Source organism: Colletotrichum siamense, assembly GCF_013390195.1.
Source record: "Colletotrichum siamense strain Cg363 chromosome Unknown KSG_Cg363_contig07, whole genome shotgun sequence".
Taxonomy (NCBI): Eukaryota; Fungi; Ascomycota; class Sordariomycetes; order Glomerellales; family Glomerellaceae; genus Colletotrichum; species Colletotrichum siamense.
Window position 1 is genome coordinate 2,651,960 of NW_023501020.1, and position 526,893 is coordinate 3,178,852.

General features: G+C 53.3%; 139 protein-coding genes across 139 annotated transcripts; 70 read left to right on the top strand and 69 right to left on the bottom strand.

Moving 5' to 3' along the window:
- Window positions 1-4,094: 4,094 nt before the first annotated feature.
- Window positions 4,095-6,005, top strand: CGCS363_v011025 (uncharacterized protein; the record flags this gene model as incomplete). Its single annotated transcript, XM_036642874.1, has 3 exons — window positions 4,095-5,027; window positions 5,077-5,360; window positions 5,417-6,005. 3 exons carry the CDS (start codon window positions 4,095-4,097, stop codon window positions 6,003-6,005), a joined length of 1,806 nt encoding a protein of 601 aa, XP_036491563.1.
- Window positions 6,006-6,959: 954 nt separating this feature from the next.
- Ipo11 (Importin-11) lies at window positions 6,960-10,157 on the top strand (the record flags this gene model as incomplete). Its single annotated transcript, XM_036642875.1, has 2 exons — window positions 6,960-7,124; window positions 7,188-10,157. 2 exons carry the CDS (start codon window positions 6,960-6,962, stop codon window positions 10,155-10,157), a joined length of 3,135 nt encoding a protein of 1,044 aa, XP_036491714.1.
- Window positions 10,158-10,377: 220 nt separating this feature from the next.
- CGCS363_v011027 (Quinone oxidoreductase-like protein 2-like protein) lies at window positions 10,378-11,502 on the bottom strand (the record flags this gene model as incomplete). The annotated part of the gene is made up of 3 exons (XM_036642876.1): window positions 10,378-11,210; window positions 11,264-11,402; window positions 11,470-11,502. 3 exons carry the CDS (start codon window positions 11,500-11,502, stop codon window positions 10,378-10,380), a joined length of 1,005 nt encoding a protein of 334 aa, XP_036491562.1.
- A 1,667-nt stretch (window positions 11,503-13,169) lies between these two features.
- On the top strand, window positions 13,170-14,611 carry dph1 (Deubiquitination-protection protein dph1; the record flags this gene model as incomplete). The annotated part of the gene is made up of 2 exons (XM_036642877.1): window positions 13,170-13,604; window positions 13,673-14,611. 2 exons carry the CDS (start codon window positions 13,170-13,172, stop codon window positions 14,609-14,611), a joined length of 1,374 nt encoding a protein of 457 aa, XP_036492130.1.
- A 538-nt stretch (window positions 14,612-15,149) lies between these two features.
- On the top strand, window positions 15,150-16,548 carry CGCS363_v011029 (Nitrogen permease regulator 2-like protein; the record flags this gene model as incomplete). The annotated part of the gene is made up of 3 exons (XM_036642878.1): window positions 15,150-15,192; window positions 15,291-15,725; window positions 15,791-16,548. The coding sequence occupies 3 exons, from the start codon at window positions 15,150-15,152 to the stop codon at window positions 16,546-16,548; spliced, it is 1,236 nt and encodes a 411-aa protein (XP_036491767.1).
- A 122-nt stretch (window positions 16,549-16,670) lies between these two features.
- On the bottom strand, window positions 16,671-18,649 carry CGCS363_v011030 (Tyrosine--tRNA ligase; the record flags this gene model as incomplete). Its single annotated transcript, XM_036642879.1, has 3 exons — window positions 16,671-17,844; window positions 17,901-18,341; window positions 18,408-18,649. The coding sequence occupies 3 exons, from the start codon at window positions 18,647-18,649 to the stop codon at window positions 16,671-16,673; spliced, it is 1,857 nt and encodes a 618-aa protein (XP_036492418.1).
- Window positions 18,650-19,199: 550 nt separating this feature from the next.
- On the top strand, window positions 19,200-19,883 carry CGCS363_v011031 (Succinate dehydrogenase [ubiquinone] cytochrome b small subunit; the record flags this gene model as incomplete). Its single annotated transcript, XM_036642880.1, has 3 exons — window positions 19,200-19,383; window positions 19,448-19,465; window positions 19,531-19,883. The coding sequence occupies 3 exons, from the start codon at window positions 19,200-19,202 to the stop codon at window positions 19,881-19,883; spliced, it is 555 nt and encodes a 184-aa protein (XP_036492416.1).
- Window positions 19,884-22,913: 3,030 nt separating this feature from the next.
- Window positions 22,914-25,547, top strand: CGCS363_v011032 (uncharacterized protein; the record flags this gene model as incomplete). The annotated part of the gene is made up of 3 exons (XM_036642881.1): window positions 22,914-23,303; window positions 23,355-23,672; window positions 23,727-25,547. The coding sequence occupies 3 exons, from the start codon at window positions 22,914-22,916 to the stop codon at window positions 25,545-25,547; spliced, it is 2,529 nt and encodes an 842-aa protein (XP_036492421.1).
- Window positions 25,548-26,526: 979 nt separating this feature from the next.
- On the top strand, window positions 26,527-28,652 carry NGG1 (Chromatin-remodeling complexes subunit NGG1; the record flags this gene model as incomplete). The annotated part of the gene is made up of 2 exons (XM_036642882.1): window positions 26,527-26,995; window positions 27,160-28,652. 2 exons carry the CDS (start codon window positions 26,527-26,529, stop codon window positions 28,650-28,652), a joined length of 1,962 nt encoding a protein of 653 aa, XP_036492420.1.
- A 610-nt stretch (window positions 28,653-29,262) lies between these two features.
- On the bottom strand, window positions 29,263-29,856 carry CGCS363_v011034 (uncharacterized protein; the record flags this gene model as incomplete). The annotated part of the gene is made up of 3 exons (XM_036642883.1): window positions 29,263-29,342; window positions 29,404-29,540; window positions 29,606-29,856. 3 exons carry the CDS (start codon window positions 29,854-29,856, stop codon window positions 29,263-29,265), a joined length of 468 nt encoding a protein of 155 aa, XP_036491463.1.
- Window positions 29,857-30,169: 313 nt separating this feature from the next.
- Window positions 30,170-30,674, bottom strand: CGCS363_v011035 (uncharacterized protein; the record flags this gene model as incomplete). Its single annotated transcript, XM_036642884.1, has 2 exons — window positions 30,170-30,338; window positions 30,439-30,674. The coding sequence occupies 2 exons, from the start codon at window positions 30,672-30,674 to the stop codon at window positions 30,170-30,172; spliced, it is 405 nt and encodes a 134-aa protein (XP_036492422.1).
- A 961-nt stretch (window positions 30,675-31,635) lies between these two features.
- Window positions 31,636-35,152, top strand: ure1 (Urease; the record flags this gene model as incomplete). Its single annotated transcript, XM_036642885.1, has 3 exons — window positions 31,636-31,680; window positions 32,695-34,773; window positions 34,832-35,152. The coding sequence occupies 3 exons, from the start codon at window positions 31,636-31,638 to the stop codon at window positions 35,150-35,152; spliced, it is 2,445 nt and encodes an 814-aa protein (XP_036491587.1).
- Window positions 35,153-36,080: 928 nt separating this feature from the next.
- On the bottom strand, window positions 36,081-37,560 carry HMO1 (High mobility group protein 1; the record flags this gene model as incomplete). The annotated part of the gene is made up of 2 exons (XM_036642886.1): window positions 36,081-36,932; window positions 37,414-37,560. 2 exons carry the CDS (start codon window positions 37,558-37,560, stop codon window positions 36,081-36,083), a joined length of 999 nt encoding a protein of 332 aa, XP_036491543.1.
- A 6,457-nt stretch (window positions 37,561-44,017) lies between these two features.
- On the top strand, window positions 44,018-47,044 carry CGCS363_v011038 (uncharacterized protein; the record flags this gene model as incomplete). Its single annotated transcript, XM_036642887.1, has 5 exons — window positions 44,018-44,141; window positions 44,201-44,758; window positions 44,818-44,997; window positions 45,047-45,591; window positions 45,650-47,044. 5 exons carry the CDS (start codon window positions 44,018-44,020, stop codon window positions 47,042-47,044), a joined length of 2,802 nt encoding a protein of 933 aa, XP_036491804.1.
- Window positions 47,045-48,258: 1,214 nt separating this feature from the next.
- Window positions 48,259-49,164, top strand: GUNK (putative endoglucanase type K; the record flags this gene model as incomplete). Its single annotated transcript, XM_036642888.1, has 2 exons — window positions 48,259-48,699; window positions 48,916-49,164. 2 exons carry the CDS (start codon window positions 48,259-48,261, stop codon window positions 49,162-49,164), a joined length of 690 nt encoding a protein of 229 aa, XP_036491803.1.
- Window positions 49,165-54,082: 4,918 nt separating this feature from the next.
- CGCS363_v011040 (putative RING finger membrane protein) lies at window positions 54,083-56,258 on the top strand (the record flags this gene model as incomplete). Its single annotated transcript, XM_036642889.1, has 4 exons — window positions 54,083-54,087; window positions 54,357-54,435; window positions 54,492-56,163; window positions 56,218-56,258. The coding sequence occupies 4 exons, from the start codon at window positions 54,083-54,085 to the stop codon at window positions 56,256-56,258; spliced, it is 1,797 nt and encodes a 598-aa protein (XP_036491648.1).
- A 764-nt stretch (window positions 56,259-57,022) lies between these two features.
- On the bottom strand, window positions 57,023-58,792 carry CGCS363_v011041 (uncharacterized protein; the record flags this gene model as incomplete). Its single annotated transcript, XM_036642890.1, has 1 exon — window positions 57,023-58,792. One exon carries the CDS (start codon window positions 58,790-58,792, stop codon window positions 57,023-57,025), a length of 1,770 nt encoding a protein of 589 aa, XP_036491919.1.
- Window positions 58,793-59,657: 865 nt separating this feature from the next.
- Window positions 59,658-60,741, top strand: tfs1 (Transcription elongation factor S-II; the record flags this gene model as incomplete). Its single annotated transcript, XM_036642891.1, has 3 exons — window positions 59,658-59,798; window positions 59,921-60,673; window positions 60,733-60,741. 3 exons carry the CDS (start codon window positions 59,658-59,660, stop codon window positions 60,739-60,741), a joined length of 903 nt encoding a protein of 300 aa, XP_036491923.1.
- A 343-nt stretch (window positions 60,742-61,084) lies between these two features.
- Window positions 61,085-62,449, bottom strand: cys-12 (Cysteine synthase 2; the record flags this gene model as incomplete). Its single annotated transcript, XM_036642892.1, has 1 exon — window positions 61,085-62,449. One exon carries the CDS (start codon window positions 62,447-62,449, stop codon window positions 61,085-61,087), a length of 1,365 nt encoding a protein of 454 aa, XP_036491652.1.
- Window positions 62,450-62,805: 356 nt separating this feature from the next.
- CGCS363_v011044 (Protein arginine methyltransferase NDUFAF7-like protein) lies at window positions 62,806-64,521 on the top strand (the record flags this gene model as incomplete). Its single annotated transcript, XM_036642893.1, has 2 exons — window positions 62,806-64,254; window positions 64,312-64,521. 2 exons carry the CDS (start codon window positions 62,806-62,808, stop codon window positions 64,519-64,521), a joined length of 1,659 nt encoding a protein of 552 aa, XP_036491929.1.
- A 270-nt stretch (window positions 64,522-64,791) lies between these two features.
- ala1 (Alanine--tRNA ligase) lies at window positions 64,792-67,855 on the bottom strand (the record flags this gene model as incomplete). The annotated part of the gene is made up of 3 exons (XM_036642894.1): window positions 64,792-64,968; window positions 65,021-67,632; window positions 67,777-67,855. The coding sequence occupies 3 exons, from the start codon at window positions 67,853-67,855 to the stop codon at window positions 64,792-64,794; spliced, it is 2,868 nt and encodes a 955-aa protein (XP_036491930.1).
- Window positions 67,856-68,984: 1,129 nt separating this feature from the next.
- Window positions 68,985-69,804, top strand: CGCS363_v011046 (uncharacterized protein; the record flags this gene model as incomplete). Its single annotated transcript, XM_036642895.1, has 2 exons — window positions 68,985-69,147; window positions 69,209-69,804. The coding sequence occupies 2 exons, from the start codon at window positions 68,985-68,987 to the stop codon at window positions 69,802-69,804; spliced, it is 759 nt and encodes a 252-aa protein (XP_036491654.1).
- Window positions 69,805-70,182: 378 nt separating this feature from the next.
- CGCS363_v011047 (uncharacterized protein) lies at window positions 70,183-70,770 on the bottom strand (the record flags this gene model as incomplete). The annotated part of the gene is made up of 2 exons (XM_036642896.1): window positions 70,183-70,617; window positions 70,675-70,770. 2 exons carry the CDS (start codon window positions 70,768-70,770, stop codon window positions 70,183-70,185), a joined length of 531 nt encoding a protein of 176 aa, XP_036491655.1.
- A 2,302-nt stretch (window positions 70,771-73,072) lies between these two features.
- On the bottom strand, window positions 73,073-73,932 carry sfr1 (Swi5-dependent recombination DNA repair protein 1; the record flags this gene model as incomplete). Its single annotated transcript, XM_036642897.1, has 2 exons — window positions 73,073-73,165; window positions 73,219-73,932. The coding sequence occupies 2 exons, from the start codon at window positions 73,930-73,932 to the stop codon at window positions 73,073-73,075; spliced, it is 807 nt and encodes a 268-aa protein (XP_036492508.1).
- A 794-nt stretch (window positions 73,933-74,726) lies between these two features.
- Window positions 74,727-76,830, bottom strand: RLM1 (Transcription factor RLM1; the record flags this gene model as incomplete). The annotated part of the gene is made up of 3 exons (XM_036642898.1): window positions 74,727-76,493; window positions 76,549-76,705; window positions 76,775-76,830. The coding sequence occupies 3 exons, from the start codon at window positions 76,828-76,830 to the stop codon at window positions 74,727-74,729; spliced, it is 1,980 nt and encodes a 659-aa protein (XP_036492509.1).
- Window positions 76,831-82,838: 6,008 nt separating this feature from the next.
- On the bottom strand, window positions 82,839-86,552 carry CGCS363_v011050 (putative transcription initiation factor TFIID 111 kDa subunit; the record flags this gene model as incomplete). The annotated part of the gene is made up of 1 exon (XM_036642899.1): window positions 82,839-86,552. The coding sequence occupies one exon, from the start codon at window positions 86,550-86,552 to the stop codon at window positions 82,839-82,841; it is 3,714 nt and encodes a 1,237-aa protein (XP_036492323.1).
- A 1,523-nt stretch (window positions 86,553-88,075) lies between these two features.
- ARP4 (Actin-related protein 4) lies at window positions 88,076-89,579 on the bottom strand (the record flags this gene model as incomplete). Its single annotated transcript, XM_036642900.1, has 2 exons — window positions 88,076-89,448; window positions 89,525-89,579. The coding sequence occupies 2 exons, from the start codon at window positions 89,577-89,579 to the stop codon at window positions 88,076-88,078; spliced, it is 1,428 nt and encodes a 475-aa protein (XP_036492322.1).
- Window positions 89,580-89,976: 397 nt separating this feature from the next.
- Window positions 89,977-90,717, bottom strand: mug84 (Meiotically up-regulated gene 84 protein; the record flags this gene model as incomplete). The annotated part of the gene is made up of 1 exon (XM_036642901.1): window positions 89,977-90,717. The coding sequence occupies one exon, from the start codon at window positions 90,715-90,717 to the stop codon at window positions 89,977-89,979; it is 741 nt and encodes a 246-aa protein (XP_036492321.1).
- A 1,253-nt stretch (window positions 90,718-91,970) lies between these two features.
- On the bottom strand, window positions 91,971-94,268 carry CGCS363_v011053 (uncharacterized protein; the record flags this gene model as incomplete). The annotated part of the gene is made up of 4 exons (XM_036642902.1): window positions 91,971-92,503; window positions 92,558-93,337; window positions 93,396-93,704; window positions 94,217-94,268. The coding sequence occupies 4 exons, from the start codon at window positions 94,266-94,268 to the stop codon at window positions 91,971-91,973; spliced, it is 1,674 nt and encodes a 557-aa protein (XP_036492319.1).
- A 2,778-nt stretch (window positions 94,269-97,046) lies between these two features.
- Window positions 97,047-99,804, top strand: CGCS363_v011054 (putative glutamate carboxypeptidase; the record flags this gene model as incomplete). The annotated part of the gene is made up of 3 exons (XM_036642903.1): window positions 97,047-97,057; window positions 97,294-99,635; window positions 99,695-99,804. The coding sequence occupies 3 exons, from the start codon at window positions 97,047-97,049 to the stop codon at window positions 99,802-99,804; spliced, it is 2,463 nt and encodes an 820-aa protein (XP_036491369.1).
- A 548-nt stretch (window positions 99,805-100,352) lies between these two features.
- mcr1 (NADH-cytochrome b5 reductase 2) lies at window positions 100,353-101,612 on the bottom strand (the record flags this gene model as incomplete). Its single annotated transcript, XM_036642904.1, has 3 exons — window positions 100,353-100,921; window positions 101,022-101,394; window positions 101,568-101,612. 3 exons carry the CDS (start codon window positions 101,610-101,612, stop codon window positions 100,353-100,355), a joined length of 987 nt encoding a protein of 328 aa, XP_036491748.1.
- An 853-nt stretch (window positions 101,613-102,465) lies between these two features.
- On the bottom strand, window positions 102,466-103,791 carry NBP2 (NAP1-binding protein 2; the record flags this gene model as incomplete). Its single annotated transcript, XM_036642905.1, has 1 exon — window positions 102,466-103,791. The coding sequence occupies one exon, from the start codon at window positions 103,789-103,791 to the stop codon at window positions 102,466-102,468; it is 1,326 nt and encodes a 441-aa protein (XP_036492325.1).
- Window positions 103,792-109,442: 5,651 nt separating this feature from the next.
- Window positions 109,443-110,340, top strand: SSU72 (RNA polymerase II subunit A C-terminal domain phosphatase SSU72; the record flags this gene model as incomplete). Its single annotated transcript, XM_036642906.1, has 2 exons — window positions 109,443-109,582; window positions 109,683-110,340. The coding sequence occupies 2 exons, from the start codon at window positions 109,443-109,445 to the stop codon at window positions 110,338-110,340; spliced, it is 798 nt and encodes a 265-aa protein (XP_036492324.1).
- A 5,537-nt stretch (window positions 110,341-115,877) lies between these two features.
- CGCS363_v011058 (Uncharacterized protein) lies at window positions 115,878-118,731 on the top strand (the record flags this gene model as incomplete). Its single annotated transcript, XM_036642907.1, has 2 exons — window positions 115,878-116,909; window positions 116,965-118,731. 2 exons carry the CDS (start codon window positions 115,878-115,880, stop codon window positions 118,729-118,731), a joined length of 2,799 nt encoding a protein of 932 aa, XP_036491848.1.
- Window positions 118,732-121,257: 2,526 nt separating this feature from the next.
- Window positions 121,258-123,563, top strand: CGCS363_v011059 (uncharacterized protein; the record flags this gene model as incomplete). Its single annotated transcript, XM_036642908.1, has 3 exons — window positions 121,258-122,157; window positions 122,907-122,990; window positions 123,042-123,563. The coding sequence occupies 3 exons, from the start codon at window positions 121,258-121,260 to the stop codon at window positions 123,561-123,563; spliced, it is 1,506 nt and encodes a 501-aa protein (XP_036491847.1).
- A 3,908-nt stretch (window positions 123,564-127,471) lies between these two features.
- On the top strand, window positions 127,472-128,241 carry CGCS363_v011060 (uncharacterized protein; the record flags this gene model as incomplete). The annotated part of the gene is made up of 4 exons (XM_036642909.1): window positions 127,472-127,647; window positions 127,792-127,824; window positions 127,881-127,926; window positions 127,984-128,241. The coding sequence occupies 4 exons, from the start codon at window positions 127,472-127,474 to the stop codon at window positions 128,239-128,241; spliced, it is 513 nt and encodes a 170-aa protein (XP_036491608.1).
- Window positions 128,242-128,467: 226 nt separating this feature from the next.
- Window positions 128,468-129,689, bottom strand: CGCS363_v011061 (uncharacterized protein; the record flags this gene model as incomplete). The annotated part of the gene is made up of 3 exons (XM_036642910.1): window positions 128,468-128,895; window positions 129,014-129,499; window positions 129,572-129,689. The coding sequence occupies 3 exons, from the start codon at window positions 129,687-129,689 to the stop codon at window positions 128,468-128,470; spliced, it is 1,032 nt and encodes a 343-aa protein (XP_036491609.1).
- A 4,072-nt stretch (window positions 129,690-133,761) lies between these two features.
- On the top strand, window positions 133,762-134,898 carry Obscurin (the record flags this gene model as incomplete). Its single annotated transcript, XM_036642911.1, has 4 exons — window positions 133,762-133,812; window positions 133,898-134,250; window positions 134,328-134,467; window positions 134,519-134,898. The coding sequence occupies 4 exons, from the start codon at window positions 133,762-133,764 to the stop codon at window positions 134,896-134,898; spliced, it is 924 nt and encodes a 307-aa protein (XP_036491670.1).
- An 822-nt stretch (window positions 134,899-135,720) lies between these two features.
- On the bottom strand, window positions 135,721-136,338 carry CGCS363_v011063 (putative ribonuclease P protein subunit 3; the record flags this gene model as incomplete). The annotated part of the gene is made up of 1 exon (XM_036642912.1): window positions 135,721-136,338. The coding sequence occupies one exon, from the start codon at window positions 136,336-136,338 to the stop codon at window positions 135,721-135,723; it is 618 nt and encodes a 205-aa protein (XP_036491607.1).
- Window positions 136,339-138,215: 1,877 nt separating this feature from the next.
- On the top strand, window positions 138,216-138,702 carry CGCS363_v011064 (uncharacterized protein; the record flags this gene model as incomplete). The annotated part of the gene is made up of 2 exons (XM_036642913.1): window positions 138,216-138,359; window positions 138,514-138,702. 2 exons carry the CDS (start codon window positions 138,216-138,218, stop codon window positions 138,700-138,702), a joined length of 333 nt encoding a protein of 110 aa, XP_036492155.1.
- Window positions 138,703-139,778: 1,076 nt separating this feature from the next.
- RMD8 (Sporulation protein RMD8) lies at window positions 139,779-141,824 on the top strand (the record flags this gene model as incomplete). The annotated part of the gene is made up of 3 exons (XM_036642914.1): window positions 139,779-139,811; window positions 139,894-141,256; window positions 141,322-141,824. The coding sequence occupies 3 exons, from the start codon at window positions 139,779-139,781 to the stop codon at window positions 141,822-141,824; spliced, it is 1,899 nt and encodes a 632-aa protein (XP_036491722.1).
- A 527-nt stretch (window positions 141,825-142,351) lies between these two features.
- ATP7B (Copper-transporting ATPase 2) lies at window positions 142,352-145,909 on the bottom strand (the record flags this gene model as incomplete). Its single annotated transcript, XM_036642915.1, has 2 exons — window positions 142,352-145,736; window positions 145,794-145,909. 2 exons carry the CDS (start codon window positions 145,907-145,909, stop codon window positions 142,352-142,354), a joined length of 3,501 nt encoding a protein of 1,166 aa, XP_036491610.1.
- A 3,230-nt stretch (window positions 145,910-149,139) lies between these two features.
- Window positions 149,140-150,096, top strand: csn-7a (COP9 signalosome complex subunit 7a; the record flags this gene model as incomplete). The annotated part of the gene is made up of 2 exons (XM_036642916.1): window positions 149,140-149,172; window positions 149,230-150,096. 2 exons carry the CDS (start codon window positions 149,140-149,142, stop codon window positions 150,094-150,096), a joined length of 900 nt encoding a protein of 299 aa, XP_036491703.1.
- Window positions 150,097-150,859: 763 nt separating this feature from the next.
- On the bottom strand, window positions 150,860-152,078 carry rax1 (the record flags this gene model as incomplete). The annotated part of the gene is made up of 3 exons (XM_036642917.1): window positions 150,860-151,096; window positions 151,154-151,838; window positions 151,897-152,078. 3 exons carry the CDS (start codon window positions 152,076-152,078, stop codon window positions 150,860-150,862), a joined length of 1,104 nt encoding a protein of 367 aa, XP_036492526.1.
- An 884-nt stretch (window positions 152,079-152,962) lies between these two features.
- On the top strand, window positions 152,963-153,613 carry RPL31B (60S ribosomal protein L31-B; the record flags this gene model as incomplete). The annotated part of the gene is made up of 3 exons (XM_036642918.1): window positions 152,963-153,055; window positions 153,181-153,255; window positions 153,410-153,613. 3 exons carry the CDS (start codon window positions 152,963-152,965, stop codon window positions 153,611-153,613), a joined length of 372 nt encoding a protein of 123 aa, XP_036492527.1.
- A 516-nt stretch (window positions 153,614-154,129) lies between these two features.
- On the bottom strand, window positions 154,130-154,791 carry ubc11 (Ubiquitin-conjugating enzyme E2-20 kDa; the record flags this gene model as incomplete). Its single annotated transcript, XM_036642919.1, has 3 exons — window positions 154,130-154,232; window positions 154,286-154,618; window positions 154,685-154,791. 3 exons carry the CDS (start codon window positions 154,789-154,791, stop codon window positions 154,130-154,132), a joined length of 543 nt encoding a protein of 180 aa, XP_036491889.1.
- Window positions 154,792-156,431: 1,640 nt separating this feature from the next.
- CGCS363_v011071 (uncharacterized protein) lies at window positions 156,432-156,940 on the top strand (the record flags this gene model as incomplete). The annotated part of the gene is made up of 3 exons (XM_036642920.1): window positions 156,432-156,487; window positions 156,541-156,876; window positions 156,928-156,940. The coding sequence occupies 3 exons, from the start codon at window positions 156,432-156,434 to the stop codon at window positions 156,938-156,940; spliced, it is 405 nt and encodes a 134-aa protein (XP_036491888.1).
- A 1,015-nt stretch (window positions 156,941-157,955) lies between these two features.
- On the top strand, window positions 157,956-159,644 carry chk1-0 (Serine/threonine-protein kinase chk1; the record flags this gene model as incomplete). The annotated part of the gene is made up of 2 exons (XM_036642921.1): window positions 157,956-158,041; window positions 158,105-159,644. The coding sequence occupies 2 exons, from the start codon at window positions 157,956-157,958 to the stop codon at window positions 159,642-159,644; spliced, it is 1,626 nt and encodes a 541-aa protein (XP_036491891.1).
- Window positions 159,645-160,152: 508 nt separating this feature from the next.
- On the bottom strand, window positions 160,153-161,169 carry CGCS363_v011073 (uncharacterized protein; the record flags this gene model as incomplete). The annotated part of the gene is made up of 1 exon (XM_036642922.1): window positions 160,153-161,169. The coding sequence occupies one exon, from the start codon at window positions 161,167-161,169 to the stop codon at window positions 160,153-160,155; it is 1,017 nt and encodes a 338-aa protein (XP_036491890.1).
- A 5,696-nt stretch (window positions 161,170-166,865) lies between these two features.
- COP6-0 (Alpha-cuprenene synthase COP6) lies at window positions 166,866-168,136 on the bottom strand (the record flags this gene model as incomplete). The annotated part of the gene is made up of 3 exons (XM_036642923.1): window positions 166,866-167,187; window positions 167,248-167,723; window positions 167,792-168,136. The coding sequence occupies 3 exons, from the start codon at window positions 168,134-168,136 to the stop codon at window positions 166,866-166,868; spliced, it is 1,143 nt and encodes a 380-aa protein (XP_036491885.1).
- A 1,817-nt stretch (window positions 168,137-169,953) lies between these two features.
- On the top strand, window positions 169,954-171,090 carry het-6-3 (Heterokaryon incompatibility protein 6, OR allele; the record flags this gene model as incomplete). The annotated part of the gene is made up of 2 exons (XM_036642924.1): window positions 169,954-170,835; window positions 170,938-171,090. The coding sequence occupies 2 exons, from the start codon at window positions 169,954-169,956 to the stop codon at window positions 171,088-171,090; spliced, it is 1,035 nt and encodes a 344-aa protein (XP_036491884.1).
- A 2,867-nt stretch (window positions 171,091-173,957) lies between these two features.
- SAT4-1 (Satratoxin biosynthesis SC1 cluster protein 4) lies at window positions 173,958-175,161 on the top strand (the record flags this gene model as incomplete). Its single annotated transcript, XM_036642925.1, has 4 exons — window positions 173,958-174,171; window positions 174,223-174,290; window positions 174,345-174,718; window positions 174,780-175,161. The coding sequence occupies 4 exons, from the start codon at window positions 173,958-173,960 to the stop codon at window positions 175,159-175,161; spliced, it is 1,038 nt and encodes a 345-aa protein (XP_036491887.1).
- Window positions 175,162-175,740: 579 nt separating this feature from the next.
- CGCS363_v011077 (uncharacterized protein) lies at window positions 175,741-176,109 on the bottom strand (the record flags this gene model as incomplete). The annotated part of the gene is made up of 3 exons (XM_036642926.1): window positions 175,741-175,833; window positions 175,895-176,028; window positions 176,082-176,109. 3 exons carry the CDS (start codon window positions 176,107-176,109, stop codon window positions 175,741-175,743), a joined length of 255 nt encoding a protein of 84 aa, XP_036491886.1.
- A 1,967-nt stretch (window positions 176,110-178,076) lies between these two features.
- On the bottom strand, window positions 178,077-179,719 carry yanH-0 (Cytochrome P450 monooxygenase yanH; the record flags this gene model as incomplete). Its single annotated transcript, XM_036642927.1, has 6 exons — window positions 178,077-178,275; window positions 178,332-178,510; window positions 178,681-179,076; window positions 179,125-179,235; window positions 179,286-179,392; window positions 179,674-179,719. 6 exons carry the CDS (start codon window positions 179,717-179,719, stop codon window positions 178,077-178,079), a joined length of 1,038 nt encoding a protein of 345 aa, XP_036491883.1.
- Window positions 179,720-181,056: 1,337 nt separating this feature from the next.
- thi9 (Thiamine transporter thi9) lies at window positions 181,057-183,146 on the top strand (the record flags this gene model as incomplete). The annotated part of the gene is made up of 10 exons (XM_036642928.1): window positions 181,057-181,152; window positions 181,218-181,238; window positions 181,291-181,339; window positions 181,393-181,468; window positions 181,520-181,710; window positions 181,777-181,811; window positions 181,870-181,990; window positions 182,040-182,383; window positions 182,432-182,554; window positions 182,607-183,146. 10 exons carry the CDS (start codon window positions 181,057-181,059, stop codon window positions 183,144-183,146), a joined length of 1,596 nt encoding a protein of 531 aa, XP_036491882.1.
- A 596-nt stretch (window positions 183,147-183,742) lies between these two features.
- CGCS363_v011080 (uncharacterized protein) lies at window positions 183,743-184,882 on the top strand (the record flags this gene model as incomplete). Its single annotated transcript, XM_036642929.1, has 1 exon — window positions 183,743-184,882. One exon carries the CDS (start codon window positions 183,743-183,745, stop codon window positions 184,880-184,882), a length of 1,140 nt encoding a protein of 379 aa, XP_036492566.1.
- A 431-nt stretch (window positions 184,883-185,313) lies between these two features.
- CGCS363_v011081 (uncharacterized protein) lies at window positions 185,314-186,138 on the bottom strand (the record flags this gene model as incomplete). The annotated part of the gene is made up of 1 exon (XM_036642930.1): window positions 185,314-186,138. One exon carries the CDS (start codon window positions 186,136-186,138, stop codon window positions 185,314-185,316), a length of 825 nt encoding a protein of 274 aa, XP_036492389.1.
- A 645-nt stretch (window positions 186,139-186,783) lies between these two features.
- Window positions 186,784-188,130, bottom strand: CGCS363_v011082 (uncharacterized protein; the record flags this gene model as incomplete). The annotated part of the gene is made up of 1 exon (XM_036642931.1): window positions 186,784-188,130. One exon carries the CDS (start codon window positions 188,128-188,130, stop codon window positions 186,784-186,786), a length of 1,347 nt encoding a protein of 448 aa, XP_036492567.1.
- A 4,319-nt stretch (window positions 188,131-192,449) lies between these two features.
- Window positions 192,450-195,225, top strand: CGCS363_v011083 (uncharacterized protein; the record flags this gene model as incomplete). Its single annotated transcript, XM_036642932.1, has 3 exons — window positions 192,450-192,476; window positions 192,540-194,523; window positions 194,726-195,225. 3 exons carry the CDS (start codon window positions 192,450-192,452, stop codon window positions 195,223-195,225), a joined length of 2,511 nt encoding a protein of 836 aa, XP_036492568.1.
- Window positions 195,226-198,287: 3,062 nt separating this feature from the next.
- Window positions 198,288-199,213, bottom strand: CGCS363_v011084 (Mannose-P-dolichol utilization defect 1 protein-like protein; the record flags this gene model as incomplete). Its single annotated transcript, XM_036642933.1, has 2 exons — window positions 198,288-198,554; window positions 198,617-199,213. The coding sequence occupies 2 exons, from the start codon at window positions 199,211-199,213 to the stop codon at window positions 198,288-198,290; spliced, it is 864 nt and encodes a 287-aa protein (XP_036492190.1).
- Window positions 199,214-199,753: 540 nt separating this feature from the next.
- On the bottom strand, window positions 199,754-201,024 carry Mphosph8 (M-phase phosphoprotein 8; the record flags this gene model as incomplete). The annotated part of the gene is made up of 3 exons (XM_036642934.1): window positions 199,754-200,029; window positions 200,092-200,884; window positions 200,939-201,024. The coding sequence occupies 3 exons, from the start codon at window positions 201,022-201,024 to the stop codon at window positions 199,754-199,756; spliced, it is 1,155 nt and encodes a 384-aa protein (XP_036491548.1).
- A 764-nt stretch (window positions 201,025-201,788) lies between these two features.
- CGCS363_v011086 (Synembryn-like protein) lies at window positions 201,789-203,531 on the bottom strand (the record flags this gene model as incomplete). The annotated part of the gene is made up of 4 exons (XM_036642935.1): window positions 201,789-203,021; window positions 203,071-203,147; window positions 203,200-203,274; window positions 203,330-203,531. 4 exons carry the CDS (start codon window positions 203,529-203,531, stop codon window positions 201,789-201,791), a joined length of 1,587 nt encoding a protein of 528 aa, XP_036492564.1.
- A 1,281-nt stretch (window positions 203,532-204,812) lies between these two features.
- Window positions 204,813-210,226, top strand: rif1 (Telomere length regulator protein rif1; the record flags this gene model as incomplete). The annotated part of the gene is made up of 2 exons (XM_036642936.1): window positions 204,813-207,863; window positions 207,914-210,226. 2 exons carry the CDS (start codon window positions 204,813-204,815, stop codon window positions 210,224-210,226), a joined length of 5,364 nt encoding a protein of 1,787 aa, XP_036492565.1.
- Window positions 210,227-211,090: 864 nt separating this feature from the next.
- Window positions 211,091-212,098, bottom strand: CGCS363_v011088 (Glucose-6-phosphate 1-epimerase; the record flags this gene model as incomplete). The annotated part of the gene is made up of 2 exons (XM_036642937.1): window positions 211,091-211,468; window positions 211,526-212,098. 2 exons carry the CDS (start codon window positions 212,096-212,098, stop codon window positions 211,091-211,093), a joined length of 951 nt encoding a protein of 316 aa, XP_036491549.1.
- Window positions 212,099-214,184: 2,086 nt separating this feature from the next.
- Window positions 214,185-217,405, bottom strand: CXT1-0 (Beta-1,2-xylosyltransferase 1; the record flags this gene model as incomplete). The annotated part of the gene is made up of 5 exons (XM_036642938.1): window positions 214,185-216,788; window positions 216,837-216,988; window positions 217,049-217,153; window positions 217,208-217,263; window positions 217,368-217,405. 5 exons carry the CDS (start codon window positions 217,403-217,405, stop codon window positions 214,185-214,187), a joined length of 2,955 nt encoding a protein of 984 aa, XP_036491540.1.
- Window positions 217,406-218,017: 612 nt separating this feature from the next.
- PFA4 (Palmitoyltransferase PFA4) lies at window positions 218,018-219,407 on the top strand (the record flags this gene model as incomplete). Its single annotated transcript, XM_036642939.1, has 2 exons — window positions 218,018-218,389; window positions 218,445-219,407. The coding sequence occupies 2 exons, from the start codon at window positions 218,018-218,020 to the stop codon at window positions 219,405-219,407; spliced, it is 1,335 nt and encodes a 444-aa protein (XP_036492239.1).
- Window positions 219,408-219,946: 539 nt separating this feature from the next.
- On the bottom strand, window positions 219,947-223,820 carry MYO1 (Myosin-1; the record flags this gene model as incomplete). The annotated part of the gene is made up of 3 exons (XM_036642940.1): window positions 219,947-220,293; window positions 220,344-223,692; window positions 223,818-223,820. The coding sequence occupies 3 exons, from the start codon at window positions 223,818-223,820 to the stop codon at window positions 219,947-219,949; spliced, it is 3,699 nt and encodes a 1,232-aa protein (XP_036491927.1).
- Window positions 223,821-225,056: 1,236 nt separating this feature from the next.
- Window positions 225,057-227,005, bottom strand: CGCS363_v011092 (uncharacterized protein; the record flags this gene model as incomplete). The annotated part of the gene is made up of 2 exons (XM_036642941.1): window positions 225,057-226,855; window positions 226,936-227,005. 2 exons carry the CDS (start codon window positions 227,003-227,005, stop codon window positions 225,057-225,059), a joined length of 1,869 nt encoding a protein of 622 aa, XP_036492236.1.
- Window positions 227,006-228,704: 1,699 nt separating this feature from the next.
- Window positions 228,705-229,208, top strand: CGCS363_v011093 (uncharacterized protein; the record flags this gene model as incomplete). The annotated part of the gene is made up of 1 exon (XM_036642942.1): window positions 228,705-229,208. One exon carries the CDS (start codon window positions 228,705-228,707, stop codon window positions 229,206-229,208), a length of 504 nt encoding a protein of 167 aa, XP_036491926.1.
- Window positions 229,209-229,265: 57 nt separating this feature from the next.
- CGCS363_v011094 (uncharacterized protein) lies at window positions 229,266-230,790 on the bottom strand (the record flags this gene model as incomplete). The annotated part of the gene is made up of 4 exons (XM_036642943.1): window positions 229,266-229,634; window positions 229,696-229,837; window positions 229,893-230,357; window positions 230,414-230,790. The coding sequence occupies 4 exons, from the start codon at window positions 230,788-230,790 to the stop codon at window positions 229,266-229,268; spliced, it is 1,353 nt and encodes a 450-aa protein (XP_036492057.1).
- A 3,583-nt stretch (window positions 230,791-234,373) lies between these two features.
- Window positions 234,374-236,646, top strand: CGCS363_v011095 (uncharacterized protein; the record flags this gene model as incomplete). The annotated part of the gene is made up of 4 exons (XM_036642944.1): window positions 234,374-234,832; window positions 234,883-236,157; window positions 236,221-236,479; window positions 236,567-236,646. The coding sequence occupies 4 exons, from the start codon at window positions 234,374-234,376 to the stop codon at window positions 236,644-236,646; spliced, it is 2,073 nt and encodes a 690-aa protein (XP_036492212.1).
- Window positions 236,647-237,721: 1,075 nt separating this feature from the next.
- On the top strand, window positions 237,722-239,563 carry LIP1-1 (Lipase 1; the record flags this gene model as incomplete). Its single annotated transcript, XM_036642945.1, has 3 exons — window positions 237,722-238,039; window positions 238,100-238,331; window positions 238,401-239,563. 3 exons carry the CDS (start codon window positions 237,722-237,724, stop codon window positions 239,561-239,563), a joined length of 1,713 nt encoding a protein of 570 aa, XP_036492006.1.
- Window positions 239,564-241,913: 2,350 nt separating this feature from the next.
- Window positions 241,914-242,984, top strand: CGCS363_v011097 (uncharacterized protein; the record flags this gene model as incomplete). Its single annotated transcript, XM_036642946.1, has 1 exon — window positions 241,914-242,984. The coding sequence occupies one exon, from the start codon at window positions 241,914-241,916 to the stop codon at window positions 242,982-242,984; it is 1,071 nt and encodes a 356-aa protein (XP_036491925.1).
- Window positions 242,985-243,165: 181 nt separating this feature from the next.
- Window positions 243,166-243,453, bottom strand: CGCS363_v011098 (uncharacterized protein; the record flags this gene model as incomplete). Its single annotated transcript, XM_036642947.1, has 1 exon — window positions 243,166-243,453. The coding sequence occupies one exon, from the start codon at window positions 243,451-243,453 to the stop codon at window positions 243,166-243,168; it is 288 nt and encodes a 95-aa protein (XP_036492450.1).
- A 4,819-nt stretch (window positions 243,454-248,272) lies between these two features.
- Window positions 248,273-250,108, top strand: CGCS363_v011099 (Vegetative incompatibility protein HET-E-1; the record flags this gene model as incomplete). The annotated part of the gene is made up of 6 exons (XM_036642948.1): window positions 248,273-248,641; window positions 248,686-248,878; window positions 248,929-249,168; window positions 249,225-249,398; window positions 249,453-249,477; window positions 249,529-250,108. The coding sequence occupies 6 exons, from the start codon at window positions 248,273-248,275 to the stop codon at window positions 250,106-250,108; spliced, it is 1,581 nt and encodes a 526-aa protein (XP_036492224.1).
- Window positions 250,109-264,882: 14,774 nt separating this feature from the next.
- Nox1-1 (NADPH oxidase 1) lies at window positions 264,883-266,707 on the top strand (the record flags this gene model as incomplete). The annotated part of the gene is made up of 4 exons (XM_036642949.1): window positions 264,883-264,995; window positions 265,049-265,303; window positions 265,351-266,579; window positions 266,631-266,707. The coding sequence occupies 4 exons, from the start codon at window positions 264,883-264,885 to the stop codon at window positions 266,705-266,707; spliced, it is 1,674 nt and encodes a 557-aa protein (XP_036492513.1).
- A 4,983-nt stretch (window positions 266,708-271,690) lies between these two features.
- On the top strand, window positions 271,691-273,268 carry apdG-0 (Acyl-CoA dehydrogenase apdG; the record flags this gene model as incomplete). Its single annotated transcript, XM_036642950.1, has 5 exons — window positions 271,691-272,011; window positions 272,074-272,237; window positions 272,312-272,744; window positions 272,801-273,071; window positions 273,135-273,268. 5 exons carry the CDS (start codon window positions 271,691-271,693, stop codon window positions 273,266-273,268), a joined length of 1,323 nt encoding a protein of 440 aa, XP_036492512.1.
- Window positions 273,269-273,486: 218 nt separating this feature from the next.
- CGCS363_v011102 (uncharacterized protein) lies at window positions 273,487-273,732 on the bottom strand (the record flags this gene model as incomplete). Its single annotated transcript, XM_036642951.1, has 1 exon — window positions 273,487-273,732. One exon carries the CDS (start codon window positions 273,730-273,732, stop codon window positions 273,487-273,489), a length of 246 nt encoding a protein of 81 aa, XP_036491870.1.
- An 822-nt stretch (window positions 273,733-274,554) lies between these two features.
- ppk34 (Serine/threonine-protein kinase ppk34) lies at window positions 274,555-275,031 on the bottom strand (the record flags this gene model as incomplete). The annotated part of the gene is made up of 1 exon (XM_036642952.1): window positions 274,555-275,031. One exon carries the CDS (start codon window positions 275,029-275,031, stop codon window positions 274,555-274,557), a length of 477 nt encoding a protein of 158 aa, XP_036492514.1.
- Window positions 275,032-275,886: 855 nt separating this feature from the next.
- On the bottom strand, window positions 275,887-276,720 carry CGCS363_v011104 (uncharacterized protein; the record flags this gene model as incomplete). Its single annotated transcript, XM_036642953.1, has 1 exon — window positions 275,887-276,720. The coding sequence occupies one exon, from the start codon at window positions 276,718-276,720 to the stop codon at window positions 275,887-275,889; it is 834 nt and encodes a 277-aa protein (XP_036491868.1).
- A 13,174-nt stretch (window positions 276,721-289,894) lies between these two features.
- Window positions 289,895-291,792, top strand: CGCS363_v011105 (uncharacterized protein; the record flags this gene model as incomplete). Its single annotated transcript, XM_036642954.1, has 3 exons — window positions 289,895-290,431; window positions 290,513-291,150; window positions 291,198-291,792. 3 exons carry the CDS (start codon window positions 289,895-289,897, stop codon window positions 291,790-291,792), a joined length of 1,770 nt encoding a protein of 589 aa, XP_036492510.1.
- Window positions 291,793-292,526: 734 nt separating this feature from the next.
- On the bottom strand, window positions 292,527-294,461 carry lpl (Lysophospholipase; the record flags this gene model as incomplete). Its single annotated transcript, XM_036642955.1, has 1 exon — window positions 292,527-294,461. The coding sequence occupies one exon, from the start codon at window positions 294,459-294,461 to the stop codon at window positions 292,527-292,529; it is 1,935 nt and encodes a 644-aa protein (XP_036491869.1).
- Window positions 294,462-298,050: 3,589 nt separating this feature from the next.
- CGCS363_v011107 (uncharacterized protein) lies at window positions 298,051-301,591 on the top strand (the record flags this gene model as incomplete). Its single annotated transcript, XM_036642956.1, has 2 exons — window positions 298,051-300,995; window positions 301,048-301,591. 2 exons carry the CDS (start codon window positions 298,051-298,053, stop codon window positions 301,589-301,591), a joined length of 3,489 nt encoding a protein of 1,162 aa, XP_036492511.1.
- Window positions 301,592-302,305: 714 nt separating this feature from the next.
- CGCS363_v011108 (Uncharacterized protein) lies at window positions 302,306-304,234 on the top strand (the record flags this gene model as incomplete). Its single annotated transcript, XM_036642957.1, has 2 exons — window positions 302,306-302,400; window positions 302,512-304,234. 2 exons carry the CDS (start codon window positions 302,306-302,308, stop codon window positions 304,232-304,234), a joined length of 1,818 nt encoding a protein of 605 aa, XP_036492289.1.
- A 367-nt stretch (window positions 304,235-304,601) lies between these two features.
- CGCS363_v011109 (uncharacterized protein) lies at window positions 304,602-305,066 on the bottom strand (the record flags this gene model as incomplete). Its single annotated transcript, XM_036642958.1, has 2 exons — window positions 304,602-304,700; window positions 304,806-305,066. 2 exons carry the CDS (start codon window positions 305,064-305,066, stop codon window positions 304,602-304,604), a joined length of 360 nt encoding a protein of 119 aa, XP_036492515.1.
- Window positions 305,067-305,769: 703 nt separating this feature from the next.
- Window positions 305,770-307,231, top strand: aro-8 (Phospho-2-dehydro-3-deoxyheptonate aldolase; the record flags this gene model as incomplete). The annotated part of the gene is made up of 2 exons (XM_036642959.1): window positions 305,770-306,236; window positions 306,289-307,231. 2 exons carry the CDS (start codon window positions 305,770-305,772, stop codon window positions 307,229-307,231), a joined length of 1,410 nt encoding a protein of 469 aa, XP_036491895.1.
- Window positions 307,232-307,875: 644 nt separating this feature from the next.
- On the top strand, window positions 307,876-309,679 carry amdS-0 (Acetamidase; the record flags this gene model as incomplete). Its single annotated transcript, XM_036642960.1, has 3 exons — window positions 307,876-307,916; window positions 307,982-309,365; window positions 309,419-309,679. The coding sequence occupies 3 exons, from the start codon at window positions 307,876-307,878 to the stop codon at window positions 309,677-309,679; spliced, it is 1,686 nt and encodes a 561-aa protein (XP_036491896.1).
- A 419-nt stretch (window positions 309,680-310,098) lies between these two features.
- CGCS363_v011112 (putative methyltransferase) lies at window positions 310,099-311,117 on the top strand (the record flags this gene model as incomplete). Its single annotated transcript, XM_036642961.1, has 4 exons — window positions 310,099-310,134; window positions 310,203-310,305; window positions 310,362-310,502; window positions 310,555-311,117. 4 exons carry the CDS (start codon window positions 310,099-310,101, stop codon window positions 311,115-311,117), a joined length of 843 nt encoding a protein of 280 aa, XP_036491893.1.
- Window positions 311,118-312,635: 1,518 nt separating this feature from the next.
- CGCS363_v011113 (uncharacterized protein) lies at window positions 312,636-312,977 on the bottom strand (the record flags this gene model as incomplete). Its single annotated transcript, XM_036642962.1, has 1 exon — window positions 312,636-312,977. The coding sequence occupies one exon, from the start codon at window positions 312,975-312,977 to the stop codon at window positions 312,636-312,638; it is 342 nt and encodes a 113-aa protein (XP_036491894.1).
- A 4,495-nt stretch (window positions 312,978-317,472) lies between these two features.
- tcsA-0 (Two-component system protein A) lies at window positions 317,473-321,797 on the bottom strand (the record flags this gene model as incomplete). The annotated part of the gene is made up of 4 exons (XM_036642963.1): window positions 317,473-317,866; window positions 317,966-318,307; window positions 318,357-319,294; window positions 319,347-321,797. 4 exons carry the CDS (start codon window positions 321,795-321,797, stop codon window positions 317,473-317,475), a joined length of 4,125 nt encoding a protein of 1,374 aa, XP_036491899.1.
- Window positions 321,798-327,260: 5,463 nt separating this feature from the next.
- On the bottom strand, window positions 327,261-328,632 carry WSS1 (DNA-dependent metalloprotease WSS1; the record flags this gene model as incomplete). Its single annotated transcript, XM_036642964.1, has 2 exons — window positions 327,261-328,405; window positions 328,455-328,632. The coding sequence occupies 2 exons, from the start codon at window positions 328,630-328,632 to the stop codon at window positions 327,261-327,263; spliced, it is 1,323 nt and encodes a 440-aa protein (XP_036491900.1).
- Window positions 328,633-330,555: 1,923 nt separating this feature from the next.
- On the top strand, window positions 330,556-332,090 carry EAPA-1 (Endothiapepsin; the record flags this gene model as incomplete). The annotated part of the gene is made up of 3 exons (XM_036642965.1): window positions 330,556-330,976; window positions 331,025-331,513; window positions 331,567-332,090. 3 exons carry the CDS (start codon window positions 330,556-330,558, stop codon window positions 332,088-332,090), a joined length of 1,434 nt encoding a protein of 477 aa, XP_036491897.1.
- A 1,591-nt stretch (window positions 332,091-333,681) lies between these two features.
- Window positions 333,682-333,948, bottom strand: CGCS363_v011117 (uncharacterized protein; the record flags this gene model as incomplete). Its single annotated transcript, XM_036642966.1, has 2 exons — window positions 333,682-333,867; window positions 333,898-333,948. 2 exons carry the CDS (start codon window positions 333,946-333,948, stop codon window positions 333,682-333,684), a joined length of 237 nt encoding a protein of 78 aa, XP_036491898.1.
- A 777-nt stretch (window positions 333,949-334,725) lies between these two features.
- sym-1 lies at window positions 334,726-335,365 on the bottom strand (the record flags this gene model as incomplete). Its single annotated transcript, XM_036642967.1, has 3 exons — window positions 334,726-335,072; window positions 335,138-335,298; window positions 335,355-335,365. 3 exons carry the CDS (start codon window positions 335,363-335,365, stop codon window positions 334,726-334,728), a joined length of 519 nt encoding a protein of 172 aa, XP_036491901.1.
- Window positions 335,366-337,675: 2,310 nt separating this feature from the next.
- Window positions 337,676-338,557, top strand: CGCS363_v011119 (uncharacterized protein; the record flags this gene model as incomplete). The annotated part of the gene is made up of 1 exon (XM_036642968.1): window positions 337,676-338,557. The coding sequence occupies one exon, from the start codon at window positions 337,676-337,678 to the stop codon at window positions 338,555-338,557; it is 882 nt and encodes a 293-aa protein (XP_036491902.1).
- A 569-nt stretch (window positions 338,558-339,126) lies between these two features.
- On the top strand, window positions 339,127-340,212 carry CGCS363_v011120 (uncharacterized protein; the record flags this gene model as incomplete). Its single annotated transcript, XM_036642969.1, has 2 exons — window positions 339,127-339,469; window positions 339,527-340,212. 2 exons carry the CDS (start codon window positions 339,127-339,129, stop codon window positions 340,210-340,212), a joined length of 1,029 nt encoding a protein of 342 aa, XP_036492543.1.
- Window positions 340,213-340,807: 595 nt separating this feature from the next.
- On the top strand, window positions 340,808-344,162 carry KRE33 (RNA cytidine acetyltransferase; the record flags this gene model as incomplete). Its single annotated transcript, XM_036642970.1, has 4 exons — window positions 340,808-340,827; window positions 340,884-341,069; window positions 341,123-343,909; window positions 343,967-344,162. 4 exons carry the CDS (start codon window positions 340,808-340,810, stop codon window positions 344,160-344,162), a joined length of 3,189 nt encoding a protein of 1,062 aa, XP_036491574.1.
- Window positions 344,163-346,221: 2,059 nt separating this feature from the next.
- CGCS363_v011122 (uncharacterized protein) lies at window positions 346,222-347,453 on the top strand (the record flags this gene model as incomplete). Its single annotated transcript, XM_036642971.1, has 2 exons — window positions 346,222-346,630; window positions 346,681-347,453. The coding sequence occupies 2 exons, from the start codon at window positions 346,222-346,224 to the stop codon at window positions 347,451-347,453; spliced, it is 1,182 nt and encodes a 393-aa protein (XP_036492478.1).
- Window positions 347,454-351,644: 4,191 nt separating this feature from the next.
- Window positions 351,645-352,751, top strand: ELO2-0 (Elongation of fatty acids protein 2; the record flags this gene model as incomplete). Its single annotated transcript, XM_036642972.1, has 3 exons — window positions 351,645-352,064; window positions 352,123-352,405; window positions 352,480-352,751. The coding sequence occupies 3 exons, from the start codon at window positions 351,645-351,647 to the stop codon at window positions 352,749-352,751; spliced, it is 975 nt and encodes a 324-aa protein (XP_036492477.1).
- A 5,271-nt stretch (window positions 352,752-358,022) lies between these two features.
- roqT-0 (Efflux pump roqT) lies at window positions 358,023-360,712 on the top strand (the record flags this gene model as incomplete). The annotated part of the gene is made up of 4 exons (XM_036642973.1): window positions 358,023-359,138; window positions 359,186-359,514; window positions 359,565-359,622; window positions 359,675-360,712. The coding sequence occupies 4 exons, from the start codon at window positions 358,023-358,025 to the stop codon at window positions 360,710-360,712; spliced, it is 2,541 nt and encodes an 846-aa protein (XP_036492481.1).
- Window positions 360,713-361,342: 630 nt separating this feature from the next.
- Window positions 361,343-362,257, top strand: CGCS363_v011125 (uncharacterized protein; the record flags this gene model as incomplete). The annotated part of the gene is made up of 2 exons (XM_036642974.1): window positions 361,343-361,634; window positions 361,710-362,257. 2 exons carry the CDS (start codon window positions 361,343-361,345, stop codon window positions 362,255-362,257), a joined length of 840 nt encoding a protein of 279 aa, XP_036491575.1.
- A 1,594-nt stretch (window positions 362,258-363,851) lies between these two features.
- Window positions 363,852-365,025, top strand: CGCS363_v011126 (uncharacterized protein; the record flags this gene model as incomplete). The annotated part of the gene is made up of 2 exons (XM_036642975.1): window positions 363,852-364,459; window positions 364,512-365,025. 2 exons carry the CDS (start codon window positions 363,852-363,854, stop codon window positions 365,023-365,025), a joined length of 1,122 nt encoding a protein of 373 aa, XP_036492480.1.
- Window positions 365,026-365,354: 329 nt separating this feature from the next.
- On the bottom strand, window positions 365,355-365,729 carry CGCS363_v011127 (uncharacterized protein; the record flags this gene model as incomplete). The annotated part of the gene is made up of 3 exons (XM_036642976.1): window positions 365,355-365,484; window positions 365,549-365,619; window positions 365,679-365,729. 3 exons carry the CDS (start codon window positions 365,727-365,729, stop codon window positions 365,355-365,357), a joined length of 252 nt encoding a protein of 83 aa, XP_036492479.1.
- A 1,242-nt stretch (window positions 365,730-366,971) lies between these two features.
- On the bottom strand, window positions 366,972-367,424 carry CGCS363_v011128 (uncharacterized protein; the record flags this gene model as incomplete). Its single annotated transcript, XM_036642977.1, has 3 exons — window positions 366,972-367,089; window positions 367,204-367,277; window positions 367,374-367,424. The coding sequence occupies 3 exons, from the start codon at window positions 367,422-367,424 to the stop codon at window positions 366,972-366,974; spliced, it is 243 nt and encodes an 80-aa protein (XP_036491572.1).
- A 2,262-nt stretch (window positions 367,425-369,686) lies between these two features.
- On the top strand, window positions 369,687-370,517 carry CGCS363_v011129 (uncharacterized protein; the record flags this gene model as incomplete). Its single annotated transcript, XM_036642978.1, has 1 exon — window positions 369,687-370,517. One exon carries the CDS (start codon window positions 369,687-369,689, stop codon window positions 370,515-370,517), a length of 831 nt encoding a protein of 276 aa, XP_036491571.1.
- Window positions 370,518-373,843: 3,326 nt separating this feature from the next.
- On the bottom strand, window positions 373,844-375,086 carry cys-9 (Thioredoxin reductase; the record flags this gene model as incomplete). The annotated part of the gene is made up of 3 exons (XM_036642979.1): window positions 373,844-373,926; window positions 374,028-374,909; window positions 375,068-375,086. The coding sequence occupies 3 exons, from the start codon at window positions 375,084-375,086 to the stop codon at window positions 373,844-373,846; spliced, it is 984 nt and encodes a 327-aa protein (XP_036491850.1).
- Window positions 375,087-377,772: 2,686 nt separating this feature from the next.
- On the bottom strand, window positions 377,773-378,549 carry CGCS363_v011131 (uncharacterized protein; the record flags this gene model as incomplete). The annotated part of the gene is made up of 1 exon (XM_036642980.1): window positions 377,773-378,549. One exon carries the CDS (start codon window positions 378,547-378,549, stop codon window positions 377,773-377,775), a length of 777 nt encoding a protein of 258 aa, XP_036491851.1.
- Window positions 378,550-379,636: 1,087 nt separating this feature from the next.
- On the top strand, window positions 379,637-381,277 carry UGT1 (UDP-glucuronosyltransferase 1-6; the record flags this gene model as incomplete). Its single annotated transcript, XM_036642981.1, has 1 exon — window positions 379,637-381,277. The coding sequence occupies one exon, from the start codon at window positions 379,637-379,639 to the stop codon at window positions 381,275-381,277; it is 1,641 nt and encodes a 546-aa protein (XP_036491852.1).
- Window positions 381,278-381,711: 434 nt separating this feature from the next.
- FUS8-0 (Cytochrome P450 monooxygenase FUS8) lies at window positions 381,712-383,484 on the top strand (the record flags this gene model as incomplete). Its single annotated transcript, XM_036642982.1, has 6 exons — window positions 381,712-381,982; window positions 382,036-382,463; window positions 382,521-382,947; window positions 382,996-383,054; window positions 383,109-383,278; window positions 383,331-383,484. The coding sequence occupies 6 exons, from the start codon at window positions 381,712-381,714 to the stop codon at window positions 383,482-383,484; spliced, it is 1,509 nt and encodes a 502-aa protein (XP_036491853.1).
- A 327-nt stretch (window positions 383,485-383,811) lies between these two features.
- On the top strand, window positions 383,812-385,620 carry CGCS363_v011134 (uncharacterized protein; the record flags this gene model as incomplete). The annotated part of the gene is made up of 1 exon (XM_036642983.1): window positions 383,812-385,620. One exon carries the CDS (start codon window positions 383,812-383,814, stop codon window positions 385,618-385,620), a length of 1,809 nt encoding a protein of 602 aa, XP_036491854.1.
- Window positions 385,621-386,635: 1,015 nt separating this feature from the next.
- Window positions 386,636-387,366, bottom strand: nudC (Nuclear movement protein nudC; the record flags this gene model as incomplete). Its single annotated transcript, XM_036642984.1, has 3 exons — window positions 386,636-386,986; window positions 387,056-387,258; window positions 387,351-387,366. 3 exons carry the CDS (start codon window positions 387,364-387,366, stop codon window positions 386,636-386,638), a joined length of 570 nt encoding a protein of 189 aa, XP_036491855.1.
- A 442-nt stretch (window positions 387,367-387,808) lies between these two features.
- On the top strand, window positions 387,809-388,894 carry TFB3 (RNA polymerase II transcription factor B subunit 3; the record flags this gene model as incomplete). The annotated part of the gene is made up of 1 exon (XM_036642985.1): window positions 387,809-388,894. The coding sequence occupies one exon, from the start codon at window positions 387,809-387,811 to the stop codon at window positions 388,892-388,894; it is 1,086 nt and encodes a 361-aa protein (XP_036491856.1).
- Window positions 388,895-389,295: 401 nt separating this feature from the next.
- On the bottom strand, window positions 389,296-391,488 carry CGCS363_v011137 (ENTH domain-containing protein; the record flags this gene model as incomplete). Its single annotated transcript, XM_036642986.1, has 5 exons — window positions 389,296-390,650; window positions 390,697-390,808; window positions 390,861-391,051; window positions 391,113-391,350; window positions 391,441-391,488. 5 exons carry the CDS (start codon window positions 391,486-391,488, stop codon window positions 389,296-389,298), a joined length of 1,944 nt encoding a protein of 647 aa, XP_036491857.1.
- A 3,289-nt stretch (window positions 391,489-394,777) lies between these two features.
- Window positions 394,778-396,846, top strand: CGCS363_v011138 (Aspartate--tRNA ligase; the record flags this gene model as incomplete). The annotated part of the gene is made up of 4 exons (XM_036642987.1): window positions 394,778-395,425; window positions 395,478-395,627; window positions 395,679-395,837; window positions 395,884-396,846. The coding sequence occupies 4 exons, from the start codon at window positions 394,778-394,780 to the stop codon at window positions 396,844-396,846; spliced, it is 1,920 nt and encodes a 639-aa protein (XP_036491892.1).
- Window positions 396,847-397,204: 358 nt separating this feature from the next.
- CGCS363_v011139 (uncharacterized protein) lies at window positions 397,205-397,645 on the bottom strand (the record flags this gene model as incomplete). The annotated part of the gene is made up of 1 exon (XM_036642988.1): window positions 397,205-397,645. The coding sequence occupies one exon, from the start codon at window positions 397,643-397,645 to the stop codon at window positions 397,205-397,207; it is 441 nt and encodes a 146-aa protein (XP_036491849.1).
- A 3,585-nt stretch (window positions 397,646-401,230) lies between these two features.
- On the top strand, window positions 401,231-404,619 carry agdA (Alpha-glucosidase; the record flags this gene model as incomplete). Its single annotated transcript, XM_036642989.1, has 4 exons — window positions 401,231-402,137; window positions 402,187-402,636; window positions 402,690-404,323; window positions 404,374-404,619. The coding sequence occupies 4 exons, from the start codon at window positions 401,231-401,233 to the stop codon at window positions 404,617-404,619; spliced, it is 3,237 nt and encodes a 1,078-aa protein (XP_036492426.1).
- Window positions 404,620-406,592: 1,973 nt separating this feature from the next.
- On the bottom strand, window positions 406,593-407,366 carry YTH1 (mRNA 3'-end-processing protein YTH1; the record flags this gene model as incomplete). The annotated part of the gene is made up of 1 exon (XM_036642990.1): window positions 406,593-407,366. One exon carries the CDS (start codon window positions 407,364-407,366, stop codon window positions 406,593-406,595), a length of 774 nt encoding a protein of 257 aa, XP_036492425.1.
- Window positions 407,367-408,124: 758 nt separating this feature from the next.
- LAE1-6 (Secondary metabolism regulator LAE1) lies at window positions 408,125-409,357 on the bottom strand (the record flags this gene model as incomplete). Its single annotated transcript, XM_036642991.1, has 5 exons — window positions 408,125-408,569; window positions 408,621-408,822; window positions 408,876-408,893; window positions 408,956-409,025; window positions 409,094-409,357. The coding sequence occupies 5 exons, from the start codon at window positions 409,355-409,357 to the stop codon at window positions 408,125-408,127; spliced, it is 999 nt and encodes a 332-aa protein (XP_036492592.1).
- Window positions 409,358-414,387: 5,030 nt separating this feature from the next.
- chiB1 (Endochitinase B1) lies at window positions 414,388-415,637 on the top strand (the record flags this gene model as incomplete). Its single annotated transcript, XM_036642992.1, has 4 exons — window positions 414,388-414,576; window positions 414,632-414,863; window positions 414,919-415,487; window positions 415,548-415,637. The coding sequence occupies 4 exons, from the start codon at window positions 414,388-414,390 to the stop codon at window positions 415,635-415,637; spliced, it is 1,080 nt and encodes a 359-aa protein (XP_036492591.1).
- Window positions 415,638-420,431: 4,794 nt separating this feature from the next.
- Window positions 420,432-423,035, top strand: vps53 (Vacuolar protein sorting-associated protein 53; the record flags this gene model as incomplete). The annotated part of the gene is made up of 3 exons (XM_036642993.1): window positions 420,432-420,474; window positions 420,529-422,321; window positions 422,370-423,035. 3 exons carry the CDS (start codon window positions 420,432-420,434, stop codon window positions 423,033-423,035), a joined length of 2,502 nt encoding a protein of 833 aa, XP_036492428.1.
- A 664-nt stretch (window positions 423,036-423,699) lies between these two features.
- Window positions 423,700-425,910, bottom strand: CGCS363_v011145 (Lactose permease; the record flags this gene model as incomplete). The annotated part of the gene is made up of 3 exons (XM_036642994.1): window positions 423,700-423,707; window positions 424,661-425,222; window positions 425,275-425,910. 3 exons carry the CDS (start codon window positions 425,908-425,910, stop codon window positions 423,700-423,702), a joined length of 1,206 nt encoding a protein of 401 aa, XP_036492427.1.
- A 6,189-nt stretch (window positions 425,911-432,099) lies between these two features.
- On the bottom strand, window positions 432,100-433,714 carry CGCS363_v011146 (UPF0744 protein; the record flags this gene model as incomplete). The annotated part of the gene is made up of 3 exons (XM_036642995.1): window positions 432,100-433,041; window positions 433,091-433,600; window positions 433,682-433,714. 3 exons carry the CDS (start codon window positions 433,712-433,714, stop codon window positions 432,100-432,102), a joined length of 1,485 nt encoding a protein of 494 aa, XP_036492430.1.
- An 8,104-nt stretch (window positions 433,715-441,818) lies between these two features.
- CCN1 (G1/S-specific cyclin CCN1) lies at window positions 441,819-443,082 on the bottom strand (the record flags this gene model as incomplete). The annotated part of the gene is made up of 2 exons (XM_036642996.1): window positions 441,819-442,823; window positions 442,876-443,082. The coding sequence occupies 2 exons, from the start codon at window positions 443,080-443,082 to the stop codon at window positions 441,819-441,821; spliced, it is 1,212 nt and encodes a 403-aa protein (XP_036492429.1).
- Window positions 443,083-468,168: 25,086 nt separating this feature from the next.
- Window positions 468,169-470,553, bottom strand: CGCS363_v011148 (uncharacterized protein; the record flags this gene model as incomplete). The annotated part of the gene is made up of 5 exons (XM_036642997.1): window positions 468,169-469,154; window positions 469,218-469,507; window positions 469,569-470,200; window positions 470,255-470,354; window positions 470,468-470,553. The coding sequence occupies 5 exons, from the start codon at window positions 470,551-470,553 to the stop codon at window positions 468,169-468,171; spliced, it is 2,094 nt and encodes a 697-aa protein (XP_036492594.1).
- A 1,337-nt stretch (window positions 470,554-471,890) lies between these two features.
- Window positions 471,891-473,311, bottom strand: 6HN3M (6-hydroxynicotinate 3-monooxygenase; the record flags this gene model as incomplete). Its single annotated transcript, XM_036642998.1, has 2 exons — window positions 471,891-473,183; window positions 473,246-473,311. 2 exons carry the CDS (start codon window positions 473,309-473,311, stop codon window positions 471,891-471,893), a joined length of 1,359 nt encoding a protein of 452 aa, XP_036492593.1.
- A 553-nt stretch (window positions 473,312-473,864) lies between these two features.
- Window positions 473,865-475,835, bottom strand: CGCS363_v011150 (uncharacterized protein; the record flags this gene model as incomplete). The annotated part of the gene is made up of 1 exon (XM_036642999.1): window positions 473,865-475,835. The coding sequence occupies one exon, from the start codon at window positions 475,833-475,835 to the stop codon at window positions 473,865-473,867; it is 1,971 nt and encodes a 656-aa protein (XP_036491808.1).
- A 917-nt stretch (window positions 475,836-476,752) lies between these two features.
- On the top strand, window positions 476,753-481,295 carry CGCS363_v011151 (uncharacterized protein; the record flags this gene model as incomplete). Its single annotated transcript, XM_036643000.1, has 5 exons — window positions 476,753-476,771; window positions 476,843-477,729; window positions 477,780-479,914; window positions 479,963-480,942; window positions 480,997-481,295. The coding sequence occupies 5 exons, from the start codon at window positions 476,753-476,755 to the stop codon at window positions 481,293-481,295; spliced, it is 4,320 nt and encodes a 1,439-aa protein (XP_036491432.1).
- Window positions 481,296-482,094: 799 nt separating this feature from the next.
- Window positions 482,095-483,238, bottom strand: RPS2 (40S ribosomal protein S2; the record flags this gene model as incomplete). Its single annotated transcript, XM_036643001.1, has 3 exons — window positions 482,095-482,352; window positions 482,445-482,702; window positions 482,975-483,238. 3 exons carry the CDS (start codon window positions 483,236-483,238, stop codon window positions 482,095-482,097), a joined length of 780 nt encoding a protein of 259 aa, XP_036491431.1.
- Window positions 483,239-484,148: 910 nt separating this feature from the next.
- On the bottom strand, window positions 484,149-485,217 carry TUM1 (Thiosulfate sulfurtransferase TUM1; the record flags this gene model as incomplete). Its single annotated transcript, XM_036643002.1, has 2 exons — window positions 484,149-484,203; window positions 484,256-485,217. The coding sequence occupies 2 exons, from the start codon at window positions 485,215-485,217 to the stop codon at window positions 484,149-484,151; spliced, it is 1,017 nt and encodes a 338-aa protein (XP_036491941.1).
- Window positions 485,218-486,431: 1,214 nt separating this feature from the next.
- Window positions 486,432-486,872, top strand: apc11 (Anaphase-promoting complex subunit 11; the record flags this gene model as incomplete). Its single annotated transcript, XM_036643003.1, has 4 exons — window positions 486,432-486,573; window positions 486,625-486,656; window positions 486,710-486,773; window positions 486,826-486,872. The coding sequence occupies 4 exons, from the start codon at window positions 486,432-486,434 to the stop codon at window positions 486,870-486,872; spliced, it is 285 nt and encodes a 94-aa protein (XP_036491807.1).
- Window positions 486,873-487,422: 550 nt separating this feature from the next.
- Window positions 487,423-488,448, top strand: CGCS363_v011155 (uncharacterized protein; the record flags this gene model as incomplete). Its single annotated transcript, XM_036643004.1, has 1 exon — window positions 487,423-488,448. One exon carries the CDS (start codon window positions 487,423-487,425, stop codon window positions 488,446-488,448), a length of 1,026 nt encoding a protein of 341 aa, XP_036491430.1.
- A 9,100-nt stretch (window positions 488,449-497,548) lies between these two features.
- Window positions 497,549-499,097, bottom strand: CGCS363_v011156 (uncharacterized protein; the record flags this gene model as incomplete). The annotated part of the gene is made up of 3 exons (XM_036643005.1): window positions 497,549-498,272; window positions 498,343-498,771; window positions 498,832-499,097. 3 exons carry the CDS (start codon window positions 499,095-499,097, stop codon window positions 497,549-497,551), a joined length of 1,419 nt encoding a protein of 472 aa, XP_036491805.1.
- Window positions 499,098-502,360: 3,263 nt separating this feature from the next.
- CGCS363_v011157 (putative endochitinase) lies at window positions 502,361-504,838 on the bottom strand (the record flags this gene model as incomplete). Its single annotated transcript, XM_036643006.1, has 5 exons — window positions 502,361-502,557; window positions 503,282-503,576; window positions 503,627-504,165; window positions 504,234-504,690; window positions 504,743-504,838. 5 exons carry the CDS (start codon window positions 504,836-504,838, stop codon window positions 502,361-502,363), a joined length of 1,584 nt encoding a protein of 527 aa, XP_036491806.1.
- An 893-nt stretch (window positions 504,839-505,731) lies between these two features.
- Window positions 505,732-506,902, top strand: EO-0 (2-methylene-furan-3-one reductase; the record flags this gene model as incomplete). The annotated part of the gene is made up of 2 exons (XM_036643007.1): window positions 505,732-505,931; window positions 505,993-506,902. The coding sequence occupies 2 exons, from the start codon at window positions 505,732-505,734 to the stop codon at window positions 506,900-506,902; spliced, it is 1,110 nt and encodes a 369-aa protein (XP_036491429.1).
- A 26-nt stretch (window positions 506,903-506,928) lies between these two features.
- CGCS363_v011159 (uncharacterized protein) lies at window positions 506,929-507,483 on the bottom strand (the record flags this gene model as incomplete). Its single annotated transcript, XM_036643008.1, has 2 exons — window positions 506,929-507,386; window positions 507,435-507,483. The coding sequence occupies 2 exons, from the start codon at window positions 507,481-507,483 to the stop codon at window positions 506,929-506,931; spliced, it is 507 nt and encodes a 168-aa protein (XP_036491932.1).
- A 1,156-nt stretch (window positions 507,484-508,639) lies between these two features.
- Window positions 508,640-509,340, top strand: CGCS363_v011160 (uncharacterized protein; the record flags this gene model as incomplete). Its single annotated transcript, XM_036643009.1, has 2 exons — window positions 508,640-508,844; window positions 508,907-509,340. The coding sequence occupies 2 exons, from the start codon at window positions 508,640-508,642 to the stop codon at window positions 509,338-509,340; spliced, it is 639 nt and encodes a 212-aa protein (XP_036492371.1).
- Window positions 509,341-510,097: 757 nt separating this feature from the next.
- CGCS363_v011161 (uncharacterized protein) lies at window positions 510,098-512,279 on the top strand (the record flags this gene model as incomplete). Its single annotated transcript, XM_036643010.1, has 4 exons — window positions 510,098-510,522; window positions 510,581-511,037; window positions 511,110-511,219; window positions 511,277-512,279. 4 exons carry the CDS (start codon window positions 510,098-510,100, stop codon window positions 512,277-512,279), a joined length of 1,995 nt encoding a protein of 664 aa, XP_036491368.1.
- A 5,817-nt stretch (window positions 512,280-518,096) lies between these two features.
- Window positions 518,097-519,559, bottom strand: SSO2 (Protein transport protein SSO2; the record flags this gene model as incomplete). The annotated part of the gene is made up of 3 exons (XM_036643011.1): window positions 518,097-518,392; window positions 518,443-519,225; window positions 519,286-519,559. 3 exons carry the CDS (start codon window positions 519,557-519,559, stop codon window positions 518,097-518,099), a joined length of 1,353 nt encoding a protein of 450 aa, XP_036492370.1.
- Window positions 519,560-524,584: 5,025 nt separating this feature from the next.
- On the bottom strand, window positions 524,585-525,614 carry CGCS363_v011163 (MEMO1 family protein; the record flags this gene model as incomplete). The annotated part of the gene is made up of 2 exons (XM_036643012.1): window positions 524,585-525,386; window positions 525,454-525,614. 2 exons carry the CDS (start codon window positions 525,612-525,614, stop codon window positions 524,585-524,587), a joined length of 963 nt encoding a protein of 320 aa, XP_036492369.1.
- Between the last annotated feature and the right edge of the window lie 1,279 nt (window positions 525,615-526,893).

Here is a 526,893-nt window from a genome sequence, read left to right on the forward strand (position 1 = left end):
GTAGCTTGTGGTGTGAGGAAAGGAATCCCGGACTTCATCCAGTGTAAATTGGAATTTCAGTGGCTTATGACGCTAGGGCGCCCGTGTACCTGGGACGGTCCCTGGTTTTCTGGCGGACACGGCGGATCAGGCCCCCTGGCAAACCGGGCGCTAGCGCTGTTTGGGCGGAGCTTCGAATGTGTTGGCCTGTGGAGACCTCATGCTGAGTCCGCAGTCCTCCGACCGCCGGCCGGGGGCCGCATGATGTTTGGTAGATGAGCACACACAATGAGATTGAAGATTGAAGGGTCGAATACCGTCGCCGTCTTTGTATTCCCAAATATTATCGTAAATGTGCATGCTTCTTACAATCGCCTCAACTCCCCTCAGTGGAAACAAGTGCCGGTTTACCCACGGCGCGTAGATCTAGGTGGTAATCTAGATGCAAGAGCCCATGAAGGCCGAACGTCATGATGTTGTTGTACAGAGTCCCTCTTAGTCCTCGTCATTGTCCATGGTCTCCTCGAACCCCTCTGAGTCCTCAGTCTCCTCTGAATCCGTAGAATATTGTTTCTCTTTGGGCACGTCCACAAAGTCAACTTCGTTGCGGTCATCCTCTTCTTCACCGTCAACCTCGGCCTCAACTTCAGCATCCTTGGAGTCTTCTGAAAAGGCCACGACCTTGGAAGTCGGCGATTTCTTCGGTGGCTCCAAAACATCACCACTCCAGGGTTTGCATTCTTTGACCAGCTCCCCACACCTGAGACAGGTCCAACCCTCGCCCTCCTCTCGCTCCAGCCGGGTCGCGAGACAGACGAAGCAGTATATGCAACCGCAAGGAATAGTCTCGTATGGGTTTGTAATATCTGTTTGGGCCGATCCAATGACACCGCTCGAGGCCGCAGCCGCCATGATCTCGGTCTCCGTAGTTGCCAGAGCGTTCTGGTCCTGGTAGCAGATGGCGCAAGTGCGCTCCGGCAGAAAGCCGTACTCTCCGTTGGCCGACTTGTCTTCGTCTCCGCTAGTCGTCATGATTGACTTTGTCTTGCGCCACGTTCGTGATATCCATCTCCTCCATCGATTGATGCCGATAAGTGGGAGAACAAATAGAAGAAACTCGGTGAAGGCATGCCAGACGAGCTGCCGATTGAGGTATTCGAAAGACACCTCACGGCTCACCTGGCTTGTTGGTGGAGCGAGGCGCATACGTAGTACTCTGTCCAAGAGGGTGCGATATCTCCCCTGCAGGAGGAAAACCAGGAAGGAGACGAAGGCTGCTCCCGCGTGTATGGTGGTGATTCTCGATGTGATGCGCGACAGTCGCTGGAGGCGTGGATTGGGATCACCATATCCTTCGTCATGCTCCAGCAGCCAGTTCTCCCATTTGTCCCAGCCGTATCTTCCAAAGACAGTCGCCAGTCCGTAGAGGGACTTTTGCCATCTGGAGGGCGCCACTAAAACAGAGCCGTCCTTGCGCGCGTCGGTATATTTCAGGTTCTGCAACGCTGCACCATAGGTCGCATCGTGGTCCCACACGGTGAGCTTGAATAGCACCGCGCGCAGTGCCAAGAGAATCTCAGCTGACCAGTCGTCTTTCAGGTGGCCGCCGGCAAAGTATTTGAGCGCATCACCAACCTGACCGCGCAGGAGCTCCAGCAACTCGTCGTCTAATAATTCGGCGTCGACCTGTCCGACTCTGAATGCCGGACGCGTGCCGTCCTGGGAGGAGATGGCGTCCCATGCTGATCCGAGTCGGCTAAAGGGGAAGGGCAGCCGGTCAATCTGGGCGCGTGCTCGTGATGATTCGTGTTGCGCGGCGATTCGGGCGGCGTTCTCTGCTTCGCGGGCTTGTCGTCGGGCTGCCAGGCGCTGCTGCGCTTGCGCAAAGTTGGTCGATGTCATCTGGGCGGCATTGGGCGGTGGAATGTGCAGGCGAGATGCAAATTGCTGAGCATCACACCTCTTGCCCAGGTTGTCGAAGACGACGGGGGGGATGGGAAGTTGGATGGGTGTCGGAAAATGAGCCGAGGTCCGCCGTTCCAGCGAGCGACTCGCAGTAGGCCAGTCCACTGCCGCGGGCAACAATGCTGGGGGACAGGCGGTGGTATGGGCCGAAATGTCGGCCGGCGGAGCATCTGACGTACCGGGGCGCCCGGGCCACCCTTTGCACTTACTGCTCCCTGCAAAGATCTCCACGTTGCGCCGGGTACGAATGCCTCCATCGGCTCTCCACTGACTGTCCGTTATCAAAGACCCCGATATTCGAGTCTGAATACCGACCAAACCTCCGTCCGCCCTGCAGGTCCCCTGTTGTGGCTTGCCCGACCTTATTACCACATCATAGTCACGGCGTCAAAACTACTTTTGGGGACGTCGGCGACCATCTTACAAACCATATCTGTCATGCATTGCACTCTGCATCAACACTGCGGGTGAACCAGCTTACCTCAGATGGTGTGTCACCTCGACAAGCGAGGTCCCGGCCTCATCCCGGCGGGAAGCGTCAACACTGATTGCTTGGGACGAACTCAACGCGACCTCCAGCGCCCTCTACGCTCCCTGCATCGGATATGGCCGCGCGCGCCAGTCCCCATTCTGATGCTTGTTCCCTTCTTCTTGTCTCTATCGTCACCGCTGCTTGTCGGGCCTATGCACTCCAAGCGATACTCGAACAACGATTCGCTACCTTGACCTACCGGCATGCCAGAGCCTGCAGCTACACCCAGACAGGAAGCACCCTCTACGCAACCACCAATACATTGCTGACTTTAAGAACTGACCGCAGCCCAGATCACATCTACTCGTCCCCCTGATTGGCCATTGCCGGTCATCAAGATGAGAATCTAAGTCAAGCTTATGTCGAAACCCCTTGCCCCGGTCCCAAAAGTCGGGATGGCTTTGCAAAAGAGCTGTTATGGCTGTGCCGGCTCGTACGACCTGTCTTCCGGTGCAGAAGCGTGGCGTTCTTTGGTCCCCGCCCTTTGCTCTGGAATCTTCATTATCCCGCTTCTTGAGCATGATGGTTGATCTAGCTATCGGACTTAAGCGATACCCTTGGCTGAATCGTGGCGCATGTTTGCTTCATGGAATTCTCACGATGTGGTAACGTTACTCAGTCACAATTTGGATCATGAGCGAGCAAGCCTGGCAGCAGGGAATGCTCTCATTACAGCCCCCGAGGAGGTTCGGAGTTCTGCCAGGCGTCTGTGCCAGCTGACAGCACGGGAAGTCCGTTCCAAAGTTGGGTTCTCTCTGGTATCACGCACATTTCCCCGTTCCTGCATTCATCATGTATCAAACGGTTGAAGGCCGTTTCAAGCCAATCCTTCTTGAACACAATGTCGTGACTTCAGGTGCCATAGAAGTTTCACGCGCTCCAGCGTCTCGGAGAATGAATCGGAATCCGATACTCGGCTAGACATGACTTTGAGCCAGCTCTTAGGGCTGACGGGAAAAGCGGGAAGGCTCAGCCTAGGCAACGTGCAGCAGGCTGATTAGCAAGTGCTACACGTGCAGGATAACTAAGACCCGTTTCAACCAGGTGTACATCCTAACGTTATTTGTCCAATCAACCGGAGCGTGGTGGTGTTGTTGGACCAGCCTCGACGTAACCCAGCCCCAATACGGACCCTCGACAGAAGCTTACCAAGCTGCTTCTATTTTTCACTCTATGGCTCAAAGACTCATATCCACGCCATTTCGTCCTTCAAACCCCATCCAGGCGAGGGAATAATGCCTGACCAGGCTCTCAACATGTGCGGAGTGGCGGCGGACATGGGCCTCCCGCAGCAGTCGGTGCTGCTCATACCGACTTTACTCAGGCACTCACACCTTTGCCCGTTTTGCTCTTGCGTCACTGCATTGCTTACCTGCCAGAACCGTTTAATGGGAAAACGTAACATTGAGGCATCCGGCCGAGTTGACCAGGGTTGAGAGTGCTCCACGACGCACCTGCCGTCGTCTTCATCATCCTACGAGTTACATAAACAACGCCAACCCTCGCCGCTCAACTTCTGATCATCACGAGGCCATCGAATGCTCCAGAACAATCAACTTCTTCTTTCTTTGATCCTACCTACGAAGAACAAGCTGTGGCCAGACTCGCGGTACACAAGATGGAATCCGAGACGACATCCAGCCCGGGGTCAGCCAGTGGCATGACGGATTTCCAACCGCGTGCCGGCGCTACGAGGTCCAAGGCCACCATTCGAGCATCATTGGCCTGTGTTCCATGCAGGTCCAAGCATGTTAAGTGCGACTCAGCTTTGCCTGCTTGCCTTCGATGCCGCTTAGAGGAAAAGACGTGTTACTATGCCAAGTCCAGGAGAGGCATTCGAGATCCCAAAAAGCGAAGCCTTATCAACGATCCCATTGGACCCCCTTCAGCTCCATCGGAGACCGCGACATCATTTCCCTCTCCAGAACTGGCCAACTTTGACTTTCCCATCAACGTAGTCGACAGGCTACCGGGAGGTTGGTCGCTGAACAAGGCACAGTTCCCCGACCCTAGGATGGCCTCGCCAACTTCATTCTTGTTCGACCTCTATTTCACCAACTTCCACGACACACACTCGTGGCTTCTACCCAAGCCCCAGCTCCTAAGCCAAATCCGGTCTGACCCTCAGTCCTTTCACTTCCTCGCCAGCTGCATCACCTATGTGGGATCTCTCTTTTCTAGAGCCATCTCTTCGGACGAGTTGAGGGAGAAAGCGTTCAGCCTGGCTAGTGGAGGGCTCCCAATGACTCCTTGGACGGTCCAGGGGCTTCTCGTCCTAAGCGTGGCGGCCTTTGGAGAGAACCGAGTGGATTTGAGCAACGGCTGGATGGACGCGGCGGTTCAGATGGCACTTGACCTTGGAATGCACGAGAGGGCATTTGCAGATGCGGAGCCAGATCTATTCATGGCCGAAAGCTTCCGCAGAACATACTGGGCGCTCTATTTTCATGGCAACATGCGAGCGATGCGCGAGGGCTTGCCGAGTTTCACTCTCCTTGGGGTCGTAGCAACCACGGGGCTGCCTTGTGAAGAATGGGAGTATCAGTCAGGAGTAAGTGGACTGTTACCTTTCTCTGGAACGGGAAGCTGACTGCGAAAAGGAAATTCCACAACCCATATCTCTGGCACAATACGACGCCAGGGATCCCATGGACGATAGAAGCTATTCCTCGTGGACTTACTTGATCGACCTCTGCCGGCTTTGTGGGGAGTTGGTTCTCCCAATGTCTACGCTGCCTCGTGAATTATTAGCAAATACCGTCGACCGAGCCGATTCCAGACTGGTCGGATGGCTGATCAGTTTGCCCAAGTGGAAGCAACAGTTGGTCGATTCTGGTGGCGCTGTAGATATGATTCTCTTCCATGCAATGGCCTACGCTCACAGGTATGTGACTGACTCCTATCTGCTTCTGGTCCAGGCTCCTGACGTAATGGTTTCAGTTTGAGAATAAGAATGCAGCTGCCCCTCGGAGCCTTGGATCTCGGTATCCGAGATCTCTTGAGTCTTGGTCCGCTCTTCAAGACACGCGAATCACCACCGTCTCGGAATCCAGTATCTCACACTGCGCCATACCAGTGGCTCGAGTGCTCGACAGCGCTCCAAGCAGGACTTTCAACCATCGGCTTGTTCAACTTTTCGCTACCTCCAGCCAAGTACAGTCCGGCATGCATAATCGGACTACGAGGGGCTGCGCTGCCCCTACTCGACGCAAAGATGTATGGGGCAGTCCAGTCGCCCGCCTTGCGAGAGAAGCTTGACCTCCTGTTGGGCGTCTTGAAGGTTGCCGGAGAAATGTGGCCCATTGCGAAGAACATTGGTAACGAGGTGAATGACTTGCTGAGAGACATGGACGCCACGAGCCACCGTAACATGGTCCCGCGCTTTGACCCGTGTCTAGATGCCTTCATCAACGACATGACATCTTCGGGGAATGCGGAAGAGCCTAGTATGTTCGCCTTTTCCGAACCACGGACAGCGGACGAAATGCTTCACTGGAGTACGGGCTTGACTGGAACATTTCAAGTCTAAGAGAAGGTCGGCTTGGCGACTACGAAAGAAGGGGAGGTTTTTCCATGTTGTGTTATATTTTCTTCGATTTATCACGTTCAATGTTTGTTTCATGAAGGGAAAAGCGGTTTTTGTCAACGTCGAGCAATCCAAGCTTTTTGCAATTGCTACAGTCTAATATTTCAAACCCGACAGGAAGAGGAGTTATGGCGTGTCTATATATACCACAGAAACAAAAACAATTAGGAGTTTGCTTTTCAATAGGTAGTCATTAGAGAAATGCATGTTTTACAAAGCGTAACAAACATTCGATATCGGGGAATGCGCAACTGGGGGTAGTCTCTGACAAACCGGCCGGATACCAGCCGAAGAGCAAACTGGTCTGGCCTCGGCGAGCTGCTTGGCGAGGGTTTGAAGGCACAGAAAAGGTAGGGGAATGAAGCAAAATGTAGTTGAATAGGTTCAAGCAGCTAGGCCCATGCTCGAAATGCTGCTTCTGGAAGTCAGTGACGGTAGGACAGGAAATTCCATGCAATATCAGCCGAAGAAACCTTCTTTTTGTACCTGTAAGGTAGGTACCCAAGTTTCTAACTACCCCAGGTACCTACCTTAGGCAGGCAAAGTAAAGCGCGCAGGTTTGCCTCACGTCGTGCTTCTTTCCCTTTTGAGGTGTGGTGATCCTGGGCTGCTTGCCGTTTCCATTTGCACAGTGCACCGTTTCTTCAGCGCCCCACTACCCCGCGATGGGCGCCCTGTGCCAACCCGGAACCTAACTGTGAGAGTGTCCCAACGCGCCAGTTAGTGAGTTGCCCCGCCACAGGCGATAACGCCTGGCGTGCCTAAATTTCCTACCGCCTCCCCGCCGCCTTTTCCATACGAGAACCTCCTTCCGATTCGAACGTCATTACGTCGACCTCTTTGGGACCAACGAAACCGGTACCGACGTCTTGGTCGCTCACCAGGAAGACCGCAACGATGAGCTTCGCTATTGAGGTGCCCGGCGATGCCAACCCTCTCAGCCTGCAGGAGCTCTGCAGAGCCCTCGAGTCTGCGACCTCGACCGACTATGCCCGTAGACAGGCCGCTGGCCAGCAGCTCACATCATGGGAAACCGAGAAGGGTTATTTCTCCTCCTTGCAGGTAAATAGCTTCCCCAATTAGCTTCTCTGATTTGGCACCATAAGCTAACGTTTCTTACCGCAGACCATCTTCCTGGACAAGTCCCTTCCCTTCGACATCCGATTCCTGGCCGTGATCCAGCTCAAGAACGGCATCGACAAGTGCTGGCGTCTGCTCTCAAATATCAAAGGCGGCTTGGATCCCGAGGAAAAGAACCTCATTCGACAACGCTTGTTCCAGGGTACACTGGAAGAGGAGGAGAAGGGCCTCTCGCTGCACAACTCTTTGGTTACCGCCAAGGTCATTAGAATTGACTACCCTCAACACTGGCCGGATGCCCTGTCCAACATTATTGGTCTTGTCAGAGGCTCCAAGGATGGCAATCAACAACATTTGCACGGTTCTCTGCAGATCCTGCTCCGCGTTGTCAAGGAACTGGGCACCGCTCGTCTGCGGAGATCGCAAACGGCACTCCAATCCGTCACTCCTGAAATTGTGTACTTGCTTGGAGAAGTTTACACGGAGAAGTCGGCAGTCTGGATGGGATTCCTCACAAACGGACGTGGCGACGAAGATGAGGCCGACTTGGCCATGCTCATCAGCCTGATTTCTCTCAAGATACTGCGCCGCCTGCTCGTTGTTGGCTACGAGTCACCGCATAACGACAAGACGGTTCAGCAGTTTTGGACTGTGTCACAAAACCATTTTGGCCAGTTCCTCGGTTTTGTGAGCCATGACTCTCACGTACCGGCCCCTTACCAAGATACCGTAGGAAAGCACCTGTTGCAGTTTACCAAGCTTCACATCGACATGTCCGAGTCACACCCTGCCAGCTTCGCTGTTCTTCCTAACTCTCTACCCCTTGTACACGCATACTGGGACCTGGTTGCCAAATTCGCCGAAGTTTTCGAGAAGTCGGGGGGAATTCGCCAGTCATCCGGTGACTCTGGACAATCAGAGTCAAAGTCCAAGGTGGAGGGCCCCTTGCTGGAGAGGCTCGCGCTTAGAGCCCTGCTCTTGATGAGATCATGTTTGAGGATAGCGTTCTACCCAAAGCAAACCTTCAAGTACAAGAGCACAGAGGCCAAGAAGGACGAGAACGATGCTGTGGCCCTCATCAAGCAGGAGCTTCTCAAGGACGACTTCGTGGTTCAAATGGCAAACATTATCATCACACATCTCTTCGTCTTCCGGAAAGCGGATCTGGACGCCTGGGAAGAAGAGCCAGAGGAATGGGAGCAACAAGAGCAGAGTGAAGGCAATGCGTACGAATGGGAGGTGCGCCCCTGTGCCGAGAAACTCTTCCTGGACCTTCTCGTCAACTTCAAGCAACTCATGATACCCCCCCTCCTTTCCTACTTTGAGACTGCGACAAACCCACAAGCAGATATCGCTACCAAGGAGGCAGTGTACACTGCTTTGGGCTTGGCCGCACCGAACGTTGCCAATCACTTCGACTTTGATGCCTTACTGGTTTCTACTGTTGTTCAGGATGCCCAGCAGCAAGGACCTCTTTACAAAGTCCTCCGCCGCCGAATCGCGATCATGGTCAGCCAATGGGTCACTGTCAAAATCGCTGATGGTAGCAGACCACTAATCTACGAAATGTTCCGTCATTTCCTTAATCCTTCCGATGCTACAAACGATGTCGTCGTTCGTATTACCGCCGCGCGTCAACTTCGATGGATCGTGGATGAGCTTGCTTTCAGCGCGGAAGCTTTCCTCCCTTATGCCGCCGATGTACTGAATGAGCTTCTTCAACTGCTTCAGAATGTTGACATCGACGAGACGAAGCTGGCTGTTTTGGAGTCCATGCGCATTCTGGTGACGAGACTGGAGCATCATGTTTCCCAGTTTGGAGATTTCATCATGTCTAGTCTCCCAAGCATCTGGGAGAACTCTGGGACAGAGGAGTACATGATCAAGCAAGCCATCATTGCCATCTTCGCCGCCTTAGTCATGTCTATGGGCAGTGATTCTCAGAGATATCAGCACTTGATGGTCCCTCTATTGTCAGAGGCAGCAAAGACTGGCTCTGATCTCCACACATATTTGATTGACGAAGTTCTAGATCTGTGGAACTCGGTTTTGATGCAGAGCAACCCTCCTGTCTCTGCTGACATTATGAGCATAGCAGAGCTTTCCCTGCCTCTTCTGGAGTACCAGACTGAGACCGCGGCAGTAGCCCTTTCGGTCGTTGAGTCTTATATCCTTTTGGGTACACAGGCGGTCCTCGAGGACAGGCTGCGACGGCCATTTTTGCAGGCTTTATCCGGGGTCCTCGACTCCAAGAGTCGGGAACAGGTTCGACAGGGCACGGTCTGCATCGAATATATGATTCGTGCTGCGTCGGAGCTGGGCGGAGCTAATGGCACGTCGGTCATTATTCAAGATATGCTGGAGACTGGATTCCTCAAAAAGATCTTGGAGAACCTTCATAATGCCTGGGAGGCCAACCAAACCACTGGACCGAACAAGAAGGTTAGCAAGCTGAGCACCATAACAGAGCGCGACTACTTTGCGATCCTTTCTCGACTGATTATTGCCGACCCGGCGCTCTTCGTCACGATGCTGTCATCGTTTGGGCCCGTGGAACACGTCTGGGCCTGGCTGAGCGGGGAGTGGTTTTTCCATCTCGATGGTGTTGATCATCTTGAGCGACAGAAGTTGTCCCTTCTAGCTCTGACGCGTCTCTTGGAACTTCCTCAACCCATGCAGAACTTGGCTCTGGCCAAGCTTCAGGACTACTTCACACTATGGACAGGCACCATTTCCGAACTTCAGGACGGCTTGACGGATGGGACCGACTCTCTGATTTGGTCAGAGATGGAGCCCAATGATTATGAGACGCCGAAAAGCCTGAAGGAGACGGAATGGACCCAAAAAGACCCCATTCACACGGTCAACGCCATGTACTTTGTCAAGGAGCGCCTTCAAGATGTGGTCCAGCGCTCAGGAGGCGAACAGCAATTCGAGCAGGAGTGGGCCATCAATGTGGATAAGGACGTACTGCAGAAGTTTTGGAGTTTGACCCAGGTCACGGGAAGTGCATAGAGAGGGCGGCAGTATTTCTTCGCTTGTTTTCGGGTTGCGAATCGGACATATGGGAAGGGATGATTACGAATGCATGAACACAAAGAGATAGAGGGGGCGTACGCCAGCTTCCAATCAGTGGAAGCCTAAACAAGAGAATATACCACAAGTGCAAAGGTATCCAAGTTGATTTCTAAAAGTCTGTAATATCCCGCGTTGTTGCAATTGTCCGCTCGCCGCTCTACAACTTACTCTGGCCGTCCTGGGGAACCTTCACGACGACCTTGCCCCACGTGCCTCTGCTACCCAGCGCTATCAAGGCATCCGGAATACGGTCGAGTCCAACGAACTCTTCGTCTGTGAATTCTGTGCCGCGCAGCTTGCCCTCGGCGACGAGCTTCATGATTCCCTCCCAGACCTTGACCACAGTCTCCTTCTCCCTCACGGCGTATTGGCCCCAGAAGATGCCCACAAGACTGATATTCTTCAGGAGAACCTTGTTCATGGCGACCTTCTCAATCTTGCCAGCCGCGAAACCAATGATGAGGATGCGGCCGTTCCACGCGGTACACTTGGTGCTGGCGTCGACCATGCCAACGGGGTCGTAGACGATGTCGACACCGCGGCCGCCGGGGGTGAGCTTCTTCACCTGCGCGGGCCACTCGGGATCGCGGTAGTCGACGACGTGGTCGGCGCCGAAGGACTTTGCAACGTCGAGCTTGCGCGGGGTGGAGGCCGTGGCGATGACGGTGGCGCCGAAGGCCTTTGCGACCTGGACGGCGGCCAGGCCGACGCCGCCGGCGGCGGCGTGGACGAGGACGATGTCGCCGGGCTTGATGCCGGCGCGGACGACGAGGGCGCCATAGGAGGTCGGGGCGGTGATGAAGAGGCCGGCGGCTTCCTGGAAGGACCAGCCGTCCGGGACGGGGAGGAGCTCCTTCTCGCGGGCGACACACTTCTCGGCGAAGGCGCCTTGTGTTGCGCCGAAGACGCGGGCGCCGACGGGGAATTTGGCCTTGGCCGGGGCTTTCAGGACCGTGCCGGCGAATTCGCAGCCGGATGTCCACGGAAATGCTGGGTTGGGTGTGAGATGGGAGGTTTATGCATGAGACGGCAGGGTGACTTACGGGGCTGGGTTTGGTATTTGCCTTGGATCTGGAGGATGTCGAAGAAGTTTGCGGCCGTGGCGTGGACTTGGATGAGGTATTCATCGTCCTTCTTGGGGACGGGCTCCGGAAGTTCTGTTACACGGAGCTCCTTGGGAGACTGTTGATTCGAGCGTGTGAGTTTTCTCGATTATTTATGTGAGCCGTGTCTGCGTCGGTGAGCGTACCTTGACATATTCCTTGATTTGGATGCCGCGCATTGTGATGAATCTTGGTGATCTAGATCGACTACTAAAGGGCACAGGGAAAGGAGGGAGGTTCAATTGAAACTTAAGTTGACGGTATACAAAGTTGTATTTTTACTGAAGAGGTAGCCGGATGAGCTGGAGATGTCTACGGAGGAAGAATACAAGGAGGTTCAAAGCTTTAGATGTGATTTAGTGCAATCTCTCGGAGCTTACACCCAGCTGGTTGCTACCCCAGACGGACGGTCTCAGAGACGCCGAGGGGGAGGAGAGCCGAGGCATAATCGGTGGGTCGGTGTCTGAATTCCGGGGGAGAAAAGCTGGGGCTCGAGCCACACTGATGTTGCTCGCCGGCTGCCCAACTGCCCTCCCCGCCACGTTGCCGCTGTTGTGTTGGCGTCATATCAGCTACCGCACCTGCCGTGGCGTGTGGCGACGACGGTGATGGATTCGTGGCTAGTGTGTCACGGCATGGTGTTGATGAGATGCAGATTCGCACACGACGTGTCGGAACAGTGCTGTTATGGACAGATAAAATGAATGTCAATCGGGTGCTGTAGTTCACGAGACGTCCGTCAAGAACCAGCTTCCCAGGTTAATTTGCTTGAGATACCCAAGTTAGATCAGAGGAAGAATACAAAGCGTGGCCACATGCTGGTAATATTTGGCATCAGATGGCATTCTTACATGACCATCAAGATTGAATACAAAATCGATGTGGAAGGCCATGGATGACGATGGAAGCGATGACTGTGAAGCACCCTGAGGCTGCTTTTAGTTGGAGCTAGGGGTGTTCACTGCCTGCCTGTTCGACCCTGGATAAGGTACCTGAGTAGAGGTATCGTGGTAGCGAATCTGGGGCCCCTATTGCGACAAACTCAATGACCACTGTCAGATGCGACTGACGAGTTGCAAGAGTTCTGTTCGGGCTGATCTGCAATGCAAAGCCTCCAACGGGTAAGCGTGGAAGAGATAAAGAGAATGGGCGCCTGCTTATTAGGTATGTTCACAGTCCCTCAGTCGAGTCTGTGTGTTGCTGCAACGCGGACAGCGGATGGACGGGAACAGCAGCAGCAGCAGACGGTCCAGATCGCGGAACCACAGCGCCATTGGCCCACCCGAATGCACCTGTCGCACTGGAACCCTGACCGAGCCAACCCTGGCACTCCCGCCCCACCAGCGTTAGCGTGCTGCGGCAAAGAGCACCCAATTCGTGAGCTTCCCACTGGCGAACGCTGCACCGCACAGCGCCCACTGTCCACTGGACCAGTGTTGCCCCTCTCGGCTCCAGCCCACACTGCGAGTGCAAGTGTCCAATCCACCGTCACCAACCACTGACGTCCAATCTGCGACCGCAGCTACCGACCGTCCGGCCACCTACCTTTGACTGCCTAATAACTGATCCTCTTCTTCCTCCTGCCTCTGCCTCTGTCCGGCTTCACGTACCTCGTCTACCCACCTTGCTGTCTATTCTCCGAGATCCCAACAGCTCCTTCTCCGTTGGCCATCCTTCCTCTCATCTTTCTTCCACCCTTCTCTTTGCCTCTCTACCTCTCCGCGACCTGCTCACCCACGAGCAGCCACATCGTCATTGCATTCGCGATACCCCGAACTCGAAATACCTAGCATACATCCAACAACACACAAGCTCCATCTACGCAGCATCGACACTGGACAAGGCCATGGCCGACAACGCAGAGGGCACCAGTGATGCCCAGGTCACCTTCAAGGTGAAGACGGGCCAGGATAGCAACCACGTCATCACCATGCCCGAGTCGGCCACCGTGCTCGACCTCAAGACCAAGCTGGCCGGCGACGACTTTGAGAAGGTCCCCGTTGAGCGCCAGCGCCTCATCTACTCTGGCCGCGTCATGAAGAACGACGATAGCCTCGCCACCTACAAGATCAAGCCTAACAACACTATCCACATGGTCAAGAGCGCCGCCAGCAACCCCGCGCCTCAGCCCGCCGCTTCCCCCTCCGCACCCGCCGCTCCTGCTGTTCCTACCAACATGCAGGCCGGTACCGCCAATAACCTTCTCGCCGGCCTCACAGGAGCCAGATACGCCGGTCATATCAACCTGCCTAGCCGCGAGACTTTCGGAGCCGATGGAGGTGTAAGTCCTTACCTACCCAAATCTTACAATCAAACACCCCGTTGCATGAGCTAATATTATCGCTTCAGATGGGCGCCCCGCCATCCGACGACCAGCTGGCCCAGATGCTGGCCGATCCTTCGATGCTCCAGACGATGAATGCGGCCCTCGACAACCCCGACTTCATTAACTACATGATTCAGAGCAATCCTCATCTACGCAACGTTCCTAATGCCCGCGAGATCATTCAGTCACCTTTTATGCGCCAGATGATGACGAACCCGGACATGCTCCGTAACGTAATGAGAATGCAACGCAGCATGGCCGGAGGAGGTGGCAACACGGCCTTCCCAGCACCCGGCGCCACCGACACCACCCCGGCTGAAGCTGCGGCCGCTGGCCAGCAAGGAAACGCCCAGGCCAATCCATTCGCCGGCTTCCCAGGCTTCCCTGGTATGCCTCCCATGGGTGGCGGTATGGAAGGATTGGGTGATCTCAGTGCGCTGTTTGGCCCTGGTAGCCCATTTGCGCCTCCTCAACAAGGCGCGGGAGCTGGAGCCGGAGCCGCCGATGCTGCAGGCACCACGACGGGCGAGCAGAACACAACCGGAGCCACTGCTGGAGCTACAGCAAATGCTCAGGGTGCGCAAGGCGGCAACACCACGAGCCCGCCTCCGGCCAACCCCTTCGCTGCCCTTTTCGCGCCCCCTCCCTACGCGGGTCAGGGCCAAGGTCAGGGTCAAGGCCAGGGACAGACACCTGCGAACCCCTTCGCCTCTCCGTTTGGCCAGATCAACCCCGAGATGATGCAGCAGATGATGAACATGTGGGGACTTGGTGGTGCAGGCGGCGCAGGCGCAGGTGGCTCTCCTGCTCCCCCGGACAACCGTCCTCCCGAGGAGCGATACGCTGAGCAGTTGCGCCAGCTCAACGACATGGGCTTTTTCGACTTTGATAGAAACGTGGCGGCTCTGAGAAGGAGCGGCGGCAGTGTGCAGGGTGCGATTGAGCATCTTCTCAGCTCTTAATGACTGTGGAGGCATGTTATTCGGTGGAAAGTAGGGAGGTCGTGTCATTTGGCTAGGAGAGCGTCGCAAGAGGACACGCTTTAATGGTTGATAGGCCTTTTGAAAGGGAGAAGCACATACCCTACCTAGTTGCCTTGGGCCTTAGTACTGGCAGTTTCGGGGAGACAGGAAATTGACCAGGCACGACGTTTATGACTGTTCGCTTTACGTTTCTACACGGACGGCTTGGAGTGAGGATTGCTGTAATAGTAGTTCCTCGTGTTTTCACATTGACAAAGAAAATTATCATCCAGTGCGATTCACTTGGCCTGATTCGTGATGTTGTTATATCATTTAGTTTTGGGTCCGCGTGATGGCTGTAGTGACCTCCGTGGATAAGGTAGCTCTGATGGGGCGATTAGTCCACACAGCTCAGAAAACGTGCACCTCAACGAGACTAAGTTTCCTCCATCAACTCATCGGTCATCCCGCTGATACTGCTGTGTTGGAGTCTACAGGACACAACGACGAATGATTTTCATCTGAAAATGTAGCAAGAATGATTCAGGGCATTTTCTATGCAAGGTTTCTGCCCAAGGAGGGTGAGTGATGGATGTCCTCAGACCCAAATCATCGCCTAGAGCCTCATCAACCACGTCCCTCACCTACATCTTGCCGCTGACCATCTGCCACTCGACAGGCCCGCACATTGTGGCTCAGTCACCGCCGGGATGCATCACATCCGCGCCCGGCGCGACGAAGCCGCCGCTCATCGACTGGGACGTGATGCAGGAGTACATCATGCCGCGCAAGGCCTTCTTCAATCGCTACATGACGGTGCAGGACCCGGAGGGCAAGTACGCCGTCCTGGGCTTCCCGGTGCTGATCCCGCATGAGAAGTACCAGCGCAACGAGTTCATCTTCAACTTTGGCATCGTGCTGGATGTCGATGCGGACCAGGCGCCGTATGAGCCGGTGGTGCGGCGGCTCGCGGTCACATTCAAGGAGATGGAGAAGCAGAACGAGTATCTGAGCCAGGAGGGCTCCGGGGGAGGGGAGCGCAGACCGATCGAGACGCTCTTGGAGATTGTCAAGGAGGATCTGAATAATTACGGCGAGTGCATGATTCCCGTCGGTGAGTTGCTCATATCTTCTTCCGAAGCGAGTCGTTGCTGGTCTACTGACACTGCCCCCCGCAAGACGACGCCAACACAATCAACATGAAGCTCTTCCCGCACCACGCCACCCCGCCGCAGGTAAAGGGCTGGCACGTACCAGTCGCCAAGATGAAGTTCGCCGAGATCGTCGACCCGACGTGGGACCTGACGATGCAGAAGGTGGTCGCGCACATTGACGGCGTCAACGACGTGCGGCGCATCGCCTGGGCCGCCGACGTGTCGCTGGACCTCGCCAAGCTCGCGCTGCGCCACCTGCTCTACTACGACACCGTGCTGCTGCTCGACATGTTCTTCTTCGGGTCGTGCTACGCGCCGCGGCCGGGGATCCACGACTTCGTCGCGGACCGCGACGGCATCGTTGACGAGTGTGCGGCGTACGTGTGCATCCACGCCCGGCAGCGCATCAGCAACTTCATGCTCATCAAGCTGATGACGAGCTTCTGCGTGGGCAAGAGCGTGATGGAGTGGCTGCGCGGACACCAGGAGGCCGGGTTCGACGTGTTGCGGTATGTTGACGTGCGTCGGCTGGTGCAGTTTGGCGTGATCAAGGGGTGTCTTTACCGTGCGCACAAGTATGTCGTCTCGAAGCAGTACCTGGCGGCGCTGGCGACGGGGCAGGCGCGGCCCAAGGCTGGCGGGGATCCTCTGCAGAAGTATACGGACGGGTGCCACACGTTTGACCAGATCATCACGGAGAACAACCTGACGGATGCGGAGATTATGGAGAAGCTCAAAGCTCTGCCGGTGCCGAGCGGGGATTTGACAGTGTTCTATCGTTGAGGTATCTGATTTGGAATTCATGATGGGAATGGTATTTTTACATTTTATTTAGCGTGTTATACATGTCAGTGTACAGGCATTGTACATGGTATCGTAACTTCTAGAGCTCCAGTCAACTCTTTCTATTTGGCCCTCGTCAGCTCGTCCCGCACCTTTTGGCGCTCGCTCTTCGTAGGAAATCTGATGTCCGGATTGTTCACAACGGCAATCTCCGTCTCCTCCTCGGCCAGCCTCTCCGCTACCATGCGGTTCAGCTCCTTGCGGGACAACCTCACTCCATCCCTCTCGGCAATCTCCCGCAACTTCTGGATCGTCTTGCGTGTCTTGCCCTTGAAGGGCTCGCCGGGGTACTCCTTGCCGCTTTCATCCCACTGTACGTCGCTGACGACCTCGATGATGCGCACGTTGTGCTTGCCCTTGCGAAGGATAAGGACGCGGCCGTCGATCAGGAACTTGGGCACGTCTTCAGGGAACCACATCTTCACGGGCGTCCAGTCCAGGTTGCCCGGCACGAGCCCGCGCATGTCCTGGCCCGGGGCCGCGGCGACGTAGGCAGCGCCCTGCTTGGCGATGCGGTGGCCCTCGCTGACGGAGGAGGCCAGGCCTGCGGCATAGAGAATACGGGCAATGCCTTGTCTGTAGATGAGGTCGTGCGGCAGCTGCATGTCCATCTTCGGGGCGTTGTTCAGGTTAACTTGGTTGCCCTCGATGACCTCGCCAGTGGGGGCTTGGCCTTTGCCGTGAATGAACTTGTGCTGGTTCTGTTCGCGGACCGCGACCGAGGGGCCGTGTACGAGGAAGACGACCTCGAAGGCGAGGGTGTGCTGGGCGATGCGCTTGGAGGGGTCCTCCGCGTGCTCGGCCATGGTCTTCTGGATCGACTCGATGGGCATGAAGGTGAAGAGGCGGAGGAGCTTCTCGACCTCGGCGTCGGAGCGTCTGACAAAGTAGCCGTAGAGGTCGAAGGGGCTGGTGTTCACGCCGTCGAGCCAGACGGCGTTGCCGGCGCTCTTGCCAAACTTGGCGCCGGAGCTGTCTGTGAGGAGGGGCACTGTGAAGCCGATGGGGTCATCTGTCCAGTTGCCGGGCATCTTGAAGAGGGGGTTTTCCTCGGAGTCGCGGATCGTCTTGACGGCGTCGATACCGGCGACGATGTTGCCGAACTGGTCGGAGCCTCCGATCTGCATCTGGACACCCATCTTTTGGTACAGGTGCCAAAAGTCCCAGCCCTGCATCATGGGATAGACGAATTCTGCGAGAGACATACCGTCGCCGTTTTCCATCTTGTTCTTGACGCTGATTACCCCAATTAGCAATAACCCCGCTGATAGTGAGCGGCCGTGTATACTTACGTGTCGCGGGTCAGCATAGGCCCTATCCGCATGTAACGCCCCAGTCTCTTCATCACTTCATACATTGAAAGACTCTGCCACCACATGTTGTTGTTCACCAAGGCCCTGTTCGCCGATTTGTCCAGCTTTATGCCATGTTTCTGGGCGAGCGCTTCCACGTTGGCCCATATCTTCTTCATCTGGTAGTGGATCTTTGTGATGTTTACTGATATTTCGCTGTTCGCCATAGCCTCGCGCGTCTTCAACCGGCCCGTGGGATCGCCTATTCTACCCGTCGCACCTCCAACCAGCGATACCGCAGGATATCCTTGCAGCCACATCCACATCAGCGGCATGAAGGGCAGGAGGTGGCCGACGTGGAGTGACGGGGCGGTCGGGTCGACACCGACATAAGCGCCTATCCGTTTCGTTCGCAAGAGCTCTTTGACTTGTGGTGTACGTCTGAGTCTGGGGTTAGCCATCGGCCTTGGAGGGGTTCGAGGGGGAAGAGGGCGCCAAGCTGCTCACCCTGCGACGTCCTTGATGAAGCCACGCTCCTCGAAGAGGTCCCAGATGTGAGGAACTTCTCCTTTCTTGATTAGTTCAGCGCGGTTCTCCCAGTCGAGTTCCGCATTCTTGCGCTTCTCGAGCACCTTTTGCGTGATCCATCTTTGCTGATTCTGCAATAACTGCACCGCCGGTACCCTGGCGCATCGACTGCAGATGTTCCGCCGCAATTCGGGGAGGCGGGGCCCCAATGACGACAACATCGTTCAGGCGAATTCGTCGTGTAAGCCGCTTTTGAACGCTTCACTTGTCAACACATTGAAAAGGATGAAAGAGACCGACTTGGTGGGGACCCAATGTCGAATGTTCAACCTGCAATCGCCCCGGAATTGACTGACACATCCACATCCACCCCGGCTGGCTCTTCGTTGCGCGACGAGACCCTCTGCCAGCTCCAAAATTTCCTTATCGGAATCGCGATAAGACACTGCCCGCATCTTTGTTCCTCCGGATCCCCGCAATTCTTCAGATGGACCCCCGAAGAGGTCCCGTCGTTGCCCGCGATCCGAATCACGTGGAGCATTTCCAGCGTTCGGGAGAAGCTGGCCAATCACAGCACACTCGAAATAAGCTCCTCGGCAATCCCATCATCGAGAGCGTCGGGTCAAGTGCATCATCCACTCTAATTCTCTCTCCCCAATTCCAAGCCCAGCAAACCCTCGACGGAACGAGTCCACGAGCGAACGTCCAAACTCCCACTCCGAATACCAATTGACGAGCCTCAGCGCAATCCGTTTCGGCGACATATACATTATGGCTTCGTTTGTGCGACCTGCTCTGCTGAGGCAGACGGCCATGGCTGCCCGGATGGCCAAGACCGGCGCATCCCGCTCTGCCTTCCTCAAGCCTACCGTCCAGAAGGAGTTCGTCAACAACACGACAAGAGTCGCCGCCTTCCACACCACCGCCAAGAGAGATTTGCTACCCGTCGGCCCTCGTACGTTCCAAAACTGCATGCGCCTGGTGTACATGAGAACTGCCTGCTAATCGTTTATCCACAGAGGTTGTCCAGGGTGGAGGTACGACAAAAACCCCAAAGTCCTTGAGCCCGCCGCGAAGCGCTTCTGACCTGTGATATCTACAGTTAACGACCCTGCCCCCGTTCCTCCCCCGAGTCCCGCCCACGGCTCCTACCACTGGAGCTTCGACCGCATCCTCGCCGCCGGCCTCGTGCCCATCACCATCACCCCCTTCGCCGCCGGCTCCCTGAACCCCACGGCCGACGCCATCCTCTGCTCCCTGATCCTCATCCACTCCCACACCGGCTTCCAGAACATCATCATCGACTACGTCCCCACCCGCACGTACCCCAAGCTCCGCAAGGGCACCATGTGGGCGCTGAACGCCGCGACCGTCCTCGTCGGTCTCGGTCTGTACGAGTTCGAGACCAGCGATGTTGGTGTCACCGAGGCTGTCGCTCGCATCTGGAAGGCTTGATTGAGGCGGGTAGCCTTGCTTGTATCTTACCAGGTGTCGGAGGACGCGTTCGAGTGTGTGAGAGTTGATATTTAAATCATTACCTGATAGCGAAACCCCACCGATAGAATTGATGGTGGGAGAAGAGCTACGGAAGACGGCGCTTTTGGCCGGTTATTTGGAAGCTGTGAAAGGGGGCGCGGGGAGGACATGTGTACGTGATTTGGGGGCGCCAGGGTTTAGAATTGGAATGGCCAGTGTACAATCACCAGTCTAGGCAAAAATTGAATTCTTTGTCAATGAACCTGGCGGGGGCATTGTGCTGTATGCCCGTGTTACACTGCGGGGGTTGTTGACGCAGGCCCAGGCCATGTAAGTGCTGAAGACGACATTCGCATTTTCAAGCCAAAAAGCCGGCATCCAAAGTCTGACTAGACACGATAATCTACGATGCGGGGTCAATTCAAGTCGTTCTCTGCATTTGGATGCAATGTGCCGACGTACGGTTGATCGGTTGCGCCAGATTGCCGTAAAGGTGAGTCGCTTGCTATCCATGCGTTTCTGATCTTAATTTCTTGGCATTCGTTCAGAACGAGAGGCTTCACCATCAACTTTACTTGCTCTTTGTTATATCCAGGCTCTTCTGGGCTCGCCCAATGGCCATGATGATGGATTTTCTACTGAAGACCCCCAATTTTCCTGTGCCTGCGCGGCCATATTTCCTGTGCACTTGATCCCTCCTATCGAAAGCGATAGTAGCGACAGCGACGGTGAGGACGAGGACGAGACTGAGGACGACTGTAACGATAACGACAATGACAATAGAAGCGACGGTGGTAAAGTGATTAGAGTATAGTTACAGGTAAAGTAGTCACTGTAGCACAGGAAAAATAGTCGGTTTCTTCTACTGCACTCTTATCAAGGACCAAAACAAAGACAGGGCATTACAACTTCGAAGCAAAAACCAAGAATCAAGTATCAGTGCGACTTGTCATCACAAACCGCGGCTCATCAATGGGCTTGAACCTCTCATCTCAAATGGAAGATCGCTAGATGGCAATTGAGGTAGTGACTAGGATCGCCGTCATCTTGCAATCGCCCTAGAAATGAGGGGTAAGAGCCTATTGCTGCAGGTGTCGTGTGTTTGTTTTCTACATCCAGCTACCATGTGAATTGATGAGGTGAAGATTGTGAGATCAGCTTCGTCTCCGACGTGCTGCTGAGGCTCAATTCTGTCGGTGGGCGCTGTCAACACCCCGAGAATTCTAGTACGGGAAAACCAAGACGTTGAAGCCCAAAAATATGCATCTGGCCTTCAACGGTTAGCTGAAGAGCTCAAGGGGTCTTGATCCCATGAGGTGTAAGTTCGCGGGCCGGATATACTGTGCGAAGACATTTGCTTCATTGGTAAAGCACACAGTGCAGCAGTAGCTGGCCATGTTCTTTTTGTGCTTCTCCTCAACCTTCTTGCCTTTTTACCATGATCTGCACTGTTTCAACGCGGCCAAGTCAGTGGCTTCTTCCTCTTAAACCATTACCACTTGGTGGTGATATCCGCTTTTATGCTTTCTCCTCTACTGAAGCCTTTCAGCCATCAGTGTTGGACTGTCCGTGGTAAGAGGAAATGAACATGGTCGTAGCTTCGAGGCATCGAGTATGATGCCACCAAAAGCGGCAATCGTAGTTTCCAAAGATACCGGCCTCTCTGTTCCGATGGCGGTTCTTTATCTCTGAGATGGTCGTCCTGTCGGGAAGAGTCGGGGTTGCGCCTTGTATTTGGGAAGAAGTCACGACTGAGGACAGGCCATCGTGATCCTCTTCCGTTGATCGTCGACAAGGGCTCCACTGGGCATTTATCCCCTCAGACAGATGGCAAGTTCTCCTCTAACGCTCCATTTCCCCAGGCTGCTCAAACGGGGCCATGTGCGTTGGGGCCCTTCTCTTATTGGCATCGTGTCCTACCCGCCCGATCCTGGACGGCTTGCTCTTTGCCCTCGCTGATACGCAGCGCTGTGGTCATGCACCACAAGCACTACGACAAGCAATTATCCGCACCCGGTCCGGTCCAGATACCAGACGGACGACACACATATTGTCGATTGGCAAGCTACGACAGCATTGAGATAGGCGCATGGCGCACGCTCAGCCTCATCCATGTAAGCTTCCGGCACCCCGATCTCGGGTTCCTCAAGGTCCAGCTTCCTGAATTGCCCCCGAGCCAGTCAATTGAATGTAGAAATCTCCTGGTTACGCGATAAACGCGAATCTTCTGAGAGACAATCTACGTGGCACGTCCTGCGATGGTGGCCGCAGCGCTGAAGGAGGAACGTGGGGGATTGTGACGCTTGGGATCAGGGGACGGCATCGCCCATGCTACTCAAACCAGGACAAGCACCCCACGAGATGGGAAGAGGCAAGCTGGTGTGTTTCGCAGATTCCCGTGCCATTGACCTCACAAGGGATTGGCGCAAGGCACGTTGGCTCAGACGAGGTCGGTTGACGAGACGCAGCGTTGACATCCAGGTGGTTTGCCCATGTGCTCTGGCCATTGGTCGACACGGGCTGCTCCACCTGCGCTTGCATGGGCATCCCACCTTGCATTCACCTCACCCACCCTAGAGCTCGACAACGAGCTGGCGGGGTTGGCTGGGCTCAATTGAGCTGCTCTTGTTAGTGGGGTAGCTTCACTCAGGGTCCTAGACTGCGCCGGGGGGGGTCTAATCTGCTTCACTTCTCGAGAATAGCATTTCGGTGATGCATATCTCTCAGACTACGACGCCCCCGCCTGCGTAGACGATACTGTGTCGTCTCGCAATCTACAACCATCAATGCCATGTAGATGATACATGCGCCTGGTCGAGTGGCCATTTGATAGGTAAAACCATGGAGAGAAGGGTATATATCACTCACGTTGCTCCCAATGCACGAATGCTATGCCCCTGGCCTCTTTCCTCTTTCTCTAGACTTCTCTCTTCTGCCAATTCAACTTGTTCTGACTTTTGGCTTTGCTTCAACACACCCTCTCTGCTCCTGAAGAAATGAGAGAATACCATGGCTTCTCTTGGTGGTAACATTATGCCCCTGGACATGGATTACAAAACAACCTTTGCTGGACTCAGCGCAGTCATCCTTGGCGGCCTGCTGTTTTCCAAAATTCTTCCCAAAAACGACACAAAGAGCGGCGAGGCACCCAGCCTGCTGAGATCCTTCTCGCTCTTTTTCTACTCCTGCTTCATCAAGCCGCACGATGGCGACAAGGAGGGCAACCAACAGGGCGCCCTCGAGAGCTTCTACAAGAAGCAAGCCGGCGTCTATGATGCTACCAGGAAGCCCCTCCTGCAAGGCAGAGAAGATATGCTTGCACTCGTCGCGGCTCAGCTGAAGGCGAAGGCCCCCAAGGGCTCCAAGAAGGGAGAAAAGGAGAGGCGCATCTGGGTTGATGTAAGTCTGCGCAACACCAGCATCCGAAGTGGCTAGCTGACTCTGCCGTAGGTCGGTGGAGGAACGGGCTGGAACATTGAGGCCATGTCCGCCTTCGTCAACGTCCCCGAGTTCTTTTCCAGTGTTTACCTTGTTGACTTCTCCCCCTCTCTCTGTGAGATTGCTCGACTGCGTTTCGAACGACTTGGCTGGAACAATGTCAAGGTCGTTTGCGAGGACGCGAGAAAGTTCCGCCTGGAGGATTATGAGAATGATCTTCCAAGCAACCGCATCCCTCCTCACTCGCCTGTCATGAGCTACTTCTCCAAGAAGCAAGCCGAACATGGTCGTGCGGATCTCATCACCATGTCGTACAGCCTGTCCATGATTGTGAGTCTTGTAAAACACCTGCCATGTCGACTTTGTAACTGACTTGTTTCAAAGCCCGACTATTACTCGGTCATCGAGTCGCTCACCTCGCTTCTGTCCCCCGACGGCATTGTGGGAGTCGTGGACTTCTACGTCCAGTCCGAGATCGATTTTGCTTTCCGCAACTACACTGCTGGACTCGTCGGGCGCCACGTCAATTGGTTCTTGAGAACCTTTTGGCGTGCCTGGTTCGATCTCGATCGCGTCGGCCTCGAGGCCGGCCGCCGTGACTACCTCGAATACAAGTTCGGTAGCATGCTCAACATCAACGCTCGGAACACGTCACTCGGCCACATCCCTTACTACATCTGGGTGGGTTGCCACAAGAAGCCCTTCTCTTCCTCAAGTCTTCCTCACGAGATTATTGAGAAGATCGACGCACTTGCGACCAACTCCCCCTATCTGTACCCCACCAACCAGAAGGATGCCCTGACCCGCGCCATCGATAAGGCCGCGCCTGAGATTCGCTCCAAGGCATTCATGGCTGCTATCCAGAACCTGTCTGCCAATGTTCCTCTGCCCGCCTTCTTCTACCAGAACCACCATTGGCGCATCTACTACGACGACCGCCTCCAAAAGCACACTCAGTTCAACGACGAGTACATCTACGCCTTCACGTGGGAGGACTCTCAGGTCGATGAGCGCCTGCTCAAGCTTGGCGCTGATGATGTTGTTCTGGCCATCACTAGCGCCGGTGACAACATTCTCTCTTACGCCATGCAGAGCCCTGCGAGAATCCACGCCGTTGACCTGAATCCCACACAGAACCACCTCCTCGAGCTTAAGGTAGCATCTTACACGGCTCTCCCGTATGAGGACTTCTGGAAACTCTTCGGCGATGGCAAGCACCCTGACTTCCGCACCCTTCTCCTTAACAAGCTGTCTCCGCACCTGTCTAGCCGTGCCTTCCAGTACTGGCTCAAGAACGTCCACGTCTTCACCAACAACAAGGGCTATGGTCTCTACGACACCGGTGGCTCTCGCCACGCTATCCGCTGCTTCAAATGGCTGACCCGCATATTCGGCTGCGCCGGTGCTGTGAAAGACTTCCTTGCCACCAAGACCCTGAATGAACAGCGCGAAATCTGGCACACCAAGATCCGTCCCGCTCTTCTGTCGAAGCTCGTCAGCACGGTTGTCGTCAGTCAGGAGAGCTTCCTCTGGTCTGCCCTTGGCGTCCCCAAGAACCAACTTGCCATGTTTGAGAACGACCACTACGAGAGCGATGCCGTCAAGGGTCCCAACCCCATCTCTCGCAAGACCCGTTCCCACGCTGTCTGGCGCTACATGATCGACACCCTCGACCCTGTCGCCGAGGAAACCCACATCGCCACCAACAACCCGTACTACATGGTCTCCATGACGGGCCAGTTCACCCGCCGCTGCCATCCAGACTACCTCGCCGAGAAGGCTCACGCCAAGCTCTCGCGCCCCGGCGCCTTTGACGGCCTGCGCATCCACACGGATGAGATTGACGAGGTCATCAACCGCATCGCGCCCAGCACGCTGACCGTCGCCGTCGTCATGGACAGCATGGACTGGTTCGACCCCGACTCCTCGGCCGCGGCTGCCCAGATCACCAAGCTCAACCGCGCGCTCAAGACGGGCGGCCGCGTGCTTCTGCGCTCGTCAGGGCTGAGCCCCTGGTACATCAAGGTGTTTGAGGCTCATGGCTTCTCTCCCAAGCGTGTCGGGGCTCGCACCCCGGGAACTTGCATCGACCGTGTCAACATGTATGCGTCGTGCTGGATCTGCACGAAGACGGAGAACCTCCCTCCCCCGACGCCGGAGATGGACCGCGCGGGCGGCTCAGAGATTACGAGTTTCTCTCTGTAGACGTGAAGTTATGGTCGCAGATGCTACTGTTTATGGGAATTCGATGGGTAGCGCTTGGGTTGAATGTGACGATTTATGAGTGTTGGTTTGTCCGGAATATCAAGAATGCTTCTTAGGTGTTGCTCAAGCGTTGAAAATATACGAAAATAATGATGGTCCCTGCATTCGTTGCTTGCTGCATGTCAATCAATACTGGTGTTACCCACATGATGCCCTGTAGACGACAACGTCCAGAACTGGACGATGCCCATTCCATGTCTTCATTCTTAATTTGTGTTTCATTCATGCACTTTGGCATCCTATCATCACTCCTTGTCTTCATATGCCATAAGCTCTTTTCATTCTCATACTGCATCCCATACCTTATGTCTGTAGGCAGGGTACCTTACCTAGGAATTCAGTAGTGGGCATCACACACTACAAGCCCGTGTTACTTACAATGGATACCTCCTTTGGTAGTATATGTCTAGGACTTACAACTCAGGTTGAGCACCACAGATCGATATAGGCCTGGAACTTACCAATAGAAATATTTTCAAGGTACCTAGGGTGTCGAATGGACACTGCAATGGATGCCATAATGAGCTGGTGTTCCTAGAAGTCGCCGTCGTCCAGAGCTCCTCCTGGTACCTTACCCCAAATCCACTGGCAAAGAAGGGGCCACCAAGTACCTTTTTGCTGGCGTCGCTGCCGTGGTACATCCCCAGACTTTGCGTTCAGGACACTACACGGGTGCGCCCATCAACTTCCAATGCAGGGGGCGCTCGACCCATACTTTTACCACAGTCAACCAATCCAAGAAGCATGCTGGCGTGCCGGGCGGCGCGATCTCGACTTCCAGTGACCCTTCGACGTCAGCTCGCGATACTCCAACCTCGACATCTCTTTCCATCTCAACGTTCGAAGACGACGACCTGCATGATCTAGCCTCATCACAAACTGGGTCTCACTTGGGAAACCCGACAGCAGACAGCACGCGATGCCTCCCGCTGCGAGCCAGAAGGGCACCGGCAAGAAGGCCGGGCCCAATGCCATGCGACAGCGCAGCCGCAACACGACCCCGAGCTCCGTCGTTCCATCTGCCAGCCTGCCCCCTATCGAAGCCGTCGACACCGACTATCTCGAATTACGCGTCGAACAGTTCCGTAATCTCAACTATGACGACCTTGTTGACCAGGGCGCGTCCAACGCCGTCATCCCGGACTCCAAGAGCCTTGATGGCATGATCGCTCGCCTCCAGCGCCTGCAGGAGACCATAGACAGACGGAGCAATTTCTGCGACAGGGGAATGCGCATATTGGCGAGCACCCGTAAGCAGTATATCAACGACGTCGACGAGGACGCCAAGGAAGGTGTCAAGGCCGAGGGCGATTCCAAAAAGACGGGCAAGACGAACAAGAAGAAGAGGAAGGCCGCAGATACCCTGGCACCCCAGGATGCAGCAGTCGGTAGGTCACCAACCTCTTTCGGCCTTGCCTGGCCTAGTGTCCTTTTCACTTTTTTCCGTGCTCTTGGTTTATTCGTGGGGCATGCGACACTTATTGGGATTTCACTTGTTTACCGCGAATCATCCTCGTATTCACCACCGTACTGACTTCACCCGCTGCTCCAGAGCGGTCATCCCCGCTTCGGGAATCCACTAAACCACGAAAGCTTTCGCGCGACAACGACTCGGCCAGTTCTTCCCTGTCACCCGTCGCACCCGCCACTCCGTCAGCAATGGAAGTCGACGACAAAACAAAAGCAGAGGAAAATGAAGAGGAGGAGAGCTCAGAAGACGAGGGCGCGCCGCCAAAAAAGGCGCAGCCCGCTGCTCACACTTTCGGCGACGATCCCTCAACCTTCCCCGACCCGACCGTCTACGAAATTCTCCCAACGAAACCCGGCATGTCAGCAGACGAGCTGAGGCAGATTTACTCTGTCGCCGTGTTTCCCCAGAGCGATCTGGCCGATCTCATCGCAGGAGATCCGCCCGACAAGGATTTCAGTAGCGCCAAGCCCAGTAACCAGATCAGCTTTTCGACCTTCTCGACGTACATGGAACCATACTTCCGACCATTCGCCGAAGAGGATCTAGCATTTTTGAGGGAGCGCGGCGATCGCGTGACGCCCTTCCACATGCCTAAGAGGGGCAAGAAACACTATACCGAGATTTGGGCAGAGGAGGATGGCGCCATGTCACTCGACAAGCCCCCGAACGCGCGCGAGCAGTTGGCGCCCAACCAGGCCCGTGGCGCCATTGATAACATGGACGACGAGGTGGCGGAAACCGATAAGCTGTCCGTGGGACCGCTGCTCTCGCGGCTCATGCAGGCGATGCGACCCGAAAACCGACCGCAGGCCGATGAAGAGAAGACAGGCGTCAATGGTATCACCAACGGGGACACGGCCATGAATGGTAGCGTAAACGGCGACAACGGAGATGCGCAGCAGAGTTTCAGCGACGATAAGGCGCCGCCAGTACCCCCAGCAGCCTTCATGCCGGAATCGAACTCAGAGGCGTGGAAGAAGGCGTCACATCCAAAACTAGAATACACGCAGGTCGATGAACGAATCAAGCAAGAGCTGAGGCATATTGGCTTCTTGCCGCAGGAAGGAAACTTTGAGGGCGAGTACGACGGCGCATTCGACGACGAAGTCGCAGCCAGATTACGACTCCTCCAAGGTCGCCTGCGAGAGCAGATGCTCATCAACGGCGCACGCAAAGCCAGACTTACCGAGCTTGTCAAAGAGCGCATGGCCCACCAGGAGTACCAAACCATTCTGGAGGATCTTGATTCCCAGGTCCAGGCCGCGTATCTGAAGAGGACGCGTACTATGGGCAAGAGCAAGAAGAACAAGCGTCCCGGCGGCGCGGGAGGTGGAAGCCATGCTGTCGGCGGCGCGGCTGGCATGGCCAGGCCGGGCATCGGCGATATGACCAAGACGCTCATGGAGCGGCGCAAGCGTTGGATCGATACTATAGGATCAGTATTCGATGACGAGAATCTGGGCAAGGTTCCGCGCAGCTCAGAGCCCGACTCGTCGATCTTCAGGGCGGGGATCATGGGTGATTTGATGAAGAAGGAGAAGGCACAATGGGACGAGGAGGTTGAGGAAGAGTAAACGGTTGCTCTGCGATGTTCAGTGTCTAATGAATCAGTTTGACACCTGTTATGACTAGTAACTCTACTTTCTGGGTTTGGTTTCGGTGGGAGGCAGGCAATACGACTTTTCACTGGGCACAGTCGACGGCGTTTGGGCATTCATAGAAACAGTGAGAGAGAGAGAGGCCTAGTGCGAACGAATAAGGTGTTTTGGGAGTTATTGATAGCAACTATGGCTTGACCAGGTCAGAAGAGCATAGATACCGGTTACTCAACCTGAATTGCATCCACAGCCAACGTTTTGCCCATATCCAAGTCGACTACCAAGTCAGCCTCGACATAGGCGCCCCTCTACCTCCTTGAAGATACGTCTGCTTTTACTAAACACTGCCAGGCGCTGTGGGCTCGCCGTTCAATGGCCCTGCACCTCTTCAACTCTTGCTTTTACCAAACACTGCCAGGCACCGTGGGCTCGCCGTTCAATGGCCCTGCACCTCTCCAACTCGCAATCATTGAAAGCCAGAAGCCAAGTTGTCGGTCGTAAAACCCTCGAAAAGGCGGATTAAGCTCCTCGACGGCTTATCTAAACATACACTCCTTTTGGCTTCCTTTTCTCGTTGTCGATTGCTCTAAATGGGATAAGGGTGCGGTATGATGGATTTGGTGCGCGTCCTAAGGCACTTATCCAAGCTGCCGTATTTGTTGTGAGCTGGTAACGTCAGCCAACACCGTCGTCAAACACCCGAAAAGATGGGAAAGGGGCTACTCACTGGCTTCCCACCACGCCGCTGAAACCATGCCTCTGTTGCAACCCATGGCGGATTCGAATTGCCACGCGAGCTCGCCGTCGCGTCCGCGGTCTTTCCCACAGTAGTGAGGATACGCAGCGTGAGACCAAGCCGCGCAGCTGCAAGTCGATGATAAGCAATCGGTGAAGCTTCGGAAGGGTCTACATAAGAGGGTGACACTCACTGGAGTCCAAACTGTTGCAGTCCTTTCCAGAATCTGCTGCAGATCTCGCCAATGTCTGCATCGTCGGGGAGGTTTGTCGTTCTGCCTGAGTATCGGCGAGACGACGGCGCGAACTTGGTAACCCCATAGAGGTTCAAGAAGCATGAAACCTCCGGCTTGCGCATTCTGCCATTCCCGCCAGTAGGTTCTGCACTGGCGAGGGAGAGGAGTGTCACCCCGAGGATGAGGAAAGCCAGCTTTGAGACCTTCATGATTGGCAGGATATTGGTGTTTGAACTTGGTGGGATGCTGATTGAAGCTGATGAGATGCAGATGTTCGAGATCGCTGCTGGATTGACGGCCACGAGAAGAGTCTTATATAAAGGTGGAAGGTTCACGACTAGAGAAGATCAGGTTGACTATCGAGTTGTCTTCGCAAATTCCAAACTCTCGGTGCAGTGGCTGCTTGAACTGCCGAGATGACATCGTGGCTGCTGCACTCTAGAAGAGTATTTACATCGAAGTGGAACCGCACATCCTTCTCATTCTGTTTGCGGCTGAGGCAGAACGGAAAACCAAACAGACTCACTTCTTCTCGCAGCCAATTCTGCCGTACTTGTTCTTGGTGGCCTCCCACCATGCGGCCTCGAGCATCCCCGTGTTGCAGGCCAGGCCGGTCTCGAATTCCCACTCCAGCGTGCCCTTCTCGGTGCTTTCGCGGCAGAACTGCTTGAACAGTCCAAAAGACCAGACCCTGCGCGGCGTGTAAGTCGGCAAGCAGGGCGTCAAATAGCTCCCCAACATCTGCAGGAACATCTGCAGGACAGAGGAGACAGGAGAGGGGGAGATCTTACTGGCACATCCAGAAGTTCCTCAGTTCCATCCACAGCTTGTGACACACCTTGGGGATGTCATCCTCAACATTGTATGCATTGACAATGTACCGGTAGTTGACCGGAACCGGCTGGCCGCCGATGTGAATCTGGCCAACTTTCTTCCGATGGCACCAAGGTTGTTGAGTGTCCCGGTTATCCAGGCCTGCGAGGACGGAGCAGACTATGCTGGCGATGAGAAGGACTGCCAATTTCATCATGGCCAGGGGAAGACTGGGGCGGTCTGAAAATGTTGGCGATGGTCAGAAGCAGAGTTGACCAGAGGCGAGAAAAAGGCATGTGATGTAGACTCTCATCAAGAAGAGAGTACGGGTGTTTACTTATATGCGCTCATCCTGGTTACACGGATCGTGCGTTCTTGGATGCTTTCGTGCTGGTTCTAAGGATGACAGTCACACGTAGTTCGACTCGGGCAAAAAAGAGAAGAAAAAAATGGCAGTGGCGACAACGAGTGTTGTACATATCACGAAAAAGTGTAGTAAATATTTCTCATACTCAGACTGGAGCTTTGTGGACTCAAGCCTTAGAATAGATTGCCGGAAACAACACGACGAAACACCTTCAATGAGTTGGATGACCAAGTCTTTTGCAGTCACAAGATAGAGAGGCCTACGGGTCTTCGTGGCCATCGGATGAGGCTACACGGGTTGGGGATGCTGGATTCCAGGCAGCGCGAACATGCGGAAACTGGAAAAAAATTCAAACTCCTTGGAAAATTGTCATACATCTTGGCATAGTCAAAGCCCCTCGGAAACAACCTATTTTTGAAAGCACTGGAGTTTTCACAACCATCCCGGCAACGACATGGACCCTACTTAACAGCCAGACAATGTCCAACATGGCAAGGTGTCTCAACCCCGAGAATATCCAAGGTATGCACTGCTTCCTATTGGGAGAGAGTCTCGGCTTGTCATTTGGCGTAAACTCCAAGTTAAACTCCAAGTGCCCGACCATGGTGAAGCTCACTGAGCGAGGCTTCCACATCCAAATCAACATGTTGGGTATTCCGTCTGTTGTCGGCTTCTTTTCAGGTCATTGCGGTATACAGGGCTACAAGGAATGCAAATTTCGTTATATTTGTCTTTTACATTGTCGCTTTGTTGCTTCTCTCGTTGAAGGGCTCCCTGAGAAGAAAATGCCCGGATCAGAGGTTACATGATGGCCTCCGGCTCCAAGCCTTTGCTTGGGGCTTTGTTCTGGACAGTACGTCTTCGTCCCCTTAACTCTTCGCCATCGCCCATTTCGACTCATGTAATACTCGTACTATCGACACTTTTTTCAACCGACACGATTCCAGGTCTGTGTGAAGTAAGCAATAGTTAGTCAGTTGACAACCCCGGATATACGGCAAGCGTGGGAGGTTTCGATGCCCTGGAGTCGGGAGGTGGTGTTCGGGAAGGCGTCGACGGCCCGATGCATGAGACGGCGCTCAAGCTTATCGCCTAAAATTGGACGTAATGCCTATTAGACAGAAGCGAGGCGTGTATTGGTGGTTCTGTGCCTGTCGCCCAAGGGCCTTCCTTGTGCGGGGTAGCTGCTCGAAGGTGGGCAGTTGGTGGGGGGCCTATCAGAGCCTGCCCTTCTGGGAACTCACCCAAGGGCCCGGGTCTTATCAATCATTCCACTTGGCCGCCGGTCCAGGCCCGAGGGCGGCCACCAGCGCTTTTTTTTTTTTTCTTTCCTCTTTCTCCCGTCTGATTGACGGGCCTGGGCGCCCGGGCGCGGGCGCACACGCTGACTGCCGCTATCTCTGGCAGGTGGTGCTGGGGGACGGGAACTCTGGTCTGGTCTGGGGGGTGGGCGCCACATTACCGTCTTTAGCTGACTTGAGGAATTTAATCTCTTTCCGTCCTTCTCATCAACAACTTCCCCAGACTTTTGTTTGTTTTGCGTGTCATTGAGAGATTCTGGTTTGAAAGTCCCAGCTCGCCAGGATGCATCTCGTACCAAAAGAGGTCTGTACCCCAACTGTCTCTCTCGCGCGCTCTCTTACACATCCCTGTCGCCTTGGCGGGCCAGAGCAAACTGAACGGCACGTTAACGGGGGACGTCGTGATTGTAGCTCGATAAGCTCACCATTTCTCAATTGGGCTTCCTGGCCCAGCGCCGCCTTGCCCGGGGCGTCAAGCTTAACCACTCGGAAGCAACGGTACGAAAAGCCCTTCACGCGGTGATATCGCTGCCGTCCAATCTCGCGTGCGCTAACACCAACTGCAGGCTCTCATTGCGAACAACTTGCAAGAGCTCATCCGCGATGGCAACCATACCGTCGCCGACCTCATGAGCCTGGGTGCCACCATGTTGGGAAGACGTCACGTCCTCCCCGCTGTGTGTAGTACCCTCCATGAGATCCAAGTCGAGGGCACCTTTCCCTCAGGTACCTACCTCGTGACAGTCCACAGTCCCATCTCGACAGACGATGGTGACCTGGCCCGCGCCTTATACGGGAGCTTTCTCCCTATTCCTAGTAACGACCTCTTTGCCTTGCCCGAGGTGACAGTATATGAACCTAAGAAGCAACCCGGTGCTGTGGTTGTGGCCTCAAAACGAGTCACACTAAGCGAAGGCCGCAATCGCATCAGACTCAAGGTGACGAGTAGAGGTGACCGTCCCATCCAAGTCGGCTCACATTACCACTTCATCGAGACGAATCCCCAGCTTGAGTTTGACCGTGAAAAGTCGTATGGCTACCGCCTGGACATCCCGGCAGGCACCTCGGTGCGTTTCGAGCCTGGCGACGTCAAGACTGTGACGCTTGTCGAGATTGGAGGACACAAGGTCATCCGCGGCGGCAACAGACTTGCAACAGGAGGCGTCGAGCTTTGGAGGGCAAAGGAGATTGTCGAGAAGCTTCAGCTGGCCGGCTTCGCCCACGCCCCCGAGCCGGAGGCCATCCTCAACTTCACTGAGCTGTACCAGATGGAGCGCTCTGCCTATGCGACCATGTTCGGCCCCACGACTGACGACTTGGTGCGTCTCGGCAGCACCGACCTTTGGATCCGGGTTGAGAAGGACTTTACCGTGTATGGAGACGAGTGCAAGTTCGGCGGTGGTAAGACGCTGAGAGAAGGAATGGGCCAAGCGACGGGCCGCCCGGATTCGGAGTCATTGGACATGGTTGTGACCAACGCGCTCATCGTCGACTGGTCCGGCATTTACAAGGCGGACATCGGTGTCAAGAACGGCATGATCTCGGCCATCGGCAAGGCGGGCAACCCGGATGTCATGGACGGCGTGACGCCCGGCATGATCGTCGGCAGCTGTACGGACGTGGTGGCCGGCGAAGGCAAGATCATCACCGCCGGCGGCATCGACACCCACATCCACTTCATCTGCCCCCAGCAGGCAAACGAGGCTGTCGCGTCGGGCATCACGACGATGCTCGGCGGAGGCACCGGCCCCAGCGCCGGCACGAGCGCAACAACCTGCACGCCCGGCAAGAACTACATGCGCGAGATGCTCCAGGCCTGCGACTCGCTGCCCCTCAACATCGGCATCACCGGCAAGGGCAACGACTCCGCGCCCGAGGCCCTGCGCGATCAGGTCCTGGCCGGCGCCTGCGGCCTCAAGCTCCACGAGGACTGGGGCACCACGCCCGCGGCCATCGACACCTGCCTCAGCGTCTGCGACGAGCTCGACATCCAGTGCCTCATCCACACCGACACCCTCAACGAGTCCGGCTTCGTCGAGTCCACCATCAACGCCTTCGCCGGCCGCACCATCCACACGTACCACACCGAGGGCGCCGGCGGCGGCCACGCCCCGGACATCATCTCCGTGGTAGAGCACCCCAACGTGCTGCCCTCGTCCACGAATCCCACGCGGCCTTACACTCGTAACACCCTGGACGAGCACCTCGACATGCTCATGGTCTGCCACCACCTCTCCAAGAACATCCCCGAGGACGTCGCCTTCGCCGAGTCGCGCATTCGCGCCGAGACCATCGCCGCGGAGGACGTGCTCCACGACCTCGGCGCCATCAGCATGATGTCCTCCGACTCCCAAGCCATGGGCCGCTGCGGCGAGGTCGTCCTGCGCACCTGGAACACGGCGCACAAGAACAAGGTCCAGCGCGGGTTCCTGCCCGAGGACGAGGGCACCGGCGCAGATAACTTCCGCGTCAAGCGCTACGTGTCAAAGTACACCATCAACCCGGCCGTCGCGCAGGGCTTCGGCCATCTCGTCGGCAGCATCGAGGTCGGCAAGCTCGCCGATCTCGTCGTGTGGGACCCGGCGTGGTTCGGCACCAAGCCCACTCTCGTCATCAAGAGCGGTCTCATCGCGTCGGCGCAAATGGTAAGCCTCACCTCATCCTCACTCAACTTGGAACTGTAACTGACTCCCCACTCACCAGGGCGATCCAAACGCCTCGATCCCGACGGTGCAGCCCATCATCGCGCGGCCCATGTTCGCGCCCCTGGTCCCGCCGTCGTCCGTCCTCTTCGTCTCCGCCGCGTCCATCGAGTCGGGCGCCATCGCCTCCTACGGCCTCAAAAAGCGCGTCGAGGCCGTCCGCAACTGCCGCAACGTCGGCAAGAAGGACATGCGCTACAACGATAGCATGCCCAAGATGCGCGTCGACCCGGAGAGCTACGTCGTCGAGGCCGATGGCGAGGTCTGCCGCGCCGACCCGGCCGAGGAGCTGCCCTTGACGCAGGCCTTTTACGTGTACTAGAAAGAGAGAGAGAGAGACAGAGAGAAGAGGGGGAAAAGCAACGCAACGCAACGAAACGTAACGCGTATTTAACTTGGCAGCAGCAGTAGCATGGAGTCAATGGAGTAGCAAGGGAACTTGTAGTCGCCGGTGGGTTGGATGAGTAACACGGCATATTAATTGTTAAGCAAGTGAGGGGAAGAAGGGAGCACGCAAAGCACGTCGTTTGGTTTGGGAGAACATTGTTGGGGAAGTTGCCAAGCATGAGCATGGGAGTCTTAATGACATGGATACACGCAGTATGAATCAGCCAAAAAAGCAATATAACCTCTTTCCTTAACCTTGGCCGAGGAGCAGTGAGTTTAACATGACGCTTTTCATTTGAACGCACGCCTTAATCTTCAGCGAGAAGCGGTGAGATCACTTGACTACCTTATCTACTGCAGTTAGAACGACATGAAGAGCCCACATGGGTTAATAGTTCAGTCAATCAGCTCAAATCATTCCTCAACTACGGTGTTTGAAACATCGAAGTCACATGACATGAACGAGTAACGATCAATTCTTTGTTGATTCATGTCCGTCATAATACATACAGGACACCCAGAGGGGTTCAACGTATAAAAACAAATGCCGACCAGACCAGATCCCTGAAGCCGTCGATCCACCTCGCTCACCATAGCTTGAGCGTTTTGTATACCTCGCCTACCCTTAGAGATCCTTAACCACGCCTGTAAAAAATCATACACGCCATGCGCAAATGTGCGCAGCGATTCCAAGGACCCAAGCAGAAGTGGTCCTGTTCCCCAGTCCGGTCCTTTTGGCGCAACCGCCAACACTACGGGGCCACCAGAGGCCAGCAACGGACCGCGAGCAGTGAGGTATCATCTTTGCAAAAACCCAGAAACCCAGAAACCAGAAGAGAAGAAAAGCGAAAGGAAGACAACATTTAGTTCTTCTTCTTGCTGCGGCTCTTCTTGGCAGTGGCAGGCTCCTCAACGGCGTCGGCAGCCTTGGTTGATGTGCGGCGGCGCTTCTTGTCAGGGCTGGCGGGGGTTGTGGTGTTCTTAGCATCGGCCTCAGCGGCCGGAGTGGCAGTCTTGCGCTTGCGGGTGGAGGCGGGCTTCTTAGGGGTCTTGACGGGGGCGGGAGCCTCCTCCTCATCGTCATCCTCGCCGACGGCATCAACGGAAGCGCCCTGGGTGAGCTGGTCGGCAATAGCATCGTTCTCATCGGCAACAGCCTCAGAGGGAGCAATCTGGATGCTGTGCTCCTCGGCGTACTTCAGGGCAGCCTCGTCATCCATCAGCCTGGCATCCTGGTTGCCACCCTGCTTGTAGGCATGGACGCGGGCCTGGTACAGGCGCAGGTTGTACTGGTAAGCGTTGTTCCAGCCAGCCTTCTCGACAGGGTTCATGGCCTTCCAGCGGCGCTGGCCCTCCTCCTGGACAGCACCCTTGGGAGCCTGCTCACCAAGGTCGCTAGCAATGATGGGGCGGGCAGTCTGCATGTACAGGAAGTAGGGGGTCAAAGGACGCTTAGGAGCGTTGGGGTCGTGGGTGCGCTTCTTGCGCTCCTTCTTCTCCTCAACCGGGGCAGGCTGGTAGGGAGCGCCGGGTTGGAGAGCCAGGGCTGGCAGTCCCATGTTCTGGGCAACGGCATGCTCAAGGTTGAGAAGAGGAAGGTCAATGCCGGGAATGCCCTCGTTGGCAGGCTCGCCAAGAAGCAGGCTGGTCTGGCGGTAGTAGTCCTCAGAGAAGTTCTTAATGAGCTCAAGGATGGTGATGAGGCGCTGGTGGACCTGAACAGTATGGTCAGCATCATGTTTGAAGCAAGTCTCAGTGTGTATGAAAGTGAGCAATGAAGCTGTAGCTGAGCTTGAGAGCTTGTGTGGGTCGCAAGTGTAAAGCAAGACGCGGGTTTGACATGAGAACATGTAAACATCGGCGGTAGTGCGCCGCGCCTGGCGCAAAAAAGCAGCTTTGCGAGGGGCAGATAAGGCCTGCTCAATTGCGCGGACTTGGCATTCGCAGGGAAAATTGTGTGAAAATTGGGCACGGCACAGAGAAGAGGAGGAAAATTGTGCAAAAAAGCAGGATGCGCGCGTTGATCATGGGTGCAATGTTTTGATGCTGAGAACCAAAGCGCGTAGGCCATGCAAGGTGAAGCTGGGGCGGACTCGACTCCGGGGCGTTCTACCCGTTCTGGTGTCGGTCCTGGGACAGGGCAGGCCGAATATTCGGTGGGAGTGAATGGGCAGGACGTGGTAAAAATCCTCTTACCGAATCGCGGACGCGGATGAAACCCTCGACATCAATGTGCCTGTGAGGGATTTGGACGGGAGCAACAGGCTGAGCAGGAGCGACGGGGACGGCGGCGACGGGAGGCTTGGGGGCCTCGGCGGCGACCTTCTTGGATGGGCGGGGCATTGTGATGGTGTTTTTGGCGAGTGTTGTTTTTTAGGCCAGTGAGCGCTGTAGTGAAGATGCTTTGATGCGCGACGATGGTAGCGAAGCTCGCTGAAGAAGTTGGGGGCTGGTGGTGGAGGAGTTTGGGAGAGGTGCCTGGGAAAGTGAAGAAACGGGGGAAAAAAGAGGGAAGGGAAGGGAGGTCGGGGGAGGGCCTGAGCCGAATATGTAGTGCAGCCTGCCGGGGAGGGGGTAGCGAGTGATCTGGTGCACTCAGGTCTTGGGGGATGGGGGGGGCCGCAGGAGGGGGAAAAAAATTCGGGCAGGTGCGAGTCCGCCCAAATAAAATAAAAATTGGGAGTGACGGGCCTGCCGCTGGTAGTCAGCCTGGCCGCTACCCAGGGCTCCAGCCCAAAAGTGCAGCTGGGCCAGCTGTCCCGGTGTCCAGGCCTTCCGAACAGCAGCCCTTTTCTCCTCACTGCTCGTCCTCCCCCCGTCACTTCTGGGGAGCTGTCCTCTCTGGCACCCCATTACGAACCTTCTCTCGTTCAATCACATCATGCGACACGTAAAAAGTGCCTGACACCCCTGCAGCCCCCCGAGAGGCGGCATCCACCCAGGGCCTCTAATCAGTAAAAGACGAGAAAAAAATCCCTCGACCATCGCCCGATCGGTCTCTCGTCTGGCTCTGCTGCCCCAGCCAGCAGCAGTAGGCAATTGCTGATGCGCCGCCCCTCAGCATCGTGTTCTTTTTTTTTTTTTTTTTTTTTTTTGTGCACTTTCATTGTGAGCGACCCTCTCCACCTCTGGCACAGGGCAGCAATAGCACCACCTCGTGCTCAGCGAAATCTTTGCTTCAGCTCCCTTCAGCCCAGGTGTCCTAAAGCTCCCGGTTCCATTTTCTCAGAACGCACCCATTTACCGCAAACCTAAGTGTCCGTTTCTCAGCAGACTACAGTAAACAGCACCCAACTGCCCAGACGGCTAGCCACAATGAGGCCAGAACAGCACAAGCACACACAATCCAGGCCGCCTCAGACACCCTACACGATCACACCCCAACGCAGGGCCATTGAGAGGGCGAGGCTTGGTGCTGCAAGCTTTCCTCTACCGTACCCGCGGCCCGCCTGGCACTTCCCTTACCTCCCGGTCACCGCAAAAGGTAGGCAGGTACCTGCATCAGGTACCTACCGTGCCTGACTGAGGTGACTGGACTTCGCTGCTCTCGAGGTGCCGCCTAGGACCTAAACCTCCCGACCACCAAAGCCTTGTTGTGCCTTTGCTGTATCCTGCTATCGCCCAAGTTGCGACGCGTTGGCAATTGCTTCTTATTCTTGGGAGCAGCCGTATGGCTTTCTGGGCATTTACTAACTGTCCAGATCGATGCGAACACGTGCATCTCTCGTTCGTGGCCGTTGCGGATGTCTCAATCCTCTGGGCGCGCCCTCTATCCTGCTGGACCTCGATCTGATGCTCTGGCGATACCTGCACAGAACTTCCAGCGGAGTGGTAATGGTGACGGGATACTTTTCGTTGCGCCCAATTTTCTGGCGGGCGCCCACATTTCCTGCGTGTGCACCATCACACCTCAATTAGCGATGATGCCCTGTCGCCCAATGAGGGGCCCAGGATGGGGGCACTCGCTGTGGCTTCGCCTGAGGGGAACCGGAAAGAACAACAAGAAAAAAACAAACCCGAGCTGACCAGGGGTGCGAACACTCCTGTCGGCCTAGGTACTCCAGGAACCGTACCTGCTTCGGCGGGACTCTCTCTCTCTCTCTGGGCCGCCCAGCACATCCGAGGCACCTTGCCCATTAAAGCAGCAAGACCTCTGGCAGGTCAGTGTTGGGCGCCTGTCCCCGCCTGTGTGTGCCTGAACAGAGCGGCCGCCGTTGCAAGCGATGGGCTTCCCTCTCGTCTGACCTGAGGAACCTCTGAGGGACAGGGTGACGAGCTTCCTCGCCGTCGTCTGCGAGTCGAACACCCCCAAAGCCCCCGAGAAAATCCCTTGTTCTCCCGACCACCCCCGACAGCGGCCGACAGCGGCCACATTCTGAGGCCTTCCCCACTGTCCTGCTTATTGCTGCTGTGTTTTCCTCCCAAACTTCAGAGCTGAGGCCCCGTTATCGCACCACCAGGCTTCCACCCTTCGACCCGACCTGCTCGCTCGCGTCCCCAAGGCCTAAGGGCACACAAAGCAAGCTGTCCTCGTCGGCGGTTGCCTTATTCGAAGTCCCCTCAAAAGGCACAATTTTACTGAGGTGCCCTCCTGCCGAGGCGCTTTCCCTCGGCCCTCTCCTTCAGATGGCTCCTGGGTTAGGTACTCTCAGCGACGTACCCCATATTCAGTCGACTCAGGCCCAGCTGTCGCTGAATTGTTGAGAGCCTTGGGTCCGTCGATTCCCACGTCTGTTCTCCTCCCCGCCCTCTCTTATGTCGGGCCTGAGGGATCAGTGATCAGCCGGCAAAGAGAGAGGACCGCGTTGAAAGCGGGGTGCGTCAGAAGGCCGCCTGGAGAGTTTTCCAGCTCCCTCTCCGTCTCTCTTTCTCTGTAGACTCTGTAGATTTGCCGCTGATCCCATCCACACGTTCAGCGCCCTTCGTGCCTCCCTCCGAGTCTCAGCTGTGGTAGAACTTGTCCCTCCGTCCAGACTCTGCTCGCCCAGCGCCGACTTCTTACCCGATCGCTGTTCTTTTAGGGTCAACAGCGCCTCGCTTCACATGCCAACATTCCATTCAGAGGCGCCCCGTTCTGACCAGCAAAACCCAGCAATCTGCCTGTGACTTTGGTGACTGAACAATTCCTCTGCCATCGACGACCCGAGCCCCAAAGGCCTCCTGGGTAGCGCAGGCGTCTTCCACCACAGCCGTGTCGTCCTGTTCCATCCTCCTCAGTCGATGCCGTCGCAATTAGGTGGTCGTTCAACTGTCCAGCGCCCACCAGGGCTTCGGCATATCAACTGGACCTACCTTATCCAACTTGATCAAGACCTGTTCTCGCAAGTGGACGCTTCTTTTGACGTTCCCTATTAATGGAAGCCATGGCATGGTCCTTTTAACAGCGTCGAACTCGGCTTTGGGCAGCCCAGATTGCTGGCCGAAGCCAGCATCCCCTCTGTACAAAGGCACCTACCGTCCTCGCTTTACCATCTGTCTCACATCTCGCGTTCGCTCTCATTCACATTCGCATACGCCAGCTGTTCTCGAATCGACTCAAGCTTGCCAACTGCCTTCTTCCCCAGCGTACCTCATTGTAGGCATATGAGCCGTGATCAGGGCGCCAGCCGACAGCTCGGTCTAGGCATGCTCAGCAGGCTTGAGGTCCCGAATGTGCTCTGATCGAACAGATTGCGGTCTTTTTTGATCATCACTATCGTTGTATCTCCTGTAACCTGCGTAGGTGCTGCGATGTTAGAGTTATCTTGGTCAATACGGCTATCAGTAGAGGTGCAGGTGGTGGCAACGCGTACCCCTACACGCGTTGTTGTTCTACGCACATACTCTCCGCACAACGGCAACGCAATGCCGCAAGTGACCACCGCCTCGCTGGCCAGGCACAGCACATGGCTGTAACGGGCAGCCTGCCCCAAAGTGATGGAGGTGATGGCTTGCACTTTCACCGAGGCCACCGATTGGTCACCGAACTTCACCGAGCTAGGCTCTCAGCGCTGGCCTAGTGCATGCCTGATGCGACATCTTATCTACCTACTGCCTGCCTAAGTGCGTGTATTTCTCATCAGGCAGCGCTCATGATAGCAGGCTTTTGGGGGCGACCTCTGAGCAAAAAACCGGATATGTCCAAGACATTCGCCGATGCAGGACATAGATTTGCGCAGCCTACCACTCTGATGTTAGACGATGACACGCGTACTGCGTAAACAACAACCCTCCCAAAGACCATCTCCTCTGCACAGAGTTCAATGCTCAGATGAGCATGCTGCTGGTGATCTCCGTATCTAGCAGGGGCTATTATGGCCATTGGAAACTGAATCGCGCGCATGGCTCCTTGAGTTACTCTCAGAGGGCCGGTTGTTGAGGCGGCTGCGCGACCACGTTTTCTCGCTTACCTGCCCGAACCACAACATCGTGGCGCGAGCATTGTACCGAGCCACAGCGCGCCCCTCTGTAACGGCATGTCTCATGGCCCCATCTCTCGCGACGAGGGGCGGCTTCCACACACGCGTCGAGGACTGTTCCTGTCCAGTGAGGCGCGGTGAGCATATTCACTGTGGCATGTGTGATGAACCGACAGACTACGCATTTCAATGTTTCCGATAAGCACAGAGAGCCTGTCCAGTGTCGAGTATTGGTTGTGGTGTAACTTGGGTAGGGCACTTATGATGCAAGGCACGCCTCCTCTGTCGATGGTGGCTCTGGGAGGAAGCTGTGTAACGGTCGTTGTCTTGGACCGTGTTTGCGACCGAGGGAGCGAGAGTGAGTCTCTCTGCGTGGTGTTCAGGGCATTTTTTGTCACTTCCTAGCAAGACTTAAAGCTCAGTTCCGGATGTCGTCACTCCTCTCGACACGAGAGACCAGCGACGACGGCGACAGCCACGAGGCCGTCGATTACTGCATCGTTGGATGATGGTTAAAAGCGCCTATTGACTAGAGCTGTCAGCTAGCTCTCCGTGTGCGCACACAGTGAAGCATCGATGCACAGTGGAAGCTGGCAAAAGCTGCCCCTCCTCCCGTGACACCAGGTGAAAGCCCCCCTCCCATCCCCCTTCCCTTCCCTTCCCTGGGCAGTGGGAGCTGGCCTTGACCGCGCCGACCGTCTCATCCCGTTTTGAAACGCGACCCCCATCGGTTTTGATGGGGACCTCAGCTCGCTGGAGGCAGCCCATTGGCAGCGGGCCAACCCCGCGACCCTCCAACAGCCGCGATGAGGTAAAAGCACTGGTGGCATGCGGGCAGCGGTCGCCCTCTGCCGCCGCGCAGATGGCAGGCAGGCCCAGCACCCGACGACGCTAGGCACAAGACGAGAGATGGATGGACGTGACAGGGTTCGTGGCCATCCGAAGAAAGGTGATTTTCAGTTTCCTATTTTCAGTTTGGGTTCGCCTCAGCCCTCGCTGAAAGTATGAACGCTGGCCAGGGCGAGCAGCTGTCGATTGCTCATCCGAGACTGAGCTTGTTTGCGCATCATTGACCCCCGTAGTTACCCACACCAGCATTAATAAAAGCATTTTCGGGTGAAGAAAAAAACAGTTGATGAGATGACCCTCTCTCAAGAAAAACGGAAAGTCTTGGGACGTATCTGCAGCTTCCAATCCCACCTTAATCTGAGGTGTGAATTAGCACCGTGTTTAGATGTACCTTCCTGCTATCCGTGTTGAGGCGTGCGCCTTCCGCCGTCGTTCAGATAGAGCGTGAAGGGGGAAAAAAAAATGTACCTAGACTGTCGTCGGGTGCAAACTAAGACTGCGTCATCTCACCAACACCCGCAGGCGTTATCAAACCATCGGCGGCCACAAATTATCGGATTTCCTGGTATCTAGGCACGCAAACCAAGTCACAGCAAGGCACCGTGCCTTTTCACTCCTCGCGGTTCACCTAACACAGCCTTCAGCTGGCCAAGGTCTGTCTGACGCGCCCGCCGGACAGTTAAGCACAACAGCATCCCGAGGACCGACGATCACCTACCGAATCCACAGCTGGCTTGAGCTTGATGCAGACCCCTGCCCCATTCCGACGTGCATCTACCGCGTACCGCCAGTCGCCGGCTACCTCAGATACCTCGTTCGTGTATGTAAGTTGCCTACTGCTCCCAGGTACCCGTGCTCTCAGCGCCGCCGTCCAGCAATTCACCAAACTCGCAACCATCCCCCTGTCTTGATTCAAGCTCCCAATCGGCATCCGCAAGCCCCTCTACACAGTCCGCTGGCATTGGTGGGGGATTGTCTTGGCAGCAGCTATTGCGCAGTAGTATGATGCCATGGCACCTGGGGCTTGGACCACAGACCACCTCCGGTCCCTCTTTGACGCTGGCAGGTGGGATGTGAGAGGTGGGAGGGAGGGGCAGACAGACACAAGCATCAGATCGCGGATTGGACTGGCCTGGATCTGGCCTGGCCTCTGCTGCGTTACTGGAGCACCGTCCGCTTGTTTGATTGTCATTCTGGCTTCTGATAGCTCCGACTTCCAAGTTTCTCCATGCCAGACCAGACACTCGACGTCCCCAACCCAGCCAGCCTTGGAATACCGCAGTAACGTCCTTCGTGTTGCTCCTCCACCGCCTCTGAACCGTCAAAGGGCCCCTCCTTTTCTTCACCCCTTGGCCGTGTCATAACCTCCCGTCCTCCTTGCCTACCTTACCTATTTCATAACCTCTCCTCCCTCCCTCCGTCATTTACCAAATCTGCTCTCCTGCAAACTCTGCCCCGCTTGACCCAACCACTAAGCTGTCTCTACAGAACTACAAACAAGATACCCCCCAACTAAAACAACAAGAGAGAGGAGATACGAGGTAAAAGTCATCATGCTCGACGCCAGGTCCTACCCATTGCTGGTCGGCCTGATCGTGCTGGTCTGGTTCTCCCGGCCGGCCCACGCCTTCGGAGCTGGCAACATCGCCGGCATCTCCAAGATCGAGGGCCAGAATTGTAAGCTTATATCCAATTACCTCTTACTAGTTATAGACGCTGACCGTGCGGTAAACCAGGGCGCCACGGCGACATTGAAGATGCGCTCCTCACGCTCGCGATGGCCCGCTCCATGAACGGCAAGAAGTTCACCAAGATGATGGTCTCCCGTGTCTACTTCGGCAACTGGCTGAGAGACTACTCTCAGGCCATTGACGTCGGTACTGTCAAGTCCGTTTCTGCCGAGGCCATCCGCCTGCTCCTCTGCGTCCTGGGCTTCCTTAGCTTCGGCTACGGATCCAGGGAGTTCGAGGTCACGGCCGACAGACTGGGCTGCTACCGCCCCGAGGACCACATCGACAACCCCAAGAACTACGCCGACAACATCGATGCCCGCCAGTACGACCGTCGCCTTAGAGGCCCCGTTGACGAGGGTGTTGAGCTTGCCATCGACGAGCGTACCGGTATGAAGAACTACATTGCGAACGAGCAGGCCGGCATCATGACCTCTGCCGCTCACGTCCGCAAGCTCTTCGCCACCTGCATCGAGCTCGCCCGAGGATACGGTCGCAACAAGAACGAGGCCGATCTCTACGAGGCGATGCGCCTGATGGGTACTGGTCTGCACTGCTTGGAAGGTACGATACAGGGCATCTATACCCTCAGCTGTAAGGTTACTAACGATTGCGGCTCGCAGACTTCTTCGCGCACAGCAACTACACCGAGCTTGCCCTCATCGAGATGGGCGAGCGCGACACATTCCCCCATGTCGGCAGAGACACCCGCATTAGACTTGAGGGCGCTAGAGACGAGGTCTACCCGATTGTCACTGGCACTTTCGGTGGTGTTGACTTCCTGCACTCCGTTACTGGCGAGGGTAGGTTTATCGGGATCCCATCTGCTGGGCCTGGCTAATTCCATCACAGTCTCTGACAAGCTCACCCAGAACGAGATTGAGGAGCTCGAGGGCACCCTTCAGGAGAGTAAGAACAACGACACCAGCATTCTGCGCAACTTGCTGGACATGATTCCCGATGGTATCTTCGGCGGTAAGCACCAGAGCAACCGGGTGGATGAGCTCCAGAGCAGTGCTGCCGAGTCGCAGCTCCAGAACATGCAGGTCTCGCCCAGAGACCCTGAGGAGTTCACCCAGTACATCCAGAACGTTTTCAAGCAGATCATGCCTGCCATTCAGTTCCACGACGAGATTCTGCAGGGCATCAGCGAGGCCATTGAGAAGATTCCCGTCCTCCCCAAGATTCTGGAGCAGCTTGAGGAGCAGCTCTCCAAGTTTGTCTTCTCTCTCATTGCCCCCTTCATCATCCCTGTCATCAACCAGATCCGCAACGAGCTGCGCACTGGTTCTGCCGAGATCATCGAGAGCAGCGAGAAGGAGCAGCACGTCGTCTTCGATGATGACCGTAGCACCGACCCCACTCACTCTATGCTGTCCAAGGACCACTTTACCAATGTAAGTAGCTACCTCTGTCCCTCAGTGCTGAGTGGCTTTGAATCTGATTCACTTTCAGATTCTGAACGAGATTGCTGGCCGCTGCGCTGCTCTGACTGTGCAGTGGGTTGTGCCTCAGCTGATGGAGGCCATTGATGATGAGGGTGTTGATGTTAACCGCACCATCAACCGCATCATCTTCGGCGTCATGCACCACCCCGCTCAGCGCGATATGGGCGAGGATGGTGCGACTGAGGGACGTCAGAAGATCTTCCGCTTCATTGAGGAGTGGTGGAACAACATGGATAGAAGCCAGCAGGATGACTACCGCCGCAAACTGAGCCGTGAGGGCGTCCAGCGGGGAGAGAACCACAAGGAGGGCGAGCACGACACTGGCCACGGCCACGGCTGCAGTGGAAAGCTTCACATGCGCAAGCAGTTCGGCGAGCCCAAGAACTGGGAGGACAAGGTTGCCGACCAGGCTGCCGGCGCCCTTCTTGAGGGTGCTTCTGGCGCCATCGCCGGCCTGGTGCAGCAGCAAGCTGGCGTTAAGATCCCCCAGTACAAGCACCAGCAGGAGGAAGAGGAGTCCAGTGGTGGTGGAGGTGCTGGCGGACTCATCGGCTCTATCCTCGGCGGTGTTTTCAAGAAAGACGAGACCGAGTCTCGCCACAGCAGCCGTCGCGATGACGAGGGCAACTACACCCAGACTCAGACTGAGTATGGCCACCACGGCAACAAGTACGGCCAGGCTGAGTATAAGGAGACTCAGTACTCTGGCGGTGGAGGCCGCTCCGAGTACCGTCGCTACGAGCAGGAAGATAGCCAAGGTGGACGTCAGACCAGCGGCTACGAATACCAGGAGACCACAGAGACCAGACCTTCCTATGGCGGTGGATACGAGCAGCGCACCGAGACTCACCGCTACGAGGGCAGCACTGGTGGTGGCTACGGTGGTGGAAACCGACGCGACGAGGACGAGGGAGGCTACGGCGGCCGTCGTCATGATGAGGGCGGATACGGAGGCGGTCGACGCGACGACGAGGGTGGCTACGGTGGTGGCCGTCGCCACGAGGAAAGCAGCTACGGTCGTCAGGAGGAGAGCTACGGTGGAGGCGGAGGCTACGGCGGTGGTCGCCGCGAGGATGAAGGTGGCTACGGCGGTGGTCGCCGCCATGACGAGGGCGGCTATGGTGGTGGTGGCGGCGGTGGTTACGGTCGTCAGGAGGAGAGCTACGGCAGCGGCGGCGGTGGTGGCTACGGAGGCCGCCGCGAGGATGAGGGCGGTTACGGACGCCAAGAAGGCGGCTACGGTGGTCGTCAGGAGGGTGGCTATGGCGGTCGGGAGGAGCACCACGGCCGACGCCGTGATGATGACGACGATGAGCGTCGTGAGGGCGGCGGCGGCTTCGGCGAGTTCATCGGCAAGGTTGCCGAGAGCTTCGGCGACAACAACAACAACCGCAGATGGTAGAACTGCTGCTGTTGAATCACCTAGACATGGGTTCACGCAGACCCGATGCTAGTTGCTTTTGGTTGTCGATATGGACTGGCTTTAACTGGAGTAGGTGGGGGCGGTTGATGATACAGGTTAACGAAGCTCAATAACGAAAAGTCTTGATTTCAGAAGTTTACACTGTTGTTTGATCTTGTAGTGACTTGATGGTGCCGTTGATAGTTGCCTTGGTGCAAGTGACATGCTAACGTCGTCTGAAGAAGACCTGCCTCTCGTGCAACTCGGCGTCGCTTTTGACACCCGCTCATGTCGTCTTTTCTTGTACGCATTCCCATCGTCATAACGTTGTGCGCTCTGCAAAACTGATTTACCACACATTGCAGCGTTTAAAAGCTGTCATGTCTCGGTGTAGCAATTCATAGTCATAATTAATGGCAGAATAATTGACTTTAACTTGGAACAACAACCTATGACGCCAGTCCTCAAAAGTGCCACTATCAGCCGGATATATCAAATCTTCTGAGCCATGTAAGAATTAACCGGCTGATCTCTTACCCCATGGAGGTTTTTCTCTCGCAGCTCCGGATCCTACCTTACTCTGCTCTGCATCCCATCTACCCCTGGCGAACGTTGACGATTGCGGGGAAACCAACGCACCCATCGGCGCGACTGCCGTCGGAACATTTCTCCGTTTGGATGAATCGGCCTAGATCGCAAATTTGAGCTCACATGAGGCCCCGGAAGCGTGGTTTCTGCTAAATTGCCAGAACCACGGTCTTGTCTCCTGGGGTGCCGCCGCCCCTGGTTATATCGGTCTTGTATTAGTCGGTGGTGTGTCCCGCGTCTACGGACTGATTTTCGGCTCGATCGAAGCAGGTTTGGCGGACGGCACGAGGCAAGTCAGTTCGTGTGTTATTTGGTACCGGCAATATGGTGTCGGCTGGTCGGGCAGGTGTTCCCCGTCCTTTTCACTTTGGAAGCAGCTCAGAAAGAGTGTTACTCGGTATGATATAGGTCATGTGTAGTTTGTCCATGGTTTTGATATATTGCTCTTCCGCCTGTAATTATACAGCAAAACTCTCAATCCGACTGAAACCCTCTAGCAAGCCCAGGATAACTATATATACATAGCCCAAAACCTTCTTCAACATCTCATCTCGACCGCCAGAAGGCACCCTCGAACAAACCACCAAAAGCTGCAATCAGCCCACAAGAAAGAGGTAAACAAAAAGATGCATCCCACGCAAGCCCTCGCCACGCTCCTCTCCCTGCTCCCCCTCGCCGCCTCCCAGGCCTCGGGCACCGGCTCCACGACGCGCTACTGGGACTGCTGCAAGCCGTCGTGCGCGTGGCCCGGGAAGGCCTCCCTCGCCGCCGGGCCCGTGGGCACGTGCGACCGCAACGACAACCGGCTCAACGACGGCGGGGCCACCAAGTCGGGCTGCGACGCGGGCGGGTCGGCGTACATGTGCAGCTCGAACTCGCCGTGGGCCGTCAGCGACAGCCTGGCGTACGGCTGGGCGGCGGTGCGGATCTCGGGCGGGACGGAGGCGTCGTGGTGCTGCGCGTGCTACGAGCTCACGTTCACGAGCGGGCCGGTGAGCGGGAAGAAGATGGTTGTGCAGGCCACGAATACCGGCGGGGATTTGGGGCAGAATCACTTTGATCTTGCTGTGAGTTGGGACACTTTCTCTTGTTCTATATGGGTTTCTTTCTCTCCTTGGGTGGATTCAAGGTTGGACGGGGTCGGACCGGGCCCGATGATCACCGTCCCGGCGCCCCGATCTCCGGGACCCGGATAGATGTCCCACTATTACATCGGCTCGACGCAACTTGCGGAGCACCGCTAGAATACTGGTAGTACCGATCAGTCACTGACATGGTTACAGATCCCCGGCGGCGGCGTGGGACAGTTCAACGCGTGCACCGATCAGTACGGAGCGCCGCCCAACGGGTGGGGCCAGCGATACGGAGGCGTCAGCTCCCGCTCCGAGTGCGACGGGTTCCCGGAGAAGCTCAAGGCCGGATGCTACTGGCGGTTCGATTGGTTCCAGGGTGCCGACAACCCGAGCGTGTCCTTCAAGGAAGTGTCGTGCCCGGCCGAGATCACGGCCAAGAGCGGGTGCAGGCGGAACTAAGTGCGCCTCGTCCTGCAGACCCTGCCTGGAATGATGAAGCCATGCGCTGTGGCGTGCTCCCCCCATCACGTTGATATCAAGGTTTTAGGTAGTTGAATACAAGAAGTGTACAACGGGCACGTCAAGCCAAACTCCCAGAACTAGGGCACCAGACTGCACTGGGTGCATGAACGTGCTTACTCCAGGTCGCGAGGTGAGCTACGACTCCATAAGCAGAGCACAACCTCTTGTCCCAAGACTCAGGGCGAGATGGGATGGTGAAGGCGACTTGGCGTACAGAGTACACAACTCTGATGAGAACTGAGCGCCCCGGGTTGCCAAGCCTCAGCTGCAGTAGGTCGAATAGCTTCTTCAATTTCCATTGCTGACAGGGTTCGCCGGTACAGCTTGGCATCTCAAAAGCAGAGCTGCACTAGCCCGTTTAATACCCTCCGACATGACTGCCGTGAGCAGAATGGATATCAACGGTGGCTGTGGGCTGGGCAGTAGACGGGCAGCCCGCTTCTTGTGAAGCTACAACACCCAGCAGCCCCCAAGACGAGGGCAGCCAAGATAAAGCCAAGATGCTCGATGAAAGCGACATTGCACCCAAGGCCTTGTCGTTGGGCACTGCCCCAAGGGGGCAAATCACATTTTGTCGCAGGCACGTCGCCAACGAGAGGCCGCGCGGTCTTTGGTGCAAGTGCTTGCCAACTCGCCAGAATGGTTTCCTTCTTTCGCAGGCGTATCTATGTGGCAGCCAACGGAGACGCGCCGGCGAATCAGACGTTTGAACTCACATGACGTAGAAGTGATGTTCGGGTTTGTGTGCCGCTTTAGACAAGGGGGACGGGGCGCCAGGTCGCGGCCGGGAGCCTGTAAGATGCCGAAGGCAGCGTAGGCAGTGGAAGAAACGCAGGACAAGCGACGGCAAGCGGTAGACCGGCATCTTCGGCGCGTAGTGTCAATGCGGCTGGTAGGTATCCGTACAGAGCGAGCGATATCGATGATTGACCAGCCTCTGAAAATCTCCTCGAGACTAAATCAGTTTCGACAAGCTTCGCTTTCTGCCAGGCTATGATTGAACGGCACATTTCCCAAAGAACTGGCGGGAGCCGTTGCCCCTGTCCTGCACTGTCCTGGTGGAGCTAACCGGGCGAACACCCAATGTTTCAATGACGTCTGCCCGGGCGTTGTGTCTGTGAGGGGTACCCTGCGCTCCTCTCATGTACTTGGTCGAGATTGAATCAAGACGCCAGAAAACACTCAAGCGCTGTGACCTACAACTGCTGACAAGGCCTGCGGAAGGACAGTTGGTCGCTGACAGATTTCAGGTTAAGCACCACGAGCGTCCGAAGATTGAAAGATTGCGAGACTTGTATGGGGATGCCAAGGCGCATTGGCGGTTAGCGATCGAAGCTAGAAGGGTGTACAGTTGCTAGAAGCCTTTCCCGCGAGTTGACTTGCAGCGGGACGTCTATCGTAGGATTCCTGGGCGCTGGCAATTGTCATCTTGTGTTGTAACTTGTGTGACACTGGCCAAAACCGGGACGTGGGACGCAGGCCACGCAAGATGGGTGTCCGATAGTCGATTGTCCATCAGAAGCGGTCTGGCGGCGCATGCACGTTGTTGCCGTTTAAACCGTCCGCGGCCTGCTTGTGCCGCTGGACTCTTGCGCCCACCCATTTCGATACTCGTAGCGGCAACGAAATCGAGGGCGGGCAAGCTAGTTATCTCAGGATGCGTGGTTCCATTGGTCGCATCGTACGATGCGATCCTCTCTCCAGGACCGGCAGCATCGAGTTTGTTGTATGACATGTCCCAAGGCTTGCAGATGCAACCACGCGTGGCATGAGATGGAAGATATGCAACCGAGGGCAGATGGGCTTGTGTCACTTGTGCGACGGTCTGCAAGGAGAGGGTCTATTGGGATAGAGAAGCACGCGAAGGGTGCCGTATTGCTGGGAACCCCGAGTGAGAGAATGCCGAGAGAACCGGTCGGACATCGTCTAACTGTCACTAGACATCAGTCGGTGCATGTCGAGTCTGGAACAGTCGGCACAAGTTGCCGTCTGGGAGGACCGGGTCCTTGATGAGACAGAAAGTTAAATTCTCATTGAGGGAGGGTTTTGAGACCGAGAGAGAGGAGAGCGGGAGGCAGACATTCTCCAGAGATCTGCAGACTGAGCTGGAGGCGGTCCTGACTGAGGTGTTCTACCTACCTACCTACCTACCTCAGTACAGAGTACTTTGTAGTTATTGACGGTAGGCAAGTGGTTTGGCTAGGTAGTGCGAGAAGACCGGGGACTGTTGGTGCCCGTATCCGGACCCAGCGACGTGCCTCGAGGTGATGAGGCTAAGGTAGGGTCTTTTCCTCCGCGCTAAGACACTGAGGAGGTTCCCTCTTCCGCACCAAATGACCTGCTTGTTTAGCGGGATTGGCGAGACCTTGGGGCAGGCAGGTATTTGCGGCACACGGGAGGTAGGCACGTAGGTAGGTAGGGAACGAGAGACAAAGACGGAGAAGCCGTTTCTTTTTTCACCTCAGCTTGGTCGTTGGCGACGGCCAGAAGGTGACGTCTATTGGGCAAGACCTCGGAGCCGGCCTGGGTGACCCGAGAGATCTCTGTGTAGCAATGTTTTTGGATGTAACGACCAGGAAGAGGAGAGGACCGGGGCGACGGGAGACGGGGCAGTTCGATTTAGCAGAAAGATCAGACAGACAAGCTTCGAGGCAACAAAAAGCTTAGCGACGAGAGCGAAGTTCCATTGACGTCCGATTCGCCGGGCGTCGGCTGTCGGGCGAGTGCATGATGAGGCAGCCAGCAAGCAGCGAGGGAGATGAGCGGGCATGAGGTACACCTCAGTGGAAAGCTTTGTTGGAGGGGTTGTGCATGTCGAGACAAACAACAACGGCAAGAGCGGCAAGTTCAGTGGCTGTTTGGCAGACGAGAACGGAGGGTTGGGTCGAGGTTTTAGGGAGGTTTAGGGCGTGCCGCTGCCGTTTTGGTGGTTGGAGTGTTGGTTTCTGGTGGTGCCGCCCGTGTGCCGTGGCTGCCGCTGGCATTCAAATGTCGGTTGGTCGGCTCTGAGTCTGCAGCCTGCAGCAGCATCGCGCTTCTTTTTCTACGGGCTGCTGGGCTGCTCCTTGCCCGGCACACAATACGCGGACGGGGTACGAGTATCCTCTGTTAGCGGAGACGGTCAGTCGGGTGCCACACTGGGCGTACGCAGCATGGGGGCCTTAACTCCGCTACCTGCGTCGACGCGGATGAGCGGCTTCTCACTGGCTACCGGAGAACTCTCACGGCTCCATCGGACCCCACCCACCATCTTCTCAGTCGTACCTTCGCACACTCGCACTCACACTCTCGTACCTCCCCTTCTGCGCAGCACCCAGCCGTGACCCAGTCCACTGTCCAGTGCTCAGCGTCCACAGGTGGACCTGCCTATCCGTTCCTGGTAACAGCAGGTACTCGGTGTGTCAGTGGAGAGTGCGAGAGTCAGGAACCAGACTGAGGGAGATGCGGATGTAACGAGCCGCGCAAGATGCCCGCAGGAATGAAGATTAAGCTGCATGCTGTCGGAGAAACATGTTGAGAGAGATGGCCGACGAGACCTGGACATGGAAATGCATCCAAAAATCAACGAAGCGGCATGAACGGGAACGATGACATGGAAGGACGACAAAACAAAAAGACCAGACTGGCTGCCTTGGTATGGAGGTCAACGACGAGGACAAGGCAAGGAAGGGAGGCTGTGTGGGTGGTGCGGTGCGGTGCGCCTGTCCTGTCCTTTCGCTCGCCCCCCCTGCTCCTGTCCTCCTACGAATACCTGTATCCGTACCGCACCGTACCGTAGGTATTCGTACCTGCCGACTGACCTACAATTGACAAATGCCTAAGCCAATGTTTGGCGAGGTACTTCAGTGTACAGCCCGTGTTGCGCAGAATCTCATGTACCTCCTCCGACCTTGTCCCTAGTGCCTGTCCGGCCTGCCCAAGGGGCCTTACGGTCAGTTCGTTACGTTGCTGAGAGATATTACTACTGCTACCGACGCCCTCTCTCTCATCGTCTGTAATCAATTGCCTTTGCTGTTTTGCTTCTCTAACCCGCACTCTGGGCTGCTTGCTTGCTCTTCCCTGCCCGTCCTTGCCTTGACTTGCCTGCTCCTGCTCCCGCTCCCGCTCCTGCGCCTGTCGCTGTCAGTCATCCTCCATCCACCACCCACCCCCATACCGTAACTACCTACCAAACCACGGGCACCCACGCACGCCCACCACACCCTCGACTTGATCAATGTGCAGTGTGCTCCTGCAGCGCACTGGGAACGACCTGTCGAACCCCGCTTGGCATTGAAAATCGCGCCGGGCCCCAGCTCTCATCCTCACTCGTCCCTTTCTCAGCTCTTCCCGACTTCTCTCGCTTTGCTCGACCACTCCCAATTCCACGCGCTCCGACACGGCTCCTGCCCTCGAGGCGTTGATCTTGAGGCTCCAGTCAGCAATCCGCAACCTCTCGAATTCTATTCCGCCTCGACCGACCTTGGATCCCAAGAGCAGCCCGAGTCCTGAACACGACAATTTCCCGGGCCTCTCACCCTCATCGCCTGCTGTTTCCCTCTCACCTGCCTAGCCTGCCTCTCTCATTCTCACTTCCATCCTGCCAGAGCAGCCGCCAAACAACCGTTCTTCTGCGAGGTTGATGGTTTCAATGCCCTCAACCTCCTAGTTTAACATGTGAGGAAAGCATGTGTAAGTCAAAAAAATATTCTCCCTTATACGGCGATGTGTCGCTCGAGAAGCCACGCCTTGTGACTCGCTCTCTGCAGCTGCCAAATCGCCTGGTGTTGTCTCCCTTTTCGCGGCCAAGAGGTGCCAAAGTCCCCCGGTCTTGGCATCATCCACTGACGTCTCACAGCTCTCGAACAGATTCGAAATGTCGTGTATGTCTCAGCAATTTTCTTCAAAATCCGTCTTCCTTTCTTTAACGTCGCTTCCCTTGGTCGCTGTCAATTTTGCATGTTTCCCTCCTGTTCAGCGTCGAGGCTTTGTGTCCAGTCGTCACACCATAGCATGTATTTCAGCGTCACGATACCCAACAGCGCCTCAGTGGGCAGACGCGACGTCTGCCCACCCCCATCAAAACTGGCCTACCCCCGCCACGGCTCTTAACCTCGTAGTCCACGGGATCATTATTGACCATGATGCAGTCTGCTATTCAGTAATCCTGTCTGGTCAGGTGCAAACACCGTCCCCTCGACGATTATTAGAAATATCACATCACTCTCGGTACGTCACCTCATCGTCGCTTGTCTACTGATGTTCTCCCCTAACCGAATGCGCAGAGTAACATAGCATACCAAGACACAATCGTCGAGAACCTCACCACTTTGAGTTCGACCAACTCCGATACCGAAGATGGCATCATCAGAGGCCTTCTCTACGTCCCCGATCTCGCTGTCGCGAATCCATGTTACCAGCAGCAGTACGACATCATCCCCCGAAACGCAACCACCCAGGCAGCTTTACCTCCCACAAACTACAACCTCATCGCCCTAGCACCATGGTTCAACGCCACCTGTACTCTGGCGTATCTCGCCTCTGCGCGACTCGATCCGATCCGTGCCTTCATTTTTTACAGGCCAAACAATTCAACGAGAGAACCCCAGGGCGCCGATTCGCCAATATGGGATCTCGACGACAACGACGCATGGCGGACCCAGAACCGCTTCCCAATCTTCGCCGTTCCCGGCGCCCAAGGCAACAAGATGATGCGCCAACTCAGTCTATACTCTGGAAATCTATCGTCAATACCGTACGGAGACCAGATCCAGGACATATATGACCCCCACGACAACGATTATGTACGCATATGGACCGAGTTGACTGTAAAGGACCGAGATAGTGTGCCCGCTATGTGGACGTGGATCCTTACGGTCGTCGGAGTCGTCATATTCATCATTGCATGTTTATCACTTACGATGCATCTAGTGCAAAGAAGACGAAGGATATCACTACGAAGGAGAGTGTTGAGTGGAGAGGTCGACCTGGAGGCTATGGGTATCAAACGAATCACGGTGCCGATCAACCATGTCAAAGGTTTCCCGCTATTTACGTACAGCTTTCAGCCGGAAATGGTCAGCAGCCCGGCAACGACGAGACCCCCAAAGTCTGTCCGATCTCCACGAAGCCAGCGTACCGTTTCTGAGTCCGCCGCACCGAAATCAAGAGCCCGCAGATCCAGCGTGAATAGCGCCACCAGCACCGTTGCTACCAACTTCCAGCCTCAGTGCCACATTTGCCTCGAAAACTACGTGGATCGCGAATCCATCATTCGAGAATTGCCATGCGGGCATATTTTCCATCCGGAGTGCATTGACGAGTTTTTGAGTTTGAACAGCTCCTTGTGCCCGATTTGCAAGAGGAACATGTTACCACGCAACTATTGCCCCAAGATTACCAATGGAATGGTCCGTCGAGAGCGGGCCGTTAGACGGCTGAGAGAGAGGGTTATCGTCGTCGAGTCAGATGACGAGGAAGAGGAGGTCAAAGGCAAAAGTTGGGGCAGACGGCTGTTCGGCACGGACAAAGCGGCATCATCCCCGAAGGAAACGCCGATGACGCCCGTCACAACCTCCAGGTCCCCGAAAACAGCACAAGAGTCAGCAACCGCACGTGCCCCTGCACCGGCAGAGACGGAAGACCCGCGCAGGTCAACCCTAGAGCCGACACAAGAAGAGCAGGAAGATTCAGATCGACCTTCAAGTCAGTCAGGCGGTCAGGAGCCTGCTCAACCCATATCACGACCGCCTCAAGCTTCACCGGCAGCACATCACGGTCTTCGAGGCAAACGTCGGAAGTCGGGTGGCCTGCGCCTCCATATGCCCGGTTCGGACGACACCAAACAGACCCATTCAAAGCCGGAAGGACGTAAGAGTCCCTCCGCCTTGGCACGGGCTCGGATGCGGGCATTGGCGGGTACGCCGCTCGACGACCCCGACGGGCGCAACCCAATATGTAAGCGCCTGCCAATATATCGAATTGAATGATCTTTGCTAACTATTACTCAAGGGAAGCGCTACGTCGTCAAGGTCTTTCCAGGGTTTTCATGACCCGCACTTTCGAAGCATTTCAAAACTCGGGGTTGCATGGTGCACAGGCGTTTTATTGGTCAGGCAGACAGGACTGCTTCAGTGTCTTTTAAAGGGAACATGACGAAACACGATACAGACTAACGACAGTCTCCCCGGCGGCTGCCCCACCACTCTGGGTGACGAGGAGACTGATTCATTTCTCACGACGACGATTAGACTCGGCAGGCTCGGCACAGCCTTTCAGCGTTTTACAATTTTGGGACGGATTTTTTTCTCGAAGGGGTTTCTCAAGAAGGCCTCCTCATCTTTGGACTGGATATACCCTACAGGGAACGGACATGCATCAACGGCGGGGTCGACGGATGCCATGCGTGATATTAAAAGTTTAGTATTTAGTGATGAATGCCGCCAGCTGCACGGCGAGTAAGGGAACAACAGGGCACACGGCTCAAACGAGCGAGTCGCATCCTGAATGAAAGATTACCGATTTAAACTTCCAAGACCAAAAAAAGAGTTCCATCTATTGCTTGGTGAAAAGACACGACTACAGTCATGGTATCGTTGCTATTGTTGTTTCATCCGAATCTAAAGCAATGCCGTCCCTCATCCAATGTACTTTGCTCGCTTCTATCCGAACGCCCGCTCGTCTCAAAAACACGTTTACTCGCGCGGAGGAAACTATATCCTAAACTTTCACCTTGTCATGTCTTGGCTTTTCCTTGGCCCTTCTTGGCTTTCTCTTGGCAACGCTCTTCTCCGGCACCTCAAATTCGACCTCCTCATCATGAGCGAGTGCGACCTTCAATGAGTTTGTCGTCTTCTTTTGTGCCGCCCCTCGCCAGCGCCTCCCTGATGCGGTCGTTTTCGGCGGCGCGGATGCGTTGCCTGGCCTCCTCCAGCCGCTCGACGCCGCGATCAATCGTCTCGATGTGCACCGTCAGGGGGATGGCGGCGGGCGAGTCGCGGACGAGCTCGGGGGCGGCGACGCGATCGCGGAGGTCGCCCAGGCCAGCCTGGATCTTCTCGAGGTCGACGATGAGGGCCGAGATCTGCGCCACGGCCGTGAGACGCTGGCGGTCTACCTGGCGGAGCAGTGAAAGCTGCGAGTTGAGGTTGTGGAGGCGTTTGTTGTTGGCGCCGACGAGTGTCCAGATAGTCCAGAGAACCTCGTCCCTGCGAGACTTGACCGAGTTCGAGGACCGCGTGACAACCTCGTAGATCTGGTTCAGGCTCTCCTCGGCTTTTGAGAGGAGTAGGAGGACACCCTGCGCTTCGACTATGAGTCCGGCAATGCGGTCTGACACAAGAGCCGTGTGTTCGATATACTTATCCAACAGCGTACGCTCCGAGAAGGGCGTCACAGTTGGAGTAAATGGGTAAAAGAGCCAGTTCGTCCATTGGGATACGAGAGAGACGTCGGCGTTTTCCGCGGTAGACAGTGTATCCAGGTATCGGGATGTCCAGCGGTTGATGGATATTACCGAGTCCACGGCAGATCCAACATGGACGTTGAACTTTTGCAGGTCGGCAGCCGTCAGGCGCGCCGTATCAACGTACTCGTTGAACTCGTGCACGAGCTCTTCTCGCTGCGGGAGTTCCGAGTATCGCACCATGGTGCGAAGGTCGCGTATTGACGATTCAGAGCGCTTCATCTCCATGGGCAGAGAGACGCCATCGGCGCTGCGTTCTAGGACCTGCTCGAACTGCGACTGGACGTTCATGAGGTCGTCAAACTCGACGTTTGCGGACTCGGCATCTTGCGTCTTGCCGTTAAGTGGCCCGGGGGAAGGGCAGAACGGGAGATCTAGATATGCAGCTCCCGGGATGCGGCAAAGCGGGGAGAGAGATGTTGATATTGACTTCGTCACCATGTTTTGAAGCACCATGGATGCGCCGAAGAAGAGCCATACTGCCAGACACAGAGCCAATGGCTTTTGGACGTACCCAAGAGCCATACCGATAATGTTGAACACCCAGGCCAATATGTTGAAGAGGGCATTCGGGAGGCTCTCAGATAGTCTCTCGGAAACCGGCCGCGGCTGCCCAACTGGGTCTTCGTAGTGACCACGGCCCCTTCTCGGATCCCCACGTCGAGATTTGACAGGACTTCCACCACTCGCTTGCCGGATCGCACGACGGCGCACGTCATGTAGCTGGTAGGAATCGTCGCCGGGACGGATGGTCCTCGAGGACCGGCCGCTGCTGTTTCGGGGACTGGTGCCTGAGCCGGCACTCATGTGGACGGAGGGCATGTAAAACTCAGGATCCGGTGTCCGGCTGGTGTCGTGGCGAACGGTAGGTTGGAACGGAGAGCGGAGGATTACCCGTTCATCATCCGCCTTATTCATAAAGTCCTGAACGCTGTGATGCGACTCTTGAGAAGCGCCGAAGCTGAAAGACTGCGAAGGAAGTTGGGACGGGTCAGTTGATTGAAAACCATCGTCGTCTTCGAGATCGTTGAGTATAGACGTGTCGAAGCTGTCGTTTTCGCCGCCTTCGATCAGGCGCCATGAGCTCTCCACGGGAAGCTCCTGCTCGCGTCGCGAAGGCATCGCGTTCGCAGATAAGGTTGATAGGACTTGAGGGATGAGAGACAGGCCTTAGCCTAAGAAATAATGTGTATATATAGTATTGGCAAGAGTAACGATGTCCATGGGCGACCCGGCCCGTCGTTCAAGAAAGCGCTGAGCGTATATGCCCTGGAAACGCGTTGACCGCGTCCAGTGGCGAGATAGATACAAAGTTCGCGAAATGCGACCGCCTCGGTATATATGTAGTTGGGAAGAGAGAATATGATTGTTCTGGAGACTTGCTAGTGAGTCATCAGACGGGAGCTAATAACAGGGGTTGCGACAACGGTTCTGGGCAAAATAGGCAGACAAAGGACGATCTATAACAATGAGATGTAAAGATGAAGTTCACAGACATTCACAACAGACGTCCCGGTCTGGCGTCATAGGATCCAGCAGGCGCCCCTTGCATGGCAGCTGTTGTTTGGGGGCAAGGTAGCTTTGAGTGGGTAGCTTCCTCCACTGAATCCGCTGTATTGGCAGCAGCAGGGACCATGTGGCAGCGTGACTCGACAATGATAAAGCTTCGCTTCCCCTGGTCAGGTCACATGGACCAGGCGATAACAGATGGTGCATCACCCCGCGCGGCAACACATCCTCCCCAAAGTCCGACCACCACCTGTCCGGTGAAACATAGAGCCGAATCCGGGGAACGTTGCACACGACCTCACCACCTAGCTGCCCCACTTAGCCTCCGGCGCGATTGATGCCAAACGTCTTTTTGAGGTCAGGAACCTAGCCTCACCTTCCAAAACCTCGCTTTCCATAAACCCACCAGCCTGTTGCGCGCATACCATCAACAAACACCCCAATCCACCCGAAACAAACGCGCGCACACTCGCCCACCATGACGATGGATCAGCGCGAGCTTGAGTCGAGCATCAAGCAGCTCAACAAGACCGTTCAGGCCAACGATCCGCCTTCTTCGGCCTTGGCTCTTCTTGAGCGCCTCAAGAAGGAGGCCGCTCCTACCGAGGAGATGCTTCGAGTACGTCATCATCAAATTTTTTTAAAAAAAATCGCCCATCCGATTTTTTTCTCTCTCATATCATTTCGCGATAAGATGAAAGCAAGTATTTGTCGCTTGGGAAGGAATTAACAATCGTCCAGGCCACCCGCGCTGGTGTCTTCGTCGGCAAGCTTCGGTCGAACTCGAACAAGGATATCGCCCGCGCTGCGACCGAGTTGGTTCACAAGTGGAAGAAGCTCGTCGAGGCGGAGAAGCAGGGCAAGCTCAAGAAGCAATCTTCCCCTGCCGCGCCCTCCCCCACGACCGCGAGCGCCCCGAAGCCCTCGTCCTCCGGCAGCTCCAAGGAGCCCTTCAAGGGCAACGCCGAGAACCGCCGTGCCAAGGAAGATGGCGCCGACACCAAGCGCACTGGCGACAGCGTTCGCGACGCCTGCATCGAGCTCCTTTACAACGGCCTCGCCTACCGCTCCACAGCATCTGTCGCTGACGTCCTCGCTAAGGCTGTCGCTGTCGAGGCTGCCGCCTTCTCCCACTTCAAGGGTGTCGGCGCTCCTTACAAGGAGAAGGTCAGATCTCTGTTCTCCAACCTCAAGGTCAAGACCAACAAGGAGCTTGGTGTGAATGTTATGGAGGGCAAGATCACTCCCGATCGCTTCGTCGCGATGACGCAGGAGGAGCTCAAGTCTGCGGAGCAGCGCAAGAAGGAGAACTTGCTCCAAGAGGAGAACATGAAGAAGGCGCAGGTTCCCATGGCGGAGAAGAGTATCAGTGATGCTCTGACTTGCGGCAAGTGCAAGCAGAAGAAGGTCAGCTACAGTCAAGCGCAGACGCGCAGTGCTGATGAGCCTATGACCACCTTCTGTGAATGCACTGTCTGCGGTAACCGCTGGAAGGTAAGCCTTATTCCGTGGCTGTTATGTTTCGTGCGGACACCGACTAACAGTGCCTCCAGTTTTCTTAAGCCGGTAACCGTAGCTGCGGAGGTTTCGATTCTTTTTTATCCACTTGACGGCGTGTTTTCGCGTATACCCCGTTACTGAGCACGGGCGGTCTTGCATTTGGCACTCGGAAAGTGCGGTTCGGTTGGTTCGGAGTTGGGGATGAGGAAATGTGGCCTCCTTTTTCATTGCTTTAAGCCGTTCTTACGCCCCGGAAACAAAAGCTTGGGCAATCATTCTTGCTTCTTACGGTGTGCTCATATCGAGGGGATTTGCACTCTAGAGGAGGGTTTCGATAGATTCATCTTAAGACTACTAAGAATCATCGAGTCGTCGTCTCATTGGCATTGATCATATACACATTCTTCATTTCTTTGCGGGATCGATCTTGAGAGCGGAGAACAAATCAGCCGAGTGTTCGTCCTGCTCTAGACCCATTTCCGCCACATGCTTCCAAAACTTGCTGAGATGCCTGGTGCCCGAGTCGCAGAGGATGGTGACGATCTGGCTCCCCTCGGGCAACCGCGAAGCCGCAACGCACGCCGCGGCACAGTTGACAGCGCTGCTACTGCCGACGAAGATGCCGTCGTTCTCCACCAACCACCGCGCCATGCGACACGCTTGCTCATCCGTGATCTTAATCGCGTCGTCAACCAACTCCCGTCCAGCCTCGAAGTTCTCCGTGATGCGGTTGATTCCAATGCCCTCCACAATCGTGTCAACCTGCTGCCTGCGCCGCGTGCCCTCCTTCTCCGTGTTGGAGTACATAACGCCGTGGCGGATCTTGTTGTAGAGCCCGCTGCCCTGGGGATCCGCCAGAATAACCTGCAGCCCCGGCACCTTGGCTTCTTCCTTCAGGTACTTGGCGACGCCCGCAATGGTGCCTCCCGTCCCCGCGCCGGCCACGAAGGCATCGAGCCTGCCGCCGGTCTGGTACACGATCTCTGGTCCCGTGGTGGCGAGGTGCGCGGCAAAGTTGTGAGGGCTCTCGAACTGGTCCGCGAAGAATCCGACGCTGCCATCGCCTGCCTTGGCGGCGTGCTCGGCCGCGCGCCGGCGGGCGAGGTTGACAAAGTGTTCAGGCGATGCGATGGGGGCGGGCGGCACGCGCTCGACCGTCGCGCCGAGGTGGCGGAGCAGGTCGACCTTTTCCATGGCCATGTCGTTGGGCATGCAGATGTGCGCGCGGTATCCCTTTGAGCGTGCGAGCGTCGCCAGCGAGATACCCGTACTGCCGACTGTTCCTTCGTAGATGGTGTCCCCGCGCCCAGGCACAAGCAGGCCGGAAGCCTCCCCGGCCTCGATCATGGACAACGCGACACGGTCCTTGGGCGTGTTTCCCGCGGCATTGAGAAATTCGGCCTTGGCGAGGATCGTGCGTCCCGTGGCCTCACTTAAAGACCGGATTTTGATGAGTGGCGTGTTCCCGATGGCCCCCGCGACGCCCTCGGCGATGAGGGGCGGGTTCCATGCGCCGAGCGCCGCGGCGTCCGCATCCGATCCCGATTCATGGTCCTCCAGCTGCACCGGCGGTCCCCAAAAAGCACTGCTTCGTCTGGAGGGATCCGTAGAAGAGCCGCCGGTTTCCCTCCTTCGTGTGCGGCGGCGCTGGTAGCGGCGCTCGAGGTCCGGGTAAAAGTCCTTGAAGCCCAACGTGACGAGTATGCCGGCCGAAAAGGCGAGCGCCAGAGCGGCAGAGCCGTAGGCTTTTGGATGGTTGGTTAGAGACATGTTGTCTGTGTCATGTGTCTTGCTCCATTGTCTGCCGCAACAACCTTTCTTGTGTTCTCTCTCTCTCTTTCGAGATGTGTGTTGTTGCGGTCTCGGAGCTGGCGAGTCACTTGTCAAAAAAACAAACAGGCGGTCGCGTGCGCATGAATTTTGACCATCTCCCACTACAGGGGACCAGCCCGCTAAAATGTGATGTCATTTAAGCTCTATTGGACCCCTGCTCTCAGCCTCAATCTGCAGTTCCAGGCGACTCAGAGCTGGTGCCCTGGCTGAAGCCTGCCACACACCATCGGCGGATTAACAGCTGCCCCGTCCACCAAGGAGCTCGGGCCATGTCCCGAACACTGAACCCCCCCATGCCAAATGAGGAGCCGACGATTTGCGATTTTGGGCAGTTTGTTGACCTCTTCCTACGGCCCGCGAGCTGGAAACGCCCGTCTCACCGCCGCAAATCTCCCTCCGCCTACGGGATGGACTCTCCTCTCGTCACCCGCCTCTTCCGCGAGCTCTTCCGCCGCCCGGCATGTCAATCCCGCAGGCAATGCACCACCGCCGCCGCCGCCGGCTCTCTGCCGACCCTCCGTCACAACACCCAGAATGCCGCCGCCGCAGCACAACCACAACAGCAACGGCGGCATTACGCCGTCAAGACGTCCCAACCTAGAGGCGAGCGGACAAACGAGTCCAAATGGCAGCAGCGCACATCCCTCTTCCCCAGCGACCGCACCGAAGAATTCGATACGTATCCGACCCTGACCTCCGCCGAACTGGCCGCCCGCTCCACCCGCCCGCGCAAGGTCAAGATGCTCACCCGCGACTTCATCGAGGACAGCCTGTACAACCCGGCGTACGGCTACTTCTCCAAACAAGCCGTCATCTTCTCCCCCGGCCAGCCCTTCGACTTCCCCGCCTTCAAGGACGAGCCGCAGTTCTACCGCGAGCTGGGCAGGAGGTACACCGAGTTCGAGGACGACCTCGACGAGCGCGAGGGGGTCAACGACGCCCGCCCGCTGTGGCACACCCCCACGGAGCTGTTCCGGCCATACTACGGCGAGGCCATCGCGCGGTACCTCGTGTCCAACTACCGCCTGACGACGTACCCCTACCACGATCTCATCATCTACGAGATGGGCGCCGGCCGCGGCACGCTGATGCTCAACATCCTCGACTACATCCGCGACCTCGACCCGCAGGTGTACGCCCGCACGCAGTACCGCATCATCGAGATCTCGCCGGCCCTGGCGTCGCTGCAGAAGCACCACCTGCTGTCCACCGCCGACTCGAGGGGCCACGCTTCAAAGGTGGAGATCATCAACAAGTCCATCTTCTCGTGGTCCGAGAGGGTCCCCTCGCCGTGCTTCTTCGTAGCCATGGAGGTCTTTGACAACTTCTCCCACGACTGCGTGCGGTACGACCTGGCGACCGAGGAGCCGCTGCAGGGCTCCGTCCTGGTCGACGGCGACAACGACTTTTACGAGTTCTACTCCCCAGACCTTGACCCCGTCCTCGCCCGCTTCCTCCGCGTGCGCGACGCCGCCACGGGCGGCCGGTACCCGACACCGTACCCAGCGAACCGTCTTCTGCGCAATCTAAAGTCCCGCATGCCTCTGATGCCCAACCTCTCAGAGGCGGAGTACGTGCCCACCAGGCTGATGCAATTCTTCGACGTGCTGGAGAAGTACTTCCCGGCGCATCGTCTCGTGACGAGTGATTTCCATTCTCTCCCGGACGCCATTCCGGGTCTCAACGCGCCTGTGGTCCAGACTCGTTACGAGCGGAAGACGGTGCCCGTCATGACGCCTTTGGTAAGCTTTGACAACGAGAGCGCTCATGGTGGCTGGGACTATGCTAACCAACCGCAGGTGCACCAGGGCTACTTTGACATCATGTTCCCCACAGACTTCCATGTCATGGAGACCGTGTACCAGGCCATCACGGGTAAGCTCACGAGACTCATGTCGCATGGCGACTTCATGAAGCGCTGGGCGTTCCTCGAAGACACCCAAACGCGCAGCGGGGAGAACCCCCTTCTGAGCTACTACCAGAACGCCAGTGTTCTGGTCACTGTATAAACAACGACCTTGTATAGAGAAAAAGGACATATACCCCGTGGGTCGTGGAATCTCTTTCTGCCATGGCACATTCAACCTTTTTCATCTTGATGCCGTAAACGTGTGTGAGAGGAACTGCTTTTGATATCTCTTCAAACTACTCCTGTGTGCCCTGACGGGTTCACAACATAACCTTTCCACCCATATGCCTTACCCATCTAGTTCCTGAACAAAAGTGAATTGGTTGCCGACATGCGCCCACGGCATGCAGCGGGAATATTTTCATCACGCTCAGATGTTGAGCTTCTCCTTGAGCCACTTCTCAGCGGTGGCAACAGCCTCATCAATGTTCTCGGCGTTGGTACCCTGTCCCTGGCGAACGGGCTCCTTACCGCCGGACTTGCCTCCAATAATTCCGCTGACCTGGGTAGCCCATTGCTCAGCAGTCACACCTTGGGATGAAAGGTGCTGTTACGTGAATTAGCCTGGTGCTCATAGAAGAAGCATATGGTCAACTTACCGTTCCAACGTAGACACCGTGGGCGACTGCGCCCTCGTCCTTGCTACCGCCAAACAGGTAGACAGAGCGCTCCTTGTCCTTGGATTGGAAGTGCTTGACAACTTCACCAATAGCCTTGGCGTTGGCGGAAATGGGGAGCTGGCCAACGAACCACTTAGAGTCCTTGTTCTTATCAAAGTGGCCAACAACAGTGTCCAGGGCAGTCTTGGCCTCAGCCTTCTGACGCTTCTTCTGCTCATCCGTGACGGCCTTGACGATCTTCTCAAAGCGCTTCTTGATGTCTTCCTTGGTGAGGGTGGAGATGGTCAGCTGGTTCAGGGCGTGCTGCGTGGTCTTGATCTCCTGCTCCTTTCCGGGGCCGAAGGGCAGGGCCTCAAGGGCGTCCAGCTTCTTGGAGAACTCAACAGCTTCGCGCTGGACCTGGTGAGCAGCGTCGCCAGTGTAGGCGATGATACGGCGGATACCCTTGGCGATACCGCTCTCCTCGACAATGACGAGGTCCTTAATGAGACCGGTGGATTCGACGTGGGTTCCACCGCAGAACTCCACGCTGTACTTACGCCACTCTGGGTTCTTGGGGTTTGCGAGCATGGTGTCAACGTCGACACCAACAGAGACGACGCGGACAGGGTTGGGGTAGGTCTCGCCGAAGACAGCACGGACACCCTCGATGCCGCGGGCAAGGTCGAGGTCGACCTCCTTGGCGTAGACTTTGCCGTTTTGCTTGATGTAGGTGTTGGAGAACTCCTCAATCTTCTTGAGCTCGGGGATCGTCACTCCAGTCTTGTGGGAGAAGTCGAAACGCAGTTTCTCGTTGTCGACCAAAGATCCCTTCTGGTTGATATCGTCGCCGAGCACCTCACGCAAGGAGTGGTTCAGAACGTGAGTACCGGTGTGGTTGTTGCGGATAGGAGATCTCCTCAGCTCATCGTACTCGCAGATAACCTCATCGCCAGAGGACAGAGCGCCGTACTCAAGGTAGCCGTTGTGGACGATGTACCCTCCAAAGTTTTGAACGTCAAGAACCTTGAACTCGGCAACGTCGTCAATGACGATGCGGCCAGTGTCCGCAACCTGGCCACCGGACTCGGCATAGAAGTTCGTCTTGTCGAGAAGCAGACCCAATGGAGTCTTCTCAGCGAGGTCCTTGGTGGACTTGACGAAACCCTTGCCATCGTAGATGACCTGCACCTTGCTCTTGGCATCGCCCTTGCCGAACTTTGCCTCATCGTCTGTCCTCGCGACGTTGAGCTCCTTCTCGAGCTCAGCAATCTGGTGGACGTTGAGCTTGGCGAAAGTCTGAACAGCGCTCTTGACGACCTTGCTAGCCTCACGGGCCTTCTCCTGGGCCTCCTTCACCTCGTCCTCGTCAATCTCGAGCTGACGCTCCTCAGCCATGAGCTTGGTCAGATCAACAGGGAAACCGAAAGTGTCGTACAACCTCCATACGACAGCACCGGAGAGCTTCTTCTCGCCCTTCTTGAGGGCTTCCTTGGCATACTTCTCGAACTGAGCCTCGCCACGGTCCAGAGTACGGGCGAAGGCCTCCTCTTCCTCGTCGAGAATCTCCTTGATGTCCTGCTGCTTCTTGACGATCTCGGGGAACTGCTCACCCATCTGCTCAACGAGCGCAGGGAGGATCTTGGAGAAGAAGGAGCCAATCTCGGCGTTGAAGTACTTGCGGGCATATCTGACACCACGGCGGAGGACTCTGCGGACGACGTATCCACGGCCATCGTTGTTGGGAACAGCACCGTCAGACATGGAGAAGGTAAGCAGTCGAATGTGGTCGGCAATGACACGGTAAGCAGTGTCAATGCCGTCAGTGTCGTCAGCGCCGTACTTGTCGGTGTATGGCCTAGCACCAGTAACCTCCTCTATCCTCTTGAACAGGGGGGTGAAGATGTCGGTGGCGTAGTTGGAGACGGTGTTCTGGAGAGCAGAGACGAGACGCTCGAAGCCCATACCAGTGTCGACGTGCTTAGCGGGGAGGGACTTCAAACTCTTGTCGGCCTGGCGGTCAAACTGGATGAAAACGTTGTTCCAGACTTCCACAACCATAGGGTCGTCCATGTTGACCAAGCTCGCAGCGTTGCGGCCGCCAATCTTGTCGTAGTGAATCTCACTGCAAGGACCGCAAGGGCCCTGGTCGCCCATCTCCCAGAAGTTGTCCTTCATGTTACCGGGCAGGATGTGATCTTCGGGGACACCGACAGACAGCCACAGGTTCTTCGCCTCCAGATCCGGCTCAAGACCCATGGCGGGGTTGCCCTCAAAGTAGGTGACGTATAGACGAGCAGGGTCGAGTCCGTAGACCTTGGTGAGAAGCTCCCAGGACATCTCAATTGCCTCCTTCTTGAAGTAGTCGCCAAAAGACCAGTTGCCCAACATCTCGAAGAAAGTGTGGTGGTAGCTGTCCTTGCCGACATCGTCAAGGTCGTTGTGCTTGCCGCCGGCGCGAATGCACTTCTGAGAGTCGGCCGCACGCTTCAGAGTGTACATGGGATCGGCCTTGGAGATCGTTCCGAGGAAGATGGGCTTGAATTGGTTCATGCCCGCATTGGTGAAGAGCAAGGTGGGGTCATTGTGAGGGACGACGGAGGAGGAGGGCACTGCAGCGATAACGGCGGAGGTTAGCTGATTGAACTTGTACAATCACAAGGATGCAACGGAAGAAGAGGCATTCCATGATCAGCGCAGACATGTGCGCGATGCAGCATCATGGTCTTGTTGGTGGGAGTGTGGTGATATCGTACCAATGGTGTGGCCCCTCTTCTCGAAGAAGTCGAAGAAAGTCTTGCGCACGACGGCGCCGGGCCACTGCTGCTCAGCCATGATTGCAGTAGAGGAAGTCGGGGAAGAAGAAAAGCGCCTCTGCCAGGGGAAAACCCTCGATGCGATTAGTCCAGACGGAGGCGTGACGGTGTTCGTCTGGAATCTGACCGGCGTTCTCTTGCGAAGATTGGCGGTGGTGGAGGGAGTGGTGGGAGAAGGCGAAATATCAGGGTCGCCGGCGCGGCGGGCGTGACTCTTGTTGCGGGACGAGCTTGTTAGTGCTGCAGCTGGTGCTGATGCTGGGCTTGGTGCATTGCCTCGGACTTGGGGTAGGAGGGGCAGCGACGGCAGCGATAGCGGGACACTGGGCTGCTGCTGGTGCGGGAGCGGGTGGTGGTGCAGGGCGGTAGTTGACGAGGGGGTTGCTTCGGCGCTTTTGTAGAAACTTCTACAAGAAGTCGAATGAGTCAAATGCGGTACAAAAGCGCCAGAGCTCCTGCTCCTCCCCAGCTGTCCCCCATGGCTGCAGCTCCGCGCCAGCGAACGCGCCCCTAGCACGAGCACAGCAGCTTTGGTCATTCCCCCTCAAATACCACAAAAGGCCACCAGCGAATTGCGATCCCGACGCAACCGTCGATTGTCTCCTCTTTTCCTCACTCCAGCTCCTCTCGAGAACGAACAACGACCCTTCAGCTGTAGCCACAAGCGACCGAGCTCCTTTCAGCAGAGAAACGCCTTGTCGGAATCCAGGCCCAGCCGGACGTATATCCGCCTTGAACCTTCGCCGGTGTCGGGTTTCTTATCGCCTCTCTTTGGCCCTGGTCTTCCGCCCGTCGACCTGAACTCACTCGAGCTTACGCTTTGCGACGGGATATTCCCTTTTCCACACCAACCCACCTTTCGGGAAAACCAGCTCAGCGGTCAGCGTATTCCTCTTCACACCTCCGCGCGCACCCGATTGCGGCGTCCGTCGTCCCACGCTGCGTTTTTCGTTGTGTCTCTCCGTGCTGCGATCCTAGTGGTCGGCCTCGAGCTCTGCGTTTAATTGAGCATTCTCGTCGACTCTGGTTCGTTGTCGTCGTCCCGGGTCGGCAGTTGCGGTTCGAGTTTTGAACGGGGTTAGGAAGTTGGCGAGGCGGGAAGAAAAAGTTCCAGCGAGACCCGGGCTCTAGAAGCAGCCGCCCCTAACATGCTGTTGCACGGGGCCCAATCGCCCTCCCACGCCCTGGATGCCCACGCCCTGGAGGCGGATCAGCACCAACATCAACAGACGAGGCAGTTGAGGCGCAAGAGGAAGGCCGAGTCTCAGGACAATGAGCGGTTGTCCAAGAGACTCAGTCTGTTGAATTTGGGTAAGCCACACTTCCCTCTTATTGAGTTCTGTTTCAACATGCATTGCTGACTCCCATGCAGAGAAGAATGGCCAGAAGCTCTACGTTCCCGTGGAGAATCCCATCGCCTCCGCATCAAATGCATCCCCAGACGTCATTCCGTCAGCAACACCGTCAAGCACACCGCATAGTGGTCGCCGCCGCCGTGACCGCAAACCCCCTGCAGATGATGAGGTGATGCAGCTTGACGACTCAAAGTACAAGGTCTACATCTACGATATTGACGACGAGCTGTCTTCGTCTGAGAGCGAACCCGAAGAGGGCAAACTGGTCTTCCTGCCGGATATTGAGAAGCACCTGCGCGCCACTCGCATTCCCCCTCATATCCTCGCCAACGACGAAGGCCAACTCGCTGGCATGCAGATGGTCCTCTACAACGAGCCCACGTCGTTGACCATCCCCCAAGAGCAAGACAGCGTCCGCAAGGCCATCGTCGAGTCTCGTGCCCGCATGCGTGAGAGACAGCGTCTCGAACGTGAGGGCAAAGGCGAACCGGTGCAGATGCCCCCACCGTTTATTCCCCAACAACACATTCCTCCCCCGCCCGCCGAATTCGTATCCGCCCCTCAGGCTTCGGCACCTGTAGAATACGACCCCGATGCCATGGACATGGACTAGCAAGCACCTTTTCAGGCAAGTAAACATTTGAGTACCTACGTATATATACATATAACGATATCCACGGCTGTAAGGCGGGGCATTCAATTCGGCACGAGTAGCCGGGCCAGCGAGGCGTTTTTTTGGTATCATTTTTAGATCTTATTGTCATGGTTACTGCTTTGTACGATTTACAACAGTTATAGTCATCATATCGAGACGTTCAGCCTCGCAATCGCACTGGACATCCAGCCTCTGAGTGCGTGAGAAAATACAAAGTAGTCTTTCATCATGATTCTGCTCGCCGTCTTCATCATCTCATCTTGAACCAGCAAATGCTTCTTCTTCTTCCGCTTCCCCGACGCTTCGCCATACACGCTTTCCTTTCGAAACACCGAATCACTGCGCCCTGTAAGGATACGACTGGCCAGTGTGGTTGGCCGGCATGGCGGCGGGCGGGGGAGGCGGGCCCGGGGGCGGGGTGATGCCATACTCCTGCGACGGGTCGACCTTGGAGCCTCCGTCGGGGGGAGCGTACATGGGCGGCCTCGCGGCGTTGGGGTCGTACGTCGGGGGCGGCATGCCCTGCATCCCGTAGTAGCCCTGCTGCTGCTGGTAGTACTCGGGGCGGTAGTTGTTGTACGTCGCCTGCGGCCAGGCGTAGCGGCTGTCGACGCGGGCGAGCTGGGCTCTGCTGAATAGCCAGCGGTGGTAGCCGAGAGGGAGGAGACCCTTCTTGAGTCGCCTCTTGCCGTGCATGTAGCCGATGATGAGGAACGCGGCAAAGAGCGTTGTGAGGCCTAGGAAGACGGACCACTTGACGATAACGCCTGTCTGTAATGTATGTTAGACAAGTTGTCTCGGCGATGAAGGGCGTTTCGATGAACTTACCCTGCTGTACCACCACGGAATAGCACGACCATTCTGGATGACCCAACCGGGAGGCAAGTCGTTGGCGTTGACGACGGTTTGACGAGCGTCCAACATAGCGTAGGCGCTCGTGATGTGTGAAGTGTGTTATAAAAAGTAGCGATCGTCGCCCTTATTCCTCCTTTCCAATCCTTCCCTTCGCCAAGCCAGTCAACGATCCCGCTACTTCGCTGTCGTCGAGCGTGGCTTGTAGACGCTTGTTGTCGATGTGATGGGAGTGGGCCGCAGATCAACTACGCCGGACGGGAACCAACAAAGTCGGATTGGGGAGGGGACGATGTTTGGTTCGTGGGAAGTCAAAGTAGTGTTCAAGACTAGCGCCAAGAATTCAGTTGATGCGGGAGGTGATTTATTTGAATCAAGCAGGAAAACTAAAAAAGACGAACGCGAAAGAGAGTCGAGGACCTTATTTGACGGGCGAGGAAGGGAACAGGCAGGGCCTGGAACCGAGCAAACCAGCCACCCATACAAAACAACCCCCGTCTCTTCTTGCTCTCGGACATGGGGTTGGTGTGCGGGTGCAGAGGTGGTGCTCGCCCAGGCGGGCGCGCTGCGGTCGGCCAACTTTTTTTTTGGGTTTTGCTCCATCGCATGGTTAACTCTCTTCATTTCTCTACTACGGTACTGAGTGTGCTCCATAGTAAAGGCAGGTATTCTGTGGGGAAAGGGGTGGTTGGATGTTGATTTTGGTGTTTCCGGGTTGGCTACCTCTCGGAAACCGGTCTTTCATTGGCCTGTCCGACAGGAAAGGTGGGGCAGAGATCTCCCCTACGAGCCGCCAACCTGCCGTTCTGGCGAAGCTTGTCGGGGAGCGGGTGCTAGGCGTGACGATGACCGACCGGTACGTGCCTGATCTGCGGCAGCGCTGATGCACCAGAACCGTTTCATCCCTCTCGGGTCCGACGACCTGGCGAGGCTTAGAGGCAGCAACAGAGACCACAAGACGGTCGCTGTCGACCATCGCCCAGCGGACAGGCGACAACAGGGCAAACACGATACACTCTGCGCCCGACGTTGCGAAGTTCGAAGCCGTTCAGCCGTGTTGGTCGCTGCCCGCGGCCAGCAGCCAGCCAGTCGACCCCAAATCACGCCAGAAACACCACCGGGAGGCGGATGCGTATACTCGACAAGACGGCCTAATACCCCACGAACAGGCCCACCACGCTTGGAAACCCACTGGTGTTTAGCTCTAATCGCACCTTTAACCCTCTCATTTTCTAATGGATCCAGATGAGAGTCATTGGTCGGCAGCTTTGTTGTAGATGCCGTCACATACCGTCACATACCGTAGCATTCCCTCCTCGGAGCGAAGACGATGCGGAAACCCTCTCTGCCCCTCGCTGAGTCGCTGATTATGGCCTCACTCGCGATATTCCCCCTCATCGCCCACGCCGAACCGGGCACTGAGTAATAACCACCGGCCGCCAGAACCGGAGACATTAACAGGCCTCCTGTGGTCTTAATAACACACTGACCACCGCTGATGCATACCGAATGGACAGGAAGATCGGATCATCGGCTGCGTCAGCCACGGTGCCATCATCAGCTGGGCATGGTTCAGAGACGCAGAGAGGAGGCGAGAACGAAGGGGACGTGTGTCTGCATGTAATCAGCAACCCAGCGCTAAGGTGGTCTCTTACTGCGTAGAACCCGAGTTCCCGATTCTCATATGGCCCAGGCTGGTGCATACCACCAGTAGCCAGCCGCATGACCCTGATGAGCAAGATAAGGCTTAGACGAGCGTAAGGCGAAGCTTGATTGAAGTAAGGCACGTAGCAGATCCGGGAGACCCTGGCATGATTAACCTGCTCGTCCAAGCCTTCTCCTCTTCAAGGCGAGAGGGGGGAGGGCCCGCAGCACCAGTCGACGAGCAGCAGCAGCAGCAGCACCATACCTAACCGCTTGCCGCAAAGCACAGGCACAGACACATACACAGGCACAGGCGGAAAGGTGGAAAGAATAGAGTTGTGCGCACTTTCCTTTTCATCTCGTTTTCCGCGCCCCTCCACTTCGACGACGTAGGGCTGTTCTGCCGGAGCTAATTAGCAACAGACCCCGTTGCCCGCGTTATGCTTGAAAAAGTCAATCCACCTCGACCGATTCCGCGGTTCACTTGGTGGTTTGATCTCGGGCCCTTTCTGCCGTAACTGTAGCATCTGCCCAACCAATCCCATCTTCGAGATGGAACAAACAAAGTCGAGATAGCCACCTCCCTTCTACCAACGTAAAATCTTCGGGAAGGATCTCGAGTTAGAGCTAAACGTCGGGCTGCTCCGAGCGCGGGAACGTCACGGAAGGCGTTTGTCGCGGTGTGCAGTCTTGGCGAGCAGACGAAGCCCGCGTGTGGCAAGCTTGTCGCTCAGCCGTCCCTCCACCATCCGGTATCCTCATCGTAGCCAATGACTTCGAAATCAATATTCATGCTCTTCAGCATCGTTCCCAGAGTGAACTCCTGCAACAAGTCAGTTACCCGCGTGTCTCCTCCATTGGATCAGAAAGTCTCACCTCGTCTTCATCCTCGTCTCTGTCGTCCTTGTCTCCGTCATTCTCGGCTCCGACGTTGTCTGGTGAGTATCCATCCTCCTTGTCGGCGTCCTCATCTCGATCTCTTTTAGGTTCCTCCTCCATCATCCGTTCCAAAAAGCTCTTCTGCTCCTCCCTCCTCGTCTTCCTCCAAGCTTTCATCCCACCCATGCTCTGAACCCTTTCCTTGGACGCCTCAAACACCTCCTCAGCAGCCTGCCGGCTCGCCGCCCTCCACTTCGCAATCAGCACAACCAGCTCCTCATCCGTCTCGGACCCGGCTCCGGACCGTCCTCCTCGGATCCGCTCCGCCTGTCTGATGATCTCCTCGCGGCCCGCCACATCTCGCGCAGTCCTAATGCCCGTAGGCGTGCCGTCGCCCGTTGTTCTCAAAGGCGAGGGTGAGACTCCGCGCTGAGGCCGCGACAAGCTGAACGGACGACGGGTGGGCGTGCTGAACTGCTTGGCGGGGGTCGTGAGCTGGATCCCGCTCCTCTGTGCCGTGACACCCGTAGCGCTACCGCCGCACCGGGTCGACGATGAGTTTGTATCGACCGCATCTGTTCGTGGCGACGATGCGGTAGCGTCTCCCGCTGCCGCGTCGCGGTCGCGCACTACCGCTGGTGATTTGAATGGCTTCCGTAGCGTGTTGCTTGCATCATCGAGCCGTCGCCTTTTGGCTGCTGGTGTGTACATTGTCAGATAAATGATGCTTGTTCAGAAAAGCCGGAATGTCATTGCGGTTCCACTCCGTCATGGCGCTACCGAGGAGTTGGTTAAAGTGGGAGTCCCTCCCGCTTCCAATATTAGATTGTTGTTAGCGGGTAATTTGGACAGAAGCCCATACCTGCCGTCAGACATTCATTCGCTTATGAGCAACATCGGCCTCTCGCTTCAAAAGACTCCTCTGCAGGGTTTTGTGTCCAATTCTTTCCCGAGTCCAGCGGGACGTGCATCACTGCGTGAACAAGGGCGTGACCAATCGGTATCCACCCACCTAGTGGCTTCTCATGATCTTGGCCCGGCAGGTCATAGCTCACGTCATTAAGGAACACATAGAATAGTTCAGATCAACACTCATTCAAACTGGCCAAACAACCACTGCCTAGATAATCTACAATAAAACACCAAACGCCCCTGGATCCTCCTCTCTTCCTGCATTTGATCATCTCACATATGTCCCATGTGCACATCAAATCCCATGAGCCGTTTCGAGGATGAGAACCTTCCTCCCAAACAGAAACAACAGATTAAAAATCAAAATAAAACAATATTTGTCCGTGTCCCTTTTTGCGCCTGTACAATGCAGCTTGGTAATCCACCAGACATAGAAGAGAACGTGGACTAAAAAAACCTTACGTGACGCTAATGCCGTGAAATGAAAGGAAAGAGGTATCATAGAACCAAATGCACTCCATATTTGGTCTGAGGAGGCCAGAATGCAGGTAAGATGGTACAGAAATGCGGCAAGACGAAGGGATATCAAAGCTTTAAGAGTCAACCCTGACCCTCTTGGGCTCGTTGCCAACGTCGGGCCCATCGTGGGGCCCGGTTGCGCTGATTTCGGGACTCTTGCGCTTGGTGCTGGTGGCATTGTCGTCCCTCAGAAAACTGGGGCCTGAGCCTACCACAGGAGTCGCAAAATTCAATGGGCTAGGCAGCGTGTTGCTGTCACTGCCACCGCGCGAGTACCACTCGGGGTAGAAGCTGCTCGGGCTTGGGAGGAATTCATTGTTCAGGAATCGGGAGGGAAGAGCAGAGACTGGCGTGTCGATGTTCATGTTGCTGTTCATGTTGTTGTTGTTTTGCTGCGGCGGCGGCCGAGCAAACGGGTTGGGAGGGCCCGTGGCACCGGCTGACAGGAGCGTCTGGGCGGACGGGGATGGCGGTGGCAGCACCATACCGGAAGAGTGCGAATCGGATGCATGGCGCCGAGTCGTCTGGGATGTAGCATCTGTCGAGTTGCGAGGAGAGTTTGACTCGGCAGTTGCGCTACCGCCATCCGAAGGTTCGTCGGGAATCTCCACCCTCAAACGGGGACGCGCACCACCTCCAATCTTCATGCTATTGGTGCGAGAAGGTGGAGTAAACGTTGTCTCTGGGATAGACGACACGGAAATGTTGCGAGTCTTGTTTAGCGACGTAGAGGTGGCGCGCTGAGGCAAAGGTGGAGACGAGGTAGATCCATTGGTCCTAGAGACAGCGCCGACATCAACAGATTGGGAGCGGCTGCCTTCAATCTTGATGTTCGCCTGGTCTGGCAGCTGAGGACCCTTTCCGTTGTTTTGATCGGAGGCAAATGAAGCCAAGTGCTGGGAAAGAATGGAGCGATTTTCGTCAATAGGCGTGAAGATGCTGTGTTGCTTGCGCTGCGGCAGCTTCTTAATAGCGCTGTCAGTGTTCAGTAATGGCGGCTGAGGTCTATCTTGAGCTTCAGATCGCGGCTCCATTGGGGCCGGCATCGCGGTCTCCTGCGGTTGCGGCGGCGGCGGCGGTAGTTGCTGCTGCTGAGGCTGGGGCTGAGGCTGGTGCTGAGGTTGAGGTGACGGGTGCGGCGGCTGCTGCTGAGGCTCAAGCTGCTGAGGCTGTGGCGGCGGGGGTGAGATGTGCGGCGGCTGAGGAGGCAACTGCTGAGTGGGAGGCTGCGGCGGAGATGGCGAGATCCGAGAAACCTGAGGTCCTGGACCTTGTGGCGGTCCCTGCGGTTGCGGGTAGTTGGGCGGCATGGAGCGACGCTGCTCTTCGATGTACTGCTGTATGTGCGGGGGATGAGGGTTCGGCGGGTACTGAGGATACTGAGGGCCATGTTGGGGAATTCCGTGAGGCATGTTAGGCGGCATGTTGGGCTGGTTCTGCGGGTTGTAGATGGCCGGGTTGGGCATGTAGGCGAAACCGTTGACAGGAGGTTGCTGAGATCCAGGAGGGCCGACGGGCTGAGGGCCCATGTTCGGACCCATGCGGCGGATGTCTTGCCTGGAAGCGGGACGCGATCCCATTCCCGGTTGCGGCGTATGCCCGCGTTGCACGGGATGCCCGGGGTGTTGAGGGAAGGGCATGCCATTAGGAATAGGCGGCGAGGCTGACGGGGTGTGGTGTCGCATATGAGGGAATGGCGCTTGTCCTTGGAACTGAGGGGGAATCATCTGGGGCTCCATTGACTCTCCGTGGGGAGGCGTGCCATCGCCCTCCTCATCTTCGTCTTCGTCGTTGCCGCCGTTGAAGTCAGAGGGGCCCTTGTGCTCGTTCGGGCCGCCGTGCTGCGCGAGGGTTAGCCTCTAGTGATCGCGACGTGCTCTTTCGTCTGCGACTTACGTATGTGTATCTGGTGATCATCTCTCGCATGTCTGTGGAAGAATACTCGTACAGCTTCTTGTTGCTGCCGAAGATGAAGACAGCGACGTCTACTGAGCAGAGGACGGAAAGCTCGTGCGCCTTCTTGAACAGACCGCCCTTGCGCTTGAGAAAGGTGCTGTATGCGACGCGACAGGTCAGCCAAGAGCCGCGATAAATCACGACGAGCGCGGGGTGGCAAGCTTACACAGAGCGGTTTCTGTCATCCTTGATGGCTTTGATCTCAATCTTTCTGCGACCCATCTTGACCCGGACGCTCTACGGAGCTACTGACGCGGGTGGACGGTATATGGGAGGAGGGGTTTGAGGGGTGGTACCGGGCCGAGGTCGAGGTCGAGGTCGAGGGGAACGACGTCGAACCGATTGGCAAGAGAGCGGCGGCGGCGGCGGCGAGGTCTCAGGCGGTGCGTCGACTGATCCTGTCGAGGTGACTCGCGAGACAAGTTGAGGCTCGAGGAGGCGAGCGTGATGGTTTTCGGAGCAACAAGCTTGGCTGGTCAACTGGAGCGGAAAGCAAAAGTTTGGCCGGGGAGGGCTGATTGCTTTTATCTAAATGGCCTGTCTCGTGGGCTGTAATTCCCAACTGGTGATCCGTCAGTCGAACTGGTTCGCTTGGTGGGCAGGGACAAGGCAGCGCAGCGCATCCCGGGGTCTTGGGGATCTGAAGCGATGCAGGCGTTGGGGTTTGGAGCAGGGGAGAGCAGCTCAAGATGCGTCAAGAGAACGTACATTGATCCCATTACAAGTGCAGATGCGACAGGTCTGGGATGGACAGGCGTTGTGGTGCAGGTCGATGGGGCTGAATCTGGCGTGGATGATTCTAATAATAGACGCGATCGTGTTCACCTTTTTTTCCTGGGAGCGCGGGAAGACAGACAGGAAGGAGGGAAGGGGAGGGAAAGAAAAAAAGAGAGAGGGTGGTGGCAGCAGCAGCAGCAGTAGTTAGGTAAAGGGTACGGTACAGTTGCAGCGGAAGGGGGTATCAGCCAGTCAGAAGAGTAGAAACACAGAAGCAGCTTGATGACTTTTGGGAAGGGGAATGGAAAGACAAGGGGATGTGTGGTGGATGATGGGATGGGATGGGTTTGACGGAGTGGGAAGCGTGGGAGCAGAGCGAACTGGGAAAGGACGTGGAAAAAAAGAATGGGCGGGGGGGTGTGCTCCAGTACCAGTACCCGGCACCGTTCCTTGCCTACGCAGTACCTTACTCTGTCACCTGTGTGTGTGTGCGCGCGCGCGGTGTCGATTGGTGGTGTGGTGTGGTGTGGTGTATTAGGTAGTCTTGAAGGCGGGCAACAGAGAGTGTGAGAGTGAGAGTGAGAGTAAGGCAAGGAAGGTACCTCGCAGGCGGGAAGAAGTGAGGTGAGGTGAGGGAGGTACCAAGTGTGCAGGCATATGGCGGGCCAGCGGCCCTCTTCTTGTCTCCAGGCCCTGCAGCCTCCACTTTGCAGCCGTCGGTCAGCTCCTGTGCTCCCAAACTCGACGAGTGTCTCCCCCGCCCCTTGTGCCCGCCGTCAAGCTTGAAGCCAGCCGGCCGCCGCCCTCCACCTGAACCTCGCACCTCACCTTCGTCCTCACCACCACCGACAGGGCAAGGTCGCGAGGCTCTTGGTGCGTGCGTTCTATGACTGGGGGTCCTGGTGGCCGTTGCTGGACGCTCGTGAAACGACAACTTCAGGAGGCAGGGAATGAAATGGGAGCTGAGACTGGCCGCCCGCACTGTCTAGGCCTGCGACGGAACGCATGTGTCGTACAGTGTGCAGATGCAATCTCCACCAATGTCCTGCGCACTGTATCAGGGTCTGGTGGGTCCTCAGGTACTAGCCCCGGCCGGGAAAGGTACCGGCCACCATCGCGACGGCGTCAGAGCTAGTGAGACACTGCAGAAAAGATACCTGTGGCAGGTGTCGTAGAGACATCTGACGTCTAGCCGACGTGAGGTGCGTGCGACGTGACGGTGCCGCCTGGCAATTAATTGCGGATACCTCTCGATATGCTATGCTCTCTACAGAGCACTATGCTAACCTCTGACCTCTTCTCCAAAGGAGCAGGAGCTTGCGCCGGTGGTGGCAGCAGCTCCACGGGCGGGCAGAATTAATCGCAATGCCGGCGTCGACTCGCTCGAGTCGACTCGAACTCGACTCTGGCTCCACGGAAATCGATAACGACAATCCCAATCCGCCCGAGACACCGGAGCCATTGCCGGACGCCTCCCCCCTTGAACCTTACCTGGACTTGTGTAAGTAGGTACACGGCAGTACGTGGTCCAGCCAGCAACTCAACTCACCACCACCACCAACCCAATTCCCGTCATCGGTGACGGAATCTGCTTTCACAATAGTACTATGTACAGCCCAGGCAAACCTACCTGCGCACAAACGCATAACCTCCCTAAGGCTGGGCAGGCCCCACGGCCAGGAGGGAGGGAGGGAGGCTGTCATCCACCACCAAACAACGTGCCCGGGCCGCAGATTGAGCCTCTCTTCCGCCGCCGGCGCAGGAACGAGAAACTTGCATCCAGGCACAGTAACACGCATACAGACTGACTTACACCAATGCCACACCAGAGCCGCTGCCAGAGCCACGGCCACGGCAGCACAGGGCACCCGATACCGCCGCTCCGCCGCCATCTGCCATCCTTTGTCAAGTCAGATACCTTCCCTAGGTATCTCAGACCTGCCTTATCATGTTGTATCCGAAACCACCTCACCTGTTATCGATATCTCTACCCTCAACGGCTTTCCCGTCTCGTCGGACAATTGAGTTCGACCCTCTCCCTTGGCGCGGGCGGACTGTGGTCAGAGGAAGGGGGGAAAACACTCAGACACAAACACTTGTGTAAACCCTCCAATGCCCCTTTGTTTTCCTCCCCCTTCCCTCATGTCTTCCCCTGGCCGACGACAATGCGAGGCCATCACCAAACAACGCAAATTCCTGGTTCCATAACCAGCTTGCCTAGACCTCCCATCCCCGGACGGGCCCCTCATCCTCCCGTGCGAGGGGCCAGGTCCCTTCGACCCCCCTCCCCTCCTTCGGCGAGCCAGAAGTGCGCATGTCACCTTGATTCCAAAAGGGAACCAACCATGACAGCATGCATTGGACCGGCCTTCCCGCCGAACGTAAGTTTGAGTCCCAAATCGGCCGGGCCATTGACAACGTCCGCCCGCTCCCATGGTTCTGACCCATAGATCTCGCTTCACATCCATCAAAAAACCCTCGTCTACATCCCGCGCCTGGTTTGACGAACCCAGTCGCCCATCATCTTGAATTAGATACACTGCTCCACCCACGACGATACCCCGCGTCCATTATTGCCCTGTCAACCCTGAACCACATGCACCCATTCGCACGGCGAGCCGCTGTCTCTTGTTTTGAGAGACGGCATCTCTCCCCACCTTGGTTGGGCATCTCGCCTCCGTCTTACCACTCTGGCTCCTCCCGTCAAAACATCGAAAACGTTCAAAACAACAGCCAAGAAGAAGAAGCTAAAAACAAATAAAGCCAAGAGATAGAGATCTTGCCAGAAACGCCAATCCTCGCTCAGATCCCTATGAAGATAGCATCATTTTTGCGGTACTGCGCTCCTCGATCATACAAGCCTGTGACCGTTGCTGTAAGACTAGACGTCGAAAAAGACGACCCAAGAACGCGGCCCAGGGAGAGAAGGGTAACCACCACTCGGATGTCCATCCTCACATGCAACAAACTATCTTCGTCTCTATTTTTTTTGCTACCATCAGGCTATTCAACGCAACCCCGGTCAGTCTAACTTTACCAACACGGAGCAACTTGCCATCTCTTCTCAACAATTCGTCCGAGGAGAACGGCGTCGCAATCTCGACCCCGTCACCAAAACGCCATCCCACCTTTTTTTCCTGTTCATTCGAAATAACCATATGATTAAGTTAAGCGCCGGCGCGCCGTCAGTGACATGACGCTAAACCAACTTATCCGGGGGGGTTTCCACAACAGAGCGAGAAAGCCTCCATAGACTTAGTTGCTTCACCATGGGAGCCAAGCTTACGTCGGGAGATTTCCCCTTCCATCGAGATTGGTCGGTCCGTTGGCGTTCGACCAAAGCTCCATCAGAGCTAACGCAATCGTGCATCTCGCAAGATGAGGGGGAACAGAATTGGAGAACCGAGGAAAAAAAGGTTCCTCCACCTCATCCTCATCCTCCTCCACCGCCAGGACAGCCTTCTCTCTGTGTGTGTCTGTCTCTCCTTGTGACGGTGTGAGGTCGACCATGCATGTTTCGACGGTGGAAAAGGCCAAGACAGGAACGTTCCTGGGCGCACCTCGCAAGCCGATTGGTAGCCGCCGAAGCAGAAAGTCCTGCACATGTTCCTTCCATATGCCTGTCTTGCTGCCCTTCTCCTCCCCCTCCCCTACACTACACCTCGGTGTCAAGGTCACATCCCAGTCCCAAGGGCCAGTTTCTAAAAATATCCTATTTTTAGCATTAGCGTGAGAACGCTCCGCAGCCACGCGACTTTGACGGTGTGGTCGTTGCTTCGTCCCGGGCCAATTAGCCCGCACCCTTGCCGTGCTGTACCACCTTTTTTGTGGGTAAATTGTGTCGCCCGTCGCTGAACCGACCGAACTGACTGGACATTTCCTCGCCTTGCTCTGGCTTTGCTTGCCTTGAACCTGTATCACCGCCGCCAACACCACCACCACCACACGCACACACATTTCCAAGGCCATGCACGTCGTCCTCGTCTGACTCCCCCTTGGCCTTTCCCTCCGTTCCATATTTCTCCTAAGGCTGTAAGGCAACGCTGGCTTACATGGCACACCTCGTCATCATCAGCAAGTCATCGGTGATTTCAGCAACCAGCGCATACGCAGCACATAAGTTTGGGCCGCTAAAACCATCGTTGTTTGTGCCCTTTTCTTCCTCGTCATTGTTACATCGACACACACGCATCCTTCCATGCTCCCCCGTTCCCCCTCACGCGCCCCGTTCAGGTCTGTTTTGCCCGATTCGCCAATCTACTCAATGTGATGCAAAGTCAGTCGTTAGGAAGAACCCCCCACCCGACCTGTCTACCCGTCGTCTGTCGTCAAGACCCATGTTTTGCTGTGCCGCATCTCGTTCCCCTGGTCAGCCAGCCATCGAACAATGTACACTCTTGGCCAATACCAGCCTTCTGAGCCTCCTGATATCCCCCCTCCCGCGTAGTCCACCCACACCACACCAATTGCGTACCTTACTGCTGCCCTCGAGCAACAGTCACCGCATGGGGTATTCCAGGATACTCGGCACAAGTCAGCTGGTGTAGTCTTCTTCACATTGCATTTCAACTTGTTGGAGCTCTGTCACTCAAATGATTTTCGTGTGATTAGCTGCTCGCCTGGCGGCTATGGGCTAAACTTAACAACACCAGACGCCGTGCCGATGCATCATTACATGCTCTGATTTGCTGAACCGCTTGCAAAACCCTTCCCCGGCCCCGAGTTCCACGTTTTCGGGAGATTTCTCCGTATGTGCTGCCCAGTAACAATGTTTCCATAACCCAAAGTCCACGACTGAAAAGCCGATTCCCAATCTCCATAATCCACATCCCCGCAGGAGTCAATTGTACGATTCCAATTTTGGATACTTCAGTCCAACCCCACGTCTGAGGTTTTTCTGGTCCAGACGCGCCCTACTACCTCCATGTCCCTGGCGGTTTTTGACATCAACATCAGGTTGTTGGTGTTGTGCCTGAACCCCATGCGGGAATCACTTGGCGTAGCCCTATTGTTAGCAACCGGGGACGGTTGGGTGTGGGGATCTTCCCCGTTCTGGAACGTTCGTCGGTAGTCAAGCGGCTGGCTGCAAGAGAGTCGCAGATTATTGGTAAGCGCCGGAAACAGGTACCGGCCGTCCGGTCCTGTTGTCGTCTCAACCATAATCCGGTATGCGACGCTGCAACGTCTGGTCTGCCGCAGCTTAGACAGCTGCCACCGGTTTTCGTCCGAACCTGGCGCCGTCGATTATTGCCCGGGTGAGCCGGCGTTCGCTGCTGGCGCGTTGTACATGCCGAAGCCACCGTGCTCTGCAATACCGTTATCGGTTTTCATAGTGCCGTTGAGCATAGGACAAAGCCTTTGGTTAAAACTGTCAGCCAACTGTTCGTTTGAGGGTCGAGGTCGAGAAAGCAAGCAGGAAAGCGAAATGCGACGAAAAAACAGCTAGAAATGAGAAAAACCGAAAAGAAGCGAAGAAATGATGCATGGGAAACCATCGCCAAGGGCTGCCGAGATCAGATGACCCTGGGCTTGACGTTCTGCCAGTATGGATTATGGCTGTATTTGTTATACTTGTACGTCTTGCGCCTTGGCTTAGGTACCTTCGGCTGTCTCTTGGACACCTCAGGAGTTTTGGCCTTGTGGCTTCTGGCCTTGGGTTCGAGGCTTTGACGCTCGCGGCTTTGCCTTGGAAGGACTGGCTTTTGCGGGGCTCTGCGCGGCCGGCGCTTGCGAAGCAGCTTTGCCTTGAGCTTGAACCGCCTTGCCCCAGTCCTGAAGAGGCTCCGCAGATCTGATGTTGGGCGGGGATGACTTTGAAGAACAGCGAGGGCAATACTTTTTGTTGGTTTTGATGTGGCCGACCTGTCCACAATTGGCACACTTGCGGGTTGTGCCCGTGGCCGCTCTGTCTGCTTCGGGTGAGCCAGCGTCGAGGCCGGACTTTGATCGGTGGAGTCCTTTTTGTTGCTCTCGTCCGATTCGTCGTTGTTTGTTTCGGTTGAGCCGTTCGAGCTCCTTATTAATTCTGCTAGGACGTCAATCAAGTGCTCAGCATCTACGGAAGGGTACTCCTTACTCGACCAGTCGGCGATGATCGTCGTCAGCGACTCCGGTCGGTCTTCCTTCGTAGATGCTAGAGGCACGTAAATGTAAGCAGGGATCGCATGAAGATTGAATAATAGACCTGATATGGGGTCGAGAGGGGGGAAGCGTGATGGGAAGCCGTACTTGAAGTCCTCCAACTCCAGTTCCTTCTTTCTCTTGATGTATCGGTCTATTATAACAGGGTCTTCAATAATGACAGTTTTCTGCTCAACAGCACCTGCCTCATTGAGAACTTCACGGGTAATCTTGAGTCGCTTTCGCTGGTTCCGACTTGTTGAGGTCGTCAATCCGGTGATTTGACTCATGCCTTCGTCGACATGAGCAGGGGTCTGGGCCCTTTGAGGGTAAAAGCGGTCGTCTTCATCCGCCGGCGGTGGGACCACGAGGTCGTCGTCTTTTTGGGTGCCATCTTCGAGGTTGGCCTTCTGCTTTTCCCAGATTTCGCGGATGCCTTTCTTGTACATGGCTTCTTGCTCTTTGACGTTGTAGGCATGGCCGTTGTTCGCTTTGCGCATAGCATCGGGATGAGCGGCCATGGCATCAGCCGCCGTTGTGTGGGATCCACCCTTCTGAACAGTCTCGAGGTAACCTCCCTTCATCGAGGTTCTGATAAAGCTGAAACCAAGACCATGTCCTGTTGGGTCACCTTGGCCATGGAGCTTGAGCATAGCTTTGCCAGCGCACGCGTCGATAAAGGCCTTGCTGGTCTTCCAAGGTGCCATCTTGTCCGCGAGCTTCTCTTCGTTCTTCTCGGCAGCCTTCTTGCCGCCCTTGCCGGTGCGCTCGTCATCGTCTTCCTCGGCAGGCTCGTCGTTATCGTCCTCCAAGTTGACATTGTTAGGATCAAACCCGGCGTCTTCCAGCATCTGCATGCCCAACTGCATGCCATCAATCAAGCAAACATCCTCGGGCCTGATCATGGCTCTGATGCCATTTTCGTCCATCAGTGTTTCTCCTGGTCTAAGACCCCAGAGACCCTTCTCGACTTTGGCATATACCAAAAATTCCTTCAGCTTTTGTCGGTTCTGGGCATCGGTCGAGTCTGCAATATGCTTTGTGACTTCGGAAAGATTGACAAGGCTGTGCTCGTTCCGCCTCATCATGCGATAAGAGATCATCTTGATTCTGTTCTTCGAAGCGTTGGTGACCTTTCTGCTGTGGGGCCCCGGAACTTCCACACTAGGGAATGTCTGTCCAACGACGTAAAGATGGTCAATTTTGTGAAGGTACCAGTTAGATCCATCCACGCCTGTTGAGCTCCGAACGCAGAGAAAGTCGGTTGAGCGCGGCTTGTGCTTGAAGATGGGTGCCCTGTACATCTGGTTGTGCAAGGTAGGCATTGTCTGGCCAACTTCCACCTCGCCGAAGATTGCAAAGGGCGACCTGTCCTCGGGCAGGAGAATATGGGATTCACCAATTTCCATCTTGGGCGGGGCCTCCTCATCATCGACCTTCTTTTTCCGGTAGTAGTTGATGACTCTATTGCCCATACCGAAATTGGACAGGACGGGAGGTGTGCGTTCGCAGTACTCGAACAACACGGCTGTCGAGTTGTCTGTGATGCCCAGGTCCTTGGTGGTGCGGAAAACTTCATGGGCCTTGCCTTTCATTTGCTTGCGCTTGTGGAAGCCGAGCTTGCTGAACCTGATCACCTGGCGCTCGTGCTTACCGAACTTGAAGTAAGGACGATGGTAACCATCTCTGCGGATGTCCAGCTTGACCTTGTAGAAGGGCCATGCCAGCTTGAGCGCAGGCATACTGTGTTCCACCTGAAGATTGCCAAGAGTTGCTCTGACCTTGTGCTGATGATTCTCCTTGAGAGCCTCATACGCATCGTCGTTTGACATATTGAACCGTTGAGAGAGGTCGGGTCGAAGATGACCGTTGGCCATGCGTGTGAGCTTCTGCTCAACCCGCTGGCGTTTGGGACCACGTTGCGACTCGGCTTCCTCGAGGAGGAGGTAAGGATCGTTCAAGTCCAGAATAACTCGTTTAGAAGAGCGCTTTGTCACATCCTCAAATGAGTCGAATGAGGGTGCAGTAAAGCGTGGAATTTCCGGAAGACCCTTGGGCGGCGGCGGGCGTGTCTTTTTTAGTGGCGGCGGCTTGGTCTCTTCGTCATCCATGAACTCCTCCCAGTCAAAGTCAAACGCATCGTCGTGGGCGCGCTTGAGGGATGCTGCTTCTGCTGCATGGGCGGCGGCTTCTTGGTCTCGTTGCTTCTGAAAGTCGTGCTCTGCCTGCTCAATGCGGCCAGCCCAGTCGTCGCAAACCATCTCGATGTCCTGCAGAGTAAAGCCGGCGACCGCCTCGGAGTCTGAGTCCTGTTCGAGGTTGAACTCTTCAGCCTCGGCTTCGTCAGACGATTCCTGCTGCGTGCATGTCACTAATCCCCTGGTGTCATCGTCGATACGCTTCTGCTTCCTTGTCGCAGCGGCAGTGCCTGGGATGCGGAAAAGCTTCTCCTGATCGGCCGCAAGATCCAAAGTCAACTTTGAGAATATCAAAGTCTTGGGCTTCTTGGTCGGCTTCTTCTCGATCCATCGGGCCTTCTTCGGGGGGAGGAGTTCGTTCCATTTCAGGATGACACCCTTCTGCCATGTTGGCCACGCCTGCTTGACCAAATCTTCAACTGTCTCTGCCGGCGCGGGAATATCCGGGTCTTGGTTAGCGGCCTCATAGCCAGGCTCGGGGTCGAAGTTGATGTCTCGGTACTGCGACGCATCGGCGTTGTCGGGATCGTGAACGTGAGGCGCTGGTGATGGCGGGCCGGGTATTTCCATTGGAGATGAAGGTCCATCGCCAAAGAGGTCGTCTGTATCGTTGCTCGTGCCTCCATCGTCCGTCAAACCTGGTACGGTGGATAGGGAAGTCGCGGGGTTGGCTTCGCCTTCCTCTTCCTCGGGCAGGTCATCGTCGCTAATATCCTCGTAATCCTCCGCATCGTCTGCTTTGCCGGACTGGTCGAATGGCTCATCCAAGCTAAAGCCCAAATCTCCTCCTTGTTGAAGCTGGCTGAGCGTGCGCGAAATTTGCTCGTCGTCCTGAGCCTCCAGGTCCTTTTGGGACTTGGGGTCCCCGTTGTCCGGAGACGGGGGTGACTTGGGGGGTTCGTCGCTCATGATGTCGATGTTGGCACAAATATCTCCCCTCTGGCACCTCCGATATTGTGCGCCGACGGGTTCCGGGTCTATACCATGCCTCGCGATGTGGTTGCTGATGCGATGGCGGCAGCGTTCGGTCGGGGGGAAGCTCGTCAGGTCGATGGGGCGACGCGTCGGTCGGCTCTGGGGAAGCAGGAGGGAAAGTTCACGTAGAGCCGCAGAAATTTGGGTGACTCAGGTGCGATTTCTGCAGGGGTGCCTGAGGCGGAAAATGTCAGCCAATCAGCCAGCTTCCGCGAAGGCAGCCATCGTTTGTGGTCCGTGCCTGCCGTTTCTACCCCAGTCGAGACCACTGGCGGGGGCTGTCATACCTAAAATCGATCAAGGAATTCTTGACTTCGTGATGCCTCGGGATGTAAATACTTTGAGGCAGGAGCTGTAGTACCACAGACCTGTGGGTTAGAAAGTTATGCAGGCCAAAAATGTCTGTTCCAAGACCATAAAATGTGTGCTCAGAGGTACGGCCCAAGAAGGAGGAATGACGAAGATGGCAATGTTGAAAGGCGCATTGTGGTTCAACCAGAAGGTAGCCAAGTGGTTGCAAAGGGTAGAAGTTTGAGGTCCTTTTATAGTAGGTAGGAGGCTAGAGTTAGTGATCAAAACTTGGGAAGGAGCTCCCATCGCGATAGTGCCTGCCTGAGGTACACTGGAAAACCTGCGTCAGGAAAGAAGCAGGCTCATAATACCTACCTACCATAAGGTACCTTGACGTGAGAATAGCGCCCAAGTTTCGCACCTTGTTGGTTTGAGATATGTTTGGTAGAGTCAAGAACAAACTTCCTTGGCTTCGTTGACATGATCTATTCAGCCTCATTGCTTAAGTACCTTATAACTGAGTGAAGCTACCTTTCAGGTTGTTTCCAACGATGGAGCGGGTGTACAATGCACGCAAAAAGAAAACTCTTGCACAACTATGGAAATAACATCTCGTATATCTAAAGCCACCAAGACTTCCTTCCGGTCTGAATGTCAATCCAATTTCACCAACGACCTGAAGAAGTGTACGCCTGAATAGTGGATGAATGGACTATCCCGTGATTCAAGCCTTGGATGTTGAATTCAATCGCAAGCATACGCTCAAGCGTGGAAAAATGAGCCCATATCGTCCCCACGTCCCTCCAATTGTTTGGGAACGCTACACGATATCCCTTCCGAAAGCCTATCCAGGGTCAAGAGCATCAGAAAGCGAGGGGAAATCCTCACAATACCGCGAGACAGCTTGGTTGACACTTTTGTGTATTCCTTAATAACTATCTAGCCTGTTCGGCGGCTCACACTCATGGACACTGCTTCCATCCACAACCATGACGATGCGTAATCTTTTGACGCCCTACCTTCTCTGATAACTCAGAAAAGACCATAATTTTATCGCAAAACTCCATACGCCGTCTTAGGTAACGCGAACGAATTGAATCACCCCGCCAGACTCCTGCTTTCCGTCCCTTTAACTCAGGAGATTCCAAGGCACCGGCAGCAAGCATTTACTTGCAGCGCTTCTCGACAATGCTCACACCGTTCTCCTCGTACTCCTTACGCGAGATCCACATCTGGTGGAACGTGCCCAAGCTGGCCAAGATACTGCCACCGATCCAGGCACCGAAGCGGCGCTCGCTGGACAGACCCGCAGCGTGGATCTTGATCTTCAGGCCCGGGTACATGGTCGTCAGCTCGTTGTTGAGACGATCATTGAAGCCGTTCAGCAAGCTGGTGCTGCCGGTGACGACGATGTTGCCCAGCAGGTTAGGGCGCAGGTCGACATCAACGGCATTGAGCGCCGCGCGGATGAGCTCGGGGATGGTCTGGCTCTTGTTAAGGCGCAGCTCCTCGTTCGCCGTCGGGAACGCTGCCGTCTCGTCCCACATACCCTCCGAGACCTTGTACCGCTGTTCGCGCCACATCTGGTTGGCGCCGTTGGGAAACTCAAAGACGCGGCCGGGTTGGAGCTTGGCAAGCTCCTCGTTCTGGGGGACGGCGTACTTGCCGGGACCGCGCCAAGTCTCGACGACGGACTCCTTGAACTCGGTGAGCAGTCGCTCCTCCTCGTAAGTGCGGAACGAGTCAGTAATGCTGAAACCGAACTGGCGCTGCTTGAACTGGGGGAGTGCACCCGCGTCAACGGGAGTCTTGTTCTCGACGAGGAACGTAGGGACGGGGTCGATCTTGGGCTCTGATGTCTCCCAGAGGCTACGGATCTGCGAAGACAGCCACAGACCGCCGACAGGGGACTTCTGGATGGATCTCTTCAGAACCATACCGTCGTGGATGGCCGTGACGGAGGTGTTGGCGCCACCGACATCGATGACGAGAGCGCTGGCCTTTCCGGCAGCAAAGGCAGCCAAGACAGGCGTTCGGCTCAGCCAGAAGGCAGGGCAGCCCCAGTTCTCCATGATGATCTCGATGGCCTTCTCTCTGGACTTAGCCGAGTTCCAAGGCGCCTCAGTCATCAAAAGAGGGTTCTCCTGCAGAGCCTTCTCCTGAGTCTCGGCATCCTCCATGGCGACATCAACATCTCCATTGGCCTCGCCTCCCTCGGCTTCCGTCTTAGGGTCGTCGTTAAGGCCGTTCTTAGAAGGAGGTGTAGGACGCGCGGGTTGGAGGCGAGTGATGAGCATGTGCTCCCAGATCTTGTTGGCCACATCCCAGTCCTCAACGACGCTGTCCTTGTTCATGTAGTTGCGGACCTCGAAGTCGGCGCGGGGGATGAGGCACTCGTCGCCAAATACGTCGGTCGGGGGATCGTTGGAACCGACACGGCCGTAGAACGACGGAAACACAGACTTGGGGACATCCTCGCCTGCGAAGCCAGCGCGAGTGCTGCAGTATCCTGGGTCGAGAACCAAGGCGGAGACCTCATCTATTGCACGACAGTTAGACACGGTAACAACGCGCGCGCAAGGCGGCCACGGGACGGGGTTCCGCTGCTAGCTCACCTCCACCGTAGATGTCAGTCGGCTGCACCGACGAGGACAATGGCTGTTGCGACATTTTGATCGAGTCGGAGATGTGATGCGACAAGCCACCGAGATGATTGAGATGATTCGGGAGCGGTGTGGTGGGTTGTTGCGATGCTGCGCCTGGTTGAAGGTCGCGTCGTGGTCGAAATTTGGCGTGGTTGGGTGAAGCTGCAAGGCTGAGATTTCAGCCACACCCCACCGTGTCGTAGCGCGACACACTGTACAAGCTCTCGGTGTGGAGCTTCTCACCGAGCAGTGATCGAGGACAGAACGTTCCACATTTTTCAGGGACTCTTGATCGATACCAAATGCGCTGATATGCAGGCAAAATGATCACGAATATTTTAAGTGAAGAACATGGCTTTAAGCTTGCATCAAAGGGTATCTTATTCAATGTGTCATAAATCCTCACGTCCCGGATGTCAGCCTCAGGTAACGATGTACTCATCTTCTGACTCGAAATCTCTCCCTTCTCCATAAAGCACCTCGCAGGCACCTGCTAGCGGGATGTCCATTACGGCATCCGTCCCCTCGTTCCAGATATTCTTCCAATTCAGCCCTCCACCAGGCAGCCTGTTATCCCTCTTGTCTCGCGACCTTCTCTTGGCCTGGCCGTCCCTTAGCCGCCCTTTGCTGTCGATCACGCCGACCTTGGATGCGTCGTCCACCACCGTCTCGAGAGAATTGAGCGGTAACGTCATGATCTCGACGTTGTAGAGAGCCAGCGCAATGTAGATGTAAACCCCCAACATGGTCAGAAACGCCGGTATCGCCAGCGACCACCATCGATTCGGGTAGTAGTAGATCCCCAGTGCGTGCAGGAACGGCGACGGCAGGTAGGACCACAGCAAGTAGACGATGAAAGTCAGCGTCGAGAAGAGGTACAGCACGAAGCCGTAGTATTCGTAAGTCGGGACCTGCGGCGATGCGCGGGGGACGGGCTCGAAGTCGTCGTCGGATGCATCGGGGGTTGTCGGTCGCGAGGGACGCAGGAGCGATGTCAGTGATGGCGAGGGCGGCAAGGGAGTCGGCGGACGGCCGTAGAAGGGTGGCGCGAAGTAGTTGTGATGCAGCGGCCGCGGGGGCAATTCCTCGCCGTCGCTGGATTCTGACGCGATGGATTGGGTGTCTGAGAGGACTTGGTCTTCCTCTTCCGACGAAAAGGACATCATGACTTTGGGGGCGTCAGGCCCGAGTTGAGAAGGTGTTTTGCTGTCGAGCTTGTGCAATGACGAGGTTTGCGCCTTGGCTTAACTTCAAAGGGGGGTTGAATGTTGAAATGCGGTTTCCTTATCCACAATCTGCGGCACTGGAACGCGACCCGTGGTTCCACCGCCGGGATGTGGACGGCAGCGGGTGGGGCCGTCTGTAAGTGGCTCGGCATCGATGAGGTACCCGGACCTCACTGACTGCAAGGCATTCAGGTTGGCCATTGTTTGCCGATTCTACATTACCGAGCATGAAATCATACAAAGTCATGACCTGACTTTTAAATGGTGAATCACTTAGCCGCTATGCTTAATTACTTGATTAAGAAGTCTCACCGAAAGCCCTACGGACGTCAACTGAAAAAAAGAAATAGGGAAAAAAAACGTCCGCACGAAGACCGTACAAGAGACCGGGGCCGCCCAGGTCTGACAACAGCTTCGTCTTAGTTGCATATAGTCGGATGAGATACCGACTGGCGATGCGTGGCCGCTGCGGCACCCTTAAGAATACCTCATCAGGGTCATATGTATGTGTGTAAAGTAAACTTATCCATTGGAGTTTGACTAAACAAGCCATGCCGTGGTCAGACAAGACAGAGAGACCAATGGCTTGTGTACATTTCGTTGCTCCAGATATGCAGTTCCCAGACAAGCTATCGCAGGATACCTCATTAATAAGCTGAGACTGGGTTGATTGAGCTGGCTGCATCCATGAATTCGTGGTTTGACTTACCGGCCAATACACGTCATATTGGACATCACTCGCTGGGTACGGTCAATTGTTTCGAATCCGCAACTGCGCAAACCAGACGTTGGGCGTGACATCCCACTCATTGAATCATCGCCACTACCAAAATCACATCAAGCAGAAGGGGAGAGACCCAATTCATTGAAATGTTTGTAATATTAATCAGCTGAAACTGTGCACATCTATAGATGATCGATGCGTATGAATGAAAACCCCATAAACAATGCTTTTTGATACCTGAATAACAACCCATGAGCGGCCCGCAATGCTGAGCGCCTGCAATGAACAAACTTTGGCCCAAACCAAGACAACAACAAATGCTGTCAATATGGAAAATTCGGAAATGTGTCGAGAGATAGCCGATTCAAAACATTAAAGTCAGCCGTATCTCGTACCCTCGTATATGCATTATTTGCAAGACTCGCTCATAGAAAACCATGCAAGACGGTGCTGAAATGCAGAAGACTCATGAGCGGGCCGGGGTGCTGACGGAATCATACCCAGCCGATCCGTTCCTCGCCAATAACGGCTCCGTCTCCCGCCCGCTTCCAGACGCCTCTCCGCTCGAGGTGCTTGTGATCGTGTCGTCGTCGTCATCGGTGCTCTCTTCGTCGTCGCTGGTGTCAGGCGACTGCGTGAGAGCATCGCTATCAACGAGCATGTAGATGGGCACGGCGCCGATGATGGCGGTGACGGCGAGGAACCACCAGGAGGTGATGACGTAGCCCTTGCCGACGCCCCAGGAGAACGCAGCACCGGCGGCGGCGGGACCAAAGGCGCGGCCGAAGCCGGAAAACATCGTCGCGAAGCCGTTGAGGGTGCCGAGGATGCGAAGGGAGGAGGCGGAATTCGTGAGGAGGATCGTCATGCAGGGGAAACCGATGATGACTGCGAATGCCTTTGTGAACATCACGACCATAAGCGCGGCGTAGCGGCTAAAGGTCGTCTCGAAAAGGACGGTGAAGGGAGTCAGGATGTAGACGACGGGGAAAGTCAGAGCTGCGCGAGATATCAGCATTGGCATTTATGCAAGCGAGAGGAAATTATACATACCGCATGCGCGGAAGCAGCGAAGGACACCAAAGTAGTTGCACAGCGGCGGGAAAACGAAGAACTGAATCACACCGCAGGTGATGCCATAGATTGTGAAGATGGTGCCAATGCGGTCTGAGCCAAGACCGAAGCCGCCAGAGAACTGGAAGGGCAGGTGGGTATTCTCTGGCGTATGCTCGACAACAGGGTAGTTGAGGAATACCGGAAGGACCTGGTCGTAAGCGACGGAGTGGAGAGCGAGGAAAGTGTAGCAGATAAGGTTGATAGTCGTCTGCGCGGTGAACACCTCCTTCATGCTGGGTGCCTCCAAGGGTTGCTTGTTGTCCTCGAGCGGATGCGCGGGTGGGTTGAGCTTGGTAGGCACAAGCGGCGCAGTAGCCTCGCCGTCGACGAAAGAGGCGCGGCGAGCGCGGGTGTTTGCGCGGTGGTAGTGGCGAGTGCGACGGAATGGACGAGTGAGGCGTTCGCCCAAAGCCAGGCCCCAGTCGGGCTCATGGCGCTTGCTCTCGAGAGTCTCTTTCAGGAAAAGGGTCGCGTTCGTAACGGAAAGGAGGAAGAAAACGGCAGCGAGGAGGTTCGGCAGGGCAAAGGGGTAAGTCGTGAAGAACCAGCTGTCGCCGAAGATCGAGGGAAATCGGTCGGCGGGCTTAGCGAAGAAGCCACCGAAGGCGGGGCCGAAGATGGAACCGACTGACCAGACCAGAGGCATGATGGAGAAGGCTCGGGGCTGTAGCTCTTTTTCGGGGACCATTTCTGCTACCATTGTGCGGATGATTCCGACTGAATGCGCATGTTAGCTGAGTCGTGACTGGTGATCGAAACAGTTGGGTATGCTTACCATTACCGTTACCACTGCCCAAGATAGCGCGAACAGTAATCGCCATGGGCAGGCTGGTTGACATTCCCCAGACAACGAAGAATACCATGGTCGAGAGCAGACCAACAATGATTGTCGGTTTCCTGCCAAAACGATCGGATGCTCTACCCCACGGGACTGCAGTACAGCTCTGAGCCAAGGAGAAGACGGCGGATGTGATGCCGGCCCATCTCGCAACATCGTTCTGTTCTACTCCGAAACTTTTGATCATCTCTGGGAGGTACGGGAAGACGGAGGTCAAGGCGAGCGGTTCGGCAAAGCGAGCGACGGCTACACGGGACTGTTAGCGATGCAGAAGACGGACTAGGTTGGCGGACACCTCGAATGAAGGTTTCGCGATGCATATGACGTCGGGCGCAAGGTGTAATCTGCAGCAGTGACATGCCAACCGCCTTGGGCTTGGTGTATGAAGTCTCGACCTCGGTCGGTTCACATTGATCAGGCAGCTCGGAAGACCAGGACCATTTTCCACGTCGCATTCGAAAGTAAGATATGGTAGGCTTAGGGATGTAAATGCGTGGCTAAAGGACAGGCGGCTTCGGGCGACAAGACGTGAATTTCCCAACCGGCCCCATGCGCTCTCGACTCTTGTGTAAACGCTTCCTCGTATTGCTCCAAATATTTTCTCTTGTGTGATCCCAGACGCCGCGATGTGCCTGCTTCCTTGGCTATGTAAAGGCACTTGCCCGGCACTAGGTGTTGTTGCGCGGATTCGCATTTGTAGATCAAATGTAGTTAAAAGCAATCGCAGTAACAAGTTTTGAAAAGCCGGGGCGTCTTACCCAGAATGGCCAGCTGCTTCGCGGGCAACTTGGGCTTTGTTGGCTTGGTCATATTGACGATCTGTGACCGCAAATACGGGAGAAGATCAAGTCGCGAAGTTCGCAAGGATCGATGTTACTGCCGCACGCTGGAGTGAGTGATCGACCCGGATGGTAATCTAGATTTCGGCGCTGGATCCTTGGTGACGTAGTAATTCTCCGTCGTCTGCGCTTGTGCGACGTAGGGAGCAGTGATAAAGCAGAATAATTCGGGGTCGGGCAGATCCAGAATCGAGGGAAACCAACGGCCTTTAAAAACAAGGTAGGAAAAAAGGCAGAATTGGAGAAGGGAGTCACAAGAACACAGGCAGCGGATGGGAAAGGCGGTTCGTCAAGCGCAAAGAGCAGAAAAAAAGAAAAAAAGTCCTAACGGGAAAGATCCACTTCGATGTCTGCAGGCTCGCGGCTGCACTGGGCCGGACAGGGAATAGCGTGGGTAATGTATCCGCACCGGAGCTGGGGAGTCATCCGCCCCTTCCCACCTCCCACCCCAGCTTCCTGCAGAAGTTCGAGCCCCGTGAATGGCAGTGGGAATGTCTGGGCAGCGGGCAGGAAGGGGACTCGACCTTTTCCCCGTTCTCTTGCACCGATCCCGTCCAATAATGCTGACGGAAGTCTCTGTATTCCGTCTGGGCCACTGGCTGGAGGGGGACAAGAGGGTTGCGGTTTGGTTCAAGCAACAAGTACACCGAATTCATGGAGGGGCGAATATCTGGCCGTATGCCTCCGGGCGGGCCACCATTGGAACCGCCTCGGCTTCGCCTACCGGGGAATAGCCACTAGCTGGAGCACCGCTCTGGAGGTGGGCATTCCCGCCTGCCGTACCCTTACTTGGCGATCACTAAGACGTACCCATCACGGTTGGCGGGCGTAGTAGGTCAGCATCAGCATCAGCGCCAGCATCAACGGTCGTGTCGACCTACGGCGGTAGTAAACAGTGACGTGAGCGCGAGATGCGAGGGAAGTAGTCGAAATGCATTGCTGCGCGTTGGCAACAGAGATGGGATGATCGTGGGCATAGATGTGTCTCGGATATGGACTGGACGGGTCTGTGAGAGAGTTTGGCTTCTTCTCTGCAGATTTGTAGGGGACGCTGGTTCGGCTTGCGCGGTGCCCCGTGTTGCTGGCCACAGCAATGCGCACTTCTCCATCACGGCTTCCCTGCCTGCAACCGCTGCTGCTGAAGCGAGCGAGGAAGACAGCGTTCCCGGTGCGTACCCGGTCGGCCCAGGCCAGACCACGGTGCGGTGCGGGCAGGCGGTCGGGAGGTGTGCGACGGGTGTTGGAACAGGGGGGGCGATGTTTGCTGCTGGAGATGGATGGTCCGGCTGCACTGCGACTCCGCGTAATGCCTGCAAGCCGGCCATTGTGCGCGCTTCCAACGGCCGCCACAGAGGGTCCGATTGTCGGCAGAAACTTTGTGGTTGTTGCTCCTGTTGTTGGAGTCGGTGAGGGTGTGAGGGAAAAGGCAGGGGTCCTCGCTGTAGGACGATTTGTGGTTGCGCCTCAAACGCAAAAGCAGAGACACTGCTGTTTTTTTGGACGAAAAAGAAGTTGCACCCCCCGCAAGTTGCCATGACGTCCAGCCTTCACCATGGTGGGGGGCCTCTTTTCCCGGCGGCGACTGACCGACTTCGCCGAAGCCGGGGCCGAACCTCGGGGTGGCTTGCAGGAGCGTGGGCGCAGAGTTGGCAGCTGGACACAATGACACACTGGGGCGCACTGGCTCCAGCTGAATAATCATCACGGGCCCATTGGATGTTACGCAGGGAACACCCTACTTGTTCGACTTGCCAGCGCAGCACTCGGCATGAAATCTGAACATGCGAATCCCTAAGACAAGACATGTGCTGTCGCTGCCTCATTCAAAGACATTGCACACCGCCAGACAGCAAAGCAATCACCAAAGATGCAGCTTCTCGCACTCAGAGACTTCAGCTTCGGAGAGTGGTGGTTGCCAGGCAGCGTATCCGGGAAGAGTTTGATTGAGTGATTGGACGGAATCCACCCAATCAATTGCGTGATCACCGGGTGTTGGCCGATGTCCAGTCACAGGCGCAGGAGAAGGGAGGTTGTGTGTCTCGACTCTCTTGACTCGAGGGGCTGAAGGGGTTAAGGGGAACAGGCGGCAAAGGCGTCGCCGCTAACCAAGGCGAAGAACGGATGATGCAACGCCTGTTCTTATGATGACGATGGATCGAAACTGTGTTTCCTCAGGCGTGCTTATATTCCCGGGCTTGTGCCATGCTAGATCGGACGCAGTAAGACTGTCGATGCGGTGTCACGGGTCGAGTTTTTGAGGGGTCCGATCTAATGAGATAAGCAGATAGGATAGCCCATGCCGACGACTGAACCGCAACGACGCTCCATATCTCGCAGCGTGGTGAGCACGCCTGTTATCTCCAGAGTCCGGTGTTGAAGTCGGCACCGGACCGCCGATGACCCCGCAAAAGCCCCCCCAGCTCGCCTGTGTCCCCGAAACAGGAAGGAGGCCAAGCCCATTCGTCAGCCAGTGCTGGAAGCAGGCAAGCTGGGCGGGTTCTCAGTGACTGTCAGCCAAATCAGCGCCCGTGGGTGGCCAGTGTCAGTGGAGGCGTCACCACCCGGCGGCAGCCGATCGGCAAAACCGTTACCAATTGACGCTTGATAACATCAACTGAAGCACGCAATGTTCGTACCAGACTTGTAATCTCTCCAACTCTGTTTCAACTACATCTCTGGCGGCAGGAAAAAAGCGCAGAGAGAAGCTTGTCAATTGTGTTCTGGTGACGGCTTCCGGTGCTTTTGCAAGATGGCACAAGAGTAAGTACGCGTTGCTGTCGTCCTCGTGCGACCTTTTGGAGCTCTGTCTGGTGCCTGAGCTAGTGTGGCTGGTGGCCGCGCGATGATGCAACCACCATCGTAAGCCACACGTGCGCATCCGCGTCTCATGTTGCTTTCATTCATCATTTCACGCCCGTCTCGTTCCCTATATCAGAGTTTCGCGACTTCAGCTTTCGAGAGCTGCGTGATATAGACTCGGCTGACACGAACCACAGAAAGCGCTACCACGACAAAATGGCTAATGAGCGGACGCCGCTCATCACCAACGTCTACGTTGGTGCGCCCCGACCCCGCTACCAGAATCACGTCCTGCGGCGCTTCTGTACCATCGCGCTCTCTTCCATCCTCATCTTTTGGTCCGTCTTCTTTGTCGTTGCGCTATTCGTCGACGACCCACCCCGACACCACCACCATCACCACAATGGCTGGTCCCTGACCAACAGCTTCAACCGTGCGCCCATCACTCACGAGGAAGTCCAGAAGATCCTCTTTGAGGTTCCCTCATCTGAGAAGGCCGAGGAGTGGAGCAGGTACTACACTGCCGGCCCCCATCTCGCAGGTCAAAACTACTCTCAGGCAAGTAATGTGATACCACTTGCGAGCAAACAGCATTTAACAGCCCGACAGGCTTTGTGGACCAAGGAGAAGTGGGAGTCTTGGGGCATCCAGTCCGACATTGTTGCTTACGATGTGTACATCAACTACCCCGTAGACCACAGCCTTTCTCTGCTCTCCAAGTCCAAGGATGAGGAGGAGTCCGCCTGGAAGGTCGAGTTCAAGGCCGCGCTTGAGGAGGATGTGCTCGAGGAGGATCCCAGCTCCGGTCTGCCGAACCGCGTGCCGACCTTCCACGGTTACTCCGCCAGCGGCAACGTGACTGGATCCTTCGTCTTCGTCAACTACGGCACGTACCAGGACTACGAAGATCTCGTCAAGGCCAACGTCAGCCTCGAGGGCAAGATCGCCATTGCCAAGTACGGCGGCATTTTCCGCGGCCTCAAGGTCAAGCGTGCGCAGGAGCTCGGCATGATCGGTGCTCTGCTGTATAGCGACCCTGGTGACGACGGTAAGGTTACGGAGGAGAACGGCTACGAAGCCTACCCCGACGGCCCCGCCCGTCACCCGAGCGCCGTCCAGCGCGGAAGCGCCCAGTTCCTCTCCGTCCGGCCCGGTGACCCCTCCACCCCGGGTTACCCCTCTAAGCCCGGTGCCCCTCGCGCCCCTGTGGACGATGCCACTCCTTCTATCCCCTCCATCCCCATCTCCTACGCCGACGCCATCCCTATTCTCAAGGCGCTGGATGGCCACGGTCCCTCCATCAAGGACTTCAACAAATACTGGAACCGTAACCTCGGCCTCGCATACAAGGGCGTCGAGTACAACATTGGCCCTACCCCTGACAACGTCGTCCTGAACCTCTACAACGAGCAAAACTACACCACGACCCCTCTATGGAACGTCATTGGTATTGTCAACGGCACCATCCCCAACGAGGTCATCGTTGTCGGCAACCACCGCGACGCCTGGATTGCTGGCGGCGCCGGTGACCCCAACAGCGGCTCCTCCGTCCTCAACGAAGTCATCCGCGGCGTCGGTGTCGCAGTCGCATCCGGCTGGAAGCCAACCCGCACAATCGTCTTCGCCTCCTGGGACGGCGAGGAATACTCCCTCATCGGCAGCACGGAGTGGGTCGAAGAATACCTCCCCTGGCTCTCTGCCGCCTCGGTAGCCTACGTCAACGTCGACGTCGGCGTCCGCGGCCCTCACTTCAGCACCTCTGCTGCACCCCTCCTCCACAAGGTCCTCCGCGAGATTACCCACATCGTTCCCTCGCCCAACCAGACCGTCCCGGGCCAGACCGTCGGCGACGTCTGGAATGGCCGCATCAGCACCATGGGCTCCGGCTCCGACTTCACCGCCTTCCAGGACTTCGCCGGCATCCCCTCCATCGACATGGGTTTCGGCGGCGAGAACGACGAGGCCGTGTACCAGTACCACTCCAACTACGACTCCTTCCACTGGATGGAGAAGTTCGGCGACCCAGGCTTCGTCTACCACCGCACCATGGCCCAGATCCTCGGCCTCGTCGTCGCCGAGCTCTCCAACGTGCCCGTCATCCGCTTCAACGCCACCGACTACGCCGATGCCCTCTCCGGCTACGTCGACCAGGTCGAGGCCAAGCTCGCCGCCGCGGAGCCCGTCACGGACGACGAGGTCTTCCGGCAGCGCGCCAGCGTCGCCGTCGCCGACGCCGACGCGCAGGGTTCGCAGTCGCAGTTCCGCGCCTCCCTGCAGGTCCTGCGCACCTCCATCGCCGCCTTCCGCGAGAAGGCGTGGAACCTCGACGAGACGGCCGCCTGGGTCGACTGGGAGCTCAAGGAGGACATCCCCTGGTGGAACATCATCCGCAAGATCAAGCTCGGCCTCGCCTTCGTGTGGGTGAACAAGAGCTACAAGGGCATCGAGCGCAACTTCCTGTACCCTGGTGGTCTGGACGGCCGTAGCTGGTTCAAGCACGTCGTGTTCGCGCCCGGTCTGTGGACTGGATACGCTGGAGGTAAGTCATCCACTCGCTCGTGATTTTGATACTGAGCTTTGATTGCTGACGAAATGAAGCTGTCTACCCTGGTCTGCAGGAGAGCATCGATGCCAAGGACTACATCAACGCCGTCAAGTGGTCCGGCATCATCAACGAGTGCGTCGCTTCTGCCACCAAGGGCATCTAATTGGTGCGGAGGGCAAGGTAATACCGTACGTCAGTCATCAATAACGTAAGTAGACGACGGCCGAGCTTTGGATCAATGTTGTGGGCGAACCGACCTGTACGATACTTTCATAGCGTGGTTGCGAATTCGTTATATACACCAAGTATGCAGGAATATCCAACTTGACAGGTGTGGCTTAGTAGGGTCAAACTTCCGATTTAAGAATGCAGATGTACCTGATGTTGCCTTGCAAGAAGGCGTTGACCTTAACTATGAGCCAGGGAGATAAAGGAGGACGGTGTGTGAAACCAATGAGACAGATTGCGAACCCCTCTCCGCGGTTACAGCAGCGTTTGCAAAATCCGGTAGACTTGGGACGTGTTGTTACCATTGCAAACCCCGTGAGCTTCATCAATTTCACCTTCAGCACAAGCATGATCCAATCAACTGAACCTCTCTCTTTTAGGCTTTACGTGATCTATGCGTCTATAGCCTTTAGTAGTCATACATACATTCCTCCACCTCTTTTTTGTAACATCTTCCATCTACACAGCTCTAGACCGCAAATCTTAGAACTTGTAGACCTGGTCGGGAGAGTATCCCAGCTCCTTCAGGACACCGACAAGCTCGCCCTGGTCCTTGGGGCTCTTCTTGTTACCAGAAACAGCGTTCATCAGGCCGGGAGGGCCGCAGACAAAGACCTTGATGTTCTCGCTCTTGGGCTCGGGGAGGACCTGCTTGAGCAGCTCCTTGGTGATGAAGCCCTTGCCGCCGACCCACTCCTTGGGAGGCTTGTCGAGGACGTAGAAGGCGCGGAAGCGCTGGGGGTACGTGTTCTCGAGCTCGGCGAACTCCTTCTTGAGCAGGATGTCCTCCTCGGTGACGTTACCAAAAACGAGCGTGACCTTGGTCTTGTCGTCAGGGTTGCTGAAGATGGCGCGCGCGAGCTGGTACATGGGCGTGATGCCGGTGCCGCCGGCGACGAGGGCGATGTGCTCGTGCTTGTTGGGCGTCCAGGGGTACTTGGGCAGCGGGCCCTTGAAGTCGAGGCGCTGGCCAGGCGCCATGTCGTGCATGTGTGTGGACATGGGGCCGTTGGGGTACTTCTTGACGAGGAGGTCGACGTAGCCCTTGGCGTCTGTCATGATATTATCAGTCACAGCTTCTTGCAATGCGTTTCCCCGTTTTGACTGTTTTCCAGGGTCAATCGCCACGGGAAAAGGAAGAACATAACTCACCCTCATCAGAAATGGGAGTGTAAGGCCTCAGGGTGGCCTTCTCGTCCTCGGGGCCCTTGTACTTGGTCAGGACGGCGCTCGCGACGTCCAGGCCGGAGACCATGTCGCCCTCGGGCAGCGCGAAGCGGAACTTCTTGGTGTTGTGGTTGACGTTCTCGATGGCCTCGAGCTTGAGCGAGACGAAGCCCTGGTCGCCTCCCGTGAGGGCCTTCTTGGGCGCGACGCCGACGGCGGCCTCGGCCTTCTGGACGGCGGGGGAGCCCGAGAAGAAGTAGTACGCCCCGCCGGCGGCGGCGGCAGCTCCGCCGGCGATCAGCGCCGCGCTGGAGGACGAGGACTTGGCCGCGGGCTCGGTCGCGTAGCGGCGGGCTTGCTGTGTGGCGGGGAACATCCAATGGTCAGCTCAAAAGTTCCTGTTTGGAGCTTGCTTACGGCGGGAGACAGGGCTGAGTGGGAAAAGCGCGGGACAAGGTATGGTGTGATGATCCCAAACAATCTGGCATGCCCGCCGCGGGGAAAATCTGTTGGAGCAAGGGTGAAGCGTACCATCTTGAGGGGCTGCGCAGCCCGGAGAGCAGTGCGGGCGAACATTTTGACGGTTCAATTGGCGGTTTTCGTGACCGGAGACGTCAATTAAGGGTTGTCGTGGATTGAGAAAAGTTGCGGTGGAAGAGAGGTCCGACTCGCGGGCAGGTCGAACAGCTTGGGGGGGTTGGATCCGAGACAGTGGGAAGGGAGCTCTCTACCGGGTAACCCGCAAAAGCTCTGGCCTGCGCCCGCCGGTGGATGACGTACAGGTCACGTGGGATGCATCCGATTCCCCCGATCCCCGCCGATAATGAGCTGGCCCCGGAGGCCGAGCCAGGTGCAAAAACCGGGGTATTTCTAAGCAAGAGCTGACGACGTGCTCGCAGGGTTGCGTTACGAGCTTGGCCTACAGGCAGTGCGGCGCGGCGTTGATGGTGTCGTTCGCGTCCAGCTCAGAAGACTGCTTAATGGAATCAAAAGCGGGTGGGACAGGGTCAAAAAAGTTCATTCCTCTGGCGAGGAAAATGGGGGGTTTCCCGATATATTATATACAAGCAAACAGCTTCAGTTGCCGAGAGCTTAACTAAAACACATCTTCACTTTCATCCGCCGCTCGAGCCGGGTATTCGAGCGCGTTGTTCCTCCATTTGAAGCCACATGCATCCTCCGTACCGTATCCTCCCGTCCTCCTGCTTCATCCAAGCTACATGCTGAAAGCGACCGACCAGGGGCTCCTCTCTTTATGTCTCCTGAAATACAACGTTACGCCTCTTGATCATCAAACCGAAATCAGAAAACGCTCCTCCCTGACGTCCCTCATAGTACATGATTCATGACTGATCCTCCAGGGAAAAAGAATCTGCCAAGCCAGAAATCTAGCCGTCGAGTTTTGCTGCCAACGTGTGCCTTTTGGCCATCATGGCCCATTGTCCGTCTCCATGGCGTCGGGATCTGCGGGTTTCTCGCTGGGGGTCTTTGCCTTTGGTGTGCTTGATCGATCAACCGTCTTGGTCTCGGTTGTGGTCTCGGTTGTGGTCTCGGTTGTGGCCTCCGTCAAGGGGGAGCCCTGAGAGTCGCTCTTCTTCGCGGTTGTGTCCTGGCTGCCTCGGCGCATGATGCCGACGTCCTGGTGCGAAGCCAGCGTCGGCGTATTTGCTTGGCTGCCACCTCTCTGGCCGTGATAGTGGACCACTTGGGGCGGGGGCTGACCGGACTGGATTCCCAGCTGTTGCGTGGGATAGGGATCCAGGTCTTTGCTCGAGGTAGAAAACGTGGATACTACAGGTTGATGGTAACCGTTAGAAGACTGGCTTCCTGTCGGGGTATGGCCGTAGGTGAGATGCTCCGCTTGGGTCGGGGTGCCAACGTCGTTTGGTGAAGTCGAGCCCTCACCTAAGTTTCCAGTCAAACTGTTCATACCGCCTTCGATATCTCGCAACAAGCGAACATATTCTTCGGGGACTAATCCACTCTCTTGTGTCTTGGGATCCTCAGCCACAAGCCAGCCTTGGCCGTGTCGGTAGGAGACCCAGATGATTTGCCCCTCCACAAGGGGCAATTCGTTTTCGTTTTCCCTTTCAAAGTCAAAAAGTGCGACGGCCTTGCCATGCATCTCCTCGTCAGGCGATGTAATGGTGAATTGGTAGTCCCGCGAATACCGGGACTGGTCCTCATCTCGGAAGCCGGGGGATGATGCGGAGCTCGATGCATCGGAGTACTCGTGTTCGGCGTACTGCCGCGGGGGTTGGTCGCCCAGCTGGTATGCGTGGCTTGAATGTCTCGCATCGTCGGGCGGGTAGGTGACATATTCCCCGCCTGGGCCGTTTGCCTCTCCTCCTTGGTTCAAGTAGTATCGCTCGCTGCCATCACCGCTGGTGCTTACATAAAATCCGCGCTCTCTTTCATATTGTGCCGGGTGCAGAATATCTCCATCGTCGCGAGCCTTTGTTCTCCCAGTTCCCAAAGCCGCGGAGGACGACTTGTGCTTACGGTGTCGCGAGCTGACAACCGGGCTGGCCAGATCTTCATCCTCGCTCCAAGGCGGGCCGTCTGCGAATTGCACCGAGGGGAGGTCGTGGTTTCTGCCGAAGCCATCAGGACCCCACGCGCCGGTATCCCAACTCATCTTGGTCTCCCAGGCGGCGGGAGGGTCGGAGAGGCGGCGCGACTCGCTGAGAGGGGTGCTGAGGCCGGAAGCGGGATGCGACGGCTCTGGCGGGGGACCATAATGCATGGGGTGCATGATGGGATAGGCGAAATCGCGCACCAGAGTGTAGGTGAGGCTCGAAGGAAACATTGGAAATATGTGGGATGGGGGTCGCGAACGCGACGGGACAGAGCCCGTCGAGTATTGCGACAGGCGATTCTTTGAAGCGTGCGACATTGGTCTCGGGGCTGTCGAGCGGCGGCTTGGAGGGGAGGTTATTAGCGGCGGCAGTGAGGGGTGATTCGGGTTTGTGGAGGGAGAAGCAGCTGCAGGTGGGGATGTCGCGGGCGAGGAGCTTTGGGACAGGAGCGTGGTCATCCTGAGAATATCGCAGTCGATGGGGAGCCAGCAAAAGGATGGCGGGCACCCGATTCGCGGATCCTACGGCGTCGTGTGCCACCAAGCCAACAAAAAGGCCAGCAGAACAATCGAGCGCTTGCCGTCGCCGGAATTGCAAGAGAATATGATTGGTAAAATTCGGGTGTCGGGCCACAGCAGGCGGCGGATTCGAAGGCTTGCGCGCGGGTGGTTATCGTGAAGTCGTGCGGCACTGCACTGTACTGAAGCTGGTTCGAAGACGGAGCCGGACGGAGTGGTGAATGGAACGATGCGAAATCGAATAGGGCTGGTGGAAATAATTTTGGAGCAGCGGTAGCAACGGACTGGCCAGGTTGTTTTTCGCAAAATGAAAGTCGTCGCACGCGACGCTGAGGGTTGAAATCGAGTAAGGAGCGTCAAGAACTTAAGGCAGTCGCAGCGGGCGATTAATTCAGGTCGCGGGGTCGCTCGACGTGCGACAAGAGGGTGGGTTGGAAAGAAGAAGGTGTAGAAAATGGGATAGGCGGGATGTTGAGGAGGGCGATGAGAAGAGAAGAAGAGGATTGGAAGAAGAACAGAGGAGGAGCAGAAGGGGAGGAGGAGGTGAGGTTGGGAATAATTCGTTTAGGTTCAGGTTGCCGGTGCTGCCTCACACTCTGCTTCTACAGACTGCGTCTGGCCAATGCCTCTCTCGCTCTGCCTCTGCCTCTCTACCTCTGAGGTGGTGGTAGTGGTGGGCAGCGGCTTGGGTTTGTGTTGGTGCAGTGCTGCGGTTTCTGTTGCGGTGCAGTGTTCGTGGGCAGCAGACTGGATGGTGGGAGGTAAAAAGGTACCCTACCCAGAAGCAGAACGGCCGTGCCTCTTCGCACCAGACGGACGCAGCGCAGACCAACAGGACTGGACCACCTCAGGTTACCGTCGCGGGGATGTACATGTACTTGGGCGCGTCGTACCCTGTGAGGAGGGCGCTTCGTTAGCGGAAGACCTTGGGTAGCATTTGTTGTGTTTGTTTGGTGGGAGGGTGCGGGAGGCAGACGAACGAGACAGCAGAGGGCGGGACCTGTCCATGCGTCTAGAGCAGGTACTTGTACCTCGACCGGAAAGCCAGGAACAGAACAGACAGAGGAGCGGCCGAACGCTTTTGTTCTGTGAACAGACACTCGACCCCCAAACGCACTGGACTGCACCTCGATGCTGCTAAGCGCGTCGCGCAGTGATCCTACTGGCTGAGCCGGTACCTACCTTGGATAGCCTGTTGGAGCAGGGAGACGGAGGAGCAGGAACAGAGCAGCTGGTGGGAAGGAGGGCAAGGTACAGGAAGAGGCAAGATAGGTAGGTAGTAGGTCAGGTAGATACTAAGTAGGTAGGGTAAGGTAGGTAGAAAGACGGGAGAGGGGACGAGGGGAGGGGACACGATGAGGAGGGGGGACGAGTAAGGCGAGGCAGACAGCCAGAGGCAGCAAGCAAAGGCAAGCAGGGTCATCAAAGGTGTGATGAAGGAGGGGAACCTACCTCAGCAAGGTAAGGTACCTTCAGCAGCAGGTGAGGTAAGGTAGAGAAAGGCATCTGAACCGACTGACTGCGAGCAACAGCAATCGACTCTCGGCCAAAAACAGCAGCAACAGCAACAGCGGTCCCAACCGAGTCAGCGGCGGCGTTGCTGCAATCGGTCAGGATGCACTTCCTCTTTGCAAGCCAGCTCCAGTTCGTGGCGGGATCGATTGCCCAAATGGAACGAGGTACTTCCGCCCACTTGCCCGTTGCTAACAAAGACCATGTATCCATTCCGTATTTCTCGTCTCCATGCCATGCATCAGATGTCCTGCCTCCCAGGCCATCATCTGTCAGATCTGAACTGGAAGGGCATGTCCTCCGTCCTCCTCGTGGGTAACAATATCTGGAGACCTCTGGAGACCTCTGCACCCAGTCTCCAGACCACCAGACTAGACTTGTCAGGACAACAGACGCTGTGCAGTGCAGCACTGCCTGCAGGGAAGCCCGCATGTCCAGGACAGCTTGGGAACCCCGTCTGTAACTCTGTGCGGCAAAGGTATGCGAATACGCACCACCCCGTCTCCAGTCAATAGTCTCCAGTCCCCAGCATCAAGCATCCAGCATCCTCCAGCACACATCATGTACCTCATCTTGTCTTGCAGCTGCGACCCTCAGCCAAGCCCGTCGGACAGAGTACCTTCTGCGTGAATGATGAGTTGCCACGAGGGCCAGAAGGGAGCTCCGCTTTCTTCCTCTGCTTCAGATTCACAACTCGTCTGTCTTTTTCCAGTCTATCTGTGATGCGTCCCGCTGGAACTACAGTACAGTGCACCCTTCGCACGTACGCCTCAATGTAAGGCAATTACGTGGTTCCTGGTGTAAGTCGCCCGTCGTCCGTCCCCGTTCCATCGGTCCCATAACCAACCCAAGGGCATCCTTCCAGGAACCTTCACGTCGACCTTTTCTTGCCCGGGTTGTCTTGTTCAACTACACACAGGCCTTGCGCAAACTCTGCCATCCTACCGTCAGCCATGTGTCGCGGAGTCGCGACTTTGACCCAACACCCAATTGACTCGGCCGTCTGTTATTCAGAGTTTTCTCCTCATCAACGTTATGCCGTACCTGACACCGTGACGGACGCCCGCGCGTCGCCTACGCATCCCTCTCTTCTAAAAACTGCCCCTTCAGCCCGAACTCTATCCCCAGGGTGTCCCCCCAGAAGCCGCCCGTGCTCTCTAGTCTCTACGCCGTAAGAACTTTCCCAGAGACGCGTGAACGTTCGCCGCAGTGAGTACAACCTGCGGCCCGACTGATCCATGTTATGGACTGGGTCTGCCGGCCAACACGGGACGAAAGAGGAGGCAGGCTGCAAACAGGCAGGGGCTGAGACGACGTCCATCACTGAGTACAGACGACGACGACTCGCCGGGTACAAGCTGCACTAAAGCATGTTGGAGATGAGTCGTCTGTTTCTCTCGATCAACCGTTTCTTGCGAGATCAGTGTCAAGCACGAACATGGCGGGGCGGCTTCCAGTGCTATTCTTGGTCTGCCTGGGCTGTCATCAATTAACAAATATTGACTACGCCAGCATCGACCGGCGCAGTCTCCCGTTCAGGTCGCACCAAGGTCAGACAGCGGCCGGCCCACACCTGATTAGCGAGGACGTCCCTGGCGCAAATCATGAAGGTATCCAGTCCTGGGTATCCATTGACGTCTACAGCGCCGGAGGGCAGAGGTAGAGACTGGCCAGACATTGGTGTCTTGGTCCGAACAGTTGGGCATAAGACCTCTAGCGGCACTGATTGCCAGAGGCAAAGATTCAGATCAGAGATGCATCGCAAGATCGACGCTGGACCCCGTCCCGGCCAATGCACACACAACTCGTGGTACATACCAAAAGTTGCTCACCACGCAAATGGCACAAGCTTCTAGAGAGAGCTCTGTGCTTTTCTCTGATGAGTGAGGTGGACAGCCTGAAGCACAAACAACCATCCGGTCCTTAGCCAGGCGCTATTCCACTAGCTGCATCTCAGCGGCCATCAGTGCCCATCCGTGGGGCAACCCACAAGCCGACGGATGGGCTCTGCATCGCAAATTGCGCTGCTGTCGTCCATTTCTCCAAGGGTGGGAAAATGACCGTGGTGAAACTTCAACGCTGATCGACGGTCTCCCGCATCTCCTTGAGGCTGCAGCAACTGCTTCGCTGGTGTCGGTAAAGTCAGCAGCCCAGAAAGCCACGTGCAGAACAGCGGTCACCGAAGTTTCCAGCGCCATATTGGAACTGTTAAGGTCAGAGACGGACGGCAAGCAGCGAGGGGGGTCTGGCTTCATGCGTCTCTCTCGTCAGCATCATTGGATTGCCGCGGAACGCCGGGCTTACAGCGTCATAATGCAACGGTGGGAGACACCTCAATGCATATGACGACCAGATCATTGGACAGCCTGGCGAGGCATAGGGTGAGCGGGAGTGTGAGCGTCGCCGCGTTGGGCCGTCCGCAGACCGCAGAACGCAGGGCGCATCACGCAGCTTAACATCAGGACAGTATCACAGGCCACCTATCCAACCCAATCCGACCCCGAGAGGCAGGTAATTCCTCCGACGATCCGACAGAACGCCTCGCAACTTGCCAGATTTCCTTGCCAAAGTAGCACTGGTGGCACATAGCTGATGGGCCGACCACAAGACCCCCGGAGAGGTCTAGCCCATGAATCCTTCCAGGACAAGACCGTTAGGGTCCATATCTTTTTTGATATGCTTGCTGCATTGCCTCCTCGGTCGCACCCTGCTTCTCCAGCGTGCCCGTATCCGTCAGGCAAGGCTGTTTTACGATGTGGCCTTTGACAGCAACAGGTCTCGACCGTTCTCGTCTGTTTTAGCTCAATTGTTTGCTCCTTCAGACAGTCTGTCTGACTCTCATCAGCCAACCGCCATCCGGACGTCCAAAGTCATCTAGAATTTTGTTGGCGTTTCTATTTCTGGCTCACGAGTCACTGAAAACTGTAGCTGCATTTGGCCCGGCCACTGATTGGTGCCCTTGAAAGCGTCGTTTGTTTCAGCATCTGCGAGCGCCTAACAACCAATCACAGTAGCAAGCTCCGAGAAGCACTTGGGAACGCCCTGAGTCTATGTTTCTAGCGGGGCCTCAGGCAGGCGAGACCAAAGTCGATAGGCTGCTTACTTAATGCATCTGTTGCGTCACGGCCCGGCTTTCTGCCGAAGGAGAGCTCGCGTCGTCGGTGCCCTCCACTTTATTTCCTCCAAAACCCAACGTCATTGACGCCTGCGAAATTCTCTCCTCCACACACAACATCCATTGCTAGGACTTGGAGCTCTCAACAGCCCCTTCACGTCCGTCCTTGGATCGCAATTAGAGACTGGAGGGACGCTTTGGTGAAGCAGAAGATAGAGAATTTGCTTGTCAATTGCGGCGCGTACGCACCCAAACCCAAAAGGTAAGGCAAAACTCGTCGAACACAAAAAAACATTTCCTCGAGCTTCGCGTGATGAGTCTATATTTATTGGAGCTGTCTAAATCCCCCCTATGTTGACACACTCTTACCGTATACGCAAAAAACTGAAACTTGCGCTCAACTTTCTCTTCATTTATGAAATAAAGTGTCTGAATTTTGGCTAATTCAAGACACAGATCAGAAGCTCTACGACGACCACGACCTTGACGACACCAACCGACACGGCTGACCTTTTTTTTTTCCCCCCCTCTCTAACTTTTTATTTCCTTACTCGTTCTCTTTTGGGCCCCACGCGTTTCCTCTTTTACTCTTCGCGCCTTACCTTATCCATTCGTGAAGCTCCATCCATACGCCCCACTATCCACGCTCTTCGCAACACCATCGTGAACCTCAACCGCATCAATGGACGTCGCAAACGGAGCTGCGCAGGCCGCGGCCGTGGCGCCTGCAACGGCCAACGGTAACGGCGAGGCCGGCGCGCCATCCGACTCGGGAGAATTCAAGCTCAAATTCTGCACCGTCTGCGCGAGTAACCAGAACAGGTGAGCATGACCAACCTTGATCGCGACGAACAATCGCGCGTCCACTCGAAGCTTGTCCTAGGCAGTAGAAGACATGTCGCTGACGTATCCCGCAACCCAGATCTATGGTGTCTCATCTCCGTCTCGCAAACGCCAACTACCCCGTAATCTCCTTCGGCACGGGCTCCCTCGTCCGCCTGCCGGGCCCGTCCATAACGCAGCCCAACGTCTACCACTTCAACAAGACGTCGTACGACTCCATCTTCAAGGAGCTCGAGTCCAAGGATCCCCGCCTCTACCGCCTCAACGGCGTCCTCAACATGGTCGACCGCAACCGCCACGTGAAGTGGGGCCCCGAGCGCTGGCAGGACTGGCAGGTCGGCATGCCGCGTCTGCAGCACACCGAGGATCGCGGCAGCGTGGGCACCGAGGGCGGCGTCGTCGACATCGTCATCACCTGCGAGGAGCGCTGCTGGGACGCCGTCATCGATGACCTCATGAACCGCGGCAGCCCGCTCAACCGCCCCGTGCACGTCATCAACGTCGACATCAAGGACAACCACGAGGAGGCGAGCGTCGGCGGTAAGGCGATCCTGGACCTCGCGAACCACCTGAACGAGGCGGCCAAGCGAGAGAGGGAGGCGGTCGGCGCGGAGGTGTTCGACAACGGCAGCGCGTCGGCGAGAGCAAGCTTCGACGAGAAGGTGCCGGAGATCCTCGCGGAGTGGCAGGACCGGTGGCCGCATTTGCCTGCGATCTGGACCTTGGCCTGGTTCTGATCATGCTCTCTCTCTGTGTCTCTCTCGAGTTCGGAGAATTAGAACGTGCCGCGTCATGGTTATGGGCTCCGGGAAAGACGGCGCAAAACGGAACGGGCGTCCTCAGCTTGGGCGGGGATCAGCTCCCGACGGAAAGACATGGTCAGTTCGCTGTTTTGCTCCGGGACGGCTATCGCAGATCCCAACGGACCGGGCCCGAGAGAGAAAAAAAGTCCCGGCAAAGCACACACCATATTAGTATTATCATGAGACCCGACGGCATGAGGTCCCACGGGGCACACACATCGCGCATCACAATCTGGAAGGACGATGCGAAGCGGGCGGGGGTGATCATCCGGGGGAAGCATAAACCAGAGGAGGGATCCAGCTCGTTGGTCTAAATATACACAACAAAGGCTCCGGTCCCGCGTTGGATGGGAAGGAAGCAAGAGCGGTTTTTGTTTCCATCAGACGAAAGAATTCATGCGGGTTGGGAATGGGATACCCCACGCGGACGTGCTCCAGTAGACGACAATTGCAGTAGAAGAAGGGAAGCCGTAAGAGCATGCGGCCCTCGTCCAAAATTTCGAGACGAGAATCTGCGCGCGCGACTCATGGGCCAGGAGAAACTGCTCTCGCATCAAGAGAGTTCTCATACAACGAACGCAAACGTACATAAACTACGTAGGATGGTTTAATCATAATATCACTCCATAAAGAAACTTGAACGTCACTACGCCTGCGCGGATGCAACCTTGCCTTACCGAGCCTCAGATTAAACTACGTTGCTCGTTCTCGTCGATAAACGTGTTTCCCAACGTCGCATGCCGCTGCCGTTGATTCCCGCGCGCACACTTTTTAAGCTATCGCAGCCGCGTTTCGAGCTAGCCTCAGTCGAGGCAGGTTTCACGCACAAAAGTCGGCGGTCGGACCTTTTCCCGGGGTTTCCCGAGAACCGCAAAAGAGCTCACGGTGCAATTTTCCGTGGTAAATTTGTAGAGACTACACAGCCCTCGAAGTGAAATTAAGCTGGCCTTTTGGCTCAGGTGGATGTGGGGGAGGAAGAGGAAGAACCGACAGCTCTGGGATCGTTTCCGTCTTTTTGAGTTTGCATGCCTCTTGCCTGTGGTCTTGCTCGGACTTTGTTCATAAATCGATAGACTTGACGCTTGTGCTAGAGCCGCAGAGAAAACATGACGCGGAACGGGAGGTTTGATAGCGGCTAAGACGGCTTTGATGATGTGGAAAATTCGTCGTTGTTGTTAGTATTCTGACGTCAAATAGTCACTTGATTTGCCTGCACTTGCGGGAATATTATTGCTAAGCCTCGCCGGTGAGCCAAACTCGTGTAGACCATTTGCTGGTCGTGTGGTTAGTCGCAATATGTCGGGCAATTGATCAAGACTGGCACGGGACTGAACGGCAGAAGCAAATTGCAGGCGGATGAACCGGAGTGTCCCTGTGAGTTTTGAAGTGGTGGGGATTTTCCATGATGGGCGCAGGCCCGCGTATGATCGTATCCGCGATCCCTCGTGTAGCTTCGAGGCCACCCTTCCTTCGCCAGCTTCCATCGAATGTTCGCTGGGCGTGGCCAAGCTTCATTCCCGTCTCAGGGCGGGCGCGTTGGACGACGGGGAGGGGTTCATGCGGTTTGGATGTACCTTGCCATGTCACATGTCGCCTGGGAGCCTCACCTCGTGGCCGGGTCTCCTCTGCCCAGGGCATTCGGTTCGGGATCGAGGGTGATTGGCCCGGTAGCAGAGACCCAGTGACACCCGAATCAGGGGTTTGCTTGAAAATCCGAAGACAGTTGGCCAGCGCCTTTTCTGAGCACACGAAAAAGAAAGCACTGACGGCAGAATGATCGCGGCGGCGATGTCGAGTCCCCGAGGCGAGCTCGGCGGAGGCCTTCCAGACGGCTTGTCAGATTTGGGGATCTGGATTTTGAGGAATGGATCCCGCTCGATGGCCTAGGAGGGCTAGAAGAGTCGAGACTCTGGTGAGAGAGGCCGTGGACGACGGATGCAGCAAGAGCAGGGCGAGCCAGATGAGGTGCAATTTTAGGTGCAATAAAACGGTGCATGGGGCATTGGCAGTTGACGAGGGTTGCGCATCGGTTGTCTGGACAGAGCAGGCCGTGGGTATCTTGCTAACGACCGTGGCTGACGGACGGCACGGCTGTACGTATAGGAGACTTCTTCTAGGAAGGATATTTACAACCAGAGATTGTCGATAAGATTTTGGTGTATTTCTCCGTCTTCCTTGCCATGGGTTCTCGCGGCCTCTGGGCCAGTGTCATATCTGTCTGCAGTGCTCTCCTCGGCGACGGGTATCTAGTCCAGAGTCAGTGGAATCAGCAGAGCCAAGAGTACGGGGCTGTCAGGGCCGTCCGCTCGCATAAGGCGGGCAAGGCAAGACGGACGACAAGCAGTGATGACAGTGACAGGCTGTCAAGACTGGAACTTGAAGGCTGCAGACGCAAAGCAAAGCAAAGGCAGTGCCAACGTCTCGGTGCGACCTGGACTGGATTGCCAGAGTTCCGGCCCCCTTGCGCAGGGACGCTTTGAGAATCGCATCTCCACCATGCTTAAAAGGCATCCTTGTTCGATGCAACTGAACAGCAGGTTAAGGTCAGGCACGTCCGGATATGCCCATGGCCAGTGCCCCCTTATCCTTGCCCTTGTCTTCCGAATCTCCATCTCCCACAGACACCGCCACCGTCGAGTGACAGTCTGGGCCCCGGTCCCGGGCAGCGTGTGAAGGCCGCGGTGGACGGGTTGGCAAAAATCCACAATCGAATTTTGTTGCTAGCGCGCGCCAGCAAGATGGACCAATGGGTTGTGGAAAGGCCGCGCCATCACGGCCAAGGGTGGTTATTGCATCAGGGGTGGAAGTCTGGCAGCGGCCGGCGCGACATGGCCTGGGGATCGGGAGGATGGATAGGAAGATTTGAAAGAGAGGAAGGGGAATAGTGCAGTCAGTCGTCGGGGGACCCCTTGGAGGTGCGGATGGGAAAGGGGAGATGGATGGATGGATGCTATGCACGGCGGCATGAATCTGTGATGCACTGATGCGTGTACCGTACCTCAGCCCAGCGGGTGTGGTGCGTGTGTACGTGTGTGTGTGGGCGGACAGACGGATGGATGAACGATGGGAACTGCCTTGGGTGCTGGTGAAGAAAAGACATGACGAACGTGCGGGTAAAGGAGGAGGTGGTCGATGTGAGACACGGATGAGGTGACTTGGGCTGCTTCTCAGCTGAGAGACTGCAGCGAATGAATCAACGAAGGAACTTGACTGGCAGGCGTCAAGAGTCAGAACGCAGGTACCGTGTATCCGTAGTTCTGTAAGGTCAGAGGCAGGAACAAACTCTGGCGCTAATTCCTTGCCGCTGTGCATCGTTCCTGACTGGATGCATTGCAACTTCCATCCATCGTAGTAATTAGGTACTGCGTGGTAGTGTAGACGAACCCGCGAATCATTCGCGATTTCCGAATGCCCGCGCAGAGTTGCAGAGAACCCCACTCCCAATTCAATACCTACCGCCAACTTTGGAAAGCAGGCAGTGGCGGGAGATGAGAATCCGGAATGGCATCCTTCCCGCGCGAATTCCTTCTTTTCAGCGTGCCAGGGGCCATGGTCTTGTCTCTCCACGTCGCGTCGTGTGTCTTGTGTTGTCTCTGGGAACCTATACCAAGTACTCCGTATGTCCAAGTCCAAAGTCGCGATAGGCTTCTCTGTCCCGGTCCCCACTCGCCTTAGCTTGTTTTGCCCGATCTCTGCCTTTGCGAGAGCCGGGCGCCATGTAACGGCAGATGCCATTCTCGCCTTGTTCACACGTCAAGGCCACCCTCAGACTTTGGGCTGATGGTGAAGCTCAAGCCTGCTTCAACTTCGTCGGTAGAAGCCCAAGGGGTGAACAAGAAACAGCCTCGCCTCGCACTGTCTGACTCCGGATCTCGAAATGCATAGGTCCGATCCGAGTCTTCGTCGTCGTCGTCAACCAGCGAAGGTCAACATGTCGGGCAGCGCGTCGTCGTAGCATCAAAAAGTGGAAGAGCGTGGCAGTGACAGAGGCAATCGCTATGATCAAGGCCCTTAATAACATGGGCATTTGGTCAGGTCCCTCCCCAAATCATCCCCGGAGCGCTCCCAAAGCAGACGATCAGCGTGGAATCCAAGTGGGGCACTGCTGCCAATGGTAATTTGCAAGTACCGTTCGCAACATTTTCCAGCAGGCGTCGCCTGTCCCGGTGGTCTAACGGTACAAGCCACTACAACGGCCAGTGTCTCCAGTGTCATTTCCCCTCCTCCACCCCCCTTCCACACTTGCACCGCACCTTCCCCTTCCCCCCCTTCCACTATCGTGCCCCCCTTCCCCCCTTCCCCTTGTCTTGCCATTGCACCCCCGGCCATCCATCGCTCCAGCACCAGTGATCCGCTACGCCGCGCAGCCGTCCACTGGCAGTCCAGAGCAGTCCACCACCATCACTTCATTCATCGTCACCTCCTCCGTCACTGTCCAGGTCCAGAGCCAGTGCGCGGCGTGCCTGACTTACAGCGCACAAACCACACCACCAAGCGACGGGAGGCCCTCTTGCGCAGCACTCTTAGCGGCCCAGATCTCCCACAACCCACTGGACTCACTCATCCTAACGAGTCCTAACCCCCCTTTTTGGACCCCCAGCCGCCGCCATCTCGCTGCCGCCATTGGTCGTGGTATCCCGGCCAGCCACCTTGACGTTTCATGCCTCACAACCTCGTCGCGGATTCTGCTGTTGTCTTCCTACTGCCTACATACTTTGCTGCTCCGTCGTCTCTTCTCTGCAGCTTGGCTTTTTGGGGCTTTTGCAAGGTTGCTTTGGACTCTGTTTTTTTTCTACGGCCCGTACTACGTCGTCGTCTGCTTGCTTCCAACAACCTACTGGATACCAGCACGTCAATTGCATACTGTGTGCAGCACTAGCTTCTTCTACTGCAGCATCTCGTCCCACGCTTCTTCTTCTTCTGCGGCATTTGCTTTTTCTCTGCATCCCCCCAAAAATATTCCCTTTCGACACCGACACGCCCTTCTCTCGCCCTGTCATGCCGTGTCGCAACCGCTGGTGTCTCTGAAAGAACCCTTTCCGTCTTCCGTTCTCGATTCCGCCCACGCCTCTTATCCACCCCTTCTATCTGTACGACGAAGAAGCAGAGACATCGACATAATCGACACATTCCACCGCCACATCGACGACTTAGACACAACCCTGATCCGACACGGCAAGAAAAAAAGGAAAAAGGTTCTGCGACATACGTACTATTTAGGTTGGCAGCTGGCTTTTGGGTTTGGCAACTGGTTTTGGGTACGAGCCTGTGCCTGATTGGATTTGGATTCCGCCGGGTAATAGTGCTGCAAGAGGAAGAAGAAAGGTCTCTGTGCGACCCCCGATCGACTTCAAAGAGCCCCCGACCTTCTACCTCGACACTCCCTTTGTTCCCTGCGCCGCCTTTTTTCGACTGCTGCTTCTCGCTCCCCACGCGAACCGAGTCTTATACAAAACACAGCGAGGTCTACCATGAATGGCCGCAATGCGCCTCTCTCACCTGTCTCTCTAGGTGGCGGAAGTGAATGGTCTGTTGGCAAGTACCAATCCATCAACGAAGATCCGTACGCAAACAACCGTGGCAACATCGTCTCTCCCCCGAATTCCGGAGGCTCAAACGGCGCCATGAACGGCGGTTTCCCTCCCGGCCCGCGAAGCGCTGGCGGGCCCTCACCGCCGCCCTCTGTCGGCCGCTCCAGCAGCGGAACAAACATGTACGCCAGAAGTGAGAGCGGAAGGAGTATCCGCGAAGAACAAGCCGAGGGAATCCTTGGCGAACACTATGTTGCCCTGAAGAACTTTTTGAATGGCGGCCAAGGAGGCCGTCCTACGCCCCCTAACAAGGCACGCGACAAGCTACTGCGACTGTCATCTGTCCAGTTTCTCGAACTCAGTACCGATGTTTTCGATGAGCTGATGCGGAGACAATCTCTCGGCCGAAGGCCCTCGGGCCCTGGGTCTCAACCACCTCCCCCTTACCTGATGCCCGAATCCAACTTCCACCCGAAACGTAACCAGGCGAGACAAAAGCTGTCTTCCCTCGGCCCTCCCCGATTTCGCGATCTCGCGACCGACGTCTACTGCGAACTAGAGAGGAGGTTTCCCCGCTTTGCTGCTGGAGATATGCCCAGAGTGGGTAGCCCCGTATCGGTCCGTTCGCAAGCGACCGTGAATGGTGGTTACCCGCCGAGAAGCCAAAGTAGGAGTCAGAGTCGGACGAGACGGCCCTCCGATGCCAGCTCAATGCGAGGAGGACCGCCCCGGGGCGATCCTTATGGTGTGCCTCCATCGCCGGGCTTGCCTCCGGGAGGCGAGTATAACCGGCCGATGCAGAAGCAGTTTCAGAGCAACACGATTGTGCCGAACAAGAGTACAATGGTGGAAGAAGATGACGATGCGAGCCCGAACGAGGACGGCGACGAGGCTTTTGGTCTCGAGCGCACGGCAACAAACCGCACGAGTAAGAGGAGCCAGGCCACGGAGCAAAGTGCGGTAGCATCAGAGGTGATCTTTACCCAACTTAACCTCGTATCGAGTGGAGACATTAACAGCCCTACAGGCCGACAAGAAGCTTTTAGACGAATATCAATCTCAGGTCCGAGAGCTTCGGGAAAAGCTCGACGCAATGGAAGACGTCATGAAGAAGAAGGACGATGAAATGAACAGCATCCTTGACGGCGAAAGATCACGATCGACGGCTGTCAATATGGAAAAGAAGGAGTTTGCCGATCTCCGACTCAGCCTTGAGAACAAGCTCGCTGAGGCTCAGGACGTGAACGACAACTTAAGACAAGAGTTGGACCGCATGAGAGACGAGCATGCCAACGAATCCAGACAGCTCAGAGAGCAGGTCGACGACCTGCGGCAATCCAACATGACCGCCGCTGCGAACGTCAGCTCCGGAAACGCCGACCGGGAACTGCAGCGGGAAAACGAGCAGCTGCGCAGATCCTTGCAAGAGCAGCAACAGGTTACGGAGGAGGCTCGTCGCGAGGCCCGTGAGTTTTTGCGCGAGATGAAGATGCTATCGCAACAAAGTGGATCTTCGTGGCAAAAGCAAGAAGAGTTGGAGAAGACTATCGACCAGCTCGAAGGCGAAGTTCGCGAGTGGCGGAACCGATACGCTCGCACAAAGACGCAACTTCGCGACATGCGCGCTGCTTCACTCGGATTGAATGTTGAGCAGGATGCAGCCAAATACGTGCGCGAGAAGGGATTCCTGCAGCAGAACGGAGCAGTCAAGGACGTTCACGTTACCAAGTTCCAGATTGCCATTGACGAGCTTCTGCAGAGAGCTCGATCAGACGACCCCGACAAGGTCGTTGACTCTATGAAGCAGGTCGTTGTCAGCGTTCGCCGGATTACTAAGGACATCGACGAAGCAGCGCAAACCAACGAGGACCTCATGCAGCAGCGATCGAAGCTCAAGGGCAAGATTTCCTCCTCTGCCAACAACCTTATTACCTCGTCCAAGAACTTTGCTGCGTCGGGTGGCATTTCGCCCGTATCATTGCTCGACGCCGCCGCTTCTCACCTAGTTGCCGCCATCGTCGACCTCCTCCGAGCTGTCAAGATTCGCAATACTCCCGATGGTGAGCTCGAGGACGACGATGATGGCACTATTACGCCTGTGGACTCCACTGGATTCTTCTCCCCGAGGACTGCCTCCAGACAAGAATCAATGATCCAGGATTCAGTTCCTGCGCCTTTGCCATTGGGACAGGCACCCCCACCCTTCCAGGGTCTTGGCGGCAGAGCCAGCATGGACTCCTCAGCCTACAGCCCCATCAACTCCCCCCGTCAATCCGCCGACACCTACAACCGTGGACCTAACGGCATGAACGGTATGAATGGAATGAATGGCATGGGCTACAAGAACGGCCCCACCAACGGGTACGGCATGCGCCAAGATAACCAGGCAGAGGAGCTCAAGGTCTACCTCGACGATCAGACCGCTATCCTGGTTCAGAACATCCAGAACCTCGTCGGCTCTATCCGAAGCGATGCCTCTATCAACCAAATTACGTCCGAGATCAACGGCATCACCGAAGTGGTCGGAAAGGTTATTTCTGAGACGGAGGCTTCTGGCAACGGCGCCATGATCGCTCGCCTGGCCGCCTGCCGCGAGAGACTTCTTGAGGCCAGCGAACGGGGCCTGGACATCGACCGCGGCCAGGACGTTGGTGCGACCGGACGCAACGATCGCGAGTGGCGCATGTGGACGCAGACCCTGCCTCCCATCGCCTTCGAGATCGCCAGGGAGACCAAGGAGCTGGTCCAGCGCGTTGACCAACTGGTTATGAACGGAGGCGACGACTTCTCTTAAGTTATCGGCCTATCTCAGGAAAGCCAACGCTCCGACTTTTAATGATGGTAGGCAACAATGTTGACCTTCCGACAACCTATCACGATACGCATAATCTTCAAACGAAACCCCCCTTCTGCTTTTTTTTCGCGAGAGAAAGCTTTGATACCCCTGCTGTCCTCAGGGCGGCTTTGCTTGCATTTTGGGTTTGCAGTTTTGGGATGTTGAGGAAACAAAAGGGGTCGCTTTTTCGCTTCTTCCGTATCCTTTTTTCTTTATATATATTTGACATCCTCTCGGCGCATGAGAGGAGGTTTTGGCTCTGAAGCTTGGGTTATAGACGGCTCCTTGCGGTTTGGTTACTACTGCCTTGAGGCGTTTAATCTGCTCAGGGGGTTAAGTTCAGTGTACGCTTTGCATGAGAGAAGGACCTGAAGACGACGCTTTTTTTGTGTCAAGTCATGCGAATGAACGAAGACAGACGGAACAGTCCTGGGCTTTCCTGCTCCCCTGGCCATGTATTTTCAGGGCGAGCGGGGGTGGACGGGACGGGATCACTTGTTGGCGGTGTTGAACTGGTTAAAGACAGTGCTTGGGGGGTGTAGTTAATGTTAAGATTGCCCACGAGGCATGGATTGAATGCACCATTGTGTCCGCTCCATGATACTGTGAAGACGCCACTTCGGCCATAAGTGATGTGCCTTGCGCAATATCGTTAGTTTGACTTCCAAGCAGCGGGCTTCGTTGGCCTCCTATCACAAGCAGAGACCTCCCAACATCATGGCATCGGAGGACTGCGCCGGCTCCCACGCGTGTGACCGCGGGAACCGTTATATGACGGCGCGCTCCTCCCGCATGATCAGATGAAAAGGAGAGTTCAAGCGTTCCCGTAACAGTCGCCCTAATTGGTGCGGAGACGTTGGCCAAGATGAGGGGGGGATTATTCTGTCTTTTGAAGAAAGCTTAAACAGCAAAGAATCCATGTGGGAGGAGGTTGGGGAAAGAGGCGAGAGGGGGAGGCGCAAAGGCGGTAGCGATGGGCTTGAGTCTGTTTGTCTTGTTCATTTCCTCACATGTCTGGACCTAGAATGCCGCGAGACGGGCAGCTGATACGCCGCCGGCCGCCCGCTGCATGGGATCGTCCATTGAAGACGGTAGGGTACGGAATGCTGCACCTTGATTAAACCGTGTGCCTGTCTGGCGGCTTCCCGATCTTCCAAGACATTGTCTTTCTTTCTCTAATAGGGGGTCCTCGGCAAGCGGTGCGTTAAGGAAGTTGTTGTTCTCGAGGTCGGACGTCGGTAGGTAAGCGCCGATCCGGAAGGAGGGAAAGCCGGCTGTGAGCTGGGACCGGGTTCATCCCTTGGAAGTGGGGACCGACAAAGTTCCCATTTCTGCGTTCTCCAACTACTCGCCATGTTGGTCGTCCTACAGGAAGGTGTTGGGCCTTGAACCTGCGATCCTCCTCGAACCAAAGGTCCTGTTCAAATGGACAGGGGTGTTTTACACGGGGGGCAACGTAGTTGGACCCATCCGAACAGGAGCTGGACGAGCCAAAACAAGTAGCTCGTTCAGGACCAACGAACCAACCCCCGCTGCTATTCGATTATTGCTTTGTTTCCATGTGCTTGCAGCTTACGGGCGCCGTCGGTCTTCCTACTTACCCCTCACTGCCAATTAGACGACGTCCCCCCTTTGTGGCCGGCGGCTGGTATCTTATGCTAGAGAAAGCAACGCGCGTTGGTAGGGCTGACGCCTGTCAAACACCATCCTCCCCCTCCTTCCCGCCAAGATCAGACCAGTCGAACCAGACGTTCAACACACAAAGTCGGGCGCCTCGTAGCGGACGTCGAATCTGAAAGCCAACGCAGCGGTCAGCTTATGCTTCGATGCCTGTTTTGGGGTAGGGGTCTTTTGCCAATCTCCAGAAACCTTCCCGGCCCGCATGCTGACGACCAACCGCCGTCCCCCGGTCCTGGGTTCGGTCAGCCCGTTTACGCGTATCTTCCTTTGCTGGAACCAATTGACGGCGTCGTGGCTTACGGCGGATGGCGAGACCATTGAAACGGGCTGCTTTTCTTACGGGCGAAGGATTCCTGTTTGGAGACCCGGACCCAGCCATCTGGGGCCGCTTCGGTAGGTCTGCTTGCTTTTTTCCTTCCGTCTTGTCTCGAGCTTGGGGCGGATGCAAGTGAGACGAAGGAGATGAGAGACATGGGGTACGGTGCAGGCAGATATATTCGAGGCTGTTCCCTCGCTTCCCGTTTTCGGGTTGGGGAACCACACGATCTGACATCTGTTTTGTGTGTTTGTGACGGTGTGATCTGTGTCCCTGTCTACCCATTGGTTTTCTTTTATCACACTTCGAAGTTGTGTCACTGTTCTTATTGCTTTGTGTTGCAGCATATCCACTTGAGTTGGTGTTGCTGAGATTTCTAGGTCCTTTGACGACGTGCTCGAGAGGTCAGTAGGTGTATGGCTTGCTGGGGACCGTCACCCACTGCTTCATATTATCAGCAGCTCGAGAAGAACGGATTGAAGGACAAGATGTCGAAAACAGTAACGGAAGTACTTGCAATGCCAGCTGAGGAGCCGAACGCCGCCGCAGCAGCTGGAGACTCCCCGTTGCTGAACCTCCCCTACGAGATCCGGCTCCAGATATACGGCTGGGTCCACGCAATGCACCCTATCCAGCACGCGCAGCTGGCCCCATGGTACCCGACTCCAACATACAGTTCGTACTTCCTAAAGCTTGTCAGGCCGGACGCAGCTGAGGATTCTGGAGTAAAGCGACCTACCGCCGCCGCTGCTGGCGCGAACGACGTCGATGACGATCCCCGGAAGAAGGAAACCCGAAAGGCCGCCACCGCCGACGAAGAGGACAAGGCATTGCTGTCCCCCAACCGACCGCTCTGCGGCCTACCGTCCGCGCTCCTTCGCACCTGTCGCCAGATCTACGAGGAAACGCGCACGCTTCCGTTCCGCAGCAACGAGTTTGTGTTCGTCAACTGGTTCTCCTCGGGTCTCTGGGCGGCGCGGGCCTTCACTCGGGGCCTGCAAAGGTGGCAGCGGGACGAGATGCGGTACACGCGGCTCGAGATGCTGGGGCGGGACTTCACGGGCCCGGCGCTCAAGGAGTGGGTGGAGCTATGCGGGTGCTGGGCGGGCGGGCTCCGGGGCCTGCGGCTCAAGATTCTGATCGGAGGTGGGATATTCGAGCCCACCGCTTCGTTTGCCTCGCTGAACAACAATGCAGAGGCGCAAGCCATGGACATTTCCAAATTTCCAGAGCCACGGCCCGAGTGGATCGAGGAGGGCCTCAGGAGAATGGGAAAGCTGAGGGAGCTGGAGGTCGAGCTCTGCGTGCTTGACTGGGACGACGGGCAGAAGATTACGTGGTGCGAGTCTTTGGAGACGATTCTCAACGAGGGGCGGGAGGGCGGCGAGGTGCGTGTGAGGTGTGTCGAGAGGCTGATGGAGGATCGTGGGCCGAAGAGGGAGATTGTCGGCGAGGGGGAGAAGCAGGATGGGTATGGGTATTGATGCCTGGATGACTGTGGTCAGAGACGATCAATGACAGGGGTAGCGGTGCGCGAACTTGAAGGCATTCAGGAGTTGGGAGTCATTGGGAGCTGGGAAAGGATACCAGAAGGGAGTTTGTTCTATCAAAGACTTGTTTTCTCCTCTCACTCATCTCATGTTCGCTTATGTGAGCCTGGTGAATCGAAAGCAGCAGCCACTCTTCGCGCGGCAGGAAGGAGGCAGACCTGCCTGCCCGGTCTTGCCATCTCAAGTCGGCCACCCTCCCACACCATCTACACGTCGACCGGCTTTGTTTTTTTTTCTCTGCCCTCGAACCTTTTTTCTCAACCGCCTCGTCTTCTCCCACACACAACAACAAAATTTCCTCTCCTCAACCTGAGCAGCCCTAATCCTGCTTAACCTTCCACTCAACCTACCCTTCCTCCTCAGCATACTTTGCGCGAGGTATTCTTACTCCTCCTTACTTCTCTTCTCCCGTCAACTCACACGCGTTCCCCTAGCATCACAAATCTCTACCCTTCTCAACCCATCTCACGCGAGAAATTCTCTCAGCGTCCCTTCCCAAGACAAAAACAAGGAGACACTCAGATCTCTCCATCAACTGGTAGAGCACGCCTTGCAACCTTTCTGTGAAAAATCACTGACCTGAACAGATTCCTTCTCACAAGGAATTTTTGACAAGGAATTATCTCTCCGGTTACACTAAGAACAAGGAAAATCTACCTCGCTCACGAAAAGTACGATCCCCTGCCCACTTCACAATGATCACTCTTACTGACAAGCTCTAGGTCAAGATGGTTGGTCACGTTACCAGAGGTCTCACCTTCGCTCAGCACTGTTACGAGTGCCTCGAGATGGACTACACCTACGCCTGGCCCCTTCCAGTCCGGCTTTTCGCTGTCTTCTTTATTACAGCCTTGTTCGCCAGCATGCACCCCGATGTCAACGCCTTCACTAAGCGTGTTGTCTGGATGGGCGTCCACCCCTTTGCCCTTCTCGTTGGCTACATCACCGCCGCCATTGTCCGCGGTCTCCTCTTCATCTTCATTGACGGCCCTGAGATGCTTGTCAACCTCATCACTCGTCACCGTAACCGTGACCTCGACGTCCTTGACAACCTTGACGTTGAGAACAACACCAAGCTCAATGCCATCATGGGCCGTCTCCACGCCACTGCCCCCGAGGAGTGGACCCCTGGTGGCCGCGTCTTTGACAAGAAGTACAAGCCCTTCTTGCCCGCTGAGAAGATGAACTTTGCCGGTCCCCGCCAGAAGAACGCCATGACCCGCAAGCGCAACCTCTCTGTCTGAGCTTGCCCTTGCCTACTCTCATCAAACGACAAGCGCTGGAGTTGACGGGTGGCACTGAGTACTTGGAGGAACTGGATCTGTCCAGGAACCGGATCTTCTAGGGGAAGGCAGCTTCTACAACAGCTCTTCGGCTTTTTCGGACGCGCGGAATGATGGAGGGCGATACGAAGCTCATGAGATCACGAGACCATGACTAACGATTTCTTTTTCTCTTGTCTTTGGAGGGAACGAATCTTTTGGGGGGATGGACTTTGGTTCATGCCTGAGGAGTATACACAGGCGTGGCATTCCATGCACTCTTGGATGTGCACATTAGGACTTGGGTTCGGCAACGATTTGGAGTTTGGCCTATGGAAAGCGGGCTGGACGGACACGCATCGAAGCATTCAGGTGAAAAATGGACAGACAGGTCCCTAATAATCGGTAGACAGATGGAAATGAGACGCTCTTGCTATGTAATTCTTTCATTTCGCTTGTTTTTGTGATGTTGTCCACCTCGACGAGGCTTTTCGCAAAGCTGAAGGTGAAGGCAAGCGAGACCAGGCACGTACGTGGCTGCCATCGCCATCCCAGACGTGCCTACATCAACCTCGATGTTTTTAACAAGATCAACGTGATTTTTCACACGGTCGAAAAATAAACCTAGGTGTTTGTGTTCTCTAAAATTGAAGCATGCTTCCACAATGATTGAGCCTGGTTTCCTTTCGCTGTTGGCGCTTGTCGAAATAGCGAGGGGACGTGTAGGGAAGGATCTATTTGCCATCTTCGTCCCTTCCTAATTCACCCACATACCTCACAAAGAATAGCGAGACCGAAGAGGTCGCAAAGCTTGACCATTGTCACACGAGGGTTCCCAACAATTTTAGAAGCTGCGAGGAAACAAGTTGTAGCCCATGCTATCTCCTTCTGAAGACAGAGGCAGTGACACGGGCATTCGCTTGACCCGGTCAAAAATGGCTTGAGAACGAACTTTATAGAAGATCGAAGCCTGGTCGACCGTCACTTCAATATCTCGAACCTGATTTCTTCCTCCAGGTCAGGCACCTAGTCTAAGTGGGATCGAAGAGTCACTCATTGATAACTCGTCAGGGCTGGGGAAGGTCCTTCGCTACGTGTTGAAGACGGACGGCGGCAGATTTCATTCCGTAGCATGAGGTCTGAATGAACGCCCAAGATGTAGTCGTATGGATTAGTACAAAAGGGGATGGCCCGCGTCATCCAGGCATCGGCACAAACGATCATGTGAGTTCTGCCCGCCGTCGGGGTTGTCGGGCGAAGCTTGCTGTTCACTCCGTCCACTGTGGCGTGGTCCAGGCAAGTGGTGATGCATTGAAGTGCGATCCTTCAGGTTGCAGGTACGATCGAATAAACCACCATTTATGGTAAATGGAGACGAAGCCCGACAGAGACGAAACGGGAGCTACGTTCACCTACATGATCTCTTCAACCAACTACTGCAAAAGACAGGCGACCAGCAGCAGCATCGGAGAGGTCGCCATGGCGACTGAAAACAGCATTAAAGTCGATCGAACATATTGATTTGCTTTATCGTAGCCCATTGATCGATCAGTGATAAAGATATAGATGAGGAACTAGCATCATGGCCAGAAGACTCGGGAGCCCCTCTCAATATACGATATGAACCGTCCGGATGTTCCATGAGTTTTCAAGTAGACTGTCCCCAGTGGGAAGGCACTCTTTCACGAACATTGCTCCTCAATCTCCCGAGGGAACATGTAATCCTGTGTATTTCCCACCCACGAGAATTCTCTCAGCGATTGTTCTTCCCGTTTCGTGATGCCCGCTTCCCCCAGGAAAGATGTAACATGGCCACTGGAAGCCCGACGCCCATCTGAAGGCCCGGGGATGTGAAAAAAGCTAACCCTTTCTTCAATCAACATATTTCGTGCATTGATTTTCGCGAATATATACAAGACACTTGAGAAAAACACAACACAGATAAATCACAACACAGTCCACGGCGTTTGCTATTTGTATATGTTCGGAAGCTATGCCATTGTACGCCTCTCGTGAGCGTGTCAAGCCGACTGTTCCGTCTCTTGATTGATTTCTTTCGTAATGAAATTAGGAAGTCGTCGAAGTTATGAGGCTATGGTCTGCTGAAAGAGACTCACGTCGCAGCTCCTGTGCTTCTGGGCCAAGGTTGGTATATAAGACGCTACCCACGGGAAGTCTCTTAGCAGCACAACAAGACATCACATGTGCTATGTCTGATCCTATTCTTTTTCTTAAAGGAGAATCATGCCCTCTGATCGCTTCAAAGGACTCAGTGTCCCAAGGTATGTTCTGTGCTCTTCACCTGTCATGAAAACGCTCTCAAGGGCTCTCGAGATAATACACGCCATGAATACGACGCAGACAGAAGTGACGGCTCACATTACGGAGACCTTACATTGAAACATCTAGCAACATCGCCTTGAGCCCTAGGACCTTCATATCTGCCAAATCCAAGTATTTAGACCTAGAGAACCCGTCGGAGACTATTGGGATTGTGTTGAGCAAGACTGTAAGGTAGAAGGGGGTATTTAAGCGGACATCCTGGTTCAAAAGCTTCTATTTAATTCAGAGTATGACCACCCAAGAATGGCATGATTGAAGCCACGATATTCTCATCAGCTGTCGAATCATGGCGAAGCCATTATCCAATGCATCAAATGTTCTGATGATACTGCCGTTTGTCCTTCTCTTTCCCAATCCTCCGAATGCCATCGTGTGTGGAACTCACGATTCGGTTACTTGCTATGTTTCGCTCAGATTTCAGCAGGTCATTTTCATCTCCTTGATAAAAAAAATAATTGTTTTCTAGGGGCGCAGGGTTCTTGATAGCAAGTTTGTGCATATTTCATGTCAAGCATCCGGTAATTTTTCGGTCTGTGTTGCTGGTCACTTATCTTACTCATTGACCATCCACCAATGCCCATGGATTTTCGAGCAGACCTAATCTCGTGTTATTTGCCAGCAACAGCTCTTTTCGAAGGAAATGCTTCTCAACTGAAATTGCAAGCAGGACAGCGGGGTGAAGTTGTGACTAATCCATGCAGTGAAGCTATTGACAATTTGAGCCCACCCAAACCCCCCACAACATCCCATCCATCCGCCTTGACTCTGCACTAAACCGCAACGAATCCTTTTTGTTCGTTTACCAACCTCAACAGACCAAAAGGACCCCTGGCGCAAGCCATGTGACTTCGCGCCAGTCTCGCTCCCAAGCGGTGTGGTCCTCCACCCCCCAAACCGGCCCCCGTCTCACCCTCTAGCCTGCCCCGCACCGCGCCGGTCGTGACTCACGGGCTATGTAACCACTAACCAGGGGCCGTAATCAGCCGCAGACACGCAGTAGCGCATCCCGAACGCGAGATATCACTGTTTTTCTTTCCATCCTTGAGTGAGAAATTAAAAGTTGATATGCCAGGGGCTAAGGTTGTCGTCGGCACTGGCGCGTCACCTGGGAAAAACGGTCGATTGAGTGTGTGTCATGTGGTTTGGGGGAAGGAGTCATTGGCTTAAAAAGGGCGGGATGATCCCGCGCCCGCAGTAACGTCCTTCCCTTTGTCTTGCTGACTTCTCAACTTTCATCGTCCTGAGGAAATCGGGAACTTTGTTTTGACACGCGAGGAAACTTCACAAGATTTCCATCTCACAATCCTCCCAACACTATTCCTCTTTCCCAATTGGAGGAGGAGAGAAAGCACGTCAATTGCGGCGCGGTCCGGGGTATCGAAGCTCGGAGCTTATCTCGATAACACACCACACACACCCACTCTCATCCATCAACCCCGCGAAGTCACACGCGCGGAGCCAACGACAGGAAGCCAACGAGACCCCACGAAGCTTCTTTTTTTCTGACGTCATATTTCAACCGTTCTCTCCCGACCAAGCGGAACAAGATGGACGCGCGATGCCAATGCGGCGCGGTCACGTTTAAGACGCCGCTGCCTCAGCCGCTGCGGCTCTACATTTGCCATTGCGATGAGTGCAAGCGCCAGACGGGCTCCGCTTTCGGGACGTCGGCGATCTTCCCCAGGTTCCAGCTCCCCGCCATGGATTTGCTGGGCGTCTATGCGTGAGTTTCAAAACCCGTTGGTGGTGGTGGTGAAAAGTGAACAGTTAAGGCTGTAGGGGAGTGGACTAGGGGTGAGGTGAGAGAATGAAAGATGATTGAGCTGGCTGTGAAGAAAGGAGGATGAGGTGCTGACGTTAGAGACAGGAGGCCGACTGCATCAGGCGTGACACTTCACTGGTGAGTCTGATAGCAAGCCACCATGCCCTTTCTCATGTAATAACGTGACTCATCAGCTACTTTTGCCGCAACTGTGGGACGAGGTTGATTCACAGCACACCGGTATGTCCCTTCGGCCTTGCTGCTGACAAATGAACCAGCAACTCATGTTAGACATAGGATAAGAACGTCGTCTCGGTCAAGGGCGGCTGCATCGACGGCCTCGACTGGAAGACGGCGGTGCACATCTGGACCAAGAACGCCATGGTGCCCATCCCGGAGGGCGCCGAGACGCACCCCGAAGAGGCGAACTACACCGACTACGGAGATTCGCAAGAGACGCTTGACCAGCCCACCGACCTGCGTGGGAGTGGAGGTTGTACCGGTCCGGTCATCAGGGCGGCTTGTGATATCAGCCCGAAGAGTTCACTGCAATGAAGTGCTCCTATGACAAGGTTGTAGAACGCAAGCGAGAGTTGGTCGCAGGTGACAGGACGGTATTGTTTGCAGTAGATCTCTGATTTTGACTGTGTTGGTGAGGCTGGGGAAAGGTATTAATGGTATCTGATATCTCAACTCATATCCCTACAGAAAGTCATCCCAGCCATTACGCATGATACATGAATTACCATTCCGATCGTTCCCTTTCTATGAATTGATGCTCTCACGAGGGCTGTCCAACCAAGCTCTCTTCTCCGCTTGGTCTACCGTTGGGCTTGGATACGTCCTCACGACGATGCTCGCCTTGCTCCGCTCTCGTCGCAGAGTCGGAGTGCTTCGCTGGGTCGAAAACGTACATGGGGAACTCGAGAAAGATGGTCCTCTTCAGAATCGTGGGCATGCGGGCGTACAGCTGCGGCGGGAAGGGGATCAGAATGCTGGTGCGGTCGAGATAGCGCTTGTAGCCCTCCCAGTTCTGACCCTTCTCGTAACGCTTCTTGGCGCCGGGGCGTTCCTGCAGAGTCAGGCCCGAGACGAACATGAGCAGTAGCGTAAGGAAGAAGGGGCCGAGGATGGTGGCGTAGAGAGCCTTGAAGGCTTGGCCGCCTACGTAACCGTCCGCCGCAGAAGAGACGGAGATCATGTAAATGCCTTTGTGCAAAGTTAGTCGTGAGTTTCTTGGGGAACAAGAAGCGAAAACGCCAAGTGAGATGGCCCGATGGGGTCTGTATCACTTGGCACCGCAGCGAGAGACACGAGCCGGACTTACCGAACTGGATAATGATCTCGCCAAAGTAGTTCGGATGCCGCGACACGCTGAAGAAGCCCTTGTCGCAGATGGCCTCGCGCTCCGGGTGGTCCCTCCGGAAGGCGTACTTTTGCGCGTCGCTCACGGCCTCCATGGTGAAGCCAACGACGAAGAAGATGATGCCGACGACGTCCCTGCCGGTGCCGAAGGAGTGCTGCGGGTACTGCGTAACGTTGGGCGAATTGAGCACGGTCACGGGCAGCGAGACAGTCCAGACCCAGATCATCTGGAAGATCCAGAAGCCGAGGAAGGGAAAGAATTTGTCGCGCTTGTCGTCGAAGCGATCGTCCTTGCCTGTCTTGATGATGCGGAAGAGGAGGAAGCCCGAGAGGCGCGCGGCCCAGAGCATGATGAAGATGGAGGCGACGACCTGGCGCGCATGGTGGTGGCCGCTGAGCGCGAGGGTGATGATTGCGAGGAGGACGAAGTTTGTGCCGCCAGCAAAGTCTGAGAGGTGGTGTCAGTTCAGAGGATCTGTGAGAGGGTTTGTGAGAGTTGGGGGGCGACGTGATTTCTTACCGGTGAGCTTGTCAAACTTGAAGCTGAAGGCTATTGAGAAGAATAATAGTTGATATGCTATTGTGATGAGAGCCGTGATAGCTAGGTAATAATCATCTAGAACGTGGACGACCGCCATCGTGAGCGGTTTGCTGTTGTCTCAATGTTGCGTGTTGATTGCTGTGTTGTCCAAGTCACAATTCAGAACCTGAGACGCTTTGGTAGGGTGTTGAAACACTTGGGACGATGGTTGTTGGTAAACCGCAATGGATTAAGTATTAGTGAGAGAGAGTGTCAAAGAACAGGATTCAATTCCAATCCTGCTGACGCTTTCATCATTGACTTCCGGAAGCTCTGGGTGAGAATGGTTGACTGAATCCTTCTGTAGTCGCGATAATCTGTCGCATAGCCTCAATCCAGTGAGAGACGACGATGGAAAAGAGAGCATTGTGTCGTCATTGACTTACTAGATCCACCGCGTTTGGCTCAGTTCCTCCAGGCCCGTGTACCGATGCCACATAATTTGTATGATGCGGGTACATGGCGCCATTCCAGCGATCGGAGTTTGACGAGCACCGAGGGCCGCGACCACCAGCCACAGGGCCACCAGCCACGAAAGACAGGGAATGTTTCTCGAAGCCGGTGGATCGACGCCACAGACCATCTGCCCAGACCTGGCTCCACTGTATTGAGTGAAACGAACGAGACTGGCAGTCCCGTCCCCCGATCATGACATCCCTATCCTTGGGCTTAATCGCAACGACTTATTGAAGCGCGGAAAGGGGTGGTGGTCTCACGCTGTCTTGGATTCCCTTTCCTCAATGCAAGGCGGTGCACCCTCGGGGCTTCGGAGACCTGCGACCAGAGACATGCCGCCCTCACCATGTCCTTCTTCAGCAGCAACAAATTGTCATCTATCTGAGGGGTCGATTCCAGACGGGCTCCGTGGAGGACTGCGGGCTTACCTCACCCACGATATTAGGAAGGGCCATCTTCCACCCAGTGCAACAATGCTATTGCTGCTCGCGACATGCTATCGCTGAGAGCTGCATGGCATCACCCAACCAGACCAAGACCGCCCGCCTGCCTCCAGGCTCTCCCTCTGGCCCGTGGCTTGCCGCATCGCCATGCGAGGCATACCTCACGACTGGACGAGATTTTCCAAATTGCATCAAACACGCACCGATGGCCCGCGACTTGTCTGACCCGTTTTGCCCAAGTGCTCCAGCCACTTGAGGCGAGTCCCCTACGAAGCGAGCGCTTCTCACGCTCTCAGCACCTTGGGACGATGGAGTCGTCTCAATGCCCTTCCTCTTCCGTTGTCCGTTCTCTTACAACGCCGCACGCAACCTGCGAAGGGGGAGGGGGCTACGCAATCGCAACGTGCTGGCGACACCTCCTGTCTCGACGGATGGGCTCATTGGCTGGGCTGGGAAGGGACGAAGTTTTGACTTTTGGTTCTTCTGCTGGTCTGCTTGCGTGCTGCGAATGCTAAAGCAGCAGAAAAGATGGGATGAGACCTAATACATCAGAGTGTCCAGTCCAGTGTCCGAGAGTCCGCATGGTTTCGCGACGCGAGCAGGAGTTGGGAGCAAAGGGCAGGCAATCAATCACAGCACTGCAAAAAAGAGTGCGTGCGGCGGCCGCTTCTCTAGTCTGGGAAAGAGACTGGAGGCTCCATCTGAATTGCTACGTGATGATAGATCCTCACGTGGATGCTGTCGCACACACCCCTCGTTTGTTCCCGCAGTAAAAGTCTACGCGACGACGATTGCTACACTGCGACTCTGACGGACGATGGATGTGATATAGGCATCCATCCTACGATATGGGCGAGCGACAAGCGTGTGTTTGGGGGCCACGGGGGTGGTGACTGACAGCGGTGCAGGGCGATCTCCCATGCCCACCGCCCACGATTCACATCGCTAACAATAGCTGTCCGGCTCTGGTACGGATCCTCTGGGGAAACGACGAGAGAGTTTTGTTTCCCGTCATTTTCCCATTTTCTGAGTTTTCTTTTTTTATACCTGCCGTATCCGTACCTACCCTTCATTTTTTGCCTCGAGTCAAAAACAGTTCGCAGATGCAGCATTGAGATATGTTGATGGTTGCGAGCTGGGATTGCGTGAAAGCGTAAAGGAGAAATATCCCGCTACCCGTCGGAAACATGTTTACCTTGCGGCTTCAGCTGAGCCTACCATTCTGAAGGAGGGTGAGACTGTGTAAGACTGAGGATGAGGGTTGGGGACTTCCCAGGTTTGAAGGGTTGAAGACCACACGATCCATGGACGAGAACAGATGTGGTCCATGGACAACCAAGATGCCGTACTCGCCGTGGAACATCATCGCATGACTTTACTCATCAAACAACCCATCACGTCACGCATCTCTGATCCGCCTACGGGACGAGATGCCGTACACCAGCGTGCGGTATGGGCTGCATCTGTGTGCTATCGGAAGGCAGCGCAACGTCTGAGCTAGCGCTGCTGTCACTGATCCCTAGCGCCCGAGGAATAGCACGGAAGAAGAAGGAATAGTGCCAACGAGCCACCAACGACGGAAGAAGAATGCACACGAAGAAGAAAATTCTGGCGCTCTCGCAGTTTCGGAGGCGCTGGGAGTTGAGGGGGGGCGAGTTGTGCGGCGCATCACCCCCCGTCTCAGACGGTCTCCGTCTGGGGCATGTCTCACACCCTGGACAATCAGCCCAAGGTTGTTCCATGCCAAGGGTCGTCGAATCCACTGCGCTTTGCTGCTCCAGGCCAGCATCTCCGATCGAAGCCTGCCAGAGATCCTCGACAGCGAGTCGGCAAGGCTCCCTGGATCTTCTTTCTTCTCTTTTCTTTTCTTGGCTGCCCTGAAGTGCGCAGGGCTAGGCTGGGTCCCGCCTACCGGCTACCGCGCAGCAGCAGCTGCTGCAGCTGGTTCCTGAACGACATCCCTGTCTTTGCATGTCTTCGCCCCTGTCTCTCGTCAGGAACCGCCTGCTTCTGCATTTCCCAGAGAGGCGGCGAAACGGGCAAGTCGTGACTGCTTCCCTTGCAAGTTGCCATCATCTGGGCCTCTGCCTCTGGGGGACCCTCTTGTCTGAGTCTCGCCCTTTCGACCAAGACCCAGAGATCGTACCAGCCGAGACCCCATCCCACGCCGTTCTGGTGTCTTTCCGCCGCGCTGCTACCCACTAGCCAACTTGGCATCAATTTGGCAACCGGTAAGCCGAAGCCTAAAGAGCCAATCTAGACGCCGGAGAGCGGCGTACCTTAACGGTCCTGGGCATTCCTGGGCGAGGGTGGTGAGTCGTGATGACCGCTGGTGGTCCCCTTATTTTCCCTTCCTCTCGCGATGTTCGTATTATCCATCGGCTCACTCCAAGCCCACCCCTAAAGCTGCGAGCGTCGTGCCTGTCTGCTCCCTCCCGTCCGATCTCTCTCTTCCTTCTTCTGCCCATTTGGCTCTCGCGTCTTCGAATTCTACGAAACTCTGTTTTGGGCTTGTTATAGCATAGCATTTCCTAGGTGGGAACACGGGAAAGACGGCATACCGTGACCTTTTCGCTCTTTGACCGAGCACCACTCCAACAACATCATCTTTCATACGATACACCCTCCACACCCGTGACCCGTCCCATCCATCCCACCACACCCACCCCCCCTGCCCGTGTGTTTGGTCGACTCTCATCAGTCTCCATCCCGCTACCGCTACCCTTTCCATTCAGGTACCAGCCTGGCAAGAGAGAGTCTCCACACGCCCACCACGGCTCCCCTGCTGCTCTTCTTCTCTCTCACTTCATTACTCAAAGGTCTTGGCCGTCCTATCTCTCGCCAAACTCTCCGGACAATGTTCTGCAGGTGGCCACCTGCTTGCCCGTAACTCTACTCCTCCTGCCTCCTCCTCCCCTTCTCTACCTTTACTCCCCTCACCCATCGTAATCGCGAACCTGGACCGGAGGGTTAGAGTAGTGCGAAGGTTTAACGGACCACTCTCCACCAAACAGAACACTCTTTTACAACAATCACCATAGGGTTGATCCCACCGAACTTCACCGACGGCTGGTCTGTTGCGGTAACCAAAAACGCTCTTTATACGGAAATCGACCTGTTAGTTGGGGAAGGAAATCAGGAAACATACGTCTGGAACGACAAAGTCGAGAAACGCTGGCGACGTCTCACGGTCACCAGCTTTCTTCTCGCAAACCATATTCGGAGCCCACGATGAGGCAAAGTACACTCTTCGCCGTGGCAGCTCTATCAACATTCGCTCAGGTGAGTTTCACACCGGGAAACTTGGGCTGGATATGACGAAAAAGGGGGACGAGGAAGAAGAGGTGACTTACACATAAAACCACAGGGCGCGGTAGTCGACAGGAAGGATACGCTTCAACCCAGGCAGATTGTCAACATTGGAGGAAATGGCGAGGTGGATGTGCAAGGAAATGGCGCGGTGCAGGTGAAGACGGTCAAGGCCGAGAACATCCAGGGCCTGACGGGAGCCAATAACGGCGGCATCCTCGCGGGCATTCTCGACGCACTCAATGGCGCCAACAGAGGCAACCGACAGAACAACAAGGGCCACCACGGCAAGGGCAAGACCAACAACAACAACTGCCCGCCGCCGCCGCCCCCGTTGACAGTGACCAAGACCGTCTACAACAATGCCTCGATCCCCGCGCCGTTGACGGTTTTCGTCACGCAAGCTGCTCCGTACGTTCTTCCTCAATTCCTCAATATGTCGTTGTGGGGATCTCCATGGGACATCAAAAGTACTAACATGTCGATAGCCCTCCCGTGACGGTAACTCAAAGTAATGCTCCTCCGCCACCGCCGCCACCACCCGCGGCTCCTCTCGTACCGCCCGCCGCACCACCGCCGGCACCTCCTCCGGCCGCTACGCCGTCGACGCCTGCTCCCATCGCAGCTGGTAAGATCCCTCTCGTCCTCTAGCTCCAAACCAGACTAACACCAGCCCCAGAACCTCCCGCCGCCGCCCCCAAACCGCCGGCAGCGCAACCCCCTGCGGCGTCGCAGCCCGCAGCCCTCCCGCAGGTCGGCGCCAATCCCGCCCAGGGCAACAACCCGACGACGTCCCTTAACCTCGGCGGCCTCAACGGCGGCGCCAACAACAACAACCAGCCCGCCGTCGCCCCCGCCGTCCCCGCCGCGACGGTGCCCGCCGCCGTCAACAACCCGGCCGCCGCCCAGCCCGGCGTCAGCGGCCTCCAGCTCAGCAGCAAGCTCGTCCTCGGCAACCTCGTGCAGCAGACCATCGGCCTCCAGGCCCGCGCGACGCCCGACGCGCAGGTCCACGCGGCGGTCATGCCCGCGGGCTGGAAGGAAGACGACGAGGCGTGAGGGACTGTGGTTGGTTAGCATTGGAAGTTGGCACGAAACCGCCTTTCTATACCCGGACTTCCTCGCCGAACCTTGTCGACTTTTTCACTTCATATGCGAAGCGTAATTGTTGGATTTGCAGCTGGGAGACCGAAGTGGGGGAGGGAGGGCATCGTTGACGAGATGAAAGCACGGTTTGCAGCAGCGGCATACGAATACCCTAGAAGACGTTTGGTTGGATTTACTTTTTTTCGATTCTTGGTGGGCGGAAGTGGTGGTACTAATCGGTATTCCAAAAAGGGGAAGGGGGGATGAGTATTGGTACATAGGAGGAAGATGAGGCGGAACGTCACCGGACAATGGAAGCGGACCAAGGTCATCTCTTCTCCCCTTTCCATGTCCGGTTGCGCGAGGCGAAGAGGTAATCGGCCGCTCCTCCGTTTTTGACGAGGAAGTGTTGGATGAGGAGCGGCCAGCAGGCTTTCACACACAAAAAACCCCAGCTGTATATAATTCATTTCTCTATTTGACACACACAAAAGCACATCATCACAAAACCCCCTGAAAAGCACTATTCACACATCACACCTAGCTTACGATAGCATTGCACGAATCGGAGAATGAGCAAGTCTCATGAATGCCCATGCTGGCGTGGTGCGTGAAAGACTGTCCCCTGGCCACTATGCATATCCCACAGAAAGTGTAAGTTGTAAAAAGAAAGGTCGCAAGGCTGATAATCATGCTCTTGGTTTTCGAAAGGGGTATCATAAGGGTTAAATGACATGCTGCCCAGCCCATCGATTCTGCTCTCCTTCAAGCTCGTCACGGAGCCCATTGCCAGTTCTACGATGACGCCTTCTCCTTTTCCTTCTGCGCTAACCTCAACTTCTTCGCCTGCCTCTTGCTGATGGTCGGCTGCGGGCTGTCCCCCGAGTCATCAGGCGTCTTGCGCTTCTGGGCGTTGCCGCCCTTGTCGCCGCCCTGCTTGGCTTTGCCGTCCTTCTTCCCCTCGGCCTTCTTCTTGGCCTCATCCTCCGCCCGGCCGCCGACCTCAAGAACATTCACAACTCCCCTAAAGCCAGTCCTCTTGATCCCCTCGTTCGCGACCACGCCGCGCGGGTTCACGCCCAGCGCCTCCGTGCCCTTGTCGCTGCCGAGCCCCCATACGGCCATCAGGTTCACCACGTCCGCCGGCGCGCGCAGGTCGAGCGCGGACCTGGCCTCGCTGCTGACGACGACGCCGCGGCCCTTTGTCGCGCGGAGGAGCGACGCGAGGTTGGAGATGAAGAGTGCCCTCGCGCGGGCGTCCGGCGGGCCCTGGCCCCCGGGCGCCGAGAGCACCTGGGAGTAGCACACCTCGAAGCGCACGCCGCGGGCGACGGCGGCCATCAGCGGCTTGGGACGGAAGTGGAAGGGGAAGTGCTGGGTCATGTCGAGGGAGATGAGGGAGGGCTCGGCCATGTTGAGGCAGGCGGCCTGGAAGGCCTTTTCGGTGGTGGGGCGGACGGCGAGGATGTCGTAGGCGGCTGCGAGGGCGGGCAGGCGGTAGTTCTGGGCGGGGTCGGCGAGGAGGACTGTTGCGCGGTGGAGGATCGTCGGCGTCTTTGTGGATTGTGAGGGTGTCGTTGTCGTTGTTGGTGGGAATTTCGGGAGTGGATTCGTTATTTGTGATGGGATCGGGGGTGTTACTGTGTGGTTGAGAGCAACTACTGCGTACCCCAGCGACGAGGCGAAGTTGATTGTGCGGTTGAGTTCGTCGCGGGGCGTGGAGGGTGTCCACGGGATATTGAGGTCGTAGAGCATTTTTGAAGCTATCGCGGGTTGACTGGCCGTCTGGTGTAAGAGTCAGAGGTTGCCAGAGTTTCCTGCCGTCAGGGGCAAGTGTCTATTCCCAATTCACTCCGTGCGCAGTGACTCGGTACTTGAGTCTGCTCTTACGCCTCGGCAATTGGCTCTCGTCGCGATGTTCTTGTTGCGCAGTCGAATGTCGCGTGGTTGTACAGCTTTGCGACGCGGGTGGAAATTTTTCGAGGCAGTCGGAGATCGGTGAAGTTGGTTCCGCGGTGCGGGCGGCGTGACGCTGTGGGGAGAGAGTTGAACCATCGGCGGGGGTACTTCGGGCGTGCATGGCGCTAAGAGGTTTGCGCTAGTGGGCACCTGGAAGCCACCCGGCGGTCTGTCAGGCCCGTCACCTCTTCGGGGCTGTCGCGTTGCAGCGGCGGGAAGGACGGGCGGGAACATCGGGCAGGAGTGGAGGCGCAAGGGCGGGTGACGCTATCGCCTCATCGTCATCGGCTGCCTCAACTCTCTCTGCTGAAGCTTTTCTGGTGATGACAGAAGGCGATGGAACTCACGGGCTCGTTTGAAGGTGTCGTTGGAGAGGCAATAGACGACGCAAGGCCTATGGCGCAGTTTCTACTGTGGCTGCAGCAGCAATCTGGATCTCGAAGGCTGTCGGTAGTCCACGGATGACCCCGGGTTTTCAGCCGGGCAGGCGAAGGGGCAGCTGAGCCAGTCGAGCTGGGAGTGACCTCGCTCCGAAAGCATGAGCCTAATCCTGGGGGAAATTTCCCCTCACTATGTCTTCTACTGCATAAGAATTGCAGATGACGGGGTAGACAACTGTACTGCATTACTTGCTTCTCCTGTCACGAAGCACGCTCCATTGCCAAGATGTCAGAGAGGTCACGGGCTGCCTCTCGACTTCCCAGGTCCCAGTCTTCAAGAGAAGGTTCGAAAGGCCTTCTCTTGCCTCCGAGGGACATGCCGTGCTTGCTAGTGAAAGATGTTAGCGGTCACTTTTTTTTTCGACAGGACCGCCAAGGATGCACCGCCTCATCAGTACACGCAAGACCAGTGACACACCCAACTCGATCGCCGGGCCATCAATCAGCGTCCGCAGTTCATCCCTCTTTTCTTTTCGTGCCAGTCGTATCATTCCCTCAGCTCGCTGGCCAGAAAAAAAAAGCTTGGGCCACCCTCTAAAAAGCCATTGAGTAGCCCCCTTCTTCACGCCTATCAGAAATCGACTTTCTCCTAGGCGTGCAACTTAAACACCCCGTTGGTCCCCTCCCAAGCCAACTGCTTCTACAGCAATCCCACGCTTCCGGTTCACTCTCCTACAACCACCGGCTTACCTAGGACGCGAACTGGTCCGACTATTTTTGAATGGGAAGCGCGCCGTGTACTTCGTCTTAAATCCGTTTGAGCGCGACATCGACAGACGCCAATCCGATTGAGAGCCGGGAGTACATCATCAGCCGACGTCCAAAGATCCCGCCAAACTACTGCACCTGTGCGCCGCGTCTTGCGCCGAACACTCCGATCCGACCGCCGAAATGTTCTTCTTCTTCGTGTGCGGCGAGCACACCTTCCGCAAGCCTGTCGAGGGCTACGAGGGCATGGTGTGCCAGTGCTACAACTGCGGCAACATGGCCGGGCACGTCATCAAGAGCCATCCGTGGTTCACCTTTTGCTGGATTGTGAGTTTGATTCTGAACCTGGCCTCAACTTGGCGCATCACAGCCTCGCTGGTTGCCATTGGAGCAGGCGACCCCAGGCCGTCAAGATCTGATACTCCAAAAATTTCGCTCAACAAACCGTCTGATAGAGTGCAGCTGACAATCCATGTCCTAGCCCGTCATTCCTTTGTCATTCAAGGGCTACACCGACGTAGTATGCCATATTTGCAACTTTGCCCAGCCGTTGGAGAACAGACCGGATGTCACGGCAATGAAGGGTGGCGGCGGCTACCAGCAGCATCCTCAGCCGGTTCATGGACAGCCTCCTCAGGGCTGGGGACAGCAACAGCCCCATTACGGATGATTTGATTCTAGTAGGAGGGGGCCATGGATTGCGCCGACTTCACGTGTTTCGGGGAAAGGCTCACAGCATCGACCCTGGGTTGATGAAGGTGCCAGAGATGTTCATGTCCTCCGGTCACCTCGAAACGCACAAGATGCAGGGGAGTCTTCAGCTGGGTTCTGGGAAAAGATACCAAGTTCGCGGGCGTTTAGGCAATGGTTATTATTATGAGTATCGATGCGACGAATCAAGCAATTTCTTAACAACGTCGTGCAGGGGATGATAACAATCTGTTGATGATAAAGGGCGTTATGCGGGCTGGAACGTTGGGGCTGGTTAAGGATGACAAATGGAGAATTGCAGAAAGACGGATCAATGATGCCTATAGGAGCTTCGTTGAGTTTCTCGGCCTACACATGGCAGAAATGAGGTTCTGGATTTGCCATTTTTCATTAACATTTACCTAGTACTGCTCCTACTTCGACCTACTGAGGCGGGAAGAGACAAGGATTTCAGAATTTGAGCACCGTACTCGTTACCTATTGTGAGGTCATTCAAATCGATATTCCCAAGGATTTATTTTTGACGCATCGATTTTGAAATCATTTAGCTTGGAGTAGATACAGTAGTGATTGAGCTGCTATGTAGTCTCAGTCTCATTCAACCATCTCATCAGCGATGGCTACTTCTCATCTTCAACTCGGCACAACTCTTGATGCAAACAGACGGACCCAATTTTCTCAAGCGTTCTTGTAAAATTCAAGACAATTCATCAAAAATCGTCCACAATTATTGACTTGCCCAATTATTTTGTCCCTTATTGATGACTTTGTGGTTGACATGAAAGCATTCGCTCTGAGGTATGACGTACAAGCTTCAGCCACATGTGGATATGTGGCGGTGCAACGCTCTGAACTCTTTCCTGGACTGCTTCCGTCATGTCGACAAAAGCATCGGACAAACCACCAATGAACCTCGGCCATCTTACGATCTCCAGAGAAACCCCGACTGCGATCGTCTGCGTGATGCTCGTCGCGCAGTAACGACACCCCATCCCAACGAACCTCTCTCGATATCCCGAGATCAACCGCTCTACAATGGCGTCCGCAAAGCGAGGACCATCGGTTCTTGTTCGTCGCAACCTCTCCCGTCCCATCAACATTCAATTATGTTGATTGAATCCCGTCACACTAACGCAAGCTTCGGCCACAGGTGACCGACTCGCGAGAACGCCCACCGCCCCGCGGCGCCCTTCAGCGTCAGAACACGGGCATCGGCGCCGTCCAAGGTCGTCCCGCCATGCGCTTCATCTCCGTCGACAACGTCCTTTACCATGCGTCCGAGATCCCCTCAGGCCAGCCCCGTGTGGCGCCGCCTGCACCCCAACGACCCGGTGCTGTCGGCTCTTCTGCCAGCGTAGCAGGATCTCGCCGCGTCAGTGCCGGCCCTGGCGGTGGCGGCAGCAGCGGCCTCCCGAACCTGCAGTCCCGAACCGGCCAGCAAAACATGCCGTCGCGCACGACGAAAATCAGCGAGAAGCTCGTCCTGCTTCCCGAAACCGACGACAAGCCCGGCTCCGACGAGGACCTCGACGAGGAGGCGAGCAGGATGGCGCGACAGATGGAGGAAGAGGAGAACCGACCCCTGCGCGACGAAGAGCTCGATGTGCTCCGCAAACGGGGTGGCATCCGCGGCAAGTCGTACGCGGAGCGTCTGCCCAAGGTGCAGCGCAAGGAGAAGCTGGCCCGCTTGACGGCGTACTGCACCGCGCAGTCGTATAAGATGCAGTCCACGGCCGAGTTCCTCCGCAAGAAGCACGAGGCTAAGACGAAGCTCTACGACGACTGCCTCTACGTGATCTACTCGCTGCCGCTGCTCAACGGCAACGAAGGCTACCGCGTGCGCAGCCGGCCCATTGTCAAGACGCCCGGCAGCGGCAAGACGGTGCTCGATCTGGAGATCGAGCGTAGCGAGCAGCGAGACCACCACGAAGGCTACTTTGACGAGTTCGCGTACTCGGGTAGCCCCGTGAACGGAAACGGCACGTACGATGATTCGCTGCGGCACCGCGAGCAGAGCCCCGACGATGGGAGCGCATCGCCCTTCGCGCGACTGGCGCCCGATGCGAAGAACTTTGCGGAGGTGTTCTTGTTCTCCTACGGCGTCGTGGTGTTTTGGAACTTTACAGAGTACCAGGAGAAGGACATCCTGGCCGACTTGACATTCGCGCAGAACGAGAACGGATTGTCCCTGATCACGAGACCCCTCGATGAAGATGACTTTGAGACGGAGGAGTTCCACTTTGAGTACAGCGCCGACGTGAAGAGGCCGCGCATTTTCAATGACATGATTACGCTGCTGCCGCGGGGCGACCACATGGTGAAGCTGACCATCAGCCACGCCATCGCACAAAGCACCAAGCTGTGTCTTTTCGAGGAGCGCATGAGCGAGACCATGCTGGACGCGCAGCACGTACCCAAACGACTTGCCCTCACAGGCGAGCTCAACATGACGAGAACGGAAATCGTCAAGATTCTTGGACGCCTCTTCAAGTCTCGTGTCGATATCAATCTCTGTAAGTTTTACTTCTCTCACGCCACCGGATTCTGCAGACCATAAACCTAACGTTGCACCTTACAGCATCAAACATTCTTGACGTGCCCAACTTCTTCTGGGACTCGGAACCGACCCTGCACCCGCTCTACGTCGCCATCCGCGAGTACCTCGAGATTGATCCGCGCATCAAGGTCCTCAACGAGCGGTGCCGCGTGTTCCTCGACCTCGCCGAGATCCTCGCCGACTCCGTCGCCGACGCCAAGATGAGCTACATCACCTGGATCATCATCGTCCTCATCGTCATCTCCATCCTCGTCACCGTCACCGAGGTCGGCCTCCGCTTTGGCATCCTGTCCAAGAACAACGGCAAGGGCGGCGAGAAGGCGGACCTTGTCGCCGTACCCCTGATCGGTGCCGGAAGCGGGCAGCAGCAGATGCAGCTGCCCGGCAGCGTCAAGTGGGAGCTGGAAAAGCGTAACGTCAGCGTCGAGGAGGTGCGCCTGTGGAGCCGGATGCTTTGCGAAGAGGAGAGCGAGGGGGCAAAGTGCGGCGGCCAGATTGTCGGGGAGACGTATGCTGGAGTCTGAGATCGCTCTCGACGAGTGCCATATTCATTTGTAATTTGCATAGCACGGTGTTGGGGCGTTTTCTTTCCTTCTGGAATGGGACATAACATGGGCAAAAAGGGACAACACTCTTATTACTTCTGTACAGCAACGCATAGTCTAGGGACGGATGGATTAGGAGCAAGTGGATTAGAAAACACGGTGCAAAGCCAGAAAAGTAGCCAATGATACCGTGTCGCCAACATCTGCCCACCATCACCGTACGTGTTCAAGCATCGTGGGGTTCTGATTTGGAAAAAGTACTTGATGATTCGACTCCAATGCTATGCTGCCATAAAGCCAATGCAGACACAAAAACCCAGCCAAACGCACACCACTCAAAAGAGACTGCGTCAACTGAACGTGTGTCGATAGCCTATATTTTCTAATCGTGGGGGAAGAAAACCCTTATTGAACACCCTTTTGTAGTGACCCCCATTATTCTAGCAACTATCCACAAAAATACAACAAAGAAACACAGGAAACGCCCCTTTTGTTTTTCGAGTTCTCTACTCGTCCCGGTCCGCCATGTTGGCCAGAGGCACATAACCCTGGTCCTGCGTCCGCCTGCCTCTGAGACGACGCACGACGTACTTGACCCTGTTGACGATGCCGAAGCCGCGGCGCTTAGTCTGCGCGGACGGATCGACCATGTAGCTCGGGCGGGTCCAAAACTTGAGAAGGAGTGAGGAGACGACGACGCTGACGGAGGAGCAGGCCATCGCAGCGCCGGCGGCCATGGGGTGCAGGTGGAAGCCGAACGGGAGGAAGACGCCCATCGCGAAGGGCAGACCGATGGCGTTGTAGAGGCAGGCCCAGGCGAGGTTGAGCTTGATACGGTTGAAGATGGAGCGGGCGAGGTGGAGGGCGGCGGGGATGTCCATGAGATCGGTGGGGCGCATGAGGACAACGTCTGCGGCTTCCATGGCGACATCGGTTCCAGACGCCATGGCGATACCAACGTCGGCGGTTGCGAGGGCGGGGGAGTCGTTGATACCGTCACCGACCATACCGACGCACTCGCCTTGGTCTTGAAGCTGCTGGACGATAGCCTGCTTCTGGTCCGGAGACACGCCGGCGAACACGTTGTCGGGGGAGATGCCAACAGCAGCGGCCACGGCGACCGCAGTGGAGCGCTGGTCACCAGTGACGATAGCAGTCTTGATCTTCATGCGGTGGAGGACAGCAATAGCGGCGGCAGCACCCTCCTTGATTGTGTCAGAGAGGCAGAGGTGGCCGGTGTACGAGCCGTCGATGGCGACGAAGATGTTGGTGGTTCCGGCGGAGGTGTTCTTGGCACTGGAGTTGGCCTTGACGTTGAGTTGCTCGGACGCCTCGACCGCTTCGGCGGGGACATTGACGTTGTTTTCGCGGAGGAAGCGGACGTTGCCAAGGAGGACGCGGTAGCGGGTGCGGTTGTTGGTGACAGCGGGCTCTACGAGTGCGTTGATGCCCTTGCCGACGGCGGCTTTGAACTCGCCGACACTGCCCTCGAGAGTTGCCTCCTCGTCCAGACCAAGTTCCGTCTTAGCAGCACCCAGAACAGCTCTGCCAACAGGATGCTCGCTGCCCATCTCGGCAAGGCCAACAATATGCCACCAGAGGCGGCGTCTCCATTCGCTGTCTTGCCAGGCCGGGAGGAGGTTCATCTTGGCGACGCTCATCTTGCCATAGGTGATGGTACCGGTCTTGTCGAGAACGATCTGGGTGATTCTAGTCGTAGTCTCTAAGGCAGCTCCACCCTTTACGAGGATTCCGTTCTCTGCGCCAATGCCGGTGCCCACCATGACCGCAGTAGGAGTGGCCAAACCGAGGGCGCAGGGGCAGGCAAAGACAATGACGGATATGCACAGCTTAACACACACCATGATCTTGCCGCCGCTAGCTTCCTCGGTAAAGACCTTTGGTGGGTTTGCAAGGACGTGACTGAGGACCATCCAGACAATGAAAGTCATGAAACCGAGGAACAGAATAGTAGGGACAAAGTAACCAGCAAGAGTGTCAGCAAGTCGCTGGATAGGAGCGCGCGTGGTCTGAGCATCCTGAACAAGCTTGACAATCTGGCTCAGCTGAGTATCGCGTCCAGCTCTCGTGACTCTGAAATCAACACGCCCGTGGCCGTTGACAGTTCCACCAATGAAGAAGCTGCCCTTCTTCTTCTGGACTGGCATGGCTTCACCGGTAACCATGGACTCGTCGACGTAGGTCTCACCACGGACGAGAACACCGTCTGCAGGAATCTTGTCACCGGGGCGCAGGATAACGACGTCGCCAACCTGGAGAAGCTCAGTAGGGATGACCTTCTCTTCAGCGGCGTGACCATCACGGTTGGGGGTCTTGGGCTCGCCGGAGGTCGCAGCGTTCTCCCAGCCCTCAGCAGCCTTCTCGGCAGCAATCGGGTCGGCGTAGATAGTGGCCATGGAAGGGGCCAGAGACATCAGCCGCGAAAGGGCCTTGGAGGTCTGCCCCTTGGCTCGGTTCTCCAAGAAACGCCCGAGAGTGACGAAGGTGATAAGCATGGTGCTGGTGTCGAAGATGGTGGCAGGTCTGGTGTGAGGAGGGAAAAGGAATGACACCAGCATAGCCATGATACTGAAGAAAAAGGCACACGAGGTACCAAGGATGACGAGGACGTCCATGGTCGGCGATCCATGCTTGATGGACTTCCAGCCAGAAATATAGAAACGTTTTCCAATGCCGAATTGGACGGGTATCGTAAGGGCCAAACAGACAAGATCGCCGAGGAAAATACCAGGAAGAAGCTCCCAGCTGCCAAAGTCTATCGCGGGGAAACACATGGGAATAATCATGCTGATAAAAAAGACGGGGATGGCGAAGGAGAGCGACATCTTGAAGGCTCTCCTCCACTCGTTGATTTCGCGGGTCTTGGCGAGCGACTCGAGCTGCGCATTGTTGTCGTCGTTGTCGGAGACCAGAGCGTTGAGACCCTCGGCCTCAACGGCCTCGACGATGCCTCGCAGGCCGATGATGTTTGGCTGATGGGTGACAGTCAGCCTGGAGGTGGCCAGACTGAGCTTAGCTGAGTTGATGCCCGGGATGGATGACAGCTTTGCTTCCAGTGCCAAGGCTTGTGTGGCGTCCGGGTTTCCGTACACCTTGAACTGCGCGGTAGAAGATGCGCCACCATGCGTAGACGTTTCGAAGGCGGTAGACAGGATTTCAGCACCGAACCCTCTGTCCTCGATGATCTCGGCAATCTTCTCCGCAGGCAGCTTCGTCGTGTCGTGAGTAATTACCGCGCGCTCGGCCAGCAGACTGATGTTGAAGCGCAACACGCCATCCACCTCTTTGAAACCGCCCTCAACGGCGGATGTACAAGCTCCACAGGTCATGCCCTCAATCGCGACGGTTGTTGTCGCTACTGAGCTGCTCGGGTTGGTGCTGGCTCTGGGCTTCTCCTGCTGGGCACTTCCACTGTCTACGATCTCGGCGCCGAATCCTCTGTCCTCGATGATTTCGGCAATCTGGTCGGCGGTCAACAGATCCGGATCGTGCTCGATGACGGCTCTTTCTGAAAGTAGCGATATGCTGAAGCTCTTTACACCCGGAACATCCTTGAATCCGCCCTCCACGGCTGACGTGCAGGCGCCGCAAGTCATGCCCTCAATCGCAATCGTTGTCGTCAGCATTCCGCTGTCCTCTTCGGCGTCGAATAAGTTCTGGTCTGTGGGGAACATGGGTGACGGCAGGTCCGTGGACAGTACTTCGGCGTCAAATCCTCGGTCCTCAATAATCTCTGCAATCTGATCGGCGGAGATCGCTTCCGGGTTGTGCATGACCACGGCGCGCTCCATGACCAAGCTGACGGAGACGCTACCAACACCCTCGACGCCCTTGAAGCCCGACTCGACTGCGGATGTGCAAGCGCCGCAACTGGAACATATTGTTAGCACGATGCGACACAAGTTTTGGTAGCACAGTCCAACTCACGTCATGCCGCCAACCTTGAGCGTTGTCGTCGCCCACTGTGTCGCAGTCGGGGTCGCTAGAGTAGCCCTGGGCCGACTGTCGTCGGGCCCCGGGACTTTGATATTCGGAGGAGCCATTGTTTCTGTGGTACTTGGCTATCGATGCGCCTTGAAAATGATGTTGTCGGAAGTAGGGCCAGCCTCGGTCTTCGTTCGTGCTTCGGTCTCGGTTAGATTTCCAGCTATCTGGCTCACGCCTTCATGGTAGGGCTAGCTGTCCATATGGCGAATGGAATTTTGAGTTCGGTAACCTTGGCCGAAAGTATGTAAACGGCAGGAGACGGTGAGACTTCTCGAGGAAGTTAAGGGGGCTCCAGAAGACCGGCTTCCGAGGAATATGTACGAGCTGGCGCAGGTGGGTATCGTGGGAAGCTGTTTGCGTGTGCGTATGCGTACGACTGGGCTGGTGCGTGGTCGTAGCGGGCTAGGAGGTGAAGTGCAGAAGTCAAGGGTCAGTGGGTAAGGTGGGATTAAGAATCAAAGTCGGAATGGCACGAAGGAAACGGCGGCAGATCAATGGCACGAGGTGAAGGCAAAAGAGGCTTGGGGAGGGACGGAAGCGGAAGGTCGGCTTTTGTCAGCCAGAGTGTCTTGCCTCGAAGGGCATGCATGGGGATTGGGGGGTGGGAGTGAGCGTCAGAATCCCACTGACTGACGGGCAGCACGACTCCGTAGCACTATCCGCAAGGTAAATGGAGGCAAGGTACGGATAGAAAGTAGCGCGGCGGCAGAGGAGAGGACCGGTGAGTGGGCGCGCAAGCAGTGCGGCGAGGCCGGGATCTATCATCTGGCGCAATCGCGGAACTGGGGCCGGGGTGTGCGTGTGTGTCTGTGAAGGTGCATCCCCCCCCCGGCGGTGCAGGTGTGATGGGGGGGAAGCGAGCGTTACCGTCGCGGTGCTGCAGCACTTTCACTTTGCTGGGGGGAGGGGCTTGAGGCCAGTGCGCGCTGAAGCTGCTGCGGTTGCGGTGCTCGCAGGTGAGAGTCCCGTCGAGTTTCCTTTTCCCCCTAGACCAGACCTGACCTGAGGCCCTGGCTGTTTCCCACACCTCACCTCAACCCCTGGGACATGTCGGACACACTGGAGACTGGAGCTAGGCCCTGACTAAAAACGACCAAAAACCCACCCAGTCTCCGGAGCGTCGAGGGCTTCAGTTGGTTGAATCAGTGACGGCCTTGTGTCGAACCCTGAAAAACCGCCTCGGGTGGGCTGCAGAAAGAAGGAAAACGGGCGGCCCGCGGCCAATGGGGTTGCTCGGGTCCTGCCAGCCCTGGGAATCCCGCCCGCTGCATCTCTCGGTGCTCAGGCGCCACACTGCTGGACCGGGCTCCTCTCGCCGTCCTCCCATTTCCTATTGACGGGCCACCTTTGTTTCTTCTGGGCCGGAAATCTCAGATGTTGGCTGTTGGTTCCTCAGGATCTGAGATGCCATCAGATGATGCCTATGTTACGGGATACATTAAGAATCTGTCATACCTAGGTGGTGACTGAACACGCAGCAGGTTATTCTGTGGTCCCTCAAAGAACATTCTCGAGGCCCAAGTCAGACACGCTCTCATCAAGTCTCATTCCTCCAAACATCTTCAGCCCCGAGTCATGGGCTGGATTGGGCTGTGCACCACAACCCCTACGACTTACAGACACTATTTATTCCATGGGCATTGCGGTCTGCGTGGCACGAAAGACAGTTACTACGCTGGACGGCAAGAAAGGCACGCAGACAGCAGTATCGTGTCAATGTGCCAATGTCCTGTCATGCCGTAAGCTGACCAAACTCACTCAGCGATCGCTGACGAGTCTTCTCCTAATTCCCGTGTCCTCTCGGACCGGAGCGCATGCCCCACGGGACGACGCACCACAGTCTACAGAGCCCAGAGGCTGGGCCACGATTCGTTTCGAAGCGAGGACTCTACCAAACATTCCTGGGGGGCACGGTCTCTGCGGCACTTGAGGGTGGCAGAAGGAAGGGTCTCCTGGATTCCGATTGACCTTTTCTGTCCTGGCCAAACCATCTTCATCCGATGTGTTCATTGGCTCCTCGTATCGTGTCTCATGGTGGGACTCTTCGCGCTATGCTTCATGCTCGAGAACCGTCTTCTGTGCCCTGCTGAAATGCAAACCGCGGCTCCTGTGAGATCGTACTGCGTGCCTTGGAGACGAATAACACGCAACGTGTTCGCGAAGTGCTCAGATAAGAACTACTTGATCACCGCAGTAGTACGCGTGCTCCTGTGCATCGGCCGGATACCATCTCCATATCCTCATGCAGTTCCGACGGACCGACCAATGGATCCTACACTGCAAAAACCCCGAACCGCTTACCTTATCAACGATACAGCGGGCGTGACGCCGTGCGGCAACGTCAACAACATACGATGACTGCTCCCGAGCCGGCCGTCGTCGGAGTCAATGAGGACAACAATCCTCCGAGCTGCCGAGTGTCTGCGCCAAGGCAATAAATTGTTGGATCTCCACTTACTGTCCAGATCTTTTGCGCACCTTCTCATCTCCATAGACCTAAACCTCCACAGACTGGATCATGGATGTGGCTGGGCTTAAAAGGCAGGAGACGTTATGAACCCGAGATAGAGGCAACTTACCCGAGATGCGCGCATCTTAGCCATGGCGCTTGGAAGATCATGGTCCTTGCCCCCCAAAAGCCAAGCCCCCGGCTCGAATTGCTTGCAATTCTTCACCTGTGTTTTAGCTTAGCCACAGGTGCCAGTGATGAGCAAACGATTTTCCTCTGCCCCTGTTTGCCTCGAAGCAGAACAAAGGAGGCCATCCCCAGTCTTTGCGTGTCCATTCCAGTCGGAAACCTTAGTGTCAAGCTTGATTTTCAGCTGTGGTGCGGCAAGCTCCAGAGGCACCCCCCAGTCCATTAAGGTGTGCGACCCACCGCCAGCTGCCTGCCGGTGCTGCCCCGCGTCGGAGCCGTAGCGTCCCCCCTTCCCAACTGCACTGCAGCAGCCGCTGCCTACCTTACCGTCCCACGGCACCTCAAACGGATCTGACACAAGCTTCATCCTCAGATCTTGTCCCCTCCAAAGAAACACACACCCCCTTCGTCACTTGCAAAACCTCCACAACTGACGACAATCAACTGCACTGCACTAGGCGCAAGCTCCTGTCAATCAACTCCTCAGCCTCGTCCTGCGTCGTCCGATACAACAACCTGGTCGTGGTCTCCATCTTCAGCCTCGCCAACCCCACCTCGAGCTATCGTAACGACAGCTGAAGAACAGCTAACCTCCACCCCACCTTCCCACATCGACATCGTGAGCATCACGAACGCGAAGCTCACAGAATGGAGCAAACGAAAGCTCTCAACGCTCTGGAGGTACTTGCCACCCTTTCCCCACGGCCATACTAGAACTGCAAGCTAACATGATCGCAGCCCTTCCTGGCCCTCAGCAAATCGGCAACATCCCCTCGCGCCGCCGCCGACCTCATCACGCGCGCAACATCCAACCCAAACACCTTCCTCTTCACAGAACTCCTCTCAACACCTCAGATTCAGGCCCTCGCCTCAAACCCAGAGTTCCTCCCCCACCTGACCCAGCTCGAGCTCTTCTCCCACGGCACATACGCCGCCTACCAAACCACGCCGAACCTGCCACCCCTCAACGACGCCCAAACCCTCAAGCTGCGCCAGCTCACCCTCCTCACACTCGCCCGCGAGCGCTCCAACCTTTCCTACGCCAACCTCCAAACCGCCCTCGACCTGCCCACCCCGCGCGCCCTCGAAGACCTCGTCATCTCCGCAATCTACGCCGGCCTGATCGACGCCACCCTCGACCCCCACCGCCAGGTCGTCCAGGTGAACTCCCTCGCCGCCCTCCGCGACCTCGCCCCCGGCGCCGTTCCGCCCATGATCCGCGCCCTGCACGCCTGGTCCGCCCGCTGCGAGTCCACCCTCGGCGACCTCGAGTCCCAGATCGCGAGCATCCGCAAGACCGCCAGCGACCGCGTCCGCGACAAGGCCGAGCAGGACCGCAAGCTGGCCCGCCTGGTGGACGAGGCCGGCAAGGAGCCCGCAGACCCCAATGCGCGCAAGTTCCCCGTTGGACACGCCGTTGTTGGCGGCGAGCGGGCGTTTCTGGGACACTCTTCGCGGTCGAGTCGGTACAACAAGCGGGGCAGCACGAGCATGATGGACAACACGGAGGAGGTCGATGACGAGGCCATGGACGTGGACGAGGATGACGAGGAGCAGGAGAAGAAGCGCGCCAGTAGACGAAAGACTGCCTCGGGTCGCGCGTAGGTCTGAGCGATGAGTTGGTTCTGATGGATGAATGCTCTCGCATTTGCTCACGGGGCGGGAGTAGTATGAGGACATGGTAATCAAGCATGGGATACGGGTCATGAAATACCTGGGGTAGCTAGGAAAGCCCCCAGCATAGCAACCAAAAATCACGATAGATCATGAACAACTTTTCAGTTAAAACCGTAACGTGTTGATACAGACGGCCCCTAAGGGCCTCGTCCCGTTCGTCCGTCCGTCTGGTCTGTGGGTTCCTATCTACGTATGCCATTGAAGAAAAGATTAGGGAATCAAGAATAAGAGAAGAAAGAAAAAAAAAGCGAATGTCGTTGAAGCCAAAAGTCTTCCCGAATCTCATCCTCGTCCTCAACCTCCGCGACGTTCCCTGCTGCCCAGCCACCTCCTTCCCCTTCCGCCCACAGCCTGAAGAGTAGAAACCAATCGTCGTTGGTTCCTCCGTAATAGTACACAAACAAGACATTGTGTGCATGCACATTGAAGAGAAGAAGAAAAAAATTAGATCCCTTCCTGTCGAACGCCATATGCGAGGCCTATGATTCCCGTGGGGGCCTCTTTTTTGTCCCTCTACGCCATGAGAAAAATGAAAACCCTCTGTGGTATCCTGAATGGAAGACCGAAAAGAAAACAAAACCCGAAGACTTGGTCGCTCAAAAATCCTTTGTGGTCGTAACGGTCGTAAGCTCTCTCTTAGCAAACATCACATTTATTGCGCGATGATGCTGTCACGTCTCTTTGTTGCTGTTTAAAGCCGCTTGCCTGGGACAAGGATGAAGAGAACACAGAGCGCGGCATCAACTAGGAAAGTGACGGCAAGGACCATGATGGACCGCTTAGCGAGGAGCTTACGAACGTAGGGCTCACGGATCCGGGAGAAGTTGAAGGGTGTGTACTCGCTCAGTCCGATGAGAGCGAGGACAGGATCCAGTGAGTATTGGTAAGAGGCGAGGAAGTAGACACCAACGGTGAAAGGGAGAATGAGCTGAAAGGATTGTTAGCATGGACCCCTGCATTGTGTGACATTATCTGAGAAACTCACCCAGCAGCGCGTAGTACGGGCAGCATCCAGGAAGATGAGAATGAAAGCAGCCCAGAAGCCGCCGAACATGGACAGAAGACCGATGATCATTCTGATCTGGAGGGTAGTGGGAATGAGGTTGCCCAGGGCCTTCATTCTCAGGAAATTGGGGAAGGCGTCGCGCTCCATAGCCTGAAAGACGTAGTCCTTGGCAACGTCAAAGACCTCGGGGTCATCTCTGCCAAAGTCCTCAATGGCGGTGGTGACGTCCTGGGTGATGGAGCCGGGCAGGATGATTTCGCGCTCGGCGCCGGGGAGAAGGAAGGTGTAGAGGATCTTCTCGGCGGAGGCGCGGATGTCCTGTCTCGCGACGGCGTTGGCGGGGGAGTTTGAGTCGGTCGTCAGGTCCCGCGTGTGGCTAAAGGCACCGCTTGGTCGGCTGCGGTGGTCGCCTGTGCTGCTCTGCGGCGAGTCGTGGGCCTCCTCGCGCAGGTACGCCGACATCTGGGCGTCCTGGTTCTTCTCCTTCTCGGTTGCATACATGGAAGGGCCGGCAGCCGGGTGGCTCATGTCGCCGAGGCCGTCGAGAATCGCGGAAGACCGCTTCGAGCCGGACTTGTCCAGGTCGGGCGTGCCGACGAGGACTGATCTGCGAAGTTCGCGGACATAGTGACGGCACAGAGACATGTGCTGAGCGACATCGAGCCTAGTTGCGAGTCGTTAGTCAGGTAACGCGTGTGAGAGTTGCTTCCGTCTGCACGAACCAGAAATCGAGATAGTCGACCGATTTTTGCTGGTCTCGCATGAAGATATAAAATGAGAACAGGTCGACGGGAGGCAGCGTCCGTCTGCTCAAAACCTCGAAGAGTGTCGGCAATCGGTTGCGTTCGAAGTCGGGCTGAGGGGACGGCGTGCCAGACGCCCCTGTTGATCGGTCCTCCATCATGTTGGTGAAGAGCGAAAGCGTGTCGCAAAGTCGGGGGAGTGAAAAGGGTATCGGCGGTGATTTTTGGAAAAGTAAAATAATCGGGCAAGTCGGGTCGGTCGTTGTTTACCGATGATGTGAAGTCGAAAGGTGAGGCGTCGGAAGGATGCGCGATATCGTAAATGAGGTGCAATCTGCAAACAGGCCCCCAAGCGAGCGGTTTGGCAGGTGTCCTAGGCAAGGTCCTCGGCGGCGCGGGCTGAATGGGTTCGATGGTCGATTGTGCCCCGGGTTTGGAATTACTGTGTGTTGAACGAGCGTATGAAGGGAAGGATCGCGCACGGCGCAGACTGACAGCGTCAGTGTGGTTGGCGATAGCGCGGCAGCGTGATGGTCTTGGGAGTTGCTAAAGTGCCGCTCTCCACGGCATAAACAGCAGATCAAGCGTCGTCTAGACCCGGGACTAATTTCGTCGTCTGGTCAGGGGGGAGGAACCTGCGTCGGAGGCTGGGTCGGGACGGCGATACGTACCGCTCGCTCTCAACTGGACGGCCTGCCTTGCTGAGGTGTGGTACAGCACTGCAGCAAGCCGGTCCACTGCAGCAAGAAGGAAAGCGCGCTATCCCCGATTGCGCCCAGCGCGGTGCATCGCCCAAGGCGTCCCACTCCCACCATCTTTTGCAGCGACAAAGCTCCACCCATCCCAAATCTTGGCCGCAGCGCTGACATAAGATCACGTGCGCGAAATTTCCATCTGTAGCGAGCCAATCAGAGCTGTAACCCTAGCTTTTTGGACTCTACACAACATTTTGTGGGATTGGCCATTTATCCTGAGAACAAACTCTCTAGACAATCGCCCGACCGACCGACTCCGACGACCAACGACGACGAGAGGTACCGCCAAAATGTCGACCAAGCAGAAGAAGCCTGCCGGAAAGCAGCGTTCCGCCATTGCGGACGTCGTCGCTCGCGAGTACACCATCCACATGCACAAGCGCGTTAGTATTTTCCAACAAGAGGCCGTCGCCGTCGTCGCCCGAGGCGGGGATGGCGAGCGGTGATGGGTGCCGGGAAAGTTTTTCGACAAGGACACGGCGATGCTGACTCTGCCTCTCTCTACTAGCTCCACGGTGTTACCTTCAAGAAGCGCGCTCCCCGTGCCATCAAGGAGATCAAGGCATTCGCGCTCCAGGCCATGGTACGTTCCGCTGCCCCTCACCCGATCCGACAAGAAGAAAAGTCTGCGCCCAGGACCGCAATCACCCACGACCGGTCTCTCACACGACAGGCGATTCGAGGATCAACTGCTTCACAGCTGGATAGAACAGCGGCTAACCTCGATCACTCCGCAGGGTACCTCTGACGTCCGCGTCGACCCCCAGCTCAACAAGAAGGTCTGGGAGCAGGGTGTCAAGGGCGTCCCCTACAGACTCCGCATCCGCATCTCCCGCAGACGAAACGACGAGGAGGGTGCCAAGGAGAAGCTGTACAGCTACGTCCAAGCCGTCAACGTCAAGGACCCCAAGGGTCTCCAGACCGTTGTCGTTGAGGAGTAAAAAGTTCTCTTTGGGATGGTTTAAGGGCGGCATAAAGGCATAGGAGTTGCATTCGGCATTCTAGTCTCACATACAAAATCGACGGAAATGTGAACAACGCTTGATTCCCCACCAACGACTCGACGACTTCCTTTTCTGTTTCTTGTTTTTTTGGAACCCCGCGCTGTGTGTGGTCGGTGGTGGCGGTGGGATGATTATGCGCGCGCGCGGCGATGGGATGTGAACAAAATGAAGAGGCTTCTTGGGACAACACAACGTTTTCTTGTGGTTCATGTTACAACACACCGTCCGACAAGGTCCTTTCTACCGACTTGGTGGTCTGCTAGACGCAGATACAGGATACATCAAATCCTACCCGGGTCCCAGCCATGCAATGCAGTCCAATTCCTAACAAAGAGTTCCAAAAACCTCCCGGCCCGTAATCATACAAGACTCCAATTCTCCAGTGCTCAAATTCCAATGCCACTCTCCCCGTGACGTCGCCCTCTGCAGGCTCTCATTCATGTGCCTCAACGTCTACTCGTCCTCAACGTCGCGGTGACGGCCGAGGACCTTGCGCTTGAACTCTTCGGGGTCCTTGTCCCAAAGCTCTGCGGCCTCGCCGTTCAGAGGAGAGGAGCTGTGGTCATGTTAGCGTGTGCGCCGAACCACTTTTCATCTGGGTCTACCTACTTGTTGGGCTCGCCCAGCAGACTCTGCAGGCTGAGCAGAACGGTCTGGATGTTGTAGGCGGGGGTCCACTTGTCCTTGAGGATGTCGAGGCAGATGCGGCCGGAGAAGTCGAAGTTGGGGTGGTAGATTGGCGTCTTGAAGAGGACGGTTGGTGGTGCGTAGGGGTAGTTGCTGGGGAAGGAGAGACTGAGCTTCAGCGTCAAGCCGGCGTAGGGAGTCTGGTCGGGGCCCTCGATGGTCGCCGTCCACGACATGAGGTTGCCGTCGGCGGAGGGGAAGGCAGAGACGCCGGGAGCAGGCGAAGTCATGAGCTGCATCAGCTCTGTCTGCAATCTGTGACCACAAAGTCAGTCTACCTGATCACGAGTAAGGCGGTCATCGCCGACGAGCTCCGCATACCTCTTGGTGACGCTCTGCGCATCGGGTCCCTTCCTGGCGCCACCGAGCTTGGCTGCCTGGACGCTACCGGGAGCAGAGTTCTGAGAGTCCTCCATGCTGTAGTCCATTGTTGATGAAGTCGGATACTGGGAAATGCGAAGAAAGCAATAGCTTTTGAGGGTATCGATGACCTCGAGGTCTAAGCAAAGGCGATGATGTCTGGTAAGAAACAGAGACGGGATACAGCAGGTGGCTGGATACTGGATCGGGAGGAGAGGGGTTCCTCTTTGTGTTTATGAGCAGCTGAAGAATGAGAAATGCGCAGAAAATCGAGGGGCGAAAGATGAGAACTTGCAGCGGCGTCAAGAATAACAGAAAGTCGTTATTCCATAGGGCGAGAGGGCTTCTAGGATTGGAGAATTGGGGGAGCCGGTACCTGGGCGACGCGCCGACCGGGCTGGGTTGACGTTTCCGGGTTAGCGCTGTCGCTGCCGTACGACGAGCTGCCAACGGTCTTTCGGTACGTACCGCTATGACATGTCATTGGCTGTGTTCAACCTCACCTCAAGACGGCCTCACATTGGCAGTGTCTTCGTGCTTGGCTGGGTTGATGGACTTTGAGGATGCGTTTAAATCACAATGGAAAAAAAAGATTGAAGCTCTTGTTTTTGATTACTTATATCAGGTTAATTAGGGCAAACCTTTCCTTCTGATACTTCTTCATTCGTGAGCAGATATTGACGAAATAATCGTCTGTTTTTTCCAACATACGCTCCAGCGCTCCAAAATATCCAAAATCGCAAAGCATTTGGATCTTTTCCTGTAATTGAACTCATATCATCTCAATTTTTCTTTCTAAATCCAGTCACTCGCCTGTCATCCTAGCAGCTGACTGCCATTCACTCTGAGATAGCTGCTTCTTCTATTTCTGCAAAAATAACTTATTCGATCCAACCTCAAATTTCTGGAATATGGGAGGGGACATCATTGTCCTGTTTTCATTGCCACAGTTCAATCCATGGCTAATCAGCGTAGCAGGTCCTTGGAATGACTTACACATCCGATTAGCACATTTCATCTCGTTCTCTCAACCACACATCGCCCTTGTTCTATGGCCTCACCAACATGTAGTACGCTTCAGTAGAGTATCTTACCTCATATCCAGGGGACGTAAGGCCATGAAACAGAAGAGGTGCTTCCGTGGCACTGAGACACATGACATCGTGTGATCCCACGCGGGCCTGGAAAACAAGCATAAAAGTCGGGCTGATGTAGGATCCAAACTTTTCGTTCTCTTCCTTTCAAACAAATCTTGCGGAAGAATCAAATTTTCACAGAATCATACCATGAATTTTACACAAACCAATTTTCTTTTTGCTCTTCTGTCATTGTTCTCTCTTACAAACGCTTTTGCTGGGTAAAGCTCAAACGATTTGGAGGGGCAGGCACCTTCCTGCAAGGCTGCCTGCCCGCCTTTGGCAACTTCCTTCCGCCTCTGCCTCAGATGACATCTGAAATTTCTCTTTTGGTCCTGCCTTGGGGCAGCTGTAAGTACTTACCCTAAACCTCACTTCAGCTTAAAACCCAAACCAACCTCACCCTCCTTTTCTTCAGACCCCAACTCCCTCTCCTCACCTTTCATTGCTCAGCCAACAATTTCACCTTCACGCTTCATTCTGCCCGGCGAAATATTTGAATTTGCGACTGATCTAATCCGCTCTTCCAAAGTATTTCCTGCTTCCCCAAAATTTCAGGAACACACTCCATGATGGCACACCATGGTTGCCTTTGGGCCGGCTGCGTAAAGCAGGACCGTGACCTAGCGTAAGTCTATCACATGTCCCCAGACATCAGAAAGCTTGCTAATCGTTAATAAGGGTCACAGAATCCGAGGCCAAGGCTCAAACGGCCAATCCCTCTCCAGCTCCCACTTCGGGAAATCGGTCCCAAGGGGGACAGTCCCAGGCTAGAGAGACGCATGAGACTGCTTCCAAAGGCTCCAAGAACACAACAATGTTCCCCAGACAACCCATTGCCAAGGCGTCTCGATACTGCGCAAGCCACCAGAATCCATGGATTCGGTGGGATCTTGTACGAGTTGGAAGATTGCAGTGTGAATTCTGCCACAAGTTCCAGACAGAGTACGTCTTCCAGTGCAAGGGATGCAAGATCAAGGCGTGCAATGTCTGCCGCAGAAACAGAGGCTTTCGAGGGTAAGTTTTGAACCACATCACAAAGAGGCTCGGGTGCTGACTGCTTTCCAGCCCTCAGATGTAATGGGGACATTGAAATTTACGGCGTGGCTCTACCCGCGAAAAGACCACGACAAATTCACCAAAGTAACCAGCACTACTTGGACTTATGCCCTCTACCAATCGAGGAAAGCAGTAGTCATCAAATTGGCCGCCTTCGAAAGTGAGAAAAGAACACTGGAGGAATTCAGAGGGTTGGGTCGCAGGACACCGTTGATGCCGCGGGTGGTAACCTGTCATACGAAAGGATGAAAACCGTTAGAGGGAAAGGATACGCCGTTGATGCATCGTGCTTTGGCTCCAATCCATTTTCCTACGATGATGATTGCTTGCAACAGCTTTTGCAGCTATCCCAGAAGTAATCAAATCGAACAAATCAATTCCCCAAAACCATTGACTCTTACTCTCTCTTTCTGAATTGATGCCTGGTCCATCGCACTTCAACCGCCTGAGTCTCAATGGGTAGCAGTCCAAGCCCCACTGCGGCTTTGCTCTTTGCAAAAGCGGCGAGGGCTGAGGCGGCGGGCCCCTGTAGCTTTAGAGGGGGTGTGCTGCGGACTGTTTACCTGGCCAACGCTCCGGCAACCACGATAAGGCTCCTTATCCGCCAATGGAGACGCGTCGGCTACGGTGGCGCTGAAACGACCCTGGAATTGGCATCAAAACACGCCAAAAGCTCTTTACGCGGTTGATGCGCGCGCTCCGTGCCTGGAGGGAGGAATGGGACCGCGTGGAGCAGGGTCCTAGACAGGCCATGAACACGGCGAGTCTGTTTGAATCGGGACCCTGGAGTAGGTTCTTTGTGCACAAATTGCCTCCCCTAGTCAGCTACGTCATGCACACTGTTTGTGCCCATTGTGTTGCTGCTGTTGCCTGCCTTTAGTTTGCCAGAAAAGAGTCATCCAACTGTGATCCAAGACCCCTGTTAACCGTCTCATTTCCCGTCCAAGATCGCCCTCCATCATGGACTAGCCAACCGCAATCTTTCCCACTGGAACCATCTAAACACCATCCGGACGTGGCATACTCACCAATTCAAGATGCAACAATCGCAGCTTGACCCCCTGCCCACGGATCTGCCCTTCCGGATCATCTCCAAGACCATTGGACGGGGCGCATACGCATCGTGGGATACCCCTCTTTCGCGAATCGCCCATCGTGGAGCACCCCACTGACATGGTAAACACAGGATCAAGAAGGCCATTCCGCAAGATGCGACAACACCGGTTTTCGCTGTGAAGTTCATCCACAAGGGATATGCTACTAAACATGGCAGGGTCTCGCAGAAGCAGCTGTTGATGGAGGTTTCGCTGCATTCTCATGTCGGCCAACACTCAAACATCATCGAGTGGTTCGCTTCCGGGGAGGACATCAACTGGAGATGGATCGCCATGGAATTCGCCAGCGGTGGCGACCTTTTCGACAAGATTGAAGCCGACGTTGGCTTGAACGAAAACATTGCCCACGTCTACTTCCTCCAGCTCATCAGCGGCGTGAGCTTCGTCCACTCCAAAGGCGTGGCGCATCGCGACTTGAAGCCAGAAAACATCTTGCTCTCAGAAACGGGAAACCTCAAGATTGCCGACTTTGGTATGGCCACCATGTTCGAGTACAAGGGCCAACGGAAGACCAGCTCGACCCTTTGCGGCAGCCCGCCCTACATCGCCCCTGAGATCCTCGCCTGCAGTAAGGCGGACAAGACCACGCCCACCGGCAGCAAGTACTCTCCAGATCTGGTCGACATCTGGTCTTGCGGTGTCATTCTTTTTGTGCTACTCGTCGGAAACACACCTTGGGACGAGCCATCACAAGTCAGCTGGGAATACCAAGAGTACGTCCGGACCAATGGCCGCAGCACAGATGCCCTCTGGGCAAGGATACCGGCGAACGCCCTCTCCCTGCTCCGGGGCATGATGTCCATCGACCCCGAGAAGCGCTTCTCCTTCGCCCGCGTCCGCCAACACCCGTGGTACACCCGCACAAACCCGCACCTGACCTCCGACGGCCAGGTCTCCGACCCCATCAACCTCGCCACCAAGATGCTCGAGAGCCTGCGCATCGACTTCAGCCAACAGCCGACGGCATCGCAAGGCACCTCGTCCAACGCCGACGCCATGGACCTCGACTCCTCTGGCCCCGGCAAGGTCTCCTTCACGCAGCCCGAGACCCCGATCAACGACGTCGCCTGGGACTGGGAGCGGCCCGCCCTCAAGGCTATGAACCCCATCGCCGTGTCCTCCACGCAGCCCATCTCGCGCAGCGAGTCCGGCGTCGCGAACCGCCGCCTCTTCCTCGAGTCGCTTGAGCAGGAGCCGTCCATGAGCCAATTCTCGCAGACGCCCGGCGTTCCGCTGACGCTCACGCAGGCGGCGCGCCGCTTCCGGGACATCGTGCCCTTCGAGTCGCTCACGCGCTTCTTCTCGCACGTGCCCCCGACGCTGATTGTGCAGATGCTCAGCGACGCGCTGCACCACCTCAACGTCCCGCTGTCGCCGGTCAACCCGAACCTGTACGGCGACCACATTGCCACGCTGCGGGTCAAGACGCTCGACGAGAGGAGGCAGTCGCTGCACGGCGAGATCCACATCGACAAGCACCGGCTGCCCGAGGAGCAGGAGCTGCTAGACATCCGGTTCGTGAAGATCAAGGGCGATCCGCTCGAGTGGCGCCGTTTCTTCAAGAAGATTGTCGTGCTTTGCAAGGATGGCGTGTATACCCCGGATGCTTAGACAAGGAAACTTCACTGGGAATAGAGGGAATGAGGGATGCTGAGACGAGATTCATGTGTATTGATGTGTACGGATACGCTTGGGATAATGATTAAGCAAAAGTTAACGCTTCGTGAAATGATTACTCGTGTTTGACCTCTAAGGGACCAGAATCGGGCCGCATCATTTCAACTCAGTCTATGGACCAATGTGAATACGATGGCGCACGGTACTGCAGGATAGCGACAGTGATCAGAGGCGGAGAAGACGGAGAAGACGAAGACGGAGAAGACGAAGACGGAGAAGAAGAAGACGGACAGAGAAGAAGACGGACAGAGAAGAAGACGGACAGAGAAGAAGACGGCTGTTTTCCAAGCTCAATTCTTCTATAGCCTCCTGCGCTGCTAAGATCCCCTTTCTTTTGACCTTGGCACCCGACGTCGCTGTATTGTTACGGCTGTTGTGTTGGTTGTGATCATCGCTCTGGTCATTTTAGTGATTGTCCATGTCGCCACCATACTCCACATCGTCATTGTCGTATTCCTGCAAAGACAACTCGCCGTCTAAATCGTTGTTCAAAAGGCACCTGAGAGCGCGGAGGCCAGTAAGTGACATGTGGAATCAGCCGTCCGCCAATCTTCACCTCGCCTAACTCAACGAGATCGCGACCGACGAACTCCTGAAAGGGCCTGTAACCTCTAGACTTGTAAACACGCCATTGCTGAATACGTGCCGAGGTTTCCAGATCCCACGATCTCCAGTCGGCCCCGGTGACAGCATCGAAATGGCTGGGGTAGAGATTCGTCAAGTCACTGTGCCAACTCCTAATCTCCCGTATGATGAGAGCCAGGAGGCTAGTGAATACCGGCCCGTGGCCAGTGACGCCATAGGTGTTGAGTCTGTTTCGTTCACATGTCTGTCCTCTGCAGAGAAAAAGAAAGAGGTATGCGTGGACCATTTCGTGAATAAGAACCCCGACAATGTTTGACCACTCACCCTTGACTATCGTCCTGTGTGGTACACTTAGGTCACGCCAGCTAGAGAAAAGTCGTATTACGACAAGGTTCTCCCCTTTCTGACGTGCGTCACCCAACTTGCCCTCCTCTCCGACGCCCAGATCCGAATATCCTGTGAGTAGCTGCACAGTTGGCAGCCCCCTGCGAGTCATACTGCCGAAGAAGAAGCGGTCGTCCAAGAAACGCATAAGGTCGCGCAAGAGTGTGTCCAATGGCGGTGATTTGCCTGCCAGAGCGGGCATCGTGTCGAGAATAGCCGCCATAGATGAACCCTCCTTGAAGCGATTGTGGAACTCACCCTGAGCCGCTTTCTGGCGAGCGGTGAGCTTGTCATGGAGGAAACCGGCAACGGTCTTGTTCAGCAGGTCTCGTGCGCCGTATGAATGGAATTGTAGAGGCCACTCCGGTCTGTCGTCGGGCACCACTTCCTCGGCTCCTCGACGGATGGCCCTTGGAAACGTGGCGTGGTTGCAAGGCTGTATAGACTGGACCGGGACGGGTACCTGCCATTGCGCTTGAGGCACCGACATGTTGGCTAATAGTGGCCTGTGCAGGAACAAACAACTCTGTTAAAGAAGTCTGATAATAACTGCGCCGAGATTGGAGAGACTTGGCTCACTCTTATGGAAGTCTCAGAAGGGCGCAGCGGATAGGGGGGATTCATGTCGAACTGCTGCTTTCTTTGACAACCTCACTCAAGGTGGTCTCCCAAGGCGGATTGCTTAGGGCCAATCATCCTGTTGGATCGAAAGAAACACTTCGCCTTTTGTTTGGTCCCGGGAAACGTCCTCCAAATCGAATAGCTGCAGGTAGCAAAAGGTGTCAAACAATAGGCGACCGCGATGCTCCCAGGGTGGCTTTGCCATATAGGTCATTCCCAGTATAGGAATGATCCATGAAACACGAAACTGACGAAAGCAAGCAAGGTATGCGACTATTCTCCCTGTGAGTGTGTATATGCTTTATAGCTAGTATTATCGTTATTGTCGTTATGATCGCTGTCGTTATTGTCGTCATTGTCATCTCTCGTCATCGTCTATCGTCGTCGTCTATCGTCGTCGTCTATCGTCGTCGTATACTATCGTTATTACCTCTATTCTTTTTACTCCTTTTACCATCGTCCCTGGTTGGAGTACTTTAGTAGACAAGATATATAATGCCTACAGCACAGGAAAAATAGAGAGGCTCCTTGTTTTTCCTCATCAATTTCGTTCTATCACACGTACCAGTGACATGAAAACATGAATCTGATCACCAACTTGTTTCTCGTGTACATATAAACAGTCGCGCGAATATTGATATCAACATTGCCTAGCAGGGTGTCTGATGCGCTGACCTCAAAGGTCCTCAGACGAGGACATATAGCAAAGCGGATAAGTACTACAGAACCAATCATCGAAGAAACCAAAACTTCCCAAAATATATAGAATGAACAAAGAAAAATATGCAGAACAGCCGATGCGAATCACCCGGGAACCCCCAGAGTTTGAGCCAGATTGCAAAATACCTACCATCCCATTCGCTTAATGCACCACATCAGCAGCATACCGTTCGATCCAAGCATCAGGATGCGGAATCGGGGACCCTCGCCGACGGAAAAGGACCCTCGTTATAGTTCTGCCATTTACTTCCCCTTGGACCAGCCGAAGCAATTGGTTAGGACTGTCAGCTCGAAGAGGTACGAAATTCCGTAGGCTATCTGCACGTATGGCCTTTTGATACGCCTCATTTTCAATGGCGCATGAATATCCATCAACACAGCCTCCCTCAAGACTACATGCGGAGTCCATTTCCGCCAGAACAGTATGCCAGGAGCGCATTTGCTGAAGGATAAGAGCATGGACTTTGAGGAACGTATTTCCGTGCCCACTTAAGCCAACGGTGTTGATGGAGTTTCTTGTGCACTGCTCACCATTGCAAACAAAAGTATTGAGATAGGCGTGGGTCATCTCATGCATAAGAGTTGAGACGATGGTTGACCATGGAACGGTCTCTGCACACAATGAAGACGCTGTAAGAGTCCATACTTTGATGTGAGACGAGTTCTCCTTAGAAATTGTTTCTCCATACTTGACCCCCGCTTCGTCTCTCAGAACATGATATCCTGTAGAGAGCTGGACACATGGGGCTTGATGCCCTTGATGAACGCGAGTCAAGGTGCCGAAGAAGAAACAATCGTCGAGACATTTCATCAATTCATGGAGATAATTGTCAAGAATTGACGCAGCTGCCAACTCTTCAACTGAAAGGGGGAATCGCCGCCCTTGCTGACCAGCGTGCTGTTGCCACGCTCGAAAGACATCTGCTCTCGGCGCCGCCTGTATATAGTAAGTAAGAAAGTTGTCACGGGCTGATTCCTGGTAACCATGTACAAGGCCCTCGGCAAAATCCTTGACCGTCTCGTACGCGAGTTGTGTAGCGTTGTAGGTTCCTGGTATCAGAGGCAGAAATGGCCGCAGCTGAATCGATTTGGCAGAATAAGCTTGCTGATGAATGCCAGGTTCTGGAAAGGAGACAAGATGGCAGATTTCAGTCCTCTTGTAGTGACATTCATAGAATTGTGGGAACACTTGGTTTTCCATGTTAATGTTTGGTGTTTGGTGTTTGAGATGATGCCTTTTTGTCTGCGAATTCATGTCGTTAATGGCGAGATAGAACAACTGGAATAGGTTTACGGGCGATGCTATATACTGGAACTTGTCGAGCAAACTGTCGTCAAAGTAAGCACCCCAGAAATATGTCAAACCCTCGACATAAAGGCTGAGGAACTCGACAAGAGTTTTGAAACCTCTAGACCTCGCTGGGTGGCCGTCTGGTCTCGTTTGAGGGACAATACCATTCATTGCTTTAACCCACACCAAGGCCTGTCTCATGATTGATGGAGTCTTTTCTTTATTTGGCTTGATCTAGATAATTATGATAACTTGAATGCTGATAGAACGAGCTGGCTCGTAGGCCTGCAATCGAGGTCCCGCTATAGAAACTGAAGCCAGCTATCTATACAATGGACCTAACAAAGAGAAGAATTCGCAAAATATATTATTGTAAGAGTAAGTATTCTCGAAATGAAAACCGCTTCCGTCTTGTCATTCATCTTTTTTGTGTCGTTTAGATTTGCGTTTGGGCACGAGAGCTTGACCTCGCTTGAATAAGGACGCAACAAAGAGTCGGAAGCCCTTGGACGTCTTGGAAGTATCTATAATCGCAACTAGATCTTGAGAAGTTGAGCCTGAATCTGGCCCCGAAGATGACTTAGGAGTTGTTTCAGGAGTCGGTTGAGGCGTTGGTTCTGGAGCTGGTTCGAGAGTTGGCTCTGGAACTGACTTTGAAGTTGGCTTCGAAATCTCTGCTTTCGACCATACATGCGTACATGTAACCGACACCAAACACCCCCTGTCTTTGATCTCCATACGAACGAGCTTTTCAGGAGAATCCTCTTGAATGAGAGGATTCAAGCGTCCGAAATGTGGTAGCGAACGCCATTTTCTGTACTCGTCCTCCTCCTCCCTGAAGCTTACAAGCGGGAAGAAGAACCCCCCGTGGAGGTCGTAGGGCCACCAGGCCGTGAAATCAGGATGCCAACTCCTCAACTCCTCCATCATCAAGGTGTTCATCCTCAGAAATATCTTGCCATGTCCAGTAAAACCCCTAGTGTTTGGTATATCTTTTTTGCAACAGGCGCATTTGCAGATGAACACGTCAATGTATGCATGTAGCAGCTCATGCAACAGGTTTCTGATTGCGAGCTGTAGCGATGCATAATATATTGGTCCCGAGTGATCGCGAAGGGCTTCAAATACAGCAACTTCAGAGTAGGGATGCCCAAACTCGGAGCTACCTTTGCATATGCCACCACAATAAATGCGATCGGGTGAGATATGTGTTTTTAGAAGATCATTCCCGGCATCGAGACGGACCAAGGGGCGTAAGTAGCGGGGGCAATGTCGAGTCAATGTGCCGAAAAAGAAATAGTCGTCGAACATCCTGATAATTTCGCGTAAACTGTCTCTGAAAAATATTTTTCTCTGCGCAGATGGCGGTGATGTTGTCAAGTGGATATCTATGTGCGGTGGACCATCAAAGGCCCTTGGCGCAAACTGTTTAGAGTACCACTTCAGAAATGCAGATTTGGCCATCAACTGATGTGAATAGCGCTCGCCGGATAGAAATCCCGCGCATGTGGCATCCTGGAGGTCGGTAGCGTCGTATCCCCCTGGTGTCAAGTCCAGGAAAGGAGGGTGATCGGCCAAAGATCCCAATGAACTTGCGTAACTCTCGGCCAAGCTCTCCTCACAGAGCTTCGGAAAACAAGGGTGTTCGAAAGTCTCGCAGGCCTTGACTGGAAGCAATTTGACTGCGGAATCTTGCGGCTCGTGTGGTAAGCCTTGAGCGGCCATGATTCTTTCGTTTACTTGTGTTGGCCAAGTGTGAAATGTATGGAAGTCGGAGTCAAGTCGACTGAAACGTCACTCCCGAAAAGTCAGATGTTGAGTATCGAAGCAAGAAAAGTTCTGGTGGTAAAGAATTCATTGATGTCCGTACTATTTATGTCTCTCCATGGGGGGCTTCCCAGAAAGGTGATCGCAACTTTACAAGCACCGGCCTCATGCATTTTTCTTACACCTTAACGGCCAAGTCGTTGCTATCCAGTCCTTAGTATATCAAAACTTGACCAGCGCCTTGGGGCTCATTGGTTAAGTCATCGTACCAAGTTTGAAGAGAAGCGGTGCCTATTTGACTTGAGCAGTCTATCAACACTTGCATTTGTATTTTTACAGAAAGGAGCGATTATTGCGCGCTCCCCGTTCTATTTGATGGCGAGTGCTGTGGCACAACAACTGCATTCAAATATTGGAACAATCTAACGCGCTCTGAGCCTTCGGTTTCTGCAAAGTCCTCCGCGTTTCCCCAGTCCGCGGATTCTGTCATGTATTCTTTTCCCTCGTTTGCACTTCCGATTGATGGTATCGTACAGCAAGGTACTACCTGCGGCTACACCCTTTCGCCTCCCATACGGCTGCACGTGATGGAGACATATATGTTGGAGAGTCCTGTCATCCATTCCCCGAATGCCTAGTTAAATTCGCGTAAATGCCCTGTCATAGAATATTGCTGTTCTTGTTGTTGTCCACCCGACAACTCCGTGACTCGAGTCGGGAAGCGGGCTGAACATCCAATTTCATTTGCGGGTAAACCGAAATTATCTCAGCTTGTTGGTCATGATTTGTTCTAGAGGCTTGCGGTTCAGAGTCACCTCGAAGCTGTAACAAAATGAACACTTGAGTGACTATAACCGTTTGACTTTGCTCGGCTTTACAGCACAGCTAAGATTTACCGGCAAGCGACGTCATAAATCGGAAAAAGGAGGCCGATGACATCCCAGCACACAACCCACCAGGCTTTGACAAGAACGTCAAATTCTATTACTTCCATCTTGTTCTACGTATCATATCTAAAGCCCGAGCGTTGGCTACGTTACGCTATTCTCTCTCAGATACCTAACACATGTAACATTACTTAGTGTTGGCTTGCAAGTTTTGGCCCCCACACGCCGCTCGCTCTTTTCCAAGAAAGAGGAGTGCAACGGCCCAACCCGAAATTTCGCATAGGGTAGGGTAGACTCATCCCGAACCCTGTGAACTTGTTGGAGCATGGTGCAAGAAGCAGGTGGACAAGGTGTCAAGGTAGGTTGGCACGTAGAAAACGCCTTGACATATTCCTGCCTGACTAACTTATTATTAGTCTCAAGTGCAGTCGCCGGAGCATATTCTCAAGACGTCCAAGTGGTCGCAAGCTTATGATTTCCAAATTGCAGTCAGCCTGAAGGAGTTGAGCTGCCGGAACACACTCGGGTCGTATATCTAGCGTCACTGATAAGGCCACTAGTACCCAACAACTAAGACTGCACCGGACATGTACAGTGGGGGGTTCAGGGAGCAAAGCTGCCGATCAAAGTGATCTCACACAACTTTCAGGAAACAAATTCTTCCAAGGATGTTGGCGGACAAATACTAGAAAGACCATGCGCTGTTGACATTGTTATAGTGTTACTGCAATGGCAAGCCTAGTCATTGGTTGTTGGCGAAGATCTATATAAGAATCCAAAGTTACAAATTGTTCTGTTCCCAGTCACTAGTTCAGACCGACGAAGAGAGAAATAAAAAGCCTAAACCCCAAACATCCTACTGTGGTATCTTGTCCTGTCTCATTCGAATTCATGGCAACTTCATCGTATCTCCGTCTTCATACGATCAAACAGCTCACCGATCCTGTGCTCAAAGGGGGCGAGGGGGTGCTCCTCCCCGAGACCCATTTCGGCAAACCTGTAACGTGCGTTTGTTGTGTGCATGGCTATGTAGCCCGCGACGCACTCGTTCCAGGATGCTTCATACGTGCCCCTTCCTTTGAGAATGGTCGCGACCCGCCTGGCACAACTCATTGTCTCCTCCTTGGTCTCCTCAACGATTTGAAGAAGTGGCCTTCCCGTGGTCAGAGCCCGATTGTGAATATAGTTTCGGGTGTCGCCGCTGAGCTCTTCTTTGTAGAAACTGCAGAGAGCCTGTGTTAGCCAATGATTACTGTAAATGACATGCTCGAGTAAGACCCACGAAAAGACGTCGTTTGCGATATCGATGATCCTGGCCATGTCTGGAATGGCCTCGATCCATTGTGAAACGTCAGGATACATCGCTTTAGGGTAGCAGAAGACGGCGTATGCAACGTTGATTCCCGACATGTCTCTGAGGAAATCAGGGAACTTCTCGCCTGCTCTGGTGACTTCAAAGCTTAAGAAGCCTTCGTGTCGCTCCAACAGGTTGCAGGTCAAAAACTTCAAGGCGGATAGTTGAAGCATGTTGGCCAACACGGGGTCCCAGTGGTCGTAGGCCTCCCGTAGAAGAGTTGCAAGGCCTTCTAGCAGGTTGTGCTTCTGGCGCTGGCCGCTGAAGAAACGCTTGTGGAAGGCCATGGCCTCCTCAACCATAGCCCCCTCTGCCTGTCCAACGAGGTCATCGTATTGCACGACGAGCCATGTGAAGAGACCAACAAATCCCTGGACCACCGTGGGGTGGCGGGGATGGGCAAGCTGTGTGACGAGTCAACAATCACATCATTCGCCACTGAAGAGCGATCTGAAGTCGGGGGCGAGCTTACCAGTCCTAGGGAGTATCCCAAGCGGAATCCTTTGGAGGAGATGGGCGTGTCCAGAGGAACACCAAACTCAACTGATCTCCTGTACATGTACTCTAGCAGAGACTCGACAGCCTCTGCCTTGAGCACCGGCGCCCCAGAATAGTTCATCTCCTTGATCATTCTGGCGTTGATAGGCCCGCATATGGAGGCCAGTCTCTTGGGGTCCTTTGCAAGGTCCTCATCGCGCGGCCAGCCGTGGGAGCCGCCAGAACTCCACAACGTGTTGAAGATATTTCCCCAAGAGGAAAATGCACTTGCAGCAGCATCGTGAGCCCCAAGGCCGGCGAAGTCAGGTGTAACAGACATCGATGCAACGTTCGAGCCCTGCCCGCAGGAAGGAAACAGTACAAATGCAAGAAAGCGTGACGGAGAAGTCGGTGAAACTGGATTCAAGGCAGGGCAAACACTGTCTGTCTTCTATTGTCAAAGATTCACCAACTCGACAAATGGGCAGACCTGCGTTTTATCCATGGCCGTCACGCGCGCCCAAATTCGTTATCGTGGCAGAATCGGCGGTTGAATGTCTGTTTGCCCATCTCATCTCAACCATCGTCATCCATGATCAGAGCCTTGGCCGTGTTCGAGACTGACCGATGCACCGTGAAAACTCGCACTGTTGATGCCATTGATCCAAGTCAGTGGGCTTACAGCGAGCTCGAAGCTCCCTGTCTCATCAAGTTTGTCGACTACTGAAGTTTGTTGCCTGCTCATTGGAGGACGACCTGAGTACGGCCAGGGATCTGTTGACCAATGCAGCAACCAGGACCCATGGACTGAATCTCTGGATTTGAATACCATACAGAGTTGTACCATGGGGGTGTGAACGAAAAAGGGTCCGAACCGAGTGCATGGCAAGCAGGCATCTTGCTTCTGTCGACTCAGCAAGCAAAATACTGACTGGGTAATGAACCCCTGAAGCTGCGACAACCAAGATCGCAGCCCTCAGTGCTCACCATCGGTTATCCAGGATTGATTCTGAATCAGGGATGCATTGCAATGAAGACTGAACCAAATTATCTGTTCTTCACTTTAAGTTTTCTCAAACGTGTTCTCTCCCTCGGGCCTCATCGATCTAGATGACGGAGCTTGATTGCCGGTTCAGGGGTCTGTTGGGACTGCACAATCAATAGGGAGAATTATTAAGAGAAGCAACGTGGTCGTTGGGCCATACTGTTCCATGTACGAGGGAAGTGGGGATCATCCGGGGTTGCACGACACTAATTCCGAAATCATTACATGATCTCCTCTCAATAAGAAGTCGTTCAAAAATTTCATAGCCTGAGGTCATGAATGCGGTGTACAAGTACAAGCAGCCATGATCCATCCGTCACTAACCACTTCCAGCTTGCATGCGCGCGCGAGCCAAATCGTCTCGAAGCCCATGTTCATGGCTGATGGTCGATCTGTCAGCTGAAAGCAAACACGCATGTGGAGGTAGCAACGAATACCTGAAGTAAACAGGCCATACAAATACACGCTGTAGTAATCTACGGGGATTCCTAGTTGAAGATGTCATCGATCGTCTACGATATCTATGAGGGTCACATTTTGCTTTTCTGTCTTTGATGGCACACATCCCAATACCAGGGTAAAAGATCTGGATCAGCCCAAAATCTCGACTCACGATGAATCCATAGCAACAATTGAAAGGGGGGAGGAGGGGGAACCAGCAGGGCCAACCATCGCCAAGCACAAACTAGAACCAACACGCTTTCATGATCCCTGCCGTCTGAAAGGCCCAACCGAGGGGTGGCAGCAGCCAACAACGTGGTGGCTCCAGACTCCCTGTTGGAATCGTCAGGATCCGCTTTCGCGCGTTCTTGGTATAAACGCCGATATCCCGTTCAGCTTTCTGGAAGTTTGCTACATCCCCCCTTTTCTTGTTGGTGCGACATATGCAAGCCGTTCAGAAGTCCCCCGGTCCAGCCTGTCTGCGTCTCCCGCCCTACCGCTCTCGGACTTTTCCAAAATACGGTAACACGAAGCACAAGTCTTGTCGGAGAGATAGCTGAAGGGAAAAAGGGCTCCCAGAAAGGAACTTCCCTCCTGTTTGCTTACTTCTTTCGTCCCGAATCTGGAACGTCACTTTTGCGGACCGGTTTGAAGGCAGTTCTTCTCTCAACATGAGTACAGGTATCCATTACAAACGCCTGGACTCGTCAAGGCGTGAGATCCGCCTGATTGAGATACAGTCAGCGCGCGATATCAGTGCCCCTATCGAGTGCCGCTTGGTCAATGTCCGCTTGAACGACGATTTGGATTTTATTGCCCTCTCTTCACTCTTTGGAGACTCTTCCGAAACCGACAAGATTCTCGTCAATGGCCAGACCATCACAATTACCGCCCATCTGTCCCTAGCCTTGAAGAACATCCGCGCGGTATTCTTCCCAACCATCTCCCAGCGTTTCCAGCGAACGCCCATTCGGAGACCCCACACTGGCCCGCGCTGGCTGAGGCAGCTTCTCGGACTGCCCACATCTCGTCCTGTGAACGAGACCAACGTCTTGCGGGTCTGGTGTGATTTCCTCTGCATCAATCCATGCGACGAGTGGGAGAAGCAGAGGCAGACTACCGACATGAGGAACGTCTTCAGGTCAGCCGAACTTGTTGTCGGCTGGCTAGGCGACAAGATGGAGCACACAGACGAAGGCATGAACATCTTGGCCGAGATCGAGGATACCATGCCGCCTCATTGGGGAGACCCGGGTGATCGGGAGAAAAACCCTCAACACTACTCACCGACACACGAATGGGCGACAAAGATCGAGTACCTCTGGAAAGAAGGCCCAAACGGAGAAATCCCATTCATGGCGCCACGCTGGATAGGTGCCACAGACTTCATGATGCGGCCCTATTTCCAGCGTCGCTGGATTGTTGAGGAGCTTGCCTTGGCCCGATTTCCGACCTTCTTGATCGGTGACATCATCGTGCCATGGAAGCAGGTACTTCGCCTGAACCGGATGTTGGAAGAGTTCAAGTATAAAGAATCTGACACATTCCCTGCGGTATGTTTGTCCCCTACCCGCCAGCCAAACCCCTGTCTGCATAATCTCTTTCTCGTTAATCAGCCCATCTGTCTGCGCATAAAGTACTGACAAGCAACTCAGCATCTCCGCCCACTCGTTGCCGACCTTCCCCTGGAGTCCGCAGCCAAATTACTCGACGAGTTTGCTAGGAGAGAGGCATTGGAAGAGGCTAAGATCCTCCAGGAACACGCCACCAGCAGCAGAGCGACGTCTTCGAGCAGATCAACTCACTAATCACTACTATGGCAACATCTCGCCAGCGATGGATGATGGGGGGTTGGGGAGTCGGAGGGAGGCTCCAAATCAGACAACTTAGAGATAGGGGAACAGCACGTTTGCCTTCGACATCCTACGAGATTTTCGGCGGGTTTTAGTGTTGTGATGAATGGGATACCCTGAAAAGATCATTCTCGTGATCTTATTCTTCCTTGCTTCTCTGCTTTGTGGGCACTTATCAACCAAAAGGGATGTGTTTGGACTCTCGGACTTTGCCTCAGCTTGAGATACCCTGCAATTGGATGTCGCAATGGCCTCACTGCTGAGTGAAACCGGAATGGCGAGGCTCACACGCGGGATCGACGAATTGCAAATTTGGACATGGGGAAATTCAATTTTCTGTCAGATATTGTGGCTCTCCAGTCACGATCCATCCTACTCCCACTTTACGAACATACCAGACCAATGGACGCAGGCCAAAAGGGGGCTCGTGACAAGTCTATCATGTACGGGTCTTCCGGAAGGATGAGATTTGACACCAAGGTTGTGGGCGCAGGGCGCGCCAGCTTCGGCTTTCGATTGTTCTCTTCATATTGTTCTCTCGTAACTATCCAAGGGGCAATTCCTAGACTGCCATATTGGGATGGTTGCATCATGCAGGTTTGCTGCGTTGATGCCCCTATTGTCCTATCCTGGGTGAAGAGACGGGGTCCCCTGTCCTCGTTGCCCCATTCTTGCAGGGGCTTAAGTGCCGTTTACCAACTGCTCACATCTTTTTTGACGTGACCAACATTGAGAACCAATAGAACTTCACTCAGGAGCCCGAAAGTCTGGATCCCTGACCGCACTGTGTCAAGGTTGTCGAAGAAGCAAACACCAACAAGCAGATCGTCTGTTGGAACCTATCCCCCAAAGCTGCCGGAACCGACCAGTAACGATTGGCTTTTTCCCGTGACCTCGCACTATCGGTAACGCCTTTTGTTGCCCACTTGTTTCTGTGGACTCGTGAAAAAGTGATGGATTAGACGTCTCTCCTGGTGACGCCCCAATCACTCACCGCTTTTGACATGCCAACAGTGTTTTGTGGACAATCATTACTTCATGAGTCGCAATGATCAAAATTAAATGCTCGATGCGGACACTCTCAAGTCCACTCACCCCAATGGCAACACTCGAGTCACTGGGTCTGGAGCAGGCGGCGGAAATAAATCACCGTATCCGTTGGTGCCGGGTACACGAACCCGATGCTATGGGATCAACCCTGGCGTCCGCGAAGCTCGACCCACTGTTGGTTGTGTCCAGCAAGCAAAGAAGACTCTTGGATACGAATACGAACGACGTAGCTTTGAAAAAGAGATGTAAGGCGGCTGAACAGTTTGGAAAAGAGATCTTGCAACATTGCTGTAATCTCATGGTGACATTTGGATTCTTCAACAAACAAGATCGAGTGTTCCATCGACCCGGACTGAAGCAGACCGGTCCCTCCCTCTTCCCGGAGTCCGGCGGTGAAGAGACTTGGAGTACTATTTAACAACTTACCAGCACATCTTACCGGAAGCAAATGTTTGCTCGACTGCAAAGAAAGTCCGAGCAATCGGTGAGACGATTAAATTGTGGGGGCGGTTTCCGTTTGAGATATCCTGCATGTCTTGGCTGTCAGACGCACTTCCAACATAGAGCACGTGAATACCACTTCCAATCGGTGGTGGAGCCGTGCAGAAACCCTGCAGGAGACACAAGGAGGCTCAACATGCACCAACCCGACTACATCGTCGGAGCCGATACCAGATGAAGCCGAGATGAGCATCACTCACACGGAGCTTCGGAGGCAGCATGAGGGCATCACGACCATTGACAGTCCATACGCAAGATGAACTTGACGTTATATCTGAGACATCACCCTTCATCACACCTACCAGGCATGCCAACGTCGTCACCTCGCTGGCCTCGGCGAAGCTAGAGAACGCTAGAGGGGCGTCTCGGCATTCCCCAGACCGTGAACCAAGTTAGTCATCACACAGAACCATACACGCTCTCAGCTGTCAACCCAGTCAGCTCGGAGTCGTCGAAGAACCGGTGGTAACCCGATGCGGCGAAATCAGGGCGAAGCCACGTGCAGCTGTCGGTTCTTCAGCGCACCGTCTCTCAAGATCTGCGCCATACAAAGGCTCAGCTTCTTGCCTCTTGAGGAAATACACACGAGAAAACCCAGGGTCCTGCTGTGACCCTGTAGCTGGCTTACGGCCATGCACAGCTTCGAAGAACGGCGCTTCATGTTAGTGCGCGAGTCCTTACCACATTGAACAACGACTAAGCGCCCCCATCGAAATTTTGCTGGAAATGCTCTGTTCTCGTCTTTTGTCCGATGAGCTGATCTGTGAAAACGGTAACCCGTGTCCCGCGAGCTAGAACGCCGCCACCAAAAGCTTCCTCGCCAACCACACGTCCGGAATGACACGATCTAGTCACGGTCGGCTAAGGAGAACTAGACCACCGGGGAAGTCCACTAGCCCGTCCCGATGCGGCGAAATAGCATCCTCGATTTCCCATTTTTGTCACATTCCTGATCGCCCACGGATCGACAGCTGCTTTCTTTGCTGCTGGACGCCTTGCGCTGCATTCGTCCAAAGTTACGCAGCCCTGCTGACAATCAGCGAATCAGTCCGGGCAAGCCAAAGAATGTGGTCGTCTTTCTTCTCTCGCTTTCGCCAAGAATAACTAATCATGTAAATTTTTCGTCTTTTGAACCGATGGGTTTATAAAACTGTCGCTTACCCCACCGATTTCCCCCTGCCCCCGGAAGCCCCCGAGTGAGGTTTCAATTTTCGCAACATCAACCCAGGAGACAGATACATCGCGAGATTTTGTGTCGCCTCCTTATCGACATGGATTTGCCGAAGCTTACGCCCGAGGAGATGGCGGAGGATAGGTCGGCTACCGTTATTGGAGTGGTGACGATGTGTTTCGTCCTCTCAACCTTCTTCCTGGTCCTTCGGTTATGGACCCGAATACATGTCGTCAAGTCAACTGGGCCGGATGACTGGGCCGCAGCATTTTCTCTGATACCAGTTCTAGGCTGCGGAATCGCCATCGCAACAAGTTCGTCTTGTCCACATCCTTGTTCCTGAACAAACAACTGACTAGTAACAGTGACGCGATACGGCCTTGGAAAGCACATTCAGACGGTCTCTGTGCCCGAGTATGTCGAGTTTACCAAGGTGAGCAAGCCCTTACCTTTACCTTTCGAACTTTTCTGACCGGTATTCCAACAGTGCTTTTGGGTCTCTGTCGTTTTCTATGGCCTGGGACATCTATCTTTCAAGATGGCATTCCTCCTCCAGTACTATCGCGTCCTAGCTTCGGGCCACATGCGGAAATTCTATATTGCTGCTATGGTCCTCGTGACAGCTTGGGGAGTCTCTGTTGTCATCATGTCGCTGGCATTTTGCACACCCATCGCTGGGTTCTGGGACCACAGCATTCCTGCGAAGTGCCTGTCTCAGCAGGTTCTCTATTACGTCTTCGGAGCCTGCAGCATCATCACCGACGTCATCATCTTCTTGCTTCCATTGCCAGCCCTGATGAAGCTTCAGCTCCCTCGTTCTCAAAAATGGTACCTGCTGGGGATCTTTAGTCTCGGATTCTTGTAAGCTCACCCGCTCCCCTTCGAAAATCTAAGCCGATGAGAATCTGACAATTCCTTGTAGCATCGTCGCCATCTCTGTCTTCCGTCTGCAATTCCTCAATATCCAGGCAGACTTTACGTACTGGAACGTAAAACCCGCGCTATGGTCGATGGGCGAATTGTCGGCAGCCATGGTGTGCCTCTGCCTCCCTCCCCTCAAGGCCCTTCTCGCCAGAATGGGTCTGGTCGTCGCCACCAGACAGGCTGTGTCCTCGAACAACCGGAACAGCCGCAACTTCGGACCGGCGCCATCGAGCGTGGCGCAGTCTGCCTCTGGCAAGACATTGGAGATCACTCAGACCAACTCCCCTGGGGAGAAGCCGTCGGCTTTTGGAAACTTTGTCGTGGAGACTGAGAGGGATCGCAGCGAGCAGAGTACATCATCTTCATTGCCTCCTGTATGAGGTTTGTGACGGTCTCATGAGTAATGATGTCATGCGGTTTGGTTGGCGCAATAGGGATATGGTGATCTGGTTCTTTGTCCCATTAGCTGGGGATTAATTATTGCGATGGCGGCGTTCATCAGGATATTGGACTGATACCACACCTCTTATTTGCATGTCAAGAAAAAAATACAATAATAGCATAATAACGAGTTATTTTATCTCTGCCTTATTATAGTTCGGGGTAGGGCACTGATTCCCTCCCAAGCATGATCAATGCCTATGGCTAACGACATAATTAAAACGTGTTTCAATTTACTCGAGCGCCAAGTCCATTCGAGCATTTCGCACTACCAAAAGTGACCACGAACTGCGCTCAATATGCCAGCTAGGATCACCACTTGTAGCCTCGACCATGATCTTCAGGGAAATTTTGCTGATTGGCCGAGGCACAACTTCTCATCGGCCGCCTCTATCTAATAAAAGCGAAGCTAAAGATGTGATGAGATCACACAACAATTTGAAGGACTCATCTCAAACACAGATATGGGAATCACTGCCATGGAAGTGTCTATCAGGACTCTATGCATATGCATGCATTCAAGAGCATTGAGTACCACCCAAGGACGCCACCTTGCCACGGCCGAGACAGCAGCTGCGGTAGCTTGTGTATGCAGACTGAGGAATACAACACTTTGAGGCAAAAGAATCAGCTCGGGTTGATAGAGAAGTCGAGATAGCATTAGTGACTTACTTCCCAGTTTTGAGCATACTGTGAGACCTTGCCTGGGCAACAGGCTCTTTGATCTGCTTCCGAGCTCCAAGATGCAGTGTCGACAGCACAGTTTCCAACATATGTCTGAGCCATGGAGGAACCAATCATGGCAGCTAGTCTTTCGTCAGAACTCGAGTACAAACGCGTCTTCTGGATTCGTACGCACCAAATAGAACGGACGCGGAGAGACGCATGTTGAACGATCGTAAATGCGGGTGCTTAGGCTGAGTGTAGCGATGGTGATGATTTCAGTGAACCGGTAGCAACTCCAGAGATGATCGTCATATTTATAATCTACTCCCTCTCTCAGGGTTCGGGCTCATCGGGGAAATCAATCACACTAAGTGGATAATTCATTTATATCCCATCGGCAAGCCGATGTTGCTTGTGAAGTTTACAGAGCTTGCGAGTTACGCAGATCAGCAATTACCAAGTGAAGAATTGACATAGCAAGTAGATCTGCAGCGCGGGATCCGCGAAAGTTCGAAGCTATGTTTACTGACGGGCCAATGAAGGCTGAGCACGCATAAATCCTGGATCTTGGTCAACTCAACTCCCCGCCGATCCCTACTCGGTACGAAAGCGATACCGATACGAACGCGAAAGTTTCTTAGGAACTCCACAGCTCAATACACCTTACCTGCGCATATGCAAGGCGATTTAAATAGTGCAGGAAGTTAGTTCGCAGCATTCATCAATACGCCTGGCGGAAATCATTGCGAGTAATTTGTGATTTCGCGTACAAATCAGATAATCCCAGATCAATAAGTCACCAATTAGCTCGACAAAGAGCACTCAGCAGTGAAAGTATTGCACAGGACCGAAATAGGTGTTGAGTACACGATGTTCGCTGTTTCCTATAGATAATCCCGCTTCTCAGACACAAAGGTCAACCGCGACTGAAATCAAATGCCCCCCTTCTCTTCTATCTCTGTTCCTCTGTTTCTCTGAGTTTTCTATGCTTTGAGAACATTCTCCTGATCCATGTGCGGAATACGCGTGGAATTCTTTCCGGGTGACTGCACTCGCCCGCGTCCGACTTTGCAAATTCGGACGTCTTGGGATGGGCTGGCACCCATGAAGCAATCGCCCTCCTGATAGAGTCCAACAAGTCAAACAAATGCAGGCCATGCCTTCCCTGTGTGTAATGACTACGAATGCAACTGCAAGCTCCGCCTTCACACGAGAACAAGTCGATGAAGCAATGTGCCATCTCATGAATCACAAAGCAGATGATGTCGGCGACACTGTAGTAATCGCCATAAGTGTTAATGTCAATGCGTGCACGAGTTGGCGGGGAATCGAGGTAATTCGTGATAATCGATGACATGCTCCAAGTGGCCATCTCGGGATCGAAAAGTCGAATGTCGATTTCGAGACAGTAACGGTCTTTCTGCGACCGATACCTGTCGGTCTGTGTAAGTTGACCGGCGAAGAACAGTTGATCGATCAACTCAGCGCATCTGCGTATGTGCTTGTGGTGACTGGGACGGTCGCTTTTGAACTTTTCGGCGTAGCCTTTGACTATGGCGTGGCAGAGCTCGTCTCGGGCGCGGGTCAAATCTTGGGACGTCGGTATTTTTTCAATCTCATCTATGACCCCATTGATCAAGTCATGGGGAAAGTAGCAGCCTCTCTTCAAAGGCAGATGTGCTAGATAGCCTATGTTTTGCGTGTGAAATTGGCACGGTTTGATTTTGTCCATGGGCTTTTGGCGAGTGCTGTCGATCAATCTGCTCTGTGTTGTTGACTGATTACTTGCACGCTGCGTAGACATCCTCCTAAGTGTGATCGGCGGGGAATAGCCACCTGATATAGAACTGACTATGCACCTATGTGGGAAACAAAGCTTGAATGCGATTTTCGGCAGAATTCTATGAAGATTGACCAAGAACAATTGAACTGACTTCAACCCAAGTGTGGAGGTTCACGGCAATCTCACTTCGTCGCATTCATCACGGAGGATGGAAACCCTCAAGATCTACATAAAACCCCATCATTCCAGACTTTGTTTGTTTGCTGTACTTCCTTTACTGAAACTGTGACAAACAGTTTCAGAGAATCGGATTCCTCTACAACACGCACCAAGCTCCAGCAACACATCAGCTTCGTACATTATTGTACGCCAGATACCTGCAGATTCTGTATGTCACCTCAATTCTCAACCGACCTGTCTCCTCGGCAGAACTTTAACGAGCAGTGGGTCTGTAGGCACAGCAGCTACCCATTCCCTTCTCTTTGGCAGCTCTACCGGTATCCAGCCGTGGCCGTATGAGTGACTTGAAGACTCGTCAGGGGCAACCAACTCAGAACTCTGGATGATTTTCGCCAAGCTGAGGTAAAGTTCGTAGTAGGAAAAGCTATTCAGGTTAAACGTCAGACAGGTTCTCGATCATGCGGAGAATTGATGACTTACTGGAGGCCAATGCAAATGTTTGGCCCTTTCGAGAATGGAACATAGAATTTGTCTCGAAGGGCGTCTTCTTTGATTCTCGTTCCGCTCTCATTGACCCAACGGTATGGATCAAACAAGTCGGGGTTTGGGAATGCAGACTTGTCCCGCAAATACCAAATTGGCGATGAAGTCAACACGGTCTTTGTTGGTCAGTTAGATCTTTTTGGACAAATCGAACAGTACTGAAAGAAGATGCAAACCAAACGTTTCGTTCATAAACGGCAAGAAGTGCCACAAAAAGCACGGGGGAGATAACACGAAACATATAAACGATGACAGCAGAAATAGAACAATAGTGAATCGCACCTACCCCTTCTGGGACGAATTTACCAACCAGCTCCACGCCGCCTTTTGGAACAACCCGGGGCAACATCGCAGCAGCAGCACCGGCCCAACGAACGCCTTCCTTCACGCAGGCCTTCAGTCGAGGAATGTTTTCCAAAGCAGTCAAGTCGGTTGGGAATCTCATGCGAGCAAGATCTTCATAGAGCGCTTGTTGGAACACTTGGTTTTTGGACAGTGCGTACAGGGTGTGTGCCAATGAAGCTGAAGTTGTGTCTGTTCCTGGTCCCAAGTTCTCTTTGGCTTCGGACAGTGCGGTTTGGGATGGAACTCCCGCTGCAACCATGACTCTGATCAAGTTGGGAAATTCAGAGGATGTCGGTTTCTCGGCGAGCTTGTTGCGAGTCCAGGCATCGTGTGTCCACTAAAACATCATAAGTCGTGGATAGAGCGGTGTCGACACGTTACAAACCTGGTCGTATTGCGCAAGGCCTTGTTTGTACGATACTCGTGACCCAGTAGCTCGGCAGACGATGTCCTCAATTGAAATCCAAAGCTCATACAGCGTCGGAAAGTTCATAAGCTAATTAAATCAGTCTGTTGCCTCTTCATTCCTGTTGATGATAAACCTACCAAAGGCATCAACGTCGCTTTATGGTCGTTCTTAGATACTATCGCGAGATCTTCTTCTTTAGACCAAGCAGCAATGGCATGGAGTGCCTCACCGAAAGAGAATTCCGCTACAGCTAGTCAGTCTTGGTACAGCTCTGGGATGCTTCATGCCAAGGTACAAATGATGTCTGCTTCAAGCGCTCTACATGCCGGTCCAATGTCAAATGCACCAAACTTTTGGCGGATCATTTCAACAAAATGGTCCACATGCTTGAGCATTAGGTCTTCCAAATGCCCAATTTTGCTGCGACTGTATAACTGGCCAAGTATCCTTCGACGCTTCGCATGTTCTTCTGGATGACTTATTGTTCTCAGTTGTGGATTATTTAGGTTCAGCAAGTCAGCTTACGTGATTGAGAAAAGGGCTGGATGGCCGTCTTGAACGAATTCGCCATAGTTGCGCGGGTCTTTTACGAAACCACTGTTGAGCTTATGCACTGCGTCGTAAATTTCCATGGAGTAGAATGAGACCTCGTTAGCACCTATCTGGACAAGGGGACCTATCGCCACATAAATCAGTCTCGTTGTACCAGCAGCGACCCTCTGAGTGGCGATAAGCACCTAGCCGTTCGTGAAGCTCGGGAAGCTTCAGGGTAAGGTTGCCTCTGTACTCTTGCCAGAAGACCCATAACAGACGTGAGTAATTAGCTCCCCAGCCGGCGTTTGGTAAGTGAGATAGAGACGACGTGCGAAGCTTAGTGAAAGTCTGCGAGCTGTAAGTAAGCGGTCAACCGATGAACGTGTTTGTCATTGATCGTTGTCACCTTTACTATCGCCAATGCCACCAACACCAAGAGGCCCAAAAGTGTTACGGCAAGCAGAGCCATGGCTGAGTATTATTCTTCAAACCGAGGCCGTAAAGTTTAACTGCTTCTCAGATAATAGGAATATGCAGGTGCGGTTGCGTCCAAGTTGTCCACGAAGAGGTTCAGAGCATGAGCCGAGGCAACTTCGAAATTGCATCAATAGCTCCGACGACTTATTTCCAATTCAGATCGTCCACTGCGACTTTTATCTGACAATTGTCTGACCGCTATCATTTCACCTTGCTAGAACCGATTGCGTGATTGCCTTTTCCTTCAAACCCATGCAGAATTTCCATAATTGGAAGTCCAACCCGGATAATAGCCCTTCAGCGGGTTTGATGAAACTTGACACCGGGTCACATGAGCTGACATGTCGTTCGCTGTTTGACTTCAATTTGCGGTGCTGCATCCAGCCATCTATGAGAAGTATTAATTACAAAAATAGGGTGCCGTGTTACCGGAGGCGGAGCTAGCTCCGTTGTACATTCGCAACAATTGGGGTCAATTTGAGCGCAGAAAAATGCATGCGCCAACCGGAAAGATACAAAGAAAAAAGCGCGTGAAAATAGATAAATCTCTGAGAATTCTTCTCAATCCAAACCATCTCCATATAATCTGAGCTCACCTCGCTAACAACAGAGGGCTGTTGCTTGCGCGTGTTGCTAAAGCCGTTTAGTGCCTACATGCCGATGCCGTCATCCAGTCCCACATCACGCGAGTCAAAATTACCGCCATTGGAAGGGTTTCGCTCTTCACTAAAAACAAAAGCCGAGTATTTCCGTCCCACCTGACGAGTTTTCGGGTCATTTGACGGACCTACCATAAGATGCGCGCATTCTCCATTTTGCGTGTTTTTCTCTTTCTGAACATCCCGCAATTCGCCCGATTTGGACAGACACCCAAGACTGCTTGAGTGCAACGCCAAGATGACTGCGCAGCGGGAATATGGCACCGTCAACAAGGACGTGGGTGTCACGAACAGCGACACCGAGGGAGAGTCCAGCAAGGACACACGGATCTTGGTGCGTGACCTGACACATACAGACTGGGTGCCGGGGGTATGGGCTGACTGAAGAATTCTTTTTAGGAAAACCTAGGTTACAAACCTGTAAGTTGCAAACGTCCTCATTGGACTTTCCGATAGCTGACTTGATTTCTAGGTGTTGCACAGAACGTTTAATGTTTTCCACAATTTTGCGACAACTTTTGGTGAGTTCCGCATCGGAAGCTCTCAACAGAACGCGCGCGCTAAGTTGACCTAGCTGCTCTTTATTTCATTGGCGGTGTCCGCGTGACATTCTCGACTGGAATTGCAGCTGGCGGAAACTTGGCTTACTGGTAAGATCAAATCCACACTGCGCTAAGTCAAGCATACTCAACAACAAGTAGGACGAGTTTTATCGTTACATGCGTCTTCACATTCATTACCGCCGCTGTCATCGCAGAGATTTGCTCGTCACTTCCTCTCGCTGGTTCTATCTACCTGTGGGCTGCTGAAGCTGGAGGGCCCAAGTATGGAAGACTGCTCGGTTTCATCGTTGCGTGGTGGAGTACCACCGCGTGGACAACGTTCTGTGCCAGTGAGTTTTGAGTTCTAACTTCACAACTGCTTGTCCTCTATGACGCATAGACTTACAAAGCTTCAGGCAACACTCAAGGAGCTGTCAACTATATGCTTTCGGTCAGTTACCGCTTAACTCCGAATATGGCTGGAAGTATTCTTGCTAATGAGTTGACAGGAAATCGTCGTCTTCAACTTGGACTTTCCGTCTGACAGCTCAAGTATCAAGTTCAGGGCGGTCCAGTGGGCTGCGACTGAAGTAATGCTTGCCGCTGCCGCAATTTGGAACTTGCTGCCGCGTAGGTTGTCCATGTCAGTGTCACTGCAACTCTGCTAACAGTAGCCCAGCTCGCTATTTCAAATGGATTTTCTACCTGTCCACTGGCTTTGTCCTGTTGGACTTTGTGCTGAACATGATCTGGTTGCCCATTGCCACGAAGAACACCATCGGCTTCCGCTCAGCTCATGACGCCTTCTTGACGACCTACAACGGCACCGGCGCCCCTGACGGATGGAACTGGTGTCTCTCGTATCTTGCCACTGCGGGTATTCTCATTGGCTTCGACGCCTCTGGGCATGTTGCGGAAGAAACCAAGAACGCTAGTATCGCGGCTGCACAAGGCATCTTCTGGAGCACTGTGACCAGCGGCATTGGGGGTTTCATTGTCGTTATTCTGTTCCTGTTTTGTGTTGTAAGTCTACATGATGCAGACCAGGATATATGTGCTGACTTGATACAGCCCGACGCAGATACCCTCTTCTCGTACGGTGGTGCTCAGCCGTTCGTGCCCTTGTACGCTGCCATTCTTGGCCAGAGGGCACACATCTTCATGAACATCATCTGCATCATTGCTTTGTGGTTTGTAAGTCACATTCAGACCCCTGGAACGCAGAAGAAAGGCTGACACTTTTCAGAACACTGCTATCGCCGTCCTTGCCGCCTCTCGCCTGGTCTTCGCCGTCGCTCGCGATGGTGTCCTGCCGTACTCCTCCTGGGTTTCCAAGGTTGTCGACGGCCAACCCAGGAACGCGATTCTCGTCGTGTGGGGAGTGGCTTCCGTCATCACTTGCACGATCCTCCCATCTTCCGTGGCCTTCACCTCGCTGGTCTCCGCGGCAGGTGTCCCGTCAGCGGCCGCCTACGGTCTCATCTGTCTGGGCAGACTTTTCCTGACTCCCAAGACATTCCCCAAGCCCGCGTGGAGTCTTGGAAAATGGAGTCGCCCCTTTCAGGCGATCGCCGTCTTGTGGAATGGCTGGGTTGTGGCGGTGCTGTTCTCCCCGTATGCATTTCCCGTAGAGGCGTCAACACTCAACTACGCCCCGGTCATCATGGGCATTGTCACCATTTTCGCGGTGTTCTCATGGTGGTTTATCCCTGCTGAGAAGTGGCTGCCCTCTCAGCGTATCCAGGAGACGTTGGATGCCGGAGAGAGACCGTTGGTCGAGCACTAGGCCATCCTTCCTGTTGAGCAACATGAGATTCGAAGCTTTGTGAGGATGCCAAGCATTAAATCTCAACTACATTTTTGGTTTATCAAATTTCTAATTCCCTGGAAAGACCAAACACAATCCGACATAGACTACATGCATAATATTCTCTGTTAATAAAACCACGAGTTGAAAGAGGTCTAAGCACCCTTGAACTAATTCGTAGCAGCCTTTCTAAATTAAGGAAGTTTAGATACCATGATACAGGACTAGGTTTGTCCAGGAAAACAGATAACTCCGCTTGTAAATCGTTCAAAAAGATCACCTTGATGGACGTGTACGCCTGTTACCACCTCTATCTGGCCAAGTAGCAAAAGGTATCCGTCCGGACCTCAAGGTACTTCACTTTCTGTTTTTCAAAAACAAGGTCGCGGTCGCACCCTAAACCAACCAAACGCCAGCGAGCACTTACTTTCACAAAACTTTAGAAGCTCCTCAGTCTCAAAATCTCCAACCTAGTGGGCATCTACAATCTACTTCACTTTGCCCAACTGCAATATCAACATTTCATGAGCGACAAACAGCGACATCGAGAACATTCTACAACGCCAAGTACCGAAATGGCCACCCAGACATTCCACCAGTTTCCCATGCTGCCGGGGGAGTTACGAGACCAAATCTGGGATCTCGCAGTTCGCCCGCCCGGCTACCGAGGCGTCCACATCTTCACCTACATCGATGAAAACGTCTATCGCGACCATCGGCCTACTTCTGACACGTTTCCTCGGCACCTAGCAAAGAAGATGTGCGATCCTCGCCGATTCGTTGGCGCACCGACTCCCGCCAACGACATATCCCCGCACTCCTGGACCGCGGGTAATCCGTCAACGTACGCCGTCGACGGAGGCCTCCTCACCGCCTGCAAAGAGTCTTATATGGCAATGTGCCGTCGCTATAACGCCGGAAAGTGGTCCAAGTATGTCGACGCTTGTTCAAAAGTAACGAACCCGATACAACACTCGCACCTACCGGAATTCACTGTAAAAATAGATGAATTCCCGGCAATGTTCAGCGTCGACAGTCGTGGAAGCCCCCAGTGCTTCATGGTTCTTCCCTGCCAGGACCTAGTACTTCTGCAGGTGTGGGACGTCATCATAGACACTGAATGGGTGATAACCAAGCTCCTGCCATTTGCACCCCGGCTAGTCGGGAGCAGCATGGTCAAACACATAGCCCTCGAATTCGACAGTTCATTGACCATCGATGGCCTCCGAGAATATCAGTATTTTTGGAGACGCGATTTTAACAACGGACTTAAAGGAATTTACCGCAATTATCCCGATAACATGGATAAAACGACTTGGCTGAAATATCACGGGCTGGTTTCGGCCATGAAGAGTTGGACGTCATCCCCGGATACGAGGCTCTGGCTCGTCGATCGTCGACTGCGCCAAAAGCAAACCGTCCTCGACGCGCAGGCATCGTACTATGTATTGGAAAAAATTGATGAAACGAGCCACGAGCGTCTCGTTTTCGAGGCCGAAGACAGCACATACTTCGGTCTTCCGAATCTCTGCGCTTGGGAATTTTGCGAGTACGAAGATAAGACGAACGAAACGACGACAATATGGGAGTTCATATCCGTGTTGGACGATATTGCCGGGTATCAGCTATTGAAAGAGAGAGACCAACATTATCAAATTGGAGCCCATGCTGACTTCCATACTTTCGGGATCTTGATTTGTGAGCCTAAGCAGTAATGTCACAAATAACCTCCAGAATCTGATCAATTTTCGATCTCTCAAGACTCAAAATCGCGAAGGCAGACGAGATCTAGCAACCATTGAGTGGGGGATTTGGGATGGCAGGGGAGTCCAAGGTGCCTTCTTCAGTTTTATATCCGCAATTTGACGTCTCGATGGATAAAGTGCTTCTCATTTAAACTCATAGTTATGATCTCTTGAATGCGTGAATGTCCCGTGAGGGAGTTCAGTCTTGTCCTGTGGCTTTATTACGCGCCACCCTGTACTGTACAAACAACCGTCCGTTCCCCTTTCCATTTCCCGTGCGGTTCCGTGAGTCAAGTCTTTGAGCGAATACCAAAGAAAGCAGCTGTTCCATCCCATATGTTCACTCGGAATGCCGTTGTCCGGAAGACCGAGTCTTAGTCAATACCGCGCGCGTCCTCAACTCACAGCGGTCTTGCTGCAAGCCACCAGACCTTCTGGCCATTGCTCCTTGCCGCGATACCTTCCCCCCTCTTCCACAACTTCACACTGAAATCTTCGTATGGGTCAATCGCCTCGTCCGTCATCCCGAAATCCTTCAATTGCGGTGCCCAACTTTGCACTTGTCCCAGCACTGCCTTCAGTATCGCCACGAAGGCGAGGCCATGCCCGCTCCCATCCAAATCCCGGTGCATCGTCTCAAAGTCTGTTCCGCACTGCTTCTGTCGACAGGAAAGGAGTATCAGGTAGGCGTGGACCATTTCGTGGATCGCGATTTGGATGACTTCTCGGAGCGAAAGCGCCTCCGTCCTGCCGTCCGCATGGTGGCGGACCGTGCTCAAACGGATGGAGATGCTCGGGCTCGGACTGGTGTTGCGTAGTCCAGGCTTAGTCCGGAGAGCCTGAGTCCACCCCACGCGACCCCGCCATTGTCCGATTTCGAGAAGCACCGGATGCGAGGCGTGGTTCAGGTGGGCTGTGGGGAAGAGCAGGCCGGGAAAGCAGAGTTCATCGATCAATTTCATGAGGGTAAAAATCGTGGTGGCTGAAACGACTTTCGGGCTTTTGTCGGATCCTTGTTTTGATAGAATGCGGGCGACGGTATCTCTCAATGGTTTCTCGCGGGCGGTCCATTGCACTTGTCCGGCGATGCTCTCGGCTAACGTTATTGCGACGTCGTTTATGTTGTGTGACTGCGCCTGTACCAGGTGATCGTTCTTTCGGAATATCGAGGAGGAGTGTTGGCAGCGCGGTGGCGAATTTCTCGACCTCTTCTGTGATTCTGCCATCTTAAACTTGCTGCAACGGTCGAAATGATGTTTGGCAATTGTTCGAGTTTGAAGTGATATTGGTGGCAGGTCCGTTTTGTAAGTTTTGTTTCTCACACCTGGACGCGCTTGGGTGCGTCTGGCGCAGCTGCCAGATGTCGCAGCGTTGGGCACGTTCCTTCCTTCCCATAGGGTTGTGTAGGAAGGGTCAAAGAAGGTGCCTGGGCTCATTCCCAGGACTCAAATTCCGACCGCAGTCAGTGCCGCGGGGTGGTCTTGATGGGTCTGGGTAAGTCCTGCGCGTCGCGCGTGGCATGGTAAAGGAACATGGTTAGGTGCTGGGGAGGAGGGACAAGGGAATGCAGTGGTGTGTGCTGCTTTGGTTTAGAATTGATGATATGATATGTAGAAAGCCTGGCCAAGACAGGGCAGAAGAGTCTAAGATGATGGGAAAGGGATTACAAAGTAGTAGTCCGTCCGTATGTTGAGCCGAAAAGATGCACCTGGTAGATTCCGCATGGAGGACCGCCGCCGCCAAAACCATTGATAACACCGTCGCCATGCTAATATGCTTTTCAAACTTGACACGCCATTGTGCCGACCCGCGAAACAAATGAAAGTAAATATACAATGACTGGCGATGCCGCTGATGCATTCCGGCATCCCCTAACGTATGGTGATGATGGAGCTGGGGCTGCTGTCGTAGCTTAAGACCAGCCCTCGTCGGTCATCGTGACGGGCCCATTGCCCGTCGTGTGAGTCATAATGTCGTTCGTGGTGAGCAGATGAGTGTCTGCTGGAGGCGTAATCGTCGGGGAAGTAGAGTCGTCCACGTGTCTCGCGGATCTCGCCTTCCTCCAACGGCTCCACTTCTTCAAATTCCCCCTCAGTCGTGGTCGGGATCGTCGATGTGGGACTACTACCCCGACTGACGGGAAAGTATTCTGGGTGGTCATTGATGCAAAAATCCCAACGATCCTGGTGGTGGGGGCGTGGTCTGTCATGTTCGTAGGATCGGTGCTCGTAGTAAATGTGCTGATGAGGCGAAAGGTACTCCTGAGAGCTGTGGAAGATGGCCCGAGGAGACGCCTCAGTAAATGTCGGCCCGTGACCGCAGGAGTGACCTTCGTCCTCACGGAAGTGCTCTAGGTCAGCTTCCATGTCGCGGAGGTGCAGGTTGTCCGACCCAGCCCAGATATCGATGAGCTCTGCGATTCTCCGAAATCCTGGCGTATGTCCACCGCAGTGACGAGCCTTGATGCCGCACTTGATGAATAGGTAGCTGTGAATGAGTTCGTGTAAAAAGGTTGAGATGAGAAGCCGTCGATTGTACTTCTTATCTTTCAAGATTGGGTTCGAAAGCACAATGAGGGTCTCAAATCCTCCCATCTTGGAACGTCGAAGAGCTGTGGTGCCGATGATGTGGTCCTTGTACTGGGCGCTGGACGCATGAGACCAATCCCAGGTGACTCGCTGAGAAAGACAGTTGTGAAAGAAAATCTCATTTGCCGCAGAGAAGATACTCTCCAACGCGGCGTTGTCGATGGAGAACTCGGCGTGGCGTGACCGTGGTTGAATGAGCGACCTCAAAATCCTCTCCCGCTGCGTGTCTTTCGCTCGGCGCCGGCTGAGGTGCAATCGATCCTCCACCATTCGGGCGGCAGCATCATCGTCCAGAAGTCTCGAGTCCTCATCTTCGGCGAGGTTATAAATGCTGGTGTCGGACGAAATTGATAAACCTGATGCGGTCCTTTCCATGGCTGATGGGCTGACATCGGGTTCCGCACATTCGGGCGTGGGCGGTGTCGGCGATGTTTGCTCTCGGATAACCAGAAAAGACAGGTTTTGCACTGGAACAGAGCCGCGTGGTGGTGGTGGTGTACAGCCGGGGTCCGAGTCGGGAATGAGATGTGATAATCTCGGCCTCTTTGGCTGAGGAAATGCGTCCTGGTGGTCGTAGGTGTCGTAGAAATCGTCTTCATCAAGATGACCAATCCGTCGTTTGCCACCCATAATGTACAGGTCGGGACTCAGGGCATTGTCCTCGCCCTGGGACAGTGGCCTTGCCTCCCCTCCTACCACCCAAAACGCCATTGAACATGTCTGGAGAATTGCAGATGGGTGTGAAAAGGTGAAAATGGATGGGAAAGGGCAAATCTCGGAGGATCGGGGTAGGAGAAGGGTTGGCAAGCCGGGGGGTTGAAAGTGAAATACGGGCGGCTTCGCACCCTGGAGTCATGTGCGCCCGGAAATCGCATTGAGCATGCCGGTGGAGAAGGGTGACGGACGACGGCGTCCGTCCAATGGCTGGGTACGGCAACTAACGAGGAATGGATAAGTCGGGAAGCCCATGCCAGAGAACGAAACAAAGACAACGGTTTCGAGTAGGGTAGTGAGGCGAATGGGGGAGTGATGGGAATTCCTGCCAGAGAGCCAGAGAGCGTCTTCTCTGGGCGAACAACAGATGCATGGAGAGACCCAGCTCAGGGCCGCACAGCGTAGCATGGGCCGTCTAGGCCCCCTTGGCTGGCGCTCCAATGCAGAATCCCAACCAGCGGGACGAGGTTTTGGGGGTCGTTTGCGGTTTCGATAGGTTGGGTGGATGGCAGACGACCGTCGTACGAGCGGTGTGCAGGAGCTAAGGCGGATATGCGTGTGCGGCGTTGCGCATCGCAGATTTAGTGCGAGGTCCATCGCTGCCATCCCCCGACCGGTGCAAGGAACGTGGCGTCGTCAGGGCCGTCTTGGTGTTGGAGCTCGACGAACCTACCCTCCCAGCGCTGCCAACCTTGCAAGCCTCGAAGGCTGCCATTGCACGCCTCAATCTCAATTGCCCTGAGCCGCCCTCCCTGCAAGCAAGACACAGCTAATGCTGCTGATGTTGATGACGCAGGAGACGTGGTGCTCGACGCCGTCTCACATACATGCAGTCCGTCAGCCAGACAGCCCTTCCAGACCTCGTGGCCGCACAGGAATCTCGAGATCACGAGCCCACCCGAAATCGACGGCTCGCCGGATGCAGTGCAGAGCGCGGGCGGAAGAGTCCAGGTCGAGGCAATCGAGCGACCGCGGCGACGGCGACGGCGACGGCAACACAACAGCACCTGCACTGCTGCAGAGCGAGGGATGGCAAGGACGCACACCTGCTGGGGCGGTGGGGGGAACAACACTGGAAACTGGAAACTGGAGGCGTAGTGGTGGGCGGGAGGCGAGGGTCGGCCGTGTCCAACAGATCTGGTTGGGTTCGGCAACGGGGGGGCTGGACTTTTGCCGCCCATCATTGGCTGCGCGACCCCGGACTCGACCTCTCATTGGTTGCCTCACCCGTGCACATCGTCGTCGTCTGTGGTCGCCTCCTTTTTTCGAGGCTTCCAATATTTTGGAGATTGGATTGCCAACAACAGAAGTTGGAAGCCAACACCACTCTCACTCTTTAGCATCCCACCCTGGTCCGCCGTCCGTTCGCTCGCTCGTGCTGCCTATCCGTACGCTTGTCCATGACGACTCGGCCACAAAGACCCACGGAGCATCCTCCGACGCAGAGCCAAACAGACGACGAAGTCGACCAGGAAGCTGACTCCTACACCCCGTCGAGTACAGGGCAGGCGAGACATACGTCCGGTCGTTGTTGCACTGCGCCGCCATGCGATGCGATGCGGTGCGGTGTGCTTGCAATGCATGTGGTATCTCGGAATGTTTGTTGTTAATGCTGTCGATGCACTGGGACTGCGAATATCCACGAACGGGTCCTGTCGATTGACAGCGGCATTTTGATGCTCGCTGCATTGGTGACACTCGCCGACGAAACAATGCTTTTCGCCCTGTCTTCGCCAGCTATGGGTCCCATCCTTCCTAGACACCGCTGATCTTTGCTGTCTCGGCGGGATGCCATTCAGGATCTTGCCTGCTCGCCCCCAGCTGGTGACTGGTGTTTCTGGGTTGAGCCCACGTCGAACCGAAAAAAGTATTCCCAGCTGCCCGGAGAGCTGTCTTTCGAGGCCCGCAACGCATTGAGTGCTTGCGTCTGTCATTCTTCGGTCCCTTAGGCTCGGACGAGACCTATGAGCACGGACTGCGGGCAGGCCGAACTCTATCTGCTTGACTCTTTAATGCGCCTGCTTCTCCGAGTCTTGGGAAGGAAACCATCGATGCCTGTATCCCGACTTCCCCTCTCGGTAGATGAGGGGGAATTGGAGTTCGTCGTGCGATGCTGCCGTGCCGAGATCCATCACGATTGAGAGTAATGTTTCGTGTGTCGTGGATCGGCAACGAGCTAGCAGTGTCGATTGTCTAATTCCTAGGTTTGTACGATGACTTTGCCAAGCTGAATGTGATGGATTACAAGCCTCAAATGTTGATCTCGGTTGATAGTGATTGACTAGTCTCACGACCGTCGCTTCGCTTGCCAAAGCAGCTGAAGCTTCAACGATCTGGAAGAAGGGAGATGGGAATGGAAAAGTGGTCCGGGATGGGCGCTACCGAGACACCATCAGGCTGGACGGGACCCTGATGGACCCTGAATGCGCTTCGTGACCACTATCGTCGCAAGTGCGGATAACTTCATGGCTGCCAAGATAGGGCGATGCTGAGAGTGAATCCGGGACGTAGGAGCCGACACACGGATGAGGAAAACGAGCCAGAAGATGGTCCAGGGTCCTGCCATGTCAAGAGGTGGAAGGATGACAGGGTCCATCGACCAGGGGGTGCTCTTATCGCGAATGATTATCGCCTATCGCCCATGGAGCCTGGCCTAGCCACCTTGGGTCTAGACCCCGCTGACTAACCAGGAGGAGGTTGGTGTGCTTGCTCTTTCCAACGACATGTCGTTCCTTCCCCAAAAGTTGTCGAGATGGAGATGGCCTCAACAGCGTTGCGAGGGCGACAACGCCTCAAAACCTTGAAAATATAAGGCAGGTGCACCTTCCAGCAGACTTTCCACCTGCATGAGGCTGGATCTCGTTTCTATTTTGATCTTTTGATAATTTTTCTTCCTTTTTTCCAATCGGGCTTTGTGGGAGGTTGTTCAAAGCCCTGATCTTCAATAAGTGGAAGGAGCTGTGGAAAAGGCTTTGTGCCGCGAAGCAGAGCCGACCTACTCAGCTGGTCTGAGCTTGACCAGTAGAGCCAATGTCCATTTCTTTGGCCTTGGGCTGTTTTTGTACATCGTGATTGACGCCGCTGACGTCTGGCGCGAATGGACTCATAAGCCAATCAAAATTGCCTGAGTAGACCAACTCCCGCATGATGATATATGCATCACTTAAATACATTTCGAACGACATCTTCCAGCTTTCTAGATGAACACATTCTCAGTCGTTCACAATATCAAGATGCGATGTTGTCGCAATATGCTTCTGGGTCCCACCTCGGTCCCATCATCCGCACTGACACCGATCCACAAGAAGCCTCCATCCTTGGAGGGAAACATTCATCCAGATGGGGATGCGCACTTCCAATTGCCAGAATGAGCGGCGTAGATTCATCAACACGTTGGTACGGAGTCCGTGTGGACTGGGGGCTCAGCAAGAGTCCAAATAGACTTACTATGCATGCTGAAATAGATTCTCCCATCATGGCCTGGCACTTGGTTAACACACTAGGTCTGATTGCAGACCGTGAGCTTGCCAGGCTTTTAACTCTCATTATGGGGCACTTTCAGAAGACTGGCGTCCTGGACCGTGTTTAAGCGGGGCGCTGTCCTGGAAGCGAGTCCCGGGCTGAGCCATAGCAACCAGTATCACCACTCGCGGCCAACATCTCGAACCTGTCCAAAATCGACGCTCCTTCCTCCGTTGAAGACAGGAGCTACGCCAGGCAGCCGACCTCCCTCTCTTCTCTTCTCGCGACACAACTTTTTTTGCTCCGCCCACAACAAATTTTCCTTTCCACTCTCCCACACTTCCACCACCACCTCTCCCGTCTACAACAACGTGGGCGAGACTTATTCTTTCCACACCTTGTCAACCAACTTTTGGCAATCCTCCCCTCTTCACATCCCTTGACGACAGTCTTTCTGGCCTTGTTTTTTTTTTCCCCCATTCACAAATTTCTTACGCGTCTCCTTGTGGCGCGTCCTTTGGGAGTCAAGCAGCTTTACTTTGGCAGTCCCGTCACAAGTCAAATTTGCACCCCTTCCTGATCAGATCACATTCTTTTCAGCATCAATATCTCTCAGAAGGCTTCTTCTGACATACATTTCATCTCTTTGAGCTGGAAAATTGCTGCGCGAGACGATTTTCACCCCATCTCGCACTTTTTGGCCCCTTCACAAGAGGCAGAACTGAGGATCCGTTTTCAATACTTCCCAAGCCGCAATCCCAATCGATTTCACAATGGCTGACAAGCAGAAGACCAAAGAGGTAAAGTTTTTTCGCACCTTCTATTTTTATCCATCACAAAAGCTTGATCCTAACGCCATGCAGCGCCCTGCCAAGCGCTCGCTCACTCCGAACCGCAACTTGTACAGCTCATTCAACGAAGCTCACCGGAACATTGCGCCGCCTACTCCCAAGCTTCCCTTCGAGACGGTCCTGGGAAACGGCCAGCGATTGACCCAAGAGCAGCTTGAGCAAGTTGAGCAGATTCTGAGTGATGCCAATCGGTCCAAGGATTTCGAGGAGCCAGAGAGCAAGGTGAAGACCGAGGAGACAGAGCTTCCCAGTACCAGCACTCAGTCCGGCAATGGCACCAACTTTACGACCCACTCCGCCCAATCTGCCGTTGAAGCCAAGAGAGAGACCATCTGCAAGGACCCTCGCGCCTCTTCTGTCTACCCATCTGATGATGAGTACGCCTTCATCGACACCTCCATCTCTTCTCTGCCCGAAGCCAAGGCCAAGCAAGAGCAGCCGCACCCTGCAGATGACCCATTCGCCAGCCGAAATGCCCTCGACAACTGGCAAGATTCCTCCTCCATCTATCCCGAGGACGCTATTTCTTTGGGTCAGGTATCTGATGATGAGCCCGTTCCCGAAGTCAAGCTCGAGCCCAAGTCGTCTCCCATCATGGCTTCACGCACCACTCTTCCTCCGCCTGTTGCCACGAGCTCCCAAGACCGCTCCCAGCAAGATCCGCAGTCTCACTTCGACGATCTTCCCAAGTGGAAGGATTCATTTGGCTACTTCGACACCACTCAACCCTCTAGCCAGAATGTCACGCACTTTCCTATTTTTCTTGATCCCTTCACTGGTTGTTCCCCAGCTTTCCCCAGAATGCCCCAGCCTCAGCCCCAGGCCCAGCCTGTTGCCAAAGCGGAGGAGACAAAGACCGAGGCAAAGTATGATGGCCAAGCTTCCAAAGCCTCAGAGAGTCGGTTCAACGCACAAGACAATGGCACGGCGTCCTCCAGCCGGCTCAACCCCTTTCACGCATTCTCAGGTTGTTCATCTCAAGAGTCTGAAGATGACGATTTTGAGGAACTCCAGTCCAAGTACAAGGAGGAGTTCACGCGACTCAGTGCGGAGAAAGAAGTGTCCCAGGCTCTTCGTCACGTTACTGGGATCAGTCAACCTTCATCCGGCCTTGTTGTGAACCGTATTCGTTCATCCCACACGCACGATCTTCGCAACTCCCCTTACAACCCAGCCAAGACTCAGCAGCAAGGATTCTACCATGCGCCAGCAATCCAGCCCTCCTGGAAGGTCACTTCATCTGGAGTCAAGGTTCCCGTTGCCAACCAGCACCATGGCCCAGACGACATCAATACGCCAGCAGCTGAGCCCTACAGCGCTATTGACAACACCAACATGGCTGCCATGGCATCTACTGCAGATGAGAGAGCTGGTTTTGATGGAGAAGAAGATTGGCGCACTGTTACTGACGACCGCGAATTCCCTACTGGCGCTGTTGGCAGAGTCATGACTGGAAGCAGCATTGCCAACGTCTCTGACAGGGTTCTCATTCAGCATCCCAACGCCCACGAAGCTCGTCGCGCTCCATCTGCCACTGGTCCTTGGTGGAAAAGAACTGCTGGCATGCAGCCCGTGACGTCGCCACTGTCTCCCTTCCCCAACTTGGGTTTCCCTACACCCCCTCAGCCCACTGTCCCTCCTAATCGTCGACAACAGGACTGGCATGATGTGGAATTGGACTCCCTCAGCCCTTCTTTGCAGCACCCTGGCTCTCGTCCTCGCAGCGACACAGGAGAAACATTCAACGGCCTCTCCCAATCCAAGTTCCCGTTCCCTCTAGTCTCTCGAGAGGATGCGTCCAGAATCCAAGCTGTACGTCGCGCAAGTGGCCTGGAGGATCATACCTTGTCTGGCAGCCTCGTCTCACCTACCATGCGCCCCAATTCTTCCATTCAAGACAGCAGCTATGGTCTCTCTCGTCCCGACAACCGCAAGGATTCTGCCCATTCACAATTCAGTCAGACCAAGAACGGTAGCTACCACAAGACCTTCTCTTGTAAGTACCCGCCCTTTTGTGCCCTACCTCCCTTTGCCCTGAGCCCTTTCACTACAAATTCTTTTGTGGCGAAGGCTTTCGATCCCACCACCTTCTTCCTACTTCTTCCTTCCGCCCACAACTTTCCCTATCTTCCAATCTTCCCTCCAACAACGCCTCCATTTCTCGTCGCTCAAAACAGCATCTGATTCTCTTCAAATAGCCCATCGCCAAAACACTTGGGGCAACCAGCCCACGTCGGGGCTGCCCGCGCGCCCTTCTCCTTTGCAGGAGAGGGCTCCTACCGCGGCGAGCGGCAAGGCGGCTCGCGTCACACACCGAGCGGCCGCCGACGCCCTCGCCAACCAGCGGGCGCGGGAGGGCTCCCCCCATCTCTTCACAAGGGAGGGGGCCCGCGTCATCAGCACCGACGTGGAGCTGGCTGGCATTGCCGGCCCCTACATGCTCTCGGAGCGCGCGCAACGGCGCTCCAAGCTCTTCTACCGCGGGGTCATGGCCATCACCCTCATCATCCCCTTCGTGGGATGGGCCATGACCTCGTGCAGAGCCGACTCAATGCTCGCGGCCATCACTCAAGGAGAGTGCTCTGGCCTCTCCCACGGCCAACGGCGCAATATGCGCATGATGATGTTCGGAGGCTTCGCCCTCTGGTGCATCGCGGTGGTCGTCGTACTCATTATTACGGCGGCCACCCGGCACTGAGCCACATGCTCTCGTTCTTTTTGTTTTTTGAACATTTGTTGGATTAAGTAAGTAGACTTCTTCGTCCCTCGTCGCCGTCCCTCACTAACCCATACATCACAGTTACGGCGGATACGACGACAATGACGAAGACGCACGGCGTCAAAGAATGACGATGGAATTTCTGGAGTTGGAGGGGGGTCCCTGCCTACGGGCATACCTAGTTATCATCGGTTTGGGTCGGCGGTCTGGTTCTTTTCGGTTGGCTCGGTTCGTTCTGGTTTCTGGTTTGGTTCGCAATTACTTCAGGCTACGGCCTCGTTCAGGAGAGGGGAGGCTCCTGACCCTCCCCGTCTCAAATCAATTGACGGTTCTATTCACAACTTTGTCGTTTCTCGTCCCCGTGATTTCCAGCGTATTTGCATTTGAAGCTACTGGAGGCGGAGATGTCTACCCTCTTCGCGGCGGAACCCAACCTCTGACGCACATCGTAAAGTCACCTGACTGGAGGTCCTGCTGTGATGGCTACTACGCGAAGGCCAAGGCCTTAAATCAGCACGCCTCTGCGGAATTCTAGCTACCGATCACTGTCCTTTTGACGCCATCTACGTCTGAGAATGGCCGCAGCGGTTCTCGTTCTCTCGAACTCGGGGTGGGCGTCATCGACAGAGGCGCAGAAAAACCATCGCGCCCCTTAAAGCCACACGAATATGGGCTCTCGTATAAGGCAGCCCACGTTCCTCAAACGGCAAGCCTTGCTGAGCCTGCTACGTCATACGTAGTTGCTCTGCTTCTTGCCTCGTTGGGCGACCCATCAAACGCCGCATGGGAAGACACTCAACCTGAACCTACAACTGCGCTTTCCGTTTGACGTCATCCTGACCTTGAATCGGTAGCTCCTGCCGGTCTCATTGAGACTGCTGCATGGTCGCGAGCTGCCAGGCCCACGAAAAAGAAAATACACTAGAATGGTGACCTGAGTCCACACATGCGAGGAGGCATGCAGAATTGCCGAAGTGGAATACGATGGGAATGATGACGGACTGCGGTATCCGCATTCGGACATGCGACTGGTCGCCAAAGATTACCAAACATTCGCAGCTGAATTCAACATCCTTGCAGTTCCAAACCAATGATGGCAAACACCACGCACATTGGCGTCTGCCGTGATATCATGTGGAAGTGGACCTGGTGGTTTAGAGAGTGGCAATCTGTCTCAAGCCTACGTTAATTAGATGTGCCTTGTTGTCAAAGCCATGATCATTCAAATACTGTGTGCTTCAGCCAGGGCAGTGGCCTGGAGTCAGTAGCGAAGCAATGGTTGCCACAGAAAAATGAGCTTTCAAAGCATCATGTCTTATGCTGAGTCTGACCACCCCTCGGTTCTTGCGTACGGTTTCAAGGCCAACCTACCGACTTCGGCCACGTTATGAACATGTCTTGGCCGTTTGTAATGTATCATCTATAGATTATTCGACCTGTATGCTGACGATGAGGATACCGGACGACAGTTTCTAATCCGTCTGGTCTGCCTACCCAAAGGATATGCTCTCATGCTATTACAAAGATTGATGAAGACTTGTGTATTTTTTTCCACCTGGCTGAAATGCTCGAATTCTTGGGCGGTTCATCTTGCCTCTCACAACCCTGGTACCTTTTTCTTTCTTCTACTGGCCTTCAATGGACGACTTGTGAAACGTACTATCTTATGGCTTCACGCGATTCTCACTGAATGTATTCAAGAAGTGGGTTTCTGGTCAATATTTTCATAGCCGGACAATATATTCCAAGTTCCAACAGTAGTAGTCTGACTTCTAAAGGGAGTGTCCAGTATAGTTTCCATCTCAATTCGAGTTGAATGTGTATTGTCGCGGCTTATTTGAGAGATGCTGCAGCCCTCCTTTAAATACTAGCAAAGACACTTCCAAGCCTATGGCGAGACATCTGAAAATTCAAGTTGGGAGAGATGATTTGAGATTGAAGGTATGTGAGTCTCAGACACTTCAATACTAAGGTTCCGAAAATACAAATTACAAGGCGGCCCAGTGCTTGTCTTCATCGAGGCCAAAGAAAGCTCTTGTTCCTAGGTACATCCAAGACGAACATGTACATTTACAGAGCTTCAGCGACGACTTCGTGTGCTGTGATTGTCTGGATTATATGTGTCACGAATGAGTCCAAAGATACGGAACTTAAAGACGGCGTTGACGCTGAATGCTTCTCGTCCTTCGCAATGTTTGGACCGTGGAAACAAGTTAGCGGCTAAATGCACACGCATACTGTTGCGGAACAAGAAGGTCACAACTACAATCCAATCCTCCATCTCTGGCGTGATGATTCCTTTCTGTAAGGAGCTGCTTAAATACTGGCTGAGATGAGGCGGAAAGCCGTCATGAATGAAGCATCGACGTCGGAACGGTAGTTGGCGTTGAAGTTTGTTCTAGGCAGGACCGCTCGAGCAATCCTGACTGCAATCTAAAACAGTGCCCACCCAATGTTGAAGGCACACCGTTGGTACTTCGACTTCGACATAAAATACGTATGCTTGGCTCGTAGGATATCCACGCGACGTAAGATTTTCCATCGAGGGCCAAAGAAGCTTAAAGACATTTCTCAGCTCGTGACCTGCTTTTGCCGTCTTCTCTGTTTCGTCCTCCGGATACGGTATCTTTGTAGTATACTGATTGAGTATCCTTGGGATGAACCATATACGCAGCACGGCAGCACTTGGTAATCTTGAAACTTCCTTCAGACTACAAGTCGAAGACCAACAATGTTGTTTACTTGCCAAGCTACTGAGATGGTTCTCGAGTCAATCGATTATGAGTGAGGTCTCCTACATTGTTCACGCCTTTTTATACGTCTGGTTTTCAGCTCAAAGCAGATTCATTCACACAAATGAGGTACTGCAAGATGTGACTGGCCTCATAAAGCACATACACACACACACACACACACATATACACACACACATTCACATAAACCACACAAGAAGTCTTTCAGGAATGTGCTCTGCATTACATATTAACAGCATTGTATCTACCAACATCCACCGTCCCAATGCCTACTCTGCGAATCATCGCTTAACCGCGGCGGCGCGTGGTGGGAGCCTTCTTGGACGTGGCAGTCGAGGTAGCCGACGGCGCAGCGATGCCAGGGGCCGCGGCGATGGGGACCTTCTGCTTGCCCTTGGCCTTGGCGGAGGGCGCGTTCCAGTAGTACGCCATCTGCGAGGCGAGGACGGCGTTGAGCAGGAAGCCCGCGATGAAGTTGTACAGGATAAGCTTGTCGTCGACCTCCTGGAGGGTGGTGAAGATGCGGGAGAGGGAGCCGAGGAGGTAGTTGAAGACCTGGGGGAACGAATTTGATTAGCATTGTGCTTACTGCACAACAGACAAGAGAGAAAACTTACAGCAAAAGCACTGAGCTGTCCGGTGCCGCCCTCAGACCAGATCGCAAGAATCTGGGGAACCTTGCTCGCGACGCTCAACACGCCGGCGCCGGCCTGGAGGTATCCCAGCGTCTGCATATCAACCAAGCCTCCGGCGAAGAGCGCGCCCATAGCCACAGCCAGAGCAGTGACGAAGACGGCCGCCAGGCCCGCGCGGCCGGTGTAGTTGAGCACGAGGACGGTGATGATGACGTTCTGGCCCATGATGAGCGCCGTCTCGCCGTAGGTGCTGAAGGGGAACTGGTTGCGGTAGTTGTAGGCGAGGGAGACGAGGTAGGAGGCTGTCTCGAGGAGGTAGGAGAGCACGGAGATGCCCTCGCCGGATTGCGAGGAGGTGAGCTTGCGGATCTGTGGCAGCTTGACGATGCTGGAGACGCCGACGATGCCCAGGCCGATGCCCTTGGACAGGCCGAGCTTGATGCAGTCTACATCCTCGACGTTGATGTCCAGGAGGAGGGACTTGTAGCAGTGCTCGCCGATGATGGAGACGCCGAGGTCGCGGATCGGGGCGGGGAGGTTGTGCGTTACGGGCTGGAGGGTGGAGCGGACGGCGTCCATCGTGAAGGTCGGGCTAGGCGGGTTTGTGCCGGCGTGGCGTGAATGTTATTTGGAAAAAGATTTGTTCGAGGATCGCGGGCGATTCCAAACTTTGCGCCGGAAGGTTTGCGCCGGGAAGGTGCGGGCTGGTAGAGAGGTGGGAGACGAGCGAAGATTGTTGAGCTGACGTCCTCACTGATACGACACGTTGACGGAAGGGTTGAGGTCACTGATAAACCCTGAAAAAGACGTAAGGGGTGGCAGTCAATTGGACCAGTCGGAAATTTTTGCGGGGAGCTAAGGTCCTAGCTAAGAAGGAAGAAAGACTGCATGAAATAAAAGCCAAGTCGGCCACCGCACAGCAAACATCCCTGCCGACGACCACCATCCCATTCCCGATACGTTGCCCCCGCGTACCACGTTAAACCTCCGAATTCAGCAATAGCTTGATATCAAAATGCCTTTGTCGAGTCGACTGCAAGGCCGCGTGATGTAAAGCAGAAATGCCAGATCCATCGCAACATAGCTGCCACAACTGACAACCCCGGGCTAGCCAGAAGTTTACTTCTTCACAGCCTTGGATTGCTTCTTCTCAAACGCAGCGATCAAGTGCTTGCAGTTCGCGAGGTTCTCTTCGGGCTCCATAGTGTTCTCATTGTTGGAGTAGCCCTTCCACTTCACCTCGTACTTCTTCTGCTTCTTGCCCTTGGCGGGCTCAACGCCAACGATGCGCTCGACCTCATATTCATCGTCTTCGGACTCAGCTCGCACAGCAGTGGGGCGCTTCTTGGGTGTCTTCTTCACCTGGGCTACACCTCTCGTGTGAGAGCTTGAGACCTTCAAGTATTGTTAGCCGTGTCTCTACATATTGCCATTTCGAGTGAATGAAAGAGAAATACCTTTTTGGTCGCGTCGGTGTTCTTGCCCGAAGATCGGAGAGACCGTTTTTCGTCTGCAGGGACACTTCGATTAGCTTGCAAGATCTTGAGGCGTGCTGAAATGCGGTGTCTCTTGCTCTGAATGCTGCCTCTGGTGGTCTTGCTGGACGTTGTAGGAGTCTGGGTCTTCGAGGGACGACCTGGACCACGGCGCTTCGGAGGATCAGCCTCAGCAGCGGCGATGTTCTTCCGGGGGCGGCCGCGACGGGGGGTCTGAACGGGGACCTCTTGATCATTGACCGCGTCGTTACCCTCTACGCTCTCTTCCTCCCCGTCGTTCTCGCTCTCATTCTGTCTTTCACTGTCGTCCTCAAACTCTTTCTGTCTCTTAGGGTCGTCCTCAGTCTCGTCGCTGTTAACAGCATGGCCGTCGACCTTCGGGTTCTTCGACTTCTTGGCGGCCTGTGCTCTAGAGATGAATATAACACCGGCTTTCTGTGTATCGTTGGCAGAGGCTTGCTCGAACTTGCGCTTGGCTTTTCCCGCTACCCGAGACGTGGCAGGCAATTCTGGAGTGCCAAGAGGAGTGCCATACTGAGAAGACGAACCTCCTTGAAAAGCTTCCACCTCGTCGAGACGCGCCACAGAGTCCTCACGCTTGATCTTCATCGGAGCCAGGACGGGGCGGCCACGCTTGCGCTTCGGAGCGGGAGCGGTATCGTCGGCATCAGAGCTATTGTATTTGATGCCTGGAATGATATCCGACGTGATCTGAGGGATGGTGTCATCCCCCATGTCGGCTTCCTGCTCGGCGCTGTCTTTCCATCAGTGCTCCGTCCGAAAATGGGGATGGGGTATCTGTTGTTACTGTTGCGCCGCCTCGGTGGCCAGCGCGGCGAGCTGTTCCTGGGTCATGGGCTCATCGCGTCCCTTGAACACCGTTTGCTTCGACATGTTGGTGATTATCGATGGGTAAGGATGGTAGAAGTGGTAAGGCGCAGGAGTTGAGTGAGAAAAGGCTATTGGGCTGATGCTCGTCGACGCCTCTGCGAGTCGCGTTCTTACGAGTCGCGTTGAGGTGAGAGTGATTTTGGGAGAAGTTTGGTCAGGGTGGGGTGAGAGAAGTAAATGTGAGTTCTGCCTAAGGTACTCGTGAGAAGAGGGAAGGAGCGGGTGGCAAGAGCGGGTGAAAGGTCGCGCCTGCTGTCAATAGAGAGACCGCCTCGGTTCTAAGTCGAGGAAAGTTCCCAGCCACCAGGCCGTAAAAATTAGGAAAAGGGGGAAATGGCAACGGGAAGACTTTGAAAACAGAATGCTTCACAACATAAGGAAATACAATAACAACTCTTTCTTTCAGGGCGGTCGAGACAATGGAGGGACGGGCAAAGAAGCCACGTGAGAAGGTGACCAAGCTTCGCCCAACAGCCTTGGTTGGGCGACATATTACTGCTCATGACCTTTCGGAAAACACGGCGTACGTCTTTACTAGGCAACAGAAGGTACTGGTCGTGTCGAAAGCGAGTAGTGCTTGGATCGAGCCTCAGACTCGAAGCAGATGTGTCACATCGAATCTAGACCGACATGAAACATGATTTGGCGGCCACGCGAATTTGCCGTCATGGCACTTTCCCGATATTCGCTTTATATCTCATCTTCCCGTGTTCCTTCTGCCATAACCCTATTAATCCAACTCTTCCACTCTGTTCTCACCCAATTCATCAAAACGCCCTGATCTCACCGCTTGCTCCACTGGGTTCTGAATGTCCACGATGCCTGTTCTTCTCAACCTGCTGGGCGTTAGTGTGGTGGACTGTATGCATGTACGAGTAAACTTGCCTCTCAAATAGCACAAACAGCCTCTCGGCTTCTCTCTCCTTCTCTTCCTCTGTCATCTCAGGAACATCGACGTCTTTCTCCTTGTCGATAAATTGACCCGTGATGGGATTGACGTGCCGCTGGCCATCACCGCTGCTGAATGCCTCGGAAGCATTGGCAGGAATGGGGATGTTGTTCTGGAACAAGAAGCCGGACGCGAATCCGTAACCCACGTTTTCGACAAACTTGGACGCATCTTTGTCGGACATGTCGAAGAGCAGATGTGAGATGGCGTCTCGGAGTTGCGGGGTCATGGGGTTGGTGGAGTTACGCAGCAGTCTGGACGTCAGGGATGTGCCACGGCCAAGAACCTCCTTTCTGTCCTCTTCAGTTGGAAGAAGAGTTGTGCGGATATACTTCTTCGCTTCATCGGGGGCACCATCGTGTACCCTCCGCAGGACGCCAACGAGGGGTGTCGTCAATTGCTCCAGCTCATTATCCGTGTACGCCTTCAATGACAGATCCAACAGCTCGATCAGCCTCTCGGACACCTTCTTGGGCTCATTCTTTGGGTAGATGGACGACTGGATGTCCTCGTCCTCAAGCTTCAAGTTGAGAAGCGCGTTGACTAGGGAGTTGAAAGGAGGGTCAAGCGGCTTCTTGGGGGAGATGTCCTGCTTCCACAACAAGGTTATGATGTGAGGTATGCTGGCCGTGAACGCGGATGCTTCAGAGGAGCAAAAGTGAGACACGTTGAACAGCAAGCGCAGTATCTCATTCAACGCCATGTCTTCCATAGGGTCGACGGGTGACTTGTTCTGCCCCTTCGCAAGTAACTTTGCATGCTTGCCCAACTGCTCTACCACGGTCTCCGCGAGACCGTGCTTCTGAATGAGACCAAGGAGATCAATGTTCGTTTCGTAAGTCGTAAGGAAGATGACTCTGGAGGCGAGAAATTCATCATCAAAGCTGTCGCTCTTCAACTTCTTGCAAGCTTTATCCTCATAACCAAGATCAACGAACATCTGCCGGGTCTGGGGGTTCAGCAGCATCGCATTTGCAAGAACTCTCAACGCAGCTCTTGAGGTTGAGCTCGAGGGGCTATTGAAGGCATGCTTAGTGAGAATCTCAATACCCTGCGATGCGTCAGCTTTAGATGATAGTGCTGTGAATGAGAGGTCAAACCTCAGAAGTAAAGATGGGGCCGGCATCTCTAGGATCCCGTCCATAGATCTTGAGCTCTTCCAGGGCGGCGTCTCGTTCTGCCAAAATCAGCCATATGAGCTTTGGAAAGAGTATAGTCAAATTACTCACGCTGCGGAAGCAGACTGACGCTCTTTAGGTCCTCACCAAGCTTGTTCATCAAGCTGGTGACGGCCTCGAGCTTCGCTGGATGGCGGTCAATTATAGGCTCGTCAGACCAGGATGGGCCGCAGGAGCATACCATTGCCAGTCAAGTTGGCCTGCATGAGGATCGGTTGGGACATGGCGCGGCGCGGGGGACCGGTCCTGGGGCCGGTCTCGGTAGTGGATTTGGAGCCGAGAGTAGTATGAGAAACACAGATGTTGGACGTAGTGGCAGGCGACGACGCTCGACGAGCCTTTCGATCCTTGACATTTAGCATCCTCCTCAATATAGACACCATGATTTGGGAACAGGCCAGGCAATGGCGATGAAGACGAGGAACACACGGGATTACCTATGAGATGGAAAGATGAAAGATTTGGGTCTTTCTGGCGCTCGACGGGAAACGATTGTACGGTCGTACAACTGGACGGGTAGGTGTGTCTGTGGTTGTGGCTCTTGACGTCGATTCAAGTGGCTTGATATTCTAGGCCCTCCAATGGCCCGGAGCTAGGTTCGATGCAGCGTTGAGATTCGATTTAAAGGGAAGCTCCGGCAGCGACGCTCCGAGCAGACGTTTTCGGGCGATTAAGCCTATCTTTTGGGGAAGATCAGTTTGGTGCAGTCAGGTATTTCGATTGAAGCTCAGCTCAAGTGACGGATAATCATCCAGTGACAAAGGGGGATGAGCCGGCCCAGACCACGAGACCTGACACTGGACAGCTCCTACGCTTCCGATCCACTGTTGTTACACAGAGCAGGACGTGGGGACGCCACAGTGGCTGCATTGCGCCAGGCGTTGACGTGAGTAACTTGACAGGCCGGCTGCAGCGCCCGGACTGCTTCTTACCCCGGGCGGCTTCAGGGGGTAGATGGTGAGGTGGGTCTGCTCTATCACCAGCCGCAGTGGCACGGGTGGCTCAAGGATGAGCTAAGCATGACAGTTAGCTAAGCAGAACGCTATTCAACGCCTCAGTTGCTACAGCATTTTCACTGGCCATGCGAATCCCAGAAACGCACCCTGCGGTTTCCACTCATTCCAGTGCCCCACTTGGTCCGTCGGTCGCCGCCCAACCCCCAGGCAACGAGACAACGATTTAACCAGGGTTCACGTCAAGCACGGGCCACATCTTTAAGTGGTTTTCGCGACCAGCTCGCGTTTTTACGTGCATCGCGGAACTGTTGGACGTGTCTAGCACCGTAAAGCGCCCCAGCCAATTATCCAGCCCATCCACTTTGAGAGATCGCGGAACGGACGTCGTGCCGCGAAAAGTGCTCCAGGTCCGCTCTCCATACCTAATCTTTCCGTACTCGTCCACGGCTTCGCTCCAGCCTCCTGGTCGTCTCCTCCTCATCGTCAATCTCCATACGCTCGTTGTCGTTGGAATCCCCTCTCTCTGCTTGCCATTTCTTACTGCACGGGTCGGTTTTGCACGTTAGTTCTCTCTGCATTTGGTGTGCTTATTCGTCCGTCACTCCTTTCCTCTCTGCTGGCAGGAGTCCGACGTACACATGCGCCAGTCGAGATAGAGACCAAGACAGAGACAGCTGGTGTCCGGCGCCCCGTCACCCCTCCGTCATCATGGGATCTGTCGAAGTTGTATCGAGCCGACTCGAGTCGTTACCTCCTCGTCCGCCAACACCACCGCGCGAGACCAACCAAGCTATCGATGCTGCTGCCACGAAGCATCTTCTCGTCATTCCCCCCTCCTCCGATCCTCGACCCATGCACACGCCGCCGAATGTGTACTCACCCCTCTCCGGTGCCGACTCTACGAATCCGAGCATACGCAGAGCTAGGAAACGCGTGGGCTTCTCGGCCAAGGCACAATACAACGAGGCACCCATCTATCCCGACGCCAAATCTCTGCCGAGGCCGTCGCCGCTCTCTGCACCGTCCTCGACGCAACCGAAGCCTGTCAAGGGTATCCTTAAGCAGACTTCTTCTCCAAGTCCACTGAACTCCAGCAACCAGTCCGACACGCTGGCGACACCAGCAAACATCGCAGACATGTTGGAGTCGACAGTCAAGCAGCTTGCGGGTGCTGACAGGGACTCGAAGCGGGATGCGTATACCACACTCGTCATGACGCTCAAGACGTCAAACAACCTCCCGGATCGGATTGCGCTGCAGGGCAAGATGGGCCTCTTCGTCCAATTCATCCAACGGGATATTACATCAAAGAATCCTACAACTAACGGAATCGACGTTCCTCTCACCAACAACGCACTTTCCCTATTGGCGACGTTCCTTCATTTCCCCGCTATTGCCTCAACGATACCCAACGATTTCGGTGTTTTCTTTATGGACCACAGCATCCGATCCTTCGAGGACTCGTCGACACCAAAGGATGTTGCTCGACACCTGATGCACTGTGTCGCTACCCAGGACTTTTCGTCGAAAGTCATGACCTCCGATCGCGTCCGCCGCCTGGTCGCCGCCCTCCGCAAGATCGAACAGCACTTGCAGGGAAAGAGTATTGTCATGTCCCGGATCATGATATATAGGAGGTTGATGCAGCAAACCAAGCAGCTGATGGCAGCCCACTCCGATTGGCTCAACGATCTTTTGTCAGACATGTTGAGCACTATCAAAGACTTGCGAAATGCGGCGATATCCCTCGGTTTCGAGGCTGTTTACACGTTCGGCAAGGAGAAGTTGCTGTCGCGGAAGGTCATGGAGCTCTTTGACGCGTCCATTGAGGAGATGAAGTACGCAGAGCACTACCACCGACGACTGTTCGCCATGGCCAAGGAAAAGGAAGACAGAACCATGACTGCATCGGTCCCCAAGATCTGGAGTGTCATCATGCTCTTCATGCGCTGTCCGCTCGACCGTTGGCAGTACTTCAACCAGTGGCTGCAGCTCATCCAGATGTGCTTCAACAACAACGACCACCCACAGACCAAGCAGGAGGCGAACCATGCCTGGAACCGATTCGTTTGGTCTATGCATACTGAGGGCCAGTCTTTTGTGAAGCTTCTTCCCACATTATACCAACCCCTTGGCAGCCAGATCAAGTCAAAATACACAAGCAAACACATCCGCGAGGTTGTTTTTGGCAGCATCTGCAACCTCCTTTACTACACCTTCAGGCCTGGCACAAGCGCAACACTCCTCGACAACTACTGGGACGCCGCCGTGAAGCCGATCACAGAACTCCCCAAGGTATCCGCGCGTAATCCTGACATCGTCGATGAGCACCTGCGGCAAATGACCCTGGTATTGATCGGCCTCTTCGATTCATCCACGCACCGAATCTGGAGGGAAGATCGTATTAAGGAAACGACTCTCGCCCGACCTGAAGAGCTTCCATCTATCGACCCCAAGTGGCTTCGACGCAACGCAGTCAGTGTTTTTCAGGTCATGGACCCCATCATGGACAGGCATTTTCTCGAGCTCGGGGACAAGAAGAGCCAAGTAAATCGGTTATGGCGCACCTTAGTGGGAGCTGTTGCATCCGCCTGCTCGAAAGAGATCAAGGTCTCCGTTGACACCACCGCTTTCCTTTCGCAGATGTGTGGCCTTCTGCTGAAGCACTGGGAGACTGGTTTGGGCGACATGAAAGAGCCTGACTCAGAAACGGCGGTGCGATTCTTGGGAAGTGCGCAGGAGCTCATCACAATAGCAGTTGAAGCTTTGGGTCTGCTGCCCTTCACCGAGAAGATGATCTCACTAGGACGCACTCAAACCTTTACGCCTGTCTCAACGCCTTCTCACAAGCCCGGCAAGACCTCTGGAGACACCAGAACGCCCCTCCACCATCTGTTCGGCTTGGTCTCACGGCTTCCCCCTGGTATTCCGGATAACGAGGACTTCGTTGACTTTTATCGCGCCGTCTTCACGCCGTTCTTTGCAAACAAATCACCAAAGGCCCGCTCTGACCTTGCCCAGGAGATGCTTTCCATTCCTCCCAGTTGGTCACCCACAGATGCACAAGTACCCTATGCGCCATGGGTGTTTGCCTCCGATTGCCTAGTTGCCACTCTCAACATGTCTCAGAATAGTGCCCAGACGAACAGCTCGACTGGCGAGCCGATTCTTGGTCCCGAGTACCGTGCAGTAGTTCGGCTCCTTGAGCGCGGATGGAAGGAGGCGCCGAACTTGCCTTGGCAACACTGGTCCACACTCTACTCCCTGTTGTCTAACAGATCCAGCGAGGAAGCTGGCGAAGCTGGTCGGGCCCTAGGAGCAATCGAACCACTTGCAAAGGTCATTCGGGAAAGCCTTCCCACAGAACGTGCCGCGACGATTCCTTCAAAGACAATTGTAGCTACAACGGAGTTGCTGTCTGTTGCCAGTCATCCGCTTGACAGACAAGCTCTTGAAGCAGCTCGGCGAAGATTATGGGGTACGGCTATTACCGGCCCCAGATCTTTATCCTTCGACCCTTTCGACTACTTGTACAAGCTGACCGGTGAATTGTTGGAGCGTCTGTACGAGAATGGCGAGAATGGAAGTCTCAATGAAAATGTCGCCAGTTTCCTGAGAGAAACAGCCGGCTTCTTGTCCCGCTGCAACCCAGAGCTTGTTCCAAAGGCCATGGCCAACCTGGAGAGTGGTCTTACCATGTGGATTCGGGATTCGCAGGGCATTATCAAGACTCGGCAGAGCCCTGCGTCATCGGAAGCAGTAAGTACCCATTCTGATGGAATAAAGAATACTTTCCTAACCATGCGTAGGTCAAGTTGCTCTGGGATACCATCTCAAAGATCATCTTGTCAGGCGACAAGCCGGAAGAAATCCACTTGGATATGTACGAGGAATTGTTTTGCGCCGCCTTCGAAAGCAAGCATCGACACATTGTCAACTCGATCTCGGAGACATGGAATCGTCTGTACGAAAACGCAGAGAACATTCAGTACCCCGAGCACCTCAAGGCCGTACTGCTTTCTGTACAGCCCATGGTCGACATTGTTTTGCCAGGTCTTGAAGTCGCTAGCATCGCGTCTACTGGGCAGAACCGGTCGTTCGTTGAGTCTCAGGACGACATCGAAATGCTGAGTGTCGAATCGACGCGTTCGTCACGCAAGAAGCTCCGGTCTGTGTCCAACCAGTCTTCTCCACTCAGCTCGATACAGCGTTCATCTGCGAAGCTCAAGGCCCAAAAGGTCTCCAAAAGAACGCGTGGCAAGGCCCGTACTCCTACAGCTCGCTTGAGGCACGACGATTCACAAATACAATTTGCGCCAATCGAGATGTCGCCTTTGAATCCCAACACAGACGTGGAATCGCAAGTTCTCACGGAGCGACAGAAGGAAATCCGGGAAAGACAGAAGGACACTTCAGCAATGTTCCCTGAGATGCGCTCCAGCCCTGCTCCTCAATCTAAGGAGAATGAACCTCCTAAGCTTGACGCCGCTCCAGCGAAGGGCCCCGAGACTCCCAAGGATGTCACGCCAAAGCGAAGCCAGCGCTACGAAGAGTTCGTCAGCTCAACCCCAACCCCTAGACGAGGCCAAGCCATTGCTATTGCCGAACAAGACCACGATCAGGACATGACAGACCCGCCATCTTCGCCACCTGAACCCCGTCCATTCCCTCTACTCTCCCAGATCAAGTCGCGATCTAGCAGTCGCAGTGAACTGGAGGACTGGCAATTCAGCTCTTCTCCTGTTTCTGGCTCACCTCCTGTGGAGGCTGCAGCCTCGACGGAAGAGCCTACCAAGCTTGAGCTGTCGAAGAACGTCGCGCCTCAGCAAGAATCGAGATCAGCCAGTCCTGACCTGGGCTCCGCCGTTGACGACTCATTCCAGATGATACCCTCCAGCGTTGCTGAACCCGAACTCCCTCCGTCTGCCTTCGAAACGGCGCCGGAGGCTCAAGAATCCGAGGACATCACTACCGAGTCTGCGCTGGCAAACGAGGCCGAAGACACTCCGTCTACTCCTAAGAACACCCGGACGGTCGACATGGACGAGCCAAGGTCGGGCGGCGAGGTGTTTGTTGATGCTCCTTCCAGCCCTGCGCCCAACGTTCTGACTCGTTCTGCCTTGCGCAACGCTGCTAACAACCGGTCTTTTGAAATGAGTGACGGCGACGAAAGTAGCATGTTGAGACTTGTGGTGGAACTCGACCGTAGGCGGTGCGACCTCCCGATCAACGACTACCCTGCAGTGTCACCTCCCCGAGCTGACAGGACACCCAGGAGCACGAAGAAGCAGAAGACACCTGTGCTGGACTGCATCACTGTTGGCGGCGAGGACGACTCGGACGAGGAAGAAGTTGAAGATGATGAGCCGGCGGAGCTTGCTCTGTCCCAGGTGGAGACCCGATCCAGGAAGAGCAAATCCCTTTCGCAAGAGGCACTCGCCACTCCGGCTGATTCTACTACGGCTTCATCCCCCGACAAGTCTGGAAAGAAAAAGCGCAAGAGGGGCTCATCGAAGTACGACACCCGCCGCAAGAAGCGCCGCTCCGTCGATAGCGCCGATGAAGTCGTCTCGTCGTCGCAGCCCGAACCGGAAGTTTCGCAGGCTGAGACTTCGCAAATGATGTCTCCCCTTCTTGGATCGTCCTCTCAGGACGTCCAGCCCGGTCCACACGACACACCCTCGCGACGGTCCACCGGATCTCGCAGCGATGACTACGAAGCCGAAGTCCAATCCCAGGTTGTCGCCGAGCAACAAGAGGCAAGCTTCCGCGAAAGCCAGTCTCAGGAGTCGCCGACGGAGCTGCAGCCCACCCCTAGCGCCGCCTTCGAAGACTCCATGGAGGTCGACATTCCTGAACAACTTCCCGCGTCTACCCCGGCTCACGTCCAACCTCCTTCAGAATCTCTTTCCCCACAACCTACATCCCCAGGCATGGAGGAGACCCCCGCGGAGCCCGCCGATAAGCCCGCCAAGGACGTCAACATGCTCGGCTCACTGAGCAGCGTCCTCGCCAACCTCCGCTCCGCGTCCCTGTCGCGCGAAGAGGTTTACAAGATGGAGGATATGCTCATGGACATCAAGCGCGAGCTCTTCGCCGCCGAGGCTCGCGGACGAGCTTGAAGTCCACAAACACCACCGCCCCCATCAAATACCAATGTCTATTGTTATCATTGTCCTTTTCTATTTTCCCATCAACGTCCCCACGGGGATATGTCAATATTCCTGACACACAAACCACAACCACACCAACATCATTCATCACGACCTGTTCTTGCATTACCGGCGCAGATCTTTTGGGTTCATCGGCCTTGGAGACGGAAGAGAGACTCAGGGTAGCTGCAACGTATTCTTTTCTTGATTGTACGAAAAAGAAGAAATTTGGTTCTCTTTTTGGAGGAGACCCAAAAACCAGCCATGGCACGAGGGAGGGAGGGGTGGAGGAAGGGCAAGAAGGTTCCATTCGTCCTCATTATGTATTCCAGGAAAATTGTCGCGAAGCATGCATCTGAGGTGTTGATGAACCCCACCCATCACCCAGGATAATGAAAATCAAAACATAATTCAATCATGACCCGAACCGGTTTGTCTCATTTGTGAATCAATTTTCTTGTGTGACGGAAAAGCTTCTTTGATGGCGTGGGCCGTTTCAATCGTGATTTGTATTTCAAAGGGTAGTGGTTAAATCTCCGGGCCCTGCTTTGCCCGCACACCGCCCTCACCTGCTTGGGTTCATGATACCGTTTGTTTGCTTCCTGTCCTCCTCGCGCAACACACAACTCGCAAACACACAAACGTAGATTGGCCGTCTAAATAGCCCGCCCCCCTCTAACTTTGGCATTTCCTAGATTTGGTTTGTCCCCGAGACATTTCGAAAGAAATACGTTTGTGAGCCTCTTGCCCCTCTGGCCGTCTGTCCCAGCGAACACCGACTGCCAGCCACGACCCCCCTCGTCAGATTACAGACCTGAACGACAGAGCCTGCCTTCACAAAGCAGTGATGACCTGGGCGCCCTCGAAGGCATCGTTGGGCTCCAGCTTCTGCCAGCCCTTGACGGCGCCGGGCTCGACGCACAGCATGTTCTTGTAGCCGTCCTTGGGGGCGAAGTCGGCGATGCCCTCGGCCTTTTCGATCCAAGGGTTCCAGACGACGACATTGTCGAGGTTGTCGCGCACGACGGAGTAGACGGGCTCGCCGGCCTCGACGACGGTGACGGGGGCCTTGGGGCCGGCGGGGGGCGTGTAGATGCGGTCTGTCTCGGAGGTGATTGTGATGTCGCCAGACTGGGTCTTTGCGGCGCCGGCGTCGACCTTGTCGGTGTACGGGGCGTTGTCGAGGCCTTGGACTGAAATTTTTGTGATGTCCTGGGGGTCAAGGAGTTAGTATGCGGTGAATATAGCCGAGGCAAAAAGGGAACGTACGTTTACGCGGAGGTAGGTGTGCAGCAGGACCTGGCAGTCAAACGCCTCCTCGCCCTCGTTCGTGATGACGATTGACGTCGAGAGAGACTCGCGGTCGAGGGTGACGCTGTAGATGGCGCCGAACTTGTACCCCCACTTGGCCTTGGTCTCGTCGTCGAGGTTGGCCGAGGACAGGCCGAAGTCGAGCTTCACGGAGGAGTTGTCGCTGCCCTCGCTGGTGGACTTGCCGAGGAACTCCCAGCGGGAGGAGCGGGCGAAGCCGTGCTGGGAGAGCTTGGCGGTGGGCGGGTGGGCGTCGGAGGGGGGGCCGAAGACGGGGAAGACGAGGGGGATGCCGCCGCGGACGGGCTTCGTGCCGTCGAAGACGGTGTTCTCGGAGAGCCAGAGGCGGTCGCGGCCGGATGCGGACTTCCAGGAGAGGACGGTGGCGCCGTGGAGGAGGACGGAGACGGATTCGCCGGTGGGGAGGGTGGCGGTTACGCGGGTGTTTGAGTGGGTGATGTTGACGGTCGCTTGGGGCGGCAGGCCGGGCGTGGTTGCCAGGGCGGCGGGCTTGTTGGGCCGGTCGACCATTTTTGCTGGACGTTGGGCTGTTGTTTATGGAGGTATGTGTTTTCGAGCTTTGTGAGGTTTGGAGGTGGTATGCCGGGTGGGCTGTATTGGGACGATGTGTCGCGCGCGGGGTATGGCGGAGCTCTCAGTCAGAGGAGGTGGGATGGGGGAGGGAGAGAAGGCGCTTTTGGCTGCGCCGGGCGGTCTATGGAGATTTGGATGGAGTAATCGTGTGTCTAGCACGAAGATCGGGGTGGGTGAGAGGTTGTAGACGGACGAAAGATTGCGACTTTGGCCGGTCGAAGAGGTGGGATGTAGCAGTCGGACGGAGATGGTGGGCGGTGGGTATGTAAGCAATCTTTCTCGCAGCAGCAGCAGCAGCAGTAGTAGTAGCGGCGGCAGCAGCACAACAGAAGCTTCGACGGGGAGTGAGGTCAGGTTCAATCGGCGGTCTTTGTTCCTTGCTGGGAAAGAAATGGCGGGGTAAAGTGACATTGGGCCGTACAATGTTTGGAGGGGGAGGGGCTAAGCTTAGGCCGCGGGCTTAGCGTTGGAGGTCGCGGAAGCCAGGGCAGCTTCAGCTTTTTCTCAGGCACCTTGGGCAGCGGCCGGCAGGCACACCCCTCGCGGAGATACAACTGGGCCACGTAGCACTCCACCGTCGCAATGCGGAAAGGTACTTTGCATCCGAGTCTCCCGGGCTACCTTGCTAGGCTGCCTACTAGGAACAATAACGTCAGACACGGAGGCGAGCAATCAGGAGCTCGGGGGGTTTAGTTTTAAGGTAGACCCAAGCTGCGACCGCGCCGCCGCATCAAGCACTGAGGTACTGCCCGGTATGATAGGCACTTGATGGTGCCACAACAGCTGCAGCTGTGGTTTTTTCCCGGCTCGTGATCGAGGACAGTTACAGGGAAGTTTTCGCCTACACAGTCTCTTTTTTACCCCCTTTGACTGACTTTCTGTCGCTCTGCTAAGCGTCTTGCATCCAAGCTTCTTCACGAGGCCGCCCACCGCCGAATTCCCACTCTGCTTCCGCCTGTCACTCTGAAACAAGCTTCATCCTCAACCACCTCCCGAACGACTCACCCCTGTTTGATCAGTCTTGGGGACAGCCCAGCAACACCCATCCCTCGGTAAGGTCAGGTAGGTTACGGGATAAGGCAGCCCACCTATCCAGGGGCTCTGTTTTGTGGCGAGCTTGTTTCCTTTCCTGGGTTCGGTTCGCAAAGAACTGCTTCCGAGCGGAACAGCTGTCTTTACTTGCTGCGTATAGATGCGTGGTTCTTCGGAGAACAGACTCTTCGAAAAGAACGCATGCAGGGGAGTTCTCGTTGACCCTGCATAAGCTTGAAGCTGCTCGGGACGTTGTTGCAAGCCACGAGGCCGCCGGTGGACAAAGCCGCAACGGTGCCGGACCCGTCGGGGAAGGTGTCCCCACTTTCCCGGACGACATACCGCTTTCGTTCTCGCCGTCATGGACGACTTCAATAACCACGCGTGTTACTCGGTGGGCTGATTGACGAAAAGACATACTTTTACTAGGTTTCTCCCTGTTCCTCTTTGGAGAATCACAACTGCGTTGCGAAGCGAGACCGATCGACGCTTCTATGGCATTCTCAGTGTCGTATTCACATTGATCGACCCGTTGTGGGAAGTCAAGCATGCCGTGTTGTTCACTGGCGTCGAACGCTCGCCGTCTGATGATGCGTTGCAAGATCAATACTGTATTTTACTCTTAGCTCATCGATGAGATAGTCTTGCAACCGCAGTGACCCTTGAAGATCTGTTCTCTAGAGGTTGTGATTGCCTGGCGAGGATATGGGGTGATGATCGGTGAGATGCCGGCCCGAGTTAACGATCGGAACTTCGGCTGCATTCGATCAACAGGAACATGAACTCAAACAGCCACGATAGATTGAGTTTCTAGGTTTCAGCATGTTCTTGTCGGTTTCAATCAATAGCGTCCGTACCTCTTCAGACGTGCCTCAAAATCAACATGCCAACCCGGCAAGAGCACGATTCATGCCCAAATAACCAGATGAACACATAACACACTTTTTTCTTTTTAAAAATAAATATACTATTACAGAAGATACCCCCGTTTTTACGCCTTGTCCATCCGGAAACCAATGCTATCCCGATCGTCCCTCACAACACGGCCCCACTCCAGCAGCAGCCGGAAGAGGTAAATCTCCATGTCCTCCCTCCGAATCGCCTGCTCCGCCCACCGCTTCCCCTGCGTGGCGATCCACTCGCCGTCCTCCCACCGCGACTCCGTCTCGATGGTCCGCCCGTTGACCTTGCCCTTGCCGTTGAGCCCGACAAAGTACGCGAGCGTGCTGTGCAGCGCGTGGTACCGCAGGTCGATCGGCACGAAGTGCAGCCACGGGATCAGCCGCTCCGAGTACCACTCCCCAAACACCGACGTCAGGAAAGGCACGCTGCCGGCGGAGCGGATGGTGCGCAGAAAGTCCCGCGGCGGCGCCGAGTCCTCGTCAAGAAGGAACACGTAGCGGTGCTCCAGGGGGTCCACGTCCGCGGGCACTTGCCCCAGCTCGGCGCGGGCGACGTCGCACGCCGGGCCCTGGCAGTCGTACTCAGCGATGCCGACGTTGAAGGGCAGGATGCTGTTGGCCTCGGCGGCGCGGACGGCCTCGTAGGCGAAGTAGTTCTTCTGCGCGGGCGCGACGAGCAGCATCGTCACCTCGTCCACGACCGTGGCGTTGTTGACGAGGTGCACCAGCCGGTTCTTGTGGCTGCCGCGGAGGGTCTCGTCGCTGATGGGCCGGTCGCCTATCGCGCCGCGCCAGTAGAGCGCGTCCTTGCGCTGGCGGAACGGCTTGTTGAGGTCGGCGGCCTCGTCCTCCGGCGGCACGAGGGGAATGAGGATGTCGTTGAAGCCGTCGGCCTTGGACCTGCCGAAGACGGGTATGAGTTCCTGGATCGGGTCGATCTTCGGGGCGGAGAGGTGGAAGCTGTGCAGGCGGGTGATGTCCTGCTGGTCGCAGAGGGCCTTGGACTCGGCCCAGCTAAAGATGAACTGGTCCTCGGAGTGAAACTTGACGCAGTCGGAGCAGAAGTCGCGGATGTTCCAGTGGAGGCCTGAGCGGCCGGGGCTATCGGCGGGACAGACTGAGGCCTCTAGTTCGCGGAAGGCTTTGGTGGAGGCGTATGCCATTGCATTTGACTGCGGTGCGGCGGGCGGCAGACCCAATTGGGGTTCTGCGGGTTGGTTTTGGGCGGGTGGTTGGATCTCCTGCTTCGGCTCCTCCTGCTTAGGAGGTTCTTCTTGTTTCTGGCCCTCGGGCGCAGCATCTGGCTTCGGAGGCTCGGGAGGTGGCCCTCCAGCAGACTCCTCGGATCGTGAGGATAGCAACTTGAACTTCTTCGATGAGTTCCTACCAGCCTTCGTATACCTAATCAAATCTGTCCACGGAGTCAGGACTCTCGGCTGATCAGCCAGGTTAATCGGTATTTTCATATCCGACAGATGCTCTACGAATCCGTGAATCATGTCAATCATCGCGTCGAGCATCTTCTTGTTCTCGTCGTCCCACATGTAGTTGTGGATTGCTTTCTTGTCCTGGATCGTGACCACGGCCATCCGCGGCTCCTTCGGGATCCTCTCGTCGTACGCCTTGCGGATCATCTCGGGCTTCATGCCCCAGAACGGAAGGATGTCGCTCTCCATCTGCTCAAAGTGATCGATGATGACGGACTTGCGTTCCTTGGCGAACTCGTACCACTTGTCAAAGTTGGGCGGCGGGAGACGCCCGTAGTGTCTCTCCTGGTAGACTTCGGCGGCGATGCGGAGGCTGTCACTGGTCGAGGCTTGGCGCAGCCATCTGTCGCCGTTGACTCTGGCGTTATAGATTTCCCTCTCGAGAGGATGCCCCTTGACTGTATCCGACTTGAGGGCGCCATACAGGGTCATGCCCAAGAGGAAGAAGGGCAGCACGACAACGATGACGACCCTCCGAACAAAGAGGACGGACCTAATGTTGGCGGTGTACAAGAGGGACCCGAAGCCCGTGGCGATGAAGTACAGCGGGAGGATGGCGGCGAACTTGGAGTGAATCTGCCATTGGCCGATGCGCGTAACGTTTTGGTAGGCTGCTGACATTCCAGATATGAAGGTGATGACGCTGGCCGGGACGGAAGGACTGGTCTCGCAGACGAGGATGGCGAGCGAGCCGATCAATGCGGTGAAGGTAAAGCTGTCGATGAAAATGTCGAAGAAGTACAGCGAGTCGAGACCCCTGATGGACGTGGGGTATCCCTCATCGGTGGAGATGAAAGGAGAGGCGAGAATCTGGAAGACTTTGATGAAGACACCAGTCAGGGCCTGGATCACGCCGAGGGTTCTCAGCCTCAGCTTCGTCGTCTTTGTCCACGAGAGAATCCGGTGGAGGATGATGGCGATGGCGGCGTCCAAGAACAACCCCAGCAGTTGGAGGGCAAGTGTCAGGACCCGGCTGTCCAGGAGAGTCGAGCAGAAGAACGTCGAAGGAGGCTCCTGGTCGACGGCGAGGAATGTTCCGTAGCCAAGAATCAGGGCGCTCAGAAGCATGGTGACATGGGCGCCATTGAGCCATCTCTTGACGTCTTCCCAGGCACTGTCCCATGGCTCGAGAGGGCGTTCTGGAGGTGGGAGCGGTCTTCGGCAGTAATAGATGTCGTAAAACACCAGCAGCGTGCACAGAAGAGACTGTTACACGGTCAGTTTTGTCCCTCGACACAAATTTGGTCAACGTACTTGGACTCCCGGCGTGGAGCACTGCAACTGCGCCGTAACCTGATGAAAAACCTCCAACCTCAGAAAGACCATGAACACCAACAAAGGCACATAGTACCGCCTTGGCCTGGCGGGTACAGAGGCCTCAAACGTGCCCTTCAGCGCCGTCTCATCTGCTCAAAGGTAAGTCTCATCCTCACCCTCTTTTCAAGATTCCTCTTTCTCAAACTCACCAAACCTGCCATCAGCACCCGGCAGCCATTTCGCCAAGTAACTCGAGCCCCACGTCAAGCCGCCGGATATCAAAAATATCAGAACGGAAGACAACCTCGGCCATTCTGCGAGCACACGTCAGCGTCTTGTGAAACCTTGTGGCGCAAAACACTTCTTACCAACCAGAGAATGTCTTTCAAAATTATACGAAATCCATAGAAACGACACAACAGCACTACCACCGCACGTTAGTTACTGATTCATTTTCCACACTAATACGCAGGACCAAAAACAAAAACTTCAACGTCGTTGCTCAGGCCCTTTTTGTAAATCGCTTACCATAGCGCCGTGAGATGCACATGCGCATCGCGTGCCATCACCGCGAAAAGGAGATGGTGGGAATAACGTTCAAGCCTCCACAGCAGCTGCCATCAAACGAGAAATGTCGAGTTGAAAACAAACAAACAAGTCAATTGGAAACAAGGTGAGCTTGCCGAGAAGCCCGAACACTCCGCCGGATTTTCATACAAAGACGAACTTTACGGATGGAACACGGAGCGAACACTGTCCAGAGGCCAGGAACGGGCTGACCTGGGCCGATCCAGGGGGTGGCCCGGGTCCCCCAGCGGGCAGGATCTGTAATTACATAAGCCCAATTCAACGGCACAGCACGCCCGAGGTGGAGGGATGTGAAGAAACCCCCTTTAAACGACGCGTGCCCACCCTGGCTCCGCCACCCTTGGACCGCGTCAAGCTTCCTTCCGTTCCTTTCTGCCTGGAGCTTACGAGACAGCAGCTGGCGGACTGGGACGTTACGGTTTGGAATACCCACTTCTAAAGGACCGTCCTTCGTATTCCCCGTCATCCCGCGCCCGGCATCGACGGCGATCTTCGTGGGCTGACATCACCCTCATCTTTTCCCACCACAAAGACCAATTCTTAACCGGTACCACTGCTCAACACTCGACATCCCCCCCAATGGCGCCAATATGTCCGGCCTCAATGACTCCCCCATAGTAAAACGTCTCGCCGTCCCGGCAGTATGCCTCCTCATCGCCTTCCTCGCCTACTCCTCCCAGATCCTCTTCTACGTCGCCGACGACTCCCTCCCGCCCGGCCGGCTGTCCAAGACCGAAACCTACATCTTCAACACGTTGCTGCTATGTCTGTGGTACACCTACTACAAGGCATGCACCGTCGACCCCGGCCGGTACACCTTTCCCGACGAGGTCATCGAGGTCCCGGAGCCAGATGAATACGGCCTCCTCCGCCGCTGGTGCAGAAAGTGCTCCGCGCCCAAACCACCGCGGGCGCACCACTGCCGCTCATGCCGCCGCTGCGTACCCAGGATGGACCACCACGTGAGCCTTCTCTGCCAACTACTAGCCTAGCCATCCTAACATCATCCCTCAACAGTGCCCCTGGACCTCGAACTGCGTCTCGATGCGAACCTTCCCGCACTTCCTCCGCTTCCTCCTCTACACCAACCTCTCCCTCTGGACCCTCGCCCGCCAGCTCTACCTCCGCTTCGCCGACCTCTGGGCCCACCGCGCCCTGCCCTCCTACCTCGGCCCCTCCCTCCCGGTCCTCGTCCACCTCACCCTCCTCTCCCTCGTCACCTTCTTCACCTCCCTCGCCCTCTTCATCCTCTTCTTCTCCACCCTGCGCGGCTGGGTCCTCAACGAGACCATGATCGAGGGCTGGGAGCTCGACCGCCACACCGCCCTCTGCGAGCGCACCTCCAAGAACGGCAGCGGCGACTTCTGGTCCGTCACCGGCCCCGACGGCAAGAAGCTCCGCCTCGAAAAGGTCGAGTTCCCCTACGACGTCGGCATCTTCGACAACCTCGCCCAGGCCATGGGCACGCGCAACGTGCTCCTGTGGTTCTTCCCCTTCGCGAGCAACCCCGAGATCAGCAAGAGCGGGACGGGGTGCGGGTGGGAGTGGCCCGAGAACGGGATCAACAGGACGGAGGGCATGTGGCCGCCGCCGGACCCGGATAAGATGCGCAGGGGACAGGGCGGCTGGCCCGGAGCGGCGAGGGGCGCGGAGGGCGTGCGGGTGTCGCGGTACGCGAGTAAAGAGGAGGAGCTGGAGGCGTTCAAGTCACGGCAGGAGGCGGACAGGAAGAGGTGGGCGGGGGAGAGGTCGAGGCTCATGGCAGAGCTTGAGGAGGCGGACTACGAACTCGTCTCGGAGGAGTCTGACGACGAGTACGAGCAAGGGGCTGACGGCGAGCCGGGGTGGACGAATGCCGATGGCGAGAGGCTGCAAGACTTCGGGGTAGACGAGGATGAAGACATAACGGATGACGAAGACGTCCCTCTCGCCGAGATCCTGCGTCGGAGGAAGGTCCTGCAAAAGGACGGAGAAGAATAGACAAATATGATAACATCACAAAGATATTAAAAAACAAGCAAAACCGAATTTAATAGAGAAATCTTTTCTTGGGATGGTTCCCCAGGTTTCTATACTAATCCTCGCCTCAAACCAACACAATGGGGAGGGGCATCCAAAGGAAGGGCTCGCACATGCCATTGAATCCCCTAGACTCCAAATTCTACCAGACAAAAAAAGGTCGGCACACAAGACGCAGGACTGCAAATCCTCCCTTCCGCCCATAGGGTTGCCCTGATCCTGTATGCAGAAAGAAACTCGAGAGAAAAAAACAAGGAATTTGAAAAAAAAAAGGGCAAAGGTTTGGGTTTTTGTGTGACCATGAACCGCTTTAGCCACTCTAGACGCATTTCCACGGTCTTCTTTTTTTCCATCCCTCCATCAAGTGCCAAAAGAGTAGCTAGCAATCGTGTCGTGCAATCATGAAGCATCAATCCAGGGTGGGGTCCAGATCTATAACAAGAACCCGACGACGGTACCGTCCCTGACAGTCCACGCACAGAGAAACAGCGGCAGCTCGATTACCAGTCGTCATCCTCGTCCTTCTTCGCCATCGCGTTCTTTCTCGCGAGCAAGGCGTCCGCCAAGCTGTTGCCCAGGCTGGGCGTGGGGGTGTTGCTGCGGCTATCGGAGCCGTTGGATCCGTTCAGGCTAAGACCGGAGTCGCGGGCGGGAGTAGGAGCAGGTTTGCGGCCGGCGGCGGGACGCTTGACGGGAGGCTGAGGAGGGGTAGGCTTGCCACGGGCAGCCGCGCCGTTGGGAGGAGGAGGAGGCGGGCGAGGGGCCACAACCGGAGCGGGCGCTTGCTCCTCGACGTAGGCAGCGGGCACCCAGGCTTGGCCTCCGGTGTGCTTGGCGAGCCACCAGCCTAGGGAAGTCAGTTTCAGACGCAGTGACGAAAAGGGCGGGTGTGCTTACCGTTGTTCTCCTTCTGGACAATCTCAATAAGATCGCCAGCGCGGATCGTGAGCTCGTTCTCTCGCTGGCCTGCGAAGTCATAGAGGACCTTGGCCATGATCCTGCCGGGCGCGGGAGGCGCAGCAGGGGGAGGAGGAGGGGGCATTCTGGTCGCGGCAGCCGGCTTGGTGTGTGTGGGAATAGCTGCAGAGGCAGCTTGTTGTTGACGGCCAAAGGGTCCTGTCTTGGCTGAGCTGACAGAACTGTTGGAGCTGTTGGAGACAACTGAGCTGGCAGCAGCAGGAATCTGAGGAGTAATGGAGGGCCCCTTCTTCGCTGAAGAGGCACCTGGGCGGGGCTGGGGCCGGCTGCCAGTGGTGCGAGATGGTCTGCCATTGGGACCACCAGGCTTGATGAGCTTGCCACGCGTGATGGGCTTAGGAGGGACTGGCTTGCCCTTTGGTGTCGGCTTGGAGACAGAGGAAGGGGGCTCGCCAGGCTGAGTGTGTACAGCTCCACTCTTGTAGTAGTCGACAGGTTGCTGAGAGTCTTTGAGGACCTTCACAGTCTGCATCTTGCCGGGCTTCTTTGCGTACTCGATTACTTCACCAATCTTCAAGCTAAAGCCACCAGGCATGACCTGTTGCATCTGCGTGAACATCTCGGTCTTCAGTACACAGTTCAACAAAGGATCAGCCTCTTGTGGCGATCCCACGCCTAGGGAGAACCAATCGTCGCGAGCGGTCGAAGTACCAATGAACTTGATAGCACCCAATGGCATTGAGCGCTCGACGGAGATCTGCGGCTGGTGGTTGACCAGCATCTGCGCGACGATGTAAAACTTGCTGTTTGTAACCACCAGGATTCGGGGACTAGGCTTGCTGGATCTGCCGAACTTGGCCTCGAGGATCTCTCCGCGGCAAGAGAAGACGGCTCTCTCGTTGCTGCCAATGCCAATCGCGTTTCTGATCTGAGAACCAGGACCAGCTGCTGCGTTGATGCCAAGGTAATCTCCCAAGAATCTGCGAGAGCCAAGCAAACTGTATCTGCGTCTCTCTTTGCGGTTCTGGAGAACTCTGTGGCCCTGGTCACGCAGCTGCAAGAACTCGGCGCCGGTTCTCTTCTTGCGCCAGAACCGTTGAATACGAGTGGCAGACTCTGCACGGTAGGCCAGGTAGGCACGCCACATACGCTGGATACGGGTGGCCATGTTGTGCCAGTATCGGTCTCTCATGTGCTCGAGAGCAAACAGTGTCTCTGGTGACTTGATGAAGGCCTTGGTGGTACCCATCTGCCACTCTTCCTTGGGAATACTTGTGTCCTTGAGAATCTGCTGAACCGCCTGCTGGTATGATCCTTGCCATGTGTACTCGCCAGCGTATGAGGTGGCAGGCGACAGCAGGAAGAAGCGGTCGACAAACTTCTCGAACGTCTGTCTGTATGCGAAACCGGCGCGGCGAATGCGAACGTTCTCCTGGAGACCGAGGTACTTGATCTGATGCAGGACGTTGGGCACATTGTACTCGGAGTACGACTTGTTCTCGTTGGGCTTGATGGTTCGGATGTATGAAGGCTGGCACTTCATCAAGGTCTCGACGAGAGCGTTCGCCGAGGCTCTGATTCTATCACCAGCGGAGGGCGGCTGCTTTCGGTTGTCTTGGTCGACTTGGTGAGGGAACAAAGTATGAACGAATTTGTTGCCGCTGGTGCCGAAGAGGTTGAGCAGACCCTTGAGCAAGAGATCCTTGTTCTTGTCCGTGATTCCATCGACCGTGTAGGCGACATCACCGGCGTAGTGCTTGATGATGAAGCTACCTTGGCGGGGGGTCAAGTGAGGGTTGGACATGCCGTTGATGCTCTGCATAAAAGTGCGGTCAGAAGCAGCGGGGTCGGCGTGGGCGGTCTTGGTCGCATCCTTCATGGCGGACAAGATACCGGGAGGCCGGACCGCCTCGATGAGGTCGCACACGATCTTGTTGTCGAAGTACTTAATAGGTGTCCACTGAATCTGTTCGCGTGCGTACTCGTCTTGCTCAGCCTTCAGGGTCAACTGAATGAAGATCTGCTGCAGCTTTTCGTTCACGTAGTTGATGCAGAGCTGCTCGAAACTGTTCTTCTCGAAAATCTCGAAGCCGTAGATATCGAGGATACCAATGTTGTTGATCGTTGCCTCCTTCGCCTTCAGAGACTTGTTGACGCGCTCGACAATCCAGTCAAAGAGGTTGTTGTAGATTGCCTTAGACAGAGCATCTCGGGTCGCGACGGCCTGGGAAACGTTCGTGGGGGATTCGATGACCTCGCCGTTTCGCGGAGTGAGGATACGGATCGTGATAGCCTTGATCAGCTGGTCCGGGGTGACCTCCAACAGGTAGGCCAAGAAGTCTACGACCGACTGGTCGCTAACCGCGGCGTAACCGTCCTGACCTTCGTGGAACTGAATGTTGCCAGCCCACAGGATGGCAGCCAGCATGCGGTGGATCTCGTCCTGCTCAGCCTGAGAAAGACCAATAATCTTCATGGCCTGGAGGGTATCGTTGTATTCGGCCAAGTCGTCGATTCCGTCAACCTCGAGACACTTCGATCTGCTAGTGTAAACGTATGTCTCGGGCGTTTGAATGCCGAATTGTTGGCGGTAGTTCTGGGAGGCGCCCTTGGTGAACTGGTAGAAGATGTGGAAGTTTCGCTCGTTGGTGATTTGGCCGACGACTCTCGACTTCTCAAGGAGGTAGTTTGTGATGTCGGCACCGACGGGCTCGCCCTGCGCGTTGAAGTGAATCTGCAGATACTTGCCGAAACGGGACGAGTTGTTATTCCTCAGGGTCTTTGCGTTTCCGAAAGACTCCAGCAAAGGATTGGTTGCCAGCACCATGTCCTTGACCTTCTTGATGTCGCCCGATTCTCCTCCCGACACATTGGCGATGTACTGCATGATGCGCTTGGCAGCCTCGGTCTTGCCAGCACCCGACTCTCCAGAAATGATGACACACTGGTTGTCCTGGTAGGCCTTCATGTTGTAGTACGCGGATTCGGCGATAGCGAACACGTGCGGGGGCATCTCGAGACGGTTCTTGCCCTTGTAGCTGTCGAGGACCTGGTCGGTGTAGATACCCAGATCCCGGAAGGGATTAACGGAGACCAAGACATGGCCAATGTAGGTGTAGATTTCGGCGCCCTCGAATCGCTTCTTGAGGTTCTCGTTGATAGCTTCGTTGGACACCTTACTGAGCAACGTAAGATCCGAAACGCCAATCTCCTTCTTCTTGGTGACCTCGTAGGTGGCCTTCTTGGGCTTGCCGCCGCCGCCCGCCGCACCGGAGGGGCCGGCCGGGCCTGTCCTCGCGGACTTGTCCTTGGGACGTCGTGAGATACCCTAGAGATGACACGGGCGTTGGTCAGTTTCTGTGGCTTCTGGCAGTCGGGAGGCGGTGGGGGATTCGGGGTCACCAGTCGGAGGTGGGAATAGGGTGCGCGCGGGGCATGAAGCAAGCGTCTCACCATGCTGGGCAGTTCTCAATGAGGGAATGCCGGTATCTCTGTGTAGTTGCGCGCAGGCAAACAAAACGGTGAGGATATTTTGCGCTTGGTAGGATGAAAGAGCGAAAAAGTTGCTTTTTTGCTGAGTGAGAGACTGGAAGGAAGGCGCACCAGAAAGTGACGTTGCGGTGCGGTGCGGACGGAGGGATTACGCAGGTGCAGTGTGGCTGGTTCTTGCCCGAGATCCAAATCCAAACGTTGACCAACAGACGGTCTGCTGGCTGGCTCGGCGCAGTGGTCCCGGTCGGTCGGTGGTGCTGGCTGCTGGTGCCTGACGACACTGGTATTACGCCCAGCCTGCCCGTTCCCAGCGCCCACGTCCTTGCCTTAGTTGGTACCTTAGGGGGAATTTCTGGCGGGGCTTTTCTGGGGGGCTCAGTCAGCCAATGACCGAGGTTCTCCCGTGTCATGCACAGCCTCAAGCCGGAGAATCGGTGGCGTCTGGTTCCGCGTAATGCTCACGATGCTTTAGCGCTCCTCCTTAGGCGAATGGTAGCTCCACTCATCTTTATGCCCCCCTGTCCATCCCGCCCTCCTGCTGCGGGAGATTTTCTTGGAAGTTTCTGCCAAAAAAAAAGACCTGACTCTTGCTCCTGCCTGCCCGCGTGTCTGGAATAAGGCTCTGAGGTCATAGCTTTCATCAGGTTTTCCCTCGGCGCCCATTGGTGGACTACATATCGTTTTACGTTTGCGTGTGCCATGCCAAACGATAAAAAGTCCATTCTCGCAGCCCTTCGCAGTCTCATGTGTACCCAAGGTCAATTTAAGGTCTGGCCATGGTTCGTCCCAGAGACAGCGCGTGTAGCGCGGGACTGTTTCACCCCTCAACGTGGAAATGTTCTAAGCGCCAGCCCGGCTCAAGTTGGCCCCTCCGACCCTGACTGCGGCCTGTCCCGAAGCCGGCGGATCGTCATTATCGAGGCTCTTTAGAGAGCCCTCTTCCCAACGACCCAACGGATTGAAAACTTCGATATCACTTGATTGATAAAGTGGACATCAGCGGCATCCTCGGATGCCGACATCCATTGGGTGGGATTTCCAAGACGGCGCACCTTCTTCATTATGTCTGTCTTATATGCTCTATCTGCTAGCCCTGTTTGCTACTCATAATATTCGTCGTAACATTGCTGTCATGATCTTCGCTGGCCCAGCTTTCTTTTCTCTGTAACCTTATCAAGGCCAGGACGCACATCGCTTATCTTATCCCGAGAGCCCCAGTCCCAGACCCCTCACGATCCTAACGTCGTCCGCTTGGCGTTCGAGCGCTATCCTCATCTTCTCGTTATACTGTTTCTCTGCCTCTTCAACCCTCGCCTCTTCTTCCGACAGTTGTCTCTCTTCTTCAAAATCGTCTGCTTGGAACCCAGGCTTGCCCGAGAAGCTGACGAGGCCGAGCTTCTCACCCGTCCAGAACAAGATGTCATCATCGTTGACATTGTCCACCCCGGTGCGTGTTTGTGTTGATAAGATCTTTCTGGCAAGATCGTCTGAGCCCGGCATTGACGCGAACAAGGACGGCCGTTCCGAGACTTCGCTATGACCGATCTTATGCCGCCGTACCTCGGTGAAGCCATCCCGTTCAAACCACTTCAAGAGGCCAGAACCGTCAGAAAAGACGATGCGGGTGCCCTGATTCGTCACCGATAGGATCTTGGACTGAGAAGACGTCTGCCGGTTTTTCATGGTAGAGTTCTGCATGAGAGCTGCGGATGAGTTTCCTTGCGGCGGGCACAAGCCGTACAACTCCAACGATCCTTTGGTATTGTATTCGCCTGCAGCAATGAGGGTACGACCGCCGGCCTTCATCTTGGAGTCCAGGACTTGCTCCAAAGACAGCTCCGCCTTTCGACGTATCTCGCTATCCATCGTCGAGAAAGGATAAGGCAAAGACGCAAGACTTGAAAGCCTAGCCCCGGAGTGAATCGATCCTACAATCGACGGGAACGTGCGTCGATCGTAGTGGAGAATATTGGAAAAGCGCCCTGCGACGTAAATATCATCTGAAAAGGAATGTTCGTCGTTCGGGTTCGGCAGATGCAAGATGCTCAGAGGCGTGGGTTGCGACAGGGGCGCATACACTGGTAGCGGATCCGAATCGAACGGCGACTCATCCGGAGAATTTACCGCCAGCACATCAATCTTCTCGACGATGTCCCTCGGCGTCCTCACCCTGGCCCTATAATCGAAAAGGTGAATCCCTAGTGATGTTCCAACGGTCAGTGGCAAGCCAGGAGCGGCAGGAGATAGGGCTGTGATGGACCACTCGAACGACTGCTCCGACGCGACTTCGAGACGATTCAGATCGACTTCCCGCAGATGTCCTTGGACGGCAACGAAAGCCCTGCCGGAGAAGTCGTCCACAGCGATGCACTCCGTCACCCCAGTGTCAATCTTCCTAGACCGTCCCATGGTCTGTGGTCCGTCGAGATAGAGCACCCCATCACGGCTTTTCCCGACCATGGCCCCCTTGCGCCCACGAGCCCCCTTCAAGTCCCAAATGCACATGGACCCATCGTCCAGTGGCGATACAGCCAGCAGTTCGTTGCTGCTTTGGTTCGGGCTGTAGAGGGCCATCCCCCTGACGTCTAGCGTATCCTCTTCGTTCCCGTCCCGAATCCTCGGCTGCTGCAGCCAGCTCGTCGCAATAGGCGCATATCGCTGGATGTACTCGTTGTACCAGAAGACCGGCTCAGTCGGAAACGAAGGGTCCCAGTTGGCCATATCCCTCTGCCTGCGCTGTTCTCCCGTCTCTTCATCGTAAAAGTGCTGTGGCGGTTCCGTACCGCTCTGCTCTTGGCTCAGATGCACGGCAGCGCTCAGAAGAGGCTCGTCAATGACATCGTCGTCGACGATGCGGGATAGGCGGCGGCGACGCTGAATGGACTCCAGAAACGGCGACTCGTCGAATGTCCGTGATCGCCAGTGGCTATTATCGAGGGAGATCTTTTGCAGCTTTCGGCAGACGAGCTGTAGGCCGGGGAAGTCGTGAGGCTCGAGAACTGGGAAACCCGATTCCGGGCCTTGTCAGCTGCAAAATCTGGGGTGCAGAGCCAAGACGGAGAAGCAGAGCGGAACTTACAGGACAGGACGCGCAGCAGTATCTCGTCCGGAAGCTCGTCGAGCCTCTTCGGAGAGTATCGCGACGCCATTGTGGGTACGGATGTTGGGGAAGCGTCCGGAGACTCATGCGAAGGGTACTTCTTTTAGCCCTGAGTTTCGGGGTGGCAGAGGGGAGCCCGGACAGGATCCTGGGAGAAGAGTGGAGGGTCGAAGGATGATCCTATCGCTATCGTTATCGGTATTCCTGGCGCCCTAGCCCTTTACAGATTAGTGCAGATCCGGGGGTGGACCGGGTAGAAACGCCTGGACTTTTTGGGTGGGTTGCGCTGTCAAAGCTCCAGTTGTTTTGCTCGTCTCGTGCCGTCCTCTCGCTAATTAAAGGTTGTCGCTTCGTCAACAGCACATGCCAATCTGCTTGCTGCTAGCGGCTCTGTGCTCACCTTACACGTTGCGTTGCAGCTTCCAGAGCTTCCTTCATCGCGATTATCAATGACTGGAATTTTTCATGATCCAGACCGCGGGAAGCGGTGAGTCTCCCCCTCGAATGTCTGAAACAGTACAGCTACGTTCTTTCTCCTCCAGACAGCAATCGCGGGTACACAACAGGAGGCCAATCCCGCTCGGCTCTTGAAGCCACTGCAACCGTCGAATCCTTGGCAACGAGCCGATTCCGCATTCCCGTCGTACCTCCACAGCCTGATTTTCCACCGCGACTTGTTTCTACCTTATTGGGCTGCAATTCGTTGATACCAGGGTCTTCGTGTTACCCAGCCTGCAAGAGAGTGTCCGTTGAACGTGAGCGATGCTTGCGCGGCAATGCCATGCTTGCGATCCCTTTCGTTGAGTGGACGAAGTATTCCATGGTTGAAGTCGTTGGTTCAGACTGCGCCTGCAAGGCAACGAGCATCGGCAACATTGACGGGCCAAATGTTGTGAGGGCAACATGTCTCCTGCGACTGTCACCGTACGAAACTCCAGTCACAAGAAGAGAAGCCTCTGAGCTTACTCCAAGATCCAGATAGACTGAAGTGTAGCTAGAGCGGCTTCCGGTAGAGAAGAGGGATGATTGCAAGTCGGGCAGTCACATTTCGATTTCTTTTCTATCTTCTCTCTCGTTGCCTTCGTCTCCCTGCTTGTCGTTGTCCCTCCCGCAAATATCTCCACCTCGATATTTACGTTCTCTTCATTCACCTTGCCGAGGTGTCTGTTGATCACCGATGGACCTCTATGCATTCCAATCATGTACCCGCCGAGAAGATCATAGCTGGGTCGGTCTGCAGCAACCTTGATGATAATCATGACCGCGTGAACATGAGTCCTAGAAAGTTTGAGCCACCCGCGTGGTCCCGTTATGGCCACGCGATCCAGCCTCTGGGGAAAGACGAACTGAACCGAGTGATTCAGAGCCCATGAGTTTATCCATGTCCCCACGTTATTTATACTAAGGCAATTCGACGTAGCGTAACGGCGAACCTTCCTTCTCTGCGACATCGCAAACACGTTCTTCTTCGTTTCGTCACCAAAGTCAGCCAGAGTTGGACTCCTCTATCGCCCGATATCATAAGCAGCCCAATAAATTCACCAAATTCGTCGACGCCGCCAACACATGACAAGGCCAGAGACCAATCTCGGCACTCCCAGACAATGACAACCCCGGAAGTTTTCTTTTACGCAGAGAGATTGACCGAACTGACCAGGCTCAAGTGCTTTCATGGACACCTAGCACCCGTATCCAGGGGCTACCCTCGTCCTGCCTCCTGCCCAAGGTGCTACTACCGTGTCCAAGACATGGCGGAGTTATTCTACCAGACGTGTCCTGGCGATTGGCAGGGCGATGGCGCCTTCCTCAAAGAATGCCTCAAGGCCGCCGCGTGGGGAAATACAAATCCAGACGTCACCATCGACATTGGCGCTTTCGTCTCGTACCGTTGGAAGCTGATACTCCTGGCCGACCAACTGATTAAGGATCTCGGCCTGCCCGTCCCCGGCAACCAGACGTGCGCGATGTGGAACGAATATGTATGGCGAGGGGAGGTTCTCTACAATTTGGAGGGCTTTTGGGAGAAGTATCATTGGGTGTGGGACATCTTCGCCCACGACCATCGCATGCCTGAAGCTTCCCCCGAGCAGGGCCCTGACTTTGAGCGCTTCCGCCGGTACCTGGCTGCGTCTGTTATGCAAGCGGACCTGCCGTTCCAGCCAACTCTGGCCATGATTGATCGAGTCGTGGACTACGTCGGACGCGCGAAGAATGGTGATGCCGACTTTCGGCTACGCTGGCAAAGATTTTGATATTGATCAAGAACAGTAGCAAGTTGGCTCGGTTCACCGTGCTTACCGGAATACGTTCTAAGCAATCGGGCCGTCCTCCTCCCGTCTCTCGCTCTTCCGGAAGCAAACCATCAGGCCCAGGTCGTAGACCACCTTAAGGCATCCAGCACTCACGAAGGCCACCCAGAAGAGGTTACGGTCCACCAACACTCCGACGCCGAGGGGGCCTACACTCTGCGCAGCCGTCTTGAGGACATTGACAAGTCCCATCACTGTGGTTCGTTCCTTGGGTTTCAGAATTCCTGCTACGAAGGCTGCCCTGGGTGCCACATCCATGGACTGGGTTAAAGCCCGCAGAATCAAGAGAACTATCGCAGCGTTGACAGATTGCGGCAAAGGTAGGAGGGCGGTGAATACTGCGGAGGGGAGGTGGGTGAACACCATCGTCTGGTTTGGCTTGTAAGCTTTGAGTTTCTGGGAGGAGTCTTTCTGGGAGCTTGATACTTACGTTGAGGTTACCGATACGCTTCGCCAGAGAGGATGCAACCAAGGTGGTTACCACAGCTAGGAAGCTGCATACGAAGAACATGGATCCGAGAAGGCCGTTGTCCATGTCAAACTTCCACCGGAAGAAGAAGGCAATCCAGGATCTAGGAACACTCAGTTAGCTTCTCATTGACAGCCGAATAGACAAAGTTCACATACTGCGGTGTAAGACTGGAAGCAAAGGAGTCGAGTGCGAAGAGGAGACACAGCGGTATGACAACCGGAAAGCTGCTCTTCTGAATGCCGGGCAGCAGCTTTCGCCTCCAGCCGGCGGTCTCAACCTGTGGCTCGGCTCTCTCTGTGCCGAGAATGGGCCTTGTCTCATCCTCGTCATGAACTTCGGGCTCTGCCTCGGAGTCTTGGCTAAGCAACAGGACTAGAGCGAGCTTGAATACACCCAGCGCCGAATACCCGTAGAAGACTGCTCGATACGCGGCTTCGTCGCTCCACCCGGAGTTACTAGTCAGCGACTGAGCTGTCCAGCCACTCGTAATTGCTCCGACTGCCGTTCCGGCTGCTCCTACGAGGCTGTACCAAGCATACACATCACTTCTGTCCTCGGCGGTAGTCAGGTGGGCTACGATACTCTCCTCAACTGCACGGAATGGACCAATTTCGTTGCCTCTGTGCAAAAGATCAGCTTGTTATTCAAAGAGTCTGAAAACAAAATAGGATCATACCCGGGGCTGATGACTCCAAAGACCGCCGCAGCCAACAAGATCCAGAAGCTGTCACACAGCCCAAACGCGACACCACTGGCGACCATAAGCGCTGCCCCGAACGCCAAGACGAGTCTCCGACCAACTCCATCGGCGCAAGAAGTGAGAACCAGGCTGATGCAAGTATCGCCAACAAGCGTCAATGCCATGAACAGCCCAATTCGTGTGGCTGAGAAGCCTAGGAGTTCGAGGTATGCGACCAGATGCAGGGTCGTCGCGCCGTACGCGAACATGCGGACAAAGCGCTTGAGACATATCAACTTGACATCCTTGTGACACCTGCAAAGGCTTTGTAGGCCGCTTTCGGCAAAGCCGCGGATAAGTAGTTGGCGGAACATCTTTTGGATGCTGAACTGAGGGTGTGACTCGGGGAAGAAACGCGCCTGTCAGGCCGGCAGGGCGAAGTTTGAAGGACGCGCGATGAAGTGGGTCGCGGATTTGATATTTCCGCATTGTCGAGAGATAGGGCGCAGGTGACATACGCATTGAAAATTGACCGATTCCGCCTGAAGATCACTCTTATAAGTCCTAATTTATGAATGCGCTAAATATGGATGTTACTGTCATCGGATAACCCACTCTGCGCGGCATGTTCAAAAGTCCATGTTTTTTTTTGTCAAGGATACTGCGTGGATTGATCGTGACTTCACAATCAACTACATAGCCTAACCATCATAGGAACTGACTACTTTATTGCAGCAAAATTAGGAGATTCGTTGTTTTTTTCAGGGGTGAAAATGCCGTATCATGACTTCACTATTACGCAGACTCCTCCTTTTCGCAAGTTGTGCGTATTATGTATAGCCTCTCCCACATTATGAGAGACGTATTGCAAAGCCTGGAGAAGTCATGGCTTTAGCTAGGCATGCTATGTGAGCTGGTCGTCTGGGCTTGTGTTCGACAAGGTATACGCACAGCGAGAGACGATAATAGACATATCAAAAGCATAAGTAGTAATAGAGAAGGCGATAGACCATAAGCTCTCAAAGACGGTTGCAACTCTAGAGCTGGGCAAACAACCTATATCTCGCGGCTGGTAAAGTCCTTTTATAACGAATTTCAACAGTAAAATATGTTTTGTTGCTTCAACGGGGTCGAAGAATTATTTCAATATGTCTACATAAGTTTTTAACAATGAGATCTAGTGCAAACAACGACTTCTTAGCAGGGATGACTGTGTGAATTCCTTTGAAGTTCCATAGCGGCACTCTGATCCGGAATTCGAACATGGCTTGGTCGTCTCTGACGGCCCTCGAAGTGACCACCGTAAGGTTTAGGGGCTAGAAGTCCCGTAGAAACGTTTCGAGTTGCTGCCGCGTCCAACAATTTTCCGTTCAGAACTGGTTCCATGCGCGAGCCGCTCCTTCTCCCTACTTCTGATTCCATACGATCAATCACGAGTTCCCGATCCGCAACCATCTTGCCACCCCTAGCTACAGAGACGGTTATGCCGGTAAGATCGACGTCATCAGTCCCAATTGCTTTCAACATCAACATCAACCATCTGATTAAGGCTAGGACCACAATCTCGGGAATTCTCCAAGCTACTTGCTTTGAAGCGGTTGATTCGGTTGATATGATGTGGTCACTGTCGTTGACGAGGGTCTCATCGCCGCTTAATGAGTTGCTGCTACATTCCGACTGAGGAATTTGTAGGGCTGGCGGCCGTGTGGTTCCCTGCAACAAAAACTCCTCCAGCTCGTTGATGTCATTCGAGGCTTCCTCCAAACTGTTGAAAGGGGTCTCGTCTGCATCGCGTATTGGCTCCGAAGCCACTGGCTCGAAAGTCGCCTGAGTAGGCCCCGGCATCTCTACAGGGATCGCCTCAAGATTTATCCTCTGCATATCCATGTTGAGACCAAATGCCAACTGGTCAAGCTCCTCCCTGAAGTCGTTCCGTGCTGTTGAGAGATCGATTTGCGTGACCATAACGTTTTCTTTGTCGCCGGGTCTCGAGCAAAACCTGAAGAATCGTTGCTTCCCCCGTTCGGTCTTGCTCTTGAGGCGTCCCCCGATCTCGACGCACATATTAACTGGTAACCCGGTGTGTTCGAATGCGAAAGCTGTATAAAATACGTGATTGTGTTGCGGCTTCCTCTCGGTTTCATTCTCTGTAAGCTCCCATTCGAGACAACGTAAGCCTATGCCGCCCTTGGCTCTTTTTTGTGTGCCTTTGAAACTCCAGCTGTCAACGTATTGACGAGTGACGTTTCGGCGAGTTCCCATCCCACCCATTTCAACTATACCTCCAGCTCCTATGGTGGGTTGAAATGACCTCTCGTTGGTTTCGAGGGTCATGCTCTGAGGGCCGTAAATGGCATGAGGTCCAAAGTACTCCGTAATTTGCATAGCGTGTTCCGAATCCAGTGATGTCCGGACAGGGTTCCTGCGACTGAACCTGCCATGGGGGACAGGCGCGTCTTCGCTCAGTGTAATGAGAATGTTGGCATTGCTGAGCATATGTCCCGGGGGCTGATTAAAAGAAATGTCGATGTACACAATGCCCGCTGGGTTCTGTTCCGGTCCTAACACACCCCATCGTGCCTGTTTCCAACGATAATTGCACTCGATCTCGACTTTGCCAATGCTACTCCGACGTAATAATGTATGGTCCCCAACGGCTTTCTCTTCATTGAACCGTTCGAAGTCGGACCGGCCAAATCGTCGAATTCTCATCCCAGGCCGATACAGATTGCGTCTGACGTTCGACCTCGGTTCAAGGGCAACATCTGCCATTCTTGACGTGTGGGCGGGCTGTCGATACTCGTTCTCGTTCTTGTGATTCTCACTGCTCCTGTTTGAGTTGCCCCTATTGCTGTTATTCGCTGCCTTCTTGAAAGCAACAGGGTCAAGGGGCATCGGAGGGCCGCCCATGATGCCGTATCGATATGCCGTATTGGCAAATTTAGCTTTGGTTATTTTGTGCTTCGAAGTAGCTGCAACGTTGTAAACGGTCTAATTGATGGAAAGAGTCAGGTTGGGGAATTTTTGAGGTAATTTCAAGCAGGCTGTGAGGTTTGTCAAACATTGCTGTTGGGAGCCCTCAATTATTATTAGGTATGCGCAGTTACGGCGCAGGCCTGCATGCGAGACGCCCTTCGCTCATTTGGGAAGCAACTCTCCACTCCTTGTGCACCCTTGGCTATTCGTACATGAAGCTTTACCGACAATGGACGTTGGCTCTCAGAGCCTTGTCTTGCGCACCACATCAGCCGTTAGCGAAGACTTCACATCCGTTGGCATCCGAAGCAAGCGTGGCCCACTAAAGTGGCTGGGTTCACTGCATGTAAGATAAGCTGCATGCCCTCAGTCAGGTGGAACAGGTGCCTTTCGCAGCTCGAATATCTGCAGCCTGATTATGCTCATGCAAGCCGTTTTGATTCCAGAGATCTGTCTGCTTGAACACCCGCATTTGGGGCTGCTCCCGTCGTCGTGGTTCACTTCGCATATATAAATCTTCATGCTGCACGGGATACATTCCCCTTTGAAGCCAACATGCAAAGCAACTTACCAGGGCCGCAGCAGGAAAAGAGCACAGAAGCACCACTCGATGAAAACGAGCAATTGAATCCACTCCCCGTAAGATCACGGGCAAAACGAGTTCAATTTCCATCAGAACCACCCACAAAGCTAGCACGACCAGACTTATCCTTTCTCAACGACGACCAACATGGGCAGAAACGTCTGTCGGTTGCGGTTAGAAAAGAGCAACCACGCTCTCGTCGTGACAATCAACAAACATCTCAAACCGATATAGATGTGCCGGGGCCAAACCACACATCGAACGTCTTCTACTGGATGCCCGCAAGAACCTCCAATCATGCGTCTTCCCAGCCGGCATTCAAGCCAACGAGCCCGCCACGATTCGAACGTGAGCCCGTGCGTGTCGAAATACGAGACGGGGCACGGAGAAGACACGACATGGAATCTGAGGAAGAACTACACTCCAGCAAGCCATCCCCTCCTGTGGACGTTCATGTCGACCCCAAGAATCGTCGAGATATCACATTGCACTTGGACATGGATGTGACTGAAGATATAGAAGAAGAGCTCGAACAGTTCTCGAAGTTAAGACGAATCGGGCACTTCAATGAGGCAAAAAGATATTTCGAGGAGCACCTCGAAAACTGCATCGACAACGCATACGTCTTGGACCAATATGGTCAATTCTTATTGGAGATTTCAGACATCCATACGCTCACCAAATTGGCAAGGGAGTACCCGCCAGGAAATGTAGAGAAGGTCGCATCTGCCAACTGGTTTCTTGTTTGCGAGCGAGCCCTTCAATTGAATGACGATGTTTGTCCGCAAGATAAATTGCAACAGGCGCCAGACCTTCGGAAGTTGCTTACAAACTGGCCAAAACTGGACTCTACTGAAGTAAGTTCCCTGTCTGATGCCCAAGTCAAGATTGTCTGACCAATGTTCAGTTGCAATGTCTCATCAACGACCTGCGTGTTGTCAAACACGGGGAGCATACCGCAGAAGAATATGGTGAGCTGTACGCACATCTCCACCATGAAGATCGCATTTGGGACTTCAGAGACCTGTGTTACGGGCTTCTGGCTACCAAGTCGCCAGAGGAAACGATTCATTGCCTTTTGAACAAATATTTGTCCTCGCAGAACCAGAACACAAAAGGGGCTATTCAAGTTATTCAACAGCACTGGGCAGGAGCTGCCGGAGATGAAGTGACATCCTTAGCTTTATTGGATATCTTCACAGCGTTCGCCATGTGGGCCCTGGCCCAAGCCATCAAGCGGTATGTCCATGGAGATTCATTGGAGGACTCCGATGAGTTTCGGGCCGCCAAAATGTATCTAAGGATCTCCCACGACTACGCCACTGAAGTGCTGCGCCAGAACCCCCTTAATCTGAAGTCTCGGCCCTACCTGCAATGGGTTGCTACCAAAGTCCTAGTGGAGAAGAACACCGATACAGCCTGCTGTGGGCAAGCTGCTCTTACGAAGTATCTTTTCAAGCTGCGAGGGGGAACCCAGATCAGGGCGGGTGCATTTCGTGGACTTCTAGGCTTTTATGACACTGTTGTCTACACGCCAATCGAAGACGAGGCTCCGGAATGGCAGCCGGATGCTTCAGTCACCTTTTCATACGGGCAGGAGAAGGCGCTCCTGATGGTTGCAAGAAATGCGAGAGACCTTGGCGATGTCTTGTTGGAAGCTGCTTGCCTACAGCAGCTGGGATACTCATCACCGAATCCTGGGGGATATTCGATCGACTTGTGCAACTTATGGCGCACCGTGGGGAATCGGACGGCTCTATTGAGGGCCTACCTTTATCGTTACATATTGAAGCGATCCCCAGACGGTAGCAATGATTTGCGGAGCGACCTTCTAGAGTTTGGAGATGCTGAATGTGACCCCAACCTACAGGAAGCCCGGTTCATGATTCTCCGGGCACTGTCAACTAGGTCATACGAAAAGACGGTCTATCTCAAAAGGGCACAAGATCTGAATGATGAAACACAACATAACCCGCATGACGAAGAGACGCCTCCGCAGCATCCACACGTCGAAAAAACACATCCAGCTAAGAAAAACGCTCGACAAACCAGCAATCACGCCATAAAAAGCAGCATTCACTACGGCAATTCCCTCTCATTTGAGCTTCTCTCCAGCGATGATGAAGACGCTGATAACGATAGCTCGTCGTCTGTGGGAAGCCAGAGGCAAAGCCTACGTACTGTCAGAGGGCCAACAACGAGCGAAGAAGAAACTTCTCCAAACAATGAACTGATTTTGTTAAAGGAACAACGTCCAAGAAGACTGATATCAGCAAACCTTTCCAACGAGGCTGATCAAGCTGAATTGATGCCTCAGAAGCCTGCGACAAACATCTTGCCCGCAAGGCGTGACTCTATGGAGACGAGCAAGGACATTGAGCATAGAGAAAAGAGTGTTCTTGACCCTGATAGTCGGCCCCTGATGAACAGGTTCAGATATAGTGAGAGCAACATCGACTCAGTGGACGATCAAAACGAGAAACAACGCGAGGAAGAGAGAAATGGTCAGTCACTCGCGTTTGATATTGCTTTGAAACACTCAATTATCAATGAGCATAATTTGATAAAAGGTCTTCTAACAGTATACTCAGACAATGCGGATATCGTTGGGAATGAGGTCGAGAGTCTTCATCTTCACGCCTCTGATGAGGGGAACCCGGACGATTTGTAAAGTACGGGTCCGCAGGTTGGTGATCATGAAGACTCTCCCAAGCTCAATTACGAGTATTTTTACCGTTCCCGTTCGCCATGCCTTTATATCTGGTAATAAAGTGAAGAGCGAGGATCGAAAGCAAGATGATTAAAACAACTAGATTTCGGTGTATGATTTCCTGTACTCGTCTAATTAACTTGCAGACCAATTATTTCATCAGATACAGCTCATATAATTTAATACACTCACCTTGACCCCTTTCCCGCGGTCATATTTCCATCCAATGTAGCCCGTATGTATGGGCAGATGTCAAGTATGATAACCTCATCGCAGAAGGGTATGTCGAATTTGTCTGGGTAGTTCATCAAGAAGTTGCGAGCTAGGGGGGCTGGTTTCTCGCGCCCTCGCCCCCTCCTCTGCCTGGCTGTGTTTTGACTCTCGTGGTCATGGGTCCAGGGATCGAAAAGATCGTTGAAGCTGTCAAGGCAGGCAAAGGCAAGACTATAAGTTCCAAAACCTAATGATCTGTCGAAGTTCCTACGGGTCAATAGACTGGGTGTTGGATCACTAGTCACATAATCCTTACGGCGGACGACACAATGCTGAAGGGAAGTTGAACTGGGGTGAGGTATCCGTAATGAGGATCGCCTTAAGAGACGCTATGGGAGAAGAATGGTACCCATGTGCTGCAATGCAACCGACCCGCTTAGCTTTATTTGAGCTATCTTCGCCGAAGCTTTCCCGGGGAAGATATTCAAGGATATGTTGCGCATCGCGAACCAGGCTCACGCAAAACGATGGCTCTAATCGCATTTAGCCGTCATAAGATGACCCGAAGGAACCCGGCATCGTCGAGCGGTGGGAAACCGAATGCGAGTTAAAAACACCATTGGTAGGCCATTCTCCACAATTGGTGAGGTTCCCCTCATAGCCGCGATAGCTGCAGCCGAACTGGCGAGTCACAACCCCAGTAAATTGCCTCAGTCAACTGCCGATGGGAATCTGTGCCGGGAAACGTCTTCCATAATGGCAGTGAGAGACAAAAGAGACGATTTCACTGATTTAAGCGGTGAGATTTCGCTCATAAGTAGCAATGTTTTCCTACGAAACCTTCATTCTAGTATTCCGATGGCTGTTTGACGAGATGTGGTCCACCGCTGGTTTGCTACAGACGCTTTCTCTTTGCACGATAGTTGCAGGCGGCGCCTCGCAGGAGCCGTTAGCACAGCTTAAGAATGGCACCTATGTGGGCCGGTATTCTGCAGAATACAATCAAGACTTCTTCCTTGGCATACCCTACGCGCAGCCTCCAACTGGGGACCTGCGGTTTCAGCAAGCGCAATCTTTGAACGAAACTTGGGAGGGCACCCGCCAAGCTTTCAACTACTCATCGTTATGCGTTGGATACGGTGTATTTCGTCCCACTTACCTACATGTTGGTTATCAAGATGGCTGACAAGAGCGTATCTAGCTCGACCAAACGTTCTACAGTCAGTCAGAAGATTGTCTTACACTCAACATTGTGCGTCCTTCAGGGTACTCTGAAAGCACTCTTCCAGTCGGTCTCTGGATTCATGGCGGTGGCTTCACCAATGGCGGTGGCGGCGACCAACGCTACAACCTCTCTTTTCTCGTAGACCAATCGGTCAAGATCGGGAAGCCATTCATTGGCGTCTCAATCAACTACCGCCTACACGCATGGGGTATGTTCTGCACAAGATATTCACCGAAAACCCAATCCTAGACCTTTGCTAATGCGCGGCCATTTTCAGGCTTCTTGAATTCCAATGAATTTGCTAGCGAGGGTTTGACGAACATCGGCTTGAGGGATCAGCGCCTCGCAATGCATTGGGTGCAAGAGAACATCGCGGCATTCGGAGGCGACAGTACTGAAGTCACCATATTCGGAGAATCGGCTGGTGGTGCAAGTGTCGGTTTGCATTTGACTGGGTACGCCGGGAGAAACGACAGCCTCTTTCGAGCGGCGATACTGCAGTCTGGGAATCCCATTTTCTACGCAGCCCAGAATGGAAACAATGTCTACCAGTCCCAATTCGACGAAGTTGTTGCGAAGACAGGGTGCAACGGCACGTTAGACAGTGTACAATGCTTGCGGCAAGTTTCCTTCGAACAGCTGAACGCCACTTTGGGTGACTTGTACTTGGCGCACGGAAACCTGGGCCCGATCATTGATGGAGATATCGTTCAAAACTACGGCAGCGTACACCTACAGCGCGGTGAGTTTGTACGTGTACCAATTATCACCGGAGCGAACAGTGATGAAGGGGCCTCTCTCGGCCCGCAAGGCATCAACACCACTGAAGACTTTAAGGCCACGCTCGCGAGCCTTCCATCATCTTTTCAGGATGAGATCTTACAGGCGTATCCTGATGATCTCTCAGTGAATGTGGTCGCAAGTCTCGGGCAACAGCGTCCAGGACCACCGTATGGAGCGCAATTCCGCCGTAGCGCTTCATACTGGGGCGATGTCTACTTCATCGCTGCACGTCGACAGACAGCCACGACATGGGCTAGTAACGGACTAGACGCCTATTCCTATCGGTTTAACACTATTCCGCATGGTGTTCCGCCTGAAGTTGGCGCAGGTCACTTCAAAGAAATCGGATATATGTTTCGCAACTACCTAGGTGCTGGGTACAGGCCGGACATTTTGCCATTTGACGGGATGCCAGAGAGCCACTTTGAACTGGCAAGGTTTATGTCGAGCAGCTGGGCGAGTTTCATAAGCGATCTTGATCCGAATCCCTGGTCAGGAAGGCCGGCGAATGTTGATGCTTGGCCGAAATACTCTGTGGAGAGCTCGACAAATCTCGTTTTCGATGCCAATGTCACAAGTCATACAGAGGTAGACGACTTTCGAAAGGAGGGCATTGAATTGATCAACCAACATGCATTGGAAGTATATCATCGGTAGCTTTAGAAACTAAAAGCAACACCTCGTGGTTGAGGTCTCCGGCCAAACTCGACTACGGCAATGTAAAGAAGACTAGCTCAATTCTTCCGCAGACCTGTTCCTCCGATCACTTTCAACATTTCAGTTTGGGAACAGATCGAGTTCTTGAGCCCGAGGTAACCACCAAGCTCGAGATTGCTGTGCCATCTCTACTTCAATTCCTGAGGAAGATAACTCGAAGTGAAGGTCCATAGTGTCAAAGTACTAGAGTATACTTTACTGCTTTACAGACTCCTTCAAGTCACTACGCTCCTTAACCAAGCTAGCCATAACCTGGCCTCCCTCAGAGTCTAGGCTCTGAAACCCACGAATCACCCCCTCCCGGTCACCTTTCCGCATCTCCTGGCTCATCTTGAACTTTCCTTCCAAACGGTCAATGACAATTTCAATGCCAATGATATTCTTCTTCATTAGCTCAATGTACCGCTCAGGTGCGTCCGCCACCTTCCACGGTCCGGGCCTGTCCCCCTTTCCCGTATAATCCATGACCGAAGTCTCTGTGTGCCGAGACAGATCGTCAATCTGCTTCGAAAGAAAGCTTGACGCTGTGTCTGACTTGGAGTCAAAGTGGATGGTAGCGCGACCGTACGCTTGAACAGCGGCGTAGTTCCATGTAGGAACTACCTTGGCAGTCGTGGGCTTGGTCGGTGTAGAACTTGGGCGTGACGTAGTGATGAGGCGCGGCGGTGAAGAGGACGAGGACTTCTTGTTCAAGCGTGGTTGAGAAATCGTTCGAGGATTGGACGGCTTCGATCATTGCCTTGCTTTGGGGGTTTTGGCGAGCCAAGTGTCCCCTCAGCCGACCCAGCTCTTCATCGTCTGACTCATCGTCAACGTCCAGGACGAAAGGAACGTGGCTAGCTAGGATGAGAGGATGGTTGTCGGAAGGGATGGCGGTTGTGAGGACGCCGAGAGGGTAGTCGCGGATCAGTTGTCGCAGGACAGGAATGCGCGCTTCCGCGTGAGCTGATGAAATGAACATGATTGTAAGTTTGTGAAAGAAGTGCTGGATGGTTGGAGACGCATGCAATGTGAAAATACCAAGGGGCTTACAGGCTTTTTAAACTCTGCCAAGATAGTTGAAGGCCTCAATTCTGCTTTGTGAATCATTCGTAATTAGAAGTCTATGACTCGACAGTCGAAGTAGATCTGCCAATGCTGCCAAGAAGGAATTGATCTGGTGTAAGGAGAATTGCCGCGGTCCTACCACATGCAACCAGAGGTCCCGGCCCGACGTGGAGTGTATGACCGACGAAGACCCATACCTGCCGCCGCCGGCCGGCGGCGGGGGCAAACGCTCAATTTACGGAAGAACCGAAAGCGTTGACTCCGTAATTTGCCGTGCCACTGCTACTGATTCGAGCTACCGGTCACTAACTTTAGTCCCCGGGCATTATACTTGAATTTAGCTTCTCTGCGGAGCCACAGCGGTAAAGCCGCCGTGTCCCGCCGGCTCCCGCCCGGCCTACAGCTTGCTTGTCAACTCCGGGAGGCTCATGTAGCGCGTACGCCCTACGTGTGGGGCAAATGCGAGCAACAGCACATGCTGTGACTCTTGTTTTTATTAGAGACCAATCAGTTGTGAAGCCTCAAAGTTTAACTGGATGTAATCGCCTATCAGAGGCTGTGAAGCCATAAAGGCGTTTATGACACAAGATTATTTCTGTATTAGCTTGGTAGTGGGACGTGCTGTGACCAAACAAAACGTTGGGCTCTCCGAGCTCTCCTATTCATCGGGCTACTCTCGCTCTCCGACCAATGCCGAGAAGCCTACGCCCATGACCGTCTTCAAAGTGCAACACGCAACAGTTGCCGTAAGTTGCAATATCTCACGGCGTCTAAACCCAATGTGTTCAACGTGGAGTTAGAGCTCGGCCGTAATCACAGAATGACTCACATAACTCCGAGGTTTTGCTTGTATGCGGCGACAACCGTTCCGCAATGGTCTCTCATGTTCAGCCAATATCTTTGTGGGACAATGGAATTTGAACGAAACTTTCTGCATGCTGCCGGGCTTCAAAACTAATCAAAACTAATCCTTGCTCGCCGGCGGCCAAATATCTCGACTGCGGCACTGCTCCGCAAGAATGAGTTGTCAAACAATTTTCCATGAGACCCCCATACTGATTATGAGCATCGAGGCACTAACAAGATAAAAGCTGCGATGTCAAAGACTCAGCGAGCGCAGGATACACGTAGACTCTACCATTCGTCATTCGGTTATACCTAGGCTTCGTTTCTCGACCCCCAAACGCCAAAACAGACCTCTTTCTGACCCTTACATCTTGGATCTAATTCGTGCGAAGACGTAATGACGAGATCCGAGTTGCAAGACGACTGTATTTCCTCCGACCGGGGCGGCATAATCGAAAACATCCACCGCATCCATGCCGCAGTCACTGACGCCAGCGGCAACCTCCTGTATGCCGTAGGCAGACCGTCACGCATGACACTTGCACGATCAGCCGCGAAGCCAGTTCAAATACTTGCTCTCCTCGAGATAGAAGGCTTCGATAGGTTTGGATTCGACGATGCGGATCTAGCGCTTATGTGCTCATCACACAGCAGCGAGGAACGCCATGTTCAGCGAGGGCGTTCGATGCTTGCTAAGATCCAGGCCGAAGAAAAGCAGATGCGTTGCGGTGGCCACGCGGCCATGTCCGAGGTTGTCAACAAGGAATGGATTAGGCAATGTTTTGTTCCCGGCCCTCTTTGCAACAATTGCTCTGCAAAACATGTTGCCATGCTTGCGGGCGCCAAAGCACTTGGCAATGATGAAGAGTACCACTTGCCCCAGCACGAAGTCCAGAAACGCGTCAGACGCACCTTCGATGAGCTGAGCGGTCTGGGCCCGAGCGAGATCAAATGGGGAACTGATGGTTGCAATCTTCCTGCACCGGCTCTACCTCTCAGCAATATCAGTCATCTCTATGCGGTCCTCGCGGACGCAGCTGACCTAGTTGCTCGCGATAGCTCCTCGGTCAGCCAGAGGACTAGACACTTGGCAAAGATATATGAAGCTATGTGGCGCTTCCCAGAGATAGTTGGAGGTGAGGGACGCTTCTGTACAGAGCTGATGCTCAAGTACGAAGGCGCGGTCGTTGGCAAGTTAGGGGCGGATGGCTGTTACGGTGTCGCCGTAAGAGAATCGGACGATACTCGGCGGTTGGGAGCAACCTCTGGCATCGGAATTGCTGTGAAGGTTGAGGATGGCAACGAAGAGATTCTTTATGTTGCTGTGATGGAAACACTGAAGCAGCTTGGTATTGGTTCAGAAGAGAAGAGACAGGCACTTGCGGGTTTCCAAGACCTTCAGCGAGTAAACACTGCAGGCGTTGTAACGGGGAAAGTATCTTGCTCTTTTAAAGTGCGAAAAGCTTAGAAATAGGAAGAACAGATATACGTAGGCTATTTAGTCGGGCATTTCAGAGGTTTTATTTGTCTCGGTAGGAGCCAAATCCACACCGCCTCTCGCGAAAATCACGGCCTGAAGACCATTCGTTGACGGATGACACGACATACAGCGCAGAACCTCCTTCAGCGGCACCGAAGATTTTAGCATCTCAAGCAAGATCTAGATCAGGACATTTCTTTGCGTCTTCGTAGAAAGTACCACCAAATTCTTTGATCAAACGACACCGCTCTTCCATATCCTTCGCCAGCTTGATAATCCCCGTCCCCATCTTGATCGCTTCTATTCGAGGTTTCGTAAGCACCCAGACACCGCCGTTCGCGGGCCATCCGGCGATGATGACTGGGTCTTGCAAATGCTTCTTTTCCTTCGCCCCAAAGAGCTCAGCAACGGCAAGAGCCTGGTCACTCTTCCACCAAGTCGCGCCCAGCTTGCGCATTCTTTCACCAGCGCAGCATACCAACCAAGCCGAATCAATTAATCAATTAATTAACTAATTAAATTGAGGCTATTCAGATAGTCAATTAATTAAGCTAATAGCACTATTAGCTTAATTAGGCTTAATAAAACGATATTACTTAGAAGAATAAAAATCCAGCTTCTAAACTAATTAGAATTTTTAAAAGATTTAATAAAAAATAAAAAAGTTAATTAGATATTCTTTTTTAGTAGCTTAAAGTTATAACTTTTTAAGTTTTTATATTATAATTAATAATTTAAGTTAGTTTTAAACTAATATCTCTATAATTCCTTATATAGTAGATTTACTATTAACTTATTAGGTCTTATTATAATATATTTCTAAAAAAAAAAAAAGTAAGTAGTTATTAATATTAGTTTAATAATACTTTTATACTAATAAATAATAAAATAAAGCTAAATACTTCTTAATAATAAGGTTAATATTATTAAAAAGTATTAGAAATACTAAAAATATACTTTTTATTATACTATTAGATTAATATATTTTTAGCTTTCTTATTAAAGTTTAAAAAAAGTTTATTTTTTAACCTCTTTATTAGTTTTTAAAAATAACCTTTTTTTAATATTACTATTAGTATTACTATTATTATTATTACTACTATTATTATTATTACTATATCTTAAAATCCTATTTATATATACTTCTTAATATCTTTTTTAACCTCTTACTTATTATTAAGATACTTCTATTAGTTTATAATTAATATATTAATTACTTTATTAAGTATAAGGTATTATCTCTTTATAGAATTACTACTTAGATTTATATATTATTTATTACTACTAATAATATATTAACTATTAACTTAGCTATATATAATACTCTTAAAACTTTATTTTATATTATATAGAAAAGTTAATAATTTATTAATATTAATACTATTTTAAAAAAAAGGAGTTAAAGTTATACTTTTTAGATTACTAATAAAAATATATTTATCTTTAAGATTATACTTAATAGTATAAAAAGAAGTACTTATTAAGTTTATTAATATTATAATAAAATAAGGACTCTTAATTAACTATTTAATATTATAACTATTTCTAACCCTATTTAATACTTTAAGTATAATTACTCTATTTTTTAAAATATCTATAAAATTAATAATATATCTATTAATAATTCTAATAACTTTAGTACTCTATCTAAGTATTATTAATCTCTCTCTATTACTATATTTAAGTAGAAAACTATATAAATTAAAAAACTAGCTATAAGCTTCTTTATTAATATTAATAACTTTTTTATAATATTTAGTAATTAGTATATATAGTATATACTTACCCTATTTAATTATAATATTAACGTTTAGATATATTAGTTAAAAACTAATTAGAAGGATTAATTTTAATAACTTTATAACTTTAAGAAGTAATAAATTAAATAAGAAATATAAAAAGCTCTTATAAAAGTTTATATATTATTTAACTTATAGATTTCTCCTAATTAATATACTATTATTACTATCTTTAGCTACTTTATTAACTAATTAAGTAGATAAATATAATATCTTTTAGGTTTCTATTATTAACTTAATACTTACTTTAGTGAGAATATTACTATTATAATATATATAGTTATAAGAAATTAATACTTACTTAATAAGATTAGCGTTATAGTTTTTAATAATATTAATATTAATAATATTTATATTAAGGCTTTATATCTATTTATTTTATATTTAAGGGTAGGTATGAAGGTACTTCCCCCTCTGTTTAATCTATACTATAGGGCTTATAGCCCTAATACTCTATACTAATACTTAATACTAAGCTACGCGCTGCTAAGAAACCCTTTATAGGAAGAAAACTCAGGCCGCAAGCGCAGTACACGATAAAGTAGATAATACGTACACTATACTATATAATGATTAGCTAGAGGCCGTTAGTGCCCCACTATATATATAGGTCCCTTAAGAGAGGGACCTATATTTTACAGCAGGTCCTTAACTAATCAGAAGAGAGGAAAAGGGGTTCCTGTAGCTAGGATTAAACTAACACCTATACGTTTAGGTAACGCATAGGCCTGCTAGGCGCATACCACTGCGCTATACAGGGTTATTTTATATTTATATATAGAAATAGACACTTAATATTATTAAATTTAATACTATAGCTATATTTTTAACCTTATTAGTTATATTATTATTTATAGAGTTAATAAAGAGGTATTTAAATAAAAATCTAACTATCTTATTAATATTAATAAGATCTAAGAGGACCTAGCTTATTAAAGGACTAAAGGACCTATTAGTAAGCTTTAGAATATTATTAAGTATATTAAATTATTATTATAACGCTTAGAAATTTTCTTATTTATTAATAATAAAGCTAATAATAATAAGTATACTTTTACTCTATAAGAGGAGTTATTATAAAAGCTAAATCTAATATTAAGTAATACTACTTAATAAAACTTAATATATAATATAATTTACTATACCTTACTTAAATATAGCTAGATTATTAGTTATATATATTACTTTTTAGAACTTAAGAATAAGGATAATTATATCCCTAATAAAGATATCCTAATTAATAAAGATTAATAAGTTCTTATTAAGTTAAATAAGATATTTAAACCTCTCTATTTATAAACTAAGTAATATAAAAGCTAAAGTAAGAGTAATAAGTATAGTTAACTTTAAGAGATCTTAATAAGCTTTAAGTATTTTTTAGATTAATTTAAGGATTAATATAAGCTTTATAATACTTCTACTTAAGAAGAGATTAATTTTATAACTTTATAAATATCCTAAAGTTTTTTATTATAATAATCTTAATTAATAAAAGTATTATATTAATTTAGCTAAGTATTAATTTTATAAACTTTATTAATTAATAGTATTCTTACTTATTTATAGTTTAAATATATTACTATATTATTATACCTCCTTTAAACTATTAACTTTACTTCTTATATATTTATATATTTATTAATTATTAATAGCTAGTAAATACTTAATAATTACTATAAAAAGCTTAGAGAATCTCCTTTTTATATTACTACTATAATATTATACTTTAATAGAGGTTTATAATAGCTTAAAAAGTATTAGAATATTTAAAAGACTTATAAGTAGCTTTAAATTACTAAAAAAGGTTTTTAAGAGTATTAAAAGTAATAATATATTAAGATAGCTATTTATATTAATAGATTAGTTTATTAAGAGTTTCTATAAAAGCTATTTATATTAATTATAATACTTCTAAAGCTTAAAAACTCTAATTATAATTAATAGTTAGATAGTAGTTTTTATAATACTATTATTAATAAAGTTAATAAGTTAGAGAAATATTTTACTTTTTTAGTTATTTAGCTTATTAATAATCCTATTTAGTAGTAGATTTTATATTAATAGACCTTCTTAACGCTTAATAAACTTACTTTTAATATTTTTACTATCTTAATAATAATAACTAACTATAAAAAAGTATTTAACTTTACTAAACTAATATTAATATTATAAAAACTATTAATAAAGCTATTATTATTTAAAGAGATATAGTATTTTTAGAATTAGGTTTAAAATAGTAGTATTACTATTAATAAGTATTATTTTAAAAAGAAGGGTTAATAGAAAGTAAAATAATATTAAAATACTATATAATATAAGTTTCTAGCTTATTAATATATTATAAAAGCTTTACTAACTTCCTAAATAGGTAATTTTATTAAGATTAAATCAAAATAGTTAAATTAAGTAAGATTTAAGTAAAAAATCAGTTAATTAGTTAAGTTAGAGGCCTTATCTTAGCTTAATTAATTAGTATTCAGCGCTGTCTTTTATAATAGGCGTCCTCTTCCTCTTAATCATCTGAGCGTTGAGAGGGCTTGAAGCGATCCACTTCGAGAAAATCGAGCTTAAGGCGGACGCAGTCCCTGAGAACGTATGTGCCGCCCTTGCTTGGCCAACCTTGGACCCTTGCGCCCGGGCCCAGGCCGAATGATGACCGCACCTTAGAGCTTTCGGGATCCAACTCAATGTAAGTTTCTCCACCCATATTGTAGGTGTAGTCTTCCTGACGAAGGATATGGTCCGGAATACTGTTTTTGGCACCCATGGCCCAAATTTCAAATGAACGAGTCTTCTGGAAAAAGTAGTTGGAGGACAAGAAAAAGCACGCCCCTAGCCAGGCGGCAACAATCGTACCGAGAAGTATGACTGACATTTGCATTCGTGAAAATAAAGGTTGGCGTAAGGCTTTCCGACCTTTCTCTCCCGACATGATTCCCGGAGGTTGGTTGTTGCCTGATTGTTTGTTGGAAAAACACGTGAAATGTCGGGTGATATGGCTGTTGGTTCCCTTACTGGGATGCCACGCAGGTGCAATGCTCTCTTTTCTCCTCCCAACCCCTGGTCTAATAAGAAGTTTATCAAATTGCAGCATTGCGACAATTCACCACGAAAGACTACCTTGTCGACCAACAGATTCACTTGGGATGCAGCCATAGTGCTTCTACGACGATCTCGTCAGCGAGCAGCAATGACAACGCGACCACCATCTGCCATTCTGCCTGTCCAATTGCAATGCAGAAAACAAACTCGCTAAACGCACGAATCCTGTTAATCAAATTAATCTCGCTGCTTACTCTAATCAATCTTGGGGGCGAAAACAGCTGAGACAGACGCCTTGCGAGTAACGAATCAGAGATGGGTTTTGAGAAGCGGGGAATAGATGCGGCACAGCGCGTCTTTCGAACAAGGCTGAGCCTTACTGAACGCTGCAATGTTCCAGCTTCATGCCTTTCACGTGTTCCTGGCCGCTCAGAAATGAGTCTATCTCTTCCATCCAGCTCAACAAGTCAGGCTCTGTCCCGTCGATCGCCAAGTCCAGGTGGCAGAGCCGACCCAGCAACAGGTCTCGAAATTGCTTTATCGCAGTTCGGGGCAATCCTTACGGATGATGAGCGCAAAAGGCTCCAGGCACAGAAGTCGGGGTTAAATGACGCAGATGCTGCTTTCAAGTTCACCTTGGAATTAGATGAACTAGACCCGGTTCGGAGGGGCCGAGTCGTCGCTACCAAGCTCTGCTCACTTTTGCAGACTGTTCAGAGCTTTGGACAAGTCATTGAGACTTATGTGTCCTCAAACCCTCAGGTTGCGGCTCTGATCTGGGGAACCGTGAAACTGACATTCATGGTTAGTACTGCATCGTCATTATATAACTGATACTGACTTGAAAGGTCTTGATCAACTTTACTACTTATTTTCAAAGGTTTACGGACCTCTTATCTGGGTTCGATCACCTGATACCGCAGTTCACTGCCTACGAGAAACTCTTTCCGAACTCGGATCAACTCAAGAAATGCATATGCAATTTCCATCTCGCCATTGTCACTTGCTGCACGGAGATTGTGAACTTGACTCGACTGCCATGTATGTAAAAAAGACAAAATCGATCATGAAGATGACTAAACTCCATCTAGGGCACGAAAAGGCTTGGGCGGCATTGACAGCGTCGTTTGAGGCCAAAATTAGGCCTTCTGTCGACAACATCCGCGCTGCGGCCAACCAAGCGAAGGACGAGATCGAACTTATAAAGACCCAACATGATCAACTAAGTCAAGTTGAGCACCGCAAGAATGAGAAAAATCTTTTGAACCGGGCTTGGAAATCAAATAAGAATATCGAGAGGGTAAAGAAAGACGGCGAAGCCCGGCTCAAATGTGCGATTCTCTCCATCACTGCACGATTATAAACTGATATCAGGAATCTCTTCTAGTACACAAGTGGCAATCACTGCTGAAGAAGCTGCCTTTGTCCAACTATGAATCGGCATATCGAAACGCCAGATCTAAGCGCCACAAGGGAACAGCCCAATGGGTTTTTGACACCCAGCAATTCCAGGACTGGTATCGGAACGATTCTTCTGCTGTTCTCAATGTTGCGGGCAAAAGTAAGTGTTTCTAACTTTGTCGTTATCCCCAGCCGACTAATAAAGCTCTTCTAGTTGGCTCTGGAAAGACCGTACTCACGTGAGTAGCCTAGCAATTGTATGAGTCTACGGAATACTGACAAAAGAAAAGCGCAAATATCATCGATTACATCATGAGGAAGAAGACAGACAGACAAGCAATTTCGTTCTTCTTCGTTCGCTTCGACGATGTCCATAGCCAAAGTTCCGAGACCATCGTTCGTTCTCTTGTCCATCAAACTGTGGCCCGAGCGTCAATAGACGACAGCATATTGGAGCTCATGCAGGAATCCGACGCCCTCATGTTTGACGACGAATCTCTCTTGGACCTTATTCTACACCAGGTCGCACTGCTAGACGACTGTTTTTTTGTCATCGACGGCTTTGATGAGTGTACCTCGACGACCCAATATTCAGTTTTGAATTTCTTATCATCTCTCGGACAGAGATGCTTGAAAGGAAGAATCAAAACAGTCATTTCCGCCAGAGACAGCATTACGGAACTTCTCATCGGCTCTCTGTCATCTGTGTCACGTGTCGTTGTTGGCTCTGACGAGACGAATCGCGATCTGGCTTTGTTTGCTCGAGCAATACTGTGGGAGAAACAGGAAAGGGGAGACTGGAGTGTCGGCGACCCAACCTTGATCGATGAAATACTGCATCTCATCAGTCTTGGAGGTGAAGGAATGTGAGTACACTCATCATCTCATCGGTTTGTGTTGAAATTTAACGACCCAGGTTCCTGTGGGTTTACCTCACAATTGAGGATATCTCCACGAGGAGAAGCGATGCAGATATTCGACAAGCGTTGTTGAACATCCCAAGAAACCTTCCAGACACCTTTGATAGAGTTCTGCAACGGATTGAAGCAAATGGAAACACTGAGATTGTCTGCAGTGTCTTCAAATGGACTGCGGCTGCCCGTCAACCTTTGGCACTAGAGCAGCTCTCCGAGGTGCTCAACATAAAGATCAACCAGTCAAGCTCCCAACAAAGTGGGCACGTGAACGGAATCAACCACCTTCCAGCCTGGTGTGAAAATCTAATACAGGTGGAAGACGGAAGCGAAACAGTCCATTTCAGTCACCACTCCATACGTTCATATCTTCTGGGACCTACGAAGAAGGCGGTTTCGGATTTTAATCTCAATCTCGAAGATTGTGATGACTTCATCGGCGATATTTGCTTGACGTATCTTCATTTCAGCGATTTACAGACAGCCTTAACCCGAAAGTTTCACGACAAGCCGATTGATTTAGGGCATGTTCCTCTCGGAGTTGTCGATCACACAATCGATAATCTTGGGGCAAAGTCTCATGGGAGGCGCATAGCAAGATTTGCCAAGATGCCCTTTGGGACCTCGCAGTCGATGGCACTATCGAAACCACTGCCAGTAATAAGCGACATCAACATAGCAACAGACTCTGCTGCCGCACAGTACTTTCCTTTCTTGCCGTATGCCAAAGATAATTGGTATCGTCACACCGTGCGGATTTCGCCTGCCTCAGAGGCGTGGGAATTATGGCGGAAAATAAACGCCAATGCCTCATTCACGCCTTGGACAGACCCGGAGTGGCATGCTCCGGGTATTCCTATGTCGAATTGGCTTGAAAGCTCCAGAGATATTGTTCTGACATCTCAAAGAACTCTCGAAGGAACGGACGAACTCCAAACGTGTTTTTCACTGCACAAAGCAATCGCCTTTGCCGATCTCTTAGACCACCAACCGCTCCTCGCACAGATAGTCTCAAAATTGATAGACTATGATCTCCCGGTAAGTCCATGGGTCTTACATCGACTCGTGGAGCCCAGAGCTGTCCAACCTCTACCCAAAGAGGATCCGACGCACACTTGGGATGCTGAAGCCCACCAAATCGTCATTGACTGTGTTACTCGCTACACAGCATGGGGAGGTCAGAGATGGCCATGCAACTTTTCTGATACCAGTTATTGCGAGGAATTCTGCAACGACACAGGTTGTACAATCATTCATAGACAAAGCGGTCAAATCCTGAGCGGGAAATACAACAACACACAAATCAGCCAGAATATGCAAGTGCTAGCCCATGTTGCGGTCGCAAATTTCACCGAACGCAATTTTGATCTCTTGGTGTTCAACGATCTACAGAAGTTGCCGGCACATGGGCTTCCTACTCTCTTCCAAATTGCAATAGAGCGGGGAAGTCCATGGTCCTTCAGAGCCATTGATGTGCTTGCACAGAAGAGGATACCCGAAGAACGACTCTACTCAAGCGTTGCAAAAGCTCTCACAAAGGCACAGGATATAGATGCTCTTGAATACCTCTTCGAGATAATGCATCTCAAGGCTTCTGGTGGATCCAACGATGTTCAATTGGCGACACTGGGATCTGCGCTAGAGCGCTTCCCACAGCTACCAAATAGGCTTCTGCAGCGTGTTACACAGCTTTGTATTCCTCCAACTTGCGGAGATAAGCTAGGTTTAATGCAGCTTCTTTTGAGGCGAGCTATCCAAACTACAAAAGGCTGGGGCGTTGCTGCCGCGCTGCATAGCTGCATCCTTGCGAGTGTGCCTGCAGGAGAATCAGCTTTTGGGCTCATAGAGTGTGAGCTTGCACACATAGAAGACATGTTGAATTTGGTGGACGGTATACTTCGGTGTGTGACTGATATCACGGGCCAATGCGCATTGTCAGTGGCCATGGAGCAGCGCCCGCAGTTACACTATTGTGAAGAACACAAACTGAATGTTTTAGCAATTCTTGATCGCAGAATGGATGGAGACCCGCCAACTTGGAATCATACATGGAAGTATCTAAAGGAGTGTATAAGTGAGGAGGCTTAGGATTGATCTACTAGCAAAGATATTCCGTTCTAAAGCTTCTTATTGAAACTCTATGCTACTAATTTTCGAGAACTTGCAGACAATGAGTAGCAAGATAACTGGTAGATACGAAACAAAATTTGAGTTAAACTTGATTTGTCTTTCAATGCAACCGCCGGCGCAAGAGCACAGAATGTTTAACAATGGTCCAGAAGGCACAAATCAGAACATGCTGCCGCTGGCTCAACTACCTATCCACACTGTCGCGTCGACCGTGAAAGGAGCACAAGTCCAATTGGTTGGCCATTCAAGCGATACCATCGAACGCGAGCCCCATTGAGCTATGTGAGTAGAGTAGTACCTGGTGCATCAGCAATAGGTTGCACCTGCAGCATTTACCGCTTTCTACTGGGCAGCAATTGACTTGTCATAACGGGGCGAGAGGATCCTTAAGCAACGCTCTTAATACCCACATCACCCAGCTCAATCGTCCTAACCGACAACAGTAGCGTGAATAATCTCATCTCCTAATACGACAGCCTCGCATTCAATCCAATCCATGGGACGAAATATTCTCCATCCGCTTCGCTTCCCTCCGCCCCATAGAATCTTCCGGGAGCGGGAAGACGAGAAGCCGATTTACCCTGGAACCATCACGGAAAACGCCTCGGCCTCCTCGGGCGGTGAGCGCTGCTATGGGCAAGGTCCCATGATAGGCTACCTTTCGCTTGAGACGCGATGAGACATTACGGCGACCCGTTCAAACAATACCCGGGGAGAACGTGATTGGGTTGAGATGAACGCAGGTAACCTTAATTCGCATCTGGCATTGGGGCAAATGCGAATGCTATCGCGAAGGTTAACCGGCACTTTGGTACTATGTGCTGAGGTACGTCGACTTAAGCGTCGCTAAGAGGCCCCTTCGCGTCTACTATGGTAGGGAGCACGAATCAAGTCCCGGATTACGCAGGGTCAAGGCCTGAGGGTTCCGAGAGGGGAAATTCGTCACTGACTTGGGGAATTCACTACGCAAAGAAATGCAGTGAACTGCAAGCACACGGCCGCAGCTCGATATCACGGACAGCCAAGAATACCTAGAAGTGCAGCAGCTTCATGCAGCTGAGCGAGAAGAATGATTCCTTGCGAGGAGCGGGTTTGGAAGCTCGGCTCCGCGCCCTCGCGTTTTCATAGTGTATCGCCCGAAAGCAACATTGACGGTGACGCGGCGACTCCTTTTGCGGGGAGGATATCTCGGGTGCGTGAATTGGCTCATCCCATGGCAAGCGCTGTAGGTCTGAGCGCGCTTGGAAAGGGACTCAATGCGACCCGAGCTGGAATTTGACGTTTGATGGGTGACGGATATCCTGCTGACCTTGGCACGAGCTTCCTATGCCTTCAGATTGACCCCTTGCGACAGATGGTCTGAAGTTGAGTCTAGAATTAGCGGCAGAGCCGTCGATTTCGCGACGAAATATTGCTGCGGATGGCTAAGATTGCCGCGAGCCCGCAACTGGGGGCTGGCAACATGATTCAGATGACAACTCCGATGTTGTGGATGTGAGAGGCGTCGGTTTGGAAACGCCGTTCTTGACCCCTCTTGTCGATCGGCGGCGGCTTGGAGGGTTGGAGCTGAGATCGTAAACTCAATTTGAATCAACATCGTGGAGGCCAGACTCAGGAGAGAGACCTTGAGCCGGCGACTATCACACGGAGGCTTGGTGATGATGCCGGTAAGTGCCGTGGATGATAGCTGACCCCTGTCGGGAAGGGAAGCTTAAAGGGAGGCAGCTTGGCATTGAAGAAAGCTTGGCGTTAATTGTGGAGACCGGAGGCTGACTGGTAGAGTGTCGTGGATGTCTGTGTGAGCGACGATCACGCAGGTGGGCCAGGTTGGTGCCTCATGCGGGCATAAAAGCCGTTTTGAGTGTGGAGAGCCGTGCCAATGTTTGGCGTTGGCCGTTTCACCAGGATATGGCATAGCGGCGTCAGGACGAGGGCGAGGACGATTGCAGCGAAGATGCGCAAAACGGCTGGTGGGGGCTTGGCGAAGCGGCTCCAAGTAACAGGAGCGGCCAGGGGCGTTCTGACGAGGCTAGTTGATAGACGTCAGCGCGTCTGGCGAATGGTTTTGGCTGGCATCGGTGACGGGCTTGGAGCGGCGATGATACTGGAGGCGGAACCGGTGCAGGACTGGGGGCGAGTCAATACGAGTCTTTTGCCTTTTTGGTAAGCATTGGGTGAGGGAGGAGTCGAGTTGGAGATTGTGCCGAGTATCCGAAACGGCCAGGGCGGTAGGTCGAGCAAGAGACAGGAGGAGAGAGAGTTGTGGGCGAGTGTGGGTGGTCCGTCCTGGAGGGAGCGAGAACGAGGCAGAGGTTCAGCCTCGCTGGAAGAAGAACGTCGAGCCAAGAACGAGGTGGACTGATGGTTCAAATAAAAAAGCGAGAATGCTTGAAGTCTTTAAGCTTGAGCCGGGGAAAAAAATAGGGTTGAATAGGGATTCCGCGCAAGGTGAATCAAAGACAGGTGATCTGTAAACATTATCGTACGATTCTTACGTTGAGGAGCCCACGGATGGGCTCATGGAAGGCCGTCTTGCTGGGTGGTCCATTCGACTGAGACCCTGAGGAGAGGTAAGGGCGCATGGGAGCAACATTGCGTCGAGGCAAAGGAGGGATGCCATTGGGCGATGGCGGCACATGGCTTAGACTTTCCGCTCGTGCCAGACAGTCAGGGGGGAAGATGGCGCCCCTGCGAACCTTGCCCGGGCGACAGGTGGGCTTGTTAGGATCGAGATAAGCTGACAGGCGTCTTTGGGCGGGTGCTGGAGGGAAAAAGGACGGAGGGAGGGTGGGTGGAAGTTTGACGTGAGGGTTGGCAAAAGGGTTGAGGGTTTCACGACGGGGATAAAGTGTGGATGAGGAGGCTTTTGGTGGTGCAGGTGCTGGGATGACAAGTTTGGAGATTTGCGGGTGATGCACGGGCCAAGACGGCCAAGGAAGGAAAGGTGTTCTTGCTGTGCCGCTGTTCCTGCTGCCTTTGGTGGTGGTGGTGGTGGCGTCCACCTTATCTTACCCCTCCGCAAAAGCTCATCTTACCCCCCCCTATAGACGCCCTATAGGTTTAAGCCTAATTTAGGTATACTACTAATATTAGAAGAGATCTTATAAGTATACTAATAAATAGAGTTTAAAGTACTTTTTATATTATAGAAAATATATAAATTAATAGATAAATAGCTTAATTTAGGGTAAGGTATAAATTATAATCTAATTATATTCTTATATAGTTTTAAAACTATTTTAGTAGTAGTTTTTTTAGATAGCTTCTTTTATATATATATATATAAAGATAATTATAATAGTATTTTCTATTAATAGCTAAATAGCTATTATATTACTTATTATATACTTAGTACTAGGTATAAATTATATATATATTATAATTAGAATAACTAATAATATAGATACTTTAAAGCTAGTATTAAGACTAAAGTATTAGAATAAAAATATTTTGTCTAAAGAAGAGGAAGTTTTTAAGTTTATACTTAAAAATAAAGAATAATAAGAACTTATTATTATAAGTAAGAATAAATAAATTAACTATATATATATATATTTATTTATAATATAGGACTTTTCTAATAATATATAGTTAATACTTTAAATATAATTTAAGGTATATAAAGGTTATAATATAAATATATTTAAATTATATTCTAACTTATACTTAAAGAATATTTAAAAAGAGGTAGAAGAATTATTATTATTCTCTTTATTAGGAAATATAATATATCTAATTACTACTAAAATAGTATTTTTTTGTTAATCCTTTCTTATTTTCTTAATTATAGATCTAGATAGTGTTATATATATTATAAATCTAGATAAAAAGGATATAATTTAGTAAAAGAATATTCTAGATTTAGTATATATTTATAGAAATATATTTAGATTAAGTTTCTAATAAGGCCTAAATAAGTATAATACTATTATATAGGTGTATTAAGCTATAGTAAAGAAATGTTTTTAACCTTTTTAGGAGTATATTATAAATGCTATATATTAAGTTGCTCTAGTGTTAAGATCTACTTTAAAATAAGTCCTTAACTATAAGGATTAGAAGTTATAGATCTTAGTTAGATTTTAGAGTTTCTATAAAGCTAGTAGTAGAGAAATATTACTACTCTTAAAGGGATAGATATTTTAGTAGCTTAGTAAATAGTAATTTAATACTTCTAAGGTATTTAGTAGTATTTTTAAAAGAATTATATATATGAGGAAGGATATTTAGCTACTTACTATCTAAGGTAAGTAGTAGCTTAAGTATACTTAGGATTATGTTTTAATTATATTTAGATTATATTCTAATATAAGTATAGATAATCTCTAGGTATATATTAATTATTTATTATAAGAACTATATACCTTTATATAAACCTAGAATAAAGTACTTTTAGAAGTTTATTAAAGAGCTATTTAACACTTTAGAGATTTAGAGATTTTTAAAGACTTAGATTGAATAGTTCTACTTTATAAGTTAAAGCTCTTTAGTATTATAGCTAATCTAAGACTAATACTATTATATAGTTATTAGTAAATAAATATAAAGGCTAAAATGCTATAAGTCTATTAGCTTTAGATTATAATTAGAATATAGCTTTAATATAATTTTAAGAGAGCTTTACCTAGATAGTAATAATATGCTAATTCTAATTAATTATAAATATAAATTTGAGCTTATTATGCTATTAAATTTAGATAAGTTATTATTTATAGTATAGATTTTAATTAGTATTTATAGCTATTTATTATTAATTCTAAATAAGATTCCTAAGGGATATATAGATAAACTAGCTGAAGCTATTATAAGAATTTAAGACTTAAATCTTATATATAGTATATACTTAGTTTATATTATAATTATATTTCTAATATATTTTATTTAGCTTTACTTCTATTTAATCTAGTAATATAAGAGCTACTATAATAATATTAAGTAACTACTCTTAGTGATATTTATATATTATTATTATAAATAGAGAAGATTATAAGAATTATTATAAAGTCTAATACTTTAGTTTATTTTTAGACTAATCTAATTAGTATAATATAGTAATTATATTATATTAAAAAGGATAAGTAAGCTTAGGTATATTATAGTTAAATATATTTAAAATATATTACTAACTAAGATATGCAGTATATTTAGGATATGTTTTATAATAAAACAAACTATATTATCTACTGCTTTTATCTTAAATAACTTTAAATAATATAAAGAAAACAGTTTGCTGAAGTAGATATATCCTTTAAATAGATTAAAGGGTTAGAAAACTATAAACTAGTCTTTACTAGGTTTTTAGTAGCTATATAATAAGGTTAAAATATATTTTAAGTATATTAGCCCCCTCTTACTTATAAGTATATAGTTAAGATATATCTTTATTTCTTTATAAATAGTGAATCTATATAGTTTTATTTTTAAGTATTTATAATACTATATATACTTTAGGAAAAATATCTCTTTAGAATATTATAGTAGAGGTATTACTACCTTAATAATTTAAGTATAATAAATATTTTTATTATAGACTAAAACTTAAAATAGCTTTTAGGTATATATATATTAAGTTCTAATTATAATCTATAACTAACCTAAATAGGTTTTAGTTACTACTTCTATTTAATTAACCTTTAAAAAAGAGATTAGTAGTAGTAAATTTATTAGAGTGTTATACTCTATAAAGTGTATTTCTAGAGAGGAGTTAAATAACTTTTAGGACTAAAAAGTAATCTAAAGATTATATATTATTACTATCTTTTTATAGCTATAATAAGTTTCTTAAATATATATTCTAAAGAGGAGTATATTATACTTATTAGTAAGATTATTAGTATATTAATTATAATTAAACTATATTTATATTATACTAATAAGATAATAAACTACTTTAATAGTAACTAATTTATTACTTAATAGGCGATATATAAGTTAAATTTAGTTTTAATAGCCTACTTAAATTAATTAATCTTATTAATCTCTTAAAGCGTTTAGAACTTAGTATAACTAAATATAAATATTATTAAAGGAAGCTATTAGTATAAATATACTTATAAGTAATATAAGCCTTTATTTAAGGTAGTATAAATATAGGAAGCCTTATTAAATTATATTTTAATTATAATACTAATATAATAGCTTTTATATTATTAATTAAGATTATATAAATATAGATAAAATTATATAGATAATAGGAGTACTTTTAAGTTATTAAGATTAAAGTCTCTATACTTATTTTAAGAGGTCTTTTTCTTCTTATTTATATATATATTAATTATATTTTTATTATGTTTAATATTAATATCTATAAGCTATAAAAAGCTAGTTACTACCCTTAAAAGCTATAAGGTTATTATTATTAAAGATATAATCCTAATAGCCTTATCTTTAGGAGTCCTAAAATAAATAAAAATATCTAAGTTACCTTTAGTAGCTAGAAAGTAAGTATACTTATTTAGTTTAGAATATAATACTAATATATTTAGATATTAATAAAAGTAGTCTGAAATATAATAAGAGAAGTAGGCTTATATTATAAGTTTTAATAATAATTTAAGTTATTTAAGTAATATAGAACTTAAACTATAACTTAAGGATACTAGAATTTAAAAAATTAAACTTCTACTAAGAATAAGGAATAAGGATAGTAAGGGTTAATTATAAATAAAATATATTAAAGATAGGTTTATAGATTAATTATAAATCTAAATAATTTAGTTTAAATATAACCTAAATTATATATTCTAAGTCCTTAATATTTAGATACTTAACTTTACTCTTTTTATAGCTATTATACTTTATATATATACTTAAGCTAATTACTAATTTTATAGTATATTAGTTAATTTAGAATATATTAGATTATATTATAAATAAGTTATAAATATATTATATAATATACCTATCTATTTATTTTATATAGTAGTTCTCTATATTTATTACTATATTTATCTTATAACTAATTATAATAGCTAACTACTTTAGCTTAGTTTATATAAATATAAGTATTTAATTAACTTAAGAGCTCTTTAGAAAGCAGAAACTTATTATTATTACTTAAATTATTAATTACTTAAAGGTTTTAAGCTAAAGTAGGAGTCTCTTAATAAATATATTTAGATTATATTTTATATTTATTTAACGCCTTATTAGATATAGCTAAGATTATTTATTTATATATTCTTATTTATATAACTATAGTATCTAAAATACTTAATAATAATAATAATAAATCTTTAGTGTTACTTAGGTTAGTTATTAAAATATTATTAATAAGTATTCCTAATTTAGATAGATTATCTAATAGCGTTTAATAAAAGTCTAATTATAAGTTAATTATAATCTAATTAAGATAGGATAATAATATATACCTTTTATCTTAGCGATCTACTTATTACTTAGTATTCCTTAATAATTAATAATATAGGTAACCTAGTGAATATCTTTTATATGCTAGGCTAAAGTTATTTAATCTATAAAGTAACCTTAATTATATTATAAATATATTATAATTATAGTTAAATAAGGGTCTTTAATATATACCTACCTATTATATATAAAGAGTGAAGACTTTATTATTATAATATTTTAGAAACTAATAAAAAACTTCTCCTAATTAGATATATATATAGCTGTTTTTATTTATTATAAATGCTAGCTATTAGTTTAGATATTAATTAAGTTTAAGGTATTATTTATAGTATTAAGACTAGGTTAATTATGTTATTATTATGTTTATAATATATATAGAGGATAGTAAATATAAACCTAAGTAGTAATCTCCTTAATTACTATCTTAAAGACTTTATTATAAGATATTACTATAAAGTAGAGCTTTTATAGAAAGTATAGTTTCTTTAAAATTAGAGGGGTAAAAAGGTGAATTATAATTTGAACTAGATAAGTTATATAGGTAATTATAATTAACTTATAGATAGGAGAAATTTTTAAATAATTTGAAATATAATAAGAAATATATAATATAGGGTAATTATCTATCTTTATTAACTTTATATATTTAATCTAAAAAAGAAGGGGTACCTTTAGAGGAAGTAAGTATATACTCACTTAACTAGATTAATAGATAATTTAGGCTAATTAGAAGTGAGTAATAAGTAGGGGTACTACTTTTAGTATATAAGCTAACTACCTTTAGTGTATAGGCTACCTTAAATTTCTATTTTTATCTCTCTCTTAACTCCTCTATCTCTTTTTTTTTTTTTCCCTTAGATAATAACTTCATAAAATACCTTTAGTTTAGAGTAAGCTAGCTAAGAGCTGCTAGTTTGCTTTATTAATATATATATTTTTATTCCTTTTTTATTCTTTTTTAGATTTATATTTTGAATTTAATTCTAATATAATTCTATAGTTAAACTTAATAGCTTAATACCTCTTATAGACTATTAAACTTATTATAGCTCCTCTTATTATTATAGTCTACTCTGCTAATACTAACCTACTTAGTAATATAAGTAGAACCTTATAGAATTATATTTAAGATATAATTAAATTATACTAAAATTTTAGTTTTATAGAATTAGAAGTAGATTACTCTCTACTTTAGTGAGATTTTCTATAAATAGAACTATAGTAATAGTGAGAAAAAGCTAGTCCTCTATCTTTATATTATTAGTACTCCTCTCCTTCTTAATTAGAATATAATTCTAATATAATTTACTTAGTAATAATTTAAAGATCTTACTACTTTATATTACTATTACTCCTTTATTTATAGTTTAAAGGAGGGTAGCGTTAAGTTATCTATTAACTTATCTAAGAACTAGAAGAGTATTAGTAGTTATCCTTCTAATACTAAGAAGGCTTAATTCCTTTATATATAAAACTAATTAAAACCTTACTTAATTATAATTAGATCACTAATAAAATATAATTTAGCTATACTTTAGAAATAATATATAAATATTTAGGTTAACGCTTAGCTTTTTAATAAGTCTTATACTATCTTATAGTATTAAGACTTATTTAAGTCTCTCTTTATCTCTATAGAGGCTAATTAGACTACTACTAAGCCTGCTAATACTAAGAAGTAAAAGGTATAATAACTAAGCTAGATTATATTAGTAATATATTTCTAATATAATTAAATAGGCTTAAGACGCCTTTATCCCCCCCCCTCTTAAGTTAACGCTTTAGTAATAGCTTCTTAAGGCTAAGGTAGACCTTAATACTAAGATAGTAGCTATTAATACTAAATATTAAGCTTATTTTAATATATATAATATATAAACTATAAGCTAGAGTAGGTTCTAAAACTTAGAGCTTAAAGTATATATACTTATAGAAATATATTTTAAATATAGTACTAATATAATCTAGTTTATTATAAAGCTTCTATAGATTTTAAAGCTAGTTAAGGTTAGTTAAGGTAGTATTAATAGCTAGTCGCTATATATTATAAAGATCTATAAGTAACTAGCTTTTAAGGTTCTTAACTTTAAGAAATCTAAGTCTTATATCTAGTATACTAAGTATTTTAGTAAGTATTTTAGTTTTAAAATATTTCTTAATTAGAATATAATCTTAATATAATTAAACTTAGATATTAAAAAATATAATTACTAGAGTATAAACTATAAGATTGTTAAGGTAATTAAATCTATCTATAATTACTCTCTTACTAGTACTTAGTTAAATAGTAAGATTAGTAGTATTAAGGTGTTTTAATATTATAAAACTATACCTTAGGTTAAGCCTAGCTTTAGCCTTAATAGCTAGTAAGTTAAGGGTTAAGGTGAAACCCTAGCTTAAGTATAGTTTATAGGTTTTTTAGGATTATAGAAAACTAGGTTAGGAATTTTTTAGGATGTGATATAAATGTAGTTTAACTATATTTTAAATATAATTTATGTAGTTACTTTCTATAGATCAGTATAGAATAGTATAACTTTTATATACTTATGAGTGACTTCTGGAGGTATAAAAACGTAATTTTGGGTAAGTGGAGTGGGGGTAAGATGAGCTTTTGTGGAGGGGTAAGCTTAGGTGTTAACCGTGGTGGTGGTGGTGGATCCAGGCAAGAGCGGTCGTTGTCGTGGTCCTGCTGCGTGCGGTGCCTGCCTGCGGTGGACGTTGCTGACCGGGTGGGACCTGCCGCACCTCGCACATGTGTAACCGGCGACCCCTGCCACCAAGCAGAAAAGAGACCAGTCGGAGTGTGGGGGTGACCCCTGTGCCTTCCTCATTCTTAATTTTCTTTCCGTTGCTTTCCCGCCGTTGTCTTTCCTCGCAAAGGCAAGGGGCCTGTCAGTCAGACATCGGGGGAGCGCCTTCTGGATGGAAAGGAAGGAAAGGGTTCCCCAGACCCGGGCAGTCAAACCTTTTTTTCTTTCGCGATGATGGGAGGCCGCGAAAGTCAATCCATGGGCAGCTACTGACAGCGACAGTCGAGTAAGGCGAGAGTCATTGGACCCAATTGGCAATAAACTACCTCACCCAGCACTGGGGATGCTTGTGGGTGATAAGGTAGTCTGCGATGGAAAGCTTTATTTTGAGTTGCCAGCTCGGCGATTGATCCCGTGGTCATCACGTTGCAGAGTCACAATCTGGTAGGCAAGGAAGGTAAGTACCTTACGGATAGATAGGCATTGGTGATGAGAGGTTATTATCTGCTTGGCTTTCATGATCCCCCGACCTTCCGATCAATAATTCTCTGCATGCTGGGCATCTAGGCACTTTGGACAGCGCACATTGGTCGCTGGGCACGCCGAGAATAGTGGCCGTGTTCTTCAATTAGCAGCTACCGAGACGCTACAGCTGCATGCCAGTGCACTATTTACAGCATGCCCTGCCATGGAGAGCCTTGGGATGCAGTAGGCCCATCACATTGGTGCCCCTCTACAGTGACTTCCCCGCTGTGCCCGCTGGCAGCACAGCGAATCCCGTGTCACTGTCGCCCAGCCACCACAGCTTCCCGCCTGCACGCCTCACCTTTTTTTCCGCTGGCCCTCGCATTCACCTCACCACCTTTAAGCGCCCAGCAGCATGGACCCGGCCGAAACAGGCCTGGCGTCCGTGTTCCAAAATTAAATCTGGCCATTCAGAGCCCGTCCTTGGTGCTTCTCATCGATGCTCGTCACCTTGGACTGTCCACTTCTCGATCCATTCCTTCTAGGCCCGGCGGCAAGAAAAAGACAATGACACGACTGGCAGACCGCAAGATGCATGACAGCATCGGGGGACGGATATGAGGACCTCGACTCGTCTTCCCGACCAGACGGTCTCCCTCTCCCTTTCCTTTGTTTTCCCCTTTCATCCCAACAGAACGGTACCCTACCCTGTCGCGCCGCCGCGGACCTACCTGAACTGCGCGGGAAACCAAGCAACAAACGACATCCATCTGCATATTCGTCCCTGAGGTGCGCCGCATAGCTACGAATTACGACTGCAAGCCATTGCCAGCCCTTGTTCGTCGCATCGATTGCGTAGCGCATATTCCCACTCCAACCCGTCTTTTGGCAGCGAAAAAAGAGCGAAAAAGCCCCTACCCTGTTGCAACCGAAACGTCAAGATAGCCTCGGGGCCCCTCGTCAAAGCGCCTCTAACAGAAGTCGTCTCAACTCCGCCCACTTGCTGTCGCACCTGGCCCTGCCGTCTGATCAGTCTCGCCTCTCGGATCGGACTGATACAGCTCCCCCCCAACTGCGAAACCCCTCCAACGTCTGATCTACCGAATCGTCCAGTCCACCTTAATCACCCCTGCTCCCGTTCGCCGCCGCCACCAATTCGCCCAACTTTTGCACTCGCTGCACAATTGCAGAGACGAACAGCACCTTGCCAGCACGCCGTTGACGAGGTTTCATGGACACCTGACATCCGAAAGATTAGTCCCGACACCATCACGTCCCTCCACCCCATTCCACACCACCTACCGCACCACGTCCACGCCTCCCTCCACCAAAACCGCCCGGATCGAATTCTATCCTTCCGTCCCTCGACCTCAAGCCCCGTCAATCCTCAATCCTGGCCCTGGTCCCTATCCAAGGAACCGATTCACTCCCGGCCGCACCCTGGTTCAAAAATCCTCCTCAAGCGCGCCAAGGCCAGAGACAGCCGCTCCATCGACACTTGCCGTCCGACTCGTCTCTTTATGACTTTCCCCCCACCCGCCGAAAGCTTCGTCAACTCGTCCTCCACCTCTCTCTTCTCACCCTCATTTTTCTCTTCTTCTCCGTTGCATCTCGGTCCCGTCGAAGAGTCAAGTCAATTCCTCGAGCCCTTCCGACTAACGAGATCCTTTCTTTCCTTCGCTGCTGGCTCAGATCACTCTTTTTAAAACATAGCACTCCAACCGGTTTGGCTGGGGTCTTCTTTTCGCTTCTTTTTGTTCGTCACGCGCGCCGCTTTGGGTATTAAAAAGACGTTTTAATTCGGGGTCCAAGGAGAAAGAGATTGGAAATCAGTATCTGGAAACGGGACACTACGGTTATCAGGGTTTATTGGGATTCGCCGCGCCGCCCTCGTTCGATCCTCCCGCGATCCGTCTCCGCCCCAGGCCCGAGCCTGTCAACTCGTCGCTATTGTCGCAGGTCGACACCCTAATAAATCTACGCAAAGGAGGGAAAATCAAACACAGTCAACATGTCGGGTGACTTGACCTTCGGGGTTTTGGTCAAGAAGCAGTTCACTGCCCAGAAGCTGCTCTTCCATTTTCTCTTCTGGACCTTTCACTGGGGCATCTTTGCCTACGGATGGTGAGCCACCATGTGCTGAAGCTTCGCCAATTGTCATGGCTAATTCCTCTCAGGTGGAAGCAAGCGGCCGATACGAGACTAGCGGGTCTGAACACCCTGCAGTTTTCCGTCTGGATTTCTAGAGGTGCTGGTTTGGTCCTCAGTGTCGATGGCATGCTCATCCTGCTCCCCGTCTGCCGAACTGTCATGCGATGGATTCGACCCAAGGTTCGCTTCCTGCCTCTCGATGAGAACCTCTGGCTTCACAGACAGCTGGCATACTCCATGCTGCTGTTCACCATCCTCCACACTTCTGCTCATTACATCAAGTAAGTTTCGTGGCGTACCCTGAAAGAACCAACGCTGACAACCCCAGCTTCTTCAACGTCGAGGTCACGCAGATTCGTCCCGTTACCGCCATCCAGATTCACTACGCCCAGGCTGGTGGTGTCACTGGTCATGTCATGCTTCTCTGCATGCTCTTGATGTACACTACCGCCCATTCCCGCATTCGTCAGCAGTCGTTCGAGACGTTCTGGTACACCCACCACCTGTTCATACCCTTCTTCCTCGGACTGTACACCCACACGACCGGCTGCTTCGTTCGCGACACTGCTCTGCCCTACTCGCCATTTGCCGGAAAGGACTACTGGGACCACTGCATCGGCTACCTTGGATGGCGTTGGGAGCTGTGGTCTGGTGCTTTCTACCTCATGGAGCGTACCTACCGTGAGGTCCGTGCCCGCCGCCTCACCAAGATCACCCGTGTTGTCCGCCACCCGTACGACGTCGTCGAGCTCCAGTTCAACAAGCCCTCGTTCAAGTACAAGGCCGGCCAATGGCTCTTCCTACAGGTGCCCTCGATCTCCAACTACCAGTGGCACCCTTTTACCATCACTTCCTGCCCCTTCGACCCCTACGTCTCGGTTCACGTTCGCCAGGTTGGTGACTTCACCCGCGCTCTCGGTGATGCGGTTGGTGCCGGCGGCGCCCAGGCCAAGCTTTACGACGGTGTCGACCCCATGGGAATGTACGAGGTTGCTCTTCAGAATGGTCAGCAAATGCCTGATCTCCGTATCGACGGCCCCTACGGAGCTCCCGCCGAAGACGTATTCGAGAACGAAATCGCTGTGCTCATCGGTACTGGTATTGGTGTCACTCCCTGGGCCTCCATTCTCAAGAACATCTACCATCTGCGCAACGGCCCGAACCCCCCGACCCGTCTTCGCCGTGTCGAGTTCATCTGGGTTTGCAAGGATACCGGTTCTTTCGAATGGTTCCAGACTCTGCTCTCGTCTCTCGAGTCTCAGTCCGATGAGGCTGCTCGTCTTCCTGGCAGCAACGGTCTCGAGTTCTTGAAGATCCACACGTACCTCACCCAGAAGTTGGATATGAACACCACGCAAAACATCATCCTCAACTCCGTCGGTTCGGAACACGACCCCCTTACCGAACTCAAGTCTCGCACGAACTTTGGTCGACCCAACTTCTCCAAGCTGTTCGCCACCATGCGTGATGGTATCCTGGACAGAACCTACCTCAATGGTCTGGAGGGTAGCATGCGCACAACTGTCGGTGTCTACTTCTGCGGTCCTTCAGTGGCTGGTAAGTTTCTCACGCCCCTTTTCTTGTGACCTTAACTAATAAGCCTCCCAGCTCGCGATATCAAGAAGGCCTGTAACGAAGCCTCTGTCGCAGAAGTCAACTTCCGCTTCTGGAAGGAGCACTTCTAAACGCAAAAATCCGCCTTTGAAAAAATCTCAAAAAAACAGAAAGATCCCAACGTTATGTTGTGCTCTGTAAATGTAGGAGGAGTTTACGTCAGAAGACGATTTTTACAGCTTCCGGGAGCTCTCCGACATGGAGAAGGCGAGTGTCGCGCCAAGAGGAGGAGAGTCGGCTGAATGATCTGGACTGCAAGCGGGAAGGCGTTGGCTGGAAATGCATTGAAGAAACCCACCCAGCGATGTGCATCATCTTACATCTTTTTGCCGCCATCCGGCGAGTGCCTCTCGGTCTATTATTTCTTTCATGTCATGGGGTCAACCGGATGGCGGGCAATGTTCTTTCACATATATAAAGCCCATATATATCACTTTCAGCTATGGCGAATGGTTTACTCCAACGGTATCATTTGTATGATTTAGCGGGCAAGGACGTGTGGCTAGAGATGGGTGATATGATGTGATGTCAAAAAGAACATATTTATCTATCCCATCATTGGACGACACGAGCGCTTATCTTTGGTCGACGTGTGTGCCGTGTGTGATCTGTGTGATAGGAACGGAACTTCGGCCTCTAGTCTGACGAACTAGTAGGCGCAGCGAACGACTGTCAACTGATGATGACAGGAACCATCTCGACCGAACGCGATTGGTCTGTGGTTTGGCTGGGTGCTGACACATCGGCAGACTTTGTCATGCGCAGGGAGCATGCCTCGCGGGCATGACGTTACAGAGGGCATTAAAGTGACAGGGGAGGGAACGGCCGGGAGTGAAGAGCGGAAGAGTCGGCGCGGAATAAGGGTCGTGGTGGGGAATCCCACCGAAGTGTTACCGTCCGGGCGTGATCCCGGCCGAGTCAAACCCTGGACGGGCTGCTGCTGACTCAACCACCTCGCACAGCGAAGTGCGAGGTGTCTAGACCGCGGCCGCGCTTGATCGGAGCGTTTGGAATCATTTGGTCATTGCTTATGCTGTGGTCTGTGTGAGGGAGGGGGAGGTGAGTGACCCGGCGAAGAGGGCGAAAGCAGCGACTTGGCTCTGACGATCGGGTGGAGAAGACGGGGGCATGTGTCAAACGGTTGGCGTTTGGGGGCTGGACTGGGACCGCTCCCGACATGCGTTGCTGCCGTGCGGACACTGCGGAGGCGGCCGATGTGGTGAGATGGGACCTGGCTTCTGCGATGGTTCCCTTCTTATTTTGGGGATGGTTTCTTTGGTTCGGACTTTGCATCCGTGGGGGAAAGGGTTTGAGAGGTGGGTGAGGTTGGTGTGAAGATGGGATGACTTTTGGGGAGTATGTTATGACAGTGATGTCTTCACATTCGGTTTTTGAGTCGTGATTTTCTAGCCATCTTGGCGTTTTCTAGTGAACTGGTTTTGGAACGTGTTGGAGGCTCTGCATGCCGACTCGGTGCGTACGTGTAAGTGGGCGCGGGAAGTCCATGAAGTTGGGTGAGTGGGGGCATCGCGCATTTGAGGGTGTTTTGTATGTATGATACCCGCCCGCCCCCGACGTAGCGCAGACGCGGAATTCCCGCGGGCGTGGTTTACGTGTGCGTGTGTGAGTTCGGGTGATGACGCAAAAGAAAGATTTAGAGTGGTTCTCTTTCCTTTTTTTTTTTCTTTTGCCGTGCAGATGGGATGAAAGTGGGATTGGATTGCGTTGGTGGGTGGTGTCGCGAGTCGGGGGTGACGTTTGCGGGAGGGTTGGTGTTGAGTCAGCGGCCTCCGAGGAGAAGGAGCCGCCGCCCGCGGACGTCTTCCGAGGAGGCAGTTGCCGGTGGGTGGAGGGTTCGGGTATTGAAATGCGAGGATTGGTTTATGCTGAATGTTCGTTTGGTCATGCCGAAGGCCGAAGGCTTATCATTCATGAGGCCGGGGGTTTTTGCAGAAAGATGAAAGGTTAGGTGGACTTCCCGTCATGGGTGAAGTCTTGTAGTCTTCGAAACTGTATTCATTTTTCTTTTGATCTTGTGACTGGAAATCTGAGTTTGTGAGATTGGGATGATTTTTTGAGATGGCCGTGCATGGATGTCGGTGGCCAGTTCGTCCATTCTTCGAAACTCTTGGTGGTGAGTGTGCTTGTTTTGAGTTTTGAGGTTGAGGGTTTGAGGTCCGATGATGGGATGGAGTGCTATTTTGGGTTACCAGATGGGATCATTTGTGTTGATCACTGGCGAAATTTGTTGAAGAAGTGAGAATGCTTACGTTGAGTCTGACGCGATATCTCACTCGCCGGAAAGTTCAAAAGGTCGTCTGGAAAGACATTCCCAGTGTTGACTTCTGGGAAATATTAATATGTCCCCACGACGGTGCGTTAGTGTAGTACTATTCTTTCGAGATTTGCGTCATTGGTCGACTTTGTCAAACACCAGAATTGCTTACTTGGAACATTCTCTGCGTACCAATTATCGCACCCTTCAATAAGTACAAGTATTACCGAAAGTTGAACGATGCAGTGAATAATATAATCTTGTATCCAGGTCTTGTTCTGTAGACTCGAGACAGTTTTGACATACTTAATCAGTCCACCAGCCAACATACCACAGTCGCCAATGATGATATTTTCATCGAGCTACCTTATGTAGTAAGTCTCGCCCATCGTCTTTGCCACTATTTTGTTCACGGATAGCAGTACTATAGCAAAGCGCATTTGTAGTAGGCGATGGTCAGGGTACTGTGCCTCGGCCTCGGGCTCCGCCTACGGCTACTTTCACGCCAGTATCAGTAGACAAGTCGCTTTTCAAGATGTAAGCAACTAGTATTACTATCCGCTATTAGATAGATTCGTTCTGAGTCCTAGCAAGGTACAGGCACTCAGAAATAAGTCTACGGTGTTCAGTTGGTCCCCAAAAATACAACAAGTACGGCTGCATATGCGGTCGTAGCACACAGGGACTCCCCAAAGGTTCTGAAATGAAACGATGTCGAAAACGCGAACATGACGATGGCAATTGATACGTACGCCAGTATTTCTGCTGGACTAAGAGTGGGAAAAAGTATGAAAATGATGGGCCAGATAATGATAAAGCTTCCTACCACAGCTAGCAGTGCCTTCGGCAAGTCGTTGATAAGGAACCTCCTGCGACGCGCCCTTCTTCGATTCTTATAGATACCCGAAAACTCCTCAACAAGAGATGGAAGCCACTTTACCTGACGAACTGGTTCTTCTTCTCGTCCACCCCATTCCAAGTCTTGACGCCGCTTTGCTTTGCTCCAGGAATTGTCTTCTGTCAGGAATGGTTCGCTTGATTCGCGCAGTCTGGTTGAGCTTTCAAGTCCTTTAAAAAACCACTTGTGCGATGATCGTTGTGTTGACAAGATGAACGGATCTGGGCCCGGGTCGTTGGTCATAAATTCGAGGTCTCGTACGGCGCCCACTGAATTGATGCTACTCAGCTAATTCAACCCACTTGCATACAGGCTTCTTCCAAGACTTACCGTAGTCTCTGATTGCTGGCGTGAGCTTTTCGAGCACTTCATAGGAAGAGAAGTTCTCTCGATCCAAAAGCCTAGATGCACAAAGTGCGACCTCTCGCCGCAAGTACTCCGTTGATATTTGCTGCAACGCTTCCATGTCGAGAATCTTATGCTCCTCGTGCTTGTAGAGCACATTGTACATATGATTGTAGGCCTTCTTGTCAAAGTCAGATCCGAAAGCGTCTGGATTGGCTGCTCCTGGGCAGTCGGGATGTGAGGTTAGCAACCATTTCTGGGTGGCAATGTAGTCACCGTGTCCTTCCGCCTGTGGTATCTCGTTCGAGTGCTTACCGTTCCTTATGCTATTCAGCGCCGGAGCGTGAATGACTTTGTTGGCTGCCAATGAAGGCAATGCCAGGTCAGATTGAACATCAAGATGAGTCAACTTCATTCCGTCCTGGGAGCGTTCTCTCGAGATATTTGAGAGCTCAATCGCACCCACTGAGCTTTCGGTACGAATATCCGTGTTTGAAGTCATGTTGCGAATAATATTTGGGTGGTTCTTTCATCTATCTTTCCATTCGACTGAAACGATTCGCGAAATGCCCGGAGTTTACACGAATCGGTAAAATGGAAAGGATGAAAGGGCTGGGGAAAGTCTTTAGGCTTTACTTATGACAGACAAAAACGCGGGAGCGGTGCCCCGAATTCCAACGCTGAGTTTACAAAGGTTTATGTTTGGAGCCAACGCATTAAGACACGATTACGCATATTTCGCACATGCATCCTGCAGACGACTAAATTATTTGATTCGTGTGTGACACCTTTGCCAGCCTTTTATCGTCACTCAAGGACCAGGAGATTGGTGGGGCGGCAGGTCTAGCCTTGCCCATGCAATGCAGCCTGCTCGAAGGGGTCGTGCCTCTGCGATGCCAAGGCCTGGCTGCGCCAAAAATGTAAAAAGAAAGCAAAGGCGAATGGCAGAAGTCAAGTCAAAGACTCAAGCCGCCTCATGTTTACAAACAGATGTAATCTAACCAGTCTTGGAGGCTGGAGCTCTCATCCGCAGAACAACGAGTAGCGATGAAAGTATACGCCTTGAGTATTACGGCGTTTCCGTCGATAAATTCTGAAAAGACGTGCCTCTCCGAAGTCGTCACTACGGGATGGCACCGGCGCTGTGTCTTTGTGCTTGAACTTGCTATATACTATGCGTTGACTTTCTCCAGGGTCTCAAAACGTCCGATTATGAGATGCTCTATTCACAATGTGTCGAGTAGTGCTGTTACACCTGTTGTAATCAAGATGACCGGGGTTGCCTTCGATCCGGAGCGGTGACGGACGAGGAAAGCGGGTCGTTGCATTGGCCGGCTTACCAACCTCGGTCTTGGCCGGAGTGGAAGTGCCCCGCATCTCATGCCGAGGTGGTGAGCCAACTTAACTTGCATGATTAGTACTTACCCACGCATCGCTGTTCGACCAAACAAGACATTATTTTGGAACCAAACTGAAGCAGTCAGCATACCACTTCTTGCTGTCAGTAATTACCATCTGCAAATTCGTAAACAAATCATGTCTCGAGTTCCCTTCGCAGACCCGCCGTGGCTCAGAGGCCTGCCCTCCCCCTACTTCAACGAATCGCACAACAGGTTCCAAGTCGCGTGTCGCAACTTTATCGACGAAAACTTGAATAAAGATGCGCTTGAATGGGAAACATCTGAGGAAGTGCCACCCACCGTATTCAAGACGTTCGCCGATGGCAACTTCCTTCTTCCCGCCCTGCCGGCGCCTTTGCCCGTAGAGTGGCTGCGAAAGTTGGGAGTTACCCATATGCCCGGGCAGGTGCCGATCGAGGAATGGGATTACTTGCACACAATGATATACTCTGATGAGGTACGAACGGTGTCGTTACATATACTGAGTTCCCGCACACGACTAACCGCATCATTCTGTAGATGAGTCGATCCGGCTTGGCTGGTCCTGGAGGATCTATTACTACTGGCGTTGCTTTTGGGATTCCGCCTTTGCTGCACTACGGTGATAGCAAGTTGCAAGAAAGGTTCCTTCCGGACCTTCTGCTTGGACGTAAGAGAACTTGTATTGCGATTACTGAGCCAGAGTAAGTCGGCTTTCGTGACACAAACACACTAGCCGTCATGAAAAGGATCTGACTTTTTTGTTCGATTATTGTAGCGCCGGATCAGACGTCGCAAACATCACCACTTACGCTGAGCTGCAAGGTAACGAATACATCGTGAACGGAACCAAGAAATGGATTACCAACGGTGTAATGGCGGACTATGCAACTTTGGCCGTCCGAACTGGTGGCGAAGGCTCAGGGGCTAAGGGAATTTCGCTCCTAGTGGTGCCCCTGGACCAGCCTGGAGTATCCAGAAGGCGTCTCAAGGTCTCTGGGCAGATCATCGCGGGCACCTCGTTCATCGAGTTGTCCGACGTTCGCGTGCCACGCGAGAATCTAATCGGCCGCGAGAACGAAGGCATGAAGTATATCATGCACAACTTCAACCATGAGCGCATGTTCATCTCGGTGGGCGTGACACGGCAGGCCAGAGTGGCGCTGAGCTCGGCGTTTGCGTATGTTCTTCAACGTGAAGCATTCGGAAAGGTGAGTGCCTATTGCTGATCTTTCTAGTCAAAATTGTTCGAGGACTGTACTGATAGACCACCGGAAAGCCACTCATTGACCAGCCAGTCGTGCGCCATCGCCTGGCGAAATGCGGAGCATTGCTCGAGTCGCAGTCTGCTTGGGTCGAATCATTTGCCTATCAGCTGTCAAAGATGCCCAAGAAGACTGCAGACGAGGAACTTGGCGGCTTGACCTCCTTGTGCAAAGCCAATGCAGGAATTGTGCTAGATGAATGTGCAAGGTGCGCTGTTCTGTTGTTCGGAGGTAACGGATACACTCGCACTGGAAAAGGAGAGATTGCAGAAAGTAAGTCAACACGTTCAAGTCTGAATTGTGTTTGGTTAAAGTGACACTAATCATGACGTTCAGAGATCTACCGTGAAGTTCCGGGCGCGCGGATTCCTGGTGGAAGCGAGGATGTGTTGCTTGATCTAGCTATTCGCCAGTTGACCAAGAGGTTCCTTGCAGAGACCGAGAAGGAGAAGAAGAGATCCAAGCTGTAGGATATTGATTTGTACATTCATCAATACGCACAGTGAGGCGTACGTGTAAATTTATCCATTCTCCATAAACCAACTTGACTCGATGCAATTGCGCTTAAACTCCTTTTGTTTCTCTCAACATGCGATTGGCACTTCGGTGCTCAACTTGTTAAAGTTGTTCATCTGGCATGTAGAAGTCAGCTTCAAGTATTTGGTGGTGTCAATGTAGATCGTTTTACTTACGCCTTGGGGTTCTTGCAATCAAAGTTGCCATCTCCGTTGATAAAACAAACCTGGTTCGCTGGGCAGTTGCCCTCCAGGTTCCAAATCAACTTGCCCTCAGATCCCATCTTGCACTCCAACGAGTTGACACCTGAGCACGTGTAGTCGCCGAGCTTAGCGCAAGACGAGCCCGGGTTCTGGGCATTGACTAGTCCAATGGCCATGGCGGCCAGAAGGGTGGTATTCAAAGTGGTGAGGAGCATGATGTCGGTTGTCAAGTACTAAGGGGAAGGTGGTATTTTGGCAGAACTTCAGAAGATTGAAGGTGGGTAATCGTGGTGACTATCAAGATGGCTTTTGAGGTCTGTGGTTTCCTGCAGATTATATACCAGAAAGCCCATGGTAGAGAAGATTGCGGATATGTGAAACTGCAAAAAAAAGAAATTGCAACGAAAGTTCAACGCCTCCTCCGGCGACCCCGGATCGCCATGCAATTCAAAGTCTCGTCGCTCACAATCTCGTTGATCAGTTACGGGCAGATATACGTTACCACTTATTAGAGTTTCGCATGAGTTTGATTTATATATATACGGAGTAGTCCAGCGGCCCTTTGCACCCGACAAACAGGCTGTGCACCGTCCCGATGTGCTCGCACACTCGGATACTTCCACAACACGAGACAAACTGATTCATGGACTATCGGGTGGAACGCTATCGGTCTATCGGCGACGAAACTTCATCTGGCTTCGTTGGAAATATCATGGCTGCATCGAAACCCATAGCTTAAATGTAGTTCACGGCTTCAAGCCAGGTTTTGTATCCACCGAAAAAGCAACATATATGTACAACGGACTCATGATACGAATGTGCGCGGCGCTTTCAGCTGACAGGAAAGAGCTGTTTTACCATTGGCGTGCTATTTTATTATTTCTGTTCTCGTTTGAAAGTAACATGCAAAAAAGAAACTGATGAGTTTACGCGAAGAATCAAATATCGAATAAATTCTACACAGGCGTGCCTTCAGAAAGACCGATCTTGTTCCATGGCACCAGCCATCGGAAGAAAGCATTCTGAGTCCATAAAAATCAAGCTTCCAGATGCCGTACAAGATCGTCACTTCTGATCCTTTGTTCTGGACTCCAATGCAACATTTGAGCCAGCAATGATCCGTCGCCTGCATGATCCAAAGACTTTCCCATACTCTCCATTCTCGAAAGCCACTGCATCATCTCGTCTTTGACGTCTTCGTTTTCAAAAACATGCGGTAGAAACCACGACCCGTCAGGCAGGGGAATATCCCCAAAAGCAAACAGCATCGTCACGCCCAACGCCCACACGTCGCCAGCCGGGCACTTCTTCTTCTCGAAGAACTCTGGGGGCGCGTAAGACGGGGTGCCGGAAGGCGTCCAGCCGCCCTCCGGTAAGCTCTCAGGATTGACTAGTGCAGCGCCGAAGTCGATGAGGACTGCATGCTTGAGCTGCTCGTCCCATACAATGTTGTGCGGCTTGACGTCGTCATGAGTGATCGATTTTGAGTGGGTGTACGCGAGGGCACTTGACATCTGCTTCCACAACAACCTTGCGTTATCACGTGTGAGTGTGCATTGTCTGGTGTCCGACTTGATGAAGTGATCGAGACTGTGGCCCGCTGCCCATCGTAGAGTTATCGTGAGAGGTACCGCATCAGAGTGTGTAATTTGGACAATGTTGGCCTATCAGAGATGATGAGCACTCTCTGAACTTCACTCTATCGTAAGATTTCAGAGAACTTACGTGGGTGCCCACATGTCTGAGAGCCTCTACTTCCCGCTCCCAATGTTGGAGAGCCCGAGGGTCTTTTTGAGGTTGGAACTTCTTAACGAATACCTTGCATAGCTGCGGTTTCCTCTGGCGGGTCTCAGTCACTGAGTTTAAGGTAAAGGTATGGGCGATAATCCGAAGTTTGGGGAAACTCACTGGTACGTCGTTTGCCAAGGTGGGCTCAGCTACGGGTCGTTCTCTTGGTTCCATCGAACCTACGAGCACGTTTGAGATTTAGACTGTATGGCAAAAAAAAAGATAAACGCTGATTGCTTCTGTGTCGTAAGAATGAATGGGAGAAGGTTAGGAAACTGAATAGTGACCATGAAAAGACGAATTTAGGCAACCTTCCAAATACGCACTAGACTCTGCACGACTGCGACTCAAATCTGCCGTAAAACCCAGCCTGCATGGACGGGTGACTCACGCCGGAGCCAACGGCGGCCCCCGCCCTCTTCGGACCAAAGTGGACCACTTCCGTTCCGGATAACGGCGCATCAACCGGGTATGTGGTGATGCATCCTGACCAGTGAACCTAAGATGCTTGTCATGAATGGACGCGCTATATTCAGATCATACAAATTGGGTATCTGTGAATCTACAAGGGGCTATCCGTATCACACGCTATCCTTCTCGCGTGCGCGAGAAATCCCGAACAACCAGAACCCAGTAATGACGGCCACGCTCTCCCATTTCTCCCCCAAATCCCCCGTCAACCCTGTCCCCATAAACTTGAATTTCAGTCCGTTCGCGATCCCGATATTCGACCTCGGTGCCAAGACAGCAACAACTTCATTCCCGTCGCCCGAGAAGCCCTGCTCGCGCGCCTTTCTGCTGCCTCCAGCACCAGCCCTGGGCCCGGACATCCTCACCAGCTTGCCTCCAATTGAATGCCGCGCGAGCTCCTTGACCTCGTTCCCACTCGAGCGCCTCCACTGGAACTCCTCTTCCCTGCCCTCTTTGCCAACCTTGATCCGGAAGGCAAGACATGAGGCAAACACCGAGCTGGACCGCGAGTTCACTGGCTTTTCGTAGGAAATCTCCTCGACGACGGTGTGCGGGTCCGACGGATCGTGGAGGGTGATTGTGGCTACGAAGCTGACCGAGCGGGGATTCTTCTGTGTCATCCTGACAATGATGGGGTCCCTCTCGCTCGGCCCGTTGTGGAGATGGAGGGGTTGCATGGTGGTTTGGAGTCTTGCGCTAGCGGAGAAGGCGAAGAGACGTTCTTCTGAGGATATGGGACCGAGATAGTAGAAGCCTTCCTGTCTGTCAAGGTAACATTGGAAAGATGGGGGGAATTTGACCAGCGAATTCAAGGGCGGTTTTGAGTCGGAAGGCGGATTTTCGAAGCCGGTGCTGGGTGCATGATATGTCGGGATTTCCTCCTTGTCTTGAGAATAGGGAGGCGGGTTGTCGCTCATACGACCCTTGCCTTTGAGACTGTCCATTTTGGCGGAATTGAAATATTGCGTAATCGGCGTTGAGTGTTGTTGTCGAAGAGTCGGATGCGTGAGGTTGTCGCATCGCAGTATTGGGCGGGGCGCTGTTTATGAGCTGGAGCACAGAGTCAGCATACTGGTCACGCGGGATTCCTCCAAGCGTGGCTCATCTTGGCGGCTAACCCAGCTCAAGGGGCTGTGAAACGACCAGACAATCGCAAATGACGTCAGTCTGGCAAATAAGCAATTGCGACGGTGAAATATAGAACAAACGGCCATCCCTGACTGCGCCTCTTATTTAACGTCTAACAGCCACAAAAGTCCGAAGAATCCAACACTAACACGAGCCTGCGCCACTTTCCGAATTAGGCAGTCCGAGATATCTCACCACCACCCTTCACTCGCATAGTTGAGTTTGGGAGGAAGATGACATGGCCTCGATAGCAATGATGGCTGATATTGACGGCGGAGGATTCGAAGGACGCAGAAACAAATTCTGGGAGAGAGTTCCAGACGACATCAAAATTATCCTCGCTGTCCATCATTTGGGACCTAACCCACTTGTGCGAAACAATGCTAAGAAACCCAACTGCAAAATTATGATTTAGCTCCTGGGTATAAATTTGGTGTCATGCTACTGGGCACTGATGACACCACGCAATTTGGCATGCGTTTGGTTGCGTGCTTAGAATGTTTGTGCTGAGCGACGTTTTACTGCGGTTGGTTGAAATGTCATGCCTTGACGGCCGTGATTTGATGCATTAGTTTTGGCAGAGACCACGCACCCTCGTGGTCGTTGTCGGTCTCCCGCTCCTCTGAAGTATTCTCGACTGAATAAGTAAAAATAGATAGCGTATCACTTCATTGGCTTAATTGTTGTGGTGGCTCTGCAATTCGACGAATGCTTCTTTCCGGTGGCCTGGACAACCCGTCATCGACGTTGGAACCCTGAGGAGTCTCAATGTATCACATTTCTCTCACCTTCACGCTGGTAGGCGCAAACATAAACTTATAGACTGTTTGGCCATGCCGTTAGCCAGACTCACGAATGTTATGAAGCTAGTGATGGGTAAGTACGTTTCGTTGAAAGATCATGCCTGTCTTTGACATGCTTTCTAATCGATAAATTCCCGTCAGCCAGAGACTACCTGCAAGCATGGGACACTGTCTACTTAAAAGGGTTCGTTGCGCATTGTAACTCTTCCCCAGGGAAATGGTGTCTGCGCCAACTTGTTTGATATTTTCAAATGTCCGATACGGGTGGGAAAGCCACTGCCAAGGGGGGTCTGAAAAGGGGCCAAGGATACCAAGACCAAAGAGGCTTCGTCTTCAGTGCATTTCCAAGCTTAAACAGTCCAAATACGGAAAGGACAACGATGGAATGTGCAGCGCTGAATACTAATCAATTAAGCTAAGATGAGGCCTCTAGCTTAACTAATTAACTGATTTTTCACCTAAATCTTACTTAATTTAACTATTTTAATTTAATCTTAATAAAATTACTTATTTAAGAAGTTAGTAAAGTCTTTATAATATATCAATAAGCTAGAAACTTATATTATATAGTGTTTTAATATTATTTTACTCTCTATTAACTTTTCTTTTTAAAATAATACTTATTAATAGTAATATTATTACTTTAAACTTAATTTTAGAAGTATTATATCTCTTTAAGTAGTAATAGCTTTATTAATAGCTTCTATAATATTAATATTAGTTTAGTAAAGCTAAATACTTTTTTATAGTTAGTTATTATTATTAAAATAGTAAAGATATTAAAAGTAAGTTTATTAAATATTAAGAAAGTTTATTAATATAAAATCTACTACTAAATAGGATTATTAATAAGCTAAATAACTAAGAAAGTAAAATACTTCTCTAACTTATTAACCTTATTAATAGTAGTATTATAAAAACTATTATTTAACTATTAACTATAATTAGAGTTTTTAAGCTTTAGAGGTATTATAATTAATATAAATAGTTTTTATAGAAGCTTTTAATAGGTTAATCTATTAGTATAAATAACTATTTTAATATATTATTACTCTTAATATTTTTAAAAACCTTCTTTAGTAGTTTAAAGCTATTTATAAATCTCTTAAGTATTCTAATACTTTTTAAGCTATTATAAACCTCTATTAAAGTATAATATTATAGTAGTAATATAAAAAGGAGACTTTTTAAACTTTTTATAATAGTTATTAAGTATTTATTAGCTATTAATAATTAATAAGTATATAAATATATAAAAAGTAAAATTAATAACTTAAGGGGGGTATAGTAATATAGTGATATATTTAGACTATAAATAAATAAAGATACTATTAATTAATAAGATCTATAAAATTAATATTTAGCTAGATTAATATAATACTTTTATTAATTAAGATTATTATAATAAGAGATTTTAAGATATTTATAAAGTTATAAGATTAATCTCTTCTTAAGTAGAAGTATTATAAAGCTTATATTAATCCTTAAGTTAATCTAAGAAATACTTAAAGTTTATTAAGATCTTTTAAAGTTAATTATATTTATTACTTTTACTTTAGTTTTTATATTACTTAATCTATAAATAGAGAAGCTTAAGTATTTTATTTAACTTAGTAAGAACTTATTAATCTTTATTAATTAAGATATCCTTATTAAGAATATAATTATCTTTATTCTTAAGCTTTAAAGAGTAATATATATAACTAGTAATCTAACTATATTTAAGTAGAGTATAATAAATTATATTATATATTAAGTTTTATTAAGTAGTATTACTTAATATTAAATTTAGCTTTTATAATAACTTTTCTTATAGAGTAAAAATATACTTATTATTATTAGCTTTATTACTAATAAATAAAAAAGTTTCTAAATATTGTAGTAATAATCTAATATACTTAATAATATTCTAAAACTTACTAATAAGTCTCTTAATCCTCTAATAAACTAAATCCTCTTAAATCTTATTAGTATTAATAAAATAGTTAAACTTTTACTTAAATACCTCCTTATTAACTTTATAAATAATAGTATAACTAATAAAATTAAAGATATAACTATAGTATTAAATTTAATAATATTAAGTATCTATTTCTATATATAAATATAAAATAGATAGATATAAAGCTTTAATATAAGTGCTATTAGTATTAATATTATTAGAGATTATAATATTAATTTTATTAAATAAATATTAATCTCTTATAACTATATATATTATAATAGTAATATTTTTACTAAAGTAAGTATTAAGCTAATAATAGAAACCTAAAAGATATTATATTTATTTACTTAACTAGTTAATAAAGTAGCTAAAGATAGTAATAATAGTATATTAATTAGGAGAGGTTTATAAATTAAATAATATATAAACCTTTATAAAAGCTTTTTATATCTCCTATTTAATCTATTACTTTTTAAAATTATAGAGTTATTAAAGTTAATCCCTCTAATTAGTCTTTAACTAATATATCTAAGTATTAATATTATAATTAAATAAAGTAAGTATATATTATATATACTAATTACTAAATATTATAAGAAAATTACTAATATTAATAAAGAAACTTATAGCTAGCTTTTTAATTTATATAGTTTTCTATTTAAGTATAATAATAAAGAGAAATTAGTAATATTTAAATAAAGTACTAAAGTTATTAAGATTATTAGTAGATATATTATTAACTTTATAAATATTTTAGAAAATAGAATAATTATATTTAAAGTATTAAGTAAAGTTAGAAGTAGCTATAATATTAAATAGTTAATTAAGAGTTCTTATTTTATTATAATATTAATAAACTTAATAAGTACTTCTTCTTATACTATTAAGTATAATTTTAAAAATAAATATACTTTTATTAATAATCTAAAAAGTATAACTTTAACTCCTTTTCTTTAAAATAGTATTAATATTAATAAACTATTAGCTTTTCTATATAATATAAAATAAAGTTTTAAGAGTATTATATATAACTAAATTAATAGTTAATATATTATTAGTAGTAATAAATAATATATAAATTTAAATAGTAATTTTATAAAGAGATAATATTTTATATTTAATAAAGTAATTAATATATTAATTATAAACTAATAGAGATATTTTAATAATAAATAAGAAGTTAAAAAAGATATTAAGAAGTATATATAAATAGGATTTTAAAGTATAATAATAATAATAATAATAGTAATAATAATAATAATAATATTAATAATAATATTAAAAAAAGGTTATTTTAAAAAACTAATAAAGAGATTAAAAAATAAGCTTTTTTTAAGCTTTAATAAAAAAGCTAAAAATATATTAATCTAATAATATAATAAAAAATATATTTCTAATACTTTTAGTATTTCTTAATAATATTAACTTTATTATTAAGAAGTATTTAGCTTTACTCTACTATTTATTAATATAAAAGTATTATTAAATTAATATTAATAACTACTTATTTTTTTTTTTTAAAAGATATATTATAATAAGACTTAATAAACTAATAGTAAGTTTACTATATAAAGAATTATAGAGATATTAATTTAAAATTAGTTTAAGTTATTAACTATAGTATAAAAGCTTAAAAAGTTATAACTTTAAGCTATTAGAAAAGAATATTTAGTTAACTTTTTTGTTTTTTATTAAATCTTTTAAAAATTCTAATTAGTTTAAAAACTAGATTTTTATTTTTCTAGGTAATATTATTTTATTAAGCTTAATTAAGCTAATAGCGCTATTAGCTTAATTGATTAACTGTCTGAATAGCCTCAATTTAATTAGTTGATTAATTGATTAATTGATTCGGCTTAGTTAGTATGCTGCGCTGGGAATATGCGTGGACGAGGCTCGAAGACAGCGTTTTCGATCTGTTGTCGTTTTGCGCTCTCCGGCGTAAGCACAGCCAAGCTGGTCAAGTTCAGCCCACAGGCGATCCTGTGCACCGCATGCGCTATTTGCGGCTTCCAATAAGATCGAAACATTATCCCAGCTTGAAATAAGGGGAAAGAGCCGTGTGAAAGTTGTGAGCTGTGGCTTAAGAGGGAGGAAGGAAAATGCAAGACTGATGCCCAGAAAGTCGGTATCAGATACATACACGCCAAGATGAAGAGGGCGTCATGAGAAGATTTAAGGGCAGGTGGAATGTACAGCATTGCGATTTCGAGGACCAAATTGTTGCCTTTGACCCGACCCTACCAATCCTGCTCAGATCTCTCAGCAATGGCAGTAATATGGTTAAAGAAAGCCAGGAGAATGTAGCTGGTTCATCTTCAATGGTATGCGCTGTAGCAATCTCATTGCTGTTCCTTGCTGGTATCCACCAAATCAATACTCTGACAACAACCGGGATAGTGAACGACAAAGCAATAGGCAGTTTGGTCCTGTTATAGGTTGCAGACGATCGAATACGCGACACAGTCCACAAAAGTCTTTACATGCCCTGTTCAGGCCCCAGCATTTCAATGAATTGTGGGAGCTTGACACCACATTTCATTGCCGAACATGGAATACCAAAGATTCAGCATTGCATTCAGGTAGTGGGATATATGGTAGGCGGCGAACATGTGGCAGGCTTGCAGCAGCAGAAAAGAAAAGACTTCTTAAGCTTCTGACAATGATAGAGAACAAGACACAGTTCGTTCTATGAACCCAACATTGACTTAATGGACCTGATCAAAGAACTTGATCGTGGAGCGAGTAAGCGGTTGAAATAGATGAAATGACGGCCTCACACCTGAGCCGCGGCGTTGCTTCTCATTCCTAGCCTTATTCGCACCGCATAATACATGAACGACAACATAAAAGAAACAGATCCCGGCGTAAGGGAGGAAAAGCGAGGTAGGTGGTAAACATTGGTTTCAGGAGGCTAGGTTCTTGCATGATACCTGCGTGGGCCTGGACCTTACCTGGCAAACGAGTGCAACACTGCTTTCGATTGCAGAAAACTTCGGGGGAGAAAGCACGTACGATGATTAAATACTCCGATGCCTGGTCGTACCTAGTAGTCACTTGGATCCGCATCCAACCGAAAAATAAATATCTCAACCGAGAAGCGGTTGTGAAGCAGTGGAAACTCGTCAACCACGATGAATCTGGGTGAGCGGTGTTAGACGTCGTGGGCCCTTGACCCCGTAACAGAAAGATGAGTCCCGCGTTTGGATGCAAGCTTGGGGCATGCGGGAAATATAACATCCTACAACTCTTCAACAGTCACAGCCAGCGAGGACAAATTCGATGTTTCTCAAACTCCCGTGTATTTGAGAACCTCGAGACAGATACAAAGCGAGTGCTCGCAGCGTCCTTTGCCGATGTAATAAGGTGGTTATGATTGTGTAAGAGTCACTTTGTGGTGAATGAAACGAATACGCGCGACAATGTCAAGGATACATACCAGTGGTGAAAGAGGACCGCACGGGGAGTGAGATACGTCCCGGAGCACAGGCGCAGAAGTCGACAAGGGTTTTTGGAGCAGTAATGAAATGGCCCAAATAAGTCAGGGGCATCTTCTTTCGCACTCTTCCACTTCATCGAATGACTCAAGAGATGGCTAACGAACTCATTGGAAAAACACAAATACATCACAGCCGCAGTTGCAGAGACTTATGACACCGCCCAAATTTTAGCCATTGTGTGAGAATAGACAGCGAGGTTATGGGAGATACAAGAATCACCTGAGAGCCGGAATCGAACTTGACTCACGTGTCGTGTAGATGACGAGATGACGACGTAAGCTAGAACGAACGTCTCTTCAGAAAGGTTCCAGACTTTGGTGACCCGTCAGCATGTTCACATCATGTAGCGGGCGTTTCTCGCTTGAGTAGTGTCTTTTGAACATCGTTTAGAACCTGCCATCTCATCCTACACTCCGGCGAAGGTGGATGTCAGTCCTTCCTTGCATCGGAGGGTTCTCTAGCTCCCGCCACAAGCAATATAGGGTGGCGTTTCGGGATGATGGACACTATCACAAGCAGCCGATCACCATCCTTGTGACTTCAAATGGCGCTGCACCATCGGTAACACAAGGTAAAGCCAACAGAGACTACTCGTTGGAGTTGTTGAGTGACCGGTCAGGTGAGTTTGAGCCTCAAACCTAAGATCACTCACCGACCGTCGGTCCAGATTCCGTGCAACACTCCACACCGACCACAAAGACACGCACTGCCATCTGCAACCCGCACCTCCAGCTACTTGCCGAAGGTTGTCTCACCACCCGGGACGGGAAGGCAAAATCGAGGTGTGCTCAGGTGACTGAGGCTGAAGGGCTGGTCCAACAGCTCGTCTTGACGCCGGGCGACGACCGAAGCAGAGACCGTTCGCGCCCGCGGTGCCGTCCCCCACCATTAGCCATTGTCACACCTCGCTGAAGCGGCTTCGGTCGGCGGGAGGTTCCCGGACCTGACCAAAAGCGGAAAAGTGCGATATCGGAGGCTGGCCAATCCACAAGCTTGAGGTGGAGCGCCATCACACACTTCCCATCCTGCGGTTCCCTTCACCGCGCGCGGGATTTGAGACTTTTCCCCCATTTTCCTCACTGTTCGGTGATGGGGAAGCGCGGCCAGTGAGGGTCGCTGATCCGTCGCTGGCCGCATCGTCAGTGGCCGGAGGAATGCAGACCGAGACAAGTGATGAGCCCGGAAGGGTGGGGACCCTTAGGCTCACCGGGTCCCGACAAGGAGAGATGTGGCATCCGTTATCCATACCCGCCACCCTCTTTTTTGGCTCTCCAACTGTCGTGGAAGGATGGACGGAAAGCCGACGCTCGATTGACGGGCGTTTAGTCAGACGTTGATGACATGTTGGGGAGCTTGTTGTGATCATCGGCACGCGTCTCAGGCAGGGCTGGCTCGCTGAGTTGAATGCAGCGGTTGAGAGCATCTGCGGCAGAGAGAGGTTCGATGTTGTTGTCCTGCACATGCCATGCAGGGCGACAGAAACAGACGGCGCGACGGCTATCTCAAGCGCGAATCCCACCAGTCTCGCGCATGTCTGTCGTGCATATGCCGCTAATCATAGACACATAGCGACGGTGTAAGGCCGGCCGACTCGGCGGGAGAGAGAGCCTGGAAGGACGAATACAGACATTCCGAGTGAGTGGAGACTCGCGTGCTGGGGTGGTGTTGATGTCCCTCCTTCGACAATGGGTCGACTGCAACGCTCGTAGCTAGGTTTCCTAGAGTCAGAAGCATAGCCACGGCATGACATGACGGTTTGCTAGTCATCGGGAAAACTGCCTTGTTACCGCTGTCAAGCCGGTGGCACTCTGTCGGGAATCGAGATGTGCGACGGGACGAACGATGGGGTCTTCATCCGTAACCCTTGTCGACAGCAGGCCAGACTAGACCCGGCCAGGGCAAGGCATGGCATGTTTGGACCGTTGCATCGCGTGGGTAGGTGAGCAGCAAGACCTGGCATGCTGTCTAAAAAGCATGCAGCAGAATGCTGCGTAACTCGTCTCGCTCGAGGGGAATTACAGAGGTAGCGGGATTGAGACACGCCGGTTGATTCGTGAACCGGGGTGAGAGAAAGAAAACGTTCAGGTGCTAGTGTGGGGGGTTGAGCGGAGACCTATCGGATGGAGAGTTGCGGTGAGGCTGGCGGTATGTCCCGGTGAGGTCAAGGTGCGATTGGCTGGAATGGATGATGGATGGATGGTTGAATGAATGAATGGTCGCAGGCTTCTGATGTTTGTTCGTGGGGCGGCAAGGAAGGTGGTTGTGGCCAGCTCAAAGTCTGCAACGGTCGGTACGCATATTGGATGGATGGAGGTGAGCGAGGTCAGAGGTGAGTGGTGAGTTCGGAGACGGCAAGGTGTGGAGGCCACATTGAGGCCCGAGATTGCAGTTTGTTAGACTTGTGTGAGATAAAATTGAGTTGGAGCAACCAATGAGTGGTGGTTGAGCGGAAACATCGATTCCTAAGGAGCGAGGTTGTAAGTGCAGAGTGTGACCTGTTGACGATGTTGGGCCGTTGATGTCCGACTAAGGTGCGGATAATTAGAAGCCAAACCAGACGATTGGCTCTCTGGCGGTGGGGTCCGAGTTGACGGTCCCCGATTGTTTCCAGTTACCAGTCGCGACATTCATTGGGCTTTTGGGCCTCGAGGTGAACGACTCAGCTACCCGATCCTGATGCTCGGTGGGCGGAGCCGTGGGAAGCGGGCGGGCGGGACGATGGCTGGCTGTTTTGAGTGCTGAAAAAGGACGCGTTGTGTGAATCCATGAGATGAGGAGGCATGATGCAGCCAGCACAGCGCAGTGCAGTTGAGTTGCAGCGCAGCACACGCAGCGGAGAGCAAATCTGCTGAGCGAGACACAGACAATTGGGAGGCAGGAGTCGGGGGCAGGGACCGGAGAGGGTCCACGTGGTGCGCATGACATGAGCTTCCTGCCATTGCTGGCCTTGATGGACCAGGACATGGAGGCAGGCAGATGCAAGACGCAGGCCAGGGCTTTTTTTGCATCGTCAGAGGCGCTTGTTTTTTTCTTTCCTCTCCTCGCCGGTTGTCACGAAGTGGCCCTGCCAGTCGCACTCCGCTGTGTCCAAGAGGCACGGCACGGGATGGAAATTGGGCTTGCCCGCAACGTCGAGGATCCAAACGATGGCTTGGACGGATCGCATAGCTCTTCGGGCCTGCCACACTTCTCCGTAGGTGGACAAATTGACAAACCCGCACATGCCAAGGGACGGGCAATGCCTAAATGCTCCTCAGCCGAGACACCGAGATCAGACGTACACACCATCTCTGGTCGGTGAGCGTGTGCTCATTGGCATTTTTGGACGTTGTTGAAGATCATCGGCCGGGCCGTGTCCGTCAAGCTGATATGATGCGACTCCATGAGATTGACGCCTTGTCGTTGGTGTGATGTACTTGGTAGGTAGGTGCCGCTGGCATCAGGCGTCTCATCTGCGAGAGTGCCCGAAACACCTGTCGACATTATGCGCATCGCTTCGCATCTCTCGGAGCAAGTCGCTCTCGCTCTCGTCCATTGCCGAGTTATGTCCTCCTCTAATAAGAGAACCATCCGGATGCCGCCACGGCTGCTTGTCTCTGTCAGTTCCCAAGCGAGGCCTGCTTGTTCCGATCCATCCCATGCAGCTTCATAACAAGTAGGTGACAGGCCGGCCTTGACCCATGAGAACTTGGGGGCCACCGTTACATGTTCAAGTTGAACCGAGCGAACCAGTCGAAGGTAACCCGAAACCCCATAATTCTTTGCTCGATTCAAGCATCTCGTTAAGATCTGAAGTGGATCGCGGGGAGGAAGGGGAAAAGACACAGGACGAGACGAGACGAGACGAGAGGAAACAGAAAACGCCGAAGCATACCTTACCATGTTGAACCAAGAAAACAAAAAGTAAGAAGGTCGGAGGAATAGCGGCGGTCTACCGGCAAGGAATGCCGCCAAAGGTCAGGATCGGTCCTGGTGAGTTCTGCCTTCTCACCTGCCAAACGCGACGCTTCACCGTCGCTAGAAGTCACTTCCCTGCAGAAGAGCAGCACGGTGTACATGGCCGCCTCCACTGCCCTCGTGCCATGAAAGGAAGACACCCGACTTCAGGTGCAGTGGAAGGTGGAAGGAGGTACCTGCCTACCCTAGCTTACCTAGGTAGGAGACCCCGCCCGGTGCAGCGCAGCGCAGCGAGCAGGTGCAGCCCGTGGACCGTGGTCATCCCACTCAACTCACCTTGCACCTTCCCACCTTTTGCAGAATGGCGCGTGAGTGTGGATTGTGGATGAGGGAAGGTGACCACTAAACAATCACGACCGGCCACCCTAGACCCTTTCCTCCTGCCCAAGCCGCTTCTTTTTTCCCCTCCTTCCCCTCCGAGGGTTAAAAAAATTTAAACGGTGCCGGGTCAAGCGCTCCGCTGGGCCTGACAAGAGGAAGAAAGAAAGGATGAAAGAGAGAGAGGAAGTGAGAAGGAAGGCAATGCAGCAGCGGCAGCATGTACTCGAGATACTCGGGTCGTCAATCGCAGGTGCAGCTGCGCCCTCGGCCGCGGCACGGGGCGGGTGCGGCTTCCCTTTGCAGTTGCTCTTGGGCACCTCGATCCCATGCCTTCTTACCTTGCCTTACCTTACCTTACCTTACCTACCTTACCTTAGTTGACCGTGGTGTCCTTCGTACATACAAAGTATCCCCCAACGGCAAATGCGTTCTGAGAACGGTGCAGGTGGATTGGCTAGGTTAAAGTGTAGTGCATTGCCTTGGGCTGGGCCGGGCTGCTTCTCGGGCTGGGTCGTGTAACCTTGCAACCTCTTCCTTGCCCAAAGACTTCTAGGCCGTTGCTCCCTCTCTCTATCCAGTTGCTTTTTCATCGCGAGTGTCGGTATCATTGCCTCCTCTTCATGAACATCAGTAAGCCAGTCAAAGTTCCGGCCCTTATTGCACAACTCATATTGCATCATGCCTCTTGGAACTTAGAAGCATCTGTTTGCTGTCCAGCCTGAGCAGGGAAGAAGCCCAGAGACTCAAGGTGAGGAAAACCTTACGTGAAGAAGAAAGGACGAAAGGACTAACAGACGCAATGCTGGGAAGAGGAGTCCAAGTCCCCGTCCCCATACCAATACCCACAATCCATTGGATCACAACCCAATTGTCTGCCCTGCAACCGCAGAGTGAAAGCACGAGGACCAGGGACTCTGCGGGGAATCTGTCTGGCCCTTGGTCTCAGCAAGCTCGACAACAGTAATAAGCAACGAGCATCGCAGTAGTCGCAGAAACAACACCAACGCTTTTCCGAGCCACGAGAGACGAAAGACACAAAAGTCTGACAGAGGGTCAAGGAAAGCAACAGGACCCGACAACGGCGGATTAGTCCAAGACACGACGCAGACCCGCTCCATAAAGTCGCCATCTCTGGACACTTCCGTCGAATCATCAGCATCTCAGTCAGAAACCCAGACCCAAGAACCCAGAACCCAGGATACACAAACAACCCAGACCCCTGCCTTCACCTCTCACCCTCACTCTCACTCACAGTCTTTTGTCTCTGTTTCCCTCCCACCTGTTGCTCCCGTCGTCCATTGCCCCAGCGTGAGAGGTTCACCTTTTTACCGACCCGACATCCATCTTCCTTGTCCGTGTCTGTGTCTCTCACTACCACCCAAGAGGTGCTGTGACCACACCCAATTCGCGCCCCCCGTCGTCACCCTCGTCTCCGTCCCCGTCCCGGCCTGGGCTGACCGGTACCTGGCCCGAAGTACCTATCTTCCGGGCCTTTGCTCATCGCCATCACTACTACGGTCTACCTACTTGCCGGTGGGAACACTCTCCGCTGGCTACCTTCCTGGCGTACGATAATCCTCACTCACGTACCTTACGCGGATACTTTCTCCATTTTTCCTAGAGAAAGAAAGAGCAAGCGACAAGAAGACGGGACCTACCTACCTTACCTTACCTTACCTTACCTTACCTGCCCAGGGTCGCTCCTGCCTTCCTTGCCTCCTTCACCGTGGTTGGCTGGCCTGTGCTTCGTTCGCTCTTTCCCTCTCCGGTACTCGGTGCACGTCCCGGTCTTCTGTGCTGTACATCCCGGGGCAGTACCTACCTTACCTGCTGGACGGATACCTTACCTTCCTCACCTAACCATCTTCGTACCTGCGGTACCTACATACCTACCCTTAAATCCTGACCGACCGACCTTATTTTTTATTTGCGGTCCTTGGCCTCGGCCCTCTTCCTCCCACCTTCACACACCTGAAGATCGAATTGAGACGGCCTTCCACCGAAACCAAATTCCCATCTTGTCTATCTTTAACTTCCACGGTCACTGCGGTGCACTCCCCTTGGTTTCTGGCCCTCAATTGCCCTCCCACGGCCTCGGCGCATTCAGTCTCTGTTGGGTTGCTCCCCGCCTCCCAGGACCCGTTTCTTTTACCCCTCACTTTTTCTCTGCTCGCGACCTCGCGTCGGTGAATCTCGGTGGGGCACATCACACAATCTGCCCGACATCGATTCACAGGGCACAAAGAAAAGCCGCGTGAGAGAGAGAGAGGAAACAGGACTACTCGCTCTGGCTGAGTGGGATAGAGAGCCGCGTCGGGGATTTACTTCTCTTGCCACCCCGTCGTCTTCTTAATTTCTTTTTTTTATCCGCCACACGCTCCTACGCCGCAACCACCGCACACCGAGAATGGGTCGAGGGTAGTTGCTGCTGTGACAAAGGGACAAGAAAACACATTTGGCAAGCATGCATCCGGCTCCGAGTCTGGTAGAAGCGCCTCCGAAGAACGGCAGTGAGGAGTCTGGAAACAGACCCCAAACCGCATCGCCTTCAATGTCGCAACATGAATTGCCCCAGTCGGCACAGACTCCGGCGCAACAACAACCGCAGCCGCAACCGCAGCCCTCGCCGCCGCCGCCTCAACAGCAGCAGGCTCAGCAGCAGACTACTCCTCAGCAGCAACAACCTCAACTCCCTCCGCCGACCCCAGGCCAATCGGCCTCTCCTCCATTGAGGAAGGACACCAACTCGTCCATCTCAACTCAGGCTACCGCGGCCTCTGCTGCTAGCAACATGTCCGCGGAAACAAACAACACATCGTACAGTGCCGACACCTCTCCTAACTTAACATCCATATTCCATGTCAAGGATGGCTCCGACGTCTCTAACCGGGTCCGCGCGAGCAGGAGGCGAACCGGTCCTTTGTCCCAGCAACAGAGAGAGAAAGCCGCCCTCATTAGAAAGCTCGGCGCGTGTAATGACTGCCGCCGCAGGAGAGTTGCTGTAAGTTGTTTTACTGCTCTTCACTCTCATATCGTGTACATCGAGTTGCTCTTCCCTGCTGACAAAACCGTGCTCTTTAAGTGTCATCCCAGCCATCATAACATGACCTGGGAGGATGCCGTCCGAAAGTATCACAGGTCTCACAGCCCTACCATTCAGGACATTGCTCCTTCTCTGTCTGCTCAACGGCCCCTTAGCCCTGCGCCTCTCATGAACAGTGTGAAGCCGATGTACCCTCAGGACGCACAGGATATGATGGAAATCGACTCGCCGACGCCGCCAGGCCAGCACCGACTGAGTGAATCTCGCATCCGCACGCCGTTGCCGTCCGGCCCGCGCCTGGACAAGCCGCCGATGCTCCCAGGCATCGAAAGCCTGAAGTCTGACTTACAGACTAATGTTTCGAGGATTCTCTCCACCCCCAGCCGTAGTCGCTACTCCAGTGCGCAGGCGTTGCTGCTGTACTGGCAGGATGACCCTGATCTCAGTGTCGGAAGCTCGGTCAAAGAGCTTAGCGAAGTCCTCGATCAGTACTACCGATATACGTTTTCAATCTCCCCTATTCCGTCTTCATCCGAGGCTTGCAAAAACCCATGGAGATGGCTTTCACGGAAGATTACAGACTTTGTGGAAGATCGCGACCAGCGCGATGTCTTAAAGATTGTCTATTACAACGGCCATTCATACCTGGATGGCAACCGGGAGATGGTTCTTGCCAGGTGAGTTTCCTATGTGCGGGTCTTGAGTGATTGCCAACAACCTCCAGCTCCAAGGATGTGGAAAAGGCAGAGACAATCCGGTGGAGCGGCATCCAACAGGTTTTGGAAGAGGCCTGCTCAGATACCCTAATCATCATGGATGCCGCGTTCTTCCCATCCTCCAAGATGCACCGTCAACAAGGTGTCTTAGAGTTGATCGCTGCGGCAGTGTCCGAGGAACATTTCGATGCTCTCGATCGTTGCACTTTCACCAAAGTTCTCACTGAGCACTTGAAGACGCGTGCTTCCCAACGGTATGCGAACCCATTCTCGGCAGCCGAACTTCACTCAAAGCTGCTTTCGAACTACCCGTCCCTTGTCCAGGACAGAAATCCGGAGAAGGAGACCATCACGAGCTTTCCCTCGCCTCTCCACATGCAAATGTCTGGTAATGCCCGTTTGCCGTCGATTCTCCTGGCTCCGCTCAACATCGGCCCTATGAGGTCGAGTCTGCCCTTCGGCACAGAGGGTCAGCAACTCGTTCTGTCGATTCGGATCGGAGATGACCCTATTGATGTTGATAATTGGACCGAGTGGTTGAGAATGATGCCAGATGGTATCAAGGATGTGAGGGTTGACGGTCCTTACCGACCGGCGAGGTAGTCTACCGACAGCAGTGACAGAACTTTGGAAAGGCACTGCTCGCTAGGCAACTTTTGCTGTCGCTTCATACGTTTACGAGGCGGTTGGTCTTGGCTATAATGACCACTGAGGCGGGCAGTGGGGGTCGGTGCACTTGAGAAGATGGGAAGTTTCATCGCCTTCAGCTGCGTCTCTCCGGCACCTTTGCCGCCTATCCTCGCTCACCTCGACTTCGCGCTCTTACCCGACTATTGGCAGCTATTATGCGTAATGACTATATCATGACACGGCATCACCACCCGCTCGAGAGGTGGAGCGGACGAAGAGTGTACAAATACGCCGGAGGGGAAAGCCAACGAATCATACACCATGTCACATTTTTGCTTTGAAGTGTTTGTGTCGCAAGCGAGGAGTGCAAACGGATACGGGGGACTTGGGAAGCATACAGGGTGGTGTCACGTTGGCATTCACGGCGTCAAGATGCATGGTCTTTTCCTGCCATGAAAGAAGCTTTGCATTAGTGGATATCCCCCAACTCGCTTTAAAGACCGCACTTCTCTCTTATTCTCGTCTCCATTTTTTCCCTTCCTGTCTGTCATGATGTGGTTCGTGATGTAATGCTAATGACGGCCGTTCCAGTTTCTTAGCGTCCTAACTCCATTCAACGGAGGTTGCCTGTGACGCAAAAAGTTTCATACACGAAAAGGTTGTGGTATCAAAAAAAAGAAAGTTATTTTTCCAAACGTTCACGTCTCTCAAATAGCCAAGATCATGGCCGCAGCAGCACTGACCAAACCAGCCCAGAAGCTGCCGCTCGCCTTGGCGGCAGGACTGTTGGTCTCGACGTTGCCGATGATGAAACCGGGCTCGTAGCTCGCGTCGCGGGTGTCGAGGGTGCCGTTCCAGCAGTACTTTGTGAAGCACGTGGCGCACGCGTCCGGGACGGTCTCCCTGTTGCGGGCCATGCTGCGCGAGAGCATCGCGCAGGCGACGCAGCGAGGCCACTCAGAGTCGAGAGTGGCGTTGCCCTGGGTGGCGGAGTCGTAGCCGTTCTGGATGATGGCGTCGCGCTGGGAGGTCTTGTAGGAGGGGTCGAAGGTGGAGACGTTGGAGTGGGCGACGTAGGGCGCGTTGGGGAGGTAGACGACCAGCGGAGGCACGCGCTGGTTTGCGGAGAGGGTGAAGTTGGAGGCGTCGCAGCCGAAGAAGGTCGGGCGCTTGTTGAGGCCGAGGTTGATGAAGGTGTTGGCATCCGGGACGGGCGGGAAGAGGGTGCCGTTTGCGATGGGCTCGGCGACGCGATCGTAGGAGGCGCGGAGGGCGGTGCCGTTGGGCCAGTTGAAGTTTGTGTCGGCGGAGGAGTCGACGGCGAAGATTACGTCGACGGCGCGCTCGGGCTGGATGAGCGGGTGGAGGGGGATGTTTTGGAGGTCCTCGCCGCCGTCGACGAGGGAGAGCTGGGACTCCTTGGCGTTGACGTTGGTGGAGGGGTTCCAGCCGAAGAAGGGGTTGGGAACGTATTGGGCGATGTCGTTGTTGTCCTTGTCGAGGGCGTTGAGGATGGAGGTGAGGGCGGACTGGATGAAGTCGGGGATGCCGGTGGAGGTGAGGTTCTGGAGCATGAACTGGTTGAAGAGGGAGGAGGAGGTGCCCATGACGAAACCCGCCTGGTCGAAGCCGCGGACGCAGGAGCCGTTGGCGGGGACGGCGCCGCCGGAAAAGTTGGAGGCGAGGAACTCGAGGGGCGCGAAGCCGAAGGCGGTGGGGTCCCAGGTGCCGAGCTCGAAGGGGTTGAACTCGTAGACGGTGGCGTTGAGGGAGATGATGCGCTCGCCGGGGGCGCGGCCGTCGGCGACGAGGATGGGGAAGGGCTGGGCGCCGGACTGGAAGTCGGAGGTGTCGGCGATGGAGGAGAAGGTGTACGAGGGCCCGCCGTCGGTGGCGTTGATGAGCTGGTACGAGAGGGCGCGGCCCCAGTAGTCGGTGATGGAGACCTCGAAGCCCTTGTCCTTGCTGTCGACCTGCTTGGCAACGGTGGCCCAGTAGTCGGCGGTGTTGAGGATGGAGATGCCGGACTCCTTGGGGCCCTGGAAGATGGAGCGGTCGAACTTCCAGACGGAGGATCCTTGCGAGCCGCGCTGCAGGTCGACTACGGAGGAGAAGTTGTTGGAGTAGAGGGAGCCGACGAGCCAGCCGCCGCCGGAGAGGCCGGCGAGGTAGGTTGCGGACTGGAGGAGGCCGCCGATGCCGCCGGCGGCGGTGGAGTTGGGCGTGCGGGAGTCGGCGGCGGCGAGGAAGCCTGCGCCGTTCATGAGGGCGCGGTAGCCGCCTCCTGAGACGGCGAGGGCGACGTTGGGCAGCTGGGAGGGCGAGGAGCGGACGCGGGAGATGTAGGACTGGGCGTCAAAGTTGGGGATGTTTGCGCGGGTGAGGAAGTCGAGCATGGGTTCTACAGTTGCGTTGCGGCGGAGGGGCAGCCATGATGTCTCGTTTGGTGAGAGCGTTGCGGCGGAGCGGATTGTGGGACGGGCGGACGGGCAGTCGACGATGGCCGGGGCGTAGCCGCCGGAGGGCGAGTCCGGGAGGGCGCGGGGGTCGACGGCGCCGAAGGCGAGGCCGGCTGCCATTGGCTTGGCGGGATCGAGGGCCGCTGCTGTGGCTGTCAGAGCCAGCAGGGATGGGAGCAACATTTTTGGAGAGTGTGTGAGATGATTCGCGCCTGGTGGGAAGGGGGTATCTTTGGGTTTTCGAGGACGGGTGATGAGTGAGCGTCCGTAAGAGAGCTGAAAGAAAAGAAAAAGTGAAAAGAGGTTGATGTGAAATAAGGCAAGTGAAGGCCCCTGCAGAAGGAAGAAAAAGGATCGAAGGCAGCGAGAATTGAGTAGAAGAAAGATGGAGATGTTCAGCAGTAATAATAGATTTCAATAGTTGTCACCCCCTAGGCGCATGGTGCAGCGGCAGTGCGGTGCGGACGGCTTCGATGGACGGGGATTGTGACCCTTCGGATCCTTCCACGGACCCGTCGCGCTAAAGAGAAGGTTTTTGATTTTTGGTGTCGGTCGGTATGACGTCGAATGTAGATGAGATTGAAGCTCGTGCGGTCTTCCTTGTCGGAGTGCGAGGGAGCCGCAGGCGCAAGCTCTGGGTTGGGTTTGCCTTCTGAAGCCGAGAAGAGATGAGATGACCCTATGCTGGCCTATGCTTGGTTGCTTTCTCTCGCGCGGGCGAACGATGCGATTTGATCGGGGCCGAAGGTCCGTTTGGGTGTGTGTGAGTGAGTTGCTGTGGTGTTCCTTGTGGTGTGTGGATGTTGAGTGGGTGCTTTGATGAGTTGTCAAAACTCCGATGGATGAGCGGGCTAAGATGAGATTTTAAGCTCAAATGACACTCAGACTCGAGAGGGAATGACTGGTGAAGTTGGAGGAGGTTAAAATAGAGAGGTTTAGTTCAAAGTGATCATCAGGGTCCTTGATTCTCTTATTGCTGGCCGTCAAGCGAGAAATAGAGAGAGTGAGACCCAATGTGTGACGGGGTAGACAGAAATGCAACTGCGGCTGCAGGGCAACCAGGCACCTCACGCGACAGTGGGCAGTGGAGTTTGCTCCTCCCAGGGGGCGATTAAGTGATTTGACCCTTCAAGTACGGTGAGAGAGGTTTCATGTGCGAACAGGCGGATGAGGGACGGGAGATGAACAGCTCGTAAAAAGCCTGTGCTGCCGTGCTGGGCGTTTTCTGGGCAGCTGAAGGGGAGAGGATGAGATGGATGGGGTACGCGGAATTGTGGCTCTGCGAGCGAATGAGAAAAAGATCCCGGATCGCCCGGGTCGGCAGGGTCTAGTAGTGATGATGTGAGGCGAGGATCTTTCTGAACAAGTCCCTTATTCGTACGTATGCAGTACGGGGGGATAAGGCTTCCTCGGTAATTTCGTTTTCGATACGGCGCCAAAGGACGAGCAAAAACGAAGGTCCACGGGAAAGGCGGCCTGGTAAAGCGGTCAAGTGGAGGAAACTAAGTTCGGACTCGTGGCAATACGCGGAATGAACGGCAAGCTGAGGCAGTTCAGACGAAGGGGAAAGAAATCAAGGTGAAGAGACGCATTAAAAGCCGACGGCGTGTTGGGTCCGGATGATGCAAGGAGACAACAGTGTAAGAAATTAGCATCCGAAAAGGAAACAAGAGGTCACCTCTACTGGGCGGCTCTGGTGGGCGCGATGAGGTCAAGCGCCGAACCTGAAGACGGTGCTTGGTGATGGACCAGCTGGACAGCGACGGGGTTCCACGGTCTCGGGTGCGGCGTTTTATGAGACGGAACGGTGGTGAGGTTGGGTGTCCTTGTGCTCGTGCCTGTCCGTGTCTTTTCTGTCTCTGTCTCTCGTTTTCTTCGCATCGATGCAACGGAGAGAACGTCCAACAGAGTTCCGCCTTCAGGTGTCATTCCCTCATCCGGGCAAGTGTGACAGGCGCCGAGCCGTGCTGCCCGCAGTTATCGAACCCGTTCCAACACTGTCTGAATTTCTTACCTCGGCGCGTACCCGTATTCGTGCCCTTTGCAGCGTCGCAGCGATGGACGGGTGGATGTGTTGGATAAGACGAGACATTCGTTCGACACAGCAGGGCCAAGAGCGGTGCCTGGAATCGATCTGCGGGACAACGGAGCTGGCGGGGCTGGGCGTTTTCGTCTGTTGCCTGCGCCATCCGCGAAGCTGCTGACGGTGTGTGCCGCAGCAGCAAGACGGATTGATTTGGGTTGCTGGTGGTTGGTTGATTACTCGAAAGAGAGCTCATGGCCATTGGATCACTGTGTCAGCAACCGAGTTGAGCTGTATGACCAGATTTAGAGGCTGATGGTCATATGTGAACTGCAGTCAGCAACACACGTCGTTGGATCTCGCCCGAACAGAGTTGTCAAGCGCGTGCAGGTACTGCGGTAGATGCAGGCGTGCTCTACTACTGGAGAGAGGATGGTGGTGACCATACTTTCGCACCCTCGCCTCGCCCTATCGCCTGCATGAGCCTCCCGCGGGCGCCCCAATTGACGGGTCGATCCCGAGCCAGCTACCATCGGAGGTTTAGGTACCTTTAGGGCCGATGCCGTCAGAGGGTACGTCTGCTGGGCGAGATGCTGGGTGGTGGGCGATGAGTGTGCCTGCGTTACTGCGGCTAGGGTGTGCCTTGTAGGTAGGGGTAAGCAGGCCCCTCGAATAAGGTAGGTCGAGTGCGGGGAGACGCCTTGCTTCTCGTGCTCAATTTGAGCGCAATTTGTCTTCCCGGGGGCTGGACATGGGAAGAGAGTCGTGTGAGATGCTGGTGCGATCGATTGAGACGTGTTTCAGCGTGGTCGAGAAGAGTCTGTGGAAACTCTGTTGTTGAAGAAATTCTGACGGCGCGGTGGTAGCCGTCAACTTCTGATGACGATTTCGTGATTTGCAGCAGGTTTTGGAGCCTTATGCATCGGACGGAATCTCGTCGAATGTCGAATGGTTTACCCCTCCTCGCAAGTAAACAGGCAGCTTCGTCTTCGGTCGTCGACTTCGATTCAGCAGATCACTTTGATCACCTCGCGCGGCAGAGGCAAGGCCCTGGTTCCAGGCCCTGCAAACTCTCACGGCGACTCAGGCATGCGCAACCAACACACATTTTCAGATAGATAGGATCGCAAAAATGGCTTCAGCGTAGCCAACATGTGGCCTAGATGTCCATGCTGTTCACAAAGACGATGCGTGGTCTTGATTAAAGTAAACTTCTCCACGATGGAGTCACGACGTCGTCGACAACCACCGATGGCCTCGGTCATGACATTGTTGATCAACATGAGGTCTGTTGTCGGGGTAAACGCGACGCAGAGGCAATGATCACCACAACGATCGCAGCGCATGACGTTGCTGGCCGGGTTTCCATGAGCTCTTCGCGTGGCTTTGAGGCGTCCATGTTGACGTCTGCTGGGGTCTGTAGCAACAAAGCTGCCGTAGCTGGCGGCCGGCTGGCACTTCCCGGGTACCACCTGGCAAGGGCTCAGAGGACCCCCAATCACGGACGAGGGTTGCAGCGCTCCGAAAGTGGGCCATGTCAACGTTGACCTGGCAACGGCAATTACGCGAAGATCCATATCAACAAAACCCTCGCCCGCTCTTCCCTGAACGGGGAGCTTCCCAATCAACATCACAGCATCATGAAATAACCGCCAGCATCCTCTTTCCAACCTACGCTTTACTAACCAACCAGCCATACGACAACCTTCTGCACCATCTTTGCTTTTTCCACCCAACTTTCCGCACAAGATGGAGCCCCAATCACCCCCCAAGCGCATCACGCGTTCCAGAGCCGCAAAGACGGGCGAGAGCTCAACAACCACGAGAGCCACCAAGATCGTGACCGCAGCTGCCAAGGCAAAGTCGACTGCCACCGCCCCGACGCGCTCTACCTCGGCCAAGAGGAAGACCCGATCAGACGACCACGAAGATGAAGAACACAACGAGCAAACACAAGAGTCAGAACCCGCCGTGCGTGCTACCAGAGCTACGCGAGGCCGCCCCAAGAAGACCGTAGAGGAGCCCGCAGCACCAGCTGCCCGAGAGCCCTCAACATCAAGTACGGCGCCCGGCAGAGCCACCCGTGCGCGAGCCACTGCACGCAAGGTCTCTGCCGCCGAGCCGCCAGCTCCCAAGGAAGAGGCGCCCAAGCCCACTCGTGGCCGGCCCAGGAAGGTGGTCCAGCCTGCAGAGGAAGCCCCTGAGAAGGAGGCAGAGCCAGTAAAGAAGACGACGCGCACCCGCGCAGCACCGGTCACAGCAGCAAAGCCCGCCGTCAAGAAGACGGTAACATTCCAAGAACCCGAAAAGGAAAACATCGCTCCTGACGCAAGCAAGAAGACGGCCGACAAGTCCACAACTGCCACTGGCCTCCGGGCCAGACCGGTGCGAAAGCCTCCTGTTCCCAAAGCCCCGACGAGAACCACCCGCAACGCTGCTGCTACCACCACGAAGACGGAGAAGACGCCGCTCAGCCCTAAGAAGGTCACGCAGATTCCCATGTCTCAGGACTACTCCGAAGACGAGCTGGCTGGAGAGAACACGCCCCCGAGACCGATGATGAAGAGCCCTACCAAGCCTCCGGCAAGCGTCCTTGGCTCCTCCAAGAAGCTCAACTTGAAGCCTGTCGAGAAGTCGGCGGATTCCAAGGAGGACCAAGACGGCGAGGGCGCCGATTCAGAAGCCCAAGAAGACGAGGTTACCAACGTGCTGGCCTCGCCTGCCAAGAGACTGCCTCCTTCTCCTTTCCGGGATACGATGAAGTCCCCGGCTAAGCGCGTTGAGGGTGTTTCGTTGAAGCCCGCGTCCGTGTCCACCGCTGAGGGCGTCGCTCCCACCCCTCTCAAGGCTTCGTTGCTTCACTCTCCCGCCAAGCGACCGCAGTCAGCCATCAAGCCGTTCGCTTTGCCGACTACGGGTCACGAGGAGAAGAAACTCTCCAACTTCAAGGCTTCCCTCCTTCAGTCGCCTGCTAAGCGACCTTTGTCTCCAATCAAGGGTCTGGCCAAGCCTCAAGAGGCTGTTGAGGAGATGCAGTCTCCCGCCACAAAGTCTCTGCTCCTCTCTACCCCGACTGCTCTGCCCCCTGCTAAGAGATCTTCTGAGAAGTTGATGGAGGAAGAGACTGGCCACAGCGATGACGAGGAGGAGCAACTTGACGAGGTTGCCGAGGCCATGCTCAATGAGTCCATTCACTTGGAGGAGCCTATGCAGTTCCCTGGCCGTCTGTCTGCTGTTCTTCCCAGACACGCCGACCCCGTCTTCAAGAAGGACATGCCCGCTCTTGAGGCACCTGAGGAGGATCTGGCCCAGGCCGAGGAAGTCGACGTTGTCCAGTCTGAGGAGGCTCCCGAGGAGGAAGACGACTTCGCCGCTGACGACATGCCGGAGTTCGATGGAGAGCCCATGATGCTCGACGAGGACTACTTCCAGCCTCAGGCTCAGAACACCCTGGCCTCTCAGCCCGCGTTCAACGTGCCCACTGGTATCTTTGGCCTTCGCCAGAAGGACATGGACCCTTACCATAGCATGGACTCGGACTCAGACGACGAGCTCGCCAACAGTCCTCGTGTCTCCGCAGTCGAGAAGTTTGTTCCTCTTACCCCCACTCCCAAGGCTGCTCGCCGAAGCAACGTTATGCCGAGAGTCTCCAACGTTGGTTTCACTCCTCTGGCCCAGAAGCTGAACGCTTGGTCCGCTGGAAGCCCTACCAAGGGCTCCAAGACGCCCGTTGCCAAGACTCCCCAGGCTTCGGCGGACTCTGCTTCCGTCTCTGGCACTCCCCGTGCGTACGACTCTCCCCTCAGAAGCACCTACTTCGAGGATGAGATGACTGTTCGTGCCGACATGGAGGCGCAGAACGAGATTGAGGCAGCCATTGAGGCTGAGATCTCTGCAGCCAGCGAGGAGATCGAGTTCGACGATCTCATGGTCACCGACGAGGACATGGCTCTCGCTGCCGAGGCGAATGAGATGTCTCTGATGGAGCCGGGGCAGCTGGACGACATCGTCAACACTTCCAACAGCTTCGACGACACCCTTTCTGAGGCGAGCCAGGAGTATGGCGACGAGAACGAGATGCCTGTTGATCCCGCCATGCTGAACGGAGCATCCGTTCCGCCTACCACCCCCAACAGAATGATCAATCGTGAATTCCACACCGTCTCCAAGGTCCCTCTCAAGGCCGCTGATGAGTCGACTCCCCGTCCCAAGAAGAAGCGTGCTGCCAGCATCTCCCGACTTCCGGCCAGCCGCCCGACTCAAAATCTTAACAGGAGCGCCACTGTCATTTCCTACTCGCCCGGCAAGAACAAGTCTGAGCTACAGGAGACAGCTGAGCCCGAGTCGGCGCCTGTGACTCCGGCAAAGTCTGACATCTGGTCCTCGCTTGGAACCCCGGCTCGCACCCCTCATCGCAACCTCAGCCCTGGTCTGCTCCGCGGCGCAGTTGTCTTCGTTGACGTGCACACAACCGAGGGCGCGGATGCGAGCAGCATTTTTGTCGAGCTCCTAACCCAAATGGGAGCTCGTTGCGTCAAGACTTGGGCGTGGAACCCGAACGCGGCCGACAACTCCGACATGTCCAAGGTCGGCATCACCCATGTCGTGTTCAAGGATGGTGGCAAGCGTACCATGGAGAAGATCAGGGAAACCAACGGCATTGTCCACTGTGTTGGTGTGTCCTGGGTGCTTGAGTAAGTTGTTCCTCATGGTTCTGCATTTGATCAATTACTAACGAGACCGCAGCTGTGAGCGTAAGAACGAGTGGCTTCCTGAGGACGAATACTCCATCGACACTTCACTGGTTCCCCGCGGAGGCGCCCGTCGCAGAAAGAGCATGGAGCCCACGGCCCTTGCAAACCAGAACGGCATGCTTGTTCCTTCACCTGTCAAGGGTGGCCGCGACAACAAGACCGCGCCCAACACACCCATGAACCGACGTGACAGCACCGTCTGGATGCACACTCCTTCGGACGAGGCGGACGATGAGGAGGTTGATTGGGAGGGACTCATGTCCCCTGTTCCCGTGACTCCTGCCCCGGATGCTCTCGCCCGCTACGCAGCGAACGTCACCCCCGAGACACCCGGTGCCACTGACTACGACTCGTCTCCCACCAAGCTGCTGATGCAGACATGCCCTCCCAAGAACAACGCTTTCGCCGAGATGGGCGATGGCATTCTCAAGAGGGAGAAGGACGAGACCGTGATGCAGCGCTTGATGGCCGCCCGCAGGAAGAGTCTGCAGTTTGCTCCCAAGATCGGAAGCCCGTTGGCTAAGGCTTGGCGATGAACATTTTGAATTTTTCCGAATGTCTTTTTGGTCATGATACTGACCGCCTGTTGTGCGATGGAACTTGCTTTGAAATATCATAGACGGCGTTTGATGGATATGGATACGGACACGGAGGTATGGGAACGGTGTTCAGGATTGCCGCATTGGCTTGTACATCACAATAAACGCGATCGCAGACGCATCGCCTGTTCAGAACAAACATGTTTGGAATTGTCACCTTCAATGAGCTTGATCCACGTTAGGGAGTCGTCGATTGTCAGACGTGAGAGCTACCCTGGCCCCTGTCCCGAATCTGGCAAGGTGACGCATGTCGGCCGCGCGTTCTTTTGATTGGACCAGCCTTGTCCGGAATCTTGACTCGAGCCATGATTGATAACAGATCCGTGTTCGACACACTTGATACCGCAACTCCGAGCGTCCGTGTGGCGAATATGTGATTTTTCCTCATTGCTCATACTTGCATTCTCGATCAATAGAGCTCATATCAAGATGATATTGAAGGGGATTCTATGGAGCTGTGTGCTGCTGGCGCCATGTGTTGTCGCGGAGCAGCAGAAGCCGCTTGGCGGGGGAACACCGAAACATGAACATCAGCAGCAGGAGTCGTGGAGAAGGGACCTCAATTTCTCATCCCCGGCGCCGCATTTATTCGCGTCGGCGTACGGGCTGCTCCAGCAGTGGAGCAACACCGTGTTTCCCAACGGGCACACGATGGCCGCGGTGGAGATTCCGGCGTTCACGCTGCTGTATCACGGGCGGATGGACGAGGAGGACACGCCGAGCCCGGAGTGGCTTGCTTTTGATATGTGAGTTTACCTGCTTAATTTGACTCTCTGCCTTGTTAGAATCAGGAAGGCATTGAGGAATAGTGAAAATGTTTGGGAATATTGGTGAGACGGAGCTGACATCCGACACAGCGAGATGGCCTACGGGATCATGGGCTCAACCCGCCAGAGCTTCATGCTGAGCTACCAGACGACGCGGCCCGTCAAGGCGCTCTACTTTGACGGGGAGTCGGCGGCGCTGATGGGGCTCGGGCAGCTGGACACGCAGATGCTGCACCTGTACGGCAACGTGACCGGCCCGGATAGCGGTGGCGGGATGTGGAGGGGCCTGGAGCCAGAGTACGAGCGGGCGATGGGGCTGTGCGACTGGCTTGCGGAGCGGGGCCTCGGGGGCGTCGGCGGGTTCGAGGGGGTGGTGAGGATGAATGCTGGGTTTGAGGTGATTTGGTGCGATTTTGGGAGCGGGAGTTTGAGGTTGGTTAGTCGGGGCAATGTGACGGCGCCGCAGATGCGGGAGGTTAAAACGGCGGCGGTGGATAGGGAGGAGGAAGAAGGGGGTGAGGTGAAGGGCAGTGGGAGCGTGCCGACGTCGGTGTACCCGCTCCCGCCGCAGCCTACGCGGACGGATCGGCCTGTCAGCCCGACGAAGCCTGCCGTGCCGCCGAACTGGCGCGGGATTATGGGTCCCTCCGACCGGGAACCGTTCCTGCAGAGCCAGGGATGGGGGTGGTTTTCTTCGGGGACGTGGCATTACGGCGGTAGCGGGATGGGGCCTGGGAGGGGGGAGACGCGGGCGAAGGTTACGGCTTGCGGAATCACGAGCTGGTATTCGGGCAGGTTCTGGGGTCCGCTTGTGGAGGAGGAGGGGAAGAGGTTGAATCTGACGCGGGAGGGGTTCTGGAGCGGGCTGGATGGGGGGAATAGGAGCGTTGCGATGGATGAGCTTGGGAGGAGGAGGAGGCTGCATCATCTCGAGGGCGTGAGTGAGCAAGCGGCGGCGCGGATGAGAGGGGAGACGGAGGCTATGTTGAGGGATGTGCTGGAGGGGGGGAGGTGCAGTGGGATGGTCTGGGTCGATGTGTTTGCAGAGATTGTGCAGAGGAATGCTGGGCATCTGATGGCGCTTGAGAAGGCGGCGAGGTGGGCGGGAGACGAGGGCAATGTCACTGAGGTGAGGGAGTGGTTGTACAAGTTGAGGGGCCAGAGCCATATGTTTATGGTGTCGTTCCTGGAGTACCCGAACAAGATTGACAGGGGAACGTGGGACGTTCAGGGGCCGCTTTTCGGGGAGACGTACTCGAGATGTCGGTACCGGTACACGAGGCTGCTGGTTGATATTCCCATGAGGCCGTGGGAGACGGACCTCAGAGACGCTGTCGAGGAGGTCATGGGCGGAATTTGCGGCGTCTTGCTGAAAGTCGGATTCGAGGTTGAGAGGGCTTGGTACGCGCTGGAGGAGGGTGCTGGCGCGAGGCTGGTGAAGCTGGCAGAGAGATGGGAGGATAGTGTTCGGGGTCTGAGGGCCTGGGTCGGATGGGAGGGAGAATTCATCAGGTGCGACAAGGTTTGCGAGTGGGATGAGCGGTGTTACATCCCAATGTGGCCACTATTGAAGTCGGTCTGGGGCGGCAGACGGCCGAGGCCTCCGCCTAGGGACGGGCCTGGGAATGGAACGGAACCGAGGCCGGGGCCGCCTCCGGGCAAAGGACGCGGGCCGGGATATGGAGGTGGACACAGAGGCCCGGGCTACGGGATGCCGGGGCGAGGGCCCTCTTGGATGGGTGACGAGACTGACTTGTGGGCGCCCAAGTGTGTGAAGATGGACGACATCATGCCCAGGCCGAGGGCAGACTAGACTGTGGTCAGTAGTTCATTCCAGAGAATTTTTGATTTCCTTCGTCGTTTGGTATAGAATCATGGCGTAGGCTGTCAATTGTACGTCTCTCTCGAGAACAAAACAATGAGGTCTGCCAGAAGTTCGACGTCACTGCAGACGAGGCGGCTCTAAACATCTAAATATCCTTCACTTGGTAGCGAGCATGTTTCATTTTATGTAAATTCAAGCTTGACTTTTTGGTCATCTGATCTGGTCCGAGGTTAGCTTGCCGCTGCAAGTGACGAAGCCAAGGTTGACGTACCAAGGTATAACACGAATAATCTTGTGTCTCAATCTAGACTTTCACCTCTATAGCCCTGCCGATATTCCGTCCCAATTCCTCATTTCATGCGCTAATGTACGCCTTCATTGCCTTGACCGCATCGCCGTCGTTGGCCTTCAGCAGCTCTGTCGCCTTGGCCTTGGGGAGTTCCAGCTCGTCAACCTGCAATGAATCTGTTAGCAAAAGTAAATCTTATCTCTTCCCGGGCGTTCCCCCTCGGAAATGCGGTTCTCTGTCTGCTAAAGGTAGATCTGGAGGGCTACTGACCAGCAGCGTCACGTCGGCAGCGTCGACTTTGACGTTCTTGACCTCCTTCTTGGCGGCCGTGGCACCTCCCAGGCCCTTGATGGCCTTCTGCGCAGCCTCGGCGTCGACCTTGTCCTCGGAAGCGTCGTCGCCGCGGGCGTCGAGGCTCGCGAGCGCGGAAGCGGCCTTGCGGTCCTCGGCAGACTTGGCGGGCTGCACCTCCTCCTCGACGTCACCGCCGGTGGCGCCCTCGACAACGGCAGGGGGCTGCTTCTCGGACATGTTCGTGGCTATTCAGGTAATCGTTCGGTCGTCGGGTGTGCGAGGCCGTGAGGTTAGGGGTGGTGTGCAGTCTGATGTAGCTGTGAGGTTCGCAATCGCGGAGGCACGTCCAGCAGCAGCAGCAAGTGCGAAGCTGACCTGAGTGCACAGGGCAGGCAGTTTGGAATTTGTGGTGGGGCAGTTCGAGGTGGGGGATGTGACGGGGGGAGGGGCACCGCAGAGCGGGAAGCTTTGGCGTAGGTGTCGCCCTCACCGACGGTGAGCCATCTGAGAAGGTCCGGTAGGCTTCGGCATAGCGTTGCCCTGGGGAAATCGCAAGGTGGTGCAACTTTAAGCACTAACTTGCTAGGTTCCGCGGGCTGGACGGATGCTCTGGTTCCTGGTTTATTTTTGCATGGCGTAAATTGCCTGCCGCCATTGGCCAATTTGACTTCCGCACCGTTGCATGTTCGATTTTTCTCCCCTGTGCTGCCCATTGAGCCACATTGTTCATGTCCCTGCATTCTGCTGCCCATTGAATAAGACTGACTCACTATGCGGATGGCTCCTGCTCTCAAAAGAGTCATTCCGTCTTTGCATTGAGCTGCTTCACTTCTCTGACAGCTCTACAACTCCTTCCTTCCCCTCAATCGAATCCTCCTTCTATCGTTGAACCTCCTCTTAGCAAACGCCGTCTTCCTCATAGACCCTCACAAACACCGCCATGTCCTCCTCCGCAACCTGGTCGCCTGATTCCTGGCGGTCAAAACCCATCAAACAGTCACCCGCATACCCGGACGAGGCGGCGCTCCAGAAGTCGGTCAAGGAACTCGGCCGCCTACCTCCCATTGTTCACCCCAAGGAAGTCGTCGCCCTGAAGCAGCACCTCCGCGATGTGGCTCTGGGTGAGGCATTCCTGCTGCAGGGCGGCGACTGCGCCGAGCTCTTCGACTACTGTGAGCAAAACACCATCGAGTCGAAGATTAAGCTTCTGCTGCAGATGAGTCTGGTCCTCATTTGGGGTGCCGACAAGCGTGTCGTCCGCATTGGACGCATGGCCGGCCAGTATGCGAAGCCCAGGTCGAGTCCGACTGAGATGGTGGACGGTGTGGAGCTGCCGTCCTTCCGAGGCGATATTCTCAACGGCTTCCACGTCGATGAGCGGACCATTGATCCTCAGAGATTGGTCAAGTGAGTCGCCCTCATTATAAAAGCTTCAATTAACCTAAGCTAACAAAAATAGGGCTTACCAGTACTCATCAGCAACTCTCAACTACATCAGAGCATCTCTCTCATCCGGCATAGCCGATCTCCACAGACCGCTTGACTGGGGCCTGGGTCACGTCCGGGACCCGGAGCTCAAGAGGAAGTACTCGGAAGCCGTCCTCTCCCTGACCGACATGCTCCGCTTCCTCCATACAATCGGCGCCGACAAGAGCGACAAGCTTGACACCGTCGACCTCTTCACCAGCCACGAGGGCTTGCTTCTCGAGTACGAGCAGCCGCTGACCCGCCTGCTGGAGACGCCGGCCCCGCGCCCCACACTCAACGGCGGCGGTGCTGCCGCCGAGACCAAGAAGGAGTACTACGACACCTCGGCGCACTTCCTCTGGATCGGCGACCGCACTCGTCAGATTGACGGCGCGCATGTCGAGTTCTTCAGGGGCATCGCGAACCCCATCGGCATCAAGGTCGGCCCCACCACGCCCACGGACGACTTGCTCGCTCTGCTCCGCACCCTCAACCCGGACAAGGAGCCGGGCAAGATCACCCTCATCACTCGTTATGGTGCCGCCAAGGTGCGCTCTCTTCTGCCGGCGCATATCAGGGCCGTTGAGGACAGCGAGTACCGCCGCTGCGTTGTCTGGCAATGCGACCCCATGCACGGTAACACGGTCTCGACCGGGGGCGGCATCAAGACTCGTCGGTTCCGGGACATTTTTGAGGAGCTGCAGGAGACGCTGCGGATTCACAAGGAGCAGGGCAGCTACCTCGGCGGCGTGCACCTGGAGTTGACAGGCGATGCGGTGACGGAGTGTCTGGGTGGCAGTGAGGGACTGGACGAGGATGACTTGTCGACGAACTACACCAGTTTCTGCGACCCGAGACTGAACGAGAAGCAGGCGCTTGAGTTGGCGTTCTTGATCGCGGACCATTACAGAAACGAGAGAAGACCAATCGTTTAGACGAGGGTACACATGGTTGAAGGGTGGATGCATACTGGACATACCGTGATCACTAAAAGCAATTCTTTACATGAAATTCAGCAGGTTTATGGTTATTGGTATCTATGCTACTTGAACTCGTACATCGTGGTAAGAAATGCAAACTCACAACACGGCCGGAGTGCTCAGACGGACAAGATGCACATCATCAGCGTCGTCCGTGCCCCGGAAAGGCCTGCCTACTGCAGACACCAAACACCCGTCAACCGAACCCGCACCGACAGTTCAGGGCGCAGAGGACCGAAGAAGTGGGCCAAACGCTGTGCCAGCGCCGCTAAACCGTGGCCCAACAGGGAAGTTTCAAACGGATATCAGCGGGCCAACAGCTGGAGGTGAGTGAGATAAGCCAGTGCGCCCTGCGCTCCTTTCCCCAGTTCCGATAAGGCGAGCGGGGCTTCCCCGCGGCTCCGGCTAGAACCCCCCGTGACCGGTGTAAGTAGTACTGTAGTCCCCTTCCTCCCTTGAGGTGTCCCAATGCAATCCTCACCTTACACACACCATCTCTCGTAGCTCAAGCTCTCCTCGTCTCATCTCACTCGGGAGCTAATACCAACTTCACCTCAACCTAGTGATCACCCACTCATAGCCCACTTACAGCTTACAAGATGGTCTACCCATTGGACTATCTCCAACACCGCCGTGACTGGTCAGCAAAGCTACCCCAACATCCACCCCCTCAAGTGAATGCCGGGGTCACTAACACGACTCCAGCAAATTCAAGCAGTCAGAACGCGCGGATAGGATCAGCCGCCTCACAGCTTACCAGGGCCCCTTCTCATCTCAAGACCGCCAGATCCTAGACAGGCCCATCGGCGAGCTCGTGCAAGATGTTCACAGGACTGTCCTGAAGCCAATTGACATCCTGAAAACCTACGGCAAGGTCGCCCTCAAGGCTCATGAGCGCACAAACTGCCTCACGGAGATCATGATCTCGGACGCCGAGAAGTGGGTTGAGGACGGCTCGATCAACATGAAGGGGCCTCTCGCCGGCATCCCCGTCAGTCTCAAGGACACCATTGTGGTAGGCGGCTACGACACCACCGTCGGCTTCAGCAGCTTCGTGGGCAACAAGACGCCGCTGGACGGCCCTGTGGTGCGGCTGCTGAAAGACGCCGGCGCAGTGCCATACGTCAAGACAAATCTGCCCATCACCCTCCTCAGCTTCGAGTCCACCAACGACGTCTGGGGCCGGTGCAAGAACCCGCACAACACAAAGTACTCCCCCGGAGGCTCGACGGGCGGCGAGAGCGCACTGCTGGCGATGGGCGGACGCATCGGCATCGGCAGCGACGTCGCCGGCAGCGTGCGCGCCCCCGCGCACTTCTCCGGCTGCTACAGCCTCCGCTGCTCGACGGGCCGCTGGCCGAAGCTGGGCTTCTGCACGAGCATGCCCGGCCAGGAGGGCGTGCCCTCGGTATACAGCCCCATGACGCGGACCCTCGACGACCTGCGGTACTTCACCCGCGCCGTCGTCGGCATGGAGCCGTGGAAGTACGACTACAGCGTGCATCCCTTGGCGTGGCGGGACGACGTCGAGAAGGAGTACCTCGAGAAGCCCAGGCTGCGCGTGGGCGTCATGCGCACCGACGGCGTGGTCGATCCCAGCCCGGCGTGCCGCCGCGCCCTCGAGATGGTGGAGGTCGCGCTGCGCAAGGACGGCCACGAGATCGTCGAGATCAGCCCGCCGTCGCCGTACGAGGCGCTCAAGACGGCGGCGCTGGCGCTGAACGCCGACGGGTGCAAGATGTTCGACTCCTTCTTCCGCGCAGGCGAGTGGAACGACCCTGGCGCCGCGCAGATGAAGTTCCTCATGAACCTGCCCGGCCCGCTGCGGTACGCATACTACCTGTGGGTGAAGTACGTCCGCCGAGACGCCATGTGGGCGGACCTGATCCGCGACTGGCGCCCGCAGACGGCGTTTGAGAACTGGAAGCTCGTCGCGCGGAGGGAGGCGCACCGGCTGGACTGGTTCAACTGGTGGAACAAGGTCGAGGTCGACTTCCTCATCACCCCGCCCAATGCGACGCCCGCTGTGCCGCACGACGGGATGAAGGACGCTTGCAGCAGCTGCGGGTACACTTTCCTCTTCAACCTGGTGAGTCTTGCATGGTATTTGGTGACCGCGATTTCCACTAACGGAGTGTGTAGCTCGATTACACTGCCGGTGTCATCCCCGTGACACACGTAGACAAGGACCTGGACCAGCTCCCTGCGGACTTCAACATCAGAAAGCTCAACGGAATCGCCCAGGGCGCGTATAAGCTGTACAACGCCAAGGACATGCACGGTCTGCCCGTTGGAGTTCAGGTCGTCGGCAGGAGGTTGGAGGAGGAGAAGGTTCTCTCCATCATGAAGAGGATCGAGGATGCTCTGGGAGATGACAAGTACAAGCTGCTTGAGATTGACTAGGTCCGGAGAGGAGCTCCCAGTGTAGAGGGATTCTTGCGTCAGCTATGTAGCGATATGGAGTGAAAAGGACATCAACGACACCCCAACGTCTGGCCGATTTCGCGACGGATGTTTAATGCAAAACGCCCCATTGGAGGCCGCTTAATCAAGGCTGAATCGTAATTCCCGGATATAAGATGCCAATTGACTGAGTTTCGGGTAGTCCCTGCCGTGTAAGTGGTTTGGAGATGCGGGGCTGCGGCCGCTGAGGCTGGTCCGAGATCGGACTGCGGGGTGCCATCCACACTGACTTCACCTCGTTTGACGCGCGCTGTTGTAAGTCCTTCAAGACAAGTACTTAAGGAGCTGGGTTCCAAACTTCGAGATTTCATGAGCCAAGCAGCTTCGATTTCATCAGAATTAGACCCAAAAACTCAATCATGGCCGCACAAAAGGAAGACAAGTGGACGACGGAGGTGAGCTCGCTTCTATCCAACCCTACTGTCCAAGTACATGCGATGAACCGCTGACTTACACGTCTCAGGCGTATCAACACTCTGCCTCGTTCGTCCCAAAGCTCGCGACCAAGGTCGTCGGATGGCTCGACGTCCAGAAGGATGATGTCATCCTCGACATTGGCTGCGGTGGTGAGCCCCCTATCTCTTCCAGGCCCACCAAGTCACATACGCTAACAAACTGTAAGACGGCATCCTCGACGTCGAGTTCGGCAAGATCCTGGCCCAAGGCACCGGCTCGCTCCACGGTATCGACGCCTCACCCTCCATGATCACCGCCGCCGAGAAGCTCGTCGCGGACGCCGGCCTCTCCAACTGCAAGTTCGAAGGTAACCCTTCACCCGCCTCCAAGACTCCACCCACCTACTAACACACCCCCAGTCCTCGACGCAACCAAGATCGCAACCTCGTCCACCCCCGCCCTCCAAACCCCAACCTTCACAAAAGCCTTCTCCAACGCCGCGCTGCACTGGATCCTCCGCCCGCCCGGCGCCCAGATCCCCGTCTTCACCGCCGTCCGCGACGCCCTCCTCCCCGGCGCGCCGCTCGTCCTCGAGATGGGCGGCCTTGGCTGCGTCTGCGAGATGCGCACCGCGCTGCTCATGGCCGTCTCGCGGCGCGTGGGCATCGACAAGGCGAAGGAGGTCGATCCCTGGTTCTTCCCCGACGAGGCGTGGCTGACGAATGCCCTTGAGAACGAGGTGGGCGGCTGGAAGGTGGAGAAGATTGAGCGCGAGTGGCGGCCGACGATCGCGGACAGGGGCGGCGTGGAGGGGTGGTGCCGGCTGATGGGCAAGGAGCTGCTGGACGCGGTGGAGGATGAGGAGGAGAGGGAGAAGTGTGTGAGGGAGGTGGCGGATGTTTTGGAGCATGTGTGTGCTGTGCCGGGCGGGGGGCATATGATTAGTTATGTGAGGTTGAGGTGTGTTGCGAGGAAGCTTTAGAGAGTGGCTTGCGGAGATGTTGTGGCGAGACACAAGGCGTCTTTTTGCAGTTTGAATTGAGATCATGAGTGGTCATAGGCCAGAGATGGATCAGGGTATTGTCTTTGTGAAAGCCATTCGAATTAGCCAGGACAAGTCCGTCTCCAAATGGAAGTTGCCTACAAACATTGAACCCGTAAATCCCCTCGATACATTCGGTTTACAATCCATATTGAGGTGTGTGTGTATGTATATGGTTTGCTACTCCGGCTTATTCCTTCTATGGCAAGTGGGACATCGCGGGTCAAATGTACAGCACCAGGTAACAACCATTGAGACATCTCTCAGACATCTCCAGTACCTTCTTTCCCGTCAGGAAGTCTTTTGACACTGACCGAAATCCACAGAGGACAAGGAGTTGCGATTAGTCTTCCTGATTGGAATCACCAGCCACAGAGGGGTGACTCCCTCGAATGTTTGTACATGCAGCGAAGCCAGCGCACATGTGAATGCAATATCTTACGACAATCACTCGCCTATTTATGCAGCTTTGAGATTTTGTCATTACCTGAACAATTGCGCAGAAAATCATTGCGGAGCAGGAAGAATCCAAAGAAATTGAGCCAAGAAATCAGCTTTCCTATTAATGCCAGCAGGAATTGCTGGCTCTATGTATTCGAACAGCATACGCGTGAGGTGCGCCTCTTCACTGTGTCTTCCCTGGTGTCCGTGGTTTCCCTAGTATTATTGCTTTTACCATGCGCCTGAATAGCCAGACATCACTCACTGCGCGGATGGCAATTCTTCAGGCATAGGCGTATATAAGCTTCATCCGCACAGTGAATATCAAGAAAAGTGAAGATCCGTAATCCACAGGTATCTGAACAATCGCGTTCCGCGGCGAAATTTGTCATGTCCAATGAAATCCTCTTGAGATTGTGCTTTTATTACAGGCCATGTAAGCTCGGGAAGTTGACGAAGTCGGCAGACTTCACTGTCCACCAGCAGATCGAGGTCTCGGGAGTATTCAAAGTGTTTGAAGGCAAGTTTTACTTGTCTACATTACGCAATTTTGGTGTGTCAGGGCGATCAAAATTGTCCTCAGATCAGCGTCTGGCGGCTTGGATGTTGTAGGCTGTCCAGCCGAGTTGAATTCAGTTGTTCGTGTTGTAGAAGGGCTTGCTATTCGAGACGTCATCGTCGTTCCCATCAAACAGAAATCTACGCTTTTGCTCATTTTCGGTTTTACTAAAGACGCGCTCAGTTTCTTGTATACCATAGTAATGTGAGTATTGTGAGTACTGTTTCTTCACCCGCAACAAATACCAATAAAGGACGAGGGCGACGAAAATAAGGATAACAATAGAGACGAGGACGGACGACGGCGGACGAGAACAAGGATAACAACGAAGACGAGGACAAGAACGAGAGTTGCAATGATGTGTCAGAGGCAATGATCAGGCCAATTGTTACCAGAAACTTCCACATCCTAGTTGCTGGGCGGTTGTGGTCGTTAAATTGGGTCCTCTGCTGGGTTACTCAGAGGGCCTTCCAGCTGTGCCCGAGAGCCTCCCTAATGTGAAACTCATTGCGGGCAGGAAGATCTTGCAGGTTTTTGACCTCAATAGCAGCACCATAACGCAAGTCATGAGGTCTGAAGCGCTCTTTCAAACCGATGGCGGGGGTAAAACTCTTGAAAGCCCATGAAATTGATCCTCTGGTCGACGGTTTATCTAGTTGTACCTCACACGACGTCGAAAACTGCGGGAATACTGGTCTCAGAGGATGGACCCAATCGACTAATGGTACTGTCTTAGGAAGAGTCTTGGTGCATAGTTCGTCGAAGGTTTTTGCGTCGCCTGCCCCGAATCCAATAGCCATGATAATTAGATAGTTCAATGGGCAGAGGTACGGGACGGTGCAGGTTTTAAGCGTCACGACTCGCTTCCTGTTGTCAGATCAAGACTCTCTGTACAAAAGGGTTAGCTCTAAATTGACTACGGGGAAGTAGGAGAACTTACTTCATCCCTTTTTGGCAGTGGATGGTGACCTGACCGTCGATCGAGATGGTGTCACCAGGCCCTCGGTAAAGAGAGAGCGACAAGTCACGCCACTGGAAGTGTTGAAACGGGGACTCTCTCTTGTCGTGAATGGCGGGAAACCCGGTTGCCAGGAATGCTTCCAAGTAACTGAAGGCGAGGTGACGGCCTTTATCAATGTCACCATCGTCCCTCTCATCGTCCCTCTCATCGTCCCTCTCATCGTCCCTCTCATCGTCCCTCTCATCGTCCCTCTCATCGTCCCTCTCATCGTCCCTCTCATCGTCCCTCTCATCGTCCCTCTCATCGTCCTCCATCATCGTCCTCCGTCATCGTCCTCCCTTGGTGGGCTACATGGATAGAAACAACGGGTTGGAAGTGAATCTCAGCAGGCTTGGAAGTAAAGAGTTGGGGGTTCGCGGCTCGCGCAGAAACCTTCAACAAAGTTGCAGAGGCAACTATGCTACCAATGTATTCACTAGCCAGACTTCGCAATGTGTTGCTTGAAGAGTTTTCCAAATCACAGAAGCCTCGCAGGTGATGAGTAGTAAATTTCCTAGGAAATTTAGCGTTACTATGCAACTTTGAGTGACACACGACGTCTGTCCATGCTGCCTCGTTGCTCATATCGGTGTCATAGTTCAGCAAGAACACGTCGGTCTTTCGGCGAGACGAGGCAGATGGCGCCTTCATGTTCTAGGAGGGTAAACCGACTCGCTGGTTCGAAGTCTTTAAAAAAGCGACCATTTGGAAACATCATCAGAGTTGCAGAGCAAGGAAAAATCCCAAAGGGTTTCCTCCGTCTCTCTAAGCAAGTATGTTTCATTAAATAATAGTGATGATTCTTGGCAATCATACCCGTTTGCATCTCGTTGAGATAACCCGTCGGAGCCATTTATTGAAAGCTTCCTGCGTCCGTTTATATGGCCCACATACTCGCAGAACGATAACAAGGGGAAGGCAGCTTAGCAGCCAAATCTTCATGTTCTCATTACCAAGAGGCATGCGAGGATTTTCCAATTGTCTATATAGGATTAAGGAGAGTACAAGCACTTCCGCTGACGCATATTGCTGACTGACTATCGCTTTTATACCTTAGGTTATCAACCAGGAGACGAACATCCTCCTCGAGAACACACGCCTTCGCGCACGGGCGGGGCGTCGCAGACCACTCAACAGGAGAAGTCATGTCCACCGTCCTCATTCCTATAAATTCTCAACGCAACGCATGTGTTCTTGCAAGAGCCAAAAATAAGCCATTCGTCTCAAGCCAATGTTTGGTCCATAATGCATCACAATGGTTGTAGCCGACAAGATGTACGCCAGCAAGCCTCACTGCAAGCCCGCAGTCCGGAGGTCTTGTTCTCGTCTGTCAGCATTTCTTCTTAGCATGCATCGGATTGAATAAGCAGACGAAAAAGATCTAATGGACTGCTTTTACATACCGTCATGATCATTTTCAACTCGGAATGAGCAGCAAACTATCATGTAGCCACCGGCATGCTCTACTAGACATGAAACCTTGAGAGAACATTCGATATCATTCACAGGTCATACAGTCCCTTACCATCATACGCTTTAAATACACACTAAACCTGTTAGAGGTGTAGGCTGGGCTCTACCAATAAGAGAGAGCCAGCAAAGTGCCACTCTCCTAACACCAAGCTATTTCAGGTATAAAAGACACAAGAAAACATTGATAGTAGAGCAGGCTAATCACCACAAGGAGTTGTGTGACAATGAGCTGCACAGAACACGCGCAAGTCACCAGGTGCTTCCTGAAGCAGTCTGCGCAGAAGGACCTCACCGCTTTCAAAGGCGCCATCTGTATCAGTCTTGCTATTGTTTCTCCCCTTGTCTTTATTGATCATCATTGTCCCGCATACATCATATGACTTCTGATGCGTATTCTGTTGCGCACAGTGAGATGTCTAAAGCTACTCACACGCCGCATCCTATGTCAGAAATTGCATGTCTTGCGTGACTTTCACACCCTACCCTTTATCAGACCCAATCAGACACCAGACGGCAGCAGTACAATGCTTACTGCGTTTCAATGTATGCAACATCATAGAGCAATCTTTTATACTTACTACTGTTTTTGCAATTTCGCACTACTGCGCAGAGGGCCTTCGACTCTTTGACAGATCTCTCTTTACGCAGCCTGAAAGAGACACACAACAGTGGAAGAACAGTAGTAAGCTACTCAATGAACATCTCAGGACAGACTTGGGACTCTAGAGTAGTTAGGAAGACGTTTAAACCCCCTCAAGCACCTAGTGAAAACACCCCTTCACAGACCTCTGCTTTACTGTCCTCCCTCATCACTACTCCGCGCGCACGTATTCACAGCCTCAGACGCAGGGGATAAGCTTGAAATGCATCTAACCTACTTTCAAGACCTGTCTTTCACATTTCCAGCAGTCCCTGAGAAGAATGTTCTTCAATATGACAAGCATTGTGCACACTTACAGCGTCATTCCCTTCTTTATTTCCACTATTAAGAAAACATCTCCTAAAAATAGCAGAGCTACTTAAAGAAATCTAGCATCCTCTTAATGAAGCCCTTTCATGTATAAAAAAAAGCTGCAGAGGAGCGGGGCCATCACTTTACTCCAGCCCCCCCCCCCCCCCCCCCCCAACAACCGCTACAGACATCTCCTCACGCAGAAGCCATCAGACATTATGTACTTAAAGCCAGCATCTTCACACATTGCTTCCTTTCTTTCTAGGCCACAATGCGTCAAACTCATAGTCCTCTGACCAAATTTCCAGATTTGTTGTTGCGACGAACAGCAGATGAAATGGAAATTGGGCTTACAGCGGTCATAAACCTAAGAATAGCGAAGCTGCGGTGTGACAGAACGACCAGCACTTGACCGATCATCTTTCACACTCCACACTCCATCATCTTTGAAAGCGCCCGTCCGGTACAGTTTCAAGCCCCAGATACTCTACTAGAGACAAAAGCCTCAGAGCATGACGTCTAAGGCACCTGCTTCATCACACTTTCTTTGACATCCACTATGGAAGCCAGCTTCAGGAGAATGCATACTTAAAGTTGACATCTTCACACTGATTCCTTTCTTTCTGAACCACAATGTGCTTGCGTCTTGTTCATACCAGAATTGACGGAGCGTGTTTTCTTGGCACCTATGCGCAACGGATAACCAATCACTCTACTTAGCAAACAGTAAGTATGATAGGAGAGGCCCTTCAAACCGCACACGCACTCACCATCCGCGGAATCCTCTATCCGTGAAGTAGTCAGGTCCCCAAATACTCCAAAGACAGAACACTTCCAACCCCAAGCCAAACCCATCGGGCCATCTCACCATGCTAGCATCATCAACCACCCACCTGCCCGCCAACCATCAACGCAGACATTTCAATCATCGAAGAACTCCACAGTCAAATTGCACCACCTTCAAAATCTCCAGAAAAGCGCTCTTATGTACTCACACTGCGTCTCACCGAGTCCTGGGACCTGCCCGGGTACTGAGTCGCCAGTCCCGACAGTCCGGAACGCACCCAAACCGGCCCCACTCTCGGCCCGCCGATGACTTGCATCCCGTTCTTTCTGCCCACCAACCGGCCCGCGTACGGCACAGACGTCTTCCGGAGAAATACCAAACCTTATTCTGGTCGACGGGCATCCCTTACCTAAACTTCCCTACTCCCAGGTTCGATATCGAGACACCCCTACTCATGCTTCAAGATCTCACTCAGATCAACCTCATGAACATCGGATAACACGCACTCTAGATTAGCATGAATCTTCGACTCCTCAAGCTTCACGCACTGCATGCGGGGGCACACCTTTATTTAACAGACGTCATTTGCAAAAGATTAACATCATCAATTGAACGAGGCTCATGCTCGTAAGCATAAGGTGGCAGAAGATCATCACTGCTAGATAAAAGGCCCATCCCAAAATGAACGCCCGGTGCCATGTTTAAGTCCCGCCGTCTATGCCGGTTACCGAACGCAAAAGCAAAATCGAAAAGGCGAGATGTGGTGTATAACCCCTGAACCCCCCGAATCCCAGAATCCCGATATTTTTTGGCACCAAATCCCGTTTATCGAAAAAATAGAGATGGAAAAAATGTTTCTGCCGTTACGCCGATCGAAATGCCAAGATGCAACGTGACCTGTCGCGCGATCCGGTTCTTGTTGTGCTGTTCCATGTGGTATCGTTCTTATGTACAAATCTGTTGCCTGGATGAAGGGAAATCGTTCCCGCTGAAGATGTGAGGTGAATTGAGACCTGAAACCGGAGCGCCTCGCTGTAGTCGTTCGCCCGAGTCGGGCCGTAATGAAGAGGATGCTGGAAATCTCTACGATCTTCGCTTCTTTTCTTCCTTTTCCAGCTTTTCGACGTTCTCTTCCGTGAGGGAGTCACCCGTGTCACCCGCAATTACCGTCTGGAATGACGCGCCGCGTCGCTCAAGCTTCTTCCCGCCAGCAGCATCCATCAATTTGCCGGCCTGGGCTTGCAGAGCGAGCTCGTCCGTCTCCGATCGGCGGATCGGCTTGGAGTTCACACCTGGCGAGTCAAACGGTGACGGTTCGTAGGAATTATTCCTCGTCAGAGGCCTAGGTGTGGCCACGTCGCCCCTGTCCTCCTTTTCAAGATCCCTGTTGTTGTTTTCTGACTCCTTCTTGATGGCATTCAAGGTGTCTGTGGAGTCGCCACCATGGTCGTGTTCAACACCTGGGATATCTGCATTGCTGCAATGTTCAGCAGTGTCTGAGCAGTCAGAAAGAGAACCATCCGAACCCCTCTGCGCCGTCCCTTGCTGTCGTTTAGCCAAACTCCATCTCACCAACATTCTTTCGAGCGTCTTGCTCTTGACCGGCTTGGAAAGATAGTCATCCATGCCTGCTTTCGTGCACTTTTCCTTGTCACCTTGGATCGCAGAAGCTGTCATTGCGACGATGGGAATGTCTCGCACGTAAGCCTTGTATGGCACGTGGTGTCGAAGAAGATGTGTGCACTTGTAGCCGTCGATGACGGGCATCTGCACGTCCATGAGGATGATATCCGGCTTCGGGTGCTTGCCATCCTTTGCCGCAGCCATGTATTCGAGCGCATCCTTGCCGTTCCACGCCGCAGTCACCTTGAACCCAAGTTTCATGATCGTCTTGGTGGCGATTTGCTGATTGATAGCACTATGCATGGTTAGTGTGGGCCCAGATGTTTGCCAAACAGTATACTCACTTGTCTTCGACCACCAGTACATGAATCTTGGCGCGTTCAGCGGCCGGCAACATTTCCTCATCGGAAGCTGGTGGGGTTCGAACAGATAGTCGGCGGGAAGGGGACCTGTGTTTGTCGGTCAAGAATTGCGACGACTCTCCCGAAGCGGGAGGCGTGTTGATCAATTGCTCAAATTCTGAGCTATTGCAAGAAACGCTCATCTCAGACTGCAACCGATCTGGAAGCGAACCAATCTCCACGATCGGCTTGCCGGCTTGTCGCCCCTGAGGCTTGCTGAAGGGGACCCAAAACGTTGCGACGGTTCCATTGCCGAGCGACGATTCTAGAGTCATGTCTCCGTGCATGAGGTCGAGCAAGTTCTTGCAAATGGTGAGGCCCAGACCAGTTCCGCCGAATTTTCTAGCCGTGGATGCATCACCCTGGCTGAACGGTTGGAAGAGCTTTTTCCGAACCTCCTCTTCAATACCGATACCGCTGTCTTCGACGATGAACTTGACGATGATGTTATCCGCAGTCTCCTTCTCCTTCTGGACCGAGAATTTGACATAACCTTGGTTCGTAAACTTGATGCTGTTGGTGAGGAGGTTGGTGATGATTTGGCGAACACGGCCTGGATCGCCAATGACGACCAAGTCGTTTTCGATATCTCTCGAGATATCCGACCTGAAGTCGAGATTCTTGCGCTCCGCAGCGAAGCTTAGCATCTTCCTGACATCCGTCACAATTACCGATAGTGAAAACTGGACCTCTTCAATGTCCAGACGTCCAGATTCGACCTTTGAAAAGTCAAGAATATCGTTGATGACCGTCAACAGAGCATTTGCAGATCTCTGGATGTTCTCAACGTACTCCATCTGCTCGGGGTCGAGCTCCATGTCTCCAAGCAGCTCGGCCATTCCGATGACACCTGTGATGGGCGTCCGGATTTCGTGAGACATCTATGAAGTAGTCAGCGACTTTGCGTCATTCAACTTGATCATCACCACTCACATTAGCAAGGAACTGGCTCTTCAGTCTGTTGGCCTCCTTGGCAGCAGCTTCGTTCGCCATTGCTTGCTTCTTCTCTCGAGACTGTTCTTTAAGGTCCTCCGCCTTCTCCTTCAGCTCACTGACGTCCATAATGACTCCAATGACACCCTCAACGCAGGTCTCATTCGTCACGATACCGTCCTTGGATTTCTTGCCGAGAATCGGAAGGAACCTCGTCCGGTACCAGCGTCCATCCATTCCGTGTTCCGCCACCTCTTCAGTCTTGCCGCCGGCTAGTATATCTTCAATGGGTCGGAGGAACTTCGGACGTTCGCCGGTCTTGAGCTGAGCGTTCAGACGGTTGAAGACATCGTACATATCTTGGCCGATGAACCAGTCAGAGTTCTCGTGATTGCTCTCCTCCTCGCTGTCCCAAATGAGTGCTCCTTCGAGCATCGTCAGTTTGCGGTTCATGTCGACTGTAAAGATGGTAACTTGTGAATGAGCGAGAACGCTCAAGAGCTGCTGCCGGGTTCGCCTGGCAGTCAGTTTTGCCTCGATGCCCTCGTTCACGTCGGTGCAGGTTCCAAACCACTTCTCAATTTCACCCGTCTCCTTGTTCTTCAACGGCAGAGCACGGCCTAACATCCACCTCCACTCCCCAGTCTTGCTGCGGCACCTGTACTCGGTAACATATGGATCTCCCGTCGCGAGTGAGTGCTTCCATCTTTTGACGGTTTCAGGCATATCATCTGGATGGAATGGATGTTTCCATCCAAGACCTAATGAGTCTTCCGGCGTCAGGCCCGTGTATGTGTACCATCGGGTGTTGAAGAAATCGTGATAACCGTCGGGCCTGGTCGTCCAGACCAATTGAGGCATTGTGTCGCAGATCAACTTGAACCGCTCCTCGTCCCGTTCTTTGATCTCCGTAATTTCTTCGGTCATCTTCGTGACGTCCCGGAATGTCACCACACCAGCTAGAAATTCTCCAGTAGCATCATCCCTGATGGCCTCCCCCAAAGCATCGTAAACTGTTCTCTTTCCGGTGTTCTCCTCCATCATGCCAACACGCATGTTGCTAAATGGCTTTTCAGTCCGAAGAAGGACCGAGATGGGGTATTCGCTGACGTCTAGTTCCCTAGTAAAATCTGCGTCGTACACGGTCCAGCTTGGCAACAAGTCGAAACCGTCGGCAGACTTCTCCAAATCGCTTTCTTGGCGCAATAGGCTGCGTGCTGCCTTATTTGGAAATGTTACACTGCCGTCTTTCCACATTGCAAGAATCGGCATTGTTGTGTTATCGAGAAGAGCATCCTTCATGAGAATCATCTTCTGCAAAATCGACGGCGTACTCGCGTGGGCTGCTGTTGAGGGTGGGCCCATTGGTGGAAACGGGCTCGACGACAGTGACACCGCACTAGGGCTGACACGGAATGAAGGCGAGCTCGAGTCGTGGCTGGAGCTCACGGATGGCGGGTTTGAATTTGATATAGTTTTTCGGTCTGCTTGTTCCAATATGTTCGGCCTGGCTGTGGATTTGCGACTCGGGATGAGACTTGAGGGGGGCGATTGAGAGCTCGTGAATGTGAGCGTGAAGTAAACCTGGTGCTCTTCAATCTCCCATATCGTTACAATCATCTTGGCGTATACTTGATGATCGGACGCTCCACCTTTGCTTCGTGCGTCAAAGCCAGGCTTGCCTAGTTCCTTCCTGGTGATGATAACATCCACCACAGCATCCTTGACCGTTGGTGTGCTCGGCGCGTGATCCGGTGCCGGCGGGGCCAGCGAACCGGCGGTCGGGGTGGCTTCCCCACCCTGACCAAATAGGTCGGCTGCGTCCTTGGAGGTCTGCCGTGCACCCATCTCCAACACAAGAGAATCCAAGAAAGCTTCCCATCCAACCCAAACTGGACGTCCTTCTTGAATCATATCGATTCCGACCTGGGAAAGGGACTGCCCTCTTAACCGCTCCGCAATGTAAGAATGGGTGTCCTCCGATGCGTCCGACATGCCGAGCATCCTGCCCATCGCCTCGTTGGCAAGCACTACTGTCTTCAAATTGTTCAAGACCAGCAACGGTACTGGGAGGTATTGCATGGCGGAGAAAGCGAGCTGACCTGGCGTGATGAAGGGCATCGATAAACGAAACGGACTCGTCGAGTTGGATCGCTTGCCACTGCCGGCGGCAAGGTTGAGGTTCTCGCGGAAAAAGCGACTCCTGGCACTGGTGGCACTTGTAGTGCTTCCGACGCCATCGCTTCGGTAGGAACCGACTTCAGGCTGGGATTTGGTATCGAAGTTGAAACCGCTGTCCGTACTGTTCATACTGTCCATGCTGTCCCCAGAAGACTGCCGTGAGCCTAACTTGGGAGGTTCTTCGGGCGGATCCGAGGTTTTTGGGGGAAGAATCACGGGGCCGTTGCCTCGCGCATGGCCGCCGGCAAGGATAGGCTCGGAGGGTGGCATGTCGATGTTGGCTCGCGCATGAGATGCCGCAGGTCGTTGGTTGACCTTCCAGCCGGTGAAGGGCGTTGACAAGTCAGCAGGTCGAGAAAACAGTCGTTGCAGACGGTGATCGCAAACAGAGGACGCCGAGGGTGGAGGAGTAACGGAGAAGCTGCGGACCAGGTTGAAGCAGCAAGTGGGTTGGTTGCTAGAGAATCGTGTGGGGAGAGAAGGCGAGGCAGAGCATGGCGCGGCGCCCTGTGTTGTGTGAGAGGGCGTGCGTTCTAGACTACCGGATTCTAGGCCGGTCTCCGGATAGGTCTTTGGTTGGGAATGTGCTCTAATTGATTGCGGTCTAGGCGTAGCGCGCGGTGGAGGGCGAAGATTGTGCGCAAGCGCTGTCTTGAGTGTGTGCGAGAGAGTATGTGTCTGTTAGTCGACAAGCCTCCCGATTCCGTGTGGGACTAGCAGCTAGCAGGAACAGAGCGACAACGGCGGCTGAGGCTGTCAGGGCTGGTGAAAGCGCAAGCAGATTTCGGCGCTATTCGGCAGAGGCGAGAGGAGGCGGAGGGGGGATTTGGGCGTTGTTTGGGATGAGTTCTCGAACAACTCCGGGTCGACTGCAAACGGCGGCGTCGAGGGGCGGCGGCGGAGAGATGAAAGACGGAGTGGGAGGGTGTGCTTGTGTGACGACACCGCAGCGGCAGTCGCAGGAGCAGAGCAGCAGCAGAGCGGCGGCGGCAACAGCAAGACGTCGGGCTTAGTAAGGATGTCTCTGTCTCGCGGATGGGAAGTCTGAAATCAGCGGATGGCGGGCTGAGGTCCGGAAGTGGTGTGGTGTGGTGAGGTCGTGTTGAGGTCGAGGTTGTGCGAGAGTTGTGGTCCAGTCGCGGAGCAGCAGGAGACGCAAGACGGAAAGAAAGAAGATGCAGGTGCAGGTGTGATGACGGGCTCGGTAGGGCAGTTACCGCTCATCAGTTCCAGTTCGAGCCCCAGATGTCTAGTCGAGGTGCACAGTAGTTCGCAGCAGTCGCGGTATCTGCAGTCTAGCTTGGCGCAATACGAAATGGAATAAGTGGCATAAGCGGAGGGACGCAATATGGGAGAGGGGGAAATGGAATCGAAGGGAAGATTAGGTCCAATTGGTAGGTAGAAAAGAAGATACGCCAACCAAGACCAAGATCATCTAGTAGTAGCAATGGGAGGTGGACTAAGCAAGACGGAGGAAGAAGATGGAAGAGATGGGATGGGGATGGATCCCGTCACTGAGGTGCTACTGCTGCTGCTGAGAAAGGAAGAAGCACGAGAGGCAGGCAGAGGCAGGGTCAGGTACCTAGGTAAGGTACCGTATCCATAAGGTAAGGTAGGCACGCAGCAGGGCATTGAAGGGGAGGCAGGTACAAACTGACAGTAGGTAGCGCGGTGCAAAGAGGCGGTACAGATGGACAATTAGCTAGGTAGGCAGGCAGGTTCGCTGCACCACCTTACCCTACCATCTTTACCTACCCTAGGTAGCATTGGCATCGACAGTGACAGTTGCAGCAGGCAGTCAGACTGGACGAGGATGCGGACGAGGACGAGGGATGGGACCGTCATAGTCCAAACTTTGTTTAAGTGGGAGTGCCCCCCCGGTTAGCGGTGGTGAAGCGTCAAGACGCAGGAGAATTGGTCGAACCCCAGCCCAAAGTCTGGGGGGGCCTGTCACCGCAGCTTGGGGGTCCTGGACGCCCAGGGCAATTCTTGGGAAGGAAACATGGACGGGGGTCTTGGAAGGAGAGGGTGGAACACTGGACAGTCCAAACTGTGGAACATGGACTCGACTGGAACCTGCGCCGATTGATTTGAATCCATCCAGCAAGTCGCACTTCCGGTGGACTTGGGCTGACGCTGCGCTCGTGGCCCCAGGATGACGGGATGACGACGGGTGGGGAGAGGAGAGGGCAGAGGACACAGAGGAGGAACGCTGAACACTACGAACCCAGGGAAAGGCAAAGAGAAAGGCCCTTCCATTGCCGTTTCCAGTCAGTGTTCATTCGTGGTGGTGTAGCGCACAACATCGCCCGCACGCTCAGTCGGTCTCCTCAGGCGGGGGAGGCAAACACTCATCGTCATCTTCACCCGAGCAGTTTTCTGAGGTCGGAGGGCAACTCGGGGTTCACTGGGGAGAACATGTCGGCCATGTATCCTGCCAGCACAAATACGCGGAGGCGGTACTCGTTCCTGGTTCCTCTGCTGGTCACTTGCGTAGTATTACATAAGGCATTCTTGTATCCGAGGACCGCTAATGCATCTCACCTACAAGAATACGGGTCGAGAGGGGATGGGAAAGTGGGCAAATGTATGCAAAACTCCAGTCCGCCCTGCCATCGGGGGGATCGAATTCACTCACGCTTCACCACTCCTCCCTCCAGAGCTGTCTCCGTACTCTACACCACGCATGCTTGCCCAAGGCATCGTCCACTGCCCTGCCGTGTCTGCACACCACCACCACAACTGCCACCACCACCCTCCCTCGCATGCAGCCTGCAGAACCAGGGGCCACCCTCCATATACGGCGTTACAGCGGTTGACGCCCCACTGCAGACCGCTCTGTTGAGCCCTGCGCGCCCACTCCAACGCCCTGCCACCACCGTTCAGTGGGTCTGCCGTCCCTGTTCGCTGGAAAGTGTGCCCATCCATGGGCTCTCTGGGCTGGGCTGGCTGGCTGAGATGTCTGTACCTACCTAGGTTATCATAGTGCGGGCTGTGTGTGCCGTAGACGCCCCTCACCACCTCACCTCCCTCTAGGTACGCCGAGCTCGCAACTCTCCCTCTTCCTCCCGTCCGCCCATCCACCATCCACGCCTTCGATCCATCTCCGCCCACCCAGAACCTCAAAATCTTCACCTCTTCGCGGGGACTTCCCTTGCTGCTTCTGTAGCTCAGGGCACCAGGCACTGTCACCATCGCCCGGGCAGGTTTCGCTATCGGTTAGGGGTCCCTCCTTTTCTCCTCATAATGGACCCAAGCTCCAACGTCCCGTCATTCCCAAGGAGTATTGTCCACGCATGCCAACAGTACCTCATCTTGCTGCCGTCTGTCGCACCCACGCGTGTGGTGTACATGTCTTGCGCAGCCCCTAGATGCTCGGCTGCATCCCCATCCGCCTCGGTAGGTTGGCCCTTCCAACGCCGGCCGCCCAGTGTAACCGATGTACACCTCGCCTCATGCACTAAACCGCCTCACGCCCAATCGACTCTCAGTGGCCAATCTTTTCTGGCGACCCCTTCTGTGTGCATGGAATCATCTGGGATTTTTTGCTGGGACACGCCCACAAATCTCCACTGGCAGGCTGCACGAATAAACGACCGGCACCAGAAATCATGAGATATTCAAACCGAACGAACCCAGGAGTTGGGATGGTTTGTCTGAGGAAACTCGTCACCCCTTCTTCCGCCTCGCCTTGCGTTGAGTCTCTCGTCCACTGCGGTATGGATCCTCATCGACACCGCCCGTCATCACGATCCATGGGAGTCCGTATTACTGCTTGTGCTGAGCGGGTACACGAGCCTTGTGTTGGAAAAGTCCGCAGCCATGACGGCACCGGAGGATCCAGCGGACAACGCGACCCTCGGAAACGGGGCGTCTCCGGACGTGAAATTTGAGAAAAATGGGCTGCCACGCCCACCTGTCCAAACCCCGGCAACGAAAGGGTGATGGGCGCTTCTTGCAGCAATAGACCCTGACCAGGCCCAACCCGAGACAGAAACACACCAAACTCAGGCCGATCTGTCCAACAATCGGAACTTTTTCCTTTCCACGGGCGGCACATTTGCTGATCTTCTCTTTGTCTCGAATTCGACGTCCCTGGCTCCGTTCCGTGCTTGTCTTGAATCGGTAACCCCAACTGATCAAAAGTTTTCATGCCCGTGTTTTTCGTTTGTTTGCTCAGAAGCTTATCCAGTCGGTGAGTATCGTCTCAGGAAATTACCAGAGGAAAAAAAAAACACTCTTTGTTGGGTGCGTATACACCAATCCGTCAGAGACAGAAAGCTTAGCTTGCTGCCTTCGCCGCTGGGCCTCGATGGCGATTGTGCCAAGACCGCTGGACGACTGCAGGAGTTTGATAGAGTCAGACGAGAGCGACGGCTGAGTGGATTTGAGAATGTACTCCTGCACACTAGGCATTTACCACAAGCCCCGAGTCGGGCTGGGGACAGCCAGAGAGCTTGGTAGCGAACCTGCAAACTTGGTCTTAGCCCGCCACCCTTGTCACGAACTGCTCTATCCATACAGAGATTCACGATGGCGGATTCTCAGCGTTGGGCGCCATCAAATCCGCATAGGCTTGGGCAACTGCCGCTACGAATGAGGCCACAATGATGAATGTACCTCATCATCGACTCCAATGTCTTCGCGGCGTCGCTTATCCGGGTGATCCCGTCAGCCGGGCGTTTGACCGGCATCGTGGTGGTTGCTCCTTCAGCATCAATGCACTGGGATTTTTCTGGTGTCCTTCGAGGAAACGCAAGCTGTTCGGTTCGTCGTGTTTGCTGCGAATTGCATATTTGAGGTGCCCGCGTGACTGCGACGGCTGCGACATGATCAGCTCTCGGTGAGTCCTTTTCCAGCATTCAGCACCCACTTACTGTGAATGAATACCTGCCAGTGCTTGCCTCCTACACTGGATTCGGATAAACGCAAAAGATGGCTCTGACTATCCTCACCCAGCGTGGTTTGGTGACAAATTTGCCCTGCGTCTAGACCTCACGGCCTCTCCATCGATCGAAGATCTACCACCCGAACAGGTCTAGCTTGAAAGCACTCAAGACGCCTAGACCGGGATGGCCACAGACCCGACCAGGGCCCTGATGGTTCTCTCCATATCGGTGCGCCATCAGTGCCACACGAGCTCCACGGAACAACGCAGATCATCTGACCCTAGCAGCCAGTCAGAGCCAATCAAGACAACGCGGAACGACTCCGTTCCGAACAGCTTTGCTGCCCGAGCGTGTCAGCATCGACGTCATGATGCCATAAGCAGGCATTTGGGTGCACCGGTGTCGCATCAAGCAATCAGGATTGGCCCAGACCACGCCAATCCCTCGACATGTTCTCGAAAGTTGTGCGTGCGAAGCAACGCCAAGTGGCCTGTGCTGGCTTTGTTTGACATGTGCCCGGAGCGTGCCAACCGTGCCATTCGTTCCATGACTCGACTTCACATTCATCTGTCTTGCCAACAAAGCCCTAGCTCCAAGGGAGTGTTTACAACCTCCACAAGCCACCCATTATGTCATTCCGTCCGGAGTGCGTCGCAATATTCGATTTCTCGCCTCAAACAAATCATACAGCATGATCTAGGCTGCGCGGCTCTATTCAGCTTGCAAGGGTATCATCGACCATGTCGTCATTTGGACCCTGAAGGATCCAGTGGACCCCTTCTCTTCTTCTGTTTGGGATGTCAGAGTTCGTCTCGGCCTCGCTTCTTCAGACTTCCCCGCTCTTTCAAGCGGAATTGTCCTTCATCACTCCACACGTTGAACACGTCCACCACTGTCTTTCCATGGTCGTGCCGCAAAAGGAACAATCCCAAGTCAGGGGTTTCGCCGGGGCTGGTACACCGTGGTTGGCAGCAACGCCGACGCTATTGTTTCTCCTTGGCGGGCTGCGTGTAAGATCTATCGTCTCTGGCTGTGATGTTCCACCCGCCGTTGAGGCTACTGATGCCCGTTGACGCTCGCGCTTCTCGGCATTTGGCGTCCACACTTGGCGCTGAGGATCTTGGCCTTTTTCTGTTCCACACGCGTCGCAGCATAGGAAGTTGGCAGGATTATGTAGAGTACAGACCCCGCACGTCCAACCCCGTTGCTGAGCTGGCAGGGGCCGTGGGGCTGCGATCACTGGCGGTCGGGTTTCGGGCCTCGGCACCGGCGGCGGGGGCGTAGGTCTGGATGCCGGTCCGGGGATCGGAGGTGGCGCGCTGTTGCTTCTCGGTTCGAAGTCTCCCATGACGGACCCACCCCCGTTGCCGGTAGGATTTTGAGCACTCGGAGAGACGTAGTAGCCTCCGTAACGCTGCTTTTCCTCCTCCTGCACGAGTTCCCAGAGTGCCTGAGCGATTGCTGCTTCATTTGCAGCGTCCTCTTCGGCTTGAGTACGGAAGCCGTTTCGCGTTGCAGTCTCTGAAATTTGCTGAATCTCTCGGTCATTGTGGTTCATGTTCCCACAACCCTGTAAAGTGCTGCTTCTGCGCTCGATAGCACCAACAATTGTTCGCCGAATGTCTGATCCGGGACGAGGCCCAGTACCACCAAGGCGTTTTCCCGAATTCTTGGTCAAAGTACGACGTTTCTCGGCAGCCGCCCGGGCAAGGCGGCGAGCTTCTTGCATTGGAATCCGGCCGCCGCCTCCCAAGCGTTGGCCATCGGAGAGAAAACCTTCGCCCGTGTACCCTTTCCGTATGAGTGCCTCGTGCTCATCCCGTAGCTGGTTCCACAGGGCGTGGAAATTTCCGTCGTGTGGTCCAAAGACAATGTGGGAGAGCTCGTGGAGCATGGTGTCGACGACCTGCTCTATGGGCAGAAACAAAGATCGGTCGCCGGGGTATCGCAATCGGACCAGAATTCTCTGCCCTCTGTTGACGTTGAGGCCTGTATCAGTGTTAGTTGGCGGGAAGCAACTGCAGGCAAAACCACATACCAAGCAAATTCGCCTGATCAGGGTAGAACTCTGCAAGCTCCCGAACCTTCCAACCCCTCGCCCGCATGATGGGCTTCACCAGAGAGGCAACTTTCTTGAGGATTTGGAGGGCATCGCTGGCCCGCGGAAAGTCCACCAAGTGGGAGTATGAGAAAATGAGTGCATCATGTTCAGGCATGTTGGCTGTATTTTTGCCCGCGGCCCGGTCAAAAAGGTGGTGTGTCCGCAATGTTGTGTAAGCCGAAGATGGAGTGACGTCGGTGAAGGTTTTCAGGGACGCCGCCCGCAGAGAAGCAGTAAAGGAGACAAGGAGAGTCAGGAAAGAGAAAACAGCAGGGGTATCGAATGGAAAGCGATGCACATCGCCGAAAGGTGTATAGAAACGCTCAGAAAGAGAGTCATTCGCATCGTAAGCAGTGGACGACACGCACGAAGACGCGTAAGGCTTGATGCCTCGCGGTGATAAGGCGTTGGTGGCCAGCAAGGCAGTGTAGCTTGGCGGTGAATGTTGGGCAGGTGACTCGCGCTGGACGTCCAGCTCACAAAAGCCCAGGCGGGGGCGGGGTGCTTGATGACTCAGCTTCAGCTGCTGCGGGCAGGAACCTTCAGGGCGGGCGGGCAGTGACATGCTCTCCCTCCCGCCTTCCGCCTTCGGGTGGTCGATTCAGCTGTCAAATCTGGAAGAGGCGTTGACCTTGTCACCTTACCCATGAACCAACTTTGTCGTCGAACCCTGAATCACCAAAATTCCAGTCACCATTGGCCGGCTGACCGAGCCACGCAGCGGAATGGTGGAAGCCCGGAAAACCTGATGTGGTGCAGCCAGATGTTTGGACAAAACAGGGCAGAGATGTCTTGCAGAGATTAACTCGCAGCGATCTGCCGCGCCAAGTGACTACACCATCGGTTCGCTTGCGCTTACTTCAAATCCGACGACCTCCCTTCGACAACGAATTCCTTGGATGCCGACTTGGCATCGGGAATCTGGGCCGGCGCCGGTTCAGATGACCATTTACTTAAGGACAACATTCCAGCTCGTGTCTGGATCTTTCGTGCGGCAGTTGCCGACTGTGAAACCTTGTTGTGCCATCAAGTAACCTCACGTCTGCCAACTTGTTCAACCTTGGAATTTGCGCAGCTTTTCTTCCAAGTTGGAAGAGGACCAAATCCCAACTGGGCATACCAGCTGAGTGGCCAAGTGGTTGTCCAAGTCAGACGAGCTGATGACGTTCAGGACGGAGACGCTGTTTCAGTAATGCATGAATCCCGCCCGCATCCCGACCGGCACCCCCATTGGGCTTTCCGTTGACTGGTCACATTAAACTTTGCTCCGGCGCTGCCAATTCTGACATGGACAAACCACAATCAAGAACGCCTATTTTTCGTCGCATCTCGCTGGCAACTTCAGATGATGGGTCTCTTCGCTGAGAAAACCGAAACGACGGGTTCACGAAGGTCGGTTACGGAGCCGGAGACGCATGCCCTTTAGGTGAACCCTCCCATGACGCCTCCCGTGACGACTCCGGAAGTTCGGCATCACGACTTGGTCAGCTTTGCGGGCAGGGGTCGCATGCCCGACTCACAGTGTTTCGGAAGCCAAGCATACGGCCACCACACCGGGCCGACGTCTTCAGAAGACAGTGCCCGCGAAGAATCTATTTGAGATGGCATGCCTGATCGACTGTCGCAGGTTGTCTACGGATGCGCCTCTTCAATGGCGGTCGACCCGGTCTCCTACCAGTAAAACTCGAACCATTCTGTACCCCTGGTCTCTCGTCTCCGCAGACATGGCGGATTCTTCTTTTCTATTTGCGATTCGTAATCGCTTGGGTTGAGATCTCCCACTTGCGACTGCGCAATCGCGCATTTCGAAACGGTCTCCCCGAAGCTGATCTATGCGTGGGCAAGATGGAGAATCACACTTGGCAAAAGCTTGTGTGCATATCTTCCCTTGGCTCTCCGCAATTCAAGCGTTGTTGGCTCCATGCTTCCTTCTGCTTAGACGACTTCTTCGCTTTTCGCTTGTTTCCCGTATAGAGCTCCGTGAGCCTTAATCGCCGGGCTTCATTCCTTCGCCAGGCCTTCTCTTCTCTAGGTGACCATGCGGTTCGCCAACTCGGCTGCGATTGCAGCATTCGTTCCGTTCTTTGCCCATCTTGCTGATGCGGCTCCTTCAAAGAAGTCCGATATCTCCAGGTTTGAGATTTCCACTCTAGGTGGCGGGGCTTTCCGGATAGAACAGGTTCCCAACCCCGATTTTTACTATGGAAATCGACGAGGACCCATTGCCCTGGCCAGAGCCTATTCCAAGTTCAACCATCCCATTCCGGATGATCTTCTAGGTCTCATTGATCAGATTCTGGGAGAACTAGGCCTGTTGAACGGATCGAAAGGCGGACACAAAGGAGGAAAGGGAAAGGGAAATGGGAGTGGGAAGGGTGGTAACAACGGCTCTGGAGGCTCAAAGGGCAACGGCACAACCACAACGCCGGGAGCGGGAGGCAATGGCACCACAGGAAATGGTCAGTTTTCAACTCTATATGTGCCTAAACCATGCTGATGGTCATTAGGTGGTGAGGTCGCCGCCATCCCGGCCCAGTTCGACAGCCAGTACCTCTGCCCGGTACAAATTGGCACACCTCCTCAGACCCTGAACCTCAACTTCGACACCGGCTCGTCCGACTTGTGGGTGTTCAGTAGTGAGACGCCTGCAAGCCAAGTAGGGGGCCAAACGATCTACAAGATCAAGGACAGTTCAACCGCCAAGGCTGTTACTGGCGCGACATGGTCCATCTCGTACGGTGACGGCAGCTCATCCAGCGGTTCCGTCTACACGGACAAGGTGACCATCGGCGGGGTCACAGTCGACAGCCAGGCCATTGAGTCTGCCAATACAGTCTCGGCATCCTTCACCAGCAACCAGAACCAGTCAGGACTCGTTGGTCTGGCCTTCGGAACCATTAACACCGTCACACCCACCAAGCAGAAGACATTCTTTGAGAATGCCTTGAACAACCTCGCCATGCCGCTTTTCACTGCCAACCTCAAGAAGGGCGCAGGTATTTGAAACCTCTCTCCAGTCACCAAGTTCGCGAACTAATCATCCCAACAGCTGGTAACTACAACTTTGGCTACATCGATACGACAGAGTTCACCGGCGACATCGCCTTCGTCCCAGCCAACACAACCCAGGGTTTCTGGCAATTCACCGCCCAAGGCTTCTCCGTCGGCTCAAACGGCAGCGCCGCAACCTCCGCGCCCCACCAAGCCATCGCCGACACGGGCACGACCCTGATGCTCCTCCCAGACAACATCGTCTCGGCGTACTACAAGAACATCGCCAGTGCTCAGTTCGACAACACCAACGGCGGCTACGTCTTCAACTGCAAGGACTCGATCCCGTCCTTCACCGTCGATATGGGCACCTACAAGGGTGTAGTCCCCGGCGAGTTCATCAAGTTCGCCCCCGTGGACGGCCAGACAATTGAGACGTCGACGACGTGCTTCGGCGGGATCCAGAGCGCGGCGACGCTGCCCTTCGCGATCTACGGCGATGTGTTCCTGAAGAGTCAATTTGTCGTCTTTAGTTCTAAAAGCGGAACCAACGAGCTTGGATTTGCGAACAAGCCGTTGTGATAGACCATAGACCATGATATAGCAGTCGGGCAAGGCATCGCGAACAGCTGGGTGCCCCGGCATAGATGGCGTTGTTTGGATGGTTTATGCATTGTTCTCACCACATGTCAATGAAATGTTACGACAGCGTTCAGGTTTGAAGATAGATACAGAAATAAACATACATAATGTTGCCTATTTGCTACTGTCCACTACCCCGCTGTCTCATCGTCGACCACTTGAACTATTAGTTACGTTAATACCAATCACGATGCCACAAAGCCCTGCAGAAGCACTCTTCAAGTAAGCTTCCATAGCGTATATGTACCGGTGCAGCCTGGGATCGGATATGACGATCAGGCAACCAATGGGCTCTCTTTCACTTTTTTCTTTCATTAAACAATGATCGCGAGCTCTGTTCAGCAGCCACCAGATAGTTATGACAGAACATTACAACGTCGAGATCGAACCCTTGCTCTTGAAATCTGTCGTCCGCCAACAGATTCGTCGTATTCTTCCTCAACAAATTCGGAATACCTAGACAGTTCGCAATGCCTTCACACGCAGGACGGCGGCAAGGCTTGGTACTTAGAAAAGTCTACACGTATCGATATTTTGACAACGGAATGTGGTCCCTTTCCAACGGGATTCAACGTAGGCTTGAATTTGTTTGCCGATTATGGCTTAGATAACGTCCATCCTTCTTATATAACAATCTCGATCGCAATGAACGGCAGAAGAAAGCTCTCTCCTATTGCAAGGCTCAGCTGAATCTCACCGTACAACTATCTGGTCAGCTTGTTCCAGCGGCTCATTGAGTGGGAAAGCCTCTGGGCTTGTTCATCTGCTTTTAGATTATGTGAATGATGATTGTGAACATGTTCATGTCTTGCGGCAAAGTTGTTCGGAGGTTGCATCAGCTTCTATCGACGACAGGACTTCCACCACACGCCAGACATCGTCGACCGACGTTGTCGTCGCGAGATTTGCCTCAGTCCCCTTGCCAACGCCCGGCCGTTCTCGTTGTGTATATGAGGAATCCTTTGGTAGATGACATGAAGTCTCAAAACAATAATGTGAAAGGACTCCGTGAAAGCATTGATCTCCATACTTTCGAGTCGTGTCTGGAGTCTCGCCGCCTTGAGGGCAGAGAAGAGTGTGAATCTGGGCATGTTCTCGGGGATGACCTTCGATTCATAATCTCTCCTTATGTATTCAGCCGGTTGTTTCAAAGACAGAGACCATGCGGGATGATACATCGTCGTTATGTGGTGGCAATCGGTTTGCTCAACAGCTATCTCACCGGTACGGGCTGGAGGCAAAAGATTTGGCCACGAGAAGTACCTGACAATTCCCGGTGGCAGAGATTGCCCTCTTCCATCTTTGATTTTGATACATTTGGCCCATTCCAGTTTAAATACATCTTCAAGCCCCAATTTGGCCTTTGTTGTTCTTACGAAGGGTGCAGTCTTCAGTCAGTCCCCAACGGTGTGCCCACCAATCTGAGACCGGTCGTCGAAGGCACTATCACATACCTAGTCAGCATTTCTCCGACTCTTTTCAGTTTCCCGGACACGTAGACTGACCCATTCGACACAACCCAAGAAGCTTCCTAGTCGAAATCGTAGGCTTGGCTGTTGCACTGAGCGCGCCCGTTGGCAGTAAAGTAGCCAATACACTCGGAGAGGCCGCCGGCGCTGCACTTGACGTCGTCGCCGTACCGCGCGGCGTTCTTGCAGACTTCCTCGCAGCTGTGGGCGTACGTCGAGGTCGTGCAGCAGTGGGACCCGTCCGTGAACTTGCACTGGCAGTAGTCGCAGGCACGTACCGCCAATGCCACGGCTAGCATGGCAAGGACGGATGGGATGAGGCGCACCATGGTGAGATCTCGGTCGAAATGGGATCTTTGAGGGAAGCGAGGTGGGTGAAGGTAGAGATAGACTGATTGTTTTGAAGAGGTGCATCGAGTCTGTGGTCTACAGTAGCTACGGGATCTCTTTCGGCGGCGTGGTGCATACTTTCTTATATATCCAGGTAGCAAATGCTGCTTTTCGTATTCTATACGTCGATATTAGCATCACGAAGTGGCTTGTCCGGTATTAGTTGCTATGTTTCTCGTTTCGAGTCATGTTGATGCTTGTCCATCTCTCGGGTTTGCCCCAGATTCTTCAATTTCTGGAAAGAGGCAGTATTCGGCACGATGTGGGGAAGAAACAGCCCCAAAAGAACAGCCGCACGAGCACGTGGGAGAGATGTTGGTCTGTAATGACTGGAGATGAATGTTGAAGCCCGCGACCAAGCATGTGCCTTGAGATTGTGAGCGGCGAGAAGAATCAGCCATGTTTGACCTGCGGTTGCCCATGGAGTATGGTGCGAAGCGTCATTCCGAGCCAGCGCGGCAATGATGACACATTTGAAGAATCTCTTGGATTGAATTGCATATACGAAGCTGCTGGCTCTACTCTTGCAACCATGTAAGGTGCAGTAAATATATGCTGGCCCTGACCTCGACCACCTGCAACACCCCAACCTAGTCTATCCTGCTGCCACATTTCCCGAAGCCCAAATCTGTAGTGCACGCATGTCTTGGTGATATACGCTAGACGAGCCCCCTCCGCTAACCAACGCCAATGCCTGCCTGCCCCCGGTGACCGCTCTATTTCTGACTGTTCAAGAAACTGAGATACGAGTTCCATCCGATGCTGATGACGTTGACGAACAGGACCCGGTGGTGCAGAGGGACCAGCTTGAAGTTGACCATCTGCACAAAAGGCCAGAGCATGTAGTTGGAGGTGAGCGCCGTCGTGTAGCTCTTCTCGAGCTTCTCCTGGGGAGGGACGCCCTCGAGGACGGCCATGGAGGACAGGAAGACACCGATCATGACCGGGGCGAAGACGCCCTGGTCGACACCGACGCGGGCGAGGATCTCGAGGTTCTTGTTGCGGAGGACGACGTTGTTCTGGAGGAACTTGAACCAGGTCGTGGCGGCGGGGCCGAAGACGGCTGGTGAAGTCAGCATGGGCTTGCTCATCCAGAGATTTCGCTGGGGAGCGGGGCATCAAACTCACTTCCGCCGTAGAGGGCCATGCGGCCGGTGCGAGCCCACTCATGCTTCTCGAGGCCGCGCTTCTCGACGAGCTGCTGGGCGGTGAGGTCACCGGTGGCGAAGAGGATGGCGGTGGTGATACTCTGGGTGAGCAGCGGGCGGGCCGCAAGTCGTGCTTGATACCTGTGGGGACAGTCAGTGATGCGATTCAGCGATATCAATATTGCGATGAGGCTCACCAGCCGAGCATTGTGAAGGTCGTTGGAGATTGGTGGAAAAACCGAGCTGATTGGGCTGGATTTGCGATTCAATCTAGTTAAGAAACGACGCAGAAAAATGAGACGCTCAATAAGACCGAGGGAACTTTGATCAACACAGAATGAAACAGGTCGTGAGCGAGTGAATTGAGGCTGGGCGATGTGAATTGGTCAGTTGGGGAGGGTGAGAGGTGAGAGGCGCGCTTCAAGATTTGGAGGGTGCTGCCCCAGCAAGGAAGGTGGATGACGATCGGTAGCTTCTGTTTGCTGCACGTGACGGCAAAGCTCTTTCCATCTGGCTTGAATGGAGTGGTGCAATCACAAGGAGAGGCGAAAATCAATGGGAATCTAGAACATCTGGAAAAAGAAACGACTTTGATCTGACGGTGAGGCGGGAAGCTCTGGTTTAAGCTCCTACCCAAGACTCAGGGAATATGGGATTTATTACTCGGGGCCATCGCGATAAGGGACTTTTCCTTGCCTCGCAGCCAGATGCTGGATTGGCCACGAGTCGGGATTTCCAAAAGCAGATCTCCGTGCCGATGCGTAATGCAATACTCGGGGTCATGTTCCATCCGGCCAGTCTTCCCCGAAGCCCCACGATGTCCATATCCACAATCTGGGGTGCAGGAATGAGGTTTGGCTCAATTATCATTCCCAAGCTTTTTGATCCCATTCCGCAGCTTGAGCTTTCTGGGTTTCCTTTGCGCGTGGTCGATAGGAAAAAGTCAATCGTGGAAACATAAATACAGCGGACGAAGAGGCGGAGATTTTCGACAGGCAAAAAGCCAACGCGACCTCGTTGTCGCTGCCAGACGCGTCTCGGGCTCGGGGCGTTGCTGGCTTCCGCCCGCCCAGGCGACATCCTTCGCTCACCAGACCTCAGTACTCAATGAGCTATCTCCACTCACAAAATCGACGGCGTCGCTTGCCTAACAATGTTGTCGCTGGAGTCGAAGACAACGACGAGCCCTGTTCTGAGTTCCCCGACATGCTCTTAATACCATCCTCCGACACCAGCACCGATGCAAACCTCAGCCCAATGGATTGCGTCTTCTTCATACCGCTGCGCAAGGCAACGGACACAATGAAAACGATGGATATATCAAAAATTGCACCCACGATGGCCCCGAAGGGCAATCGAGAGAGGTCGACTCCGCGATGTGCAATGCAGGCCTCCCTCTCTGCCGCCCGGATTTCTTGATCCCCAGAAACGGCCAGATAAGGTAAGTATGAAGAAAAGAAAAGAGGAAAAGAAATTTGAAAAGTTGGGAGACTGGCGAGGTTTATATAGATTTTCGCGAGTGGCCCGCAATCAGTAAATTGGTACGTACCCTGGCTGCCTGAGGTGCAGGTGAGGCCTTCCAGGTTACGCCCACCTTCTGCCTGAGGTAGGCAGGCAAGCAAGAGGCAAGAGGCAAGCGAGAGGTTACCTACGGCCGGTGGCAATAGAAGGCGCAAGAAGCTGGTGCCTGGTTTGCCATGTCAAATGAACCTAATGGCTAGATAAAGAGGGCGGCAGGAGCTTTCCTAGAGCCGGGCAGGGGTTGAAGATGGAAGGCACGTATCTCGTGATGACTTCTCAGGCTGCATGGGAAGGACGCAACGGACGGCGCACCTCCCTCAACTACTGAACTGACATCAGGAATGGCAGTCCATCTACAATACGAAAGGGGTTGCATTGAGCCATTATATCCAGGCTCGCCCGTTCGTGACATTGAGATGGGTGAACGAAATCGCCTGTAGACCACATATGGGTATTAGCAGCTTAATGGTCCGGGCACCTCGTCGGTGGTCGTCGTCATTGCGGCTCATCGGGAGCTGCGAACTCCGCGCCAGTCTCGGTGTGGCCTGTGAGCTCCGGTGGTGGGGAAGACGAGGAGAAACTCCGGACGATGGGGAGTAGTAACGTAGATCTGACAAGAACAAACCGACTTCATTCTCGGAACGATAAGTCCGGCATAGGTGATTAGGACTCATCAGCAAATAGTAGTACGTCGACAGAATCACACTTCACACAACGTCGTTGAGCGCAACTTCTCTTATCGTCCACTACCGCGGGAGTGTCCTCGGGTGGGTTCTGACCTTCTCATCAACTCCACCATACTACCAAGCAGGGCCGGGATCCTTCGGGGGCACCCTCTGAGCCGCTGCAACGTTGCAAGCCACACCTAGTGCATGAGTATCTACCGTGCGGCTCTTGACATCTCGGTGGTCGCATTCAGCATACTTCGAACATTTAATCGATCAGGATTCAAGACCACCTCTTGTGTGACCTTCGAGGATCAAAGCGATATCCAACGATGATAGCCTCAAACCTGCTCGAACGCCTCAACCGCGATGGCTTCGTTATTGTTCCCTCGATTGTGTCCGAGGGACAGCTCGCAAAACTCCGGGAGGCAACCCAAGCAGCTACGGCGTTGGCCCGGGCCGGCAAATGGCCCAATGTACGCACACTCCCGAAGCAGTTTCCGCCATGGCCGCTCGCCGGCCCTGAGCCGCCAGCGGAGGGCATCTGGGGCGTGCAGGGAATGATGCACCCGGACATGCCCAACAACGATGTCTTCATCCGAACGTATTTCTCCGATGCTGTCATTGAGCCAACCAAGCAGCTCTTGCAGTGCACTGACGATGACCTCGTCATGGAGCTTTTCAACTTGCTCATCCGTCCGGACCACGATTTCGAGCTGCGATGGCATCGAGACGACATCCCGGCGACGGCCACTGCTGACGAGGAGCTTGATCGTCTCAATAAGCCAGCCTATTCAGCGCAGTGGAACCTCGCCTTGTATGACGACGCTAGCCTTATCGTTGTGCCTGGATCACACACCAGAGCCAGGACGGACGTGGAGCGCAACGCGGATCCATACGAGAAGGAGATTCCGAACCAGCTGCTGGTGGAGCTCAAGGCGGGAGACATTGTGTTCTACAACAACAATATTCTACATCGAGGGGCCTACGTTGCTAGCAAGGAGCGAATGACACTCCATGGAAGCGCCGGCCATGTGAACGGTAGCAATCTGCGGGCGCGTAATGTATTGCAACACGGACTGAAAGGCTGGGCAGATAAGATTGACCTCGGTGTGCTGGACGAGAAGGAGCGGGCTCGGGCTGAAAACATGCGGAGAATGCTTGTCAAGCTGGGCCAGGAAGCGGGGGAGGTGGGATATTCCCTCGAGGGGTAGGAGAGATAAAGAGATAATGGATCGTCTTACAAGACAATGTGCCGAGTCCATGCAAGTAATGCTGCACTTCCAAGGACGAGAGGCTGGGTTGTGTTGGAGACTGACCAGCGGTGTGTCACAGCTAGCTGGGCGGTGACTTGGAATTGCGCGAGTGTTGGTCATGCACAATCGGCGCTTGTGATCCCGTGACCGTCTACCCTGAGCCCATCCCCAATAACAGTAAAAGGAGGACCATGTTCGGTGAGAGGTTCTGGAACAAACATTCGCGTCATTCCTTGAGAATTAACAACCGCTGCCGTCTTCCAGACTGAACGTTGTTTCATCCCAAGCTCAACAGCAATTTACACAGCGCTTAGAAGGGCCCGGGAGAAAGGCGAATGTGGTCTGTGCGCCGGTGTGATGCCTAAGTAACCAGGTATCTGTGGATGTGAGCTTTTCCCGTTCTGCGGCCAAATCCGGGTTTGCCAACCATCAACCGACTCTGTCGGCATCAGCCTCAAATCTCCTCAACCACCTCCCAAAACACCGTCACCTCCCCCGATCGCTCGATACCCGTACCACTGGCGACAATGTTGCCCTCATCGGTGCGGCGCGTGGTCGCCTCGGCCCCTCAGTCGCCCCTCGTCTCCTCCCTCAGCACCTCCGCTCCGAGAGCGGCTGCGACCTTCAACCTCCAACAGGTCCAGAGACCCGGTGGCCACCAGAGACGATGGTCCTCTTCGAGTCCCTCGAGTCCGAACAACAACGGCTCCAAGGAGACACCCGCCGGCCAGAACGTCCACGCCTCGGCATCGAGCTCGAACGCCAAGGCCAGCGGCGAGAAGCGGAAACGGAAGAGTAAGGACAGCGCCAACAGAGATGCTGCGCAAAAGCTGCCCAGCGTGCCTAGCACACAACACCTGTCGCAAGAGGGTACGTCTTAAGTCTGAGATGGTATCAATATGGATCACACTGACTGGTTGCCCGCAGCCCTGGGACTGTCGACCTTCTTCTCCCTCCACCGGCCGATATCAGTGACCCACAGCATGCCCAAGAGTGTCACCGAAGAGGCTTTCGCCGCCATTTTCAAGCCTCGAACCCGCGCCAACAAGACCGCCGATGTCATCAACACGCTATCAAGGACGGCCGACGATATCGAGGGCGCTATGGCGAAGATGACCGTCACAAACCAGGAGGTCGATGCGTCAGGCGAGCCTGTCCAGAAGATTGACCTCAAGCATGCCGACGGCAGCGAGTCGAGCGTCTATGTCCAGCTGAATGCCATGGCCGGACAATTCGTTCCCTTCCGCCCTCCCCCAGCGCCTCAGCAGGAGGGTGTCACCGATGCCCACGCCGAGTCCGCCGTTGAGGACGTAGTTGACGATGCCCCCCACCACCGCGTCTACAAGGCCATGTTCACGATCGAGGAGAGCACCGACGCCGACGGACAGATCCAGGTCCTCGCCCACAGCCCCAAGATCATGAACGAGGAGGCCCCGCGCTCGTTCCTCGAGCGCATGGCCCAGCGCCAGATGAGATTCGACGAGGCGCAAGGCAACGACACCATGCACGCCCTTAGTGTTAGACGTCAGCGCAAGCTCAAGATGAAGAAGCACAAGTACAAGAAGCTGATGAGGCGCACGCGCAACCTGCGCCGCAAGCTAGACAGAATATAAGCTGGTGGTGGCTGTATATACAAGCCCACGGTTTTCTTCACTATTCTTCTTACGCATTTCGGGAAATGGGTCTCTCATAATTGGTGTTCGGCCTAGCATAAACGCTGTCTCCTTTTTCCTTGGTCATCATTACGACTACATAGAAAGCGAGAGACAGCCTTTGCATCAGATAGCAATGATCAACTGTTGCATCACTCATGACCACGCCGTGTCCCCAAGAGAGACTCAGAGCCTGCTCAACGCCAAAGACATCCTGTAACAACACGAAGTGTATTAGTAGCTACATGAGGGAAGGAGGAAATTCACGGCTTCAAGATTCTCATGACTTGCTCCTTATCTTGAGCGATCGTACGTGACTTGGGTGGTGATCTTACCAGGCGTGGCTGGTCACACAGTAGTGGGGTGGTCCTAGCGGGAAAACTTGCTGCACCCCACCACCAGTGTCCATCAGGGAGCTGACCGCCCGGCAGAAAATGTTCTCTCCGCCAAATTTTTGGTTTTCTTAAGGTCTGCGACGCCCGTGAGTTTGCGCCTAGTATAGCAAATCCGACCTGCCCCCCCTCTACAACCTCACGCCGTCTGCAAGCTTCTCAAGATGTCGACGCGCAAGGCAGTGTAAGTTGTGAAGCTCCATATGCTTCTGCGATCAAATTGCTCACCCATTACTACAGAGATCAGCGGATTCCCGCTCTCATTCGCAATGGCATCCAGGAGAAGAAGCGCAGCTTCTTCGTGGTTGTCGGTGACCGTTCCAAGGATGTCATAGTTCACCTTCACTACATCATGTCCCAGGCGGACATCAAGCAGAACAAGTCTGTCTTGTGGGCATACAAGAACAAGCTTCTCGGCTTCACCAGGTAGAATCCCTCGACGCGCTTACAGGAAAGCCAGCTGACAAAGTCATTATCAGTCACCGCAAGAAGCGCGAGACCAAGATCAAGAAAGAAATCAAGCGAGGCATCCGCGAAGCCAACAACGAGGATCCCTTCGAGCTCTTCGTTTCTCTCCATAACATCCGATACGTCTACTACAAGGAGACCGAGAAGGTACTGGGAAACACGTTCGGCATGTGCATTTTGCAAGACTTCGAGGCCATGACGCCCAATATCCTCGCCAGGACGATCGAGACGGTTGAGGGAGGTGGTCTGGTGGTTCTTTTGCTCAAGGGCATGAGCAGCTTGAAGCAGCTGTACACCATGTCTATGGACATCCACTCGAGATACCGCACCGAGGCTCACGACGACGTTGTTGCCCGCTTCAACGAGCGATTCATTCTGTCGCTGGGTAGCTGCGACTCCTGCTTGGTTATTGACGACGAGCTGAACGTCTTGCCCATTTCCGGCGGTAAGAGCGTCAAGGCTTTGCCAGCGGCGGAGAACGACCAGCCCAAGACGGCCGCACAGGTGGAGCTGGAGGAGATGAAGGAGTCACTTCAAGATACCCAACCAGTCGGCTCCCTGGTTACCCTGGCGAAGACGGTCGATCAGGCCAAGGCGCTTTTGACTTTTGTGGATGCTATCGCGGAGAAAACTTTGAGGAGCACAGTGACTCTTACGGCTGCCAGAGGTCGTGGAAAGTCTGCTGCCATGGGTGTGGCTGTTGCGGCTGCTGTTGCCCACGGCTACAGCAACATCTTCATCACTTCTCCCTCACCCGAGAACTTGAAGACGCTGTTCGAGTTCGTCTTCAAGGGCTTCGATGCGCTCGGCTACGCGGACCACGCCGACTACTCGATTATCCAGTCCACGAACCCCGACTTCAACAAGGCCATTGTCAGAGTCAACATCCACCGCGCCCACCGTCAGACTATTCAATACATTAGGCCACAGGATGCGCACGTTCTTGGCCAGGCTGAGCTCGTCGTTATCGACGAGGCCGCTGCTATCCCTCTGCCCCTGGTGCGCAAGCTGATGGGCCCCTACCTCGTCTTCATGGCGTCCACCATCAACGGTTACGAAGGAACCGGTCGTTCGCTGTCCCTGAAGCTCATCAAGCAGCTGAGAGAGCAGTCAAGACCTGGGGCCAAGACCAACGGCGAGACGGAGGTTGCAGACCGGTCAACAGGCAAGGCCGCAAAGGACCAGGCCTCGAGCCTTCAGGGCAGTCGCACTCTTCGCGAAATCACTCTGTCTGAGCCCATCAGATACGCCCAGGGTGACTCAGTCGAGAAGTGGCTGAACAAGCTTCTGTGTCTGGACGCCACCCTTCCCAAGGCCAAGGCCAGCACCCAGGGATGCCCCGACCCGTCTCAGTGCGAGCTCCTCAAGGTCAACCGGGACACCCTCTTCTCCTTCCACCCCATTCCCGAAAAGTTCTTGCAGCAGATGGTGGCGCTTTACGTTGCCAGCCACTACAAGAACTCACCTGACGACCTTCAGCTAATGAGCGACGCCCCCGCCCACGAACTCTATGTGCTTATCGCCCCGACAACAGACGGCAAGCTCCCTGAGCCGTTGTGTGTTATTCAGGTTGCGTTGGAAGGAAAGATCAGCAGGCAGAGCGTCATTAACAGCTTGAGCAGAGGACAAAGGCCTTCTGGTGACTTGATCCCCTGGCTCGTCAGTCAACAGTACCAGGATGACGAGTTCGCCTCTCTTTCCGGTGCTCGTGTCGTCAGGATAGCCACGAACCCCGAGTACGTGTCTATGGGCTACGGCACCAAGGCTCTCCAGCTTCTTACCGATTTCTACGAGCAAAAGTTCACGAACCTCTCGGAGGATGCTGATGTGGGCATGGAGGAGACGTTGACGAGAGTGACCGACGCAGAGCTGGCCAACACTTCTCTGCTCGCGGATGACATCCAAGTCAGAGACATCAAGAAACTGCCGCCCCTGTTTGCCAGATTCTCCGAGATTAGGCCTGCAGCTCTGGACTATGTCGGTGTCAGCTACGGCTTGACGCAACCTCTCCACAAGTTCTGGAAGCGCGCCAACTTTGCCCCTGTCTACCTTAGACAAACCGCCAACGACTTGACTGGCGAGCACACGTGCGTCATGCTCCGGCCTTTGGAGAGCACCGGAGACCAGACATGGCTCGGCGCCTTTGCGAGGGACTTCCAGCGTCGTTTCCAATCTCTGCTGTCCTACCAGTTCAGAGAGTTCCAGTCCATTGTCGCGCTTAGCATTGACGAGTCCGCCAATACTGGTGCCAAGCTCGATGGCACTGAGCCCACAGCCCTGACAAAGGTCGAGCTCGACAGACTCTTGACGCCCTTCGACCTGAAGCGTCTCGAGTCGTACGCCAACAACATGCTCGACTACCACGTCATCCTTGACCTTGTCCCTACGCTTGCCGGCCTCTACTTCACCGGTAAGCTCAAGGCCAACATCAAGTTGACAGGCGTGCAACAGGCTATCCTGCTGGCCATTGGTCTGCAGCGCAAGGACATGGACGCCATCTCTCAGGAGCTGTCTCTGCCAAATTCCCAGCTGTTGGCCATGTTCATCAAGATCCTTCGCAAGGTCACGTCTCACTTCAGCACGCTCGTATCCGCCGCTGTTGAGGCCGAGCTTCCCAAGAACGCCATTGGTGTCAGCAGGGACAATGCTTCTGGAGCTCACGACGATGAAGTCGTGGACCAGAGGTTCCAGCCTCTTGAGACTTCTCTCGAGGATGAACTCGAGGAGGGAGGCGATGAGGCTCTGCAGAAGCTCCGCAAGAAGCAGCGTGAGCTCATTGACTCCCTTCCCCTTGACCAGTAAGTCTTGCATTGTCCGTGATATTACAAAGGAACCTCGGACTAACAACCATCTAGGTACGAAGTCGACGGCGACGCTCCTGCTTGGGCGGAGGCAGAGCAGGCGGTCAAGGACGGCAAGTCTGGTGTCGTAAGCGTCAAGACTAGCAAGTCGAAGCGCAAGGCCGGGCCCACGGCGGCAGACGTCTACGAGGAGGCCTTCGGGGACAAGTCCCACAAGAAGGCGAAGAAGCACAAGAAGGACAGGAGCTGAACGGGTTGTAAAGGATGACTAAAAGTGTAAAAGCATCATCGTTCTCAAAAGGGTTTTGCGGTATTTGTCCTACAAAAAGGGGCCCTGGAGTTCAACTGGCATCTTTCTTGTTTATATGAGAGGTTTCTTGATTTGAGTAGAATTTAATGTTATGGCCATTTGAAGAAGCATGAGTTTGATGGGTCTGGTGACTGCTGACGATGGTTTGCTGTCGACGGGGGGCCCCAAAAAGAGAAGGCACCAAGGCACCTTCCTTCTCTCCTACCTTTTTTCGATTTTCAACAACGTCCCTTCCCTTTCGCGATCCGATTTCTGCAGCCCATTCACCTCTCTCCGACTTTTCATCCTCCGACACACCCACCTCTTCTAAGCGACCCCGATGCACACGCAAGAATATCACGACTTTACCATCATCGCCCATCAAATACAACCCACTTCTATACTCGCGCATGCTGCCGTTCTGACCAAGACAATCCGACATCCCCATCCCGAACAGAGGAACAATCCACGACACCGCCAACATGTGCACCGAAACCATCGCCTTCTGTGACAAGTGCGGCTTCCACCGCCACATGCACTACCACCTGTGCGCCTCCTGGATCTGGTCCTACCGCGAGATCAAATGGGGCTTCAGAACACCCCTCGACTCCATCCCCAAACCGCGCGACTGCCCCCATCTCGACGGCGAGGCCAAGACGGAGATCCTGCCTGGCCGCTGCCCCAACGCGCAGTGTCCCGGCCACGCCGCCAAGGCGCAGCAGGACACCGAGAACGACGCCAACGGCACGGCGGACACGAGGACCAAGGTCGAGAAGATCGAGGCGGAGAGGATCAAGCTGGGGTTTAGACGGTTCCGGCCACAGGCGTTTACGGACCCGTTGGAGGTCGGACGGCCGCACCAGCGCAAGCTGCCTGTCGTGATGCTGAATTTCAAGCCGGAGGAGGGGTCGGGATGGGGACGGGTCCGGGGCAGCGCGGCGGGTAGCGCTGCGGGGAGTGCGGCAGGGAGTGCGTCAGGGAGTGCGCAGGCGGAGGTTCATCCTGGGGCGAGACCCATTCCGAGACCGTCGACGTCTACGCATACAAGCGCAGAAGATGTTCGGCCTCCTGTGCGGAGACGGAGGGAGTTTAATGGTCCTATGATGATGCCTCATTGACGCAACCACACGGGATAGCCTAGATGACCCGACAGCGGGCTGGGCATAACGCGATGGATAACGAAAAACGGGAGGCGTTGGTTTGATACCCATACTTGCTCAACACGTCGCAAAGTCGACATTGCTTCGGACAGCGGCCAGTTCAGCCTTTGCTTACTTACAGATCAATTAACCGCTCTTATCTTTTCATCGCATGAATTCGTGAACCTTGACTTGACCAGGTGAAGTCCAAGGGTGGACCGTCGTGTAAGCCATCCAGGCATTGACCAATCAAACCCTCGACCCATCATTCGATCGCCCATCGAGAATGTTTCGCTGCAGCACGGTAACTCGGCAAGGATCCTCCCCAAAACACCCAGCTGCCAACGCCAATTAAGCCTGTTTTTCGACGCTCCTCCCCCCTGAAGAGCCAATCTCGGCAGTGGGGTGCGTGTTCTAGGCGTTCCTGGCGTTCCTGACTCTCCCCCTGCCGGCGGGCGACAAGACACTCCACAGCGCCCATCCTGTCCACTGAGGAACCTTTTTGGCCCTGGTAGGATCATGCACGTTGGGGGAGCACGTCCACCTCCGCGACCTGGGGGTTGACCTGAACTTTTTAAATTTCCCCCGTCTCCCCAAAAAAGGCGTCCCAGTAAACATTGGATCGTCCCATCTCCTCCTCTCTTCCTCACCCTCAACTTCATCCAGCTCCATCAGGGTAGAGAGCTTGAGCCGTCAATCAACCCTGCCCGTCTTCGCTCGACGCGATACAGTCCCCTCGTTTTACGATCCACCCACGTTCATTCGTCGCGGTCACTCCCTCGTTGTGTATTTACACACGCCACTGTCGTTGCCAAGCTCTCTTCAACACCAAAGGAGACGAAAAGAGAAGCCAATCGAGAAACCCTCCCACAGAAAACAAGATGCAGCCGCTCGCCCTCGCCCTCCTCGTCGGTGGCGCAATTGCCGCCCCGGCCCCAACCCCCGCCGCACCCCTCGCTGCGCGCGCAGACGTCCTCGCTCCCACGGCCGCCTGGATCAGCGTCGCCGGCGACGGCGTGCCCAGCACTGTCACCCCCGTGCCAACAACCATCTCCGGCACCCCGACCTACGCCTCCGCGGCGCCCAACGCGCTGACCGGCAGCGTCTTCACCATCACCGACTTCAGGCTCGTCAAGGTCACCACGAGCACCGGCGCCCCGCCCGTGCCCACCGCCGACCACAAGAACGGCCAGGGGGCCTTCGCCCCCTGCAGCAACTCCGACGGCGACTTTGCGCCGTTCTGCGACCCGGCCAAGGGAAGCACGCTGTACACCGACACGACTTACTATGGTATGTGATTGTAACTCCACCAGGGAGCAACGAATGACTGACCTGTGTAGTGACCTGGGACTCCTCCGTCCTCATCAAGGGCAACCAGACCGATGTCCGCGTCAAGATCAAGGGCAAGGAGGTTAACGGCACTACGGTCGGCGACATCGTCTTCAACAAGGACACCGAGTCATCCCAGCTCGCGGCCTACGGGTACTACGCCTGGACCGTCAGCAGCGGCCTGATCCCCAAGGGCCAGGACAACGCGACCATCGAGCTGCTCATGACCTACACCATCAACGGCGTCGCGCAGACCGACATCACGGGCCCGCAGGTCCTCGTCTCCAAGCGCGCGACGTACCACCCCGAAGGCGCCAAGATCCCCAAGGGCCAGGAGCTGTACATTGCGCTGCCGACCGTGTTCGGGTTCCTCATCATCTGCCTCATCGGAGGCTGCATCTGGAACCGCAAGACGCGGACGATCGGGCTCGGCAACATCATGAGCCGCTCGAGGCACGGTTACGGCGTCGGCAAGTCGCGCGCGCAGAGGCTCGGCGCCAAGGTCAGGAAGAGCGTGTTCCGCGGCAAGGACCGCGGCATCGCGCTGCGCACAAGGGAGATCAGCCCCGACGGGTACCAGTACCGCGACGACCCGATGCCGCAGCAGCCGCAGTACCAGCAGCAGCAGCACACGGGCACGGGACGGCCGAGGAGGGACAGCGACGCGCTGGGCAGCCTGGCGGGCACGCCCACCTCTGACCGGTTCGACTTCCACGACACGGGCGCGCAGGGAGGTAATGCCTTCCGCGACGAGATGCGCAGGCAGGAGCGGGAGAGGTATTAGACGCTGCGTTTTCAGACGCAAGTGAAGTATCTTTTATGCCGAAGGATGTCATGACTGGGAAATGTTATTTTGAATGATGTCTGGACAAGAGTATAGAATCCATGAGACGACGATTAGAGATCTCTGTGCATGTAATATGTAACAAATAATGAACTCACGATGAGGCGGCTTTGAGCTGCGTATGAGTTATTCCACCACCTTGGCCTTGATTCCTAATTATGTGAAACGGTTGCCTGGTATAGATGGGCTGGCTTGTGGCCCCTGGACATCAGTCAGAGCGTTGTCTTCAGGTTGTGTACCTGGGGGGGGGGGGGGGGGGCGGGGGTGAATATCCGGTGAAGATGTCACGTACTCATTGAAGTCATGATAGTCCCAGTTTACCTTGGCCACTGAAGGTATCGTCAATGAGGCAGGAGCGCAGGTCGACAAAGCAGCTCCCTGTTCACGCTTAAGACGAAGAAAACTTCCCTCCTTGACTTTGTTTTTGCTTGTAAAAAGAGGAACACATAAAGAGAAGCAAGAGAAACAAAAGGGAAATGATGAGAAAAAGACAAAAAAGCTCGGGTTCGACATGGTACCATAGTCTATAGCCCTGATTCGAACCCTACGAAAAACCAACGGTTTTTACAAATCGGTCTGTCAGACCAACTCGACCAACGTTGTGTTTGAGTCTGCGGGGGACGTCTCCCCCTGACAATCGGAGGCAGAACTCACCTTCTTGTAGGGTACTCGCAGCTTCCCTTAGTTGTCAGGCAGACAGACTCAGGCAGGCAGGTAGGTTCTGGGCAGGCGCGGTACCACCTGCCACTCAATACCCTGACTGGCAACAGTTCCAAGGTCTTAGGAACAGGAATCCAAGCTTAGTTTACAAAAGGCACTTCATATAGTTTGACGGATATGCAAACACAGCTCACTGCATCGCTAACGAACCATCAATGAGATCGCATGCCTTTAGGTATCATCCAGGGTGCAGGCAGGCGGTGACAAACCCCCGTTCGCACCTTCCACGCGCCGGTGACCATCTACAAAGTCTGCGAATTGCGAGACAAGTATGCTGTAACGTCTCTTGGAGCCGTCATATTCTCCCGCATATTCCTCACAGCGGAGAGGGTGAGACTTCTGCAGCATGCTTATCTTACCCAAAAGTTCGTATTCTGCGAGTCAATGACAGTGAAGACTCAAATACTGAGAGTCTGTCCCAAGGAACAGGAGAATGACTGGCATTATTTGGCTGTCCTTCAGAAAGGATAGATGAGTCTCGGGGTTCATACACGCCTCAGCTTAGCTCCTCTATCCCTGATACCAAGTGGTCACTTGACTCGTTCGTAGAGTGACGGGCTCTCGGCACTTTCGAGCAAGTTATCAGCCGTGAACACCTTCCATACCATCAGTAATCCTGAGAAATTTGCCTGGCCTGGTCCACTATCTGGATCTGGTATAAGTAATCGCATCATGGAAATACGGGATAGTGTTACAAGTGACAATCTTGGAGGCTGTTGCTGATTGCTTATGAGTTGACACCTGCTCCACGCCACGAACTCTCAATATCTACGTCTATGTGGCAGGCAGCTCATTATCTGAACATCAGCCATACCGCTAAGGTCAGCGTTCCCGGAATATACTTTCCAAAGAACCTCCTGAAAATGACGAGCTGGAAAGATCACATCCGTGATGACATAAATGTGAGGAAATGTCACCAGTTTGGTCGGTCTCGGCGTGGACAACAATGCCATCCGGTTTAAACCATTCCAATTCATAAAGTGGATTTTGGTAAAGTTATTGCACATCCACGAGGAAAACATAATATATCAAAACTACGAGCTCATGATGTGTGGCCTCCGCTATACCCCAACTGACAGGGAGAAAATGCACGCGAGTAGTTGTCTTGTCGAGGCCATCTGGGTTCCCTGCCGGCCATGTAGGCCCGTCTGAGGTTATCTTGACTTCCAACGTACAGGAAATTATATACCAACTCGGTGTCCTGTTTTAATACGATCAAAAAGAGGCATCAGGTGTATCATGGCGGGTATGATGAGTTGCTGCGCGAGCCTCCGTCATTTTTCTTGGGATATTTCTTTTCATTCACCTAGTGGGAATGACGAGAGGTGAAAACCATACGTGGATTTGAGTTGGTATTCGTTTGGATACTTAGAAGCAAGTCGAAGATCCAGTTCTCCGAGAGATGTTCCGCGATTCTTGACGACGATTGCCTTGCAGTAAGTGCCGCTTGCAGTTGGCTGCCTTCGTATATTCGGGCTTCCAAGTTGAATGCGTAGGGAGACGCTGGATTCATGAATGAATCTAAAGTATTTCCAAGAAGATGACATACCCTTTCGTCTTTCAAAACACATAGACGCAATGTTCGTGACTCGAGCTTGGCAATGCCAAGGATTCTGGACCAGTCTTTGACTGATAGCTTAGGGTTCATATACTTTCTACCGATCGATACGCTGCACGTGTCATAACATACTTCAAGCTGTGACTTTGACGCAGGTGAACGCGATACCCTCGTGACATCCATAATGTCCATGTTAGTCCCAGTTTTCCACAGTCATTCTCAAACCTCACCGTGTTCTTAAACAAGCCAAACTATCAAACGATGTCGACTTCGTGATAGTGTCCCTTCCGTTCACATTCCGTCGGTTGCCAGAAACGGCAAGTCTCCTAAGCCCCACTTGTCGCCGTGATCCGCAACTTGCCGGAGCAGATGTGGATATCCGGACCAGGGCATGAAATGACTCCGCAACTCGCCCACAGTATCGAAAAATTCAGCAAAAATGAAATGAGCCAGGTTCAAGCTCCTGTAACTCCTCGACGGGGAATTGAACCCCGGTCCCCGGCGAATCGTAGAATGACAAGCCGATATCCTCACCACTAGACTATCGAGGATTGAGTTGATTGGTTGATGATTGAGGTCACAATGACAATGATGAAGGGTTACCGTCCTGAGCCCCACAGGCGAGCTACTACAAGATTTTCGCAAAACATTGGAATGGTCTTGCTGTAATGCTTTCCATAAGTTCGAAAGCTCTGTTCTAATCTCCGTTGTGGCTCCTTGCCGCTTAGTGAGGTGGCCGAATGTGAGAGACCTTCATCGTAAGTCTGGACAGCAACATGAACCGAACCTCCAGCCAACGTGGGAATATGATCGGTGTTTCGTTTCCAACAGGATTTGGAGTCGTGTCTATGGTTTTCCGCAGACAAAGACCTCAAGTTGTGTTAGCTCTGTCTTTTCAAGTTCATGAAATTCATTCTCTAGGGACGTTGCCTCCAAGATCTTCCCTGATCTCGTTCTCCGGACATTCGAATTAAACATCGTAATGACGTCCCGGTTTCAATTGAAATGAGGCGAACCTCAACCAAAGTCTTGACAGAGGATTTATTTTCGAGGCGATGTAGTTCATTCGGCTTACGAAGCTCCATCAGAGTCGTGCAATTCTGAAGCTATGAAGTCATGTCCTGAATCAGTGTTGACAAGTCGATCGCGATTGAGTTGCAAGGAGTCGTATGAAACAGCCGTTCGAGACCACGGTCGAGACTGAAGATCCCATTCCTAGAGCGCGCACCTTCGGGCAAGCGATACTTATGGTTCAGCATGGGCCAGCGCGCGGCGTAATCCATCAAGCATGGAGGTTGTCCGGCAAGCTCACCCTCGACAAATCAGACCGTCCAACGGCTCCCATCGGAAAGTTCAGAGAAGGGATATCCCCTCACGGTTTGGCTGTGCTTCAAAGGCTAAAAGACAGGGCGCATTGAATACCCGCCCGTGGTGAACCTTGGGGTGGGAAGCTGGCCGTTGTCAACTGTGCATGGCCCGACTCATTCACATCGTCCAAACCGAATTCAGACTGCAGTAAAGTCGACAATTAGCTGACTTGGCAAACATTTCAAGTTTGCCATGATTAAAGGAGCCGCCACACCACCCCAGAGCTAGGCTGCGGAAACTAGCAGGCCAGACGCTGCAAGTTTCCCGTCTGCGAACCGCTTTAGAGCGGAGGCATGCCGTCACCTTTATGGAAACTTCAGATGAAACCAAGGCCTTGAGTTGTTCGATGATGGCTGAGCAATAAAACCAAGACGTCTTGGAGTTTGGTGTGCAGACGGACAAGTTGCCATCTCTCTCACTCCATTAGCAGACCCGATTCCTTCCCGGTTAGCAAACATTCCCGGTGGTTTGTCGTCGTCTTCAACATGTCGTTGGATAACCTCACCTTCAAGAGCCACAGCATCACGATCGCCAAAGAGGCGCCGTCGCTGATATTGTCGCCATGGAGAGTCTTTGACAAGGTTTTCGCCTCTATTGCGGGGTATCCGGCCAGCGAGTTCGAGTACGCATACGGCAGCACGCCGCTTTCGACTTTGACGGAGACGCTGGCTATTATCGCGCTGTACTTGGTCGTCATCTTTGGCGGACGTGAGGTGATGCGGGAACGCAGGCCTATCGAACTCAACGGCCTTTTCAAGATTCACAACCTTTTTCTTTCAGTTCTGAGCGCAGGATTGCTTCTTCTGATTGTCGAGCAAATCGTCCCGCAACTCTGGCGCGATGGCCTTTACCACAACATCTGCACGTACGCTGGCGCCACCCAGCCGTTGGTCACTCTGTACTATGTAAGTCATCAGGAGTCAGATTTCCATTCCCAACCCCCTAGTTAACGTCTAAAAACAGGTCAATTACCTCGTCAAGTACTACGAGCTCATCGATACCGTCTTCCTGATGGCGAAGAAGAAGCCCCTCACCTTCCTTCACTGCTACCATCATCCCGCGACAGTCTTCCTCTGCTTCACCCAGCTTTACGGCAACACGCCCATCTCGTGGATTCCTATCTCGCTGAATCTGCTTGTCCATGTCGTGATGTACTGGTACTACTTTCAAGCCGCCCGTGGAGTTAAAGTGTGGTGGAAGAAGTGGATTACGAAGCTGCAAATCATGCAATTCGTCCTTGACCTTGGTGAGTCGCACGTCCATGAATTCCGTAACGCTAAGTAAGAGAACTTTGGTGCTGACTATATACCCTTCACCCAGGCTTCATCTACTTCGTCTGCTACGACCACTGGGCCGACGTCTACTACCCCTGGCTCCCCCACATCGCCCGTTGCGAAGGTGAAATCACCGCGGCCGTCACCGGCTGCGTCGTCATCACCTCATATCTGTTGCTTTTCGTGGCGTTCTACATCACCACGTACAGAAGTGCCAGCCGCAGCAGGGCAGCCCAAAAGCCCAAAGCAGGCACCAGGGAGAAGGCAGCCCTCTCGGCAGCTGCGGCGAGAGACGCGACGACACCAGTTCAGACCTGAAATGTAATTTCGATGAGTGCATGTATAAACCGGGTGATACCCATGGGAAATCCTGGCTCTGGACGGATCAGAGCTCGAGGTCGGACGAAGTTTCAAACATCAAGGTAGAGTTCTGTGGCGGGGAGAAGACGTGGGGGTGGCGGAACGGTCAATGCAGGTGGTCAACGGCTTGATGTTCAAGGCCATGCTGGATAATAAGCAATCCTGTAATATTCGTGTGTTGGCTCACTGATGTCAACTAACTTGCTTCCTGTGTATTTCTATTCGAGAATTGACAGAGGCTGTCCATTTATAATTAGGGTCTGATCGGTATGATTTTCGTGTTTTGGAGACTCTGCTAAGGGCTACTTCGCTAGCGCTGTATATAGCGTATATATTACGCTAGGTTACTATTAGTTTAGATTATTACTATAATATAAATAGTGAGTATTTTACTAACCCCTTAATATTTCTAAGAAGCTAAGATTATTTAAAAATAGCTTTAGTTTACTTAAATATATTATTTTTAATATTAAAAACCTCTATTTTTTATTATACTAATTATTTATTTTATAATTTACTTTATATTTAAGATAGTAGTTAATAGATAATATTTTAATAAGATTTTATTTAGTATATAAATAGAGGAAGTAATTTTAAATAAAATTAAAGTTACTATATTATTAAGTAATTCTAAGGAGAATTAAAGCTTCTTATTAATATTATTCTTATTCTTAGTAAATTAACTAATAGTACTTAAGTTTTATTAGAAGTTTATAATATAATAGAGGTTATTTTAGTTTATTTTTAATATTAAGATTAAAAGCTTACTAAGTAATAATAATAAGATATATATACTAAGCTATATATTTACCTCTATTATACTTATTTTATAGAAAGAGTTCCTTAGAGATCTCTTTATAGTTAAAAACCTATTAATAAAGTTTTAAAATATTAATACTTTATATTATAAAGTTAAGATACTAAAAGACCTATTTAGTATTAATTATAATAACTATATAGATATAATATTAATATTAGAAGAGAGATAGTTATAATAATATTAAGTTAACTTTAAGTATAAATAAGTAGAAGATTATAGCTTCCTTAAGATAGAGTTATTAATAATATATTTATAGCTTTCTAAGACTACTATAAACTAAAATATTACTAAACTTAGTTTTAAAAGTTAGTTAGTATATTAATTAAGATTTTTTAAAGAGGAAGTAAGGTTTTTAGTAAAGTAGTTAGCTTTACTACTATTTAATATAAGTAGCTTACCTCTTTTATAAGCTATAATAGTATTAAGAATAGCTAATCTTATAGTAGTATAAGTATTAACTATTATTTTAACTTAAAGGTATAAATATATAATATAATAATAGGATCTTAATTAAATTAATACTACTAATATAGCTATCTTAAAAGTAGTGTTTTTAGGGGAAAATTTAGTAGCTTTACTACTAGTATATTAAAATAAGCACCCTTATATTAAAGTAGTAGAGACCTAAAGTTATAAGTTATAGAGGATAAGTATTAATAAACTAGCGTTATATATAATAAGGGTAGATAATATAAAGCTAATAATAACTAATATTTAATAGCTATTTAAAGTTAAGGTTAGGTTAAAAGGTTTTACTTTTATATTAAACCTCTTTTTAATAGTATTAAGTAAAATAGTTAAGTTTTTAGTATTAGAGGAGAAGGAGTTAAAGTAGGAGTTTTTACTAATTAATAGTATATAGATATTAGCGCTACTACTACTATTACTATAGCGTTAATATAGTTATAGAGGGTTAATATAGTTATAATAAGTAGTTAATAAGTTAAAAAAATAAAGCTTAATAAGTAAACTAAAGAGGTAATAAGAGGGTTTTTTTTTAGCTTTAATTAGGGTAGCGTTTTTTAAATAAATTACTACTTAAATTAATATAATATAAATTTAGCTTATTAATTACTAAAAACTTATTTTTATAAAGTATTAATAGTGAAACTCCTATTATAATATAGTAATATTAAACTATACTTTAAACTTTAGTTATTAATCTACTTATATTACTATTTTTACCTTAGCTTTCTTAAGTATATTAATCTTTTATAGTGTTAACTTTCTTAATACTTCTTCTTTTTTTACTAGAAAATTCTATAATACTATTATTATATATACTAACTTTATTTAGATACTAAAGTTATACTTATATATTATACCTCTTATAATCTTAAACTTCCTCTTTAATAACCTAAAGATATACTTAATAATACTATAAAACTTTATATAGCTTTATAAATATATTAAGTATAATATAGAAAATACTTAATATTATACTCTAAGTAACTTTAAAGTAATAAGAAGTGTTCTTCTAAAGTTCTCTAAAATTTATAATATATAAAAAGATTATTAACTTATACTTTATATTTTAGAACTTTAAGTTTTTAATATTATAAAGTTAAAGCTATAAAGTTAATATAAAGAAGGTTAATTTTAATATATAGAAGGTATTAATAAACTTTATATCTAATTTTACTAATAACCTCTCTATAATTTAAGTTACTATTAGAAAGCTACCTAAGTAGATTAGTATTTTATTAAAGATAATAAGAATCTTATTATTAGAGTTATTATTATTAGAGTTATTATTAATATACTTTTTAAAGATAATTAATAAGATTATAATAAGCTACTATTCTTTATTATTATTATTAAATATTTATTTAAAAGTATTAAAAATATCTATATTAATAGTTACTTTTTTTAATAATTAAATTAATAGATAGTATACTTTATTAATATATTAATATATTACTATATAAGTATCTTAGGCTAAAAGAAACCTTTAACTAAGCTCTTTTTAGCTATATATAATATTACTATATTATTAAAAACTAATACTCTTATATAATAATAGTTTTAGTATTATTAGATTTATACTTTAGAATCCTTAGTAATTAAGCTTCTTTAAATAAGCTTATTATTAATCTTATTACTTAGTAGCTAAATTTTAGTTTAGTATAATAACTTAGAGGATTAATAACCTTAGAAACCTTTATTAAGTCTAGTTTTAACTTATATAGACCTAATATAGTAAGGTGGCCTTAAAAATACTATTTTTTGTTATTTTATACTGACTGTAGCGGTGGTAAGCCAGGGTCAGGAATCATACCGATCACACCCTTAAGAACGCCTCCATATGGTTACCTGAAGAGTCCGACGGCTCGAATCATGTCGTTTACCGTATGCGGAATACCAAGCAAAGGCAGGGAACCGTGGTTCGACCTAATCCCAGTTCGGACGACCTCTTCCTTTGCAACTCGTCCCGTCCCCCCTCCACCCTGGCAGCAAGCTTTCGTTTCTTCCTCATCACCAAGCAAGCAATGGCCAACCCCAGAAAGACGATGTTCTACCAAACAATCAGCATTCACATGCGAAAACTTAGTAACGTTTGAACCAGCGAAGTGAAATGCAGGCAGCAAGTTCCCGCCTCATATGTCTCAGTAAGCGCTCCGGAGTGGACTCCGGCAGTCGTCCACTGGGCGGCGTGATCGACAGCAGGCATTCCCCCTGTTGTGCGTACTCTTCGCATTCTTCAACCTCTGGGGAGAAACGCGAGCATCGAGATCCTCATAGGCGCGGCCCGGATAATCGCGACATTGGGACACCGTGCCGTTCTTCGGAACGGTCACTCCCGCTCTGCGTCCGTGTGTGCAGCGCATATGCAGCCTTGGGCTCATCGTATCCTTTTTCGCGAAATGTGCCGGACAGCCACACAGCCTCACTTTTTGTTCTCCCAAGCAATATTTTGAAAAGACTTCGGGTGGCACAACGGTTCTGCAGCGGAAGAACATCATAGCATTCAGATTCTCGTCCGTTCCCTGCGACGCGAACCGGCTGTTTCCGTCGATCTTGTGCGTGCGTACCGTCCGGGAACCCGGTCCGAGTACACTTCCCATCGGCCTCCCGCACGGCGCCCTCGGCCGTCGTCTTGTCGCCATTGCCTGGGGAAGTTTTCTTAGGTATTCCGACCTGCATTAGACCCTGAACCGGCGCAAAGTCGAAGTGAATCCAGTGGATCTTCGACAGAGAGCTATGATTTGTGCTCGAAGCCGAGTTGGCGCGGATCGAGCCGGCGTTCCTGGTGCCTTGCTTACATTCCTGCAGCTACCTGGCTAGCAGAAATGTTTCCTTTCCCGCCAAAGAGAAAGACAATGCATGTTTTGTGTGTTGTAACAAATCTGTTGAATCATTTTCGTTTGAGCCACTCGCAGCGGCTACACCCGTGTGTTTCTTTCAGAGAGATCTGAGCCTGTACTTACACATCCAAGCCTCCATCCAACCCCAGATTTCAACCATCAATCCATTCTTCTCTGTCAACAATCAAGTTCCACCTTCTTCAAATCCCAGAATAGCTCCAACTTTCTCAATGACCCCAAGGCAGCTTCCTGTCCTTCCAATTGGACTTGCCAAAGTCCCCTACCAGCGCCGGCTCGCGCCTCTCTCGCCGAGTCACCCCTCACCATCCCTTAGCTCCCCCGAGGACTCCTTTGTTCATCCCCTCAACTCAATGACATCAACTAGTCCGTTTTCCTCCCCACTGGTTCTCGACCCTTTCCCGGAAGCATCCTCCCCCTCCATCCGCGCGTGAACGCTAAACCCAATCCCTCCATCAAATCGCCCACTGGCTTCGTCCCCCGTTAGCTCTGCGGCGCACGTCCGCCCAATCAGAGATCGCTCCGTCAGACCTTTGGGGATCTCATCGAAGAACTATGCAGCAAACAGAGAGACCAAAGACCCGCGCCGTCTGCAGGGTCATCCGGCCCCGGCTGACCTGCATGCCGACCTGACTTACACACAAACCCGACCCCGGGCAAGAACCGAGACAAACAAACGACGATCTCGTCCCCCCGCCGGTGCTTATCTCGAAACGCCACCAATGCGATGACACCAAGTCAAACACCGTCCCGCCCAGCTGAAGACGTTCCCTTCAGTCCTCGCGCGGCGCCACCGACGATGAGGTCGTCACGATTAGCGTCCGGACGGGCGAGACAAGGTCGATTGCCGAGTGAGATTTGTGGAGGGGGACGTGTGAGTGTGCTTGTGTGTGGAGGAGGGGAAGGGCCTCTGTTTCTTTAAGCTGGATGAGCACACCACCACGCCCACAGACCTGTCATATCACCATTTAGCACTGACATCCGTCATCCAAGTCAAAACTCATCGGTTCGCCTCAAGTAGAAGGCTTGTCTCGTCGCAAAATTTCCTCTTGCTAGAGTGGCTGAAAGCCTCAAGACTCATCCACCATGGCTCGCGACGACGGCAGCAAGTCACCCGACGGGTCTCTACGGCGGCCGTCTCTGGGATCGAGAGACGAGCGTCCGTCCTCGGAATTCCTGGGCGCTGAGCGCTCTCGCATCTCCATCATCGCAGAGGACTCAGACGAGCGTACAGACCGCACTTCCGGCTCATCTCCAGAACTTGACGATGTCGACGAGAAACCGTCCCGGTCATCGTCGTACTCCGACCACGGCGACGACGATGACGACGACGAGGAGATTCTTCCTGAATCCCTCACGGAGGACTGGGAGGAGAAGATGTCCCGCTTCTCTCAAGCAAACACGCTCCAGGACCGACGCCGCCGAGAATCAGAAACCGTCGTCGTCCTCCCCGACGACAAGGCAGACAGGAGAAAGAGTACCGGCAGTGCAACCTCGACCGTGTCCCGCTGCTCACACTGCGGACACCACCGCCGCGCCTCATCGGTCACGCTGGCGAACGCCCCGGTGGTTCCGATGCGCAAGTCCTCCTTGCCGCAGCGGCACGGCTCTCTGCGGATAACACCGCGCGTGCAACCAATGTCGCCCAAGGCGGCCGCCGCCTCGGAAGCCGCCGCTGCCGCTGGTTGTTCGGAGCAGCGTGCGTTCCCGCTGAATGTGAAGAGGGTTCCCTCGCATGCCATGTCAGACGTGCAGATCGCGCGGCACGTGCAGAGCGATGGCAACAACTTCTCTGAGCCGCGCTCCGAGACTGCGTCCATCATCTCGTCAATCTTTGCGCCATCGCTGCGGCATCTGGCGAGCCATCCGTCTCTCAACGGCTCGTTGGGCTCGCCGGTGAGGAGAGGGTCGATCGTCACGCGTGTTGCTGAGCAGCGGCACCCTGGAAAGGCTGGAGCGAGGATTAGTCGCTTCACGAGGCCGTTTGAGCCGGACATTGACGAGGATGACGGAGAGGATTATCTGCGGCAGGTGAGGAGATTGGAGGCGCTTAGGGCGCAGCAGAGAATCTCTCAAGTGCTGGCGGCGGACATATTTTGCGAGAAGGAGGAATGGGTTGAAGGGTGGCCGTTGGTGTTCCTCATCATCGGTATCTGCCTTGTGGTATTTATAATCTCGGTGCACAGGACGATTATCACGACCGTAAGTTGAATTGTTGCGTAGAAGGGTTGCGATGCTGACAAGAACAGGCCATTCCTCAAATTACTTCAGAGTTCAAGTCCACGTCGGATATTGGATGGTACGGCTCGGCATATCTTCTCACAGCTTGCGCCTTTCAGCCTCTCTTTGGCAGAATCTTTGTGCTCTTCTCGGTCAAGTGGTCGTATCTCCTGGCAATGTTGATGTTTCTTGGCGGATCCCTCATATGCGCCCTGTCCCCAAGTTCCATGGTCCTCATTATAGGTCGTGCCGTGGCTGGATTCGGAAGCGCTGGCATTCTCACGGGTAGCTTCGTTGTAGTTGCAACCGCGATCCCCTCGAGATTGCGGCCGGCCTACACAGCCATCGTAGGACTGATGTATGACACGTTCCCCACTACAAGACCGAATGTTTGCTGACTTCTTGCAGGTTCGGTATTGGGACCACTGTCGGTCCTCTCCTCGGTGGTGTTTTCACTGAACTCGTCGTAAGTGAACCGATCTTACTAATTCCCTGAGATGCGACTGACGGAGCGTCAGACGTGGCGATGGAACTTCTTCGTAAATCTGCCGGTCGTAGGCGCCAACATGATCATCTTCCTCATCTTCTTTCACCCCAGACAGCCCCCTCGCGTTAGGCCAAGGTTCTTCGATAGAATTTTGGAACTCGACCTCCTCGGCAACATCTTCCTCTTGGGCGCCTGCGTGATGCTGTTCATGGCCCTCGAACTCACCAACCGTGGCCAAGCATGGTCGAGCGTCAGAATCATCGGCCTCTTGTCAGGATCAGGGGCGACCGCTATCGTTTTCGCCGCATGGCAATGGTGGAGGCAGGACGGCGCGTTGATCCCCCCGGCTATCATCACCCACCGAACAGTCGCGGCATCCTGCGTCGCGGCCTTCTCCACGTACGGCGCGCTCATGATCCATACCTATTTCCTGCCGCTGTGGTTCCAGGCCATCCGCGGCGAGGACGCCATCATATCCGGCGTAGACATGATACCCTACGTGGCGACCATCGGCATCTTCTCCCTGCTCTCGGCGGTCTTCGTATCGGTCGTCGGATACCCCGTGCCCCCGGCAGTTGTGGGCGGCATGATCGGCACAGCAGGCTGTGGCGTTCTGCGTTTGCTGTCTCCAAGCACACCGATCGCCTATTGGATAGGTTTTGAGATCCTCGTGGCTGCAGGCTTTGGCATGTCGATCCAGCAGGGCTTGACTGCGGTGCAAGCCGTTCTCCCACCAGATGACATTTCTGTTGGCACCGCTGCTGTCGTCGCTTCTCAGTCTCTGGGAGGCGCCATCTTCGTCTCTGTGGGTAACACGTTGTTCCAGAACTACCTCCTGCGGGCTGCAGCTAAGAATCTGGTTCCTGGTGTCAACATTCGCGTGGTTCTTAGAGCTGGCGCCACGGCTTTCCGTACAGCAGTTCCTGCAAGCGCGCTGCCCAGAATGACGACGGTTTACAATGATGCTTTGAGGGTTACTTTCACGGCGGCCATCCCGTTGGCAGGGGTAGCAGCTATTGCGGCATGCTTCATGGAGTGGAAATCAGTCAAAGTAAAGAAGGCTGCGTAGCTGTAGGCAAGTGGAGGATTAAAATATGAAATACGATTGCTCGAATGAACATTGCAATTCCCCCTTGGCCCCTGGCCCAATTGATGGCGCTCGGGGGCTGAAAATAAAGTGTGCCTTACCCGCGACATTATCGGCTGTTGGAGAGACCTCAACGGGAGCTTGTAGTAAGCCACGCTGCATCATTTCGTTGGCGTAGTTATTTAAGGCAGAATTGCAGGAGCAGATTGAGATACCCGCCTACTTCGAATCGCCTTGTAAGGACAATTTGAGGGGCGCCGGTGTGCTGCTGAAACTGTCTAGCTGCCATGATCGCGATGTGATTCGCCGTATGAGCCGACGACCGATCAGGGATGCGAATCCCACGGCGACGAACCCCAGTTTTGTATGACCGCAAGCCTTCGAACCAGAGCGGGAGAAACTGGTGTCGTTTACATTTGCGAAAGGCGGGCAACAGGGGTAACTTCAGCCGCCAAGAAGCTGCAATACGACGCAAAAGCAACGTCGGTGGTTCATACAGTGATCTGCGCGGCGCGGTACCTTCGGTATTTATCAGTGTTTGTCCCGGATTTGACTTATTCTCTTCCCCTCCCCTCTCTCGTCGCCCGAATCGTTTTCCAACTCAGTGTGAAAATGCATCTGTCGCGCTGGTATCTCGCAACACTGCCGCTGGCGTCCTTGGCGGCTGGACAGACACAGACATGCTACTGGCCGAGTGGTTCGTCGGCACCTCTACTGCAGGCTTGTTCGGTGGCCTCGGGCAACGAAGCTGCCGCATGCTGTTTCAATAACCATTACTGCATGACCAACGGACTTTGTCTGTCGCCAACCGAAGGCACTTGGTACCGGGGTGGATGCACGGACAAAGACTTCCAGCAGACGGGATGTCCGAAATACTGCGATACAAGTAGTATTGTGGGCGCAAGTAAGTCAATTCCCTCAGGTTTCAGTTCCAACAAAGGCACAAGCCTGGCAGATGAAGTCTGACTCGGTTTGGCAGCGCCGAATCGTCATGCGGCAGTGTGGGCATGCGCTTCGAAAGTCTTCGCCTGTACCAGTCTCGATAACTGCTCGAAGCAGAACTTCACTGTAGGAGCATACAGAGCGGTGATGAATGTGGCCCTTTCGACGGACCTCGCCGACAGCGCAACGACGGCTACAGCGTCAGCGTCTGTGACCAGCGGAAGCGCAGGAGCCTCAGAGACTACCTCGAGTGATGCGACCAGTTCGACATGTCCGGCTGTAGAGAACGGAATCTCAACAGGTGCAGCAGCCGGAATCGGGGTGGGTGTTGGTCTGCCGTTGGCTATCGCGGTTGGCGCGCTGACCTTCATGCTCATGCGCGAGAAGAAGAGGTCAAGGGCGGCGCAGGCGAGTTATCAGCAGCCTGGATACGGCCAACAGCCGGTATTCAGTCAGCAGCCCTACACGAGCACGCCGTCGCACTGGGGTAAGCCGGAGGGTCATTATGTCCCCAACGAGGTCTCGGGACACGCAGCGACACATGAGCTGGCGGATACCCCAGGCAGGCACGAGCTTGGCCATTGACGAAGGAAGGCCTCGCGACATCGACGCACGAAGTAACGACACTCGCTAAACCAGATCTCATGGCGGGTACATGTTAAAATCGCCTGAGAAGGTCGACAGGAGCTGCTGGAAGGGTAACGAACCCCTTGAGGCTGGCAATAAATACCGTGACCCCGCCGTTCCTGGCTGCCTATTCTTGTCAAGATAGGAAGACATGAGGACCCCAACGCGTGGTCCATCTCTGACGACCCACGTTGATGCCGACGGTGCGTTGATCGACCTGAAGCCACCGCGAGTTGCTAATGACGGGCGAGGGCCTAGAAACCAAAAAAAAAAAGCGGTATGCGCTTAGGTGGTGGTCGACATCGGAACAAGATCTGGAAGCCGGGGTCGATCCTTTCGAGGCCGTAGGATTCGGGACGGCGGGAGATGGACACGAGCAAGTCATCAGGATTGCCAAAAGAAGGAAGGGGACCCCATCAGACGAACCACTTGTGCGGCTTATGCACAAGCCGAGGGCCGTGCCGCTGCACAATAATTTATCCACGTACTACAGTTTACCAGTTAACCAATCATATTTCATCGGATACCTGAATTCTAGCACGTCCCCTACCCGCCGACACCTCTTCTTTCAACCATCCACTTTACACCTCGACTTGCCTCAGCCACTTTATCGTCAGCAAAGCAAATCATCGCCTGACGCGCCGCATTCTTTTGCCTCTGGTGATTCCATCATGAACATGACGCTTGTATTATAGTAGGCGTCGCCCTCAGTATGAGGCGGGCCCATTGAACACGTGTGGCCGAAACATACACCAGATGGCTGACTTCGTCGGCAGGGTCTTCCTCTCGCAGCAATGGCACAGACACCATCATGACCACCATGAACCACGTTTCTGGTATCTCCGAACCACAGACTCGGGCATCCTCTCTTCGCATTCCTCCTGCGCTGCCTTGACACCACGACGATCCAGCCACTCAGAGCGCTGAAGGTGGCTCATGGTGCCCTTTCCAGGAAACCCCTTGTGCTAGCGCCCTCCAGGGCTGACCTCTTCTCCATTTTGGGCGGTACCAAGCTGCATGGACTCGCGCCGGCGCACCAGGTTGCGGCTCACAACGAGCATTGTGCGCTTCTCTTTGTCAGGCGATAGTCATCGCTGGATCAATCTCGCTCAGTCTCAATTGGGTCTGGACCCAGGCCAGATTCATGCAAAAGTAAGCACCAACATGGAAGAAGAAAGCTCCATTCAGGTTTCCACGGCGTTTGCCGTTTCTCTTTCGGCATATGCGTGACGGAGCTTGCTATCCCGCGGCCATGGCATCTCCTGCGGGCGCCAGCCAAGCGGCGTTCTAGCACCTAAATGTAATTTAATTCCGCGATGCTGGGAGACGTTGGAGACAGTCTCGTCCCCGGCGACCCCTGTTTTAAGACTCATACCCAACCCAGATCTACTACACCTTGCCACCTTAACCACTTCTCTGTTACGTCAATATCCTCAAAAAGCCATTCCTTTAGCTTTGCTTTTGCAAGTCAACCCCTTAGCTGGGTGTTCTTGGCTTGAATTCGGCATATTTCGATCATATCTTAAGCCAAAATTGCTTCGCGCGCAAAAAGATGGACGACCACGAGGCTCAGTACCACCAGCAGCAACTCGAATGGCATCAGAAGAAGCATGAACAACAGGTGCAACGACAGCGGCAGCTTAGAGGACCCGACGATGAGGGCCAGACACACTCCCCAACGTCATCCTCGCCGCCGCCGCCACACTCGCCCAAGTCGCTGCAGCAAACGTCTTTGACAACTCTCAAGAACGAGGACGAGAAATCCCAGAGCAAGCAACAGACCCTGCAGGACGAGCAGCCCGGCCTGGAGCCTGCGCCAGTACGCTGGTCCAACGCCCCGATCCCATACATACCACATGACGACGTTCAGAGTCCAGCGGGGCAGAGCTCAATTGTGAGCCCAGGGGCTTTAAGTCCTGGAGGGCAAACGCTCACCTCAGACGCGAAGTGGCTGGAGAGCCAACTATATGCCGTGCCAGTTGAGTCAACATCACCGCCGCCGCCGCCGCCGCCGCCGCCAATTGGCAAGCGCCGAATTCTCGGTCTTTCTGTGCCCGTCTTCTGGGGTCTTATCATTGCCCTAGTGATTGTCCTGGCCGCAGGACTTGCCGGCGGCGTCGCAGGCGGTCTGATAGCCCAGAAGGCCAATGCCTCACCCGAGTAAGCCATCTTTAACTGAGCTCGAATCTTTGCCGAACTAACTCTTTAACAGCCCAACCTCAACCGCCGACTCCGCGTCTTCCAACCCGTCGGCAACCACGACAGCCGCAACCTCCGCAGCAGCAACCGCGCAAGCCTCCGGCAGCGTTCTCCCCGCCCCCACTGACGGCGGGTGCCCCAAGATCAACTCGACGACCTTCACTCCGCTCGATGCCATAGGCGCGGTTATAGATGTTAGTAACGGGCAGGGCCAGACCTTCCGTCAGCTGTGCGAGGTCAACTACCCCGGCGGAGCGGCCTACGGCAACCCGGGCATCTACGACATCCTCAAGGCGTACGTCTCGACGTTTGACGAGTGCATGACGCTGTGCGCGGCGTATAACCAGGCGTACTACACTAATCTCGGCAACGGGGACGTGGCGAAGGGGGGATACTGTCGGTCTGTGGCTATGATCAAGACGCCGGGCGAGTACTGCTACTTGAAGAATGGCACGGGGGTATCGGATACTTTTGGGCATCCCAAAGACTTTGTTAGTGCTGTTGTCGTTTCTGGTCTCGATGTCTAGTTTTGGCTACTACAGGGGTCCGGAGCGATTCTCATGGGTTAATGCGCGGCGTTGGGGTAAAAGTCATACCATCACTTAATGTCCTACCACTTATCATAATCTACCAAACCAAAGTCTGTCTCTTCGCATGGACTTGGAACCAACTTTCTACCACAGATACCAAGCCGTGTCATGTTACAAGGAATTTGGGTTATGCGTCAGTCGTGTCGCGTTATCAATTCATGCTCATCTAGCTGTCTGCTCCATCGTCCTCGACTAACATGGCCTGCTGACCGTGACATGGGTTCTCCACCTTCCGTTACTAGGCCATGAGGTTTCCGGCAGCTAGCTCACTTCTTGCTGGAACCGCCGTATCCAGACGAAGACTTGTCGCCGCTGGAGGAGGTGTAGGTCGAGCCGCCCTGGCCGTCGTTGTAGTAGGTGCTGCCGTTGGGGTTGGAGTAGTAGTATGATCCGTCACTGTTTTAATCGACATGCGTCAGTCAGCCCGAAACTACCGGCAGTCAGTACAGTTGGGACTCACGTGTTGGAGTAGTGGTACGAGTTCGAGTTCGAGGCGCTGCTGCCGTAGTCGCGGGCGCAGTAGTGGTTGCCCTGTGAACCCATCATAGTCAGTCAACATGTCGAATTAGGTGAGATTGGGGAGGACGAACTTGGTTATTGGTGCCGGAGCTCTTGTACGAGTATCCCTGGTTGCTAGGCATCTTGGCGGTTATTCAGAGAGTCTTGGGTCTGGAAGTTTAGATGTGAGGTTGGTTTGCTTTCTGGTCAGTGGTGTGATGAAGGGAAACTTGATCTGAGATTATCTGAGATCACCTGCAGAGGCGGGGGAATTAAATAGGAGGTTGATCACAAGCCATCTCACCTTCCACCTCACCCCGCATCTTAGATTGCTGAGACAGGGAAGCTTCCTGTTGCTGCAGGGGAAGCTGCAAACAAAGGGAAGCTACGGCAAATTAGGCCGTGCGCCTAACCTTCTGTCTTCAACTCTGAGTGAAAGAGCCAACGGCACGCCATTTCTTTCACAAGCAAGTGCTTTGCAAAAAGAAAGCATATTGAGGGGTTGAAGCTCCCATCTTCAAAACAGCTTGTGATAAGGGAGCTTTGGCCGCGTGACGTCTGTTAGGACCCCGCCGCGCCAGGGACTTGACGCTATCGTGAGGTTTGCATGGCAGGGCTATCCCAGTATGTCTTGGCAATCTCACCGAACACTGAAGCTATGGGGCAGGTGGGTATGTCGAGCTTGGGGCAGCAACATAGGTGCCGGCGGAGACTTTGTAAAGTCAAGTTGAGACGCCAGGCCGAGGCTCAACTTAACACCATGACTCTCGAGTCGTGGTCGACAAGTGAGAAACTCACGGAGTCAGCTAGGCGCGTAAGCTTGCTGACTGAGTCGTACTCAAACTGGAGAGTGAGGGGTTCCGGACGAGTACCAATGTATGGACAGCCTCAGATGCTCCAACACTGACGAGCTACCTTCCAGCGAGAATCCGACGCAATGCCTCGCAAATTGAGAACCAAACAGCTTCAAATCAAACGTAGAAATCATATTTTGCGCCTGGTATATGCGAATAAAGAAAGCAAGCAGGCAGCCCTCCCATATTGTACCAAACCCAGAAAAAGAAAGCAGGCCGACAGAAGCCACACCAGTTTCCCCCAAAACCCCCGTATGCATCATCATAACCATCATCCCGTTCATTGGACCGTCAAATCATTTCATACCAACACTTGACAAACCAACAAGTCAGCATTTCAGTCGTGTCAAGCCAAGGCAAGAAAAACCAAGAGGAAGAGTAAAAGAAACCCCCACGGCGGCAAACGGAAATAGCAAACCAACGCCCCCCTCTTCCCCCAATCCAAGGACCTCGCGCCCCTCCTGTGTGATCGGCCCCCCCGCAAAAAAAGAAATTCTTCAAGTGACAAGGCTCCGTTAGATAAGATCTCACTTACTTCTTTCCGTATCCGGAGCACGTCCGGTACCCACTGGCCGAGGTGAACGTCGACCCGCCGTTGCCGTCATATTTTCCCCCGTTGTTGGGATTGGCGTAATGGTAAGAGCCGTTTCTGCGCGAATTTTCTGCCCATCAGTCTTGGTTCATTGCTGCCTCGCCGTCTTCCTGGCCGGAAACCATGTTTTGTCGTGATGAGAGACAATTGAGCGGGAGGGAAGGCGCTTACATGCTGTTGGGATGGTGGTATCCGTCTTGTTTTGAAGAAGAGCCGCCGGCGTCGCGGGGGATATGTTGGCTGCCCTGTGTTCCTCTGGTTGTAAGCAAAAAAGAACCTCCAGCTTCCGAAGCTTCGGCATCGCGAGATTAGAGTTTCCGAGATGAGATTTCCGTTCTTACCTGGCTGGTGCTCCCCGAACTCTTGTAAGTGTACCCCTTGTTGCTTGGCATGTTGAACTCGTGTCGATATACTGGGTGGGGAGGGCTGGCGGCGGATCTTGATCCTTTTCGAACGCAGCTTCAATTCATCCAAAAATCGGAGAATACAATTCTTCAATGGAGCTTTCGTCGGGGTTGGCGTTTGTTCACGAGACAGACAGGGGGTGAGTTTGGCGTGTGAGAGAGGGGCAAAAACAGGTGAGGAAAAGGGGGATGGTAGGACACTTTAAAAAGGCACCAGAAGCAGGAGGCAGCTTTTAGCGGCCGGGTGGAGATGGGAAAGGTGAATTGAATGGTTCTCTCCAACCCACGACGAGTTATACACACCTACGAGAGAGTTTTACGGGCACATGGGCTGATCATGGCGATGCGTGTTTTGAAACGATACGCTTGCCTATTACCCCGCCCTTGGACGAGAGACATAAGGCACATAGCACGACACGGGCGTACACACACGCGCCCGCGCGCACACACACACACACACACCCTTCACACGCACACGGACGACTTTTCGGGCAGAGCTGCGTGTATTCTTTTTGGCAGTCTGGCCGTCAATGCCTTGGACGGGGGTTGGGTATGGATACACCAGCAATCACAACACCACATCAACGATGGGCCGACTGGGGAGGGAGGGACGCGGGGACCCAGAATGAAGCTAGCTGCCGGCAGCAAGGAACCACATCAGCAGCAGCAAGCAGCAGGAGCAGAAGCAGCCAAGCGGGCTGACGGGGGAAAGTGGGCAGGGCGAAGATGCGCGCCGCCGCCGCCTCGTGGGCCGAGCGAGGCGACAGACAAATAAGAGGCGAATGACATTCCGTAAAGCCATGCGCTGGCATTGCGTCTGGGCCTGACTTCGGGGGTATTTTTAAGCTCCATGTGGGGGTGCTGGGTGAGAGCTGCTGCTGTTTGCTGCCCGCTGTTGCTGATGGCAGCTGGTTTTTATGGGACGAAGCGAGCAGAAAGCCGTCCGAGGGGTGGGTAGGTAAGGTAGGCAGACAGAAGCAACAGGGACGCGCAGTGTTGGTGGTGGTGGTGGCTCTCGGATGTGGGCAAGGTTGGGACGACATGGCAACTTGGATTTTACGGCGACGACGGCGGTCCAGGGGTGCGCATTGGGGGCAAGGGAGGGAGGGTCAATGGTGAACGTGGGAAAAGCTTCACTACCACCCCCCCCTTCCTCCTGGTACCTGTCTGTCTGTCGCCGCCGCTGCCGATGATGGGTTCTTGGAGAACGCATGCTCCAATGGACGGCGCCCACATGCAGCGAGAACCGGGAACGCCCGGCCGGCCTTAGGTTGGGAAAAATGTCTCTCGATCAGAGGTGCGGGTGGTGGGATACGCAGCTTATATCTCCGAGGTCCCGGCTTCGGTGCCTCGGACCTGGCTCCGAGCGGGTAACATCTCATCTCATCAATCTTCGGGAATCTGGATCTTGGAAGGGATCTACACTCCGTTGCGTTGACAGCGTCCGCCCCCCTTTTTTTTCCCCGCTTATGCAAAAACATGAAAAAAAGCCAATTTTACGCTGTGACGCGCATTTCTCTGCATCGCACGCAAAACGCGTCAAAGTCATCACCAACACCTCAATTGCCGTCAATCACTATAGTCCCAGTAGTATTCAAACGTATAACTACACGATAGAGACATAAGGTGTGTATTTCATGCTTCCGTAGCAGTCAATCTACCCATCGAGGCATTGCCAACCCAGCTAGTCACCTCATCCCCATACCATTCGACCAACAAAAGGTCTATTTTCGTCATGAGAGATCAAGATGACATTTGCTGAGGAACAGAAGAAGAGACCTGCTGTATGACTTTATATATCTACTCAGCATACGGTTTGTATGGCTCTGAGTAATATATAAGCATACCAAGGGGCTTGATACGGTTCTTCAGAGCAAATGCTTTGGCAGTCAACAGGATTAATGACTCTCCTGATAGCTCAGCTTGTTCACGATATTGAGCAAGAGTCTACTGCTGTATAGATTGTGCCCTGTTACTTACAGTTTGCCGCTGGTCAGTACATGTCCGTGGTTTATTATATCAGATACATCGAGAAAGACGCCGGGCGACGACGACGATACAATGGCGCCCAGAATATCGAATCTACAGCTATCGACGATCGCGATGATACTGCCATTCGAAGACCAAAAGACCCACGAGCTGGCAAGTATCGTTGGCTGTACCGAACGAACGATTCGACGACATAGATCACGACGTAATATCACTGGCGAAGTGCAGAGATATAAGAGGTGCCGCCAGAGTCGACAAAAGATGGAAATATGGCATCGTACAGAGCTTCTTGAACTACTGCAGTACCGCAGCGATCTATCTCTTGAAGAGATGCAAGATTTCCTATTTGAAGCCTTCGAGATCCAGATCAGTCGTTCTGCAATCAGTCGACAGTTAAACTCAGCTGGCTGGACGAACAAGAAGTCCAAGATTATTGCTGCTCAGCGAAGTGACGAACTACGATACGAGTACTTGTACCGTATACGACGATATCGCCCCGACCAGCTGGTATTCGTCGACGAATCCGGCGTCAATAAGGATACTGGGATACGGAGGACTGGATGGGCGCCGAAAGGGCTTGCTGCGTTTCGAACTGCAGAGATTGATCGGTTTCAGAACTCTCGCGTACAGATCCTGCCAGCCCTCACGTTGAGCGGTATCCTACACTTGACTACGTATTATGGTACGACTGACGGCGATGGGTTCTTTCGTTGGCTACAGGAGTGCCTTATCCCGAAATGTGGGCGTTTTCCAGAGCCAAACTCTGTCATCGTTATGGATAACCTCTCCTGCCATCGTATACCTGAAATCGAGGGTTTATGCCGGGTATCAGGTGTCCATCTCGAGTTTCTGCCTCCGTATTCACCAGACTTCAACCCCATCGAAGAGTACTTCGGCGATCTAAAGCGATACATCAGGAAGACGTATTCGAAGTGGAACAACGATGAGAATGACACTCGGGATTTCATGGAATATCTACGTGACTGCGCTATGGAGATTGGGTATCGTCTACCCCAGATCGAGGGCCATTTCCGCCATTCGTTCGTCAACTTTGATGGGACAGAGCATATATTTGACGATATCGAACTATAAAAGGGAGGATTTGCTGCCAATATTGAACATCAGCAAGCAATCCAAATTTTCATCGTGCGTTCGCGCGCAATAGATCTTAATCGTGTCGTCATATGATGGTCAATCATCAAATCCATGATTGTAGCCAACAAGATTGCCAAAAGGTTAGCCACAAGCGCACCAGAACACAAAAAATATACCGTCGTCCATTGTTTTCGTCGGTAGCTACGTATACATATCAATTTTGCCTGTATAACGGCTGAAACGCGTTGTTGATGCTTGTGACGATGATTTGTGATGATGACACGTCATCACGATCAGAGACTTCAACCATAGTCAGAGACTTCAACTGCCCCTAACCAGTATCGGGATGGACCGAAGTGTATTGTTTGCAGATCCAAAATAACAGTAATTCTATTGCTTTTATACGTATAGAGCGGCAGTGTTGAATCTACGGCTATGGGTAGACTTTTCCGTGGTTGAACACGTCATGCAAAAAAATCGCGCATACAGTCAAACTTCACACCACTCTTGCTGTATCACTCTTCTTCGTTATCCTCCTCCGAGTAATACGTCTCTGTTGACGACGTATCACTCGAGATTTCAATCTGATTGTCCTCATCGCCTTGCTCGATTTCGTCTTGTTCGATCTGTAACTGCGTGGGCAGCATCTGCGACGCTGACAGCAGTGGTGACGAAACGAAACCAAAGAGTTCCGAAACGCCTACAAAGTTAGCCATATTCGACAGTAAACAGCTCTATATACACTCACCACGTCGACCAACTTCAACTGGCGTACCACGGATCTCTTGCTCGATGGATTGACGTGGCACTAGGGCGTCGATATGTCGGGATGACCCCAACTCGCCTGAAACTAGCGCCGCAGAGTTTTCAACTGGCGCCGCCGCCGTCCCTCCTGGCAATCCAGCGTATATTCTTGTATAAACATCTCCTTCTGACTCTCGATGGTTTGAATGAAGTTCAGAGTGAGATACCACGTCGGAGAGGGCGTCAGACTGCCCTCCGTAGTAGGCGCTGTTGTCTATGAAGGATTTGATCGAGTTCCTGACATCTTCGGTAAGATCTTGAGTAAAACCCTGTTCAGTAAACCAAATATCTGGTAACTTGCGAATTGCCCGCAAGCTACTGTCTACTGATCGCAGTTTCTGTAGCTTCTTTCTGAACCCTTCGTCGACGTTATATCGCTTGCCGCGGACGGATATAAACCACTTGATGAAGCTGGCCACTTGATCTAGAGCTTTTCGAGGCGAATCCGGTACCACTGGCGAGGACGAACGAATCGGGAGTGCGATACTTGGTTGACGAGTGCTTGGAAGGTTCAATGGCGGAAGAGTTGGCAACGAATACTGTGAGATGTTCGCATATGGCCAATATGCCGGCGGCGGCGGCGCCGGCGGCGGCAGCTGTACGTATGGGTTAGGATATTGAAGATGACGATCTGGCGCCCCCGCGTTGCCGTATATATTGACGATGGCGTTGCTGTTGGCGTTGGTTAGGCCAGATCTTGACCCTGATGATGGAAGTGCGGCATTTTCAGCCTTCTCTTCCGTCATCACTGTCGTCTCCTGGTTATCATCAACCTCCACGATATTCTTACTTCTCTTGCCCTGGCGTTTCTGATCCTCTATAAACTGGTCGTGAAGAATCTCACCAAGCAGTTCTTTAGGTGGTTCCATATTGTCAACGCCAGCCTGTCCAGTCATAATAGCCTTCGCCCACTTCTCTATATGGTGAGATTTGATCTTGTAGTGCTTCTGGCCTAGTATATAGCACCAGTTGAACTTCTCGTCGCCCGAACTATTCTTACATCTCTGGTACTCTGGGCAGATGTGCGTACGGAGAAGTTGTCTGTGCATACCCTCCTTCCGACGCTCGACGTTTGCAGGATCGTTAGCCTCACGATCGATCGCCTCTTGCATGCCGGCTGAAACGCCTGCTCGGCCACCTTTTCGAGGCGTTCGTACGCCAGTCACTATACCACCAGAGATTGGTACGGCGCTGTATTGCCACTTGACGGTGAGGTGGACTTCACCCCTCTCTTCAGCTTGTTCAAGAGAGGGGACAATATCAACCCATGGAATACTTGGCCAAGTGACCCCTCCAGTAGACGGATAGACCCGAGTGAAGATTGGTGTTGGTTTAGATGCGTTGGTGGGCTTCCTCCAAGCAACGACAACAGCGATATTGGCCTTCTTCACAATATACGAGTGAGCCACTTCTGCCTCAAGTTGGGCGCCGCTGTCTGCCTCCCAGTCTCTACTATTCGCATCTAATACAGGAGCAATACTGAATCTGTTATACGCGATGCTCTCGATGGTTAGATCGAGAACAGGTAAACCGTTACCCTTGAGCGCTGGGCCACGGGTAACCTGGATTTGTAGCAGAGTTGGTTCCTCGTTACCCATATCGTCCTCCTCTTCAAATACATCGTGGAACGACATAAACGTATCATCAGCGCTATGGCGAGGGGCCGTAGGCGTATCGTCCGCAAATCGAGTGGTTTGACGAGGGGTTGGGTTAACTGGGGTCGAGTCTGGTCGAAACGGTGGCATCGACGAAGGCAGAGTACTTCGGAGCCGGATCGTATGCGGCGGATCCTTCTTTCGCTTCCTCTGCGTTGTCGTTGCTTTTTGGCGAGAGGACGCTTTTGGAGCTCTTCGTGATGACGGAGGGGCTATAAGTACACGCTTTCTTCGCGATGTAGACTCAGCCGCCACCAAATCATTAGTCTCGGGTCCAGCCTCGGCGACGATAACCTCCTCGGCGGCCTCCTCGGCGGCCTCTTCGGCGGCGGCAGCCCGGCGAGCCCTCTCGGCGGGCGTAACGATCCTGATCGACGGCGAGGCAGAGCGTTGAGGAGGATCTCTGGCGGCGTCCTGTGCCAGTTGTTGTATACGTCGTTGTTTCCGCGTACCGTTGGCGATGGGTGACGGACGATGCCCAGAAGGGTCATCATCCGCCTGCCGAGCCGCGCGGCGGCGTTTAGGAGGCATCACGATGCCCTCAGATAATGAGATTCAATAGAAATAGATCAATTGAAGCCATCAGAATAGGTCAATTGCCGTACTACGAATATCTACGTGGCGTTGGGCAAATTTTCATGTATATACAGGGATTATGCGTGCGTAATTTCGGCAAAAAGGGGGGGCGGACGCTGTCAACGCAACGGAGTGTAGAATGTCACCCCTTTTCTTTCCAATCTCGGTTACGCGTGAAATCATAAAAGTCTATTTCTTCTTTTTTTACCTCCTATTTGTCTAAAATGGTCTAAGAGGCTCTAGTGGGATATGTGCAGAGAGTGGCTCTCAAAGATGATGATGACCAAGTCATTGCTTGTTGTCCTTGACGTCACCGTCCTCGAGCTCGGCGATGAACTTCTCGGCGTCCAGGGCGGCCATGCAGCCGGAGCCTAAAAGCGATATCAACGTCAGCAAATGTCGGGGTTCCACAACATACGCGGCCTAACAACAGCCAATGGCTTCGCGGGGGGGGAGGGACGGGAATGCTCACCTGCACTGGTAATGGCCTGTCTGTATCTCTTATCCTGGACATCACCGGCGGCGAAGACACCCTCGACGCTGGTCAGGGGGGTGCCGGGCTTCGTGACGATGTAGCCCTCGGCGTCGGTCTCGAGCTGGCCCTTGACGAGGGTGGTGGCGGGCTCGTGGCCGATGGCGTAGAACAGGCCGTTGGCCTCGACCTCCTCCTCCTTGCCGGTGACGGTGTCCTTGACGACGAGGTGGCTCATGAGGCCGTCGGCGCCGCCCTTGATCTCGGAGCCGACGGAGTTCCAGCGGACGGTGACCTTGGGGTGGGCCAGCAGGCGCTTGGCCATGATCTGGGAGGCGCGGAGGACGTCGCGGCGGACGAGGACGGTGACGTGGCTGGCGTACTTTGTGAGGAACATGGCCTCCTCGGCGGCGGAGTCGCCGCCGCCGATGACGAAGAGGGGCTTGTTGCGGAAGATGGGGACGGCACCGTCGCAGACGGCGCAGGCGGAGACGCCGTTCTGCCAGTACTTGTCCTCGCCGGGCAGGTTGAGGCGGCGGGCGGAGGCGCCGGTGGCCAGGATGATGGCGTCGGCGGTGTGGGTCTCGTCGGGGGAGAACTCGGTCGAGTACTTGAAGGGGCGGGAGGAGAGGTCGAGGTTGGCGACGGTGTCGGTGATGATCTCGGTGCCGAAGCGGGCGGACTGGGCCTTCATCTTCTCCATGAGCTCGCCGCCCATGACGCCCTCGGGGAAGCCGGGGAAGTTCTCGACGTCGGTGGTCGTAGTGAGCTGGCCGCCGGCGGCGATGCCGTTGGCCATGAAGCCCTCGTAGAGGACGGGCTTGAGCTCGGCGCGCGCCAGGTAGACGGCGGCGGTGTGGGCGGCAGGGCCGGAGCCGATGACTGCGCGGAGGAGGGCATTGTCAGCTCATGGGGGCTTTGCATTGAGGGTAGCAGGCAAGCAGGGAAGCAGTGAAGCCATCGTGAGTCGATGTGAGGGGGAAAGGTGAGGGGCCGTAGAGGTAACGGTAGCAGCGGTAGCGGCGGTGGTGACGACTTACTGACGACCTTGGAATGCATGCTGCGGGCTGTTGTTCTAAAATCAACGGGTTTGGCGGTGTTCTTTTTCAGGGTGGTAGTGGCTGCTGCAAAAGACAGGCCGGTCGCGCTGGAGCGAAGAAGTGTTCGTCTGAGGGTTGAAGAGAACAGTTTGGCGGTGATATGCGCGTTCGGAACACGCAGTATCCTCTCCAAAATGGCGGGGTATCTTTAAAAAGGAAAAAAGAGACGCAGTGCGAAGGGGGGGTCGCCTCAGGGAGGGGCGTCCTCGGGGAGTGGAGGGGCAACGCAACGAAACACCAGGCGGGTTCTGCTTCTGCTCTCTCTCCCAATCAGCTCCTTGCAAAGCTGCAACTCGTGGCTATCGTTGACGATATCTGCTCGCTGCTACGCACTATCTACCAGAGTCAAAGACGGCGTCTGACTGGACGGCGACTGCTTCCAAGTGGGAATCGCAGCGCAAGGCTAGGACGGTTGGAGCTGTGCTGCAGTTGGATTTCTAATGGTTGCCGGGATTTGGCCCTGCGATGGTGGATTCCAGAATTTTTCGGGCGGCGGCGCGACTCAGGGTTCTCTAGCGGACGGCCACCCAGAAATGCGCAATCGGAGCGCCGGCTGCGCTGGATTACTTAAGCGCCGAGTCTCCGGGCGGCCACGCCAAGTCACACCCCACTTACCGAGGCTCGCCCGAGTGACATAACTCCGAGCGGAACGCATGCTTTTTTCGAATTCCGGTCTCGGGGCCGACTTTCCGCAAGGGTTCTCACCATGCGGTTGACGCATTTCCATCTTATCAATCAAAGATCTCTATTTGGAATTCTCGTCTGCTGACGTCAATGAAGCCTCGTCAGGTTGATGTTCTGGACTGGCCAAGGCCGTTGTCGGTGGATCCGGATGATGCGATTCTGTGTGGTGCAACAACATTTGATGACTCTTCGTGAGCATGATTATTGAGCAATGCCAACGATTTGGAATTATCATTCACACCAAACGAACTGCCTGATCTTCTTATGCGACAGCGACTTCTCTTATAAGACCGTTACAACTTTGCTGTTGTCGTCGCCCCTGTTGTCGTCGTCCATCTGTGTGCGACCTTGACCGCATTCTTGTGCACGGAAAAGACAGCGACACATACACGAGAAACATGACAACTTCTCACTGAAAGCAAGAGTCACTCTTGTAAGAGTTCTGCTTGTTGTTTCACAGATTGCACTACAATCCAAACAACAGTTCGGCGTTCGGCGCGGCATTACCACCTACCTGGGCGCCTTTACCTCGCAGCCGAGACATCAAATCACAATCCTCGATAGTCTAGTGGTGAGGATATCGGCTTGTCATTTAACGATTCGCCGGGGACCGGGGTTCAATTCCCCGTCGAGGAGTCAAAAGAGTCTGAATCTGGCTCGAATCAATTTTTGCTGGTTTCTTTTTGGATAGTGTGGGCGAGTTGCGGAGTCGCGCGCTTCCCGCCCTTGTCCAGATCCACTCATGCAGATCCGGGATCACGGTGGCCAGTGGGGATCTTTGGGCCGGCCGTATCCGGTAAGAGTCTTTGCGACTAGACTTGCTAATAATTGAGCGGTCCTAAGTGATGAGTTATGTATGAATTTGTTGTAATGCGACTTTGCTGTCGGGTGTCTTTCAAATATAGAAAGTCAAGATATGACTTCTGGAAAATGGGGTAATTTGTACCATGGTTTGCTGTATTACATACAAGCACAGCCCAATGGCGCTCTCCCTGTGGTTGCGCAAGCGGCTTCTCATCGATCAGTGGATGTTCAGTGTTTTAAACCCTACAACTGTACGTTCGAAAACAGCAGCGCTTGCCCCATCCTCGCGTAACGTCTCGCAGATGCCATGTTTGTCAACAAGAAGTCAAATGATCAGATGTTATACATAGAGTAGAATCGATCGAGTGTTCCGAGTCCTTGCGAGTGGGGAGGATGCAGGAATAACGGTTGTGATAATGAAACATAAATTGCTGCCATTGGAGTAGCTACACAAGCTGAGAGGTTTCATAGCTATCCAAGGTGGTAGCTGCGAAGCTCGTGAACTGTTTTTCGAAGGCGGGTGGAAACCCTTCTGCCTCAACAATATAAGTACATCAGAGCCGATGTACAACACACAGCTCCAGTAATCTCTTTGCTCGGCAAGACTTTTGGTATCCGGGCGGATAGTGAAGATAGAACAGACCAGTAATAAGTAAGAAGATGGCGAAGATGAAGACAACGAAGATGGGTAGACGACGACGACTATGAAAACGACAATCACAATAATGATAGGGATAATATTAGATAAATCGTCTTCTGATATAACACATAGTATTCCGCCTGCTGGATGTGTTCATCCGAATAGCAAAATTCCAGAATACTTCAGAGACCTAAGCATATTGCACAACGAATCATCTTGTTCAGAGTACAGAAAGCTCATTCCATGGGAATCCACAGCCGTTCTTACACCTCGCAGCACGCAGTAGCGGCCAGAGTCTGAGAGGGTTTCCGCACACACACTCTCTCTCTTTTGTGCTGTGCATCCGAAAGCCAGCCGTAGTCCCGCCCAGTGAGGCAGATCCAGCGCACGAAATCTAGACGCGAAAAAGAACCATAAAACTGAATACAGCAGAAGAAGAGATTCCTGCGACAAGTTTATTCGAGGAAGGGAAAGCGCGTTGCTGGGTTGCAGAAGAAACCAGATCAGACATACCACATCAGTCCAGTCCAGCCATTAAATTGTCGCCACCTGCCTTGGTGATGTGCCCCTGAACAAAGCGAATCTTTTCAGAATACTGATCCATGATGGCAGGTAACAGCCCTTGAGCTCCCTTGGCAGCATCCATCCTCGGAAACGAATCCAAGCCCAGTTCGACAGCTTTCCGCATCGAGTCCAGCTGGTCCTGGAGCGCTGTCAGGAGAATGTAGATGCACACTGGATTCGCGAGATTATTCACAGCTGCAATGTCAGGCGCGGCGGCCGGCGTGAAGCCGAGCTCCTTCATGCTGGCGTTCGACAGCAGCGCTGGGTTGATTGCGCATACGCCAGCCTCGCCAGATACCGAGCAATCTGATTCCGACGGCCGCTTCTTCAGAGATGGGAACGCCAGCTCAAGAATGTCGACAAAGACCTCTAGGACCAGCGTGGCCGGCGACACAACCATCATCAGAGCCGTCTCGTCTGACATGGAGTCTAGCATGGGTTTGCGAAAGGCGAATTTGGCGCCGCCCATCATCAGCCAGGCGTTGAACTTTGTCACCTTCTGGGTGATGTGCAGCATCTCCTGGATGGCGTTGGAGGCATCGGTCCCAGGATGCCGAGAGAACACGGCGGCATGCTCCCTCCTCTTTGCGACGAGCTGCTGCTGGAACGCCGACAGCTGCTCGAGCCTCTTGAGGACGATGACTTCCGGCTTGGCGGCCTTCTTCAGTTCGTCAAAGTCATGTTGCAGGGGACAGTCTGCCGACGGGAAGCAGACGATGCCCATGTCCATGCCGTCCCATGCTTCCCAGGGGATCGGTGTTTCTTCCAACGTAGACGGCAGAGCCTGTGAAACTAGATCGGTATGCTGTGATGGAGTGTCTGAGGATAAGGTCGATGGTGGTGTCAGAATTGGCCCAGCTCCCGGACGGGTCTGCACAGGGGGCTTCTTCGGTGGTCTGCCTGTCTTCAGCGCGGGACTGAAGACGCATGCGACGCCCTCGCGGCTGCATTTCTGACATGGCCCATCGCCCTCTTCCGGACCTCGCAGACAGCGGATCTTCTTAAAGTGGCACGCATCGCAGGCCTGGCGGATCCCTGTGAACGGTCCTCGACTTGATTTGGTCATCGATACAGATATAGAGAGCTGAGGTTGCGATCGTTGAGTTTGGATGACATGTTGGGAACGTGACCAGGGTCCAAGAAATCGTCTTACTGTGCCGTCTCCAGTCTTACGGATACCTCGATTGGTGAATGGTCAGAAACGTGGGAGCAGGCAGACGACGAAGGATCCGGATCCTTGACGGCGTCGTAGGAGAATCAACATGTGAACAGCTGATACCAGCTGTAGCCCTTGGCGATTCCGTCCGAGTTGACGCTCAGAGCTTCTGCCTGTTCATCTTACGATGTTGCTTTCTTTTTCACTCGAGGCTGGAATTTCGGAATTCTTTTGGTGTCTACAAGGAGGAGTAAGCTCGCCATAGCTGATCTGATGTTCGTTTAGATGCTGTAATTAGAGAGTAAGCTTTGAAAAAACGAGAAACAGTCATTGAGCAATCAGCTATCCCCAACACTTGGGTTTTCAAGACACGGATCAAGAGTCGCGAAGGGTTTTGCCCATTTCACGAAGTCATCGGGCTTTTTATAATTGTTGCTATGGCTCGGGAACTACCCGTTCAAATACCCATAGGAGGCGCGTCACGGCAAACTGAGCCCTGTTGCCTGCATGAGAATGTCACTCCACCAACCTGCCGAAACCCGCCGAGATGGTGCAACCCGCCGAGCCGCCCTAGAAAAGGGATCAATTGTCCCATTTTCTCGCCTATCTCTCATATTCAGCTAGCTCAGAAATGATGTGAAACATCTGGTCAAGAACTATGATGGCTACTACCTCAGAAATCTTCCACAAACGCAGGATCCTCCTCGTCTCAACCGTCGGCGGCTTCACCCACGCCGCCCCGGTTCTCGAAGTCGGCGCGGTCCTTGCGGCACGCGGCCACGAGGTCCATTTCGGCACCAACACGGGTCAAGAACATTGGGCTTCCGCCTACCCATCCATCAGTCGCGTGTATAGCTTCGGTCCCGCCCTCCCGGACGATGAGGCGGAGCAGCATTACACCCGCATGAGACAGTGGCGGCCCAGCGATGGTGTCGGCTCGATCATGCAGTCCAAGTACCTCTTCGATTCGTATTGGCCGGACACCTATTTCCACCTACGCGAGCTGGTGCTGGATTCGGATACTCGGCCAGACATGATCATTGCCGACTTCTTCGTTGATGCTGCCGCCAAAGATATGATGATCGAGCTTGGCGTGCCCATTGCCATCATGTGGCCGCAGATGCCCTACCTCCTGGCCCCAGTGAGCTATATACCCGGTCAGCCAGGCTTCCAAGTCGACTTTACACCGACGTCAGAGAGAGCATCCATCTGGTCGCGCATCAGAAACGAAATGGTGTTGTTCTGGGCTCTGCCGCATATCATGGGGTGGACGGGGTGGTTCAAGAAATTGAGGAAGCGGCAGGACGTCCATCACGCGTTGCCGGTGGCCACAAAGCCGAATCACCTCGTCCTCATCAACTCGTTCTTCGGCCTTGAGCCTCCCAAGGACTTGCCGCCTCTGATGGTTCCGGTTGGCCCGATACTCAGCGATGAGTTTGCCGAGCTCGACGATATGTATCTGGATTTCCTCGAGTCTCACGATAAGACCGTGTACATAGCTCTTGGCACCCACATCGTCCTCCCTGACGTGGACTTGGCCAAGCTGATTCGTGGTCTCGTCATGTCATTGGATATGGGGCACATCAACGGCGTGATATGGTCCATGCCAGCAGCCGCCAAGAGACGTGCCGATACGACGGCCTCTTTTGAGAGGAAGGGTGGGTCAAATATGACAGTCGGGGATATTCTCAACGGAAGTCACTCTGAATTTCTCGTCACAAGCTTTGCGCCGCAGCGAGCCATACTAGAGCATACCAGTACCAGGGTCTACCTCACCCATGGAGGTGGCTCCAGCGCGAATGAAGCCCTATTCCATGGGACACCCGTTCTTGTCATGGGCTACTTCTTCGACCAGCTCGCCAACAGCGCGCGCTTAGTCGAGGCGGGAGTCGGTCTGGCCATGGACAAGTTTGACTTCACGCCCGAGGGGATGGCCAGCCGGATTTGTACCATTGTAGTCGACCCCGAAGGCAAGATTTCCAGAAACGTTGAGCGCATGAAGAGGATTGCGCGTGTCGCTTCGCGGAGGAAGCACTTCGCTGCTGACATGGTGGAGGAGGTCATCCACGACCACGAGCTACGCTTCAGACGTGGGCAAGAGCTCCGGCCCATGCATCTCCAGACCGCGGATATGAGAATGCCAATTTGGAAGGCGAGGAATTGGGACCTGTGGGCTACCTCGCTGCTGTCTGCAACGATAGCTGGCACAGCCTTGTTCCTGGGTGTGGGATACATCAGGCGGCTTGACTCTAAGAGCTTCAGCCAGGTTATGGAGATGCTGCGAAAGCTCAAGGGGAGGTGATAGGATATCTGGACTTGTAGCACCCAATTGATTTCATGAAACCCGATCAGCTAGACGAGGTTGGTGAGACGATCCTTCTCATGCACAAGGCTCAATTGGCCGTTGATATGGCGGAATACACGTCTGACGTGTGCAATCTCTGCGTATCGCAGGGGTATTTACAAGCCATTGTTATCTGAAATGGCAGAAGTCCCATTCCGAAGTTGCCAATCATAAGCGCTAAGTATGTAAGCTTGGGATTCAGCCACGCGTGTAATCCCAGCATCCAGACTGTCGGGTCTTTAGCCAGGCAGCTGAATTCCCTTCATTCCAGACTTTTTCCATCTCCTTGGAAAAATCGAGGGAGATCTTCCTCCGAGCTTCAACAACGCTGCGGTTTTGTTGAGACATCACATTTGCGTCGACTTCTGCTATACGGTGGACAGAATCTCAGCATGGATTCGTCTAACAGCAATGTGATGCTCGGACGACCTGGTCTAGATATCAAGACTGCGGCCACGGCTTTCGGTTTGCTTGCTCTTGTCTACTATGGTATCGAGTTCTTGAAGGCGGTATGGATTGGCCTCACAGGACCGCTTAGCAAGGTCCCTGGGCCGTGGTTGAACAGATTCACTGCAGTTCCATGGAAATTGACGGTCATCACCGGCAAATCAGGACAAATGTGCATCGACTATCCAAAGAAGTACGGCGAAATTGTCAGGATCGGTATGCATCACTGCCTTCCTGGGGAAACTTCACAACACTGACTCTGCCACCAGCGCCCAACGTTGTGATGATTTCCAACAAGGAGGCAGTCCACCAAATCGTCGTCGAAAAAGACCTCCGCAAGAGCGCTGCGTACGAAAAGTTCCGCCAGGATAAAGACATCGCGACGATATTCACAATACGAGACCGCGCAGAGTACCGCACCCGGCGACGCCTGCTGTCCCACGGCTTTTCGGTCAGCTACATCAAAGGTCTCGAGCCGATGATGTTGAGCTGCATCAGGGATCTGGAGGAGGTGATTGATGAACGTTGCGCCGCTGCCGCCGGCGGGAAGGCAGAAATCGATATCTGGCATCTCTTTGGATGCCTAACCTCTGATGTCATGAGCGAGACTTCTTTCGGAGGCTCATTCAAACTGGTGAAGAACGGGGAGCATCCCATTCGTTTGAGGATGTCGCAGAACTTCAGACGCAACGCTGTCGTGAGCAGTCCTTTATGAACCCGGCTCATTGAGTATAGCCCAACTAACCGAGTCAAGTACCAAACACTGCCATTCTTACGTTGGATCCCCTCCCTGCCAAAGTCGCAAGACCCCGAGCTTAAGAGGCTCGTCGACGAGGTCATTGCACGAAGGAGAACTTCGCAAGACAAGATCGCGAGGCCTGATATCCTGCAGTTGCTCCTCGACACTCACGACCAGAACCCAGAAGACTTCTCAGACAAGGTAGTCATGGCAGAGATGTTTCTCTTCATGCTGGCTGGTGGCGAGACAGCGGCTACCACCCTAATCTTCGCATTCATATTCCTCTTGGACGATCCGGTCCGTTACAAAAGGCTTGTGGACGAGATCCGCCAAGTCTTCCCTGTCGCAAGCTCGCCAGTGACTAATGAAATGACGGCGAATCTGCCGTTCCTCAATGCAGTTCTGAAGGAGACTTTGAGGCTCAGAGCACCAGCAGCTTCTGGTAAGGTTCTCGTATGGTGAAGGCTTGCAGTTGCTGACGTCTATGTAGGATTACAAAGACAAACTGATGAGGATATCGTTCTGGCTGGGCATCTCTTTCCCGCTGGAGTAAGTTGTCTCCCGGCCTAGCCGCTGTTGCTTAGGGTATCTAACGCGACCAAGACTGCCATTACTGCCAACACGTTCCCATTGCACTTGAATGAGAAGGAGTGGCCCGACGCCGACGATTTCGTTCCCGAACGGTGGCTTTCTGATTACAAAGGCGTTCCAGCCGCCGAAAAGATGTCGTACTACCCATTCTCTGCGGCGTCTAGAAACTGCATTGGCAAACAGTGAGATCTCCCACGCCTTCGAGTTCACCGAGAATACTAATGATCGCATCAGATTTGCGTGGAATGAGCTTCGTCTTACGATGGCTTCCCTCCTTAGGAGATATGATTTTTTCTTCGTGCCTGGCCAGTCTCGGGAGACAATGGTTCTGGTGAGCCTGCAGCTCAAGTCAAACAAGTACCTGATTGGTGTCAGGCCGAGAGCTTAGTGCAAGAAAAGGCTCTAGGCAGGAGACTTAGATACTTTAGGCAGAAAGCTAGCTTGAGTTCCTCCTATAATAAACATGTCAGTGGACAAGTTCGAATATACTAGGCTTGGCTCGTTGTGTGACACTTGATCCTAAGTTCATAGTGTGCAGGGACCCCACTACGAAAATGGGCACCCGCATCCTGGACCACACTTACGTAATGCGACGCGACCCCGGTCAGTCGATTACCTAATCCAGTCCAAGCTCCGAAATTCCATGCTCCGCTGGATTTTTTTTTCTTGTCGTCCCGTTCTTCCGACCATCCACCTCTCCCATCTTTCTTCCACCATGGCCACAGTCAGAGACAGCTTTCTCGACCTCGAAAAGCACCGTCTGCAACTTGAAGACAATATCGCCAAGTTGCAGAAGGCTCTGCAGCACTGGCGACAATGGGACGCGGAGTATGAGTCCTTGAAAGAGGAGATCGAGTCTGCTCCCCAACCCGCCAGCTCTGAGCACCTCGCGCGCATCCGCCGGGACTTTGAGGGCGAGGTCGTCGACAAAAAGGAGATCAACGACTTGTTTGGCAGGATCGACCTCAAGCCTGCTGAGCAGATTGTCAATCTTCTGACGCGTCGCATCGACTACGTGTCCAAGAACATCGAGACACTCGAGAAGCAACTCGAGTCTGCGGAGCAGAAGCACGCCGCCGCCAGCATTGTCAGCAACCCCGACGTGCGCGACGAAGATGGCCTGCCCATAACAGAGATCATCGAGGAGCTTGATGAGGAAGGCAACATCGTTGCTAGTCGGCTCCAGCGTCCGGGCGACTCCAGTGGGCAGATCAGGGAGATCTTGGAGAAGGCCGGCGTTAAGGATATCCCTGAGGGCAAGACTGAGGGGTCGGAAAAGGTCGAAGCGATCGTCGAGGATGTCACCGACAAGCCTGCGGAGGCTGCACCACCGAAGGAGGAACCTGTTCCTGCTGTCGAGCCGCCCCAGTCTGATCAGAAGGTTGACGATATCGTCCCGGTCAAGAAGACTGTCTCCTTCTCAGAAGACACCAAGCCGGCTTCAGAGCCTCAGATTTCCAGAAACGCCCAGCGCGTCGAAGAAATCATGAAGACGGCCAAGGACCAGGAGGAGATCAGCCGGCAGCCACCTGTCGTTCCCGAAGGCGAGACTGAGGAAGACGCACTCCTCCGTCGAGAGATGCTCAAGTACGGCATGGAGGAGGTCGGGGCTGTCGTCGCCGAGCTGACGCTCGAGGAAGGCTCTGGCGATGACGGCGATGACGACGATGACTGGGAGTACGACTACTCTGACCTTGACGAGGACGAGGAAGAGGACAAGTACGGACGTTCCACCAGCAGTGTCCTCGACGACGGCTACCACCAGCGGATGCTTGAGCTCGAGAAGCGACTTGGTGTCAAGTCTCGCTTTACGGAGAAGGCCGAGGAAGAGGCGGATGATTCCGACAACGAGGATAAGCAAGGCATCGGTCGCATCGTCATCAAGCGTGGCGAGCAGGCCAAGGCTTCGGAACCTCCCAAGTCTACGCCTTCTCCGGTCGCTTCCAGCCTACGGACCTCTTCGCCGATCGAGTCTGACAGCAAGAAAAGCGTTCGCTTCGCTCAAAACCTCGACATCGCTCCCGAGACGACGCCGGCAACATCGACGCCAGCTGTCGCTCCCGAGGCTCCCACAGAGCCCATCGTCGAGCCTCTTAGCGACATTGTTGAGCGTTCTGGCCCTGCGCAGCAAACAGAAGTCAAGTCTACACGCAAGGCTTCACGCTTCAAGAAGCAAAGAGCAGCCCCGACCGTCGTTGACGACGACGCTGTCCCCAAGGGTCCAATGGATGTACCTGTCCGTTTCCTCGACCAGGACCGACCCACTGCCCCTACCGGCCCAGAAGGCAAGACGCTCGCCGATGCCATCGTGGAGAAGGAGGCCAGCCCAATGGACGACGACGCCTTTGGGGATGACTTCATCGACCAAGACGTTGCCGACGAGTACCACCGCAAGCGGAGAAACTTCATCCAGAAACAGGGTGGTTTCTTGCAAGAAGACACCTCTGTGATCCGGCCACTGGACGAGGCCGACGGCGGTCAGCGCATCAGCAAGTTCAAGGCTGCTCGTCTTTCCAAGCAGTAGACGGCCGGATCTCAACCCAATAGGTACGTGGTGATATTTTTTTTACTCAACACCCTCCCCAAATGATGATTTAGACTTCAAAAATACAGTTATCCCTGTCCGAGATACAAAATATGTGTGGATGTAATCTACCTTCTGATATGGCATCTTTTCTTTGCTCATGACTGGACTCGTCTTCGGGAAGACTTGACTGACTCAATTCTCAGATACTCAACCAAGTGAATAACTTCCAACATCACACGCCCGTGCCATCCATCATCCCAGGTAAGACGATCTTCTTTTTCGCTTCACCCCATCCTCCCAAATGATGAATTAGACATCAAAAATACAGTTATCCCTGTCCGAGATACCAAAATACGTGTGGATGTATTCTACTTTCTGATACCACTTTTACTTTCCAATGTTGTTTGCATCAGTCCGTCAGGAATTTTCGCTAATCAACATCACAGATGCCGTGTCAAGTGATTCGTGCGCCGAGGCAGCTCCATGCCCTCTTGTCTGCTTGCTTTTCCAACGCCATCCGTCAGGACATGCGAGGGTGTTTAGAGCGGATAGAAATTGGATTCATAGACCCAATGTCGGGTCTCATGTCGGCGAACCTGTGCTCTAAGGATTCCTGACGTGCTTTTGCTATCAACCTCTTTGCTGTCGTCAACCACTAATCCGTTCAGTTTTGCTTCTTCACAGTGCATGGTCATTTTCCTCTTCCAGGGACGCGTTGTAGCGACGGACCGCTTATTAATCTGACAATTGATGGGCTGCAGCATTCAATCTGCTTCACCATTACTAGCGGATCCAAGAGGAATGTCACAACACATGGGCTCTCTGACGCCATAACCGTTTGCTTCTGCTCTCCCATGGTTTCGGCGATTCGTTTCACCCCTGACATTTTCTCGTCCCGTAAACTAGTTCGTAATGAATACACTTTCAATTCACCAACGCCTATGTATCATGTGTATGCGTGCCCCCGTGTGTACCTCTCTTAGTTATTGCCCTCTCCTGCATCATGGCTCGTCTAGCTGATCTTGGCGTTGCTGAAGTCCATCTCAGGGTGCTCGGCCTGGAACTTCTTGAGGATGTCGAGCTTCTTCTGCTCGTCGGAGGTCGGCAGGCCCATCTCCTTCTGGCGCTGGTCCCACATCATCTTCTCGACCATGCCGCGCGTCTCGCCGTCGAGGTCCGACAGCTTGCTCGTGTCGGGCTGGATCTTGGACACGTCGATCTTGGGCGCGTCCTTGACCACGTGCGGCCACCACTCCATTTTGTTCACCTTGTCCAGGTGGATCTCGACCGTCTTGGTGCCGTCCGCGGCCGAGGCCAGCGTCCAGGTCGAGTCGTCAACGATGATTGCATGGGGAAGCTCGCCCTGCGCCCTTCCGTGTCAGTTTCCTTGTCCTCTGCAGTGATGATGTGCCTCCCGTGGGGTAATGCATACCTTAATGATCGGCTCCTGGCCCTTCACGCCGGCGGAGATTGTGTTCTTCTTGAGGTCGATGACGAGGTCCCTGCTCTTGTAGTTGCCGGGCACGCTGAAGGTGACGTCGACGTCGGCGATGGTCTGCTGCCACTTGTACGGCAGCGCGTTCTGCTCCTCGGCCTCCTTGGCGCGGGCGGCGGCCTCCTCGGCGGGGGTGGGTTCTGTGTGGTTTTGCGCGTGGTCAGTTATTGATTGTTCATGATATGTCACCGTCGACCTTCCGCTCAGATAAGCAGGAGGGGTGAACACGTACCAGGTTTGTCGGCCATGATTGCGGTTTTGCGGTATACGGAACGATGGCAAAAGTCGAAGAAGACCCTGGAAAGGCTGACGGAATTCTTGGAGGGGTAGCTTAGCTGCACTGCACCACCATCAACCCCCCATATTACGCCCCCCGGGCCGTGCGTTTTCGATCGGGGAGCTCTGACCAATTAGCTTCGCTTAATAAACGTTTCCTTTCCCAATCAGCCTCGCCGTCAACTTTACAAGCCACCACCGCCGATCTGGGCGCATCTCAATCGTGAACTTCGTTCCTTTCAGGCAGGCGCGGTGCTTGATCTCTTCAACTCCAAACTCCAGTGCAACCTCAACCCGCGGTCCTCCAACGACCCATCTCAATGCCGCCCTGAGTCAACTACGTCGTCCATCGAACCTTCCCATCCAAACCCGACGAGACGAAACGAACCCCCATCCACGTCAACAACCCACATCATGTCCGCCGCCCGCGCCCCCAACGGCGGCGCCGTGCAGACCGACGACTCCGTCTGCCCCGTCTGCAAAACAATGCGCTACCTCAACAAAGACCTCGAGTTCCTCATCAACCCGGAGTGCTACCACCCCATGTGCGCCAACTGCGTCGCCCGCATCTTCTCCGACGGGCCCAACCAGTGCCCCTACGCCGGCTGCCACAAGACGCTCCGCAAGAAGGGCTTCAAGTCCGCCTACTTCGGCGACCTCGCCGTCGAGCGCGAGGTCGACATCCGCCGCCGCGTCGCCGCCGTGCTCAACAAGGTCGAGGACGACTTCGAGACCCTCGCCGACTACAACGGCTACCTCGAGTGGGTCGAGACGCTCACCTTCGACATCATCTCCGGCACCGACGCGGAAAAGAAGGCCGCCGAGGCACGGCTCATCGAGTGGGAGCAGGCGCACCGCGCCGAGATCGAGCGCAACCGCCGGCTGGCCAAGGAGTCCGAGGCGGAGCGCGTGGCGCGCTTCGAGGCCGAGAAGGACGAGGCGCGGCGCCGCCGCGCGGAGGCCATGGAGGAGGACAAGGCCGAGAAGAAGAAGGAGCAGCGCATGCGCGAGGAGATGCTCGACGGCCTGGCCTCCGGCGACGTCGGCGAGGCCAAGCAGACGCTCAACCGCATCCTGCTCAAGAAGCGCGGCCAGGGCCGGATGGCCGCCGCCGCGAGCTCCCTCGCCGACGCCACCGGCAGCTCCGCGCCTGGCCTGTCCATACGCGGCCTGAAGAAGGAGAAGAAGCGCGTCGTCGAGGAGAACAAGCCCTACGACCCCTTTGGCGGGCTGCGCCTCGACATGGAGCGGTACGCCCTTGGCCCGCTGGACGAGTACCGCAACCCTTGGGTCGACGACGCGCGCAAGAAGGACGAGATCGTGGTTGGCGGGTACAGTGCGGAGGAGTACCTGGGGCGGGCCATGTTCGAGGCGTTCTCGGGGTTGGCTGTGTTTATTGACGACGAGAAGGGGCCGGAGAAGGTCGCTACGGCGGAAGCTGCGGCAGCGGCCGCTACGGGAGTGACAAGTCAGAGGATGGAAGTGGATGACGTTTTCTAGTTTTCATTGTTTATCGCGATATTTTGGGCAGGCATAGCGATGGCGTTTGGCGGGTACTTGGACAGGATTACTAGACGGCGATGACGCAAAACAGTACTTGCGAAGCAGAGATTCAAAAAGAGTCCTGAGGGAGACAACTCCCTCTTATGCAAAAATTACTTTCTAAAGTCTGCTTACTAGATAATACATTTTTCAAGCTCAGGCTTCGATGATAATGCCCGGTTTCCACCAGTGACTTAATCAGTTGCCGAGCTTTGTTTTTCGCAAGCCGTCTAAGCACCCTTCCTCCGTAGTACAAGCAAAACCCAGAACAACGCCTCGCTTGAGATGAGAAACTAGAGAAGGAAATTGCCCCGTCGCATGCAATGATGCTCGCGGCACCATCTTTGAAACAGTCGGTATTATGTCTGCCAGGGACTTTGCTGAATAGGTCGCGGGAAAACGGGCACAGTATCCAGAGAATCCAGCCCTCCGCCCATGGCCTGCTGGTTGTGCTGCCAGCCCATGCCTGTCTGGTGGTTCACAAAGGCACCCTGGCGGAAAGGGTTCGTGGTCCCTGTTGGTTGTGGAACGAGCGCACCAGAGCTGGTAGCGGGCCTTTGCTGCTGCATTTGCTGCCCGGTGAAGTTCTTGGCGAACGGGTTGGTGCCAGTCATCATCGGCTGCAAAGGTGCAATGGTCGGGAGTTGCGTCGTCGACTGGCTCGGCTGAGAGCCAAACGGAGAGTTATTAGGCGCAGGCGCGGTCGGGAATGGTTGTTGCGCTTGAGGCGAAGATCTCGCAAAAGGGTTGGTAGATTGCCTGTTGAGATTGGGCTGAGGGCTGGCTGGGCTCGAGAACCCGGTATTAGTAGACATGCCCGTTTGCTGGGCCATCAACATAGACGCCCGGAATGGATTCGTCATCTGCTGAGCCGAGTTGGGACTAAGCATGCCGGTCGCACCAGTAGGGAAGCTAGCCACGGAGTCCTGCGGTATGGCACCAAGAGTACCGGGCTGGAAAGGCTGTTGCGGTTGAGGGGTGAAGCCGCCGAATCCAGCCCCAGTAAAGGTGGGTTGCAATGGTTGTGGTGCTTGCTGCTGGGGCTGCTGTTGAGGCTGGCCGAAGGGGTTTGTGCTCTGTTGTTGCTGCTGCTGCGGTTGCTGCTGGTACGGATTGGTCCCAAATCCTGTCGGCTGAGGTGCGAATCCGTTCTGCGGCTGCTGCGCTCCAAACCCATTCTGCTGGAAGCCTGTAGGTTGCGGTTGGAATTGGCCATTGGGGGCAAAGCCAGTCTGCATAGGCATCTGCTGCTGTTGCTGATGTTGCTGCTGGTTCGGCGCCATCGTCGTTTGGTTCTGTTCAATCGATTCGAAGAAATCAATAAGATCCGGCGCAGGTCCCTTGGCAGTCTCAGTCTTTGGCTGTGAAAATCCGTTGGTGCTCGGGAACGGGTTGTTCGCTGCTGGCGCGGGTTTGGAATCGAACACAGCACCCGCTGACTTCATGATCGCACCTCCTCCCTTCTTCTTGGCCTGCTGCTCAGCGATGTACTGCCTTCTGTTGACCTCAAAGTCGGGGTCGTGCAGGTACTCCTCGAGTTGTCGACCCAAATTGACGGGCGCGTGCTTCAGCTTAGGAACTTCGACGCGGGTCTGGTGCTCAAATTGCCGTGCGACGCTCAGGTATTGCACTACGAAATCCGTCTGCTTGGTGAAGTTGCGGTAGATGGCCATGGCTCGCTCGGCGTCGACCTTTGACATTTCGAAGAAGTTGCCTGGCTAGTTAGCAAGTATACAATGTGCGCGAACTCCAAGACCTACCTAGGATGTTAATCATTCCCTGGTTCAGAGCCTGGAAGAGAGCCAAAAGGTCAAGCACCAGTAGTCTGAATACGGTGACTGTGATTTCGTTCTCGATTTCGCCTTCGAGTACCTGCTCAACGTCAATACCAAAACCCAGCCATCTCCAACCAAGTAAGACTCACATCGCATTTCAGCAGGGCTGTGATTTGGGTTTGGAGGATTTCCGTCTCCCTCAGCAGGCCTTTTTCGACCGTAAGCTTCTCCAACCTCGATTCTTTGGTCCGGACCCAGTCGCATTTCGTTTCGCGAAACGCCTTTGCTCGGGAGCTCAGGTAGCTGGCGTAATGCCGAATGTTCCGACCCTGTGTCTGGGCTATTATGCGTTGTTAGCACCGCATCCACCGTCTTCATCGACAGCCTCAATATCTACATACCGTCCGTAAAGCTGCTGATAGCAAGCGTGTTGGGGTGCCTCGCGAGGAATGACAGTGTGACATCGGGTGAGCCTTCACGGATCATCAGGTGAACGGTGATTAAGCTCTTGAAGACGACGGTCCATGTCGAGTCTCGCAAACGGAACTGCAGGGCGCGAAAGACCTCCCCAACGCCAGCCTCGCCGGCATGTGTCGCTACGAGGATGTGTTCGATGTATTTGGTCTTGGGTGGCGCGGCCTAGAGGCAATAAAGTCAGCATCGTCATGATCGGGCGAGGCGCGAAGAGCTAGCGGCGTGGAATGACCGTCGCCGCCTCCCTTAACCAACCTTGATCTTGGTGGCCCCCTTGACCGATTTCTCGAAGGAGCTTGACATTTTGTCGGTCGGATCGAAGTGGTTGTTCGTCGCTGTCGGGGAGTCGTGGCAGCCGGTGAGCTTGGCGACGAAGGGAAAGCTGAGTTGAGGGTTGCGATCGGACGAAAGTCGCGGCAAAGGAAAACCGTCGAAAGGGAACGGCCGTCACGGGCCTCGACGGGGTATCTCGAGCGGGTTAATTGCTCCTTTACAGGAAGATGGATTATCGCGAGGTCTGCGCTTCTTAGAGATGCAGACGGGGTCGTGGTCGACGGGCGAGAGAAGTATCGGTGACGGGGCGCGACGGAGGCGGGTTGCAGGCCAGGGAAACCCTCAGCTGGGCGAAATTGGGCCCTGGCAAGCTTCAATGCAGGACGAGTGGTTCGGGCTCCGGGGTAGGACCAACGGCCATGACAGGGCGTTGGGATATCGGAAAGGGACCGCGGAGATGGTGATTAAGGATACAGATTTGGCGATGCAGTTGTCGAGATACGGCGGCGCGCCTGATGGAGCGGAGCGTGAGCGAGGAGCTAACGTTGGGTATTCGGGAAATGAGGGCGGGCAGCGTCAGTATCGACGTTGGCCACGTTTGGTCGGGAAGGGGTGGGTTTGGGTGGAGGAGGACGGGCCACGGTCTTGAATTGGGAAAGACGACGGCCGTCGGTTGGTCGGGCTGCTACGTAACCTGGGCTGTGAGCCTGTGAGGGACGGGGGGAGAGGTGCAAGTGCGTGTTCAAGTCCAGAGGTCAGGTCCAGGTCAGGTCCAGGTGCGGTGCGCCTAGCGGCCGCGGCCTCTGATTCCTGGGCAGCCCTTCTGCTTTCCCGTCTGCATCGCTACGCCACCGACACTAGGACGAGTCTTGGTCCCGTCGTCACCTTTCCTTTTCCTACTTGTCTTTCCCTTAGGTATCTTCACTCGAGTCGCCTGGAGATGTAGATGTCCTTTTCGACTCTACCTAACACCTCTGTCGTGGCAGCAGCTGTACCGCACGATGGACCGTAGACCTTAGGGGTATCTACCATCCGTAGTACAACAAAGCACGTACCCGGTTATGCCGGTAGCAGTGGTAGGGAACCCTGTCCACGAGTGCCTGTTTTGCGGGCTCGTGATGCTGGCAGTCGGCACCTGTCGCCGTGGCATTCCAACGACGTGGAGGGAAGAGGACTTGCGGTGCATGTAAGGTAGTGAGGTAAAGTACCTTACCTCAGGTTAGGTACGGTAAGGTCAGGTCAGGTACGCCATCGGTGGTCCTGGCGTTGCGCTGCGCTGCACTGCGACCTCAACTGCGACACACACCAAGCATCTCCCGCCGCTGAAGAGATTCTCTACCAGTGCGGCGTCCTCTTTAGCGCCGCCTGAGTGTGTGAGGTGGGCCTCAGGACGACCCCGAGGTCCCGTCAAGGCGGCCCCCCATCTAATGGTAATACCTTACTGACACGGACGAACACTGGCAGCTCCGACCTGCTGGGGTGCAGGTTGTTTTTTTTTGGGGGGGGGAGAAGTACGGATAGAAAGAGAGAGTGTGGGTGGAGATGCCATTGCTGCTGTTGCTTGCTTGCTTCTGCCGTTCACAGCTGGTTTCTTCTTCCGATCGGTGTGTCTCGCCCATCAAATGCCCAGGAAAACACGACCCGAACCGTATTCAGTACCAATCCGAGGATTTGACAGCACATCAGTCAGCCGCCAATGCGAACGCTCCCTCTCCAATGAACCAACCACGCTCAAAATAATACAGCAGCCAAGGCAGGTACGGATACATCAGCGAGCCCCTCTCGCTCGGCAGTGCAACAACTCCAACGCCATCCAACGGCACCATGGCCGTTGAAACACCATCAAGAAACATGGGGTTCGCTGGCCACCTCTTCACATGTACCGCATCTTACTTCTCCCCAACATCGGTCTTATTTGTTTGATTCATAAAAGTCTGGGATATTGCTGGCCACCCGCACAGGGCGTCCTCCCCGTCAGTGTGTATGCACCGGCGAGGTCAAATTGCTACTGTACACTGAATGCTCGACTCGTATTTCGCTCCCTCGCTGGCTTTCCCAGTCTCGACTTGCCGTCATCCGTGCCTCCCACACCCAAGCCAACGCAGCTCTCCAACAAGAGTAAGCTCCGTCGGCAACGACTGCGAAAGGTAGGAACATCCGATGTGTCGCAAACTGAGCCAATCGACCATCTCCGGCCGATGTACGGCGGGAAAAACGTAAAAACGCGCCCGACCGCAACTGTGCCCATCACCAGTCAGTGAACACAGACGGGACCTGAGGCGCCACTTGGCGCTGACAGGTCTGTCGGTTACTGCTGCGTGCCAAAAGCCCCCAGAACCCTCGTAGAATCTTCCATTTCGATAAAAATCAGAGTTGCCTTTCATCGCGTCCGATGTTGTAACAAGGTCGTGTCGAACGCCTAGATCATGGCCCCCACCGCCCTCGACACCTTTGCCCTGAAGCCGCCCGAAGGGGAGAGCTTGGATGCCTCGGACAGCGGGAGCTGCATCATATTAAACACGCGCGGCTTTCATCACCTGCAGAATCGTTGTCAGTAAAGTTTCTCGATGCGGTGTGTGCGGTGCAGCGCGATACCGGGGGGCGGACCAAACATACACTTTTTTGAAATGGAAGAATCATGAAGAGGAAAAGAAGAGATTTTTTGGAGCTCGACGCGAGTTTTTTTATACAGGGAGCCTGCCCCGCGCTAATCACTTTTTTTTTGGTGGGGACCCGCCTCCTGCCTGAGGTGCAACACACCTCAGCTGAGCTGCCAAGGTGAAGGTGCCCTGCAGCGCGACTGCCCCCCTGGCGCGCATTGGCTACGAAAATGTCGGATGGGCGGGTTCAGTGGGCTGAGCTGCGATAGCTTCTCATGAATATTCAACGTCAAATCTGACCCGCCAAGGATATTCACCCGCCATGTTGCGCCATTGAGATTTTTCAGTACTGGACTACTAGTCGCAAATACATCTCAATCTTGAAATCATCGTCAGCGACTCTCGTTATACCGCTGGACGCCTTCATAGCCCTCTAAAATGCTTCGACAGTGCTGTCGGATGAGAGGCCTGGCCAGCCTGCATCCTCGCATATCGCAGTCGCAGTCTGTAACTCGGAGGCTAGTATTGATCTCAAAACAGCCATGTTGCTCTTCGATTTCCTTCTCTCAGCAAACTCGCTGTGGATCAACAGCCAGTCCAAAGGCCGACGATGTTCACACGGCTCTCTCAGAGAAATTCAAGACTTGCTGTAAGCGGGAATGCCAATCGATATAGAGGTTTTATGGCTGATATTGGACTACCCAGTTGCCACCCCTGACATGTCCGAGCCTGAGACTTGGGGTCATGTCGGAGCCAAAATCACCATCAGCGGTTACATCAGTAAACTTCGAAAGGTCAGCAGAAATTTGGCCTTCGCCAGCTTAGAACGCAATGGTCAGCGGATAGGTCAGATCGCCGCCAAAGGGCAGGAGGAGGTTGATAAGTTGAGCAAGATACGCCCTTTTAGTGCAGTCCTTGCTTCGGGCACTGTCACTGAGGCTTCTACCTCGTCGCATTTTGAGATGGATTTGGAGTCGATAAAACACCTTGGCTTCTTCCCGCCTGAAATCATCATCGGCCCAGACACGCTTTTCCCACCAGAGAAGCGCCACCTGCAATTGCGCTTCCACAAGGACCTTCGCGAGAGATTGCGCTTCCGTGCTCAGCTCAAATCAACTCTGGCACAAGCTATGGTGGATCGGGACTACATGGACGTGGAAACCCCAGTCTTATTCAAATCGACATCTGAAGGTGCCAGAGAATTCATCGTGCCAACGCGCAAGGTCGGGCATGCGTATGCTCTGCCACAAAGTCCACAGCAATATAAGCAGGTCTTGATGGCATCTGGCATGTCTGGCTACTACCAATTTGCGCGATGTTTCCGCGACGAAGATCATCGTGCTGACCGGCAGCCCGAGTTCACCCAGGTTTGTATAATCCTCTCAAGTTCAAAATCTGCGCGGCTGACATGCTGTACAGCTTGACATGGAGAAGTCCTTCGCCACGGGAAAGCACATTATGGAAGACGTCGAGCACGTCGTTGGAAGAGCCTGGGAGGCCATGCGAGAGCAATATGTCATGGAGATTGGGAAGAAGGGTTTCTCACCAGTCAAAAAGTCATCCCTCCAGGTAGGCAGATCACGTCTCACACGAAAGCTATTCAAAGACTAAGATGGTCAGGATTGGAAGCAGAGCGTCCAAGACAGTGCAAAGGATGACTCTCAAACACCACTCTACCAAGAATACCCTGTCATTCCGACGCCGTTCATAAGGATGAAGTACACGGACTGTATGGATCTCTACGGATCCGACAAGCCAGACTTGCGCATACCGAACAGGGTCAGTCTCAACGCATGCTTGCCTGTCTTTGACTGACACCATTCAGATATGCCGCGTCGATAAGCACCTCGACCGACACTTCATCAGCATGATCAGCGACCTCAAAGACCCCGCTGTCGAAACATGGAAGTTCAGCCCCCTGGACGACATTGACAAGCACGACGTGTCAAAGGCCCTGCTGAAATTCATGGGTGAACTGCCCGCGAGTCTTTCCAAAAACCCAGACGGCGGGCCGGTGGCCCTAGTGTTCGACAGCAGCAAGCCTCTGAACGGGTTCTCCTCCCTTGGGCCGGCAGGCATCGACAGCATTCTACCCCATGTTCCGGAGGATTCGGGCCTTTCCGACTTACAAAATGGCGACGTTGTCTTCTTCCAAGCGTGCAAGAAGGGGCCTCGCGGGGGCGGCTCAACCAAGCTCGGCGAGATTAGAATCGCATTCTACCACGAGGCTGTCAGGACCGGACTCATCGACCGCGATGACTCCTTCAAGTTTCTCTGGGTCACCGACTTCCCAATGTTCACCCTCACGGAGGAGGGTGACGTCGGTGGGCAGGGCGGCGCGGCAGGCTTCTCCGCCACCCACCATCCGTTCACGGCGCCGCACTCAGAGGAGGATTTCGAGCTACTCTTCACTGATCCGATCATGGCCAAGGCAGATCACTACGACCTCGTGCTCAACGGCATCGAGCTCGGCGGCGGCAGCAGACGTATCCACGTCGCCCAGATCCAAAAGTTCATCTTTGAAGAGATCCTGAAGATGGATAAGAAAAAGGTCAAGGAGTTTTCGCATCTGCTGAAAGCCCTCGGCTCTGGGTGTCCGCCGCACGCCGGCTTCGCCATCGGGTTCGACCGCTTCGTGGCTGTCTTGAGCGGCGCATCGTCTGTTAGGGATGTCATTGCGTTCCCCAAGAACAACAACGGCGTTGACGAGTTCGCGGGCGGCCCCAGCAAGATGACGAAGGAGCAGTTGGAAACTTACAAATTGCGCATTGTAAAAGAATTCCGGTGACGCATACCTGGGATGGTAGAATTTGCGCCAATTTCGGAGCATCAGTCGTAGTGACCTCTAAGTGGATTGTGGACGAAGGTTCCAGGCTTCTCCGAGTTTGGAGAATTCATGAACAAGACCGCATCGCGGGTCAGTGTGTATCACCAATTCTGTGGCGTGGTGTATCATTTTTATTCAAAGTAGAGTACGATAAAGCGTTTAACGCACAACATGACCAGTTAGTTCAGTCAACAACACGTCATCCAGAAGCTCAATAGAATGGGGTGAATCATTTCATTTGATGGTTAACGCTCCTAATAACACAATCTCAGGAACCTCTCATCCAATTTTCCGGCGACAGTACCCTAGCCATTATTTACTATCTCTTCCACTGCCCCGCATCCTCCGCGCCCTTTCCCACCGAGTTCAAAGCATTCTGCAGCCCGCCGCCGAGGTTGCCCAGCCCGTCACCAATAGGCCGCCCGGCGCTACCGCCCGCGCTCGTGATAGTGTCCCCGACGCCCTTGGTCGCGGCGCCCGTGACATTGCCGACGGTGCGCGTGACGCCGCCGACGGTGTTGCCCAGCGTCGAGGTGACGAACTTGGCGGCGCCCGTGACGCCGTTGTTCTGGTCGTTGTTTCCGACGGGCATCCTGAGGTGGTGGTGGTCTGTGGAGTTGTAGTGCGGCGTGTGGTGACTCTTCTTGTTTGATGATGAACCTGTCCAGGAAGACGAGGACGAGGACGAGTTCGAGTTGGATGTGAGTTTGTTGAGGATGGGGACGTTTGCGAGTTTGCTGTCGTTCTTGTTGTTCGTCATTTAGCTCGATGGCCCGTTGGGGGTCTTTGTATTAATTAGTGTAAGCGGGGTGATGGGCGCTGCTGGAGGACAAGGGAGATATGCATGATGACGGCAGTGGCTTGATGGGTGGATTTATATACTCGTCTGTACCGCGGCGTTTTGGTAATATCTGAGCTGATGGGCAGAGTGCGATGGCAGGCAGGAGAGAGAAAGAGCTCTCTTGCCCGCAGCGGTGACGTCACACGTCGAGGTGGGAAGACCCCTGTCGTGCGCGCGCGTCCGGTCTGGAGGAGGTGTGGCTGATCGCACCTATCAAAGCCTCATCTGCAGTGTTTCTGAAAGAGGGGGAAAGGGATCCCTGGGGGCAGGAGGTTTCTTGACATCACTGCGCTGCACGCATTGCATTATTGTTTGAAACAGAGGCATTATGGTCTGCTGGTTTTTTTTGGCTTTTGCATACTCTGTTCGAATTTGGGGCTGACGACATTGCGTGTGCTAGCCTGATGGAGAAGGTTGCCGAAGGCCCGTGGGATTTCGGTTTGCTTGGAGCTTCCTGGCGGGATGGGAGAAAGCTCGCGTTGGGATGACGATGGGTAGGTGTAGAGGAAGGTGTTAGGGCGATGTTCAGGTCGACGCGTGAGGCTGTGTTGGACACCATCTCTGAAGAAACTGTGATGGCAGGTATGGTTTGCAAAAGAGAAGCACATCCATGTTGTCGACTGCATCATGTCACTGTCCGGGCCAACGATGCCCGTGACGGCGGTACGAAAGCCTGCCGAATGTTGCGCCTTCCGCGGTTGTTCCGTCAGAACGGAGGATGCTCTTCTCCTGAGATCGGAGCACCAGCAACGCCCGAGATCCCAAACGGCTTCCGAGTGCCTTAGGAGCGGTGCTGACTGGGGCCCCTTCCCTGTCTTCCGGCGGCACCAAAACCGCGCGATCCCCGCAACGGGCCCGATCCGGTCCCACTTTTTGGATCCGGGATAATGGTGGCCAGCCCGGTATCACGAAGCCGACTGTCCTTGTCCCATGGTAGGTACTTCAGGATCGTGGAAATGAGCAGAACCTCTGAGTAAAAGAGAATATTTCATCTGCAAGGATTGCCCTTTGAGACCCAAGAGGGAAGGAACCTTAACGGCAGCTACCCAGCACTCTGACGGCGCCGCCACAACCCGCCTGAGCCAACGCCGTCGGGACGATCTATGGCATGTCGCGGCGCCTCCATCGTTTAATTCCACATTTTTGAATAGTCATTTTGTATCTCTTGAGGATTTGTTTGATATGGTACACGAAGCTCAGTACTGCCTCATCTTGTGTCTCGCCTCTCAATTACGCCTCTATCAACACGCTGTGCAACTTGCAGGTGGCTGAACCGGTATTCAACGGGCGAAGACCACACGAAAGACAACAGCGAGGATGAAAAGGATGTAAACCGGTGCAAATGAATCGGTCCGAAAGTTCCAAAACGGTGATCTTCTCGGTCTTGTTTAATTAAGTCTCTCTCTCTCCAAGAGTCATTGCATGTTGGACTGCGTATATAAGACTGCATAACACGCAAAAATGTTCCCAAGTCTTCCAACCTTCCCACCACTACCCTACAGCTATTCCTCACAAAATTTGATTCAGTCAGTCTTTACCACCACCACCAACAATGCATTTCCAACTCTTCGCCATCTCCGCTTTCATAGCCACGGCCCTGGGCCTGCCTTTCCCGCCCGCCGGCGGCCTTATCAACATCTCACCGGCCACCAACGTCGACCTCTCCAACCCCGTCTCGTGCGTCGGCATCGCAAACTGCAACGGTGGCCTCGGGACACCGTCATCTAGGTCATCCGGGTCCCCCCTCGCTTAAGGGGGCGATACGCTTGTTCAGCGAAGCGGAACTTGGTTGGGGAAAGCCAAGAGTGGTTCTGGCGAGAATATGGACCGCAAGACATGAACCTCTTTGAGAAACGACGGTTTTGGAAGAAGTATTGCGTCATTGCCGCTGGTGACGGTGGTTTGGGGTTTTGCGCGAGGAGGTGGTTGATCCTGTCGTGGCTTTGCTATTCGAGGAAACAAAGCGGAGGGTGTCCCTCTCTCAGCACTAGGTTTTCATTTGTTGTTGTAACATTCGATTCGAATCTTTAGTCAAATCCAGTTCGCAATTTCAAGAAACCTGTTAGCGAGAGATGAGAGAACATTCAGGCCGCCGTGTTGATACTTCTCATCCTCGCGCCACCGCCGTCATTTACGTGTTGGAGCCATCGAAAGCTATCCTAAGATTTTCAAGTTCTCGCATTCTCAACATTAATACCGACAGCGAATTATGTGCTTTAGTATGATTCTCCATCGAGGCCCTCAGCTGCCATATACGAATTAGAATGTGTGTAGTGAGCATGACGGGCCCCTGGTTTCATGGGTATCCGGTTTCTGTTTAATCCCAATCATCCAGCGTCAAGAAGAAACTCCTACAGGGACTCATACTCAAGTATTTGGCCGAGCAAAAGGCAGATGAATGGCATCGAGACAGAGCCACGGAGGGTCAAAAAGCGGATGAACCGATGTATATGTGATGGCGAGACGGCGTCGTTCAGCGCTGCTTACACCATGCCTACGAGTCTGCAGACTTTCTGAGACAAGTGACCCTCCTTGTAGAAGACACAATGAAGATGACATATTCAATTTGCTTCTCAGTTGATTCGTAGCTTATGGCACATGTAGTCCTGATGCTGGTCATGCAAGTATTCAGGGATCAGATGTCGTTGAACAGAAGTCTGATGAACCGTGATGCACTGAGGATTTTCGCGATCTTCGAATGACCTCGACCTGTTCCCCCATTTTGCCGTGTTACAAGAAGGTGGCATTCCTCTTCTGCCTCAGTGACTTTTGCCAAATGCTCACTCTATTGTCACCTTCTCCCATGGTGTCGTCTATCCCGCCGGCTCTCGTGATACCATCATGCCTGCTATGTGGAGAAGTAAACAACATACCGAAGCAGCACCGGCGGTGGAAGCTGCCGACCAGCAATGGGATTGGGCATCGGCAGGATGATGCTGGCTAAGTGTCCTCGTAGTCGAAAGGTTCTTGCATATTGACGATTTCCCCTCATCGCAGTTTCAGCGAAGATTCTCCAGAATTGACCAATGAGAACTTCACGGGTCAAAAGATGTAGTCAGGATAAGCAAGACCACTTACACATCGTCGGGGGTTTTCTTCGGTGATCGACAAACCCCATGGGACGGGTCGGAGCCGCGCCGCAGGCCACTGCACGAACTCCGCAAGACTCCGCACGCAGCTGTACCCCAACACCCAACACGCTGCACATGCGCATGCCGTCATGGCCCGCATTCTTCTTAGCTCCCTTGCTTCAGCTGCACGGAACAAAGCTCGCGGTAAATCAGAGCTTCCCCAGAAGCTGTAGCTCCAACCCCGGACGCTCCTCTCGCCTCAAACCATCAAACCACCTCCTCTCTAGTCTGTGCGGGGAAAGCTCTAGCTACACCGCAGTCAGGCCGCTCAATGCCACGCCGGTGATGTGATCTTTTCTCCTCGTAGGACAACTGATAGTTTCCCGTTGGTCACCACCACTCTCCTCTGCAGCAGCTACAACTCCACGACAACATGGCACTGAACGACTGGCTCGATTGGGGCGATTGGAAGGGTATAAGAGGGGAGGAGATGGCGGCCTTCTGTGCATCATTGATATGGTGGATCGCGGCGCTCGTCGTTCTTTCGCAGTGCATCCGGATGATTAGCTCGCGACAAACGGGACCGATATTGAACGAGAAAGGCGCGACGATAGTGAAAGAGCAGAAGCGCAGCATGTTCCTCCGCCTACCCATCATCCTCACGGCCGTGGCCGTTCTCGGGCTCTGCGCGGTCGTCAGAGTGGCAGACGTCGGACACCAGTTTGGACGCCAGCTTTCGTCGTACACGGCAACGACCACGACCAGCAGCAACGATGCCCAGTTCACAGTGGCCATGGACTCAGACGTCGGCGCTGATCTCATCCCCAACATTTTCGACCCAGAGGCAGTGGACCCCCAGAGTGTCTGCCCCGGTTACACGGCATCCAATGTTCAAGAGACTTCTCACGGATTCACAGCAGATCTCGATCTCGCTGGTAAGGCTTGCAATGTCTACGGCAACGAGATTGAGGCTCTGAAGCTTGTCGTTGAGTACCAGGCGGCAGACCGGCTTCATGTCGAGATACTGCCGAGACATATCGGCAAGGACAACTATACGTGGTTCATCCTCCCTGAGGAACTGATTCCGAAACCTGAAAATGACGGGAAGACTCAGTCGGCTGGTTCGGACAGCGACCTGGAGTTCAAGTGGGCCAACGCGCCGACTTTTGGCTTCAATGTGACAAGGAAGAGCACTGGAGATGTCCTCTTTACCACCGTGGGGACCAAGCTGGTCTTCGAAGACCAGTTCTTTGAGTTTGCTTCACCTCTTCCGAAGAACTACAATCTTTATGGACTCGGTGAGGTCATCCACGGCTTTCGATTGAACAGAAATTTGACTAGTAAGATGGCTCATCCGAATCGTTTGACTTCTTTGGCTCACAGTGTTAGGGACTATCTATGCTGCTGACATTGGCGACCCCATTGATGGAAATATCTACGGATCACACCCTATCTACCTAGACACCCGATACTACAAAGCCGATGCTGATTCCGATGAGCTCGTCTACGTTGCCGAGCCCACGGACAAGACTGCTAATTACAAATCGTTTACTCATGGCGTCTTTATGAGAAATGCCCATGGTCAGGAAATCCTGCTTCGAGAGTCTAACATTACCTGGAGAGCGCTTGGTGGAACAATTGACCTCTACTTCTACGCTGGTCCCACGGCAGACTCTGTCATTACCTCTTACCAAAAGAGCGCCGTTGGACTCCCTGCCATGCAGCAATACTGGACCCTGGGCTTTCATCAATGCAGATGGGGCTACACCAGTTGGGACAACCTGCAGGAGGTCATCGACGACTTTGCAAAGTTTGAGATCCCACTTGAAACGATCTGGGGTGAGCATTGCGTTGCGAAGGTATAACAGAGCCGTGTGCTAACCTACCATCAGCCGATATCGATTACATGAATCAGTACCGTGATTTCGAAAACGACAAGAACAGTTGGACCTACGAAGACGGCGAGAAGTTTCTCGACAAACTCCACAAGAACGGACAACACTTCGTGCCGATTGTCGACTCAGCAATTTACTCGCCAAACCCCGAGAAGGAAGATGACGCCTACCCAACCTATGACCGCGGCCTTTCCTCAGACGCCTTTATTCTCAACCCAGACGGCTCACTCTATGTCGGAGCTGTATGGCCTGGCTACACGGTCTTCCCTGACTGGGTTGGTGCCGTGCTCGGTAAGAGCAAGACGTTTGCTTGGTGGAAGACGGAGCTCGAGACCTGGTTCAAGAAGGTTGCCTTCGACGGCATCTGGATTGACATGTCCGAAGTGGCTTCGTTCTGCGTGGGCAGCTGCGGAAGCAAGAACCTCACCCAGAATCCTGCCCATGTCCCGTTCCAGCTTCCAGGAGAACCCGGCAACGAAGACTACTCCTACCCCGAAGGCTTCGAGAAGACCAACGCCACTGAAGCTGCATCCATCTCTGCACTCTCAGCTTCAGCCGAGGCTGCCAAATCCACCGCCGTCAACGACGCGGAGCCAACCTCCACGACGACCTCTTACCTTCGCACCACTCCCACCCCCGGCGTCCGCAACGTCAACCACCCACCGTACGTGATCGACCACATCCACGGCGACCTCGCCGTGCACGCCGTCTCCCCCAATGCAACGCACCACGGCGGCTCCGAAGAGTACGACTTCCACAACCTCTTCGGCCACCAGATCCTCAACGCCACCTACCACGCCCTTCTCTCCGTCTTCCCGGGCAAGCGCCCCTTCATCATCGGCCGCTCGACCTTTGCCGGGTCGGGCAAGTGGGCCGGGCACTGGGGCGGCGACAACTACTCCCTCTGGGCGTACATGTTCTTCTCGATCCCGCAGGCGCTGAGCTTCAGCATCTTCGGCTTTCCCATGTTCGGCGTCGACACGTGCGGCTTCGCGGGCAACGCCGACATGGAGCTATGCGCGCGCTGGATGCAGCTGAGCGCCTTCTTCCCGTTCTACAGGAACCACAACGCCATCGCGGGCATCCCGCAGGAGCCGTACCGCTGGAGCACCGTGGCGGACGCGTCCAAGAAGGCCATGGCCATCCGCTATGCGCTGCTGCCGTACATGTATACTGCCTTTTACAGGGCGAATACCCTGGGTGATACGGTGATGAAAGCGCTTGTGTGGGAGTTTGCGGACGAGCCGTGGCTGGCGGATGCGGATAGACAGTTTCTGCTGGGGCCGGCTGTGCTTGTTACGCCCTGCCTTGTGCAGGGGGCGACCACGGTTGATGGCGTCTTCCCCGGTGTTGGCAAGGGCACCGTCTGGTATGACTGGTACAACCAATCCGCCATCACTGGAGTTACTTCTGGGCAAAACGTCACCATTGACGCGCCGCTTGGACATATTCCTGTGTACCTCCGCGGCGGGTACGTTATTCCGACTCAAGAGCCTGGCAAGACGACGACAGAGAGCAGGGCCAACCCGTGGGGGCTCTTGGTTGCGCTTGACAGCGAGGGCGGTGCTCAGGGTAATCTTTACGTGGACGATGGCGAGAGCTTGGAGCAGGAGTCTACTCTGACTATAGAGGTATGTTCTTGAGCTCGCTTTGGTGAAATTGGAAGCTAACAGACGTATAGCTCACCGCCTTGGACGGTGTTCTCAAGGCCAGTCCCTCCGGAGAGTACAAGGACGCCAACTCTCTCGGCAATGTCACAATCATGGGAGTCAAGCGGGACGTTTCGGCCGTGACTCTGAATGATCAGGTTCTTGCAAGTGAGAACTGGTCGTTGGACACCGCTTCTCGTGCTCTCAAGATTCACGGATTGCAGTCTTTGACTTCGAAGGGGGCATGGAATTCCGAGTGGACACTGACCTGGGCTTGATAGAACGCTGGAGCATTATGGGCTATAGCCGCAGCCCCGTGGATAGCACAATGGCAGCATCATAATAGATTCAGACAATTTCCCAGATCTCTTTGAGGTTCAATTTTGTGCACATTTTCTGGCTTTCAGGGAACGAAGCCACCCCAGAAGTCTAATCTACACCTCATCGAGCCAGCTACTTTGCAGAATCCTCGGCTGGCTCGACCTCACACTCGACGAATCAATCGGTTTCAATCCCGCCTCCAATAGATTGAGAGACATGTTTGGAAGCAAGCAGGGTGTCTATCTAAGCGATGTGACCGGAAAAGAGCCACTCCATCAATGGGGTTCGAGCTGCGATGTAGACATAGAACGGTGAGAGATAGACATGAAGAGTGGCCGATGGGTGATTACGAGCTGAAGTTTGACGCAAACATGCCGTTTCTGGGTGACGACTATGCTTCATGGTCAACAACCATGATATTGACCAAATGAGGCAGTTCGCTTTACTTTCGAGGTCAATCGCCTAGCTTCTGTCTCAGCTCCGACTTTGTCAATTGATTTGTTCCCCTCTTAACACACACGGCGCAGCCATCCCGTCGGCTGAGCTGAGAGCGTTAGGGCGCCGTGTCCACGCGTCGAGCGAAGTTTAATCTACAATACTTCTGTTATCGCCCTCATGGGGCCAGCCCTACGGCCTCTCGTGTTCATTTCTCGCGCGGCTCTTCGCTCCTGTTACGTACTGCGTCAGGTACCGGCCCGTAAGCACTGTCCGGACCAGAGCTCAACCGGTGCTTCATGTCGGCTAGATTGTGGCTCAGCCTAACATACATGTAATCGGCTTTACTGTTTTCCTCTTATGATTAGCGTAGCGTGAGGCTGTCAAATCCAAGAACTGGTTCAAAACTCTCCGAATAGTCTTAGCAGACAACACCAGATTGGGCTCTGAGAGTTGACCTCGATTGCGGCGTAAAACTGGCATCTACGTACCTCGTAATAACACTAATATCTTTGAACATGGAGCCAAGAAGCCTTCTTGGTTTCCCCTAACTAACCTTTTCCACATCTCGGCCCCATTCGAGAACATGATGTCGTACGTTACCCAGAGGGGAGGTCTCTCAGCAGCCAAGTTGTCTCTGCTGGAGGCTGCAGAAGCCTATGCTATGTTCAAGATGAAATTATGAAGACGTGAAGTTTTGGAGATAATCTTGTCGTTTCGAGTAACGCAAAACGCTCCTCATCACTATTGATCAGGCGGCGGTCTGACTGAGAGCCAGACAATGCCCAAGACCGATCAGCTGGCTGAACTCGAACGTCATTTTATCGGACAGCACCAACAGCATGAGCGTAAAAGCGAGTTTTCTTTTTTTCGGTGAACCTGCCATGCATTAATGCAGGGAGGGTATTGCATGCGCCCATTTACAAATCTGGGGTTCGTCGCATGTTCTCCTGCGGCGACGCAGCAACCCCACCCAAAGTCCACAGAACTTAGGCAGACTTTTGGACTCAGAAGTCATCAGCCGGGTATGTGGCGCAATGGCTAGCGTGCGGTCTTCCGGTACTCATTACCAAGTTGGCCGTGGTTGCAGGTTCGAGTCCTGTCATACTCGTTTTCTTTTGTTTTTTGCGTTCATTTAGGATTGGAATGAACACTTATTATGGAGGATTCATTTGACGCGCTTGCACAGGTTGAGATAAGTCAGGTTGTAGGGAGACTTTAAAATACATGTTGCAACAAGATATTTCATGCACAGTTGCGCCGCCCATTGCGCTCTTCGGAATCCGCGGTGTAATCTGTTTAAAACTATTGCAATTGCAACCCTTCGTTTCCAGGCCCATCAATTTTATCAAAGAACTCCATGATTCATAGACTTTTGGTATCATTGAGCCAAGCGCAGTCGCAAACCGGACCACGCAGGAAAACCGTAAAAATGCTCTATAGTACACACCCTCTCCACACCCTCCTCCTATCGTCAAATCAAGAGCCGCTCCTCTTAGTGACCACCACGTCCTCGGAACCTCCTGTTCCCGCGATCGCGCCACTTGCCTCCTCCGCGGCCGTGCCTCCGGTCCCCGTGGCCGCGGTCCTCGTGCATATCCCGCATGCGCTGCTCCCTCTGCACCGGCACCGCCTCGCCGTCCTCGCGCTCGCCGTCCTTCTTCTCGTCCTCGCCCTCGACCTTGACGCTCGGCTTCTCCAGATCCGTCCTCCAGCGCGGGTGGGCGCCGAACTTGCACCCGGGGCCCTCGGGGCAGAAACCGACGAGGTAGTAGACGCACAGCTTCCGGCGGACGTGTTTCTTGCTGCAGCGCGGGCCCAGCGGGCAGAAGCCCTTGTCGTAATGCGGGCACGGCGGCAGCTTCGACTGCGGGTCGATGTGCAGGTACAGGCACTCCTCGCCGTTGGAGCAGTAGCCGTTGCGCATGAAGAAGTTGCACTCGGGCATCTTGCGCAGGTTGTACTCGTGGAGGAACTCGCAGCTCTCGCCCTTCTTGCACAGGCCGCGCAGCCAGTGCTTGCAGACCAGCGAGGGCCCGCCGCCGCCGCCGCCGGAGTTATTGTTGGAGGAGGACGGCGAGGAGGCGTGGCGGTCTGGGCAGGAGGCCCCGAGGGGGCAGTGGCCCGCGAGGAAGGGCTTGCATTGCGGGCGGTCGGAGGAGAGCTCGTGGCGGTAGGTCTGGCGGAGGAAGGGGGTGAAAGAGAAGTTCGTCGCTTGCGGGGCGTGAGTGAGGATCTGGGTTGCCTCCGGGCGGGCTACGATTGCCATTTTCGGAGAGGTGGAGGGGGCTCCAAGGAGCTGTCGGGTGAAGCGGGTGAGGTTGTCGCTGGTTTTTGATATGGGAGATGCGATCGGTTTGGTTTGTTGATGTCGCGTGGTGGTTTTGTAAGGCTGTTGCGCGAAGTTCGCGGTCGCGGTGATCGGATGCGCGAATATCTTCGGGGTGCGCAATGATACAAGTGCACGATTGCGGTCAAACGGCCTCGCCCTGTTTGCCTGCGGTTTTGACTTGTTTGGAATAGTTATGGAAGGGTGAAGCTCGCGATGCGCAAGCGTGGATTACCTTAGCTCTGAGATCCGCCGACTGCCCCGTCTGGTTAGTCAGCAACCGCTGCTTGAGCTGCTGTGGGGCGCATTCTTAGCTCCAGTGATACGTAAAGTGCTTCACAGTTGAGAGGACGCTACGTTTTCACTGCGCAGGGGCAAGTGGACGACGCAGAGAAACCAGCGTAGTTACTTCACATGTCCTCAAATATCAAATTATTATTTCTCTGGGCATCGATCAAGATTTTACGACGCCACAGTCGAAGCTCCGAACAACCAATAGGCTTCTCGGTGGAATACGGAAGCATTACATCAAACACTTTCAGAACCTCGTACAACATGTGTTGCGCAACATGCCCGTAGCTTGGTCAAACGTACGCCTCCAGTATCACCAACAATTGAGTGATGATGACAGCGCAACCCACCACATCGGAAGGGAAGCTACAGCACGTGGGTTTTCCGAGAGACCCGCAGCCAATTCATCAGACTTTCTGAGCATACCAGAAGAACATGTTATAGTAGCGATGCTTGCTATCGTCCTCCAAATCTTCCCAGACGGTTTTGCACCAGGCATCGGACTGCGACTTTGAGATGCCCGTAGCCTCGAACGGTTTGCCTGTGAAGGCCGTTGCCGCCCACTTGACAGCAAGTTTCGAGTAGTAGCCAATCAATCGCTGGGTGTTGTCCTTTGGCCAGGTGCCAATTGGGATTTTCAGGATTTGGCACTGGACGTTTCTGAAGCCAGCGGCCTCGAGGTGAGGACCCAAGTCCCGTGCTTTGTGGAAGTCCAGACCAAGACTCTGAAAGGCTTGGACGACGAGCTCGTAAAACGTCTTGAGCTTATCGTCACCCGTCATAGTGCCGTCGTCGGAATGGATCTGCCCATGCAGCTCTTGGAACTCAATCCACCCCCCGGGCTTCATGTTTCTGAGTGAATCATTAATAGTTTCTCCAGCACCGCATCTGGATCAGGCTTACTCGTGAGCGTCTACCAGGACCTTGTCTAGCTTCCGAAGAATTGGAGCCATGGATCGGAAATGCACAAAGTCGAAATCTCTCCCGTTCACCCAGTCATCCTCGGCGTCGTCGACGAAAAACTTGACATTGCCGGGTGTCCACTCCGGCTGTATGGGAGACAGGTCGATGCCTACGACAGACGCGCCAGGATAACGATCGGCAACTTTGAATTATCTTGATCAGTATTGGCTCACGTGCGGGAAACCGTCAACATACTGTCAATTGCCCAAGCACCTAATTTCAAACTGTTAGAGAGAAAGAACGAAAGGGTCGGTGTTACCAAGGGACCACTGTACCGGTGCCCGTTCCAATGTCTATGATTTTCTGAGGATTGCGACCGAGAGGGGCGAGAAATAGTCTGCCATTCTGGTTACAAATCAGACTTGGACGGAAGCGTCACTACATAGCGTCACGAGGCGTTTGAGCGAACTTACGAGAAGCTCCAGCATCAAAACATGCTTGATATTCTCCCGACCCTGCTCTGTCTGATCGTTGGGCATTGGATAGCGGCCATGGCGATACCTATGGTACCGGCGCCCGTTCTCGTCGTACTCATGGGCAAAGATGCTGGCAGTGATGGAGCGCGAGCCGACAGAGGAAGCGTCCCACTCAACGGGGTCAAACTCACTGGTGTCGACGGGCTCGTCGGCAGCTTCGATGGTACCAGCGGGGTGCAGAGGAGCTTGTGCGTCAGACATGCTTGCAGGTGCCACCTAGGTCGGTAGGTAGGTACGCAGGCGATTTGTTCTCGAAGGTGGATGGTGGTGGTGCCAAAGCGAGGGCATCCTAGTTCTACGCAAGGTGAGTTTACTGTAGCGCGGAAACCCACTTGGAGCCAATGAGGGTATACTGGACCATGGCTGTCGGGTCTTTCACCAAGATCGGCGCTGCACTAGGTGAAACTTTCCCAAGATGACTTTATTTTTGCTGCGAATGGGGCGGACTGGTGCAAAAGCATAAAATAGCCTCTCGCGGTGAGATTGAGGGATTGCGAGAGAAGAGAGGAGAGAGTGCTGGAGGACGGAGGTCTGGCACTGTTGGCTCTCACACGAAAAGCGGGTCCTCACATAAATGTCAGTAATCCATGAAGCAAACACTCTTGCAAGATTGGTTGGTGAACCAAGTGTAAACAGGGATTGTACTCCGCTTTGGCAGGTCAAGCGATGTTGGAGGAGCGTCTTGTCGAGTGTGGTAGATTGCAGCCTGCTGGTAACGTTTGGCGAGAATAAGCACCGAGCAGTAGAGGAGGAGGCCGGGAGGCTGTATCACGACAAAAGGGGACTTGGTTCCTGTAGATCAGGGCTGCTTTTTGCTTCTCCGCGCGGAGAGCGCCAATGGTTGATGCCATGTCTTGAAAAAGGTCATTTTTGTCTCTCTGAAGCTGGGGCACACTCATGATGATCCAACATGCGCCCAGGATGAGCGTGTGATGTTGTGTTCGCCGCTGCATATGTGCACGGGTCCAATGCTGTGAGGGAGAAAACTTGACAGGGCCGATCCTCGCCAAGGCAGCATCCCACGACGGGTCGGAGGGGTTGGCCGCGGGAAGTCCCTGAACGACCCCTCCCGTTCTTCGGCCGGGCCGTAGGTAGGTATGTGGGTGACGGGGAGGGGCCATGGACGGCGAAGAACCACGGGCAGGGAAAGTGGGATGGATGTCTGTGAGGACGGGCCGCAACATACACAGGGAGAGATTTGGCGCGTTGCCTGCCTTGGGGAAGGCATCTTCAATCATTACCTACCTTGACTTACCTTAGTAGGTAATTACCTCCACTGAATCTAAATCATTTGACTTGGAAGGCACGGTTTTACAACCACTTTCCCAAAAGTAAGGTAACTAAGGTAAGGTAGTTGCGTTCTCAATAAGACCGTCTTACCTTCCATCAGTAAGGTACGTAGGTAGGCTTCTCCTTCACAGTGTTCAATCCTTCCATTCCTTTTGCCTTTCCTCTAACAGAAAGGGTATTCCCATCCACTCCTTCCATCCTCGGTTTGCGGGCACACTGGAGGAAAGAAGGAGCCCTCGCACTTGCCTTAGTGTGGCAGGGGACTTGCAGAAAATGGAAGATGGCTCAGTTGGGCAGAAAAGGACCCACGTTCTTTTGGCATTCCCACCTCAGGGTTCATTCAGTTCCGTTGACAGTGAACACTACGCAGTACAGCACCTAAGGTACCTACCTACCTTACGGATACCTAGCTCGCCAAGGCTGCAGAATGACATGCACTTCCACTTCTTCTTCTTTTCTTTTTCCCTTCCATTGCATCTGGGGCCGTCTTCGGCTTCTTCAACCCACCACCACGCAGCTGCTCCTCCCCTCAGATGCCGTCTCCGCTCCGTTGATGGGTCTCTTCTTTCATACCGTGTCCGACTTTTTCTCTCCTCAACGAGACTGACCCCGCACTTCCCGACCGGAGTTTGTTTGCTTCATCAAGGCACAAATCCGACCAACGGCTGCCGACCCAAGTCATCAACGCCTATTGCTCTCCCGCCAATCTCACGCCCGTCCCTTCATCTCTTCTTCGCGCGACGTGGCTGTTCTAGCGCGTTTCTCCCACGTTTCTCGACCTCCCAAGCAGTCCAAAGACTGCCGTCGCCTTTTACCTAGGAAAAAGTCAATTCTATTTTCAAGCACCGCGACCCCTCCAAAACGTCGCATCACTCGCTCCGATGCGGAAGCCAGAGAAGTCAGGAGGATGCCATGCCATGCGTATCGACCCTGACTGACTAGACTTTGCTGGGGTTTTTTCACTTAGCCATCGCCTGCGCCCAATCATCGGAATCGACTACTGCAAGTTACTTACATACGGAGCACGCCCGCATATCTTCGTACGTACAGCCTACAGAATTGGCAGGGTGCGGCGTGCCCGCGCGGGATGGGATGGATGCCCACGGACACACCACGGAGCCATAGAGCCCATCATCGCTCGAGTATTCTCTCTCGGCTTGACATCGTTGATCGACCTGCCTTAGTCAGTATGGGACACCCATGGATCTTCTCTCTTTCTCGTGGGCCGATGCGACCGAGACGGCGAGGCGGAAAAAAAAACACCCGCTCTGCCTCCACGTATCCAGAGACAAGAGATGGCCCAACATATCACGGGACAACTCAGCTTCTCAACGAACAATGCGCCAACAAGACTACAATGCATACTCACCGTCACGCCACGCAGACCGACAGCTATTCATCAATACCCAACTCGACGGCCCTCGGTCAATGACCTCATGCTCCCAAATCGTCGGATTTCCCAGACCTCAGGGCTGCTTCATGTACAACTATGTGCTGCCAGCGTGGCATGCAGTCACCTGCAACCATCTCCTCCACTCGACCCTCTGTGTCAGTCGGCTGTTTCCATCGTTTGGGTGGGCCCCCGCGCAGCCAAGCTGCCGCTACACGTCTGCTCACTGGACAGTTCCCTGCCACTGAGTCGCATGGCTATGCTACTGGTCAACCCTACGACTGAGACGGCCGTCTATATCTCGTCCACGTACGGATACCTTGTTTGGACTCGCTCGACATGTTTTGCCCAGCCCGGCTTGCTCTGCGCTCGACTTCACCGCCTGAAGACGCTGCTCCTTGCGTGTCCGTGTGTGATTCATTAGTTTCCCCCAGTTTCCCAGCGCATCAGCTGGGATCTACCCGTTCCAAAGCACCAGATACCGCTGTGCCGCTCAAAGGGTGGACGGATGAGGGTCTCAGTGCATGTCACTCGCCTATCGATCCACAATTTTCACGTCAGTGTGATGGGCACTGTCTGTAACGTTCAACTCAAATTGGCTGCAAAGTACAACAGCCGCTTGCTCAATCGACAAGCTACAGCTGATCCCACGAGGTTGGGAACGCAAACGACAACACAACCAACAGCGTTCGAATACCAGACCAAGCCCGCATTCGCCAGCGCAGAGCTGAAGGTTGCTTTAGAGTTTGGCAATGCAGTGCAGAATTCCTGCTTCTCGGGCAGTTGTGTGTCGTCCCATCTTAGCCTGGAAGGAACCTCATGGATTCTCCAGGTACGCTTTCTTTTCCCACGACGCCTAGCGCCGACCATTAGCGATGGCTTCAAACCAACTGCTGGAGGTCAGACCGCCGCGGCCGCGAATTCTCACCCGGCGGATCTTCTATTCAGCTTCCCCGTCGAGAAGGGGACGTGCTTGTCAAGAGCCCAAAGCCACAAGCACCTTTCAGAGAACCATCGTTTCTCACCGTCGCATTGTGGCTGGTTTGATGTATACCGAGCCTTGTAGGCCTGCGTCCCTCGAACATGATTCGCCTGCTCCTTTCATCCTCGGATCGTCATAACACGAGGAGACAGGTCGCTGCAAAACTGCTCCTGCCAAATATCTGGGAGACCGGTCCGACTCTTTTGACGCACGCGTGCTGAAGTTGGTCAATTGTCTTGGTTCAAGGCCAATTGGACGACCTTCATCGGAACAAACGGGCCCTTTTGCGCCGGACTTGACTGGCTGACGTCTAATGAACAACAGACACTGTATGTACCAAGGGTGCCGTTGCAGTACAGACCACGGCGCTTCGTCCAGGATAATTCGTCTCTTACAGCCGCAGACCCAACAGGTTCATTTACATTGGTCGGTGAACAACAGACACGAAATGCGGCTGGCAATCACAGTGTCCACGTCTTGAAGCAGCATCACCAGCACATATCGACACAAACAAGAACACTGGCCAGAGAATGAATGCCTGCTCCCTGCCTACCTCGTCGCGAAGACCTGCATGCACGGCCGGCCAGGCGTGGAGAAATCATTCGGAAGATGCAGAAAAAAGGTGGACGAACAAAAGAAAAGGAAGAGGAGCAAAAGTAGCGGTGCGGCGTGCAGGGATCATTCCTGTTCCCTGCAACCCTGATCGTCAACTGCCGCCAAGGGTCGGCGGTCGTCGCCGACGGCTGGATTCAGACAGAGAAGTTGAGAACAGACTCGCGCCGAACTAACTAGCTCACGGGCAGCAGAATCAGGATGGGCAAGCTAGGCAATCAAAATAACGGCACCAGAAGGACGACCACGCCCGACCACGAGGCCTTGTAATCTTGTTGCGGCCCTTCTCCCATTATTTTGCCCATCCTGCTCTATTTGTAGCCTGTCTGTGTCTCCCCGGTTTCCGAATCTCTGTCTGGTACACGCCAGCTCGGTGGCACAGGCACAATGGCACTCTCGTTGCTCGTCCTACGCCTTTCCCGCACACCCTTCTCTATCCTCTCTTCGAGATCTCTCATATATGACTTGACAAAAGTCTCAATACCATCACTCCACCCCTGCAAGCGCAGCGCAACCGCATCTTCTGGAGGCGCACCCCCCCATGATTCCTCTTCCACCCCCAGCCCAATTATGTCATGCATCATGGCATCGATGGTATCCTGGACCCTCTTGTAATTTTGATACCCGTCGTCTCCACCGCCTCGGACAAGACCTTAAGTGTATGCTACCCTACCCACGTTCGCTCACCGTCGCATCTTCTTGTCTCTGCTGCACTGTGGTGTCTAGCCAAATATATAGGACAACCTCGATGCTGTTTGGGGCCACAGAGGTTCGCGCTTGCTGCCTGACCGACCAGCTCATTGCTCCAGCATGCAGCTTTGGGTCCAAGTCCTTTCCTTCATATACTGTCCTTACCACCATCCCCTTCTCGCACTAACTCTCTGAGTTGCTTCTCTTCCGTTCCAACTTTTCAGATTGTACGCCATCACGCGCCACTTCATGGCAACGAGAGTCAGAATGAGTTCCTCATCGTCGTCGCGCAAGTCGCGCAGAACGACTAGCATCTCGAACGTCATGTACACCAACGCCGTCTACTTTCCCAACGAACGAATCTACCAAGGGGATACGCCTGGCGCGATGAACTACGGGTGTATCAACCACGTGTATTACGCCTTTGCAAACGTGTCGCCGGACGGCGGTGTCTTTGTGAGTCTCTCAAAATTCAGCTCGCATCACGACCGGGCTGACCAGCGGACTGTAGCTCAGCGACGAGTGGGCCGATGCCCGCGCACCAGTCGATGGCGTGCAAGGCGGTCTAGGATCTCTAATGCACCTAAAGCAGAAACATCCGCACTTGCAGGTTGTCTTATCCATCGGCGGCGGTAGTTCAGCAGCAGTCTTCCCCTCGGTCGCCGCGAATACGTTGTACAGAGACAACTTTGCTCGGTCTGCGAGAGGTTTGGTGGACGCATCTGGCTTGGACGGCATCGATAGTAAGTTCTGCCTATTTCTGCAGCATGGGAGGCGAAGCTCACCACTCCTCGCCAGTCGTCTGGGAGTATCCTTGCGATCCCCAACAAGGCCACCACTTTCTCGCCTTGATAGCAGCCGTTCGCCTTCATATGCCGGAAAGCCACTACCTTCTCACCGCCGCTTTGCCAGCAGGGAGGGCGGTCCTTCAGTACATCGACTTGCGACGGACGGCCGACTACCTCGACTTCATCAACCTGATGGCTTACGACTTTTCAGGCTCGTGGACGCATCGGAGTGGCCACCACGCTCAACTCTACGCACTGAGCAAGGATGAGAGCTCGGGAGCTTCGGCGGTGCAGTATCTCGTCTCTCAGGGGTTTCCCTCGCAGAAGATCCTCCTCGGCATCCCTCTCTACGGACGCAGCTTCCTGCACGCCGCCGGACCGGGACAGAAGTTCAAGGGGGTTGGCGGGGACAACGGCACGTTCGACTACAACCAGCTGCCGCGCCGCGGGACGAAGGAGGTGTTGGACAAGAAGCACATTGCAGCTCAATGCGTGGGGGCCGACGGCGGTTTCGTGACGTACGACAACCCCGACACGGTAAAAATGAAGGCGGCTTTCTGCAAATCAAAGAGCTTGGGGGTAATGTGCCTGACCGTAAACTGCAATAAAGGTTACAAAGTCGCTGACAGCATTCGACAGGGGCTCTTTTACTGGAGCGGACCATTAGATGCCAAGGACAGCTCCCGCAGTCTCATCGCGACTGGTTTCAGGGCTCTGCACAGCTCCTGATCGGGGAGACGTTATCATCTGAGAGTGGCGATCCTACCCTGGATATGACGCCTACGAACGACGGTCTTTTTTTTTCCCGCTCTGTATTTCATCTGCATCTCTCCAGCAACAGCAACAGTTCTGCCGACAAGACATGCGCATCGGCAATCATCGGCCTGGCGGGCCGAAGCTTCTACGGACGACGAAATCTGCATTTGCATGGCGTACGAAGGGGACCAGCAGCAGCATCTGGCGGAGGCGATTTGGCGTTCACTGTCCATATTTGGGGGCTTTTTTCTTATGCATCTTTTGACGTTTCCATTTTTGTCCAATCACGATCGTCCTTGTTCTATTTCATGTTTTGTTTTTCTGGATTCCCCAGCATTTTCCCCGGGTGGCACGACTGACGCTTTCTTTTTTTTCTCTTTTTACGAGGGTGCGGAGGCGGGGATGGGGAGGGGGACCGGAAAGAAGAGGAGGATACCAAAAAAAGAATCTCGGACGGCTGATGATATCCCGCATGGACGTACGAAGATTGGAACAAGGGGCGGTGTAGCGGAAACATTGTTTTGGGCATGGCATCATTGAACTGACTGACTGACTGACTGCTGTCTGTCTCTCTGTGTATGTGTGTGTATTTCAAATTGGTCGACAGCTTGGGGAAACAATTGTCTTTGATCATGACTCACAATATAGAACGGGAGGGAGCGGTGGATTGGCTGCGGCGGGGGGAGGGGCGTTATTTTGGATTTTTTTGTACCGTTGGGCGCTTTGTAGACCGCCTTTTTCCTCAATATATTCCCTCGAAAAAGAGAGGCGGTTTCTCGTTGAACATTCTATCTTGTGTTTCACAATTTGACTGCCTGTCTCTGCGGTCCCCCCCCATCGTGAGATTTCATTTTTTTTGTGTGGTGGGTGATTGGGGCGGGAACACACAGCACTGCACTGCACCACGGTTGGGTGTGGGGTTCTGTTGTCAGTATCTCCGGTGTGTGTGGTGCTGTGCTGCTGGGTAAATTGAGGTAACCCACGTAGATCCCGCGGAACTGTAGCTACCTAGAGGATGGGGCAGGCTGGACAGAGATGGTAGGGACCTCGAGGCTGGGCGGTACGGTGGCGGGGGGGTATTAAGGTAGGCGGGCTCGGAGTAAGCTCCGGGATACGGGAGCGGTTCGATTCGGTGGGTGATTTACATAGACATACAATTCGAGGGGTGGTGGTGGAGGTGGTTGCTGATGATGATGATCGTTTGGAATCGGGGTCGGGTGGTTGGTACTGTACTGCAGGCCAACCTTGATTTTACTCTTGTGCTTTGGCTGGGCGACCCATGTGGAAGATAGGTGGGTGTGAAATGTGCAGATTTGGCATTGCGATTGTGTATGTATCTTTTTTTCGGAAGAGACAGAGACACTGTTTGGCATGGGATTGTGAATGTTTGTTTGGGGACAATGCGGTTGTTTTTGCCCTGTCACGAGTGTGTGGTGGTGTGGTGTGGTGGGTTGGGTGTAGATCGGCCCTGCAGTTGGGGATTTTAGGGGAGGTGGTTCCTTGTTTTTTCCTGGTGCGGGATCTGGTTAGGCAGGCAGGCGGATGAGTTTACACTGGAGGCAGGACCTTGCATTGTGTTTCTTTGGGAAGGGGGTTGGGGGCGGTAAAAACGGTGATGGACCATGTACAGCTGAACAAGGTATGCGGATGCGCACGCCAGGCTGATCTTTCCCTGGGGTGTGGTGTGTGTGTGTTGTTCCGGCTTGGTGTGATTCAGTTCAGTCGGGATTTTGGAATGGGTGTTGGATGTATTGCATGTCGATCGGGGATGGGGGGAGTGATTGGGCTGGGGTCCGAGGATGGGGGTGTGAGGTTTGTTCCGCTTGCTGGGGTTACATTTTGGGGTGTTATTGTTGATTATGTCCATGCGATTCAATGTGTGTGCGGATGGAATGGGGGTTGTGGTTCACTTTGTGATTTTGAGTGGGTGTGATGGTGGTGGTGGTGTTAGCTCTTTCGAGGGCGTGTTAGATGGGTTGTTACCACAGGCTAGAGGATGATGATGGTGTGTGGCGCACGTGGGAGCATGTCACGGGAGCGATAGTCTGGAAAAGGTTGGCTGTCGGTGAATGATGGGTGAGTCGATTACATTACCTGAGGTGAGATGAGGTGAGATGATCCGGGGGGTTGCGGTGAAGGACATTCCGTCCGGGTCTCTGGGGAGCATTCTAGACTCATGCGGGAACGACGACGACGATGACGATGCCAGGGCCTTTCCCATGTCGGTGTGTTTGGCATCCGCTTCTTAGACTGGATTGCGAAAGCAAAAGCAAGTAATGAGGCCGGCTAGTTTGCCATGTTAGTGCCTTCTTCCGCCTCACATTTCGCCCGGTCCTGCGGGAGGATCAGGGGACGGAGCGGGTTTGAAGCCCCAATATAGAACCCGCACTGGAGGAGACGACGCCGTACTCCTTTTTTTTTTAAGGCGGTCGTCTTTTGCTCCTCCGAGGCCATCGAGCGGCGCTAGGGCCGCGGTTTGGGCGGCCTACGCCGTTTAGCACGGGGGACCGGAGGGCAGACAAATGACTCGGGTTGCGCGTCGGGCGTGCTCCCACGTGGCGGGCGGGCCGCTTGGGCCGTTTCTGGCAGCGATGCGTTTGTTCGCGATTGCGACGGCGTCGCTCGGATTTTGGGGGTTTGTCGGAGGAGGGGAGGTGAAGAATGCGGTGTGTTGGGAGCGGTGGTCGGCCGGCGGCCGATGTTGTCGTGCTCGGGGTGGGGATGCCGATGTGCGGGCTGTTCGAGTGGAGGTGGAGAGGTGACATGACTCGGCTATCGGATTTTGGAGGGGGGTACGGATACGATGCGATGACACGGAGGGGTAAAATTATGTCATTGGTGCTTGTTGAAGAATGCTTATTTGGATGTTGATTTGGTGTACGTAAGATGGGTTAAATCGTTAGGCAGGTGCTTGTTGGTGGTCGATAGGTGAAGGAAGGCATTAGACAGGGTATGCTACAGGGGGCAGGGGTTGGTGTTGTTGGTGGGTGGGTTTGTCTGTTGAAGAATCAAGGCGGGTGGCGGGGACTGAGGGCGCATGTGCTGTGAGCTCACATGTGAGGATTGACAGGATCTGGGACCGCGGTGCTGACTGTGTTCTTACGTTCTCCGCGGGAAGCTGGTGATCGGAGGGTCGGATCGGGGCGATGACTGTCACCGGCTGGGAGAGATTGATGTTTGCAAGGTGAGGATGACTTGGCGGCAATTATTTTGTGACGAGTCGTGACGAGACGGTCAGAAGGCACCTCGAGTAGATGGATTAATGGGTCCGGGCCGGAATCATCGGGCGAGAATGATGCGATGCGGTCGACCGGCTGACGAGTCGTGAACCTAGATGGCTTGTCGTTCGTGTTCCAGGCATCGGCAGTGGTCCGAGTCAACTGGTGGTAAGTTCGGGTAGAGCGTGATGGTGTCCATCTGCCGTCCGATGATGGAGGAATTGGTTGGTTCGTGCCCAGCTGCCACGGCACTCCTCCAAACTATCGAGCGTTGTGCGCTGGCCCGGTGTTTTGGATGGTGTTCGAAGGGTCGGGATATCCAGGCGAGACGAGAACTGATGGAACGTTAGCTTATCTGATGGAATTGATTACTGAGTAAGTTGAGGGTGGGAGGGAAAGGTGTTGCGATTCGTGCTGTGTGGTGTCGTCGCGCTGCAATATGTTAGTCGTTAGTTTGCATGAGGCAGGCTCGTTCGTATGCTGGCGAATGAGGTACTATCGTGTTGTAGTGGAGGAAAAATAGCCTGGCTTTAGTTCAATGGTTCTGGTGTCAGCTGCTTGGCAAGGCGAAGTTGGAGGTTCGGGGTTGTAGGTAGTTTAAGGGCAAAGTGGCAAAGTCGATATATTTTGGCTGTCATTGCTGTTGGCGGTGACGGCATCCATGGATGCCGATGATGCTCTTGCCATTTCGCTGACGCCTACAGGGTTGTCACCTGCCCTCTTGGGGTTCTCGTACCTGTTTGCAAAGAGACTACCTCGTAGCACCTTTCCCGACTGGTACCACAGCTAAACGGAAGAAGGCGCCAAAGCACCTTCACTTTTGATAGTTGAATTGAGACTCGTAAGCGCAATGTTACACGAAGAAGTCGCTGGTTGTGATTGATTGGGTCCAGTATCCGGTGTGCCGCGCTTCTGGCAAGGTCATTTCTCAATTCAGTCGGTAAGAATACTGAGATGTGACGACCACCATGTGTGAGGGGCCATTCAGTGGTGGTCAACTTGACGGTCCTAATTGGATTGTGGTGGATTTTGCGAAAGAGAATGTCCCCCCTCTCTGTATTCGGCCGTCTCTGACAGTGGACCTTGTCGCTCTGGATCGTGCCCTGCAAAGAAGAACTGAATCCATGCGAGTGTAATTGACTTGGCCCATGGTCAGAAAGCACCAATGACCCCTGGGCTGCGACCACAACACAGTCTCGCATCATTCCAACGACGATGCGCATGCACGATGGAGAATTATTTGCAAGACGTCGTCCTAAGGTTGTTTCGATGAATCCAATCTTCCCCAGACTTTCGAGGTGGGACGATCCGAAAAAAGAAGCACCGGAGCCGGCTTCGAGAAGCTCGTAGGGCGTCCGGCATAGCTGCCGATTGGCCAGGCGGGTCCTGTCGCAGAATCCCTGCATCCCGTCTTGACACGTGACGACATCGAGACACGGAGCTCCTTCCAACCTGGCTTCAGGGATTCCGTCAGCTGCAACGATCCGCAATCCTCTGAGCCCAAGAACGCCGTGCAAATCCGCCGACTCTGTTCATTGTCTCCGCCACCATGAACGGGACTTCAATCGCTGACAAAACATCACTCGATGCAGGTAAACTCCCCAATTGACTGCCCCTGCCAGACTGCAATCTCACCCTCAAGGCAGCCGACTACGACCCCATCGACCACCTGAACCACCTCTTCGCGCACCCCTCGACAGTCACCACCATCGGCCGCGTCTCCGACACGCTGCAAGTCCACAAGAATGATCTCGCCGTCGAAATCTCCGAGCTCGAGGTCGCCCAGGCCTACGGGCCCGACTCCAGCCTCGAGCGCATGCAGTCCGCCCAGGCCGAGCTAGCCCAGCTCTTCCGCAAGATCGAGACGGTGCGGTCGCGCGCCATCCAGACCGAGCAGAACATCACCTCCATGACGGCCGACATTAAGCGACTCGACGGCACGAAGCGGAACCTCACTCTGAGCATGACGGCTCTGAAACGGCTTCAGATGCTGACGACCGCATACGAGCAACTCCGCGGCCTGGCCAAGACGAGACAATACAGGGAATGCGCGAGTCTCTTGCAGGCTGTGCTGCAGCTTATGAAGCACTTCAACAGCTACAGGAGTATCGAGCAGATTGCTACCCTGAGCAGAGGCGTCTCGGAACTGCAGCGGGAGCTGCTGGAACAGGTCTGTGAGGACTTTGAGATCGCATTCGCCAAGGGGGAGGTCGCTCAGCGGAGGGGCACCCTGGTCGAGGCTTGCTTGGTGATGGATGCCTTGGGTGATATGGCGCGGTCGCGGTTGATGAATTGGTACGTCAACACGGAGCTGCGCGAGTACCGCCAAGTGTTCAGGGGCAACGACGAAGCCGGAAACCTCGACAACATTGGTCGGCGATATGCGTGGTTCAAGCGCATGCTGAAGACGCACGAAGAGGAGCACGCTGTGATATTCCCGCCCCACTGGCGCGCAAATGAGATGCTCGCCATGGCCTTCTGCGACGGAACGAGAGACGACTTCAAGGGGATCCTCGAGAGGAGCATGCGGAAGACAGATGGGCAGAAGATTGACGTCAACCTGCTGCTCAGCTGCCTCCAAGAGACACTAGACTTTGAACAGGGATTGGAGAAGCGCTTTGCTGGGGATCCAAGAGCCAGTATCGATACGCTCAGCTCGGCTGATGACAGGGCGTCGAACTTCCACGGCTCCATCTCTGCTGCCTTCGAACCATACTTGAGCTTGTGGGTTGAATCTCAAGACAAGCAGCTTGCCGTCATGATACCCAAATACCGCACTGTACCCCTTATTCCCGAAGACGAAGAGTTCTCTCGGCAAGCTGTCATGGCGTCTGCGATTGAGCTCTTCCACTTCTACAGGCTAACCCTGTCGCAATGCGCCAAACTATCGACGAGCGATAGATTGCTTGACTTGGCCAAGACTCTGGCGAAATACCTAGATGAATATGCACAGCAAGTTCTTCTACACATCTTGCAAAGGGCAGGTCCCCAGGGGCCACCAATCCAAGACGTCATTCTTGTTCTAAACACCGCCGACTTTTGGTCAACAAACACAACACAGTTGGAGGAGAGCATCAAGAAGCGCATCGACAACAACCTAGCCGACAAGGTCGACTTCTCGTCACAAGCTGACGCCTTCCTCGGCGTTGCCAGTGCTGCTGTCTTGACGCTTGTCCGTAACGTTGAGATCGCGTGCGAGGGCGCCTGGCGGGAGATGAGAAACACCAACTGGAGCACTATGGAGAGTGTGGGCGATCAAAGCTCATATGTTGGTGAGCTGCTGTCATCAGTGAACGGAAAGACCGAGGAGATCCTGGCCATCGTGGAGAAGGGGCAGTACGCGAGAGCGTTCTGCGACAACCTGGTCGACCACCTCGTTACCGCCTACATTAGTAACATTGTCCAATGCCGGCCTGTTTCCGAGGTTGGCGCTGAACAGGTGAGATTGCTGCCTTCAACACCAATGTTCGTCACTAACACATGCTAGATGCTCCTTGACAAGTACGTTTTGACCAAAGCGTTCGAAAACCTCTTGTCGTTCCACAACAAGGACACCGGACCGCACACCGCGCCAGCAGGCTACGTCAAACGCGTCAACCAGACCATGAACCGCATCGATCCACTCCTCAAGACCCTCCAGGTCCGCCCGTCGCCCCCAGAAGGTCTGGTGCAGGCCTACCTCATCCATATCGGTGACCGCTCCGACACCAACTTCAAAAAGATCCTCGAGCTCAAGGGCGTGCGCAAGGGAGACCAGGGCCACCTCGTCGAGCTCTTCGCTATGCACCGCGAGGGCAACCTCAGCGACAAGCTCGTCGCGCAGAGCCCGCTGCTCACGCCGCTCATGGCGACGACGGGGCTCGGCAGCTCGGGGCTGGGCGTCATCGGCGGCGCCGGGGCGGGCGCGAGCGCGCTGGGGCTGACGAGCGCTGCGGGCAGCAGCGTCATTCCCGGGCTGCAGACCAAGTTCGACGCGACGTCCCTTGGCGAGAAGCTGCTGAGCGCGACGAGGGACCTGGGGCAGGGCGCGGGCGGGCCTGCGACGATGAATGAGAACTTGAAGAACTTTGGCAAGTTCTTTAGGAGGGATATCGGCGGATTCGGGGCAAGGTTTGGGAAGAGGGATGGTAGTGCAGATGATGCGCAGCGGTGAAAGGTGCATGGGGTTTGAATATAGAACGAATAGATGGGTATTCGCGGCGCCTGCTCGTGGTGCATTCGTGAAGATGTCTTCAGGCTCCATTTGGACTGGAATATAAAACCAATGGTTGATTATTTCTGGACTATGGCCGACAGATTAAAGGCTTGGAGCTTTTCTACCAGGATGAATAGACGGCGAATAGACGGCCATGGCTTCGTTTGCTGGCGATTCCTGCTGCTGTTGGCTTGCCTGGGTCTGTTGGGTTGTCTGCGATGGGATTCGTCTCGTCTCCGTCGGTGTCCGGTGAATAATCCGTAGAAAGTGACCGGGGACAGGCACTGACGGCTGTGGCTAAGACTGAGGATCTCAGATGAAGTGCTGTGGTGAGTTGCAGCGGATTGTGCCATGAACAAGCGTTGGTTAAGACCAGTTGCATTGCAACCAAGGCATTAAGGCTATTGGGTCTTTGCTACCTTGCTTGTTGGTATCGATGCTTGGGGGGCTTATATACGTTTTGGGTTGGCGCCTGACTGTAGGAAGAGTTCCGGCATGAATAGCTAATCGGGGGTCTTAAGAACGATCTGAAATGATTGCAGACTGCCGCTCCAGCGACGCTGTTCACACTCGCGATTTTGGTGTTAGCCAATAGTATTTAAGAAAGCGCTGCTAATCAAAATCATAGGTCTCCCCGTAGCAATAATGTGAGTGAGTCTGAGATCATGAAACTCACAGTCAGGTATTGAATGCCGAAATCTCAGCCGACAACGAATGCCTCCTTGTAATAGCGGCATTTCCGTAGATGTAGCACCTTCGTCCCCTGGGAAGAGCATGAATACTTCGGCGTCACTGAAGCCGGACTAAGACAACATGAAGTCAGCGCACTGAGCCCCTCAAGCAGGAACGCGGATATGTGATTATGCGTAGCTTGAGAATCAAACACTTGACGCAAGTCTTCAGTCGTGATAGGAAATGACAGCTATGGGTTCGATACGTTGCACTGTTTCTTGGCCCTTCTTTTGCAAGCTTGGCTTGCAAGGTCCAAGATATATAGTCTGGACAGTGCTTGGCGCAAGAAAGAGGATGGGTATCACTGCGCCCTCCGTATGAGGAGCATGTGAAGTCATTTAAGGAGACTGGTTATAAGAGTTCTTGGACTTTTCAACAGTAAATTCAACCGCTTCAAGGCAAGAAAATTGCATGTATCCTGATGAGAAACGGGTTATATCGCTATCCCATCGATCTCATCTTCATATGTTGATAATATCATCGTGGTTTGTTTTCGTCATATCTCGTCATTGCGGCTAATAATTCCCGTCGCAAAGGTATTCGGTCTCAGTCCTAATGCAAGAGGTCGGTGCCCCTCCGTTGTGTTGGTGATCGAAACGTCTTTGTCCAAAAGTTTATAGGAGGGAATGATTGTAGATGGATACGGCTACTGCACAGTCCTACTATTTGGCGGAAGTACTGACCGTCTTACGGAAATGGCAAGAGATTTGTAGTAAGGCTATTGAATTAAACCTCAAGCATACTCTAACAAACGCTAGGCAAGAGGAAGTGTAGTAGAGCTATTGTCTTGACTAAGGATTATCTGCATGAGACCGGCGACCCTGAGGGAAGCCTCTCTTTCATCCACTCACCCAGACTCGTCTTCCATCTCTCATCTTCTCGACCAGCCACAACGGCCTCCACGTTTGGCGTATCAGTATGCTTTCTTCCGTCAAACAGCGCATCAATCTCTTCAAGGGTCTTTCCCAGGACCTCTACCCAATACCACCAGATGAAGGCGAAGAAGAGCACATTCCATCCAGCGTTCATGATATACACCCAGTAACCTACAGCGTCGATGGCAATAGGATAGGCGAAGTTGCCGGCAATGCCAACAGCGCAGATAATGAAGCTGAACATGCTCATGCCCTTAGCCCTGATACGGAAATATAGCATTTGAGCCGGCATCAGAAAGAGAATGGGGATCCATCCGAAGGCGTACGATATCGAGAACAGAAATACCGCAAAAACCGTCGCCCATATTCCGGGGGTATACGTGGTGTCACCGTAAAACTTGGTCAGGACGCCTAGCAAGACGAGGGCAACGGTTACGCCCGCCGTGCTGATCATTGCGGCCGACTTTGCCCCTTTCTTGTCTGTGTAGTAGCTTCCGCAAATTGATACAACCAGAGATGCGCCGTTCAGCCCAACATTCTGTGTGTCGTCAGAATCGCCAGTCAGAGATCTCGGTTCATGAGCAACCTACCACGAGCAGCTGGGTTCCTTCGTCGCTGACGCCGGCGTGGCTCAGCATCTTGCCCACATTGTACATGAAAACGATATGGCCCGTCAGCATGGATATCAGCGCGCACGATGCTGTAATGATTAGTCTCTTCCTCGCCCCGCGGTTGCGGACCGCCTCCTTGCAGGTCATCGGATCCCGTTCGTACCCAATCGTCTCGCAAATCTGTCGGAACTGCAGCCGTACCAGCTCATCCGCCGTGTCTCCTCCAGCATTCACCTGCGCAAGAACCATTATCGCGTCGTAGGCGCGTCCCTGATCGACCAGCCAGCGCGGACTCTCCGGCAGCCACGGCAGCAGCGATATGCAGAGCAGCCCCCACGCCCCTTGCACCAGACTCGGCAGCCTCCACGCCCAGCTGCTGCTGATCTTGAACGATCCGTACGTCACGCCCGCGGCGGTCAAGGCGCCGATGTAGAAGCAGTCGTCGAAGAGGGCGAGGCCCCACGCGCGCTGGTCCCATGGGAGCGTCTCGGCGAGGTATGCGGAACCGGATATTACGGAGGCGGTGGTACCGAAGCCGATGATGACTCGGGCGGTGCAGAACATGGCGATGTGCTGTGAGGACGCTTGCAATATGGCTGCGAAGACTGTAATCATGGCGGACCAAAATAGGCCGAACCGTCGGCTGTAGGTGTCTGTTACCCATCCCCAGCAAAGACACTCCGCCCAGTTAGTCTTTGTAGTTTTGAGTCTTCGGACCTTTATACACGAGAGCCGAGAGGAATATGTTCTCATCTCAAGTTGTTGTCTTTGGAGGCCGAGGTCGACTTACAGATAAACACCCTCCGATATAATTAGTGGCAATATTCAACGAGCGAGTCGCGGTGGTCAGCTGAAAGTAGTCGCTATACTGCGGCAGAATATTCATGCCGCCCATCATCGCCCCGTCGTAACCTTGCATCTACTTAAAGGTCAGAGCATTGCGACAGATAAGCATCGTGTGGTGTTCTCCTCACAGCAGCTGTGACCAACACGCAGGCCAGCAGCAGGTATGTCATTCCCGGCTTCGATTTCGGTTGCCATGTCGGCGCCTGGAAAGGGAGAATGCTTCCTTTCACGAAGAACTGGCGAAACGGCAGCGGCATGCCTCTGGCGGCAACGCACGAGATGGTGTTTGGTTATGCTGGCGGCCGGGGCATGCTACTTCAGGAAGCTTGCCTATCTCAGAGTTGATCGCATTTGTCCAAAACCATCATGGTAGAGGCGGACCGATTGTGCGAATGTATGTATAGTTCTGGAAGCAGCATGACTCGTCGTCGGGATTTTGACTTCGTGAGTCCCCTCACCATGGAACTTTGAGCTTGCGACAACGAAGATGAGATTGAAACAAAAAGGAACAACACAAATGCCCCGTCGAAAGTTTGTTTGGTATTCACCTTCCAAAAACGGCATGGCCTCAACCGAGATTAGCAGGACATCCGGAAATAGCGCTGGCAACCAGATAACGGAGTCGTGCTTCCGCCTAGTTAGTATCTCGAATGACACCTTTGAGATCCTTCCCAGATTTTGGCTTTAGGTCCAGGCTCCGACTAGACGCCAATAGACTTTGATTCCGTCTCCCCCATTGGAGGATGCTGGCAGCCCCGGCTGAGTGACAGCTTCAAGAATTTGTAAAAGAGGGGAAATCAAGGAATCCCCAGGCTTTCTAGGGTGGAAGATGGTGAGGATCATTCTTATCGATTCCTTCCAGAACGTGATTGCCTATTCACTTGTGAAGTTGGGTTTCCTGGTCCTCTGATGTAGACCGAAAGCGAGAAAGCGAGCACACGCCTACGCAATATGTAAGGCTGTGTCTCTACATGATAAATATGTGGTCTTCAGCACATTCGGTCTTTCAAAAGACAAAATGTCCGTTTTTGCTTGTGGTGGTTTGGCTTCGGGAGTCAGGGGTCCTTTCGAAATCTTTTCGCTCTCGGGATTTCCGTCCTTTGAACGAAGTCTTGTTCTCATTCTTTCACCACGCTCGCATGGGTGTACCTCGAGATTCAACAACAGAACATGGCTAGAGACGGCAGGCGGCTTCATGGTCGGTTACTAGGACTTGGAGACAGGTGGATTCTGTCGAGGCTCATCAGCTCAACTAGTTTATCGGGGATCTTCCTATTCTCAATTTGTTCTTACATTGCCTGCTTTCTCTATCCCGATGGAGTTGAGATATGCGCATTTAGTATAACCTTCTCGAGAAACTGCATAGCCCAAGCCGCAAGCATGATCGATCGTCAATTGAAAGGGGCTGCCTTCATAATGCCCCCTTTAGCAAAGCTGTTTCGAAGCAAATGAGATCTTTGCCAGCATCGTGTCTTTTCGGAATAAGTATTTTCGGCAATGGTACGCATAAAATACTGCCTTCGCGCTTGCTTATTTGTAGCGATCCTGCTAGCCCCCTTCTCCATCAGTCGCTCCATTGGTAGCTGTCACTTTTATTGAAGTATTCCAACACGTATACGGCCAAATCGCAAGGCAATAATTCCATCAATTCGAGAGCCCGCCGTCCTCAAACATGTCACTCGCTCCAGATCAATCATTTGAACATAGAGTTCAGTGGATCATCATGGTGTGGCGATCCTTGGGTGAGATCAGAGTCAAGAGTTTCCGGTCAGTCCATCGTTTATACATCAGAAAGTCGGCTTCGGAACTTGAGCTTGCTTGTCATCATGTATTTGAATAAGCTACTTCGACTCTATGAACCAGGGGAAACCAACAATAGCAGCATGGTGCCTCTGTCCTTGTTTGGCAGGCTTATACACTCTGGAATGTTGCAACAAAAACCTTCTTTGAGGATAATCATCGCTTCTTGAATGCTATGAATGTCATCCTTTTTGATCCGTCACCTTCTTGGCTGTATATGATGTCTTCAGGTGTAATACCGCAAATGTTAACAACAAGTCGGCTTCAATCCATGCATCTCACTCACTTATGCTGCCCAACTACCAACCCAGTATATATCAAAAGACCATTTTGACCATGGGCACCGAATGGGCAAGGAAACAAATTCATCCTTCCTTTGGATTCAAGATTCGCGTAGATTGGCGGTCGTACTCAGCTGGTACATGACTTTATACCAAGAGATCTCCCGGGGCAGCTGGCTCAGAAATGCAGCATGAGATCGATTGCTTCCGGTCAGTTCATCGTACACGCACTAGTCAACAGGCTTTGCAATTGAAGCGTGTCTCATGCTACCGCTGTGCGTCTACAAATGGTTGATGACACGTGGAACAGGCAAGAGCGGTCAAACAGCCGTGTAGCTTGTAGCCATACAGCCCGAGAGGTCAACATACGGCGCGCTCCAAGGAGAGTTTCTTGACAGAGGATATCTCAAAGTTACCTGACTTCGGAAACAAATAAAAGTACATTTCTGCCAAGAGAGTCGTAGTACTTACAAATGAAATCGAGTCCCTCGATTATCATCATTTCGAGGTCTTCCCCTATTGAAACACGACAAATGGAATCTGGGGTGCCTTGATCTCGGTACATCGCAGCTTATTGTAAGCTTTGTTCACTGTTAGCTCTCATTTTCTTCCTTGTATACGATGTTTGGAGTGTAATACTGTGACATCTACAACGAGATGTCCTAGACTCATGCCTCTCATCTCTGCTGTCAACATCCTGATTAAGGCACGATCGAAAACCGAACATTATCCCAGAACGCTGGGCTCAGGCATGGTAGGAGGAGTTGATTGCCGTCAAATTTCCAGGAATAAAGAAGGTCTCAATATATGTGTCCAGTGGCCAAAAACATGTACCGTTATCGGACAATGGATGGTCGAGACATATATATATATATATATATATATATATATATATATATATATATATATATATATATACATATATTCAGGGCTTCTAACTCACTAAGCAGCAGCCAATTAAAGAGAGGAGTTGCGTCTCACAGCAATTTCGCGACACTTAAGATGCTCTCGTACTGGCTTTCTTTGCCAACCCAGTACCTACTACACCCATCGACGCCGATTCTTGACTTTTCCCCCGTTTTCAGGGAGTCATGTCTAATACGTGAGCGACTATAGCGGCACAAGAACTAGGCTGGTGATGTAGTAGTCGTATCGACAGACGTTCAGCTTTGGGCTAGTGAGCTGCAGATAGGTCCCTGAAACCAGACGGATGCTGACAATGATCATTTCCGCCGCAGGTCGCCGATAGATACCATAACCAAAGGCCTTTAAAGAGAGCCTGTCTCTGCCTTGCTCTTTAAGCCACCATACATTTGAGTATAAAGACCAAGCATGCCCTCATTGAACCGAATTTTCCCGATCACAGATGAGGGCTGTCATCACGGTCACTACCATTCTTGGTCAAGGCAATCAAGGACCTCGAGACCTGACTGGCTCATTTCTCTTCAGTGCATCCTTTGAGCCGCGGAAACTTCCATGTAATTTGTATCTCTTTTCCAGCAAAGTCGTGGGGCTATATGTCTTGAATACGCTGCGAATGCCAGAAGCATCCGAACCGTCGGAAATGATGGTCGAGATCGTATCATGACAGCGAATGAGGGGAGCGTAAGAACCGTTTAGAACTATGAATTCTCTGGTGATTTGTTTTGGCAGTATGGGAAAATACTCCGCACATTCTTGGCCCGTCCCTTCGAAGAAAGTTCGTCCGCCATGCCGTGCTCTTTATGTGCCGCCCTCGTAGAGCGCTTCACCGCGATCCCTGTCGTTAAGGTACACTTCCTCAGGCACATGTATTTAATGATGCAAACACCATGCTGAGAAGAAGCCACGAGCCAGAATTGAACCAATTGACGGCCAATTTGGTGAGACCCACGAGCGGGATATCAGGACTGGTCCATGGTGACGTTCTGGTAGGTTGGTATTACAAACCGTACATCTCCATCACCATTGGTCTCTGCATATTCCTCCGTACTAGCCCAAGGCAGACAGAACCCGCGGAAGTCGATGTGCTTTCTCTGCGAAAGGGTATAGGAATAGGATGATTTGAGGTGTTGAAGAGTGAAAAGACGTGGAATGGTGAGCTCTCCTACTACCCAAGAGCAGATCGAAATCCTCCGATCCTTGTCTCGTTGTAACAGTCTTCAAGCTTTGAGATTCTTCTTATATATTTTATCACAAAGTTGCTCCTTCTAGGGGAATGCTTCAAGACACCTAGCGACCCTGGAATCTGTCTACCTGTGTCCACAATCAAGTGACTGGGGGCGAATTTTCCAGTTTTTTCTTATATAAAAAGTGTATGCAGTTCATAAATACGAGAAATTGGGCAAATGCGGCGAGTGCGGCGCGCGCGTTCATTGGGCTGGTACTGTGTGTCCTTACCAGGACCTATAGCTGTAGCAACGCTGTTCAGACTGAGGCAAAGTCGATGGTTATCATTGTGACGGACTTAGACAGTCTTCTCTTCTCTCCTTCTTCTCATCTTTTCTCTGATATTTCCGGGGAGTATTGCTTCAATAGCCGTCGATCGGTAGCAAGTCTCCGTCAGCACAGACGTAACACATGACCAACGATCCGTTTGAGAACTATCCGGCGCCAAGACGCGAATATAATCACCGAAAGCTGTTCGAGACATTGGGTTTGGTGCCTGTCAGCTGGATCGACGGCATCACTTTGGAATATATACGCATTCATTTCTTGGCTTCAGAGGAGTTCGTCGTCGGCCACATACAGAAAGTAATATTATGTCGATTTTGCCTATTAGCCAGGAAGACAATAAACCGGCTTCCTGAATTCGCTTAATATTCTCCGAGAGGCATCGCGGGTAATGTCAGGAATTCGGAATCGTGTTGATGCCGCACCCATCGTGGTTCCTGAACCCCAACTCTCGGCGAATAAGTCTTGGTTCGTATTGCACCAATACTAGCCAAACAACAGAGCCAACCTAGGTATCAAGACAACGACCATGAGCAATTCGAGATCACGCACTCTCATTCTTTGACCATGCCCCTCGGCGAGCTGAATTCATTGAGTCACAAACCACTACCACCACTACGATGGCATTTGCTGAGTTATGATGCCCTACGCCAATCTATCAATTTATATACTCACAATCCTGCATGATACGGAACAGCCAACATCAGCTTGCAGCTGCACGATCCCCCTTTCAGCCTCTGAAGAAATCCAGATCCTGCAGCCCGCAAGACGTGGCCGTGGCAGACGCGAGACAGCTCACGCCGGTCTCCACTCCATGGCATCATTTTGCTTGGACACGTCATATCAGCATGCGAAAATTCGCCTGAAAAGCATGTTAGATCTCAACTAGTGACTTATTTCGCGGCTGAAAATAGCGTGCGAGTCACTATTGGTCTGCAAGAGGCCGTTTCGTGGCTAGAATCGCGAAGAATTTGTTCCTGAAATCCGAGGGCGCTTACTTCTCGCGGCTCGGATTGGCGATGAACCCCACAATCGGTCGCGCGGGTCTGCAAGTGCACACCGAGAAGCCTGATCAGGTCAGGTACACCGAGCAGATGTGAAAGACACACAGCTCGGTTTCAGTGATGCTCAACCGGTGCTCGAAGAGGCTGACAGTGATAAGCCTACAGAAACCTGAACAGAAGGCTTGGATGTATACACATATTCAAAAGAAATATTTCCGGCCATGTAGACTTCTCCATTGCTATCATGACTATTCTATAATTCCCAAACATCAATCGTGATACTGTTTTCCTTACGAGCGGGGTTCGTTATTCATATCCTTTGTGTGTGCAAAATATACTTGGAGAGTGGCGTTCAGACGCGAACCGGCGAAAGTCATGGGAATGCCGATATAAACAAATCCGTCCTCTCACCAGAGAGAAGTTGATGCTAGCATGGCCCCCTAAACAGTCGTGCGCTCCGACTTCCACACGTTGCTCTGCGCGTCCTCGGGCACGGCGATGAAGTCCTGGCTGTCGCCGCCGCTGCTGGTGTCGCTGCCGTCCAACGAGCCGTCGTATGAACTCGTCTGCCACGCGGACAGCTCGTCCACGCGGCGGATGCCCATCATCCACGAGACCAGACCGCGCGGCACCCAGCGGCCGACGAAGCCGTAGACGTTGGCGCCGAGGCCGACGCGCACGGTGCTGCTGGTGATGGAGCCGTCGATCACGTCGAAGACGGCATTGTGCAGGTGGCGCAGGTTGCTGCCCTTGAGCCCGCGGATGCGGCCGGCCGAGATGGCGGAGGTGCTCTGGACGACGAAGTTGCGGCCGTAGGCGTGGCGCGCGTTATCGGGCCACATGAGGGTCTCGGTGGCTTCGGCGTCGATGCCCGGGGCGCCGCCGTCCATGAGGGCCCGCTGGGAGGGGTGGGCGCCCTTGGACGGCTGGAAGCCGGAGAAGTCGAAGGTGCCGAGCTGGACGTGGGTGACGGGAATGCCGAGGGGTCGCAGCTCGGCGGTCAGGACCTCGGTGAAGGCGGAGAGGGCGGAGGAGACGGTGGCCTCGGGGGCGTGGAAGGGCGGGTTGATGGAGGAGATGATGGACGGGGTGAAGACCAGGACCTTGGGCGGGGTCCACTTCTCGCCCGGGGGGCACAGGCGGCTCGTGAGGAGGGGTAGGAAGGCCTGGATCGTGAGGATGGGGTGCAGGAGGTGAGTGTTGAAGAGGTCGGCAAAGCTCGACGGCGGGATGGTCGCGATCGGCGAGGTCTGGTAGTTGAGGGAGGGGATGAGGATGACGGATTTGAGCTGGAGGAAGTTTGATTTCGTGTTGGGCGCGGGAGTGTGGGGGGAATGCAGGTACTGGGCGAAGCTGTCGATAGCCGCACCGGCTCTGGGAGGCTGCTGCCCGTTAGCACCCGAAGAGTGTCACAAAGACGAGCAAACTTACATCAGTTGTGTCGATAGTGAGGGGCAGGATATCCGGCCTCTTCAGGTTTTGCACCATGTGCTCGTCCTCCTCGGCATTGCACACGATGTAGACGATAAAGCCTCTGCGCTCGAAGTCCAGAGATAACGACCTCGTCAAGGGCAGCGATGGCGAGCCGGCGATAACGACGACCTCTTGCCTGCCTCCATTTCTCGCACGCTTCGCACGTCGTACCTTGCGGTTGTATCTTCTGTTGTACTGCTGGTATGAGACCACACCAATGACGGCGACGAAGGCACCGGTCAAGATCTTGTGCTTCGATACCCAATCCGTCACCTTTTCAAATCGGGTGAGGGCTATCACTTCGATCGGGCTGCTGTGGACGGGGGGTTGCGGACGCAGAGCATCGGGGACCCATTCTGCCGTTGCGAGCGTCTCCTTCAGGGCATCGGCGGCCTTCTCGACGTGAGGGTTGACGATGCTGGCGAAGTCGTCGGTGTATTTGCGAATGTGGTTGGGCAGCGAGGACAGCTGGAGAGCGACGATGGCGTCAGTAACGGGGATCTAGATGATTGCTCGTGTGATCACAAGCTCGAGCGGATTGCTACTCACGACGTCCAGGAACTGCTGGTCGTCCGCCGACATTTTGGGCGGCGTCTGGTCACGATGTACCGGGGGGGCCACTGGAAGCGAGATTTCGGTCGGAGGGGTTGGGTATGAAGGAAGCTTCGTATCTGGCGGTGAAAGTCTTTCTCTTTTTGAGATAGCTGGGGGATATGTCGGCGGATGGAGCTTTTTCCTCGCGGGCCGGCAAAAAAATGGTCAAGGGTGTTCGACTGGACTGTTCGTTCCGCGTAGATGGTGGGGAAGCCTCCGCTGCCCAAGGTGGAGTTTCACTGGCCGCCTGCCTCAGTCTACTGAGGCCCTCAGTGCCCGCTCACCGAGGGGTCCGGGCTTGACCTGGGCGCCGGAGCTGATTGGTCGGCCGAGTTCAGCGCAGAAGCCCCTCCTCGGTGCTATCTAAGGTTTGTTTTGTTTCTCCGAATTCAACGTCACCACCCTTTCCGGCGCATGAACCTCCCATTTCCTGAGCCCATGCTCGACTCCACGAGGCCCCTTTTGAGCCGTCTTCGTGCACGGCTGTTAAGGGTGGCCAGATGACAGGAGGACAGGAAGCCTTGACCAGATGCCTGACTTCGTATATCCATCAGCTGAAAGCATCGATTTTGCAACGGGCATTGTTCAGTTCTGATTGACGTTAATTTAATGCTTTGCTGCTTGACAACATCATATCGCGCGGAATCTGCCCACGGCGACTGTGTGGTCAAATATCCCTTGTTGGAGAAGACGATAGAGTGGCTTTGCTTTCGCGTTGTATCCCATCCCAGTGCCACAAGAGGGTCGTATAAAGCCCAACGTTTCACAAAATCCCTTCATATCTCCCTTCGGCCCTTGAATACCGGCTGAAACATCATCTAGCTCCGTCTGAAGTCTCGACGTTGAGAATAGTCTCTTGTCGACTGAATTTCGCCATTCCGGGCTAACGGCGGCCCGAGTTGGGCTTCCCATATCGGCTTTCTCGCTCCTCGACGATCGCCAATTTGGCTTATCTGGAAAGTTGCCAAATATGAGCGATGATAGTTTGAGGGGTTCGATCGGCTCTGGCTCTTTCGAATTCTTTTTGGCGGCCGGGTCACTGATCTCGTCGCCTGATTGCGATAACACGTTGCTCATTCGTTTCTTGTTACACGATATATGCATTCCGAAAGCTCGGAGTGGACGGTGTCGACGAAATAATATTTCCTGACTCGGTTGACTTTGGTTTCAGCAATCATGGTCCACGTTGGATAATGGAGGAGCGTTGACTAAAGAGATCCCGCTCCAGACCATCCAGTCTTTCAGCCTGCTTCTGTAACATGAACGGACCCTTGGGGCCAAGAAAATGTTTTTCCATTGTCATGGATTGTTCACGAACAAGATCTCTTTTTACTACTGTTGGATGTTTCTGTATGATTTCAGGGTACGGTCGACGACACCCGAGGCGCCTTCCGTCTTCAAGGTCGTTGCTGTATGAGCCAGCCGAAGAAAGCAAATCTTCGGTATAGAAAAAGACACTCACGACGCTGATAAAGGTCAAAGGAAGGCATCTTTGACTGCCGCTGTATGACGAAGACCTGGTGCGGAGCGTCGGTCATAAAGGAAGAGACGAAACGAAAACGGAAGGGGGAGCCTTCGAGTTACACATGAAGTTCTCAACAAAGCTTGAGCGTGGTTATCACGAGAGCCCCCTCTTCTGATAACTCTAGGTCGGGCCCTTTGAGTCCCCCTCGCTAGCTGAGTTCCACAGGACTGCGGGAAGACCAAATGTCAGGTGCGCTGGAGGCAAGAGGTTCTCACCTGCCCGCACCTTCCTTCTCTACCTCTACGACCTGCTGCCTGAGGAAGCCCGCCCGCCCACATCCTACTTCAACAAAATTGTCACTGTTCCTTCCATCAACAGCCCGTGGTCTAGTGGGGTTACTAGGCGCATCAATTGATGCGAGTTCTCGAACGTCCCACGCCACGGGTGCGCAAGTTCGAATCCCACTCTGGTCAACCATTAGTGGGGTTCTTGCTCTGCCGCCGTTAGAAAAATCCATAGCATCGTTACACCTGAGGCTGGTAAGAGTCTCCTATGGATTTTCATAGGACCCTTCTGGGTCCGAACTTTTTGATTTTTTGTTGATTTTGATTGTGTGATTTTTGAGGTGACATGTGCGCGAGCGCCGTCGGCCAGGGGCGACTCTAGCCTTAGGACATTTGTTTTTTTAAATTACGCTCCTTCTATCTGGGTGTAGCAGCGAGCGTTTAGATCTGAGATCGCCCTGGATTTTATGAGCAGAATAATTCTTGTGAAATGTGCGCTGCCTAACCTGCTGTCATGGCGACAGGGGAGCTGTGGATGTCTTCCTCGTCACGAAGGCGAAAATTATCCAAGTAGTAATGTGTTCACGACCTTTTAAAAACCTTCGACGCCTGCTATGATTCCTAATGCCTGAAAAAGAATCGTCGCTGACGAGCCGTCTCACGAGTGTCCCAGAGCTCTCTTACAACGTCTCCATATCCCAGAGGGGGGACATTGGCAACTCCACGTGGCCCAATTCCGCACATTCACAAGGAGCTTCGCAGCTTTTCGCCGTCATCGCTGGCGGATGTATATGAGGAAAAATAGTTAGAGACAGCTTGAGCATGCCTCATCACTCGTTACTGGCGCACTCATTTGTACCTTGACAATACCACGAACAAGCTCGGCCTGACAAGTGTGGGATCGGGCCAGCACGTTTCCAAAAAGGATGGACCATCACGATTGCGCTCCCAGAAACAGATCTCTGGCATAGTGCAAATCTTTATATAGCTATAACTTTCGGCCTCCAGATACGGCGTACTCCGATATCCCCCGGTATGGTGTCGCGACACTGACCCACGCGCCGAACAGGGTGAGGTAAGGCCGCCATCACCAAGGAGCCTCTCGCCGCATACCTTACAAAGCTTTTAACGGTTTGACGACTGGTCTCTTTCAAATGCCAATCGTCATTCTTTCCATCAAGTATGGTCATTTGTTTGACATGGCCCCTCCCTCAAGTCATGTGTCCGCTTCACCCCTTTTCCTCGAGGGCATCAGATTCACAAAGCCTAACTCCGATAGAGTGCCTCCACCGTCCGGCTCCGTTGGTTTATATCCGTTAATCTGGTATACTCAGGCGATGCGCATTCGAAATCCTTCTTCGATTATTGCTTTTCGCCTCACAGAGCATCATAGGTTCAGTCTCACTGGTTGCAGAAATCAGCTTCACCTTCGCCTACACAAGCACAAAGGCAACGCTATCTGTCAAGAGCAAGCAGAATTTATCCAGAAGAAAACGGCAATTTCAAAGATCCACGCAGGTTATATGCATACTCATCGCACAACGAGTGCCGTAGCAACAATTCAGAACAGCTCTACGCACGCCAAGAGTGGTTCAGACGGCGAGCGAGCTTCTAGGTATAAGTAGGAAGAAGAAAAAGACTCGAGTTCTGGGCTCAAACCAAATGCGCCATAAGTGACGGGCGAGAACAATGTTTCGTGTGGTGGCACACTCCAACTTTAAATTAGCCCGCAGGAAAAGAAGAAACCAACAAGCAAGATTGGAATACAGAAGATCGACAGCATATATCGTGACGCTTTTCGTGCCTCGTCGTCACTCAAGTATGCGCAAAGAATACAATCAAGTCACGTACGTCGCGCTACTCTGCCTCAAATCGGATACCGGGACATACAGTACCATGCCTCATCGTCACTCGGCTGAGATGAAACAGACCAACTTGGTGGAAAGCATTCATTGGCTTCAAAGTCTTTCTCATATGAACTGGTACCGTCCCCTTTTAAGCCACCCGAAAACAATGAGAAAGGCTTTTGGAAATTTCCTCCGCAGACCTACATAAAAAGCGTCTCGCATCAGATCTTGTAGGAGAGAAACCGCAGGCGCTCAATGCGAGTGCTTCCATCTCATGTCGAGTTAACAACCGCCCCCAATCCGCCGCGATGACGAGCTGGCGGGTCGGGGTATCTCTCTACACACATGTCGCAGGCATCTGCCAGTATCATCCGTGGCAACGACGTATGCACAGGCAAAGACAGAAACGACCAAAGAAAAGAAAGACCGAAGACAGAGGAGTAGCAACATACGCAGAGCGTAGCACGAAAAGGCCGAACAGAAGATTCGATCAACTCCCTAACGAGGATCATCTCATGCTAATCCACCAAATTAGAAGGCTCACTCTTCGCTACGTCAGACAGTCTGAGTCAATATCTTCCACAAGACGAAACAATACGGAGGCGTCATATCCTCGTTTGAAAGCTGTTAATGTGGGACTATACTGTAGTGATAGCGGACACAGAGCATTCACAAAACGGGGGACAATGCATACTTGCTGGACTAGATCGGGGGAAGTTGATGTAAAGCGGCTGGCTGAAGTCGACCTTAGCTGGGCCCCAAAGATATGTGTGGGACGCTCTGTTCAGAACTGCAAAGTTTCAAAACGATTATCTAGTGTCTGTTCCAAAGCTGGGAATCCAGTCTCGCCCGAGGGTACCTATTTCGTGGCTCGGGACACAACGCAGCCACATACTCTACGAGCGATAAAGACGGGCAGGGAAGAAACGGGATAACGCAGAGAACGTTTACTACAATCGCAGAAACAGAACTCTGAATTTGGCAGGCAGTGGTGGGTTCAAGGCTTACCTGGTCGACTAACAAGCTGATGCCTCCCAACGCATTGTCCTTCGGATGGTTGCCACCATCCATAAGACCTATTTAATACCGTGCTGCTTTCGCTGCCCCCATCCGAGCGTATTCTGTACAGCTAGATGGCCATGCCACTAGAGTAAGGAAATGTTGCATGTAGGACTAGAGACCTCTCACATAAAAAGGGGTTTTGCTATCGAGGGGCCACCAGATGGACTCAGACCAGAGAATGGGGTCAGGTGCGCTTATCAATTTGTTCCGCAGGTCGTCATTGCCATGCGCCATCATACTTGCCCCTAAAATGAGGAGCAAAGGGTAAAGAGGGAAGAAACTATTCGCGACGTCAAACACAACCTTCCTTTCACCACTCCTATCACTCGAGTATTCAGTTCAAGTCCATGTTCAATATTCGCCGGCACCAATACGTCATCTTCTCTTGCGCCGCGCTCGACATCTCTGGTGTCTCCTGCTGCATCACCAGAAACCACACCGGACGGGACCGAGCCTCTGCGCACAACTGCGAAGCAACTTTTGACCACAACCGGAATGCCTTGGATTCCGTTCCTTCGCTGTCAGTTGCCTCAACTCTTATTAAACACCACTTTGCCATGCGTCTATTGCTGAAAACACCTGATACAAACAACCCTGACTCCAATTCAAAGCATTCACAAGGCTTCTGCCATCAACGTATTTTGGCAGTAGTCACCTTCATGGCAGCTCAAGTCTTTATCCGCGGAAGAAAATCTACCGCGAAAGAACCAGAGTCAGAAGCCCCCGTCTACACAAGCTAGAACCACAGCTCTTGGTGACGTTGAATGCTTTGCAAGGATACCGCCATGAAACAGACAACCTTGGAAGAGAATGGACATTTGCATAGACTTAAAATTCGACGCCTCATTCCTACCAAAGAGCCTCAAACCCCTCAATTCACGAAACCACGCCAAACGCAACTCCCATCCATCCACCAGCCTCACCACCATCTACCGAAACCCCAAAACCCTCCCCATCAAGATCCAATTCCCCCAAAATCTCGATCCCAAAAAGACCGTCATCTTCATCGCTAAATCCCAGTTTCTAACGTGCGCCGTCGAAAACCCTCACCAGGACACCCCCTCAACCCCCACACGGCGCAATCCCATCCACGCTTCCTCAAGGAAGACCCCTTCCGTCCACAATCAAGGTTGGGGTTATAGCATGAAGACGCATCTCATAAGATCAGACGAACCATCGCCTCTGATCCCGCGCATCCCATCTCGGGACGCGTCGTCCAAACATCGAATATCCCCGTCCACCTTTGCCTCCAAAAACGGCCTTTCCCATTCACCAATTCGCTTTGACCCCCATTAAACCAAACCCACCGCCCCCATATTCTATATCCCTCTTCCTGGCTTCACCGCATAAGCAAGCCAAATGTCCACCTCACCACAAGTGACTCACCGACATACACACATATACCCAACCACCTCAAAACCCAGAAAGGGAGCACCATCTCACCTCACCTAACCTTACCGGCCAGATCCAGCCGCAAAGTCCCTCCCTACATGAACCGCAACCCCTCGCCACCACGGCCAACGCATCGCATCCGCATAACCTTCAATGCATCAATGCCAATCCCCAGTGCCGGTACACTCCTCCCGCGTCCCCCGTCCATCATCTCCGCCCTTCAAGCCCCACGTCCATGCGAACCCATCGTGGGCTCCAACGCACTTCACCCAGCACACCTACCTCACTTCACCTAAACCCTCAACCCCATCCATCCCTTTCTAAAACCCATCTACCTACCTACCAAAAGGAACAATTCACCAACCACCAGCCGCATAAACCAGCACTCTCCCATCCCTCCCCCAGCCCAGCCCAGTCTAGCCCCACCAACACCACACCCCAGTCATCCCATACCCCCCTAATCCCAATCCCGTCTAGGTTACTCTCCCCCACCCTTGCAACTTACCCCACCATCATCCCATCGCATCCCAGCTATCCATCCCATCCCTCTCACAAGCTCAGACGAAAAACCGCCGGAAGGATCAATCCCTCACCCGTCCACAATCCCATCTGCCAAAATTCAAGGACGAAAGAAAAATCCAGATTGGCAAGAACAGAAATGAACCGCGCGTAGCATAGTAAACGTAATACAAGAGAAGACGATACATCATATCCCCAATCGGTCCCATCTGCTGCACCCATCCATCCCCCCCGGCCCGCGGCAATGCAACCACAGCCTATGATTAGACACCAGGCCCAGGACCAGGACCCCATGCTCGCGTAACCCACGACCGTCATTTCCCATGTGGACTTTTGGGCCACCAAGACGATCACTTCCCTTGTGCGCACGATACCGACACCGCCAGAAGCCAATGGCCCGCAGACGAAAAGTCATCACGTAAATCACGGTGAGGCAAGGAATCACGGCGGAGAAAAGACATGTTTGAGTCGGTGCAGAGAATTTTTACTCTTTTTTTGTGCCTTTGTACAACTACCTTACACAGGGAGGGAGTGCAAATGCGGGTATACGAAAGTCTCGAGGGCTCTCACCCCGGCTGGTCCCAGGACGGCGTAATTACTGTCGTCCCAATCCGTCCCCAATTCATCCAGAAATTCTTCCTCCTGCGATGAGATGGAGAAACTGTCCCAGCCTCTCTCCAGAAAAACAAGTGAACCCAATCCGCCCCTGAAAACTCGTATCCATTGGCGGCCCAATTAGGGGATATCTGGCCTCCAACGGAGTAAAGAGCGCGAGGCAGACCGATCCAACATCTCGGAAATGGTGTTCCCCCAGTCGCGAAAAGTACCGGCCAAGAGGTTCGTGTGTGTATCGTCCCATCTTTGAACCGGGCCAAAGACGCCCTTCTCTCCCATGCGGTCGAAAAAGTCGCCCAAGGCCTCGCGTTCCGTCGAAAATAAAAACCACCTCACTTTTTTTGCTCCCGTCGAGAAGTTTCTTCCGGTCGAGTCTCTTCCCGAGACCTCTGCAATCTGACCTTCGTTCTTGACCATCCTTTCGCATCATTGAAGGTCGGGTGTCGAATCTCTCGTCTCCCAAGACTACCTCCAATTGCAAACGGAGACTGCTGCTTCCCAATCCTTCACCCTTCCTGGGGTGACCTTCTCGCGAACGTAAAACTCTTCGGGTGTTGTAATAAAAATCCGCTGAATGCTGGAAAAAAAAAACTTCTTCGGGGGTTGGGTATGATCCGTATTCCTTTTTTTGGGACACTTCTGCTGAGTGAAAAATGGACTTTGTTGCAAAAAAGAAAAAAAAAATCAAATCGCTCGATGCCATGACGTGCTGATGAAAGAAAAAACCATTCTGAATGCCGCATGCAAACAATCTTTTTTTCCTTTTTCACTTCCTGGACACGCTTAAATGCCCTGCCACGGGTGTAATGAGGGGAAAGCTTCGATTGCCCGTATCGTAGCGTTGGACGCTGGTGGGTATCCGCTTGGGACTGGTGCAAGCACAAGTCCCGATCAAACTCGAAATCGGTTTAGGCCATGTTGTGACCTGTTGTGTTTTGAATAAACGGGGCGTATTGCTGTTGTACTTGTTGTTGGGCAAATGCCGCCGTATTCGGTTGAGGGGTGGGGGTGACCGGGCATCTAGGAGGCATCGCGTAGGCGTCCTTCTGGACAGCTGCGTAAGCGGCACCGTCAGGAGTGATGGGCGGCGTCATGTAGCCGTCGGCGACTCCTTGGACGGCTCCATGGCCTTTGTGCGGGGTGCTGTAAATGCTGGCCTGTTTTGTTGACTCAGAAGGCGGACTCGGAGGGCCGGACTGGGCGCGGGCGATGTTGGCCTGGTGAGCCATGAAGGACGCCAGCTTCTTGGAGACGCCGGAGAGGTGAGGCGAGGAGTACTTTCTTGCCAGAGCGACGGAGGGGCTGTGGAGGTGCTGGGACAGAGTCAGGAGGGTGACGTTCTCAACGTGGTCCCACTCTCCGTCGTTGACCTCGGGCTCGCCAAGGATCGCTCTCGCCAGAGCCAGAGAGGAACGAGCCATGATGGAGGGCTTGGTGGACACGAAGTCGCGGTGGTACAGGGCGATCTCGCAGATGTAGGCAGCCATGTGCTCAACCTCAACCTTGTCGTGCTCCTCGGCGACGATGAGCTGGGTGAAGAAGTCGACGGTGGGGTGGCCAATGGTCCACTCAAGTGTGTTGAGGACGTGCATCTCCATCTGGGTGAACATGCCAGCATCGTAGAGGCCGCAGCACATGTTGTTAAGCTCGTGGATCTGGGGCACACGGTCCTTCTTATCTCCGTACTTGGCAGCGATCAACAGAGCAGCACATCCAACAAGTTGGTAATGTTGCTTGTACACCACACGCTTGGAGCAGTAGCGGTCGAGCAGGTTGACGGTAAGGAAGAGAGTCTCGGGAAGGAGGGCGAAGGCGGCATGGGCCTCGATGAGGAAGTCGATGAGGTAGGGTCTCATGTACCATTGAATCTCACGCTGCATGTCGATGAGGTTGGCGTCGGGCATCGTCTCATCCTGGGCCATTGTCAGCAACAGAACCCATTGACTGGGGTCCGCCTCGTCTTACCTCCATGTGCCTCATGTGCTTCATGATGTCCTCCAAGTACTCATCACCGGCAATGCGGGAAAGCTCGCTGGCGATAATCTCCTGCCGTTGCCTGGCAATCATCTTGGCAGCATCGCGGGTTCCCATCCGTGGCCTTTCGGGTTGCTCGTTGCCCTCTGTGAAGTAGGTGGGATCGGCCTGCTGTTGTTGTTGCTGGTAGTACGCCATTATGAATCGAGAAGTGAGTCGAGGGCGGTTGTAAGGGGGTTGGAGGATGACGGGGTCGAAGTTCCGATTTGGGAAAGAGTGACTATTAAGTTCTCCAGGAAGCTTTTTTGGTGGTCGGAGATACGGAAACGAGCAAAAAAAAGAAAAAACTCAAAAGTCGGCTGCGCAGGGAAAGAGTGTGGAATGATGCGACCGAAGGATTAGAATATTAGTATTAGAAGGAGCGTGGTGAAGATGAACAGGGTCCGGCAAAAGAGTGACTGTGGCTGGAAGTGAAGCCGAAATGATGCGAGACCGAGTTCCTGCGTACGGGATGACGGACGGAAAAGTGGCCGGGTGACTGGCCGTTTAAAGAAGAGGTCGACTGGAGGGCTCTAGAAAACAGGTAATTATTGGTTAGCCCGGTGGTTCCTCTGGACGATTTCAGGCGCTCAAGAGAGCCTAGAGCAGCGGATGTTGTGAGACAGGCAGCTATCGTTGACTGGTGACGGGCGCAGTCCAGGCGGTTGCGGGCTGTTAAATTCGCAGCTGGCGATCCAAAGGGCAGATCTCGGCCAAAAGCCCGCGAGCGCTGATTCGACAATTGCGTGGTGGAGACGGGTTGGCACGACGGGAGATGGAGGCATCGATCAGATTGGCGAGTTTTGTCTGGGGCTAGGCGGGAGAGGATTGAAGGGGAGGAAGGGGGCGACGAGAGGGCAGGTTGAGGAACTGGGGGGGAAACAGGTGCTCAGTGTGATGGCGAGGCTTACCGCCACAGTGGGAAGATGGAGGTTGTCGAGACAAGAGGAAATGAGACAATTCCTGAGGGTTGGACGGGGGAGCTACGAGCGAACGTGTCCCACGAGCGATCCTCTCCTCGGAAGGTTGGTGTATGAATGTGGGGGAGCTTTCTCCGTGGGTCAAAAAATGGGATAGTAGCGGTAAGGGAGAGGCAGAAGGGTAAGTAGAGTTCAGAACCGGTTCGTCCGACTCATCGGAGAAAGGAAAGGGTGCTCGGTGCTAGATAGGAAGAAGCTTGGGCAGGGTTTTGGAGATGGAGACGAGAGTTCATCCCGTCATCAGATCAGGCCGGAGTCGTCGTCGAGTCGTTCATCCAGAGTCCACATTGCATTCATGTCAAGTCGCGAAATTGCAGCATTCACCAAAACGTACCTTCACAAATGATGCCCAAGGGACAAAAAGAGAAAACGTCTCCTATAATCCTGACGGGATCATGTATGATGACTCTCGTTGACGGTCGACAACTCGTGAGAGGTGTGGTTTGTTTTCCGTGAGCGACGATTGGGCCAGGTGACGAAGCGAATCGTATCTGGCAGCTTCTGCGGAGCTTGGGGACCTTCAATTCCTTGATCACAGGGGATCGGAGATGGAATGAGGGCGGATGGGGAGGCCGGCGGAACGAGAGGGAGCAGTCGTCGGAGGGCCGATGAGAGTCGTGTCGTTGTCGGGCCTGAGTCGAGTTCCTCGGGTCGAGAGCGAGGAATTCTTCAGGGGGTGTCTGGTCGCAGCGCAGATGGGCGTGGGACTGGTGTCGAGTGAAGGGCGAGGCGAAGGGGCGGAACGGGAGGGACGTCGGTGGATTGGGATGCAAAAAAAGAAGTGTAGAAAATACCAGTCAAGGCCTTCTGCACTATTGATGTCTCTTTCTGTCTTTCAATCCGGTCTCTTGCTCTTGCGTTTCGTCTTGCGGACTTCTTTGCAGAATTGCAGCTCCAAGCGGTTGGTCGTCAAGTGAACCCTTTTGAATGACCTTGGCGGAGGAGAGCGGAGGCGGGATGGGGAAGGTTGCGTGTAGGAGAAGCTGGTCGTCCTAACTGCTGGTTGGTTGGGTTGGGGTACTTGTTCTCGTCGGAGAAGAAGCACTCGATTGGTGGTGTTGAAGGGAGAGGTTGATTTGGTGATGCCGAACCTTCTTTTTGGAGGGAGGACAGTCGCCAGATTAAGTCTCTCCTTCCTTCCTCTTTTTTCCTATTCTCTGGGAGGGGGGATTGAGTTAGAGAATGGAAAGACCCTTTAGTCGTTTTCGGCGAGTAAAGAGGTCAGGAAGGGTTGGCTTCGGAGAGGGAATGAATGGATGGGGAGAGTCGAAGGGGAGGAAGGAAGGGGGGAGGAGAGGGTAGGTAAAGGGTTGGAGAGCGGAGGAGGAGATGAAAAAGGATTGGAAGAGAACGAAGGTGTTTTAACCAAGCACCGCACCACCGACGCTCAGCGAGGATGAGGAGTACCTTACTACGTGGGTACGGGTGTGTGTGTGAGAGAGAGAGCCCGCCGGTAAGAGAGAGAGAGAGAGAGGGACGAGTCTGTCCCCCCAGTCCCATTTCAGTTCCCAGTCTGCAGTCTCCAGTGTAAGGCAAGGTCCCCCCCTTCCTCGGTTCCAATAAAAAGGTACTTGCAGCTTTGGCCTTTTTGGTCTAGGAGAGAGTGGGAAGGAGCGGCCTGGGGAGGTACCTTTTCTGCGACTTGCGTGGGAAAGAGAAGGAGAGAGGGGGGGAAGGGGAGGGGAGGGGGTGTACCGTGTGGTGCTTTCCTGGGCTGGGCTGGCAAGTGCAAGTGCAAGTGCAGGTGCGGGTGCAAGGTGGATGGATGGTGGACAGGAAGGACAGGACAGGCAAGGGCAGGGCAGGGACAAGGGACAAGCTCGAACCAGGCTTGAGCCGGGCGGCGGGCATGGGGGATGGGGCTTGGAGCAATGCTGCTGGGGACTGGCAGCTGGCAATTGTGCGGCCGGCGACGCGGACGCGACCCAGGGTGCCAGGGTGCTTGGGAACCTGTAGAGGGAAAAGGGTACGTACCGGATATGCTGAAGCAGCTGCTAACAGTGCTGCAGCTTCAGTGAGTGCGCTGAGTGGACGGCCAAGCTGCTGCCGCACTTTACTTGCAGAGCCGGCCCTCTTTTCCTTGCAGATGTGCCCTGCAAGTGCAGCAGGAGCGACAGAAGCAGGCTGAGTGAGCGATGTGATGCGAGTGAGATGGACGGGAGATTCGCAGTTTCGCCCTCTTTTTTTTCGAGAACTTCTTCCAGTGGAATTGTTCTGCAGTCTTCGGATGCCAGCGAACGAGGCAGACAGGCAGTGAGCAGACTCCGCGGGCAGCAGCAGGCAAGCAAGCGCTTCTCAGTATCAGTACTCACACACACACAATTGATTGTCTGCCCTAGCTAGCGAAATGTCGGTTTCCAGCTGTCGCCGTCCAGTGTCCAGTGTGAGAGAGAAAGCAGCAGCAGCTAAGATAATGCCTGTCGAGCGCGCGCCGAGAGTGGATGGCGGACTTGCAGGGTGGGACCTTACAGCAGACGCGAGCCGGCCGTCGATTGGCTGCGGCTGGTGAAGTGCTACTGCGCAAGTACGTTAGGAGGTACGGAACCGTTTGGCACCGTGGACCTGACGCCGGAGGCAGACAGGACAAGGCAGGAGCAGGAGCAGGAGCAGGAGCCAGCAGATGCACCCCCCCCAAGACGCCTGAGGAGACTGACTGCAACAGCTCTTACGACACAATGACCGCTTTTGTGCAGCAGCCCGACACAGTGCCTTGTTCTTGGATAGGTATCCGTACTGCACTATTCGAAATACCGTTATGCCTGTTGGTATTGTATCTGTGCCTAGCCTTGATATGCCACGCCGCAGATGATGCCACCCGTGTAGCTACCTACGTCGGCAGGACTCGCAGATTGATAAATGTCTTTGTGTGTATCACTGGCAGTAGCGTGTTCCACCGCCAGGGTCAAAAGGAAAAGGAAGACGGGATACCTATGGTACGTAGAGCTTCAGAAGTAAGCAAAATCCCCTAGATGGCGTCCGATTTAGCGGACCACGGAGGCGTCAGACTCTGTGGCTAAACGGCGGGCCGGCTGCGAGAAAGAATGACGAGACACGAGGCGAGACGTCGAACGGGATCACCGGCGTGGAGCGGGGGGTAAGAGAGACTGCTGAGAGTGGCCCAACGACGACACCTCCAGTGGAACCCGATGCGCCAACAGCCTGCAAAAGTGCTGCTGTCAGCGTCGACGACGGCGGCGACGACGAAGCCTGGAGCCGGTCGTCGAAGTAAGTGAAAGAAAAACGACGGTGGCTGGGCTGAGCGTTTCCTTTCCACCCCCCGGCTCTAACTGATGTTGCCGATTGCCCTTTGTCGCGGATGGTTTTAGCGGTTCGTCGACGAGACGGTTCGTTCGTTCGTTCTTTTTGCCCAGGGGCTCTGCGGCCTTCTGGTTGGTTGGATGTCAGGACTTGGCCAAGGCAGGGGACGCGGCCGGACAGTTGCACTGGCGAGTAATGATTGGCGGGGTGCCTGTCCGATATATGTGCTGACTGATCTGATGAACAAAGGCAGGCGGCTTATGCTCGCTTCAGGGAATGCATGTATTCGTACAGAATATGTAAGATGCTCCCGAGCTGGTGGTAGTAGTGTGCAAAAAGGCGGATATGCTGTGTGGATTCGAGAGCGACGGTGGAGATTCTGCGTCCTGGGTGGTGGTGGTAAGAGTGGTCAAGGTCCAGGGCGGCCGGTTTTGCGTGTAATGGTCGTGTTTGTGTGCAAGGTTGGAGGAAGGTGTAATAAGAAGCGTGAGCGTGAGCGTGTGCGTGTGGTGGTCGCGGTTTGGGTGGTGTTCAGAGTCTGGAGCAGGGATTGACGGGAAGCCAGGCGCCGGCTGGGATTGGCCACGACGCGGTGCAGGGGATGGCTCTTGGTGTGTGTGTGTGTGTGTGTGTGTGTGCGTGCGCCTTGTCCTTCTGGAAGAAGCGTGAGGTTCCTCTGTAGTGGATATCGGGGGACCGTGGACGTGGATCTTGGGGCAGTTTGGCGACATTAAGTGATGGATGACGATGATGCAGATTTGGTCTCCGTACGAGGTGCCTCCTCTCCTCCGTGGGCGTGCGTTTAATCGTGGAGAATATGCAGAGTAGAGCGGGAAGGACGACACACAGTCATGTAACTGTGGCTTGGATATTGGGGGGGCATGCAGAGAATATCCCAATGAAATGACATAAGCAGACGGATATGACAGTGGAGAGTGTGCTCAGTATTCAACGGCGAGCGACATTGGATGCATTTCCCGTCTCCTTGGCCTGATTCTTCCCACGGCGCCCTCCACCGATTGATATATGCGTAAACCGTCATCGCAATTCACCACTGTCTGATGGCATCGCCATCGAGAAGGGCAGACAGGCAGGCGGTCGTGGTCGAGGAGGCCCGTATTATTGTTATTTGTTATTCGCAATTTCGAATCTCGCCCGTAGGTCTTATGTTTGTTTGTTGTTATTCCATCCGTCAGTGAACGTCTTGGGGCATAAGAAAAAAAGGTCGATGCCGTCCGGGCCTCTCCGGGACGGGCCTCCACCCAGGACGCAAATCCGAGAGCTGCAATTGGGCCGACCGTCTGCAGGTGTCGCGTCCCGTCAGCAGCGGCGCACCGACCGTCATCCATTCAGCGGCCGTCCTTCTAGAAGCTCCAGCAAACGGTGGGCGGGCCCCCACCCCTTGCGGCCCTCGGGCCACTGAGCGTGCTTCAACGACAGATGCCTCGTCGCCAACCAGACAAGCAGTTGTGCAGCTATCCAATACCTGTGCAAGCTTGTTTCTTGCATGAAAAATGCGAGATGCAGGTCTCCATCGAGGCCGCCCACAAAGAAGACCGACCACCTGCACCTCGTGGAGCCTGAGGATTGAACCTGAGGACAAGCTTCGTCCGTCACTTTCATCATCAAATAAAATAAAAAAACAGCCTACAAACGCAAAATGACGGGATCGTCACTCGCGCAGGGGCAAGAGTCAAGAGCCCAACGCCCGTGACCTGCAACCGGGCCCCCGTCCCCATGCTACTTGGCTTTACTAACTTGCGTGCCAATACTGCATGCGTCCATCAAAACTTCCAGAAACTCAACACCACACGCAAACGCGAAAACCACACGTCCCTCGGACACCTTTACCAAACGAGCCCGTCGTAAATGGGGTGGAGGGTCATGCGTGTTCTCCTGCGCATATGGTAAAAATGGTATCTTCCGTGCGCCGCCCACACTTACCGCAGGCGCAGGCCAGGCGGCGCAGGGTCGACCGTACCACCACCACCACCACCACCACCACACCGGCTCGGCTTCAGATTGAACAGTCAACGGCTCCTTTTCTGAAGTTGCAATTGCTGGAGCCTAGGGAAATCCTGCTTCAGATACCAGCGACAGGCGCAGGCTTGGCGGGGCCAAGTGTCCGGTATCATCGCTATGGATCGTCATCTCATCATCATCAAACAGCCCGACAACCACCAGATCTTTCCGGCAAACGCACGGCCTGCCAAAAGAAAAAGTGAGCCGTTCGATTTTCCAGTTTCGGCGACCGCGTTGAAGTCGCGTTGAAACCCAATTGAGTCGAGTGCAGTCGTAATAGTTCGCCTCTTCAACACCATCCGTGCTTGTCTGTAACTTCAGCCCCTCCAAAGCCGGACGCATCGGAAAGGGGATTGTGTGGCATTGGCATTGGCATTCGAGGATTGAGGATTTCGAGGATTCGCAGGGTTGTGTGGAGTCGATTGTCATGCCAGGTGCCGGAAAGACTGTCAATAGTTCCCATCTGTAAGGCGTCCCGAATACCTGAACGTTTAATGGTTAAGCGAAATCTGACTTGCGCAAGTCCTGGCGTGTATCCTTTCCAAACCGTCTTCAAAAGTCAATTGGGCCATCTTGAGTAAATTGGCCCTGGAAGACCTACGCCAGATCATCGTCCCCCATCGCGCCTCGCGAAACAAGAAAGCACGCAACACCCAGGAACCAACTGAAATTCCCCAAACCTGGCTGGCTCGTTTCCCTTCTCCTCACATGCACAGTACTTGCGTATGCAATACAAGCAACAGGAAACCATCTCGCATTGGACAAGGAATCTCCAATGCCGCAACTCCTCCCAAGAGAAAAAATGAGGACATGGACCACCAGCCAGCCAGCTTGCCCAGTCGGCAACCCTATCCCCGGTCCGTACATAAGAATCACGACCGGCTGGGCCGCTTACGTCGGAGTGGATTCCATCGTCCACCGGTCCCCAATTGCAATCGACAATGCCCTTCCCAAAGGTACCCATCCAAGTACCTCGCATGACCTCGCAAGGCATGACTTGGGCCGGTGTCCACCCGCGCTAGGTACTTTTCGGGTACCTTCCCCTTTTCTGTGTCTGTCCCCTTTCCCATCGGTGATGAACGATTCCAGCTGCTTTTGAATTAAAGGTCAGGCAATTAAGATATGCGGAAGCCCATATCGTGATCCCTTTTCTCATGTCTCCAAGATGAGTTTGTTCAATGCTGGCACGTTAGGGGGCAGCGGCTCAAGCGAAGACCAATTCCAGCGGGCATATCAAAACAGCACACCCAAATGCCTGCAACTCCATAGGGCAAAGACAATTTTTCCCAACCGAAGCCTAGAGAACCCCCCAGCATAAAGACGCCAAACGGTCGTCGACCATTCCTTTTGGCAAATCGTATCTCTCTCCCGGTACCATCCACAAGTCCACACTGAGGAGTCTCTCATCCCGTCAAATGACATCCCAGTCAGCCTTCACTGAATCCAAGATGCTCATCACCCCCCAAAGTTCCAGGAGCCAGCCGGGAACGGTCGTCAATCTGCCCACCCTCCCTCGTCCAATCACTGGCCCCCTAATGCCTGAACGCTCGACCATCTCCGACATCCCGGTCCCGAGCACGAGGGCGACCGAACCGAACCCGGAACGCCGTTTCCCACGGACGCGCGACGGGACCAATCACAAGACACCAACACGAACTTGAATTGCAAAGTAATCCCCCCCAAACCGCGACGTTCATTAAAAAGGAAAGGAGGAACCACTTCCCACACACACGACATTGCCTATTCGTGTATGTGCGCATGTCTCCTTTCTGTTTAACCTCACTTCTTATAAACGCATTCGTATGTAATATTCGCAATACCACGGAGATCCCGTCATGCAGATCCAAAGTCCAATCCAATCGCCAATTGTGCCTGTCCTGTCCCCCCCTTTCCCCTTAAACGTTCAGACCCGGAGGCCGGTGCCAGTGCCTGCTTCAAGCGAGATGGAACTGCACTGCAACAGCTCGAGCCAACCCTACCTGGCCCAGCATCACCGGAAAAAGAAAAGAGTGAAGTGATGCAAAAATGCGTATGTAACTGAGGATCCCTCTCGCCGCCCACCCAGAAAAAAAAAGGGCGTTCATTCACCAGACAACAACGACGCAATCCAAGTCTCTGAAATTCCCCCGTGTTCCATACATGCCTCCTTAGCGCCAAGCCGATCGATCCATTCCCCGAGGGAAGCAGGCAAAAAACCAAGTAATTTTCACACAACTGCAAAAAAGCCCACTTGGCCTGCATCGTATCCCAGATCTTCGCGTCAAAATCGCGGGAGTGTGTTTTCTTACACCACCTGAGGGGTTAGCTTACGGGTAGCACGATACTACAAAGCTACTCATTCACCCGCATATGCGTGCGTACATTTACACAAACGTCACCTCAACCCATCAAACCCTCCGTCCGTCCCTCCCTCTAACCCAAACTCCCCAACTGCCCCATCGCCGCCAAGACGCGCAAGTAAAGTGAACCTCTTCATAGCCGCATGGCTCAGCTCACTCGAACGACGATAGTCCGCCCCGCCCCGGCCCAACCGACAGTAACCCCAACGCCACCTGCCTATGCCGTTTTCAATCGCCTGGATATCCGGCACGCATCGTCAGGCACACACACACATACACACACACATACACACACACGCTCTCGTCGATCCGCCGCCGCGCCACACAAGCGCCAGGAGGAAAAAGAAGATCGCGATCGGTTGGCTCGCTCCCTCCCCTTTCACGCGCGTGTTCGTTCCATTAGAAGCAGGCCATTCCGCACGTCAGACGCGCCAGCAAACGATCCCTTCCCCCCCTTCTAGTGTACCCAAAACCTAACGGGCTCGCGCTCCCCCTGAAGCCTGAAGCAAGCCACATCTATCATCGCGAACCAGAAAATCCTCCTCCCCCAAAAATACACACACGCACATCATCCGCCAGGAACACGCAGCGGGAAAAGCCACCGCAGACTAATCCCATAGCTTCCGTCCGTCCTTTCCATCTAGTTCGACTGTTTTTAATCATCTAGCCTGATCCATTTAGCTGCTGCCTTGCACGCCGTGTCCCGCGTGGGGGACGCTGTAAGACTGGCTCCAATATCTATCCCTCCCTCTACCCGTTCCGCCACCGCACCCTGCGCCGTGCATCACCGCCGTCAAACTCCTCTGCAGTAGTGACCATCTTCCCGTAGCCGCGCAAGACACGAACCGCTCATAGCTCCAAAAGCTTGCAAGACCCATTGAAGAAAAAAGAAAAGACGTCCCCTACAAACGCACCAGATTACCCAATGACCCCTGTAACCTTTGCTTTTCCCCCAATGACCACGCGCGCGGGATCTGCGTCGTCGCCTTACCACTTTCCACACCCCGGTCACCGCTTCAAGTCTCAGAGCTGAGACCTGCCTGCCTTCTTTGCTTTCTGCAGCCCGCGCATCGGCAGCACGATCCATTTTCGGGGTATGATGTCCCATCGAGATTCAAAATCTCATAGACAGAAAAGAAAAAAGAAAGGTTTGTCATCATCGGCTGGCGCGTATCAAGTATTGAATGTCTCACAAGAGAAAAGTGCAACACTGTAGACACCACATCAAGTCATCCGATTTAAACGCCCCGTTCGGCTCCGCGCATGCATATCTCGTCATCCCATCTCACCCAAAATCCAATTGACACTCTGAACCATCGCTGCCGCCTAACTTACGACGGCGGCTACAGACGAGACATTGAGATCGAAGCAAGCGTCTAAGTACGCAACCGCATCAAACGCCATTGCCGCGTTTACGGTCCCCGATGAACCAATGCGAAATATGCCGTCTTCTCATCCCCAATCCTTAGCCACGTACCTCTCTCTCCTGAATATATGCTGTCTAAGGAGTAAAGACACGACGGCGCTTGTCAAAACCATACTGAAGCATTATTCCCTCTTACAATCATGCGATGACCGAAAGCAAAGAACCCCAACTCCGAGTGCGGGTATATACTCCGTCCCAGCTAAAAGGAGGCGGCGGTAATCAATCGTCTTGCACCCCAGCGGGAGCAAAACCACCAGCCTAAAACGGTTACAGACCGTACCTGGAAGGGGGTGCGAGGGGACGTGCTCCGGGCAGTCTTCTCTCGACCACCAAAGGAAAGAAAATAGATTCATTCCCACCGCAAACCCCCCAATTACCAATGCCGCATCAACATCGTCATCAAACGGTCCGAGATTTCTGCACATCGAATCGATGCCATCGGTAATGAATGCAACGGCAATCATCGAGACATTCTCTTGGAAAAGGACCCCTGTCCGGAGGCTCCCCCAAACCAACACGGCAAACCCACACCCCTGACCCGCGGTTCCGTCCCACCGGCGCCGACAAACTGGGAAAAAAAAAAAGGAGGGGCGGGGGGCACCGGGGTGGGAAGTTCATTTGCACATCTGCGCCTCTCCCGACTGAGACCACGTTTATTCTTTGAATGGAACACTCACTCACTTCAATCTCAAATCTCTCTTCAACGACTCAAGCAACTGCTTAATTAGTCGGGTTGACGTAGTCAATCGGACAACTCTGATTCAAAGCGTTTCGAGAAACACCAAGCTTCCTTCCTTGCCGCTTTGTCCTTGGCTAGAGCGCTTGTCAAATGAAAGAAAACCCTTTCCCACCTGATACATCAGACGAACAAAGGTCAGTGCTCCAGCCCACATGACCTTCCCACGGACAAAAAAAAGCCGCTGAAAGGATTGGATTTCCATTCTTGGGTCTGATAATTGGAAAGAGGCGCTTGCGTTGGAGAATAAGGTAAGGTAGTCCCGTCTCGGCCACTTTACGCGGTTGGTCCTTTATGAACCCCTCAACGCGGTCGCGCCGTAGTAGACAGACGTTCCTGTAATTGTCATCAAGTGTTGGGAACAGACGTAATACTCCCCGGATTTGCCCCTGCCCCTACTCAGTCCATCTCAAGTGCAAAGGCTGCCCGGAGTCATGTCCGTCCACAGCCTCAAGATACCCTGTGCCATCGCCACAGCGGCAAATATCGAAGGCTCGCCATCATTAAGCCTCACCATGTCTCCTTGCCCTTCCCCGGATCTGGCCCCACCCAGTGATATCCATCCCACGGCCTCCAAAACCGGTCGCTGCCGTCCTGGCCTCGGCCCTTTGACGGCGGAGGCTTCAAGCTTGCTTCGACCGCCAATGGAGCCGTCACACCCACCAAGCTTTCGAAACCCCGTCTCCCTGTGAACCTGCTTTGCTGCCTGCCTTCTGCCAACGCAGCAGCTGCAGTTGCAGTGACATTTGTAGGAGCCAAAGCAGGCTCGACACAAACCTTGGTCGGCAGGCCGGCTGGCTGGTGGTTGCAGGGAGGTTGGACGAGTAAGAAGCGCGCCTACTCCAAATCCGCCCAGAGACCTCATCCTTGAAGGCTTGCGTGCTTTTACTTAGTGCCACTCACTTACCCCTCACCCCGTTCGCTGTCATACGAAAATCGACATCTTCCACCACCTTCAGATAACCCTGGCAGATGGCTACCACCTCTACTAAGTTAGCAGCGCTACTCAAAGTATGGCACCCTACCCCCGCCTTCAGCTCAGGAACGTCGCGAACCAGCGCCGGCCGCCGTACACCACCATTCCAGACGGCCCAAACTGAAAACCAAAAACCTCCCCAAAAATCAAGGAACACGCAATTATTTCCCCGAACCAGTTGCCAACTGGCGAGGTAGCACCCAACCACCAGCACCACGCCCGCGCAACTGATAAGCCCAGCGAAGCGTCAATTGGACCACGAACCTCCATTGCTCGTAGACCGGATTCTAAGAATCCCACTCGCTTGCGAACCGCGAAAAAAGAAGTGTCAAGATACGCTGGTCCAGCTGCGTCCGGCCATGCTCTGCCGTTCCCCCACCCCACACCATTTCTCATCCCCCTCCATGCCCTTCCCCTCGCGCCATTCGGTAGCCCGGGAAGGCCCTTGTCCGGGGATTCCAGCGAGCCCGGGTTTGCGTAGATAGTAGATAGGCAGTCGTGAGCCCGTACACCTCGTCGCATGCGGCTAAAGCAAGGCAGGAGATGTGGTGGTGTTGATTGTGGATTTTGGCGCCAGATGTCGGCATCATTTCTTTCTACACTCGACGCCCTTCTCCCGGGGGGTGTGCGCCGGCTCGTTCGAGGTTTTGATGGGTCCCCGCATCTGCATCCCCAGATTGGAGAACCCGACGACGACGCGCGCACGATACGCGACTGGCGACTCTTCAGCGACGCCCCTCTCTCTCACACGCGACGGGCGACGGGCGGCGATCCTCGGCACGACGACCGGAGCGCCGGGTCCGTAGAACCTCGACCCCTCCCCTCCCCAAGATGGTGACGCTGTCGTGCTGCCAATCATCTATCTGGAGGGACCAATTGGGCAACGGCAAATCAAGCAATATGCCTCCTGCACGTCTTCAGCTAGATTAGGCCAACTGGAGATGTGCGAGAGAGCGTCAAGGCACGCAATCGAACCGCCGGGCGTATCATCATTGATCAGCAGGTGCCGTTATCTTTGGTCCAACGGCCGGAGTTGGTCCAAGCCATGATCTGCAGCATGCAAGAGCGCGTTGCGTATCTCCGAAGACTCGCACCGACATTGGTTTCGAACCGTCGACGTGGCTCGGCGGAACAGACCGTGTTCCCCAGCCCCAGAAGGCGAGAGGTTGAAAGAAAAACTCGACCTCGCATAAACCTCTCAACTTGAATCCATTCGCGTCGCCCAATTTTTTTTTTTCTCTCCTTCGCGTGACTGGGGCTGGATTCTCTCTTTTTCTGCATGCAGGATGTAGGTACATGTAGTACCAAAGTGGTTGCATGCGTCTCGTTCTCGATGGCGGTGACGTTTTACGAACCAACGTACCTACGTCTGTCTTTTCGTACTCCACGCCCTCGTGCAACTGTGGAGCGTGTTGGAGATTTCAACGCGTCTGCCACACCAGCGACGCTTGTCCGGGAGCGTTTCCTCTAAAAGTTGCCCCCGCAGTGGAGACTGTTCGATATCCATCATGAACGGCAAGTTTTTGAAGCCTCAAACCGGGGCGTCGGACCCGTTTGCGAAGGCCTGGACCCTGAATTTCAGGAAGCCCCCTCGAAGCTTGGGTAGTGGTCTCATTGTTGTCTGTTTGAAGCACCAGATGTCTTGTACGTTGTCCGTTAATCCGAGGTGATAACAATATAGCAGCTGTGGCGTTAAAATTGTATATTGAACCTTCGACTTCAGCCACACATGCCTTGCCGCAGAGATAATGCTTGGCTTGGAGGACGTGGCATCACAGAGACGTCGGCTCCTACGCGACAATGCATTCAGAATTTTCCTCATGCAGGCCATCGAAGCCATTTGTCGTCGATATTGTCATCACCGCCAGTCGCCGTCCGCCTGCACCTCGTCGGCGACCGCAGAAAGAATCTGATCACGACTCCGTTTTTTTCAGCCACCCCTCCAGCCCCTCTCATGAGAGCCGTATGCCGCACGATTTCTCCCTCTCTGACGGGTTGTACCCGCAAGCCTCGGCGGTGATCACGGCGCCAGCAAGCAGTCCCCGGCCTCGATCAACCAAAGTCAGACGTTGGCCCAGAAGCTGCTGCAAGTAACGGCGCGGGGCTTGGCCAAGATGACTCGTTGGAATGACCTCACGCGAGCGCGTGCGTCGTGACCCGAAGCTTCGGAGGTGGCCAGAATGGACCACACAGCTTGCTGCTGGTGCTGCTACTGCAGCTATCTGCACGACGCCAAAATTTGGGAACCACAGCCCGTCCCCGTCGTCGAGAAACCCTTGTCGGCCCCGCGATTTCGTACCCGGTCTGCCGCTTCGTGACACCATTTAGCTTTTTTTCTTGCTCGCCATCTGCCTCGATGTGATTTGTCAATGGCTTTGACGGCCCGCGGCAGCTGCGGCTCAAGTGCATCGTGAAGCTCCAATATCAAAAAAATTTCTTCACTTTTGCTCCTCTTCCTCGACCCATCAGGTAATTCGTCTCAACGGCAACGCGTGCAGATTTTTTTTTGCAGAGCCTCCGCACCAAGTCCCTTAATGCCAAGACTGTGGTTTTTTCTCTTCCCCTCTCTTACCGCATCTGCAGTGTTTTGACCGCCGTTGTGACTGCCGTTGGGGGCCCGAGGCTCCTCCGTGAGATCCTCCCCAACCCCCCGGACCCAAATGTCGCCGCAACGTTGTCCACTCAGCCGTTGAGCATCAAAAGACTCTGATTGCTGGAACGTAGCGGTCTGTCCGTGGGGACTCGCACCGACAAACTATTGATGCAGCGGTATGCGTGAGGTGGTTTGCCTGTGCACCGCAGGGTCTGCGGGGAGAATGGTGGCGATGGTTGGTGTTTGCGGACGTCACTCGGTGTCTGACTAAGGCATGCGGATGTCGCCTGGGTTGAGTCAATGCCAGCCGCTGTCTAGGCCAAGGTTCAACCCCATGACGTTTGGCAGACTGCATTGAACCCCCTGATAGACAATTGGCTTGGCCAAACCCAGCAGGTGCATCAAATTGTCGACATGTCCCTTGATAAGTGGTTGGATTAGCACCTTAGGCGTCGTTGCGAGCATTTGACCGCTCTTGTCGCCAGCGAAACCGAGCGGCGAAGCAGAGACACGGCCTGGTTGCCGCAAGGCGAACATTTGGTGGCGGCACGGCTCAGCAGGCCGGAATTGCGGTTTTGCTTCTCCCAACAACCGACTTTCCAGCGGTCAGTCGGCAAGCCTTCATTGGCGCGCAAATTCTCGGCCGGGGGAGGACGGCGGGCTTGCCTAGGTGCTTGCCTTGTCTCAGACCCTGACGGGCCATTCCACCCGAGAGGAAAGGGATCGCTGACATTCTTGAGGCGGCGTTGCCAGATGTCGTCGTACACGGCATGGTAGGAAATCAATAGTCTCAACAGACAGGGCAATTTGGAGCTTCGCTTCACAAATAGACGTGACGGGGTTGGCTCGATGGTTTTTTGGTGTGACCTTTTGCTCCGGTTGAGCACCCACAGAGGAGCTCGGAGATGGGGTCTCGGGGACGGCGAGGCGTACGAAACGAGGAATTGGCAGATTCTGAATGAATGCAGGGGGATGAGGGCCCTCGTGGAGTCGTCTAGAAGGTTTTTGGAAGGCAAGAGAGATGCTTGCAAGTTGCAAGTGGTCGCAGCTGTCAAACGGGACAACCCCACATGACTGTGATCGGGTGCTCCACCACCGTCCCGACACGGTGCATCTTCAGCCACAGGCCGGCGCCCCGGCACGGAAAGGGGGCCCACTCAGATGCACAACCAGAACAACCCGCACAAAAGACACGAGGCTGATGACGCTAAGGAAGGTTGAAAATTCCGATCCCGTCTCCAGTTCCACCCAATCGGCCGAGCCCCCCTTGTCCCGACCGGGATTAGCGCCAGATCTTGTGCACGCCGTGTGCTTGCCATGCGCGATCCTAGCATGTTCCGCCTTAGTAATGCAAACCTTATCCTCTGCATTGGTACAGTGTCTCGTGTGTCTCTTTCGTTGTGAAAAGTGAAGGTGCACCGGAGGAGACATCGTCAGTTGGGAAGCTCCGGTTGAATGGCTTTCTACCGGCAACAGGCAACTTCCCTACAACTCACTGCAAGCAACTGGCCACCTTCCAGCACACGGACGTCTGTCCATCTCAAGACGCGGAAGCTGCCATCACGTCGGGTCGGAACTCGTACGGTGGAATGGGCGCCCTGCAGTTCATCCCAAGACACTGACGGTTTCTGTCTCCTGTCGCCAGTCGCCCCAACCCCTTTGCACTGCTGCAGACCCTGTCCCAGCAAAACGCCTCCTCTTCTGGAGCTCTGACGACGATGTTCTCCCCAGTGCCAGCCAAGCAGCTTTTCCCTCACTTCCGGACCCTTTTTGCAACCCCGTCCGCAACAAATCGGGTTGGCCCGTTACGAAGAGATTTTTGCACCTCAATCTTTTCCCCTTGCCGCTGCACCGTCTGTCACAATATCCCGCCCAGCCGTCTCTGCAAGGGTTCACGTCCAGCACATGGCCTGGCCCTGCGAAAAAGAAAGATTTTCCGAGAACGAAACCTCCAGCTCGGGCCCCCGAACCCTTAAGATGGCCGCTATTACTGCCATTGCCATCACATCACACCTGCGAATACGCCGCTCGACGGACCAGTGACCCGGGTGGGCCTGGAGTGCTGTCCGCGAACACAGAGCTCCGGTATCCGCATTAGGGGTTTGATTGTGCTTCCAATTAAGCCAATTGAACCCTGAATAACGGCACAGAGGTCATATGTTGGCGTTGCGTTGGAACGCCATATATTGCACGCCCGCTGCCGTCGAACCTCAGGCAAAGGCTATGTCGGTAATGGCCGTCGACAGGAGCAGCCAACGTCCCAAGCGTTGGGCCGCCGTTGACGGAACCGAGGGAATAGCCGCACACAGGCCACCTGCCATCCCATCATTTTCTCAGCGGCGTCTGTCGCCCAATTGCCAATTGACAGAGCGTTCGTTGCCAAAGCACACATTTTGTTCGGAGCTCACGGTGTCTGCAATTCCGCCAAAAATGGGAAGAGCAGCGCGAAACCGGACCATCAGGCACTCTATATCGAATCATGCCGTAGCACCGCTCTCACTCACGCGAGCCTATGGTGTGAGGCCGTGTAAACTGAATTCGCCTGCCAGTTGGTTCCAATGGCAACCGTCGCACTCGCCAATGCAACTCTTCCATGCCTTGTCTGTGTTTCATGACTGGCCTTTTCCAGGAAACGATTTCGCCGCTGCAACTGCGCAGCTACACAACGTCGTATCTACGCCCGATTCGTGCTCGCGGGGAAGCTGAAAGCGTCTTGTCGGTGGGTTCGCGTCAACAGCCGCCGCGATCTATGAAGACCATCGCCGTATGTTTCGACGCGCTCTGTTTGAGCTCTGAAGAATGGCGTGTTAAACACTTGTTGCACTCTAGAACTTCAACATGGCCGTCGACCACGGCTGGATTTCAAACGAAGCTAAGAAGGCCACATCATATTGTCTAAGACAGGGCACGGCAACGTGATTACGATACAGCAACGGATATTCCAAGTGAGGCAGATCTGGTAGCACCGTCGCGTGGCATCTGCAATGATCATCAATCATCAACTCTACTTCAGGCACAAACAACGCGCTACACAACTGCTAGAGGCCCAGATCGCGGCCCAAAGGCAACCCCTGGTGGTTCTCCAAATGCCCCGAATCAGACACGCCGTCAGCCGCTCGGACACCTATCAAAGTAACTTTCTGGACGGGTTAGGCCTGTATCCCCTCGCCTGTCACTAGCCAATCGACCCTAGCAACATCAACCGCAGCATCCCATCGCCGATGGATGATCAGTCAATGTTGCGACATTCAAATTCGTGATTGCTGACGAACCGCGCCATATCATCTTGGCCACACAGGAACTGCAGCTTTCAAGGTCTCGGAGCCCTGGATCTTACCCCAGCTCGGGCCGCGGATATCACAGATTGGCTGCGCGGAAGCGTTGCCTTTGGCGAGCTGCAGAAGCCTGGCCGCGAAGTTCGTGTCATGACGCGAAGCTGCATACCTTCAGCCCAGGTCTTGCCTAGCTTCCGAAGTTCTGAAGAAGCCATGCCAAGCGAACCTGAGCGGTTCACGCAGCCGGCCGTCTACCTATTGGTTTTATTCCAAGGATAGGAATGGCAGTGGAGAACCTGCGGCTTGTCGTCGGGGAGAACAGCTCGGTCGTGGAAACGCCATGCCGACCGAACGCAATTGATGGACCTGCCAACCATGGGATTTCATTGGAGCTTTTTCGGAGCTTCTTGGAGCTATTCCCCAGGATCAGGGTGCATCGAGGCTTTCCTTAGGAGAGCTGCGCCTACTGCTCAGCAGGCGAGGTGCGCTTCCGATGCCTGGTCGAACGAACGATGTTCTCAACCGGCGTCGTTGCCCTTGTCAGCCGTGGCGTGGCGTTTCGTACTATAATTCCAGGCCGATGTTGGGGAAGGTCATCTATCGCGGCTTTTCATTCACCACGGAAACGGTAGATGAGGTCTGCACCGTGCTCACGTCGTCCCATCTACGGTTACCGAACGGGCAAACGATCGGCGCCTCGCTCAATTTCAGCCTTGAGCGTCCAGCCACCTCACTTTTTGACGGGCGGATGTCCGCGAGGTTGATAGCCATCATCAATTCTTGACACCTGGCCGATGCTTTTCTCAATGTCCTAGTCTGGCGACAAACATGTCGTCATTAAAGAACCCAGGAAACGGATCGTCACTGCGAACGCCCGAGCAACAGACACATGCTGCCGTCCTAGAGATATACGGCAGTGGATTCTTGTGGAACAGAGGAGATTTTGCCAATCTGGCAGAAACATTTGAGGGCGCTTTAATCGTGGATACGGGTGCCGTCTCGGATTCCAGCACAAGTTCGTCAGCGCCGTGCCACTCGCTACGGGTCGGCGCAGGAAAAAAGAACCCCTATGCTCGTCATCATGACTTACGGGTTGAGAAATCTGCTGCCCCGGTCCTTACGCTCCCCACAGAAGCTATCACGAACTGGCCTGAGCACCCACCGAATGCCCCCAGCAACCGGCTTCTCGGATTTCCTCGGCTTGTGGTATTGTTCTGGGAATCAATTGAGGCTCATTTGGAGATCCAAAGCCCTCGCCTGCCCACTGGAAACATGACTGAAGGAATCTTGCCTGTTGGCTCCATATCTTCATGATTGTTTCCCCAGGGCCCGAATCCTGCAGCAGCGGACGACCCACCGCACCCCGACACATCCCCCACAGACGGGACACCGGATGCGCCGACCGGCCTGCCTATTCCGGGTCCTCGTAGAGGGTGTCAGCCGGGCCTGTAACACCATTGCGCAGTCTTTTGCCGGGGCCAGCGCCTGGGCGAATTTGCCTCGGCGGCTGCAACGGAGCAATCAGCAGGGCAAGTGTGCATTTGCGGCACTTGGGATTGCAGCTGAATGCCTCAAAAGGGCACAAGATGCGCAGGAGTTCGTCGCCTCCAGCCAGGATCGGCTCTAGAGCACGGGTTGCGACGCTGACGCCAGCCAGCAGATCGCGTCTTGCACGCGTTATTTCTAGATCATTGCTGGAATAACGGCGTGTTTCGAAATACAAACATGACGGCGCTGGCGAGAGGTCCTATCATCGTCCCCATCCGTGCCAGGTCAATCACTTCACCCACCAGTCGCTCACCGGACGGCCGACGTCCCAGCGTCTGGAAGCAAGACATCCTGATGCCATCCCGCACAGACATGGATGATGGAACATGGCTCGGGCATGTTTGCTGAAGCAGGCTACCCTTAGGGGGCTGGTTGGTTGGGGTTCCGCAGGTGTCGTCGAGATTGGTGATATCAGCGCAGCAGCGCCGACCGAGACATGAACCGAGACATGAACATCCCATCAGACGTGTTGATAATAGCTGACCGACATATCGCGTTCTGGACGTGCGTTGCGTCCGTTCGTCCTAACATCAACTCCACGCTGCGTCGCAAACATCGCAACATCAACAACCGAGAGACACACAAGCACATGCTTCTGCTGCAAGCAGGCAGGTTTGATTGTCATGTCTGCCAGTTGTCCAATATTGCCAGGGGTCTCCCCTCGAGATCTCGGATGGAAATTGGAACTAGTTGAACAACCACCACAATACATTCCTCAATTGAGTTGCACGCCAACCCAACCGCAGCCACTAAAAGGACGTCTTCGACGAGGGCAAACGAAGCATGATGCTACCAAAGCACCAACAAGCGTGCAAATTCAACGAATAATAAAACCACTTTACGCGTTACCTCGTTTCCTCCACGCGACAGACACGGCTGCCCCCCAAACCGGTCAGCACCGGTGGCCTCTGCGGCTGGATTGGGCAGATTTGCACTCTCGCATCTGCAAGCCACAGGCGCACGCCCGGTTTCCCCCACCGTAAGCCTGCACCTGCACGCAAAACAAGATTTCGCGCGCGAACAGCTTGCCTCCTCTCGTTGCGAGATACGGCCCATTTCAAGCAGGTAAATGCGAGTCCTCCACTTGTTGTGTCAAGACCTTGGAAACCCGTGGGCCAATTGGCTCCCTGGGGCCCGTCGCAATCGCGCGTGGCCGTCTCAATCTCCTGCAAACCACGAGGCAGCTCTCCGCCCTAATTCTCCGATTGCGCGATGCCTTACGGCCGTCGAACAAGGGGGAACATCTGTCGCTATTTCGGCGCTGTGCCTGACACCCAAGGCGCATGGGACGGGGACGATTGAGATTGAAGCGGAGTGACAGAGTGGATTGGACGTTGTGAAAGAGGCCATTGATAGCCTTATCACCAGGGGCGTCTGCTGCAACGACTCAGGAGCAGAACGTGTGATCAAAAGACCGAAACCTTCGTATTCAACTCTCCAGCCAACAGCGCAAGAGCGCAAGTGGGCTTTTCGCCTCTTTCAACGACTCGGCCGTTGCTTTCCTCCCCGGTAGATCACGATGGGCATGAACAGCTGCATTAAAGGTCACAGTCGCCATGGCCAGCCGAAGACGCCCCCAGCCCTCTTCTTTTTTGGGGTGGTCTCGGCAGCGATTGCATCGGCGGTCGAATCGGGTTTTCATCTCCGCTCCCGCCTACTTCTGAGTCGCTCTAAAATCCCAGGAAAGGCTTCCGCGGGTGCCACGCATCTGGACACACGGCGCGCCGGCAACAGGCTGGTTCTGCCTTGGGAGGATTGGATGTATTCAAGAAAAAGCAATGTTGCTTCTCGAATTTTTTCTTGCGTCGTTGCGAGGCGCAACGTCTATTTTTCTCCCGCCTTCCCATTCCCCCTTACTGAGGCGGGTAATCCGGCACTCTTCCAAGGTCGGGGTTGACGTTTGCACATCATCATTCTACTGTTCTCGCTGGGCTGCGAATAATAACGTAAGGGGAACGGGGACCAGGTTTAATATGTCGAGGCCTTTTGAATTTTGTGGTTTTATCTCCTGACATGCATTAGAGGGGGGCAAACGGGCTAGAATGCTCTCTGCGCTGGCTGGATTGGGACCGGATTGCAACGCATCGTCGCGATGCCCGACTCGTGTTGCCGTCCCACCGCCTGTGCTTTGCTCCGGGGCTGGCTGGCTGGCCTTTTTTAAACAATTTCACCATGTCAAATGCCATGTCGGTCTGGAGGATAGGCGAGATGACGGAATGCCTATTTGGGGACCCCCCTGGGAAGGGAAAGGGCGGATGCTGCCGAGATTTGCATGTGCGAGGTCCCAGGGGGTTGGAATGGTCCGGGGCAGTGGGTTGGGTAGGACACATTACGCTTTGAATGTTTGGAGATGCGGTCTGAGGGGAGGGTGAGGTGTTGATTTAGGATTAGTACACCGAGAGAGTTGACGAGTTGTGTGATGTATGAGGTTGGGTGGTGAGGTTACTTGACTCGGTAGCTGATGACAAGAGTGAGACGATCATGGCGAGCTGAGCACGAAGCCGTCACTCGGAAGCATGTATGATAATATAGTGACCGAAATGGTGATATATGGCGAGACCGATGGATTTTGGTGCTGGGAAGGCCAATGACTGCTTTGCCGGACAATGCTCACCAAGGAGTTTCTGAGAGCTTTTCTCCTTCGGGCTGTCTTCCACTCTTCTCGAGAGACTGCCTCCGTTCCACATTGCCTCCTTGTCATATCTTTTGCGATCTCGTTGTCGGTCATCTCTGTCGCTGCTCGTGTATAAGGCTTTTCCACACGCAATATGGTCGTTGATTTGTCAGTGGTGTGTTCATGTACACAGCACTCTTCCCCCCCCCCCCCTGCCTCGATCATCATACAGCTGAGGTTAAGAGGTCGTTGACGCGGGGATTCGACAAGCAGTATTGTCTGCCTCTTGCCTCGAGATGTGATACCAGGTACGTTGGTTATATAGGTCTTTGGGAAACTGGGAAAGGGGGGCTCTGGGTTCTGGTCCGACTTGAGAGAGCTTTCAAGATGTCCACATGAAAAAAACAATGCTGAGAGGGCAATGGGAGCTGTGAAGATTTAGGACTTGGACTTGGAAGGGGCTCATTCATGTGGTGAAGGATGGGAATATGCGTCGTACGGTATGGCATACCAGCAGAAGGGGGATATGTATTTGGTGTTCAAGTATTCTCTGCTCATACGCCAACGGCGATGGGGGAGGAAAGGGGGCAATGTGAGCCTTATCTGATGCAATTGTTACGTGCATTTGCTGCTCCATGTGAGCAAATTGGGCGTAAGAGTCCATGATATCCTGGTTGTGGTTAAGAACATCTTCACATATGTCCAAGCCATTATCACTGGACAATTGGACAGTAGGATACGATGACTCTTTAAGTACGTGATAATAGCACCACGTGCGTGCTGTTTTCCACCACTTGTAAGAAATCCTACTCGTCAAACGTAGATGTAGGATGGAAGACCTCGTGATCCTCGTAACTATTGATGGGAGAGAATGGCACTCTTGTTCTTGAGCTGAGAAGCCTGACTTCCCAATTATGCAAGGCGAACTGAATCACCTTGCGCGAATACAATGAACCAGCGCAAGCCGACATGAATAGGCGAGCTCTACGAAGTATGCAATATTTCATATAAGTGCGTCGTCGTGGAATGACGATGTGTTCCCACGGCAGAACAATCAGCGAGCACAGTGACAATAGCGATCATGATCCCTCAGATGGAGAAGTTGGGCCTGTCGCGCAACGTACTGTTTTCCAACCATAGATAAGTCTACTTTGCCATCTTGGAACACCACCGTTGGTGTAAGTGCGGTATTCATGAGGGATACTCTGATGAAAACTGTGGACGCTGGCATGCTGTGGGCGCGGTGATTGAGAGATACTGTGTATACTGACCACAGCACGTTGGCAGAACTTTGGCAGACGCCTCAGTTCACTTGCCCAGCGCTGCTTTGGTTGTGATTTGGCTGGCCCCTTTGCTTTTTGGACGAAGTTGACAAGACAAGTTTATATACAGACCGGGCGCCCTGCTCCTGTCAAGTATTGTGTTAGATTCCACTCTGAGCTTCCCCTTACACTGGCTAGACCAATGCGCATAGACTTTAGCTGCTATTGCCGCTTTAAATATCAGAGCTTGTCACCTAACATTACTTGATACGCAATGATCAATTCTTCCACGTGTTTTCGGTCTGGATTTTGAAGCAATGTCGCGGGAGATGTCTTTTGTTGGAGTTTAACAGGCTCTCTCAGGCCAAGACTGCGTAGGCAGTTACCGTCGGAAATCACATTTTGTGAGAAAGGAATAAGAGGATGAGAGGTAGCAGAAATGACTAACGACAGGATCTTACTGTCAGTAGAGGCTTTGCGGCGAGGCATTCCGGCCATTGGTTCCCCGTTCGGATGGCACCACTCAGCTCCTGCCCAGAAGATGTGGTTTCAGCTAATAGCTTTGGATATCACCACCAACAACGGAAATTTTGGGTGGTGGTTGAGAAATAGGTGGTCTGGGAAGGGTTTCCTTAAACAGAGGCGTACACAATTGTCTCGTCAAAGCAGAAAAAGGCTCATGCCACCCTTTGCAGAGACGACTCTGCCCGAAGTTGGAATAAAGGTCTAGGTCTGAACTTGGCCAGTAGCAGAGGCCCAATGTGACCGCACTGTCAGGCTTCTCAAACCTGCACCTGCATCAGCTAGAGAAGGAAATGCACTCTTGAAGCTGGCTCGAGATGGGCTTTGGTGACTCGCACTCATATCCTGTTGCTCCCCTACCTGCTGATTGCTGAAACTATGTGGACACAGCTGCCCCCGTAAGTGTTAAAAGTTAGCCCATACCACAGAAGAATTATTCCGTAAACAAGTGGAGGGTTGTCTCCATATCTGCCGAAGAAAAACACAATGACTAATTGGTGTCAACCTGCATGAGTTCCTGAGAAGAAACCCCAAGCGAGCCTCTATCTCTAATCATCATATCTCCTCATGTCTAAGCACTGGCTGGAGTGGTTGTCGTCCTCATATTATCCGCGCTGGGAACCCAGGCGGTCAGATGATGTTGTCGAGGAATTGCACAAAAGCGAGTAGCGTAGAAACCTTCCAGTGAACCTTATCAGATGGTTTGTTCCATATCGTGTTGACGCAAAGCATTAGAGGAGAGACATGATTGTCTATATTGCCAACAACTCCTCCTACATAGCCTTGCATTTATAGCCTTGAGGTAGAGGTAACGCTAATGTAGAACCATCCTAGACTTTGTACATAGACACAATGCGCCCCTTGCCACAACTGTACTTAAAACAGAGGAATCTTTCTTCGATGGAGAGTTCCATCAGCGCGAACAAATGCACTGTTTGCATGATATTTGTTTGAACAAATGACGCTCTCGTTTCTTACCGCAACCCCTGGGACCAGTTTCAAGCTCGCCAGACTGAGACGGAGACAGCAAGGGAGCTGTTTACTATACCACCTTCGCTTGATCCTTCTCACTGTCTACTATTTATTCTGCGTCAGATATTCATGAGTTTATCAAAGTATTGAAGAGGGACGAAGCAGCGACGAGGAATAGGATAAAGGAAAGGAACCCAAGAGAGTTATGTAACGACTGAACCCAAGATGAGCTCGCACTCTCACCTAAAATTCTAAAGACAACGCCACAGCATTTGGTTCCTTCATCATGAGATAGTGGCAGCTTCTTTTAAATACATGTTTCGGTAGTGACAGCGGCATGATCTAAGATGAAGAGCTCACCATCGTCTGAGTTGTTGCAGACAACGCCCCTAAGACGACTGATTAGTGGGCTCTTGGCGCCTGGGAGCCAATGCGACGAGGGACGTCGAACCGTACTGCTGATGAATTTCAGCGAGTTTGCTGACTTACAAAGCATTCCAGTCTGTTCTCGTGATAGCGGGTTGATAGTCAAACAATTATGCGGATAATTCTAGATCTGGGTTACAGAGCGAGAGAAATCTAACCGTAGTTTGGGAACGCAAGTCATGAACGATGCAAAACCTAGCACGCCCGCCCGTCAAGGACAACTCCGATGGTGTACGCCGTAACACACAGCAGACGTCACATAATCTTACAGCATGACAACATTCAAACGACCACCTCTATCTGTTCTGATGTGTCGAGCCCATCATGGCGGCGCCCCAATCCCCAATGCCGTCCATCCAAGAAAAGGGGCCCAGATTGTCAAAGGCACCCGCCATGGGATTCCCGCCGCCCCAGCTGTCTTCAAAGATACCCAGGTCCCTCGCAGACCCCACAAACGGCACAGCAGTCTTCTCAGCAGCCGCGCCGTCAATGACGCCTTGCATATCATCCTGGCCCACCTCCGCCGCAACACCTTCATATACCCCCTCTTCCTCCTCCTCCTCTTCCCCGCCCGACTCGTCGTCGTCCTCCTCCTCCGCCACCATGGCCGCCCACTGCTCAATCTTCAATTGCGCAATCCGTAGCTTCGCGGCGGTGAGGGACCAGATGTTATGTCCCACCCCGGGCGGATCCTCGCTGTGCACCGCGAGCGACGCGGCCGCCTGCTCCATGGCGCTGCCCATCTGGCCGAGGATGCCGGGCACGTCGAGGCTGAGCGCTGGCTGCGTGGCGAGCTGGATCTTGAGCGTCGCGATGGCCTGCGCCAGCTGGCTCTCAGTGGAGGCCGCCGAGGACAGCGAGGAGGTGCCCGTCAACGTCGAGCTTGTGGTGCCCGGCGTGGTGGCGGAGTCGAGCGGCGAGGGGTTGTTGTAGTTGCCCGACGGGTCCTGGGGCGGATCCGGGGCAGGGGCGGATGCGGTGGCGCGCGGGCGGCGCAGGTCGCCGATGAGGAGGAGCTTGGCCCAGCGGCCGAGGATGGTGATGGCGTGGATGACGTTGAGGGAGACGGGGAGGGTGATGTAGGGGTAGGAGGGGATGGGCTGGCTGAGCCACTCGTCGAACCAGGCGCGCAGGGCGGCGTTGGATTGGTAGAAGGAGTCGAGCGGGGAGGGCGTGCCGGCGGCGATGGAGGACTTGGAGAGGGAGGAGAGGAGGGCGGCGTCGAGTTTTGGGGGTTCGTGGATGCGGAGGCGGACGGTGTTTATGGTTAGACGCATGAGTTCTGTTTGTTTCGTCAGAGGAGTTGAGAAAGGCACACTTCAAGGGGCTGCGGGAGGGAACGTACCGTCTTCTTGTAACCTTAGTGGCATGCTCTTGATGAGGTTGTTTAGCTCTGCATCAAATGCAGAGGCGTATGCTGCAAAGGGGGCTCTGGGTACTATTTCGGGTTCCTCTTCGTCTTCGTCGTTGCGTTGGGATAGGCTTATGATCTTGCTGGAGAGGATCTGTATCCTGATGAGGTAGGCTAGATACGTGTCCGATTCGTATTCCTGTGTCATCTCGAGCTCGCGAAGACATCGGCGCATGTATGGCGTGAACTTCATAGCTTCAATCTGCCCCATGCCGATGGATATCCTGCAGACAGGTCAGCAACACACGATAAAACGAACAGATGACCAGGGGGTCGCCGACTTACGTGGAGCTCAAGTACCACACCGCAAGCAGCAATCTCTTCTGCTCGCTCGTCCTCTCCCTCACCTCCCCAAGGTTCTCGACCAACAGCTTCGTGCGCTCCTGGTACCCCGGACTGCGCGTGAGCCCCAGCTCGGCGGCCTGCGTGACGGCGAGCGCGACGAGGTTCTGCATTTGGGCGTGGACGAAGCAGTGGTGGTGATGCCAGCCGAGCATCACGACGAGCCCGGCGAGGAGGTCGAGCGAGCGCTCGGAGCGGAGGATCATGGCGTCGGCGACGTGGGCCTTGAGGCGGTACATCTGGCCCTGCATGGAGCGCAGGCTGCGGAAGGAGGCGACCATGCGGATGCAGGACATGGTGAAGGGCCGGGTCGCGGCCAGGTCGGCGGGGGCGGTGCCGTGGGGGATCACGACGAAGGGGTACGCCGGGGTGAGGGAGTCTTGGTAAATGGAGAGGAGGGTCGCGTCCGAGTCGAGCGGACCCGGGACCTGGCCGGGCGGCGGGCGGCAGATGCATGTTGAGGGCCCGAAGGAGTTGTAGGAAGGTGGGATGGTGATGTAGGTGCTCCTGGATGGGGTGCTTGCGTACGTTTCTGGGGACCTTCCCGAGGTGGTGGCTTGTGATGCTGGCGAGGTCTGTTGTGTGTTAGTTGGATGATTTGGTTGATTGTTGAAGAGTGGGTGACTTACTTCATCGATAGACAGTCGATTGGTTGTTGCGGTGATGTCGTTGGACCCCTGCAATGCTCTGATGAGACTGTTCAGACGTTCTTCTAGTTGTGCCGTTTTTCTTGTGACCGATGTTAGCCGAGCCATCAGATCATGATAATACCTTGATGCAACTCAAGAGCGATATCAAGAATAGGAGAGAGGTAGATGAAGAAGACAAGGGTATGTACTCACGATGGCTTATTCTCTCTCCTCTTGCGCGGCCCGCGTATCTTCTCAGTGCACTCCTTACCCAGCCTTCGACACCTTTGAACCGACATATTGAGCCATGTACACAAAAGCAACGAAGGAGGATGCACAACATGACGTACCTCTCACACTTGGGATCCGTCGAGCCAGCCGGGCGGAGGCACTTTGCTTTGGCTACCGCACACTGGGCACACGCCGCACCCCATTTTGCAGGGGGTTCGGGACGGTGAGGGCGGCTGATGGATGGCGGCGGCGGCACGGCGTTTGTAGGCGTTGTCCAAGACAACGACATTGCTACCGTGGTGCGCAAATGAAAATGAGGGGTTTTTTTGGCTCTTTCTCTCAAGAATCAAATCAGGTTCCTTCCTCCTGAGCTACAATCTTGGTTTGCAGTGGATCGGGTTTGCTTTGCTTTGCTTGCGAACGGCGGGCAGGAGCGGCGTTTACAAAGTTGCCTGTCGATCATGAAAAAGGAAAGGCGGGCCGGCGTTTATATACAGGGCTTTACAAAGGTCCGAGCACGGAGAGAGCAGCAGCAGTAGGTAGCTGTCTTCAAACCTACGCCTCAGCATTGTCTTTCATAAAGAAGGGCACGTTTGCCCCCTCCTCGAATATGATGACTCTGCTGAAGATCCCTAGACGTTACTGAAACTCTAAAACACAAAAGAGGGTAAGTCGTTCATGGGGACTCGTCAGGATAAGAGGCATTGTTGAGTTTGGATTCATGGATCTTGAGTGTTGGTTAGTAACCAGCCCGCTGCGGGTGGGCGGCTGGCCGGAGTTTACTGTAATTCTCCGCCCCGATCGCTGGCTGCCGATTGGGGCCCTTGCGAGCGGCACGCTGAGCTGAGGCTTGCACTTGGCTGCTGGAACGCTAACACGGTAAAAACGGATATCTGTTGACCCAATTTCATACTCGAGCATTAGATGGACACAAAGAACAAACGAATCAACGCTGTTCCCGCCAGCTTAAATTTGGCCTTGACTCTGTTGCCTTCAATGCATCGCCCCTCTGAGTCCGTCGCCTCCGGTGGCCGCCCCACACGATCCCGGCGTTCCTGCCGGCGCTCCTACCGGCCGTCCGGGTTGACATCTACTTGAAGCCTGCCACGCGTCTTCCAGTGTCATTCATCTTTCCTCGTGACAATAGTTTGGTTCGATGCTAAGTGAATGAGAGAATTAGATTCATAAAGATTCATTAGTCGGGTTCTTGTTGGTTTTAGTTAAGGATTCGAAGTTGACGGACGTTCTATCTGTATAGTTTAATAACCTAGTCCACACTCCTCAGACCAAAGTAGCTAATGAACATGAGAGCTGCAAATAAAATGTAACCAATGTTACTGTTGCCTGTCTATGATTTAGAAAGTGCCTATGCAGAGAACTATATGATTATGAAACCGGGTCCAACTCAAATTTGAAGCTCCTTCTGAATTGGAACTTGTACGCCCTGCCCCTCAAAAACCTCATCACCAACATCATAAGTCAACATCTTCTGCCCCATGCCCAACTTGCTCAACCCAGCCGTATTATACACCCACAACCCGCCCGACAGAACCATCTCATTTAGCCTCAACCGCCACGGCTCCTTCTTCTTGCGGATCTGGCCCCTGCTCTCCGTCGTCTTGAGCATCTGCTCCGTCCGCACCTTCCTTTTCTGCTCAAACTGCCGCAGCCCGTCCTCGATCGACACACCCGGACAGCTGCCCAGCATCTTGGAAAACAGGAAAATGTCCTCCAGCGCCATGGACACGCCCTGGCTAGCGTGCGGCGGCATTGCGTGCGCCGCGTCCCCGATAATCAGGCACCGCCCGCGCGACCACGGCCGGCCCGTGGGCACCTTGTAGATCGGGTAGAACTTGACCACCTCCGTCTTGCGGATGATGTCGCGCACCGTCCGCGGCCACTCGGCGTCGGAGTCGCCCAGCAGACCCAACAGCGTCGCCTTGAACCCCTCGACCTCCTTCTTGCCGCGCGTCTCCCAGCCGTCGCGCACGTCGCCGAACGAGGGGAGCGGCACCTCGCGCGAGAAGAACCAGTACAGCACGTCGCGCGCGGGTGTCGTGGGCGTGATGGCGAGGAGGCCGTCTGAGGTGAGCGTGGCGTTGAGGTCTGTCATGGAGGCCGCGGCGGGGGAAAGGGAGGCGGTCGGGAGGAGGGAGAAGACGTTGGAGATGCCGGTGTATTCGGGCGTGCACTCCGGGTCGACGTAGAGCTTGCGCACGCTGGAGTGGATGCCGTCGCAGCCGATGAGGAAGTCCGACGTGTCTGAAGTGCCGTCGTCAAAGGAGGCCGTCACGCGCTCGTCGTGCTCCTGGATCCCGGTCAGGTACTTGCTGTAGTGGACCTGGATGCCTGCGGCGTCTGCGGCTTTGAGGAATACGTCCATGATGTCAGTTCGGCGGACGCGGAGGTAGCTGAAGCCGGTGCGCTCCTGGCTCCACGAGACCATGTCCATCTTGCCGAGGACGCCGCCTTTGGAGGAGTGCAGGAAAGTGCTGGCGGTCTCGGCGCCCTTTGCTGCTACCTGGTCGTAGAGGCCAAGGCGGTCGAGCAGGCGCAGGCCGTTGGAGGGAATGCCGATTGCGCCGCCGAGGGTGCTTGGCCGTGGGCGGATTTCGTAGACTGTGCATTTGATTTGGTGGTCTCGTTGGAGGAGAAGGGCTGTTGCGAGGCCTGCTGGGCCGGCGCCGATGATGGTAACCTGGAGGTGACGTGATCAGCAACTCTGAAGTATGGCTTGTGGGTTGAGACATGCCTGCGTACCTTTTTGATAGACTCCATCGCAAGGGCTTGTCTGATTGAGGGATTGAAGATGATCTTGCTTGACATTTGTCTTTGTTGGGGATGCTACTTGTCTTGAAAGGGAATCTCTTGCTGGAGGTCGCAAAGGCACATCTTATAGCATCATTTTCGAAACAAGAGGCCTCGTGATGTGTGAAATCGGCCATCTGAACCGCCGCTTACACGGCGTGTCGGCGTCTCAAAGAGGCAACTTCCACTCCCGTCCACGCCACCGTCTCACCGAGCACGTCGGCGCTCCGCATCGCCGGTGGAATCGGCACGGCATCCAACTTGTCACCTATACCGACATTACTTCTTCACTCATCCAAAGCCATCAACAAGGCCTCCCTCGCATTCGCAGTATGAGACGGGATGGGCACGGCCAGTGATCGGGCCATTGGACCCACTTCTGCGGCCGGCCGGTCGGAGCTTAGTGGGGGTGGGGCCATCTGGCAGGTGTCGTTTCGCCGTCGGCGATTTCGCTATTCTCCGGTCTTGTCGATCCCCCCAAGACTCTCGCACTTCGACACAATCAGGGGGAATAATCAAAAATCAAACTTTGCCAACCAAGGCCGTGATAACCGAGCGCTAATCACAAAATCTATAATGTCTCTTCCACCTCGTCAGACAGCTTCACCCGCTTCACCCGCTGACTCGTCAACCCCCTGGGCTCAATAACATGCTTCGTCCGAACCCCGTCCGCGTCCACGACCATGACCTCGCTCTTCCCCTTCCACCCCTTCTCCTCCACATCAACCATGCGCAACATCCCCTCGTCACCCTCATGCGCCATCCTCAATAACGCAGGCCTTCCGCCGTCCTCCTGCCCAAAAACACCCTCCCACAACCCCCTCGGCTGCCCCGGATCGCACACCCGGTTCGACCCCGGCGCCCAGCGCATCTGGCCCGGCATGCGGTGCGCGCCCAGAACGTCGCGCCGGTCCTCGCCCAGCCACAGCGCCCTGAGGCTCGGCGTCGCCTGCACGTAGCAGCACTTCACCGGCAACAAGCCCGACAGCCGGCCGTAGTCCCTGCCCTCGGCCTCGTCGATGATGGCCGTCGCGCTCTGCAGCCACGTCGTCTCCCCGTCCATGGTCACCGCGCACGCATCCTGCGGGCCCCGTGGCGCGGAGAACTTGGTGTTGCTCGTGCTCGCGGGCTTCACCATGACGGGCACGATGCCGCCGAGCGCTTTCTCCTCGGCAGGCCAGACGGGGGATGTGGCGGAGACGAGCGGCTCGCAGGTTAGTGTGTCCGCGACGGAGACCTGCATCTCGTAGAGCCAGGTGCGGAGGAGGTCCGGGCCGGCGGTCTCGACGCTGATGCAGGAGACGGCGGCGTAGGATTTGCGCTCGATGCCGAGGGCGGCGGCGTCGCGGCTGTAGAGCATCGGCAAGGTGGCGCCGGTGTCGAGGAGCATGCGGAAGTGCAGCGTCGCCTCTGTGGGGTCGGGCGTCATGTGCGGGTGCCGCGAGGGCCGGCACCGGCGGAGGGTTGATGGAGGGAGTGGGTTCGGGTTGGGCTTGCGCTGGGGGAGAGGGTTGGCTGGGTCGAGGGGGCTTTCCTCTTTCTCGACGGGGGACGTGGGGACGGGCCATCTCACGTCTTGAGACTGGCCGCGCCGCCGCTTGCGGGAGGGAGGGCCGGGGTGGTAGACGAGGTTGCGCATGCGGCGGAAGGACATTGTCACGCTGTAGTGGCCCATGTCGTATGTCGTGTCCGTCTCGGGAACCCAGGTGCCGCGGCTGGCGGAGAAGAGGGGTGCCGCGGCGCGGGTGAGGGGCGGCTCGAACCAGAGCCAGCCCTCGCCGTGCATGCGCGCGTAGCGGTCGAGGCGGTCGGCGCGGTCGGCGGTGAAGGAGGTGTACGTCGGGGCGAAGTCGACGAGGTGGCCTGCGTAGATGATGGCCCAGTTGGAAGAGTAGGGGATGCGGGAGGTGCGGTAGAGGGAGATTGCCGCGGATATGTTTGCATGTTCGGGGGGAAAGGTAGATTCTTCCAGGGCGGCTTCGAGGGTCTGGATGCGAGATGCGATGGTGGTCTGTTTGTGGTCTTGGAGGGATTTGAGGGGCGTTTCCACGTCCTCAGTGACGGAGGACTGGAGTGCGGCGAGTTGGGTGCGGGCTTGAGTTAGGGATTCGAGGACGAAGGGCGCGCCGGCAGGGGTTGACGAGAGGGTTTGGTTGTAGATTGCTTCCCATTGAGTGACCAGACGTGATGCCGCTTCGATCGCCGTGAGATTCTTGCCTAGGGGCGCGCCGATGACGAGGGATGGCGCATCAGATGGGGTCGAAGTTGACGTCCGGAGGCGTCGGCGCCAACTGGCTTCGATGTCCTGCGTTTCTTTCTCGATGCGGGCTTGCTCTATGAGTTGGAGCTCGTTCTCTTTGGCCGCATCGTAGTCCAGCGTTGGGGAATTGTCATCGCTGGCAGAACTGTCGTCGTCGTCTTGTGTTCGATCTGCGACATCAGCTTCTGCAGCGTCTTGATCTTGGTGTGGAAGCAAGTCATCAGTCTCATTGGGATTCTCGACATGAGCACCGCGCTCGCTCTTTGAGTTGTCGAGAGGCATCGCCCCGCTGTTGTGGCTCTCGTAGGATGCCAACGCCTCTGAAGCCTAGATGGCAAAGATGCGATGCAGCAGCAAGTCCAACGCCTTTCTTCTGAATATATTTCCAATCGTAAATATGTTTGTCTGAAGGTATCTTCACGGCTTTTGTGTCTTGCATCGCAATACATTACAGATGAGGCTGCAAAGTTTAACCGCAAAGCTGCGACCGCCATCCATCGCAGAATCCAGCTCCAAAACACCTCACACCATCCGCGACAACAAAGCTCAACCGTTGCGCTCAATGTAAACGGCTTGGACAAAGAGACGCACCGAAATTAGAAGCTCAGAGCTCAAAGCTCAAAGACTATCCCGAAACCGGCAATCAGCTTGCCCTGCTCTGCCCTGGCAAACACATTGTCCGCATTAGCCGTTTATCCCTTTTCTCAGTCTCTCCCATTGGACCCTTTGTCACAACCCATGTCGTAAATGCCCACGGTGACTCTTTCTTCGGACTTTTGTGACACTTTAGCATGAATGTCTCAATGAAAATTTCAGTCTTATTCTTTCCCGCTCCTTTGGGAGGGTTACCTTCCTTGGACTTCTTTCGGCCGTCGTGGCGGTTCTTTTCAAAACGGCCATGTCTCGCATCTCGGAAAGACGATTGTGAGAATTCCTCCTTCATCTCTGTCTTTCAATCTCCTCAGTTCTCTTTTGTGAAAGAAAGGCGTTGAGTTGCTTTTCCGTACTCTCTGTGATTCCTCCCATAGAGAGATGATTCTGGTCCTGAGCCACTTGGTCCTCTTATTGATATCACCTTTCCGCCGCGGCCTGAGCTTCCCCCTTTCCTCCCGGCCCGTCACATCGGACCTGTCCCTTGAGATCTTTGCTCTTGGAGAGTTGGCAGAGTGCCGCAGTGAGCGCCACAATACGTCGCCGTCATGGCTCAAGAAAGGATGCGTAAGTCTTCTCAAATCACAACTTCTCCCAAAGACAAGATTGATATCTGACTGGCAAAAACACAACAACAGCCGAGCTGACCGAGCTCATCCGCAAAATCTACCACCGCTTCCCCTCCGAGACGTGGGAGCGCACCCGCACCCTGCTCGACCACCACCCGCCGCACCACCTCTTCGCGCACGTCGAGGACCTCATCGCCACGCGCGCCGTCGACCACGTCCTCCGCTCCGACGCCGCCTTCCACCGCCTCGCGGCCGACTTCTACGGCCCGCGGCACCCCTGGCTGCGCGATGCGGACCTCGGCCAGGCGCGCTGGGAGGAGTACGGCGAGTTCACGGCCCGCAGCGCCGCGGCCGAGGTGCAGGCGCAGACGCAGCAGCAGGACCCGGCCGCGGCGAGGAGGGCGCTGTTGCTGCGCAAGATTAGAGAGGGTGGCGACGTGGAGCGCTGGCGGCGGGTGCTCGGGCTCGAAGATGCTGTGTTTTCCGAACAGGAGATTCGCGGGAACGACACGGAAGGGCCTGCCTTTGGGAGGGGCGAGGTGAGGGTCGCTAGAGGTGTGGAGGTCGGCGCTTGTATTGACGGGCCTGGGGGCGAGTATGGCCCGGAGACGTGGGTGCGCGCGGAGGAGGAGGAGAGGGTTGCGCATGTGGGTGTGCCGAGGGCGCCTGGCGAGGGCGGGGAGGCGCCGCGGAACCCGTTCACGACGGAGTGGGTGCCGAGGGCGACGCCGGGCGGGGAGAAGTTCCCGGAGACGTTTGATCCGTTGTATACGAGCAACCAGTTCATCCGGCGGTCGAAGAAGTACGAGCATCCGAAGATGCCGGTGCAGGATGAGGACGAGGAGATGGCTGGGGAGGAGAATCCCGAAGCGATGGCGGCGCAGGCGGGTGTCACGACTTTCACGAAGCTGAGGAGGGGGGATTCTTCGACCGTGACGCAGACTTTGCCCCTTCCGGTATGTGCAACACTTTTGTGGTGTTTGTGATGTTGCTGACCAGGTCTCAGGGACAACCTCCAAGGAGTGGCACGCAGACTAACACCGGCAACGTGGGTAACATCCAGCTCTTCGGCGGGCACACCGTCCCGTCGTCGCCAGCGAGGCCACTTATACCGGGCTTCACCATCAGCACCAGGACAGATAACCCGCAGACATCCCAGCCGGTGACGCACCCGTCCATCGTGGTCACCGACACATCCTCCATAGGCCACACCTTGCCCCTCTTCGGACGCATTTCAACCACCACAGAGCACACTGAAGCTTCTCTACCTCAAACACCACGCATCCACACTCCCTGGCGCCAGGAACTGCCCCCTCCCCCCATCCCAGAAGACGAGCTCCCGTCCCCCGCCGAGGACGTCGAAATGGCCGACTCCGACTCCGACTCCGACGCCGTCTCCATCGTCTCGTCCATCGACCCAACCTCCACAACCTGGCTCGAGGACTTCCTCCGCGCCGAGCCCAGCGTGCCCGCCGCCGACCTCGAGATGATGACCTACCGCGGCTGGCGCATCCACTCCCCGCGCATCCAGCTCATCCGCATCAAGAACTTCCTCGCCGACGAGGACGTCGACCGCACCATCGGCTGGGCCGCCAAGTTCGCCGAGGTCGTCCTCTTCCTGCAGCACTGCATGCGCCTGCCCGACGCAGCGCACAAAAGCTGGTGGGACGACCTCCGCGAGGCCATCAAGATGGCGCACACGCACCAGCTCTTCGAGCAGCACCACTACGGCGAGCAGCGACTCGTCGTCGACTTCCCCGAGATGAGCGCCGCCAGCACGCGATTGCCGCAGGTCCAAGGCGGGCGCGGCGTCGTCGTCGAGGAGCCCCCGCAGGAGCCGGTGCGCCCGCGGTATTTGCTGCACCGCGTGCCTGAGTCGTTGCATGATGTGGATTACCAGATCCCCGCGCCGCTGCTGCGCAATACCTTCCTGACGTGGTTCCGCGAGGACGGCAACCTGGTCTGGATGAGCACCGGCAACGACAACCCCGGCTCCGGGGACCGCGGGAAGAGGTTCGGGTACGAGCCCGACTTCAACATGGCGCTGACCGAGGACGCGTGGTTCGGGAAGTGCCTCGCCGGCGGCGCTGAGACGACGGCCGCGAGCCTGCGCGGCGAGGCGAACTTCTACATCCTGTCTAACGAGCACGTGCCCGGCGAGGTCGAAGAGGTTACCGTCAATGGTACCACGCATAAAGTCACCCCGCTGTTCCCCGAGGGCGAGACGCAGCAGCGCTTCGCGCGGTACCGCGGCGCGAAGCGCGCGGCGCTGCAGTTGTGTTTGACGCACTTTGACGGCGTCGAGAACGTGGCCATCCAGGGGCCGTTCCGCAAGCTCGTGATGCCGCTCACGAAGCGGCAGAAGGCGGCGGCAAGGGAGGCGGCGGGTGAGGGGATCGTGTACAAGCCGCACGCGCTCGAGGCGCCGCCTGAGGGGGCCAAGGTCGATCCGCTGGGGCTGACGTTCTGGCACCAGAAGATGCGAGAGAGCCACTACACCAGGGCGAGGGCGACGCGGGACCAGACGGAGGAGGCGCACCGGCGGTTTCTGCGGGAGATTGGCGCCGGCGGGGAGGGGGATGATATCGTGCTCCCGCCGCGGAACTACCTCGGTCCGCTGACCGGGATGAGCTATCTCACCGAGGGTGAGACGGAGAAGCTCGAGAGGATGAAGATGCTGAACGGGCTGCGGGATAACCTGCAGCGGGCGTATAACCGGGCGCCGCGGGAGATGTTGCAGGGGGTGCTGAAGAATATTGAGTATGGGTTTGCCGGGGGCGAGTCGTGGGACATGCGGGACGAGCTGCGCGAGCATAGACAGAGGCACGGCAAGTATCTCCGGCTGAACGGCGCGGAGCTGTTCTGGATGGAGTGGATGTGCGAGCCGTCGACGAACGTGAGGGCGCAGCGGGGCGGGGGGCTGCCGGCGCTCGGGAGGGAGTTTGAGGTGTTTGTGGCGAGGATGGAGGGGTTGCTTGGGGATATGGACATGGGGAGTCTGCTTGCGAGGGCGGAAGACAAGGTCGACGTGGGACGCGTGACGGAGGCGTTGAATGTGGGCTTGAGGGAGGGCGATTACGAGTTAAAAGAGGATGTTGTTGGGAGGTTTTGCAAGGTGCTTTCCGAGCATGGACGCCTTGGGTGAGTCTCCCCCCTTGATATCATCAACTCATCACTAACAACCCGCAGATACGAGGCCGACAACGGAACGATCACCATCTCCCGGCCGCACTGCGACTGGCACCCGGAACACCGCGTCTACTGGCCCACGGGCTCCGACCCCTGGGACCCGCAGAACAACGTCTTCCACCGGACCAACCTGCCGGACCCCAACGCCCGCTGGAGCTGGCAAACCGCCTTCGACAATATCAAGCTCGTCGACGCCACGCGGGGCGTGACCAAGACCATGCTCTGGGCGCTCGCGTACCGCGTCGGCGTCGAGCTCGACGGCCTCGTGCGCGACCTGCGCCAGGTCCGCGAGCAGCTGCGCGACGCCGCGGCGTGGGACCGCCGCGCGGTTGGGCTGCAGGACGTCACGGGCCAGTGGCGCAATCACTTTGAGCGGCACGGGAGGGTGGAGGTGGACGGGTTGGGGCCGCCGGTGTCGTATGTTAGTGTGGTGCGGGCGGGCGACCCGGCGAAGTGGGAGCCGGGCATGACGGAGCCGGAGGCGTACGAGGTTGTGAGGAGGGGGGTTATCGATGAGCTGAGTGAGGGGAAGAGCACGCTGTGGCCTTCGCGGCCGCGGTTCTCGAAGAAGTTAGAGGGCGGCAAGGAGGTGGAGGTCGCGACGCTGCACCGGGACCGGGTGTGGGACTGGGCGGCGCCCGAGGTCGCGGGGCGGAAGGGGCGATTCTTCTCGGTGAACCGGTGGCCGGTGCATCTGCAGAGCGAGAGGACGCAGGAGAAGATCAGGAACAGCAAGGAGGATGCGGAAAGGGCGCGGGAGACGGAGCGGGAGGCCATCAGGGAGAGGTTAGCGAGGCTTGAGGAGGAGAGCCAGCCGACGGAGGCGGAACTGCGGCAGCGGGAGGTTGATAGGATGCTCTCTGTGCCGTACCACGAGGGGGACGACCGCACGGAGTTCTTCCCTTCGGTGGAGTACTGGGGCGGCGACACGCGGTTGCAGAGGAGGGCTGTGGAGGCGCATGTGAGGGGGTTGATTGCCGGTAAGTCTGCTTCGTTATGTGGATGATATGCTTGGATGCTGACGGGATATGCAGAAGAGATGGGTCCGAATGATGGAAGAGCGCCTCGTGGACAGGTCCAGCAAGGCTCGGGAATTGCGTCCTTGAGCAGGATCAGCTTGCCAGAGGTCAACTCGCCAGACATCCCGCACAGCGTGCCTGGTTTCCTGGCGAGGGGCTGGAATCCGTTTGGAAGTACAGTGCCGCAGGCGCGGACCGAGCCGGCAGCGCAGGATACTGAGCGATTGAGTGATACCTCGTCACTGGTGTATTCGCATGAGGACGGCGAGCCGGAAGAGGTTCAGCGGCGGGTGCATTTCGAGGATGAGGGTTGAGCAGGGAAGTGAAAGGGATTCGGGCGTTAGTGGACAGGCATTCGTGATTTCTCTGGATTGGATGCTTTAGACAAGAGATGTATTCGTCCCAGCATGGACTTGACATGTGTAGTGAAGGTTCTGAGTGAATGGCACGGCGTTTTTCTTCAAGCTCCATCAAATGTGGTTTTGATTTGCAGCACATGAGTGATGCCATCGAACGTGGAGCTCCGTTGTGCCCGCTCACTCGAGCTCGTAGGCCAGAAGGTTTGATTATCGCTTTCGGACACATCCCGTTCTCAGCCGCCCTTCACTCGAAGAACAGGCCGTGGTGTATCAGTGTAGAGTGCAAGGAGCCGTGTCCGCACTCGAGATAGCCAAACCTCAGAATGGGACCTTGCCGGCCGGGGCTCCTCATCGTCGGCTTGCCACAGGCTCAATCCAGTCCTGCGTTGGTCGTCCTACACATCAGCATCTCAATACCGCATCACCACGATTCCAAGCCATTGAGTTCCATGCCCATAATATTAACGTGAAAACAAACAACCCGAAAAAAAGACCACCGTCTGCAGTCGAAGTTTTGATCTTTATTTTCAGATCCGAGCTAGCTTGCCCATAAAGCCTTAATGTTCATCATGCCCTGGCCAACCCAACGATGCAGTATAACGGCAACGCGCAACTCCATTTGAGAGAGAATTTTCCCAGAAGCCACCACAGGGTTTTCGTAACATGATATCCTTTCCCTGCCGGCGCCTCAAATCTGTTTTCTTCTTCCTCCCGCTTTCACCTCGTCATTACCAGACTTCCTGTTGGGAGAAATCTAGTAGCGCTTGCCCTCGCGCAGAGTGTCGGCGTACTCCTCGAGCGGGGATCTGATGAGCTTGGTCTCCTTCCACAGGTTGGGGGTGAGGAAGCCGTAGGTGTTGGAGACGGCGACGAAGGTGGCCTTGAGGGTGTTCTCGAGGGTCTTGGTGGAACCGGCGGAGGAGGTGTAGGCGTCCTCGACACCAGCAAGCTGGAGGAGACGCTTGACGGCGGGGGAGGCGACGAGGCCGGTACCGCGGGGGGCGGGGATGAGCTGTGGTTGTGCGCATTAGCAACCAACTTCTGATTTTCCTTCTTTTCTGCCTTCCACTGAAAACCAGGACGCAGCGAGCGGGATATACATACACGGACGGTGACGGAACCGCACTTGCCAGACTCCTTGGTGGGCAGGGAGTGGGGCAGACCGAGGTTGGTACCCCAGTATCCGCGACGGACGGGGATGACGCTCAACTTGGCGATGATGATGGCGGCACGGATGGCGGTAGCGACTTCCTTGGAGGTCTTGATGCCGAGACCGACGTGGCCCTCGGAGTCACCGATAAGGACGATGGCCTTGAAGCGCGTGCGCTGACCGGCACGGGTCTGCTTCTGGACGGGCTTGATCTGCAATTGGGGAAAAAGAACCACAGGTTAGCACATTGTCCCTCTATTTCCCTTTTTCAACTCAATTGCAACAATAACGACCCCGTCGTATCCGTAGACCTAGACGAATTGCAACCCCTTCCCCAAGATCTCCAATTGCGCATTGTCGGGCAAAAAGTCGGTTTGCGATAATTTTCGATCTCGGGGGATTGGGAGTAATTCGTCGTAGGTCTTTCGGTCTTCGGGATGTTGTTGTTGTAGCAATTTTGTTGCATTGTGTTGTGTGCGCGCACCTTCATGACCTCATCCTTAAGCTTGGGCAGGAAGAAGTCGACAATCTGGTACTCCTTGATGGGCAGGGAGTGCAGGTAGATCTCCTCCATGCTGTTGATCTTGCCGGCCTTCACGAGACGGCCGAGCTTGGTGACGGGCTGCCACTCCTTCTCCTCGCTCTTTCCGCCGCGGCGGCCGCGACCACGACCACGTCCACGGCCACGGTCACCACCGCGGGATCCGAAACCACCGCCACGGGGGGCGCTTGCACCACGGTCAGCCATAATTGTCGATGTGAGGTGAGGGGAGGGTTGCAGAGGAAAAGAAGTTGCTGCTGCGGTTAGTGGTGGTTGATGGGGGGGAAGTTATTTCGAGATTCGTTCACCCACGACTTTTTTTGCGGGGGTCTGTGGTGGCTGTCAGGGCCGGACTAGGACATTATTTTTGCAGTTGTGCACCGGCCTTTTTCGGAAGGCGGGCTTTGGCGAGCCCTAACGGACCTGAGGAGGAAAGAGGTGGCCTGAGCTCCGAGGCAGACTTTTCGAGGCGCTCGGTGAGCAGGGTGGGGGTCCTGGGTTCCGCGGGACAGCTCACCGAGACAGACCGAAATCATATCATTCGGCTCCACTATTGGCGCATGGTGGGTGAAATTCCCCAAAGTCGCAGACTCAATGCGCTCCAACCACACTCCACTGATAAACCAGGGTCGATCAATGCCTTGGGTAAACAAACCGTGACCCAAACCGAACCCCGCGCAGTCGCAATTTCATGTGAGTCACTGTCCAGTTCATGTTGCAGTCGTCGTCGCGGCGCAAAAGCTCCCAAATGCAATGTCCCAGGGTTGTCATCATTATCGTGGGCCGCCTATGTACACCAGCCTTTGTCACCGCCGATCCCCGCCTCCATTGCTTGTGCTCTCTTCCAAACGACGAAAAAATTTGGGCTTACGAACCTCCCCCATGCGCAATGCAAACTCCATGAGCTGTGAGCCGGATATCGTACATGAGAAAAACTAGAAAAACCAGAAGTGGGGTTGGGAGGGTATCGCAACTAGAAGCAACTTGCGCTGCAAAGCCACCAGGTGTGTGTGTAGAGTTGTATGTGAGGGCTGAAATACTCGTATGAAATACTAGTAGATGTGGAGTTGAGGGTTTGAATATGGACTCATGAGCAGTGTGGTTCTCTTCCAGTCTTTTACTCGTCCTTCCGGATGAGAGAGTCGGAGGGCTTGACCCGTTGCGCCCATTCGCTATGCATATGTTAGTTGGTGAGACGATTTCTCTGATGGTGAATAAACTCACGTCCAGCTTCCGTCGTATACTCTGCGCTTCTCAGGGGAACCCCATCCGGCCTCCTCCATAGCAGTCTCAATGACACAGGCAGTCACGCCGGTGCCGCAGCTCGAGACGATGGGCTTCTCAGGGTTGACGCCCTTCTCCTTGAAGATCTGCTTCAGCTTCTCGGCCGGGTAGAAGGCCTTGGTCTCGGGGTCGAGAACGGCGTTGAAGGGGATGTTGATCGAGCCGGGCATGTGGCCTGACGACAGTCCCTCTCGCGGCTCGGGGTCCTTTCCGGTGAAACGTCCCGGCGACCGCGCATCGATAACCTGCACGCCCTCGGCGCCCTCCTTGTTGTGGTCCAGCGCAATCTCACGCACCTCCTCGAACTCGGCAACCTTGCTCTCGTCCAGCTTGGGGATCGGGTAGGGACAGCACTCGACGCTGTACAGCTCGCCGGACTCGGTGGGCAGCTCCTGGTCAACCCACAGCTTGAAGTTGTTGAGGAGGTGGACCTTGGGGTGGCCAAAGATCTTGAGGGTCCAGCCGACGCGCGGGGCGCTGAAGATGCCGAGCTCCTTGCTGTCGTAGACGACGACGGTGTCCTCCTTGCGGATGCCGAGCTCGCTCATGGCGGCGGCGAAGTCCTTTGCGGAGGGCAGCATGTGAGGGTAGGGGCTGCGGCGGTCGATGACCTTGTCGAGGTCAAAGAAGCGTGCCTTGGGGATGCGCTGCTGGCGGAAGACCTCGATGCCGGTGCGGCCGTCGTTGGGCAGGAACCAGGAGGCGCAGAGGGGAATAACGCGGGGCTCCGGGCTAATCTTGGAGGGCGGGTTCTTCTTGAGGGCCTCGTCGAGCTCCTTGGGGGTGACGAGGTAGGAGGAGAAGGAGCGGCGCAGGGCGAAGGCGGCGAGGGGGCGGGCGCATTGCCATTGCGGCAGCTTCGCGGCGGTGCGCGGCGACCGGAAGATGGCGACGGTGGCCATCGTGTGTGTGTGTGGTGTGTGATGGTTTTCCTACTCTTAGGAGTTCTGAATCACCTGGGTTGGGTGGTGAGCGATGTCAGATGGAGGTCGGTCGGGAGAGGACGGGACGGACGACGACGATGACTGCGGCGGCGGACGGGGGATCGGGTCGTTTATCGGTCGATGACAACGGCAGCAGGGCGGGCAGCCCGGAACGCAGGGCCCTCAGAGGGTGGCAGGAGAGAGGGAAGAAAAATCACGAAGGCCAAAGCCGCAGAGGCATTGCATGTGGTTGGTTTGCGTGCGGGGTTCGGAGAGGGGAAGCTACGAATGAGGCTTGACCTTTTTTTTTTAAGGCGGTTGGCAGTAGTGAAAGACGTAGGTGGAGGAATTTGCGGTGGTGGGTGATGGTGGTGTTGTTTGGGCGGGAGGCCGGTGACCGGTGGTGGGCAAGTTTTTTTGGAGAAGGGCGACCGGCGGCTGGTGTCGTTATGAACGTCGACCAGTTGGCAACAAAGATGGGAATCGCAATGGAAAGCGGGAGACAGCAACTGTCCGGTAAAATCTGAGTGACCACCACCTACAAAGGTAGCGCCAACTGGTTGGTTCCAGTTTCCATCGCGCCTCCTCCGCGGGCAATCATTGGGCGGGTCCAATCCAGTTCAGCGTCAACGGGAACCCATCAATGGGACTTTACACGACGTGGACAGCCCAGGGCATGTTCCCTGGCTGCACCTGCCCTCTGAACTTCTGAAGAGATAAGCGGAAGGTGGTCGGGGTCCGCTTCGGTGACTGGCCGGCGACTTGAGCGTCCGTCGTTGGCTGACAATGGCCACTGCCAGACTGCCCACGCTTTGTGCTTGACCAGTGGAGCAGACTAATAACCTGGAAGGTAAGGTAGCACGCCAACGGTCCACCAGCAATCAGTCGCTGCTGTGTGGTGTTCATGGGCACGCGAACGCTCAATGCGGGGAGCTTGGGCCATGTCGCCATCTTTTTTCGACGTGATTGACTGGCTTTGGGGGGTGCCCTGCTGTTGCCCCGCAGACGCTGCTGGAGTGTCCCGCGTCGCAACTTCAACAAACAAGAGCCGGATGCACGTCAGCAAGACAGGCTGCTTCGGCTTGACTTACCTAACATCCGCCAACTTGTGTGTCAATGTTGATGCAAACCTCTTGCAAACACAGAGGACAAAAGCAACAACCAGGATCCATATTGCATAAAAAACCAGCATCATGAAGGTCAAGATTACCCGCTGGAACACCGTCGCGACGTGGCGGTGGGATATCCCCGAGGACGACGTCTGCGGCATCTGCCAAGTCCACTTTGACGGCACATGCCCAACATGCAAATACCCTGGCGATGACTGCAGCCTTTGTGAGATGGCCATTCTCTTGTCGACTTGTTTCTATTACTGACCACATCCAGTGTCTGGCAAGTGCGGCCACAACTTCCACATGGTGAGTCAATCTTCATCAGCTATACGGTCCCATCCTTCTAATACAACAAACAGCACTGCATCATGGAGTGGATCAAGCAAGACTCAGCCAAGGGCCAATGCCCCATGTGTCGTCAGAGTAAGTTCCTCGCCAACCTTCCTGGATGGCGTGCACTGCTGACATGCTACAGAATTCGAGTGGGAGAACCAGGTCCCCGAGGTTGGAGTCGAGCGATAGTCTCCGTATTGATTTCTTCCTGGAGTTTTGGCGTTTCATTTTGCGGGAGAAAGTAGAGATACCCAAGTCTGGCGACAAAGAGGGTCGTTTTGCATCAACATAAAGACTTCGGTATGAAGCAATGCCATAGAAGAAAACTCTATCAGGTTTACCTTGTTTTGGTAGCCCATGTGTGGGCGAGAACAAAAGTATTGATTGAAATTGAAACTGCCACAGAATTTTTATTGTCCCTCTTGGTTCATTAGACTTATGGTCTTGTTCCTTTACCTCTGTGCCCGGCCTTGATGAGACTGAGGAATACTATAGCTTCGACAACAGCATGGCCACAAGATTATGTCCAAGATTCCCAGCCATGAAGTAATTGGATCAATTTCTCTTCGTCCCAAACAAAATTCCCAAGCTATTTCTAGATTCGTTGACACTTCCTCCCATCTCCAAACTCAGAGGGAGGTCGTCGTTGGCTGCATCACATGCAAGATCACGACCCCTACTCGCAGTCACGTGGGGATAAGCGATAAGAGACGTTACCCCAGATCGACCTCACTCCACCATGCCGCCCTACAGCAGCTCCAACTTCCGTCCCTCCCTGGACCCCATCGCCGAGTCCTGCTCCCTCCACCTCGACAAGGGAAAAGATGCCAACCGGCGCATCGCGCCCCAACCCGACGACACACCAGATTACCCCCGCGACTGCCGCTGCCGACACATCATTAAGACCATTTGCAAGACCAAACCCTACCCGACATCAGCAGACCTGCACAGTCTCATGATGGCCGACGTCCCGAGCCCCGAGGTCGCCGACCAACAACACCAAGCTCCCGCCGCTCCCGGCGCTGCCTCCCTGTCATCATCGCAAACACAAAAGCCAACCGACGCCAAACCTGCGCCCGCGGTAGAAACCGTCGTCACAGACACCGACGCCGACCCGCAGCAGCAACAGCAGCAGCCCGCAGAAGACCACCAACCCTCCGACGCCCACCCCGCGACCCCGAAACTCGACCCGGCCGGCTTCTTCACCCTCGTCTCCAACGCCAGCACGAACACGACGCACCACCCGACCGTGCGGTACATCTTCGCCGACGACGACCCGGACGTACTCACCTCCGCGCTCGCGGCGCAGCACGCCGCGAACCAGGCCTCGTCCTCGTCCTCCTCGGCAGCAGCGGCGGGAGCACCGAACAACAACCGCGCGATTTTGTTGGATGTCGTCCCCGGCGAGGATGGGCGGTGGACGGTGGCTTCGGCTGCGAGTTTGAGCGCGGATTTTGCGGTGACGCAGGCGAGTATTGAGAGGCAGGAGGGGGAGAAGGAGGGGGGCGGGATGGTGTTGAAGATTGATGGCGTCGAGGGCGAGGGGAGCGGCGGTGGTGGTGCGGGGGATAAAGCGGAGAGTTTGCCGAGTTCGAATAGCGCGGTGGCTAAGTCTGGCGGGGAGGAGTACGGGCCCTTGTTGGAGGATTTCGAGAGGAAGATGAGTGTGTTGAGGAAGGTTGTTAAGGCTGGGGAGGGGAGGGCTGAGAAAGCGCGGGAGACGAAGGCTGCTGGCGAGGAGGGGAAGGGGGATGAGCAGGAGTGAAGGCTGCAATGAGGTTTTGGGTTTGCTTTGTGATGTTTATTGGAAGCGCCTTATGGACAGGGCTGAGGTTTGCGCAGCTTGTGACGAGGTAGGTTACTCCATGAGGCGGGATGTTGACGGTCACTGACAGCTTCACAGACGTGTTTGGACGAGAGATGTGTCCGTGATGCTACATCATAGCTGTGGATGGATGTGTATGAGTAACGAATCATGAATTACGACTGGGGCAAGGCATTATAGACGCTACTACACAGCCGGACAGATGGCTTGGTGTTATCCTAATCGGTAGAGAGGACTTCGCGGTCCAGTTTTCGGGTCAGGTTGGACGAATAGAACAAGTTTTGACAGTACGCTGGTGCCATCGGTGATTGGGTATTGGCCGGCTTCGTCTCCCGAATTCATGTCTTCCCACGGCGCCTCTTGAGCAAACGGAGTATCACGTGCCCGACTCACGTATCGTCATCGAGATATGAGATGTATTTAAGAGAGGACATCCCCTATTTACCTAAGTATAGAGAAATCAATATCACACTCGTAGAGGCTTTCCCAGACTTTTCAGGTAAAAGAGGAAGCTTTATGTAGGTTCAGTGGCTGGTAACCCTTACCTTCGAGTTCGTGTCTGCTTTCCACACTTGCTTCGGTGTCGTCCTTCATTACCGCCTTCATAGTAATGATATGTTGGTCTGAAGCAGAATAAACAACGGGCAGAAGTCACAGGACGCCAGATGAGGGCTGTGTGGCAAACTACCAACCGCCTCTTTCCCAGCGCGGTGGCTTTGCGGCTTTCTGAGAGTCGCAATGAGAAACAAAGCAATGTTATGTGGTGATCGATTTCCTTGCAACAGATGCGATTTTGCGCATGGCTCTACATTAAAGAAACCTCCTTTCCTTTAAGTACAGTTGCAGTACTTGTAAATTCACCCATGCGGACGTCTTGGCGTAATAAAAAGCATCACGAGCAGGAGTCATCACACCATAAGCATTGTCAGAACGGATTCAAGTTTTTCTATTATAGAACAAAGCCAAACACCTGCAATAAGGTACCTATGCTACATAGATTTCTTCGTCATGTTACGAAACAATCTCAGTCATTATTCCTACGAGAATATGATGAGAATGACAGACATGGACGACGGCGGATAGACATGACGACAGCTGTGATGCCAAGACGGGCAGTTCCAATGAGCTGTTCATTTGCACAAGCTCACTAAACCATGCATCTGCGTAATCGACCGTCAGCCCTATTTGCCGCCTGCGGGAAAACGAAAACAAAATCGAAAACCTCGGTTTATATAATTATGTTTCCGTAATCGCAGCTGCTCCCGCAAGAAGACATTTGCACTTGCCCTCCAGGCTTACACTTTGTGGGCTCATCGCATGTCTGAACCGGAGGAGGTAAGACGGATCTCAGCTATACATATATTTATACATATTCTCTGTTCTCTTCTAGCAGACAGGAAGCCGGCAAGATGCGACCTGGGCTTGTACGTTCTGCAGCCAGTGTTTGGGCCATGAACAATTAAGAATTTGTGTCTCCTAAGTGATGAGAAGGTCTCGCCGCAACACCTGCATCAGTGTTATGGACGCTATCTCTGGTTCTACCTGCTGTTTTTCGTCCCGTATTCCCCTATGAATACGATTTCTCTTCGTCGCTGCAGATAGAACTTCTCCACGAGAGACGCCGGCGACTTTCCACAGGGAGCAGCTTGTCCAAGAGCATCCCTCAATAATATGGGATGGATGATGCAGAAAATCAACACATTTTTGATCAGGTCAACCTAGATGATAGTCAAGGCGCTTTCTTATAGTAAATCGCTTATCTGTGTGTTAGTTGAAATTTGAATTAGTGAATCCGAGGAAGACAACTAACGGTTCAAAGATGCTTAACTTGCTGAGGTTCTTGTGCGTATAAAATCAGTCATCAAGATCTCCAAGAAGGGAATGAGCAACCCAATGATGTTGCGTCATAGCGAGACATTCTACTTACCAAATAGCACGACGAAGCTGTACGATTCCTATCAGCTTAAACAAGCCGCTGAAAGTTCGACAACTGCCGTGCTCGCAGCATACAAAATTTGAACCGTCTTGTCAGAGTATTCTTCGTAGATACAACCAGTACGAGAGAGGTGATTGAGGACAGGAGCAGTGTTCACCGTTTCCAAGCGATATGCTGCGCTCGAGCTAAACTTCGCCATCTGCGTGTGTTGACGGTATTGATCATGTGGTCTTCGCAAAAGATTGCATTGTTCATCCTGGAGGAAGCTTTACCATTCGGGAATGACAAGAATTTATAGAGCCGTCTACTACACAAAGCCATTGTATTCAGGTTGACATGCGCCAGCACGTTTTGGCCGAGCAAATAATGGGCTGGCTCGCATGATATGCCGGGCCGAGATCGGTTTGAAAACAAGAAACTCCTCGTTACCAGCAGTTGCCACAAACTGGGGCCGAGTGTCAGACTCTACGAATGACCAGTCAGCTAGCTCGTTCGATTTCTCGGAACTTGTAGAAACATAAGCTACGCTGTGTTGCGTTTTAAGGAACGTCTGCAACCAGCGTTCTGAGGTATTCCATCGTGAATAGCTGCCCGATGACAGGCTAAACCAGGAACACGAAGAGCAAATAAGAGGCCGACAGCTCTGTTTCGCCAAGGCAACCGAGAGTCTTAGACTGGCCCGGACAACGCAGGCAGACCTAAGAATGAGGCAGGAATCATATGTCTCGCCTTTTTGGAAGGAACTATTTGTTCTCTAACATCTGTGAGACCATATGGACAACAGCGAATGTATATATGTTGGGCATTGCCGGCGGAGTTCGATGTGATGCCTTCCTGTATAAAGCCAAGCTGCGTCAGCACGTCTACCCCTCAAAACCAGTGTAGACTTCTCTGCTCTCTGAGCTATAGAGCCGTTCTGATGACTGGTACATTTACGATTCGTAATACCATTGGGATTGGCGGCTTGGGACTTCGAGCTGCCGAGGAACACTGGTTGATGTTATCCATCCTTTCTTTGGGGGTATTCATGTATATACTTGAGGTCGATGACAGGGTGGGCTAGATATGAAAAACACCTGACATAATTAAGTTTGTAACTTCGCGCTCACAGCGAAACGTCTTTAAATCCCTTAAGAACTTAGCTATGGGCAACCTTCTGTGAAGAGAGATGGTTGTGATGCGGAACATCTGCGGTGCGAAACTTCTTGCTGCTCGTTTCTATGGATATTTGTTAGATTAGATAGAGAGTGTTATTGAGCAGCACTGGGATCTGTGGCGCGGGAGGCTCGATGTTTTTCTGATGGAAGCTTCATTGAGTTCTGAATTATTTACTTATTTAGAACACCCAACGGTCTCATGTATAAACAACAGCTTCGTTACGTCTGCTTCGCATTCTTCCCAAGCAATGAGTCTCAAATACACTCCCACGATTCATGTGAACCCACTATAAGGTCTACTTATTCCTTATGTATTCTGATGGCATGCCAGATTTCTTGGCCTCTCCTGAATGACAGGTGAACAGAATAAGACCAGGACGATAGAGGACGATGAGGATGGATGAATGATGGTTTCAAGAGTTGGTCTTCCAACCAGGTCCCTCCCATCGACCCCTCTTTTCTTCTGTAATAGACAGAAGTAACCGTCAACGCAAGTCACAAGTGGCGAAAGCTTCAATTGGTGCGGCGTCAGACTTGAACATTAATGATATGGAGCTTTTTTTATAGGTCAGTGAGGCGAAGATGGCAACCGGAGTTGCGATGTGCAAGAAGCCCTCGAATGCCTCTTGGTCTGTCTCATGACCGCAAACTTCGGATTTACCTTAAAACAGAGCAAGTATGAGATCGTACCTGAATATTTCAACCACCACAGTGGGCGCAAGATGTGCTTCAAACGCCACAGTTAGACTTTAACCATGGATGTGGAAGCTCTGGCTAAGGCGCTCCATCGACATACCCAAGGAATATGACGTGATACGGATGATGTTAGTTCACCATTCACCTCCTGTCCCTCATCATTTCTCAGAGTTTAGTTGTATGGATATATAGACGTTGACAATCCACTGACAACCCTTCCCCTGAAACAAACAACTGCGTGAAGGAAATGTATACGACATCAAGGGCCCCGTGTCAATTCCATGGTTCATTTATCTGCAGGAAGCGAGCAGCATCCACAGGTTTCAACCACTTTATTGGAGTGTGCCTGTCTTCATCACGATATGAGGATTAACTTAATATGCCCTCTATCGTTGGTCAGTATGTTATGGACGAGGCAACGCGTTTAAGAAATCTGTATGAGAGATAGATGCCATAGAGGAGGAACAAAGTAGACTTCGATTGGAAGTATATCCGACCTGTCTGAAAGGCAGGGTGAATCTTCAGAAAAAAGTCAAGCAAAGGCTAAGTGCCTTTTCCTATGTCTCAGCATTCCAAATGGAGCACGACGCGAACAGTCATGTCTTCAAGGAGAAGATTTGAGGTGTCAAGTGCACTCAAGTCCTGAGAATTTCTCAAACATTTGTCAACATAGAAACGTCTGAGAAGACTGAACAGTTCTGGAGAGGTAATTGGTGATTGATAGCAAGCCGCTGCATAAAGTTTGGCGATAGTGATGGAAAATTGGTGGTCCAATCGTTTCCATGAGAGCCTCAGGTTCTTTGGAGTAATCAGCGTCCAAGGCTCAAACGCCCAATAACACGCGATAACTTAACATTGGATGTCTGCGCTTGTTTCTTTTGTCATTCATACAAGGGTTCTCCTTAAAGAATAAGCAGATAAAAATGCCTGTGGGCTTATTCTCGGACAGAAGACAGGATTGGACGAGAAGCATTGCTCCTATGGTCACCTGCACTCATGCATGCGCATATATATTGCGCCGCAAAACAACTGTACATATCATATGTTTCGAATTCCAAGGGGGGAGGGGGGATCTTGTGTGACTTGCTTCCGCGGTTGCGTGGTCACTCAGCTGGCTTCGTGGAGCACAACCAGCTACCTTAGGTATCTACTTATAGGTCAGAAGTTAATGCAAGCTTAGTCCATCTAATACAAACATTATATCGCCATGAAGGAATCATCTCTGGCGCTTCCAGAACCCCATGAAACTCTTTGCCTTGCGACGAAGCTCAGCGTCTAACGGCTTTGTCGGTTTCGAATGCCCGACCACTGACAAGACTCCAGGTTGACTAGCGATTTGGGGGCTGCCCGCATTGCCAGCGATACCCGGTTTGGCCTTGGGTATATTTTCTGCTCTTCTCTTGGGGCCATGGCAAATGTCGACTGCCCTGGTGGTATCTCGATGTCGTCGATACTCAGTCCAGACCAAGCTTCTTTCTTCATACGCCTCTGCCCAACGCCAGATGTCGTCGTCATACTCATCGTCGGAAACCTCATTATCTTCATCCAGTTCGTCTTTCCATTCACCAGGGACAGTGCTTGAAGGAGGCTGGCGAGCTCTGTCTTGTGATTCCACCAAATTCCAGAAGTCCCCCGCAAACCCGTTGGGTTCGTCCACCCATGTCAAGGACCAGTGTTGCGGAAGATACCCGTAGACGATCCCGGCTAGTCTGATACGGCGTAGTTGCTTGCGTGAAGTCCAGGCGACAAACCGCTGATGGAGAAGACTGTTGTTCGCCTGGTAAAGACGATACTCTTCGCGCCCATAGAGGAGAAGGTTGACACCACTAGATTTAAGTGTTTCTAGCCATCTTCTCAGCAGCCTGGGAATCGATTCGTCAGATACATCGCCCATGCATGCGTCGAATGCACTCTGCAAGAGGCTGATGAACGGTGTCTGATACATCGGTAACAACTGAAAAGGAGCAATATTCTCCACGAAGTGGAGGCTGTATGTGTCCATTTGGACTGCACTTCTCAATATCCCGTGCCAAAAGCCTTCATCTGACGCCTTTTCGGACTGAGTTTTCTGGTCGCATGAAGATCTGCCGATCCGGAACGCAACTGAATGAATGATGGAGCACTTCTCCTTTCGTGACAACTCTAAAATGGTGCCTTCTGCCATCTCAGCTTCTGGCAACAAGTCGATGAAAAGCTCGACTGAACAGTTGTAGAAGACCGACTGAGCTGCGAGCCGAGCGCACATCAGGTGTTGAGATAGCTCAAGAAAGTGGTATCTAAGCGCGAATTGGCGCCTAAAGCCTTGCACAAACAACGACGACCAAGCTTGTGTAATCACAAATACGAGTGTTTCGTGTGTCTCGAGGCAATTCTCGACTTTGCCAGGCTCGGAAGTTTTGTTCTCACTCGCGAAAGATCTCAGAATTCGGAGGTAGTTGTCTGCGTACTTTTCTCCCATCGTACAGAGACATGCGAATGCCCATGGAGTTCTTCGGGTTTCGTTGTCAATAGCATTCCAGACTTACATACACAGGGATTGCAGCATACCGTCTCGTATCCTTGGCCATGACTTTGACCGAATTCATTGCAGGGGGATCGGACAAAAGGTTGCAAATCCGAACAGATCCTAGTCTAGCCGCGAGCTTCTTTCAATGTCAGCTTCTTGGACTTCTCTCGCGGATCAATGCACTACTTACGTGTAGAAGTGACCAGCCGTTTCGTTGCCAAAGGCTAATTCCTTTGACTGAGTAAACAGACAGAAGTGCCTCAAGATTATCGTCTGATACAGCACGATAGATTTCATCACCCCAACAATCCACTGGAAAGCTGAATCTGACACTCAGCTCCGGGAATTCTCCTTGGTTATCAGCTTTGAAATCCATGACTCGCCCATCGAACAACCACTGGGGAAAGTGGTACTGTCTATGTGTGCCGAGAGTATTCTGAACTAGCCAAATCACATGTGATGTTAGAAACGAAAGACCAGCTCCTGAAAGACGAAGTTGTGGTTGCGAGCGGTAGTATTCCGAGATGAAGAGCAGGTCACTGGAATAGCCTTCGAGGATCAGAAAGACATCCTCCAAAACTTGGTGCTTCGGGTTGGAGTCCTGCAACAGCTCCATCATTTGAGAGAGTTGAATTTGCGTATTGAGGAGTCTGTACTCGATATGCGTCTTCAGCCTGGCAGTAATAACGCCATTATAGTCATGCACGCCGTACTTCTCAGGCTGCTTTTGCGACTGAGACGTTCGCGCCCTCTGAAGATTGCCTTCGTTGTGGTTACATTCGGATGTCATCCTTCCGCTGTATTTGCGTCCTCGTGCCGGCGCGTGTCTAGCCAAATCAGGCGTGGCCGTCTGAAGCGAGGCCTGAATTAATTCGTTGTTCGAGCCGGGAACCTTGCCGGTGAGTCTTTTGGATCCATTCCCCACCGAGCTTTCATGTATCAATATCGTGAAGTGAAATGATAAGAGTTTGACTGACAAGTTATAAACATTTAAAAGGCCTTGAAGTGTTGAAAATGCTCGATGTAGTCGCTTTTCAAGAGCATCCAAAGGTCCTACGCTTGAGAAGATCTTCTTCATCAACTTTATCTTTTGCCGGTAGCTCGCAGAACGGTGAATATCTTGCTGTAGCGTATCAACAAAGTCGGCCAGGGATTCTAGCGCAGAGCGACATCGCCCACAAGCAGCCCTCAATTTGAGATCTTCAAGAAGTTGTTGATGAACTGAACTCGAGGATGCCCGGATCTGCTTCTCGATTTGGCGCATCATGCTCCTCCAGAACTCCATTTCCTCGACCAAATCTTTGAGGCGCCCAGGAACACCTTGAAGGTCCTCCCAAAGTTTCTTGAGCTTCATGGAGGATATGCCAATCTTGGCGGTGATCTCCGCGATGGCGATGACGCTTGCTGCGAGGCCTACAGCCTCAGCCATGGTGAATGAGCTTGCGGGCGCCGCGTTCGATACAAATGGCGTCCCGGGGCGACAGAGAACAGCATTGAGGTGATACCGAAACAGAGATACTCGAAAGGAGGGGGGAAGAAGGCTGTAATCCCGCGCTGCTTATGTTTGTGGCTGTGTTCTGGTTGGGATGGCTTGTACGCGGTGTGCCTCGAGAACGCCTGTTGGTCGAGAAGCCGCCCTGTCTGCCTTGCATACCCCCACCGCTGCGGCATAGCAATCGCCTTGCTCCGACACCCCTCGTCGAATCATATCCGTCTTACAGAATAGGGCTTGCTCCAAAGCGCTTTGTTGGTGAATGGACTCTTACTGCGGAAGTTTCGAACAGCAAATGTTGGCGATATTTCCATGGTATCATGCACGATGCTGTATACTGTACCCTGTTGAGCAGACGACTCTAGACTGAGACTAAGGTCGCTCTCATGATGAACGTCAAATTTGGAAGCGCGACAGTCCTGGACTTCAGATCATCAGACACAGGGCATATATCTCGATTGATATCGTTTCATTTTCCTGACTCGGGGTATTTCCTGAATATTAAGAGCCGACATTCCCAAGACCTCGTAACCAGTACTCAAAACCCAAAGGCTGTCCTGCCACATGAGCCCCAGACCAGTCCCCGACCCTTGAACGCCGTGCTCAGCTGATTTTCCAACATAGTAGACAAGCTCCTCTAACTCCATGCATGGCTCTTCTGAGAAAGCAGGGTATCCAGTGATCTGCTTCGTGTATCGTGCTCTAGCGCAGCGTGAAAACAATCAAAACTTTTTTTGGTTTGTAGTGTGCTGATGTATATCCGTGGGTTATCCCACCGGATGTCGAGGACTCTCTGTGTCCTCGGAAATGGGGTCTCGTGGATGGTGAGAGCCGGATAGACATGCCGAGAGTAATGCGTTTTCCGACTGGGCGGTTGAGGCAGCTGATAATGGCTTCATCAAAGCCATGTCGCAGGTCCAGAAAGATCCGCGTATTCCTCCCAAGGCACCCTTCCAGCCGATAAAAGCCCAGCGAGAATTTCCGCGCTCGTGGCCGATGGGGGGCGGGGCGTGGCGTTCGTCGCACATCGACACGTCCGCCCGTCGTCTCATCCGAAAAGCCTCAATCCCGCGTCCGACCGTCACCGGGGTCCACCAGCTCGAGCGCGCAACGCAACGCCGTCGTTCGAATCGTCAGGATCCACACATCACGTTATACGTGCAGCGATCGGAGTCCGTGATTCTTTTTTGTGTGTGTTCGCTGTCCCTGTCAGCCCCTCCGTGCGGTTCTGACATTTCACGCGTATTGTCCGTTCACTTGGTGCCCAAATCGGGAAACCCGCTCGCCTGCAACACGTCGTCCTGTTGCCACCCCGACCCGATCTTCGCTACCGACGCCGGCAGGGTCGGGTCCTGTTCGCAGTTCGTCCCGTCCCAGATGCGCGTGCTGAAGCCGCCTGCCCAGGGCGCCGTGATGTCGGGCAGCGCGAGGGGCTTGCCTGGGTGGGAGAAGCCCTTCTGCGAGGAGTCATCGTCTTCGTCGGAGTCGGTGTCGTCAATCAGGATTTGGGAGTTGAAGATTTCCAGGTCTGGGGGCGGCTGCTGGGAGCTGCTCGTCGCTGCGGGGACCGTCGGGTTGGCGGTGCTGCTGCCCGGGGGCACGCGCTCGATCTCCACGACGACCTCTCGTGTCCTGTAGATCGCCATCTTGGGCTGTTGGCCGCCTTCGAGGTCGGCGGTTCCGATGGATTCTCTCCGAGAGCCGGGGGCCGTGCTGACTGCTGCGGTGTTGGTGCCGCGGGTTAGGTTGGAGTTGACTTCGCCGGAGTTTGCGGGACGACCGGCGGGTGTATTGCGGTTGTAGTTTGGTAGTTGGAGAGAGTACTCCGAGGGATGCCATGAGTTGCGGTCGCCGTTCCAGTCTGCGGCGGAGAGAATACCCATGTCACGTTTGCGAGCGACCTTGCCGATGAGTTCGGCCATGGCCATCTCGATTTTGAGCTTGACCATGTAGGCCAAGGGGTGGAATTGCATGTAACTGGATGATATTAGGATCATCAAAGGTACGGAAGAGTGGGAGTCAGATGCCCATGACTGTATGCACTTACACGAAGGTGTTGTTTAGACTCATCATGGCAATGATGAGCACATCCATGCTCAACGAGAACCCGATAATGAACATGTTGAACCTTGTCAAACGCTTATACTTTGTCAAGCCGTGCATGACCAAGTTCTTCTGCACGATGCGAACGAAGTAGATGTTGAGCGCGCCGTCGACGATGAGGTAGATGACCTTCTCGCACCGGTCCCACCAGTCGTTGATCTCGACATAGCGATCCGAGACCTGCAGGCGGGCCGGGATCCAGATGTTGTAGACGGAGATGTTGATCGCGGTGATGAGGACCGCCACGCCGACCTTGACGCGCCATGCCAGTTTCCTATTGGTGAGGAGGATTGCGCAGCGGTTGATGATGATTTGAAGTAAGAACTGGACTTGCAGTGCCCATGTTGTCAAGATGGTGAAGTAGAACGCAAAGCTAGAGACACGCCGCGTTTAGTATTTGCTGCCGGCGGGCAAGTTCAAAAAGTTGGCCTACCTTGGTGGAATGATGCCCTTCAAATGCAACCAGCAGATGACGCTGAATATCGAGCACACCAGGATCTCTAGCCAAATCATCCAGATGTACGGGTTGCGCAAGATGCGGTCACCCTGCCGCCTGTACATCGCCGTGGTCTGCCGGACCGCCGTCCACGTCGTGAGCCAGCCGAACCCGACGGTGAAGCCCCAGGCCAGCGAGGCGATGACTATGTCATCTTGGGTGACAACTTCGAGCTTGAAGTGCGGGGAGAGGAGATTGCTCATGATGAACCAGCCAGGACATTATAGCAGGTGTGCCTGAAACATCCAACAATTGAAATCGTATATGGGGGACTTCCGTTAATCCATGAGATGCAGATGCTTCATTCCGAACAACAACGAATCAAAGTTAGCAAAGTTGTGAATTATCAGCAAAACGAAAGAAACCGTCTTCGGAGGAGACACTATGTTGGTTTGTTGTTGTTGTATGGAAAGGGGTTAAGTGAGAAAAGAGTGAGGCGAACACACACAGTGTCCAGACCATTTACTTACAAGTGGCATGGTCCACGACGTCATCCGCAAGACCCGACCTGGACAAAATGCCTCGGGTCTTCCGATCTCTTGCGCAAAGAGGAAGAAAATTTGCGATTGGGGGACACACAAATCGAAATCCGAGAACGCAGGAAGCGCGAGCACGGGAGAAGGGACGGGGTAACAAAGTGCCTGATGCGCACGCAGGACTCGCAGGTGCTTTTGAGGTAGACTCTTGGCTAGAGAGGATTAGCGTTGCGGCGGTTGGACCTTTCGAACGTCGCGTTTCATAGAACGAGTCATGGCACGGGCACACACTCTCAGTCACACACACACACCATTCGAACGGTGCGGATGGCGTTCGCCGTTCTGCTGGTGGTGGCTCTAATCCAGCCCGCCATTCCAGCAGCTGCAGCGTAGCGCCGCGCTAGTCTTGGAAACCTGGTTTCTTTTCTTCGCGCAGAAGGAATTTCCAGCCTTCTGCCGCAGGTTCCAACTCCACACTGGAAGCAAACGGCGGCTTCATCCTTACTGCAGCGAGGCCAGGAAGGGTTAGGCGGTGCCAACGATGCGTGCTTGTCCTGTAGCTCCGGCTAGCCCGACGGGAGATGAAGATGAGAGGAAGGTTTGACCGTTTGGCCTAGAGGAGAGTGTACAAAGATACGTCTCTCCTTTTTAGCCTCAGGGTATTCCCCCTAACAACGACAATAAAGCGAGGCATGTGAGAAATTGGTGCCAAAATAATCCAGGGTGCCCCTTTTCTTCATTCATAGCAAGATGGCCCATGCTTGATGGTGCACAACGTGGAGGAGCAGAACTCTGCCGATTCTTTTCGCTGAGGGTATCCAAAAGGCAAAGATTGAACGACATGGAAGAAGAGGAGAGAGTAAAACAGACATACCCCGGCAAGATCGGCCGTGTGGTGGGAAGCGGTGAGGGCGCCGCGGGGGAAAGCGATGTGCGCAGCGCCCAGGCTGGCAATGTGTCAACGCCCGCCAAAAGTCTCTCGTATGCGGCATTAGGGCAATTCCCCAATAAGCTTTTTCGGCCATGAAGACTTCGGATTCGTAGGAAATGGTCTTGGGCAGAAAGGCTTGGCGTCTAATCCCAGACTAGAATCGCGCCGCTCGGGGACTTCCCCCCTTCCAATGACACCAATCGACGTAGCCAGGGAAAGAGAGGGAATACCTTGGCAACCAACTTGGTTGTTGTCCCCCATCTAACCCCGGACAGGATATGTAATATTACCAGCGACTCGGTATATCGCACTTTGGAAAGAAGCGAGAAGACAACAGTCAGTCACTCCGGGATCGCCCCAAGCCGGCCCCTCCCGGAACATAGTCCGCAGCCAACAGAGTTTCGTGAGCACGTGGCACGTGCATCCAAGAGGGTGGGAGAGACGTCCGCAGTAATTTGCAGAGACACGAGTCTAGATCTGTTGCTTGGAAGAAGCCTGGGGATGGCGGAGGTGAGTGGGAGTCCTTCCGGCTATATTCCGAGATCTTAATTGCATGGTCTCCATAAGCTTCGTGTGAAACGTCGGCCAAGAATGGGGTCGACGGACCGTCCCTGATGAATTGTCTATCTTCCTCGATCTGAAAAACGACGTTCCCGGAGGAAAAAGGCAAACTGTGTGCTATGCCTTTGTCAGATCTGCGTTCGTGAATTAGATGGCGATCAATCGCTTGCCAGATCGTCGCGAAACCGCAGTGTGGTGCGCCTCATCTTACATACGAAGCATTGGTGCGTAAGGAAATGCCTATTTTCAGGACAACTTTGAGATGCGTGGCTGGCCCAGCCCGAGTCTAGGCCACGGAATCCGTGCGCTCACAGTAGACGCCGACTCCTTGTGTCAGTCCCTTCGAGTCGTGGGTATGCAGTTTTGCTCGCGACAGGCAGATCGGATGGCGCTTCTTTGTTGCCTGCAATCAGCTCTTTGGGCAGCACTTTCCGACGGATAGCGCAGAAGCGAATATGTGATCAAACGCGCGTTTCCTCGGCAGTCACCTCGTGCCTTGGTGAGGTCCTAGGGTGCCGATATGTTGACGTCGTAACGTAAGCGTGTTCTGGAAGCGTTCCATCTAGATACGTAGCTCAGGAACAACCTCTCCCTGCCCAGAGGTGCAGAATACTCGGTGGAATTAGTGATACATCAAGCGTTCTTCGTAAGTAATCTTCATGCCTGGCAAGCGAGTCGCTTGCTCTTTTCGTCAATGAAGCCGTATGAGTCGCGCGCCGCGATATCCCACAGTCTGCAGCTGGAGATCTATCGGTTTGACGATGTGAACAACTGCTCGAGTCATCGACTTTCCGGAACGAGCGAGCAAATTCCAACGACGGCCGGTTGACGATGCGGCAATCGAGCGCGGCTAGTTCTTGAAGAAGCCTCGGCTCAGAAACATGGGAATGCTGAGTGTTGAAGCTTTACCGACGGCGCTTTCGCCGGCAGCCACCCGCGAACAGATTGCCCCTGACCAGTACGGGCGGCCCGCAACTCTTTCTCGAGCACCAGGTTTCACGATGATGGCTAGCTCTACATCGCGCCCCTTTGGCCCAGGACGTGCCGCCGCGCTTCGGGTCCGAACGCAACTGAGGTGAGCAGAAAATTTCCGTTGACAGGCTTAGACAGGCGGAGTTTGCAGCGAGACGTGGGTGAATTCTCATAGGTGCAGCGTGCAGTAGAATGCCGGGTTCTTGGTGTGCGGCAATAGTAGCGCGTCCAAGACCATCTTTCGATCAAGCTTCGATGTGGAGAAGACGGAAATCGGGCGATACTTCGGCGTCTGCTGGTCGAGAGGGTGCTGAGCTTTGTTCCCCCTCCTCCCGCCGGCGTTGACATTTCTTCTGCCCAACATTCCTCGCAAACCTTCCAACCCAGAGGAAGCTTCAAAAGCTTGTAGCGTCTTGCTGTCGGCATGCTGCAGGCCATCTCTCAGCATCTGCACCGAACGAGTCATTTGACCGAACTCACCACTAGACTGCCCAGGACATAGCGTTTAGCAGCTCAACAGTCTAGATCAGACGGACGCGATGTCCAGAAGGTTTTCAGGGCTTCGAAATCTCTGATAGACCTCGGCGACCGCGGCGACTGCTGCGCCATCCCCTTGGGAGAGCTTGTCGGGGTGCGTTCCGAACCGCGAAGGCCCAAATCCCGCGGGAACCCATGCTGGTGATTTTGAGTATTCTGCCCGCAGTCGGCCCCAGAAGTATGTGCCTAGATCAATAGCAGCAATGCCAAATCTCAAGTTAGTGCGGTTGCTGCGTATGTCTTCCCTGCACATCCGTTATTTCCGGAGAAACTGCGAGAGATTGCAACGCAGATACAGATGTCGATGCACGCATGTCGTTGGATGACACGAATGAAGATGAGATTGGCTCAAAGGAACATGTGGTATGGCTGCAGCGAAGCGACAGCGACGTCACGTGACCGGAGTCGCGCCAAACGCGACGTTCCGTCGCCACTTTCAACTCTTCTCCGCCGCCAGAACACTCGGCGGTGCTTCGGAGTGCACATCAGCTCAGTTGGGCTTTGACGCTCATGTTCCATCCCATCACGTCCTCGGATGCTAGCTTCGAACAGATGACTCCCTCAAATTATGCCGTATGGCCTATCTCCCACATTACGTACGACGAGCTTCAAAACACATGCCTATGTACATCAGCGTCCAGTCAAGATGATCAGCTGCAAATACCATAGCCAGATTGGCAGCCTTCGCCGCAGTGCAACGCCGAATTGCCGCAGAATCCCCATTGGCTGCAGCATTGGTAGTCACCGTTGCCTCTGCAGGTCGATCCTCCCGCACCGCAAGAACCATCGGTAGATACGGGCAGTCCCGACACGCTATCGGTGCCGACATTGCCAGTACCACAAGTGCCGAATTCTGGCTGACAGCCAGTTCCGCAATAATCTAGGCCAGATCCGCAATATCCGTACATACTGCAGCAGTTGCCGGCTCCGCATGATCCCACGTTTACTCCGCAAGCTCCGCCTCCGGGTGATGGGGTGGTGGGCGGATCCGGCGCGGGCGCCGGAGCGGGATCAGGAGTGCTGCCGGTTCCACATGTGCCGAAGTCAGACTGGCATCCCGTCCCGCAGTGATCCGTCGACGTCCCGCAGTACCCGTACTGGCTACAGCAATATCCAGTGCCGCAGGATCCAATCCCGGCTCCGCATCCTCCCGTGCCAGGGTTCGGCAGCGTTGGACTCTCTGGGTTAGTTGGTGCCGGGTTTGTCTGCATTATCAGTTATCAATTGGCAATTTCTTCTTGGCTCGAACACTTACATCGCAAGTTGTTAATGACGGGTTCACGGCGGCCTCCACCAGCCAGTCTTTCATAGTCGCTTGGAAAGATTTGCCGTTGTAGGGGTTTGCGTCGCCTCTAGTTGCTTCCCAGACAGCAATACCTCCAAATGATGGCCGGCAGTAGTACGCATCGATCAGGTTTCTAGCCTGCTCATGTGTAATGTAGTTGCCCTCACTAGCAGCATCCGGTGAAGCTGGCAGGGTGATGTACAGCTTGGCAGCGCTACTGGCTGTAGTCGATAGCCACTGAGCCCAAGTGTCGTAGGTGAATCCCGCCTGTTGTGTGGCCTGGCCAGGAGAGTATGACGGGTTGCTAGCCGTCCAAGTCGCCGCCGAGCACGCCGGAGTGTTGTAAAATTGGACAAAGATCATGTCGAACGGAATGGCAGTGATCATGTCGCCCATGTTGGCATCGGGGACAATGCACTGAGGTGCTCCAGTGAGATAGTACGGTTTCGATGCCGTCGGGAAGAAGGACCGCAAGAGAGTGAGCATCGCAATGTAGCCCTCCGAACTGTCTATGGAACGATTGTCAACGTTCATCCTGTAGGGACAAATACCAAATACGAGAGAAGGCGACACTTACCAGTTGATGGCCACTCAATGTCCATATCAAAGCCATCCACTTCAACTGCCTGTCCGTCATTGTCGAACGGACGGGGACCTGTCCAATCAGCGCTCTGGGGGCCGAACATCTTCCAGAGGTATGTCGCCAGGACTTCGCCCTCGTTTCTGCCCGTGAGTTGATAATTCGTTACACCACCTCCTAAAGAGAGAATGATCTTCTTGCCGTACTGCTGCTGGCACACGGGGATCTGGGCGTTCAGGGTCGGGCAGTTGGACTGCAACTGATCCTTCGAGGGGTCGATCACACCATTCCATCCGGGACCTGGGTAGACCTCCCCACCGCACCGGTTGCCAAAGTTCGTACCCGGGTAACCGTTTGCTTGCGCCGGAAAGAGGTGGACGAAAGACAGAACGATAACATCAATCTCAGGCTGCTGGCACTGCTCTATCAGGTCGCCCTGATTAGGTCCTTGCCCCTGTGTAGGAGTCAGCTTGAAGATCCACTCAATATGGAGCGAAGAAATTCACATAATAGACGACCACGTTGTTCTTGGAATTCGGGTCGAAGCCTGAGCACCGTGAGACCACGCCGCTCAGGAACGTGAGGAAGAGAAGGAAACGCATTGCGAACTGCGGTTTGCGTGGCGCCGGAGAGCAACTAGCAGAGAAATAGGACGAAGATCGCATCTGACGATCCCACAGACCGGCCGGGGTCAAAATGATGTCGAAGAGATGCTCGTCAACTAGCAGAAATGTGATGAAATCGAAGCGTCCAACCCCTCAGTGACGCAAAAGAAAAGTAGCCGAGAGGAAGAAGGAAGAAGAAAGAAGGCCCGATGATGAAATCTTTCCCCAGCTCCTCCTTCCTCTCCAGTCGGTCCCTCTTTCTCTAAATACCAAATGGAAGTCGCGCTCCCACCGCACTTGCCGAGAGGAAAGAGCACCCCTCCATCGCGACTGCACCTTCTCCTGCGGTCCTGGCATTGGCGGCGCAGCCTGGGAAAAGAAATGCTGCAGAAATATTTCTCCCTCGACAAGCTAAAACTAGCAGTTTCCAAGATTCTGGGTTTGAGACGACGGTTCTTCCAACTCAACTATTCCGACCAGCGTGCCCCTCCTCCGGTTTCCCAGGGCGAGAAAGGCCCCTTGACTCAGCCCGCCACCAAAGCCGACTAAAGGGCGACATCCCATCGGGAGGCTGGTGTCTCCAGGATCGACGCATCGTTGGCAGTCGACCAAATTTTTTTTGAGAATCTTGAAACTGATCAATCTTGGTGCAAGTAAGATTGAGCCTGTGCAGAACGCAGGCGTTTGGAGCAGATTGTAAGTCCAACCGGCCGTAGGTTCGGCGTCGTTAGTGGGGCCATGCCACCGAAACCGCCGAACAGCCCCACCGAACCGCCGACCGAACTTTCCAAACAGCCGGGCCGGATGTGCGCATTAAAAGCCACAGAGTTCCCGGCTGCACTAAGCTTTTCCTCCCTCCTTGTCTCAGTATTTTCTGTAGCATGACAACCATGAGCGACCTTCCCCAAACGATGCGCTCCCTAGTGGCGCTGCAGCATTGCACCCCCGCCGGCTTCGAGGTGGCCGAAGTGCCCCTCCCGACGATAACGAATCCTACGGAGGTGATAATTCGGGTGCATGCCGGAGCGATTATGAAGGGCGATTGCCAACGGGCTGTGGGATCTCGGATTGTAGCATCGCGGAAAGAAACGTGTGTGCTCATGTACCCACTGCAACCCATTTTGATCAAGGAATGACTGACCATTCGCTAGATTTCCCGTGAAACTAGGCTGTGAGGGCGCTGGTATCGTTGTTGTGGTCGGTCCAGAAGTCAAGCGCTTCAAAGTCGGCGATGCAGTCTACGGACACGGCGTCGTCCGCCCCGCCTTCAGCAATCCAGACCCAGGTTTCTGCTCCGAATACGCAATCACACAGGAGAGGCTGCTTCTCCCAAAACCGCCGCAGATAAGCTTTGAAGAAGCTGCCGCACTTCCTGGGTACACTGTGACGGCGTACCAAACCATCAAGCGCGGTCTTGAATTAGCCGGTTGGGACAGCCTGGAGGGAAAGACCGTGTACGTCCCGGCTGCCTTGAGCGGAGGGGGCTTCAGCGGGATCCAAGTGGCCAAAAACGTGTTCGGTGCAGCGAAAATCATCTCCACAGTCTCGACACCAAAGCTGAAGCTTGTTGAAGAGTATCTTCCCGGGATGGTAGACCAACTTATCGACTACAAGACGACGAACTTGACAGACGTCACTCCCAAGGGCAGTGTTGATTTCATGTTCAACACGCAATGGGACAGCATGAACCCAGCGATACCCCTTCTCAAACCCAAGACAGGCGTCATCATGTCCATTGCCTCGATTCCTCCATCACCTTTGGTGAGGGAGATCATGGGGCCTGGCATGGTCCCGCTCTGGCTGGCTTGGATGTTGGACCTGGTTCAGTGGTGGTACGCTTTCAAGTTCAGAGGGACGAACATCCAACACGAATTCGTGTCGGGTAATCCAGAGATCAGAGAAGACTTAGAGAGAGCTGGTGAGATGATTGCTACCGGGAAGGTGAAAGCGGTCTTTCGTACGGTGGAACTATCTGATATCGAGTCTATCCGGGAAGAGTGCGTCAAGGTCGACACCGGGAAGGGTGGCCTTGGTAGGCTACTGATTAGGGTGAAGGACTAATCCTTGCTTTACTGCCCGTCGACGATCTAGACAAGCCCCTTCACAATCGCGATAGAGCTGGTATAAATGTCCAGCACCCTAGCCTTAATACCATCTTCAGCACCTGCAGTAATCGCATCCGCTCTCGCGGTCCACATAATCTCAGTGTTGTTGTTCCCGATGTCGTTCAACTCAATCGTGCCCTGAATGTTGACCGCAGGCAAGCCAGGAGCTTCGTAAAGCGTATAAGCCAGGGAGTGTTTGTCAGCATCGACCCAGTCCAGTCGCTCGCGAGCGAATTGTCCGGCTAGGGTAATGTCTCGGACAGCGCCGGGTCCGAAGCCGGTGAGCTCGTTGAAGGTGACGTTCTTCATGTACAGCTGGGCGGCTCCGAAGGCTGAGTAGATTCCCCAAATGGTCCCGACAGAGGCGTTGAAGGTGTCGGTGACCTGCCCAACGAAGATCTTGGATTCGTTTCGAGAGGTCAGAGGAGATGACGAAGCGACTAAGACTGTTAGGTCAATCATTCTCAATGATTATAGAGAAGACATACCTCCACAGAGGAGCGCGAGGGGCGCCGCGACGAGAGAGATGAACTTCATATTGTGATGTTGAACAAAGAGCGAACCTTTTTTGGGTGCCTGCCTGCTTCTGATGTCTTCATGCTCCCTCTATGGCCTCATGTATTCATCTCTTATACCCATTGGAAGCGTCTAAGATAGCAGACGGCATCGACTGTCGGCGCCGAGTTACACTCCAGGCGCCGATGATTCATTTGTCAACGGCCGAAGGACAAAGCGATTTGTCCGAACCTCCAATGCAACCCTTGACATACATGAGTTCCCGGCGATCGCTATGGGTCAATCTACAGAGGTGCTCCATTCGACGGCGAATCCAGGCACTGAGAGCCGAACTAGTTCATCCCGCCGGCCAGTTTTACGAATCAAGTCCTCCGCCGTCTGGGCCGTTCATCTCATCAGGTCCTTTGTGATCTTGGCGTAACTTAATCCATTTTGTTCCTGGATTTTACTGAACCACAATACCTGATGTAGTCTGTTCTGACGGACTTTGGGTGCGCTCAAGTCCCGGCGATCGATGATTCAACTGACAACGGCACTCCGTCGCAGCTGTTCGTCGGAAAAAGGTGAGAGCGTTATTTCTCAAATAAGTCACAGTTAACTTTACGATGATGCTTTTTGATCGTTCTTGAATTTCTTGGGTGGTTTGATTTCGTAAGACTGGCACAGAACAATCCAAGACAGCGACCATGGTCCGAGCGATCCCGGGGCCGGCGGGCGAGTGGAGACATGTCGGGTCCGGACCCGGCGGGGGTATTGACGCCGGCGGTCAGAAACAAGCCATCAAGATGATCAAGATCGAGCCATTGCCCCTCAAATTCCACCGTGTGTGAAACAAGAAACATTCAAGACCAAAAAAAGTGGCGTTCGCGATGATGTGCATCAAATTCCAGCGCGACTTCAGCCCTTTCAGCCCATGTCGAGGAAGCCACTGTGGGCCCATTAAACACCCAGCGGGTCCTGTCGCGACCGCAACGCGAAAGCAGGACGCGCCGCGCCAGGCCTGTCGCACCAGACCGTCCAATGCGCATTCCATTTCTTAGCGCCGTGAATCTCACCCTGTCCGTCCAACACACCCACAGCCGATAGACACAAACATCGTCAATTCGTCTTCACAGTAATTGCGCCGCAGTGTTTATCGATTCCACCGCTATCTTCCAACTCTCCCCAAATCGACACAATGGCCCTTAAGCGCAAGCGCTCCGCCTCCGAGCTCGTCACGCTCTTCAACTCCCCCGCCCGCTCCGACTCCAGCGTCGAGTCTTTCGACTTCCCAATCTCTCCCAGCCTGGCCTTCCCTCGCGCATTCGCGACACCATCACATCTCGACAGCCGAACGAGGAAGCGGTTCCGCGACAACCGCCCTTCGCAGGAGGAGGTTCATCGTGAGTAGACTCAATGACGCTACGACTGCGAGACGATGCACTAACCATCAATCGCATCATAGAACGCACATTGAATATGCTTTACTCCGCCCAACAACAAGATCAACACATGGAAATCGAATCATCACTATCACCTGCCCCCGTTCCTGCCGTCACCGCACGCAATACACAAAAGTCTCTACACAGCTTCTGGAACATCAAGTCCGCGCAACCTCCCGTATCAAGGACAGCCAGCCCACCAGTGCATCAGAGAGCGTTGAGCCCCACGAGCTGCGAGGACTGCGGTGCCGGGCTTGGGTCAGCGGATGCCGACGGCATGGACATCGACGGGTGCGAAGGAGACAAAGCTTGCGGCGCCTGTGGAAAGCATGTCTGCTCGCAATGCTCTATCACAAACCTTGGGGAGCATAGAAGATGTTTACACTGCTCTGGCAGCAAGTCATGGGTGACGGGGAGCACGCCTGCTTGGGCTACATCATCGATGCGAATGTTCTGAGCGGTAATCGTTTGGATTTAAGGCTGGGTTGCTTTGCAAGGCATGGCGTTGTGGATGACAGGCTGCTATTGATTCGGCGTTTAGTATATACATCATATGATACCGGGGAATACCACGATTGAAGAAATACAAGACGCATTGCATTCAACCACTGGCTCGGCGAGACGGCTCGCAAAAGAGCTTGGCCACCACTCGGCGAGCCCGGTGACCGCGAAATGCAAGGAGCGCACAAGAAAGCCATGCAGGTAGCCTTGTGCAGCCGCCGACATGGGGCGCAGGGCACTGCCTTCTATTGCCAAGACCAACCCTGCTCAGAAAATCAAACCTCGTTCCGAGTCCCCAATGGGTGAGCATCCGTCTCTCCAGACGGTGAAATTGCTTTTCGTTGCCGCCATACCGAGGTTTTCCATATCCACTCCAGGTCGCTTACTGCTTTAGTAGTGTCTTGATCCCGATCCAGGAGAATGGGTTTGCGTTGACTACGTGGGCCTCTCTGAGCGGATACGACTTCGTGCAGTGGCTTCACAGGACCAACATGCAGCCTGAACCAATAGACAATCAGCATATGCGCAACTGTTCGACGACCAGAACTTCCCTGCCGCCAGGCCAATCTCAGCTGTGCTGACACCCTACAAGTCCCCGCCCAACCCACTTCAACATGAGATCAGGCTGCGCACCTTTTCCCTCAATATTCGCCCGAGATCCGAACCTGCGTCTTTCTTCCTCCTTCCATCGTCAACCTGGTCTGTTCAGCGCCATGGCGGAGGCCTTGGGTCTTGCTTCCAGCATCATAGCTGTTGCTGACCTCGCTGGAAAGACAATCTCTCTCACAATCAAGCTCAAAGCGCTCTGGGAGGAGGTCAAAGATGTCCCGGTCGCCCTCCTTCAAAAAGCAGAATATCTACAAGATCTCGAAGAGCTTCTAGACCTAGCAGAACAAGATGCCGCAGAAGATTCCACGCCAACTGCTATTTGGAACGCCATTAACCGAGCCCGCGCCGCCAAGAACGATGTCCAGGACACGATTGACGCATACACAGAAGAACTCGCCAACAGGCGGCGCTACAAACGGAGACTCGCAGCTGCCAAATTCGTCATCCAGAAAGACGACCTCAGAACGGTAGAGCAGAAGCTTGACAGGGCCTTGGAACTCTACAAGCTTGCTAATACCGTCGCTCACGGGTAAACTTCCTTCAGCAGATGCTTGCCGAGAACCGGAAGGCTAACATCATTGTATCAGCCGATATGGCAGATTGATCCTCAAACAACTCACCGCGCCAACGATGAGTACCGTGGTCATTTCCACACCCACCCAAAGCCCTTTCATCGATTCAGGGGACTCCCGAGGCTGTAGTTCGAGTCAAATCATTACAGTCAAGGCTGCTAAGCCAAGGAAGAACACCATTTTCGAGGGTTCTTCAGCACTGGGTCGACTGTGCTTCGACTACTATGACGAAACCTACAGCTTTTCTATGAGAGTTCCAGACTGGCTGGGTGGGAAGGTTTATTCTGCCATGGTCCAAAGAAGCATTGCAGGCTGGCAATCCTTCCTCTCGGTGTATCCCACTATTTATCGTTTCGAAGACAGAGTTTTCGATATATTACAGGAAGACGACATCAGTGCTTTGCAAGAGTATCTTTGCGAAAACAGCCTAACACCCCGCGTCCATAACAGTTACGGGTTCAACCTGCTTCATGTTAGTACAATCGCTTCTCTGAATAACCTATGTCGCCTTCCATTAAACTGATTATTGATTCTTTTATCACAGTTTGCGTTACAGAAGGAATCTGTTGAGACTGCAAAGTGGCTCTTGAGCCATGGTTTGCACCCAGGCTCATTCGCTGAGTGCAAAGCTAGCGTTAATATTTCAGCGGCAACGTATGTGAGAAGCTCGCCTTTTTTTCTTGAGGTACGTTTTGCTAATTGTGTTATAAGTTTACCGTTCGAGGTCTACATTGCATCTTTTACTTCGATGACACGAAGTCGCCAAGTTGAGATTCTCAAGCTTTGCCAGCTCTACATGCCAGACACTGTTGAGTCATATGATTTGATTTGGGGTACAATGATCCGGAACAGGTCATATGAGGATTTTGCAGCAATCCAGACGGTCATGGAACCTCGTTATGCCGCTTTTGATCTGTTTGAGAGATATAGACATGCCTCCAAAGGTGTAGAATTCAGCTATTGGAGTTGGCAGGAATTCAAAAGAGTTTTGCCCGAAGCCGAGACTCTCACCACAGACCTCATCGAGATATGCAGAAGCAATGCGATCTACTTCGGACTTTCAACAATAGCAGCAGTGGGTATATCCAGAGATCTCGCGAGACTACACCACAGACGGTCAATTATGCCAGTGGACTGCAGCTTCTATCGAGTTCTGGGCGATATCGCAAGCGTCGACCCGGAAGACATCACATTTCGTCACGAAGGCGATTTCTTAGGCATGACTGGAGCCACACCATTATACATATTTCTCCGGCGACTCCTATTTTCCTGGAATCCGCCCGAAGTCCTTGATCAGCTTCTTCGGTCAGCAATCACACATTGGGCGACCATTCTTCACGTCAGCGGCATTGATCTCTTGGATTATGGTCGCAGAGAGAGGAATTACTACCAAAAGCTTGGTTGGTGCGTATCAGGAAAGACCGTTTCGCGTGAAGACTCAGAGGGGTACATGACGGGGATCCCTTACACCTGCTCCCTTCTCGGAATCACATACGGCTCATTGCCCTCGCAGTGGAAGCTGTGGTGGGCTCCAAATATAAACAATTACGCTGCAGACTTTTGGAATTTGGTGGAAGGTTCAAATTTTAATTCCTCTGGCTTCAATGTTCCGGGGGGTTGGATGGATGACTTTGACGATGAGGATGACGATGAAGATGATGAGAGAGTCCCGTTTATTTGGTCGGAATATCGCAAGATAAGGCCTCCGAGTTGAATTTCTTTAATCATGCTTAGCTCCAGACGTCAGACGGGCTTCCTGCGTTGGTTTGTGGGACAGTCTGGTTTTGCGGTCGAGCTTCACGCATAGGTGCGGTACGGCGAACAACAACCTAGGAAGTCGATCTCAGGTGGGCTGAAACTACTCGTTCGTTCCAAAAAAGTAAATATTTCTCTAAGATAACGACTTGGTCCTTGTTCCTTAACTTGATGGTTCTAGATAAGCCCTCTTTTGTTTCGCCCGTCGTCTTGGCGAAGCCGCGAGCTTGTTCCGGCTAACCAAGCAGACCACTAGTATCCGCTCGAAGAGCAAAAGTCTTTCGTAGCTGAAAGTGATTAAAGCATCATTCATCGGCATATTTAAAGTAGTTCAAGCGACGATTGAGTGCCGAGTTTTGGAGGGGAGATGCGAGTCGTTGTCTAATTGACCTGATTTATGCGCTTGAAGACGGGGGTGTTGGAGAGACGTTTTGTCTAGAAGAGGTGTCGAAGACAGCAAGACGCCCTTGTGAATACCATGTGCCTGAGCCGAAGAACCATTGAGTGATTTCAGAATTTGAAGCATGATCGGCTACCACTGGCAATGGGAACGGCCTCAAAATGGCAAGTCAATCAGGAGTCTTGTCGGGGATCGCGGATTCGGGGTCTATTAGGCCGTCAGATGCTGAGCTGCGGCGCAAGGCGAAGAATTCCACGAAGTCCTGCAAGTCTGGGAGATGAGTTTTCGCAAAAAAACACCCAGCAAGCCGCTTCTCCTAAGCTAGGCGTATCCCACAGATGGGCAGGCAACTGGTTCCGCTCCGGCTGAGCGGCCATGCAATCGCGCAAAGCCAGTGACAAAAGACCCCCCCAGAGTCGACATCAATGATTTCCGCAGCTGTTCTTCGGCGCAGTCGACTTGCATATGCATGAGTACCAGATGACCATGGGGGCGATGGTCCTAAGCCAATACTCCGCCTGCTGACATGCAGCCCTGCCCAGCATGGAGGTGTGGCAGATCAGGCTGTGGGCATACCCGTACGACCCGTAACGTTGATGAACTCGGGCGATTTCTCCCTCTTCATCCCACTCGAATCGCAACACTCCTCAATCGCGCATCGACTTTACCCGGACTCTATTATCGTCATGGCAGAAGCTCTCGGTACTGCAGCCAGCGTCATCGCCGTGATTGACCTGGCGGGCAAAGCCGTCACCCTATCCTTCAAGCTCAAATGTCTCTGGGACGAAGTCAAAGACGTGCCAGCCGCTCTTCTAGAAAAGGCGGAAGAGCTCCAATATCTCGATGAAATTCTCCGCGATGACGAGATCCACGCTGCCAACAACCCGCTGCCGACCCCGGCATGGAACGATGCCATCATGCAGAAGGCCATGAGCAGAGCTCGCGCTGCGATGCAAGATTTACAAATGACTCTAGATGCGCATAATCGCAGTCTTGCCGACAAACGACGACATAGGCGGAAGCTTACAGCCGCTAAAGTTGTCCTTCACAAGGAGAGTCTGATAGCGATGGAGCGGAAACTCGATAATGCTCTGCGACTTTACAGAATGGCTGAGAGCCGTTACATCTTGTGAGGCCCTTGCAAATGATTTTTACTCCGCTGACGCTGACTTTGGACACTTGTTTAGCAAGACATGTGCTTCTATAAACGCCCGACGACTTCTCTCGCCTCTGCAGGCGTCCGACGCCGACACGGTCGAAATTCAATCGGATGATCTCTCGACCCCGGTAGACGATACTTCTGAGTCTCTTAGACTCAGCAAGTCATATCTTACAAAACATTCCAAGCCAGACTTCACGGCAATCTCCAAAGGCACCGCCCTCCTCGGCAGACTTCTGTTTGGTCTCGGCAATCAAAGCTGTCACATTTCCATTCGCACCCCAAATTGGCTCGGAAACACCGTGTACTCTGTGATGGCCCAGCAGAGTGTGTCAGGTTGGCAGTTGAACTTATCATCTTACGTGGTGGTAGATGAGATCCCAAATGGCGTTATAGAGGCCGTGGAGAATGATGATGTTATCGACTTGCAGAGACGTCTTCGTGAAGCAAAGTTGACCCCGTATGTTCATGACCAAGACGCCTGGAACCTCCTGATAGTAAGTACACCCGAAGAATTGCCATTTCTTCTTCAAACCAGAGTTTTTGCTTTGAGGGTTTTGCTCACCAATATCCACTCAAAAGTATGCTGTGAAAAATGGCGCTGTTGAGATATCGCGCTGGCTTTTGCACGCCGGTCTATACCCTGGATCCTTCGGTGAATGGTCAGAAACACCGAGAAGTAAGGTTTCAGTAACAATCATAGCCCGGTGAGCGACACAAGATCCCCTGCAATATGAATCTCGATAGGCTGACGGAATTTCAAGGACTCCACTGGAACGGCTGCTGTTTGGTCCCTGGGATTCCGAGATACTCGAACGTAATGCCCAAATGTTAAGGATTCTTATGGACTACACGCCAGACATCGCTGAAGAAGATGATAAAATATGGTACCTGATAATGTTTGATAGAACCTTCGAGCAGTGTCGCGAGATTCAAAAGATCACGAGTCCTCAGTTGCCCTCAGCACCGTTTCCATCTAGGCTGTGGCATTGCTGGAGACTGTTGATGAGGAAGTACTGTACTTTCGGAGAGATCTTGTGCTTACTACCAGAAGTTGGATCTGTCAGCACTAAGTTGATCGATTCTTTCTGGATCATGTCAGAAGAGACGCTCGCTCTTTCGCATCTGGTTGGGTTCGGAGTAGGCTGGGAGATTTTGGAATCAAACGGCGAACTACCCCATCTCTCAACGGAAGGCAGTTATCACCACGTTCTCGATGAAATTGCAAAAGTCAAACCGGAAGATTTGTCAGAGAATTCAAATACAATTGGGAAGGTGACATCGCTTGTCATGATGCTCTGTATCATAATGACGAAGTTTCGTTCACATTCTACTCAGACCTTCGACTGCTTCTTGCAGTCAGCTATAAGGTCTTGGGTAAAGATCTTGTACGCCAATGGTGTCAACCTTTTGGAGTATGGCCACAGAGAAAGATGCTCCAGCTTTTATGATCGAGAAGGAAGAATCCCACGGACGCCTCAGGAGACGGGTCATCGGTATACCTATTTCAGACTTGTTGGGATCACTTACGGGGCATTACCTGAACAGTGGAAAGTATGGTGGTCCTTCTATGGCCTGGAATACGCCGGACACTTTTGGCACATGGTTGAAAATCCGGTCTTGAGCATTCCAGGCGGTTGGAAGGATGATTTTGCCTCTCCTGAGGAGGTTAAAGAAGAGGACCTCGTCCCGTGGGATGACGAAGAGAGGCCACACAGGATTGTTTGGTCTGAGTACCGCAAAATCAGACCTCCCTGCTAGGAAGTGTTCTTTCGTGTTCGAGCGAGCATAGTCACATATAACTCCGGGGGCGTTTTGAATACTCGCACGTTGCTACTGAGATAGCCCTTGGAAACTGAGGCATCTTACCATTACAAGAACGAATAGATGACAAAAGCTGCATTTCGAACCGAATCTAACCTGTGTTGTCCATCCCACTAAAACCTACATGGCAAGAAATGTTCCTGTGAGTATGACCATGTGGATCGCGCCCCTGCTCAACTTCATCTTTTGACCAGCACCACATGCAAGATTATGCATCAAGTAAACGAACAAGTCCCATGACACTCCGGCACGACCCTTTGAAGCGCCCGGGATGAGCATCAGCAAACATAAAGAGGCGTCAGGCGGGGTAATGATCATGGGCTACCTTATGGAGTGGGTAGCTTGAGAAGCTTGAGAGGAGACTAGATTCAGTCATCCACATGGCTCTGATATACATTGGGTGCCATGAAAAGTAAGACCACAATTTTCTAAATCGCGAGCGTCACTGGACAGCTTCTAACTCTAGAAGACCAGCAGACACACAAGTGACCAACCGCATAGTAAGCCATCTTCAGATCCAGGTCAGGTTGCAAGGAGACCAGACTGTCGTCGTATAGACAAACAGCAATAGGAAAGCTGACAATGTAATCATCGAGAGCGTGTAACCGTGGATCCTGTCTCTGCAGTTACTGGCGATGGAATCCCGTCAGGGCTAAGCGCATGTTTGATTTTGAGGCAGAATGTCCATACAGCAACAATTGGCTCTGTGTTTTCTGGCAGAACTCCATGCTGGATCCCCAAGAAGTTGCGGAGGGCTGCGCTGGACATCGGACTCATACCGCCTCTGAATCTGGACCTTTGAATCTGGAGTGCTCAACTTTCACGAAGTTACACGAAATACAATCTCTTCTCCTCTGCCTCAAAGAATAATCCCTGTGAATAAACTATCAGAAATGACCACCGCGCGGGACAAAAAACACACCAGCCCTCAGAGCACCTAACCACCCACTAATACCCACACACAAGAGACCAAAGAGACTCCCATCCAGACTTCTCTCACATTTCGTCACCGAGAACCCCCAAGAAGGCATTCAATCGCAACCTCCTGCCGCCCATTGCGCGGTCTAACAATTCCAAACCCCATCAAGACCCCCTTAAATAGATTCACACTAGCCTTAGGCTATACTATGTAATGAGCAACTAACATTGTTAAAGTACACCATCCTGACCATACAGGGTTTCCTTTTCTAAGGAGCCACAAATGCAAGAGCACTATTGTTTACACCTTACTGCCAATGCCGTGAACATACTGCCATCACCTCGCCTCCCCAGCAAAACTCCCACCTCCTCAAAACCACACTTCGCGCGTATCCACCCACATAACCACAAACCTCCAACCCCGCGTGACGGACGCCAAAGACCCCATCACAATCCCGAACACCTCACCTAACTCACCTTCTCTCCCCAACCATCAGTCCATTCATTCACTGCGCCAAAATACGCCAAAGGGCCTTTTGCCATGGTTACGGGACGCCCATTGCCCAGACTGGCTTGGGGAGGTGCATTGTTAGAGAACCAAACCTTCTGGAACCCCGTGTGCCTTTTAAAAGGAGTCTTCCACCCTTAAGACTCCAAACCTACCCCCCAGTACCTACTTACCCATTTCATATCTTGAGGACCGTGACAAAGGCCTCCCTCCCCCAGCGCAATCCCCCTTGCGATGCCTCTCACAGACACCACTCACCTCCAGACATACCAAATCCTGACCTCTCCAGGCTGGACACCTCATAAGACCTCACTTGGAAGCAGACTCCAATCATATTAATAATGTCAATTCGGAACCAGACTATATTTACTCAACATGCCAACGCCCAGAATGCAACAAAACAAAGAATTTTCGCGCCAAAACAACTACCATGCCCCCTCTCATTCATAAAAGGGAGACATGTTGAATCCAAAAGACGCGACGCACTTTCACAGACAGCAAGAAAAAGTCCAACATGGCAAACAGTAAAAGAAAGTCTGGTTACGGGTGGGTATACAAAGAAACACCCTATACGAAATAATCCTTCTTTTGTTTTGCTTCCTCACACAGGGAAAATATCAAAAATCCCCAAGGCCTGGGTTTCCCGGGATCCTTTCCCCCATCATCATCTGCTCTCTTCCCTTTCCTTGGTTTTGTTATTCCATCCAAACCGGAAGAGAGACGTATGTGTGTGTGTGTACTGCTGCAGAAGTAAAAAAAGAAGTTTTTGCCTTCCCTTTGATCCAGTCCGTCTATAAAAAGGCGAGTAACTCTTATGGTGGTAAACGGTTATGAGAAATCGATCCAGACGTCAAGTCGGAGGGACGGGTTATACGGGATAAGGAGACATGGCGGCCCCGCGAGGCGGCCGGTTAAAGGTGGTATGGAGGTAAATTTTGTACAGTGTCGGAGAGGTAGGGTGTGACGTCTAGTTGCGGACGGCGGGCATGTCCCACTTTCCACCAACGCGGGGAACGACAGCGGCGTCTTGTACGGCGTCGGGGCTCCACGTAGCGCCCGGTGTGACGATTCGGCGCATGATACGGCTGATCTTTTGGGGGTGGACGGAGCTGACGTCGACGGGTACGCTGTTGGAGAAGGCGGGGAGGGAGCCGAGTTCGAGTGAACGCTTGGCGCCAGCGGCGGGGGCGGCAGCGGTCTGGCCGGGCTTGATGACGGCGAAGTAGATGGCGACGACGGCGGCGATAATGGCGATGATGAGGACTGGGCTGAGTTAGTGGCAAATTGGAACATAGCCTCGCTGGAGCACTTACCGCAGATACCCAGGCACCACCACTTCTTCTTGCGGGTCTTGCGCGCGGTGTTGACGGCCACACCAATCTCCTGGTTACCTTTGTCAAGGTTCTCGACGACCTCCTCGCCCTTCTGCTCGATCTGCGTAACGGCGGCCTCCTGCTGGACGACGAGGACGTCCATGTCCTGGAAGAGCTGAGCCAGCTCGACCATCTGCTGCTCAATCTTCTGCAGGGCAGCCTGGCGGTCCTGTACGGCAGACAGCACGGCATTGGCCTGCTGTTGGCGACCAGACTGCATGACGGCCTGCTGGAAAATCTGGGCACCGGCGCCGGCATCCTCCACAGCCTCACGGACCTCGCGCTCGTCGGCGTCGGGGCGCACAATGCGGTACTGACGGGCCATCTGGTCCTGGGTGCGCTTGCGGAACTGGGACTCGACCTGCTGGTACTGCTGGATGGCGCCCTTCAGGCGGCGGTCGACGCGGCCGACCTGCGGCGAGTTCTTGGGCGTCTGGCCTTCGGGGGTGGACTTGACCTGGCGGACACGGTCTGTGAGGGAGCGGTACTGGGTCATCGTCTCGGAGGAGAGGGCATCGAGTTGGCGGGCGGTGGCGGAGTTCGCGGAGGTGTCTGCGTCGGTGAGTGTGCGCTCTTGCAGCATGCGGAGCTGGTTGAGGTTCTGCTCGATCTGGTCGATGCCTTGGTCGATGGATCGGCACTCGTTCAGGATCGCGTTAGGGTCGGAGGACTGGCCGAAGCCGCCGGCGTTTTGGGCGAGGGATTCCATTTCGACATTCGTTCCTGCGAAGGACGCGTGTGAGCGATGCGAGCGAGGACGACCGTCGCGGTCTTGGAGCATACCGTATTGGTCCCTACCCATTTGTGGTCCGTTGTTATATCTGGATCCTCCGTAGGGAGACGGCCCTGAGCCAAAGGACTGCTGGGGAGGGCCTCTCATAGGGGCGCCGTAGCCTCCGCCTCCTGAAGGGGAGTCATCGCGCTGGTCAAAGGGGTTTTGACGACCACCGTATCTGTCATTAGTTGAGTCTGTTAGTCTACCGCGGGAGAGGTCGTATTCGTCGTCGTGGGCGCCGTCGGCTCCTGAAGACAGAGAAACATACCCGTACTGTGCCATGATGTTAGTTTCGGCTTCGGACACCGGTGGAGGACTGGATTAGGAGAGGTAGGGAGGTGAGGTCGAGAAAAACGCGGTAGAGTGGTAAAAAAGCAAGCAACACCATACAAATGCAACGCAACCAGGCTGAAGCAAGAATGAATGATGTGCAGAAAAAGGTTGGTGATCGATCCAAAGTCAAAATGATTGTGCTTGGGGGGTTTGGGTTGGGTTGCGATTGCGGAAAAGGGAGCGACCGGGTGGAGGACATTCGACTTCGAGAAGGGGGGAAGAAAGGCCAGAACATGTGCCTTGTGGCTCTGGGGGGTTTGACACAGCGCGACACACAGAGAGTCAGGCCAATGGCAGAGAAAGGCACGACGCAATGCAACGTCGGTAGGGCAGGGCAGTGGGTGCAATGGGTGCAATGGGTGCAAAGGGATTGGGAGAGAACAGGAACAGGGCGGCGGTCGAAACGCCGGAAGTGCGAGGGTTGGGGTGAAACACTGACACTCATGGCTGCTTCTGCGAAGCGCGTAGGCTTCTTCCTTGCGCGACGACGGGGCGATTTTTCAAAGAGAATTGATTTCTCGCAGTCGAGGTGTCGTCGGTCGCGCGACGCAAAGGAGAGAAGCTGGATCGATCAATGCCTTTTTTGTCTTTTTGTTTTATTTCTTTGGTAGGTAGGCAGGCAAAGCAGGCAGGCAGTATCGATGAGGTAGGTGGTAGAAGCAATTGAGTACGGGCAGAATGGGCTGTTTCCAAGGAGGGAGATGAGACGGATTTTGTCGACAGATGGAATGTTGCAGTATCCAAGAGTGACAGCGTAACGGCAGCGACAGCGATGAGAAGACGAGAAAAGGTCTTGGTGTCTCTTTTTGGTGGTGGATGTGGATAAAAAAGAGAGGAACCAGGAGACAGGGAAAGCGACGCTGGGCCGGGGGTGGCTCTCTTTCTCTCTGTCTGGGTGGATGTGGATTGTTCAGGGGACGAAGCGAGACGAGGCGAGGAGGTGCGAATGGGCCGGGCCACCTTTGGATTAGATTCCACGTTGGATTGATTGACTGCACTGCTGCTGCTTGCTGCTTGCTGCTTGGCTATTGCTGCTGGGTTCAGTGCTGGTGCGCGGGAGGTGTGGCTTGAGGCGCTTCTTTGTAGCAGAAATTCGAATTGTCTGTGAGCAGCAGGGAAGGGGGGGGCCCTGGCTGCGGAATGATCGCCGTTTAGGTAGCGAGAGATGATGGAGGGTCCGTGTTGATTATGAGAGGCAGCCGTTGCAGATGGCTGGTTTATTTTTGTTCGTATTTCGTCGTCGTCCTTTTTCTGACTGATGGCCGTCGTCGTGAGTAAGGCTACTGCAGTATGCTGTAGTTTGTTGGATGTTTTGTATGTATGTACGGTACTTGTTGTTCGTGGTCGAGTAACTTTTGATGGTTCGAGATACTTGGCACCTACTAAGGTCCAAGGTGGTGACAGTGACAGGGGCAATGCAACACACGCAAGGGAAAGGGGCGCGGATGCGTGCTGCGTGCTGCGAGCTGCGTGCTGCGAGCTGCGTGCGGCGTGCAGGAACTCCTCCCAAGAGCGAGGACGGTCCCAGACTCCCAGTGGGTGGTGTCTCGACTCAGGGCACTTGCAACGCCTCTGATTGGTCGGCGGGCGGGGCGATGAATGGACCCTGAAGCTTGGACTCCCCTACTTCGAGGCCAGTACCCAACTCGCTGCTCTTTTTCGGGTGTGGTGTAACACGCCCGAGGCGAATAAACTTCAGGCGCCGCGCGGGAGATGCGAGGACGAGGGCCCGATCAGTTAATGCGCCAACTCCAAAAAAGGCGATTATTGGTGACGTCGGGCGACGGTTGCTGACTGAATTTCCCCCTCCTTTTTCTCTGTTAAAGAATGAGGTGAGGCCTGAGCGACTTTTGGCTTTTGGTGCTCCGTTATGCCTAAGCTGCTTGCTTTGCTTTTCTGGCTGTGCCTATTGCTGGCTGACTGACCGTTCGTGCCAAGTGAGCAAAACCCAGAGACTCCAGAAGGCTAACGCTGCTGAGGTGCTGATTGAACCAATGCACAGCCTGCCAAAGGTTGCTGAACTTGCGGCTTCGAGCGGTCTCGTGACGACACTGCGCCGGCAAAGTATCAATGGGCAATGGGGGGAGGAGGCAACTTCGAGTCTGCTGCTGCAGGGATGTCGTCTGCCTTAGTCGTGAGCGAATCGAATCGCGTTGCTTCGGTCGCAGCGTCTTTTTTTACCGGCCAACGAAAGGCCGCTGCTGAGGGTGCTGTTGAAACCCACGCACGCAAATCGGTGTCCAATCAAGTTTGCTGACAGCACTGGTTCGTTTCGCTGGATTCCTTTTTGTTTCTTGCGGTACTGGCGTGCGGATGGTGGTGCACTGCGTGTTCGTGTTGGCCCGCAGTGCAATGGTGATGCCTGGCTTCAATGCCTTCGGTGGTGTGTGTGTGTGGACGGGTCGGGTCGATCAATGCCCACGACGGTCGTTGTGAGCGAGTCGAATCAACCACCTTCACCTATCTCTGAGACGTTGACTTTTTTGCTTTTCCAATCGGTTGATTGGATCTATTTTTCTTTTTAAATGACAGTCGAATGGTGGTGGTGACAGTGTGTTTCGAGCGACGGGCGGGCCCCAGAAAACAAGCAACACCAAGAAACCGGGGGTAGTGGTGATGCTGCTGGAATTGAAGACTGGGTGATCGAGAAACACTTCGAGGGGAAAATTGGGAAAGGGAATAAAAATTAAAAAGACCCCGTCAGCAATCCAAAAAATGGGAACGCCGCCTCTTAAACCATCCACACACACCATCTCATCTACAGCTCCTCCTCCTCCCCCCAAAGAAGGAAAAGGAAAATCAGGCTGGGCCAGAACGGAACAAAAAGACCCAACCAAAATTAACACAATCCAGTCAAGAGAATCCTTCCGGCCACTGTGCTGCAGCAGACTGCAGCAGCGGCAGCTTCCTACACCTACCATCACACCCCGCTCCTCAGCTTACGGTCTCGGAAAACCACCAAAAGAGCTAAGGCTACACGAGAAACAAAAAGAGGCTTGCCATCTGCATGTGTTGTCTCCCCCCTTCGCTTCACCTCACCCCTCCAGCGCCCTCCCAAAGTTCCGTCCGTCTCCGTGGACATGTGTCTGTCTGGTCTGTACGGCTGAGCTTAGCCTCACCCTCACCCAAGACTTCAAGCCAAGCTGGGCATCAGCTTCTCCGAAAAAAGGGTGCGGGAAACTCTGGGGTTTCCCCATCATCCGGTATCCAATGTTTCTTCCGCCCGGGAAGCAATGATGATGTAGCCAGAAGCTCCCAAGAAGAAACCCCGACGTCAGGAACACCACAGAAAAAACAACCCCGGCCGCTCACCTTCCTTCGCCTACTTTTAGACCCGGCCTGCTGCAAGCCGTAAGCCCATCGCTCCCCATCGTCAGCAGGCTGGGTGGGTTCGAACTTGCCCGCGAACGGCTAAAGCCCACCCGACCAGTTAGTTCTCAGCCCCGTCGCCGATGAAGTTGATCCCCGCCATTCCGGGGGATGTATCCGTACGTGCAAATACAGGTGCCTAACAGCTTTGCTTACTATGGAGCTTCCCATCAAATCCCACAGCCGCACGAAGAGGCGCGGGTTAACAAGCTCAGCTCGCCAAGGACATCAATACAAAGTCCTACGGAGTTTTTACCACCCAACGGACACAGCCTTCCACACCGTCCCATTTACATCGACCGGCCGGCTACCAATCCCGCCTCACACCTGCGCCTTCCGCCGGGACGAAGCACTTCCTACTAGGTGCTCCCTTGGGAGAAGCACCACTGAATCCGCTGCAGTCCGCCCACAAGCGGCGGTCCAGATCCTTGGCCCGAAGAACTCTGAATTGTCCCTACTTCGAGAGACTGGGAATATCCCATCTGGACACTTGTTGTGCCAAAGTCAATGCTGAGCATTCTTCTCAGAAAAGGGAAAAAAGAAGAAATCTTGTTCGTTGTCGGCGTTGGCATCGCCACGACGCGCGGGGTACGTCAGTATCTCCGAGGAGTGGGAAGCAAGTCTGGCATCGCACCCCCTCAACTTCCTCGATGAAGCTTTTGATCACGCATTCCATTGCCTTTCACCCTTCCACAAAGTATCCCGAGTAGAACCCAGACAAAGCCCGCAATGCGTAGCCCTGCCAATAACCCAAGACCGCTGCTGACTACACCACATCCCCCTCCATCCCTTAGCGCAGGGTGGAAAGGCAAGTAGAACAGTTCCATAGGGCTGTGCTGCATTCCCACACCAGGACCTTCCCTCCTAATACTACAAAAAGACCTGAGTTGCTTCGTCATCCCGAACGGGACAGGTAACGGCCCTTCCCCTCCCCCGGCGGGTTGCATAGTACGGAATATCGGCTTGAACAAGACCAGACCCGAGCGGCGCCGTCGCGTTCATGCGAGCCGGGCGGCGGCCGTTTTACTTATACCACCCCAGATCTGGCCTTTCGTCTCTTTTGGGCCGTGTGCGACGGTTGTGGTGTCTTTGACCTCTGTGGTGACTTTGGGATGAAATGTCGTTAGTGGTTTTGATCGAGGGATTGGTAGCCCACGCGCGTACCAAGTTGTGAAGTATGTCTGTGGTATGGAAAGCTGAAGCTGCTTCGGTGGTCTGATGGTATCGTGCTCTCAGGACTGGTTTGCGCTCACGAATTCGGCTGAAAAGTTCTGCGAGCCCGAGTTGTCGAATATGAAGAGATATATGGACGATTCAAAAAGCATCTAGAGAAACCCTCTCAATCTCTCTTGTCTGGTCTGAAAGAACTAGATGCTGCATAAGTGCACAAACCCCACCATCGCATTACACAGTGACAAAAAGCTTGTCTCTTCAACTCCTCTGCGTGTCATGCTCTCCCTGCCATATCGTCGGTTTGAAACCCGTGTCTAACCCACCTCAGAAAACTCCTTCATGCCGCACACGCCTGAACCATCCCCTTCCTAACTATTGAACACCATAACCAGAAAACTCCTCATTACTCAGCAAGCCTTCTCACGATACTCCTCATACCACAGCGTACGCCGAGACATAACTCACGCTCGAGTCGCTCGGCTCCGTCACCATGCTGCTCCGCTGGTACTGCACAAACTTGAACACCGGGTGCCCCTCGCCGAGCTCCTCCAGCGCGGCCATCGTCACCCCGATCGGGTGCCGCCCGCAGACCGTGTTCTTCGTCTGCTTCAAGTTGTCGTAGAAGTTGCTGTGCTTCCCCGTCTTGATCGCCTCGATGGCCAGGTCGTCCACCATCTTGATCGTCTCGTGGATCGGCGGCCCATCCGGCGCGCTGTACCCGCGCAGCCGCTGCATGCCCTCGACCGTGCCGTCGGGCGAGTACACCGTATAGTCGAAGTGGCTGCCCCAATGGCAAAAGTCCGAGCTCACAATGAATGCGTTCTCCGGGTCCTTGAGGTACGGCGCGAGCCACTTCCCGACCTCCTTCTCTTCCGATTTGTTGTTGTCGCCGACGAGGATCGGGACGACGGGCGGGAAGTTGTCGGGCGAGCCGAAGGTCTGCTCAAGGCGCAGCCAGAGGTAGGGCAGGTGCATCTCGAGCGAGTGCTCCTTGTCGTCGTTGGTGGCGGGGATGGGCGGGACGTCGTGGGCCTTGCTGATCTCGGCGACGATGGCTTCGTCGACTTTGAGCTTGCCCCAGGGCGTGCCGTAGTTCTGGTACTCGGTGACGGCGCAGCCGCGGAGGTAGAAGGTGTGCGAGGGCCCGAGGAGGAAGACGCGCTTCGCCTTGGAGAGGTCGAGGGCCTTGTAGGCCCAGGCTGCTGTCGGGCCTGAGTAGTCGTAGCCGGCGTGTCTGTGGATGGCGAAGCGCCGTTAATATGAAGGGCTACCTTGCTGGAAAGTGACCAGACGAAGCTTACGGTGCGATGATGACTCTGGCGCCCGGGACAGGCAAGCCGTTGCCGTCAATCTGGTCCGGGACGCGGGCGAGGTACTCTTCGAGCTGTGACCTGAGGACCGTCGGGTCTCCGGCGTACCACGAGCCTGCCTTTCCGGGTCGGCGAGTGTCTCTGGGCGCCATGATGTTATGATCACGGAGTGCAGTTGCTGAAGCTGTTTCTCAGAGAATCTTTGACGAGGATCTGTTGAAAAAAGAGCTCGGAAACCAGTGCAAATTGTAGAATGACGAAAGTTGGAATGATGTACGCAAGCAAGTCTGGAGCTTCCTGGCGTGATAGGTAAGGGCCCCCTCTGCCCCGCACTCTGCTGCTGCTTGAAAGCTTCGGGCGGGAGAGCTCCTGAGGGGCCGGCGAGGGGTAGATGTCCCACTCCAACCACACGCTGCGATCCCGGGAATCCCCCTTAGCGCCGAACAGGTGCTCCACACGGCCGGGGCCGAGATGAGCCTTCGATGTGTTGGTGACATTCTCTTCATGCAAGCGCCCGAGTTGCTCGTCGAAATCTGTATTGTCCTTGGAAAAATTGGCTATATGGAGCCAATCCTCACGAGTCAACCCACGACCCAGGCATGACCTCCCTTGGCCGCTCCACACCCGCCCAGAACTCGGCGGCAAACACCTCAAACTCAGGCGCCCACCACAGCCGCCACTGCCTCAGCTGCGGGCCGTAGTCGAGGCCGACCATGCGGACCGGCAGCCAATACAAGTCGCTCCTCGGATGATCGAGGTCCACCGCCTGCATCCAGGCCTCCCGCATCCTCAGCGGGGCGCGGACGTGTTTTCGCGAGGCGAGGATGGCGTCAGCGTCGAAGGCGCCTTTGACCTGCGGCGCGGTAAACTTGAGTTTGAGCGCTTCGCCTCTGCCGTATTGTAGCAGGTCGATGCCGGCACCCTCCAAATCTCGCAGCCACTGCCGTATGATGCAATGGAATATGGTGTCCCACTTTGGGTATGGTATGTCGGGCGATATGCGGCATAGAGCGCCGCCGATGAGAGAGACTAGAGGTGTTCCTGTCCAGACTGGGACGCGGTACCAGTCCCATGGCACGACAGTCTCCACGCTGTGAAGGTCCTGTAGTCTTGCAGTTTTGATGGTGTCAACAACGGCGTAGCTCCAGCCATCATGGTACGACTTCATTCGAATCATGGAGGGCATCCTCCTAGAAGCGTCCTCATCATCTGAGGATTCGTCTTCATCCAGATCCCGGCTCAGCCGCGGGTCAAATTGCATCTCATCAGCAAACCGCTTTCCTAGTGCCAAAGCAGCGGAATGTACCAGTGAGAACCCTGCTTCAGTAGACTCTCGCACATCTTCTTGCACAAAATGTGCGTCTTGTCGAATCAGAGCCCGGTACACCTTGACGTCTTGCGTCGTGAACGCCCCAAGACGAAGCGCCTCAG